Source organism: Emydura macquarii, unplaced genomic scaffold (assembly GCF_026122565.2).
Source record: "Emydura macquarii macquarii isolate MOO-44397 ecotype Brisbane River unplaced genomic scaffold, CSIRO-AGI_Emac_v2 contig_499, whole genome shotgun sequence".
Lineage (NCBI taxonomy): Eukaryota > Metazoa > Chordata > Testudines > Chelidae > Emydura > Emydura macquarii.
This window is the reverse complement of record NW_027130636.1, coordinates 8202514-8694510: the sequence shown is the minus strand read 5'-3', so window position 1 is coordinate 8694510 and position 491997 is coordinate 8202514. Positions and strand designations below refer to the sequence as shown.

The 491997-nt window shown below is 41.8% G+C and overlaps 2 protein-coding genes and 1 long non-coding RNA gene across 10 annotated transcripts; 2 read left to right on the top strand and 1 right to left on the bottom strand.

Moving 5' to 3' along the window:
• Positions 1 to 5559: 5559 nt before the first annotated feature.
• On the top strand, positions 5560 to 15112 carry LOC137146986 (uncharacterized). The gene is made up of 2 exons (XR_010918119.1): positions 5560 to 5928; positions 14851 to 15112. It is a non-coding gene; the product is annotated as an uncharacterized lncRNA (long non-coding RNA).
• Positions 15113 to 123532: 108420 nt separating this feature from the next.
• On the top strand, positions 123533 to 409068 carry GPC1 (glypican 1). Of its 4 annotated transcripts, none has more exons than XM_067538898.1 (9): positions 123533 to 124797; positions 260003 to 260161; positions 357185 to 357576; positions 383590 to 383755; positions 392523 to 392653; positions 402042 to 402161; positions 403508 to 403641; positions 405679 to 405854; positions 408793 to 409068. In XM_067538898.1, exons 1-9 carry the CDS (start codon positions 124641 to 124643, stop codon positions 409008 to 409010), a joined length of 1653 nt encoding a protein of 550 aa, XP_067394999.1. In that variant the 5' UTR covers positions 123533 to 124640; the 3' UTR covers positions 409011 to 409068. The 4 variants fall into 4 exon arrangements, with proteins under 4 accessions (XP_067394999.1, XP_067395002.1, XP_067395001.1 ...); XM_067538901.1 differs by lacking the exon at positions 123533 to 124797 and adding an exon at positions 137958 to 137976; XM_067538900.1 differs by lacking the exon at positions 123533 to 124797 and adding an exon at positions 146620 to 146713.
• ANKMY1 (ankyrin repeat and MYND domain containing 1) lies at positions 392630 to 477250 on the bottom strand. Of its 5 annotated transcripts, none has more exons than XM_067538892.1 (19): positions 476929 to 477250; positions 475343 to 475640; positions 469507 to 469653; positions 465295 to 465761; positions 464066 to 464282; positions 461978 to 462142; positions 460749 to 461125; positions 458950 to 459121; positions 456641 to 456781; positions 449288 to 449440; positions 446695 to 446802; positions 442824 to 442955; positions 441194 to 441307; positions 439663 to 439828; positions 430956 to 431040; positions 420009 to 420163; positions 416158 to 416211; positions 413990 to 414226; positions 392630 to 393725 (listed from the first exon to the last, which is right to left on the bottom strand). In XM_067538892.1, the coding sequence occupies exons 1-18, from the start codon at positions 476949 to 476951 to the stop codon at positions 414021 to 414023; spliced, it is 3180 nt and encodes a 1059-aa protein (XP_067394993.1). In that variant the 5' UTR covers positions 476952 to 477250; the 3' UTR covers positions 392630 to 393725; positions 413990 to 414020. The 5 variants fall into 5 exon arrangements, with proteins under 5 accessions (XP_067394993.1, XP_067394994.1, XP_067394992.1 ...); XM_067538893.1 differs by lacking the exon at positions 392630 to 393725 and adding an exon at positions 396369 to 397128; XM_067538891.1 differs by lacking the exon at positions 392630 to 393725 and having other exon boundaries at positions 412616 to 414226.
• Positions 477251 to 491997: the final 14747 nt, after the last annotated feature.

Genomic DNA, 491997 nt, shown 5'->3' with positions numbered 1-491997 from the left:
TTTGCAAATTGCTGTACTGAAAGTGTCGCCATACTGCAATTGGTGCCAGATATTTAAAGGTACTTGCTAATTTCAATACTGCTAACCATCTGACTCTATGCTCTTCTAGACAGCAACTTCATCTTCCTATTTGCAATATGGCCAACTGCAAGAGATCAAAAATGGGAGTTTTGCTTGAAAAAATGTTTTGGCAACACCCCAAAAATGGATGTTGGTTTTCCAGTGAAAACTCCAAAACTTTTCACTGAAGAATTTAAATGTAAGTGAAAGATTCTGTTTGTCAATTACACAAGGGGGAAAAAATCATGAGTGACACCACAAATCATGAGTTTAAAAACATCAAATCATGGTTTTTTGTCTCTTACCTTTTTAACTTCCTCTACTCCTTTGTGAATGTGTGTGATTATTTCAAGTTCAAAAGTTAACCTTAAGTGCATGCATCTCCCACTAATCCTCTCCTCACCCTCAGGTTAGGAAATGGCTGGCAGTTCTCCACTGCCACCACCTTACTGCCTCCACTGTTCTCCTCTTCCCTGGACCCATAAGCCCCATCTCCCTGACATTCCCCACACAAAAACATGTGGCTTGCTGTCCCAGTGCTCACTCCTGTCCCGAACCTGGCAGCAGCATCTCCCCTCCTCCCCTGGCCTTGCTGCCCACCTGGCATTCTCTCTTTCCCTGGACTTGTGTCCACCACTTACCTGACTCCCCTCCTCTCTGCCTCACTGCAGCCCAGGACTTCTCCTCTGCCCAGATCCCAAGGAGAGGGGAAGCCCTGGGGCTGGGGCTCCAGACTCAGCAGCCACTTTTCCCCAACTCTACTGCCTCCTTTTGCCCAGGGACCCTCTCATTGCTACAGGGCCATACACAAAAAGCAGGGCTCAGTGGCAAGGTAGATCTGTGTTCTTAGCCTCGAACCATTGCCCAGAGCTCTCTGCAGCCCTGAAAAATCACTGGATTGGAGGAACTTCTCACGTCATCACAACAGTTCCTGCTGCTGGCTCCAAAATTCTGAGACTCGTGATCAGTGCAGGTGTTGGCGGTGTTACAATATTGCCTTCCCGTGGTTGCTTGGCACTTTTCCCACCACTACCCCCAGGCTGGGGAGCTGCCATTCTATCCCCTCTATCTCCCACCACATCACTGTCCTCTGCACCACCTTCAGCCTCCCTCCTGCCCCCCAGTTTTCCTGCAGCCCCTAAATCTGCTTCCTGCTCCCCTTCATTTTCCCCAAGTGTGTCTGCTGCTCCTCCTCACAGTCCACATTTCCTACCAAGTTCCTGAGCCATAGAGTGGCAGCCACTTTGTCTGTGGTCATGGCTTCAATCTCCTTGAAAACAATGGGACAGCAGCCAGCTTTATTAAGGACATCGTCACTTCCACATGCAGAAAGACACCATTTCCCCTGTGGTCTATCTTGTTGGCTTTAGCCCCACAGACTGTAAGAGGAGATAGGTGTCCATGTCGAACAAGGGAAAATAAGTGAGTTGGCAGCCTTTCATCATGTTCTCATGCTGCAGGTGGACTGGGCAATATTGTATTTGTTTTGTAAAGCTCAGTGTACATAGGAAAAAATGCCTTTAATTAGTTCATTAGAGCTCAGAATTTCCTCATGTTCTTTCCAGCCTACCTCTACTGTCTACCTGTGGAAAGATAGTATCCACAGCGTGTTTATCAAGGTAAACCAGCCTGCATTGTCCTCTCAGTATCTAAACTACCCCTCTTCTGAGTTGCATGAAGAAAATTTTTGGTTTTCCCTCAGTTCTGAGCAGGCAAAAGGGCCCAGATCAACCCCTGCCATAGAAACAGGGATGCGGCTGGGTCAATGAAGACACAGGCAGATTCCCTCAGACAGGTCTGCCCAAATCTCTTCCTGAGTGGAGAATGCTTGTTTGCCCTTTATGAAATGGGCTGTAGCTCCACCCCCCCCCCATCCCCCACATTCCTCTGTCTGGTTTTCTGTAGGGTTTGGCAGAAGGACAGAGCATGTCACTCCAGCACTCCCACCATTGCCTCCATTTGTGCTGCAGATCCTTGACCCCAAGGACAGGACTTTCACTGGACAAGAGTGAGAAAACGTTGATCTGGAGGAAAAAAATCTGGTCCTGTGCATGTTCCATTTGGGGGAACCCTCTGCAAGCTTCATAGGCCAGATGAGCTGGCCTAAGGGTATGATCCATATCTCTTTGTATCAAGGAAGCAGAACTATAGCAGCTTTGGTGAGCTTTATAATTTGTTTGAATCACCAGTAAAAAATCCTATTTTGGATGCTTGAATAACTGGGTTAGGTAGCTTGAGAATGCTCTGAAGTGACCCAAGAAACTGAAGAAACAGATTTCATTTTGTAAAGTTTTAAAATAAGAATAACCCCTCCATTTTCAGTCTTCCATGGGATTTATTCTCATAATAGCTTGTGACTTTAGTCCCAGACACTTCCTTGGAAATGTGGAGTTTAGAGTCTAACTTGAAGAGCCAAAAGCCAGAATATTTGTTTGGGACTGTCACTCCATTCTTAATTCATCCTATAGTGCCTAGGGTATTGCAAGGGTCTCAGAACAGTCTCAGTTTATATAGTATATCCTCTGCAATCCTTACACACACAGAATGAACTTTGGCAGAGACAGCAACAGTCAAATCAGATCCTGTGTTTTTTGCTGGCAGTGGTTGGTGTATGAAATTTAACCATGATAGATGCTTAATTGAGCTGCTGCGCTACAGTGGTGATTTCAGAGCTGTGTTACAATGCAAGGCTTTGACAGCACAGATAACTAACTTAAACAGCCTTGGAGATACTGACTGAGACTGTACTGCATTTTGGTCCTGGTTTGAGTAGGGGGTTGGACTAGATGACCTCGTGAGGTCCCTTCCAACCCTAATCTTCTATGATTTTGGTTTTGTAAAGCTTCTAACCCTTGTAGTGGCTATTGTCTTCATACTTCCCATGTTGAATGGATTGGTGCAACTGCAGAGTCAATCCCCAAGGGTGGTGATGTCGTCATCTACAGAGTGTTTTATTATTAAATGGAAAATAAGACCCATGTCCCCCCGCCCACCTTCGTTCTCCACGTCTATGCTTTTACTTTCATCTCAAAGCTGTAGTGATCTAGTTTAGTCAGGGTGCCGAATGGGACTGGTATCCATTCCTGGAAGAATGTACACTGGAACCAAGCCACGCTGAGCTATTGATATTAAGTTTATATTGTATCATGTTTTGTCTGGGGGGTTTCATGTTGTTGCTTGAAAAACAAATACTACTGGAGCAGTACCATCTGCAACTCCCGAAAGGCCAACAAACAAAGATGCCAGCTCCTTTCTAAAACCATGCAAGCGAGTGCCAGTCCCACTGGCGCAAACAGAGCCCATGAAGATGGCAAACAAGGTCTTTGATATTTTGTTTTTAAATGTGGGATTTAAAACAGACCTCCTCAGCTGCTCAGAGTATGTGAATTTGGAGGCTGAACATATTTTTGTCCTTGTGCTGCTTCGCAGGTTCCACAAAGACTAGTTGTCGAAGACAACACGCTTTAATGCACAACTAGCCCTCGTTCATCTGTTTTCCAGTGGGCGATTGCAGTAAACTTCCCTTTCTGGCTTAGCTGTATGTAGTAAGAATTGGGATATATTCACATGAATCCTCTGAGTGCTTTTATTGACACGCATAGACCTTGAGCTAAATTATATTTTCCAACACTTCATATAAAGCAACCCTAATCTTTTTTTCAAATTGAAACAACACCAGTTATTTTCCATTCCTTCAAGGGCAAGTCTTCCCTATGCAACTCCCCACCAAGTCTCTCCCTAGCTTAGCACAGGGAGGGAGTTTGTCTCGTAGAGTTGGGAGAGAAGAGGACAGGACCCCCCCCTCACCCTCACTTCCCCAGCCTCTGCAGCTTTAGCAGAGCTACTGCATCCTTAACATGGCACAGCACTATGGCCCTCCTACAAGGGAGGACCTTCTAGGTGAGCCCAAACCAGCCCCACTCCACACTTCCTGCATGCTGGGGTGTAGGGAACCCCAGTGGAGCCTACAGCTGGCCAGGAAACTGTTTTTGTTTTTGTTCCTCCCCCCCCTCGTGAAACTGACAAAAACAGACTCACTTACATTTAAATTCCTCTGTGAAAAGCTTTGATTTTTCGGGGGTTGCCAAAACTACTTTTTTTTTTTCCCCCTCCAATGAAGTTTTTCCATGGAAAAGAAAAAACTAGTTAGACAAAACTCATTTTTCCACCAAAAAAAACCCTTCTGATTTTGAACCACTTTAATGGAGCCCATATATGGAAGCCCCGTACAGATGTACCTGTTTTCCCCCTCTTCCCCCCCTTCCGTATAATCCTTCCCTTTGGTGGATTTACTCTTTAGTACCTCTACACACACACAGAGAGCTATATCAGACGCACCTTATAGCTCTTCACATAAAGAGCTTCCGGTACAATTTAAATAACATGCTACAATGTACATTTGTATATATTCACACACAACTACATACAGTAGTTTAACAATGGTAGCCTTCTAAAGAGCAGCACTTCTTTCCACATATGCTATTCACTGGCAACCACAGAGTATTTGACTGTTTAAAATGTTTTTAAGTGCTGTTAAGATATTTTGCAACTGTTATTTAACAGCCTTTTAAAGAGCAATCCACTCCCCCCCCCCCCCAAGTGCTCTCTTGGCAGGTTCCTGTGGGCATAGGAGATGGTCCTTTAAAAGGCTTATTTAATGATATGATTAAAATTATAGGCAATAAATTTTAAAGGCCTCTGGAATAATAGCTAGGCCCCACTCACTCCTCTCTGCCTATTTTACTGTACATATTTTATTTCACATCTCCTGCTGATTGCAGACTTTATCCTATAGGGTATCTTTTGGGCAAGATGTAAAACCAAGTTGCTGAGTGCTGACTACCAGTAGCAAATAAACTCCAGTGGCATGTTTTGCAAAAGTGTGTGTTAGCCCTGGCACCTGGAACAAATTCCTATAGGGATTGTTATAGTTTCATTGCTAAATTCCCCCTGCAATTTCAGTTAAATAAAGCAGTCTTCACTTTGTCCTACACAGTTGTGAAGAGTTGTCATGTAGTGCTGTGTTTCACCCCAATAACTCATACCCATAGACAGAGAAATATAGACAAGATCTGTACAGGGTGGAGGTACATATGCATGTAGATGAATTAAAGCTTACCTTCACACTGCCCTGATCCTGCTGCAGTTCTGGTAGCAGATAAGCAGAGCTGGCAAATTGCAAAAGATGTTTTTTCTTTTGTGCTGCATGTAGGCCTCCACAGAGGCATCATTTCTAGGAAAATTAGGCTGGGGTAGGTACAGCCCCATTGGCCGTGCAAGAACTAAATTAGGCCAGGTGGGCTCAATCAGCTAATTAGGCTACAAATGGAAGTTTTTGGCTGGAGGCAGCTAATTAGAGAGAGCCTCACCTGTGCAGGCTTTATAGGCCCTGCCTGTTGGCTAGGAGGGCAGCCAGCCAGCCGTCAGTTCCTGGGAAGAGGGTTCTGGAAGCTGAGGGGGAGGGCAGAAAAAAACAAACAAACACCCACCATCCACAAACAAGTTAGAGAGGTAAGAAGCAGTCTGGGGAAGGAGTAGTGAGAGGAAGCACAGAACTGCTGACTGAGGGTCCCTGTTCTGGACAGGAGCCCAGAGAAGAGAGCAGGCCCATGTTCCCCTACCAGCCTGGCTACTGAGGGAGTGGTCTAGACCTGAGGCACTGAATGGGAAGACTGCCAATGGACTGAACCCCAGAAGGGGAATGCTGAGTGACCTAGCCGGAGGGCTAAGTCTTGAAGGAGATGCTGAAGGTCCTGGAATGAGAGGAGCTGCAGACCAAAGTCGGAGTGATGATGTGCAAACCATGGAAGGGGGAGTCTGCTCAAGAGTTAATCCCCAAAGCAACCAGGATGTGGCACCAGACCAGTGGTGAGTGGTGTGCCCCGGGATGGGCTACTGGAAGATTTATTGACTGCCTGCAGTGTTTAAATAGACTTTTGTCTTATCACAGTCATATACAAGCAGGAGGGTGTGCGTGTGAGAGAGGGAGAGCATGTGTGCCTTTATACTAGGGCTCTGGTGTGGGGTTTTGGGAACTTTCTTCCCTGCCCTTCCCCCTATGATTGATAAAATAGTGTCTCCTCACACACTTAAAGCATTTACTAGTCTAGTTTTCTAGTGTTAAGCAGTCTCTCATCCAGTCTATTTCGTGCATGTACTGGTCTAATTTTCTGTCATCAATGCAGCTAAAAACTAACTGGGAGCAGTGTTAGTTGTGAAAGGTGTGGTTCCATCCTTGTGTGTTGGGGGGAGGGAGGGAGAGGATGGGTGTTTAGTTTTGGTTGCTTCTTTAGAACCTTTGCTGTAGTGTCCAACCCAATTACTATATTCCATTTCTGATGTGAATACTCAAGTACAGGAGCTTTAAAAGAAGCACCCAACCTGAATAGAACTAGGGTTGTTTCAATACCCATGGAAAGGGAACCAAAAAAACATGACCACTGCAAATGCATTTTGAAATCAGAGTGAATACCTAGATGTTGTTTTCCAGGATTGATTTAGCCCTAATCCTGAATATATTATCAAATGGCACAGTTATTTTAGCATGCCTAGCATCTAGCAATAGCATGCTAGCTATTGGATTACTTTTTTGACAAGTACTCACATTTGTTCATGTTCAGTTTATGCTGCTACAGATTTAATAAAACACTGGTTCTTTGGCCAGCCCCGTGGTGTAGTGGGAGTGCACTGCACTGCACTGCCAGTGGCTAAAGCCAGGCTCAGTTCCCAGTCATAGTTTTGCTTTTGGATCAGTTATTGTTAAGACTAGATTAGGGTTGAGCCAGAGTGGTGACTCTGACATGGAGCTTGGCAGGTGGGAAGATGAAGAACAGGAAGGTCTGCAGGACTCTAGCTGTGTCCTCACCACGCTGCATTCAGAGTAAAGCTGGTCAGGAAAATTTTTGACAAGTTTTTTTTCATTGGAAAATGCAAATTAATCAAAACTGGAACTTTTCAGGAACCTTCCAGTTTTGACTAAACTTTTGATAGGAAAGGCTTTTCAGGTCCAGGATGAAATTTCTGGTCAAAACTGGTAGAGGACATCCAAGAACCCAGTGGTTAGGGCACTAAGCTAAGATGTGAGAGACTCCGGTTCAAATTTCTGCTCCAATTAATGTTTGAGAAGTGGAACAGCTCTACCAAGAGTGCTTTATGGCAGGGACTGGAACTTGGGGCACTCATCTGTGATGGGGGAGACCTAGCCACCAGCTATTGTTGGATGGGATGCTCTAGTTTTTCACAAAAAACTTTGAAAGGTCTGGTTTCATCTTGATGCAGATCAGACGAAGTTTCAAAATCTTGAAAATGTTCATGGGACAGAATTTCCTACCCAGAGCTCCCCCACCATTGCCCTGTCAGTAGAGCAGCTCCATCAGTGGGAGCGTTGAGTAGACAGGATGCTGGTTTTACCTCTGTGCCATCTATCCCTGCTCAGAGCAGGGACCGACAGTGATACAAATACCCAGTAGGTGGCTGCTGGCAACAGTCAGAGCTCAAAAATATGTGATGTAGACAAGGCCTGTATGGAGCTAAATGACTCATCATCTCACCTTATAGCTCCAGGGCCAAAAACACGCTGCATCCATTACTCCACAGATCAGAACTGATGATGCAGAATCTGCCATCAGTGATTGTATTCTGAATCACAGATACTGCCTTCCTCTGAATTGCTGGCAAGTCCCCCATTCTGCTGACCTGTAACTATAGCTGCTCCATAACCTTTTTTTAAAAGCTTACTGGTATAATTGCCAATTCTGTCCTATATTTTGAGAAATCATTTCACTGTTACTAAAACAGCAATTTGTCCTCATAAAAATTATAAAACCCTGTCACAACATTCATTCGATTAAAGAAGCACTTGTTGAGGCCATGATTCAAGAAGATGTCACTACAAAACACAATGGGGTTCCCAAAGTGGGGGAGGGGGCAATAGATGGCATGCATATCCCTATCTTAGCACCTGACCACCTTGCCACAGAGTACATAAACCGGAAGCTATACTTCTCAATGGTGTTGCAGGCCCTTGTGGATCACAGGGGATGTTTCACCGACAACGTGTGGTAGTCTGGAAAAGTGCATGATACGTGCATCTTTAGGAACTCGGGTCTGTTCAATAAGATGCAGGCAGGCACTTTCTTCCCTGACTAAAAAATAAACATTGGGGATGTGGGATTGCCAATAGTGATTCTGAGGGATCCTACCTACCCCTTGCTCCTTTGGCTAATGAAGCCCTACACCTGGTACCTGGACAGTGAGAAGGAGCGTTTAAATAACAGGTTCAGCAAGTGCAGAATTGTGGTGGGTGTTTAAAAGCCAGATGGAGATGTCTGCTTACTAGGCTTGACATCAGTGAAAAGAACATCCCATCAGTTATATCTGCATGCTGTGTGCTCTGTAATTTGTGTGAAATGAAGGGGGAAAAGATCCCCCAGGGTTGGGCCATGGAGGCTGATAAGCTGGCTGCAAATTTTTGAACAGTCAGAGTTCAGTGCTATGCTCAGAGCCAACTACGGAGCGCTTTGGCTTCAGGAAGCATTGAAAAAACGTTTTTTGCAATGAAGTGCAGTAAAGTATTTCTGTGCTGTGCCTTTATTTCCCATCCCGCACCCTCGCTCCAGTGGCTTCCTCCTTCCCCCTATGAATGAATAAAGACAGATTTTTTTTTTTTAATGCTACAAAGTTTTATTTGTGACCTGTTTTAATGGGTGAAAGCTTAACATTGTAAAGTGTCACTGTGCAAGCAACTGTAGCTGTGTGCAGCTCTTAAAGGAGCTGTCACATCCTGCTTGCCTTCATCAGTGTGGAGTACAGCACATACTGCATCCTGCTCAGCCTCCTCCTAGACCACTTGGGGGTGAGGACTGATAACAAATCGGGAGGCAGTGGAGCATTTTGGAGGGGCTGCAGAGGGAGTCTGTCCTGCTGGACAGCAAGAAAGAGCTCTTCCTGGAGCTCTGCCAGATGCGTATGAGGGATCAGTCCGACATGATGAGGCAACAACTCCTATTGCGTATCATGCTTCTGCGCAAATCTTCTGTCTTCTATGTCTGGTTTTTCAGACAAGGACATCCTCCAGGCTCTGAGCTCTGTCAGCAGCCATGGAGGCGTTCATTAGTTCGCTGAACGTGTCATTCTGCAGGGGGGTTTTTTCTGCTTCCTAATCTGGGAAAGTCTTTCATCTGAAGTTAAGCAAGGGGGTGCCGAAGGCTGAGGTGTCTAATGTAAGACGACAAAGCACAAAGTTGTCATTGTTAGCTGACCCAAAGTAGTAAAGGAAATCTTACAATGTAAAGAGTATTCCCCTTCATGTTCACAAGGCTAAGCCAGACCTGCATTCCATTCTGTACATCTTGGGATGGTGGGACTGGCATTACAGACATGGTAAGCATGTCTTGCATCTGTTAGAGGTTTCATTAGCGCTAAAATCCACAATCTACACTTGAGCAAGGAGAGGGATCACTAGGCTCCCCTGTAATATGCCAAAGACGGGTTTGGGAGGAGGTGGGCAGAACAGATTAGAGGACACTGTGGGTGAATTGTAGCGGCAGAAAACATAGGGCAACCAGTGCCCTGATCCATAATGCCTACTGCAACAGTATTAGGAATAGTCTTGGGGAGGCACCCAGGGACCCTGTCCACGGCAGAGGAATAAAATGGAGGGACTGTATTGGTCGGATACTTTAAACTTGCGCCATTTTCCCTAGGTGACCAAGTGTGATGTCAGTCTCCTGAGGATAAGGCCGGTGGAAAGGGAAGATTTGCTGCTATGCCATGTTCTGCGATGATGCCTGCTCATTTAATAGCAGAGTGGCAGGGAAAAGTATCCTACTGTGGTGGAAGAAATAAGGCTGCCCTCCCCAGAAACTGTCTGCAAAGGTTAACATATTATCTACAAGAAAATTTCCTTGAGATAGCCACAGAGGATTCTCGGAGCATACCTCTAGACATAAATAGTCTTTTCTGGGAGTAACCCTCCACTGAAGTTTGCCAGCACCCAGTAAGACCCTCCCCTCAAAAATACAAACTCCTTTTAAGAACCTGGACTGGGGACACAACAGCAAAAAAAGGATTTGCCACACACATGCTCACCAGATGTACCTTCCCCTGCATCTCAATCAGTCCCACTGTCTTGTGCGTGGCTGGACTGCTCTGGGGTAATGAACAGGTCCTGGCTCTCAGGGAGAATGGATACCCTGCTCTCCTGAACCCTGGTCCTCCTCATTCATCTTGGACTGGGATTCTTCGGAGTATTAATGCTGCGTGGTGGCACAGTGGTGGGGTCACTGCCGAGAATCACATGCAGTTCCTCGTAAAAGTGGCATGTTTTGGGCAAGGAGCCAGAAGGGCTGTTAGCTTTCCTAGTTTTCTGATACACCTGCCTCAGCTTTTTTATCTTAACACTGCACTGCTGCGCATCCCTGTTGTGCCCCTTCTCCAACATGCCGTGAGATATCTTCTTGTATATATCCAAATTTCTTTTGCTGGCTCAGAGCTGAGCCAGAAAAGACTCTTTGCCCCACAGACTGACAAGATCCAAGATCTCTGGTCGACTCTGAGCTGGAGTGTGTTTGGGCCATGTGGCCGCTATGAACAGTTCGGCTACAAAGCTCTCTCCACACTGTCTAACCTAGAAATGGAAATTCAAAATTTCCTGGGGCTTGAGGGGAGGAGCCATTTCCTGTTTACAGGGCCATGTTACAGCAGAGCATGCATGTCTGTTGAGCTGTCACAACGGGGCATTATGGGATATCTCCCAGAGGCAATGGCATTGATTTACGTTGCGCTCTGTCTACACCAGGGGTTCTCAACCGGTGGTACGCGTACCACCAGTGGTACGTGGAAGACGGATCGGTGGTACGCGAGGGAAAAACTGCCACCGATTCCGCCGCCGCTTCCCCCCCGCCGCCGCCGCCGCTAAACCCTGCCGCCACCGCATCCCCCCCCCCCCCGCCGCCGCTAAACCCTGCCGCTGCCGAATCCCCCCCTTGCCGCTGCCAAGAAAGCTCGCCTCCACCAAATCTTCCCCCCCCCCCCCACCGCCGAAAAAGGTCTCTGCCGCCGAATTCAAACCCCCCTGCCGCGAAACCCAGTTACCTCTCTGCTGCCGAAAACTGGGAAACGGCGGCAGGGCTTCGGCGGAGGGCATCGATCCCTCCACGGAACCCCGCCACTTTACCAAGTCCTACTCGGGCCTGGTACAGTCAGGTGAAGCGGCACCTGACCTGAGTGGTACTCTGTATATTTAAAAAAAAAAAAAAAAAAAAAAAAAAAAAAAAGGCTGGTCTACACTGATGTAAATTTGACCCATAGCATTCGAATTCAGTGCTACGTCACTTGCAGAGGTGGTTTTATTATGTCAGCTTTTACTGTGCTTTAAATTGACAGAACTTGCATGCCAGTGGAGACGTATACTTTAGGGGGTTGATGTAAGTAGCATTACGTCGACCTCCATTACCAGCGAAGATCAGGCCTTATTAGTAATTCAGCTACTGCACTTCATTTGACTGCATAGGTGTCATGTGCTGTTAATTATTAGATCATTAACCTTAACAATACCTTCTAAGTATGCAATTCAAGTAGATTACTGCCTGAGCAAAACGTGTTAATGCATTTCTAACCCTAAATGAATACAACTGCACCGCATCGCACTCAGAAATTTAGAAAGGAGGTGTGATATATTGGGAAAAGTGTGAAAGTGAGGGTGTGTGCAAGTGCTTGTTAGTTTTAAAAAGTCCAGTTGTTCCATATACAAGCTTCACTAATTTAATCTTAAATACCTTGAGGGAAACTAATAGAAGCAAATTATCATATGTAACACACACAAGCTTGTGTTCCACAGAGCGGTCTGGATGTACTATAATGTCAAGCTGTGAATGAGAATGTGTTATCACAATGGAAGATAGCATCCTCTAATTAGCAGACACAAATGACATTGTGAGGTGAAATTTCAGTGAGGAAAAAGCTGGACAGATGTACACCTTATTTGTGCGTATCACGCTCTGTGCAACACTTCTTTTAAGAGATGCTGCATCACAGGAGGATATTGTATACAATTAGACACATATTAGCACACAGTTATACTCATTATTTTTGTAGGGATCACGCCAGTTAAACTTGCAAAACTAGCTGTTTGAAATGGCAGAGCGTGGTCCTGTTTTTGTAGTTTAATCTCACAACCCCTGTGTGGCACTGTTATTCAGAGATCTGGGTTTGGCCATCACAGTGATGGTTGAGATAATATATCTATTACCATCCATTAATGCAGATAAGTAAATCTTCCTATGGAATCCATGCTAAAGTGCTTTACGGTATTCTATTTATTTTCCAAAGATCCAAGCCTGACCACTTAGTCTGAAGCTTAATACTGGAAAAAGATTTTTCTTTTGGTTTGGTTCTTACTGGTTGCTGGAGCTCCTTGATATTGGCTAATTGTTTGTCATTCCAGTCCATCGTGGTTTTGCCCAGATCTTCAGCACAGAAAAAGATTTGGCCCTACATCTTTTTAAGAGCCAAATTAGGCTTCATTGGTGAGATCTAGGTTAGAAATACATGTTTTGGTTGGCTTGTTTCTGGGCTCTCTCAAAAAACACCTTGAAACTGTCAAACTACTTCACGTTTACAGCACCTCTTCATCTGATTTATACCTTGATCTCACCTAGACTTGACTATTGGAACACATTAACTGATGTTTTTCCTCACTCTTTAAATCATCTTCAGCATATGTAGAATTCACATAGACAAAATTGTAACATGGTCTAAATGCCTTCATCACATTATACCCAGTCTAGCCAATCTTCCTCTGGCTTCCGGTAGCTATAGGCTGATTTGGCAGTGACATCTATATCTAAGGTTGTTATGCGTAGGACATTGTGCAATGTCATGCTTATTATGTAACTGAACAACTGGTCTCCTACGTCCCTGTACGATCCTTGATTTCAGTTTTGCCTGGACTGTTGGACACCATGCATTTCCACTGCATTATTGATATTGGATTCAGTCCTCCTTTATATGACACAAATTCCATTAACAGAGTCCCTCAAAAATAAAGCACGCTCTTGATGGGGGAGAGGACTGTATAGTATCCATCTAAAAAACTTAGTATTTCATAAAAATTTGAAACAACAAAACACTCTCCCAAGCATGTCATCAGGATCAGCATTATCAATGTCCTAACTATGTATGATAGGTGCACAGAATACATTTAGATTTTGAAATGTTGTTCCCTAACTTTGAGTGGCCACTTGGTAAATATGTCCTAGATGGGAGGATAAAGAATTGTTTCTGGTAAGTAATGTTGCCTGTATTGCCCATGATTGGCACTACAATGCTTCAAAGTATTGATGGCCTTCTTTTCAAATCCTCCTAATCCACATAATCCAGCACAAGAAAAAAATTGGTCTCATAAAAACCATTAGTCACTGTTTAAAAATTCCTTTAGTCTCTTGAAACTGAGGAGCAGGAAATGAAAAATATGGATTCCTCCCTATAAAGTCTGTCAAGTGTTTGCAGTTGTAAAGGATTGCCCATTAAACCCAAGATGTTCAACAGCACCAGTGATTTTTGGTTGCCTCTCTTTTGGGGGCCCAATTTCAGGACACTTGAAAGGGGCCAATTTTTAAGAAAGCACTGAGCACCTGTTCACTGAAAGTCAGGCACTTCTAAGGCACCTCAAGTTGGGCATCAAGAACTAAAGCTGTCAAATCACTTTGAAAATCTTAACCTAATGGGTTCTGTCTAGACTAGAAAAGAATTAGACGTATAGATGGGTAGAAAAATGAAAAGTGTGTTTGAAATAAACTGAAGCAATGCACGGAGGAGATATCTACAGCATGTCCTCTAAAAATATATTGACATATGGTAGGTTAGCTTTTGAATAACTATTTAATGGAGACCTACAAGTCAAAATAGGAAAGAAAGATGGTTGAGTGGTTAAGGATGTGTTCATAATGTATCTATTACCAAGAGAACAGAACTTGAAATGACAAAATAGAAAATATTAACATATTCCAAGCTGGGGCACCCAGCACCTACAAAGAGGACAATACGAATTTGAATCTCCCTAACAGGTTTGAGAAAGAATCACCTGGAAATGTGGGTGTACACAGAGTAAGGTAAAAAGCATTATAGAATGGAAAACCAGGTCTTCTAATAGCTAGCTTTTAAACAGCAAAATAAAACACTCATCATATCTTAAGTGATTATAGCTTGTTCCAAAATAAGAATCTCTGCCAACTATTATTGTTCTCATCCCTCTGCTGCCATGTTCCCTATCTTCTTTTGGCACCACCCATTAGCCACTCCTTCCCACCCATCATAATCTGCACATTCTAGTCCATCGCTGTCGATGATGATGTCTCATCTGCTTTCAGCCCTCTTTCCTTTCTTCCATTGTTGACACTCTCTCCATGCTTCACTCTTCTCCACTCTTGACCTCTCTCCTCCCCCGCTCTTCTCTCCCATTGCGAGGTCTGCCCTGATTCACCCCCGAAGTCCGCTTCCTGTGCTCCTATTCTCAGGCTTCAGAGAGCATCTGGTGAAAATCCCATGACCAGGCTGACTTCCTCCACTACAAATTTGTTCTCTCCTCCTTCAGCTCTGCCATCTTTCTAGCTAAACAACTGTACTTCTCCAATTTAAGTGAATCCCATGTCCTCAATTCCAGCCATCTTTGACCCATTCCTCAAACCCTCCTGCTTCCAGTTCTCTCCTCACAAGATCTCACTATTTTCTTCCAAGAGAAAACGGACCAAATATGACATGGTCTTCCCCCTTCCCTTCATTGTCTTACAGCTCCTTCCTTCACAGTCAGACCCAGAAGTGTCTCATCTTCTTCTCCTTCTAAACACCTCACTTGCTACAATGAGTCCATCTGGCGTCCAGTCTCTACTTCGAGCAGAAGCATCTTGCCCTCAAAGCTGAAAAGAGAGAGAGAGAAGGAAAGAAAACTCTCTCCAGCAGGCAGCTGACCCACGGGGAAATGTCTGTACCTATTGTGGGTGGATCTCTGGTTCCAGGATTGGACTCCTGAGTCCTCCAAGGGCCCTTTTGTAAATCCGTGGTAGAGATCAGCCTCAAAGTGAGGGATTGCTGATGACAACTTGGCTAAAACAGCTCTTAATCTACACCCTCCTCCCCACCTCCTTTCTTGATCACTATGGATGTGACTACGATCTTGTCTGTCACCCAGACTCTCAACCTGGGTGTCATCTTTGACTGGGACATCTTTTTAGGTCCTCCTATCCAGCCTGTGTATAAAACTTACCTGTTCTTTCTGCATCACCTATCATGGCCTATCCCCCCTACCTATCAACTCATTTATTATTTAAATTTTGATTCCTGCCTCCAAATGATCCGTGACGCCAGCGTCCATTGCCCACATGTTTAATTTTTTGGGCACATGCCTTCCTGCTTTCTCCCAGCTGCTCCTTACCCCTGGGGGAAATTCCCCATAAGCATCTGCAAAACTCATTTTTCTCCTTCAGACCCCTCTTTACAACTCTCCTTTGCCACGATGCCTACAACCATCTTGATAACATTTAGGCCATGAATGTTCTGAAGCCACTGTCTGTCATGCTAACCAGTAGTATCCCATTATTTCCTTGTACTACCCCGTCTGTCTGTATCCCTCTGTTGTCTCTTGAAATTATACTTGGATCATAAGTGCTCTAGAGCAGGGACCATCTCTTTGTCCTGTGTTTGTACAGAGCCCAGTGCAATGATGTCCCAGTCCCTGAGTGTGGTTCCCAGCTGCTATAGTAGTACCAAACATACACAACCATTCCACTGAAGCTAGATAGTAAGTGCAGTAGATGTGAAGGCTTGTAAAATCCCCCTACCTAGGATGAATAGTTCCACTGCCACCGCCATAGCTCCCGGGTTGAAGGGTACTACTACCATCAACTTCTCTGGAGTCTAAGCTTTTATCTAACAAGAATTAAGTTTCTAGCCCCCAGCATTGCAAAGAGAATCTTCCAAGCAGCAACCTTGGCCACCAGTGTGCAAGCAATGCTGCTATCTGTCTCTGCCTTCATTCAGTAGCCGAGTGAATGGAGGAATAGTTGCAATAGCTATCTAGGCTGGATTTATCCTAACAAGCACCTGGGCATCAGGTACTCTGGGTTCCTCCTATCCTAGGCCCAACCTCTTCCTTCCTTATGCCACAGCTGGCAAAAGACCTGCTCAGAGCACTTATGTGACCAGCCCTGTCGTCTCTGGCCCAGCTCTAGCAGCTCTGAGGATTAGAGAGGAAACAGCTGATCTCTAGATCCCTGGCCCTCTCTAGGGACATGCCACATAGTTCAGCAGCTCTGATGGTCTCCTCACTAAACAAGAGGCAAGTTAGAGCAGCTGAGGATCTCTGCTGGGTGCTAGCTCAGGAATGGGTTAAGAACACGGACCTGATATCTCCATGATCCTCACTAATGTCGGGGTGGCTCTTCAGATAAAGAACATTGTGAAGGTTGCAGATAGGGGAACGAAGGAGTAATGCAGGACCCTTTGGGCCAAAGCACATAGATTCAGTTTCTAGTTGCTGTGACTAGATCATTCTTATAATGACATAGTATATATGGTTGGAGTGCACTCTGGCACTAGACAGAAAATCTACATGCAAATGTCAGGGACCGGGAAAGTGAAATCAGTGGAAAATAATTCCATAATTAAAGAGTGCAACACCGGTCTTCAATTGTAATTAACTAGCCTGCAGATAAGAAAATGGCTTTCCGCACAAAAGATGCAAGTTATTAAGGGACACATGCATTGCTGTCATTTGTCATTAAAACCACAAAAATTTCTCTGTAGGTGGCATGTGCCTCTTTTCTTTTTCTTCATAGTGAGACTATCAATCACTGCACATTTTTCTACATAGCAGTGTGTCCACCAGTTTCCTGCTGCATTCTGTTTGTTCACAATTATAGGCTGTGCTCAAAGCACCAGACTCTTGTGTACAGTTTTGAACTATTCTGCCCACCAGTAAGAGGCTTATTATAATTTATCACTCTTTTTTTTTTTTTTTTTTTTTTAAATCTAGAGAGTGTGTGTTTGACTTAAGTCATTCGCACCAGAGGGAAATGAAAAGAAATATTAGCTTTGAAATTTTTCTGTACCCTGAGAACCCTCTGAAGAATTGGGCACAATAACAATGAATATACAGTATATTTTATGTTTTCCATCTTACAATCAATGGGTGGGTTTTGTCTTACCCCCTTTGTGTTAAGGCGGGAGCTTGACAAAAGACTCTTTGTAGTGCATAATGTGTGTGGGTGTGTTTGTTGCCTGAGCTCATGTCTATTGTTTGTGCTTAAAGATTTAGTTTGACAAACATCTAATATTTTCTAGATACAACTTGGCCCACTAGGGGCCTTGTTATTGAATTTAGTAGTAATGCAACAAACGACTCTCCAGTCTAAACTGCATCCAGGAGTGAACCTCCCAGTTCAGTTCCACAGACTTGTGTTTAGCAGGGCTTGTACTAGCCCTCTAAAATATAGCCACGTAGACAGTGCTTTGATGCTGTGGGTCAGGAACTCAAGCCCACCCATCATCTCCCAAAGATTCAGAGCCCAAGCTTTAGCCTGAGCTGCAACATCTACACAGCCAGTCTTAGAGCACAGGCATCAGCCCCACTAAGACAAGTCTTTGGACCAGGATTGGAGGCTCGTTTCCAGACACTGTGTAGAGCAATGTCCATTTAGCAGCCACCCATGTCACGCCCTCTGAAGCTCTAACATACAAGCAGCTGCATGTCAGTACACCCTGGATGGTCCTGGGGATTATTCTATTCTATGTGTCTGTTTCAGCACATCTATAGAGCTAAAAAACAAACAACCCCAGCAGTGAGTCAGAGCCTAGGTCAACTGACTTGGCCTAATGCTACGGGGCTAAAGTTAGCAGTGTCGAGGCATGGGCTGGAGCCCAGGTGCCAAGATCCTCCCTCCTAGCTGCATTTTGTAGAGTGGGCTCCATGCTGAGCCTGAACAGCTAGACTGCTATTTTTAGCCCTTCAGCAGGAGCCCCACAAGCCAGAGTCAATTGACCTGGGCTCTGAGGCTAGGTCTACAATGATGGTGGCAAAGTCGCTGCCGTCAGATCGACTTATCTGGATCAACTGAGCAGTCAGCGAAGACCCCCTCAGTCAATCCAGAAAGTCGACATTATTAATCCATCCCCGCAAGTGGCGTAGCGCTGCGTGGACGGGAATGTGGTTCCGATTGGCGCAGTGCAGTGAAGACAGCGTGCAGAAGGGAAGCACAGCAGTCGACAAGAGTTACGCAAAGAACTTGCATAACTCTCGTCGACTGCTGCCGAATCGCAGAGGTAAGTGTAGACCAAGCCTGAGATTTGCTGCTGTGTGGGAGGGTGTGGGGTTTTTTGGTGGTTGCTGTGTAGACATTCCCCTGTCCACCAATCTATAATGAACTAGTAACCTCTTGGCTCTCATGTCTCTGAGAACAATCTTTAAGGTGAGGTAGAAAAAGTTAATTACAGCACTTTTAAAAAGCTACAGTGATACTTACTTGCTTTAAAGTGTCACCCCAGCCAGAGTATCAATGTACCATACCCACAGTGTCCCAGACAACTCTAATGATCAGCACTCCATCGTCCACCCCGTCCCGTCTGGGGTCCTCTGCAGTGTTCCCACTTTTCTGTTCATCACAGGTTTTCAGGCTCCTCCCACAGAGCTCAGAAAACCCCCAGACAAAACAAATCCAACTAAAGCAAGCTGTGCCTGGCTGAGCATGAGCTTCTAGTCCCCTCTAGGTTCTCCCTTGTTCCTGAACCACTGAACCTTCAGCCCTGGGCTACTTCCCTGAAGCCTTACCTCTTTCCCAGGGCACTTTCTCTCCTAGAGTTTCCCATGGTTCCTTTCCTAGAGTGAGAGAACTCAAATAATCTCCCTGCTGGGTCCTTCTGGACCTCTTCCCAGCTCTGTCCAATAATGGCAATTAAGCCACCCAGCCAGGATCACTGGGGGATAATGGCTGTGTCACAGGCAAAGCTGAGCCCGACTCCCCTTAAAGGACTAACCAGCCTGTGACCCCATTCTTAAAAAGCATGCTGCTTGTTCTGTTTGTCTGAGTTCTTTTCAGTGTGGTGTTTCTCATGAACTGTATGAAGGAACCTATTTAGCTTGGAGGGGGGTCCATTACCCTATTAGGTCACCTATAATAACCTTGCTGCTTTGTGATTGGCTATTACTACTGACACAATACTCTGCTCCCTGTTCATTGGGGAAAAATATGGGCAGGGTAAGGAGAATAAAGTAGTCTTTTTACCCAAAAAACACCTACATTTTCCTTCACAATTAACCCAAGCAGATGTGGCAATAGGTACACCTCCTATGGTGCACCTCTAGCCCCAAGGGGCGCTCTCTGTCTCACCTGAGGCAAGGAAGTGCACGGAAGGAAATTAGTCCCACATAAACCAGCAAGGATGTGAAGGAGCTTTTTTCCTTGCAGAAAAGCCTCTGACATTCTGCACCATAGTATTGATCCTTTTATAATGAAATCTAGTTCTTGCAGTGCTTTCACCCATAAACCTCAGACCATTTGGCAAAGGAGGTCAGTATCATTAGCCCCATTTTACAGATAGGGCAGCTGGGGCACAGGGAGGTGAAGTGCCCTGCCCAAGGTCGCTCAGTAATCCCCTGGCAGAGGTGGGACTCGAACCAGGCTCCTAAGTCCCAGTCTAATGCTCTGATTTTTGGGTTCAGTGTTATTCTTTAAGACTTTAAAGGAAGGGGCAGTTCATCTTACATGTGCCTCTTATATGGATTACTATATTGAAACAGCCTGTGGTTTACACACAAACTTCCCTTTACTTTGCATTTCCAAGAATTGAAAGTCAATGATCTGTATCCTCAGGTATTCAGTCTTTGAAACACACCCAGAGCAGTAATAATATTGCCTAATAACAGGCAGTAAAGTATTGAAGTGAAACTGTTGATTCTGTCCAGCATTTTTCCAGTATTGATCTTTCTTTCCTAGGTTTCACAAATGTATTTTGTGCCTCAGTAAGTGTATAACCTAAGCCCGCCTCTACTGCAACAACTATGAGAACTACTCAGCCAAACCAGGGAAGCACGAGTAGTCCCACTGGAGTCAGGTTATACACTTTGGAGCTTCGTGGTATGGCTTTTATTCAGACCGTTTTGGGCTGCAACTGAAAAACTGCACACATAGAACTTTAATTAGGTTCTTGGAACTGGGGCCAAATCACTAGCTCGTGTAAACAGGTGGCATTCCACTGACTTCAGCGGAGCTATTTAGACCAACTCAATAGTCTTAAAGCAATGTGGGGGGTTTCGGTCCATGCATTGTATTATAACCTTTGTAGAAGAGTACAGTTAAAGTTATTTCTGTGTGCTGTCCTGAAGGAGTCAAATATCTCTTGGAGTACAGAATTCAAGGTGACCTTCAACTGGGAGAACTTGAGCTGGTAACATTTTGCATCTTTGCTATAAGACCACCTGAAAAGCTTTTCATTTAAAAAAAAAAAAAAAAGCCTTTGAGTTTATACACTAAAAATTCAATCCTCTTACCCTAGGAGACTGATGCCTGGAAACTAGTGCATGACAACATGATGAGAGTGAAGGATGAGGAAGTGTAATATGGAAGGGATTTTTAATACAGACTATATCAAACTTTTTATGGGCTTTTTTATGGCTATTTTACATAAATGCAGATTAACATTTTGGAGACTGGACATCATCTATGTTAAATGTAGAATTTGGTGAAAATTTAAGGTGGGTACACCAATTCATATCCTCCAAAACATCCAAAAGGTCTTCCAGCAAAACCAAGAAAGACTAGTTTAGATTTGACTTTACAAAGATTAAAAAAAAAGCATCTAAGAAAAATCTTTAGAAAGCAGAAATAAGGAGCTGTAATCCAAACAAAGACCGCACCGTGGTTTTTTCCCACAGTTTTGACACACAGTACTACATGTTTCTTGGTATATAGAACTAGACTGGGAAGGGCAGAGTTGGATTACATGAAGATTTAAGTTCATGTATTTAACACGGCTTGTTCTTTAGACATGATTTCACATATTCCATAATTACCTTTACTGAGGAGTTTAAGAAGGAACACACTAACAGAATGCATAAATGTGATGCATAAATTGATAAAACTATATTAAAAGGGAACATCAGACCAGCTATCATCTCTTCTGTGTTCTTATCCCTGGGTGATTTGGTGCATGCTAGCATTTAATGAAGCATGCTTTTCCTTGAACTAGCCACATGCATTTCACAGCAGGAGATTCCTATGCTGCTATTTTACTTTTTCTAAGAACTGTCATACATTCGAGAGCATGTTATGTATGGAGCAGGTTTTGAGTTGAGATCCAGCACTCTTAAAGGGTACCTGTTATAGTGAGTGTCTTTAACATTCTTAGCCATAGCCTTCTTGCTGTCCAGCCCTTTGCTTTTGCTTTATATGGAGTTTTCCTATTGGAGTTTGGTTTTTTTCTAAATAGCATTTCAACATTCCAGAATACAGGTGTCTGCTTTTTTCCCCCTTGCCTAACTCAGCATATTTTTCCTTTTTTGGATCAGTGTTTAAAGCAATCCTGTCAATTGCTGATTTACTTGGTATTGTACATTTGTGGTAGCTGTGGATGATCAACAAAATTAACCTTTATGGGTTTTTAGGAGTGACTTTGCAGTGTGACTGTCCACTTGTTTTACCAATGCATCCTTATGCACTGTGCGGTGTAGCATGGAAAAGAAACTTTTGAAGTAGCAAAAAATCCAGCAGCAGTAGCACCTATAGCAACATCCTCAAAGTGATTCACAGCATCTGGATTTCATCCCCTCCACTGTGAGACCACCAGATACATGAGAATAAAAAGAGGAAATTGAACAAATGCTAATAGTTTATATTGCTCAGACCTTGCACTCCAAACAGGCTTGAGTCTACTACTCATTTCTTGCTAGACTCCTCAGGACAGGAGTTGGGTTATGGCCAGGCTGTGCTCAATTCTAGGCTCTGAGGACAGTTAAGTCACCTTTATGCCTGGAGGTAAATCTGGAACTGATCCCAACACACTTTACACCAACTGGTAAGCGCTTGTTAGGGCTGTTGCACTAGCCAGGATCACTATAGCACAAGGCACACCTTTCCTGCCTATGATTATACCACCTACATGAAAGAGGCTTGGAGTAGGTGGTGTAGAGTGGTTCCATCAATTTTGTGCCACCTTCCATTTACCCTACAAAAGGGGGGGGATCCCCTGTTGACTATTTAAGTGGCACAAAAACCATGGAGTGGGGTCAAGGGTCTGGCTTACACTTCATGTTTTTAGATACTTTCAGTGTCGCTAGATGCTTCTTTATAGTTTCCCTTCCCAGATGTTTAAATTGTGAAATATAAACTACACTCTCCACCTTTAATATCCGGCAGCCTCCTTAGCTACCATTTAGGACACACATCCTGTCAAACTAAGCACATACAGCTCCCACTAACTTACATTGCAGTTATGGATGCTCAATGACTCTGGGAACCAAGCCCTGACTACATCATTTCATTCCATTCTTTAATATATTAATTTACTTGCCCACACAGCTTTGAGCATGATATTTTTTTCTCTAAATAGGAACCTTTCATCTGTTTCCCTTCTTCCAATTCTAACTCGTTCCATCTTATTTGCTCATTACCAGATCACTATACTCTGCTCTGGAGGATGTGGTTTCACCAAATCCTTGGCATAGAAGGCTCTACTTGTGCTTATATTTGATGGCTTTCTCCCCAACTTTGCTGGGAGGCCATATAGGAAGCAGAGACTTACTATAAATCAGCATATTCAGACTCAAAGGACCTTACTGAAATAATGAATGTTTAACTCAACCAGTCTCATCTCAATGAGCTACATAAGCACCCACATTCACATGGTGAATTACATGTAACTTGAAGTTCCCAGTCCAGTACAGAACCCAGAATCTAAGAACATTGAATTTTATTAGATCCTCTTAATCTTTTCCCTCTGAGATATGAGTTTAGCTTCCTGAATAATAAATAGCAATGTTCCTCCAGGAGGAGCTGCATTTTTGGAATTACACAGGATGTGGATATTTTCAAAATATTGCAAAGTTTTTCTCATTCTGTCCTGCATTCAGAAAGGCTTGTAGAAGACTAACTGATATTTAATAGATTCAAGCAAGATGACTTCCCTTAGACTCTGAAGTTGTTTGCATAACTGAAGTTGAGGCAGAGATCTTTCATTTTGTGCATTAGGACTGGTTACTGCATCTCACAGTTCTTTCTTCAAAAAAAAAAAAAAAATCCTGACAAAGAAATAGATCCTGATGCCCTTGAAGCTAATGACAAAACTTCTAATAACTTAATTAGCAACAGAGGTAGGTTGGCCTTGAACTTACAAAGTCACCAGACAAAGTGCAGCTCATATTTACTCTTCACTTTCCATCCTAAACTGCTGTGAGGTATTTCTGTGTACTGCTAAACACAGGGCTGTGTTTCAATGCTGGATGAAGTGATTCTCAAAATGTAGGACTTCTTAATGGAGGTTTACCTGAGAAACAAATGAGTATAAACTGAGGTGTGGCCACTGCTTGATCCTTGGGCCAGAAACACACTGTATAAATTTGTCTAGTTAGAAGGTAAGCTCTTTGGAGAAAGGGTTGCCACTTACTGTATGTACAGTGCCTCACCCAGTGAGAACCCACAACCGTTGAACTCACAAACACTATGAATGGTTAAGATGTTTGTATATTTCTGTTGCTATCATGAGACTAAACACACAAAAATGAAACACTACCAACACTTCACACGAGAGCCTATCCAGGTTAAGGCTTTACCATATTGAATGGGCTCACTACACTGCCTATTTCATTATAGAACATTTTAATAGAATCTTAACCAATACATTATCTGCGGAATAATCCATTTACAAATAAAGCAATCATTACTTTGGAAGAGCTGTTTCCAATTGTTTACTAACCAGTTTGTCAGTTGTCATCGTAGGGCTGTGAAGATGGAAGTAGTTAACATGAAACAGCTTGGTGCTTTGATGACAGCAAGGCTTAACTTTGAAGTGACTATTTCTGTTATAGGCTGCCATTTCATTAAAGATTTATGAAACTGCAATGTTCCTCTTAATAAAACCCAACTGTAGCTGTTCAGAGAGACTGATGTACAATACTTTGCTTCCTTTATGATGTAATACAGTGGGTGACTGGTAATGTCTTATGAGAGGAAAAGATGAATGATTAAGACAGCAGCTTTGACCTCAATTAGGCCTCTTACAAGGCAGAGTGAACAATGACAATACACAGCTCATGCAAGGGGGCCTGAAGGCAGCATAGCCGCCCAAGGAATGATGCCTCCTGGGCACCGGGTAGAGCACACAGGTGTAACAGGCTAGAGCAGAGCTTTTCCAAGTCTGGCTCTGCTAGCATGTTGGGAGCAATGAGCATGCATCCTGTACTGGAATGTAGTGCCCCAGGGGCTTGCTGATAGCAGCAGCATGAACCAGCTTGTCTGATGGTTTTTTTCCTCTCTGCAATCTAATTATGATCATCCTCTAACTATCTAGCACATCAACACTGGAGAGGCCGAGCTTGGGCCTTTGGGGTGAGAGTTTCAAAAACACTTTGCATTTGCCCAATTCAGCTGTAAAAACTCCCATTGGCTTCAGGGGGCCAGAGTTAGGCCAATGCTGGGAACTTTTGGGAATCCCACACTTTGTCCACAGCTGTAAGTCTTTCCAGTGCTTGCCTATGTTTGTATTGGGGAGTAAAGTCAAGACTATCTAGGGCTGCACAGAGTCAGGATTTGACTATGGTATTTTGATCCATTATCAGATAGCTTGGTCGCCCATTGGTATTCACGGAGAACAAACAAAAGATGAGGATGTGATCTTCATCAACTTGCACTAGCACAAGGATTTTCTACAGCAAGTGCTGCTAAGCCTTTTGATTCAGGGCTCCACCCCATGAGGTCTACATATTCAGTGCAGGGTCTTCTTCCCCTCACCTCCCGCAAACACCATGCAGACTGTGGCGTGGGGGGAGAGGGGAGGGAGTTTTCTATCCCAAAGGGGTGAATAGGTCCCCTCTCCTGCCCTGGGTTGTGTGTTTTGTTTGTGCAGGGGGCCAAAGGGAACAGGGGTTGGCAGCTTCTTGATGATCAGGAGGTGGGAGGAATCTGCCCTGTGACCCAGACTGGCTTGTGTGGAGAATTCCTAATTTCCCCAGCTACTGTGGTGATAACTTAAATCTCTGACACAAAACAGCTCACAGTCCTCACCATGAGCAATAAACATCACACTAGTGTTTCAGCCTGGCCCAGTGCAGTGGAGCTCCTGGGCAAGCCCTTTGGCAGCACGGTGAGAACTGGCTCTTGTGGCAGGGCTGCCATATGTGGATTTTTCCTTTCCGTGCTGACACAATCTCTCAAGAAATCAAGCTGCCACCAGGCATTATCCTATGTCCCAAAACCCATACCGTGCCCTCCCTCCCTCCCCCCATCACAGCCTTGACTTTAATGGGAATTGGGTTGGGCCCTGCCAAAATAATATCACAGATTTTATCTCCTCTGTTAGTGATCACTTTGGCTGAGTCCTACTTGGTGGGTTTTTCTCATGGTGTATACTCAAGAGCTGCACACTGTCTTTATCAATACACCCCTGTCGTTTCAGCCTCTCGGCGGGAAGTTGGGAGCAATTCAGAGAGAGGAAATTTACATTTTCCTCCTTTTTCAGCTTTTGTTTTCTTTTTGAGTCCAACTCTTTTTGGTCTCTTCTGTTTCCGATCTCTCTTTTCTAAGTCTGTTAAACCCCTTTCACTGCTGGTAGCCGGTCACCATACAGTTTCTAAATAACAGCCCATATTGTTCATGAAGCACAAAGTGCTCACGTCAAATCAGCCTCCCTAAAATAGTTCAGTAAATTTAAATATTGCCAATAGAGAGAGAGCCCATGAAATGATCAAATCAGAATTTCATTCATTAGTATGTCATATACCATAGAGTTATTCCAGCCTTCCATATTTATTAACTGTATTTTTGAACCAAGGCTACAATTATATGGAATGATTTTTAAAAATAGATCTGACAAAGCAACAACATACTGCAGCAGTGCATTCTTCAAGAGACCCATGAACTGAATCTCTGGATATAAAAATATAATAAACATGTTAAGCCTTGATCCTGCAAAGCTGTATGTTCTGAACTTTGGTGCTTGACTTCAGTGGCATTACTCAGCGTGCACAGAGTTAAACAGATGCATAAGTATTTGCATGAATGGGGCCTTCGTTGTTTCTAACCTGGGTCCCTCTGAAGTCAATAAGAGCTTTGTCACTGACCTTCAAACAGAGCAGGGTCACACATTATTTTATTCTACTTATCAAAGTGGCAGCACAGCCACAGAGCTGAAAGGAAATGGGAGTAAAAATGAATTGATTAGAACAATAAAACACCAGATGGGTACGTTTAGGCTTTTATGAAGTTTATAGGACCAAATACCAAACAACAAGAAATATTTCCCAGGGCAGAGCACAACAGTTTCATCAGGATCATTTAGGTTATATGGTTTAGTTATGAAAACTCCCTAGAGCAACAGAACAGAAGCCAAGGCAACATCAACAATTGGTTTAATATTATCCGCATATTTTTTCTTAGTCAAAACAGTATGATTTGAAAAACATATTCAGCATTTCTGTAAAAATTTCAGCTATTACAATATATTGTATGCAAAACAGAGGACTTTAGAGACATTGAAAATCATTCTTTCCAAAAATAAACAAGTAAATGAAAATTAGAGTTTAACCTGAAAGTGTTAGCTGCATTTTCTCTTTTGAGCTTTAGGTAAAAACAGCCAGAATTTCAAGTTTCCATTTATTTGCAAATGCTGTATACACAACCTATAAGTATAATTAAACATACAGCAATTAATAATATTGCAATGCTAATCATGTTGGAAATTGTTGGAAAAAGATTCCAAGTGTGGTTCATTACCTTGCACCGATAAGAGACCCACACAGGATTTCAGGCTGGACAGTCTCCAAAAGAGTTTATTCTGCAGAAGGTCAATTCCCAAGCCCACAAGTGGACAGTGGAAAAAGACCCCGAACAAAGGATTACAGACAGTTTTATACCTTATTACTATTTAAACATTCATGACAAGACCATACATATCCCCCTTACAAGGGCACAAACCTATTTTCTCTATAACTATTGGCCTATATTATTATTCATAAGATACTTTTACAGATGTTTTGCAGCTAACTACAACTTATCTATCAAGGTTGCAGAGCTTGCTGAATTCAGCCGAGGCTTATCTCCTTCTGCATTCCTAAGAACTTTCCATGATCTGTGCACAGAGTGAAACGGCCTTGCCTTATAAACAAAGAAGCTGCAAAAATGGAGTAACTATAGTCAAGCAAACAATTATTTTCCTTCAAAAGAAAGAGACTGAAAACTATATGAAGGAAGGATATGAGAAATTAGGCAAAGTGGAGAAATGAAAAGCAAGAAGTACATTAGAGAGTTATACATAAAAGATAAAGGTAAGTTGGAGTGTGGAAATATAAGGTAGCTACCTATAAGCTACCTTTTATAATGTGCTCATCACCGTGGAATTTGGTGGATAAAGAGTAAGGGGACAACTGTGGTAAGCGGTTAGCCAGCAGAGCCTAAAACAAAGAAGATAGGACACAAGAGTCCAATGTAACTGCAAGTGTTGAGAAAAGTTTGAGACCTAGCTGTTCATCCAGCTAGGTTTACCGGGTAGCCTACCGATTTTCGGTACAGGCTGGTCTGAAACATCTTGCAGTGACCAAAAATAAGCAACCACTGAAGGGAAAAATGTGTCCCCTGAAGCGCATGGAGAATGTTAGGATATGTGTTGTATTTATATTTTAGGTATGAGGTATGTGAGAAGTAAAATATGTGGGTGGAAGAGCGATAGGGAGTTTGAAACCTAAGGATTCTGTGGGGACCCATGGGGGTGCTAAGAATCCAGAATGTTTGTTCACAAGTCAGAAGTACGAGGAGGACCAGTGGAAAGCACATGGAGATTGGCTAGCTGTAAGTGGTTTTGTCCAATGTGGCTGAAGTTGTACCAACAGTTCTCTCCAGACTCCAGAGACTGGCCCATCAAGGATGATAAAAGTCCGAGCTATAGAGCACATGGTGGTGAAACCAGATTGGGAGAATATTGAACTTCATGGCTTATGAATAGGGAGCCTGAACTGGGGTATAATAAGACTTTCTGGGGCTTGAAAAGGACAGAGGAAACTTCCAGATGACCAGTACTGGAATTCGCTCATAGGTTTCAATTGTAAATAAATTACAGGTTTATTAATTGAGTCTGGTGTGGAGCTGTGGTTAGTGGTGATTTCTCCTGTCACCTGTGAACACCCTCCATTACCTATCAGGGGATCCCCCTCTGAGAACAGTGTCCTTGTAACAAGAGAGGAGTGCCCAGAGTTAAAAGTTCCAAGTGAGAAGGTGTGACCCGTCCGTGCCTAGGGTAGCCACCTGAAAATGCCAAGGTCAGGGCAGGCTGTAAAAGGAGAGCAGATTCTCCCAGCACTGGTGGGTGACACTAAAGTCAGACTTCCCAACCAGCCACAAACAGTTCTTCTGATTCCCCACACTGGTTATCAAGAAGCCAAAATAAAATATACACAGCCCCCTTTACTGCATTTCAGTCTCCGGCTCCCAATCAGCTACTAGGTCCAGTAAAGAGACCAGTTATTTAAACTCTATGCTCTTTACCCAAAAAAGGTTCCTCCTGACCCCAAAGGGTCAGCCACAGTACCAAATCAATATAAGTTTAGATCTTACCCAAAATACCACGCTGCCAGCCAATCCTTTAGTAAATAAAACAAAAGGTTTATTATACAAAGAAAGAAACAAACCATAAGAGAAATGTTAAAGGATTAAAGCAATCAGATACATTCAAATGATTTGAAAGTCCACATATATCAGGTTTCTAGTAGAATTGTGGTGTTTGCAGGCTTGTATAGTCCCTCTGGTCTACATCCAGTACCTGGATGGTCTCAGTCCTTTATTTCACAGCTTCAGTTCAGTTCAGTTGTAGATGAGTTGATCCAGAGGTAGGTAGGTGCCTGAAGGCTGAAGATGACTAAAGACTGGTGACTGAAGACAAAATGGATGCCAGACAGCAGCCTTTTATGTCCTTTGGTCTGTGCCATACTGCTTGTGAAATTTTACAGGAACCAAAATGGAGTCCAGAGTCACATGAGTAACTCCTAGTGACTCATCAGGTATATCTTTGGGTCCCTTGTACCTGTGAATTTCTTCATGGGTCATTAAGCAGGCTATTGCTGCAGCCATCCTGTCTGGCGAGTTGCCCAGACACAGCACAATTTGGAATACAGATATATCAACCATATCCATAACTTCCATTACAGATAGAACACATGAACATAAACATCATCATCTTTCTTAGCACACTATAGCCTTTCTAACAGTACCTGACATGGCATATCTTGCATTAATTACTATGATTTTGACATGTTGATGTTAAATAATATAATAGATGCCTCTCCCCTCCTCCCCCCCAAATCCAGCCAGCGTGACACTCCCAACGCAAGATTGGTGTAGAAGGGAGTAGTCAGAGCTCCTGAATACACCTCAAAGGCCTCCCTAATCCAGCCAGTGTCACAGAAGGTTGATGGTGGCAGCAGAGGTCTGAGACTGGGTTCACAGAGACCCAGGATCATGATGAAAAGTTGTTGTGTTTCTGAAGGGTAGTGGTGTGAGTGATAAGTTGCTCTTTTGCTATCGCTCTTGGAGCTCTTCATACTTTAAACTCCCCCCTCTGTTTGAGTCTCTCAGGTCTTGCCTCCCACCTCCCTTCTACACCCTGAATAATGTCACCTCGTCAACTCACATGGGTTCAGCCACCAACTCTGTGCTGATGATTCAGAGATGTTTTTCCGTTCATGACCCATCTCTTGAAATTCAATCTTTCATCGCCTTTCTCAGCTTGGATAGCTCATACTCAGTAGCTGTGGCAGCTGCCATCTTAGCCAACCCAACAGATTCATCTGGGGCCATCCAAAGCTAAAAGCATGTATCTCTACAGTTTGACCTAGAGCCGTGGATCAGGCAGAGAGGGGGCACAACACACACTAACCAGAGGGTTACACAAGTTTAACATAGTCTAGAAAACTGAACTTAATTTTTTTCCTGCCAATTCTTCTCAGTTTTCCATTACAGTTGATAGCACCACCTTTCTTCCTGTCTCCCAAGCCTATTAACCTAGGAGTTATTTATTGGATATCTATGGTAAATGTTGCTGAGCAAGGTACAGCTGATACTACAAGTGGGGAAAATAATTGGTATAAATAATATTCAAAGAAAAAAATTAAATGCAATTAAATGTTTGAGTAACTATAAAAAATGTAAAACTTAACTTTAATGTTTTGAGGGGGTTGTTTTTGTGGTTAGCTATAAAAATTAGATCTCTTTCCAACTAGGAGTAATGAGATTTTAAGAGAATGGAGTTTGTAATATCATATCTGTTAATGGAAGATAAAGATCTTTTGTTGAAATCAGTTGCCAAACATGCTGTTGCTGAAAAAGAACTGCAGTAATACCAAGGAGTGTCTTTTGTTGAAGAAAAACTCAATCAGATGTTACATCTTGAAAGGAATGGTACAAGGGCAAAAGTTCACCCTCTTCCCATGTGTAAGATTAAATAGAAGGCAGTTTTGTCTAGTGGGCTAAACAGGCTACTGAGAGAAAGGAAGTCGTGAGTCCCAGCATCAGTTTTGCTACTTCTAGCTGTGCAGTCTTGGAAAGTTCAAGACTGACTTCCCACCTGAATTTTTAGTAGTCACTAATGACAGTGAAATCCTGGCCCCATTAAAGTCAGCTGTGTGTGGTTTTCATTTTTTTTAATGCCATTGACCACAGTGAGGCCAGGATTTCACAGAGTTCAGGAAGTTGCAGCAGATATAGAAGCATCAAGGGATGTGGAGATGAGATGGGATGATACCCCCTCCAACACACATATAGACACACACACCACAATACCTGTTAATGGGTTCAAGGAGCAAAAGAAATTCCAGAGCAGAACCAAAGCTCTGAGCCAGCAGACGCTGTAAGAGAAGGTGCCTTTGGTCACTGATTATGTCATCAGCCTATCTTCGCGGAGAACTTATTCTGGACATTCTCTCTCCCATGTGCCAGCCTCTTCCTCCCTACCCACTGCCTCAGAGTTTCTTTATGTCCATCTCACTCCACCTGTCTTTCAAACTCCTCTCTTTCCTTCCCACTCTATTCTCTCCTCCCCTGTCCTTCTCACCTTCCTGCCTTCATTATCCTCTCCCTTCTTTTACCTTCTCATTTAGCTCATCTTCTCCTAACAAATTTCCTTCCACATTGTTCACAAGGTGCCTCTGTTTTTGGGCACCCAACTTGAAACACCTTAAGGGGCCTGATTTTCAGAAAGGGATAAGCACCCACCCTCCGAATCTCAGACCCCTTCAAGGTATCAAGTTGAGCACCAGAAAAATTGAGGCACTCAAAATCACTAGTCACATCTGAAAAATGTAGGTCTTGGTGCCTCAGTTTCCCCATCTTTAAAACGCTTATGATTAGTGCAATATTTCGTTAATATTTGTAGAGCTTTAAGTGGTAAATATTACTAACATGCGTTTACCTGTCCACAATCTGATAGTTCTCTCCTCAGGCAATGGAATCTTGACTATTTTCTAATATTACTGGCAAAAACATCTCATGTGCTTTAATACTGATGTGAGCTAAAGTAAAAAAGTAACTATTATTGTTATTACTTTAACATTTCCAACCAATGATAATGAAAATGTTAAGCGATTTAGTGATTACATTAGCTGATTAAATTATCCTAGATAAATATTATATGCTAATATAAGATAATTTATTTCATTTTAGTCTCTAAGAACCCTATTCATTCATTGCAATCAGATTTTTTTTAAATTTACCAAGCACTTAGATATAATGTACTTGATAAAATTAGAGTGACATTTTGCTAGCGCTGGAATAAGTTCCCTGTGTGTTTACTAAAGCTGTGTAAAATACTTCTCCACAAATCCATTCAAACTGAGCCTTGAGTGCAATGTTTGAAGCATTCACAAACCCCATCCCATGATCACAGAAATTCAGAAATTAATGCCTGAAGTTGCTTGCACAGATGAAAAGCCAACGGACTGTCCTCCAGTACAGCTAGCAGCACAGCTTCCTTGCACCAGTCAAAATTTCCAAGGATCAACCATAAGGGGGGAAAACGGCAGATGGGAGCATTGGAGAGGGAGAAGTGCCTAGGGAGGGGGAAGGAAAGAGGCCTCCATTGGAGTGGAAGGTATTGGCAGGACCAGTGTGCTAGGGATTCAGAGGATGATCAGAATCTTGGTTGAGCTGCTCTGCTCTTGACTCCAGTATTTCATTGCATTTGTACTGTTTTCTGTCAACACAAAGTTAAAACCAGGCCATGCATCCAACAAAGCATTATATATTCAAGTATTTTATTGAGGTTAACATTTCTTTTAAAAGAAATGAAATGTTGACTGCTGTAACAAGTCACATAAAAATTCTTTCTAATGGTTCAATCCTTTACAAAACTATTATGTCAAAATGCTACAAAATACTATAAACTTTCTAATTACCAGGAAGCCTATATAAATCTTTGTCTGGCTTTTATGTAACCTTTGGACACACAGCCACTGGAAACAGTTTAGAAATGCCAAACAGGGTCCTTTGATTATAATGCAGTTCTGTATTTCTTAGGATTTGTCAAGAGGTGGGCAAAATATTGATGACTAAATTCAAAATTTGAGTGGGAGAGGGGTTTATGTTCTTGACTTCATTGGGAGCTACGGGATCAAACCCAAACTGTGAGCAGAACTAGAGTGACTAAAGTCACAGAAAATACTTGGCACCATTTGAATTTGAAGATCTAGATTGTCTGGGTTGCTCTGCTTTCCAATAATGTCATTAGCATCATATTTATGTTTTGTAGCTGAGCAAATATAGTGTTCTGAATTTTATAGTAAAGCAAAACTCCAACCTCGCTTACTTTTTTTACGGTTCAGTTCAGTAACAAGAATGTCCAAATATACAGACACAGAAAAGTAGTGTTTTTATCACCAGCTAAACTAAGAATATTGAAAACACTAACAAAAATGTTTTCAAAAGATGCTGTAGGTGCTAATGTCCTCAAGTAGTATTTTCTCTATTCTTCACAGAGGAAAAAAAAAAATTTCCTTTCACTGATGCGCTGAGTATCAGCTTAACTGATCCTGGAGAGAATACAGAAAATTCTAGCCTCATATCCATTGTACATCCGTGTGAGTTACAATACATCTCAAAATGTTTGTGGGTTTATCATCTTCATAGGGAAATTATGAAATACCAAAGAACATGGGGGAAAGAGAAGGCAAGATGTACTTAAAGATCTTAATAATGGGGAAGATGACTAGAAAGTAGAGATGGAGATCAAAGCTATTAAATTCAGAAGAATCTAATACAGATATTAGCACTACATAGAATAAACCCAGAAAGACAGCAGTTAAGGCAATAAACTGTTCAGATAGGTCCATGAATGGACAAAGGCAAGAAATGCCAAAAACAGGAGAAGACAAGCAAGATGATAGAAGTTGCCATATCTATTGCTTCAGCCTATAGAGCAGTTATATGAGCAATTTCAAAATCCATATCATTAGTGTAACACGATTGTCTTCACATGGCCACTCATACTTTATCAAACAGTTTATGATCTGTATCGTATGACTGATAGTTGGGATTGGGAGGATAGGACAACATGCTGTATAATTGCTGCCGCAAAATTCATTCTATAATTTTTATACAAGATACTCAGGAGTCATCATCAAGAAAGATCAGAAGGTGATCAGGTTATTCATTACTGATGTGTAGAACAATAGCAAAAATGCTGGGAGAATGCCAAGACTGACTGAACATCATGCAGTTATATCTACTACACCCCTAATACTGAGTACTGAAAAATGTGCAACGCCTTATAATGAAGAGTGTGAAGAACATTCTGCAATCTACTATTCTAAGCACTGAAGTCTGGGGAAATGGGGATTACACATCATATCAAATGGCCATTCCTTAGTCCTAAATAACAATGGCTATAAGCCCAAGTGCATTGTTTATAGCTTAGCATTATACTTATTATTTATTGATGTTTGTTTATAGCACTTCTTGGGAGCATCCAGTTTCTTTACATAAATTACAAACTATATAAACCTACCAATCATTCCATCCCACACCAAAATGAAGTCACTGCTGGAACAGGATACAGCAGTCCTAGTCCTATTGTACAGGTGCCATCAATACTTCACAACAATTTGTAGGGCAGGAAGCAAGGTGGCATACCTTATCCAGTTAAAATATGAGGATTTCAGTAGACAGAATGTATTCACACATTAATCTAACTTTCTGCATCATAACAAATGCACTGAAAATATATTCAGGAATGACACATTCAACCGGTGCCCTTACTGAGCTATTGCATAAAACTAATTTAGGGCTAACCTATTTTTGGTAGGTATTTCAAATTCATCCTTGGTCAGAATAGACAAGTTCCAACTATGTGTAAAGCCAAAGTATATGGGATAGTTTAAAACAGTGAACAGGTCCTTGTTTGCTGCATTATCCTATATACATTTGCATCCATTTGTATGCATTGCTGGTCAACAGCACACAGCTCATATAAAGCCTTCATGTTAATTGTGTTGAGAAGAGTAATGACTAGTGTGATTGGTGGCTTATCCTTCAGCACATTCAGATACCTAAAATCCCTCTCTACCATACTTGCTCTCTCTGCCCTGCTTGTTGGGGTTTATTTAGCCTAATTTAGCTGAGGAAAATAAGAAAAAATATCATATTAAATGCAAACAAGATATACATGTTCTCTGATGGAAAGACTAAAACCTGATCTACGAAAACTAAGATGAAGAGAGTTGGTGATGAGCAGGTAAGCTATATTTTTGCCCTTCCTACTATACAGTAGGAAGCATGCAAAAATAATGAGTCAGACCCAAAAAAATCATGATATTTAAACAATTAATGTTGAGTTCTTTTGATTTGCCTTCCCATTTCTGAGTCACTAGGCTGCAAAGGGGTAACATTTCCCACCTTTTTTTCATTATTGCTAGACCTAGAAACTTATGTATGTTTAATTGAAAGCTGAGATTCTTACAAATCTGAGAGCAGGAGCTTTAAAGAAAAACCCAACTGTTGTGACTCATGATAAAATCATGAGAGTTGGCAACAAACATTTTTAATGACAGTTGTGTGTCTGGTCCCTCAAAAATATATCCCTGTTAAAAACACCACCTCTCACTACACCATTCCAGATAGGGCACTTAAAAATAACGCATTTGTTTGCTGGAAATAGGAAAGGAAAAGACTGTGGACTCAAATTTTCAAACACAGCTGCCTCTATTGCACAAACAAATCCCGTTTTCACATGTAAGTGCAGGATCTTAGATTCTGTTATTCATACTGGTGGGCCCTCCTTCTTATCTCAACGTGCGAGAGTTGAATTCTTAATTTTGGTGACGAATGAATATGGGCTCAAGCACCAAAATTTAGTTTTAGATCTAGCCCTAGATTTTAATACCAAAAAGTTAAGGGATATTTGGACCTGGGTTTAGTGACCTCGCATGTGGTGGTCACTCTTATAATTGGGCCCTTCATGTAAATACCAGTAAATCCCAATTATCCAAATTTAATTTCTCTCCCCAGTGTCCAAAATTAATATGGGGAAGCAAACTCATTTACCCTAAACTCTGATTGGCTAAAGGTTTCAGCTATTTCCCCCTCCTCTCTCCCCTCTCCGAGGAGGAGCATAATTAGAGTTTACCTAGGTTGGGAAGTGCAAGCTGAATTTATAGTGAAGTGACAGGAACTGAAAATGTGCCCTAGACAAATGAGGAAGCATGGATTTTTCAGTCTAAGTGGAATTTATTCCAGACTAAGGAAAACAGCAGATAAAAGATTCCAGATGAAAGAAAGTGAGCACAGAGAGACTCTGTCACTGTGTAACCTACTGCATCTGAACTGAAATGCAAAGTGGCAGCTGCCTCTTAGCAGGCAGGGAGACTTCTACATTTAAAAGATGAAGTATGTAGAAAATGAAATGATGACATCCTTGTGGAAGCTAGTGGGTACAAAGCACCATCCAAAACTGGCTCCCTTAATTAGGTTCTGGCATTTAGGCAGCTATCTTAAGGCACCCAGTTTTGAAAATGTTGGCTTTAGTCTTTTAGCTACAAACTTGCCCTAAACAGGAATTTTTGGATGCTAAATCAACTGCTTAACAGCATTTTCAGGCTAATAGGGGCAATGCTGCCATTGATGTCTATATATTATTTCTTGCCAAAACATGTTAGCAGATGACATTTCTTGAACATTTTTTACTTGTTAAGTACTCAGTGAAAATAGCAATAAAAAACTTAGCTAGATCTGCCTCATGTCCAATATTCCAGGCCATGTCAACCCTGGGGAAATTATCTTCTGGAGATTTAAATGGTCCTCTGGCTTGTGAAAGCTGGACAGAAGATCTCTTAGGCTTAGAAAGTGCTTGACACTTTTTAGAGAGATGCACAACTAGTTGTAACCTTTTCAGAAAAAGAACCCCGGAAGGCTGATTTTAATTCGTGTGCAATTTCTTGCACTAATCTAATTTAAGATGTCAGATGCAATTCTGGACTATTACATTGTGATTTCTCAGTAAAAAGTAACTGTTATTGTTTTCTTTGTAAATTAATATGATGGCTTTAATAAAAGATATCTTTATTAGGCTTTGCTTATCTGAGAGATGATAATTAAATTAAGATCCTCGATGAATAAAGCTATAATGTGTACTCTACATTGCCACTCAGTTTGCAGATAACCCAGCTAGGGTATTACAAGCTTCCTAAAGTAATTCTTTAGAGCCATATTGTGCTAGTGTAACTCCATTAACTTCAGTGGAGTCACTCCAAATTTACAGCATTGTAAATGAGAGCTGAATTGGATCCTTGCTTTTTTTATATGAGCCGCTGCCAAAATATGTACTGTAGAAATATATAGAATATGATTAGCATTTTGTGTAGTAAATAACCTGATACTGTATCAGTTTTGAATCTGGATAATTTACATGTCTTTGGCACATATCATAATACAGTGTGAATAGTATAATATTTACAACATACATGTCTGCTACAGTATTTTCATTAAGAAAGGAGAGGGCCATAGTTTTAGCTAAAGTAGTAACATTGTTTCATTTAATCTATCCACAAATTCACTGATTCCCATGTATTTCAATGAGGGTTAGAAACATATCCATATTCCTCCTGTAAATTTCCCGATTTACTGCTTTCAGATATTGCCTGTCCAACAGCTTAAGGTCCATTAAGATACCTTACTCAATTACATCTTCTCTGTAGAAGTGATGGCACTTGACAGGGTATGGTCCAGCCTTAATGTGGTAAGGGTGTGTGTACCCCTGAAGTTTAACTGTCGTAGCATGAGCTAAAGATGCCAGTCATCTTTCAAAAATTCTACTGAGTTTTAAAAGTCAAGATTCCAGTTTTTCACATCTCTGCTCTGTGGAACAATTTTAAAAAAAGCTCCATGGTATACAATTGCGAGGCCCCAATTTCAATTTTCTATAAGAAAAGTTTAATACTGTTTTCCTGCATAACCCAAGGAGTTTCTTTCAGTAGCAGACTTACATGGAATCCCATGCCTCAGAACCTACAGTCATATATGCAGACCTCCATGCTCACATTGACTAGAGACCAAGCAGATAGTTTTGGGAAGAGATTTTTAAAGCTGCCTAAGGGATTTGGATGCCCAGTTTCCATTCCTTTTGTTGTGAATGGGGCATCTAATCACTTAGGTTTTGAAAATTCCTCTTGCAGAACTAATCCCAACGTCATTTAATGGACTACATTAGACTTCCTGAAGTGTTTATCAATATGTTCACAGGTTTAAATCAGGGGGCTGCCTGCCACTGAGAGGTTTGTGTTTATAGAACTGAAGATCACGAGTTCTATATGCCAAGCTGCATTGTGTATTTGCCTGACAACTGTGAATTGTCTGGGTGTGCTCTGTGTAGCTATGAATCATTACAAAGGCAACTGTGAATTGAAGAGTACACCCTCTATGTGATCCTTCAAGCCAACACTTGGCAAAGATCTGAAATGCCAGAGATCCTTCTCTCATGACTTCAGTATGAGCAGCCTTGTTGGGACCCAAATCCACTACTGAAGTAGAGTCTTAAAACTGGAAACCTGTTATTTAGAACATAAAATTACTGGCTAAACATGAAAACCATCTAGCCCACCATTACAAGTACCTGCTTTTCATATACTTTTCTTAGGATCTATTCCTTGTGCTGCTTGAATGACCATAGTCTTTTCTCTCAACTTTGCTGCCCAATGAGTTAAGGCAATGTGAATTATTCAGCTATGTCTTGCTGTGAATTTTTAATGAAGAACTTCTGTAGCAAAATTTTAAAAATCTGAACGTTACTTTGTCCATCTGCATAGACCTTCCCCAAATCAATCTTTACATGATACATTTTATTAACACAAAGGAAACAGTTACACTAATATCTCATTTTCTTAGATCCTGTATACTTCACAAACATTGGAATCATCCGTGACCAAACATTATAATTATGTCAGATAAGTCTCATAACTGGAAATTGTAGCTCCTTATTACTATGCACGGGGGACTTTTTTTTAAGTAGAAGAAATTCCCTTTGAAGTGCAATAATTTTCTATTCCCCCTCCTCCCCTCCCACGCCCCCAGGATCATATTATTTCCAAAATTAAAGAAAAAGGATGCACAATCTAAGATCACAAACAAAAATACAATTTGCTTTCAAATGCATTAAACACCTTAGATAGGATAACTAGAGGGATTTTGCTTTTACAATTTTCACTACAAACATTCAGTCAGGAGGTAATTAAGACCATGTTTTTAGAGCAAGCCAATGAATATAAATATTTAAAAGATAAAAGGTATGGAAAGTTTTTAAAAATTAATGTTTAATGGCTACATTTTATGAAATGTTTAAAATCATTTATTATTCAACACTACTGGTTAAATTATTTAAAATACAAAAAAATATATGTTGTTTTGTCAGCCCTATAGTACTGTGCTTGAGAGTGTCATACACAAGCCAGTCTCTCTCTCCCTTAAGTCTTTGAATGCAAATTATGTAGCACGTGTATTCAATGGTGGCTATTTATACTAGTATGGAAGTTCTGTTCGGTCAGACAGCTATGCCACTGTCTTGTTGTGCGACTTTGGACAAGTCAGTTAACCTCTCGATACCACAGTATCCCCATGTAAAAAATGGGAGTCATTAATATGTAATCACTTTTTGTAAGGGACTTAGTGCTTTTCATCCATACAGTTTCAATCTGAGCACTAAGAATTATTATTCAGGCCAGTGAAATCCAACTTTTGTAGCACCAATGGCTGTAGTGGCAATTTCGAAGGAGCCCAAGATTTGCACCCAATGTGCTTATAATTGTTCATCAGATTTTTATCAGAGATAAACTCAGATGTTGTCACAATTTCTGCAGGTATACATTGCTTTTACAAGACCATACAAAGACATGGCTTGATTAGAAACATAAGTGCTTCCAAAAAGATTTGCATAAATAGCAACCCTCTTATTAATTCTGGATATCTAACTAAGCAGCAGTTATAGCACTTCAGGATATTTTCTTGATAAAACTCCATTCATTGCAAAATAGAACTTTGTAGAATCATGTAGTAAACCTTAGCTTCTCGGGATTCTGCTCAAAATGGGTCTGCATGAGACAAAATGGGTCATGATTTTCAAAACTGAGAGGCTAAACAGATGTCTATGCCCACATTTTAGGTACCTAAATAAAGTGGCCTGGTTTTCAAAAGTGCTGCGCATCCAAAAGTTTCCACTGCTAAATATCGCTTATTTAAATATCACTTATTTAAGCAACTAAATATGGCATTAGGTCTCCAGTTTAAAAGTCTCTAAACTGTTGATCCCCACTCAAATTTCTAAGATGCAGTTGATCAACATATGAGCTCAAGCGTCATACTCATGTTTCTTGAGCATTTGCTGCCAGATCAGAAAGTGAAAAAGAACACTACTAAAACAGCCTATGGAATAGCTTGCCATTATAAACAAACACCAGGGCTTCCTTCCATTCCCCCATTAGCTGAATACAAAGACTCCCCGACTCATCCACTTAATAGCAGGAAAAAAAGGACATGATTTTCATCTTCTACCTCACTTTCCTGGCAGCTGCAAACAAGTGACTATTCCTCCTTGATGCCATTGATAGTTGCTCCCCCCCTCCCCCCCCCAAGAGTTTCATATTTTAAGCATCTGAAAACAATATTTTTCAGCTTTTCTGCAGAGAGGTTACGAGACTTCAGACTTACAGAAAGTGGTGAGCTTCATAGAGTTACATGCAGAGTTAGCCTCCTTCCATAAGCTTCTCTAACCAGCTCTGTTGAAATTCCTGGATCTGCTCATCCTACCACATACACAGAGGGACCCCTCTGTTCTGCTCTCTCCCAATACTGAGGCTCTACTCTTCCACAGATCTATTCAAGCCTAGGCACACCTTATACACGCAGACCTAAATATTTTTCCATCTCTAACTTTCAGGCAAATTAGTAGGCAGAAACATTATCTGTATGGTTCTGTTAAAATGATCAACAGTTTGTGTAGAACAAGGTCACAGAGTTACAATTGGAATCTCTTTGACCTGTGCTACACAAGTACGGTCATACAAGCTACTGAACTAGTTAGGGTGGCAAAGTCCCCACATGCTTTTAGATAGTTCCTTAAAATTGTTTGCTTTGGGAAAAGCCTTCTGTTGCTAATGAGAAGATACCTTGACCCAGCAAAGCATGTAAGTATGTGCAGCCCTGTTGAAATCCATGGGCTGGACCCAAAGCTCACTGAAGTCAATGAGAGTCTTTAAAGTTATGCACATGCTTAAATGCTTTGCTGGATCAGGGCCGCTCAGAAGATAGATATTGTCTCCAGGGTAGAGATCTAAGGGAGAAGAGGCAAGAGAATGGTAATGACTCGTTGAATCCCACAGTAGAGTGAGTGAAGCAAAGCTGATGTGATTGTAAATATTACCTCACTGCAGTAAGGGCAACTGATCTTCACAGTGAAAGATGATGAAGAATGATGACATTGTGAGGAATGAAAGAGACTTTCTAAGGCAGTACAACCTTCAGACTTCTGTAAACAAAAGCTGACATGTTTGATTCCACCTTCCACCCCCATCCACCCCCACCCCCCAAAAATAGGCAAAGCATTGGGGGTTTTATTATATGAATTACAGCTATGCAGTGGCTAGATACAGTAGATCAATTGCAATGGCTCGCTGAGCGATATATAACATTGAAAATCATTTGCAAACATTTAATTAAATGGAATTTTATGGCTGGACTTAAGCTTTTATTCCAGAAGTTAAATGCCAGTTACCAGCGCATTACGATGCACTGTAACAACTGAATAAATAAATGTATCTATGGGCTTAAACTGTAACTCTTTTACATAGACCGTAATATTGTGCTTAGGCCCTTGGTTTTCAAATACTATTGCAAGAGCTGTCATCTATCAGGTTTTCCCTGTGATGGTCAGGGTTTCAAACACTGTTTTCAATGGCAAATAAGGAGCCATTTACCAGGTTTGCTGAGCAATTGAGGGGGATCAATGTTTCAAAGTTCTTGTTGATAATTCCTGCTCTATTTCCACATTTAATTCTAAAACAAAGAAGATAGTTTCTGGATTCATAGTTCAAGGAGTTCATTTTTAATCTGACACATTTTTTATTGTAACAAAATACATTTGGCTGGCCAAATACATTGTGGAATTCACTGCAGGTCACAAGACAGAACTCAGCAGAACGACACTTTTTGTTTCCTGGTACCATAGAAACATAGGAACCATGGGCTATCTAGTCCTGTATCCTGTCTCTAACAGTGGCCAGAGCCAGATGCTTGAGAGGAAGGTGCACAAAACCTGCCTGGTAGGCAGATGTGGGATAATGTGTCCCCTACTAGGGGAAGATTTGATTTATAATCAGGTGAAGGGAGGAGGTGCACCAAACTCCTGTGCAGAGTGCCCCAAAGATAACATCAAACTGAACTGAGTTCCTAGAAGAACATCATCAAGATTTATGTGGCGAGGAAACTTTGACCTCTGTAACTGCTAAGACCACTGCCTATCATGCTGACCAATATTGTCTCATTGTTTCTTTGTACTCCCCCTATGTCTGTATCCATCTGTTACAGACTCATAGACAGGTAGAGCTGGAAGGGACCTCCAGAGATCATGAAGTCCAGCCCCCTGCACGGAGGCAGAACCAAGGAAACCTAGACCATTCCTACAGATGTTTGTCCAACAAGTTCTTAAAAGGTTGGCTTGGCATGATTTGTTCTGGACAAATCCATGTTGGCTATTATTTATCACTAAGAGATGATGGGCAAAAAATTGCAGCTCAGTTGCAGACAAACGATGGAAAATTGCATAAAAGTAATAATGAACCTTATTATCTGTGGTAGTAAAGTCCATTATTCCTTTTCCATGATTTACCACTGTTGGCCACCCAGGGTTGAGAACGGGGTTTCCATTTTCAAAATTGTGATGGAAGCCTAATATTGCGGAATCCATACTTTCTGCAATATTGCAAGTTAAGTAGAGCCTTACTTATCACCCCATTATCCTTTAGGTGCCTAGATGAACTTGTCCTCCACTTCTTTGGCATGCTGGACAAGTGGAATAGGACCCATTAATGTCTGTATTTTGTTGAATCCTCCTGCTTTGTCCTGTGTTTTCTTTGCATAGTTCGGTTAAAAGTTTGCTGAGACGGTCTTTGAAATAGACATAGGAAATATGCTGAACGAATCAGAAATTCTTCTCTTTGACACAAATGTTCATTCTACTTACAAAGTGATTAACATGCAAATCTCCTCAGTGTTGTTGCTGACTGACTGTTCTTCTGAATCTTGAAATCTTAAATTGTCCAAAACAGGTGAAAGGTGGTAGGAAGGTCATTTTTAACTTCTAAATATGATCTGTAAAATTGATGAAAGAAAGCACACAATGGGACCAGAGTTTGTCTGAGCAAAATAAAACCTTGATTAGAAAAACAAGGAAATGTTTAAGGCTTCTGTTGAAGTTACAAAATTGTTTTGTTATCGTGTTTTTTAAGATGAAAGGGTGTGTGCATATGTGGACCACTGGACATTTGTCATGATTGTCTAGTTTGATGGGACAAGGTTGCCACCTCTATTGGACATTTCCTTTCTGGAGAAAGTGTGGCAGTGAACTGTGAACATGACAAAGAAACTGCAGCAACATCACCACCACCACCACTATTACCACATGCTTAGTGTTCTACTTCCTCACAGTGAGCCTTCTTTTTCCTGATCTTCAAAGATGTTCTGACCAGACAATTTGAGGAGAGGAAAACATGATAGTACTATCTCCCTGGCTGTATCTTGAGTAACTGCTGAGGCATGTCTACAGAACAGTCTTTCTGCTGAGATGAAAATCTGAAATTCTGATCACTTGTGATAACTACAAATTCCAATGCAGGTTTGTAAACTAGTACCCTGGCCATATTCCAACTCACACTGTTCTCACCTAAATTCCTGAAGTTTTATTTGAATGTAGTATTTTTCTATAAATCCTGCCATAAATTGTCATGCAGCATTGCTGTATGTTGTTAAATACCCACTGTGCTTCAGTGTAGAGCTGACTGTGCTTCAGTGATAGACAAAGCAGTGTAATATATAGTTTGACTTTTTTTTAAGAGTCCTTCAGAATAGAAGGAACTGCATACATGCTAGTTATTATGTATGGATACCAGACCTATGTATCTGTCTTAATTTTACCCTGTCACCAGCTCAAGATTTCATGTATTAAAAATTGTGCTCAGGACAAAGAAAATGAACAGCTGCTGATATTAACATTGTGCAGGTTGGACCCCAGGCAGAATTTCTGGTGCTTCTTATCCTGCCTTCATTGCAGTAAGCACAGTAAGGCTATAATTATGGTAATACTTATGTCAGAAAAAGGGCTGTACCTGATGAATTTCTGCCTTCTTTAAACCAGGTCTTGCACTATCAGGCAGACCTAGGGACAGATGAATTCACGGGAGGAAATGTAACCAGATTGCTCTGGATACTTTTCAGAAAGCTGATGGAGTAAGAGAGAGAATGAAGAAGGTGAATAGCTTTAAACAATTCATAATTATTCGTTGGTCTTATTCAAGACTTTGCAAGTGACTATCCAAGGTTAATGGCATTAGCTGACATTATGACGTCAGGGAATGCTCCACAGACTCCTATGAGAACTAAAGAGATGCTAAGTTAAGTGAAATAAATGCTGGTACTAAATAAACCACTGCAGATAGACTGTCGTTCTTTCTTTCTTTCTACTTCTGGGTCTTGATTATCCTGACACATGCAACTCCCACCAGCTTCCGCCAGAGAGAAATGTAAGAGAGACTGATGGGATGGTCAGGCCCATGTATATTTATATAAAATATACTAAATACCATAACTTTGGATTTTTACATGCCACAGTTATTCATATAATTTATGTCATGGCATATCATTTTACTGCTGAGCAATGTAACATGATATACTTTAATGTGATGTGAACTAATACTGTATCTACAAGTACTATCAGTGGTAGAAAGATAAGCTGAAAGAGTGATATGACTGATCCAAAACACACAATGATTTAGTACCAGGGTATCCAATCTGCCTGTGCCTGGAGTTACAAAGAGCCACTGAATTCCTCCATCTGACCCTATCCCTTCACCACCTTTGGATTTCCTGTTAGTACTTGCCATTTACTGCAACTTCCTGTCCCACCACTGCCTGCCTTCTCTCAACCTTTCTTGTGACTGAAGGTTTTTGCTTCATTTCACCAGCCTTTCACAGGGACCAGTCAACAGAATGCCTGGGAAAGTAGCAAGGCCATGGATGAACAGATATCATGATTAAGCGTGTATGCTCAGAGGCTTCTCTCCTGCTGTAGAATTTCCTTCCTTTCTTTTCAAAGGGAAGTTTTACAAAAAATAAGACATTGGCTAATCCTGTCCTGAGGAGTCAGTCCTGCCTCTTCCCAGCCAGGAATTACCCCTCTCTTTTTGTGAATCTCCATCTGGTGGTCTCACCTGCCCACTCTGGGAAGCAACCATAGACAGAGCACATTTAACTTCTTGTGTAGACAGCAGCCAACAGGACAGGACAGAGGTGGGGAGACAGAAGTTTTCTGTATGGCTGGTTGGCCCTTTCCAGTTCTGCTGGAGGAATCAGGGAAGGTCTATATAGGTGGAAGCTCACTAAGGAGCTGAGATGGAGTGTAAGGAAGATGAGTGGAGGGGGTGAGATTGTTTCAAATAGGCAGAGGAGAGAGAGGGGGCACAGAGCTTTTTCAGCTCCTGTTCTGCACGTTTGAACCCCAAAGATAAGTGAAAGTTTACTACTTAGGATTCTAAGAGTTAACCCTAATAATTTTAAATACTCATTTATTTTTAACAGCAGCAAATAGTATCTCTAAAGACTAATTGCCCTCTGTTGCTTTGTGGTCAATGCAATTCATTGCCAGGTACTACTTCCTTATCCCATCTTTCACTCAACCAGCTATCTAGAACCGCATGCATTGCAGATGTGCCATCCCAAAGGACGGAGCACATCATCTTATTCTGGATCAAGCCTGGTAACCAAGCAAGAAGCAAGGTGGTGTGTCCCAAAAATAATCCAATCCAGACCTCCAGAGCTAAGTAATATCAAGGGAATAGGTTTGGGTAGGACTTTTTCTGGGGCTGAAAGAACAATTCTGGCAGCTAAGATATGGTGCGGGACTTGCCATGTTGTGTGGCTTTGGTAGCTTGGTGGGAGTCAAGATGAGAGTGTGGAAAGATTAATATGAGATTTTATTCCTGAAGGTGAGAGAGAGTTTTGGAAACCAAGGTCTTGTCTTGGAAATGTAGCAGGGTTTGGGGTCACCTGTCCTAGAGGGAAAAGAACTTGGCAGCGAGGAGGGGTATATGGCCATGTATATTTATTACTATAGGAGAAGGGGACTTACCAATTCCCCCCATCTAAGATTCCTGACTCCTTTATCCCATTGCCTCTTCTCTTCCAGCCTCTCCATTGCTGTATACAGTGAAAAGATTAGAATAGTAATATCATGCTCCTAGCAGTTTCTTTACTTTAGAAACCTCTGTCCAACATCAGAATTATTCTCGAGAGAGAGAGAGAGTGGAATACCAAGCCATAAGTATGCGTTAGTGCCAGCTAACTTACCCCCAGAGTAATTTCCCCCACTTTGTGGCCAACTCTCTTAGAAAAAGTAATAGAATTCTATAATAGTGACTTGTTTAATTGGTTACAGAGGCCAAAATCAGAAATATAGGACTACAAATAAATGGAAGTAGCTACAGTTCAGGAATTGCCATTCTGGATCAGAACAGTGAGGTGTAGAAACATAACACTGTAAACACAACATGAATTAACACACTTGCTTTTTGGCAATGCCTACATGTCAGGGTTCTACTTTCACCAGGGAGTACGCAACAGCAGAACAAAGAAAGAGTCCCTGCCCCAAAGAACTTGCATTCTAATTTTTTGTCTCAATCTCTGGATCATAATGGTGCCCTTTATGTTTTATAGTTGTTGCTGCTGTTATTTCTGCTTGCACTGTAATCTCTGTGCAGCACGGGTCATCTTTTTGTTCTGTTTGTACAGCCCTTGTCTATGACTGAGACTCCTAGGCACTATGGTAGTACAAATAATTAATAATAATAATAATGAATTCTATAGTGGTGCCTAGAGATCAGATCAGGGATCAAGGCATTATACATAGAGAGTCGAAGACCTTCCCTGCCCATCCTGCAATCTATATAGATAAGACAAACACACAAAAATAGATGGACGAAAAGCAATAACCAAGCAGTAGCTTGCTGATATGGCACAACTTCATTGCACTGGGGAATACCTGTGCTGTAAGTAGTAACATTGACAATAAAACTAAGACCCTTATTGTGCATTAAGCAAATATCTTAGTCTAGTCCATGAAACTTTCCCATCATATAGCTTTTTTCATGTAGAGAACCATTGTGTTGAATCACTAAAGGACTGTCCTGTTTGTTTGTTTGTTTATATCCTAATTTATTGAATGTTTACAAAAATACAACCAGGGAATGCAGGATACTTTTCACTATAATATGTGTGTCTTAGAAAAACATCCGTGATCAGCTTAAAGTAAAGATGGGGAACTCGTTTTCACCAATTTCAAATCCACTCAAATATCATGGGAGGAAAAGTTAAGCTCTTCACATTCTGCTTGAGAGAGAGTGTGAGAGTGGGGAACAGAGAAAAAAAATGACAATGAGAAAATAGTGTGTAAAATAGAGTTTCGGGTTGGGTAACCATTTAAGAGAAATAATTTCTGTGAGATCTTGTTTATTATTTCTGTAGACATTTATTTTTGATTTGAGACTTGTGCAGCTTGAAACTTGTGATACAGTAAGGAAGAATATGGAAAGAATTCATTAAGAGTTGTGTGTATTGAAACTCCTTATTAAGCTGTATATAAAATGATAATGGAAAATAAAAATGAAGACTTCATTTACAGAGCTGGCTCCCACTAATTGCTGTGAACTTTATTACAAAAACAAACAAAAAATACCATACAATTCGCACTGCTGGCATTTTCTGCAGAAGCAGTGTTTGCTGCTGGCTATTAGACTCCAGCTTGGTCATGGGAGAGCACTTTTAAGTGATATTGTTTACTCTGGTGTTAGGAATGCAGCATTGCAAGGGAAGCAGCACAGCAGCATTTAAACTGTAGGGAGGTGTGGAAGTGACTGATGGGTTAAAACTGGCAGAGCTGAAGGACTATAAAGCTGGTCTTCAAGGATAGGAGTTCATTTTAGCATTGGCATTGCCCAGTAGAGCAGCTTGCTCCAGAATTAGGAGCCTATCCCAAAGCTGCTTAGATTTCAGCCAGAAGCCTTCTTGTCCTTAAAGGTGGATTTTCTAAAGGGGTGTTTATTTTACAAGAGTGTTGTTATTGGAATCCTGTAAATAAACTAATTTGTTTTTATGGGACATTAGATTAAAATTCCTTTATTTTGTTATTTAAAATGCAATCTTCTTCTGTTGATTTCTTCACTCTTTCTGGTCATAGCCCATGTTTCCCATGCAACACTTGAAATGTGACACTCTAGAGTTAATAATTTCTCAAACAACCCAATGAGTGTTTGGTATCCTTCTACGGTGTCCCCACTTGGTCCCTGATTCCTCCTCCGACCAGAGTACTAATGTCTGTTAGAACAAAACTGGGCAAAAAGTGCTTGAATGTATTCCAAACGGAACCAGGCACAAAAGTAGTATCTATAGTAGAATATACTTGTGACTCAGTAACCTCTAGTAGCTGTATAGAGAGAGGCATTGTCGTTTCTGAGGCTACTGAAAGAGTGGGCTCAATGACTTCCAGTGCATTCACTAGGCTAAATCTGTGCATTAGCCACTGCCTAGGATAAATGAGGGTCTCCTTCGCTGGAGTCAATGGAGGGAGACAGAGTCCTTGCGTGGACACCTATGCTGTGAAGACAGGCACAGTGAAGCAAACTAGTATTTCTCAAGTTTTAGAATGATGCTTTATGTCTAGTTCTCCTAATATCTAAATGATGTAGGGAGCCTCTTAAATTCTTGACAACTGGTACGCAACTAAGTATCTATCTGACAATGATAACTATAATTTAATTTAAATTATCAGTAAAAAATGTTAGTCTTCAGAAATTATCATGCTGTATGCTTTGATCTGTTAATTGCAATGGCAGCCCCTTAGAAGAAACTACGCAGCAAGTCTGAAATGTGAAGTGATGTCAGATTATTCAAGGTGCAAAACAAATAGAAACTGTATTTATTCCTGAGAAGAACCTTTCAAGTGTATCCAAGAATTCCATAGTTTATGCATCTGTGTCTTTAAGCTACAGCCTCAATTCTCTCTCTTTCTCTCTCCTCCTCCTCCCCCTTTCTTTTTTTGGCTGCAGGGATACATCAGCAATTGTGTATCTGAATTGATCGCTTACCACCAGATTCATCTGCATTTTGGGACATCTTTGATACCTGGGGATCGTCCTTTTCAGCAATGTCTGTGGTAAGGCTCTAATTAAGGGCTACTGTTTTCCCTCATGAAAGATATTTTGTGCCTCTGCTCTGAGACTTACTAATGTAAAGGACTGGGCAAACTGTTCAAAACTTCTGAAAAAGAATACTGCTGACAAGAAGTTTAACTAGCAGTTAGAGAAGATGAACATAATTTGAAATAACTAAACAGGGGTGGGCAAAATACGGCCCATCTAACGTTTCTGTCCGGTCCGCTGGCCCGCCATGCAGGAGCACTACTCTGGGGCATCAGACAGCATTCGGCCGGTCACGCACCCGAACTTCTGGCTTTCAGTCACATGACTGGAAGCAGGAAGTTCAGGAAGTGACCGGCCGAGAATCACTAAGCTGCCCGATGCTCCAATTGCCAAGGTAATGGAGCATCAGGCAGCTTAGTTTCTTGGGCCAGTCACTTCCCAAACTTCCTGCTTCCGGTCACCTGACCAGAAGTGGCCCAGGCCCACAATGACTTACCAGAATTCATGGAGTGGCCCCTTTGCAAAAATTATTGCCCACCCCTGCTCTAGACCAACTAACAGCCTGATCCTGCAAGGTGTTTAGCTTGTTAGTAGTTAGACTCTTAGGCCTTACTTCTCCTAGATTGGTACAGACTTAAGATAGTTAGCAGAACTGCACAATAAATAGGTCCCTCCTCCCCAGATCTGCTTTTGCATATGTCTGCATACACACACATAAGATATGGATATAGAATATACAATGTGTATAACATATGCTTATATTATGTGTCCTATTTACACGGATACTGCTGAATGGGTGAAATCAATATCATTTCAACAGTGTGCTTTACAGGAAAACAAAGCAAATGGAAAATTGCTTCATTATTGTGTCTTCTGGTTGGTTTTGTACCGGACACTTCTCACAATCCATACCATGGAGCTAATGTTGGAATTCTTAAGAAAGGAATAGAGTCCTCGGATGCATTTTGACTCCCTTCATGAGATGAGCTTGCAGTTTTTGTGTTTGAACTGTCTGAACTCCTCAGCACTTGTAGGTACTAGCATAACTGCAGCAATGCAGGCTGCTCGGCTCGACACATCTTTGCCCTGTGGCTTCCACCTTTTTTCAATCCCAAAAGCAGAAACAGAGACTGAGTTTGGAAGAAGAGATAAAGCTGTTGCTTCACCTTTCTCTTTTCTGCCTCCCCCACAATGCTTTTTCCCCTTTCCCCAGCTGTCACCAGGTCAGAGATGCTCTTAATATGCTGGACAGTTTAACGGTGCAGGATAAAGATGGCACTACTGAGTAGGAAGAGTATTAGGCATTAATGAGTCTGCTAAAGCTTTTGTACTAACATTTCTAATATAGCACATTCCAGAAGAGAGTTAAGGGGCATCAGCTGGGGTAGAGATGCTGGGAGTGCCCTTGGCCATACTGTATGTATTCTGTGGCTAATAATTTTAGTCTGCAGTGCTATCAGTCCAGCACCCTTCATGAGCCCTAAGTTCTTTACAGTTTTAAATTGAAATAGTATTACCACAGCTTTGCAGGCTGTGTTCTGCCCTCAGTTACACGCATGCAGCTCTGTTGTCTGATTTGTCTGAACCCTTCACTACAGAACTACTTAGTGGGGCCTTTCAGCTGTAGTGAAGATCTATAAAGTGACCGCTCCCATGAGATTGAACAGAGGATAGAATGAGGGGGAAAGAGTGTAAAACATAAAGCAATAGCTCTTTCTCCCCTTCCTTCAAATACAGGACTGGATTGTTTATATGATAAGGGGATGAGGATATTTCCCCCCTTGTGTGCCTGCAGTGAAGGCTGTCAGAATTGTGCTCCTTGGCTGAAAGATGTGCTGGGATGCTTAGCATCCCTAGTGGTGCTACACATGCCAAAGGACTCATGGTAGGGGAGAAAAATGAGCAGTCTACCTATAGACTCTGTGTATAGAAAGTGTATGGCCATGAGTCTGTTACTACTGTGTCCATTCACCAGGTAGTAGTCAGAGTCCAGCCCTTTTAAGAAAACCTATGCTGTACCTCCAACGAAGAGCGGTAAGAGCCATTCCTCAGGGTGCTATTCCAAGAGTCTCTGGAAGCATTTTGCTTGTTTCTATCCTACACAACTAATATACCTTCTACCACTTCAACTGATCTAGTAGGCTTCCACGTCCTTATCAAAGCTCTCAGTCTCAGTCCACTTAGGCTTCAGTTTGAGGTGTGCCCACAAGTGACTGAGTATAGAATCGACCTGTATGTTCTGACATGTCCAGTGCATAGCAAAAGGCACTTGTAAATCACGGGCTAATTCTGCAGTGGCTATTTTTTCTTGAATTAAAGGAACAAAGTCAAGGACAGTAAACACTAAAGCACAACTGGCTATTTCCTTTATTTTCATAGGTGAAGCATATGTTGTTTACATTACTGCTTGGGTTGCATGTTTTGGCTTTGACTTCTGTATCCAAATCCATCCAGTGTTGCTAGGTATTTGGATAGATTTGGAATATTTTTCTTGACTCACTTTCATAATGTTTGGAATTTAAAAATTGTGATATTTGTGTCTGTCAGTTCCAATAAAGCAAATTTGGCCAGATCCTCAGCTCCATTGTTCCACTGACATCAGTGCACTGATTGGCTTTAGCTAAGGATCTGGTCCAGTATCCCCAAGAACGCAATGGGTAAAGTGTCTGATATTTACTCTCCATCTGTAATTAGCTACCAGATGCTTGGAGAAAATTCAGACACATCCTTTTGTAAATTACCTCAAATTAAAGATCGTTAGTGCTCCTCTAGCCATCTGTATGTGGCCCATGTTGATTTGAATGATGATGATTCAATGAACTCCTTGGTATTGCTCTTTACCAATACAATGCAAAAAATCAATAGTAGTGTCAGAGTCTCCAAACCACTGTGATGAAAATCAGTCAATTTCTAGTAACTTCCCCTCTTGCAAACCTGTGTCACCACATCAGAATACATTTGATCACAGAGACATCAGTCCTTCGAGGCTACCATACCCAATAAAACTCTCACAGATCCTACGTTCTTTCCATTAGCTTGCTTACTAATTATATTGATTGAATCAGTTGTAAGGTACACACTGAAGACATCTAAGCACCACATAGAACATGCAATGCAAACCACTAAAAATTGTAAAACAAAAGCCAGACAGCTCAAATGCAAACCCAATATACTGCATCAAGACAATCTGAGACACAGAAAAACCAATGTAAGGGAAGCCATATTGGTAGTAGAAAGATGGCTTGGGATATTTTAGAAAGTGTTGTTCCAAGAGCCAGCAAATTCAGGCACAAAACATCCTTATCATGCTTTATGGCAACTATGGCTTGAGATTCTTTGATTGTAAAAGTGTTTTCTGATATTTATCAGTGGATCATTAACTTTAACAACATCAGCATGTCAATTGTCAGTAAGATAAAAAAGGCCATTATCCAAAATGAGCACGTTGTACATACAGAAATGGATTCCTGGTGAGTTATTAGCTCTGTACAAGCACAGCCATCAATATAGTGAGGAATTAGGAAGGAATTAATTGCTGTATTACATGTAATGATGAAGAGCTAGAAGCAAACTAAATTAGATGTTTAATCACACATAGAGACCTACAGGTTTGGTTCATAAAAAGAATAATGTACATCAACTTTTATTTTCTATGACTTGTGCCCACCCATTGTGTGAGTGGAACAGGGCAGCTAGATCAATGAAAGGAATACAAACTTATGTCATGCAGTCTGTGTGGGATCCAGGCACTTATCTATGGGATAAGAGAGGGAATCCCTTCTTTGCTATGAGATAAAACACACATTGAATTCCATATGCAGAATGAGTAGATGAAAGGAACTAAAGAGACATAGCAATGGCTATGAAATAGTAGTAGAAAGAATTTGATTACCAATACCGTGCCACATCCACGAGTCCTTTGTTTATCACTTCACATGCAGGTGGTTTCCAGGGAAAGGCAAGCAAAATAGCAGCTGTGCCACTTGAATTTTGGCAATGAAATTCAATGAGAAGTGCAGAAATTAGAGTCCATATGACATATTGTAACCTAGCAATAAATTCTATATATGACATGAGTGCCAATATCTGCCATGCAAGGAGCAATAAAGATGCAAATCACGACAGGGCAAAAGAGACTGGAGGGCTGCTCCCAGTCTCAAAGTACAATGGGAGAAGGTGCCAATGATTTCAATTGGTTATCACATAAAGGAAAGCTGTTTCTAGAGTCTGTGTGTGCTGGGTAGTGTTGTATGAGAAATGAGATCTGGTTGGAAGATGCAGCATGCTGAAATCTCTGTTGAGACTTCAGTAAGTCCAGTAAGAAAGGGGAGCTTGAAACGGCCAGTGACAGGACTATTAAGTTGGTCTGGGAGACTACGGGAGAATGTCAGTTTAGATGTAAAGGAAAAAACTTTGGGACAGGGCTTAAAACAAACTGCCTTTTCTGTGTCTCAGATTCCAGCAGCACTTGCATCTTGTTATCCCAATGGGGTATCCTATTTTAGAAAAAACAACCTTTACTTAAACACCTGCACAGAATCCAAAAAGTATCGTTTCTGACCCCCCAAAATCACCAGACTGGATGGATGTTCTAGTGTAAACTGGGTACGTTGCAGCAACGTAGGAAAGAGCCTCTCCTCCAATAGGTTGGCCTTTGCTATCAAGTGTCTTGCTTTTTAACACTGTTTTTCTAAACATAAAAACTAAGATACAACTAGAGTATTAAAGTAGCTTTCTGTAGCCCTCCTGTTCTCTGAACTGGTTCTGTCTCGAATGTGTCTATGCTGCTAAAGGATTCATTTATTCCTGTCAAATGACTTTCATTACTCTAGTAAAATCCTGCAGTCTAGAAGCTTTTATGAACAGTGTGTTGGGATTCTGAATTGCCTTGCTTTTCCAAGGTTCATTTCTGACCCATAACACGTTTAAGGCAGGTGGGAGGGTTGTCTATCACTTGTGCATGTCTCAGAACAGTGGAATTCAAAAAGCCTGGCAATTCCCATCTGGTGAATCCAATTTCAAGCCCTAGTAAAATGACTGAGAGTTTGGTATGTCAGCCTATGGGGCAGAACAAGCAGCAGGCTGTTGCTACTTTAAACTATACCATCACTCCCAGTAAGAAGGTTGGGGAGTGGCACTCTTCCTACAAGAAATAGAAAGCTGAAGGAACTGGCTGGTTTAGGCAGGTTGAGAGGTGCTATGGTGAGGGGAGGAGAAAGTTGCGGTGGGGGGACATCATGAAAACAAGGAGGAACTGGCTTGTTGGTAGAGTGAAGGCCCCTTCCAAACTCCCTCCCACTCCTCCAGCAGAGGTTGTAGCCTCTGACCCAACGGTCTACTCTTCTCTCCTGTGTGGCCCTTTGGACTGCTACCACCAAGTGCCCCACTCTGTCTCCTGCAAGAGTGGGGACAAATAGCTGTTCTGATAAGTGAGCTTAGAGAAGGGACGGTGAGGCAGTCCCTCCTGGCAGAAAATCCAAGGTCTGCCTTGAGGGGATGTCAGACAGGGAAGCTGGTACAATCTGTGCAGAGGAGCAAAGGGAGGACAATGGCTGTCCAGGCAGCATCACTCTCTGCCAAATTACCCCGTTCCTACCAAGCCTCCTTGTCTGTCATGCGTACACCCACATGCCCAGGTACGCAGCCATCTATTTCACTGTTCTCTAGGTGACTATTCAGCAATTAGCCTGACAAGAGGGCTTACCTGCATTGGCAGGGCAACGAAGCATTCAAGGGTATCGGCCCAAGGTTTGGACCTGGCAGGCTTTGAGGAATTAAGCAGAAAGAAGAGGATGATCCTTTAGAATGGTACAGTGGCACAGACAAGGAAGAGAACACCTGAGGGAGTCAGCAAGGCTTCTGCCCCCCTCCAACAGAAAAGCCACACAGGCTGATATTTTGAGGGAGAGAAACTCCATAAGGAGGTGGTGTGTATCTTGAAAGAGAAGCTACAGAGAATCACTTGCTAGTAGATGCCAGTGAGAGAAGGGACCTGACCTCAGAGAAACCTGAATCAGGAGTGGAGTGGTGGCTTAGGCACCTAGTTATTGGCAAAGGGGATTGTGATCCACCCCCTTCCCAAATAACTTAGAGGTTTAGGCCTCGGGGAAGCCAAATAACATGAAGGATACCACAAGGTTTGACTACAATAAATCATAAACCCATGCCTTAGATTTGCTTATAAAGAACAAACCAAGCCCTGCAAACTCAGTTGCTGCGTTGACAACATGTAGTGGATGAAGGAAATACATTTGATGTACTGTGTCTTGATCTAGTTTCTCATGAAACCTTCCCCACAAAATTAATTTAAAAATTGTCTTGGATCTGAGCAGTGTCTCGGACTGCGAACTGGCAGGAGGAAAGGAAACCAAGGATAATGCTAGATGGCAGCTGGGAGAAGTGTCTACTGGCGATACCACAGGATTTGTACTACTTACACTCTGGTTTAACATTCATTAATGATTTGAAAGAGAAGGTTAGTGAAGCATTAATGTAAACATGATGCCAAACTGGAAGGTATGTGTACACTAATGAGGACAGAAATAATACAAAGGCATCTAAAGATATTCTAAATGAAAGCCAAATGTTACTAAAAGAGGATTCGCTTGGATAAAAACAAATAAATGCACCTGGGAAAAAGACAATTCCAAACATAGATATGTAGTGGAATAGAGAGAACCAGATAGTAGTAATGCTGAGAAACCTGAAGATGAGTAGGCAGCAAATTCTATACGAGCTTCCACTGCAATGAGGCAGATAAAAAGGTCAAGATAATTCTCTATGTAAGCAGAAGCATCATATCAGAGCAAGGAGGTGATAGTCCCTTTCCAGAAGTGAGAATAATTGCTCTAAGCATATTAATATGAGAAAGATTCTGTCAAATTGGACTAATGGCAGGGACCAAAAATGACAATTAGGAGGCTGGAAAGATTTCTTTATGATGGGGGAGGAGGGAAATTAAAATGTAGTGTGGCTAAGCAATGCCACTATCTTCTCGAAAAATGTGAGGACTTCAACCTTCAAGGAGGGAATTAATTTAGTAGGTTGATGCAAGAGAGGTATACTGTGGTGTAAAGGGATGCAATAAAGGCATGATTTCCCTTTACACAGGCTGTATTGACTCTTCCCCAACAAATCATATTTATCTGTGTGTCTGATAATTCAGATGTTCTTTACTATCATTTTCAAACAAATTGCCTGGTACTAGTTAAGCTTACCAGTCTGTAATTGCCAGGATCACCTCTGAAGCCTTTTTAAAAAAAATTGCTGTCACATTAGCTATCTTCCAGTCATCCAGAAGCTGCTTTAAGTGATAACTAACATACCACAGTTAGTATTTCTGCAATTTCATATTTGAGTTCCTGGTCCTGGTAATTTATCACTGTTTAGTTTATCAGTTTGTTCCAAAACCACCTCTGCTGACACCTCAATCTGGGACAGTGCCTCATATTTGTCACCTAAAAACAGTGACCAAACAGTCCCCATAACAGTGAATTATGAACGTTCTTAGTTTCCCAGAAGAAATGGTGGCAGTACTGTTACTTGGGATACCTACCACAAGGCTGGAGAAAACGCTATAAAATATACTGTACAGAACAGTTTAACTAGGTAGATCTTTACCATCTCTGAATTGTATAGAAAAAATTCTTCCCTTATTTAGACCTATGCAATCACACTGAAGTAAATTTGCCCCAATGGATATTAATAAAACGACTTCAGTTTAATATATAAGGCACCTGCTCTAGACATCTCTTCCATCAATTAAAACATACAGTCACATAAAATGAGATCCCACCAACAGTAATATTGCAGTGCATTTTTTTTCCTTTATGGCAACCTCTGTATAGGTGATAATTGAGAAATTCATATCTGACTACTTTGTGTGTGTAAACTTATTACTTTCTCCTTAGCAGTATAATATACATGGTATAACCTCAGTAATCCCACCGCAAACTACCTGCTACCCAAAACAGATTCATATGCTTTTAGAAATGTTGAAAATGTTATTCAAGGCCCTCCATGACATTTAGGTAACCAAGGTTGGATTAAAATGTGTTTTGCCCTCATGTCTCTGAGAGGTAAGTCAGAATTATTATAAGGCTGCTTTGGCTTAATGTTTGCTAGACCCACTAGTGGAGGTAACTGCGTGGATCTGAGATGCACAAATTCAAACGTTATTAACAGTTTTCTGAAAGCAAAAACTAACTTAAGGAATGTACTTAACCAGACAGTGACTTGGAAGAAGCATCTAATTCTCATCATTTTTCTTGCTATCTTTAGTTGACTGGAAAGAAAGAGAAGGGGCAAAATACAAGAACAAAGATAAATGGGAGGTGTGAATATGAGTTGTTGTGTTACAGTGTGTTATTTGATACCACCTTCTGAATGAATGGATCTTTGTTTTGAGGATTCAAACAGCGGATGTTTGGCACTACCTGATATCTACTTTGGCAACGTTTCACTTCCCTCTTCATTTTACATGGCACTGAATCCATGTTTTACATTTCATCAGGGTTCTTTGAGGAATATGGACCTGATCCAAAGCCCATAGGAGGTGATGGAAAGGCTCACATTGATTTCAATGGGCTGTGGATCAGGCCTTTTCACTGAAATAAGACCAATGTCAGGGAGAGAGAGCAAATATTGATGACAGCATTTCTGAAAGGGACAAATGCTAACTACTTGTCAAAGTTAGACAAGTAATGGTGCTTCTAATCTTTATCTTCTTTCAAATTGTAAATAATCATTCTAGCTATAACTGCTGAATTTCTATATTTAGTGTGAAATGTTTCAGAAATGCTGAACTGCTCTATTATCAATTTATGTGATTTTTTTTTAAATATAGAGAGAAATATGGGAGCTATAACTAAAAGTATCCTTACTACTGGATATTATTTGGATACTTTAGCACACAAAGGCACCACATCAGGGATCAGGGCCCTGCTGTGCAGGGCATTGTATATTTATAATGAAGAGATGGTCCCTACAACAAATGTAATTTACAAGATCATTCAGCATTATTATGCTAGTGCCCGCAAAGCATTAGGTGCTGATATGTGGTGGTCCCTATTCAGAAAAACTAAAAATCTAGAAATATCTTCCTATTATCCAAACGAATCCAGGCCAAAGTGTTCTCATTCTTTATGGGCTCCTTTTCTTTTTGGGGGATACTTCAATACACCAAATGCATGGTGGGCCAATTTCTCTGCAGATATAAAGTAGTGCATTGAAACAGGAGCTACATCAGCCAAGAACTTGACCATCATACTTCTAGAGACTTTCCATTCTCCCATTTACAGTATAAAGTACTTGCCACAGTAGCAGCTCTTCCTTGGTGCTTCTTAGTGTGCTTAAGTCCTCCCCAGGCTGCTTTAGTGTGAGTTTTTACTCAAAAGGGGAGAGCTGGAAGCAAATGAGACAGTCACTTGCAGCTTTTCTCTCCTGACCTTGAAAAGTCCTAAAGCTACATTATCCATGAAAAATAACTCTTGCTTAGTGCTGAGCATGTGTATTTCTACACAGACAAATAACAATGTGAGCACATGCCCTGATCATTTATCCTCCTCAGAGGCCCATAAACCATGGGCAAATGTAACAAAAGCAGAAGATTAACCGTGGTCATTTAAAGCTTTACATTTTTCATAATGTTTTCTCTACACTGAGAATTAGTAAATGTCACTAATTGCTCAACGTTCTGTAAGCAATTGGGGAAAGGGGGGCCAATCCTGCCATCACTGAAGTCAGAGGCAAATCTGCCATTAACTTCAGTGGAGGCAGGAGCAGGCTATTTGGAAATGATTCACTAAGGCCAGTTTCTAACAGAACCCATCATTCAGATTAAGGTTGTGGAGACTGCAAAGAAAAACTATACAGTCTGAAAAGACAGTACCAAATAGCCTGTCTGGTGTAGGGGCAGCACTCTCACTAGTCCCAAAGGTAGTTATCCATTCTCCAGGAGAAAAGGAGGAATAAACCTCTGAGCCCCAACGACAGGCACAAGCCAAGAGCTAAATTGAATACATCCTTAGCTGAACAACTAGGCTTAAATAATAATACTGCAGTGTGCCGTTGATCTTTTTTTATATCTCCTCCTTGATCTGTGGCTTACAGCATAAGGTCACTGCTGACATATACCTTGTGTACACAATAATACCACACAGGAAATTGGGCAAAAACCCACAGATCCAGCAGCCTGTCCAGGTGTAGCAAGAATGCACTGAACTACTCTATGAAGTGCTTCAAAAAGCAACCTGCTGTTTTTCCACACGTTGTGTTGTGTTAGGGGGGAAAGAACTACATGAATCTTTTTAGAGTCCTTCACTGATCACATCCAGTTCCCAAGATGAGTTTCTTTATTAAAAAAAAGAAAGTGGTGTATGAAGAAGACCAAAAGTCCAAGGTTACTTTTCCAGTGCCCTCACTCTGAAAACCCATTCTCTTGGACTGGAGTTACATTTAGGTGCTCAGAAAGGCTGCATGATACAATCCCAGACATTCAAAGGACATGTTCGGCAATGAGATTGGCCCAAAAGTCATGACTTTTTTAAAAAGATGAGTGTTTTTTGGTGTCTTTCAATTTTTTTTTTTTTTCACTCCCACGCTTCGTCTGTGTGTGTGAATGCGACAACTAGAAGTGCTAACTTGACAAATCATATAGAGCGTACACTGCAGGTGTTCTCATTAGGCCACCCAACAGAGCTCAAATTCCACAGGTTTGTATGAAATACTGCTTGTTGGTGTGGAGCATCCAGCTTCTCCTCAAACTTCTAATACATTCTGTGTGTGCCCCATCTCATCATTCAGCCCCACATCTGCCCCATTGCCCTCTGCACACCTTTGCTCCTCCTGCAGCTCCGGTTCTTCATCCCTTCTCCCAGACCAGGAAAATAGCTGCAGCGAGGTCCTCTTCTTCCATGTGCCAGGGATGGAGAGAAGAGGGAGAGGAAGACCAGAATGACCCCTGTTTCACCAGAGGAGGCTGTTACAGCCACCTTGAGCTTCTGAACATTTTCTGCTCCCTTTCTTCTGCACTTTCCTCCTGTGAAAATGTTTTTGTCTGCTTCCTCTTCCCTGCTCCTATCTAAAAACCCTTCAAGCTCTGCCTGCTTCCTGCAGCAGCCCTGGTTGGCTGCTGTTCCCCAGGAGGTGAAAAAGGAAGAGAGCCAACCTGTCAGTGGGGCTGGGCCGCAAATACCACAAGGACAGGAGCTTCCCCTGTCACTACCAGATGACATCCAGCAGCGGACAAAATCATATTAGACAAGAGCTAGCAAGGCTATGGATAGAGCACTATTCTGGGAGTCGAGAGAGGATTCTATTCCTGGCTCGGCCACTGACCTGTAGTAAGAACCTGAGCAAATTTCTTCCCCTTTTGGTGTCTCTCTTTCCCATTTTCCCTCTATTTGCAAAATGCCTTAAGCACCCTGGGGTTCCTTTCTCGGCTTTGGCTACCATTCTAAAAATACAGCTGCTCCAAGAACAAGCCAATGGAATCCAGCTGAGGGGAGGGAGAAGGACACCTGTAGCCAATTGCAGATCAAAAACAAAATAGCGGCTTTATCCTTCTGACTTACAGCTCATCAATTAGTGCCAAAAATCTGTATCATGTCAGCATATATGACTGACTCCAGAATGATTTTTAAAAGCATCCAAGATCCATAGAGTAGCTGTTGACATGATATGGATTTTCAGACAGGGTTTACTCTGCAGTTTTCAAGAGAGTATTATGAGCTCCAAATTGACTAGCTTAATAATCATCTTTATCAGCTATCGTAACACATGGGCACAAGCAAGGCTATATTCCTAGTGTGAGATGAAGATTTGAAAGAATAACATAAAAGGGTCATGAAATCCTGTTCTCTAAAGCTGAGGAGAATTAAATTTTATGTACACAGGGCTAAACTGTGGCAATAGATGCCCTTATTCAGGGTTTCCGATCCTCCTGCAGCTCTGCAGGAATTCTTGACCCCCCTTGTAGGATCTCTAGGAGACACTGTGCTTCCCAGAACAACCAGGCACTTGCAGGGAATGCAGCCTCTCTACCGTCCAATGAGGGTGCACAGCATACTCTTCTCCCTAGTGCTTCACTGCTCGCTATGGAGAGGCGGCAGGGCATTTTGTACCTAGACCCTGAGCGTGTGACACTTAGGCAGGACAGATTTGCCACCGTCTGGTTCATAATTCTGTTAGTGAATATCTGAACCATACAGAGGAGTGGGAAATGTTTATTTTTGGCCTTGTCTGCCATATATAATGTGGGGACAAATGGCTATAAAACCTGTAGTACAAATAGGTATAAATGACACATAGGTATACATTTTGGGAATCCGTCATCTGTCACTGATGAGGAAGAGCTGCACTTGTGTGGACATCCACAAGAGGTTGAACATCGTGTCAGTAACATCTTCTGAAGCAAGAGTTTGAGCCCACTTCTACAACAGCAAATACTCAATCTGCATGTCTGGTGTTCCAAAAGAGACACTAAGTGCCAGAGACTGCAACCCTTCATGCTCACCCAACGGCTATAACAAGCAATGCTTGGGTGTGTAAGGATTACTCATGTGAATAAGTCTTTGAAGAATCAGACTCTAAAGTAGGAGCCTGTTTTTTTACTGGTGTACTCGACCTAAAGATAGATAGATAGATATATCATTATTCATTATTATCTATTTTTTTGTTTTTTGGCTTGCTGGCAAATCTACACTTTATTTCATGATAGGACTTTCTGAGAATCAAAGGAAAGTTATTGAGGCAGAGCTCAGCCGGTGTACTTAATCTGTATAAAATTCCTTGATATGAGGTTCAGATAACCGTAAACTTACTTGTGCCTTCCACCACGATATGTTTAGATTTTGAGTATTAAAAACAGTAGTAGTTTCACATAGCTTTCATAGCTTTGATTTTTGAAAATTCTGGTCATTGAAAGTGCCCCCCTGTTCTGTACACGCTCCCTGAGCTCTTGTTGGAGACAAGCTACTGGGCAAAAGGTGGACCATGGTCTGACCCAGTATAGCAGCCTCTGTGTTCTTCAACTTCTGCTTATTTTCCTTGGGTACATTTTTTAAACGTGCCTATGTACCCATTGAAAATTAATAGGATTTATTCCCTTTGGCCTCTTTGGTGCTTTTGAAAATGTTACACTTCTACAATGGCAAAATAATTAATTAAGGTTAGGATTTTCAAAAACACCCCAGGAAGATAGGCGCCTAACTCCCACTGTTTTTCAGTGGGATTGAGGGTGTTTAATGTTTTCGGGGGGATTTTCAGAAGCATGTAATGGAATTAATCTTGACTAATGAGAAATTAACTGAGCAATAAAGTACCAAGTAATGTTCAAACAGATCACATGATCAAATACAATAAGGTTTTACAAAAGTTAGGTCATGCTAAAGCCTGATCTCTTTCTTTGAGATAATAATCAATTTTTTAGAGACAAAGGAAATGCAGTAGATCTAAACTACTTGGATTTCAATAAGAAAGACAAGGTAGATGAAGTAATGTCTTTTATTGGACCAACTTCTCTTGGTGACAGAGAAGTTTTCAAGCCACACAGAGCTCTTCAGGTCTGGGAAAGGTGTCCCAAGTGTCACTGCTAAATGCAAAGTGGAATATATTGTTTAGCATAAGCAGTTAGTGCACGTTCCAAGGGACTGTTCAAGATAGAATGGCCCATTAACAGCTCTGTAGTCATCGGACAAAAAGAGGGGGTTAGTGGGTTACAGATTTTTGTAATAAGCCATAAATCCAGGGTCTTTGTTTGGTCCATGATTTTTAGTGTCTAGTAGAGTTCTGAATTTAAGTTCTCAAGCTCTTCTTTTTGAACATACCATGCAGGTTCCTTTGAGAATGAGGACTGAGTGGTCAGGCATAGAGTGATCGCATTGTAAAAAGTGTTTACCCACAGGTGATAGGGTGTTTTTGTCTTATATTATTTTCTTGTGTGAATTCATTTGAGAGCACAGTGAATGTCTGGTTTCACCCACTTAGTAGTTACTGAGGCATTTGGAGCAATGGGTGAGGTACACCACATGTTATGACAGGCATGTGTGGGACCCATGGATATTGAAAGGTGTGTTGTGGGAAGTGTTGATCATTGTAGCAGTGGAGATATATCTACGGGTTTTGCATCTGTTGTTTTGGCAGGGTCTGGAGCTGCTTTGAGTTGGTGTCCTGGTCTATGGAGAACTTGCTTTGGATGAGCTTGGAGACGTTAGAGGGGTTTGTTTGAAGGCCAGAAGAGGGGGTTCAGGAAAAATTCTTTTAGGATGGGGTCCCCATCGAGTATGGATTGTAGTTATTTGATGATACCCCATATGGGTTTTAGTGTTTCAGAGAGAGTTTAATGGATGGTAGGTGGTGGTTGAAGTTGTGGTCAAAATCTATGAGAGAGCTTAATACTAAGAAATCTGTTATCTACAGCCAGGTAGAAATTTGTTATCCTAATACTGCTCAAGAAATGCTGTCCTGTGCAATTGGATGGGTTCTGTAATGATGTCTTCATGCTGTAACTCTGATATGAAACCAGAGTTAAACATCTGCTTTGTAACAGGATGCATCACATTTATGGATTAGGAATCCCAAAGGATTGGCTCACATTGATTGTCCTTTACCACAATGTCCATTCTAGTCGCAAGCACCCTTCAACTGCAAAGTTCGATTAATAACTACAGGAAAAGTTCAGGTCACAAACTGACATTCCAAACACTAAGGAAAGTTGAACAGTTGAGACTGGATATACAGAGTCCAATTGTACGCATGTGATTTTGTTTCCAGTAGAAAGGTAGCTGTACTGTAGTGTACTATTTGAAATCAGTAGGGGTTTTACTGGCTAAATGGAGAGCAAAATTTGCCCCTGAACATTTATATAAAATCTAGGACATCAAAAATGAGTGAATACTGCATGGAGAGCACCCACAAAAAGAAAATAATGTGATGCCTTAAAAAAAAAAAACTTAATTCCATTTACTAAATCATTTGATATAAACAAATCTGGGTGAAGATGTGTACTGTTTCTTTAAATCTGTAGCAGGAAGTCAGGGTGGATGGGACAGGTTGGGAGGAGTGCTACAATGAAGCAGAGACAGACATAGTAAGTTTAGGAATAATACAATTTTCTTTATTCATTGTTGGGAGGGAAAGAGGGGGGGGAAATGATTGAGTCTTTAGTCCCAAAGTCCTTTGCAGGTTGATGCAACGGAAAGAATACAGGAGGAGCTGCAGGGCTTCCATGCTGAGTGAGCCAGAATGTGGGCATGGTGGGGCAATGGAAGGCAAGAGCTGAAATGAAAGGTGGAGTCCTACCAAATGACCAATAATTCAGCTTCGTGATGCAAATGAATCAACTAGACAAAACCTAGTTGAGGTAAGACTTTGACCAGGTTTTCTGGGATTCTTTACTTCTATCACATGACCATGGCCACAGGTACACCTAGAACAGGAAAGTGAGGCAAGTGTTCTACCTGTCTAAGTAGGATGAGCCAGACCTCTAAAAATTGATTTAGATTTTGTACCTCTAAAATCTGGCTGAGTTTGGATCAAGATCGTTTCAGCCCATTATATATAGATAAATGCTATCTTTGAGACTGGGATGTGGATCCCAAATGGTATCCCAATTCAGAGGCTCTGGAGCTGAGTCTTTTATTTCAGACATATCGCTCCACTCTTAGGTATATGGCTTTAAAAAAGTATCTAGAAGACTTTTATGGGAAAGTACCTGGTGTAATTTTGAAGAATTTTGGGGGTCTTTCTTGCTCTCTGAAGAGGGTTTTTCTTGCATATTGTTACATCTAAAACTAATTAAAAACTCTGAAAATGAATTATTAGATGTATAATTAGGATTAAAAGTTAGTGAGAGTTTTATTAAGTTATTAGTACTGCATTCATAAAACCATGGCCATATTAAAAATTTAGTTTGAGAAAAGCCCAGCTGCAGGAGTTTTTTCATTGAACACTTTGACATTTGAACATTTTGACATTCCGCTATGGACCACAGAAAGTTTGCAAGCTGAAAATTTGGCAAATGATGTGATTTGCTCTAATAGAAGGAAGGAGTGGAGTAGAGCTGCACAAAACCTGGAGGTTTCAGATCACAGAGGTGCCTGCCTGTAAACCTCTTCTTTGGGGCTACTTTGTACCACTCAAAATCTTGCTGTGAGTTCAGCATTCAAGTGAACCCATAAAGTCAAAGCAAAGCTGAGTCAAAACTGCCAAGCATCCAAATCCCATGAGTCCCTCGTCTGGGCTCTGGTTCACCCCAGACTTACCTGAAATTCATCCCATATTCCCTGAAGGACTACGAATCTGAGCCAAGTTTCAGGTTTGTTCTGCAAATCACATCTGTCACAGATCTAAAACACAGTCTGCCGCAAGGGAGAAGGTAGTGATGGTGCTAACCAAATGATTGTGATAATGGGTGTCCTGGCATGTCTTTATGATGCATTCAGTCTTTGATACTTGCTGGTCCAAATTCTGATCTTTGCAGGTGATGGAAGTATCTCCCATTGCTCTGTAACAACTCTGGCCTGACTAGGCAATAGCATTGACAGGGTCTGGAAGGAGCTGTCTTCAGCCCTTCTTAGCTGAAGGGAAGGTCCTCATGATTTGGAGCCTTTGGAGAGGAGGCATGAAAATGGAGCTAAAGATAGGGGACCCCTCAGAGTCCCAATGGGTGCTAAGAGAATCCACCCCAGAAAAATAAACGCTTCCTCACTTTAACGCTGGATAGATTGTGAACTGCATTTCCTGCTCTGCTTTTTCAGCTGATTTCATTAAACTGCCACCTGGCTAGCAATTTAATAGTTAACTACCATAGGTGATCTCTACTTTGGGCTGTTGTTTGCCGTCAGCCAAGCCAATGTCAGCATGTGAGGAGCAAGAGGGGGTTCTGTAGCCCAGGTGCAGAGGAGAACTTGGTAATTACAGTATAACACTCATCACCAGCAGAGAGTTTAAAATAAATATTCATGATTGTCTCCTCAAAAGTGGATCGTGTTAAAACACACAGAGAGACTGTGACCCTTACCCAGTGATCAATCTTTTCCTCTAAAAGGGCGAAGTTAGAAGTAGCTCTGAATGTTTTTCTTACAAGTAAGACACGTGGGCTCAACCTTTTGAAAGTGCACACACCTGACTTGTTCATGCAACTAACCCAGTGCACCTGCACCAATTACCTGTATTACACTGAGGCCCAGTGGGGCGAGGCACATGGTAAGACAGTCCTTGGCCCAAGCAGCATATGATCTAAATAGACAAGGGGACAGTGTTAGTTCCCTTTCTGTTAACTGGGGATTATGTAGCCCAGAGATTACAGGGCTACCACAAGGTCACACAGGAATTCTGTGATAGAACCAGAAATTTAGCCTAGATCACCTGAGTCTCAATAGTATTTTAACCACAAAACCATCTTTTCTCTTTAGTTGAAGCTGCATACATAGATCATGATTTGTGCGCTCACTACAAATTTCAGCTATCTCCAACCTCCCTCCACTCTGCTGTCTTAGCATGTGCACTAGTCAGGGCCACAAGGAGACTTCAAATACGTTCAGACTTTTAAAAAATCATCAGCTTAGATTGCTTTAAACCATTATACCATGACCCAATGAATGGGGATACCCTTCAGATAGGCTCTAATGCCTTGGCTTAGAGAGAGCTGACAAATAATTGCCTTCTCTAACTCCCTCCTCTACACACAGGGAGTTTCCTAATGTCAGAAAGTTAACTTTCAGGGGGCTTTATCCCCTGTCATATGTTTTGTTTAAGAAGTAGCAGGAGACAACAAAATTGGCATGAATCATCTGCGCACGCGCACACATACACACATATATATATCATCATCATCATCAACCTCCATACACACCCTAAATCTTCACATGAAGAGGGAGACACTCCCTCCCTCGGTCTTCCTCATCCTGCACTTCCCATGCTTAAATGGAGATCTTTTGAAGAGGCCTGACTTTCCAAAAAGGAAGTGAACACACCTTCTGAAAACCAGCCCTCTTTAAGGTGTTTCTTGTGGTGGGCATTCAGAAATTGAAGCACCCAAAATCACTAGTCACTTTTGAAAATATAGCTTAATATCTTTTCCTTCTCGATGGACAATTTCCAGCAGCAAGACATGTGTTTATAAAAACAACACAGGATAAAAATCTATGAGGTGGCAACAAATGTTATTCCTTTCTCATGAGGTATGTTTTTGCTAATCTAACGATGCAAACAGGAAGGGTTATTGGCTCATTTTGTGTTCTCTAGGCTTTCCTTCTAAAGTTGGCAACTTAGCTGTCAGTGGAAATAGACAGTAGTTGTCTTGCTGAGTATTTAACTTGCCAGTGGAGATGACTGTAGTTCTTAAACAAAAACATTCCCCACCTTTATCAAGTTTTCAAAATTGCAGAAACCAGATCTACAGCCTGGAAGTCAGGTTACTTCTGCACAACACAGCTTGCAGTTGGCTGAAGTGGAGAGGGAGAAAGCGCCTCAGCTTAAAGGCTCAGAAGAAAATTCAGGGTGTTCAAACACTTTGGGTTTTTTGGTTACCATTTTCATTTACTGCCACCCACTGCATAAAATTCCTTTTCTTGCGCTCAAACCCAAAGGAGGCTGTTATTGCTCAGTACATGCGCATCATAGGAATGGCTTCTCAAGCAATTATATTCCTCTGAAAGTAGATGGATGCTTTCATGGTTTAGTGTTAATTTTCTGCACTGCAAATACTGTTTGCTACCCAAAGTGATAACAGCAGGTAATCAAAAGGGGAGGGGAGGGGAGGTATGTTATTATCCACAGGGTGAGCTAGACTGTGGTTTTAAGTCACTGATTGGACTGAGGCTGGTCAGACACTCTCCAGAGGAAGAATGGTCTTGTGGACAAGACATTAGGCTGATACTTGAGAGAGTGAGGTTCAGTTCCCTGCTCTTCTACAGGCTTCCTGTATGACCTTGACCAAGTTCTTTAATCTTTTTGTACCGTGGTTCCCCCATCTTCTGTTTGGACTGTAGGTTGTATCCCACCCTGCCAGCTTTGGCTATGATGTAATCTCTTCATGGCAGGGACAGTCACTTACCAAGCAAAATGGGGGTCCTGTCCTTGATTTGGGTTTCTACCCACTACTGTAAGATTAGAAATAACTGTGCTGTCCCTAACTGCCAATCTTACATATGGTGGTTATCTACGCACGATTGACACCCAGCCAGCCATTATAGACTTTTTTTATGCTGCATACAAACTCTATTAATTTGAGAGACTACACTTGTGTGATGACCTGAATGAGTAAATGAAAGGTTTAAATGGGTGTAAATAATTCTCTCAAGGGAAACAGCCTGGCTTTAATCGTAGGGAGCACAAGTCTTTACATATGAAAAAAAATTCGTCAGTGGTAGAATCCACACTCAAGAGCCTATGGTGATCTAAATAATTAGTTTGGGGGTTTTTTCCCAGCTCCCTCACTTTTAGCCTGTGTACGAGTGGGGGGAAAAAGTCTATTTTAAATAAAAATATTAATGGCCAAAAATATCATTTGTCTAACTCTTCTTGAATCCCATTTCTAAGTCCTTCAGACCTCACTGAGGTGGCTTTAGCTCATCTTCAGTCATTCTGGCTGTACATCCCTGCTTTCTGAGCCTCCTCTGCAATTTAGGCAATACCACAAAGGAGATATGAAAAGAAAACAGTAGAATGAGGACAGCTCTTTTCTTGTCTCAAAAATGACTTCACATGGGTTTCATTACGATAAAATATCAGGAAAGTAAGGGAGAATGTGGCTCTGTTTCAAAGTTTATTCAAAATACATCATCCATGTCTGCTAAACTACAAGGTGACCACAGCAATATTGATCAATGTTTGATTTGTTTTGCCATCACAGCAGTGTTTTTCATATGCCCCTTAACATAGTTTTCCTCTTAAAAAAAAAAAAAAAAAAAAGTCAGGGTGTAAACTCCAGTCTTGCATTATTAAAATCCTCAACTGCCCCAAGTTCTTTCCATCTGTAATTATTTAAAACATAGAATTAACCAGGGTCTTCCAACAACTTTTACTGAGGCAATCTCTTTTAAGTCACTTATTTCTACCACAATATTTTTTCCCAGTGGAGGAAGAAGGTGGGGCTTCTTAAGAAATGAAGAAGAATTCTGTGCAAAGCTAAAATCTGATCTAGCATTAGCATCTTTATTTTTGGTTTCATCAAAACATTCTGGGTGTGATGTTTACACAGCCACACTCAGACTTCACGCTATTTTGAGACTCACCAGGTTCCTGTGCTAATGTAGCTCTTCTAGATGCATTGGTGTAAAATAAATAAATAACATGGAATACATCTTTCAGGTATATAGAGACTATCTAATGAAATGGAGGAGGTATTGGAGAAACTGCAAGCTATTATGCTGTCTCTGCACCTGCTTAAATAAATGGAGCTGCAGAAGCTCATGGAAGCTGTTAATCTCTTGTTCTGTTTATTCTTTTATCAAAAACTTTCACTGTATATTCACAGGTAATATGTTATATACCAGTGATGCTGACAGTGTTGCACTGTATGTTAAATTATTCTCATATATACAGAGATAGGTACCTTTAAGATACACAGTAGGACTTTATTTAGCATCTGGAAGCAACTCAGATTTAGGGTGCTATGGCTTGGTAGGGGTTTCAATAACATTGTCTGTCAGAAAATATTTATCAGCTGTAAAATAAGCCTGATTCATATATATTCAAAGTTACTGTCTGTGGTGTTAGTTAGGATTTTGTTAATTGGAAATTTTGTATAAAAGGAATTATACTTTGCAATTACATTGTGCCTTTCATCAGGAGATCCCAAAATTGGGGAAATATAATCCCTGTTTTACAGATGGGAAAACTGAGGCTCAGAGGTTTAAGGCTGAATTTGCAAAGGTATTTAGGTACCTATTGGGGATTTACAAATGTGCCTAAATTGATTAGGCACCTAATTCCCATTGGTGTCAATAGATTTAAGAATCTCAGTGCTTATATCACTTTTGAAAATCAGATTTAGAAGCTAAGGCCACTTAAGAGTTGTTTAAAATCCTACCCTGTGTGCCCAGTTACTCAGTGTGATACGGTGAGTCAGTGGCAATCGTGGGAAAGGAATCCAAGGCCCTTGACTCTCAAATACCTATATTGTTCATGAGACCAGGCAGCCTCTAAATTTTATATAGCTAAAATACACACACACACACACACACACACTGTATATAGGGTACAGTAGATAAGATGCAAAACCATGTTAATGCAAGGTTAAGACTGATGCTTTCATTACACCAAAGTTGGAATAATCAAAATTCTGGCGTCCCCACAATCGCCATACCTCTACCATCTGTTTCCTGTTCCCTGACCTCTCCTTAATATTCATTGTACAAGGGCAAAAGTCACATGCACAAGGGGCAAGGTTAAGACCATCGAGGGAACTTGATCCCTGAATTGCTGTTTTTTGCATTAGTCATACCTTAGTCTCCATGTGGTACTAATGTATTTGTTTACATTTCATTCATTTGAATTTTTAATGAAGTTAAGAGAGACAAACTTAAAGCTTTAGGCTAATAAACAGGGCCACATTCACCCCCATGATGCAGGGAGGTGTAAATTGCATCTTTGGGACCAGAGATGCCCACTGCTTTCCAAGGGTATTTACCTGCCATAAGAGGAGCTTTTCTCTCCACTGCCTCCCTTAAGAATTGTGTCAGGTGCAATTTTTAGTTTCTGCTGGAGACTCCAAAATTGCTCAAGTGGGGGAGAGACTGCAACAAGGCATTGCTGAATCATCCCATCCTATGACTGCTTTGGTCACATACCATCACCTGCCAGTGGGCTCAAGTTGGCCCAAGTTACACCAGGTTGATGACTCAGTTCTTCATTTTTGAGGCTCGCAAGAACCTGAGCTTGAGTTAAGTCTCTAGCCATTAGGTTTGTGAAGATAACTTTGAAAACATGAACCAAGTGCAGCTACATCACTTGACTGATGCTCCATATGGGTTCACGTATCTACCTGCACAAAGCAAATTTTACAGTCGGGGCTAACATTTGCAAATGGACTTACACAGATTTACAGGCCCAGTAATGCCTCATGGAAGACCACTGATTTCAAACAGGAGGGTCTTGTGCTCTCTGTTTTATAGATTTGTGTGGATTTCTGCAGTAATGAAGGAACACCTAACCAGAGCACTAGACACTTCTGGCAAGTTAAAAAACCAAAATAATTTGCATCTTACCCCACTGACAGCCAACAGAACTGAACCTTCTATAAACTATTCTGCTTGTGCAGCTGTAGCCCAAATCAAACCCCACAGTCTACACATATGTGCAAAAATCACTGAGTGTGTTTACCCTGTGTTTGAAAGCATCTTGCATGTAATTATAGTTCATATTGTAAATTACTCACTACTCATTTGTAGCACTTCATTTGCTCTTTAACCTTCTTACAATAGCCACAAACAAGTTATGGAAAATAAAAAACTATACTGAGGAGTACTGTTCAATCACATATTTCCACTACAAGCCAACATTTCTAAATGTCCTTGCTATAGGCATTCACGCAGGCCACATGACTGCTGCTGACCCAATTCTCTTTACACGTTCCATAACCATTTCAAGCACATGTAACAATGTCTCCCATGTGTGCACACCATTGGCTGCCAGACATAAACATGAATTGTACATTTACAGTAATATAAAATATTAGTTCTTTCATTTGAACCCTCTCCCCCGTCCCCCAGGAGAATTTTCATGGAAACTTTTTTGATCTTTTCCCATTTTTTCACAAAATATATAAAAATCTTTCCCGTTTCAGCTTTCCCGCTACTTGTACTCCGCTCCCCCCCCCCTTTTTTTTTTCTTTCTCCATTGTGCCACTACAAAAGAAGAAGTATTTAAAAACCCAACATTTTTCAGTTTTGTCAAAATATTTCAGAAACACGTTTCAAAAAATTCTGGCTAGTTTTCAGTTGGTTATTCCTTCTGTGATTTTGCTAGACAGTCTCCTCTCCAGTAATCTACTTTAGACTTTTAAAATGCATCTTCTGTACTCCTGATGTAGACACAATAAAACAAGCCCTAATCTTATCAAAGCTTTTTGTATTTTTAAACAATTAAAATATGAATCTATTCCATACTGATAACCAACTGACTCATTGAGACTATCAACACTCAGATTCTTAAGACCCAAACTCACACACCTCCCAGCTTGTCCCGCCTTCTCCAAGACTGCAGGATAACAGCAGAGCCTTACAGCATGACCTGAACATCCAAAGACTCGTTCAGTCCTCTGCTAGCGTGAATTGCTGTAGCTCTATCAGTTAGTGGAGTTATGTCATTTACACCAGCTGAGGATCTGGCCCCTGGGTTCTGTTGGGCCAACGAAGACACAAATAAGATATTTTGGGGTAATGGAATTGTATGTCTGGGAATGACTCTCTAAATAGCATATTCTTGCTCTGGAGGGAAGTATTTCAGTTTTCTCTTGCAGTGGAAGTGCTTTCACTCATCAAATCATGGCAAACATCTCAGCATCTGGTAGTTTAATAGCAAATAAAACAAAAAGGCTGAAATTGACAGACATCTGGAAGTCTAAAAATAACAACCTTCCAATAGCTGTTTGTTGGTATACAACAAAAGCATTCTGCTTGGTTAACTTGCCCACATGAGCCCCTAGCTTTTATAATCTGCAGTGAATTTTCAGGTCACAACACATGGTTCCACACATCTGGGCTGTCCTACCCATACAGTCCATGTTTATGTGTTCGTTGTAATCAATGACAGATTCAGGGTTGCTTTTGTGTCTCTTGAGCTCAACGGAGAACAATGTTGGTGGGAAGAAAGTGTTACTGCCTCCTTTCTGGTTTTAGAAAAAAAATGGGTGAGCTGGCTGGCTAAAATAAGACCAATCCAAGCCCACTGTCAACAACACATGGAAAAAATTCCCAAGAATCAAATCCAAACAAGCTAGAGTTTACAGCCCACCAGAGAGGTGTGTGTGAGCTAAGAAAAGGCTATTGATAGCCTCAGGCTAAATATGCAGCATTCAGCCTTTTCATAAAGATCTCGTTTCTTCACTGACTCCCCCTCCTCCCCCCCACCCCCCACTCCTGCTTATTCAGTGGCATCTTCTCCATCCAACATCTCTGTGGTCCATCTCTTCTTCTCCTAAGCTGCCCCCCGCCCCTTCTGCCAGTTGTCATGTCTTCCCAAGGGTGTCTCCCATCCCAATACCCCCTCTCTGCTTACCCAATTCCCTGAAGGGAGATGAAGCAGCTTCTATTGCAAAAGGGGACAGATGAGCATGGCAGCTTCCTCCTTTCTCTCCAGTGAAATTGGCAAAGGAGAAGCGATAAACATAGCAGGGGAGCACCGAGAGCTGTAGGCTCCGGTAGCCACAGGGACAGGCTCTACTAGCTGGAGGTAAGAACTGTGAATAAAGTACTTTCCCACCCCTCACCCACACCCCCCAAGTCCTAGCTTTCTAAGACACACCGGAAGATCCAGGACAGATGGCAAAAACTTGGTGTTATCTGGGCCCAATTGGGATCTTTGGCAGCCCAGTCTGTGATCAAATTCAAACCCACACCTCTTATGGTTTAGATCATTTCAGATAAAGGAATTATCCTTCATTCAGGGCCCCAGTGCTGTTGTAAAGTGTCAGTGAAGCTGTAGCAATCTGCTGGTAAATGGCACTCTTCCTGATGTGCAGTGTGCTTTGTGTGCCCACGACAGGAGAGGCCGTAATGCGTGGAAAACATGAACAGAGAGCCATCAGCTTGAGGGGAGAGGCTGCTTCAACAGCTGAGCCTTCAGCTTTGTTAACAATGCCAGTGGCTAGGAATTTGGAGTTTGTCACGGGGATAGAGGGTGAGATGGCCCCGATTCAAACACTTACGAAAAGAGATTACTAGGTGTTTGGCATCTATCTGGGGGATCAAAGATGTTTTCAGGTGTCTTCGAAGCAAAATTAAGGGGCATATTATGGGATGTCAGGAACCTGCCAGGGAAGAAGGTAGAAATTAGAGGCTACCAGCTCCAGAAAAAGTCACAAGAAGTAACGGATAGCCTCAGCAGTTCAGGTTTGCGTTAGCTACCAAACTGTTCAGTGCTTGTTGCAACCAAACTTTTGACCTCTTTGCCATCTGCCCATCAGCACGGCAGACCTCGCTGCTAGCAGCTCCAGGTGCATGCAAAACATTGGTCTCCTCTGACTTCTGCATTTTTCCAGCTAATTTTTCTGAGCAGCCTTTTCCCTGTACATGTTTGATGCCACATGCTGCCAGGTCAAAGTAAGCACGTGGTCTAACTAACGAACCCCTCCTGGAACAATTTTCCACATACTGAATAAGTGGCAACTAAACTGCAGTAGAGAGAATGGTGATAATTTCATTGCCATTTAGACATGGAAGAAACAACTGTGAAGGTCCAATCATGACCCATTTCCACTGTATTAAGCAGTCTATATTACGTTATACTTGAAAGAACTCCCTTAGAGCATTTGGTATTACATTGTACGGGTTTATTTCATGCCTCTGTGGTGTATAAAATAACTCTACAATTAAGGATATATGAAACTTATTACCAGTGTAACTGCCTCCCAGATCTGCAGACTTGGTGAAATATCATAGATAAGTGGTCAAAAAAACTAGTCTAGATCACCAAGCAAGATTTAAATAATCAGTAGTCACACAAGCAAGGATGAAATCATGTCAAAATTATTATTTATGTTACTATAGCACATAGAAGCCCTAGTCATGGGTGAAGAGCCTGTCATGCTAGGTGCTGTACAAACACAAGACAGGGCCAAATTTTCCATTAGAAGGGAATTCAGTTCAAATGTTGGTATTTTGTTGGAGCCCAATAGTAAACCCTACCCTGTGTCTTCCCTTGTGGTTTATTGAAATCAGGTTCTGACTTAGCCTCATCATCATCACCAATGACTCAGCTTTGTTCCCTGTGGTTGTAGTCACAGTCTCAGGATTCTGTGTCCCAAAATCTCTCTCTGAATCTGACCCCTTCAGGAGCTCTGCAGCACTCAAACATTGGAGGCTGTTACTATAAAATCTATAACCCTAATCTATGCTGATAGATTTATACTGTCTGCTGAATGCCTACATCCTCTGCTTAATTACCTTGTAACCCTCCACCAAGAAATGCTGCACATTGTATTACATACCTTCATTTTATTTTAAGGTATTGGTATAATATTAGATTAGGATACCAAGTAAATTAGCATCTGTAGGGCATTCTAATTTACTGTCTGTTCTCACAGACATATTTGTAATGTCTACATTCTAATTTAAAACCTATACAAATATTTTATTTATATACATACATATCATACAGATGTCTATATGTAAATGTGTGTGCCTATAATAAATGTATTGTAAAACTGAAATTAGAACATAGTTCAGATGTTTTCTTGTGTAGTATAGGTAGGGTGTTAAGTAAGGATACAAGAAAAAGAAAGAAATTAAGGTATAAATTAATATATAGTGTGTATATATAGTTTTTTTTCTTTAGATTTAAAAGTACCCTATACAGAGACTTTAGGAGCCTCTAACATGGAAACAAAAATTAAATCAAACCAATACTAAAGAGCCAGAGAGCACAAAAAATTAATCAAAATCTCCCTATGCCTTTAAATTTTATATTTATGTGGATACGCACACATGCTTATCTAAACCTAATAATAAAACTCTAAGTAACAAGATTTAGATGAAACTACCCCATTTTTGTGTCAGCTTTGTTCTGAATGGAGGCACGGGAGAAAAGAATATTTATCTAAATTAATTGAAATCAATATGCTTTTTCCTCTGATAGCCCTAGATGCCTTCAGCCAGCAAACTGACACTTCTTCCAGCAGGAGGGTTGTCACAGAGGGCAAATGGAGGTTGCATCGCTGTCATGCAAAATAACCCCAGCTGACTCATGCTGCCCCTCAGACTGGAAACCTGTCAAGCCATGAAGACCCCTATCCCCTATTAATCATTCATACTGTCCATACTGGGGAGGCAACACAATAAAAATGACCTCAATCTAAAAGATTTAGCAGTTGGAGCCAGACAAATGAAAGTAATAGGACTGAGGGAAGGCCCAGTGCTTTTCTACAAGAACCATGAGCTGAGACGGTCAGAAAATGGACTGTTTCTGCACACACACACACAAAATTAGAAATTATTTTTTTCTTTGCTTTTCTTGAAAACTTTTAAAAAACCGGAACTATTCAAAAGAAATGAAACATTCTGCCTTTCACACCCTGCCCGCCTTTTGCGCCAACAAAATATTTTAACCAGCTCAGATTACGGGCATAGGAATTCAAATATTCCCTTTGCTACATTGGAGGAAAATAAACAATAATTCTGCCTGAAAGATAAACTCTAACCACTCGTTATATTAGCAAACATCAAGTGATAGCAGGCTCCAGTGTTCAAGCAACAATTAGGTTTGTTGTATCCAGTTCTTATTTCATATCAGAGCCACAATCTAGCCATGGGGAAGGAAATTAAGATATGTTCTTAATGACTGGGTAGTGTAACTCTGCATTAAATTAATGGACATATTTGCATATATTCATTTTTACTGTAATTAACAGTGCAACATAACCATAAACAAGTTCGTTTTACATGGGAAAGAACGGAGGTTTTTGTTACGAACTGTCAAAGAAAACATTTCTCAATAATTCTTATTACGTGCAGTTACTGCGTGACTGTTAGAGAACTGAGGGAAATAAACACTTAGCTGAAAACTTCCCAGGAAGAACTGAGAGAGAAGATTGATTCCAATTTAACAAGAGGTGCAAAAAGCAGATAGATAAGGACAAAGACTGTCAGAAGGTAATGAAAGGACAGATGGACAAGAAGATAAAATAGATGTAGTGTATGGATAAAGACCACTTGTATGAAGTAGCCGAGCAGCTTTTAAGTACCAACATAGAAAAGATTTTCTACTAATAATTTTAAACAGAGAGGTGATGAGAGCCAAAATAACTGCAATCTGAAACAGCTCACTAGAGGAAGAAGAGAGAGCATTTTACAAGTATTTTATTCAGTTTAAACTAGAAACAAGAAGTACTGAAATGAAGGGAGCCTCAAATGGAGAATTCAGTTCAGTTTGGACAAGGACCTAAAGTTCAGTTGCTTACTATTCCACCTTCTTGGGTCCACAAAACTGGGCTGGTGACCTCTTGAAACTGGGATTTTTTTGAAGACTTATATTCTGCTTCCAACTGGGCTGCCAATGTCCTGAGACCAGCCTTTCACCAAGTGTCATACTTTGGCACTTCTGCTTCCTGCCCTGATTGGAACCATTAATACAATGGATTAAACTCCTAGACAGTTTTGAAAATTGCAACCTGTATCTTTCGTTGGAAACCATAGGTACCTGAAAGTGCTCTGCATTTGAATTCCTCCCATAAGCACAGCCCATAAGCAGGAGAATTACATTTGCTATGTACACTGAAATGGAAATGGTGGGCTTGATGTCATCCCTCTGTTGGAGCAGAGAGGTGAATTTGCACCCCTCTTGTGCCCAAGTAAGGAATTGTCCTGAGGGGGAGCAGCTGTTCTCCATTAGGGGAGGGCGGTTTTAAGTTCCATCTGGGCGTCCATTAGGCAGAAAATGGTCACTGCCAGTTCCATGAACCACACTAACTGCATCACTAGAGGGCCAGAGTTAAGTTTTTTAGGGCCTGTTGCCTGTCCTGTTCCATACTTCCAAATATTTGAACTTCTGGTATCTTTACACTTAACTCTGCATTTCTTGGATTTCTGATCGTTTCTTTAATGTTCTCTACATTCTGGGAACATTCTTTACTCTTCAGTTACTAATACTTATTTTCAATTTTCCCTCCATTTTAACAATCTGCATGTAAATAACTAGTTGACTGCCAGCATTGTATCTAACATGATGTCCTTCTCCGGAATGATATGGCAAAATGTAAAACAAATACCACACAAATGTTTGCAATACCAGAATCACTGATCAGTTTGCACAGGCCTGAGTTGTTTTTAGATCTAGGAAAATACAGAGCCTCAAAAATGTTTCCACAAATACTCACTTGGATAAAGAATGTTTCAATAAATGGAAGAATATGATATTTAAGGTTAGCTTCTACCCTTAACAGGGTAGCCTTTTTTTTATTTTATTTTCTTGGGCCTTGTCGCTACTAAGACAGCTTAGTAACATCCAGTTTTTCTCTACATTTCAGTCGTTCACCACTTTATCATGTACAGAAGAATACAAAAATATCCAAGAACTACACAATTCTGCTATTCCCAACCGCCTAATTAGAGTTTTATATGAATACTTAAAGTCTTAAGTAGATAATCAATTAATTATGCTTTTAGTTTTGCTGTGTATAGTGTAGCATGAAGCAAAAATACTTTCCCAGAAATTTCACAGACAAAACTAATTTCTACATCTTTGTCCTGACAGAGAGGAAAAATAGATGAGTGGGTCTTCTGGAATGGAATTAGCGATTTACAATGGAAAATGTGATGACAGAGATCTGAATTGTACAGTGGCCCAGCAAAGACTGCCCATGCTATTTGAGTAATGACCCTAGCTACTGGAGGCTGCATTAACAAATATAATTGTATACATAATGGGTCTGAGTCTACAATACTTACTCTGGGCATAAGAGTCCTGTCTGAATGAGGACTGCAGTGTTAGCCCCATTGCGTGTAATGCTTATCTCTAAACTGCAACTACATCAATATATTATCAGTGTATTAATTACAGCTGGCTAAAAAATATGGTCTTGATGCCTCAGTTCCTTTTGTGGTGCACAAAGGCTGTGAACTGGGGATAGATTTGCTCCTTTACAATGGGTGGAAGTCAGTCTCAAACTCCTTGCATACCCACTCCTATAATCTCAAGGAAATGGAGAAATGTAGGTGGATAATAGACATGTCAGGAGCCATGGGCTTAAGTGTGATCCTCAGTATCCTAGTGCAGTGCTTAGCTACATGTTCATGTCTTTGACCTGCTTTTCTGCAACCTCTGATGCAGGTCAGCTTCTCCAATGCACAGGGTCATTACTCTTCACCTTGCACTTATATGCACAACAGTTCATCTCTGCACTACGCAAGATCTAGCAGTTAGTCTCTAGGCCAGATTCCTCCATGGTGAATGATTTCAGTGGTGTTCCACCAGTGATATGTTCTGCCCTGTTTTTGTTGTTGCTCACTTTCGCCAAGGTAGAGCAACTTATGGTCCAACACTTTAAAAGGATGTGTTTTCTCTCTCATTCATTTTCTTTTCCAGGGTTTGGTAAATTTTTAGAAATGTCATTCCACTGTGCTAATGGATACAAATGGTCTTGGCATATTGACATACCCAAAACCTATAATGAGCCATTGGCTCCCATCCTGAAGTCAGTTAACAAGATATACTTCATTCCATTATGTTGTAATGAGAACCAAGACTCCTTCCAGAAGTAACATTCTCATGGTATAGAAGAGTTGCAGGGGACTGTTGTTTTCTTTGTAACTGTCTGCATTGGGATGAGCATCTCTATAATTCATTCCCATCACAAATAACTTAGAGATGGAAGAAACCTATGTGGTTATCTAGTCTGCCTCCTTGGTGGCATTAAACACATGACCATCATTATCCTGCTCTTCTCTTTTTACCTCACACTTATTTACCTTTCCTAGGCAGAATCAAGCCCTTTCATCTATGACATCTGATTTAATTGGTATTATACCAGCTACCTCCCAGGTGGGATATATCAGGACATGTTTGTAACACACTTGTTTTCACTGTGGAAGTTCAAAACTAGACTTTTAGTTTTGCCATTCATATTGTGTCTGTTCTGATTCCCATTGCCTGTGTTATTCATATATGGTGAAACTATTTTACAGTCTAATGCTTATTTGCACCTGTTTCTGCAGTGTAAAAATGTGATCTGGAGCAGAGTGATAAGTAACCATGTGTTTTTAACACAATTGCAATTTTGGACCAAATTTCTTTGATCATTTCCCTTTAAATAGTAAGTAACAAATTATTTACAGTACAATGTGTACATCTGAATGTGACAGAATGAAACTCCCTTCAAAACTTCCCTGTTGGTCATATAGCCAGAGCATAGACAGAGCTGCTTCCAGGACATTTACTATGACTCATATTCATCTTGGTGTAATTCCAATATTATACTTGCAAACATATAAAAAGTTTTTCCTGCATGGGCAGGCATTTTCAAACTATTTTACCTCTTGCCTTTCTTGACTATGCACCTTTACATGCAAAGTTGTCATTATTGGAAATGAACTGTGAGTTTCCTGTTAGCAAAAACTCATGGAGTTTGTCACTTTTTCATCTGCCAGATGCTTTCTGAGTCCATTTAAGTCTCTTAAGGGAACTGACATACCACTCCAGTGATCCAGTATCTTCATTTTCATCTCAGCTGGTTCAGGAGGAGACAACAGAAATTGTAAGACACTACTGAGATGTTCAGATACTCCAGGAGGTGTTCAGATTCTCTGACAGTGGCTACATAGGAACCTGGACAGACAGATCTTAGGTTTCATTGGTGAGATATAGCTCAGAATTTGAAATATGGGGAATGAACTGTGCTAGGGAAATGATTGTGGAACCTTTTTGCATAATCTCAGCTGCGGGAGATTGAAGTACAATAAAAGGAAGATCAATTATGGGACCTAAATAACTGCGATTACTCTAAGAGCACTGGCTGTAGCCACTATTTTTTTTCCCTCTCCCTCCCTCCCTCCCCGTCCGTTCGTCTATCCTAGAGAGGGACAGGAAGCTTTAAAATTAAAATCCAAAATTCAAGTTATTTTACTAATGATGGCACAGTTTGTACCACGCTGGTTATTGGGTCTGTCAGTGTTATCTTTTATTATGAATTCTGTTCAGAGGGCTTATGTCTACCAAAGTCAGAAAGGTTTGTCCCAGGCTTGAGAGGAGTGCATGAGCTGAGCATGTTAATTTTGCTTGTTTTACACATGTAGAACAAAAAGGACTGGACTGGCTAGGTCTTTCTCTACATTACATAAGAGCAAAAAAATTTGCCTAAACAAATTATATCAGCACAATTTTAGGTGTCTGCGTTTTATTGTTACATTTTAATGAAATTTTGCAGGATGTTAGTCTAGTAATCGCTAGCCTCATCTCTCACTTTCTCTTGCTCTCTCTAGGTCTTTATAAGGCAGTATATCACCATGGTATCTAAGTCCTAGATTCTGCAATAAGTTCCATTCGGACAAACCCCAGCAATCATATGGAGTTCCACTGAAATCAGTAATGCATAGAGCTCATGGCAGGATTGGGACCTTAAGGGTGTCACTGACACCAAGAATTTAGCAACATTCAAAGGAGGATTGGGCATTTATAAGACTAGCAATATCCAGAGTTATAAAAGTTAATGATAAATTTTGAAAGGGAAATAAATCTCATGGTAAGGAGCCATATAAGTGCCTCATAGATTACCCCACATCTGTCTGCTGTGGGGTTTCTTGCATTGTCTCCTGAAGCATCTGGTGCAGGCCCCTGTTGGGGGCAGGATATTGAACTAGATGGACTATGGGTCTGATCCAATCTGGCAATTCCTATGTTCTTAATGCTCTGTAGTGTACAGGCAGTAAGATCAGATCTCCATTAAGTACTACGTGTAATGCAAGTTCCTGACTTTGAATGCAACATTAGTTCTTGTTCCTACTCCAGGTTCAATCATGATGTGTTATTACTAAGCACCATCCACCAGTTTTCTTCCATTCTGGCTTTTGCGGGAATTTATAGAGCAAAGAGGTGTGTCTTAGAATGACTGCTCTTTAGGTAAAATAAGACTTTGTGAAATATGGAAATCACATTATTAAAGCTGATAGCATCAGTGGCTGTGAGTAAATCAGACTTCAGTCACCACTGTTCAAACTAACACTAACTTCACTATCTAGCCTTTTAAAGACATGTTAATTAAGTGGTGAATAAGACTAAGCAGCTTACACCTTTGCTTAGCTCTGTCCTCTATTAGTTGCTTCTTTACTAAGTGTACTGGCTATGTGGGACTCTTAATTACTTTCAAACTTCATTTCCTGAAAACATGTGAACAACACATGGATGGCAACTTGAACAAACAAAAGAGACCATTTATTAAGTGTGCCCAGCAAAAAATAAGGGTCTGATCCAGCTCCATTGAGATCAGTCTAAGAATTATCATTGACTGTAATTGGCTGTTGAATCAGGTCTGTAGTGCTGTGTGATGTGACAGATGTTCTTGAAACGGATGAATGAGGACACAGAAATGTACCAGCATGGGGAAAACATGGCTACAGTTTGGTGATGGTGTTTGAGTGTCTATCTTGGCCATGTTTTGGAGAAATGTGTTAGAGGGTAAAGAGAAGGGCTTAATCACATTCAAACAGTGTCAACTTCAGATTTTTTTGATTGACTTATCATGTGTATTTCATGGGAAGTTGCAAGTCACATCTTTGCCCGTGCTTGCTTTTTCCTAAAATAATTTAAGTGATTTTTTTTTTGCCTTACATCCTATACTGAATGCTTATCTTTAACTCAATGGACTTCAAAGACTTGAACCCAGATCACCACCTTCCACAGGAAGACCTGCAGTAGAGGAGGATCAGGAAAAGAAAAACACTGCGGTTTCTGGTGTGCATTTTCCCTGGTATCATCCTCCACCACCTACTGATATGAAATCAAATGATCACCTGTGTTATCAACGACATCCACAAAATTAAAGACATCAGCACTAACTGGCACCCCTTTTCCTAGTCTTGGCAGAAAACACAGGGAGTGAAGGGACATGGAGATGGATCAACTCCATAGAGGTGGCTGCTGAAGTTGAACATTGAGGCAACATTCAAAGAGCAGTATGGGGAAGCATGCACTGCCTCTGGCTGTGTCACCTGTTCTGGTGGACAGAGGATTTCAATCACTCCAGCCCATTCTATTAACCCTAAATTCACTATGGTTAAAAGATATAAATGGTGATTCAGCATTTGATGTGACAGCAATAACCTGGCTTTCTATCATTAGCACTGAACAACTATAGCTTCTTAATTGATTTTAATTGGCATTTAATTAAGAAATATGATTCACCTATAGCCATGTCATATTTTACAGTATTCTCAGGTATACCATCAGTCTTTTCCTCTTTGACATCCTGGTCTCGGCATAGGTAAGACAGAATTGCTCATCTTTCACCCTTTGTCATTTCTGGTCTCACCTATATTGATTGTACGAGGTTCATTTATTACCAGCTCCATGAGCTGTAAAACCCTAAAAGCCATGAGCAGCTTTCTTGGTGAAGCCCCCATTTCCTATCTCAGCTCTTCTGCTGAATTAGATTTGTTTTAGATGCCAAAGCACCACATAGACCATTGCACTGATGTTGCCTGTGTCACTGCTGTTGAAGTTGGGACATAGTCCAAAGGATTCTGGAGTTCATTTAAGTAGGATTGGTTACAAGCAGCTGAATGAAAGATGTATGCAAAGAATGAGAATACCTGTGAACCTATGGATTGAAAGGACAATTAAAGACACCAAAAGAAGTACTTTTTTGTTTCAGCCCTGGAAAGAAAGATTGAAAAGAGGAAGGAAAGGATATTTCACTACCTACATGAATAATGAAAAGAAATCCCCATACTAGCATGATATGAAAGTCTTACTGCATTCAGGGTTTTCAATCATATTGTATTAAACCATGTTAATATTTGGTTTTTCTAGGACAGTCAAAAATCTTTGGTACCTGATGAATTTTTCATTTCCACTAGCGCCAGACAATCGGCCTTAGGCTCCAAGGTCAGTAAATCACTCAGCACTGATGGGATGTTTCTGCCTTTAAGGCAAATGAAACTTTTCCCTCTATGCCTCAAGGGACTGTGTATTGGGCTATATTCATCCTCCACCAATTTCATGGAGTTACACCAAGAATGAATCGGTTCATTGTGTGCATTGCTGCTACAGCTGTGTGAGCCATCAATGTGTCTAATATTAAGCATTATTTCCACTGGAAGGGGAGAGAAGAAATGTGAATAGCATTGTTATGTGTTGAATGCAGTTCTGTAATAAGCTGGCCTGAGGAAGCCTGAAACCTCTCTATGGCTTGCTAGCAGGTAAAAGCACCAAAGCCTGCTGGAGTCAGTGGAAAGATTTAGAACAGGCCCTAGCATTGGTTTAAAAAACAATCTTCATCAAAATGTCCAAATCCATGTTTTATGTAGCTAGCCCTTCTTGCAACCATTGCAAATGTCTTGGTATGGTCAGATTGCATTGTAGGCTGTTTTCAGCACTTAATTGTGGCTTACATTGGAAAGTGTCCAGAGAGGTATTAATTTTCACCCATGCATGAGTAGCCATTGAAATATAACCTGAGTTCATCACTATGTTGCTTTGATGCATAATCAGAATAGCACCTAACCAACTCTCCTTTTAAAAATCCATTCTAGTTTATTTTGTATTACACACATAAGACTTTACTGCCTAACCTGTGGTTTTGCCACAAGCCCTGGGTATGGGACAGATTTCTCAGAGAAATTTGCAAGAGTAAAGTATTGGGGTATCTTATTCTAAGGAAGTGACAATTACTAAACTCTTTTGTTTAAAATGTTTGTAAAGAAGAGAGTCTGAGCTTTTGGTTTCTCACTTGTGTTCAACACAGAAGAGCAACTCCAGGGATTTTTCAGTGACATTCACTCATTTGATTTCATTCTTGTAATATTGCTTTTCTGTGATTCGTCATAGGCTGTAGCTTCAGTAATAATTTTCATTACCACAGTGTATTTAGACTTACAGTACAATATTCCTTTCTTTACTGTGTGTAACTTTTTTATTGCTTGTGTTCTAAAGTTTTGTGTCAAGACTGATGGCTGTTAGTTTCTAAAAGGCAAAAAGACTAGACAGTCTCACTAAATCAACACATTTGTTTGCAAATCAGAAAGAATTTGGTTACTTTAGGAAGCTCTCCTGTTTTCCTTTCTGCTTTACAACCATTCTTCCACTCTGAGCCTTTACTACTCTTCCACTTCTTTCTTTACCATACGTCTCTTTTTCTGCTTCTTCCTCCTCACCCCACCCCCTTTTGCATCTGTTAAAATTATTCTTCACTTTCTACCTTTCCCTTGGCCTCATACATCTCCTTTCTACATTTCTTTCCAAGGTATCTACTGCCCTGAAGACAATCACTTCTGAGAAGATGTACCCCAAAATAAACAAACAAACAAACAAACAAACAAAAGGCTACACTCATTGGCTAATATCTTACTTCTTGAGCAGTCCCATTGATTTCAGTCATTTTCAATATCTGTGGTAGACACCAAATCCTGCCTAAAGATGGATATTTTTTTTTACAGTAGTACTTTACTCCTGGAGTAGCCCATTGCAATCAATAGAATTAGTCTAGGGATAAGGCACTACTCAAAGTGAGTGAAGGTATCAGAATCTGGACTTGTAGCATTTTGTTAAGGGGAATGTACTAAACCCTTCGTAGCGTGTTGGCTGTCTGGCCTTCCACAATAAGGTACCAGACAGTATAATATACTTTTTGTGCCCACCTTTTCTTGACCAAGCTTTTAAAGAGTTAGGATTGTCTGAATGTGTGTTTTATTTGCTATGTTAAGATGTCCATTGGTTTTTATTTACTTTGGGAGGATGATCAATCGTATTATATTGGAACAACGTACCAAGGGCCATGGTGGATTCCCCATCACTGGCAATTTTTAAATAAATGGATGTTTCTACTAAAAGATCTGCTCTACGAATTATTTTGGGAAGATTCTATGGCCTCTATACACAGGAGGTCTGACTAGATGATCACAGTTGTCCCTTCTCATCATGGATTCTACGAATCTATATCTCTGTGAATGTATGCAAAGTCACTCATCATTAGCCTAACCCTGCTCCTGCTAAAGTCAATAGTAAAACTTCCATTGACTTCAGTGTGAGCAGAGGTAGACCAATGCTGAGTGCTTTTAAAAATCCTGCCCTAAGTGTTTAAGAGTTATTCGGATCCTGGCACAGCTGTCTACTGACAGGTTAACGTTCCCCTTTAATCTGGAAATCTTCTACTTTAATAATCACTTTCAATTTCTTTCTCCTCCCATAGAGTTGGTTACTGCTAGTGTCAGAAACCATGGATGGAGAACAAGCATTACATGGGACACATGCTTAATCAGGGGCTCTCAAACTGGGGGTTGTGATCCCTCGGGGTTGCGAGGTTATGATGAGGGAGTCGTGAGCTATCAGCCCCCACGCATGCTGGTAAGGATGGCATGGCATGGAGGAGGGGCTCATCACTTTTGTGGGAGGTCGCCACAGCCTTAAATATTTTCAAATGGGGTCTCAGCAAAAAAAGTTTGAGAACCCCTGTGCTAAATGATCTACCTCTGCAAGCTCTTGGGTACAACTTTTTGTGAAAATACCTTCTTATGTGTAAGTAGCATGGGTGTTAACATTACTGAGGAAATGTCAATGACTCAGACTCGTGTGTGTAAATATAGGTCCTAATCTTCTGCTCCTTGTTCGGGTAAAATACTTGTTAATATCAGTGGATATTTTGCTTGAATAAGGTGTGCAGAATGTTGGCTCTTAAAGCATATGGATTTAGATCATCAGCTGGAGAAAATGGATCCATTGAAATCAATATAGAGACACTAGTTTACACCAGCTGAAGATCTGACCCATACTATTTAGGAATAGAACTTAAGTAGTTTTGTTGTTAAAAGTGCACACCTTATAAATACAATTATATGTGACACCCAGACCAGGAAAGGTGGGAACACTACAAACACAGGAATCTTTAAATTAAAGAGGAATGGATACTTGAAGCACATGGGTGAATCAAATAAAAATGGACTGACTGAATCTGATATTGTGACAAATTTTTAAGGAGCATTGCTCTCCTCACGACCAAAAAGAATCTATGTACTTTACAAACCCAGAGTATGAGAAACATATTGTGTTTTCATGTAATAAAATATACCAGTGCTTTTCTTTGAAAATATCTATTTATAGGCCTTGCCAATGGCAGCCATTCAACCCACTGACTAACTGCAAAATTGCCAATTTTCCCTTTACATTTCTATCAACTGGAGCTTTGGGATTCACAGTTTCCTTTAATTTGTTCTTAATGATAGCAAGCCAAAGTCTCTTGTGTCATTATTTGTAGGTTGCATTGAAGTGCTACAGTCAGTCTCTCTACTGATATAGCTTGTAAACGAGTAAGTTTGATTTTGTACCATGTTGCAGTCAAGATTCTTCATTACAGTGTGTTCAGTCATAGAAATGCTTTAATTCTAGTTGCCCTGAAGCACTGTGAAACTTACTGCTTTTGTTATGACCACTTTCTTTAGGTCTCAGGGCATTAGTCTATTCAGGTTAAGGTTAAAGAAAGGTCAATGTATATTTTTACCAATGGTCACCTATGTGAGATGACAATATGCAGTTCTGTTTATTAAACCCATAGCCATTTCCTTTTGTTTTACTTTTATATTTCACAGACTGGAGTCCAGAGATGTTTTAGACAAACACATTTTGTGCCAGGGGTATTTAAATGAAATGCCATGATGATGGACCTATATGTCGTTTGCACACCATTTCTGGATGGATTAATCCCCTTCAGAGTTATCTGTATATCTGTTTTGAACTAAATTTAGGGCCCGATCTAAAGCCCATTTAGATCAATGGAAAGATTGCAAATGACTTCAGAGGGCTTTGATCAGACTTTTAGTATTCTCATAGGTCAGAAAAACATTGCTACTGAAATGGCATTTTCCGTCATCTATCCAATAGCCCGTGCTGATACCTGTTTCCCATTAGATTGTTTTATTCATGCCAGTTCTAGTGTATTCCAGCAATTTCAACAAACTTGACCACATTTTCTCCAAGAAGTCAGGATACAAAAAATGTAAAAAGATGCATCTAGCAAGCACAATGACATCATTTTCTGAGTCTGAATTTGAGGGGAGGCGCAAATCATGAGATGACTGAGACCTGAGAAACACCATTACTGACCCAATTGAACAGAATAATGAAAGGAAGGTTCATAATGAACAAATTAATATATTATCCTGATAGGAGCTGATGCCTAGCCCTCTTATTGGTCTTATAAATTAAATAAGGATGTAGGACATTCATGTCGAGAATGTAGGCCTGGCAGAACTGGGTGCAACTTGCATTGATTTCAATGGGAGTTGTATCTATTTCTACCGGGACTGATTTAGGTACATAATCATTTTAGTGTGTTGTGCAAGTGTACAGACAATCAGAATAATGGAGGATTGTAAGAGAAATTACAATACAATTATCTGTGAATATCAAGGCTACACAATCTCTCCTGTGCTGAACGCATTACTCTAGAACAACCAGGGAGATATGAAAACTGTAAAGAAAACATATAGCTGCTATTGCAATGACTACTATATTATCCACCTTCAGTTTGTGATAGACATGTTCAAATTACTAGATATTCATAAGACCTGAAAAAGTACCACTCCAGGTTGCCCCCAGTGAACAGATATAATTGTAAGTAAAATCATGAAGGACTCAAGTACTTAGAGAAATTGAATTGATGGCCTGGAAAATAAACTTAGATTAAAGAATCGCTGACTGATGAGCATCCCAGAAGACCAAAAAATGTTCAATGATTCTTTTCCAAATGGATTAAGAAGGCACTGGGAATGGGGCAGATTTGTGTGTGGGGTGGCATTCTTCTGCAATGTAGAGCAGGGATACATAGGACGGCAACAAAAAAACGTAAGCATAAAGGAAAGACTGATTCATGAGGACAAATGATCTATTTTAGAGTTTTATACTCCCACCCATCACCACTGTATCTGAGCCCTTTCTGTGTAACATCAATAACAATAGCAAAATCACAAATTACAGTTAATAGCCTGATTTGACATGCGTAAATTGAGATGCCCTGAAGTGACCTGGTTTTCAGAGGGTGCGTGCTCAGCATTTGAGAATCATGTCCTTTAAGCTGTTATCAACTGGGTACCCAAAATCACACTTTGATTTTGGGTTAATGCACTGCAAGCAAGATTTGCAAATTGGGTGCCTGGATTTGGATACCCAGGGGCCAATCCTGCAAAGACATATTCACACACTTCACTTGAGTTCTGCAGGTTAATCATGAATTATATAAAAATTTGTTTTCATCCATTTTAAATTTGTAGTCAATTATCTTATTTGGATGTCCCCTTTTCTTGTATTTTGAGACAATGAATAAGCAAAGTGGTTTACCGTCTCTGCACCATTCATTACTATATAAACCTCTAAAATACCAGATTAAACTCTACCTAAGATATATAGGCGTGGTTCCCTATATGGTTTCCACTGGTGTAAGATAAATCAAATAGATTAGATAACTAGGGCTGTACATTATATTTTTACTTTTTTCTGTTCATGTTTGTGATGTGGTGTAAAAACCCCACTCTAAGCAATGAGGGGTTAACGAACTACTTTGAGCTCAGCTAGCCCTGTCCCGCCACGCTGGTAGCAAATGCACCCACTGGAGAAGGAGCTAAAAGACAAGACAAGGCAGCTCATTTGGGGGCTGACCTGGGAGGAAAGCAGATCCATTCCAGGGAGATGAGCTGAGGGAAGGCAGAATCTCTCCCAAAACAACTATCCAAGGGAAGGGAGGACCAGCTGCAGAGGCAGCCTGAGAGGAAAGCATTGCCCTGTCCTATGAACTCTGGAGTGGATTGATCCCCTTTATTTTTGTTTGGACTACCCAAGCAGGGGAAAGCCTTGGACTGAGCTGGCCCAGAAGGAGGCAGTTGCCCTCACGCTGCCTTACCCAACCTTGGGACAATTGCAGGGAGGTGATAGGAAGTGGCCCAGAGAGGGCTGCCTTAAGCCTCCTTGGCTATCAGAGCACTGATCGCCTTCAAAGGGCCCTGGGTCAGATCCCAGTGGAGTGGGAGGACCCTACCAACAACCCCCCTGCATACAATCAGTCTAAGCCCTAACCACTAGGCAGTGATCCCCTACTAACCAACCCTGAATGAGGGCCATCACAATGTTATGTACTATGGGCCAGATTCTCAGCTGATGCAAATTAGCATAGCTCCATTTCAGTCAATGGAGCTATGTCAATTTACATTAGCTGAGGATCTGGCCCATATATTTTTCATGAAAGCATTGGTGAACAAAACAGTGTGCAACAATACACATGGAAGAGTTGTTGTGAAGAGGAATGGTTATGTGCGCTAGAATAATTTGAAAAAACAGGTCTATTTTTTGCAGGGGAAAGTGTCCTTTAAAGAAAAATACTCCAAATCAGAACTGAAGTAACTGGAAGCGTCATCAGAGTGACAATAAATGGTAGACTAGAAATTGTATGCATCCATCCTTAAGAAAGCCGTATCTTCTGGCAGCCAACCCTCCCCTCTAAAGAGCACTGAGAGTGTATGCCTGAGAGTAAAAGGAATGAGTTTTGTTAAGTGCATGTGTATACTGAATTGGATGTCGAGTCAACAAATGGGTCTTTTAAAGGGTAACAAGCAAAGGTTATGACTGAGATTTGTTAATACGTGTTAAAAGTTCATATACATTCATGATAAAATAAAGAGTGAATCTTCTCCTATATATATTACTTTCAAAACAAAATCATATCAACTCTGCAATACACAGGACCATACATAAATATTAAAATATACACAAATGTATGAAATAGTATATATTCATGATGTACTACATAACAAAATAAATTAACAGGTCAGAGTTTTGAAACCATATTGACTTACATATTGTACTATATCAATATACACCAGCTTTATTTTTCTCCCCTACATGATGTAAATTTTACAGTCTCACATAACCAAAAGTCCCACAGCAGTGATTTGAGGAAGGCTGTGCATGACCAAACTGCTGCTGTTCTTCCTTCCTTGTCCGGACACGGAGTGGAAATATATCAGAAATGCAGTAAAAAAAGAATGTTTTCAAAGCCCTATTTTTCCTATGCTGGAATGCTGTTGGATTTCTTATGCCTTTTAGTATCTCAGAACAGCATAAGAAGTAATCTACTCAATATCACACAACATCTGCTAAAAGAAGTTATAATAGAGCATTCATTCACTCACCCACTGGTATTTAATACTTGAGATATATAGGATTATGACCCAGATCTTCATCTGTTGTAAATTGGCAAGGCTCCACTGGCATTACAATGATTTACACCTGTTGAGTATCTGGCCCTGTGACTTACATTGATCAACTAGTTACAATCTGAACATTATTTTGAAACATAGATGAAAATTTATATCAGTAGATATCTTCCTTTCCATTTTGTGATGTGCAGAAGATGATTCAGGCTTTTTCCTAAAAGAAGAAAAGTCAGATCAGCATTTTGGGTTTGCAGTTGTTCTGTTGAAAGTAATTGCAGTTTTCATGATAGAATGTTGCATGTAGCAATATAGTACCATATCAAATCTGTATTATAGTCTTATGCCTAGCAATGCTGTAGTGAAGGATCTGCCGGATTTCCATTAAAAAACAACCACCTATTTTCCAGAGTTTATAATGTAGCCTTAAAAGCAAATTATGTATTGAAACTTAGTGTGCAAAAAGAACTGAGCGAGAGACTTTCTTTAGAAGATGTGAAGGATATCAGTATGTAATGGGTTATAAATGTCTCCCCTCAAAATCTGATAATACTGAAGGGAAACTACAAAGAAAGTACTTAAAATCCACTTAACTGATATGCCGAATACCCTCAATAACCAAGCTTAAAGGATCACACAGAAACTAGTAAAAAATATCCTTTTGGGGGGACGGGGAGGGAAAGAGGGGTAATCACAGCTGTAAGATAACCCTGCCATTTCAGGGTTTTTAAAGTTTATTTTATGATGTTTATAATGCCAGACTGCATGGGATGAATATTTCCACCATTTTGCATATATGAATTTTCTTTCTGTGCATCTGTTGTCTGCTAGCTGGTTGTTAGATACCACAGAGGTAGGCACCATCTAGCAGAGACCATCTGATGGCTGGATTCAGCTGATCATACTAACAGCTGATGTGTGAAGGTGACGTAAGTTAGGTCTGGTCTCCCAGGGAGCAATGTATCTAAATCCCATCCTGGAACTGAAGGAGTTCAAGAGCAACGCTGGGCCCAGGTTACCCCACCTGCACAGCAAGCTCCAGCTGGAGGTGAAGGTTACAGGGAGCTAGACAGCTCAGAAGGGGCCTGACATGGCAGAGAGAGAGAGACCTACTCTGCAAGCTCCTGAAGAAGGACGCTGCAGAAGTCTTTTTCCTGGAAAAACGAGCCTGTCTGCTGAGCCCAGGGGGGCTGAAGGTTCAATTATTCTTTTTCTTTTAGTACTTCGAGGCAAACGGTATGACTTGGGTGAGAGAGTGGGTGGTAGGGAAGTAGCCCGAAGAGACAGCCGTTAAGCCACTCCTGGGTGCTGGACATTGGTGCCTTTTACAGGGCCCTGGGCCAGAGCCTGGTGGAGTGGAAAAGCCAGGACCCCTCTCCTGACCCCCCTCATTATGAAGGGCATGACAACCCTCACCTCCAGACTCTTCCCTGGGGAAGGAAGGCAAGGGTAAAGATCTTTAGTGTTCTGCAGCTGGGATTGGACACCCACAGGGGTCCACAGATGGACTGATGGTTCCACCCCAATCGTGAGGGCAGGGGACCCCATATCTTCCTTGGAACTCCGTTACCTGGGGCAAGATAAGAATGATTGGTGACCAGACCAGAGGGTCGAGACAATCCCCACTAAAAGGCAGACCACCACAGGGCGTGACTGTGGCCTGGGAGAAATATTGTAGGCAAGTTTAACAGAGACCTAACTCCCTAACCACTAGGCAATGCCATCAGCAGACACCATTCATCACTAGCAACTTACACCCACTTATGATGTGTAAGTGAGTGGTATATGGGAATTTCATGGATGTAATTTGCACAACAGAAGAAGCTTAAACATTGGCAAATGGAGATGAGTCAAAGCAGTCCGTTGTAACATACACATTGGGAGGAAGCAGCCTGAAGAAGTTGTAGGTTATACCAATTTAAAAATTATAGATAATGATTTTCTAACACAAAAAGATATTGCACCCAACATGAGGCAACTCCATTTTGGACCTCATTATGATGGAGGAAGACTGGACTGAAAGTTGGTAGTTTCCTTAGGGACTAGTGATCATGACCTGATAACATTCAATATGTGTAAACAGGACAGTCACAACCAGTAATATGTATATACTAGGTGCTTCAAAAGGACTAATTTCCCAAAGGTAAAGACAATCTGAGTGAAATTAATTGGAAGGAAAAATGTAGACAGGAAAATGTGAATATAAATTAATTATTATGACCACAAAGCCACAATGTCACAATAAAGAAAGAAGACAACTTTGGGTTAAAGTTCTCTCTGCTTCAATGGGGAAGTGAAGGTAATTAGAAATAATATATCTATAGATTTAGATAAAGCAAATGGAAAAAACGGAAGTAGATAGCAGACAGTCTAAGTCAGAAGTTATAAAGTGTAGAAAATTCATGAGGGAAGCTAAAGATATGAAAGAAAAATCTAAGCTATGCAGAGCTGAGGAGGAAAGTGTATTAGGAACAAAAGAAATCATAACAATCTACTAGATGAACATGGTAAAATTGTTAATGATGCAGAAAAGATAGACATATTCAGTAAATATCTGTTTTATATTTGAAAGAAGCAGGATGATGTATTCATATTGCATCAGGAGGATTAACAACTTTCCAGTTTATTAGTAACCAAGGAGGATGTTAAAAAAAAATCTTCTAGTGATAAACATTTTTAAATCAGCAGATATGGATAACTAGCACCCAAGAGTCCCTAAAAAGCTGCCTGAGGAGATCTGTGCCCCAATTATATTATTTTTTAATAAATCTTGGAATACCAGGAAAAATACAGACTACTGGAAGGCTGCTAACCTTGTGCAACCATTCAGAAAGGGGAAGTGGGATGACTCGATTAATTATAGGCCTGTTAGCCTGACACCAGTCCCATCCCATGCAAAATCATTGAAAAGCTGATACTGGATTCAATTAATAAAGAATTAAAGGGTGGGGATATGATTAATGTCAGTCAGCATAATTTATGGGAAAACAGGTTTGATGCTATTACGAGTTTGGCTGACAAAAGTATTTTGTAGATGTACTGTACATATAGACTTTCATAAGGTCTTAGTACCACACATCATTCCCATTAAAAGAATTAGCACTATACAATATCATGTTAAATGGATTAAGAGCTAGCTGGCAGATCTCAAAATAGTCATCATCGAATATGAGTTTTTCTAGCGGGGTTCTGCTGCTAGGCCTGATAGTATTCAACATTTTCATCAATGATCTGGCAGTATATATGAAATTACTGCTGATAAAATGTGTGGATGTGGATGCTGAGGACAGGGCAGTCATACAGAGTGATCTGGATCACGGCAAGCTTTCATTAAAACAAAAAGTATTTTAATACAGCCAAATATTTTATCTCATACATCTAGGAACAAAGAAAGCAGATCATGCCTACAGAATGGGGGGAAGGCTATATCCTGAAAGCAGTGACTCCTAAAAAAATGTAGGGGTCATAGTGGACAAGCAAGTTAGTCACTACAAGCTCCCAATGTGATGCTGTGGCAAAAAAGGCTAATTTGATCCTTGTATGAACAGGGATGTAGAGTAGAAGAAGAAAGGAGGTGATGTTTGCCTCTGTATATGGCCTTGATGAGCCTAATACTGGAATACTGCATCCAGTTCTGATGTCTACATTTAAAAAGGATGTTGAAAAATGGGAGATGGTGCAGAAAAGAGCCACAAAAATGACAGTCAAACAAGTTATTGGGGTCAATACAGGGGTAACTGGGTGAAAATTAATAGCCTATGAAATACAGGAGGCCAGACTAGATGATCTGATGGTCACTCCTAGTCTTAAAATCTATTAATCTAGATGCCCTCATGATTTAGGATAGTTTAGAATTGCCTCAGAATTTGGGCAGTGTATTTGCATACATAACCCTCATGATGTATAGGTTACATCTTTAACATGTGAACCAAAAGGGACCCTCCTTGTAGCTATGCCAGTGGACGCTATGCTGAGCCTTTCTCAGCCAGAAGGGGCTCTTTGCATATCATAAAGCATCCTCAGTGCACTTCAACTTATCCTCTAGGAATGTCTGACTGTAGTTTAGTTCAAAAATTAAATTTTTCTGCTCATAGCTTCAACTTCAGAACATGAACCAAAAACCAAACTGACTGAGAGCACAGATGGGAAAAAGAGCTGAAAAGGGGCAGCCAGCCTCCAAAAGTCAGCTGAGTGAGATATAGATATAGATATAGAGAGAGAGATTTTTTTTTTTTTACAACACAGTGTACATTTCTCAAATGATGTTGAACTTTTTGTTATTCTGACCTAACCAGCCTGGAAATATGACCTTTCTGTTACCAGCCCTGGTGGTGTTGATGGACATTGCTGTGCAGAGCTAATTACAGCATACCTAGCACTTGGAACCAGCATATACACCATCTGCTTCCTCCTCTGAGCCAGTCAATGGATGCAACTAGACTGAGCATAAGCAATGACTCTGCAGCGGTTGGCGATAACACAATGTGGTGGCTAATTTCTATTAAACCCTTGACAGGTGTGGTCTGAGTTCAGTGGGGCCTCTGTATGGTCACACGAAAACAGCCTCTCATTGTAAATTGCAGGAACAGGGCCCAAATTTGCATGTGTATTTTCAAGGACCAGAAGTGCATTTATCTCCCTATATTTCTAAAATGGTTAACATTATGATAGCTAAAAATGGTAGAAGGATAACAAAGTACAGAGCCTACTGCCCAGAAGACCAGTCAAGTACTCCACTCTCTTTTAGGTGATAATGATTATGGGGTCCATCTTCAGCATGATACCTGCTGTCCATCTGGTCCTAAATTTGATTCCGGCTGTTAATTTTGAGCTTGATGTGTCAATTTCTTTTTCTCTCACTTTTTGAGGAATGTTAGTAATGGTTCAATTTGGTTACACGATTGTAATAATTATGCATGTAAATTAGGCCTGCTTTTTAAAAAAAAAATCAGATCCTTTGTTTTCTTTTCATGTAGGTTTCACTGGGAGAATTAAGAATATTGACAAGAGAAAACAATAGCTGGTTCCAGTTATAAAACTTCCCTCATTAATTCTCTTTATTGGGATGGGGAGGAGAGTGGAGTCTCAAAATACAATAATTGCTTTATGACTCTGAGCACACTGATAATTTTCAGCAGCTATTAATTTAACACTACTTTTTGAGAGGACTCATTAATTATATTGCAGTAACAGCTAAAGATCCAAACTGAGATCAGGGCTCCACTGTAGGAGGCAATGTACAAACACCCATCAAAAGACAGTCCCTGACCCAAAGAACTTACCATCTGAGTGGACAAGATGGACAGAGTGAGGCAGAAGGAAATATTATCCCGATTAAACAGATAGGGAACCAAGAGGTAGAGTTAGAATGGCTTGCCCAAGGTCACATGAGAGTCTGTGGCAGAACCAGGAATTGAAGCCAGAATCTCTGCAATGCCAGTGTCAGAGGGTTAACCACTGTCACAGATCCATTTTCATATCTTTTATATCCTATACATGTGATTTAATTTTATCACAGCTCGAAGTCCCCTAACAATAACAGCAAATGTCTCCATTCAGAGAACATTTTCCTCTGTAAAGTGTAATCAGAGACAACACCCCAATTAACAAACAGTACAAAGGAACTGTTATATGTACTTGTTTAACCAAATTCATTGCTAAACTTTAGCTAGGTGGAATGCTTCTTTCTTATTACTGAGTTGTTAATGGTATTAGATCAGGCTGCCAGCACTTATTTAATCAAAAGCATTCACTTAATTACCATAGTTTTCACAGGGCATATTTCTGGTGCTGTTAAAAACCAACCAAACACCAGAATTGCAAATACCTTCATTTATTCTTAGTGTAAAAGCAATATTCTTTCTGCTTCAGCATCACTAATAAGCCTGTACCCTGTGACAGAAAATCTCAAATATACTAGAAATAAGTTACTGATTTTTTGCCATTTATACCTTGCTATTGTGTTATTGAAAGTACTGCCTAGTACAGAACAGGTAGCAGGTCCCAGCTATGCTTTTGATGAGGTATATAAATGCTGCACCAGCCTGGAAGGGGTTAAGGAGAGCCTCTTTGGTGTGACCTCATGTCTCTGCACCTGGAAAATATGCCAGGAATGGAGGAGGAGTTAAAAGAAGGAAACTCCACTCAGAAAGGGTCAACCCTGGGGAAGGGAATGGGCTGCCAGGCTTCTGCCCTAGCAGAGGAAGGACAAAGATACCTGAGCTAAGAAGGGAAAGAGACTGAGAGTTGTACACCCACTACAGAAAGGATGTGGATAAATTGGAAAGAGCTCAGCGGAGGGCAATGAAAATAAGTAGGGGGCTGAAGCACATGACTTATGAGGAGAGGCTGAGGGAACAGGGCTTGTTTACCCTGCAGAAGAGAAGAGTGAGGGGGGATTTGATAGCAGCCTTCAACTACCTGAAAGGGGGTTTCAGGAAGGATGAAACTAGGCTGTTCTCAATGGTAGTAGATGACAGAACAAGGAGCAATGGTCTCAAGTTACAGGGGGGAGGTCTAGGTTGGATATTAGGAAAAACTTATTCACTAGGAGTGTGGTGAAGCACTGGAATGGGTTACCTAGGGAGGTGGTGGAATCTCCATCCTAAGAGGTTTTTAAGGCCTAGCTTGACAGAGCCCTGGCTGGGATTATTTAGTTGGGGTTGGTCCTGCTTTGAGCAGGGGTTTGGACTAGCTGATCTCCTGAGGTCCCTTCCAACCCTAATCTGCTATGATTCTATGATTGTACTACAGACCCAGCAAAGTCTGGGGCAGACTATGATACTGCCAAGGCCCTCTGAAGTGAGAAAGGCCAATGTTCTCATGGAAGCTGCCTACAGATTTTCTTTCTTTTCCTTTATTTTTTTACTGAACCTCATTTGCTGACTGTGGGCTATGTTTATTTCACCTGGGACCCCAGGAGGGGAAGAAACAGCCAGAAGGGGTCAGCTGGAGAGCTGAGCGCTGGCCCCACTAGACTGACAAATGCCACAGTGCTCGTTGGAGTGTGCCCCTGCTCCCCTTGTAGCTCCTAAAGGGGGTGCTCTGCCAAGGACGACACTTAGTACCCCTGTACAGAGGCCTTTCAATCTCCAGGTCCAGATGCTTTTGGGATGGCACACAGACATGGAGGCAAAATTACCCCTCCATTAATCCAGAATGGCTTAGCAATTGTCATTGTAAAATAGTCACTTAAAAAAATCAATGTCCAAAAGACAAATGTAGCAAAATACCTCCTCTTGATATGATACACTAAGTGAAGGTTAAAACGCACACATTGCTAATGATGGGGATCTGTCGTGGTCAGGTCTAATGCAGCTACAATGGGGAGTAAGTGGGAGTAAACCCTCTGCTACATTAGTGCTTTGCCGTTTGAGGTCCTTGGCTCAGTGGGGGGGAACAGGAGCCTATAGTCCCCCTTCAAGCATATGGCTGGAAGGACAGGCCGGGAGTGGGCCAAAGCTATAACTTCAACCCTAGCACGCAGAGCTGGCTGGGCATGGGGAGACCTGTGGGAGGTGAGGAGCAGTGTGCTGTGCCCTGAAAAAGGCTGTAGCAAAGTACTTTTACCCCCAGGAGCAGAGGGGAGAAATTATGTTTGTCAGAGTTTCCTCCTCAGGCTACTCATAAGGGGCAGCAGAGGAGCTGCCTCACCATCCAGCGGGCTGAGCCTAAAGGCTCCAATCCCACTCAGCAAACACAGTTCCTGGTACACAGTGACAATAGACCTCCCATAGGGTGCTGTGGGTTTTGTTTTTATTTTGGAGGCTTATGTAGTGTTTGCAACAAGTGCAAAGTGGTGGCATTAGTGAGAGAGACAGCTACTTCAGCATGTAATTATATATTTTTAAATATCCAGTACAGACACTGGGGATGGATTTGACGCTGTGGGAAGTGTGCGCTGGTTATGTAGGCAGGGCAAGCTTCCCCATGGCAACTTTACCAAAGCCCCTCAAATTCTGACATGCAATAATACCTTGTTGGAAGAGAATCTGGTACCCAAGTTGCTGTTCATGTCAAACTGTGCAGCAGTGTGAGACCGTCTGTATCTGCACAACTATGAAGGTCAGGGTTGTTCATATTGAATTAGATGCTTCATTATGTTGAACCATGTGGCCCTGTTCCAGCAAAATACTTTAAGCATATGCTTAACTTTAATCACACAAGCAGCCTCACTGAAAACAGCACCTAGCAGGGTCAAGTACAGTGTTCCTAGACAGTATGATACATTTAATGCAACATCAATAAATAAAGCTAGATAGTTTAATGAGCTAATTTAAGACCCTTCTGGATGTTACTACTATGCACTTTTTCTTATTTCATTTATTGTGATATTCATCCCAGCAGAAAGGGCCCACACAATGGTGTATCCATCACTTCAGCCCAATTTAAGTTATCCTGCTTTGACAATTTAAATGGAGCTTGTGTGGTCCCTCTCTATTCGGGTGAATTTTATACCTGGGCCCTGGTCCTACCAACCAATTCACATAGGCAGACTCCTACACCAATATGAAATCCCACTGACTCACATAAGAACCTGATGCAGGACTGGGTATTTATTAAACAAGATATTATAGGGGAAATGTATTAATCTCTCTGTGAAGTAAAGGCATAACAGAAATTCCCTTCCAGTAAAACTGATGATATGGTGGCATCCATATATGGTACAACTTTGATTATCCAAGTGTCATGGGGAATATGGGATAAATTCAGATAGAGGTTTAAAGTGATTGAGGGAATTTCCAGCATGATTTACAGATTTCAGAAACCTGACCCTGTTTCAATCTGGATATTCATTGATGTAAGTGATCACTATGCATAATCCTCCTCTTAAAATAGTGGAAAAAATTGTTTTGGGTTTCTTAATTAGTATTCCACTAATACCAAAGAGCTATACTAAGCTAGGCCAGTGGATATTTCCTTATAACTTTTTAACTGAAAAACATTGGTCTATTTGACTTTGCTCTACTTGGAAGGATCAAAAGATTTTCCTATCACTACTGAGTGCCTAGATGTTGACTTTAGATTTAAATCAAACTTCAAAAATTACCTCTCCCAGATTCATTCCAGCCCCCTTCTCTGACAATTAGACTCGAATTTCCATTTTCATTTGTTTAATAGACAACTAGATTGGCTGTTAACTTTATCTAAAGTGGATGTTAATTAATGCTAAATTATAGTTCTTAAAGAGCTACTTATTGCATCCACTTGAGTACTAACAGTTAACCACCAATCACCTTATTATAAAGAATAAGAAAAGAAATACAGGAAGGTCTAATTTACCATCAGCTGTAAAGTCCTGGCTACTTATTGTAACAGGAAGTTACTGAGTTTTAAAATTTGGGCTGAAATTTTTCAACAGATGTATAATTTAGCTTTTTAAAGAATATTTAGAGTAAAATTACCTCAAATCTTCTGGGGAACTAATTAATATATAATGACACTGTACTTTGAGGCTAGAGTTTAGTGTGAAAAAAGGAAATGTGTTTAGCTCATGATTTCTCTGAAATGAATGTAACACAGAATAAACCTCTCTGAATAGTGCTTGAATTTTGCTGTTCTCTGAAATGTCACCTTTCTGATCAATGTATACAAAATACAGGGCTTGTCTCGGGTGACAGGCAATGAAACCTCATGGTGATTATTGTCTGGATTTCATTAGTGCCTAACGACTCCAACAAAGATCAGGTCCCTATTGTGCTAGATGCTGTACAAATGCATAGTAAGAGGAAAGTTCTTGTCCCTGAAAACTTATAGAATAAGAGCCTGATCGAAAGCATACTGAAGTCAATGGAAAGAGTCCCATTGATTTCCCTGCCCTTTTTTAAAACGAGACTTTAGATTTTAGCTTCAGTATGGTACAGCTTTGTACAGCCATCTAGATTTTATTAATTTAAATCATCCACTTGACTTGTCTTCATACATTTCCCTCACTCCCCTCTCTGGTTTCTGTTTGCTGACAGAAAAATATAGTACCTCCCACTATCCAAACCAAAATGTTGGAAGAAATCTTCCTCTGTCTTTAAGGATTCAACACACAAGAATCTTTAAGAGTAAAATAGCGCAAATAGCCATGCTAATGCAAGAAGTAAAAATAAACCTACTAAATGGTGAATCACCTCAAACCTGATTCAGTTAATATTGGAGTAGACTCTCCCCCTCAAAAAAACCTTAACTGTTCACCACAATACAATCTCGTTGGTGCAATCCCACACAATTGTCCGTCATAGCTAACTTCTGGATACAGCACTTCCACTTCTCCAGGCATAACATGAGCATTTAGGCATAGTTCCTACATATTGTGCCACAGTCAATACTTTTATTAAGCCCCTGGAATATACTTTCTGTGTCATTCTTAAAAATAAATGTAATCCTGGCATTTGTAATGTATGAATTACTATTCATTGATTTTTTTTCCCCAGTAAATATAGTTTCAGTCTTCCATGTAGCTTTTTTCCATGATGTTTGTTTTCACAGGATTTATACAGGATATTATGCTGAGAAAGGGTGGAATGAAGACTGTTATTCAGTTTCCACACAAAACATTTTAAAATATTCTCTATCCTTTTCTTTCTTCTTACATAAGTTACCAGTTTTCATTCTGGCACCAGGGGATGCACAGAGCTCCAAGAGGGATTGATCTCTGTTGAAAATATGGGTGGACTGCTCAGTTAAACAAGTTCAATACATACTGACAATAGCAATTAATATTCACAGTATTTATGCATATTTTGTAAGTCAACTTCCAGCCCACTGCCATTCATTTAAAATCTGTCACCATACTGACGTAATTCGGGCTGAAACACACTAGGCACCACCAAAACCCAATCTCTTCTATATACAGAGGATACAGCACAGATATCTGTTATCTGTAAGACTTTAGAAACTGGGCATTTTGTTCCAGAGGGGTAGCCGTGTTAGTCTGTATACAGCAAAAACAACGAGAGTTCTGTAGCACTTTAAAGACTAACAAATTTAATTTCAGCAGGCATAAGCTTTCGTGAGCTTCAGCTCACTTCCTCAGATGCAGTTGGTAGACCGGGCATTTGTGAACTTGTGCTTTTAAACTTTTAACTATACATTGCTTGTAATGTACCTTTCTGCAGTTCTATCTGCACAGGAAACAAGAGCAAATTACCCCACTGCGTAGGAAAGATAGAAAGTATGGCAAGAGACCACGCTGACTTATCCAGGAGATCTTCAATGATTTGAAACTCAGAAAAGAGTCCTAACAAAGTGGAAACTTGGTCAAATTATGAAGGATAAAAATAAAAAAATAGAGACATGTAGACACAAATTAGAAAGGCCAAGGCACAAAATGAGATTAAACTAGCCAGACACATAAAGACCAACAAGAAAATAATCTACAAATACTTTGGAAGCAAGAGGAAGACCAAGGACAGGGTAGGCCCATTACTCAATGAGAGGGGAAAGACAATAACAGCATATGTGGAACTGGCGGCAATGCCTTTTTTGTTTCAGTTTTCACCAGAAAGGTTAGTAGTGATTGGTCGTCTAACATAGTTAATGACAGTGAAAATGAGGTAGGATCTGAGGCTAAAACAGGGAAAGAACAAGTTAAATATTACTTAGATAACACAAAATTAGATGTCTTCAAGTCCAGAGGGCCTGATGAAATACATCCTAGAACACTCAAGGAGCTGACTCATGAGATAGCTGAGCCATTAGCAATTATCTTTGAAATCTCATGGAAGACAGAAGAGATTCCAGAGGACTGGAAGAGGGCACATATAGAATAAATATAAAAAAAAAGGGGAATAAGGACAACCCAGACAATTACAGTTCAGTTATCTTAACTTCAGTACCTGGAAAGATAATGGAGCAAATAAGCAAGCAATCAGTTTGCAAACACCTAAAAGATAATCAGGTGATAAGTAACAGTCAACATGGATTTGTCAAGAACAAATCATGTCAAACCAACTTGATAGCTTTCTTTGACAGGGTAACAAGCTTTGCGGATGGGGGAAGCAGTAGACGTGGTATATCTTGACTTTAGGAAGGCTTTTGATTCTGTCCCGCATGACCTCCTCATAAATAAACTAGGGAAATACAACCCAGGTGGAGCAACTATAAGGTGGGTGCAAAAGTGGTTGGAAAACCATTCCCAAGAGTAATTACCAGTGGTTCACAGTCAAGCTAGAAGGGCATATCGAGTGGGGTCCTGCAGGGATCTGTCCTGGTTCTGGTTCTGTTCAATATCTTATCGATGATTTAACTAATGGCATAGAGAATACACCTATAAAGTTTGCAGATGATACCAACCTGAGAGAGGTTACAGGTGTTTCAGAGGACAGGATTAAAATTCAACATGATCTGGACAAACTGCGAAATGGTCTGAAGTAAACAGAATGAAATTCAATAAGGACAAATGCAAAGTACTCCACTGAGGAAGGAACAATCAGTTGCACACACATACAAAATGGGAAATGACTGCCTAGGAAGGAGTACTGGGGAAAGGGATCTGGGGGTTATAGTGGATCACAAGCTAAATATAAATCAACAATGTAACACTTGCAAAAAAGCAAATACCATTCTGGGATGTATTAGCAGGAGTGTTGTAAGCAAGACATGAGAGGTCATTCTTCCACTCTATTCTGCACAGATAAGGACTCAACTGAAGTATTGTGTCCTGTTCTGGGTACCACATTTCAGGAAAGATGTGGACAAATTGGAGAAAGTCCAAAAATGTTTAAAGGTCTAGAAAAATGTTTAAAGGTCTAGAAAACATGACCTGTGAGGAAAGATTGAAAAAACTGGGTTTGTTTAGTCTGAAGAAGAGAAGACTGAAGGAGAGCATAATAACAGCTTTCAAGTACATAAAAGGTTGTCACAAAGAGAAGGGTGAAAAATTGTTCTCATTCACTGCTGAGGATAAGACAAGATGCAATGGGTTTAAATTGCAGCAAGGGCAGCTTAAGGTGGACATTAGGAAAAATTCTAATTGTCAGGATAGTTAAACCCTGGAATAAATTACCTAGGGAGATTATGGAATCTCCATCACTGGAGGGTTTTAAGAGCAGGTTAGACAAACACCTGTCAGGAATGGTCTAGATAATACTTAATCCTTCTTTGAGTGTAGGGGACTGGACTAGAAGTCCTCTTGAGGTCCCTTCTTGTCCTGTACTTCTCTGATTCTATTTCTATACCCACATGCGCGCTCACACAGAGATAGGTGTGTCCGTATGTACATAAAACAGTGTTTTGAAAAACACCACACACACCTGCATGTGTTTGTGTAATATGATGTTGTCACATACTATGTCCTGATAGAGCTCCCCCCTGCTGGACACTCACCAGGCTGGTGTTTGGAGTCACCTCCCTGGGCCCCTGTGGGATTTAAGAGTCCCTTGCTCCAAGTAGGCTGCAGCACTCTTTCTTCCTTTGGCATCTCTGGCACATGAGCTCTGTCTGTCACTCCTTCACCAAAATGAGACCACACAGCCCAGCTGCCCAAGGCCTGCAGAACCAGTGCTGACACCCCACCCCCACGCACACACACCTTCAGGTTGCAGCAGACCCTTTCCCAGTGGCTTTGCTCTTCAGGGGCACGTGACAGTGCTAAGCAGAGAGACACGGGCTTTGAAAGGGTTTCTAAACACAGTTACTCAGATCCCAGAAGGAAATAACACCCACACCTATGCATTTCCCTGCTTCTGTTTCCTCACCACTCTAGAGCATTCTTTGGGCTTAGGGCAGAGGCCTCTGGGAGTCCAGGTACCCCCTCCTGCACATTGCTGCTCCTCTCAATCGTGGAGTGTCTTGCTTTCTCTCCCCGCCCCCATCAACTCTCCATCTTGCCCAAAGCTTCCTGTCCATGCTCTGTGAGTTTATATGTCCCATCACCAACACCTGCTGCTGGGGGCTTTCTCCTCTGTTCTGCTGCTGGGGGCTTTCTCCACTTCCATCTCCCTGCAGAGAATATGGAGGAAATAGTTCGCCTAACTTCCACCAACCCACCTGAATAGGCAACCTGTAAAATGTCATGGCTGACCATTGTTGCTGGCCTGGCAGGTATGTGACACCACCCCTTACAGTAAATGGGGGATTCCCTACCCATGGAGGCATTCTATTATACTGCAGTTCCATGACATTAACCAGAATGCATAATTTGCACCCAAATCCCCCAGGCATCATACAGCATATGGTCCATGTATGTATACGTAATTCCTACACCAAAAACTTCCCTCACTGAGAATTTGAGCCCGCTGACTGGCTGCCTGCTCCATTTGCCCACCTCCTGGGATAGAACTACCAATCAGAGTAGCTGTGGACAGCTCTCTCCCCCTCTTCACCTTGCTGAGGGGCCATTCTTGCAAGAGGGAGGTGAGTCCAGCAGCTCCCTGCGGCTTCACTCCTCTCCAGTAAGCAATAGGGACAGCTCCTCTCCTTCTCCTCCTCCCTCTGCAGCACACAGGCTGGGCAGTGTGGGCGGAGGGGGGCAGGCGGTGAGGAATGCCTGCAACTGCTCTCTCTCTCTCTCACACACACACACACCCAGAGGGGATGGGCAGGGTGTCTGTCCTGAGCAGAGCTGGTTAGTCAGGATGATAGTATCAGAAGAGAGAAATAGCTTAGAGGTCTGGACAGTTCCATCAGCTGATCTTGGTGAAACTCAGGTTATTCTGACTAATGGGCGTGACTTAAAATTTCAAGAGGGGTCTAAGACTGGAGGTATGTATGTGACTTTTTTGAGAACTGTGGTTCTTTAACTATAGAAACACAAGGAAATCTGAGGAAACAGGGCAACATTTCCAAGAAGAACATTTTAAAATTTTGCAGAAGACACTTGCCAAATATTTTGTTAAAAATAACATAAAAAGTTCTATTGTCCCAGTTATGGTGCCAAATGTGGATACTAAATTATACGATGAAATTATAGAACAGCAGTGTTTTAGTCCAAATCTCAATGGAGCCTTTGCTCTGCAATCACTACTCACACTTCCATAATATACATCACAACAAAGGAAAACTGAAATACTTGTTTATTCAAACATAGTCTCATAGAACATTAAATGTGAAATGAGATCTCAGGATTAAAACCTGGTCACTGCCACTTGTTCCACTGCCACTTGTCAATTTCATACCATTCATGCATGGTCTCCTGCCTCTCCCTGTCACTTTTACTGTGCTCCTTGTCAATTTCACACCAGGGAGTGGGAGGAAATTGGCAATCAGTACACAGAGATCAGAAATGGAATCAATTGACAAGGAGTGGCAGAAAACTATGAGCGCCATGGAGCTCAAGAACGCTGAAAACCTATAGAGAGGTAAAAACATCAAGAGTGTTGTTAAACTGACACAAAACGCTGAGAGATCAGGAGTGGTACTAAATTATAGTGAGAAGTGAAGAGATCAGGAATAATGTCAAACTACAGTGAGAGATGAGGCAATGGGGCTAAACAGCAGCAAAAGGAGAAAGTAAAAGGAGTTCAGAATTGGGAGAGGCAAAGATGAATGTATTAAAATTGAGAACCAATTAGATTAGAGCTTGTAAATCAGTGACACCAATTCACACTTGAATGTGTGCTGTGTGAAGGTGTGAGGTTTTACAGAATTATTGCTGTAGCCTAGTAATAGTGCTGCTATGCAGAGACATGGGCCAAGATTTTCCAAAGTGATTGTTGGTACCTGTTAAAAGGTACCAACAATCACTAAAAAGTGATAACTAAAACACTAAAAGGGTTGTGATTTTAAGCAAGTGCCTTCTATCTACCTATTCCCAGTTCCATTTCTGAACCTTTGATCAGCTACTGGTATGGAAGCACTCCCAGGGCAAGAGAGGTTTGGTATAATTTAATAGTGATTCCTCTGGTTAATTAATGAGCAGCACCAAAGGGCTCCAAAGAATTCTATCTAGTCCTTGACAATGATGGCTGATACAGGATATTGAGTTCTCTGCTGTGAGAATTTTTCTCCCTATGTACGTACTTGTAGACTGTGACCAAGACATCTCTTAATCTTCTCTTGGATAAACTAAATACATGTAGTGGCTTTATTGTCTGTATGTCAGGCAGATTTTCCAGACCTTGAATCATTCTCATAGCTCTTTTCTGAATCCTTTCTAACTTATCAACATCCTTCTTAAAGATTGAACACTAGAACTGGACATAGTATTCCAGTTAAAGTCTCAGTAATTCAATTCACATATAGGGCAACAGCTATGGTGGCTCCACTAATACATTTTATTGTCAGGGAAAAAGTACCTTTAAGGCTCAATCCTGGAAGATGTTGAGCCCCATCTGAGATGTTCTGAGCACCCAAAAGGTCCATTGACTGTCTCCAATTGGAGTTGAGCGCATTGAGCACTTTGCAGAAGCAGGTGCTTCATACATTAGGAAAGTGAAACAAGCAACATTTTATGTAAACTAGATATCAAGATGTGATCAAGCTGGTTTTAATTCCCTCTCCCATAGGACCCCTCTCAAGAAACTACTCTTCTGCTTAATAAAATCCACATCTTCAAACAAGAGGCAAAAACAGACTATCAATGATCTAGCTTCTGGGCTGAACAAACCGACTTCTTTTGCCTTAGCTACATTAGTAGCATACTAAATCTTAAACAACTTTAATAAATAAGATTTTCTTTCTTGTGCATGTAAAAATATGCAGCATCAGTTTCATGCAGGTAATTGTATTATCTAAAAATATGGGTTATTCTCACATTTTAGAATAGAAATGATAGGATCTTATTACCTAGCTAGAATCACAACTAGAATACAACTACATATAGTACAGCATGTTAATGACTGTTGATGGACTACGCTGCCCACAAAAATAAGCAAGCAAGCATTAAAGTTAAATGCTTAGTTTTATAAAAAATAGTTTACCTCCAGTAGAGTTACAGAACAGTATATTGTCCTGCTCTTGAGCCGCTCACCCACGGGAGTTGTTCCTTTATGTTCAGTTTCATTACTCATGTGAGTAAGAGCTGCAGGATTGGGCCCCAGGCTTGGAACTGTCAACTGGCTGACAAATTTTGAGCATCTAAACAAATGCAATGAAGAAAATCAAAGTGAAGGTTACGTACCTGTAACTGGAGTTCTTCATGGTGGGCTCTGCATATTCTTACTCACAGGATGGGCCAGCTGGATATTGCAGACAGGGTTGAACTCTTATTAACAGTGAATGTAAGACCATCTTATCTTTATGAAAGACTGTAAATAGGGGATCTGTCATTAAAGCCTGTAACTCGCTAACTCTTCTGGCTAAGCTAAAGGTTACAAGAAAAAACATTCTGCGAGTAAGGTGAAACAGTGAACGTTTGACAATGGTTCAAATGGTGGCAACATGAGCTTCAAAAAAATCAGGTTAAAAACTCCAAGTAAGTATGGAGATCTAACAGAAGGATATAAATTAGTTAATCCTTTGAGAAACCTTTTAACCAAATCATGCACAAACTATGATTTACCATTAACCCCCAAGGTAAGGCAGCTATCATAGCTACTTAAACTCTTACAGATGACAACTATAGCCCAAATGATTTAAAAACCAATATATACTACAAAATCTGAAGAACCTGAGCAGTACAGGGAGCCCCATAGTTCTGATTTGCCCACAATAAAAATCTTTTCCTAACTTTAGAGCTCTGGATCCGAGGATTCGGCTCTGAGAATAGAAGCTGTTGCTAAAGGCAAGACCCTTTCTACTGTGCATGACACAGTTTCTGAAGAAGAGGAATCACAGCTGATTAAAACTGAGCAGGAAATGGAGCCTGATTCACAAGGACAAACATCTGATGATAATGTTGGGGTAAACTTGGTTCTGTCTTCTTCAGAGGATGTGGTGGTATTTCAAGATCTGGCTGAGAGAATGGGGAAAACTTTAGGATTGCCTTGAGTTCCAGTAAAAGAAGTCTATATGCAGTCTTTGACAAACTGAGCTCCTCAGCTACAGTGAGAATGATTTGCCAGTGTTGGATGGCAAAGTCAATCTGGTCCACATCATCTTCCCCACAACCCATGTCTAGAAAGCCTAACAAAGTGTATTCGTTCTCTCAGGAAGGTTTTGGAATGTTTCAGATTTACTGAGTCCCAAATTCATTGGTCGTTGTATCATCAGTTCAATGATCAAAGAGTGTGGTGTGCACTCTGAACCTACTGATAAAGAAAGTAAAAGAATAGATGTGCTGGGGAAGAAAATCTTTTCCTCAGCAACCTTTGGAATGAGGATAGCCAATTACCAAGCTGTCATGGCACACTATCATTATCATCTTTGGAATAAGCCAACTTCCTTCATTAACAATCTTTTAGATGACCAGAGGAAGTTGGCTAATGCCATTCTGATGGAGGGCCAAAATGTGGCCAAGCATGAACATAGGACAGCGTTTGATGCCTCAGATACTTCCGCTAGAGCAATAGCTTTGGGCATGTCCCTTTGATGACATTCATGACTGTGATTTTGAGGATGCTTCTGATATGAGAGCAAAATTTGATCTTCCATTTGAGGGTGATGGATTGTTTAAACTCTTCAACTAGAGGTACTGGAGACTTCCTCCTGGAATAGTCTTGTAGTCTTGTGAAATGGCTAGCAGAAGGCCCATAAGGATGTTATCAATGGAACAATTTGTCAGTCTTGCCAGCATTGACATGTCAGATCCAGAGGATCTCTCATAGATTTCCACCACAACTTCAACAACCACCACCCATCCATTAAACTCTCTCTAGAGCACTCCCACACTAGCATCAGCTTCAACAATGGAACTCTACAGTCAACTATATACAAGAAACCCACAGATCACCACATCTACCTTCACAGATCCAATAACCATCCCAAACACACCAAGAAATATGCTATCTACTGCCAGACACTCAAATACCACAGAACATGCTTCGAGGAGAAAGCCCAGGTTATACACTTTATACCGCCTTCTCCAAACCAGGACATTCTACCAGAGAAGTAAATCACATCATGGAATGGGTCACACAAGTACCCCTTCAATACAGAAATAAAACTCCTTCTGATTGCACACCCCTAGATTTCACCTACCACCCCACACGAGAGCCCATACAGGGTATGATCAAACAATTACAACCCATAAATGACGAGGACCCCATCTTGGAAGAAATATTTCCTGAACCCCCTCTCCTGGCCTTCAGACAACCCCCTAGCCTCTCCAAAATCATCATCAGAAGCAAGCTCCTTGCAGACTAGGATACACCAACTCAAAGCAGCACCAGACCCTGCCAGAACAACAGAGGCAAAACCTGTAGATATATTTCCACTGCTATAATGATCAACACCCCCCACAACACACTTTTCAAGATCGATGGGTCCTACACATACCTATCACAACATGTAGTGTACCTCATCAAATGCACTAAATCCTCTAATAACAACTATGTGGGTAAAATAAGACAATCACTACATTCTTGAATGAACTCACACAGAAAAATGATAAAAGACAAAAACACCCTATCACCTGTGTATGAACACTTTCCACAAAGTAATCACTCTATATCTGATCCCTCAGTCCTCATTCTGAAAAGAAATCTGCACAACCCCTTCAAAAGGCAAACCTGGGAGCTTAAATTCATAACTTTGCTAGACACTAAAAATCATGGACTGAATAGAGACACTGGATTTATGGTTTATAACAACAATTTATAATACACTTACCCTCCCCTCCTCCCCCAGCTTTTCTTTTCCATTGCCCCTAAGACCGGAGAGGTGTTAACAGGTCACTTCACTTTGAATGGTCCCTTGAAATATATGTTAACTACTGATGCTAAATTATCTGTTCCATTTTGTATTTAGCTGTGACATTCAGTCCATATCCTAGACCTGAAGAAGAGCTCTTTGTAAGCTTGAAAGCTTTTCTCTCTCACCAACAGAAGTTGGTCCAATAAAAGATATTACCTCACCTGCCTTGTCCCTGTGACATCATGAGCATTTAAGGACTGATTCTGTTTCTCACCCTCAACTTCTTTTGAAGTTAGCAGTATATGAGGCAGCTCACATGGTGCTCATACAATTCTAAAGTCGAGCCTGCAAGTTTGTTGTTGTTTGGTTTTTTTCACACACTGTACAACAATTATTTAAAAGTCTATCCTGGCAAAACCAAAAATCATAATAAGGGCTAAAAGTCTTTATCCCTTAGGAATGCTTTCAAAAGTTACTGGACTGGTGTTACATCAGCAAAGAATTTGGTATGTTAGCTATTGATTGAATGTGAATTTTGTAATATAGGTAGCATGGGAAGGGAACTTCTGAGTAGCTGAAAAGGAAACACTAGGAGACAACTATTTTAGTTTAGACCTGTTCGTAAGACAAATGCATTGTGTCTGGCAATACAAAAGGTGTTATGCCCATGTACCGCATACCATCTTCCTCTCTGGAGCATTAACATTCTTAGAAACTGACCCTTGTGATCTGTGAAAAATGTATTGATCTTAATATTGTTGGCACAGGAAAGCCATTTGTATTGCCCTACCACTGAAAGCCTACGCTAGCAATACTGGCTACAAGTGGAAAATATTTTATTATTTATCATATTTAAACATGTTCTTCTCAGTAGAAGAGCTTCTTTTAATGATGGATTTTGGGTGATGTGAATATAAAATACATCACAACTCCAGTATCTTTTAATTTTATGGATGGCACAGCTTAAATTCAGGAACATCAAATAAAATAACTACTGCTGAGAGTGAATAAAAGTTGGCATTAATTGCAATTAAAATAACCCTATTTTCACCCTAAATATAGGTTTATTTAATTGAACTCTAATGGTAGCTTTGAGACAGTTGCTATATCAAAGGCCAGTGACAGCTTGCTGAGGTTAAAAGAATACAGGCTGTCTCTATCTCTGCTCAGCTCAAGAGGCATCACAGAGCAATAGATAGCTAACTCAACAAAACTTTTTAAAACACTAATAACCAAAACCCTTATGTAGTTTTATTCCTGGGATGTTTGTTTTGTCAAAGTAAAACATGTCTCTGCCTTAATCAAAAAGGGTAATGTAAAAATGTACAGTGCTATGGAGCGACTGTTTTCTCCTTAGCACATGTACCCTCAGTTTGCTGATATCATATGCCTGCACCCCAGCTGGAAACAAAGCCACATATATTGTAGAAAGGACAAGAATGTCAGAGTAAGTCTGCTGTCTCCATGTAGATGGGGTCAGTGCAAGAGATACAGTAAAAGATTCTATACAACATAGGTTCTCAACCTTTGCCATACCAAGACCCACCTCCTATTTAGCAATATGGGAAGGGCAAATGACTGCAACTCCAGGAGGCCTGTTCATAACCTCCAGATTGAGAACCTGTTATACACTTGCGGAAACCCTAGTGCATATATAAATATACAATAGGGGATAATCCTGCACTGGCAGAAGATGGACTAAATGACCAAAGTGAGTCTTTTCTATCTCTAACTGCTGTTCTCTCCATGTCTTGCAAGATGATAACAGCCTCCTGTAGCAGAGGAGCAGACATGTAACTCCAATAGGAGATTTTCCTGTGGTTGTCACAGGTGTAAAGCTTGGAGCATTTCTCAATATTTGCTGCCTTCAATATTCTTCAATGAATCATAGAACCATAGGACTGGAAGGGACCTCGAGAGATCTTCTAGTCCAGTCCCCTGCACTCAAGGCAGGAGGACTAAGTATTATCTAGACCATCTCTGACAGGTGCTGCATTAATTTCCATCTCTTCTGATTTATTTTTTCAGTCTCATGCAATCTAAAACTAAAGCTTTCTGGCTTATCCTCCATGGCAGCTATAGTAGCCCTAGCGCCTTCTTTCTTTTTAATTAATATTTGCAGAATTCTTACCACGTTAAATCCATGCTTTCTGATTTTATGAAACTAAAAGCAGGCAGGCTTAGTTCCCAACCAGTGAAAGCTTTAGAGAGCTACAGCATGCCTAGTAATCTGGTGTTATTTTCTTTTGCTTCTGTGAGGTATCCCCAGGAACTACTATCGAGGCTGACTCAAGCGTGTGGCTGTAGAGGACCTTGAGTAGAGGTGTTAAAAATGAGAAGTGAATCTCAGGGCTTCCCAGAGAGCCTTTGATCTTCTTGTACCAGCCCTGATTATTGTTGTAAACAAACAAAAGCCCCTCCATAGTTAAACCATGGCCATTACAATGCAAAATGAATATTAGACAGGTTAACTAAAAGGGCATTTGTCACAGTGCTCTTCATTGTCATTCAGAAGACCCGAGTTCAGTTCTTCTGGTCAGTCTTCTGCTCCATGGATAGCAGGGTCTGCAGGTGCATTAGGGAGGCAAAGCACTGTGCCCTCAATAGTTAAGAGTCTCTTGCAGGCAGCTAACCCCTCTGGCTGATTAAAGACCATTGCTGACAGGCTGTGAAAGCAGTTGCATTCATGGGGCATGTAAACTGAGGAGGGTAAAGCAGCAAGAAAAATGGATGAATCTCAGAGCTCCGGCAGAGATGTTTAAAGGCAGGGTAGTGATGAGGGAGCTTAAAGTACCCTCCTGACCTTCTTCAGTATCTTGACATTAGACTATTTAATGGGATCATCATAGGTTTATAACATGCAGCGCAAAAGACAGGTTTTTGGAAAGGTTCCCCATAAACAGTATTAACATTTCTCAGTTTCCCTTGTATCCACTGGTGTGAAATGTTTATCGCTACTTCTTGCAGGGCCTGAGTGCCCTTTACTCCCACTGACAACGCTCAGCCCCTCACAGGAGGCACTTGGCACATTTCAGGACAGGCAATAAATGGCTTTGAGGAGCAGTGAGACAGTTGCCTAGCTGTACTGAGCACCTGCAACTCCATTAAAATGGCCAAGGTGCTCGGCATCCCTGGAAATCAGGACACTTCCACTGAGGCACTTAAATGTGCAGATAGGTGCCTATCTGGGGACGCCTAGGTTGGAAAATGTTAGCCCAATTATTTACAGCTAACCTTAAATGGTTTAAGGTGACCAGGTTTATAATGGCATACTCTGTAGAGTGGAGGGATGCCATTCTGCACTTCTTACTCAGGCAAAATTCCCATGCTGGGAGTTCTGCCTCAGAAAAGAGTTTGCAATCAGCCTCTATTGTCCATGACCTGAACAAGGAACTGTTTTTGTCCAGTTTGTCTCTGCATTTGGTCCTCTCTAATTCTCCTTTCCTTGTATAAAAGCAACTGTTAAAAGGATGAAAGTTTAAAAAAAAAAAGACAAAAAAACCCCTGCTATGTCAGTCCATGTGAACAGAATGCATAATGGATGTCAGTAAAATCTATATATTAAGAAACAGAACCCAAGTTCTCATGAGCTACTTTTCACATCCCATGAGGAGCCAACCAAGCATTTATTATGCCACTTCTGGATGAGGAGGAGGAGGACTTTTAGTTCTTTCTCAGATAGATAGTCTTGAACAGTTCATTTCGCAAACCATTAGTAAATGGAGATTTGGGGGAAATTCCATTTTTCCGTTTTAAAAATGAGTTATGGGCTCTGGAGTTCACTAGCTCATTCTTGTTTAAGTGAAACAGACATTTGTGAGATGCACAAAATGAGGGGGGAAATTGCCATAAGCATGTATAAGGAGATTAGTTAGCATGTCATTATAATTTATTAACACTTAAAGGCATTGGTGTTCTTGATATTAATATCTCAGAGGTACATTGTTAGAGCATTGTGCAGTTCTAGCTACAAGACTAGTAAAGCCATTAGGAGTCAAATGTGGCTAAATTCCCTTCTACCTCTTTGAGAATTTAGGAGTGGCCATCTCAATAGAAGTAGTGGGGAATGCTAAATGATGATACTTTCTTTTCTGAGCTAATTCAAGTCATAGTGTAGTTGTTCATTTACGGCTCAACTCAGAAACAAACACATCAGTACCCTCCTACCTCTGCTATATTTACTTTCATGCAGTGTACAGTATATGCATAGGCTTTTGTGAAAATTTCTAAGGCATGGCACAAAAGACACATGGGAATCCTGCTACATTTATAATATCTAGTAATTATCTGGTTCAGATGGCCAGAGATCCAAAGGAGAGGAAACAAGAATCAAGAATAGTAGATAGGTGTGGGTGCTCGTAGATGATTCCCTCCTTCCGCCCCCTATTTTTTTTCTGCTTTACAGACTCTTCGTTTGTGTAATTAACTGGAGTAATCTTTACAAATGGATGGAAACAGAGAAATCACTGAGGGGAAAGGGATGTTTGAAAAGCCCTGCGTTCTAAGAGTCAAAGAAGGCACTTAATGGAATTCTCACAAAAGAAAAAGGAAATACATATGGCTATTATCAGGAAAGTACCATATTGGGTTCTTGATTAAATTGATTAGGTACTTGTGCCATAGGACAGTTTGTTAGGCCCAGATCCTGAAAGGTATTTAGACTCCTAACTTCCATTGATTTCAGTGGAAGTTAGGAGCCTAAATACCTTTCAGAATCTGGACCTTAATCTCCTGCTTTGCAGTTGGAGCAGTAGCCTTCCAGGGAAGTGTGGTCAATGGCTGAGATGCTATCCCTTGGAAGTGGATATGACCCCTGACTCTGGGTCTGTAGTGTTCTGGGAAAAGTAGTTTGGGGATAAGATGGCCACCATGTACACAATGCATCTGTCTTTTTAACTGGTTCCATTGAAGAGTGTGATTTTTAATAAGTGTTTTTGTGTATTCATGTAGGGTCATGAGTTACTTGGTCAGTGGACTCTTTTGAAGTTTATGAGAAAGTTTGACCCTGATAAAACCCAAGAAATATGGAAGTACCAAGCTGGAGATAGACATCTACTACTTTGTTATGAAACTTTACAAGAAGAAGAGAGTCAAGTACATTGTAGGATCAAGTCTTTAACTTTACATCTTTTTATTTTCTTATACTCAGAAGAAATGAAGCTTGAAAATATAATTTCTTCCCTTATCTGTTCCATATTCCTTTGGGAAACCATTTGTATTTTCTATTTCAGTGGAGCTGCAATTAAGGTGTCTGTTTGCCTAATAACTTCAGTTTATATAACACCTTCTTGCACCAAAGCAACTTGGTTTATATATATTGTATCAGCAAATAATATTTGTTAGTTAACTGCTACTGCAGAGAAAACAGAGGCGAGCACAACACATCAGTTCTATGGTGTTTTTTAGGTCCCTCACCATAACAACTATTAAAATCTGTTTTATTTAGAAACTGACGGAAGTTCTTCATCAGATTATAACTATTTTAGATCAAATTAATATTGGCTATAAACTATAGTGGTGCCCTTTTAAAAAATAGGATGCTTTGTGGCTTAGTTGTTATGGAAAGAACTTGATGTCAGAAAATCTAGCTGAGTTAGTCTCAAATAAGAATCCTAAAATCTAATTGGGATGCAAACATCAGCCCATCTAATACTGTAGAAATATATGTATTTTATTATAGGCTATTGTTTTTTTCCTCTCCCTTGTCTCCACCAGAAAAAAAAATCCAGGAGACTGAGAAAGGAATAGAAAGAAGTGAGGATGGAGCAGAACACAACAGCCACAAATAATAAAATATTTCATAATTTAATTTCACACTCACCAGACTGCAGAGGCATTGCAGACTTTGGGAGAATAAGTTAAGAAGTATACTGGTCAAACAATGGCAATATTGGAGTCTAAAGAAGCCTGACAGCTTTCAAGAAATAAATGGAAGATTTCCTCTCCCCTACTTCTATTCAATATAGATTAAAGTGACCTCTGGAGGTAAACTTTACAGAACCCCCTCAATGGATTTTGCAGTGAAGTTTATATTTGTACAGTATGTGAAGGAAGAGTTCAAATTCAATTCCTGGCCATTCAGAAAGTTTCTGGTTTTGTTTTTTATGGCTATTTTATTTTAAAGGTTGTACTTCTTTCATGGTCCCATGATCTCTGAATTCTTTGGCTGACCTGGGACCTTTCAACCTTGCACTACATGTTTCTTTTCTGAATTGGCCAGTGTTGAGACATCACTGGGGGAATATCAGTATTACTATAAAAGACAGCATTCTCTCCAAAAATGTCAGAATGAGTGAGTCACTGCACCTGACTGCTTAGGTTTTGTCAAGAAGCCAGGAAGATTTGAAAGCAAGGATTCAGGTTTTTTTCCCAGCTAACTTCTGTTTAAAGTATTTTTAAAGGACATTTTCCTGGAATCCTCCACAACAGAGGCAATGGAGTTAAATTTTGATTCCATAGCCATAAGAGAGACGCCCTGGCCTTGGGCAAAAATTACAAGCAATGGTACATCAATACTGTGTGCTCAGAAGCATCACTGGAAAATTGAAGACAAAAACTAAAGATGTGCTGGTGAATTCGACCTATTCTTACTCCTGGTTTTCTCTGCTTCTTTTCTTCTGTTCATGCGCTCTGCTCATTAGGAGCTTGGCTAGAAGGGAATCAGATTAAGAGATCTATTTTAATCTCCAGAACATGGGTGTGCGTCATCTTGCATCTTGAAAAATCCAACACTATGGATTGGTCCTTGCAGAAGAAATTTTTCAAAATACACAGCAACACCTGTTAGATTAGGAATGAGATCCTCAGCTGCAGTAAATCAGCATAATTCCACTGTGACACCAGTTTACACCCTTTGGGGATGTGGCCAAGGAATAACACCTTAACATGTTATGTAGCCGTAATGAATTTTCTCTTTCCCTTCATGCAATATATTTGTCTCACAATATGCATAAACTGAAAAATGAAAAACATACTGGACAAATTCCTTTTCCAGATGCAACTCCATTGATTTGAGTGGGATTACACCAGAGATTAATTTTGCCCATTTAAAAAAAAATCTATCATTTAGTAGTTTACACCTTTTATTATTTGCATAGAGAAATCCTGTGTGACAAGTCATTTCCAAAATAAAGGTGTATTCAGAACAAGTTTATATCAGTGGTATTTGAAGCGGTGCTTGAGCAATGTTTGTCATTGCTACACTTGCAGCTAAATTATGTTTGGCCCCAATTTACCTGCCCTTCATGGTGATGCCTGCTATTAGCAACAGATAATATCCTAGTGGAGACAAGACTTGAAAAGTGTGAAAGTCCATCCTAATGCATTGAAGCCCCTTGGAACTTTCATTACATCATAATCAGAGTTTCCTTATAACCAGTTTCCCTACATAAACAGGCTCTGCTGCATGTAACTGGATTGAGAGAGGAAAAAAACACTTGAATAGAACATAAAATAATTGCATTAGATACTTGTGCTATTTTGGCCAGTACTGTTGAATGTAGCATCTGCTGAGGATAAAGCATCAACTCTGCAGTGTTCCAATAGAGACAAGAGATGCATATGTTGAGGCTCTGCAAATTTCCTTATTCATGGCTTTATTTTTTATTGTATTTTATTTATTTATTTTTGTCCAGAAAACCAATGTAGTTCTGTCCTGATCCAAGTTTCAGCCATGTGCTGTGATCCAACCCTTGAGTATGCACTTTCTATCTAGTACTAATAGGAATAGAATACATTTCTTACTAACAGCTTCAGTGTCATTGTCCATGCTAATGCCAGCAGGATAAAGCATGAGATCCAACAGGAGAAGAAATCTCTTTCCAAAATTATTGGTCTCTGGGACATCGTCCTTCTGAATGATAAAAAGTGGGAGTGGTCTGATTACATTTTTGCAGCCACTGAGCAAAATCTTCTGCATGGTAATAGCAGGCTGAAATCAAGCTCCTGTATTCTGTTAACTTCTGTGCTGGTCTGAAGCTATTATCTACCATCAAGTTAAGCATTGCTCTTAAACAGGAACATCACCATTCCTATGTTGTGTCTATATCCTTAGATCACCCTGTTTCGGGGGGATCTTTAGAGAAAGTCATATCCCTAAAGGATTGAAATAAATGTCCTGCAGTGCTCTCAATTAATAGCAGTTTCTTCAATGCATTTTTTTTCTGCCTTCAAAACTTCTTTTTAGTGGGAAATCTGATTCATCTGTAGTAAAAGTATGATAACACAGGAGGGAGTCACTTTACAGTGATGTATTCCTTTCTTAAGTCAATATTGGTAAATTGGGTTGTCCTTTTCCAAGGGTACAATGGGATTACCATTGAATGATGTGATTCAGGATTTTCTACCTGAAATCTTGCATTTTTTCATAGTCTCAGTCTACAGAACACTACCACAGACAAAAGGATTTAAAATTGTATTTAAAGGGAGGTGATCTATTGGAAATAGTAAAATAGCAAGCTGGTTGCAACCTGCTATAGATCCATAGACTTCAAGGCTAAAAGGGACCATCATGATCATCTAGTCTGACTTCCTGCACATTGCAGGCTACAGAATCTCACCCACTCCTATAACAGACCTCTAACCTCTGCCTGAGTTACTGAAGTCCTTAAATAATGACATAAAGACTTCAAGTTACAAAGAATCCACCAATTACATTAGTTTAAACCTGCAAGTGACCTGTGTCCCATGCTGCAGAGAAAGATCAAAACCCCACAGAGTCTCTGCCAATCTGACCCAGGGGAAAATTCCTTCGTGATCCCAAATATAGTCGTAGTTAGATTCTGCGCATGTGGGCAAGACCTACCAGCCAGACATCTGGAAAAGAATTCTCTGTAGTAACTCAGAGCCCTCTCCATCTAGTGTCCCATCACCATCCACTGGAGCTATTTGCTGCTAGCAGTCACAGATCAGCTACATGCCATTGTAGGCAGTCTCATCATACCATCGCCTCCATAAACTTATTAAGCTCAGTCTTGAAGCCAGTTAGGTTTTTTGCCCCACACTGCTCCCCTTGGAAGGCTTTTCCAGAACTTCACTCCTCTGATGGTTAGAAATCTTCGTCTAAATTCAAGGCTAAAGTTGTTGGCCAATTTATATCAATTTGTTCTTGTGCTGACACTGGCACTTAACTTAAATAACTCTTCTGCCTCCCTGATATTTATCCCTCTGATGTATTTATAGAGAGCGATGGTATCTCCTCTCAGCCTTCTTTTGGTTAGGCTAAACAAGCCCAGCTCTTTGAGTCTCCTCTCATAAGATAGATTTTCCATTCATTGGATCATCCTAGTAACCTTTCTCTGCACCTGTTCTAGTTTGAATTCATCTTTCGTAAACATGGGTGACCAGAATTGCACACATATGTACTGCTTTCCTTGCACTCAATATTACATTGTGTATCTTATGTTTTATCCTGCTGGGTTTTCCATCTGTGAGGCCCACTGCCTCCTTTTTTCTTTCCCAGAAGCAAGAATTATTGGTTTTCCTAGACCTGGGGCCAGACTGTGCAACACTGAGGTCGATGATAGCTTTGCGATTGACTTCAACAGGTGCAGGATCCGACCTCTGGGAACAATCCCCAGATCTGCATGTCTTATAGAACAATATCCTTGATTAATAAACATAGACACACACATTCTGGAAAGGCTTAGCACTTCAGATGGACAAATGGCTTCCTTACTTAATCTCCTGAGATCAAGCTGGATTTGTCAGCTGGACATGGATCCTCTGACAATTTAAGGAGACTGTTTGATCTGATCTTCTTCTATCACCAAAATAATCTATCACTATTTCTGTGAATGCTGATAAAACTTTAGGTTGAGTGGAATATCTCATGATTTTTTACGAAGAAAGATCCAGTTAAAAAATAAGGAGCACCAGAGAGCAGGGCGAAATCTAGTAAATCCTGTAGATAACTGAATTAGACCTGATTCAACAAGACACATGTTCAGCTCCTGCTGTGCATAAGTCAGCTTGGAGGGCTTTCATGGTTTAGTATCGAAGTTGGACATGGCCTAGGAGAAGAGAAACAGGAAGAAAAGATACTAAAGGAAGCTCCTGACTTTGACTAAGATTTTAAATCCGAGGTGCCTGACGTTCTATTTTGTATCTTGTTCAGTCATTTACACTAGTGAAAAGTGGGTATAAAACACTAACAAACCAGAGTGTTGGCATTTTACATTCGCTTTATATTGCTGTAAATGGTTACACAAGTGTAGGGCAGCAGTTAATCAGGCTTAACATGGAGCAAGATCATCTGATTCTCTTCTCACATGGAAATTACACTTTTTGGGTCAGATACTTGGCTGCTGTAACTCAGTGTAGCTCCATTTTTGCACCAGCTGAGAATCTGGTCCAGGTAACTCCACTGATGTCTGTGTGGTTGTTCCTGATTTGCATCAGTTGAAGAGAAGAATCAGGCCCAATGTGTCTCAAAGTATATTCCTATGTAAACTTTTGTAAAAATAGATGAAGTTTCCAAACATTTAATGCCAAGGAGCTATAAACCCTTTTCTCTTTTCCTTTTCAACTTTTTTTTTTTTTCATTTTTGTTCTTATTTTGTGCCAGTTGAGTTGACCTTTCTATATCAACCTGCCACTTCTCAATGCCTGAATCTGCTTTTCAGGAGGCAGCACTTTGTCTGTGACTGACAAGTCCATCTGTGCCAGAATGGATTGTCTGTCTCTCTCTTTCCCTATGTTGTTGGTGCTCTCTGTTCTTTTCTCTCTCTATTCTGTCTACTCATCTTATGTTTTACTCTAGTCTTTTTCTTTGCTCTTCTGGTTCTATTTCTCTCCCCCCACCTGCTCTAAATCACTATTTTCCTTAAGTGACTGCAAGTTTCTGGAACCTACAAACGGGGTAACTGCTGTTTTCCTTTTCCACATTACTTCACTAACTCTATCTACTTGTTTAATTCAAAATGTTGAAAGAATCAGTGTTCACAAATTGACTCTGACTCTCAGATAGACACAGGGAAGAAGTTAATTTCCAGTATATTTTGCAAGATACAGTAAAGTACATTTCCATAATGTTTTGAAGATGTGTTTATTTCAAATTGTTTACAATGTGCCTATCCCAAATTCTTGGTGCATCTTCAAATGTTATCCATGAAAACCCATACAATCCCTTATCATTTTTATGTATTTAAATATGTTTTCTCAATGTAGTACATTATGTAAAGTTAGATAGCTCTTGCCTTGAAGATCTTATAATAAAAAGTGCATCTGTCTATTTATATGGCCCTCATCGTTAGTATCTAAACACTTCACTTTATGTATGTGTTAATTAATATATTCTCACAACAGCATGGAAAGATAAGTAAAGTATTATCCCCATTTTATAGATGGGTAACTATATCACAGAGAGTAAGTGATCTGACCAAGGTGACACAGGAAGCCTGTGACAACTGGTAATTAAACCAGTATCTCCTTAGACCAATCTAGTGCTTCAATTACAAGGTAATATGCATTGGGCTTTTGTACTCTGATCTTTTACACAGGAAATAGCAGAGTGAATCGAGAGAGTGCATGTTGCTACAGGTTTTGTTATCTTTGTCTTAGTTGTCCGTAACCGCTAGACCTCTACCTGTTCACAGAGCCAGGATGGGAAACAAAGAATCCCAAAGTCCAAAGTTCCAATCAAAAGTCAAAATTCTCTCCAGCCAATGGCTTTCTGCTTTACTTCTTGCTAGTTACTCCTACAGCTTCATTAGAAGTGGTCTGTGTATTGCAAATCTGAAGATGTTGGGTTCAAAAACCTGCTGATGCAGAAAGTTAGTGTAAGAATGATGGTGTAACTGCTGAAATGATTCTATCCTGTGAAACATATTTAGAAGTAAATGTACATGTGTTTAATGTGTGTTTTACTGCTGCATTTTTAGTGTTTATATTTTGGTTAATGGGACTGGTTCCTTCAGAAACACAGTGTGGCAGACCCTCTGTTTGAGACCATGAGTGAGAGAGTTTCTTATGTTTCCAGAGTTGAAATCCTGCCTGTGTAAAGCCCCAAAAAGGTCAAACAGCAAAGCCTGATTCTCAGAGGTGTAACACACTAACAGCTAAGAGGACTGGGTGCCTCTGGCTACTGCTAATGAGCTATAGTGCCTTTCACCTGAGAGTCACTAATTTATATCTTACTCATCTCAGCAGACATTATAAAGTGGGTCCCTCTAATCAGTGCTTAATTTGTAATGAAAGAGGGCTGGGGCTCAAGCAATTTTTTTTAAACTTTCATAACTGACAGGCAAGCACTGAAGCTATGAACGGCCAAGCTTAGAGGGGCTGGGTCTCAGCCCTGGTGCCCATTAAGCACTGGGGCTACTGGCTGGTGAGCCGTCCCCCAGTATCTGGCTGACAGGTGCATGCTTCAAGGGGCAAAGTGCCCCAACTTAAAGCTGGGGGAAGCAAACAGGGAAGTGGAGACCCTCTACTTGGGCATTCCTGGCCTCCCCCCCTTCTTGCTTAACAAGGGCAGGGTTGTTAGCTCCCAGGCCCTCACTGGGTTTCAAAATATCAGGAGGAGCCAGGTTAATGTCCTCGCACGGTTGAGCCTGGGCTAGCTCCCTCCCGGGAGCCAGCAGGGAGCGCAGGGTGCAGCGTGCATGCCTGGCTTTGCCTCACGTTTTGCGGACTGCTCCTGCCCGTGCAAGGGGCTGGAGGGCACGGAGCGCAGGCTGGGCCGACCCGGCTTTTTGCCGAGGGAGGCCAGGCTGCAGAGGCTGCGCGGCTTCGCCCTGCGCTCGGCATCAGCAGGCGGTTGCTGAACATGGCACGGGCGCAGGCTGCCCTCGCGCTCTGATGACCCGCTGCCTGGCACCAATGAGCAGGTGGTGGTGCGGCAACCCCTGCGTTTAAAGGAGCATCCCCGCAGCGGGGCGGGGGCGGAGCCCGGGGCCAAGGCAAGGCAGGGGGAGGGCCGCTCCCCGCCCTTGATTGGCGCAGGGGCTGCATGATGCCACGTCCGGCGGGGGAAGCCCTGCCTTGCCGAGGAGGACTCGGAGGAGCCTCCCCTGCCCCCGCCCTCTTTGCAGGTGGTGCGCTGCCGCTGCCGGGGACACGCGCGCTCGTCCGCCCTGCGCGCGCGCTGCTGATGCTCCAACCAGCGAACTTTGCACGGCCCGGCTGGGATTGATTCGCACAGCGGCAGCTAGTGTCGTGCCCTCACCTCCCGCCGGCAGCGCCTCGCGGGGATGCGCCCTCTGCGCGGCTAAGCCGAGCCTTTAAAGACCCCTGAGGGATCTGCCTCTCTCCTCCCCCGCCACAGCCCCCGTGCCCGGGAGCGCCTCGGTCCGGAGTGGCGGCGGCAGCAGCAGCCCTGTGAAGTCAGCCCCAGAAGATCCAACCCGCCCCCCCTTCCTCCCACTCTTCTTCCCAGAGCTGTTTGAAGTCACGGGCGCTCTCCGCAGACCTTGCGTCTCCCTGCCTCGGTCCCGTTGATTTTTGCCTGTGGGGTGGGGATTTTTTTAACCCTCCCCCGGCCTTGCCAGCCGATTTCCCCGGCGTGGTGTTGAGGGGGGCTGGCTGGGAGGCAGGGATGCTAGGGGGAAGGTGGGACTGAGCTTCCACCCCCCCCCAGTGCCGTGCGCCGTGTCGGCAGAGAGTCCGCTTTGTAGCGAGGGAGCGTCGGCGGGACCTTGGGCTCGCCCTTTGCGCTGCAGGCTCGCGGGGCTCGGCGGAGAAGGATGCATTTCTTCCCGTGGGGATTTTGGCTGCTGTGGGTCGCGTCCTCCTCGGCTCGGGGCGACAGTGGCAGCAAAGCGAAGAGCTGCGCCGAGGTCCGGCAGTTTTATGCGACCAAAGGATTCAGCCTGACCGGGGTACCCCAGGCGGAGATCTCAGGTGAGCCTCTCCACCCCGGACCCTTCCTCCGGAACGCCAGGCATCGCTCTGCAATGGCTCGCCCGTAGAGGGCAACCTCTGCTAGCAACCCGGCTCCCCAGCCTCCCTGCCCCTTGCACAAAGAGACTCCGCTTTGTCACGGTCGGTGGCTGGCTGGAAGGTGGTACTGAGGCAGGATGGTGCTTTGTGGAGCATGCAAACTGCTGGGCACCAGCTCCTGAAGTATTGGGCAGGCAGTAGGGCAAGTTCAAATTGAAGGCGATCCCCCCTTCTGTACAACACTCCAGGGCGTCTCCATCAGATTTCTAGGAAATGAACCCTCCAATTCAGCAGTGAGCCATCCAAATAATGGTGTGATTTTTCCTCTCTCCTTCACAGTTCCCCAGCGCAATTAAGTTGGTGTTTATTGCACAGGGAAGGTAGTCTGTTCTGGGGTGAGGAGGAGGAAAAAACATTTCTTGTAGGTTTGAGGTTTGGTGGGGGTTTTTTGTTTTGTTTTGTTTTAAGGAAGTGAGTTAAAAGTCAGGGAGTGGTGAAAAGTCAGACCTTAGATTTCTTCAGGAGGAGGACCTCCCCAGATCTGCCATACCTAACCCTTCTTAGCAATTGTGAAGTCTCCTGATATCCAAGGTTTTACTTGATTCTCTGCAGTTCAAATATTTTTAATGTGTTAATTTTAATTCAAAGGCTCTGAGATATCAGATAATCACTGTCTGGTTTTTTCTGTCATTATTGTACAGTTGCAATGATCTAGGGGATTTCGGTCAGAATTCAGGATAGTCAATATCCTATGAGTTTGGTTTCAAAGCTATAAAGTGTCACAAGGTTACAAAAGACAAGAATTGATTTTTTTCTAATCTTTTTTTTTGGATGAAAAACAACCTAAAAAGCATTTGTCAGTTAAAAATTAAAATGCAAGTAAAATGACCTTTCTCAGGTGTTTGAAACACACAAGTAACCCCAGCCAGATACTTCAGAGCTTATTCCTGCTACATATTGTATGTAGAATACAAACTGTTTGTTGCGGGTTTTTTTGGGCAAATACAGAGGAGTTTTCTTTCCTTTTCAGAAAATATCTAAAACATAAATAATATTTAAAAATCTGGTTTAGTTTTTAAAAACCTGGGGGAAAATATCTGCTGAGACTTGCATTTAGTTTGTGTTTTTAAAGCTTTGCCTAAGTTCTGATTCACAAACTTGTGACACATATCCGAGAGCTTTCTTGCTCACTTGTGGGAGCTTCCTAGTTCAGACAAAGCATAAGACATGGATGCACACATGCCAAAGCCAACCTACAGCGACATCTCAGCAAGACTGCAGTTTGTAGTTCATTTCTGAGCTGCAGAATATCTTATGTGTAGTTTTATCATTATTTGACATACACCTGGAGAAGGCTGAACTTTTTGTTTGTACAAATGTGACCTTTTTCTTTATCAAAGGTGGATTTTAAAGTAAAACTAGAGGTTTATGAGAATGAAATAGTGGAGAATTTCAAAACCATTTAAATAGAGGGCTTTTTTTTTTTTTTTTTTTTTTAAAGAAGGGCAATGAATACAGTTAAGCAAAAAGACCTTTTTCACATGATTACAAATTTCTGAAAGGGAGAGTTTAAATACGTCATGCAGCTTATAAAGCCTTCAAGGGAGTAACCATTTTAAGAAATATTGTCATTAGAAAGAATACATGGAAGTGGATGAAACCCTAAATGAAAGGATGGTACTACCGGCATCAGTCAGTGTTGGTCACATTTTACAGTTGTGTGAAATGCATTTCATAAGATATAAATAATTTGTATTCTCAGGTTCACTGTGTATAAAAGTTCTTGTTCCTAGAAATGCTGAGATCGGTAAAGAAATAAGAGGAGACAAATTTCTAGGAACCTAGTTTATTATTTGTAAAGAGTTACCAGCATTCCTGCTTGCAATCTTAAACAACGATGATTGGAATTATAGTGTCAAACTGTTTAACTTTGGCAATATATTATTGTAAACAGTGAAACTGTACAGATAAATATTGTTGTAAAAACTGGTGAAATGCACTGTAAAATGAACAAAGAAAATAGGGAGGAATACAGTCTTCACATGTGAACGTTCTGCTGATAGCACAGAATTGTGTACTTAAAAATACAAAACGAGAAGCGTTGATGTTCATTGGTGGGTGATTGTCATAAGTACTTCAAACTTCTTAGAATTTAGAAACTTTCATCTGTATTCTCTTAATATCAATGTAGCAGAGATAAAACATGAATGTATTTTACTGCAAAAATGCACATGGCAATGTCAATTGAGCACGAGTATATTGTCTATTCTTCTGGTTTGTTGACTATCCTCTGTACAGGATGTACTTATGGTTTAGATTATTTCAGATGAAGGGTCTTTTACATAAATTTATAGTGCAAATACAGACACCTGTGCAAGAAACCATCCATAACAGATAATATCTTGTCTGAAGAGACCACTTCACAGCATCTCCAAAGGTACTGGGTAGAATACAGCTCCACCTTTATTAGCAATCACTTACATTAAGCAACCAAATTTTGCTGTCCCTTTGAGTGGTCACTTAAATACAGTGAAACATGTTTTAGTTCAGCTGGCTGACCAGCAGTACATTACAAGACTTGTTACCCACTGTGATCTGTATGACAGAAATCTGATCAGCTCAATATTCCAGTCACTTCTGTAAATATCTACACAACAAACACTAGGAGCAATATCAGTTTAGTAAAAAATGCTGATTGGGAGTAGTTTATTGTAATAAACAGTCTGGCTCTGCTTTCACTGTAGTCCTTGTGAGAGAGGCTTCCCAATGCCAACCTTGCGGCTTGACAGAAAAAGTGCAAGGATTACCCTAAGGGCCACCAATTCTTCACTCTTTGGAGGAAACTACGCTTTATCCTCTTCCTCCCCAAGAGACTCCTACTGTTTTTCCTCCTTCTATAGTCTTCCTCTTTAGCAACGGAAGAACTTACTTTTTTGCCATCACTCCCAGCCCCATGGCTTTGGCTGCCAAGAGAGCACTGTGGATGGCTGCCTTGCTCCTGGATTGTTGGGACTGGCTCAAGAATTGTTTTGCTCTGATATCATTAAAGGGCCCTATCGTGCACTCTGTGCACCCCCAAACTCCTCTCGACTTCAGAAGAAGTTGAGGGTGCACCAGTCATGCAGGCTGTGACTTACAATGAATTAGCTGCATTTATGTTGGTTTTAGCACATTTATAATACACTTCATGCGTTTAATCTGCTTTTTTTAATGATTTAAAAGGATTATGACTAATATAAAAGATCCTTGGCTCAGTAGAAGGTAGTCCCTGTTTATGAGTGTACAAATCAGGTAGAGAAGCAGCTATACTGTTATGAGCTCAATAACATATACAGATCTGATGAAAGGGAAGAATCCAGACCCTGTGGCTTTCTCATGAAACATCTAGGGCGGGGTTTCTAATTTTACATTAATGTGTGTGCAATGCATTGAACACACAAACATTCTAAATGTCTGGTGCTATTATTAAACAACTTTTAGGAAGAGGGAAGGTGTTAAATAGCATGACTATGAAGTCAATGGCAAAACTCCCACACATTTAAAAAAAAAAAAAAAAAAAAAAAAAAAAAAGTCTACCTCTATCAATAATCTCTGAATCTCAGCCTCACCTCTGAGTCTCATGTAAATATCTGCTTTAGGGAAGATTTCTAAACTAAGGGGAGATGCTCCCTCCGCTTGCACATGTTGCCCTTTGCAACAGTTTACCAGGCCCACATCTACTGACTTGGTAACTGCCTTTGTCCAGCTTTCCTGCCATTTGGAGATTATTTCCAGGGTAGGACTCATTGCTGGAGGATGTATTGTCCTTTTAAACCCCATAAAGACCACAAAACAGTGTGAAATGACTAGGAGGTTAGGAAGGTGTACCACCCTTCTTTCCCCATCACCAGCCCAACTTGGGGTGCTCTGAGTTGAGTTGGTGCCTTTTACACAGATGCTTGAACAGGATTATGTTTTTAAACCTGGCTGCTGTGAGAGACCAATCTGTTGTTTGAATTGATTTACCCCAAGGCATCTCTTCTCAAAACATGCTTCCATCTCATGCCAGATGAGCCAGAGAGTGTATGTGATGGGGGTAGTGTAGCAAGATACAGAATTTATTTTCTGTGCCTTCTGAGCTAGTTTGAGTACCCACTCTTCAAAGCCGTTCCAAAGTATCACTTAACCCTATGCATTGCTGGCTCTTTAGTGTGAATGAGTCAGAACCACTTATTTTCTTCATCGCTCAGATCTTCTAGCCTCCCACAAACTGTTCTTGTGACTACATTATGCTCTTTGTGAGAGAAACATTGTCAAGTGTATGTATGAGAGTCATTGTAGGGATGTTAGCTAAATTAAGAATTGAGCAGTACTGTTCCTTTACTTCTCTGTACAGGACCTAACTTGATGGGGATTTGAAGATGTTATTGTGTTAATAACAAATACTGGATTTTCATTCTTTGAGTTTTTCTAGAGGCTTGCGGTAATAAAGCTACAGGCACAATGACTGGCAAAAGCTACAGCTGTGATATAAAGCAGTGGTTTTCAACCAGAGGTACATGTATCCCTGGGGGTACTCAGAGGTCTTCTGGGGGTACATCAACTCATCTAGATATTTGTCTAGTTTTACAACAGACTACATAAAAAGCACTAGTGAAGACAGTACAACCTATAATTTCATACAATGACTTGTTTATGCTGCTCTATATACTATACACTGAAATGTAAGTACAGTATTTATATTTCAATCTGTTTTATAATTTTATGGTAAAAATGAGAAAGTAAGCAATTTTTCAGTAACTGTGCTGTGACACTTGTATTTTTATGTCTGATTTTGTAAGCAAATAGTTTATAAGTGAAGTGAAACTTGGGGGTACGCAAGACAAATCAGACTCCTGAAGCAGATACAGTAGTATGGAAAGGTTGAGAGCCACTGATACAAGGAATAGAATGTGGGACTTTCTGTTCTCCAAACACAGATCTCTGCCACTTGATATCAAGGTGAATCTTCATTGGCTATCAAGAGTAGTAGCAGGGTTTATGTCATCTTTGTGTTGTAGCTATAGGTGGATGACCATGATCATACATGGTTAGCATTAGTACTGTAACATGCTAGCTAAATTCACTTACCAAAAATCATGTAACTGCTGGTCTTGTTATGAAGAAATTAGAATAGCTGAAAAATTGTCCTGGTCCTGCGTACTTATGTCCAATTTGGTAAGGATCTTGGTATGAATATTGGAGCAGGTTTTGGTTGAATTTGATCTTTTCTATGCCAATGTCGTTTTTAAAAAATTAACATGTCTACATGTTTTCTGCTTGGTGATTATTCTATTATGTTCTCGATACAATATGTGCACACACAATTGTCAAAATCACACTTATGGAGTAAAAGGAGCTCCCTCTGGTGGCTAATTAGACACCTAGTTCCCATAACTTTAAGCAAAGACTGTGCCCTACTGGAGTGAGGCCCCGATTTTGAAAGGTATTTAGGTGTTGCTGTGCTCAGTGTTGCCACACCTAACTGATTTAGGAGCCTAAATCTTATTTTCAAAAGGGTTTTAAGCTCCAAACACCAAGGTCTTCAAAGATATTTAGGCGCCTAACTCCCAATGAAATCAGTGGGCTTTGTGTGTCTAAATTCCTTTACAAAGAGATTGAGGCCTCTGAAGGTATGTCTGTGTAGCAGCTGGGAGGTGTGTACCTAGCTCAGTTAGCTAGCTCCGCGCACACAGCAGTGCAGGTGGCAGAGTGGGCGAGGCACCCACGTCCCCTCCCGCCCAACCCTCTGGGCACATACTGGGTGGCTAGCCTGAGCCACCACCCATGCTGTCATGACCACACTGCTGTTTTTAGGCTCTAGCTCAAGCAGAGATAGCATGAGAATATCTACCTGAGCTGGGAATTACACCTCCCAGAGGCTGTGTAGACATATGTGGAGTCAGTTAGGCGTTGCAGTACTGAACAGAGCAATTGCAAAATACACTTAAATATTAGGCTCGAAGTGCTTGCCTAGTTCATATTGGAAATCTAGAAGGCTGTATATTCAAATGTTCAAGTTTTGGGTTTTTTTTTTTAAAGGATTTGCCTTTCTTTCAGTGTGATATGGATGACTAAGTTCTCACCACATAATTATCATTATCAGCTGCGTCTGACAAAAATATTTCAACAGCTCCTTTTGTTGGAGAAGCAAAACACGGTTAAAGTCTGATTCCCCTCCCCCCCCCCCCCCCCCCCGAAAATTTGCATGCACGTATAGCTTTAATTCCTTTTGTTTGAAATCCATGGACTCTCCTCTTTGTTTCTTTCCCCTCTGATCTTGCCACGTGACTGTTCTGTTCTCTTGGCTTTTACTAGAGAGTCTAATAAAATCAGTGAAATCTCAAGACCTATAAATATGTTTGATCAGAGATGGGCAGTTTTTAGATGATAGAGCTGTTAGCTTTGGCTGGCCTGAAGCAGGTGTTTCTCTATTTTGCCAGTTGCATTCATGGGACCATATATAGACTCAGTCTTGTGGCTGATTTAAATAGTTAGCTGTGATTGTGATTTTTTTTCTTTAAAAAAAATAAGTTGTTGACTTTGCTATGGAAAGACTATATTTTCTTAAATCAAAATAGTAATTATTAAAAATAGAGAGTTTGAAAAATCTGCCTTATTAGAGTATGGGGGCCTAATCTAACTAGCAGTTGCTGCTGGAATCAGTGGATTATTACTTGTATTGTAGAAGCACCTAGGATATCCAGTCACGGACCAGGATCCCATTGTGTACAAACACTGAACAAAAAAATGGCCCCTGCCCAGACTTCCTTAAAGTCTAAGTAGTAGTACTGACCCTGCCACGTGACAGGGTTCTTACGTAATGTGCCTAGGGCCAGGTGATAAAGTGCTGTCTCTTGACAACATTTCTGTGCATTGTTTATTATTGCACTGTCATCTTCCTCAGCATTCTCATAGCTTGCTTCAGAGTTCTCATGTGAGCTTATGAAACTGGGGCGGAATGGCTATCGGGAGTGGGGAGCCACTTTGGATCTAATTGTGTCATTAAACTTGGGAATTTCAAAGGAGCCTGTTTGGTGCCCAAATCCCATTGAAATTCAATGGCATGTGGGTACTGTAGTTCCTTAGGCTGCTTTGAAAACCCAGATTCTATTTGCCATTTTCTAGCCTGGCCTCTATTTTAGATAGCGCTTGTATTGGTAGGCGTTTTTTCTTCTTTCCAATGTAGCTGCTTTAGTGCATTTAGGGTTATAGATCTTGTGCTGAAACATGCAGGTGCGGGTAGAAAAAGCAAATATTCGGCAAGCAAGTAGCATCATTTATTATGTAGGTAGTAAGAGGACATTCTGTCCTGAGGCACATTTAGGCACTGGTAACTACACACACCATGATGATTAAACAGGGCATGGTTTCCTGGGGAAAAGGGTGTGTCTAGCTTACAAAATGGTGTATACATGAATTACACCTGCTCGGAAGAGCAATGGGAGATTATTGCTTGTGCTGGAAACACAGAGCACGTACCTGCCAGTCCATGTGGTGTGCATCTGTTTGCTTGTAACATCTGGGTTTAGCTCTGCTTTTGATTAGATGTGAAATGTCCTCAGTATTTTTTAATCTGTTGCATTACAATACAAGTATACCAAATTGCACAAAATTCACTATTCTTGTGATAGATATGAAATAATTTCTCCCTGGTAAGGTTTTGGTTCTCCTTTGGAAGAACTGAATTCAGAGTTTCTCTGGAATGTTTAATTTCTGTAGTGTGATGCAAATAAAAGTTAAGAGGTGGCTATATGATATAAGTTTTTTTCATCTGCCTCTTAAATTTTGTTCACAGAGTAAATCATTTTAGAAGATTCTATTTTGCATGATAGCCCATAAGAGAAGCAAACAAGGCTATACTGTACATTAGCAAATAAATTTCCAAAGTGCTGGTTAGTGTGATTGTTGTTGAATCTTGGATAAAAATTCACCCTAATCCTATTTTTTTAAATTATTAAATCTCCATAATGTTACTGACACCTTCTGTTCCACCCTGCAGGGGTCCTCCTAAGATGTGCGCACCCCATTTGTTCCTTTGATTAGACTAAAATACTCTGAGCTATAAGTATACCTTTAATCACCAAAACACATCTCTCTTTTTGAACACAGAACCGTATCTTTGTAATCACTTTCTGTGACCCGTGTACTGAAATCCTGGATGAGGGAAGGATGCTGTCCTTAGAGACATCAGACCTATCTGTTCTCTTATAGTGATTATATTCTGGTCTAACTCCATTGCTTTCAGTGGAGTCTCTTGGCTTTACACCAGAGTAATTTAGATCAGAATCATGCCCATCATTTTCAGCCCTTACGAGTCCAATCCTGCAGATGCTTGCTTATTGGGTCTAGTAATGAAAGGGGAAGGATGGCCCAATGGGTTGAGTGCTAACCTGGGGCTTAGGAGAAGCAGGTTCAATTCCCTGCTCCATCACTGATTTCCTTGTGACCAGGGGCAAGTCTGTTGTTATCGGCATCTTTTAAAAATCTGCCCATTTGTGCCTCCATGTACCATCTGTCCTATGAGGATAATAGCACTACCTTTCTCTCACAGATGTTGTGAGGGTAAATACATTGAAAGATTGTGGGGTGCTCAGATACTACTTGAGATCACTCATTGTGGTCAACACTATGTTTGAAAGTTAGTGTTTGCAGGAACAGGGCCTTGTTTACTGTCCTGTTGGGTAGCGACTCTTCTCTGGTAGTTAACTTCCTCTCCCCTCCCCTTCCAAACTCTGATTAAAGGAAAGATTTCCTTTTATTTTTTTCCTTTTAAAATATGAAGTCCAACTCCCTTCTCCCTATCTTTATACACTGGCATCCAGAATCAGAATGTGGTGTGCCCGTGATATGCCTTTAAGTAACATTTGATTCCCAGAGGATCAGATTACTTCCATTGACAGTTTGTTCTGTGAAAAATAATGAAGCTGTAGATTGTAGACACTTAAATTGCTTGTCTGTACACAACAGAACTGCAAGTTGGGTCAGTGACTTCTGCCCAATAATGGGTTTTCATTTTAGTTCCAATTTTGCAGATATAAATTCCTTTTTAAAAAAATTCTGATTTGAATGAGCAGTGTATGCTGTGTGATGGTTGTCCAAAACACACTAGTTCTGTTTTTTAGAAAATACATTAATCACAATTATGTTGACTGTATGGACATTGTAAAGCTAATTTTTTTTTGTTGGTCTTTTCATATACAACACAGTATGAATCAGAAGTATAGCATTACCCTATTGCTATAAACTCCTATACTGGCAGTGTGAACAAATTTTTTTTTAAATTACTATGCAGTTTACTGAAGCACTTTTTTAAAGAAATATTTAGTATGGTTTAAATGAGCAACATGATCTCACTTATGCAACATTCAATACTTTATATGATTAAAATACAGATGCTGTATGACATAGTTTTGATTGGCAAAAAATAGTATTTTATAGAATTGTGAAACTATACTATATAATTTTGTCAAAGTTTCTATTTACACGAGCGTCTTGCTTTCTGACTGAGGTGGGGGAGAGGACAAGGAAGAAACTGAAAAGCTAATACTTTCTTCTTTCAGTCTGTTTCTGGATGGAGGAAAAGTACAATAAAAGAGTGTGTTTGGAAATTAAGCTTAACTGTACAGTTTGTATAAAAACTGAAAGGAATTCATGTATTTTAGTCTCTCTTGAGACTCCTGAGTGTTGACAATATTAAACTGAGGGCAGTTTTTTTTCAACTTGTGCCACTCCAGTAAAGTCTCTGGGGTTGCACTGGCATAACTGGGGCTGAATTTGACCTAGAGAGTTTCATGCAGGCTAGAAAGGATATTAACTATGTCAGCATTTCTCTAGATCCAGCTGTCTCAATAAATGAGTTAAATTACAGAAAGAAGGTCTTGTGGTTGCTTGGATAGATGTGGGAGTAAGGAAATCTGGGTTCTGTTCCCAGCCCTGAGGCCCCAGTTTTCACAGGAATGCATGCAAGTCACTTCATTTATCTCTCTATTACTCAATTTCCCCATTTGTAAATGTTAAATGGGGAAGATATTTCTTAATTACCTCATAGGAAGTGGGATGATTGTTGTGCTTAATTTATTTGATTGTAGAATACTTTGAGATGCCTAGATGGAAGACACTATAGAAGAGCAAAGTGTTGCACTCTTTCAGACATAGCTGCTTGGCTTTACCTAGTTGTATGAGTTTAAAATGGTTATATAACCATTTCCTAATTTACAAAGATCTGTTTGGCTTTGCTGCAGAATTCCAAATAATCCCTGCAAAACTCCCTCTTTTCATTGGTGGGCGGTCTCCTATAAGCTTCCATGTCGTCGGAACAGAGTATCTTTATTCAATTGGATCTCTACAGCCAGATTGTAGCTTTAATACACCTACTGTGAGTTTGAGGGGGGGTTGCACTGTCAGGGGTGGACTTCCCGCCAACACATCCAGAATTTCACTGGGGCTGAGGCTATGCTGGAGTGAGAGCTCTGCCCACTTGTACTGGTTCTGCTCTACTGCTGGCAACCGTAGCGGAGTGTGGGAGTGAGTCTGTGTTTGTTCTTCCATTCACCTTTGGCTAGAGCTGCTACCACCACCAAGAGAGGCCTAGTGAACCAATCTTTGCAAAGGGTAATGCTTGACTTGAAGTCTCATTGAACTTAATATTAGAGTTAAGCACATGCATAAGAATAGGCTGCCATCCTGCAAAGCGAGTATGAGGATGATGGTGTAGTGTAGTCCATGAAGAGAGAGCAAGCGATGGGGAAGGCTCCCTGAATCCTCATCCTGTACCTCTTTGCAGCTGATCTGTACAGGTGCCTATCTGCTCTGTCGTGCAAAACATGTTCCTGGGTTCTCTGGTTCTCTCTCTTTCTACTTTGCATTAAGATTTTTATAGTAGTTGCACCTGGATCTGGGCTCTGGCATGCAAGTTTATTTGATCAGGTACTGGGAATTTTCAGCATTCTTTAATAATAATAATAATAATTAATAATAATTAATAAATCAGTGACCAGATGACTGAGTAAAGGCAGATCAGTTTGTAAATCTTTGCAACACGCTGGCAGCAGTTAAGCACAGAAGGAGTTTGGATGTTGGAAATGTTAACTAAATTAATTAATTTGGGTAGTGTTAATTTGTATTACATGATGCATGACTGTTGCTTGTTAAATATACAAATCCAGGTTGAACACATTGGTTGCCCAGATCAAACAGTAGTAATATTAAGCTACAGAATTTTAGTAGGTGACCTACATGACACCAGGTTTATCAAGTTAGAGGTGGTAATATGGTACTGTAAATTGCTTATTTAAAGTGATTTCCCTGAAAAATATGTGATCCGTTATGGATTATAACGGAAGTGGACTGCCCAAAAAAGCCACTGGGCTATTATGATATATACTGATTTGTACTCTCCAGTGCCTATATAGGCATGCACTTTTCTAAGAGAGCTGGTTATAGAGGTTTTTTAAATAAAGATTATTATACAGTGTGAGTGTTGCTAATGAAGCCCATACTCTACCCTTGATTTTTTTTGTACTAAAGTCCCATTGATATCAATAGCAATTTTGCTCCCAAAATGGATGGAGAATATGGCCGCTTGAAAGGCTTCACGTTTCTATTGTGTAAAATAATCTCAAAACAGCGGGTATGGTTTTTATTGACAATGGGCCACATGCAGTGCATGAGCTATATATAGGCCTGTGATTTTAGCACCATGGCTGGGAAGGGAATTATGTGGTCCAGGTTTTTGTATCGTAGACTCCACAGAGTTTATGATCCCAGAAGAGTTTCAGAATGAGAGAGAGGGATGTGGTCCACATATTTAAGCATTTGCCTTCCTCTTTCTATACACCTTCTGTTGTTGGGATTAATCACACTCATGACAGCTGTACGGGAGTTGATCACCCACCCCTCAGCTGGCTGTTAACACTGCAGCTTTATTGTTCTTTTGTCTGTGTGAAAAGTATTCAAGGCTTGAATTTGATACCTATTGTCTCTTGAGGAAAAAAGTCCTGTAGTAATTAGATCTGCTCTAGGATAAAGGTGAGCAGTTATATGCAAACCAGAACCATGTGGGCAATAGTTTAGAGGACATCTTGGTTTTTCCTCTGTCCATAATTACTGCCCTTTCTGGTCATAGAATCATTTCAAGTCTCAGATGTTTCCATGATGCAAAAATAATTTTGCTATGGAGATCACTGCCCATTGCTGACTCTGCTGGTTTTGCTCCTCTTGGATTTTCCTGGAAAATACAAACCTACAAACAAATGTTTGAAGCATTCTTTTCAGGGTTAATTATAGTAAATTTTTAATTTAAATCTGCCCAGGTGCTAACAAATGTAAATGAACAAAGACTACAATGAGAATTAGCTCTTAATAGAGTGAATGCTTTCAAACTCAGGGCACATTTCAGTATTTTAAACCAAGAAAAAGAAGGAGCTACTGTTTAATGTGCAGTAGTATTTGCTGCAGTATTCTGGGTCAGTTGTCTGGGGGTTTGAGTTGTGTCCTTATAAGTAACACTGCACTCTGTATTGCATTGAAGCAATCTCCTGTCAGCCATAAATTAAATATTTTTCCCTGTTTGTAATACGTTAAATGGCAGCACTTAGGACTGAAATCCCTAAATATATCTGCAATATGACTGGTGTATGTATATCCAGTATTAGTAATACCCTATATTATCATGCCATTACTAGTAGATTTTCATGATATTACAATTAGAGTATTCTCTATCCTTTTGCCAGCAAGAGGAATAGACTTCTGAAATTACCTTGCTCATGTAGTCTGAACGTACAGCACAGTTGGTATTTTTTAGTACTTGGTTTTGTGTGTCATGGCAATAATGGAGTTCATTTAAAAAATCCAGTGATCTTACATATATGATGAGAACCCCAGAAAGCAGCAACAGCAAAAAGTGAGAGAGAGAATCAAGTGCCAGAAACAAAACACTCAACCCTTTGTTCTGTTAACTTGCAGATGATGGTGACTGGTAACATTTCATAAATAGAATGCAGAAACCCTGCAGAAACAAACAAACAAAACCCCACCTTGTTTGTTAGATGAAAGTTAAGATTGAGATATAAGCTGGGACATTGAGAGAACCACATCCTTAATGAAGGTCTTTTGGGAGTTGTAAGAAAGTCCATCCTTTCATTACTATACAGCATTTTTAATTGGCAAAATTTAAAAACCTTTTCTAAGTTTATTTTCTTTTTGTAATGGGTCTGAAATATACACCATGAGAACTTGAGATCAGAGTTCCATTTTCTGCTCTGACACAGACTTCTGATGTGAATTGGGCAAATTGCTTAATTTCTCTGTGCCTTTGTTCCCCATCTGTCAGTGGGGATAATAAAACTTCCTCTGTGTTGTCTATTTATATTACAAGCTCTTTGGTACAGGATCTGTCTCCTTCTGTGTGAAATATATAGAACCTTGCACAGTGGAATCATGATCTCCTTTGGGGCCTCTAGGTCATATTGTCATAAAAAAATAATAAACAATAACATCGCTTTAGGGTCAGATTCTGCCAGCCTTATTTATTATGAGCAGAGTCAATAGGGCTTCTTACTTATGGAAGAGAATTCCAGATTACTCAATCTGAGTAAACTCTCTGACATTTGTTGAACAGATTTATGGGCATGTTGTTGGGCTGTATTGTTTTTGTTTTATCATTACTTATTGATTTCAGATATCCAAACAATTTACTTAGTAAGTGAGAAAAGACTAAATTCTTCTAATGTGTGCTTGTTTGTTTTCCAATAATCTCCAATTCATTACTCTACATTTAATTCAATGGGTGATGAAATCTGGTCATTGTGTGGTGGAAAGGAACTGTGTTAGAGAAAGTAGAAATCATACATTTGGGACAAAATAAAATTGGACTCCATGCATCCCCAGATGAGTCAGGAGCCAAAATTCTAGAGTCCTTGAATAGTTAACTGTAGAATGGAGAGTCAAGTTTAGTCACGAGGAGTGCAGATGTCACCTTTGCAGCTTTGAATGTAGATTAACACTTATTTTAGTTGGTTGCATGCCTGGAGTTGCATTACATTTGTTGCATTATTTTTAGCGAGTTTGGAAGCCACCAAGTATGTAACCTGTTGGTTTTTATCTTGATACAACACATGAAATTCTATTAGACACTAAGTGAATCTTAATTATTACAGACAGCTTTTCAGTATGAAACTATGGTAACATTTAATGTGACAAAATACTTCTTGCAATGAAGTTAAACAGTTTATTCTTCCCATATTAAGCAGAGCCGGGGGATAAATAATTCATTCAGTGGTAGTGGCAGTATGGTTTCTGACTCCATGCTGGTAAAAGCAAATGCCACATTGTAGTAGTAACAAATACTGCATGCTTGTCGTTCTTCTTTTTTAATATTTCCTTTAATTTTTATTTTACTTTTCATTCCAGTCAACCAGATGTAACAGATGTTAGTCATGTTTCTTAATGCATTACTGGACGGTGTTCAGAAACTGTCGTGATATACATGTTATCATAATCTGAAAAGAATAGTATATATACAGATGCCTAGTAGCAATAGTCATTTTGTTTTCAAAGCATTAGTTCCACTCAACCCGGTTGGCCAAGTTACTTGTGGTGCTTTGTAACAAAAATTTAAAATACAGTAATTTTTTTAAGCACTATTTACCAATTAACATAATAAAAACCTCCTCCTTTGACTATAAAACAGAAAATTAGATGGGATCTAACACGAGGGGGAGGGGGGAACAATAAATGTAAGCTCAGTAATGATTATTCTAAAAATTAATATCACCATTCACCCTTTGCTATCTGCTATTGTGTTTATATATGCTGATTCATAGGTGAATGACTGTATATCTACTCTGCAGCTATTTGTGCGTGCACATGCGGAGAATGAGAATAAGAATGATTCCTTGACTTCCCCTTATCATCAATTTTTGCCTGGGTTAAGGCTCTGAAAGCAGACCTTGAGGGTTTGCAAATACACTTGCTGTTGGCAGAAATATAATTTTCCTATCAGTCTATTGATTAGCTTTTTCAGCTAGACTAAAGCAAAGAGAATGGAGACATTTCGATAGAAAAACATACAGCACTGCTTCTGAACTGGCAACATTTCACAGAAAGCTTGGAACTTGTGCATTTGTCAAAGACTTGCATGAAAAGTTTATTATTGGGTTGCTACAATATCCTGCCCAGTCATCAAAGGAAGACAGCTGAAGGCACTCTCAGCATCAAGTTCATGTTATGCTATCCTAGAAACAGCAATGCCAGCACCAGAATGCTAATTTGCTTTAGTGTTTATACTCTAGACCTTCTTTCATTTACTCCCAGGGAGGGATTTTTACTTGTCCCTCATTACCCACACAGCTCCTCTTAGTTCCGTGTTTGTATAAAGAGGAGAATATAATGCTTCCAAATTTGCAAATCATAGTTAAATTTCTGTCAGCTTTGGCAGTTAGAGTTTCTGGTAACTCTCATAGAGACAATCTGGTTTTAATTTAAAACCCTCCCTGAAGAAAGGAAAAGCTGGCAGCTGAGAGATTCAGCAGAGTGTTCTTATGTGATGCTTCTGTCTTTCCTTAATTTCTATTATTTGTGTTAGCATGAGGAAAATCTGTTCATTGAAAAAATACCCCTGAATTGGCCAAGAATGCAGGGATGCAGTTCTGCAGTTACCACATGTACCAGTTCTGCAGTAAATCAGGATTTCTCATTTGATGAACAGTTCTAATTAAGCAAATAAAGACTGCTTACCTTGTGCTTAACACAGTCTCTTTGCTGCTTTTCATCTGATTGAGCGGAGCAGAGGGTAGTGCTCAGATAACTATTTATTCAGCAAGCCAAAGTGCAGGGAGTCTGAGGTTCAGCCTTAAGCCTGCTTGCAACATTGGAGGCGGAGCTGGACCTGTCAGTCACTGACGAGAGCCTGCCTCATGCTCTCTGCCTGCACAGCAGTAGTAAGGTGGGAAACGGGCTTCATGTTGTAGAACTTAGATTTCTCTTTTGTCTTAGATGTCATTCAACTTGACCTGCCTAAAATGAATATATTGGGTCCTTGCTTGGCTCTTCAGGTCTGGTAGTCCTAGAATTTGGCATAGTATTCTTCCCTTGGATTGGAACAAAACTTTCTCCAAAGGTAACTCAGCAGTTAGTCTCCCCTCACAGCCTTAGGGCATGTCTTCACTGGGAGCCATTTAGTACAAGTTACTACACTTGACCCGGCATTGCTTGAATGACAGCAACCACTCACTCAATAGCACTCATGCTTCATGGAGCCATTGGATCAGCAGAATGATTGAGTTAATAGCTGATGAGTTGTGCTAACTGGAGTTGTAGCTGCATGTGCACTGCATTACTAGCTTGGGTATCAGCAGCACTACAGGTTCAGCCCATACCTCCTGACAGGCCAGCTAGCTCGAGTTTAAGGCACAGATATTTCTCAGTGTGGCTGGGATTTGGGTTAGGGGCAACACTTGCGTTACACCTCAGTCTGATGCTGCAGTGAAGACAAACCCTCAAAAGCAAGGGGCCATGGTGGAAAAGTTTCTCTCCTCCTTGGTGGATACCTCTACCTTTTCTGCAGCTGACACCAAGAATCGGAGACGGCAGCCTCTGACAGAAAGGACTGCTTGAGGCCTCTGTCTGCTGGAGTGAGGTGGGCTAAGGAGGAATGGGGAAAGTCAATGTTACACCAGCTCTGAACTGAGTTTCCTGACTTTTGTTAGTTTTGTAACATAATCTTCCAGGACCACTTCTAAGTTGACTGAGGCCTTGTCTACACTACAGAGTTTTGTTGACACAAATTACACTGGCGTACAGCCACCACTGTATTTGAACCACTGTTGCATGTCCTCACTACGCCCCGTGTGTCAGTGGAGAGCATTCATACTACCAGCTCTTGCAGTGACACAGGAAGCAGTGCACTGTGGGTAGCTGTCTGACTGTGCAACTGCACGCAGGGTGCTTTGGAAGAGTTTGCAATGCTTCATAGGGCAGGCACAGCATCACATGAAGGTTTCGGAATCCCATCATTCCATGGGCATCCTACTAGAATGACAGCCGCTTCTGAACTGCCCTGTCAGCCGAACTGCCATTGCTGACCACAAACACAAGAAGCCCACAGAAATGTGAGAGTGGGGGAAGTGTGTGTGTATGTATTGGACAGTGAGTGTGGTCTTTTTAAGTTCAGACAGCAGCCGGAAGCAACCAGTCCTGAGGCAGAAGCTGATGCACATGCAGCTGGTGTCACCCTGTTCCCTCACCCCAGCTCAGCAGAGACCTGTATGCCGGCGGGGGGAATGGGGGCACCCCAACATCAGCTCCCGCCTCCCTCCTTGGCTCTGCACAGCCCATCAGGAGTTTCTTCCTCCTCCTCCAGCGACAACCCTACTGCCTGCATGCCTGCCATAGGAGAGCAGGGTTGATTCCCTCCGAGTTCTCCCACAGCTTTGCCTCCCCACAGACCCAGGAGAATGATCCACCCCCGCCCCTGTAATGCAGACAGCATTGCATTTACTGCTGGGAGCTGGCATGCTCAGCTAGGCAGTAGCTATATGAATTCTCCATGCTGAGCAATTTCATAACTTCATAGGGCTTTGAAAGGGGTGAGTGCCTGCCTGTGTCGCTGGAATGCAGGGCAGTGCAGCAGAGTTCAAAACAGTGAGCAGAGCAGTCAGCGTGGACATTGTGGGATAGCTTCTGGAGCCCAGTTACAGCACACAACACATACACTGACGCTTTGTCACTCTAACATTGCTGCTAAAAGCGCTACGCCTCTCATCGAGATGGTTTTATTTTGTTACCAGAGCAGGAGAGTTTTGTTGGCTTGGGGAGCATAGTAGTGTATACCCCATTGTTTTGTCACCAAAAGCTGACTTTTATCGACAAAACTCTGTAGTGTAGACCAGCCCAGAGAGAGTGTCTGTCATCTGCTTCGCGCACCTGGTAGTTTCTGAATTGCTTCCAGAAGTTTTTTGCACTAGCTGTAGAGGAAGTATGGTGGTAGTTGATGCACAGCTCTCTGGAAAACCTCTAAGGTCCAGAGAGACACCCTCCCTGTATATAGATGACCGGAAACCAAGATACCCTTTTGGATGTAGAAACCAGAGAGGCTGAGGAATTCAACAACCAGAATAGAGTAGTCCTAGATTGGCTTGGTGATGAGTGACTGCTGTGATCGAAATGCTGTATTCCGGCAATACCCTATTAGATCAGACACCTCGATCAGTGGTTTTCAACCTGTGGTCTGCGGATCCCTCCGTGTTCCCAGACTAAGATTTCCAAAGGTGTCTGCACCTCCATTTGAAATTTTTTAGAGGTTTACAAATGCAAAAAGGTTGAAAATCACTGCCCTAGACAGTAGCCTACTTAGCCTATGCCTAAAGTTGTATCAACACCACCTCATTTAATAAAAAAGAGAGGGAATATCTCCTTCATAGCAGCGGAAAAATTGACATAAGATATTTAGAGTTATGAGCTAATGAGTAATATATTCAAATTGAAAGATTTCAGATTCCACCCTACAAAGAGATGAAAAAAGTATATTTTACCTTATTAGATTGTAGTGGTTTCTTCTGAGTGTTCCTGAGTGTGTGGGTGGGAGGAAGATTTGTTTGCTTGGTTTTAAAAAGGTTTTATAATATTTTTATAAGTAAGTTTGTATCTGTTTTCATAGCAAAGTGTAAAATCCTTATGGAAATTACTACTGTACTTTTGTATTATAGCTTCAGTTTTACCCCTCTTACAATTTTTAGTCCACTTTCGGGTGGAGACTTTCTGTGCCTGGAGCAAATTTTGAAGGCTGAGCTCTAAGCCCTGTTTTACAGGAGATGGGGATCTAACGAAAACGCTGACTATCCTGAACTACAGCAGTGCTGCCCAGTCTCAGCTACCATGTGAGTAGCTTGTAGGAATAATTTTGGGCCAACTTCTTGGTCAAAATCTTCTACAGATTTAAAGGGATTGCAGAAGCAGTCCTGTCCAGTCCTCCTCAGCCAGCGTAATAATAGGTGTGATGTGAGGCCCTGAGGATGGCAATTGTAAAATAGCTGAAAAAACAGGGGCAGCTCCAGTGTTCCAAGAGCAGCACAGAAGTATACTGCCCGCTCATCACACACATGCATTCCCGCAGCTTGGGACAGAAGTGTACAGGAAGAAGGAAATTCTAGTCTCATTGCTTCCTGTCCCAATTAGACTTTTTTGCCTTGGAATTTTAAAACCTAACCCTGCTGGGTCATCCCTATTTTTAGATTCACAGTGTCTGACTAAACTAGTTGGGCACATAAAATACTTATACATTTGCATGCCTACATAGAATGTGCAATTACCACGTATACATGTGCAAACAGGTATCAATGTATTCAAATGGCCATAATTATCCACACTGATTTTTGCAGTAATTGCACACCCAACTTAGGTGTGCAAATGTGGCCTCCTTGGTGTAAAAATGTCACTTGTGCTAAATTATATATGATATGTTCTTGTCATTCCCTCCCCTCTCCTCCCCGCCCCCAGCCACTGGGTCATGACTGTGTTTGTTTGGACACCAACATCTTTAAACCCAGTTTTCCTGGAAATACAAGGGGTATGCTTTACCCAGTAAGATGACAGTCCTTTAGATATTAAAGTATGTGCAAAGAATTCGAGCAAGGTGAACAAAAACCACGTTGGAATTCTCTTTGCCATATTCTATGCCGGTCAAATTGTGTTACTGTTCCTCCCAACCAGCAGGCGGCGGCAGATGGCTGGGATGGCCAATAATATATAGGAGATCCCTTATATAAGAGTCTAGCCAACTCTCAGATCTCAGTTGTTTCTCTCTCCAGCAAATGGAGGACCTCTATCCCGCAGCCAGTCCAGAGAGTGAAGCAGGCCAGAGAGGCCTAGGAGCCTAATGGATGCAACTATTCGGCATAAAGTGGTGATGCTCTGAACCACCATACCCATGTTCCCCAGCTGTTTGTCTCCCCATTCTACCCGCTGAGGTGGCTGGAATCCAGGGCTTGCACCTTTTCAAGGAGGGGCTTTTACTACTAGGCCCAAACTTTGTGAATGCTTCAGACTTCAAAGAAGAGGCCATGGTGGATAAAAAGAGATAATTTTAAAAAATTGGATTTTTTTAAATTTAAATAAAAGATAAATTTTAAAATAAACCTATTTAAAATTAAATTTGAATTTGACAATTTACGTTGAGACCTAAATTTACAATAATCTATTAAAAGCATTCAAATTAAATTAAAATATACTGTTAAGCAATACAAGTTTGCTTAAGTTTTAAGAAATATAAACTACTGAACTTGTGGGAGTCTCTGGCTGAGCACCTGTACCTGGAGTTTGCTTAGACAGCTCTTGACAGCAGTTACCTCTTCTGCATATGCAGAGTGAGTATTTTCTTCATTTCAGTTTATTCAACTAGTTCAGTTCAACGACTTGTTAATTTTAAGTTTGGAAACCGATTGGAAGTTGAAAAGCAGGAAACCTTGTTTTCCTCTTCCTAGCTATGAATAAAATCTAAGTATAAGAGATCTACAGGTTCTAAAATCACGAAGGATGTAGTAACTCCAAAAAAGCAGTTCAATTCACTAACTACAGATAAATAGTTTAGATATCAAAATGGATTCATTAAACAATTTAGCTAAACTTTTTTCTTGTCTATCCAGTGTATTTAAGAATTTTATTAATACACAAAAACAGCATTTTAATATTTGTATCTTTATTGAATTTGAATTTCCGTCCAAATAGAGCTTGAGCAACAACTCACAAGTTAAAAATTAATCATCTGGGAAATTAATCATCATCTAGGAAATTAGAAATGCATCATTCACCTTTTTCTAACATTTTAAAAATATAAAAATTAAGATTGAATAAATGTAAACTAAGCTATATAATTGCTTAAGTAATACTAAATCTATACACATTTATTTTCCTTGTTAACAGAAAGAAGCACTAAATGTAGTATAAAGGAAACATTTAGTTGCAAATCAGCGTTTTAATTGTTACAACCAATGAGAATCAACCTTTCTGCAGGAAAATAACTGAAATGCAAACGATTTTAAATCATTGATTTAAATCAAGGTTTCCTGCTTATTGATTTCATTCCCTTTGATTTAAATCAATCCCCCCACAGAAGAAGCTAGCAAAGAATGTCTCTAGATGTGGGGGAATCCCTAGGTGATGTAAAGCCAGTGTAGCTGGCTCTATGCTGTCCCTCCACTTCCCAGGATGCAAGGCGAGGGGGCATTCCCAAGGAAAAGAAAGCAATCTTGGTGTGACACACTGTACCTCAAAATAGCACCCTGTAACTCCCATAGTCATCATTTGTATATGGTTGTGATATTTCTTACAAAGCATGTCATGTAAGGTACCATATGAAGAGTCGTGATCTGATGAAACTCGTCGTTCTGTCAAAATATGTCATTCATCTATGTGAAGTTATGAGCTTTTGCTATATGATGGTTGTTGAAATATATTGTGAGTTTGGGACGCCCACTGCTAGCTCTCCAGTAACGACCCACACCCAAATGGGTGTTAAGCGACCATCACAAGCCATTGACCAGCAGGGGAATTGTAATCAAGACATTGACAGTTCTGTAAGAGACAGTTGTGTAAGCACCACACAAAGGGGTTGCTCAATGCTGTGACTCAGCAAGGCTCACCAGGACATGCTTGGGCTAGTATCTTTCTTGGGACATGAACTGATAGTATAAAATAAGGGGCTGTGGCATCATGACATCCCTTCCCTCCTCCCCCACCTACGCTAAATACAACAAGAATGCTGGGAAGACAAAGACTTTGAACTGAAGACATTGATCCCAGGCTGAAAAGGAAATTCAGCCTATGTATTAAGAACTGTAACCTAACTGCAATATCCAGTGGGGTGAGAAAAGCTGTTTGATTCAAATCTTGCTTAGTCTTAAAGTTTAGGATTTAGACTGATTTTATTTTTACTTCTTAGGTAAATATTTCTGACCTTGTAATTCCTACCACTTATAATCTGTCTTTCTGCAGTTAATAAACTTATTTTAATGTTTTATTTTTACCAGTGAGTTTGTCTAAAGTGCTTGGGGAATCTGCTCAGATTACAAAGACTGGTGCATGTCCACTGTCCTTTGACAAAGCGGCAAACTAATTAATGAGCTTGCATCATTCAAGAGAAGGTTTGGAGCAGTATTTCTGGGGTGCAAGGCTGGGGGGAGGGATTTGCTGCTGTTTCCCTGTGTATGGTTCATGCGTGGCTTAGAGAGCATTCATGCGACTTAGCTGGTGTGTCTCTGTGTTGGTGGCTGAGTAATAACAGCATCTGGAGCAGTTGGCTGTTTGCCACTAGCACAGCATTTTGAGAGAGAGCCCAGGCTGGAGAGGTAAGGGGGCACAGTGATCCCACAGTTCCAGGTTGTACTCCTGTCACACTCAAGTGGTCAGAATGGCTCCCTTAGGGCTGTTGGCAGGCTGGTCTAACTTAGAGCAGCTTCAAAACTTCTTCAAGTTATGTGGGGGGTTGGGATGGCCCATTGGTGGCTGTAGGCTCAGGCAGCCACCCAGCTGCTACCAGGCCACCTGTGTCTGCTCTAGCACTGAGCTCAGCGTGGCTGAACTGGATGACCTGCCTCAGATTGTTTTCTCTCCACCTGGTGGGTTGGGGAAAACTATATCACAAGGGTCTGTGTTGGTCTGGAAAATGGCAAAGAAAGAAAATGATCAGTTAGGATCCCTGCATCCTCCAATGCTTTGTGTGATTTGTTGGACTATAAAGCATGGGTCCCATACTGTGAGGTACTAAGCATTGAACACCATCAGTTCCAGAGGTCCTCAGTGCTTCACAGGGTCAGACACAGAAATGCTGAGTGGTCTGAATATCTCAAGTTCCAAGGAGGAGCAAACTGGGCACTTTGTGGACAGAAGATTGTCCCTAGCACCTGAAATATTCATGCCTCTGCATTTCTCACTAGTTCCTCTACGGCAGTGGTTTTCCAAACTTTTTAGGCTGAGTACCCCTTTCCAAATAATGTAGTCTACCACATACCCCTATCTCAGATCAGGTCATGATATCCCTATGGTTAGATTGCTAAGTCTTGCTAAATAAAGCGTGTTGTCTGCCATTACAGGATTTTTCTCACGTACTCCCTGACAAGAACTCGTGTTCCCCTTGAAAACCACTGCTCTATGGAGATGCATTATTCTTGGCATCAGTAAATGGCTTATCTGTCTTTTAGGGTCAAAGTGCTGTGATGGCAGTTGATGAGGTGTGGGTGAGGAAGGACATTTAAAATAGGAGCTGCATGAAAGAAAACCACTTCAGTTCAGAATATGAATAGACTATGAAGATTCATTGCAGTTATATTGATGAACCAGTCTGAAGTTGATGACTTGAGCATACACAATTGTGTAGAAAGTAAGCATAAGTACTAACAACCCTATAATTGTCCTTTCTTGCTAAAGAAGTCTGTTTGGTGATTGTTTTTTCTCTACCTCTTAACAGATGTGGGCTCTGTTTAAATATTTGCTTTTCAACTAACATTCTTCCTACCTAGTTAATTTGCTTTCAGACATTGTTTATTTTTGTTTTTGTTAGAAGACAATTTGTTTGGGTGCTGTGGAAAAGTCCTACTCTTTTGACAATCTTTTTCATAGACTCTTAAGGGCTTTGTTTTGAAGTTCGCTCAGAAATACGGTATCATTTTTATGGTTTATCCCCTTCTGTTTAAAATCAATTGACAATAGCATGAACCATTAAACACCCATCCGGGCTAACCTTCAGTTTGACAGATCTCCTCTTTATATCCAGGACCATATATATGTGACAGGGCTTTACTTTTAAAAAGGAAGCTAATTGAGAAGGAAAATGATTAGAACTGGTCAGAAAGTTGGCTTGTAAAATCCTCTTGGGGGAAAATGGCAAAATACTGAGAGGCACTGGAGAGCTTAATATACACAGAAACTATCATGAGGATCCTCCTCCCTTCCCTCCCAGATTCCTGGTCTCTCTCTCTCACAATAGTGTGAACATGTGCTAATAGAGCAGATCACTTACTAGTAATTGAACGAGCTGCTTGAATTCCTTCAGTAAGGGTGGGAAGAATGGTCTAGTCTGGATAGGGCATTGGACTGGGACTCAAAAGACCTGTGTTCAATTCCTGGCCAAGGCTTAGACTCCCACTGTGACCTTCCCTACGTCACACCTCTGTGAGGATAAAATCTCCTAATAACTGTGGGATACTCCGATGGTACCGTGAGATACAGATGTACCGTAGATAGGATTAATCTTTCTGAAGGAGTATTTGTCTATGTTATGAAGATAAAAATTACCTAGGCAAGCTCACAGGTACAGATTCTATTCAGTTGCCTATATTCCATGTTTAATCTAAGCCAGAACTTGAGGGGCTGTGTGGAGCATAATAGAGGTATGGTAGTCAATCTGGAAAGATAAAGAGAACTATAGAGTCTCTCTGAGTCCACAAGCCTCCATAAAGAATCAGTTACCTAGGTCCTATTGCTGATTCCAGTCTCTTCTGTACTGTGAAAGTAGTAGCCATACCTTTTTAATTTCTGAAGCTATCTAATTAATAAAAAAGGGGAAGGAAAACCTCTTAGTTCAGGACTGCAGTGCAACAAGTACAACTAGTGCCAATGAAAGGAATTCCGCTATAAAAAATTGCTAGTAGATAGCGTGTGTGTCTATGGGGGATGGGGAGGGACGGTTAATAAATCCTTTGTCTCTTCTCTGGTCAGCTATTACACAACAGAGCAAGTGACTAGCAAGAAACAAAAAGGAAGCCCTTTTGTAATTAGGAGAAATAATAAAATATGTCTTACGTGATTATGTGATTATAGGGTTGTAACAGTTGCAACTGAGTTGGAACCAGATCAATTTTTTGATTTTTTATATATATATATATATAATCATATATCATTTCATGTAATTTTTAAACCTGTGTTGTACAGATAACAAAGTTACCCTTTATTTGTCAGATGTAGTTGATGTGCTCTTAAAGCTTAATTTCTTCAGGAACTTGTCATTATTGGAGGCGCTAACAGAACTGTGACCAGCAGCAGCTGGGCCGAGCATGGCAAGTCTGCAGATTTGACAAGATAGCTGAGCGTCTTTTAACTCTCGAAGTGTCCCAACAGCCAAACTTTCAATAACTGGGGTTTGTAGCTTTATCCTCAGAAGATCTGCCAAGCTGTTCCACTCCTGTTTGTTTGGTCTGATTTAACCACTTTCCTCTGGAAGATATCCTATTCACTCTCCACAGCTGTCTGACAGGCCTTTATGGCCATCTACAGAAGCAAATGTGTTTGTATGCCGTGATGTAAATCTTTGAGTTATCATCAAATCCCACTGGGTCCTTTTTCCTGCCTGGAAAAAAGGCACTTTTAAAAAACATCCACATCACCTGCGAGTCCACATCTTCCACCTTTGACCTGATCTTTTGTGAAGATTTCACCATAGTCCCTCCCTTTATCTCAGTACTTTTGAAAATCTTAGGCCCAGATTTTCAAAAGTGCTTAGTCCTGAGCAGCTCCCATTGGGAAAAGGGTATCTCCCACAATAAAGTGGTTGAATCAAATTGAAAAAGCAAGAGCAACAGAATTTAGTAGATCTGAAAATAAGACCCCTTTAATGAAGGTTTGGATGATGGAACGTGTTTCCCTTTCAACTGTCGTTGACCGCTGTTTGTGAACAATAGGAGCTTGCTGTATTCTGAGCAGTTTTGCAAATCCGGATACTTCATTTAGGTAGCTATATAGGCACTGAACTCTTTGAAGAGCCAGCCACATATTTAGGTGTCTAAGTTGGAACTGTTGGGTGCTGAGCTCTTTTGAATGTCTGGCCCTTAGCCTTTAAAATCTTTGATTATAAAATCATGCCAGATTGGAGAGTGAAAGCTTCCCTACATGTTTTGTTGAGTATCAGGATATTTGGCGTTTGCTACAGCAGAAAGCTTATCAGTAATGCATGAATGAATGCTTTCTACCTTGCCCAACCATTAGTTAACAAAAACAACGAGAGTTCTGTAGTACTTTAAAGACTAACAAATTTAATTTCAGCAGGCATAAGCTTTCATGGGCTTCAGCTCACTTCCTCAGATGCGGTTGGTAGAAATAATACAGCAAATATTGGCAACATATATAGGAGGCAACATATACAGTTAACAGCACCTTTTAAAAGGTATTTCCAAGACACAACCTGATCATAGGTCCTAGCATCTGTTCAACCTTTCTGAGCTGTCTGTCACCACTGTGAACTCTGTTATAGCTTTGTTTACATAAACATCAGCAATGAAAATAGGAGTCTAGACAGATTACAGCCACCTCTTACATGTCCCAAGCTTATTTTATGGAACTTCATGAAGTGAGCCTTTTACTTCCCTATGCAGTTTCACTTTTAGTGGCTTGCTAAGGGGGTATAACATGTTCCCAGTGTGCATTAGTGCCCTGCAAAACATGTCTGACACGTGCTAGGCCAGGGCAATTTGTAAAGGTGCATGGTCCAGGTTGACAGGACTAAAATGGAACTTGCTGCCCATAGTTTGGATTATTGTGCTTCTTTTTTTTAAGTTAATTTAGTGATCGTGAAATGTGCTGGACTGACAGCCCTAAAACCTGAAATCTTCTGTTTAGCCAAAGAATAGGTACAACATGAGCTAGGTGGCAGTAATACCAGCTTCCCCACTAACTGTGACTTTGGTGTGCCATCTTCAGGCATGAGAGGTGGTTCTTTCTCTGTCTGTCTTATATCTTTGACCTTTGCAGAAGCAGCCAGTAACAAAAGCATGTACTGAGGTGGGTGTTTCAGTGATGTGAACACATGTATAATAGCAAATAGGCTGAAGCTATCAACTCTTTTCAGATTGGCCAGCCTAGCAGCTTTCAGAAGATAAGACTTCACGTGAGATTCTCAAAAGCTCAGTGTTGACCTAACTCTGCTTTCATTGAAATTAATAGTAAAACTCCCAGTGACCTCAGTGGGAGCAGCTAGACCAGTGCTGAGTCCTTTTGAAAATCCTGGTCCAACAGGTGACCTAGAGGTAAAGGCTCCCTGTCTGGTTCTGATTACTTGAGTCAACCAGCCTTCCAAATGGGTTGTCTCTTTGAAAAACTATCTGTCCCTGAAAACAAGCCCCGTGACATACAGCCGTTAAAATGGAAATCAGTCTGTTGTGCAACCTATTAATAGCAAATCCAGCCAATTGGTCTTTTCCACTGTTCCAAGTGTGTGTTGGCTGTCAGCATGGGGGCCGGCACAATGTGCATGTGTGTGTCTGCAAACCAAACCAAATCTTGTATGTCTCACCGGGAGTCAGCAGGATTCTTCAGCAGAAGCAATCCTAACAAAATGATACCCTGACTCAGAGGCCACTCTCCCCTTCTGTGTCTTCACAGCCCTGCTTACAGCCCTTCTCCTGGGGACGTAGGGAAAGTAGAAATGGAATTAGCCTCTTGACTACTGGGGCCCAGGTAGTAGCTGTGTCAGTCTAATTTTAAGCCCAGTTTACCAGTTTGGACTGCACTGTGTTAAATGTGGGTCCATGTGGTATTATCAAAACCGAAGAGCTTACTGACTGACTGGGATTTTACATTCAGCATCATTCACACCCCTGGTGCGACAGAATAAACTAAACCACGGCAGCTCACTTTAACCTTTACAACAGACGAAGATAGGCTTTTATGGATTGAAGAAACTTGGTAGGGAGGAAGCAGGACTATTTTTCAAACAAACCTGATTGCATGAGCCTCAGTTCTGGCTCTCTGTCATCAAGGCATCATCAGCAAGGAAGGCCACTCATCTCTGTGTGTTCTGTTTTGTGTTTGTAATGACGGCCCTGTTGAAAATGCATCTTGAGTCCAATAGAAAGATGCTGTGGGCCAGGGGCATGTGTTAAAGGAACAGGGCTGAGAAAGGTGATCTGGGTGCTTTCAGGAATGGAATGGCTGAGGAATGAACCCTTCCACAAATGAACTCTGTGGCTTGTGTACAGCTGTGCATTCTGAACACGTTTCCGCCATCTCATTCATCAGCGACCGAACAAAAAGGCTGTCTCGTTTCAGTACACATCTCCACCATTAAGGCCCTTCATTTGATGAGGCTTATGTGGTCTGCAGTTCTTGGCAATGGCATGACTGTTTCTCTCATAGAAATTACTCAGGCAGCTTCCTTGAGTTATTCATGCTCTAGAGAACTTAGCCAGCATTGCTGGATTCAGCCCCAGTTATTTCCTTGCTGTGCTGAGCTGCGCTGTTCAGCTCACATCTGTAAGTGCTGGCTGTAACTAGGAAAGTATCCTGGAAACTGTGAGATGCTCTACAATCTGGAAAGTGCTCATACATAGCCAAGGATGGACATTGGGGCTGGGAAAAGAGATTAGGATGGAGTATGAGAAACTTCACTAAGCAAGTTGGAGTTTTGCAATGTCATTGGGTCAGTACTTTTTTGCTCTCTATTATTTCTCCAACCCTAACTTTCCGTCTCCTACAGCGTGTTCCTTTTCCCCACAAAACAATGATGACTGATAGCTCTAAAATATCAGTTTTCACTGTGTGGAATGGGGGCCAGGAAGTAGCAATGTAGTTTGCACGTTTCAATTCAATTTACAGTGTCCTTGAATTTCCTCCTTGCTAAAAGGTAAATCTGTCACCGAAAAACACAATGTAACTGTTTCTGAGCAGAAGATCCTGGGAAGTGGCGCAAAAGCAGTACAGTACACCCTTTTTAATGGTGCAAAAGCAGGACAGTTAACCATCACAAAACCTTATTTTGAGCTGTAGAGAATCTATGAACATGGGTTTCAGGGGACCAGATGATGTTTGTTTGCGTTTAAATGGAAAGCTTGAAGTCATTTGTAGCCTACAGGGGAAATAGTAGTCTTTTCAAGGCAACTTTACCGCATGCTGACTAATTGACTTCTTCGCAATTCATGTTTCCTTATTGAGAAAATGGCCTGTCTGATACTGTCATCTTGCCCTGCTGCCTATGATTATGATTTCTTTATTCACTCTTTGCAATTTGAGACTCCAGTTTGTTGGAATTATTACTCTTCTAATGACTTTCATTGCTAATTTATTTTTAAGTGTTCCCTGGACAGCCACAGCTCCAAACACTTGTAGGTGGCTTGGCAGCTTGTCAGGGTTATTCCTGTAGGAGGTTCTTCTTAACTGTACTTGGTTTCATTCCTTTTAAAAACAACCCTGTGTTTTATGCCAACATTATACATTGATGTTTCAGAATTACTTTTCTTTTTTTACTTGTTAATTTCTGTTTGTAGTTCAGAACTGGTGCTTAGAATTAATATGCCAATGCTGTCTAATGGTGATGTTTTCAAAAGCAACTTCAGTGACTTAGGGGCACAAGTTCTATTGAAATTCAAAAGAACATGTGCTCTTAAGTCATGTTGGATGGGACTTTATCGGTTTATCCACTCTTCTAGTGTGCATGCGATGAGTGAGTGTTGTGAATGAAAAGCACTCCTGCATGCTCACTCCTTTGAGTGTCCAAGATGCAGTGGAAGACTGTTGATTTGTGTGTTCCAGAAACTCTCTTACAGTTTCACACAAATCAACAGTCTTCCAGTGCATCTTGGACAATGGTTCTTACATTTGCTCTAATGACAGTAATTCCACCGTCTGTCCCTCCCCAGCCCCCAAAGCTTTCCCTTTCAAAGCCCACCATCATTATTCAAACCCCTCAGATAACACGCTTGGCTTTGAGCTTCCTACACAAGTCCTGGCCTCCTGTCTCCCTGCAGTAATAAAAAGTGGGAAAAGCTTTGCTAGAAAATAAATCCAGAGTCAAACATTTAAGAAATGTGGGTGGTCCAGAGCAAGCACGTGTATCTGCAGACATTTGTTCTGTTTGCAGACTTACTAGGTCCTGCATTGTGTTTTGGCAAAATAGACAGAAGACTGCGTGTTAGAAAACATTCTGCTACTCCCTCCGTTTGAACTTTTATTTCCCACACACTTCCCCACCCTGACAAAGCTGAGGGGGCACTTGCTGGTATTAGGAACAATACTGAAGATGAACTAACTACATCAGATGAAATAGGATCCTGTCTGCCTCTGAATTCAAAACCGAATTAGAAATGAAACTTTGAGATTCTATATTTGGTGAGGTTTTCTTCACTTTTGGTTTCCATCACTGGAACTGGGTGGACCAATATTCAATGGGAAATACTGCTCTTGCAAAAGTATTGGATGCCTCTCGAGAGAGCTTGTCCTTGTGAGATTTCCATCCCAATTTTGCATGCTCATGAAGTCAGGCTCATTTGAATAAACATCCTAGCTTTTGGATGCTCATCCAAATGGAACCTGAACTTCAAACTCGTGTGAAGTTTGCCTATCTGGATCATGGTCCAGGGTTTTGGAATGGAGGATGCAGTTTTGTTCCATTTAATCAATGATTGAGACGTTTGGATTTCAAACTTAATCTTCTCTACCCTCCCAGTGAAACTTTCTGGAGTCATTATATTACAAATTCCTAAAGAGGTTGGCATGTTTTGTAGATAGTAGAGAAGCGGAGTTGGAGAATGCTCTATTTCAACACATGATTGAAGGCAAAGATTGAGTCTGTTTCATCTGTATTCTGTGGAGAGTAATTTGCAATAATAGTTTGAGAGCCACTGCATGGCAGTTGCTCATAATACTTTGTCGTCTTGTTTTCCAGGGGAAGTTGTGTTACAATCTTGTGCCCGTAACTAGAATGTGTTGAGAAGCATGGCAGATCATTGCTTTGTTTTCTTTCTGTTTGAAATGTTGAAAAGGGTCCATACGCGAGCATTGACCACCTGGCAGTTATTTAAAATTACAAAATTAAGTGCAGATTTCAGTCAGCTTCTTGCACCTTCTGCCAAGTAGCAGCTCTAAATACACATACCACCACCCCAACACACGTCAGCCAGTTTTCTTCTGTAAATCTCCTCGGAGGCCAGGTGAAACAAATAGGTCCAGCAGTGTGCCCTGAAAGTCTAACTTCCTAGGAATTCTTTTGAGGAAATCTTTAGCTGATGGTGAAAATTCATGTTATCACTTTGTTTCTGCTTCACTGATATCCATGGGAATTTTGCCACTGACCTCAGTGGGAACAGGGGAAAGGTCTGTGGGGTAGATTGGCAGGTCCCTGTGGGATGAGATTGTTGATGAATCTACATCCTAAAGGAGACATAGCATCTAACCACCTGCTTCATGACTCGCATTACCTATCGCAACGGTTCCCAACCTGGGGTGTGGGACCTCCTTGGGGGGGGCACCAAGATTACAGGAGGTCCATGAGGCTTCAGTAATATTGAGATCTTTTAGCCCACCCCCCTCTCCCCACCTCCCCCCCGAGCTTCGCAGGGCCCGCCTCCATTATCCTCAGTCCAAGAGGGACAGGAAGAGGTGGGGGTATACGGGGCGTGTGGTGGCGGCTGTGCCGGGGAAGGCTTCGCTTCTTACTCAGGTAAGAGTCATTTATTATTATTATTATTTATAAAATTTGGTGGTGGTGTTATCATTATATGTGTGTGTTAAGGATTATGTGTTAATGGCAGGTGAGGGAGCGGGGTGGGGCAGTGGGTGGGGGAACAGGTGTTTTACATAGTGTTAACTAGTGGGGCTTTTACTCAAAAAGCTTGGGAACCCCTCCTGTCAGTATAATTGTGCATGTTCTGAGAGAGGAAATTGTGTTTGTGGTCACTCCCCAAGACTGCTGGAGGAAGGGCCTCACATTTTATTTTATTTTATTTTATTTTATTTATTTATTTATTAGAGCAACTCCACTGATCTCAATGAGACTCTTTAGTTAATTACTGCAGTTGCTCAGCTGTCATGTTAGATACTCAGCAGATTGTGGGTTAGGAATAACTGATACATTCATTAATATGTATCATCCTGTATTTTGCCTGCAGTAGTGTATATCACCAAAGATCTCATAGCTCTTTACATAAAGTAATGGTTCAGCTTTATTATCCCCATTGTACAGGTGGGGCAGCTGAGGCACAGAGATGTTAAGTGATTTGCCCAAGGTCACACAATGAGCACAGTATTTACAATTACATTTCTTGAGTTCCTTGCTGTGGTGCTATTCTTTGCTGTCCCCTTTAACTATGCTTACGCTGTTTCACAACAGCAACTACCACGAAACTGCAATGACAGTAGATGGGAAGAGAGAAGTAATTGGGTCAACTTGACTGATATTTAAATTAGGATATTTCTGCTGAAAGACAGTGGGAAATCTTTATTTTCCTTTCCTTTTTTCCCTCTGTCTCCTGCACCAGTGGCAGATTTAGTTTTGCTTTTAATCTTGCCTTGTTCTGGGGGGGAAGCATAGTTTAAATCCGGCTATGTCACTTTACATCAGGAAGGAGAAGGCTGCTTACTCGGGCTGCAATCAGAGGTGTGGCTGCAGCAAATACAGATGTACCCGAGCTAGTTCTGATCTAGCTAGCTCGAATGACAATACCAGGGTTGTTGTACAAGCCCACCCGGGACCCTGGATAGGGTGACTTGAGAAACTAGCCCATGCAGCCGTAGCTTCACTGTAACCATCATTTAGGCTAGCTCGGGTGTGTCTATACTGGCTGCAATCACGTCTAATTGCAGTGAAGACCTACCTTTTGTCTAGTTCTATTTGAGCTTGATCTGGTGATTCCAAAAGTGCTGACTAGACCCTCTAAGACACGATTTTCCCTGATGGTCCTTGAAGTAAAAGGGCCCAGCAAGATATAAGCTGAGTTATAAAAGACCATAATGTGACTGCTGAATAATTGACATTATACAGTCATGTTACCACTAATTAATCTTAAATGAGCAGCATTCGATATTACGTGAGTTGTAGCATAACATGTGATTTGCAGTAATGCCCAGTACAGGACATAAATAGCTTCAGTGTTTCTACTCTGAGAACAGATTGTGAGTCTGTGACCAGGAGCCTCCCTGGATTAGGAAGAAACTCTAGGTTCTAAGGCTAAGGATGGTGAAGACTGAGCATTTTGTGGCTGTGATGCGTTTTTCACAGTAGTAAAAGATGCCTCCTCAGAAACCAGCAATCCAGCTCTGTATCTTCATCACAACGGGTGTCAGTGGTTTGGGGAAAGTATTGTGGGTTTTATTTGTATTTAAAATGCCATGACCATGGGTCTGGATAAAGAATCACAAGGGCTCTTCAACAACATTTTTATGGTAAGAAAGCCTTTATTCCAAGTAATTTAAAAACCAAGTAAAGTTCACTGATTAGCAGAAGGATTGCTGAAGGTCTCCAGGGTATTAGGATAGTGGAAGGTCACTGTGGGTATGTCTAGAGGGTGATAAAACACCTGTGTCTAGTCCATGTCAGCTGAGTCGGGCTTGTGGGCCTCAGGCTGTGGGGCTATTAGTTTGCACTGTAGACATCTAGGCTTGGCCTGAAAGGAAAAGGGCTGTAGCAGACTCACAAGTGGAACTCTGTTTGCTTTCAGCAGGGTGGAGTTGGGGATTCTGTGACGTGTTTGTGCAGGGGGGCATGGAGCCAGGCTCATGGATGCGAAGGGTGCAGGTTGCAGCTACTGTGTCCCTGGTTGCACAGCTGCAATTACCACAAACCCTGGTGCAGGGTGGGCCCATGTGACAGCCTAAAGGCTGGAATGCCAGCAGCATAGGGCCTGTAGAGGCCTGCCCATGATCTAAGGGTGGGTTCTTTTCCCTAAAAGCCAGCTTAATTCCTCATATAAAGATGGCTTACTCAGGTTTTGGGCAGAGGGAGGTAGTGAAATTCATCCATGATGAAGAGAAACGTAGGAACAATGAAAAAGAAACTATGCACATGCAGTATATGGAAAAAGAGGAGAAGGGAAGAAAGGCCTATATTAGAGGAATGTAATCCTCTTTTCAGTTGGCCTAAAATTGTAAATGAAGAGATAATGTATCAAATAATCCTAGAGCATGAGAGAGGCAGATCAGATACATGACAAACTGGGCGTTTTTGTGGCTAACTTAATGAGATCTTTTCCAATGTAGTCCATTTAATAAAATGTTGTCCCCCTTTTAAAAAAAAAAAAATCTCTTGTCTATTCCAGTAAATACATATCTCTAACATGATGTAAAATGCACAATACATTGGTGAGAAAACAGCTGCTTTGTATGTGTACTTATCACATGGCAATAGTTATAACAAGCACAAGGAGTCGATAGCCATTTTGATAACAAGGAAAGTTCAGAAGCTCTCTTCATGCACACAGTTATGCACATCAGTGGAAATGTGTGTGTGCGCGCGTGTGTGTGTAAAGTTAATCATGTGCATAAGTGCTCATGGATTGATAGGTGTTAAGGCCAAAAGAGACCATGAGAATCCACTTGTCTGACCTCCTACATAGACTAGACTTGGAATTGCAGGATCAGAGCCTAAGTAATCACTTTTCTTGAATTGTAGATGATGCTCGGGAGAGTTGTTAGGTCTCCAGAAATAAATTAAATGTGGCACTCACGGGAAAGATGAGTTTGGAATTATTTGAGTTCTGGTTTTTGTGCCCTCCCATAAACATTATCTAAACTTTGGGCAGTTGAATAAGCTATGTAATACAGAGCATAGATCACATAGGCCATGGATGCATTCAGTTGTTGTGGCAGTTTCCTCTATGTGCTTCCAGGCTAACATCCCTTAGGTGTGAAGAAAATTATTTAGATTAGGGGGTGTGTGCGTGCACTGCCTTGTACCTTGTGCAGTCGTTTACATCTGAATGGAGTGAATGCAAAGCACGTATAAGGCACTGCTATTCTGATTTGATGATGTTTTATGCCCATTATACCTCAGTGTATATGACTGCACAAGATGCAAGCCAGTGGAGACTCCGAGCTCAATGTTGCTTAATTATACAAATGCAACTAGAGAGCACAGTGGAAGAATTGGTGACAAATAAGAATAAAATAATGTATTTGTTGTTACAGATAAATCATATCACCAGGCCTTAGGAGACTTTTTAACATTTGACCTATTAATTTGGGCAGAGTTGTGCAGAGATATAACAGAGGTGGAGAAGTGAGGAATCTGGCCCAGGATATGATTGATTATGGTTTTCAATCTCAGTAAAATCAAATGCATTTGGTAAGGTCTTTAATGGCCAGTCCTGAGATGTGCTGATCACTGATGACTCCCATTGAAGTCCTGTTCATGGAGATGAGCACCGCTCAGGATCAGACCCTTACTAGAAATTACTATACCAATATGCTTTATATTGTGAATGCTGGTTGTGACACATTGGGGACATGGCAGTGTGGCTTATTGGAAAGAGCACTGGATTAGGAATCAGGAGACGTGGGTTCTATTCTCAGGTGAGTCCTTGTGCAGGGCACTTCACCTCTGTGCCAGTTTCCCCTCCCAATGTTTTGTCTACATAGAGTGTAAGCTCTTTGGGCAGAGACTGTCTCTCTTTGAGTTTGTTCAGTATCTAGCACAGTGGATGGGTGGTAGTGGCGGTTTTTGTGCATTGCACCTTTAATAATTTCTGATTATTTTTTAAAGGAATGTTATAACAGATATCTGCTCAATTTAATTATTCTTTGCTGCTGTAGCTTTTAAAGCCATGAATAGGTCTGCAAAATTCACATAACCCAACAGCGGTGGATAGTGATTGTGGGGAACTGAAACTCAGGAATGAGCTCTTTGGGGGAGGGATGATTTTTCAGTTCAGTGTGTGTTTGTACAGCACCTAGCACAATGGGGTCCTAGTCCATAACTGGTGCTCCTAGGCACTGCAGTAATACAAATAATAATAATAATGAACAGTCATATATTTATGTAAGCCCCAGATCCTGAAAAACAGTAAATAGCACAAAAAGCTATCCAGGGGGTTCTCTGCTGGGAAAGGCACTTAGGAAAAATGTTTTGCCCTAGAAGGTTGGTACTTCAGCATGGAGGCTTCGGTAGCTTTTGTGGTGTGTAAGCCCCTTCTCAAAAAAGGGCAGTGAATAGGGAGATGGAGGGTCTGTGGATCCACTATCTCCAATATTGAAGTTCACCATCTGCAGTAATGCTCTACCACCCCTGCACAGACATCCCAAAATCCTGCCTGCCTCATGGAGCAAAACACTGGTTCTGTGGCATCTACCGGACTTCTGCATTCATGGATTGGGCAGAATTTGCCCAGTGTTTTTTAAAATTATGCACAGTTGAGATTTTCCAGAGGCCCTTGTTGTTGTTTCTGATTTTGAATGTGAATGCTTTGTATCAACAGAAGAGAAAAGCTCAATGCACCTATGTTCTAGCAATTGAAGCAAGTTGCCTCACTTCAGACAGGGTGGTGAGTAATATCTCTTATTGGACCAATTTCTGTTGGTGCAAGAGACAAGCTTTTGAGCTTACCGCAGAGATCTTGCTCAGATCTGGGAAAGGTACTCACCGCTAAATACAAGATAGAACAGCTTAAGGTAAGGACTTAACACATGTATGTTGCAAGAGACCATGCAAGATGAAGTGGGCAGTTAACATCTCTGCTTAGGACAAAGAGGGGCTAGGGTTACGGATTGGATGTATGGCTCATTCCAACAGTGTCTTTACTGAGTCCATGATTTGTAGTGTCAAGCAAAATTATGACTTTAAGCTTCTTCAAAGAGACTTTTCAACTTCAGATCACCAGCTATACTGATGACAGATTAATATAAAGTGTGTGTGTGTGTGTGTGTGTGTGTGTGTGTGTGTGTGTGTGTGTGTATATATATATATATATATATATATATATAAGCACATTTAAAGGCAGTTAATATTTTTTTCTTCATTGTATGCTCCTCTGATTGTTCTGTATTGTTTCTGCTTGAGGTAAAATGAAATCTCTCCAGGAAATGGACATCATCTTCTGTGTTTCTATCCTGTAAAATACACCACATTTGTTCCATAAATAACAATTGTCAATGTAGTGATTACCCTTAACATTTCCATTGCCTTTGTAAATAAATAACATTATTGCTGTCTCTTGCAGTTCTCCCAATATTGAGTACAGGGAAACACTTGGTAACAGTATCATCGTTTGAAAGAGGAAAGTAAAATTATATTATTTTAAGAGTAAACACTATAGTAGTTTATTTGTTCCATTTAATTAAACCAGAGTAGATTTAGAACTAATGATGGATGGTTAATAGAATTTCTGCCATTGCAGACATCCTGTGGTTAAAAAATCCTACTTTACATAGATCTGTCCATGCTTTTTCCAGATTTGCATTGCAGGAGGTATTATTACTGTATATAACTTATTTTTACGTGGCGTACTTCATTAGATCATCACAAGATGTTTTGCAGTGAGAATTGCTCATTGATTTCATGATCGATAGTAAAATTAATAGCAAGTAGCAAACCTTAGCTCATTGGGGCTGGGAATATGCTGTACGGTGAAATGTGATAATCTGATATAAGGGGATGTCATTTTGCTTCCTTTGTTTGTTATAAAATTATCTTTTTAGACCAAAAACCTTTGATGGATTCAGGTAATGGATACCTGACCCAGGTCACAGCAGTGAGGAAATGGTACTAAGGAATGGCAATTGTTTCTTTTCATTGCCTGCTGGCTTTAATTTGGGGGCAAATAATTAAGAATATTTACTATGACCACTGACACTATCGTACAGCAAATATGTGTGTTTACTGTTAGCTGGTCCTCTACCACCCCCCCCCCACACACACACCCCCTCCCATCTTTATCCTGAGATGGGCCTGATCGTGATGCAAGGGCGCCGTGATCTGCCAGGGACCAGAGCAGACTCCCATGGGATGGGTGGGTGTCTGATCCCTTTCTGGGGCCTCTAGGCTCTACTGTGCTATACATTTCTGACTTGTATGTTAAAATCTGTTCCTATACAAGTAGAATCAACAAGTTTCAAAGTTTAGCCCTCATGTGCTCAGTACATTCTTGGGGTTATAGGTTGTGCTGAGGAAAAGCTAATGTATGTGATAAACATTTACCTTTCACACACCCATTTTTACATTAAATTGGCTTAGCTCAGTATTTTCTCACTATTTCAGTCCTTTTACAGTTTCCGAGTCAAGAGTCACATTCTGATACCCTGGCTTATAGTGAATAGTAATGTAGGGCCAGATTTTCAAAAGTGTTGAGGCCCCTCAAGATGCAGCTAGTAGGATTGTCAACAATGTCTAAGGCATCTAGATGTTTCTGAAAGTTTCACAAGGTGCTTATCTGCATCCTGAGGTGCCTGATTCCCTTTGAAAGTCTGGCCCTTAGATACCAATCCTGCAAGCACTTCACCTTAAGCATGTGAGGAGTCCCATTGAGTTCGAATGTTGATGAGACAAACACCCACTGAGTGTCTGCTCTGTCAGGGCTTTGCTGAAGCCTGTGGGACTATACTAGAGTAAGGCTGTTGGGGTGTGACCCTGAATGAACTTGCTGCTTGTGAAAGTTGCTGTATTGACAACACTGGAGACTGACATACAGGGCTTGGAGCTGGTATCACATGGGCAATGGCAACAGAAGCTTTCTCTTGCTGACCTGGAGGGACTACTTGGAATAGATGAGAGGGTGAGTGTAACAGCGTGGCTTTTCCCTTAAGGACTAATGGCCTGGGGCCGGCCAACCCTAATTACTCAGGAGGCACATCTGAGCAGGGATCAGCTGATTCCCCTTTAAAGAGCAGCAAGAAGCTGTGGGGAGAAGGATGCTCAAAGGGGGAAACAACCAGAGGAAGCTGTGACAGAGACTTTGGAACAACTGCAGTGAGCAGGTGCTCGTGCAGAAGAGTAGGAGACCCTTGAGCAGAAGGAAGGGTTTGGGCTTGGAAGCCAGAGGGCCAGGGGAAGCAGGTGACACCGGAGTTGGAAAAGACTCCAGCCAGACAAAGCTGAGAGCAGTCCGCCAAGGCAGGGGAGAGCTGTAAAGAGAGTTAAAGGTGGGAGAAGAAAAGGCCCCAGGACTAAGGTATTGTTTTATGTCAGTAAATTAGAATCTGGGTGAAGGGGTATTATTGGAGAGAAAAGCCTGCATGGAGTTGATTTAAGAAGCCTCTGGAAGGCAGAAACAGTGACCTCGGAGAACGAGCGGTGGGCAGGAGGCAGCCACTCGATGAGGGTGAGGTTCATTCTCCTTGGTATTGCAGTTCTTGGCCTTTCCACAGAGTTCACCCAAATGATGCCATCACTCTTTGCACTATCAGCTCATTTAGCCCTAGCGGTAGCAATGAGCCAGTGACCTAAAGATGAATTTCCTTGTCTAGTCAGCCGTGCCGTCCAGTCCTCCTTGTCTCATTTTGAGTATACAGACATCCATCTACATGTCATCCACATCAAAATCTCTAGCTGACTCAGAACAAACTGTTGAGCTCTCTGCAGTTATGCAGTCTGCCAGGTTTCAATCTAACGACTTGAGGGCTTAGGAGGAATATTAAATAGCCCACCCACGCTAGTTTCAATCCTCTCCAGCTTCAGAGGTTGTGCTTAAAAACTTCAGTGCCATTCAGTTCCCTAAATACATCCCATGCTGAGCCACCATATAGGGAATACTGAGGTAAAGTTACCTACTTATCTTAGACATTAACTCTCCAGTTCTGCCGATAACCACTGTATAAAGGAGGGGGGGTGCTTATGTCATCATTTAAAATTGCTAACTAGAACAAACTTGCTTTTCACTTCTAAAACTTGCCTTTGGCACGGAAAATGAGATTGCTAGACATTGGCAGTCAGCACTATTGGTTAGTGTGGGAGTTTATCCCAGCTCCTGGTGGAATGATATGAAGTGATTATATCATTCTTTAAAACTACATGGATCTGTAGCACTTGAAAATTGGGTTGCCTTGTGTGTCTGAATAGGGAGTACCATGGGGATTTTTTTCCATTAGACCACAGCATGCACTGTGTGTAACATTACTTACAGACATTTAAATGCAGGTACAAATTTGGTCTTCTGGCAATGTTTGCTTTTGAAGTCCTGAATTGTTACATCTCTGCCTGCGTCTAGCAATCTAACCGGCTTGCATTGACCTGGCTGAGGAAGATGATCTCTGAGGTGTCTGTCCAGCAGCTCCAGTGGGGGGAGAGGAGAGGAAATATACAAAGGTATCTGTGGTGTTTACCTCAACTCTGACCTCTAGGGATCCCCCATCTCTAAGAAAGAAGCACATTCATTGAGCTACAGATGCACAGCCTCAGCAGGGAGAGTAACCAATTCCAGATTGCCTGGAACTGTGCACTGGACTCATTTTGCTGAGTAGGACAGTGCCGTCAGCAGCTGGCTGGAGACTTGGAGTTAATTTAAGTGAAACTTATGAAGAGGCTTGAATCTTTTCCGTATGGGTGTCAGTCCTTGGAGCCAGCATTAAGGATTGGATATTGGGTTGCATAAATACAATACATAGCTTTATTTTGGGTAAAGTCTTTCATATAAATTGTATTTTTTTGTTTGAATCTCTACAAATAAACAAAACATGCAACTATTGTCCTCTGGGTGCCTATCCCATAAATTAAAATCACCAACTCATAACAGCAGCAGGAAAGAGAAATTAAGAAGAGGTTTAAGCAAGGGATAACAAAGATGTTTTTGAAGGCACTTTGAAAACTGGGGGAGAACTGATACAGAAGACTGATGGGAGTGGAGAGAGATAAGCAGGCTATTCCTGATTGCAGAAGTTGCAGTGGAAAGGCTCTCCCAGGCAAGTGGCAAAAGTACCTGAAGGGACAGAATGGAGGACGGTGCTAGATGAGCTCAAGGAAGAGTGAGCGAACAGAGAACACATTCTGCATTGGCTACACTTGTGAGGCTCCCATTGGAGCCAACGAGAGCCGCATGCATGCTTCCAGAAGCAGTATTTGACCCTCACTTGAGGGGTCTGCTCCTGCGACTTAATGGAAAAATGCAGTGGCAAGGGGCATTACGTTGTCCCAATCTTTACAAGTCTCTTGGACGTCAGTGGGAGTTTTTTGGGTGGATCTAGAGCAGTTATATGGCTTTGAACTTGCATTTGAGACTGTTCACAATGGTAAGTGCCTTTTAAGGATGGCTTTACCTAAAGTAATTAGTCAATATTTGCACAAAGCTTTGATAACATGAATACTAAATAGAAATAGTGTGATCCCGTCACAGTTTGTAACTGCAGTGTCAGGCCAGGTCAGTACTTGGATGAAAAACCTCCCTGAAATGTCTATGGAACAGCTAAGAGCGTGTCTAGAGTCAGAGGTGCAAATGCAATGCCTGTACCTTTACTCTAGCTAGTGCAAATACCAATAGCCAGGAAGCTGGCTGCCCATGTAAATACCCAGGGTCCTGGGTAGGCTTCCATGGCTTCACTGCTCTTGGTAGTCACGCTAGCTAGATTAAAGCTGGCATGGTATGTCTGCGTTCATCGCAGCCACTCCTCCAGCTGATGTGCAGACATACCCGAAGTGACACACCCAGAGGTGGTGTTGATTGTCTTCTGTCCTCATCAATCCTGAATGCTGCACGTAGGGCCCCTATGCTGCTGAAGGTTCTGTCTTCCTGAGGAGTCCTGTGCCCGACACCACAAACGCTTCGGGTCATTAAAGCTTCCATGGCAATGTCCGTAGGAGTCCCGGTGTCCTGTCTCTATCCCGGTTTGAGTGATTACATTTTATGTACCTTAATGCCCTGCAGTTTCAGGTGAATAGAGCGGCCCTTTGCTTCTTATAAACTGTTTCCATGCACTGTTACGCAGTGCCTGCAGTTCATCCCCGAGATACCTGCGCTTCAATGGTGGGTGAAGTAGTCCCTAGATAATGTATATTTAATCTGGTTAAATGCCATCATAGTCTCATTATTTAGAAGACCTGGTAAAAAGCAGCCCCAAGCAGTGCTCCTCTTATATCTGAGGCAAGTTGGAGGTCACAGGTTATGTCTACACAGCATCTGGGAAGTGTAATTCCTAGCTTCGATAAATGTTGATGCATGAGTTCTGCTTCAGCTAGCTGCCTTAAAAATAGCAGTGTGGCTGTGGCAGAATGGGCAGCAGCTTGGGCCAGCTGCCCACATACAAGCACACCCAACTCCCTGGATGTACACTTGTCTGGCTGCCATCCTTGCTACCATGCCACGCTGCTATTCTTAGCAGGCAAGCTTGAGCAGAGCTAGTGTGTGTCTGTCTCCCTACAGTGGACAGCATGCTCCCCGCTGCAGTGTAGACATACTCTTAGTGGAGAACCATCCAGAGGACCCCGTGAGCTTGGCAGAACTTAACATGTTTGAACTGTGGACAGAGGTCGGCTCTGTAGTGTACATGAAATGCTGGAACTGATGGTGGTGTGAAATGAAGGGCTAATTCTTTGGTGACCCTGCGTGTGCTGTCTCTGTGCTGCTCAAGGTACTGAGAGAAAATAACCGTTTGTTTGCAGCAGAAAAGGGAGCACTTGATTTTAGGAATTTTTTTCTCCTGACACTCAGGAGTTCCACTCAACACTGAGGATATGTCTGCACTGCAATTACACAGCCGGGCCAGCTGACTTGGGCTCGTGGGATTTGGGCTAAGGAGCTGATTGATTGTAGCGTAGATGTTCAGGCTCAGGATGCAGCCTGAGCTCTGGGACCCTCCCATCTTACAGCAGTGTGGAGCCCAGGCTCCAAACTGAGTGGTAACGTCTCCACTGCAGTTGAACAGTCCCGTAGCCTGGGCCCCACCAGCCCAAGTCAGCTGGCATGGGCCAGCCATGGGTGTGTAATTGCACTGTAGACATATCCTCAGATGAATGAGAGCTACCAGCAGATAAGAGAGACTGAAGTCCATTCTTTGTCTTCATGTAACTGTTTTCCTTTTGGTTCTTTGTGTTGGATTTAAGACATGTTAGCAAAGTGCAGGCCTGGCAGATTTGAACAGCCTACCTTTCTGCTGTATTTGCTTAGCTGGCCTGGGTTGTGTTCATGCTTTTAGCAGTTGCTGTAAAGCAGTCAAACAAGAAGGCAGTTCTTTAGCACTTTGGCTGAGATCAGGTTTTTGTTTATTTCTCAACTGCGGTTTTCTTCCAAAAATACCGCTGCAGCAAATAAACTTTTGATTTTTAAAATTCTGCTTAGATCCAGGAGGCTTTTTATTTTTAAGGTTGACACTTAAGTGGGAGACAGGAAAAGAATGCACATTAACAGCAAGGAGTGGAGAAGATGGAATTCATTGAACCAGTGACATTTGATGTAACAGCCTTTCTGAACATTGCATTGATTTCCCACTAGCTTCCAAAGCAGAGTGCATTACACATAAGCAGAACTGGAAACAGAGGTTAGTATTACCATAGAGTTGTTCTCTTGTATTATGATTATTTATTTTTAGTAGTACAATAGCTCCTGGAGACCCCAACCAAGACACACACCTCTTTATGCTTGGTGGTATACAAACACGTGAGAGAGTGTCCTGACTCTAAAGAGGAAAGAGAGAGAGACAGTTCCTGCTTTACAATCTAAATAGATAAGGTGGGCAAAGAGTGGAAGGGGAAACGGCAGCACAGAGAAGCAAAGTGACTTGCCCAAGGTCACCCAGCAGGTCAAGTATCACAGCTGGGAATAGCACCAAGATCTTCTGAAGATCACAGAACTGGCTCAGTGATACTAGTTGTGATATTAAATGAGTCACATAAAAACACCCCAGTTTAAATATATTTGATTATTCAGTGATATTATAAGACCTCATCCAAGCTGATACTTTTAAGGGTTTAATGTTTTTAATCTTCCTAAACGTGGTTATAGTGAAAGCTGGAAATTGCATTAGGCATAAAACAGAAATATGGCAGTCTCCTGAATGTGTCCTAATCCCACAGGTTACAGTAAATTTGTGGTAGAAGCAGACGGCAATATCATGGTGTTATGCACGGCTGATCAGCTCTGTCCTTCAAATGCTATTAACTTCAGGCTGCTTAATCTATATTTGTGAACGCTGAACACAAAGTCTTGCTGGCGAAAGGATTAGGAGAGAATTAAGTATTTGTTCCCTAATCCTGAATGTTTATAAATCAGTATTAATTACTATAGAAGGAAGCATTTATAGTTGGGTGCTTTTAAAGGGTTTATATCCCCCTTTTTAAAAAAAACTAATTTGGCAATCCAGCTGGCTAATAAATATAGCTCAGTGCAAAAGAAGAAATGAAAATCTGTTACAGTGCAGCACGTGCATGCAGCTCTTTTACTTAATGGGGACTAATTGCAGTCATTATTGAGTGTTATACATTAAAAACAATGCAGGGGCTAGCCACATCCCACAGAGCTGTTGGTAAATATGCTGCTAAGTAAGCTGCGGAGGCTCCGCTCTGATTTGGGGGCCATTCTGTCTCTTTGTTTCTAGGAGTGAATTTGTCGTATTTTCAATCTGTTCAATGTACTGTATGAGCTTAGCGTATTCAAGGACGTAATTATTTGTCACATAGCAGATGAGATGTAGAGAAGTCCATGGAAGATGAACACCATGGAAATACCGCGGTTTATCATACCAGAGGAGGTGGTGGTAGATCCATTATGCTGTTGTGCAGCAGAGCTAAACAAAGGCAGGATGGGGGGGGGAAAAGGAGAGATGGGTCTTATCCTCTTTATAATCCATTTAAAAAAAAAATCGTAGGACCATTTCCCCAAGTAATCACTGTTTACTTGTTGTTTTTTTGGTTTTTTTTAAACTTTTCCTTCTTGTGCTTTACCAGTGTAGTACAAAGGTGCGTTCTGTTTAGCGCATTCGGGGAGTGACAGACCCTGAGCCAATTTTCTATTCTCACTGCATTAGTACACCTGAAAGAAAAGGTTACTTTGGGCATTTTGGTCCATCACTCTTTGCCCAGTGTATGTGTTGTATCCATCTGATATTCTTTCTTCATCTGTTTTGGATTTAGCAAGAAAAATAAACACTTTTTTCCCCAATTGTTTCTGCATGTAAAGGTCCAGTATTATAGACTGAAACCGGCCACAATTCTTGCCTGGAGAACACAGTAGAGTTCCCTCCATAAACAAGAGTGCCCCAACTTTCGGTCCCAGAGCTCACAAGCCAGCATTGCTGAGAAACAACAGAGGTGAAAAAGGCTGTGGATACATGTGAATCAATGTACCAGGAACACTATTTTTGCTTCTACAATGTCTGCAGTCAGCGCTGTGTCAAGAAGTAGTATTTTCTGTTTACCACATACAGGTGTTTGCATACCCTTTGCCAGGACAAGTAATCAAACACACCCACAGAGAAGGGGGTGGAGGTGGAAGAGAATAGGCAGAAAATCGGTAAACCTTGCTTGTTCTCCATGTTCAGCCACCAGCACAGCCACAACGCAGTTTTGAGCTGGAATGAGTATTCCCGGTATTGGCAAGCTGGATCTTATAACTTGTTGCTTATAATACTTTGGCTAGCTCTCAAACATCAGATTAGTTCCATTACACATACTGAAGGATAATGTATTTTACAGACTTGTATTCATGTCTTGTAAGTGTTTCATACTGGTTGAATAATAGTATCCAATGTGCAGAATGCAAAGATTGAGAAAGTGAGAGGTAAACCTTCAAAGCCTTGATGTAATCCGTTCTTATTTGGTACTCATGTCAAGGTAAGTGCCTTGTGGCCCTAATCATAGACAAGGGCCCACGTGTGTTAGGTGCGGTACAAACATAGGACAAAAAGGCTGTCCCTGTCCCCAAAATCTTATAATCTAAGTAAATCTATCTTTTGAAATATCCAGGGCTATATTCTGCTGTTAGTTACATCAGTATAAATCTAGAGTAACTTCACTCAGTGTAACAGTAGGGGTCGTGGCCATATTCCCACCCTTTCACCTCAGGCAGGGATTGCCAGTCCTGCAAGAGAGCATATGCTGCCCCCACTGAGAGGGTACAGCAGCAGCCCAGTCCCCTGCACACATGGCAACTCTGGGACTTACTAAGCACAGTTCATCCTAGAATGCAGGACTGTCGTTCAGAGCCACAAAAGAGCCTTGTTTTACAGCACAATGTTTGAGTGTCCTGTTGTCTTCCGTCAGTCCATAGCATGTGATTCATTATGCTGTCAGGCTCATTTAAAGCATCTTTTGGATCTACTCTTATTTAACACTCTCAGCTCATTTTTAAACATTCTTTTAAAATATTTTAAAATATTCAGTGAAATATGCATCTGTATCTATACTGAGAGCAAAAGTCAGGGAAAGTGATGGTGTGGGTGTTACAAAGTTAGTTCTGGGGTGGTTTTAACAGCACCATGTTACTCATGAGAGCCACTGGTGAGTTAGAGTTATTTCCATGGCAATAATTCCCCCCCTCCTCGCCCCCCAATACCATCATGTATTTGGTTTTATGCCACGTATACTCAATCTAATAATTTGTCTGAATGTTACCTTTTTAAAATGTCTTCTTCCATTGTCCTTCCCTGCAGTTGAAACAGATTTGTTTGTTTATTATGCAAATAGTAGTAGTAGTATTTGTTGTTTGTCGTATGATAGTGCCAGAAGGCCCTCAGTCAAAGGTCCCATTGCGCTAAGCACTAGGAGGAAAAAGTCCTTGCCCCAGAGAACTTACATTCAAAATAAACAAGGCCGACATATGGGAAGCAGAGGTACAGAAATGATGTGATTCACCCAACGTCACCTGGCAAATCAGGCAGTTGGGAGTTTTGCTTGAGGAAGGCATGCCAATAAGATGTCTAATATTTCCTTGTCAAGCAGTCTCTCCATCTTCCTAATCACTTATTGGTTCTTTCTGAACTCCCTCCAGTATCCTCTTGGTGGTAATGTGCTCTGTAACCTAGTGGTGAGCTCCTCCCAACCATCCCGAGAAGGAAAGGATGGTGCGGTGAAGGTCACTGACCCCTTTCCACTGGTGAATGGTGTCTTCTGTGCAAGGATGGCATTGTCTCCTCCATGCCTGAATCTTAGAGACACGACCTGCCACACTATTGTTACAAATATTTCTTTTCCCTTCCATCCAGTTTCTTCTCTCTGCAGCAAAGTCACAGCCCTGTGTTTGACATCCTTGCCGTATGGCACTGAAGTGATTGTTGCCATGTAAATGTCTTCATTTCAGGACCTAATTGGAGGGAAAGGTGGGCTGAGCGGGGAGGAAAACTCTTGTTTAAAAGAAAATGAACAACAAAAAGAAATAATCTCTGATAATTAGCAAAATGAAGATTGTGAAAGGTGAAGAGTTGATGTGTCCTCCACTAAATTATTCTGCTCTCATACAGTTCTGGGTTGAAGGCCACAGATTATATGAAAATACATTATGCTGAGTATATGACCTAAGGGCTTAATTTTTGAAGCAGAACGGTAAGGGCCCAAATCCTGTTAAATTTTAATGAGATTTAGGATGTAACTCCTTGGGTAGTGCTTTGCAAATATAATACTTATGGGTGGTGGTGGCATATATTCTCTGGGCTAAATCCTGGAACCCAACATGCAGCCTAAGTGGCCAAACAAGGCACAGGGCATCTCTGTGAGGGTCGGGGGTGGCTGTGGTGGAGAGGAATTCCTTGTTCCAAGACACAAAACTGCTGTGCAGTTACTGCTGTTGCTTCAGTGCTGCAGTAGCTTGTATGGCAGATGGGGCCAGTCTGCATGAGCCGATTGGCCGGTGGACCTGAGTATTGTTGATCCACGGTCCTCGCCCATGCTGCTCTCCCTTCTTGCCACTACCTTCTGGGTCAACTCTGCAATATATAGGTGGTATGGAATCCCCAAATCCTGCCTCAGTTTCCACAGCAGAACTGGAGTCCTTGTGGGGGAGGGGAAGACGGTCAGGATTTGGCTCTTTTTTATAACGATTTCAGCTTAGCCAATCAAAAGTTTAGACATCAGTCATCTAAAAACCTACTGGATAAATTATATTTGTTTTTATTTTAATGCTCTTTGAAATAGTCAGCCAATGAGTAGTGTGCCTGGTTTTGTGTTTGTTAAAGGGGACCCATCCAGATTAAAAACATACATTTTGTTAGCTTTTTGCCTTTCTTTGAGTCAGGTTGCGAACGATGTGTCTGGGTCAGTTTCACTCTCTGGCTTGCATAAACTGAGCTTGAGTGCAGAATGTAGCATAAGATCAATAGGACCCAGGGTGAAAACACTTCTATTCCATAGTAAGCTTTGCACAAGTGCCTAATATTTTGGGAAATGTTGATATGCTTTACAGTCTCACTTTAAAACTTTATTTTAAAGGCCCAATATGTATTAATTCGTTTGGCATGTATTGCAGTAATATTAATCCTGATTAACATAACTGGTATTAATGCAGATGCCATAAGTACTTATAGAGGCTTTCAACTGTAATTTAGCATCAATTAACTAGACTGTTATTTTAAAATGTTTTTAATTTTAATACATTAAATTTCCCAATGTCCTCAGACAGTTACTGTAGCTGCTCTTAGCTTCTGTTGCCACTACCTTCATTTTTCCTGTCTTTCCCGCTCTCCTTTGTTATCTCTATTTTGATGGCACAATGAAACACTTCAAAAGTGACTAACAGAAATTAGCCTAATGGTAGGTGCTACTACTTGAATGATGCGAAAGGCATCATCCTAGAAAACAAGTGGTTTTCTGCCACCGGCCTTATTCTGTTCCAGAGAAAAAGGATAATCTTGAGGTTAAGGCTCTGGACTGTGACTCAGGAGATCTAGGACCAAATCCTGGCTTCATCACAGACCTCCTCTGTGACTTTGGGCAAATCACTTCATTTATCTGTGCCTCCTTTTCTAAAATGGGAATGATGATGATTATTCCTTTCTGCCATGCTCCCTCCCTTGTCTAGTGGCTCTTGGCTGGTCTGTAGAGGAGAGTGGGCAGAACACATGCCAAAGGGGGAGGAAGGACCTGCAGTTACCTACATTAGCAGTTGGCTCCATTTGCACAAGACTCAAAGTATTTCTGAAGGAGTCAGGTACATGAGCTGAAGCTGTCCCGGCAGCTCCTATTCATTGAGCATATTTCAGTTCACTCATAAGGTGTTAAGATAAATAAAATAGCCATTTGTTGAAATGGCTCATAAGTATTTCTTTAACCTCTTCCTCCAGTCCTCGGCTTCCCCCTTCCCCTGAGGACAAATATATTTACCTGCTGCCTACTTGACATGCATTTCGGGGCTGAAAAGACTCCCAGTGGAAAGACTCCCAGTGACCTCAATGAGCTCTAATAAAGGGACCATTCTCTCTTGCTTCATCTATGAGGTATATTTCTCCCTGCCAGGAGATAGTGACAGCATTTGGAGCTTTGAGCTATGTCATTCTACCTGCATTGACCTACCTTCCCCAGATACTGTTCCAGTTATTGCCTCTCTTACTGTTTCTGATATGCTGTATTGCCTACCTTTTAAGCAGCATTATAGGATTTGTCAGAATTTCTTAGGGCAGTTTGCATTTCCTAAAGTCAAAAGGTTTGGGGTTTCTTGCTTCACTGTTCTTCTTCATAAATACTTTAGATCCAGATGATGTTGGAATTGCCCAGTCCTAGAGCCTTCCTAACTTCAACCCAATTCATTATGATGGATCTAGCATTTGGACTATATTGGACTCTGTTTATATGGGCTGCACAACAAAGTGCAAAGGAATCTTATGGTTCCTCTGAGGTGGTGTCCCTTTGGTTTGTTTTGCATAGATATCCCAGTCCATATCTGAGTAATTAAGCCCTCAAGAAAATGCTCCAGTTTTTCTATACAGACATCTCTTCAGCTTTTGTCCAAGCTACCTGTACGGCATTAGCCAAAATAATTGTATTTCTGCAGACCCAATACCATGGCTTGCCAGTACTGCCACTTCTCCTCTGGGATCCCTGATACAATAAATCCTCAGTCTCACCAGGCTGATGTCATAACTCCTGAAGATTTCGCTAAGGTGAGAACACAGTAGATAGCTTCAGTCTCTTGCCTTTACAGAAAGTATGTCAAAGTTTCAGTGTTAGGGGCTTTTTCCTTTTTAGTCTCAATACTGAAGGGTTTAATTTAGCTTTCTGATACCATGACAAACAGATTTTATTTTTCTTGAGCAATTGGTCTCAGAATTCTCCTCTCAATCATCTAACTTAACCAGCAACTATATTTTGGCTGCTTTTTATTCAGTCCTTTTGAACCATCCTTCTCTGCAGTACACTTCTTGCGGATGGCCACCTGTCTGTGCCAAAACATCAAGTAGCATCATGGTTCACCTTTTCTAAAGATGGGGGGAGGGGAAGAATATTAAAACATGTTAACAGGCTAATGTGACCTGGCAAAAGCCAGGTGCTTCCATGCTATAGCTACTACTTCAGCCTTAACTCACTCCGTTCTGGTTGGGGTTTGTAGGTGTGTGTCAGCAGCGCATTTTGTCAGATACTGCGGGCCAAATGCTGCTTTGGCTTACTTACACAAGAAGCTCCACTGAAGTTCATGGAGATTACTAGCATAATGTGCCTCTGTAGGTACTGCAGTACCTAATGCATTATTATGGTGAATTAAGGGACAGACTGGGATTTCTTGTCTTTATTGCTTTAAGCCAGAACTTTAACCTTACAGTACAGTTGATATTTTAGTGTGACTTTTTCAAATATGTATGCATCTTAGGTTTTTTCTTTGACTCTATTATATACTAGAATCCTCCATGGAGATGGTCTAGGGTCTGTTCTGTCCTATTTAGGTTTTTATATTGCCCCTGCTACTGTAGTATCAGAATAGCTTTGAACGATGCGCTAAGCAATATGTCTACTATATCTCTTGTATGATTCCTTCTTCTGTCCTTGAAGTGGGGAATTGGTGGTGGTGGGGATTGTTTTGTTTGTTAATAATTTGCTTCTTATTTAATGAACTGCAGACTTGATGTGATGGTAATCAAGCCGTTAAAGTTTGACCAGTGACCTACCAGTTTCAGTAATACCAGTCTTTTCTCTAGATATTAAATGTTAGCATGTTCAGGGCCTGATGAGGGGTGCTGAGTCTCCTAACTTTCATTTATTTCAGGAACATGCTGTGAGTGCTGAGCATTTCTCCAATTCAAGCCCTAACAGTATATTGACCCACACCGGTCATTTGCTGAGATGCTTGCATTATTTGATATTCATCATGTGCAAAACTGCATTGTATTGTGAAGACCTGTTGCTGCAGTCCAGTGGGACAAAATAGTCTGTGAATTCTCCTCTTTGAAAGACTTGTTGGGGTGTCTGTTCTATTAACCAAACTTAATGGAATCATGCTTATTGGCATCTTGCAAATAGCACTGGAGCACAGGCCTCAGTTGTGTGTTGAAACCATTATGGAAAGCAGATATCTTATGGGCTTATCCACATCTCACAGTCAACTTGTCTGCCCGTGCTGTCTTATTTATGACACAATATACCAGCTTTCAGAGTTCCATTGTAAAAAATGATTATTTTATTTCTGTTTAAAAGCTCATCCCAAACCCAGCAGACAGTTTTCCCTCAGCCTTCTCTAATGAAAATTGAAGTGATTAAAAGGGCATTTTAATTGCCTACAGTAACGTGGTGGATGGAAGCCAAAAAAAACCAATATCTCCATGACAAAATTTGCCTCTTAATCCATATTCCATAGGAAGATTGTAGTACAGTAGCTCATGGGTCTTAATTATGTTTCAGTATCAGACATGCTGATAAACACACACACACACATACGGGTCCTCAGCTGGCGTGTATCAGCATAGCCATCTTATTTTCAATGGCGCCACACTGACTTCAGCCACCTGAGAATCTGGCCCACAAATGTGTAAATTGGCCTTTTTTCCCCCCTTAAATATAGTATTGAGGAGGGGCAGACCCTAGATGTTTGGGCTGCTAGTAGTCCATGGTTATTTTTATATGAATTGGAACAAAATAGTGAAATATTCCCATCACTACCACTTAAAAAGTCCAGGACTGACCCTTTGTCTCTTTCCCATGAAATACACACCTCATTACCAGCCAGCCTGCTTCTTGACCTCTGGCCACTTTGTTTTTTGTTGTTTAATAATTATATTGCCATATTGCCCAGATGCTACAAGGAAAGTCACATCCTCATTATCTCCTAGCAGATAAGAGATGATTTCTGTCCCACGGAACCTACACTCAAAGACCTTCCATTGGGAGTATTCACATGCATAAAGTTAAGCAAGTTTGTAAATATTTACAGGACTTGAGCCTCAGAAGACAAGTGACATAACTTTTTTATAATCAAAAAGTATTTGCTTGTACAAATACATGCATTGGCGCTTTATTGTTTATTAGATACGTGCCAACTACCCCCATCTGCCCTTTAACGCAGCCATCATGAGTTGGCTGGTTTCTGGTAGGGATATCAGCAGAAATGGATGTGAAGGAGGCGAGGGCAGATGCGGTACAGATCAGTTCTGGGACAGCATTTCATGTGTAAGGAGTGCTGTGTAAGAAAGTTCAGACACATTTATGTGAGAAGCTGGCAGATGGGCGGACAAGGCTGACCTCATCGGCAGAGCAGAGAAGGAAGGCAATGTGAGAAGAAACAAGAACAGATGAGTAAGGAAGGATAGCGTTGTGAAAAGCCTTGAAGATGAGGACTAGGAACTTGAACTTGATGCAGTGAGATGAGGGGGAGCTTATTTTTTTTTTTAATATCTTATTTATAATGGAAAGTCACAAGCATTTTATCTGGCCTGTGTAGCTGTGTAAAAAAATTGCAGTTTTTCTCTAGAGGCAGCTTTGTTCCAATGTGAGTTCACTGCTTACTCAAGAAGAACCCCAAGAGCAGTCGATAATGCTCTGAATTTAAATCCATTGCAGTGGATTTCCTATTTGTAACGAAGAGGATGGGGTCAGAATGTGAAGGTTTTGAACAAAATAGCTTGATAGAAACAATTGCATATTGTGCTCTTTCACAAAAGAAAGATCTAGGTTTACTTTGAAATACAGTATTTTTTGGGGTGCTGATTGGATTTCTGTATGTCTGGGTATGTATCTGACCCACATTGTCGTATCTGAGTGTCTCACAGCCTCCTCTATATTTATCTTCCCAACACCCTGTGAGGTACAGCAATGCTGTTATCCCTACTTTACAGATGGGGAACTCAAGCATAGAGAGACTAATTTGGGGGAGATTTTTCAAAGGCATAAATGGCTGTTTAGTGACAAACTCCTCTGGACTTCCCAGGGGAGTTAGGTGCCAAACTGGCATTTGTGCCGTTGAAAATCTTCCTTTGGGTGACTTGCCTGAGGTCCTGCAGGAAGTCTGCGGCTGAGTGGGAAATTGAATTCACATTCCCCGAATCCAAGGTCAGTTCCTTTAAATACTTGAATCCTGATTGTTTGATGACCATCACAGGAAAAAGAAGAAAATTATGCATTTCATGTATATGAGCAGGCTTCATCTCCCCCATCACTCCCTCTCTTTTTAGAATAATAGGAATGAATGTGGAAATTTCCCATTAGTTCATTGATTCTAGGCTGTCTGCCCTGATGCAGGATTGTTTGCTATGGTATGTTCTGGAATGGCTTGGTGAAAGGAAGACCGTTGATATTTTATGGCATGAGAGGCCACAGAAATGTCAGCCGTTGACCGTTGCTCTTGACTTCTATAGTGGCAAAGAGCCATGTGTCCATATCATGACTGATTCCAAAATGACCTTGTCAAATTGGAGAATTGGTCTGAATTCAACAAGATGAAATTCAGTAAAGACAAGCACAAACTACTATGCTTAGGAAGGAGAAATCAAATGCACAACTACAACATGGGGAATAACTGGCTAGGTGGTAGGACTGCTGAGAAGGATCTGGGAGTTATAGAGGATCACAAATTGAATGAGTTGACAATGTGATGCAGTTGCAAAAAAGGCTAATATTCTAGGGTGTGTTAACCGGAGTGTTGTACATAAGACACAGAAGAGTAATTATCTTGCACTGCTTGGCATTGGTTAGCCTTGGGTGTTTTCAACCTTTTTTAGAAACTGTACCCCTATGGTCTCAATGTTCACCTGAAGTACCCCTTCATGGTTTTTACTCTACCTTGTTGCCTGATTTCTGGGTATTTAGTCATTTGAATGGGGTTATAGGCTTGCCAGTTGATCTGATCAGAAGATAATGTAGTTCTGATCCCGGAATCAGGCTCCAGAAGAGTCCTATAGGGACACCTGGGGTGCACGACAAGAATGCTCACACTGGTAGCCAAATTTGTATAATTGTATACACACTTTATACTGTTCTTCATCCTTATATTTAATTTTGTATATGGTTAAACTACCTTCAGTTATTAAATTACCACATTTGGCTTTGTTTTCGGGTTCCATAAGGTACTCCATGTTTGCCTTTTGTTACTTAAACTCAGTTCAGCAGTGTATAAAATTAATCGATGATTCCGAAGGGTCCTATTCATCGGTTATACAATTGATGTTTTGGTGCCTTGTATGTTAACAGCATTACTTGATCGCCAAACTTTTAAGTATTTTGGGGGGGTTTTGTTGAAGTTTGTGGAAGATTTGCCTTTTGTTTGGATTTTGTTTGGATTTTTTTTTTTTTATGTTAACAGCTACCTGCATGGACCTGATTTAAATGGTGCTGCACATTTTGCAGATATGTATTTATTTTTATTTTCTTTAGTTGAGTGCCACTGGTGTGCCAGATTAAATGTTTTGGTAATTGCATATTTTGGCCTGTTATTACCTTAAAGGGTGTTTTATTAGTAGATGCAGTAGGTGTCGCCCTCAGTGCCATTAGAATTAAAGGCTTGAAGGTGTCCCAGTTATGCCCATTGGCATCAACTAGTTTATTTAACATTTATTTTTATAGTTTGATTGGTTTGTTCCACCATCCTAGATGTCTGGGGTATATATGCGGATGTGTAGTCTTTGGGGGACTTTTGTTAATTTAAGGCTGTTCTTAAAGAACTGTCCAGTAAAGTCTGATTTCTGATTTGATATTACCTTTGCCGGGATTCCCCCGTCAAGAGAAGACTTGTTTTACCAGGACCCTGGCTGTGGCTTTTGCATTATTGGCTTTTAAAGAAAATGCCTCTACCCACTTTGAAAAAGGATTGACAACCACTAACAGATATTGGTTGCCTCTCTGGGTCCTTGACAGAGGATCTGTGAAGTCAATCTGCAAAGCTATTCATGGACCTTTACATACCTGAAATTTTAATGGTATATTTTTTTTTGGATGGAGTATGATTGGCTTGAGCACGTCAAACAGTTGTTAACAGTATTGTTGCACATTAATTTTTAGAAGCGGCCACCATTCCACGGATGTAAGACATTGGACAGTTTTGTTCATTCTCTGATGTTTTTTGTTGGAGTGTTATGAACCACATACATCATTTTTCTCCATAAGTGCATTGGAACTACCCACACAGGGAAAGGACCTGCTGTATACATTATAACTTTGTTCACTACCTGCAAATACTGTTTGTAATTTTTCTATAATGGATTTGTGAGTAACCACCTTTTTTTCTGGTTTGTTTTGGAAAGCTTTTGGGTTACTTTTACTATGTTTTTATTTGATTTTTGCATATTTTTAAGTTAGGTATGTTAGTTTTTACTTGTGGCAATTGGGCACACTGGATCAGAGATAAAACTGGGATACTTTTGGTCATCTTTACTTTAGGATTTTCCTAATTGGGCTCCTTTTTAGGCCAATTTGTCAGCCTTTCCATTTTTTAGCATAGGGTTTTAATTTACAATGGGCCTTTATTTTTTTTTTACTTTAATTGGCTTTTTTGCACTAGTGAGTTTTGCGGCTACCCATTGGATATACTTTAACAGTGGTGCATACTTAATAGGTGACCCGTTTGAAGATGTGAACCTATTAGTTTTTTAACATGGTAGAAACTCTGTAAGAGAATTACATACCCATGCTGAGTTTGAAAACAGACAGATGTTTTGATTTGCAGTGGTGATGGAGAACTGCACGCAGTACTCCAATATACAAGCTACTGCTGCTAATTTAGCATATTGGGCCGAATGTGAGGTACATGAATATGCTTTCTTCCAGGTTTTCCTTTTTCTTTTGGTGGAACCGCATAGATTTTTAACCCAGTATAAGGTTTTCCTTCATGATAGTAACTTGAGCCATCTACAAAGAAATGGTATCCCTTGAAGGAACCTGCTTCCTCTATTTAGGGTAGGAAAAGCTTTTTTGCCTTCCCCCTTTGATTCAGTTGAGCAGTATTTGGATACATAGGTGGTTCCCCTTTGTACAGTAGGGCAGCTGATAACAGAGATGTTGTTCTAACAAGTTTTACTGCAATATCTTTTTCTATAAACAGCAATGTCCAGTGAGCTAAGTGAGCATTTGAGACTTGTCCATTCTTTATCCTGTTGGACAACAAAAATTGAAGGGGTGTGTGCAATGAGTGTAATATGATGGGGCTGAGGCCAATTAGAAAAGAAAAATGTTGAATGACCCAGCTAGTGGCCAACAAGTACTTCTAAAAATTGTCATATTTAAAGTTAATTAGTGATATTAAACATGAGGCATAAGCAACGGGTTGGATTTTTTCATGCCTCTCTTGTGAAGCCACAGCTGCTAACGCATTAACACTCACCACTACCTCCAGATGATAGGGTATCTTTGTATTTCGTGTGATCAACACAGGAGCTTTGACAGTGGACTGTTTTAACTGGGATACTGCTTCCATATGTTGTTCAGTCCATTCCCATTGAACATTTTTTTTAACAATTGGTACAAAGGACCTGCAATGGAAGCAAAATAGGGAATGAAGATTTTGTGGTATCCCATTAAACCCAGAAGGGATTTTAAAGCTGTTACGTCCTGAGGTAAGGGCAACTTTTGTATTTCATTTACTTTTTGTTGTGCTGGAGTTTGACCCCATTTTGTTAAAGTGAGACCTAAGAAAGAGACACGAGTAGTTATTAACTATGCCTTGGCAGGATTACATTTTAAACCTGCTTCCTTTAGAGTTTGAAGGAGCTTGTCAATCCTTTTCAGGTGCTCCTTAGTACGAGTTGCTAAACAAAGATTATTTAGGTACTGGAACAAAACAGTTGGTTTTGGAAATTGACAGTACCCGCCTCATCTGCGCATGAAACAATGCCAGGGAATTTTTGTATTCCTGGGGTAAACAATTCCAGGTATATTGGACCCCCTGGAAACTAAACACAAATTAGTACTGGGAAATGTGGGCTAATGGTAACGTCCAAAAACTCTTGCTGATAGTGAGGGCAGTAAACCATGCTGCTTTTGGATTAAAGGACTTGAGAATATCTGGCATCTTGGCCACTGTAGAGCACAAGTTGGTATTACTTGATTAAGATGTCTGTAATTAACCAGGAATCATCTGGTTCCCTAACAGACCAGATAAGGGAATTGGCAGTGGATGTATATTTACGTAGTACTCCCTGTTATTTCAGCAGGAGGTGGTGATCTGGATTTCTGTGAGTGTGATTGATTCTGGGCCGTATCTGAAAAGAAAGGAACACGATCCTGGGGACCCGCACAAGGTTCGAACATATAACCCTGTTGAGGGGCATGCCCACTCAAAGATCCAGGATTATTACCTGGGTTAGAATTATTTTGCCAACGTTGCTTTTTAGGGAATTTAGAAATGCCTCGGTATAATCCTTGAGGTGATGTTCTTAAAGGTTTCTTAATTCTTATGGTGGGATTAGTTTGTGGCTCCTGAAGTGTTGCAACAGGGGCCCCACACCAACCTAAGTTAAGGCTTTCTGGGAATGCACCTTAGCCAATAAGGCCAATGCATTCTTTAAGGAAGTGTTATCATTAACATGCATATTAACCATTTTTTGCAAATGGAGAAGAGAATTATTGATTAACAAACTAACATATTGTGTCCCTTCTGTGGGGTTTTTTTTATATGACTGTGCCAAGCTGCACTTAACCACAGATGAAATTGATGTGGAGACTTATTAAATTTCTGCTTTAAATTTGACAGGATAACCACTTCAGCTTGCCCTGGGTGCTGATTTTGTTTTAATAGAGCTACTGTTTTTTTAAAATATTTTTTTTTTTTTTACCCATCCTATATTTAGGGGGTAAAGTACTTTATAACGCTTGATTTACTGTGAGCTGTAGGATTTTAATCCATTCTTTCACTGGTAAGCCAAACACTTTTGCCATTTTTTTTGTACACGTTGTGCATGTACTGCAACAGAAGAATTTTCCATCATTTTTACTTGCTTAGCCACCAAATCAAGGGTTTTAATATTTTTAACTACTGCCACGGAATAATTTGAATTTGATTTTTGGGGTTTGGCTTTTTAAATTAGGAGAAGGGGTTCTTTTTTATTGATATTTTTTTCATTAAAACTATTAAAACTTTTTTAGCACAATTTTAGGTTTGGACGGTTAGGGTAGTTTTTTATAAAACTTTTACGTTTTCGCTTAAGGCTTCCCCACACTGGTTCAGGACATTTTCTAGTTCCTGAAGAGGTGTAGTTGGGTGCTCTACACGTATACTGACTGATAGCAGCATATACCAAGGGGGTGAACTCAGTCCACAAAATTTAAGGGATTTAGGTAGTGCTTGTAATGATTGTTTAAATGACACCAAGTGACCACTTGAAGGGGCTAGATCTTTTGAGCTATATTGGTGTCAATGTAACATTTGGTGGGGGCACAGGATAGTATCCCTGGGCTGTTGTATTAGTCCCTGTTATAATCTAGAGATTACTATGTCACAGGAACTAGCTACTTGTGTCACTTGTGAAACTGTATTTTTTTAATTCCTGCATAATCACAGACTTTAAAGGCACTCCCTTTTTTTAACGAGGGCAAATGCTAACAGAAACGATTTTTTTTTTTGCTTCATTTGTTTTATTTTGTACATTACCAGTTACCTTCTTTAAGATGATGTTTGACTCCTCCTCCTGCTGTGCCACTTTAGGACTTCCCTTTTTTGCTGGCAGACTGCTCACAACTGCTTTACCGCTAACTTTTTCTTTTGGCTTTTTTTGCGACTCCTGAGACTTAACCTTTGACTTTGCTTTTAAAGGTACCATGTTAGACTGAATTAACTGTTTTGCTTTTAGTAATTGGTCCTGCAAGTTGGTTTACCTCCATTGGTTCTACCATACCAATGGGGATAGGAATTGATGCTCCATTGTTCTTTAGCTTGTTCCCTCTTTTTCTCACAATTTGCGTTACCGTTTGCACCTTTTTGCTTGCTTTTTTTTTTTTTAAAGGAGCTCGCAGCCGAAGTCTTTGCAGCTCTGTTATACTCCAGCGATGCTGTTCACTGACTTATCTTTTTTTTTTTTTTTTTTTTTTTAAACACCTCACAAAGACTTTTTAACTTACTGATTTGATTTAACAACAGACCATGCTTTGATTTATAGCCATTTAGTAGACCTTCCAATGTACTGATTTGGTTCAACAACCGACCACGCTGATTTATAGTCATTCGGTGATTTTTACGCTGGTGCTGCCCATTTCTGCCAGCAATGAATTTTTTTAGTTTGCTTCCTGCACCAGATACCGACTTTGCTTTAACTTTTTTTTAACTCCTGGTTTATTTGTTTTTTTAACAATGACTAATCAGTTCTCTGAAACTTTACTTAGCCGATTTGTTAGCTTCCAGTTAGTTTTTTCTTTTTCCTTTAAAGATTGCTGGGCTTTTTCAAGAAACATTTTTTTATTTAATTTTTGCCCAAGTCCATTACAAGCTATCGTCAAACATTTTACAGCAATTCCTTTTACCTCTTAAGCCTTTTTGTTTTGTTTTGTTTTACCTTCTGATTAAAAACCTGACTCACAAAACCCCATGGATTACTATGTTCAGAGATAATTTTACTGTTTTTAGTTGTTCTAAGTCTTCTTCGTGTTTTTAATGTATTTTTGGCAAAGTTTTCCAAACCGTACTGTGGGCAACGCCCACACACTCTACTGCTTTTGCTTTACTTATCTTTACCCTAAATAAGCTTACTTAAAATTTAAAATAAAGAACTTAAACTTTAAACATAAACTTTAAAACTTATACATAAACCTTAAACTTTATAATACTCTGTTGGCTAACCTAATTTTTAACACTATAGTAATAACCTCTATATTTTAAACTTTAATATTTTTAACTAAATCTGAAGGCGTTCCTTCGATAACAAAAGAAGAAATAGCAAGAGTTCTGTGGCACCTTAAAAACTAACAAATTTAAATGAGCTTTCGTGGGCAGAAACCCACTTCGTCCTCCTAAATCTAAACTTGAATGTTTTACCCCCAAATTATTAGGGTACACTTATTCTATAGGCTGGCAGGTTCGTGCGTATTAATGACATAGCCATATCCGTTCCAGATGGTTCGCTTATCTCACCTTTGTTATATCTGGCCCTTTTGTGGGTTTTGTGGTGTATCTGTAAAGTTTACTCTGGGCATAACCTGAGACAGCCCCCCCTGTTTTAATGCCTTCTGACTTCTCTAGGGTAAAGGTTACAACCATATATGTCTTATCCTTTAACTCATCATTACTTATCTGGGCCAAAGGTTCCAAACATATGTATGCTAACTGCTTTAGCTTTCATACCAGGATGTGGCCTGGAAGGTACCTTGCATTACAGCTATAATACTTTAATATGAATCTATGACTCTATTGTAATAAAACAACAATACTTAAATCTGTAAGGAAAGGTATATGTATGCAAGCAAGCAGGCTAGTCCTATAGGCTACAACCTGATGTTACCACGGTTGCAATAAAAGGTATAATGGCTGAAAATTAGCACATTTTCTTCATGTATTTAACACATAATTTACAGCACAACAGAACTGACACTATTACGTTAGGACAGAATTCCAAACAGTGGTTCTTAAAGCTCTTAATTACAACTTTGGATGCACATATATTCTGCACTGTGTTGGCTGGTTTCACAGTCCCTGATTAGTACTAATCTTGGACTACTCAATCTTACTTTAGGGAATGAAGTCCAAGAGTAGAGCTAATCAGGGCCTGTGAAACAAGCTGTATATGTTTATCACGTTACTTTGTCCATCTAAATTAGGAGTGCTTTTTAACAACATCAGAAACATTAACCATTAAATCTGATGTAATTTTCTATATTTAGTTAAAACTTACCATTTCAATGGGACACCTGAGCCTGGTGGATCTTGCATAGCTCGTCAATCCTTGGTACGATGTCAGAAAGACAAACTCTCATCTCATCCTTCACCTCCAGTTTTGCTCTGTGCTTTGTTTTAATTGCAGCAAGGCAGAAAATCCAGACTCGCATAGATATGTGGTTGCAAACAGTAGTAGAACTTTCATTGCTTTCCAAGTAAGCTCTGGGTGTTCAGTTGAGAGATCCAACCAAAACTTTGAGATGTTTCATCCACAACTTGGATGCTTCTGACACAAAAAATGGTCATTGCTAAGTTCAGTTAGTTTGTCGTCTTCCTTACATTTAGACTGTGCAACATTTCCTTATTGGTAGCGTTTGAAAATGGTTCTCTAAAAACCGACAGAAATTGGATCAAACAGTCTTCCATTTCACTGACGTACAAATCGAACTGAACAACAAGCCCTGTTGGATGGCTGTAGATTGTCTCAGAAATGTTCACTGCTTCAGATTCTCCATCATTGAAGTCAGTTAGGCAGGTGAACAGTGTTGTTATTCCCATTCTCACTGGTTCATTCCAGTGTTCTGCTTTTGCTGTAAATCCTTTGATTTTTATCACTGAGATCTAGTATGTTTGTCTCCGGTCCCTGCATGCTTGTGTTAAGCCTGTTTAGTTCATCAAATTACATCCGCCAGGTGCACAAGTTGTACGTTCCATCTGGGATTCTTGAAATCAACCAAATAACTCAATTTTTATTGGACCAGAATTCTTATCTCAGCACATAAGTCAAACACTCTTCGCAACACACATCCATGGGAAAGCCAGCGAACTTCAAAATGAAGAAGGCCTCGTTAGTTTGCACCTATTTCATCGCACAGAGCAGTAAAAATGCAGGAGTTCAGAGATCTGGCCTTGGTGAAATTCACAATTTTTACAGCAGAAAGTAAAATGTCATTTAAGTCTGGGCTCAGTTCTTTTGATGCCTGTGCTTCTCTGTGTAAAATACAATGAATCGAAACAGTGTTCGGTGCTACCTGCTTTATTCTCGCTATCAAATTACTCTTAGCCCTTGCCCTCTCTGGACAAATAGCGATACAGCTATCCCACAAAAGGCCTTTTATGGTTATGTACTGGTTAAGTATTTCAAAAATATCTGCTCCTGTTGTTCGTTTTGGCGGTGTAAGACAACAACAAAAATCTTCAACCAACTTCTTTTCCCAAATGTAGCGAATAAATACTAACAACTGAGCTTGATTCCCCACGTCTGTGGATTCATCAACCTGGAGTGCATATGCAGAAACTGTTTTCAATCTCTCTATTACCTGCATCTCTGTCAAGTGCCACTTCAAAAATTCGTCTAGAAACAGTGTTATCTGAAAGTGGTATCTTTTGGACTTGACTGGCTTACTTGATGCCAAACATTACTTTACAGATGTCCACTGCAGTAGGGATAATCCAAGATTCACCGATTGTATGTGCTTTCTTGCATTTGGTAATCCGATATTGGCGATATCAGATACAAGGCCTTCAGAGCACTCTCACTAACTGTTGTATCATGTTCAAAGCTAGGTGCTACACTTTCAGAAAGATCTGGACAAACTGGAGAGAGACCAGAAGAGAGCAACAAAAATGACAAAAGGTTGAAAACACCTGACCTGTGAGGAAAGGATGGTAATCAATTGTTCTCTGTGTCCACTGCAAATAAGACAAGAAATAATGGGCTTAATCTGTAAGGGGAATATAGGTGATGTATTAGGAAGAAACTTTTTAACTATAAAGGTAGCTAAGCTCTGGAATAGGCTTCTAAGGGAGTCTGTGGAATCCCCATCATTGGAGGTTTTTAAGAACAGGTTGGACAGACACCTTTCAGGGATGATCTAGGTTTACTCCGTCCTGCCTCAGTGCAGGGGCTTAGACTTGATGACCTCTCAGGGTTCCTTCCAGCCTTACAGTTCTATGATTTCTGTTATTTCTATATTTCATATAAACCCAGGCTCGCCTAACTCCTTCAGACCTGTTAGTGAGTGTGACATCCACACAAGATACTATAGTGGAAATTCCAGCAGAAATAATAGGTCATAATGAGTTTAGAGATGCACAGAGCTTAGCAGTTTCAGCATCTAGAATGATGATTAGGGACCACTTCACAAATTCCTCATTCAGCCAAAACACCCTTTGTCTTCAGTGGGAATTGTGCCTAAGTCAAGAATTCCAGTTCAGACCTTAATTTTGCTATGGAAAGGAACTGATCCTGCAAACACTCAATGGGCCTGATTCCCTTGCGTGACACTCCAGTTTTATGCTGGTGATTTCACTGGTGCAGAATTGGAGTAAAGTAGTGGTAAATTAGGTCCACGCTGTAAAATTCCCATCAATTTCAGTGGGACTTTTGTGAATTGACAGTTTATAAGGCTGGTCCCAAGAATATTAGAAAACCTGCATGATGTGAGAGAGGAAAAGTATTACATAACTAATGTTTTTATACAGTCTCATCTGTGTGTAAAAAGGCTATTTTAATGTTTCTTTTGCTGCTCAGTAACTTATTTTTTAAAAGTACAGCAAAATAAGGCTAAGCATTTGTACATTGCAGATATATCCCTGTATAGTGTCATCATCTCTGTCCAGTAAACACTAGATATAAAAAGATTTTTGCACATGGAAGCCTTGGAGGGAACAGACAGTGATGCTCAGACTGAGGCTTGAAGGCCGCAAGTGGCTCTTTAATGTGTCTCCTGCAGCTCTTTGCAGGACATGAAATTTAAAACACCGTGTGATTTTAATTATTAACAAATCAGGATGCTTTTTCTATGTTGTTAACCAATTATAGTTGATAAAATAACAATAGTCAGTCATTTTGCTGTGAGAATAAAATATATATAAATATTGTAAATGAAAGAATGAATTCACACTACTGTGGCTCTTTTTGCTAATGTTGGTCGCTAATTTGGCTCTTGAACCACTGAGGTCTAAGTGTCACTGGATGCAAGCTTTGCTTTGCTCTCAGTGTGAATGTCTTAATTGTGCACGTCTGGGTTCCCAACCAGATGTTGAATTTGATAATCCTAATTCTCTTGTGCCTGATTCTGGGACTAGAACCCTGTTTGTTTAGTAATTAATTGGAAATCAGTAATAATCAGTAACCACTAAAGAATCGGACAACACTGTCAACACAGAGCTTGTTGCACCATCAGGAGCTAAGGCGATATTGGTATCTTTGCATTTTCATAGCTGAATGTGGAAAAATAACTTCCTTTCTTTTCTTCATCTCAGCAGACTTGCTTGCAATTGGCACAGACATCCGTTCTTCTGCGTGAAAAATCCTGCCGTTAACATAATGATGACGTTTCTAAAATGAATTTATACAGTATCTAAATTACATACACCCAAGATTCTGCACAGCAAACAGTGGAATAACTAAAATTTTAAAGTGAGAAAAAAGAATACCCCCTAACAAGAGTGGAACAATAAATTAATATAAAACCTTCAACAGCAATTGATCAGCATTGAAACAGATCTCCACTATCTGCATAACAACCAATATATTAGGTTTCTCTGTCTCATCTCTTTTTTTTACACTCAATTACAGCACCTCTGAAATAAATACTTTGGTCAAAACTGGTAGGCGGTTATCCTCTCTTTAGCTGAAGAATTCCTCAGTTTCTGAAAAACATTTGGCAGAGAATGTGCAGTGTACAGATGGCTGAATCCACCATCCTATCCGTTCACGGATATAAAAGTTAAGCTGGGGGTAGGGAGGAAGAACTAGAAGCAGCCAATACTATGGTTTAGGAGGCTGGGTAGGTGTGTGTGGGGAGGAGAGAGAGGGAGGCATTATTAAGACCAAAAATGTTTCACATAAGACACTGGAAGGTTGTGAAATGGTAACAGCTGCTGGACACTAGCAACCTGGTCTGTTTGCAGACCAGACACCTAGAGGGGACAGGCTCCCTAGCTCATTAACTTATCCTCTGAGCTATCCCTTTACCCTTTTAAAAACAAGAGACCAGATCCTCAACTGGTGTCAATTGGTGTATCGCACTGGTGCCCAGAGAGTTGTAATGGAAACATTTGACTAGCACATTTTAAACTGATCATAAATGAGGCCTAAAATTGTGCTGTAAAGATTTGCTCAAAGGGGCCAAAATAGGATCCTGCAGACCTGACCTACTTTTCTATCATTCATAAATGACCGGCCATACCCTGCAACTGGAATACTGCATAGTCACTATTATTATGATTATGAATTGTAGATATGGTTGTTTGTGCTGATTTGCCTTACTGGCTCTCTGTGCCCTGCAAGACAAGCTATTCTACTGTCAATTTACCTCACAGACAGAGTGAAGATGAAAAATCTAAAAGCTAAGCTTTTAAGCAGTGCTCACTTCCGGTTTGTTCATTATGTGCCAAGTTTGATCTGCAACCCTTGATGCTTCTATCTCAAGTTCTATTTCATAGTGTGGGTTTTGTTATACAGAGTTTTTTGGTTTTGGTTTTTTTTTTTTTTTGGTGGGGTGGGCAGAGAGAAAAGGGATTTTGTGCTGCTTTGCTGAATCCATGAATGCAAACCAGTGAAATTAATCATTTCTGTAGCTCACTGCTCACAGTGTTCTGGGGTACTTAATAAAAGCTGAACTGTAAAAGCCTCTTGATTTGTTCTCTCTCATACAAAACTCTGAAGTTTGGTTCTTCACTTTAAAAGAGCTGACTGATGTTCCGTTAGTTCTGTTATGACTTACAAATGTCTGACTGTTTTTATGGGTGCTGAATTATAGATGGATGCACATTATAAGCGAGGAAGAAATGTCCAAGAATTTTGCTATGGAATTGCTGTTGGGTTCAAAAAAAAAAAAAAAAGAACGGGAAACTCTCCAGCACCGAGCTTGTTCAAGTAGCAAAGGTTAAGCTTGCCGCAAAGAGTTCTTCCTGAATGGTCTACTCATCCCGGGACTTTGATATACAAATCTGATTCTTACGGTTTTCAGAGCAGCCATGTTGTACTTTTAGAAAGAAATTTTCAGCTGTCTGGACTGTAAAGGAAAAACCATTTAAAAAAAACAAAAACAAATAAACAAAAAAATTGTGCCTGCATCTACTTTTATTCCATGAGCAAATTATGCCTCAGCTAGGAAAGTCATGTGACAGCCTGGCTGAAAATCAGTGTCATAATTTAGTTTGTTAGAAATTTAAATTACTGCCACAAGTGATGTGATGGAAACAGTTTATTTATACAAATGATAGAGAAAAGTAAAAGGGGATGAAAACGCTTTTGTTGTTAAGAAGTGATATTGTAGAGGAAAAAGTCCTCTCATGAACAGGGGCTTATTCTAGGCTTTTTTCCTACAAGGATGGTTAAAACCGTTTTCAGGTCTTTATCAGGAAACTTTGATGTTTGAAGAAACAGACACAGATTCACATAACATGATGAAGTACCTGTGTGACCATTGTGAGTATTACCATGATTTAAAGAAAGTAACCTATTTCTTACCTGTTTCACATAATAGGTGAGATACAAATTGAATTCCAAGGTGGAGAAACAGCCTAAATGTCCAAAGCCACTTCTACTAATGTTAGTCTGAGATTAATGAATGGCTTTCACTCCAGGGTGGTTCTTATTTCTCTGTACTTGAAAGTCTTTGCTACAGTAACTTCAGACAATAATTAGATTGACTGGAAAACTGAATTATCTGCAAAGAGTTACGCAGATCATGAATGAAGTACATGAACTTTTTGTTCATCTCAGTCATGTGTCACCTTCAACAAACAGCAAAATAATTTCAACATTTAATAAAATAAAAGGAGATGTCTGAAGTTGTTGTATATAGACCCAGTGATATTAATTATTCTGTCCAGAGAGAATCATAGCTACTTTTGGCCAATAAGTTTGCTGGGAACATTCTGACTTGTTACTTTTTATTGTTGTCTTGATCCATCTTGACTTAAAGTGCTGCGCATCACATCAATACTACAAAGCTGATTAACACAGGTTAACTTTTCTATGAGATCTGACGAATAAGGGCAGAAATTTTATAAGAGCAGAATGAAATGTGAAGTTTATAAATGTAACCGGCTTGCATTTTTGAATTACAAGGGAATTAATTTCCCTCTTAAAAGGAGAAATCATCTCACTGCTGACTTTGTGTCTTGTGATAAAAGGTATAAGGTGATTAAAAAGAAAATTCTAAGCATGTTTTGTTGAATTTCACATTTTGTGGCCTAATCCTATATTCTCAAGGTCTCTTTCTCCAAAAGAAGCTTTACCTTGCGGGGATCTACCTTTTTGTTTAAGCCCATAGGAGTTGGTAGCATCCTTATGGTGGTCTGAAAACTTCAAATGCATTGGTAGTAGACATGTTTGTTGGGATATCTGAAGACAGCCGTCTGTGAAAGTGTGCTTTACTGGCTTTTTCTCTTGAGACCCACCTACTGTCATCTTAGATTTAGAGGAGCCACCCTTACAAGAAACCTTTTGAAGAGTTTCTATTGCCTGTTCAAATAGGGTGCCTGCAGGAGAAGGTATTAACTTGATAGGATGTGACTGCTAACCCAGGGGCTACCGACTATGTCGTTGTGATTGTTTGGTGAGGGTGGAGTGCACAAGCAAAACTTTTTAAAACTTTGCCTTTGAGCTCAGTTCTTTCTATCTGCTGCCAGCCCTTAAATGTAATTAGTGTGAGCTAGCCCTAAGGGCCAGGGGTTGCCCAGATTTTTCCCAACTGAAGGCAGCACTGGCAGAATGCCGTAAGCCTCAGGCCTATGGCTAATTTACATAGAACAGAGGCAGACTGCAGCATCCTGATCTTCATCACAAAAGTGCAAGCTAGTTTCTCTGATCATGATGGAGTGTTGGATGCTGGAAACAGTAGTTGTCATGAATTTCTGAATTAAAGGGTGGTCATGGGCTGCTTTGTAGCAGCCTGTAGGTATTGGTTATCTCTGTCCCACAGAGAAAGGAATAAGAAGTGGAGTGCAGTATCAATGTATAGTTTAGGGAGCATCACAGTAGAGCCCTGCATGGGACTATTTTTTAAATCCCACTCCGACCTCGCAATTCCCGCTCCCACATTTTCTTGCATTTTTATCCCATCCCCACCTGCAAAAACCTTAGATCCTGCAAATCCCGCAAGAGAGATGGATTTCCCCATGCTAGTTAACCCAGGGGTTTTTTTTAAATATATTCCATATATAAATGGAATTCAGACACGGTTTTTACCACTAAAAGAATAAAACACATCTTGCTTAAACCATGTAAAATAAATACTTTAACTCCTGTTATAACAGCTATCAAATCTTTCTATCCCTCACTTAAATTTAAGTATTAAAACCTTTATTTATTTTTTAAAGGGATTTAGTGTTTTCCCGCAAATTACTGCTGTCTGTTTTTATTTGCCCTCCCAATCCCACCCGCAACAAAGTACATGTTACCCACTCCCGCTATTATGGCAGCAGGTCCTGCGGGATCCCAGTCCCGCTACAGGGCTCTACGCCACGGCCCACTGCTTGGCAAAGCCTCCCTGTGGAGCACAATTATGAATGGTGCCATGCAGTCGTGGCCTCCCTTGTACAGAAAGAGAATAGGAAATGCTAGTACTACAAGTTCAAGTATCAAATGTCGCCATGAGTTCACGTTACTATTTTAACATAGCATGTTGAACGATTATTGAAAAGTAATTGGAAATACAGGGAATAACGGGGGAAAGCTATTTAGACACTGGCACTTGGTCTTTTTAATACATGATTTCCCTCAAGGAGCCATCAATTTGTTTCCAGAATGCCTCTGATGGGGATCTGCCTCAGTAACCTTGGCTGGCACATCATTTATACACATTTATTAATCTCCAGTCAGAGAGCTTCCTAACCTTACTTTCAGCATGAGATTAGAGGCTTTGTTTTTGGTTTTAACTGATTATTTTTATCTTTTATTTACCTTGATTCCTGACTCAGAAAATAGCAACTCTTCACCTAGCTGCTTTCTGCCTTTTTTGATCTTTGGTGAGTTTTTTTTTCTCCTTTCCTTTCCAGTGCCAGAGGATAATCAGGATAGTGTAGGATTATATTCTTCCCTGTCTAGTTCTAACAAAGAAGAGTAAGAGAACAGCTTGCTTTCTGCTATTTAAAGTTCTTAACCGATTTGTCCCTGTTTTCATGGCAGAGCTTTCCCTTTCGGCTGTTGCGTGGGCTGGTGACAATATTAACAACTAAACCAATCACTTCGAGATGCACTGACATTTCATACAACATTTAAGGGCTAAATTCTGGCTCTTCTTGCCAGCAGTGTGCTAGTGAAGAAGGGAGTGGAGTTGGAGCCATTCTTGAGCCGGGTGCCTGGGGGCAGCACACTCAGCTATGCCCCATATAATTGCTTTTAAAAAAGTGGTGGTGTTCCCTCCACAGAACCCACTTCCATATGCCAGTAGACACCCAAGAATTGCAAAGACCTGTGCCTTTGAACTTACCACTAGTAGCAATCCCAGAATCATGGCACAGCCCCGCAGCCTACTACTTAACGGAGTGCTACATCTGATTTATGACTGGCACCTGCACTTGTGCACTGGAGATAAAATCCTGCCTGCACTGTCTACTTTCTTTGATGTACATGGGCAAGGGATGCTAGAATTTGTGTTGAAGGAGGGAACCACGGGTTAATCTCTCTCCAAGGGTGGATCTCGGTATTTTTTGAAAGAAAAGAGAGACTTTGACTTGTGAAGAGTGTGAACGTGGTTGTGAAGGTGAAGTTAGTTTGAAAGTGACAGATGTCACTTAACACTTATATTGCAATAGCACAAAAACCATTGCTGGATATGGCCTGTAAGAATGTTAATGGAACAGTGTGGGCTGTAACTATGTGCTGTAGAAAGTATTTATGTAACATGCCCATAAAATTTCTCCAGAATTTGGTCCTCTGCCCTTATTTGCACACCTGGCATGTTACATGAAGGAATTATTTAAAACAAAATATAAAATCTGAAAATCAAACTACATTGGAATGATACTTTGTCTTTATCAGTCTTTTTAGCTGGAACTGTGGCGAAAGGCCGGGATCCCAGAGAGTCAGAATTTTCCATAACTAACATTGTATCTCTCTACCAGCTCCTAAAAAGAAATGGATTGAAGTTAAAAATACCCCGACATATAGACCATGACGTTTCTTGTTAAAGGGAAGTACAGATTTTCTTCTTATCCTCAGTAGGTTTTCTTTTAAGTTTCGTTGTGGGAGAAAATGAACTGATATGACAGCAGTATTCCCCTTTATTTGAGAAGTCGGTGTTAGGAAATGTGCACTGGTTGCACTAAGTAAATATTAAATAGTTCTAGTTTAAACTGGTGCAAACACCTAAGATAGACACATTTAAACTGGTTTAACCCTTGCTTAAAGCTATTTCACATGTATCAGCAGACTACTGAATTAAGATAAAGCAATTTAAGCAAGAGTTAATCCAGCATAAACTTGTGTGCATAGGTGTTTGCACTGGTTTAAACTTGATTAGTTTAGTTAATGTAGTTTGGCATTTCTACTGTGGACTAGGCTTCACGTGTTACTCTAGTTGAGATTGTTCCATTGAGTTTCCCCTTCTGTTGAGGAAAGCGTGCGAGAGAAACAACAGTGCGAGTTTGGGATCCATTTCATATTTCCCTTCAGAATGTTGTTTGCACAACTGTGTGCCAGGAAAATTCCATTTTCATTTGGACTGTGAGCTGCTCTGTGTAATCCCTATATTTGCATTTTGTAATATTGTACTAAATAAAAATGGAAACAAAATCCTAAGGACAAATGTCTCTGCTCAATGCCTTCCTCAGCACTGGATTCAGTTCTGAATCCACAGTTAACTGTGTTGTGTGTTCATATCCAAAGGGGGCTGAAAATGAGAAAACCAAACCCAATGGCATTTAGAGCCCTGAAGAAAAAATTTGACCCTAATGAGTCTGTTCAGAACTGCAGGGGGTTTTTGTGTAAAGGTCACTCAGAAGCAGGTAGTGTGCAGAAGGTCTCCAAACACAGTGGGTTCTGTTGCATAGCATGTGTGTGCATGTGGAATGACTGCACTCTGGACCACACACCCCCAATTGATAGTGTGCACCAACTTCAGAGAGGCCACCCTTGAGAATAGGGCCAGGGGTGGGTCAAACGAAGGACTGGGATGTGGCCAGTCGTTTTGTGATTAGAGATCCCGTGGTCACAAATCACCATGCATGTGGTGAGCAGTGCTGGTCTTGCATACTTTTAAAGGAAGTTCAAGTATTTCCTGGATGGGCATCAGTTTCCTCAGATTCTGTGCTTGCCCTCCCACATAAAACCTCCCCCTCTCTCACCGCTTCCCACATTTGTCTGGTTTAAAAAAAAAAGATTAATTTTATTGCCAATGATCCCTACCTCAGTGCTTCGCTTGCCATGGCCTCCAGCCGTGAACAAGAAGTGCCACCACCGTTTCTGCTTCCCTAGGATTGGGTCAGGTGGTAAAGTTCTGCTCCAGTGAGGCAGGACAACATAAGTAAAGTAAAACATTTTTTAAAATCCAGTAAGCGTGACCGAGTGGACTGGTTATGTGTGAGGAGGACAAAGCAATACGGCAGCTCCCAGAAAGGAGGAAGTACAAAGCTCCCTTTTAGCTAGTCTCTAATCATAGTCCTTAAAGTTCACTGTCATTTATTATGCACTGTGTTTTGCAGCATGTGAATGAGATGCTGATGTTGTATCGCATGCTTGTCTGAGTCCTTTTTTTAACGGTCAGTCTTCACCTGCTTCCATGCTGTTCCTGGGCTTGGTTATTCTTTTCTGGAAGATTATTTCAAGTCAGATCACACAGTCCTGTCTCATTTCCTTCTGATGTACCTGAATAAATCTCTTCCCGAGCATGATGTTTAATGGCGGCACCCAGCTCACTCATCACCTCTGCCTGACTAGCCCTGTAATCATGTGGGACAGTGGATCTCCAGCAAATATCAGTTGATGTTTGCTTCCTATGCTCCCTGTGCATGTATAGAAAGAGTAATCTTTTGAAATGTAATGTCCCTGACCTTCCTCTTAAATTTCATGTTCCATTTCCTCCCAGAGTGCCCTCCTCCCAAATCTCCTAATTGTTTTGTTTATAGAGTATTTTCTAAAGATGTGTAAGTACAACAGGATTTTAACAGGTCTTTGTACATTTTGGGCCAGATCTTTGGGCATGGCTGATCTACACAAAGCACAGGCTGTGTGTGTGTGTGTGTGTGTGTGTGTGTGTGTGTGTGTGTGTGTGTGTGTGTGTAAATACATGTATGTCTCTCTAGATATACATAAACATTCCAAAATAAAACTCTTCACTGCACACATTTTTCCCTCCTGGGGAGGAGATGAGAGAACAAACACATGACAGATGTTGGTCACGTTGTTTAATGCACTATTGGAAAGTGCTCAGATATTTTGGTTGTGATTGCAGTGTAAGAACCTACATAAAATAGAATATACTTATTAAATAATGTTCACAGGGTGTACCTATCTGTACAAGTCATCAATAAATATGCAGTCAATATGTCCCAAGTATGCTGATTCTAGAGAGGAGAAATAATTGAATTCATATATATATAGGGAATGTCTACTTAGGGCAATTTGATATGGGTTAGAGCTTTTCTGAGGCAGGTTGCTGGTTCAAAACTTGCTCTTAACAGCAGTGGTTGAAAGTCGTTGCCCTGTTCAGCTGTTTGTGTGAAATGAATTGGAGGGTTTAGGTTAGCTCCTAATGGAGAGGTATAAAACACCAGCAAAAATTCCACCACAACAGACACTCATTGAGACTTTTCATGATTGCCTTTGAAGAATGATCATGGAGTGAGTGAACATGGAGACTTCATACCACCAGTGGTGTTGGAACATATTTTGCAGTGGGGGTGCTGAAAGCCATTGAACAAAACTGTAAACGCTGTATATGAGGGAAACCACTTCCAGTTTCAGCGCCCCTGCATACCATCATAGATTTTACAGATTGAAAAGACTTATTTAAGCTCCTTAGACCATATTCAGTCTGGAGCAGGTTTCTACCATGAGGTGTCCTTTTTTTAGTGCTTTGTCCAGTTCAGTTTTAAATGACTTGGCTGATACCAATTCTCTTGGGATGCCATTACACTGTCTAATAACAGATCTCAACATTATGCTATTCTTGATGTTGAACCTAAATTTTCCATTGCTTATTTTTCACCATATTACTCCTAGTTTTACCTCCATGGAATTGCTGTTATCCGTCGTGAACTATTCTCGCCCATCTTGTTGGCCAATGTAGCAAATGCTGTAGCAACAACAGTGTCGTCCACTTGCCTTTTATCACTTGATATTACAACACCATGATTGTCTGTGATACAGAGTTAGATCCCTAAGAAGAGGCTCTTCCCTATCAAGTTCTGGCTACAGGTGACTTCACTATCCATTAATATGGCTCCAGTTCAAATTTAAAAAGCCATGACTAACATTTCAAGTCACACTTTTTTTCAAAAATCCTTTTTCTGTTTCTAATATCAGTAATTTCTCTGTGATTTTTCATACCAGAGCCCTTGCCAGGCTGCCCAGTAAACTGACTCAAGTTCTCAGTGTTAGATCCTTTCTACAGACTATCCTATGGTGAGGGAGACCATGGTGGTGTATTCTCCCTTTGTCTGACATTAATGGCTGTGCAGCAATCTTGTGAATGTCCGTTCATTGCAACAGAGAGCCTGCTGAAGCTAAATGTATTTAATCAGTCTCTTGGTGAGGAGTACTCCACAGTTACATATGTTGCATATTGACTTTCTCCTATTGAAAAGATTTTCAGTTGCTGTACTTAGCTTAGTTTTTACATCTTGTGCAATTGTCCTCTTGTTCCTAACAGGCATATCCCAAATGTGCATAAAGTTCATAAAGTCACTGGGCTGGAGAGCACATTCAGTCACTAGGACCCAATTCCTGCAAGCCCTCCATGTGCTGAACTCTCACTGAAGTCAATGGACATTATCTATGCTCAGGACTTTCAGGGTTGAACCAATGTTTAGTGTATTGGCACTAAATTCATAACATATGCATTATATATTGTGTGGATCATAAGCCTTTCTAAAGAGAGAGAGAACTGGGCACGCCCAACCCAATTTTTATTTAATCCCCAGGTTAGTGAAACTGGGTCTAATGAAGCTCAGAAATCAAAGTGAGCAATTTTCCCCAAATGAATTTTTTGACAAGTCTTGGAACACACACAGTTTAATTTCAAGCCATAACAGGAACTCTAATTGATCATTTGTAAAGTGCTTGAAGATTAAAAATTACCCAATATTACGCTTAAGACTGGGACTTGACTGTGTTCTGATTATCAGTTAAAGATTGCTTTTTGATATCAGTGAAGAGATGTAATGAACTGGGAAATAAAAAGGATAGGGACTTCTAGTGTTCTGTGGTCTTCTTCAGAAAGGATTTTGACAGGACACCTTGATACTTTGGAAGTCTCAGGACATAGCCAAAAATCTTTGAAGTCAGGATTCCATAAAAACAGATTTTCATTTTGATAAGAATTTTGCTTATAAAATCAGATACAGACTTTGGGTAACACTGAGATTTGGATATTTGGTATTCAGAAAAATCTGGATTTACCTGTACATGCAATAGTCTGTCTCTGTGTTGTGGACTCCCACTATGATGAGTGTCTCTCTCAAACACACACATCTTTGCATTGAGATAATAGCAGAGAGATATGGGCCACATTCTGCTTTGTTACCCTTGTGCAACCCCACCACAGTCAATGTTGGGGGGAAGACCAAAGCAGCAGAGATCCCTGAAGTCTGTGGCTTAACTTGGAAGTGGCTGAAGGCAAATTATGTCCTGGGATTATTTATATTCCGTATGTGCACTTGGTATGGAAAAAGAGGGAGCACAGTTTTCTGTCTTAAAGAGAGAGATCCTCAGCTGGAGCAGAGCAGACCTCCGTGTAGTTGGGGATGAGAAGGACGCAAAAGGTGGTAGACTGTCCTCAGCACAAGCGAGACGTGCCTTGGGCACTTCTAATTTGTGCTGGCTTATACTGGCCCTCTAGAACCATTACGGTAACAATGGTCACCAAAGCACATCAGATTCCAACCCTGACCATTCTCGCCCCTAGAGCATTTAGGTTTGTTTTACGTTCCTTTTGCACCACTCCTAATTGTGGGCAGTATCTCGCCCAAAATTTTTGTTTGCTTATGTCAGTTGGGAAGGAGGCAAACAGAAAGTAAAATGGTAAAAGTAACTTTTCTTCCTATTTGAGCTCAGCATGTATTCCCCTGAATATTGGAGACACACACACACACACACACACGGAAAAGAAAACAGAATATAGCTCCATGTCTACACTAGAAACATACATTCAGGACATTTCTATTCTGGCAAAAGCCCTAGTATAGCAGAATTGATTTTGTTTTGGGGGAACTAGTATAAGATATAATGGCAAACGCGTTCTTTTGCTGGTATAAGCTGCCTTACTAGGAAGGTTTGCCTGGCAAACCTTCTCTAACGTAGTCTAGGCCTGAGTCGCTGGAAATCTGATCTTTCAGTCACACACACATTCATTGGGAGTTTTGGGGCTGTGAGAAATGCAGGATTGTGACCTGTGTGTGCGCGTGTACAGAGGTGGACAAAGTATATGCTGACCTTTCACGCTTATTACTAAACATAACCTCTGGCATTTTATAGTGAGTCATATTTTTTTCTCCAGGCATGTTTAAGAATGGGATTCAGCTTCTCTGAAATCCTAAAGTGCCTATGGGCTGTTATGTATACGAAGAGCAATATGCAGTGCTTTTCCCTTTTGGCTGTTCTGGATGCTCCAGCATGAGTTTAGAAGCTGTGAAATTGTCTGGCTGTGCTGCAGTGTTTTTGTCAGTTCCCTACAAACTGGAAGGGGGAAAAAAAACCTGCAAGAAAGAACATAGTTGGCATTGTATTTTTTGTTTGCTATGCTTAATGTCAGAGTCCACAGCTTTGTCATGTAAGACTTTTTAATGTAAGCAGTACCTGCTATAGAAATAAGTCTATCCTTAAAAAATATAAAGCTGCAGTCTTCTGTTTTCTGATCAAGGAATTCACTTGATTTGTTATGTCTCCTAATTTACATTTTTGTTTCCTATCAGCAAAACAAAATATATGCTTTTCTGGGAAAAATTGCATCTTTACGTTAGTAGTTACATTTATTTACGTATTGAGACTGCTATACTGCTCCCCTGTCCTTCTCACCAGTTGTATAGATCAGTGGTTCCCAACCTTTTCTCTGCCGTGGCACACCTTGATACCTTTAATTGTTTTGAGACACACCACCATATAGTCGCCAAATGAACTCATGAATATTCATGAGCCAATCCAGAACTCTTCAAGTAGTTTTCTCAAATAATTCCATGGCAACCTGCTCAGGCCTGACGGCACCCCAGTGTGCCGTGGCACACTGGTTGGGAAAACCTGGTCTAGAGCTAGGGACAGGCAGCTGAAGTGACTGAAGATGAAGAGAGAGGTGGACTCTCAGGATGTAGACTATAAAGGATTTTTGGGTCAATAGCAATGTCTTGAATTGCTCCAGGAAACCATGGGAAGCCAATGAGGTCTAAGAAACCTCTATATGGGTCTAGTTACTTACCTACCTCATAAGTAGGTGGGCAGCTGCCTTCTGCCATAGCTGAAGTTGGAGTGATCTCCAGTATAGCATTGGAGTTGACAAAGGTATGGATGACTATTATAAGTTTTGAGAGAAATGGCTGCAACCTCTTATCCAGGTACAGATTGAAAAAAGGTCCTGTGGTCATGGCTGCTGTCTGGATATTCAGAGACTTTTGAGTGTCCAAGCTAGGTCCTGTAAATTAAAAAAAACAAACAAACAACAAAAGAACTTCAATCAAAGGGGCAAGGATAGTTTCTGCTGTTTCCTCTGTATGCTTCCTCTAGCCAGCCACTTTCACTTCTGTTTTACAGCTATACTGAGCTGTAGAAAGCCAACTCTGTGAGCTTCAGCCAGTTAGCTCTCTCCAAGTGCTGATTTCAGAGAGATCCTCGGGAAAATCTAGCAACCACACTGACTTAGATAGATAAATAAAGATGTAGCTGTTGCATATTGTTTATTGTGGATCCACTTTGCACAAGTGTAAACTACTACACCAAGAGCAAGGCCATGGAGAATCAAGCTTTTTTTGTCCATTGCAATAGAGAGTTAAAAAAAATTGACATTCAAAATTTTGACATTTGGGTGGGAAATCAGTACAAATGTTGATTAAACTCTTCCTCTTTCCCCTTTTTTGGACAAACCATAGAAATGGTAAAAATTTTACATTATTTTCTTTTAAAAGTGGGGAAAAGATTTTGGGGTGGGGGGGGAATTGCAGACTATTTTCACTATTTTTTTTTAACAGCTCCAATTATTAGCAAGACCAGTACAGTGCGTGGGCCTTAGTCTGCTCTCACATACACCACTGTAAATCAGAGCTAATTCTTTTCGAGGTGACTGAAGTTACAAAAAAATGTAAAGTCTAGTTTAAATGAGTGGAGAATAATGCTGTTTGTACCAAACCCACAGCCAGAGTGAAGGAATTTACGGCCTCCAGATACTTCCACAGTTCCTTTGCCACAACTTTCTTGAGAATTCCATCCCCAAACACAAGGTGTGAGAGTTGGTGATAGTTAGTGAGATGGTTGGCCTGAGAAGATGGCTTCTGGAGTATAAGCCTGCCACTTTTTTGAGATGCTGATGTGTGCTTCCCTCTAAGTAAGGAACACAAGATTTTACCTACCAAGATCAACACTGGGCTTGAGGCTGCCCAAAATGTAAATAGAGAGAAGGCATTGTATCATCTCCTCCTCCAGATGTAGATTAATAATTTATATTCTGGTAATATCTAGAGTCCTTAACCAAGATCAGCGCACCATTGTGCTAATATTCATTCAAAAACCACAGTTAGATACTGTCCCTGCTCTGATAGACAAGATAGACCAAGGGTGTGAAGGGAAAGAGACTTGAAGAGATGCTCAGGGTCACACAAATCCCTGATTAAGATGGGAATAAAACCTAGGTCTCCTGAGTCCCCAGAGCCCTAGTCTCTAGATTACATGGCCAAATAGATCTACTACCATAGAGGCTTCCAGTCCGCCGTGGATGCCAGTGAATCTCAACTGTGGCGTTCTCTAACTAGCCACAGGACAAGTATGGGAATGACAGTGGAAATGCAAGGTTCCCTGTGTTGTTGCAACAATATACCTTGCTCCCTGGAGAACTACAACTCGGATACCTGCTCTTTTCACAAACAGCCTTCAGAAAGTAATTACCAACTGAACCAGAGCCAAAAAAGAGTGATGCAGAGATTAAATGTTTCATATCTCTTTACCATTCATCTAAGCCAGCTGTTCGCCCAGAGAGGTCTGCACCTCTCTGCTTGTATATAGTAGCCCTATTACTGTTATTAAGGACCTTAAGGATTTCAGGAGCTGTCCATGTTATGAAGGGAAGGGAGAATAAACTGTTCCTTACTTCAGAATTTGAAAACGTATAAAATGAACACATTACTAAACACACTTTAAAAAAACCCCACTCCTTGATTCTGTATCAAGTTTCAGTTCTAGACAGATTGTAACAGATATGGGTCTATAATGCAAAATCAACACGCTTCCCTCTAGTGGACTAGTATTACTAGTAAAGATATTTCACAACACATAAGATATTACAAAGCTACTTGTTTTTTCATCCTTTTTTTTAAATTAAAATTGATTTACAGGGCCTGATCTCGCTTCCTGTGACTTCAGAGAAATTTTGCTCTTGACATCAAGGGGAAGAGGATCTGACCCATAATTTGAAGGAGAGGGCAAAAAAAAAAGGGGGGGGAGGTAAGTGGGGTGTGTTTATTTCTGAAAGAGAGAATGTATAGTGGAAGGTCAGAAGGCAATTTCTTTTGCCTCTCCATGGGAATTAAGATTGGCTGCAGATCAGCAAGCAGACTCCCAGAAATACCATTTAAATAAAGAATTTGGTTGTCAGCCAGGAAAAGGCACTTGAATTTTGGCACTGGTGTTTCATATTAAACACTGACAGGCAGCATACAGTAGTCATTACAATGACAGTAGGAAGCTAATCAATGTGCTAGGTGGGGAGGTTTAAAGGGAGGATTAGAAGGAGACTGTGTTTTCCTTGCAGCCTTCCACGGTGGAATATAAACATTGGTTTCTTTTGTAAAACACTGTCTTGGGGATTCTAATTCTCAGAACCAACAAAATGGATTTGCGGTGCTTCTGCATGCAGTTATTGGCAATTGTTTAATTCAGCTCTTGAAAATTAGCTTTTGTTGTGGAACCAGACTCAGTATAGCTGTGCAGTTTGTCTCCTGTAATTGATCAGAAGAGCTGCTAAATAATTTATAGTCAAATTATTATTCTAGGTTAAATTTTCCAACCATGAATTTCATTTAGTTTCCCAATCCTCTCAGAACCTATCCTTTCCTCCATGTTCCCCTGGCTAGATGGTTGGGAATCATTGCTTAGTTACCAACTGGCCAAAGAGGGTATTTAAGTTGATGATTGATATGCATTTTATTTCAGCAGCTTCCGTTTTCTGATATGTCCTGCTATTTATTCTAAGGACAGGATGACCCCGAGTGACTACCAATGATGGAAATGTCAAAGATTGTTGTGGATATGCAGAGATAATTGCTTGTTGGAATTTTAACATAGTAGGAAGCATCACTTCTGATGGTAATCTCCTTTATGGGAGAGAAGACTTGATTTCTTTTTTATTTAATTACGGTTTTCTTCCATACAGGAAACTTTTTTAGTAAGTTTCATCCTTTTACAATTATTTTTTCTATTTAGTTTTTTATAAGGTTGACACTGAAATTTGTGTCCATATCCATATTTTGATTGCTCAGTTTTACAGCTTGCACACATTGGCTTGTTGTTATAGGGTTCACAGGATGTTTGAGGAGTTGTTGTCATAGCAAGTTGTGTTTTTATTATTAAGGGGGAATCCCCTCCTGCAAGTGTTTACTTTCAGGAAAAAGCATATAAATAAATATTAGGCTTTTAAAAATAGCTTTCAGATAAAACAAATGAGGTAAAATTCTAGGCATTTCCAACCTTGATAATATGCTTTAGGGAAATAATTATCCTCGGATCATATTTCCACTGTTGCATGACTTGCGGTATCTGGTGTTTTTCTTAAATCTTGGACTCTTGGAATCATGTTATTACATAATAATACCTATCTCTTATATAGCATTTTTCATCCATAAATCTCAAAGCTTTTTCAACTCCTGGATTTCGGTATTCATTTAAAAAGAAAAAAAAAGTTTTCAGCCTTTATGACTGTTGAGAAAAGCTAGAAAATATGAACCTTAATAGTCCAAACAAAAGAAGAAAAAAACCCAGCATTTATTATTTAATTTATGTGATTTTTAAACTAATCTCCTGATATCTTGGGGGCCTGACTCCTGATTTTTGAACACTTGGGGTTGTGTTTCTTTCTTTGGTAGGGGAGAAAAAGAATCTCAAAAATAGCTTTCTTCACTGCCCCAAATAGATCCTATCAGTAAAGTAAAAGGCATCACGCTAGCATGGAGTGTGTAAATTGTCTAGGGTCCAAGCCCAAAGACAATTGATGTAAATGGAAATTTGTCCTAAGCAGGAACTTCAAGACTGGGCCCCTGATGGGGATTTTGAGTACAGCACTGTCAGTTTTTGTTGACTTGTTTCTGCGACTCTCCTTCACACAGAATAACTCAGGCTCTAAAATGTGATGTTTCTTAGGCACGAGAGTCTCAGCTCTGCTCTCTAGACATAGATGAGGTTAGGTCTCTCCTCTTCCTTTTTTCAAAAGGAAGTATTTTATTTGTTTCCCCTTGGTTGAGATGCTCTGTAATTAATTCTAATAGATGGGGACAGCCCTGCCTTTCACTGTAGATTGGCCAACACTGAAAGGAAAAAAAAAAACCTATAAGCACTATAATTCTTAAGTTGTCAGAAGCTGCTGTAAAAGTGATCCTATTAAATACCCTGCTGGTAAAAATAGGTAATGAACTTACCCTATTGTACACAATGGCTATTGAACTTGAACAGGTGATATCATGCTTTGGGTATCTCTCAAGGGAGCATTGTACATAAAGGGAAAAACCTTTGAATCTGTCTGACACATCCTCCCTCTTCTGTTTTTACCCCATGTTTTGTTCCTTGCATGGGGTTTCCACCATCTTATGGGAAGCTGATGTTCGCAGTGTTATTTTCTTCATCACTTGCTTGTCTGTCATGAATCACTGGAAGCTGAACTGCCATGGTCATAAGCATTTTGGTGTTGTCCTTCCTCCATCAAGATAACCATCTCATATTCAACCTGGGAATGATTCCTGAATGACTCACCTAGATCCGCAATTCAGTGTCAGACAAGCAGACATTTCTCTCCTTCTCCCCATTTGAATTGATATGACCTGACCAGCAGTTGTAGAGCACTGAACTTCTTGCTCCTGTTATGGAGGTCACTGATTTATAGCCTCTTGCTTTAGGCTTGCCAGCTACCTAGCTATATAGAAGGGGAATTTGCCGCTGCGGGCTGAGCTAGCTGTGGGAATGACTGAATAGAATCTCTGGTTCACTTTGTTTTCAGTGGCTTCCTCATCATCTCTGTTACTGTTGTCATGATCCTCACCCCTATTATCTTTTTTCCATATTCAACTCCAGCGTAGGGGTTGAGGGCATTTCAACATTTGGGCCACTTTTCTGTGTGCTAAGTGAGGCTAATTCATTTTGCACTTCAGTCTTTCTCAAGTGCTCACTGGTGGATGGGAAGGTTAAGTTGCATTACAAAGGATTGATTTTTTTCTCATGCTTGCCTTAGAGGCATTCTATCATGTGGCTGAGTATTCTTATGCACACCTCTCCAAGCGAGCACGCCATAATCAAGCACTCACTTGAATGTCAGCAGTGCCTTCCTTCAAAGGGCCTGCGTTTCAAAGATGCCCTTCATTTAATTCCAGTTGTCTGCTTAATTAGACAGTTGAGAGTCCTGTTAATTGATTGATTGAACAATTAAAACAGCTCCAGCTTCTCTTCTGACTCAGACGCATTCGGCAGCTAAACCCTGTGTCTGCCCCTTTGGGAATTTGATCTGCAGAGTTAGTTGTTACCTGTGCCTGTTTTTGGTCTGTAGCATCAGAAACCCACAACACAAGCACATATGAGAGTATTTAGAGATACTTCTAATTAACGTGCTGCGCTTCTGATGCAGTCAGAAGTACAGTTACACAAAGGGATAATAGGGCCAGAGGATGAAAAAAATAGAAGCTACATAGAACCAAACCTTCTTCCCCCACCGCCCCCCCTCATCCCCACCCCCAACTTTACAATTTTTCACCTTTACAAGATGTTTTATAATTACACTGGGGCTGTGGGGAGCTATTATGCAATGAACACAAATTATCTTTAATCAAAAAAGTTTAGGCAATTGGTGGATTAAGTTTGTTTCCGGTTATCCAGGACCATCAGTATAGCCACTGGTTATGTGCAAGTTTAATAATAATCCTTTTGATGTAATAGCTAGAATTCCTAGGGGTAAACTAATAACACAGGCAATTTCGAGGCACTAACTGATAAAGAGATGGCATTAAGTAGAAGATCTCATTGAGAGTATACGTGTATTGTGTATCAAGTATGAACCATTTGGGGTCAGATTCTGGCTGTGCCTCTGTGTTGGGAGTGAGGGGGGGGAAGATGTGTCCAAAGAGCTCCCCACCTCTTGTGTACATGGATGGGGAGTAGCCAGAATCCTGATTCTTGCCCATCCTAAGTGCAGGGTACAGCAATGTAGTGAAAGCATAGTCACAAAATATGGGCATGGATGATCAGGATGGCATGTAGCCAAAAATAAATCTAGATACCATGGTGGTGGGCACTACAGAAGAACCTAGATTAAAATTAGGTTTAAATAGAAAGGCTGCTCCGAAGCAAACTCCTCACAGCACCCGGAAGCGTTCCTTCCTTCCCCGCACACCTATGCCTTTAAAAACACAGCACAGCCCTTTGTTGGAAAATAAATCTATTTGGACGGCTTGCTGTATTTTCTGGAGACGGTAGTGTCCTCCTCCCAAATTTTGAGGATCCTCTCCAGTCTTTTGTCCCAGGCTGTAGCCACAAAGACCCTATCTGAGGTAGATTGAACCGAACTCAATCAGTGTCACGTTGTGACTGGCTGGATAGGTTGCCTGTTGAGCGGTTGTTTTCCCTGCAGAAATGTGCTCCCCGCTTTTAGTGACCAGGAAGAGAAAAGCCAGGTTGTTGTTTAGTGTGGCAGACCTGGGTTTGATATAGTCCCTGTAGAAGACTGAATTTTATTTCAGCACTAAACCATAATTTCAGGTACCTAAGGCATATTTTATATTGAGAGCAAAAGAGGTGGCACTGCCTTGATGTGGTATGTCCAGTTATTCCTTACTATGATTGTGTGTTGGCTCAGTGTTTGTTTGCAAAATGGACTCCCAAGAAACTAAGCTGTGTGAGGTGGAAGCAGCACATCAAAACATGGGTCTGCCTTTTTTACTGCTAAGAGAACTCCCCGGAACTCATTTCTTTCCTCTGAAGAGCAAGCAAAGGAAGCTGAGCACCTATTGCAGAGCTGAGCAAAAAAACAGGTAGCATTTTGGAGCCAATAGGCCTTCTGTTCACATGCAAAACTACAGGATGGCTTTGCATTGGCCCCATCTCTCATGTGAGCTGGAAGCCTGAAAATGTGAGGCCTAGATCCCATCACAATATTTGAGGGAGAGGAGACCCTCAGCAATGAGGAAGGGAAAGGAAGTTATTCTCCACTACAGGCCAGCGTTCCACAGCCTTGGAGGGGGAGGGGAGTGTAGAAGGTGGGGGACATGATTCAGTCCCACCCACCTCAGCCTCTCAGCTGAGGAGGATGTGTCTAGGAGCTTTGAGGGCAGCCTAGAAATGTTACTTAATCCTGGCCCAGTTAGCCCATTTCTTGCTCACAAGATAATTGAACACGCTATCACTCCTTCCCAAGATGTTTTCTTATAGAAGACAAAAGCAGCACAGCTTTTTGCTAGAAAGAATTTAATAAAAAAATGAGAAGAGACATTTGCTGGAAAAAATATGCTGGGACAAGTTGTAGGCGGTTTGTTCTTCCATGTACATGTACTTAAGAGTTTTATGTAAGGAACTAACAAGCATTGGCAAGAGCAAAGGTTTGCCCGGTACTGATGGGGAGGATGGGTGGGTTTTCCCCTCATTATTTATGTATCTTTAAGTGTAAGTGTTTTTCATTGGAGGATTGTTTGCAAAGGTTTCCATGAGGACTAGTTTCTGCTGCACTTTGTCCCCTTTTCCTTCAGCTCCCCAGGGCTTATTTGGCTCAGTTCCCTAGATGTCTTTCCGTGTCTGACAGCAGTGTTATACTAAGTGAACTATTTGTTCTTTTTCCAGCAGTGAAAACACAGTCAACTGCTGTTTGTGTCTGCTGCGTTTATCTCAGTCTTTCCAGAGACATGCTGTGCTCCCCCCTGCTACAAGACATGCCCCAGGAAGCTGTTGTGTTTGGTGGAGAAACTGCTGGTGTTTGTGAGCTTGGGTAGGGGCCTTTAGCGAGTTAGAGAGACAGCTTAAGTCAGCTTACATCCAGTGGCTTCAGGAGCTGGCCTAGAATTTTTAATTTCCTTTTTTTATACTGCCTCAGCATTAACAGTCATTTGAACAACCCCCTGCTTTTGCCTGGGTTTTTTGGTTTTTGCACACTACTCCACAGTAATAAACTTCATGACGTTTATTAAACACACACACAAGATTTTAAAGAAGACAACAAAGTTAGGTAAAACACTTAATAATTTTACAAGTAAGTCTTAATTATAGTACATTTCCTTGTTCCAGCTCTTGCAGTTCATCTAGCTTCTATATGTTAAAACCCCTTGAAAGTCTCTCAAGTCACCTGTTTTTCCTAGTTGAAAGACTGAGTCAACTTTAGATGACAGATCACCCGTTGTGATGCTATGGGCTGATCCTGGGTGTCCTTAACACCAAACAAGACCATCACACAGAGAAGATTTAATTGAAAAGAACAGCAGAAGATAAGAAAATGCAGCTTTTCTCTCTGGTTTCTTATTCAGTTGCTAGGAGCTCACAGGCACAGAATACTTTGCATGACTCAGTCAGTCATTCCTGGAGCCCCGCTTTTGAAAGCATTTATATAGATTGCTTTGATTTTTCTTTCAGCAGTTTGTAGGAAGCAAAACTTTTGCTGCAGATCGTGCTACTCCAGCATTGTTTTCAGCTTGCCAGGTTGGTCATAGCTCAGCTTGTATTTGTCTTGGTTGGCTAAGCTAGCCTCTTAAGAAAAGGCAAAGAGAGATAGCAAAAAGGCAGGAGGAATAAGATGGGGTAGAAATTGACACATAAATAAGGGAAGTAGGGACTTAAGGTCATGTCTCAGGAATTTCTCAAGAATAGAACTGGTTAAAATTTTGAAAAATTTCAATGATGTTTTTCATTGAAATTTTAGATTTTGACTTTAAAAAAGGAATGTGTGTTTTGATGACAATTACATCCAGTTTTCTTTCTGACCAGCTTTATTCAAAACACAGTGACGTTTGGTTTCCTCTCTTTGGTGCAGTCAGAATATCTTCCAGGATCGACAGCATGGTGGTAAATCTTGGCATATGGTGGCATCATGGTGAACATGATGGTGATGCTGATGTCGATAGGATGGTAATTCTGTCCCTGACAAGTTATCACCTAAAAGGATGGAGATTGTCCTGTTGTTAAAGATGTCTAATCAGAACACGTTTCTGATAGTCCAGGTGCTAGCCTAAGAAATTCTGGTCTGTTGCTAGAGGGCCTTTTTTATCTTATTGGAAGCCCAAACAATTCCTCTGGACTGGGATTTTGGAGAGCGCTCAGTGGTGGCCTAACTGTTCACTTTGACTTCAATTGGAATAGAACTTAGGCAAACACTTGGGTGGCTTTTGAAAATCCCATTCGAGCTCAGCTCACACCATTGCTTTTGCTTTGAGCTGTACTGGCTTTCAGCAATGTTTTACATAATGAATTTTTCACCACAGATTTTCAAAAATAGGATGGTCATGGGGTCACCTCATGGCGTGACCTCGCTGAGTTTTATAGAAGTCAAATTAATATTCAGTTCAGGATGGACCACCTGGGCCTTACACTACACAAAGTAAAACAATCTTTTGCTGATTCAAATAAAAAGATGCTGTCAGAGGTAGGCCCCCAACTAGGCCAGGCTTCTTGGGTTAAGATGGGGGAAGATCCTTCCTTTCCTGTCCGAGCATCACCCAGAACTGGACACTGGAGGAAGCAGCTAGCCCCTTTTATCATACCTGCTGGACCCTGATTGGCCTCTGCCTACTCCCAGTCCTTCTAGCTGCTGGAGGACTGATACTCATTGATTCCACCTGCAGCTTGCTAGGTGGCCTTTCTAGGCAGCTCCTGAAGGACTACATTTGGTGGCCTTTTTACTCAGAAGGTTATTTTCATCAGGTGAGGTGTGTCGCAGGGCCTCCAGCAGGTAGCAAACATTCAGGACACCCTGTCAGAAGGAGCCTAAAGTTAGACTCTTAGATCCAAATGTAGGCACCTGCCTGATTTTTAAAAGTACTGAGCACCCATCAGTTCCCTTAGACCTTAAATATGCATTGAAGAACTTAACTTTAGCCTTCTGTGTTTGAAAATCTTGAACTTTGTAAAATAAACTATCTTTCTTTAAAGGAGCTCTAGAGAACTGCATTTGAGAAATTAACAGCATAAATATAATTTGCTTATATGCAAACTTTAAACTTATAGTAGTATGGTACAATATACTCATCTCAAGACATGGCCTTCCAAAAGATGTTGAGATGACAATAGACATTTTCATCTTTGCCTAGTGGCCCTAGACCCTTTCTTATTAGGTCTACCCTCACTGGAAAAATCCAATTAAAATGTGTTCAGAAAAGATGAATAGGGATGAGGGTCTGATTCACAGTATTCATGTAAATCATCTTATGGGTCTAAAATTAGTTCAGATGTTTGTTGCATGAATGATTGCAGGCCTTGTGGAAATTATGCTAGAGCTAGCTATAACTGGATAAAAGTTCTCATGACAGGAAGTCAGTAGTAGATTTTATTTTGTAGATGGCACATTTCATACTAAATGTACATCAGATAGTTTTACAGAGTAATGAGTTAAACACTGATAAGCAAGCATCACATAGCTTAATGGACTGATGTGTGGGTAGATTTACCAGCTGCAATTCCTAGAACAGTTATCAGATCTGTAATAGCTCTCATGCAGGCTTGAGTATTATAACTTGTTTTCCTCTAGGGAGGGAGTATTGGTCTGAGCACCATGGTTATCCCCTGTCACAGTATCTTTATTGCCGATAGGGAGAGACCTCACAGAGGGATGCAATGTCAGTTTAAGCACGTGTAACTGTGCTACTTCCTGTAGGAAGCCCAAGTTGTGATGTGGTGTGAACCTGAACTCACAGCTTTCTTGTTTAGAAGTGAGAGTGCTGTTAACCAAAGGAGTGCTACATTGTCTGTTCCATAAGAAAAGAGAAATGTGATTGTCTTATATTTTACTGGTAATAGCGGCGTCTGAGACAGCTTTGGGAGAGAGTTTTACTTATTTGGGTTTATAAACAGTACTAATCAATAATCCCCTTGGCTCATGTACAAAAATTAGAAACAATAGTTACACAACAATTGTAACTGGCTCAATCCCAGAAAAGATCTATTTCCCCCAAACATCTGCTCCAAACCCCCATCCAGACACTGAATGCAAAGTCTGGAAAAATCAGGCAGACCTGGCAGTGCGAACTGATGGAAGTTAGCTGCAGGCTAAAGGAGAAGTTAGCTCCAGAGTTGGTGAGTACCTTCTTACTTAAGTCAGGGTGGGTTGTTTGCTGAAGCATCTCATCTCCTGAAGAATCAAATGGAAAGAGTTTATCTCTAAGGTAGACACATACAGTAAAATCTCAGAGTTTCGAACACCCATAGTTACGAACTGACCGGTCAACCACACACCTCATTTCAAACTGGAAGTACACAATCAGGCAGCAGCAGCACCTGCGCGCACACACATACACACAAAGCAAATACCGTACAGTACTGAATAAAGGGAAAGTTTAAAAAAAAGATTTGAGGTAAGGAAGCTGTTTCTGTGCTTGTTTCATTTAAATTAAGATGGTTAAAAGCAGAATTTTTCTTCTGCCTAGTTAAGTTTCAAAGCTTATTAGGTCAATGTTCCATTGTAAACTTTTGAAAGAAGAACCATAACGTTTTGTTCAGAGTTACAAACATTTCAGAGTTAGGAACAACCTCCATTCCCAAGGTGTTTGTAACTCTGAAGTTCTACTGTACTTGCACAAAAAAAACTACGTAGTTAATTTCCATGTGTGTAGTTCAGGAAGTTTGTAAACAAAGAAACACCAAACCCCAACCAACTAAAGCCAAAGGATCTAATTCTGGTGTCAAGTTGACTTCAATGGAGATACTTTGAATTTGAAGTTTTATAACTAAGATCAGAATCTGGCTCAGTGGGTCAGCTGCATTGACTCCCTTGAATTTTTGTTCAGCCTTGTACCTTCTCTTTGAGTGATATGTAGGGCTGTATTCTGGAGTTGCAGCTCCATAGCTAAGGCTGAATTGAGTTCTAAAACATGGATTCAATGTCTTTGGTATGTATGAAGAATAGAGTGTATGCTTCTCAAAATTTCAGTACTTTAAGGTACTGAATTAATTTTCTGAGAATTCATAAGTAAATCTGTTAATTGATTTGGCTTAAAATGAATGTAAAATGTATACACATACATAAACAGTTCAGAAATAGTTGTACCACCTAACCACTTGCTTTTAGAGAATGGGTGTTCCTTTCTATATTTAAATTTTCTAGCTTCCTTCTTTTTTTACACCCAACTTTTAGATTCTATACAGACTTGAGTCTGGCAAACAGGTTAAGAGTGTTCCTTTACCCACCTTTCAGCTTTTAATTGTAGTCCATGCGCTCATATTCATAAAAGAACAAGTTACATAAGTAGTTTCACTAGTATTAACCCAAGGCTACTAACTGCAGAAAATCCAGTAGTGCAGAGCTGCTCTTTGGGTCCTGAAGTTGTGTGTAATTGTAGGAGAGAGAATTCAGTTCACAGTGTTCTCTTTATGATATGAATGAGAGAATTTTCTTCATTTTATCCACCATAAAAGCACAACTCTAAATGAGATATCAAACTGTTTAATACAATGGACATTTCCTCTTGTCTCTAATAACACTCTCTTTATGGTTTATTGGTGTCAAGCAGAGTTTATTTTATTAGAGAGGAATAAACATAGCTGGGCAACCTATTTGTCAATCTAATAAAGGACAGAAATAGTTAAAAAATAAAGCTAACTGATCAAATAAAACAGAATATCTCATCACCTGTTCTGAGATAACCGTAGCCAGGCATCACTGATTTGGAGGCAGGAATAGATTATATAGTTCCATAACAGTCCTTAGTCTGGCAAAAGGAATGCACACCTGTAACCGATGCTAATACAATGTGACCTTTTGTCACCCTCCGGTGGGTAGACCATTTATGGACATTCCTAAGGATGAATTCCCATTCTGTAGCACAGGCTGTGGAGATCTGGAGGTCTCAGATTCTGTCCATGCAAATGACACATCCAATGGCATTGTTACACACTCCTCCTCTGAGGGTGTATGGTTAGGTGCTAGACCAGACGTCACAAGGGGTTTTTCGTGCAGCCATGACCGCCTCCTGGGTGGTGATGGGGGGGGGGGGAGCATCGGCCCCTCCCTCCCTGTTGCTCCTGGATGTGTGCCCTGCACTGCCGCTGGAGATAGGTGGGGCACAGCGCTGCAGGAGCAAGGGTGAGTTCTCGACCCACCTGGTGGGGGTGTTGGGTGGCAGCTCCAGCAGTGGGACTTCTGAAGCCTGGCCATGGAGAGCCAGGCTCCGTCCACGCGTGCTGAACCCCGTCTCTGGCCGCAGGTTGGCAGGTGCTGAACCCCTGGCTGCAGCCATGCAGCCCTGGCCTCCAGCTTCAGGGCTTCAGCCTTCAGCCCCTGGTTCCTGCCGCGCAGTGGCGAGCACCGGCTCCAGCTCTGGCAAGTGCCGGCTCCAGGCACCGACTCCAAGCCCCAGCCACACAGCAGTAGGCTCTGACTGCAGGGCTTGGGACGCCAACCCCTGACTCCAGCCACGCGGCGCTGACCCCCAGCTCTTGTCCCGGGTTCCAGATGCTGACCCCGGCCCTGGCCACGTAGCAGCGAGCGCTGACCTCCAGCCATGTGGCCCCAGCCTCTGGCACCCAGCTCTGGGCTCTGACCACACGGCAGCGGGCACTGGCCCTTGGTGCAAACCCACAGCTCCGGCCTCATGGCAGCAGGCTTTGACCTCCGGCTTCAGCCACACAGTTCCTGCCCCTGGCTTTGGGCTCTGGCCATGAGCACTGACCCCCAGCCTTGGCTGCCAGCAGCGGGCGCCAAGCCCTGGCTCCAGCCGCATGGTAGCGGGGCTCGTCATCGCCCCTGGACCCCATTGCCTCCCTGGCCCCGCATCTATCCCCCCATTGCCCTGGGCCCCTGCTGCCTCGCCTGCCCCCGCATCCAGGTCTTAATGGGTCCTTGGGCTTGCTGAGAAAAGTGATATTAACAGACATGCAAGTATCCCTTTTCACAGCAGACTTACTAGCTGGCTGGAGGATGTGAAAAGGGATAAGTTCATGTTTGTTAATATCACTTTCCACATGATACTTAATACCTATCTGCAAGGCTGGGAAAAGTGATAAGTGATGCTTGTATGTTTGTTAATGTCACTTATCACTTTTCCCAGGCTTGTAGGTAGCTACTAAGTATCATGTGGAAAGTGATATTAAGAAGCCTACAAATATCACTTTTCACAGCATTATTTTTATTATTGAGTCTGCAGGGAGGAAAAACCCTACATAAATAAATGGATTGTATATGTGCGTATTTATTTCTTTTTCCTAAAGTTAATTAAGTATTTTAGGAAAAAGTGCCCATGCGACCACCAGCAAGAGTTGGTGGTTGCACTCTGAGGTCACCCAAAAATTTGTTGTGAGAACTCCTGTGCTAGACCCATGCTTGTGTCGGTGGCAATACCAGTCCTATTCTTCCTAGGCATGTCTGTCACACTCACCCCCATGATATCTGATGCTGTGCTTTTCCCTCAGAGGGTTACTTTAATATCTTGTGGTGTTCTCCTCTGTCCCTAGTCCAGCCATAATTAACATTGGACCTGCTCCTATTTGAAGCCAATTACAGAACTCCTATTGGCTTCAATAGGAGCCAGATTCTGTCCGTTAATTCTGCTACCAAAAATAACTAAACCAGTGGGGTAAGTACATTAAATCAAGTATTTTCCCCCCTACTTTGTCTGACTCTATCAGGTTTAGAAGCTATATCCGAATCAGCTGTAACAGAGGAAAATGCATTTTCAAGATTAAAGGGGTAGAAGAGAAAAATAAACACAATTCTTATCATTCTTTCCCTAGTCCTAGTGCATCCTAGGGGAAAGCAATTAGCGTGTGACATCTCCTCTAATTGAATCAGCACACGGTGCCTCTTGCACTTTTCTATACAAAAGTGCATTTCTTGCAGTTATTGGTCTGACTTTCCTCTTGCTAAACAGATTTTTGAGGTGGGAAGGAATCTGAATTGTTGCATAGAGTCTGTAAGGCCCTCATCTACTTTAGCAATCATCTACTTTAGTGATCAGTAAAATAATTTCCCATAAAAGCCTCCAGTTTTAAGCTAGAAGAAACTAATTTCATTTTCTGCCTCCAGGCTGAATTATCATTGGTGTGTCTGCGGTTCTCCACAAGCGTGGATGAGATTGTTTTATCTGGAACATGATGAGGACAGGTGGCATCAGCAGCTGCAAGTTCTCATTGCCTTTGCAATAGTTTAGTCGATTTATAGCCCTTTCAAAGAAGGTGACATGGGACAGCAGCTTCCAGTGTTGTTTTGTATTGTGCTTGTTATTTATTTATTGATTTATTCTATTTCAGGATGGCAAACTTTTGGACTAGAGCAAGGGCATGCAGGGTTTGTATTTGCTGCCTGAATGTAGTTATGCTGTGGCTTCAGAAATATCCCTGTTCACTCCTATTTCCAGACTTGCCACTTTGATCCAAAGACAGCAAACGGGCTTGAACATGTCTGCTAGTTCAGGATATCAAAAGTGCCATGCATTAGGTGTAATTTGCTAGTTTGACATACTTTTCTTTTTTGTCACGTGGTCCCAAGTTAGTGGTGATTGATTTCCAAGAGTTGTACAAATCTCTAATTTCTTGGGTGGTTGCAACATTTGCCTTTCTGCCAAACAATGTGCCTGGGGTGGCTAAATGTCTCAGCATGATACACTTCATGTTGCTTTACTTCTTAATTGAACAATTTAATTAAGATATAAATTCCACTGTTTATTCATAATGGCAAGTGCTCCTTGTCAGATGAGCTTTCCAACAGTTAGGATTAGCAAAATGTGGCGCAAGTTTTCCTTTAACAGCAGGCAAATGAAACGTGGTAGACTCTAGTTTGAAAAGTTTGGTCACTAAATTATTTTCCTTTGGTTCATTAATTCTGCTGACTGGATACTGAGAAGCGCTATAACTCATGCTCTGTGGAATATTGTTTAATTTTGCACTTATGGCCACAGAGCAGTACAATAAGTAACTTTCACTTCCCAGTTTACATGTACAGTTTACATGTGGAGTAATGAGCTGTTGAAAATATGTTTGGTGAAAATGTATACATAACAGGTTCTCTGTGAAGAAAACCCTCTAGCCTATCTGTGTTGTTAGGGCTGTAAGAAACTTAAACAAGATTTCAAATCTATGTTTGACTTTTAATTTGCCTCAGCAAGGCTGAGCTAAATTAGCATTGTGCATCTAAACAGAGATTTTGATTTCCAGACAGTTTCTATCTGAGCTGCGATGGTTCTGTCCAATTCTGCAAACCCTGTTGTAGAAATGAAAGATTTCTTTACAGTCAGCGAAACAACCTGTTTGCCATGTAAATGTTAATGACGTGTTTTCCCACTTTATAGGCTTTTCTTTGCCAGTATTAGATCTGATACCTCATTCCAGTGTTGTACTCTCTCAGCATATGAACTAGGATTTAAAACACAGTTTAACTTTTTCAAATGATTGTGGGTTCAGAGATGACTGCTGCTTTATGGCATGATACAGGCACAGAACGTTGCGCTGCCAGTTTAGTACTACTAGAAAGTTTATGATACGAGTTTCCTGTGGTAACATAATTGTTTAGGAGGAAAATAATGTTGTGGATCCTGATAGCTTAGAACAGGAAAATTGGCTTTATTGTGCATCACTTGCATGACTGGCCTTAGACCTTCAGGTGTCCCTATATAACATGGGTTTTATTATGTCTGTGAACAATTAGAGAGGAACTTGTTGTAGTGATACTACATATTATCATTTGTTATGCCCAGTAGCTGACACATTCCAGAGGGTCTGGAGTGATCACAGTCTGTGCAGTGTGAACTGCATTAGGATGAATAATATAATTATTAATTTAATATAGGATACAATTCCCTTATTCCATGCACAAAACTAGTATTAACACAGTTGAATATGGCTCAAACTGTCTTCCCTAGCTACACAGATCCTAAAGTTAGCAGGGGAGGAGTTCTCCCATCTGGACTTCCTATGGAATAGAAGAGTGAGGCTTTCCCTGCAGATCTCCTAAAGTGCCTGGGACAAGGCGTTCCAGAGTGTCTAGCCAAATAGTTTCAGGTTATGCAGTCTGCATGCCTCTTGCCAGGTTTTTGCAAGTCAGCAGAGCTCTGAAGGATGGAGAGTGAAACTTCTGTGATTCCCCACCCCCCGCCCACATCTTCTTTTTTCTTACAAGAACAAGAAAAAAATGTTTAATTATCAGTGCTTTTCAATCTTTTTTCATTTACAGACCCCTAAAAAATTCCAAATGAAGGTGGAAATTCAAACTGTAATCTGTGGACCCTTATCATAGAAATTTTAGACTGAAAACTGACTGAACAGAATTCAACTATCAATGTTGCACATGCTTGACATGGCATTTGATGCAGCATGAGAAAGGGTGCAACATTGTGGGCTTCTATGATAACGACAGCACTTCTGGGTTTTGACCTGTACTTGGGGATAGTCACATACTTGTGATTGATCAGAAAAACAAATGCTTTCTCTAGAAACGGAAACTTTATTTTCATAGTTACCTTTTGTGGCTCCCTTAGACATAGTAGCCTGTGGACCCCCAGGAGTCTGCAGATCACAGGTTGAAAACCACTGCATTATAGTATTTAAGTAGTAGCTTGTGATCATAATGCATAAACTAACCTAAAAAAATCTACTACAATGATACAGCTTCCAACCATAGCTTTGTTGTGGCCACATATCCCTTTCTCCATTCCTTGTTTCTAATCTCTTATTTCTCTCTTCTATTCCTCTCTTCCTTTTCTCCTCTGGCTTGTCTGTCCTCTCATTTTGGGTTTGATCCAGAGCTCTCCAAAGTCCATGGAAAGACTTTCATTAACTTGAGTGGTTTTGCACCAGGCCTTGGATGTCTTAATATAAACCCCATGGCTTGGATTTTCGAAGCTGAGTGAGGTGTTTGGACTTCCAGTTCTCATTTGAAAAAAAGGGGCCCTGAAAATGGCATCATGGAATTCCATATTTACAGCTGCTCCATTGGTTCTAGATCAAAAACAATTAAAAAAGAGTAATCTTTCACAGTGTGGGTTGTAAAATGTGGGCTGTACAGTGCATCATCAGACCTCAGAAGATATTAAACAAATTTTGGCACTAAAATCCACTCGTTTATTATATGAAGCTAATTTACATGTTTTCTGACCAAGGAAGAGGAAATCCCTACTGGAACCTAAATTCGCTCTTGTGTATGTCTTGTGTATTAAACTGTAACGTTGTCCTGAAGAGTTCTGTATTGCTTCAACTTATTTAACCCACAGTCCTCATGGTTTGTCTTTACTTTGTATATAAACATAATGGGATATGAAAGTATTTTTTTAAAATTATATGGCAAAGATTAGCAGGAGGCCTTATAACTGACCTGTCCAACAAAGCTCCTTTGAACAGCACAAGCAGTGAACACTCAAGGGCTATAAACTTTTATCTGATTACTGGAATTTAGTTAGTCAACGGTGTTAGTTTATATTCAGAGGTGAGCTCTTCAGAGGTGACTGTTAAAGAAGAATAAAATCATTTTCTAGGACCTATTTTTAGCTTTCTTCTGATGTATGAAGCAGGCCCAGGCTTTAGGGATTTTGTATTAAAGTTTTTTTTATCCTCCTTATTTTTTCCTTCCAAGTATCAGAAATATTGAGGCTTATCTTATGCTTTCATCAAACGCAAGTTATTGGGTTCAATTCAGGAGTTACTGGGTAAAGTGTTCTGGCCTGTGATATACAGGAGGTTAGACTAGTGTTCCCTTCTGGCCTTATAATCTGAGTCCTTTTCTTTCATCATTGATTGAGAAATATGTGTTGGGAGCTTTCTCAGACTTAAAGTGGCAAGTTGCTTAAACCACAACAGAGTTTTCTCCCAAGTGTGTTAGTTAGGAGTTAACAAAAACAAAACGGAAAGTTTTAAAGCATGTAAATAAAAATAACGTCTTCTTCCAATTAATTGGGTTTCACTTTCTTGGTGTCTGTGATGCCTTGTTCTTACCAGTTCTCAGGTTATCCATAGAGATATCTAGGCTAGATAAGACCTAAATTTTTAATATAAAACAAACAAAATCCCCAAGGAGAATTCTACTTACTCCACCTTCTCTTATTTTTAAACAGATCTTCTTTGAACATCATTTTAAAAACAGTGAGCACAAGTCCATTATTTTCACTTTGTGGGTCACCTTTTTAGGTTTTTCCTTGAAATTGCATTGTGGAAATTCTTAGCTGTTAAAACGATGACTTTTGAAGCACCATTTTTTGATGAGAGAAGGCCAGATAAGCCAGCACTGTTTCTCCAGTAGGATAGTACTAGACCGCTTTAGAGACCTAAATCCAGCAGAAGACTTAGGAACCTTCATTGGAGGATTCTTATTAGAAGTAAACATCCCCAAACTGCCAGACACCTGTCAGTATCTTTCATTTATTGCACTGACCTGTTCTGTCATTTAACACTGCAGACGAGTCTATGTTAACATGACAGCAGGATTCTGATGTGAACCTAGGAGGTCAGGAAACCATTCTGTGGTGCTGCACTTGTCTGTTTCACAACATGTTCACAGTGTGTTGCCTGAAGTCCCCCACTCTTTGGAGAGCTCTGCAGTATAACAGCATGTTACTTGTCCAGAAGGAATTGGACGTGAGTTGTGGTGGAGCACCCTAAGTTGTTGCATCTGGTTTACATTGTGTTCTGTGGAGTTTTCTAAGCACCGAAGGAAGAGTTAAAAGGTTGGTGGACTTAAAGAGGGAGCTTCCCCAGCATAGAGCGTGGGTTCAGAAAAAAGTAATTTGGCACTTGTCCTTTCCCTGAGAAATTCCATCACCCTACACTGTTTTATCATAGCATCAAAATATGAGTTTAAAAAAATCCCCTTGTTTTTTAAAATGCCTACTGTTCTGGTGTACCCACTTGTGTAAACTCACAGAAAACTGTGTGGGGTTCTGACCAAAGGAATCCTGGGTCTAATTCGCTGTCCTGAGGCTTGAATTTTATCTCTTTCTTTAACCTTTTGGTAAGGCTGTCTTTGGTGCTTGTTAAACAGCCTATCTGAGAAACTGGACACCTTCCTAAGAGGGCTAATAATGGAATGTTGTTAGACACCCTTCCTCCTCTGAGGCAGTGGTTTAAATGTGACCCCAGTTTGGAATGAGCTGTTGTTCTCAATCCACTTCCTAGTGGACAGGTGTACACAATCTGGAAGTCACAGTCACAAGTGGTTTGTTGGTCTCCTTGTTGGAGAGCTCAAAGAGGCCACGGACTTGAGGGCCTAATCCAAAGGCCATTCAAGTCAATGGAAAGACTCCCATTGGCTTTGGATCAGGCACAGTTGGGCATGGAGACTGACTCACCTTCCCACAATTAGCAGGAGCCGCTTAGGCTCAGGGTTTGTATCACACTGATTGGGCAGCCAGCAACATGGTGAAGAGCTGCTCTTGCTCTGTGAGTAAGTAGAGAGCTCTGGTTTATGATGCTGGCAACCTGACACCTTTTACAAGCACTAAAGTTGATTTAAAAGTTTAAAAAGAAATTGAATTTTTGAGCTAATTTTTGGGAATGTTCACATATATATTCATGACTGTGCATGTGCAGATTATAGCTCTGGGAGGGGGCCTAAATGCAGAACAGTGGCAACATAAAAAGCAAAACAGTTGAGTTCATTTAAACCCAATAGGATTTTAAAAAATCATTCTGAAATCTGACGTGAGATTGCTGCACAAAGCAGTTGGTTTATAAAACAGCTTAGCCACACACCTCAAAAAAACTGATAGCTTTCGATGGAAGGAAGAACATCAGCCTTGATTACAATAGTGCTCACACACCCGTATAACAAGGACTGATCAGATATTCTCCCTCATCCCTGAGCTAAGACAGTTGGGCCCCTTGTGGCTCAACCAGATTTCCCTGCTTTCCTTCTATGGTTCTTTCTGGCACATTATAAAGCCTAGTCCGCTGTGTTTAGCTCTCTAGCTGGGGAAGGAAACGTAATTCTCTGTTCTTATTCCAAGATTATTTTACTGTAAACTGAAAGGATAGTTTGGAACATAAGCCAAGTTCTCCACTGATGTAAATTAGCACAACTCCATTGAGTCAGCCAATTTATACCAATGGAGAATTTGGCCTAAATATTCTCAGGATAGGTTGCTCTTGGACTTCCCTTGATTCTGAAAGGGCATGGCTGGTATTTTCATTTTGATCAAAAAAAAGATCTCAAAGAAAAATGTTGTTTTATACCAGCTGATAAAAACGTTGGCTGCTGTCCAAGAGCTGGGTAAAGTTGGAACCTGCTGGTGGTTCAATCTGGTGAGATTTTTCTGTGCAGGGACAGGTTGCTGGTGCTTGCATCTGGTTTGATGTGTTTGCAATAACAAATGCCTTGTCACATAAAGTACAGAGGCTTTAGTATGGCCTGTTGCAGTTGCTGTGGAGGTCTTCCCTTTCCCCTTTGTGATAATCGCCCCACACACGAACAAGATGGGCTCAGAAACGAAAGGCCTGTTCAATCTGTGATTTTAAACCCTTTGCAGATGTAAGATCTGTTTCTGTTTTGGAATGTTTTGTTGAAGATTTCACTTTAAATACTAGCTGCATTAACTTGAAGTCTCCAGCAACGCCCTGATGAGAGAAGGCATGGATTTTTTTCACGCAGCTTTTGGATATTTGGAAGGGAGAGGGTAATGCTGTGCAATTGTTTGATGTGCTGATCAAAAGATAAACTAGAATCATATTAAACCTCCAGGGTTTGTACAACCTGCTTATGTTTTATGCAAACTCTCCCAAACTAAAGGAAATAAAACGTTACTTTTTACGGCAGATGGAGTGCAAACAGTGAACAATGTGTTGGTTTTTTATTAGACTGTTTAGGAGGTTGCTTTATAGTTTCTCCTTACCTGATCTACAAAATGTATTGCCATCCGTAATCTGGAGATTGTTCTTGCTATTATCTATTATCCTGCTTTGATTTGCAGACCTAGGGTCAGATCCTCAGTTGATTTTATACTAACATAATGCCAGAGCTATGCTTATTTACACCAGCTGCAGATCTGTTCCTTTATACTTCTAACAGTGAACATCCCACTGTGTTTCTATGTGATGTGATACAGGGCTTAGAAATGTGGTCCACCCCTTCATAACACTGCTCCCTGATATAAAGTTCAGAAATACGTCGAAGTCTATTGTAAGCTTCCCTTCTCTCTCTCCAGAAATAGAGCTGCTCAAGATTATTAAACCATGATGTATTTATTCAGTGTAACATTTGGCTTTCAGTAAGGTTTCTTCTAATTTAAAAGGCAGGTTTCAAGAGGAGTGAGACAACCAGTTGGCTTAGGTCTCTCACACAATATGCTCATTCTAGATCAGAAATCCTGGCTCTTCTTGCTTCCCATTCCTTAGTCCTAACCATCAGACTGCACAGCTTCCAGGTCAGGTTTGATTGTGAGTTGTTGTATTAGTCTGAGACCTCACTGATGGTTTATGTAGCCACATGGAGAGTGTTGCAGAAGAGAGTGGGGAAATTCTCCAACTAAAGGCAAAAGGTGACTGAGTGGGAGCGGGCTTGCATATTGTTTTCATTTGTGGAGAAGTCAAGAAGCATGTTTTGTTTTTGTCAAAAGGAGGCGGGGGAATTTTTTAAAAAGTTTGATCAGGTGCTTTCTCAGATACATCACCTGTGTGTCCTGGTTTTCCTGGGGCTGTCCCAAATTTCCAACACAATGACCTAGGAGAATGGTGAGCAGTCTTGAAATGATGACTCTTCAAGTGGTTGGATTAAGAGTCAGCTCTTTAAAACTCAACTGGGATACTACTTTTACTGAAAGCTGATGCCTAACAAAATATTTTCTGTACCTCTCTGGCCACTGAAAACCAAACCCATCAATTTATGTTGGGGTTTAACCTGCTCCTTATGTCTAACATTCTTCTAGTTACTGACACCTATAGGGAAGAACACAAGTCAAGTACAACACCATGCCCCAGTTCTGGATCAGAAAAGAATAACGAGTGATTGCACTGATCTCAACAGTGATAATATCTAGGAAGCGAGTAGAGGAAATGAGCTAATTTCAGATGCAAAGAGCCTGCAATCCTTTCTCTGAAATATATTGATTTAGATATTTATATTGCTACCCTGTTGCCAAGCACTTGGACATTTCATGTTTATAAAACCAACTGTTTTAAAATACCGCAGTAGCAACTTTTCCGCTTCAAGGACCGCAGTAAAACTCAATCCCATTCTGTGGCTTGGAGGGGTGCTCCTCAAAATAAGTCTCTATGCCAATTCAGTCCCAGCTGTGTCTGCTGAAACTTTCGAAAAGGGTACTATTGTGGACCTGCTTCTGCAGCTCTCACATGTGTGGTTCCCCTTGAAGTTTACAGGAGTTTTCTGTATTAGGAGCCTGCCGGATCAGGTCTGTGGCTGAAGAAACCTGTTCATTTACAGCGGGTATTGGACGAACAATGAACTACACGTGAGGTGTGAAATAACGATGATTATTGTCCTAGGCCAGCTTCAAATCGATGATCTGAATGTGAAAGTCTCAATGTCCCATTACCAATCCCACAATCTGTCCACTCCCCCATGCATCTTGTTTTTGCAGCAGAAAAGGTTGCTTCAGTGGTCGGACTTTGGCATCGTCTGCTGTCTGGTTACATCTTGTTTGTTTGTTCTTGAGTTAAGAGTTTGGCTCAGGAATTGGAACACATAAATACTCCAGCTTGTACCATGTGAGCCAGGCAGAACTTACAAAGACCGTTTTTGTCTCAAAAGTTGGACTTTTAGAGTTGCTTTTCTTTTCATGTTGCCAAATTGTGGGAATCAGTGTTTTCCTTGGACAATGGACAATGTCAGTTGCTCACTGCTTTCAAATTTCATTCTTTATCTTATCATAAAGTGCTTCAAGCTGGTTTTATGAATTTGGCTATTGCACTAAATACTGTGATCATTTTCCTTGTTATGCGGTATTTCTCACCTCTTGTCCTTTGGTACTAGGCTACTGGAATACTAGAAACACTGCTGATAGGTTGAATCTGCAGCATGGCAGAGAATTATTATGTGGGGTAGGTTTCTTAGAACTTTTCCCCATTTATGCTCCCTTTTGTTGCACCCATGTATTTAAAGTGATGCCACCGAACATGCTTAGAATTACATAATAGCATTCTGTTTACCCCATATAGTCATAATGCAAATAGGTAAACACATGGTAGACTTGTTCTGCCAAGGGAGAGCTGCTGCTCTGATCTGATATTTTGGATGAAGCAGAACAATTCACTCACGGTAAATGTGGTATGGGTGGTAGGTCCATTATGGATTTAATGAGCATGTAAGGCTAAAAACCAAATAGAATTTGGCTTTTAATACAATACAGTGCAATTCTGGACACAAAAGGGTAAGTCTCATCCCTGGTGTAACTCCATCATCTCTTCTGGAGTTGAACCAAAAAAAATGAATTTGGCCCATGATTCAGTAGGGTACTGAAAAAGAAAACATTTTCCTTGTTGTTGAATGGGCTGGAGCTCAACTTGCTGCAATGGAAATTCTCTCCCCAACCCCAGCATCAGAGTTTGACAAAATATATTTAAAATTAAAAAACATACATGAATGAAAAATGTTGAGAGATGCAGGGGATTGGGACCACTGAAGACTCCCTGCCAGCTTTAAACTGTTCTTTATCTTTTCAAAAGCAATCACCGTATGGAAAGTGATCATACGGAAATGCTGACATGGACAGAACCTTCTTCTGTCACAGAATTCCTGTGTAAAGATAGGCTATGAGATTCTTAAGCAGAGTACGCTACATTTTCTAGTCATACTGAGGATCCTTTTTGCTGCTCTGGTGTGAGTCATACAGAGGAACTAGAGCGGAACTTTGTGGTTCAATGCTGCGCTGGGACGCGAGATCTAGATTCAGTTCCATGCTTTGCTGCAGACTTCTGTGACCTTGAGCGAGTCACTCAGTATCTTAGCACCTCATCTGCCAAATGGGAATAACAAAACCTCCTTTCTCCCACCTTTTTCCTGTCTTTTCTATTAGGCAGTAAACTCTTCAGGGAAGGGACTGGCTCTTACCATAATTAATAAATAAAGACTATGTATTTGTACAGCGCTTAGTGCAGTGGGAGTCTAGTCTAGGGTAGGGCCTCTGGGCACAACTGGAATATAAATAATGATAAGAAAACCAGTGAATTTTCCCACTGCCTCTCTTCCTTCCTTTCCAAGACCCCTTCTGTTCTAGCCCTGCAAGATTCAGGTAATGGAACAAGTATCTTTCCCTGACAGGCTCCCACCAGTCAGCTGAACGCCGCCACCTTCTTCCATATCTGATATGGTTGCAAGCTCACCTTATTGCATGGTCTCCCTTGCTAAAGGCATGAAGAAACTTTGCTTGGGACTAGCCCTTGATTTGCTGTTAAGAGCTGTGCACGCTGTGATGTGTTTTGTTTTTAAATTTTTTTCCCCTTTAGTGTTGTTTAGCTGGATTACAGCAGGAAGTGAGTCCTAGCATTTAGCAATTTAATTCTAGCAACCAGTTCCTCAGATGGGATAAATCAGTGTAAATCCTTTGATGCCATCTACTGACACCAGCTGAAGATCTAGCCTATCATCTATATCACTGTGATTAAGGCCTAGATTTAAACCCCAAATTGAAAACTTGTAAAATACTGTGTTTACTTGGAAAACGACCTCTCTCGGGTTCCTTAAAATCTACCTATTCCCTAGAACAAAGGTGACAATGAAATAAAAAAAGTTAAATATGGTTGGGCTAGACTCCGATAGCAAACCAAAAGATTCTGAGTGTGCTGCAGATCCCAGATACACACATCAATCATGTCCACAAGGTCAACCTGCTCATTCTCCAGAAGAGGCAGATTGTTGAAGTGTATAAGAATCATGGTTTTGTATATTTCGGTAATCTGTCAGATCACAAAAATGAAGCAGACAGACATAGAGGACAGGAAAGGCATGATGTAAACCAGGGCTTGAAAGTCTACTTGTCAGTGATGAATAAAAAGAAGGCCAGTTAGGGCGGAGGGGAGAATCAGTGCCATCAACAGAAGCTGAGTTTTTTGGGGAAAAGTATTTTTAGCCCTAGTAGATGTTACACCAGCTGAGTATCTGGCTCTGCGTTTTTAACTGGAACATACAAAGAAAAGAGTGCTTGTTTGGGAATCAAAGGTAGTTAGAAGATTTATGCATGTTGCAAGTGTCTTAAGGTGCTTAAGACCTGGAGGATGGAAGGTACCATAAGCATATTGTCACTCTTGTCATTTTCCAACAGAAAAAGTGGTAGGGTTTGATTTAGGTCAGTCAAAGTTTTCCAACTATACAAATTCATAATCCTTTTTTCAAATGTTGTTTTTCCAAACAGACAAGCATGAGTAATTCAGTGGTTTTTGATGAAGTATTTAGTGGTTGGGTACTTGCATACTATGTAGCTTCTGAGAATAGAGGTAGTTATCTCTCAGCCTTTTTAAAAAAAAAAAAAATACAAAAGTAAATTCAGATGGGAAGCATAAGTACTAAGATGTTAGTAGCTGATGATGTTTTGGAATATTGTTGGCTGTGTTAAAAGAAGAATAATAAATTAACAATGAAAAACAGTATAACAAGCATTCACCACAAAATGTTTAGTATCCCAAGATTGTAGTATGTTGTCTAGTTTTCAGCTGAGTTGCCATGATTGTGAGTTGTCATCTTCTTATCGAATGTGGAGCTTGCCAACCCAATTTGTGACAGATCGCTATCAAACCTGGTAAAAGGGCCATCATCAGTGATATGACATAGTCTGTCTGTCTGTCTGTCTTTGGACACAGCCACATGTGGGATTTGTTAATTGGTCCCAGGTGTGAAGGTCGGCTGCACATTGACACTGGCCTCTTTGAAATCACTTCAGAAGGGCCCATGAGTGGTGTGGCAAATCAAAGCTGGATACATGGATGCTTGGGTCAGTTATAAAAGACTGGTTTCTGATGTCAGCTGCAGACCATTCTTCACACTACAGAGAAGTTGCAGAGAAATGTGGGCAGGGCAAGTGGGCCCACAATTGGTGTTTCAGTGACTCAGGGATGGTCAAAGAGTTCGTTGTGTTGTGATAGGCTTGGATTTGCCCTGATCGTCTCAACCATTCTGTCTGTAGCACCCTCACGACAGATGTGTGGAGAAGTGATGTTGTTTAACACCGGGAGCCACAGTACTGGTGTGGATCGAAGCATTCAAGTTCTGTTGCACGTAGTTGAGTGCACTTGTGTGTCAACCAACTTGACATGAGATGAATTGAGCCAGACTGGAGCACAGGATTCTGCTGCAGAGTAACAGAGGGCTGTACTGGGTGATCGGAGAGTTTGAGCATTTGCTGCCGATTAAATGCTGGCCAATTTGCTTAAAAATTTTTACATGTCCTCACCATACCCACAGTTTTCTCAGGTGGCTAAGATGTGAGAGAGATCTGTTTGGGTTTACTCTGAGGTAGACTGGGTGGGATTTGTGTTTCAAGTGATGTCCACTGAGAAAGATATTCAGTTCTTGATCTGCTTTGGCCTTGTAAGGACGGAACACAATTGAAACTCTTTGGCAAACTTGGTTGTAAATGCCACCAACTACAGTATTCGGCCATCTTAATCAAGCCAGCATTTAGGGCGTCTTCAAGTTCTGGAAATGACCATCCAAGACCAAGTGACTTGGATACCTAAGTAAATGTAATCTGTGTACATGAATTTACGGGACTGAGTGAGTGTAAGGTGGTTTGTGTGCAGATTGAAAAGCACTGGTGCCAGCACAGAGCCTGGGGGCAAACTGCTGGTTTGTCTCTTCCACTTGGTGACTCTGTCTACCACGTGCACTCGAAAACATCTGCAGTGGCGGAGAAGGTCAACGACATTGACAGTTTGAGTGCTGGGAGTGCTCTTGACAATTTGAGTAAAAGTCCCATGTTCCAGACTCTGTCGTATGCTGTTGTCAGATCCAGAAATACGGCTCCCATCTTGACATTTTTCTGAAAACTGTTTTCAATTAATGTTATCAAAACTAGCAGTTGATCACAGATGCTGTGACGTCTTCAAAAGCCTATTTGCTCAATGTTCCGTCTCGACTCCACTTCTGGGGAGATGCGTGAAGAATGAGATGCTCCGTCACCTGGAATGGCACAGTCGCGAGATATCAGTCAATAGCTTGCAATATTATGTGTGTCTTTCTCCAGTTTCAGTAGAGCAATGACTTTTGACATTCACTGTGTCTTTGGAAGTTGCTCTTTGTTAACCACTCATGTGAAGAACTGTGCCAGCCACTGGTGAGCACAGTCTCATCGTTCTTCAGAAATTCTGTTGGGATATGTAAAGCAGTGGGATGTGTGTGTCATGTAACTATTTAACTTTGACGCATTTAACCTTTCTGAGAAGTCCAGCCTGTGCTATCAGATTGCCTTCGTGTCCCTATGTCTTCTGTGTCATTGGCTCATGACTCTGTTTGACAAGGATTCTCTCTTTGGGAAACTCAGATGAGTAATGCTATCTCACTCAGTCACAAAAGTCACTTAGTGAAGACGGGTTGGGGCCGTGTGTGAGTGAAAGTAGGCCATTCAATAACTACTTAACGTATTTTAGGCTTGATAGAAAACTCCATGTATTGTAAAGCAATAATTTTAACCCAAAATGGTTAATAAATTGCACTTCAGTGAAAATGTCAAGCTTTTGATGTACAGATCTATTCTGAAAAAAAGACTGTGTAAAAATAGAACTTTCTTATTCAGATGCATCCTTGGTGTATTTGGAGTCGGATCTGCTGGCCTTAGGTCCAATAATAGTTTATCTTGGTGGTTACACCAGTTAGCTAGGGTCAACACACTTATGGGAGATTGAGTTGGTTTCTTTTCCCTCTCCTATATCCTCAAATGGATCGTTTACCAACCTCCAGTCAATTACACCTGTCCGCATTGAAGATTAGAGACAGTGGTGTAACAGAGCTGAATTTGGCCTGCAGAATCTTTATTACAAAATGATGTGTGAGAATAAACAATCCAACTTGAGTCTCTAAACCCAGGCTGAGCTTTGCAAGGCTGCATGGAAGGGAAAGAAGTGCCTGATTTTGTGCAATTTACACCTATGTAAATTGGGAATAACTCCACTAAAAGCAATGGATTTATTGTGGTGTAAAAACTGGAGTTAGGGAGGAGAATTGGGCTCAACACCTAGTTAGTTATAAACTGAACACATTTGAGGCAGGAATCATAGCGACACAATAAACATGGGACTCCACAAAGCAATTTTTACAGTATCACTTTCCTAGATAAAACAGGTGATGAAAAAGGTGACCACGAGATGTATTCAGTAAGGTGAATTCCATTTTTAAAAACCTTGGAAATCAGAGACAGCAAATGACAGCTCTAGGAATTCCATGGGAATGCTGCTACTTGAATTCTTGAGATGAAACATGAAGACTCCATGGCATGCCTTTTTATCTGGCTGTGTACTCTGCGGTTACACTGGTGATGGTAAGAAAGGAAGATGAAAGGAGGTCAGATGAAGGGTGGTTAAAAGAAGGAGATCAAGTGTTCGTGAACTTTTTTTTGTCATTGCAATGGAATAAAATGGTATTTTTAAAGGTTCCTGCTATGTATGAGCAGGTACTCCTAGGCGTCATTGCACATGATGTTAGCCTGGCAGTGCGCTTCTATCTGTGGAGCATTCAGTCCTTTGAATGGCTGAGTGAAAAGCAGTGACGTACCATGGCTCTCCAGTTTCTGGGGGCCAAGCCTCCATTTGTGCCTCCCACCTTACCCCTCTCCCCCCCCACACACAGGACAGGAGGGATCCCGGTGCCACCACCACCCCCGCTGCCCCAGGGAGAGGGGGTCTGTACCTGCAGGGGGGCTGTGAGGCCGGGGAGGGGCACAAATGCAGGCTTGGCTCTGCTGCACCCCCTCCTCCCGCACACTTACAGGATGCGCGGTGCCCACCTCTCCCACTCCAGCCCTGCAACCCGGTGCCAGCTCGGATGAGGGCGGCCTCACCCTCTGGCCTGGGGCGGGGACGCCAGGCTGGCCCTTCACAACATGCAGGGGGTGGGGAGGTGCTGGAGGGGCCAGCGCCCCTCCTCCCCTGCATGTCATGAAGGGCCAGTCCGGTGCCTCCCCCCCTGCAGGCTGGCACCTGGGGGCCTAGTCCCCCCCCCGCTTCCCCTCAGTACGCCGCTGGAGTAGAGGGCTAGATCTTCTGTTGTTGTAAATCAGTGTGTCTCCATTGACAACAGTGGAGCTTTACTCCAATGAAAGTTTGACCCTGAAGTCTTTTCAGATGCCTTTTTCTGTAGCTTGGGGTAGTAAAATCTACAAAAGTATCAGAGCACCTGTTAGGATTCAGACACTATCTGCATTGATAGTAGTAAATTGTCTCTTTAATACAAGGATTCAGACACTATCTGCATTGATAGTAGTAAATTGTCTCTTTAATACAAGCCTAAAAAAGGGACTCCTAAGGTGTATGTCTACACTGACGATGGCAAAGTCACCGCCATCAGATCTACCTTTCTGGATCGATTGAGTGGTCAGCGAAGTCCCACTCAATCGATCCAGAAGTCAACGCAGTAAGATCACCCCCTCAAGTGGCGCAGTGCAATGAAGACACCGTGCAGAAGGGAAGCACAGCAGTCGACGGGAGTTACAAAAGCTACTCTGCATAGCTTGCATGACTCCCGTCGACTGCTGCCGAATCACTGGGTAAGTGTAGACCAGGCCTAAGGCTTTTCAGACATCTGCTGCAGGGATATCATGCACAAGTCAGCATCTCCCCTGCATATACTTTTTTTCCTGCAGCCATTCTTACAGATAAGCCTAAATAGTGAAAAGCAAACTACTCATTCCATTTCCTATCAAATGTTATCCTGAACGATAGTCATTTTGGAATCCAACTTGATGAGTTTTATTGGCTGGTTGCTGCTGCTGCTATGCAATATCTGAACAACACAACTCTGTACTCAGAAAACAGTGCTATCCTTATAGTATAGGGGTACCGTAGGGACTGCTTAACCCCACAGAAAATTATATATAGGAGCTGCTGAGGTGTGTGTATATATATATAATATATACAGCTCATGCACTACCAACTAATTATCTTAACAATGTGCTTATAATATTTCTTTTAGTTAGTTGCTCTCAGTGCACAAACAATGCGTATTAAAACATTAACCAATCACATACTCCATAGCCAGCCTAATCAGACTTCAGATCTCCCCCACTCCAGCCATTCACACTCAACTCAACCCCTCCAAATAAGCCTGGGGAAACATATAGGTCTTGAGCATATTCTGCACATTAGCAAATCCAGGCCCAAAGAAGAAGGGTAGCAAATTCCACAGTCCAAGGACCTTTCCCCGAAAATGTACTGTCCCCACCTCAATCCTGTGTAAACAGGACAGGGACTGTAGCACAAGCATCCCAACAAATCTCAGCTGTCATGTATCATGTGGTGAAAGACATGGTCTCTAAGATGAGAGATTCCCAAACCATTTAGGGCTTTGTACATCCTAAGGAGTACATTGAATTGCACCTGGAGATGAAGTGGAAGCCAATGCAGATTACATAGCACATCATTCAGTAAATGGGAGTTAAACTTTGCACCATATGAAGTTTCCAATTGTTCTCTCAGTGGTATCCCTGTTACAGAGCAAAGGTCTGTGTATTGTAGTATGAACTTGCAAAGTGATTTCTCCAGATGTACTATAGTGTGAACAAAACTGACAGTGTTGGCTGCTATATTCCATTTGCTCTTGTGCACTGCATGGAACTAAAAGTTACTTGCAATTATTCAGACGCTTCAATGATTACCTTAGTTGGACCAGACTACTTTCCACCCTCCTCTCCTCTCTCCCATTCACACATCAGTGATAGCATGGCAGACAAAGACAAACTGTCAGCCACTAGTTGTCAGGATGAGATCAAATGCAGCATTGTTTTTGGAACATGGCCCTGATTACTCAACCATCTCCCACACTGTATCAGCAGAGGAGCAGATAACAGGATAGCGGGATGCACTGCGGAGACCTGGCAGTTGTTTGAAGAAAGTTTAAAGCATTATCTAAATGCCACTGAAGGTTTCAATGACCGTGGTGGGCAAAATAGAGATGGGAAAAGATAGCTCTTTCAGCTGGGTAGTTTTCAGTATTGGTGGGTGATGTTTCCCTTTGATCCTGCAGTTTGCTGTGCTGCATATTCCTTATACAAGAGCAAATTTAGCTGTTCAGCTCAGCACAAATAATGTGAGTCAGTCACAGCTGCATTACTGACAAACCTACAAATGCTCCTTAGAACACCTGGTGTTTTCAGAGAGACTTTACATTGTGGTTTTTCTGTCATCTTGGAGCAATATCTGCTGTTCTAGATCAGTACAGAAAATGTTGCCTGTATTCACACTAAGCGGTGTGTCATGCCTGCCAGAGACTGAATGTACGTAGACAATTACTGAAGGTTCTACCTTCTTTGTAAATCCACTATGTTGGGGGCCTTAGAATTTTGCAAGATAACCTTGTTTTTTGGGATAGTGATTTGAGCATGTTTAAGTCCCATCTACACAAAAAGAAGCCATGTTTTATCCATGCTGGAGGACTGCCATGTTGTAACCACACTTCTCAACTGGAGTACTGTGTCCAGTTCTGGGCACCACGCTTTGGGAAAGATATGGACAAATTAGAGAAAGTCCAGAGGAGAACAAAAAAAATGAGTAAAAGGTCTAGAAAACATGACCTACAAGGAAAGACTGAGAATAATGGGTTTGTTGACTCTGGAGAAGAGAAGACTGAGGATGGACGTGAGAAGTCCTCAAGTATGTTAAAGGTTGTTATAAAGGGAAGGGTGATAAATTGTTCTCCTTCACTACTGAGGACAGGACAGGAACTAATGGTCTTAAATTGCAGCAAGGGAGATTTAAGTTAGACATTAGGAAAAGCTTCCCAACTGTAAGAGTAGTTAAGCACTGGAACAAATTACCTAAGGAGATTGTGGAACCTCCATCACTGGAAGTTTTTAAGAACAGGTTAGACAAACACGTGTCAGGGATGGTGTAAATAATATGCAGTCCTGCCTCAGTGCAAGGAACTGGACTAGATGATCCAGTGAGGTCCCTTCCAGTCCTACATTTCTATGGTTCTTTGATTCTCAATATGCTCTGTTTTACAGAGTAGACAGGATAGTCTTATCTTTTCTCCTTTGCCCAATATCTTGACTGTAGCTGGTGTGCGTGTGTGTAACTTACACACCACTTCTGGGATTCCATGTTGTTCAAAGGCAACAGCTGAACTGGGGAGCCAAACAGAAGTCTTGCCCTGACCAAACCAGTAGGTACTGTGCTAATTTTTTCTCCGCTGAAAGTGGCTATTGTAATTCATAGCAAAAAGCTGTTATTACTGCTCAGGGTGCCAGAAGCAGAAGTGTCAAATATTGGAAATGGCAGTTGTTTTTTTCTTTAGAGGGTTTATTTTCCAGTGACCACCTTCCTTCCTTTATATCTCGTCTTGTGCCTCCTTTCCCCAAACTCCCACTAGCAAGTCCCTAAGTTTGGCATCTTACTCTTGCTGGGTGGGAGAGAAAATCATTCACCCAGGGCCTCTCCGACAGCTTTCTATCAGAGATATTTTACTGAGTCTAGCCCCCTTTGACCTGCTGAAGATCTAACGTGTCCTTAACATGGCAGCTGGTTAGTACTAGTTGGATAAATCTGAGTTATTTAGGACCCTAACCTCAGAGATCACAATACTGTTGCACAGCTTTGCTACATCAAGATGCCAGCAGCTTCCATGGAAAAATTTAAACATAAATACAATGAGTAGCTAATTTAGAACAGTGTCAAAAATGACAATAGAAAGACCTTGCTACCTCTGCTTAAACCCAATATCCCTCTTCCTCTCCCCCTCGAAAAAAGCCAAGAGTTTCAAAAGTGACTAGTTATTTTAGCTGCCTTAATTTTGTGTGCTCAATCTGATATAACGTAAGAAGTCTGATTTTTTTCCAAGGTGGGTGCTCAGCACTTTCTGAAAATCAAACCCCTTCAAAGTGTCTGAAGATGGGTACCCAAAATCCCAAGTCACTCTGGAAAACCTTGAGTTAGACGTGCCTTGTGATACATCTGGAAGGTGAAGAGGGTAGACCTGTGTTGAACAAAGGGGACAAGTGAATCCTGCAGCAAAGGGCCTTCCATTAAGAAGTACCTGCTCTGACCCCCAGTTGTACATGTTTAGGAACTATAGGCTCAAACATTTCAGCTGATCTCAGCTGATGAGTTATTGAACAGGGGGATTGTTTCTGCTGTTCCCAGAATTGAAATGGTAAAAGCCTTCATAGATTCAAACCAACACTTTGAACATCATTTACTTTTCCCTTGATCAATCATTTTCACTTTAGGAATGTGTGTCTCCCTTCTTGCACATCCACACAGGTCTGGATGCCCTCTGGTTATGAGTGTGTGAGTGTAGTACACTGGTCAGTGCCATAGCCCTGCATTCAAATCCCTTCTCAGCCAACAGTGGGGATTGAACTAGGAACCTGCAGGACCAAAAGTCTGAGTCGCTAGACCTTGAGCTAAAAAGCCACCTTCTGTGGCTAGAGGCTGCAACAGATGTGCATTATTTGTGAATCCGACAGAAAGGAGGATGTGTAACATGCTGACCAGTGGGTGACATAACCACAGGACCCTGTTCAATTGAGTGGCAAGTAGGATCTTGGTGAAAGATGAACCAAAAGAAAAATCACGGGCAGGCCATTGGGAAAGATGGAAACTACAAGTGTTTGTAAACTCAAATGCCTCTCAGAGAGAGCCTTTAATTTCTACAGGTAGGGTAAAGAAAAAACATAGGCCAGCCTAGCTGACAGTGTCCATTGAACATGTAGCAAATGAGTAGTGATTGAAAGCAGGAATGACAGACAGTCCAGAATTGTGCTCACTAGGTTTGAATAGAGCTGTTAAGCGACATCTGAAGGGCTGCAGCAAGGGTGATTAAAAAAGATGCTATCTACAAATCCCAGCAGGCTACAAAATGTGTATTTTCAATGGCTACATCCTGAAACAATTACGTCCTAGAGTGCAGTCAAGTTGTTCCTTATCTTTCCAGTGGCATACGTGCAAGACTTTTTTAAAAATTTTTTAACAAGGTTTATAATATCTAATACTTTCGAGGAATGAAGTAGTTATGCTCATGTGTGTTGTAGTTGAGCTCAAAATAAACATAGCAGGTGTTACTAAATTGCTTAGGTTTATAATTAATACTCTTGTTCCTTGGGGAAGCTGTATTTTTATTCTGATTGCAAAAAGACTCTGTTTTTCTTGGGCTGCAATACACACCAGGTGCATGGTGGTCATACTGCTTGCTCTTTAGGGTTTTCTCTAGATTCACTCTCTCTGTTTAATGAGATTCTGGCATGAGGCATAGAAGTTATTGGGCTCATTTCTGCTAGATTCTTGGGTAATTTGCCTAGGAGAAAAAAAAATAGAATGAATTGGTGTGTGTGTGTGTGTGTGTGTGTGTGTGTGTGTGTGTGTGTGTGTGTGTGTGTGTGTGTGTGTGTGTGTGTGTGTGTGTGTGTGTGTGTGTGTGTGTGTGTGTGTGAGGGCAATGTTGGAGGAGAGTGCCCAGTTCTTTGAGATATTTCAAGATGGGTTGGTGTGTTCTCCTTTTTTTTTTTTTTTTTTTTTTTTTAAATCTGCATCCAGACACACAAACATTCCTTTGGTTTGATTAAAAGCCACCCACACCATCGAAGCTACCCAGCCCCTGCAAAATCCATGTATGGTTTATTTAACTAGAGAGGAGGATGGCCCAGTGGTTAGGGTTCCAGCCTGGAACTTCAGAATCCCAGCTTCAATTGCCTGTGCCACCACAGACTTCCTGTGTGACTTTGGGCAAGTCTCTCTGGGTATGTTTACAGTGCCATAAAACACCTGTGGCTGGCCCGTGTCAGCTGACGGACTTGCAGAGCTTGGGCTATAGGGTTATAAAATTGCAGTGTAGACATTCAAGCTCAAATTGGAGCCTGGACTCTGGGACCCTCCCCCCCTCATGGGGCCCCAGAGCCCAGGCTCCCGTCTGAGCCTGAACATCTACACGGGCATTTTATAGCCTTGCAGCCCAAGCCCTGGGAGCCCAAGTTAGCTGACACGGATCAGCGGCAAGTGTTCTGTTGCAGAGTGGACATACTCTTTCTGTCTTCAGGCTGGTCTACACGTAAAATGTTGAAAAATTGACACCCCGAGTGCCGTAGTTAAACCTCCACTGACCTAATCATCTCTGAGTAGTGGATTAACTACACTGATGGAAAAACCCTTCCGTTGTTGTAGAAAGCATCTGCACTATGAAACTACAGCGCCACAGCTGTGCTGCCTGCGGTATAGCGATAGCCTATTGCCATGTCTACACTACCACTTATGTAAGCAGAACATGTCATTCAGGGGTGAGAAAAAACTGCTTCCTAATCACCCTCAGTTTCACCATCAAAAGTGGTAGTGTGCACAGTGCTAGGTCAGTGGCAATGCTTCTCCCACGGAGGTAGCTACCACCACTCATTGGGGGTGATTAAATTATGTCAACAGGAGAGCTCTCTCCCGTCAGCATAGAGCTGCTACATGAGAGATCTTACAGTGGCGTGGCTGCATCGGTACAGCTGCATCGCTGCAAGGTCTCTGATGTAGACATAACCTTAATTCCTATCTACAAAATGGGGATAATAGAACTTCCTTATTTCACGGACGTTGTGAAGAAAAACACCTTGATTGTGGGATGCTCAGAGACTACAATAATGGAGCCCATATAACCACCAGAGAGAGATTCTGGTTTTCCCCCTCTGTGTAAAGCCACCAGCAGATGAAATAAGACCAAAATCTTTTTCTGTCTCTGAAGTACTGATAACAGGGTCGAAGGAGTGCAGCTAAGTTACTGAATCCCCAAAGAAGAAAATAACAAGCCAAATGGGATTTTATGGTTGCTATAATATCCACTCTTTTTTTGATCTCTCTCTTCTGTTCAGCATGCAGACTTTTGGCCAGGCCACTCTGCTAAATGTTCCTTGGAGATACTGCAAACCTCCTTATAAAAATAAACAATACAGAAATGCACATACCATGCTGTATCTAGAGGAACACAACTCATTACAGCAAAACTGATTTGTTTTATTCCCACCTAGTGGGCAAGCTACTTCAGCTGTAACGTTCAGGTAATAAAAGTTGCTACCACACTCTTGTCAAACTGCCACTGCTAATTTATGAGGCAGAAAGAAAAGGCGTGGATGATGTAGTAAAGATGTCAAGAGAGCTTGAACAGAATGATGTCCTGGAAAGAAATGTGAGGGAAAGAGAGACTTTGCAGGGATAGAAAAAGTTAAATCCTTGCTAGAGAGTTCTTGGTTGCTATAAACCAGGTGTTCTTGACCTGGAGCTCAGGAACAGGTGTCAGGGGATTAATTCATACTTGATAAAGCTGGAAGGGATCACTGTAGTCATTTGGTTTGACCTCCTGCATAACATAATTCATAGAATTCCCCTGAATTAATTCCGGATTGAAGTAGAGCTTGTCTTTTATGCTGTATTATTGCAACTGCCCTGCCCTTTCCATACTGCTAAGTGGGAAGGGAATCCTGGTTAGATGGGAGGGGGATGGAAAAGATTGAAACGACTCCTGTAAACAACCTCTAGCATTCAACATTAGTAAACATGCTGGTCATCTGGCTACTTATCATGAACACTATTATTTCCACGAGTCTTAATAAATACGCACATGGATTTGTAAATTTTTTCCTTCTGCTCTTTGTTTTTCTCACTTAGTGTTTCATTTTCATGTAATCATTTTAGCATTAAAAGCACTGCAGTTCCCAGCCTACAGTATTGCATTTTACACATCGGTACCTGAAACTGCCCTAAGGATCTGCTTTACTTGCAGGCTTTTTTTAGATACTTATTCCTTTTTGTTTTAAATGCCATCACCGTCTCTTTGCATCAGCACTCTTACTGAAACTATTGAATGATAATACAAGCAACAGCACTTAGCACTGATGTAATAAAATCTACTTTTTAGTCCAAAAAAAAAAAACTGGTTTGAGGGATCAGTGAAAAGAAATAGCATGGAAAGCCCAGGGCAAAGATTCTGAGTCCCACAAAAGGATTTTGAAAAGTAAGGGCGGAACCAAACCTGGGCTCAGTGGTGCGTCAGAGATGTAGTGAACAATGTCCTACCCATTTAAAGTCTTTGACTTATTTCTTTTTTGAATGTTGTGCTCTGTTTGCTTCCTGTCTCAACCATAATTGCCAAATCAATGTTTTTTTGAATGTTCTGTATATCAATTCTTGTCTGCTGTAAAAGTCAGATTAGTATGTGTGTGGTACAGAGTATTTTCCACAGTCAACTTATAAATATATAATAACTCTTCAAAAGATACTGGATCTGTTGGAGTTGGGAAAACGGTAACATAAAATACATAAGGGAAGGGAATAATAATTTTCCAGAAGTATAGTACTCTTGCAAAAGTATAGTACCTCTGCTCCTGCTGCATTGTAGGCTAACCGTCCTCTTGTAACCTCTCTGGATATATGCTGGCAGTGAATGCTGAATTTACTGGGGATTAAAGGAAATAAATCATATGAACAAGGATACAGATTGAAAATGGTCCATATGATGGAACAGAAAGGACTTGAGACCATTTTCTGTTCAGAAACTACTTTTTTATTATTCTATTGTCAGGCTAATTCTTGGCAGCTTTCAATTTATTAGTTCTTTTGGGAACCACAAGCTAAAGTTTTCTCTTGAGTTTAGATGAATCATTATAGCACTATACTTGCTATTGTGTTGGATACTGAAAATGAGATCAGCTTTCAGGTAGAAGGCCAGAGCTTTTAACAAGCAAAGAGTATACAAGTGAGACACCGTCATGATTTAAAAAGGAAGCTGATCTCTGTTAACTTTCGCAGTTATCATGGGTCCTGTTAATAAAAATCTGTTATGCCCAGCTTGCCTGACTTTGGTAAAGTAGAACTATTCTAACCATTGATTTCAATACAACTTGCTGTATAATATTTGTGGTAAAATAATTAGCTCTTTCTTCCCTCTTCAGAAAAGGTTGAAGATGGTCTGAAAGCCTTTCCTAATTTGGCTAAAGAGCTGTTAAATGTGTAGCCAGATCACAAAGTAGTTGAAAACCCCAGGAGTCAAATCCTGCTCCCTTTTCGTTTTGCCATTGATTTCAGTGGATCAGGTTCAGGCCTGAGGTGAACAACAACATGAAGTTAAAGCAAATGCTTCAGATCGTGTTGAAAAGGAGCAGGATTTTGAAAGGCATCTCCTCTGTGAGGAGATCTTGATATACTCCCATTTGCTCCCCTTGTCAGATGCCTCTTCAGGAGTCAGTAATTCAGGGTCTCTATCTGCTTAAGACAACCACTGATTAAAGTACAGTTTTTGTTATTTGTGCACTCTAATAAATATCTTATCAAGACAGATGTAAAACTCCTTAAGGAGCGAAAAAATGATTTGTCCGGTAGAAGCTAATACTGAAGATGAAAACAGTAAAGTTTCATCACCTTCGGTTACAGTAAACAAGGGTGGCTGAAATGCATTGTGAAGGGAAGTTGTTAATGGTTTGCTGGGAAACCAGAGATGCTGAGTTTACTGATGCTGCTAAGATTTCCCCTGCTACCTGTATACTGCTTCCTTGTTCGCAGCTGCTGAAGGAAGCAATGAGAAAGAGCCAAATGAAAGAGAAACATGCAAGAGAAGAAAGCGCTGGGAAGTGTACAGATGTGAATAGATGGGTTCAAGTGAAAATAAGGAGACGATGTGAAGAGAAAAGGATGAGAAAATTGTCAAGCTATCAGTATAGCACAAAAAACTTACTTCTGTATAGTAATGCAATATGGTTTGCAGTGGGATAAGCCTTATATAAGGACATGTAGCATTTGTAGGTTATAGAATATCAGTCACACAGCATCTGTAGATGTAATAGGACTGAGATTTTTTTTAAAAAGGTATAAAGGCCAAGTTTCATTAACACTGACTGAAACATAGCCTGGGGAATTGATTGTTTCATTAGAGAAGGAATTCATTGGCCATAGGCCAAAGAGAAGAAGCTGATCTTGAGACAAGAGCTGAAGAAACCTGGGAAGCCAGTCATGTGCAGAAAAGGAGGTATTCCACATAATGAGAGATGCATCCATGTCCCCGGCGCGCCTCCCCCACCCCCCCCCCCCCCCCCCCCAATGCACTCTGAACAGACAGTGAGAGGAATATTACGAATTCTGGCAGGAATTATTCTCAGAAGGGAGAAACGTTGTGTGTGAAATAAACCATTCAAAACTTTGGATGGAATTTGAAGTGGACCAATATGAACCTTATTTGTGGTGAAATAAATAAAACTCATGCTTGTAGCTTTAGCTGGCATAAAGGGTGGTAATACAGTCAGAGGTGCAGTGCTTGCCGCATTCCTTTTTCCCTTGAAGGTTGCATGCATCTAGTGCTGGTAAAATGTGGCAGATTGACAGCCCTAGTAACTGGAGTGTGTCCTTATCCACAGAAGAGGTGTGTGAGCCACAGGCTGTGATCTCAGTGTGCTGTGATATACCCCCAAACAAGTACTGGCAATCTCATACCAGAAATCAGAGAAGGGGAAAGTCCTCTCAGGTCATCTAGTTTCTCTACCTGCAAATGCAGGATTGTTCCTTGTGGTACATTTTATAGCTTTTTGTCCTGCCTGGTTTTAAAACTCCCAAGTGGCAGGGCCAGTTCTCATGAGACCACCACCTGGATTTTTCAGACCAAGTCTATTGAGGCTCATTAGTGACTCGTATTACAGCTGTGTGTGCAAGTGGTCTGGAGAACAGGGAGAGATGAAGTGAGGGAGGGAATACCATGGAGAATCTTCAAGTCTGTAATGTCCTTTTGTTGTAACTCATAAAACAAGAGAACTGTTTGTGGTTACTTTGATAGAAGCCCTGAGGAACAACTTCTTTCCAACTTGCTAGAAAACTGTCCCCAACCTTCAACAGTCTGTCCAAATTGTTAAGGTAAGGACTGTGTAGTTAGCAGGACTGGGAATAAACAATCTGTGTGCTGGATTCACTACTCTGCTAAGACTAAGAAGAAAAATTTGCCCTGGGATTCTGAAACAGAAAACCAGAGGAGCTTTCAGTGGATGTGGGTCATGTATTTACTGTCCTACATGATTTCAATGAAGAACACATCCACTCATAAGCAAGGTTTTTAATTTCTTGGTGAGCAGTACTTTTTGATTTTGCCCCTTAACGTGGAACTGGGAGAATTCAGGAGACTTCGCTTTTGAATCCTTGCTCTCTATGCTGACATTCAAGCCTCTGCTTGTGTTTTGTATCAGCAGCCCAGCCATAGAGGCACAACAACTGGGGGGAAAGAAAAAAAGCAATCCAAGGAGGAGTCATTGCTGAAAAACATTTTTTTATGATTATTGTCATTAAAATACTGCAACTGCAAATCAGCCTAGAACTGCATCTTTATCACATATTAAAATCTAATGAAACAAGTAATGGCAATCCTTTTTAATACCAACCATTAGATTCGTGCCAGTTGAGTTCAGCTACAAAGGCATGGAACTAGTGCATTGAATCTTTAACATGATAGATGGTAGGCTGCATTTATCTGAGTATTTCCTGCAGTTTATAACTGAAATAATGTTGATTGTAGACGGTGATCCAGGTGTTTTTTGCACCTCGAAGCAGGAAGTTATGGTGCTTAGTCCCTAGCTTGGGACTTGAAAGGGAAGGCCAGTAGATACAGACTAGAAAGAAAAGCTTGGTAACCGCATATATCCCAGTCTAGAGGGAGAATCACTCCTCCATTGCAAAAATGGCCTGCTAATTCAGATCAGTGGAACTCACATGGGACCTGCAAATGCTCATCACCTCTGAATATCTGGCCACTTTTATTTAGATACCTAGATTTAGGCATCTGACTTAAGTGTCACCAACCTGATACATGAAACTCCATGGACTTTTTCCTATGGGAAGAGCATGTTATGTGTGCTATAACATAGGGATGTGTAAAGCAGTATTAAACAAATGGTATTCTTTACTAGCTAGCCCATGAAACCTCCTTAAGAGCCTGTCTAGGCTATTGTGTTGTAATGTTTTTCAGCCTTATAGTCATAGTTGTTATAGGCTACAGAATACTGAATGCTTACTTTAGAAAAAGAAAAGGGAAAATATAAACAATGCAGCTATTTAAAGGAAGTCTTCTGTGCTATTAATATTTAAACTGCAACTTCTCTGCAACACTCATGCAAGAAAGGCCTAATGGCCAAAATGTCAGGAATGCATCTTTGTAAAGTAATACGTTCCTGAGATTGTTGAGCCAGCTTTATGTATTTAGGTATGAACTCAATGAATTCTAGGTTCTCAATCATAAGCATACTTTAGAGAGACGAATACAGCACCCTTTTAATGTTACTCTTGGAACGTATTTCCTTACCTTCTAATATTTGGCTGCAAAAGCAGATTCAGGTGGTGTTGTCTGTAGGAAGTCTCCAAGTTCTTTGACTGCAAAATAAAACTGTTTGCTAGAGTTCACTCCTTTATAGTGAAGAAATTCACTTCATCTCTATTTTCTAAAAATGGATATTTAGGGTTAATTGTTCTTCCCGTAGTGTCCCTATGGGTGCTCCGCTTCCGGTGCGTATGCACACCACATTCCTTCAATCAGAGATTTCCATTAGCCATGTCCATTTGGCCCGCGCAGGTGCTTCTGATATCTGTGTCCCTCACACAAAGGCTATATCGGGCTGTGGGTGAACTGCCCTCAGTTCCTTCTCAGCCGCTTGGCCTGAGATGGAGCTTAGCATGTCTGCTGTGAGCGTGCCTCAGCTGCTTGCTCACTTTTGCCTAGCTTGGGTTACTTTAGTTTTTAGTTAGTTAGTTACTGGTTATGTGGAGTAGTGTTTGTTATTTCCTCCCAGGAGGTCTGCGCTGAGAGGGGCATGCCCAGTTTGCAGGGTTTTAAATGCTGCCTCACGTGTCAAGAGGCCATCCCACTCAGTAACGGACACTATAAGTGTGTTCACTGCCTGGAGAAGTTGCATGTCCCACAGATTAGCTCTCAAATCCAGGGCATGGAAGAACCTGGAAATCGAGCTGCAACTCTTTAATGGTAGAGTGCTCCCTTCTCACCGGTTTGGAACCAGGTCAGGAGAAACCCCATGCACACCAGTCTCCAGGGGTTTCTAGCGCCCCTTCGATCTCAGCGCAACACTCCCCCAGAAAGGGGAAAGCCTCAGAGACTTTCTCTAAAGGTCCCAAGAAGTACAATAACTCCCCTCTTAAGGAATCCACCTCAAAAAGACCTCTTTCTCCAAACAGGTCAACAACCTCAGAAACTTTGACCTCAAGGCTCAGTATTGCGGAGTGAAAAGCTCCTCCAGTACTGGCAGGGTGAGAAAATCCTATAGCTCTTCTTAGGCATGGGAAGGGGGTTATGTCCCACAGTACTGGTCTTCTGTGTTTGCTCTGGCCGTCTCTGCTAGGCCTTCTTAGAACCATGCTTGCTCTATCGGGCTCTTTGGCACTATGTATGACTAAGCCTCCATCTATGTCAGCACCTACTGTGAAGCACTCAAAACCCTCAGTACTGTCCTGCAGGGGCAAGCATACTGTGCCATTGATACCGCAAGATCAAGTATCTGAAGGACTTATTGGTGACAGCTGAGCCAGAGTCTCCATTGCTTACAAGTACTGAGCGGTACTGAGAACCACTCACTCTCTGGACCCTTATACATCTGGATGTATTATTGCTTGTTACAGTGCAGCCACCATTGCACCCTGTGCTGGCAGATGTCAGCTCATTCTATGAGGCTACAATCTACACCTTTGGCTTTACTTAAACATGTCCCAGTATCTGAGATCTGTGGAGTCACTACATGGTCCTTGGTACATATCTTCTCTAGGCTTTATGCCTTAGTCAATGCCTCTAGATTTGATGCAGCAGTTGGCAATGCAGTTCTTTTCTCAGTTCTGGATTCAATTCTGAATATCCCTCCACCTTATGGGGATACTGCTCAGGAGTCACCCACAGGAACAGCACTCGAAAAAGAAACACAGGTTACTCACCCTGTGCAGTAACTGTAGTTCTTTGAGATGTGTGTCCTGAGGAGTGCCCCACTACTTGCCCTCCCTCCCCCTCCGCTTTGGGGTTTCTTTCTGAGACTCAGTGGTGAAGAAGAAGCTGAGGGCAGGTTGCCTCAGTGTGGGCACAAGGATGTCAGCAGCACATGCCTGGGCTGAATGAAAACTGGTGATAAAAACTTCTGATCAATGGTGTGTGGGGCACACGTGCCCCTAAAGTGGAGTACCCATAGGGAAACACATCTTGAACTACAGCTACCGCACACAGTGAGTAACTTTTTTGTTTGCACAAATGTAGGAGTACAGACACAGCAGTGTGTGTGCCTCAATAAGCCCATTCAAGATCAAGAACATTACAAGGGGCAGTTGAAATACCGTGGTGTTCCAAAATGGTTTATTAGTATTTCCTCTTTGGACTGTCCCATGACAAATGCAAGCTAACCTTTACAGCAATACCATCTTGGTCAGCTCTCAAAAGCTAAGCAGCATCAAGTTTGGTTAGTACTTGAATGGGAAACCTCCAGGATGCTGCAAGATGTTAGCAAAGAACCAGTGGTCTGAGAACATAGTGCTGTTGTAGGCATTGTCTATTGCAAGCTATGGTGATGGATGAATTAAAAATACCTAGGTAAACAGGTCTTTAAAGAAAACAAACCAACAAGAATCCCTCCACATTGACATCCAGACCATTCATGGTCATTAAAATTCCATGGTACCTTTTGTAAATTTTTTAACCCCAGAGTTTTAGCCATTTTCCAACCTGGGGGCTACATTTTACCTATCTAAAATTAATTCCTGCAGTAATTTCATGTGGAAAAGTTTGTTTTTCCTTTGCTTGCTTTCCCTACCACTGATGGGCTGTGCTGTTGATGTGGATTGGCAGCTGTGCTCCAACCCAGAGGCTACTGCACTTGAATGTTGAGTGGTCTCTGTACACAGCAGGTAAAATTCTCTCATTCACATCAAGGGAAGCAGAGTCTCTAAGATGCCTTGGGACTAGAATGTGTTGGAAAATGGGAAATGTTTTTATGCAAACATATTTTCATTTTTGTTGATATTTTGAAGAAAATTGTGAGCAACTCTGCAAGATAAAAGGTGCTGTGTAAAGTCCTTCCCTGCTTCTTCCACCTCCACTCCCCCACTTTGTCCTCTTCAGGCTCTCTGTGCTGAAGTGCTGTGTACTCATACGGAGCAGTAGCCTATAGCAAGTGGGGTGGGTGGGAGGGGAGTCTAAATCCCCACCCCCCTAAGTTGTCTCCCCTCAGAATCCTTGCAAAATTTTGGTTCAGAGAATGGGAAATTAAAAGCAAGCAGCAACAGCTCCATCCCAAGAAACATAATAGCACCTTTGGCACCAAAGGCAAGGGCAGTACTGGTCTCTTAATTCATGCATACAAGTTAACACCATATACAGCAATATATATATTTATGAACATGCATGAGGGAGTTGAGTTATGGCTGGGGTGGGAACCATAACTGAATTTTCTGAATTTCCTGCGCTGAAAACTTCAGCTGCATTGACGTGTTTTGACTCCGTTGACTACACATATGCGTGCACAACAAACTGAACACTAAAAAGGCACCCAGAAGTGGTTTCTGTTTCTTTTTGCTCCTTTACAGCTTCAGAAAAAGGGCAAAACATTTTTTAAACAGTTTAAAAAGCAACATAGAATCAGTCCTGAACTGAAACTTCATTTGCCAAGTGGCATCCCAGACTAATTCTTTACAGCTGAGCTGTCAACCCCCCTGAAAATATGGGTTTCCAGAGGAAACACTGACTAACTATAACTGTAGTCATGAATGGAGACACTATAATTATGCCTTACATGATTTACCAAGACCTGATTTTTAAAATAGCTTGTGAGCATTTGCTGTTTGATGGTTTTGGGAGCAGTTTTTGTATGTGGTCTACTCCCTTTTGTTCATACTTGGTTGGCACATATTTTTCAATAAACGTTTTTCTGAAGGGTACTGAGTAGACAACTGTGATTAACTATTAAATGATTGGGTGAGCTGTTTGTCAAAGTTATAAATAGGATACCACACAAACCCAGCCCTAATCTTCCTAAATGGCAGATACTGGCAACATTTCTTCGTCATATGTTGATGATGCTGAGGGAAGAACTACTACATCCTTTTTATATTTTAAAATTCAGCACGTTTTCATTAAGTATTCAAACAGCCGTTGCTTAAAATAAGTTTCCTTAGTAAGATTTTTATTCTTGAAGTTTAAATGCGTCAGCTCAAATGCAGACCTGGCACAAGGCAATGGAGTTGCACTCACCACTCTCTAAAGCCGGTCCTTTATATTTTTGAGTGGTGGTGACAGTTTTAAAGACAAGTCATCTATCCACAGAACTTCTGCAGCATGGCTAGATCCCCCATTCTGCTGTCAGCATGCCTCAGCATGCACTGACATGAACCAAAGAGTGGATAAATTGTGAAATCCATTGACTCCTTTACTTCATTTAACCATTTGCCATAAATAGATAGTTCTATGTTCTGCAGGGATGTATAATTCAAACGAGCAGTGACATGTTTAAAAAAAAAACCAAAAAAGCAACTGGTGACAAAGATTTCATCTGTGTTCCTTTACACCATTGTTCATCTGAACATGCAGAAATGTAAAGTGGATACCAGCAGCCTTCCACCAGAAATCTGCCTGAAAAGGCTACAGTGCACTAGCAATGGATTAATCCCCAAAGGTCCAAGGTTGGTTTTGATAATCATTCAAGTGTTGAGATACTTATTCCAAATCTTAGGCCAACTAGGTGAATTTTGGATGGCAAATCTTGGAAGTTCACTCTTTTACAAGATTTCTGGCACTTCCTTCTTCCATTTGGGATGGAAATAAATGTAAGAACAGCCTCTCACAGCTTTTTAGCACTTCCACTTCTGGTCAAAACAGGGAAGGGCAAATGTGCATGAAACAAAAATAAGGGAAAATTGGACGTTTATATGGATAATAAAAACATCCAGAGTTCCAAAGGTGAAAAAAGCACCAACCAACCAATCCACACACAACCCCCAAGAGTTTTGGAAGGGATATAAATGCTCCTGCTTCAGGGCATAAACCAACATCTAACTTTATGGAGTCCTTCAATCTTAAAACACTTCTGTAGGAATCTCAGTGTTTTGTTAATCTTCAGTTTACTATGGTGTTTCTGCACAGGAATAGGCATCCATTAGGCAGCAAACTGCCAATGCAGGAGATGGAGAACCTGGTGTAGTAATAATTAACACCATAACTTCAAATAACTGGAATGCTCAGCATTAATCTAAGAAGAAATGGAGAAAGATCCTGCTTAATGAATCGCTTTCTTTCTTGCATAAGGATGTTACATACTTAATGAAGACCAGCACATATGTAATTGAATTTAATAATTTATTTGTATTGTCCAGAAGACTTTGATTTTCATGTGATAGGAGAGGGATCAGTTTATAGTTTGCTGTAATCTAGTTTAAGATCTAGCTGTGGATAAAAGTCACTTTGTTTAAAAAGACTGCAAGCTAAAACACCAGGTGAAAGGCTGCTATGCTCAGGACAACTCTGAAAGTGGTCAGTAACAGTGGATTATGGTACAAAGCATCTATGTTTCCTCAGAAGTCTTAGGTAAACAGACAAGAAATTCTTGCTTTGTCTCACATGCTGAAGGGACCGCCTGCCTTGTTCGGAGAAGTCAGCAGAGAGCTGCATAATAAAAAACCACCGGTGTGTGTCTTCTGTAATCCAACACACACAATGATTTGAAAGTGTTCTAGTTTGAATTGGATTTTTTTTCTAAGGGTGGTTTACTCTTAGAGTGTTAATTAAAGACCATATCCTTGATGGGCCCCATCATAAGGCCTAACATAATGAATCCCCCACCACGGAGCAAGTTAATCAGGAACCGAATCAGTGCGGTGGAGGGAGAGTCTAGGGCGCAATGTTGCTTGGTGCGCAGGAGTAACTGGGTCAGTTCTGCTAGATTTAGGGCTTTCCTTGCCAGCGGGACACGTGGAATTGGTGCTTAAATCATTCTTTCATCCCAGTCTTAGACCCCTGGAAAATATATTTACTGTAAATCATAAAGCATCTCCTACCTTATCCAAAAGCACAGGCTTCAAACAACTCAGTAGGGCCTATTTTGTCCTCAGATGTATGCATGGAACACCCATTCAGATCAGTGGTGTGGTAACACCTGTGTAACTAAGTTCAGAATTGGGGTCTACATAGAGAAATAAGTCTGGGTGTCATTGCTAGAGTCTGGAAAAGTTTATGAATAAAGAGGTTAACATTAGGCAGGCAAACTAGTTTAACACAGGTTGTTTCAGCAGAAGTCAAGAATGTTGTCAATGTGTGTCATTGTCTGCAATCTGTTCCTGTAGGGGATTTGCCGTTGAAATGTACACACACAATCTTAGACATTGCAAGAGAATCATCTCACTTGAAGCCTCTCTCTTATCCACTCTGTATTCTTCCAGGGCATGGTGGTGCCTTTACCCTTGTCTTTGCTAATTAACTTTTTCTTTGTCATGTTAACATTCCCTATAAATGCCTCCCTCCTCAGGCACTTGGGTGAAGCAACTGAGTACCACACTTCCAGTGCATCTGAGTATTGCTGGACTGACAGCCCCTGGAGATTGAAGTCCTCAGATGAATCACAGAACAAGCAGAGAACAGACAGCGAAAGTTTCCAAACATTGCCCCACCGGTTTGCAGCAGTCCAGACCCCTGACCTGAATGGGCCACATCTGTGGCTGGCAGGGTAGTTCAGATGCCTTTATATCCATTAAAGGTTTTCTGTGCTAATGGGGCCAATTACAGTTTTAAACGCCACCCCCTCCTCCCCACCACACACAATGTATTCATTATGTCAAGTTTTCACTATAAGGCAGTTATGAGGTGGTGCTAACGTGACATAGCTCTGACACTGATGTATCCAGATTAGGTTGTCTTATTTGGCCAACAGACCTCTTATTTTCTGTAGGAGGAGTAAGAAGATTGGATGTGGTAAGAAGAAGTGTTACGGATTATCTATAACACCTCTTGGTTGTAAGCAGGTGTGTGTTTCTGTCTGAAGTATCTTGCTATTGCATATGCTTATAGTGTATATTATTTAGTGATTAAACGTAGTTCAGACTTCATTGATTTAACTTTTTTTAGCATTGATATTAAAAGGCACAAAGCACACTGCTTGTTTTCTTTATCTGAAATGAGAACCTGAGCTGATTGCAGATAGTGCTGGCTCTTTCAATAGCCACCAGATGGTAAGGAGAAGAAACGCTGCTGATGTGGGACAGATTCAGGCCAGCAGTGTACAGTTGGAAAAGACCTGTATTCTCGTTATCAGTCCACTGAGACATTCAGTCACTCCCCACCAGGAACCACAGAAATTGCATTTAATTTTCAATAGAATACCAATGTAGAGTCAAATCCTGCTCACCATGCTCACACCAGCAGCACCATTGAAGTCTATGGGGCTGTTTTCATGGGTGAGGAGGGCAAGATTGGCCTATGCTCTTTCCAAAGGTTCTCAGCCAGTTAACACCAGCAGTGCAATGTGAGGGGTTTAGATTGAGAAGAGAATACCCAGTATCTGCTGTTCTGTTGTGGGTAGTGAGTTTGACAGAGGTATGGATACTGTGTAGAATGAATCCCACCTTATTAAAAATTACTCTTTGCTACGCAGTGATACAAATGCCAGCATTCTTCCACTATTTCCTGCACAGGATCGTATCCCTATACCAAGATGAATGTCAGCCTCAAAAATAATTAGAGAGAAGCTTGAGCCACAAAGTTTGGATCTGGCCCCAGGTCTGAACTTTTCCAAAGGGATGCGCAAGTGAACTGCCCCTCAGTTCCTTCTCAGCCACCTCAGTCTGAGCCAAAACTTTCACATGTCCACCTTGAGCCTGCCTCAGCTTTTCAGTTTTTCTCTTGTTGTTAGGATTATGTAGTTGTTAGTACAGCTATAGTTAATTTGTTAGATAAGTAGCGAGAGGGTTTTTCTTTTTCTCCTGTCTCTTTCCTCCAGGAGACTTGTTTTCCTGGCAGGGCATGTCTGGCTAGCCAGGCTTCAAACATTGCCTCTCCTGCCGAGAGACTATATCTGTGAACTATGGACACTTTAAGTGTGTCCATTTCCTGGGGCAGTCCCACGTCTTCCAGAAGGACAACTTTTGCCTGGCCCTCAAATCCAGGGCAGAGAAAAACAGGGAGATTAAACTCAGGTTGTTAATGGTGGAACATAGGCACTCAGGTCTGACGCTGTTGAGCTCAGCTCAGCCGTCGGTACCTATGCGCTTGGCACTGAACAAGTAACTGCGCCAGACATCATCAGCGTATATTTTGGTATCTCTACTGTCAATGGTATCGTCAGCTTCGGTGATCATGTCCTCAGCTACCACATCGGTTCCTGTCCTGTACTCGGCACCACGAGAATTTAGATATACAAAGGACCTCTCGAAAATGGATGGACTCCAAGTCCCTGTTCCTCATTGATACTAAGTGTCTTTGGGGTATCAAGACCCCAATCTCCAGGCCACCATCTTCTGGTACCACAGGACTCTCCACCGTTTTCTGCAGGTGCTTCTCCATTGGACGAAATGGAGGAAGAGGAAGGAAACTTCCAGTCAATCTCCTCTAGTTCTGTTGAGAGTTTTCCGACATATCTTTTCAGGAATATATTCTCTGACTGTCACAAGGAAGATCATGCTCATTATCAAGGATGGTGGAATCAACCCTGCATGCCACTTCTATATGCCCCCCAATATCCATACTGGGAACCCTGGGCAGCCCATTGACAATCATTTGCCAGATCACCAGTATGTTCTCATAAGGAAGCTGGAGTTGTATAGCTCTCTCCTCCCCAACCAGCCTGCCACCCCACCCACAAGAGGAGATGTTTGAGGAGCAGGAAGCTAGGACAGATAAGGAGGCCACCCCCAAAACACCTCTTTCATTCACATCTCGAGATGAGCAGTTATGCCTCTGCTGCCATCCACAGCCTGATTTTTGGCAATTTCAAGATCTCACATGGGGGTAGCTGACGCTCTTCAAATTCTGCACAAAGAAGCCAGGAACTCACAGCACAAACTGTTGGATAGCTTGCCATCACCCCTAAGCTCTGGGCTTTTGGCTCCCATAATTCAGTGAATCTGTGTAGAGTCGCCAGAATCCTAAGACACGCAGGGAGGCCCGCATACCTCAGGACAGCTTCACTGATGGCCTTGCTTCCCGCCTCCCTCCATAGCTGTGTATTAACAGCTATACAGAGGTTCCTGTTTCTTGTGGCATTAACTCATGATCACACGTCCTATCAGATAGCCACAGAGCCTGCAGCAGGGCAGGCCACAGATTGATCTGGCTCCCAGCTGCATCCCACCACCCCTGCCTCGCAATCCATAGATAGCCTCTTGGAGTCCAGAAGCCAGAGGAATTGTGAATCCAAAGTGGCATACCCCACCCTGTATCTCTGAATTGGTGCTCACCTTCCATGGTGCGCCACTTTATGCTTCTGAGCTGGCAGTTCCCCTTCCATGATCCTCTACTACCTGTCCCTCAGAGCTAGCGCTCCCCCTTCCATGCCTTCCTCCTGTTAACTTCTGAGGACAGAAGAGAGAATGTAGCCCAAAGTATTTTGGCAGAACATTAAAGAACTGCTGTGGAAATTATGTGCAAGCACTTTAGTGACTCCACTGTCATGAAATGTAAACCTAAAACCAATAAACCAGCATTTTGCAATATAAGCAATCAGCACAGAGTTGGATGACCTTGTATTTAGCCTTTTAGGATAACAAAGTAACTGGTTTTGACAGACAAACCTTTAAAGGGCAGGAACAAGACTTACCCTGGTTTACTAATACCCTGATTTCCTATACAAATAGCTTTCTTTTATACTCTGATTTAGCAAGCAGCATTATTAGGCCACGTTTGACACCAGTGACATTGGGCAGGTCATTTAACCTATCCATGCCTGACCGTAACATGGGTATAATGACCATTCGCTACCTTACATGGGGAATGGTGATGATCACTGGGAACTTTGTCAGTGTGTGCCGAGTGGCTGCTGCTGCTGGCAGGGTCAGCCAGCACTCTGCCTCCATACCTGTGTGCCTTGGAAACCTACTGCTTTTCTGTGGAATAGCTGTCGAGGGGCAGGGTTCACCTGTAGAGCACATGAGGGCATTCTCCCCTCAGCTGCCCCAGACCCCAGGGAAAGCTGGAGGGGATAAGGAATAGCTGGGGTTGGGGAGCACTCTCCCTCAGAGACTGGCGATTGGGGGAAGGACAGGGGTGCACCCATCCCTGCAGTCAAATGGGAACCAGACCCAAGACCATACACATGTACACACACACTGGGTGGGGAGGTGGAGGCCGGGAGCACAGGCTACTCCTGCTGCTCCTACCAGCAGCCTCCATATGCATGCCTTGATTTCTGAGATAGCAGCAGTGGGAGCTGCTGCCATCGTACTACTACCCTAAGAATAGACGTGAGCTAGCTGACCCCCGTGCAAAGTGCTTTGAGATCCTCAGGTGAAAGGCCCTGCTGAATATAAGTGCAAGAGTAAAAGTCATAAGTTGCAGCTCCCTCCCTACATCAGAGAATTTTCTTTGGTGGTGGTATCGCTTTCAGGTGAAAGGGCTCTGAAATGCTCCTCCGACACAGGACGTGGGATTTTCTTCTGTTCTCCTGCTTCTTTGCAAGATGTTCAGAACTTTTCTGTTGCTCTCCTGCCTTGCTTTTCACCTGCAACAATTAATTTGACTTGCAAAAGCAGCAGCATGAGCCTGTGCTGACTGCATCTTTCTCCCATCAGTGTATGCATCTGACTTCATTAACATTAATTGGAATTAGGCATGCAGAAACAGACATATACCAGGGGACGTAAGTGGGATCACTTTGGAATTCCTTGGCAGTTTGGATCAAACAATTCACTAGCTGATTCTGACCCATGGGCTGAACTTCTGATGCCCTTACATTATTTTACAGCTACAGTTAGAAAACTAACTGAAGGAGTGATGCATTTGGGATTTCTCTTAATTAGAGCAATCCTGAAAATTAGAGAGACCAGCCAAATTTTTAATTGACTCAGAGCTGCAGGTGCGCAGGCTGTAGATGTCTGATTGGACACCCAAACTCTGATGCAGGCAGTTAGTGGCCACTTTTTTGGAAATTTTGGCCTAGAAGAATAAAATGAGTTTGGAAGAGGATTGGAGAGCATTTAGACGTACTGTTTCAAATAGTAGGGGAAGAATTACAACTGATTTGTCACAACCAGAAATAAATGAACCTCTTGGTGAAATAATTTTGGAATCATTTGCATTTATATACTAAAATGCATTCCATCCAAATAATTCAACCTCTTTACAAACAATTAAATCTCACAACTCCTTTGTGAGATAGGGAAAAAGTAATATTTGCACTGTACAAACAGTGCTAGTCAGTATTTTCATTAATGACTTGGATAATGGAGTGGAGAGTCTGCTTATAAAATTTGCATTTGACCCCAAGCTGACAGGAGGAGTGGGATTGCAAACACTTGGGAGGATAGAATTCAAATTCAATACCATCTTGACATATTGGAGAACTGGTCTGAAATCAACAAGATGAAATTCAATAAAGACAAGTGCGAATACTACACATAGGAAGGAAAAATCAAATGTACAATTACAACATGGGGAAAACTGGCTAGGTGGTAATACTGCTGAAAAGGATCTGGGGGATCACAAAAAAAAAAGTTGGGGGGCGGGGCTGATATCAGTCTTCAAATATGTTAAGGGCTGTTATAAAGAGGTTGGTGATCAATTGATCTCCTTACCCATTGAAGATACGACAAGAAATAATGGACTTAATTTGCAGCAAAAGAAATTTAGGTTAGTTATTAGGGAAAGATTTCTAATTATACGAATAGTTAAGTACTGGAATAGGTTTCCAAGGGAAGTTGTTGAATCCCTGTCACTAGAGGTTTTTAAGAACAGGTTGGACCAACACTTGTCAGGGATGGTCTAGGTTTACTTGGTACTACCTTGGCATGGGGGGGCTGAAATAGATGACTACTCAAGGTCCCTTCCCAGCCTTACATTTCTATGATTCTATGAAATGGGTGAACTGAGGCCCAGAGAATTAAAGGAGGTGGCCAAGGTCAGCACTTTAAAATATCCTAATGAATTTGATTGCCAGGTTATCTGCAATCCCAGCTAACTGAGAGGATATTTGAAGGCCAATTTAAGACTATATCCTGCTGATTGGCAAGGCTGTATGATGTTTCCTTGTCACCAGTTTCCTGCCCATTCCTTTCCACTCTAGGCTAGTGAATCACAGACAAGAGGTGTGTGTTTGATTCTGTACTAATACATCCTCCATCCTACCTCCCTTTCTGAGAAACTGAGAAGTCCATGGGTTGCGGTCTGCATTAACTTTACACACCGTGCAGCATCTTGAAGCCAGTGTGTATGTTAGCCCTTTGGTTTTTCCAAGGCTCCACTGGCATAAGAAGAACGAGAATCTGAAAGTTCTTCAGGAAATCTGTTTCCTGTAGGACAGCGTATTATGCTACCAATTGAGCTATTGGGCAAACTGATTTTTTTTTCTTTTTAAGTAGAGAATGTATTTTTGAATGTATATCTTCTCTTTATTAAAAGCATGGGAGTGAATTTTGACTACTTAAGGAAGCGAGAAGTTAATATCAATGGGCTGAGCCAAGCACAGCATGGGCAGACTTCCCCACACAGCTCTGCCAAGGCAGCTCAGTCCTGACTCAGCATCATCTCTGCCCTACATCACTGAACGATTTGCACAAAGAAGAACTAGGAAGACATGGCCAGACTCGTGATCTTAGGTAATATTGGGATCCAAGCCTCCAAAATGGAAAAGATAGTTCTCTTAGAACCTGATCCAAAGGTTATTGGAGTCATTGGGAGTCTTTCCACTGACTTCAATGGGGTTTGGGTTAGGCCCTAAATTAGCTGTTAAATTTGCTTCTGTAATGCTGTGCTTCCCCTCTAGAAAGCTTTCTTTTGGAAGGTAGATGTTACTGTGGTGTTAAACAGAAAGGTAGTGATGTGCATCCTCTTTATACTAAGGGAAGCTTTTTTACAAAGAGCTGTATTGGGAAGAAGCACTGTATCTCACTCCTTATAAGATTTCTATACCTGGCTGTTCACTGTAGATATTTGCAGACGATCTCTTGCCAAACGCATAGAGAGATATTTATAATGCAACTTCTGCAAAGAAGAAATAACATCATAAAGGCACATTAGCAAACGAATGCATGCTGAAATAAATGGAAAGCAAAAATATAATGTGTAGCACACCTATTTTGAGGCCGTAAACAAATGGTGAATACTGCAAGTATGGGTCAGATTAAAAACCAAAACACAGCTTTTTCATGGGGCTTTAAAACTCTTTCTCTATTTTGTGCAATGCATTTGAATTGTGAAGAGGAATGCTGGAAACTTTACTCTCCTACTGAGATCAAATACTATGGTGTTGAGTGCCATAGAAAAGCCCTTAAATAACTAAAATAAATATTAAAAAAAAACCAAAAAACTGAATCTGCTTTGGGTTAAAGTGCTTTAAATAGATTTTTAGATTAAAACCACAAAGGTTGTGGAAAAATAAGCAATTTTAGCTTTGAGGTTTTTCTCTGCCTGTCTTTCTGTGTCTGTCTGTCTCTTATTCCTTTTCTCTGAAAAGTGTTGGCTGGAGGCTGTTTGATGCTCTGTTAACACAGAAAGGTGTTGGAATGATGCCATTTACTCAGATGTGCCCCATGCTTTTGACAGGGATGGGAGCATGGAGATTTTTGTCTGTTCATGTCATGTTTAAATTAGCGAGCCTCAAACTTTTGCTGCTCCTCATTGTGTGTAATGGAACTTTGACACTGTGCTGGGTTCTGTCTCCCAGTGGTGCTTTCTCCCCAAGGGGTGATGCTGTTCTCCTCTGGACTGGAAAGCCTCGAGTTTTCTTCCTTTCTTTTGTCTCTAAAATCCATTGCGAGGGAACCTGCATGACCTGCAGCTTTGATGAATGTGCAGTTGTCTCCTCAGTGGAGCCATGCAATGTGCTTGTCATGGTTTCCAGCTTGGCCGTCCTGTGCCTGAAAGGGGACTGTTCTTTTGTACCCATTTCACATCCTGAAGCCTTTTGTTACATTGGAGAGAAGGGGTTACAGATAGATGCCAGACCAGGCCATAGGTTATTGCGTGCAGTGGCGCGGAGACAGTTCCCCAGGCTTTCGCATCGCTTTTCACTCTCACCACTTCATTATGGTTTACCAGCAGAAGTTTTAAAGGGTCCCTAATGATGCTTCATCTGACCCTACAAACACGTAAGCTTGTGAATAACTTTGCACACAGGAGGAACGGGGCTACTTGTGTCAAGTTAATCACATTCTTAAGTGTGTAGGATCGAGCCTTTCTTTTAAAGCAAAACTAAGATTATCTCAAAAACTCCAGGCTGAGCATTGGTAAAGGCAGCCTTTTGAATTAGTTTGTTTGGAGACCTTTCAATGAAGTTTGACAAAGCAAGGCCTCATCTCAAACTGACTACGAGTGAAGGCGAAGTGGAAAGGCCGTAATGCAGTGTTTAATGGATGTGTACTCCAGTAGCACAAGTGTAAATAAAACCAAATCCCTTGTTGCAAGCCTTGCGAGACAGAGGACTGTGTGCCAGTAACTGAAAAATCTGGGCAGGAAACAAGTTTTTAATTTTCCATGACAGGAAACAAGGCTTTGTCTTGGTGAGAAACTCTAGCTCTTTCCTGCATGCAAGCCAGGCAGTAATCTTTACACTGGCTTTTTCATACAAATATAGTTTTATAAGGATGAGGGTGTGGGGAATGGATTGTAAGAGGCTAGTTAATGAGAGAGAAAACTGGGGCGAGAAGTGCTTTAGACAAGAAAGACAGGTTAAAATTTATGGGGCAGGGGCGTCATGTTACATAAGCCTGGTCTACACTGCCCGCAGATTTCGGCGGGAGTCGGCGGGAGATCCGCAAGCTACGTACAGTAACTTGCATATCTCTCGTTGACTTCCTAATGTCTATTTACCGCAGCATCTCCACTGCACTTTGCCGATGGGAAATGCCCTCCCGTCAACACAGTGCTACACTACTTGCCAGGGTGGATTTACGGAGTCAACTTCTGGGTTCAATTAAGTGAGTCTTCACTGCCGCTCAGTCAAACCTGCAAAATCTATCCTGCACTACCGGCGGTGATGCCAGCAGTGTAGACATAGCCTGAGTGTTTGTGTGTGGTTCTTCTGAAATCGGCTGTTTTCTGCTCCTACTCATTTGCCTACCAGGGCCAATGGATTTCTGTTGTGCCTTTTTACTTGGGGGAAAGGCAGAGAAGAGGACCCCTTGTAGTCGGGAGGCCTTGTGGGAAATGTTGTTGCCTTCCCTAAGATGGGAAGGGGAGAGAAAGTGGAGGCCAAGGGCTGAAATTCAGGCCCTCAGGTTTTATTTAATCTAGTTTTACCTAGTCTTACGCAACACAGTGATGCAAAAACAGAGGGGAAGGACCTCAGAAAGAACCAGGACTCAAGATAACTGCAGTCACACTCCAGGCAACATGGTGTGGCTGCAGGTTAGAGGCAGAGGTTCAGATAGAACCTCACTGGAGTTGTCCTGGTCCTGCCGAACCTAATATAAAAAACCCCCATTGATTCCAGTTACATGGGTTCAGGCCCTGAATTTGCTGTGCGAGTGTGCACCGTGTCATCTGTCTTCTAAGGGCAAAATCCCCCCACCCATCCCCACTTCGCAAAGATGGCAGCAGAGCCAGTGTGTGTAGCGGGATACATGACCCTATGTGGCTTTACGCCAAGAAATATTGGGTGACAGCTATCAAAAAACAGGCATGAGCAAAAATATTTTCTATTGTGTCACAAATTAACATGGTGCTTAACAGGGTAAGACAATATTCTCTGCCCTGAAGAAGTTATAGCCTCTAGGCTTTATACATGAGGAGCTTCCACTGATTTTAATTGGACATTCCCTAATTGGAGGGCTTGCAGATCAGGCTCTATCGTAGACCAGAAAAACACAAGACAAGACATGGTTTTAAGTATGTTCCAGCTTAGCTACAACGCTATGGCAGCAATCCTATAAAATTGCCAGCGAAATCGTTGGCAGTCACAATCTAATTAAGTTAAACACGTTGACTTCAATGTACTTGGATTACCTCAGTGCATTGTTAGAACAAGTTTTGGGTTTTTGGGTTTTTTTTTAAATAAATGTCTGATTACATTCAAATGCACTCTGGTCAGGAACAGGGGAAAATCCAGGGAGTGTTTGCAGGTGGATGGCTCTTTATCTGACAAGAATCCTTAGAGTTTGAGGTTTTGGGCAGAGTTTGAATAGAATGCAATTCTATTCTCTTCCCCTCCTCCCCCTCCCCCCCCAGTTATGAGTGAGAGAATTCCTATTCAAACACAGAGCATCTGCAATAGCAAAATGGACCTAATTCTGACTAAATAGGTTGGACCTAATTCTGCCCTCAGTTACATAACTAAGTGAGGGTAAGCCATCTTGGATGAGATCTATTTTTAAGACCTTCTTTCAACTATGTTTTTCCTCACTTTAGGAGAACATCTGAGAATCTGCCCACAGGGCTACACCTGCTGCACCAGCGAGATGGAGGAGAACTTCGCAAAAACAAGTCAAAGTGAATTTGAGGACATGATGACAGAAGCCAGCCGCTCTGCACAGGTGACCCTAACATCTCAGTACAAAAGCTTTGATGGTAAGTAAAGAACATACAGCTTTACCCCAATTTTGGATCTAGTTGCTCTTTAACTGCTTGACTCAGGATTTTTTGCCGTCTGGCTCTAACTGTTTGTATTGTGTTCTGTGGCTCTTTTGGTACCATGGCTTTCAATACGAATTCTAAGCACATGTTGCATTTTCACTAGAGCATTACTTAGAAAATTCTGTTTAATTAAGTACCTTTCAGGAGTCTTACATCCATGTGTGCCTAAAACCTATATACTAGGCACAGAAGTGGCTTTCACAGACAACCATGACAACATTGAGCATTACCATAGCAGCATAACATCTGAAGTAGTTACAAGAAGCTTGGCAATATTCCTTGAGCTGTAGGTGAAAAGCATGATCCTGGGGAAGACTCTGATGTCTGTAGTTATTTTTCATTTAGGAAACTAGGTTAGAAAGTGTCATTTGCTTCAGATACTCATGGCAAACTGGCAGAAATTTAATGCAGCAATCACCCTTACAATGAGGGTTGTGGAGAAGCATGGTGTCAGGGATACAGCATTGCTTTCAAAACACTAAGCAAAGAATATGGTTGGCTGACTTAGTCCTGTTGTTACCAGTGGAATCTGTTTTGCAATGCAAGCTGTGAGCTTTGAGGTCTTAAGGCCAGTGGAAATAAGTGGTTTATTGGCAAAATAGAGCTGACCTGTGATTCTAGAACCATATCTATTATCAGCAATGCCTACTTTGAAAAAGACCAGGCATTTAGAATCACAGTCCTCTTACCTTTATCAACGATTGTCATATGGAGCTATAGTTAAAAGAGCAGTGTGTGTGGTGTAATACTGGAGAGGAGGGTAAAATTGGAGATTTCAACAACAACGCAGACCTACAGAAATAGGCCTGACCTTCAGAATCAGATAGCCAAGATTAAGGTCTTTTTCATTGAATAGGAAGAAAACAAGGCAATGCATCTCTGCACGGTGCATTGCAGCGGTAGAGTTGAAGTTGACTATAGCAAAGGTTTTCCTTTAAAAGCTTGGAATTAATTTTTAATTTTACCCTAATTAAAGATTAAGGCCAAGATTTTCCAAAGTGGCTAGTGATTTTGGCTGCCAGTTTGACCCTGCAAAAAGGCCTGATTTTTCAGAAAGTGTGGGAGCATACTTGCTGCGCTCTGAAAATCAACTCTGGTTCCTGTGCTTGAGTTGGGCACCCAGATATTGTAACATTCAGTAACACTTTTGAAAATCATATCCCATAAACCTGCTGTTGACTGAACTCAGTGCCACATCCTAGAGGTAACTGAGAGTAGAATCTGGCTCAAAATATTGAGGATTACACTAGCAAACAGAGATTGCCCAGTAGGCAAATACTTTAATAAATCGAATTTTGTTTAGTTGTTAGATAAAGAAAAAGAATGGCTTTTAAAAAACATTCCTGATTGGAGCCACCCAGATGTTCTTTATGATTGAGAAAAATATTCCTTTTATCTCTCCAAGACATACGTCTAACGTTTTTCTTGGGCCCGAAGCAGTAACTGTGTTAAAAAAAACAAAGTATTACTTTATCAAACCAGAATGTACAAATCATTGCTCTTTTGTGGCAGGCATAACCTCAGTTGAGCCCTCAGGCCCAGGAAGATGTTTCCTGTTCCCATTACATCTTTTTTAGTTTGCTTAACTACTGCTGCAATCAATATCAAGCTTAAGATTTATGCAGGACGTGTGATGCAAAAGAGTATTTATCATTTCGGGTTTGAATTTCAAGCACTAATTTGCTTATGAGCAAAGTTTTGCTTTACAATTCCACTGTAAATTTCAGATGAAAGGAACCCACACTAAAGGGGGGTGAGGGAGTTAGACCAGTTGCAGAATGATGATGTTGAAACATGCTTCCTCAACCACTGGGCTTGCAGGTGGGTTTACAGTTGACACAAAGTCTTGCACACAAAAAGTGATGTTATTAAACAGCCTCAAATAAAGGAGTTTCTCTAGCTTCACACTGGAAGTCTATACTCCTTCCAGTGGTGGACATGGGTATAATGGTACTGGCTGGTTTGTTAGATCTACAGTATCAGCAGATTCCAGTACCATGAATTACTAGGGTTTGATGAATTACCTGTTAAGCAGTGAAAAGTCCCTTCATTGGCTTTGTCCCTTCTTTCTGGAGAAATCCCAAAATATGGTAATAAGTACTTGCTCCCCCTCCCTTAGGCCACTCATGTATGGAGTTCTGCAAGATTTTCCGCTTTCCATTCCTCTTGTTTGATGTGTGTTTGGCCTGCAGGGAAGAGGGGTTGCTGTGTTCTGGCTTGTAGGGTTATTGGTATGTGGATAACCCTCAGCTCCTTTTTGTTACAGGAGGGAAGTATTCAAAGGAATGGGACAGAGTAGTGAGTGTGATTTCCATTGGACGGGGGTGTACAACCTTTGGCCATATTATTTACAGCCTGGCAGTCACATTACTTATGGATTCTCTGGTGGCAGGGATGGCATGTTGAGCTTCTGTCCTGGATGCTACCACTTTCCCTTGCATTTGCAGATTGCTCCACAGTAAATTATGCCTTTGCAATCTTAGTGCTGATCACTGCAATAGCCTCTACTTGTCAAGTACCCAGAAACTTCATCTAGAAAATGCCCACTTTTTCAGTACTGTCTTCTACACTGGTGTTCCATGTGCTGCTTTGAGAGCAGTTCAACCTGTTGGTTTTGATCTGTAAAACCCCACATGGTCTTACAACCTGCTATCTGAGAAATCACCTCTGTCCAGTTGCAGCAATTACAATCCATTGTACTGCTTTCACTGTCTGCTCCTGGGGCAAACTCTCCATGGCCAATGACAGAGAATTCTCTGTCTAGCACAAAGTATTTATGGGGCAGCAGTCAACATAGTATCTAGACATGAAATTCAGATTTTGAAAAACAGAACTATGGAAGTGATTTGATCGTCCTTCACACATTATTTATTATTCTAGATTCCCAGGGCAGTTTAACTTGATATGGCATGGAGCCATGGGCTTTCCAGATGTATAGTGCCTACTCAGGATGTGTTTATAAGGAACTCTAGTTACAGCTCAGTTAGCTTTTTCTTGTGGCTCATTTACTTGCAAGTCCTGCACTGTTTGTATACTTCAGATTGTTGGAAGAGAAATTTGAATAACAAAAATACTAGTAGTACTGGGAGTCTGGGAGAGACCTGCAGATGATAGTCCTGGGGAGAGTTTGTGGACTTTGTTTTTAAAATAGACATTTTTCTCAGTTAAAAAGGACCAATTTTAATCTGAGGTTTGCCCTGCTTTACAACTGATGTACTCTGAAGGGGGTGTAAAATATTGTTACCTACTTTAAAAAAAATCCTCCCTGTGGATAAAAAACTGCAACAATTGCATGCTAGTCCCTCTGCTGGTTGGAAAGCAGTAGTTCGCAAACAAACACTTGCTCCTTGCGTCATACCAACAGTGGTCAAATCTATTCCTAAGAGCCTCTTTGGCAAAATTCACTGTTCTTTGTTGTTCCTCCGTCACAACTGTGTGCCTATGTGCACACACAGAGTATATTTTTAAGAGTTTGAGAAATCTCCAGATTTTCAGGGTTTCAGATAAAACTTTTTAAAGTTATTTTTTAAATCAGTTATTGAGTTAAGCCAGTGCCTGGTAAATTTCTGATCCCCATGAAGAAGGCAAATGAAAAGATCTGATAGCATTATATGCTATATTGGTGGTTACATCTTATCTAGACTACATCTCATCTCATTTAAACTTCCCATTTTTTTAATATAACTGATGCGAGCTACTGCAGTTTTGTAGCTGCCTGTAGCATAGCAGCTCCACCCCTTCGTCGAAGAAGCGGTGTCCCTGGGACTCGCACGGCATATAATTATGTTCTAAACACTGCTGGCATAGATGTGTAAAAACAATGAATAAGAAGAGCAAGTGTCAATAGGAAGTGACAGCAAGGGGCTGCAAAAAAAAAGGAACAAAGATGTTTTTATGGTATTAATCAAAGCTTAATTGTTAAAACCCTAATCTATCTCCCTCTCCTCCCCCCTTTTTAAATCACTTTTAAATAAGAGTGAAATATTGTGCTAGTCTTTTCTTTTTGAACACTTCAGTGCCTTTAGCAGCACTGTGGCTGTTGACCTTTAGCTGTGAGCCAGGAAATCTGTCTTTTTATAATTATGTAGAATTTTTAAGGGAATATCAAAAAGTGAAATTGACAATCTCCATTTCCTACCACATTGCACAGTGTACAAAAATATATTTGTAACTGACCTAAATTCCAGTGTTTCTAAGATGCATCAATCAATTTATTTAAAATAAAATTTTGTATTTTAGGAGGTTACCTACTGGAATATTTTGAGTCATCTACAAGATTGCATAACTTCAAATATTATTAGCTGGAGACCAAGTATGTTAAGATACAAGGCAATGTACATAATTAAGAACATGGGTTTGGGGTTATTTTTAGACAATTACATATTTCTTTTAAAATGAATCATTCTTTTAAATTATAAGAGTGTGGGAAGTGTTGGAAGTTGTCATGAAACAAAGATTAATCTTTTAGGGGATTTATAAAGTACTGTGTTTTCTGCTCTTTTATCTTATTTTAAGCTCAACCAAACATTTCTTTATAAAAAGAAATTCACTTATTTTAGGACACAGTACATAGGATTCCCAACTGAAATATACCTCTCCTACAAGGATGGAGTTAGAAGAGTGGTTTAAAGACTGTAAATACATATTAAAAGTATATATACATTTAAGTGAATTTTATCAAATTAACTTCTTGATTTGCTGGAAAAAGTTCTGCTTGTGTGAGTATCTAGTGTAACAAAACAGGTGTATTAGAGGGTCTCTCCTGCCTATTTATTTTCCCCCTAAAATTTGGGGTCGAAATCCAGTCTAGGATCTGAATTTTGCAAACACTTCTATCTTTATAACCGGCTGAACCAAAATCCCAGATCTAAACACCAGTTAAGTTAGAGGTGTTTGAATTTTGTGGCTTGAGCCCATCTTTAAATATAGGATTCATAGACACAAAAAGCTTCATTGCAAAACGGTCAGAATTGGTACACATGGAACATATGCTTTGTATGGGACTACACCTTGAATTCCTGTGTTCATTTGAAGACTGCAGCTGATGGTTGGTAGGCAGTTTCTCTCTTTGAGCACGACACCAGTGTTCTGGAATCTGCACTGGCAGCCTGTTGGTCCACAGGTGGACTTCAGTCTGTTGCTTTTGACCTATAAATCCCTAACTGGGCAGGGACTCCTCTGCTTGATATCTCCACATTTCATGTTGCTGCAATTGAGATCACTGGGAGCTCCTGAGCTTGACCCTGGAGCTATAAGAGAAAGGACTATGCTTGATTCTGGAACTTGCTTCCCCATTGGTCTAAACCATCCTGAGTTGCTGAACTTCAGGACATGCTGTGGAAGCCATTTATTTGATAGGGCTCTGGGGATGGATTCTTGGGTGGTTGTACTGCTGTGTACTGTTTTTGACTCAACACTTCATTATTGTTAGGACATGCAGAGTTTGGGGCATAGACATTTTTTCTATATGTATTAATGGAATTAATAAATATATTTTAAAAACTTTGCCCCAATCAGTGAAATATCTTAAGATTCCTAGAATTGGCGGAGATGACAGAATTACACCACCAGTGAAACCTTGAGATGAGTGAAAAGTTTTGCAATGTCTGTGAAAAGTCTTTGATATTTTTTTTTGCCTGTAAGATGGAAAAAAACAAAGCCTTCATGAGCAGGAAAAAAACCTGAGAGCTAACAGATATGCTAAATGTGCTTTTAACTTTCACACTGAATTGTTGTAACAGTTAACTATAGTGTGTTTTGGTAAATGCTCACCCACTTAAAAAAACCATGGATCAAATTCTGCCATCAGTTACACTTCGAAAAATTTCATCCTGCTCTATCAAAACTCTTTTTCATCAAAAAATGTAGGTTCAGGTCAACTGAAACATATTGTGAATTTGTATAGATTTTGGCAAATTGTCTCACTTTGAATAAAAAATCAGAGTTTCATTGTGATATTTTTAATGAAACATTTTTATTTTTTGATTCAAAACAACTTTTCCTTTTGAAACTACCTTTAATTTTACTTTCTTAAATCAAAAAGGGAAAGTTAAACACTGAAACAAAGTGATTTACTTTTTGATTCAATAACATTTTTTTGGGTGGGGGAAAATGTTTTTGGGTGTGATAGACAGAGAGCCAAATTCTGCCTTCAGTCACCTAAGCAACTTCAATACTGCTGAGGGCAGGATTTGGCTCACTGCATGAGTATGCTTTTGGAAGGAGGCATCAAAAGCAATTCCCTGGATTTATCATGATTTCTTACGCTGAGGCAGCTTGTGCAAAACAGCTTTGAATCCAACAAGAAAAGGGAACTGTCCCGAACAGTGACAAAACTAGGGCATATGGAAAAAGACACAACAAGACGCACAACAAAAGACCCTCTCTCTTTATTCCTTTTAGTAGCAAGGCGAAAAGAGCTCATCAGTGGTTTCGCTGTTTGTTTCAGAAAAACAACTACCTTAAGAAAACACAAACAATTGGGAATGATTTATGATAGTCCTTGTGCTGCTGCTTTCTGCAGGAATCGAGCGCAGTAAAAAGGATTTGTTTCATGTACAGTATTGAGCATCTCACGCAGTATATATGGTTTTAGTGGAATGGGGTGTGGTGCCTATCAAAAATGCATTCCAGAACTTGGGGAGATTACTCCTGACAGGTAGCTGCCTCAGGGAAGTGAATGCTTATATTCACCTATAACAGTTTTAGCACCTGGATTTTTCTTTCTCCTTACGGCCTATTCACTTCACATTAAAGCATTGTACACTGCAGGGTATGTTTTAGCATGCATGTAGCAGCTTACTTTAAAGAAGGACATGAGCACAATATTCTTTCCTATTTAAAAAAAAAAAAAAAAAAATGGGGGAGAGGCGGGGAATGGCAGCTGGATGAGAAAGCATACTGCTTTTGGATGCCTTGCACAGGGAATAATAGACCCCACAGAGAAGGTATTATGAGCTGCTTGTTCATGCTTATGGTACATAGATTTATGTAGGAAAGGTAAAGCATACGTCTCAGTTGTGCACATGCAATAAAACAACAGATGTTAGCATATTCTGTCACCCAAAAAGCCCACCCTCTCTCTCCTAAGTGCTCAAACAGTGAAATGCACATCTGTTTTGGGACATGAAAGAAAGCACCTGCTTCTCTGAGATATTGGATGGCACAGAATTATTTCCCAAGAAGTTAGTGGTGTCCTGAAAGTCATTTTAGAAGACTGTGTTGGTGGGTTTTATTTTTAATGTTCAGGGACTAATGCGTGAGTCTTTCAGAAAACCTCCAATTTCATAGAATATACAGTCAATCAGCCTTGCTTTTATTATAAATGCTGGATATTGCCATCAGTGATTGAAGAACCATTGAGCTGAGTGCAGTTGTTTTCAGATGGTCGAACTGAGGTCAAAACAATGACATGAGATATGAATAGCTGAAATTTTTCTGCGCGGTTTTTCAGAGGCGCTTGTTACATCAACCAATGTACACTCAACCATATTCCAATTAAAGTTAACTAATTTTCAAATTGAACAGTTCCCATCCTTCAGCCACCTTATTCACTATTTTTCTCAGAAATGTGAAATAGAATGTCTTCCCCCAGCTCTGTTGCAATGATATTTATACTGTACATAATCCTGTGCACCTACAACTCAGTCCTTCTCCTGATTCATCCTGATGTTTCTAATCAGCTGAAGATCTAATTTAGCTGGGTTCATGGTTCCAAAAACGGGGCATGCGAAGGGATGTGCCATCTTGGTTCCTGGCACAAATAGTAAACGTGAAACTATGATACCAGAAAATATGGCAAGTTAGCAGGTTATATTTGATTTTTGGGTCTTTCTCAGTGTATTTTCTCTCATTCAGGGTGATATAGGTTCTTTGTTCTGTCCACGAAAATCATGCTTATTTACAAGCAGTTGTTTTTATATTATTGTTTTATAGAAGCATGTAGATGCCCGGACCAAGTTCAGGGCTCCATTGTACACACAGATCCTGAGACTCAATTGCTGGTTTGCGGCACTCACACTCTAAGGGTGTGTCTACACAGCAAAGAAAAACCCACAGCTGGCCCATGCCACCTGACTCGCACTGCAGAGCTGGTTCGTTTCTCTCTAGACTTCTGTGCTCGGGCTGGAGCCCAGGTTCTAGGACCCTGTAGGGCAGGAGGGTCCCAGGGCTCCAGCCTGAGTCTAGAAATCTACACGGCAGTGAAACAGCTCCCCCGCCTGAGCCCCACGAACCCGAGTAGGCTGGCATGGGCCAGCCGCAGGTTTTTCTTTGCTGTGTAGGCATACCTTAAAATTAAATGGACAAGCCAGACTAGGGACAGAAAGGGAAACAGAAGTGAAGTGACTTATTTGAGGTCACACAACAAGGTAGTGACGAAGTGGGGAACAGAACCTAGGTCTCCTGACTGCCAGTTTGGTGTTCTCTACCACACCCCTTTATTTTTTCAGACCTTGCAATGATCCTGCTTTTGCGAGGTGTGGCCCTTTAAGAGTGAAGAATATATAATATCATCCCATTCCTTACTGGCTTTACGAATTCTTACTTTTGTATAACAGAGAGGAAGAGAGAGTCCCTGTCTAAGATGGAGAAATATGCCATTTGGCTGTGGTACTAGAGCCTTTTGCCTAAGGCCTTCCAAACAGGAGAACTGATGAATTCCACAAACCTGTTATACAAACTGAAGGAAGAATAAAACAGAGACTTTCCTTCCAAGAGGTAGCTGTGGTCATGTATTGTGGCCAGATTTTCTGGCACGCAGAGCAGCACAAACCCCAGCAAAGCCAATGGGAGCTGCAAGTGCTCTGCCGTTTGAGGATCATGCTAACGGTTGAAATGTCTGCACCAGGAGTAAGGTAATGGTTTGTCAGTAGGCCGAAGTTATGTGAAGGACTTCTTGCCTTTATGTTCCCCACAGTTGATTACAGATGCTTTGCTTCTCTCCTCCTCCTCCTACTTCTCATTGCATGTTTTCCACATTAGACTAATGTGGCTTTTTGGCTTTTAAAAGCACATTTCATGCAGTATATTCTGTCCTGAGCCTTTCTGGGAACTGGATTGCTGCTGTCCTGGGCTATTTGAGGGTCTCATTTTGGTTCTGTTCCTTGTATTTGCTGAAAATGACCCATTACAGTAACAAACTCGGTTTTTCTGACAGCTCATGACTATTTGAAAAAGTGATCACTAGTAGAATGTCTTTGGTAACACTCTAGATTAGCCAAGACAGCACTGGTACAAATGTTTGTTCCACTGAATGGAGAATAGAGAATAGAACTGCCATTTGAGATCTGATTCAACAAGACATTTAAGCATGTGCTTCTGATTAAGCCTGTGCTTACATGCTTTGCTGAAATGGAGCCATAGAAAGGATATGCAAAAATATTTTGGGAGTATCTAAGAAATAAAATATGACTCAGTATTCAGCACAAGGGACTGCTAGTTGAGCTACATGAGCTTTATTTCAGAGGCTACAAACCTTACAAGTCAGAAGTCTTTACTGCTGTGTAATTTACTGGTGGGCTTCATGCTCTACTCTTAGAGGAAAGAGGGCTCTGTATTGCTCAACAGTGACCTTGCTGATTAATAAAAAGTAGCAAGAGTATCAGTACAAGTGTCACTAGGGTGACCAGTTAGCAAGTGTGAAAAAGCGGGATGGGGTTGGGGGGTAATAGGCACCTATATAAGACAAAGCCCCAAATATTCAGACTGTCCCTATAAAATCGGGACATCTGGTCACCCTAAATATCACCCAGACCTTGACCCAAAGGATGGTGCCTTTGTAGTGCAGATAGATAGGAGCTCTTATAAGGATATGGAAGATCCCACTGTTAAGTAGGGGAAAGAAGTAAGGATCTCTTATTTCACCTCTGAAACTACTTTACTGGTTTTTTGAAGCTTTAGTTTAATGTGTATTGATTTGTATTTGCTGTAACCACTTTTCCAAACCTAATGTATACATATTCTCCTGCTGCTTAAAACAATAGTAGACAAAATCTCCTTCAGTGGCTCAATGTGTGATTTCTGCTAAAGGACAATCTGAAAGGAATTTGGACAAAACAGAAAAAATGATCATATAGCAAGCTGTGAAAATTGTTTACGTGTTGGTATTTTGGCTAAGAATTAAGGCTGTGATGTTTTGAGGTGCCCAGGTTGCATTGAAATTCGTCAGGGTTGGGCACCTAACTTCTTTAGACTCAATTGAAGATCACAACCAAAAATAGTGCGTCTGATTTTAGGGGTCTGGTAGGAGAATGAACCCTTTTGTTTAGTTTTGGAAGAGTATGAAAATCCAAGGATATGAGATAGGGTGACCAGATAGCAAGCGTGAAAAATCGGGATGGGGGTTGGGGATTATAGATGCCTATAATTAAAAAAAAAAAAAAAAAAAAAAAGCACCGACTATAGGGACTGTCCCTATAAAATGGGGGCCTCTGGTCACCCTAATATATGATTAATTAAAATGTGGTCTGGAGCTCTTTTAAAACATAAGTGAAGATCTACCATTTTAAGGAGAACCCTGAAACAATAAGGAAACCATTTCATTGTGATTATTTTGGAACTTTAACCTTTTGTTTAGGTTTCCATTAGTGTCTTGCAAGTAATGCATTACTAAACAACTCAGTAATGTCCATTTCTACTCAGCTGTATTCCAGTGTACCAGTAATATGGAGGGGGGAAAAAAAAAAAAAAAGCAAGACAGCTGCAAACCAGAGGTTATGCCACCCATTAATCAAGGTGCTGGGAAATAATGTTTGGTGTACTGTAACATTAATAGTGGGTGTGGGTTCAACTTTTAAAATGCTGGAGATAATTGAGTTGTTTCTGACAACAGCCCCCCCAACGGTGTAGTGATTCACTTTTAAAATGTAAAGCCCTGTTTTAATGCAACTAAAAATGAATAAATTGGCTTTTGAGGAGAAATGAATTGCCTATAAACTCATTGTGCTGCTGCATATACTAAACTTGTCACAGAGGACATGACCAGAATTTACTCCCATTGGAAAAGCACCAATGCTTTCTTCAGCTACTCCAGATCCATCCATCCATACCCGTCTCAGGTTCCCTGACTCACCCCTCATCCCATCACTCAGCAATTTAGTAAGGAGATTGACATGTTAGTCATCTTCTCTAATGTACCTTCCAGACTATGCTCAAGTTCACTTGCTTGGAAAGTTCCCAAGAAACAGTGAGGAGGAGGGAGTTGCCCCTAGTGTAGTAATACTCCAATCACTAAATTCTTTTTCCTCTGGTATTTGTGGGGTGACTATAGTGGGACAGATCATTTCACCAAGATGGAGAAAGACATGGTTCTTGTCCCAACAAGCTCACTGTTTAAAATCATCTGGTGACAGTACCATTCAAAAGCACATGTTGAATTAATAAGCTTTAAATAGGGTTCTGTTTGACATTAATTATATGCACAATGCCTGGTGTGACAGCATTGAAAGGATGACGTTAGCTGTGTAGAAGGATTTGAATGAAGAGAGGGAGGTGACAGAGGGAGAAGCAGAGAGATGCAAGGGTAAAGGGCAGAACAGAAGGTGTGAGGTAGGAATGGGAGGAGCTTACAAATGGGGCATTCAGAATTATTTTTATAACACTTCCCCACCACCCTGAATCCTAATTCCCTGATCGGGAAACATTTCCTGACAGCTCAGATCAGGAGGAATTTGCTCTAAGAAGTCCAATGGTGACTAAAACAAAAAATGTTCTGTGCTAATCGTGATAGTTTTGCCTTAATGATAGGTGGCGAATCCAGCAACCTGAGTTGTTGATTCTGAGTCATAGAAAGAAAATTTTAATGAAAAAGAAATCAACACACACACACGCTCACTGTCCCAGACAGTGGTACTCAGTTTATAGACAGATGTTTATAGACAGAAATTGCCTGCTGCGTGTTCAGCTTGCGACATTTCATGACAGAAGATGGCCATCCAGTTTGATTAGGTTCATCCACACACTGTAAATTGAGGCATTGTCTCCACCTTTACTCACAGAAGCTAGATTTCCAGCTAACTCATGATTCATGGTCAGTAACATTCATCAGCTAGCAACACCCAAAATTTGGACCAGGGCCAGGAAGTTGATTTTACTGGCTGGAGGATATTTTTCCTCCCTTTCGTTGAATGGAGGCCCCAGAGTTGGTCATGCTCCCAAATGAAAGCTACAGGAATTGTTAACACCAGACTTATTTTTATCCTGTCTCAAGAAGATCATGGCTCTTTTAAAATCTGAAATTAATTCACTAACATTTATTGTTGTTTGAAAGATATTGAAAGATATTTTTTGTTTTGTTTTTCTGGGGAGCTGTCCTTTTTTACTTCCCTTTAAGCACCTCTTAATTGGCTGGAGAGAATACTGTCAGGCACTATTAAGCTTTTATTCCCATTTCCCACCCAGGTATGAGTCTTTGAAGCTAATTCTGAGAGGCCTTAGGCCTGGTCTTCCAACTGGGATCTTCCACATGATAATGCTGAACATTACCCTCAGGTCACAGGACCAGCTCCAAGGGTTTATTTTTCTTTAAACAATAAATATTAGCACATACAAAAAACTACATCAAAAGAACCTTGTTTGCAAAGTCAAGTACTCAAAAGTTGGAAATGCCAGAATTTAGGTTACCTGAGCAACTTTAATTTGGCCTCCTTATGCATATAATACAGTCTTTATTTACATGGTCACAGACTGTTTTTTCCAGAGGACCCCTATAACTTTAATTGAGGCATTTCCTAACTTTTGATTGCTGGACTTTGCAACGTTAATAATGGGCTTTTAATATATATTTTTTGTGTGTGATTTCCTAGGATTTCATAAAAACAAATGGAAAAAATGACATTCTGTTATGTGGCATCATATTGACAGCCACATGGTTAATCACCAGGGGTGAAGTCTTTAAATATACTGCGCAGACCTCTGCTACTTGAGCTAACAGAGTAACTGATAGCAATAGGTTATTATCTGTGTGGACCAGCATTAAAAGGAGATGAAAGACAAGTTGCCAGTGTATATCACAGATATCGGCTGTCAGCAGAGGAGTGGTGAGACTCCAGAATCTTGGGTTCCATTCCAGGCTATAGAGGGAAGTGTGCTGTAGTGGTCACAGACTCTTCTGCCCATTTTCCCCAAAGCTTGATCTCTTCTGCCCCCATCCCTTCCAATCTGCCCCATCCTGTCTCTGCCTCATCCTGTTCCCATTCTCCTTGCCTACTAAGGGTTAGTCTCCATTCCTCAGGCTTCTCATCCCAGTCTCTGTCTAGCCAGTCCCTAGTTTTCCTTGAACCCCACAGCTCCTCATTGGATCTGTCTTCCCCCCCACCCCCACTATTCTCCCACTCCACTGGTTCCCTGTCCCAGTCTTCTTGTCCAGCTAATTCCAGTATCCCCATCACTTCTCAGACCCTCATCTGATCAATGTTTCCCTTCCCCCTCTCACCTGGCTCCAAGTCTCCCCCACCTCCCTGGCTCCCAGTCCTAACCTCAATCTCCTTGCCCAACCAATCCCATTTTCCAGTCCTCCCATTGTGGCTCCCAGTCCCGTCCTGCTAGTCCCAGTTTTCAGTCCTAGTCCCCTTGTCCAGCCAATCCCAGGCTCCCTCCCACATCTCTGTTAGTTTCTCTCTTCCCACCTTCTCTTCCCACTCACCCCTGCAGTCCCCGTCTCACCAGATTCCTTGTCCCAATCTACTCCTTTCCCATCTCCTGGTCCGGCTCTTGTCCACTCTGCATTCAAGTCAAGCAAGTTCCTCTTCCATGCTGCCTGGGCACCAATGCAAGGGTCACTGAAGTATGTTTACACTGCAATGTAAGCTGATGGTTAGTAGAACTTGAGTTAGCAGATCCTGGGCTTGTTGTCAGAGGGTTTGAGTGTCTACACTCGGTTGTAACCCCAGGTTAGGAATTTTTGAATACTGGGCTTCAATCTGAGGCTCCAGCATCTACACTGCATTATGCAGGCCCAAATCCAGCCACCGACATCCCAGACTTTCTAGCACCCTCCCAAAATGCCTTAGTTCATGGTGCTGTGTGGGAAAACCTGACTTCTCCACCAAACTTGACCATCCAGAGGAAAAAAAAATTTGGCCTGTGAGATTGTGAGATATTTTTGGCAGACGCCCAGAGCACAAGTCCAGTGGGGTTGTATCTACTCTGCAAAGCAATAGGACTTGAGCTCTGGGTCCCTGCTTGAGCAAGCTAGGACCCTCCACCCACCTGGGGCTCTCAGTCCAAGCCCAGAGTTTGCATAATTTGTGTGTAGACAGAAAGGGAATTAGACTTCAGCCCAAGTAAGAATCCTGGTCTTACACTGCAGTGTAGACATATCTTCAGAGCACAGGAGAGAGAGGCTCCTTGCTCTCAGTTCTGGTGTCCAACCCCAGCCAGCAGTCAGGAGCTGCAGTTACAGAGAAAGTCCACCTTTGCCCCTGTAATCCTGTGGGGCAACGCACGCTCGGTTGTTTTGCAGAGATGGTGCATGCACCATCTGGTCAGCATTAGGAGCTGTGAGAGTTTTGAGCATGGACAGTGAAGATGGAATCTGCAAAGGTTTTATCTGTTAAACTCTAGCAAGTCTCTGCTGAGCATGTGCAGACTGAAATTTTTCAATGGTTTATAATTTGGCCAAATTTGTGCAGATTTTCAGAGGAACAGCAAAAGCCACACGCCCGCTCTTCTGCCAAATTTCAGGTCCCTGCTCCAAAATATTGGGGCTATAGAGCTTTTTAAAGAAAAGGTCACCAGAATTTTTTAATATTGCAAAATGTAATTTTCTCTAGTATTGTTCTCAGAAGCAGCTGAACTGTTTTGACGGACACTTTAAAAGAAATTCACCATGAAGCAGACACCCAGCATGGAAAATTTCAGCCCAAATGATTAAAGTTTGACAAAGTTAAAAACAACTGAAAAAATATTTTATAATGGGAAGTGGCGGGCAATCTCACTACTAGGTGGTGCTGCCAGCCCTGCCCATAATAGAATTACTGCAGCAGAATGCTCATTTAGCTCTCTGGTTTATTAATCAGTAACCTGCATCAAGCTCCACTGGTTAGATGAAACTTTTAAAGACTTTGAAGTTCACTCTATTGTGTAATGAACTTTTTTGCTGTCTAGAGGTGGGAAAATGACACAGACTATAAATGTTATGGGGCAGAAATCATCTTTTTATGTGCTTATCTACACATGAAAATTTAATCCCGAATGAGGTGTGTGACTGTAAAGTGGATTAACTATTCTTGATTAACTTCCAAACTGGATTAAGATCATTCAGAATATTTCTGAATAACTCCATGTGTGGATGCTGTTATTCCAGAATAAGAATAGCCAGAATAACTCCCCATGTAGATAAGACCTATTATGTATTTGTTCAGTGTCCTAGCAAAATGTAGCTACGATTGATAGATGTTATAATAATAGTAATGATAAAACATACATTGGCCAAAGATATACTTTTGTTTCGTGTTTTTTTTTTGGTTTCAATCAATACAAAATTTTGTCTGCAGTTTGGTCTAAATCAATCCAATCAACAAACAATTCACTTTTCCTATAATTCCTCCTCAAATTTGATAGGCATTTGTTCTCCACAGAAAGGCATAATTACCTTTATGTATTCTAAAAATTAATACACAGATAGTTTTCAATTGATTATCGGAGGTCGTATGTAGGCTGGCTGTTTCATTACTGAGAGTTTAAGTGAGCTATAAATAGGTTTTATATCCTTTTACAAGTTCAGAATGCCATGAAATATAATTAAAAGATTCTGGGCAGTGGAACCATAGGAACAACCAGGAAATAAATGTTTTACCTTTCTTACCCTTGGTCACCAGTGAGCAATTGCGCTGTACTTTTTATGCCTACATTACTTACTGTTTTGGCTTTAATACAAGAAAAAAATGCTGACTGAAAACACTGAATGAGCATTCATCTTTCAGAATTCTGTTGCTCTTTCATCTTGAATTATTTAAGTAGTTTTCTTTAGAAGTTGCAGTGGAAAATACAAAGGTTTAAGAACCCAGCAATTACCTTTAATTATGTGGGACAGCTTAGTTATGAACAAGAAGGCTAAACTTGGACTGCATTTATTTCCCTTTTGTTTCTAAAAACAAAAAATGGTAATCACAGAAGTGCATATAGCTGAAATGCAGTTTGTCTGAAGCAGTTCCGTTTTATTCTAGCCAAAGACGGCCCATGTAAAGTATAAAGAGTGCAGTGACATGAGAAGTGAGCAGTCATTCTTTAAGTAATATTGTTCTTAGTGTCTGTCAGACCCTGGATTAACATTTATAGACTTTTTATAAAATTAGGCTAAATTCTGACTTTGGTTTCATTGGTGTAAGTGAGATAGAGCTTGGCCAATTATTTTTCATGTTTGCACATAATAATAAAGCTATGACACACTGTGTAGTTTGCAGAAAATGAGAGACATTGCATCAGACTATAAAATTGCAGCTCCCAGGACTTAAGAAAATAAAACAAATCCATGTCTCTCATGTAAAACAGAGGAAAGAAGCTAGTGATCAACTGAGTTAAAGCAAAGGAGTGTACAGAGATCAAAGCTCCGTTGTTTGAGTTGGTAGTTAGTTCTAAACCCCATTGTTGACTTCTAAAACTAAATTTTATAGGGCTTCCAGGTCTGCATGCCTTACACTCACATGTTACATCTGTTAAAGATCTGCATTTGTTGGCCGTTTTCTGTAGCCATTTTGACTATTAATCTGACAGTTCATCTAACCAAACCCAGGATTTGGTATGATCAGTGCCATTTGATCAATGATGTTGACAGGAGCTCCTAAAAAGGCTGAACCGGTAGGTACGATAGGAGTCAAACAGTTAGACTGGAAGAATATGAAGCCAATAACACATGGAAGTCCAATAAATGCATGGCCTTCTGTAATTCCAAAGGGGAAAAGAAAAATCCAAGCAAGCATTTATCATTGAAATACTTTTAGATGAACATAATGACGTCTAACTAGCATTACCTCAAGAGTATAAATGACTGTAGAACAGAATACTAATCATTTTTAGAACCCATCTCAGAGCGTGAATGACATTAGAGAGTACTGTTGTAACAGAGAAGTGGAAGACACCGCTACAGTATGCCAGAAGCTAATAATGTGGGTCAACTTTTATAAAACAACTGAATCTTTGTAAGACTGTTAATATGGCCAGCTCCCCCAATGACAGTTGTACTGATAACCAGTTCTCTCTACTTCAGGTTGCAAGATGACCATATGCAACTGTCTGGAAGCAATTTACTCCCGTGTTCAGTATTGCATAGCTGGCCAGTGAAGTGTAAGGAATAGGCTATTGCTGGAGAGACAGTGAGAGAGTACTGAAGCAGATTGATCGAGTCTGATCCCACGTAGCAACTCCTATATGTATCACCTTACTGCCCTTACTTGTAAACAGAGAGCTATGTCCCTCATTTTGATTGTCCTTTTTATATAGCATAAAATATTCATTTTGTTTACTTAAATATGAAAGTTTATTGGTAAGGGCCTGATCCAAAAGTGGAAGAATTCCCAGTGACTTCAATGGCTATTGTATTGGGCCCTAAATGAATAGCTGAAAAACAGCTTTGATTTATTTCTTCTGGTTTGTGAAGCAGTGGATTTTAATTCTCTATCCATCCTGCCCATCGCAGCAGAAATTTATACCCGCATGCGGGCAACTAGTTTACAGTTCCGAAGGAAACTCAGTGAAAGATGACTATCCTTTGTACTCAGAGATCAGTTAACTCCAACAAATATATGTATAATCACCCCACTGACACTCCACCCCTCACACACACAGGTTGATTCAGGCTCTTCAGGAACGTACAGGTAAATACACACAAGGAACTGGCAGACAGCAAACACAAAGAAACTGCCTGATCAGCAGTGGTAGTGTGAGGACATCTCTGGAATAGATTGGGATTTGTAGTCAGAGACGGGTGGAAGAATCCTTGTGAACAGGAATAGCACATTTAAAGGAATAATGAATGGCAGCAACATGTCAGTGGGCAGTTTTTCTCTTTAAGAAGGGTATGATGATTAATTTTCCTTAAAAGGACTAAAAAGATTGGAATCTGTGCTGTCATAAAAATTGCAGGCCTTCTGTTGTGCAATGTATTTTGAAAGGACAGCCGTTGGAGATAACGGCCGCTATCTGTGCAAGCCACGAACTGCTATGTGGATAAAATGTTTTCCTACCAGACTAGAGCGATGGGCCACAGTATGTTGATTGAGCACTTTCATCATTGTAATTGGACTGTTTGATATTTCCTGTGCTGTACACCAAAAGCTTCCCAAACAACCCGTGAATCCTGTAGCTACCAGCAGCAAATTTATACCCATTCAAATCCAGCCAATAAATTTCCTTTCTTAGAGCCAAATCAACAACATCCATCTTATTCGTTATCTGTACTCTTAGCCGCTCTGCATGTTAACATCAAGTATTCATGGAGTTAACATAGAATTAGGATATTTCATAGCAAGGTTCACCTGGAAATAGCCCACAGTCTTTCCATGCTGCCAGAGATTCAGAATGAACCGAAATAACTCGGCTTCTTAGAAACTGGTGGTGGTTTTTCTTCTGACAAGAGAAATGCATTCTGCCAAACCTAAATTAAGGTAACTCTAATATTACAGATTGATGGATACAGACAGTTCAGACAATGTAGTGGTAGCTCATCCAATTCTTGTTAGCAATGAATTATTCTGTAACAGTCTATCAAATTAATGAAACTAATATCCAAGGAACAACTTGTAATTGCTTATTTACAGATATGAATGAATTAATATATGCAAATTGAGTACACCATGCTTTGTGTGACTAATGTAGTGAACCTACTAGCATGTTTAGTCTATCGTAGACACAATCAACATTTTTCTCCTCTGTTGTAAGCAAAAGAAATCTGTAAAGAAAATTCTTTTCATCGGAGGAGTTCCTGGGCTTGATTTTCCCTCTCAGCACAGTCACAAAATTATGACTGCCACGTGTATGAACCTAGTACAGATTCACTGGTTTTAGACTTCTAAGAGTACAGAAGTAATACAGAAGTCCATGGAACCAGTATCCAAGGAATCATTATATATAGACATGTTTAGTTTTCCTTCAGAATCCTGCGATAGTGTTGTGCTTTTTCTTTCCAAAATGCTGCACAAAACACTGCTGGCAGAGGACTTCTAACAAAGAGCCTGTTAGTTAGGGTACTCACCCAGGATGCTGAGATGGGTTCAAATCCCCCCTCTGCTGGCTCTGGAGCAAGGACTTGAATCCACATCTTCTACTTCCCATATAAGTGCTCTAGCCACTAGGGCTATGAGGTAGTCTGAGGTGGCTGTCTCCTGTTGAAGCTGTTCCACTTTGTATAAAATACTTAAATATTCATTGCACCAGAGACATAGAGGTTGATTCTATAGCCCAGTTGTTAGGGCACTCACCAGGAAATGGAAAACCTGGGTTCAAGTTCCTATTCCATATCAGGCAGAGGAGGAATTTGAACCTGGGTCTCTGACATTTTGGCTGAGTGATCTAACCATTGGGCTATGGTTATAAGAGGATGGACTAATATCACCACTGTAGTTTTTCATGGGAAAAGGCTGACCTGGCTTAGCCACCTAGCTCTAGGGGAGGGTTCACAGCTATGAATCCTGAATGGAGGCAGGCATCTTTGTTATAAATACAGGCATTGCAAAGCTGAGCCTAATTGAGCCCTTACAAGATTAGGGTTGGAAGGAACCTCAGGAGCTCATCTAGTTCAATCCCCTGCTCAAAGCAGGAGCAACCCCAACTAAATCATCTCAGCCAGGGGTTTGTCAAGCTGCACCTTAAAAACCTCTACAGATGGAGATTCCACCACCTCCCTGGGTACCTCTAAGGATGGAGATTCCACCACCTCCCTAGGTGGTGGAATCTCTAGCCCTTAGTCTCTTTGTGTCTCAGTTCTAATAGTACTTCCCTACCGCCCAGGGGTTTTGTGAGGATAAATGCATTGAAGATTGGGAGGTGCACTCATGGGGGCTGTATCCGTACCTTAGGTAGATAGTCTTTTTTTGTGGGGGAAGGGGACAGGATGGATGAATGGTAAAATTACAAGGTTTTAAAAATAGAGACTGTTCATCTTTTTTTAATAAAAGAGGCATTGACTCATATGCAGCAACAAATGGATATAATGCAATTTTGTGCACATGTGCGTCTTCCTCCTCTCTTTTGCATTTGTCCCGATTCCCACTCAATTCCAAGGTAAAGCTGGTGGCTATTTTTTTCATATAACCCAAAACAACCAGACAGCAGATGCAATACATGTACATAAAACTATCCAATGAGAGACAGAGGAGCTGAGGTGCATTATCGTATCTCTGGTGACTAACTTCCAAAGTTAGAGAGCCATATTTTTAATAAATGATCACTTTTCACAGCCACTTACTTGCTGCACTTTCCTATCGCTGTCCTTGTGACTAGACTAGAACCTTACTGAGACACATTTGTTCCTCTCCTAATTTCAGAGCAGGATAATAGAAGTAATGTGCTTAGGCCTACCAGTGTTCTACACTTTGCGTTTCCACTGAAGTCAATGGGAGTGTCGAGTGAGGCTTGGGAACAGAAACTGAGACAGGGCAATGGTTACAGTTAAGACATTTCAAGATGTGAAATACAAGTAACAATCTGAAGTGTATCTGTAAATGCTAAAAGAAAACTGTAAATCTATAGGAAACAAAGTATTTTGTACCCTTCATCTTTTTATTGATAGTAGATATTTTGGGTAGGAAGACTGCAAACATATGTACTAGAAAGAAAACTTACGTATTGAGCTTTTTCAGACAACAGCACCTCGTAGTGCTGTTTAGATATATTATTGTGAATTGTTTTCATACATAGGAAACAAACTCAGAATAACAGTAAAATGAAGAAGAGCAAGAATTTCGCATTAATTCTGGAACACAGAGCTCAGGGTATTTTAATTGTTTGTTTTTTTTCAGATTTTATATTCATTTTCAGGTAGCCCAAAGTACATACAAATTATATGTAAAGACTTGTCAAGCATCTTCTCCACTAGTTGTATAGACATTCTTATTTTTTATAGCAAAAACAACGAAAGTCCTGTAGCACCTTAAAGACTAACAAATTTCTGCAGGCATAAGCTTCTGTGGGCTGCAACCCACTTCATCAGATTCATGAAGTGGAAATCTCAGATAGGAGGTATATATATACATCCCAGGGTAAGAAACAACAATGGGAGGGCAAGTGCTAACAAAGTCAATTCAGTTAGAGTAGATGAGGCCTATTCACAACCGTTGATTAGGAGGTGAGAATGTATGAACAGTGACAATTACTTCTTGTAATGAGATAACCATTCCAAGTCCCTATTCAGACCCAGTTTGATTGTGTCAAGTTTGCGTATGAGTTCCAGCTCTGCAGTTTCTTGCTGAAGTCTGTTTTTGAAGTTGTTTTGTAGATGTATGGCAATTTTCAAGTCAGCTACAGAGTGTCCTGAGAGATTGAAGTGCTCTCCGACTGGTTTATGGATGTTATTAATTTTTATGTCTGATTTGTGTCCATTTATTCTTTTGCGTAGTGACAGTCCAGTTTGGCCAATATACATGGCAGAAGGGCATTGCTGGCACATGATGGCATATATTATATTAGTAGACATGCAGGTGAATGAGCTCCTGATGGTGTGGCTGATGTGGTTAGGACCTTTGACGGTGTCACTAGAGTTAATGTGCGGGCAGAGTTGGCAATGGGGTTTGTTGCAGGGATAGGTTCCTAGGTTAGTGTTCTTGTTGTATGGTGTACGGTTGCTGGTGAGTATTTGCTTCAGGTTGGGGGGCTGTCTGTAAGCAAGTATAGGCCTGCCTCCCACGGCTTGAGCGAGTGAGGGATCATCATCTAGGATAGGTTGTAGATCCTTAATGATGTGTTGGAGAGATTTTAGCTGGGGGCTTTAGGTGATGGCCAGTGGTGTTCTGTTGTTGTCTTTGTTGGGTCTGTCCTGTAGTAGATGATTTCTGGGTACCCATCTGGCTCTGTCAATTTGTTTCTTCACCTCCCCACATGGGTATTGTAGTTTTAAGAATGTTTTATGGAGATCCTGTAGGTGTTGGTCTCTGTCTGAGGGATCGGAGCAAATCCGGTTGTGTCTTAGGGCTTGGCTGTAGACAATGGATCATGTAATGTGTCCAGGGTGGAAGCTGGAGGTATGAAGGTATGTATTGCGGTCAGTTGGTTTTCGGTATAGGGTGGTATTAATGTGACCTTCCTTTATTTGTATTGTAGTGTCCAGGAAGTGGATTTCTTGTGTGGACTGGTCCAGGCTGAGATTGATGGTGGGGTGGAAATTATTGAAATCCCAGTGGAATTCTTCGAGGAACTCTTTCCTGTGGATCCACATGATGAAAATGTCATCAATGTAGCGTAGATAAAGGAGAGGTGCTTGGGGACGAGTTTCGAGGAAGTGTTGTTCGAGGTCAGCCATAAAAATGTTGGCATACTGTGGGGCCATGTGGGTGCCCATAGCTGTGCCACTGACTTGAAGGTATAGATTGTCTCCAAATCTGAAGTAGTTGTGGGTCAGGACAAAGTCACAAAGTTCAGCTACCAGGTGTGACATATCATCATCAGGGAAAATGTTCCAGATGGCTTGTTGTAATCCATCTTTGTGTGGAATGTTGGTGTAGAGAGCTTCTACATTCATAGTGGCTATGATAGTATTTTCTGGGATATCACTGATGGATTGTAGTTTTCTCAGGAAGTCAGTGGTATCACAAAGATAGATAGGAGTGCTGCTGGCATAGGGCCTGAGGAGAGAGTCCACATAGTCTGACAGTCCTGCTGTGAGAGTGCCAATGCCTGAGATGATGGGGTGTCCAGGATTCCCAGGTTTGTGGATCTTGGGTGGCAGATAGAATAACCCTGGTCGGGTTCTATTTTTTATAGCTGCAGAAATCAAGCCTCAGTGAATGTGTCAAAAGTAGTCCTTGAAATATTCCCTCTTCCAGCCCTGAAAGTAATTTAACATTTTGCAGTTGCTAAACCCACAACTCACAAATATTTTGTCATTAAAATTAGATATATTTTTATTTTTCCTAATGCTGTTTCCATCCTGTCACATTGACTACACTGAATTATAATTCTCCCACTGCTGTTTGAATTGAACAGGGAGGAAAGGCTAGACTGTCAGTGGTTCTGAAAGATGATAAAATGCTTTTAGTTGCTGTGTACCAGAAGTGTACTTTTGCCATATATTGGAAAGCTAGCAGTTGTTAACAATACTGCTTTTGCCATTCATTAGAGGTGATATATCCTGTTTTCCTTGCTCTTGCAAATAGTCTCTTGAAGCCAACTGCGATTACAGTACAACCTCAGTGTTCTGAACGGAATTGGAATTCCAAATGGGAATGCAGGTTGTTCATAGCTCTGAAATGCTTGTAACTCTGACCAAAATGTCATGGTTGTTCTTTCAGAACTTTACAACTGAACATTGACTTAATACAGCTTTGAAAATTTATTATGCTGAAGAAAAGTGCTGCTTTCCCTTTATTTTTTTAGTGGTTTACGTTTAACACAGTGCTGCTCTGTATTCGGGTTTTTTTATCTGTGCTGCTGCTGATTGCATACTTCGGTCCCAAATGAGGTGTCTGATTGACTGGTCAGTTCGTAACTCTGGTGCTCATAACTCTGAGGTTCTACTGTGCTTATGTATTTAAGGCAAACGATGTCTTTACAGGTGCACACTGATTGCTCAGTGGTCCTAGATGCCATGAAGTAACTACAGCACTAGAGTTCCTATCAAATTAGTAGTTTATTACTGGATTAATTTTATTGTATTCTCATTTATTTTTCATATATTATGGAAGAGGCACCATTTAGTTTACACTTAGCATAAATAACGAGTGCTAATATGAGCTGAAATTTTTTTAAAACTGCTGAAAAATTGCCAGAATATTATCTGGCATAATAAAATGTGAAATAGTCTGGTTCATTTGGGGAGGTGAAGACATAGGACTTAAGTCAAAGTGAGACCAGGTTTTACACAAGTGCAATTCTATTGACTTCAGTGGGAGTTAGACCTACACACACTTGTTGGCATACCTGTGTCAGTCAGGGATGCGAAGAAGCGTGATCTCTGACTCCATGTAGTTGTGCCCGCAGAAGCCCCTAATGCAGACAAAGCTGTGCTTTTTTACCAGTTTAGCTTGTGGGGGCAGTTTTGCTATATCAGTCCAAAGCATTTCTAGTGCAAACATGATCTTATTCTCCATTTACACATCATAGTCAGGACCAGGGCATCAGAGCAGCCTACCCCAGAGCAGTAAGTTTGGCAGCTCAATATGGTAGTACATTTCCCAATACCCATATGCTCCTTTGTTAGTTTTAACTGCAAAAGAAACCATTTTGATGGAAGGGAACTGTATTTGCATTTCAGATGGGACCTTTATCCCCCCTCTTTCACTCAACACAAGAAATAAGGTAAGGCCATCTAGGAAAGATTAGGTCTCTTAGGCAAGATAGCTTGCTTCCCATCTTCAAAAAGGGATAGTGACAGCTGAGCTTCTTGAATGCACAATAACCTTGTGGTACAGCTGGCATCATTTGGATTTTTAGGAGTACGCACAACTTTTCATCACAGCCTGCACTAAGTGATCGTGGCCAGAAACACATGACTAGATGACATTAGAGCTGTTTTGCCTGTAAGATGACAAAGTGCCACTGTTCACAATCTCAGCAGTTGAGAGATTGTAAATTACTAGTGCAGCCAGGCAGTGTTCTTGCAAACTTATTTTCCTGATGTATGAGCAGCCTTTAGGTTTGTCGTGAGGATACCTACAACATAAAAATACATCAGGCATTACCAAGAGTTTTTCTGATCTCTCTGCACCAAACCACTTTGTTCTGAAACGGATCAGGTTTTACTCCTAAATCCTTTATTTCCCCACATGCTTATTTTTTACTGTTCTTCACCTTACTTTGCTGTATTGACTGTAACGGATACTTCTGACCTACATACTCTCATATATACTTAGATCCTCATTAGTTGTGACGAATGTTGTGACACTGTTGTATGGAAGATGCTATAACAAATAAATAGCATTACATTCTAATATGTTGGCATGCAGATGGCAGTAAGGGATCTCTCTGTAGTCTGGACTATAATCTTCTGGTCCTGACTAGGGTGTACATCAGAGGGGAAGGATTAAAGAGCCCTGCAGTGACCATCTCAACGTATATTATGCATACAGAAACTTTTCTGGATCAGCTAAAGAAGCAGTGTTATCTGATATTAAGGGCAGGTTTAGGGGAGCTAAACAAGATTTATGGGAACAACCTGTACCCTGAAAGGACAACACACATCCACATATTTTGGGCTTTCACTGGCAGGAGGCCTGGCTCTCCTAATGTGCTTTCCCTGGGGGCAAAACAGTTAGTTTATCTTACAGGTCTAATGGCAGCAACATATGTTGCAAGTTTAATGTTTGAAAATCTCTGCCTTTGCTGGAATCCTTTGAAATGTAAATATAAAGAATTCCATTTCCAGGCCCACTAACCCTTGGCTAAGTAACAATCACATTAACTCTTTGGAAGATGTTTTAAATGAACAGAAATAGGTTTCTTACTTACCAAACATTTTTCAAAATGTGCCATGGACATTATGTATGTTCACTCTCTTTCATATGCATTGAGGCAAAGTAATCTGACAAAATAAACATGGTACTAGGCCTGGAGTGCCAGGCACAATGGTCAAGGAGAGCTCATTAACTTTAGTTTATCTATAGCATGAGCATCTGTAGAAATTAGCAATCTACAGTAAACTTCTGTTCAGAAATCTTTCAAGGCCTGTTTCTCTGTCTCAGTATAAAGGTGCCTTAAAATGGAAGTAAATTATAGATACAACCATTTTAAGGATCCTTTGCACTGCCAAATAATGTGAATGGGAACCAGGCATCAAAGTATCAAAGAAAAAAAATCTAATTGGTTGGGTGGTGTAGCTGCTTTTTTCATGCCTTGTAAGAATTTTTTCTCATTATAGTAAGTGATGGCATTTGGTTTTGCTAAGTAACTATCACTTATCTTTACTTAACACTTCTAAATTTTCAATAAGCGTCCATTTGTATCATCTTCGGTTTGCTTCAAAAGGCTTTTTGGGTTCTTTTATTGCTGTAGCACCTATTTATATTTAAACATGTTTTATCAATAGCTTCATTTAGACATAAGTTCCCATGGGCTCCCATTCAGTGCAGCATTCCTAATCAAGGGAGCACTTAAGCATGTGCTTAAATGTTTTCCTGAATCAGGGCCAAATACTGATTGTTGCTTCATAGACACCATTTACCATATTATATTCCCCCATGTTAAAAATGAATAAGTTGCTGTCCTTAAAGTGTTAGCTTTCAGTCAGTCTCTGAAAAGCTTCCAGAAAGCCCTATTAAATTGACCCAAACATTTTAAAACACTACCTAAATAGGATCAAGGATCTTGAAATCAATATTTGTCATAAGGTTTATATTATTGCGTATCATACACATGCCTGTCTGTCTTTCACATAGAATTTGATAATCTCTAATAAACGCTGGGGGGTGCCTAGTTATGGTTTGACTTAATATGGTCTAAAAATGGCTACCATGTAAAGGAAATGTAGAATTGGAATGATGGATCTTTTATACCTCATTCGAAGGATGAGCTAACAAATGCAATGTATTTGTACTGCTCTAAAATACAGATGTTAATTTGTTGTGAAGAGAGGAATTAAAAAATACAGCTCTGTTTTCTGAAGAACAGTATATCGATAATGGGAACCATGTGTTAGGTTATACTGCTGGGAGTGGGGGAGAAAGAAATGGAAGTTGATATTGTTAATTCTACATCAGGAGATAAAGAATTATACATTGCTTGCAGTGTTATTGTAGCCATGTTGGTTCCAGAATAAGAGAGAAAGAAGGCAGGTGAGGTAATATCTTTTATTGGACCAACTTCAATTAGTGGAAGAGACCAGCTTTCAAGCTACACAGAGCTCTTCTTCAGGTCTGGAAAAGGTAGCCAGGGGAGAGAAGGGAGCAAAAAATACCCAAGTAAGTAAATGCATGGGAGGGCAAATATGAGCTATAAGGACAAAGGATGAGGATGTGAGAAGAGGCATGGGAACAGGAGAGAAGTGGAGGGTAAAAAGAAGACTAAAATAACCCTCTGGCTTTCTCCTGGCCCTCAAATGTTCCTACTACGTGTTCTTGCTCTTTCCTTCAACCTGGGAGCAGTCTGGAACATATTTGCTGAAATGCAGTTTGAATCCCTCTTAGTACCGAGCATTGCGTCAGTGCAGAGTGCCCCTCCAGCACCAGATCTTCAATGGCACCAATCTTCTGCTTCACCGTCAGTGAAAAAGCAGAGGAAAGTGCTCAGAGAGGTGTTGCTCCCCTGCACTCAAGAAGATTAAGGAAGCGGGGTCGAGTACAGGACCATCACACCAACAGGCTGAGCAAACTCTGCAGGAGCAGAGATCACCACCTAGAGCCCTAAATCCTCCGAGGGAGCCTCCTCCAACTCCGGGGAGTGGAAGAGGCCCTCGGCAGATGGTGGTGCCATCAACACTGGAGGCATTTCAAGTGGCAAGGGACTTAATGGCACCGCCTTTACCTCCGACCCCTATGCCCAGAATGGGGCAGGAGAAAGGAAAAGCACTGGCATTGAAAGGGAAGCCCCCAATGGGACCCCCTCGGTGGCTGCACAGCTCTCCCAATCCCTGGCATGCCTCCTCATGAGCCAGGTCACCGAGAAGACGGTCTCCTTCATCCAGGCCCGATCTCCATGCGTGCGCTCCCCATCACCAGACAGATTGACGGAGAGGGATTGCTGTCAACGGGGGCATTCAGCGGCATCGACTCAACACCGATCTTGATCGCAGGCATCCAGGACCCTAGACCTGGCTGGGCGGCACCAATCTTGATCGAGGTCCAACAGACGACTGCCCTCAGGGAGTCAGCACTGGTCATTTTCCCCAGCACCACCGAGTTCACCCATGCATTCATGGCACAAAATCTGGTCGCCAGCATCTGGACGCTCCCCCAGGGATGATTGGCGTCGTCATTGATCTTCGGCACCGAGGCACTTGCCTGCAGTGTAGTGTCTTCCCACTCTTCCTCCCACTGAAGGGCTTCCCCAGCTCAGCACCGGTCTGGGGAATGTTATCACTGGTTGCCGGTATCTCACTCCCCATCACTGAGGCAGTGGTCTTCGGAGCAACAGAGGTCTCAGGAGGGTAAAGTGTCAGCACCTCAGCCTAGCCAGCCCCATCGACCTTTGGGTCAGGACCAGGGCCCCTGTCTGGCTGTTCCAGGATGGCCTCAGGGACAGTGTCCAACTCATTGGCCCTTTTGGAATCCCTGGGGGTTCCCTGTGGTCACAGGGCCGTATTCCCTCCGATCTTTGAGGAAATAATCTGCAGCCCTGGCATCCCCAGCCGGGAGTCACAGCTCAATCTCCGAAGCAAAGTCGGACCTGCTAGATGGAACATACTGTGGTTCCCCAGCAGCTGGGAGATATGCCACCACCCCCTGCGTTGGGTCAGTCGTCTTCCTCCTCTCCAGATGAGGCGGTCGGATGACTTCCATGCCCATCAGGAGCTCCTCAAGAGGATCACCTCAAATTTGGGACTAGAAGTGGAAGAACTCCAAGAAACATCAGATAACCTCTTTGATGTGCTGGCAGCTGCAATGTCGGTCCAGGTTGTTCTCCCAGTCCACAAAGGGGTTCTCAAGGTGGTTAAATCCTAGTGGCAGACACCATCCTCCTTGCCACCAACCTCTAAAAGGGTGGAAAAAGAAGTACTGCATCCCCGCTAAGGGTTTCAGACGCTTCAGACTTGGGGTGGGGGTGCGCAAATCAGCTCAGGCCACAGCACCCAAGGGACCTGGTCAAGGGAGGATCAGGGGCTGCACGTAAATATCAGGGAGTACAGGGCGATCTGATCTGCTTAGCATTTGGAGTTTTCCTCCCCTTCCTGAGAGGCAAGGTGGTTCAGGTCCTGACAGACAATACCGTCACAATGTATTATATCAACAGACAGGGCGGGACCCGCTCCCCGGACCTGTGTCAGGAGGTGCTGAGTCTGTGGAACCTAGTAATAGGGCACGACATTCACCTGGTGGCTTCACACCTCCCTTGTATCAAGAACTCCACAGCGGATCAGCTCAGCAGGATCTTCTTACCTTGCCACGAGTGGTCTCTCCATCCATCGGTTGCCAACATGATTTTCTGGAGGTGGGGGTTTCCCCAAGTGGATCTCTTCTCTTCCAAGGTCAACAAGAAGTGCAGTCAGTTCTGCTCCTTTCGCGGGCTCAGTGAGGGGGCGCTGTCAGACATGTTCCTACTTTTGTGGTTGGGGAGGCTTCTGTATGCCTTCCTTCCCATTCCATTGATTCACAGGGTCAAGAGACAAGACGAATGTCATTCTTATAGCACCTGCGAGGCCCAGGCAGCACTAGTACATGATGCTACTGGAACTGTCCCCCTCTGGAGATGCTGCATTGGCACAACCTGCTTTCCCAGGACCGGGGGTGTCTTCTGCACCCGGACCTGGAGTCCCTGCACGTGATGGCGTGGAGGCTGAGTGGCTGAGCCTGGAGGAACGGGCTTGCTCGTCTCACGTGCAGGCTATCCTAATGGGTAGCAGGAAACCTTCCACAAGGGCATCATAGTTAGCCAAGTGAAAAGATTCACGTGCTGGGCCACAGCCCAGGCAGTCACGACCCACCAGGCATCAATTCAGACAGTGTTGGACTACCTGCTGCACCTTAAACTTCAGGGCCTGGCCTCGTTGGAGGTGCATCTAGCTGCCATTTCAGCCTTCCATCCTCTGATTCAAGGGAGGTTGGTCTTCTCTCGTGCCAATCCGATTAGGTTCCTGAAGGGTATAGAGAGACTTTGCCCCCAGGTTAGGGACCTGTTACCCCTCTGGGACCTAAACTTGGGCCTCTCCAGGCTCACAGGGGCACCATTCGAGCCTTTGGCTACCTGCCTCCTTTTGCTGCTGGCATAGCCTCCTTTTGCTGTTGCCATCACCTCGGCTAAAGGGTTTCTGAGATTAGGGCACTTACCTCAGAGTAACCCTACATGTTTTTAATAAGGACAGAGTCCAACTGAGGCCCCACCCAGCCTTTCTGCCCAAAGTGGTGTCACAATTCCATGTCAATCAGGACATCTTGCCGGTGTTCTTCCCGAAGCTACATGCCTCAGAGGAAGAACGGAGATGGCACACGCTGGACATGTGCAGAGGCCTTGCTTTTTACATTGAGAGATGAAACTATTCCATAAGTCCACGCAGCTGATGGTGGCGGTGGCCAACAGGATGAAGGGCTTACCTGCCTTTTCGCAGCGGATCTCCTCTTGGATGACCTCCTTCATTAGGTTCTGCTCCAGCAGGCGAAGGTTCCCTTTCCGGAAAGTGTCACAGCTCACTCAACTAGAGCGAGGCCTCTTCTGCGATGTTTCTGGCGCAAGAGCCTATTCAGGACATATGCAAAGCTGCTACATGGTCGTCAGTGCACACCTTTACATTCCACTACGCCATTGTTCAGCTTCAGCAGGGCAGTGGTGCAGTCAGCTTATCTGTGAACTCTGAACCTGCCTCCAAGGTACTGCTCGTGAGTCACCGACAATGGAATCGACATGAGCAAGCACTGGAAGAAGAAAAGATGGTTGCTCACCTTGTAACTGTTGTTCTTTGAGATGTGTTGCTCACGTCCATTCCATGACCTGCCTCCCCACCGTCCCTGCTGTCGGAGTTGACGGCAAGAATGAACTGAGGGGGTGTTGGGCCGGCAGCGTCTTATATACCACAGCATGTGTGCAGGACTCCAGGGGGCACCAAGGCCGGCCCTACGGATACTGCTAAGGGGGAAAAAATTCCGGTAACCATGCATGGGGGCGCGCATGCACCTACAATGGAATGGACATGAGCTGCACATCTCGAAGAACAACAGTTACAAGGTAAGTAACCATCTTTTGATGACACTCCTTGAAACCATATCCAAAAGGCAAAGTCACCCAACCAATCCTCTGTAACCTTGCCATTGGTGCAAGCAGGATCACTGCACTGCGGGCTGATGCTCTGACCTTGAAAGAAGATTTTTAGAAATGGCTTGTTTTCAGACAAAATGTTATTAATTGCCCTAAGTAGAGCTGAACAAAGTAGTTGCTGTGGCCTCATTGGTATGTTTCTGGAAACCATTAGTTGCTTCTTTTGACCTGCCTTTTGGTTTTCCAAATTTGTGCTACATATGGATACCAGCTCTTTGATTTGGGAACTCGTGCCACCTCTGTGTGGAACAGTTTTTCCTAGGCTTTGTTCAAGCTTGGAGAACGTTCTGTTTTTCATCTCTTTACTCAAGACACCATGCCACAACACTGTCCTGCCTATGGCCATGGCACTCTTTGGAGCCTTCAAAGCTGCTACTTTATCCTCTGTGTGACATTGTCCACTTGGGTCCCATAGGTTCTTGGGTCCCATAGGTTCTTGGGTCCCATAGGTCTCAGGGATAAGCCATTTTCTCCTTTGACCTTTTCTCACATGTCTGACCAACAGATCATTTTGATAGCCTGCAGATCTTCCATATCTGAAGAGACTTAAGATTTTGAGGAAAAAGGACTTTATTTAAACATCAGCTTGGACTTCCCTCTGTGAGTACACATGTGCACGTGCGTGCATTTTAAGTTTCTCATCAGTGATAGGTAATTTTTTCAGCACTTTGTAATCTTGTTCCTGTGGATCACTTTCTTCCCTGGCATCCTGCTGTACTTTAATGCCTTAAAATTATATGAAAATTTTCATTCCCAATTTGCGTCTCAGATTTTTATAGCTGCAAAATCACCCTAGCCTTGATGGAGCTGCTACAATGGTGTTATAGTTATTCATCAAAGGGCATATGGACAGTGACTGACCATAGAGTTACTAAGATGCTGTATATCTTTTCCAGTAAATTAGCATTGCAATGGCAGTGTGCCAACAAGCATGAGGTACACAAGAAGAGCTTGCATTCCGTAAAGTTCCTATAAGGTTTGTAAGATGTTCCGTAGTCTTGAACCGAAAAATGCTGTTCCTGCTCGTTGAATTCCTCAAAGACTTTATAGAAAATAATTCCTCAAAGACAAAGAAGCCTATCAAAGAAAAGGTTAAGGGGTGACTTGATCATAGTTAAGTAGCTATATGAGGAAAGAAATCTTATAATAGAGGGCTCTTCAATGCAGCAAAATTCAGTGACTAGAAGTTGAAGCTAGACAAAGTCGGACTTAGATATAAGGTACAGTTTTTTAATAGCGAGGGTAATTAGCCACTGGAACAATTTACCCAGGGTTGTAATAGATTCTTCACCTCTGGAGATTTTTTTAATCAAGATTGGATATTTTTCTAAAACATATGCTCTAGTTCAAATACAGCTATAGGATTTGAAGCAGGAATTAATTCATGAAATTAATTAATTTGAGTGTTATGCAGGAAGTCAGACTAGATCATCACAACGGTCTATTTTGGCTTTAAAAATCTCTTAATATCTGAATATGAATTCCAGATACATTCAGAATATATGAATAACAAAGATGTCAAGACTTGTCATTCTAAAGGAGAATTTAGCCAGTTACTTGAACTAAACATTCAGTAGCTAGCTGTTTTTCAGACGCTGGCTTTTTGTTGCAATGTGTCAAGACATAGATGTAATTCTTGTTGTGTCCTGGTGTGCTTGAAAGCTGTCTGTGTATTGATTCTCTTTTATATCTTCTACCTGGTTTAAGGATCCTTTCATTTCATAGGTGTTCTACTAGAGCACTCTTGCAGTTGGCATAGTCTCTTGGTGAGCATGCCTACTTTGAAAGCTTTTCATTCACGATTATCTTTCACACCTCATTGCCAAAAAAAATCTAAGAAGCAAGCTGCAGCGTGAAAAGTTTGCTCACTCAGCCGTAAGTACTCCTACTCTGTTTAAAACTAAACTCCATGGACTAGACAGTCTTTACTTGGCAATAACTAATATTGGTGATTTGTAACATTCATGTGTCTAAACCATCAGAAGCTTAACTGCTTTGATCAGGAAATGAACATTTTGTTTGTCCATCTATTCTTTTCAAAATCCTATGATGTAACATGCATTCCACTTCCTTGTCTAATTTTGTCTCTCAGAACTGTGACTTGGATGGATGGGTTAATTACTGTGATTCAAGCTTCACTTTAATTTTTCAGTCCTGTGTTAGGTATTTTACCATTCTGTCTGAAGAATATTGCTTGTTATCGTGGCTTGTCAGACTAGCCTATTGGACTCAGTTTAAATCTGCGTATTCTCAGATGTCACAGCCAGGTAGACTGGCTAGTCCCGCAATACTGTGAGAATTTCTACTTGATACAATGGTGTGCTGGGGAGAACTGTCAAAATATTTCAACAAATAGTCAAGTTAATGTGTTTTAAACTCTTATTTCTAGAGGTGGGAGGAAAATGGATTTTATTCCATGGAAAACGTCAGTGAAAAGGAACAAAATTAGTTTTTGCTGAAATTTGCAATAGAAAGGTTTGAATTTTTGGTAAAAAATCGAAAACTGAAATTTTTGGGCCAAAAACGGAAATGTTTAAATTTGGAAAGAATGCTGTGGTGCTGAATGAGAGCTGTAGTTCAGGTGCCTCATGATCCTATTTTCCTCTATAGAGTGGACTCTCTGGTCAAGCTACATCTCCCATGATGCATCATAGTCTTCGCTCATAGTGACAGGAGGCAGTTATCTCATAAGGAGTCCCTGGCCTTGATGCATTATAGGAGATATAGTCCAGCTGGGAAACGTGGCCCATAGAGAAGAATGGGGACATAAGAGAACGGAACGACAACTCTCATGAAGAATTGTAGGAGAATATCCAAATTGAAGTATTTCAGTTTTTGGTCATTTGGCTTGGTCAAAAAAAAAATTGAAGTTTTCTGTGGAAAGCAGACACTTTTTGAGAAAAATTTTATTCAGTCAAAAATCCAATTTTCTGTCCCAAAAAATTGGTTTCAATGGAAAACTTTCAACCAGCCCTACTTAGTTCAACACCTTTTAAAATGTTTAGTAATTCATTCTATTTATTTTAGGAGAGGGTTATGGAAATGTTAACCTAATCCATCCAGAAGAAATTTCAGAATGCCCAAGAGATGTCCTTAAAAGCTGTATTTACTTGTGTTCTGTTAGTTAGTTAGAAAATAAATAACTCTCCTTCATTGTAATAAATGAACCTTAGCTATGGGAATAATTTAGATTATGACTATGTACTAGAGTGGAGAATCAAGATAAAATCATTATGAAATAGATATTGTAAACAAGAGCCAGTAACTCTTCATAAGTGCATTATTGGATGTTTCCCATGTTCTCACAGAAAAAAAGAGAAATCTTATTAAATTCCTTTTGAAAACTAAAAGTTTAAATTGCTTTGAGTTTCACTAATAAATTCAGGAGGTCTGTGTTAGTTTGACTTGATATAAATCTGGTTTATGAGTTCAGACAGCTGAGCCTACAATTCCCTAGAGAACTTTTCAGTGAATGTTAGAAATATGTTGATTATATTTTTCTGCGATTGGCTCTGAAAATCAATAAAAAATTAATCAGTTCACGTATATTCCTTCCCATTGCCCACCCATATTCTGATATATTAGAGGGGATTATAGGCCTTAAATTTGTTCTGTTTCTAACATAAACATTTACATATACCTTTAATTAACCATGTATTATACATTTGAAGGTGCGTAAATTTGGGGTATACAGTCAGTGGCAGTTCTCATGCTATGATCCATGGACCACAGTTAATCTGCAGAAATTAGCTGGTCATATGGTGCCAGTTCCCCTCTTCCTTTCCAGCTGTTAAACTGCAGCAAACATACATAGATACTTTCCTAATATTACATTTTTCATACTACATAGTTGTGACTGGGTGGATGGGAACTGTCTATGCGGAAATGAGGAGTCTCTTGTTACACGTTCTCTATAGCATTGGTCCATGCCATGAAAAGATTTGAGAACCCGTGCTATGGACTGATAGGTGTCCTTTTTTTATAGAACGAATTATGCTTTTTGGTCATCAGTATTAATAATAATAATAATTAATAATAAATTTAGATCAAGGTTTTGCTTTGAGGGTGGGGGAGAGGCATTTGAACTGTTACTTTACTATACCTGAGTGTGCTTTATTGCTGAGATGCTGCAATTCAAAACAGTGGAAGCTGTGTCCACTATACCAGCACTCTAGAGCATTGACCCATCAAAGTGCTGTATATTTGGACATGATAAAAGCCATAAAAGGTCTGGTGAGTTTTCACGTGTTTGATTTAGATAAGTCCTGTTTGTTTTCAGTGCCTGAAAGGGTTTTCTTCCCAACCGTGTAATACAGTTAAATTATTTTCTCCATTTGGTCCTGACTCAACAGGAAGAATTTCTTGGTTAACTTTTAATCCTCACCCAGCAAAACTCACTGCTTTGTATCAGTACAGGAATCTTAATGTAATGTTCTAAATCCTGTTGGGTGGATGGTGCCACACCTTGTGTTTTGTAAAATCAAACAGCTTCATATTTGCCAAAGATGCATTCTCCAAACATCTGCACTGTGAATTTAGATTTTAAATAACATGGCATTGTTTTTGTTTTGGGTTCATTTAGTGTTTGAAGGGAGGGGCTTGGGAATAGATCTGCCAAAATCATAGAATTGTAGGACTGGACAGGACCTCGATAGGTCACCTAGTCCAGACCCCTGCATTTATGGCAGGACTAAGTGTTATCTTGACCATCCCTGACAGGTGTTTGTCTAAGCTGCTTTTGAAAATCACCAATGATGGAAATTCCACAACTTCTGTAGACAATTTATTCCAATGCTTAACTATTCTGACAGTTAGGAAGTTTTTCCTAATGTCTAAGCTAAACAGCCCTTGCTGCAATTTAAAGCAGTTGCTTCTTGTCTAGGAGACTAATTTTTCTCCCTCCTCCTTGTAACAATCTGTGTAGCAACCTTAAAATATACCAATAAAAACAGCTTTACTAGGAAGAAGGAATATTGGAACTGTAAATGTTATTTTTCAAGGTCATCCTAATACAGTATGATGATTTAAAAAAATATTTAGACATAACCCCTTGCCTGTTGCTATTCTGCTCTCATCATAACTTTATATTGATTGTCCTCTGCAAAGATTTTTAATAGTGATAATATACATTTATTTTATGAATAGAAGCGAATTAAGAACAAATGTGGTGGCTGTGCTACGGGAGGTTATTTATCACCAATTATGTATCCTTCATCAATGACTTACAATATATATTCAGTTATAAACCAGCTCCCATACAATCCCTTCCCATCATCATAAATAAATGGAATGACTTGCATATAAGGCAACTCAACCCAATTAAGAGCCCTTCCTCTCCAGGCCTCCTTGGATCACTTAGCAGAGAAGGCGAGCTGCTGTCCATCAAAGAGCCCATTCCATGGTTGGGATAGAAAGCGGAGCTGGCAGGGAAATCCATCTCTTTGGGAGAGAGAGAAGCTACAGATCTGAAAATAGCCTTTTCCCAAACTTACATAAACTGACCTTCTAAAAGCACCCTAGAGACTTTGGTAGAAATGTTTCAGCGTATGCACTAGTATATATGGTATGATATTTATTAGAGCTAGGTGAATACAATAAATAGATTTCTGTTAGTATTCATTCAGATTTAAAAATTAATTTAGTTTAGTCCTGTTCACACCTTTTCTGTGTTTCCTTTGCACAGAGATTTAAAAAATTGTTTTATTTGCAAAAAGACTTGTGGAAAATTAATTTTAAGCTTGCAGACTTGAGTAGTCACATTGGCGGTACATTTTTCTTTTTGTGCAAGGGAACACTGGTTAATAAAACGGGAACAAAGTTCCCCAAACCAGAGCCCTGACACAGTGGCAACTAAGACAAGCTAGACAGGAACTTGACCACACCCTTTGCAGCTAGGACCACACATGCTGTTATTTTGTGCCAGTGTGGTGGTGACAGGAAAATTACAGTCACGTAAATGCAATGCAATGTTTTATATGGGATGGGACACAGCTTAAAAGCAGGATTCCAAAGTCCTCTTGCAACCAAGACCACTTGCATATAAACTATTACCTCCTGTAAATATGATACAAAAAAGAAAAAGAAATGTTAAGTCTACACACAAACAATAAATCTTACAAGAAGCCTAATTTTTCTAGGAATAATGCCTCAGTCAAGGTCTCTGGTACAGAAAGGAAAAAAGTTTTTAAACCTCTATAGTTTCCTAATGCTACTTATCTGTTACCTCTTTCTGAATGATTAAATGCCTCAGTGTCTTCTTCATGCTCTCTCATCCACTCAGGGAACAGGAGCGACACCATGTGACTTGGGTAACCAGTCACAGTGCTAACCAGTGCTGCTCGGAATTTCAAATGTCAGGTATCAGACACTTCTTGCAAACTGATTGGAATAAATTGATAAATTAAAAAAAAAAAAAAAAAAGTGGCCAAAAAAACATTGGGTAAATTCAAAGAATAAATTCAAAGAAATGACCATCTTTGAACACAGAGAGGCTAAACTTGTTGAGCAAGTAATTCTGTGGATTATTTTCTCATTTCTAATATTTATAGATCTGTTCCATAATAAGTATCTTAAATTATTGGTCTGAGTAAGATTTTGCAACCAAATAATAGGCAATATTATTTAATTGTTCCAATTGCTTCTGTTCTTTGAAAGTTTCCCTTTAAGTAGCTGATTCCTTTTGCTACAAGCTTTTGTATATATCCTGAGTTGTAAAAGGTATTACTATTTGCTATTCAGGAAATGTGTTAACTAAACTGTGATCTAGGATTTCCCCATCATGACCGAGAAAGATCATCATCTCTTTTGCTCCAAACAATATGGGCAAGTCCAGCAGCTGACAAGAACTGGCTTACAAAATGGATTCTTCAGGATTTCCCGCCACAGCTGTATTAACAAGAAATTCAGTTCCGGTTGAGCAACACTGTTTTGTTTTTCAGGGATAAAATATAGCCATCCGTGCAGTAAGAGTGATATCATATTATCCAATGAAATCCCTTAGCAACTGATTCAATATTTACAGAAAAAAAGCCTGTATGATGGAACTGCAGACTGTCACTGGCAACTCTAGCTCTCTTACTTCATACCGCATATTTGACTATGGCCTTGTTTTGCAACTGGGTTGCTGTAAAGATTATCACTTGTGATAAGTCAGTTCTGCTTGTAAATGACAAACTTATTTGCTCCTTTTTCTTCTTTTTTTAAACATTTTGAGCACTGGAAGCTCGTTTGGCAAGCAACATGCATTTCTAGCATCTGAAAAGATCCAGAGCTCACATTTCTAAAGACACAGAGTGAGCAAGGCTGTTTCCTAGGGGGTACTGTACCTTCAGAGGCTCTAGTCTGAGAGAATGTTCTACCATTAACATTTCCCTTATAAAAGAAATACTGTTCTATACCTGTAACCCATAATAATGCAACGGTAGTGTTTTAGAGCCATTGCAATAGTATATTTTTAAATGGGGATTAAACCTTCTTAATGTTTATTCCTCATGGCTTTCTGAAAAATAATGCACACATTTTGTCTATGCACCTCAGGCATAGTGTTTAATATAGTGTGTAATGCTAAGGGGCTGATTCTGCAAAGAACTTTATGCTCTCTGCTATCATTGACTTGAATTGGTAGTTGAGGGTGCTTAGCATGCTCATAACGTTGGGCATGCAGCTCAGAGGGTATATTGGCATATGATAACATTATGCATATGCTAATGACCATGTTTGTATTAGCATATGCTAAGGACCATGCTTACATGCCTTTTAGATACCATGTATAAAAAAGCCAGACAGCGCAGTCTACTCACTCTAGGAAACTGGTACCTGGAGGGAGGAGTGGACCTACAGAGGAGATCTCTCCACAGGAACCCAGAATTCAGTGGTAGGGGCACAGATCTCTGCCTTCCCCAGTTTCCCCCTTAAGAGAGAGAAGCAAGTGTTTGGGAATCTCACAGTTTCTGTGCTTCCTCCCTCCGGGAAACATGCGGTCTCCTGTGCAGCATGCCTAGGAATTGCCTATGCATGTGGAGCTGACTGGCAGGTTGACTCCTGTGGCGTTTGTGATGGTTCATCCTATGGCCATGTGACCTTGACTACCGCAGTCAGGGCATTCCTCTGCCGAATCTCTCTCTCCAAGTCCAGGTTTTTCCTAGTCACTAGAAGGAATGGATCCTGTGTCTGTCCAGCCTGTGCCTTTTAGAGCCGCTGCTCCTCTGACATTTAGGAATAGTAGCCGATGCCTGGTCTGTTAATCTTGCCCTCAGGGTAAAGGCATGTCCTCTCCCTTGTCTGCTTTATTCAACTCCAGCATTTCACTGAACAGAGATTCAGTATTTCTGCCCTCCTGATTCTCTGGCTTTCTCCTCCCTGTCCCTGATTCTTTTGTCCTAACCTCTGTGGAGCCGTTCTGTGCTTTAATATTTTAGTAATATTTACTTTTTTTTAATTTAGTTTCCCTGATTTTTCTTTTTTCTTAAAAAGAAAAGCTGTTTGGCTTGCAGAGCTCAAAAGATGTCCATGTTTTAGCAGTAAGCGTAAAACCGAAGTTGGTTGTCTTGTTTTGTTTCGTTTTGTTTTTTAACAGCACAGTCCTGTGTAGGTTAAGACTTTGCAAAGGCAAGATTGCAGTCCTGCATAGCATAGGGCTCTGGGCCCATTTGACTTTTGGCTTTAAGGCTTTCTTCACTCATCTGTCCTTAAAAGAGGTCTCCTTCAAATGTGTGCAAGGATTGAATAGAATCATTATTTGCTTTTGGAGGAAAATGCCAACTCAAAATGTTAATATCTTAAAAAATCCTGAACTTCACAGTGGGCTTGTTTTACTTTTATGTGTCCTGGAGGACTCTCAAACAAGCAAGTCTGAAATGGCTGGGCTAGGTCTCCAGCCGGTAAAAGTCATCATAGCTCCGTTGATGTCAACGGAGCTATACTGATTGATGCCAGCTGAGGATCTGGCCCCCTAGCTAGCTTTCAGTTATACACTTGCAATCTGCTTCAAGCATACGAGGAAAGTGTATACCTTTTATGCTCATTCAACAGAATACCAGCTTTGTAGAAACAAAGGTGGTCAGTTGATGGACCAAAAACAAAGCACAGCAACAGGGAGTCAGGCTGATCAACGCCAGAGAGTACTCACAGGCATAGGCCAAACAAAGTATCATATGCAACATACTCAGTGAAAAGCTCAGCTTTCCCCTGCTGCTGCTTTTTTTTGGTGAGGACAGAGGGTGTCTTCTGTGTGAACTTGTATGTCTACACAACAACTATACACTCGCGGCTGGCCCGTGCCAGCTGACTCAGGCGTGGGGCTCGGGGCTGTTTCATGGTTGTGTAGACTTCCGGACTCAGGCTGGAGCCTGAGTTCTAGGATCCTGCAGGAGGGGAAGGATCCCAAAGCTCCCGCTGCCTAGCACAGCCAGGGCAGTCTGAGCCCAAAACTGCCTGCCTCTCCTACTGGCAGAGATGGCTGCTGCTTTGCTTGAGAGGGAAGTTTCAATAATGTACATGAAGCTGAGCAGAGGCGGGACGTGTATTTTTAAGGGTAAAAACATCCACATCCATAAAATAACAGTTTACAAGAGTTTGCATTACACTTTGGTAATAGTTATTCCCCTGGAAGAAGATTTATATTGCAAAGGTGACATTTCCATCACAGAATGGGAAAGTTGGAATGATTACTACAGTAAACTGAGTATAATCATCAGACTAGGTTTTCCAGCCACCCTGCTCCCTTTTGAAGTCTGCACCTGTGAGTTGAGATTACCTCTGGACCATACCGACACCCCTGCAGCTGGTCTGTGAGGCATGAACCCATGATTTTGCCATGCAAGAAGACAATCTATTTAAAAACAAAATTAGTTGAGGGTGGGAGGCCATGATTTGTTGGGAAGTTGGCGGTTTAGCACTGGTCTGAACAAATTGCACCTGAAGCCTTGTAAAATGGAGTGTCGCTTTTAAGAATGGGAATCTGCTGCACTGATCCACCTAACTGGATAACATCTATTGATAAAAGGCTGAGGGTGTTTATAGACAGTTCCAGCTAGAAGAACTCTTCTTTACAGAGCGTGCAACTAAAATTAAAATTCAATTAAAGTAGTACAAGTCAACAGTTAGAATTTTATCTGGGCCACTGTAACTTACTCTAGCTGCACACGTTGTTTGCTGTGGTTGCTGGGATGTTAGTTAGGTCTGGTGCTTTGGAGCCCCTCGTTGGAATGTGCATGGTACAGGTGTGTTTATATAGGTTGGGACATGAGTGGCTGCTCTCCATGAACTCTTTCTCCAAAAGGACTATTCTGTTAAATTGAGAACTGCAGAAGGGCACACAGAATTGGGCTGGATTGTTATGCTTCCTTACTTTGATGTTTTCATTCTTCTGACTGGGGCAGTGGCCCAAGAGTCCCACTGGTAGACTTGTCACAGGTGAGACTGGGTAGGGAGGAGCATGGGGGTTGTTTTTTTTGTAAAGAACTAACACTTTTTGCTTAGAACCAAGATATCTTCTCCAAAATAGCATGTATGGTTCAGTGAAATGGCTCACTGTCTTTAAAGCAGAGGAAAATGGTGCTTTCTAAAACAGATTTGGTCTTGCCAACCCTGTGGTTTGAGAAATGGTTATTTCATTAACTGACTGTTAACTTCCAGTATGGAGGTTCCTTTTTATTATTATTACTACTATTATTATTATTACATGGAAAACTGCTGCAGTCTGTTGCTTTAGGTGACACCATGTCAATATGTCTTGCTTATGGTATAGCTCAGGCAAACTGAGTTTAAGTATATATCCCTGGGCTGTGAGCCAGCAATAGTTAGAGCATGTCTTGCTACATTCCCTTGGGCCATAATGGCAGTTGTAAAAGCAGCTGCCCTCCCATCCTCCAGATCACAGGAAAGCAAATGGGTGGCCTGAGGAAACCCAGCTCCAGTAAGAATGCTACATGCTAATGTTCTTGGAGTTTCTTTAGATCGTGATCCAATCACAGCAGGGCCCTGTGGCTTCCGCCACACACAGTCAGTATGTATATTTCAAATACAAAATGAGAAGGAAACAGCTTGTAGAAGAGGGGATAAATAAATAAATTCATCAAAGTGGATGGAAAGTTATTTTCATGGAGGCGAGAGGTTAGAATTCGGTGGATTTTTTTAATCCCTCTCCCCCAAAGTGCTGTTTGTTGTCAGTTTATTCTCAGGAGGTAGGAGGGGCAAACATGCCTGACTTATTCTTTGGAAGGAGATTTGAATAATTAAATTAGTACTTAGTGGGACCTTAAAGGATTGTGTCTGGTAACTCTCTAATGGAAGAATGTTCTTGTTTGAAGGTTTTTACTTTTGCCACACATCAGTACTTTATACTTACGCTCATGACTCCAGCTGCTTCTCAAAATGGGTGACTAAGCGCTGCAATGAACTCTGTGTGGAACCGTAGGAAGAATATGAATAATTATGCAGGAGCAATCACAAATGCACCTTTGACAGCTCTCACGAGAAGCCTGGATTCTCCATGCTGCCAAGGGCCCTCACCTCCAGATGTTGTCAGGGAGAGTTTAGGTGCTGAGTAACTGGCAGGACCAGACCCTATAAGGGGTGATTGGATAATGTATAACCAATAGATAAGTATCTGCCCTTCAAAACTGAGGTAACAAAAACTATCCAGGTGTGCTCAGCAAAATCCGCCAACTCCAAATCAAATTAGTAGTTTTGTATCTTGCTTCATCCTGAACAAATTTACTGTATGTGTATGTATATATATTGCTGGCTTGGGCAATTTATTCTGTATTCCCACCACTCTAAGTAAAGAAATTTTATAGAAATTTCTTAGACATTCCTTCTTGTTTCCAGCCCACTATTTCTACTTGTTTCATTGCTGTCCCATATAAACAACTACCTTGTTTCAACATGGTTATGTCACTTTGGGATCTTATCTACCTAGTTTCCTTTTCTTCGTTTTAAAGCAAATAGTGGTGACATGGTGGTGACTCAGTAATATGCAGATAGTACCAGGTGAGTCTGTAGTGCGGATTTGCAAGTTGTCCATATATATCTCAACCAACTTGATCATTATAGATGTTGTGTATGGCAAATAGTAATTAAGGTAACACACAGCTTTCCTTTTAACATCCTCTTGTCACATGCTTCTGAAGCTTTTTGAAGAGTTCTAATTTCTCAGAGGTCAATTACATTTTAACCCAGGGTTCTCTTTTTTCATGAGCAAAATTGATTTAGCGATTTTAGAGTTCTTAAAGTGTGAAGAATATACTTTTCCTACAATTTTATTAATATATAATTTACCCTATGTAATTCCGAATACCTGGATTTTCAGTGTTTCATATCTCCCTTTAAAGCCACTGGGAACATGGCCAGTCTGGCCTTGCTTGGGGAGTTTCATAGAACAGGTACAGCTCAAAATTCTGCCTCTGCAGCTCTGAATCTCTAGGATGGCTTTATTAAAATCCAAATCACAAATATAAGAGATGAGGGCAAGATGCAGCTTGCACTGGTCAGATTCATGTTAACAATGGACAGCCTTAGAAACAGATAACTTTTGCACCTTACCCTGAGCAACAGAGCTACTGCAGTGGGATTGCATGGATGTTGCTGAGGAAAGGATCTGGCCAATATAAAGACACAGTTTTACAACCTTCCTCTTTCAAGTAATCCTTACTCATGCATGACATCTCATTACAATCAGTGGGATTCAGGGTTGCTTGTGTCAGGATATATTAGGAGATCAGGCCTTTAATTACTAACGCACACACTGGCTTTGTGAATGTGATGCTTTTTCTTTGATTACACTTCATTTGCTTGTCTCTTTCCCTAGTATCATTTTCCACTTGATTTTACTCCATGTAAAATACTCTACATCCTGTCAAATTTTGCCTTTCCAGACATCTAGCTATTTCCCAATTTGGCTTATTCCTAAACCAAACAAGAGTGTGATTTCTGCTTTTCAAATTCTCCCCTATCTTTGTGTCTTCAGTTATATCCCCTGTTTAATTAACTATTCATTGTCTGGTCTTGTCCCCTTTGTCAGTGGTTACAGACATATTAAACATACTTAAAATCCATGCAATATTGTAAGAGTTTCCTTTGCTCTCTTTTGGGTCAAGTGAATTTCATCTAGCTGTTCGTTATGACGAAAAATTCTTTTCAGGACATCTTGAGTCTTCAGGCGTCCATTATTTGAATGAGTAAAATATCCTGAATATAAAATCCATGTTGGCATAAGGGATAAAGGGCCAGATCTTCATCTGATGTAAAACGGCATCACTCGATTGAATTTAATATCAAGCTATACCAATTTACAACAGTGAGGATCCAGCTTAAAGAATGTAATTTTACAGACTTACACAGATATAGTGTGTGTACGTAGATACTGGCACAGATGGTGCGAGAAACTCAGAATTTCCTTTTACTAAAGGCACTTGATGAACAGGACAGCTTTTCTCAGCCTGTCTGGTAATATTTATGCATTCTGCATATGTGAGATGTTCCAAACTTTCATCTCCAAAGTAGCAGGAACAGAATGAGTGGTGGTGTTAGCCAAAGAAAATTAAAGTAAATCCCCAAAGAAATGATTTATAAAATGTAAATCACTTACAATAATGAATTTAATCCTGTCGAACAAGTTCTTCATTACAATAATTTAAAATTCATCTGTTGATTTTTATAGCATACCACAAACACCGCCTCAGCATTTTTATAATGCATCTATTCTCAGAGGATTATAATGTTAAGAAATGTATGGACCGAATGAGTCTCTTGTTTACTGAATAGTACCTTCTTTTACATGCAAGGCTAAACTGCAGTTCATTACATTCCATTTAAATTGTTAAATAGCAATAGTGTGTGTGTGTGTGTGTGTGTGTGTGTGTGTGTGTGTGTGTGTGTGTGTGTGTGTGTGTAACTGAACCAATTCTGCAAACCGAGATTCTGCACAACTTTTCTCTTGTTTTCACTTGTAATTAAAGATTGTACAATTTAAAATGGAATAATCCAGTGCTCCGAGCATAGTCATTTTCTTCCAGCAATTTTGAGCAACTGTTTTGGTGTGTGCGCGCACATGCGTGCATGGTTGATGACTAAGCAATTATAACACTAAAGCTGGGAGCCATAATTAGATGGTGGATGTGGATTTTGCAGACTTGGCTGTGATGTGTTAATCCCTTTCTTGGTACAGAAGAATGTTTACTTTCTTCTGTACTAGTATTTAACTTTGATGATGTGTGTAGTAACATCTGCTAGTGACCACAGACCGTGCTATAATTCTCACACATCAGCTGCAGCTAGACTTCATTGAAACTTTATTGGAAACTCTGGTCTGTTCAAAACTGTGCCCATAATTGTGGCAGTGCTCTAGTTCAAATCAGTTGTCTTCTGTCCTTGAACCCCTGTCTGTAAAAAGGTAACACATTTAAATCCCAAATGAGTTCTTTCTCTTTCTCTCTCTCTCTCTTAATATTTTGGTACTACAGTACTTAGTCACTGTTAGGAGTGTTTGTTTAATTACCTAACTTGTTTGAACGCAATTTATAAGGTCCAGCAGATGCATTACAAGATTGTCACTAGGAATAGGCAAACTGGTTTGAATAAAATAAGAACCCATTCAAATTGAACTGAACTGAACTGAACTCAACTTTGAGAATTAAAACGTAGTGTCCCCTCCTGCCTTCATATGGAAGTAGAAGTACAAAAATACCACAAAGAAACTGTCTTCTCAGTTTGTTTAGCCAGAACCAAAGAAATCTGGGTAAATTTTGATAAATGAATAACAAGCAACCAAAATTTTGGATGCTTCTGTGAAACCAACCCTCTAAATAGAAACAGGCTGGAGCCAAGAAGATTATATTTGGATCTCAGCTTCCCCACAGTATGAGTGTGTCTGGAACCTGGGGTTTTGGTTCAAGTCTACTCTACTTCTGAGGTTTGTCCACCACCACCAATTTGAATCATCAGTTTTGTTAGTTTGTGCACTATTTTTTTAAACTTGAATTTTCACTTTAGTAGTTCCCACCCTAAGTATTATATCTTGTTGAATGAATTTTCCCTTTCTTTGTATTATTTTCAGTGGATATTTGCATTGTTGTAATAAAGACAGTATTAAAAACTCACAATCTAATATCTTTTTACTTTTCTTTCCCTTGTTTTTCAGTATTTTTCCATTTGTTGAACTGTAAAATGGTGGGATTTAATGTTAATGATTTTAATGCATTTTAAATTGGTTTTATGATGACTTACAGCATCCTGAGTACATGGGGACTGACCCAAAGCCTACTGAAGTCAATGGAAAGACTCCCATTAATATCAGTGAGCTTTAAATTAGGCCCTAATTACTGTTACTGAATATTCTCTACTTGTCTAGAGAAAAACGTTTAAGTGGTTGATCGCAATTTCGTTTTCTCAGCACATTATCCTTTTTCTCAGTCATGTCTTTTTCTTTGACCTGTATAGAGAATCTTTGTCCACTAGTACTTTTGTACTGCTATATTACACTGTAAGTATTGCAAATATGCCTTAAACATATTCAATAGATTCGAGAAGCTCATCAGCTTTTAACTTTAGTTCTGACTCGGTTCAATTCTTAGTTTAGGTAGAACATTTTTCTTTAGAACTTTACTCTGAACAGCAATTTCTCAGCAAAAACAGGAACCTCATGAGTGTGAGCATTGTGCTGGGGAAGCAAACCTATTCCAGTATTTATTTAAGTGGGTTGTGCCATAAAAATAGGATTTATTTTTCTAAGTTGAAATATAGAAAATTTATTCTTCTTAACAGAGTGATTTCTGTAGCAAGTTGTCATTCAAGTGGTTTCCACTATGGCACCACTTGAGTTTAATTATGAAAAATGTTCTGAACATTTGAGAATGGAAAATGTAGGTTCAAATGTGAGTTCAAATCTCAGAGCATTACAAAAAAAGGGGAAGGGAGTTTATGTTGACATGGGAACACTAGTATGAACAGAAGTATTTCTAAAGTTACATAATCTTTCTATTCATCTGTTACATTTCCCAGAAGTCCTTTTTAAATTTTTCAGTATAATTAATTTTCTCAAGTAGGTAAAATAGTTTGCGGGCGGGGAAGATTGGTGTTTAAACTGAATTAATCTGGGTTTAAAGTATGTAAAAAGTAAGTGGTTTAATGAAAACAGGAATGGTGTGTTCTTCTGTATTTCAGATCTTAGTGATTTTTGGGTTAGACTGGTGGATGGTGTTCATCTGGCAAGGGAACAAATTCCCAATTTCCTACTGACAGAAGAAAAAATAATGAATATTGCTCTAGGCATCATGCAGCCACACATTACTTCTTAAGAAACATGTTTTTGTAGTCTGAATTCTGTCATCCTTTTTTTTTTTTTTAGGATCTTGTAGGGTGGGACGGACTGATATTGTTTAAGTTTTCCAGTGTCTTGGCAGATTTAAAGTTAGCCTATTGTGTTTTATTTATTTGTCTGGAATCTGCTGCTTAGCTGTGTCTTTTGACTCATCCGCTTTAAGGGAATTTGGTAAATCCACCCCAACAGGTGTTGAACTTTAATACTAGACAGGAGCACAATAGGAGACTTCTAGTCTCCACTTTGTCATCTCAGCAGTCTTCTGTACCAGGTATCACTTGATATTGCAGCGTGGGCTGAAGGATCGTCCTGTGATTACAATAAAGTTTTTAAATGATTCTGCTACATGTAATATACACATACAACAGCCCCAAACTAGAACCCTGGAACATCATCACACCCCTAAGTCTTTATGGATCCTCACCTCTTCAGATCTACCTGTATCCATTTATATAATCTTTGTAGCAGGGTATATAAAAAAAATAAATACACACATATAACATTACTTGGAAGTTGTTCTTAAGATCAGAACAGAATTTTATGTGTGTGCATATGTGATGAGAGATTTATAATCGCTCATCAGCATTAGTTTTACTTTGGTGCTATTGAAATGGACCATTGACTTAAATCAGGCCAATACAGAGCACTTTCAAAAATTCCACCCACGTAATATAAATATACTCTCTGTGTATACCATATGTATAGATACATATCGCATACAACAGCACATATATTTAAAACTTTATTGTAATCTCAAAATGACCTTTCAGGGAATGTGTAATATGTATGTGTATAATTATAGGTAGAGCAACACTGCAGTTATAATTGCACAAGGGTTTCTCTTCTGAGGAGTTTTTTTCAGTTGCTTATAACATTTGCCAGTCATTTGCCATTCTGGCTGAAATTTGGCATGTTTGTTCTCAGTACAAGAGTGAATGTTTCTGAAAAGTTTGACCCAAAATGTTCTAGCTGTTTTCAAAAATGGAGGGAATGGGGAGCGGAGAGAAATACTTTTCCAGTTCTAGAAGAAGCTTGTCTTTCTATGAATGTATGTGGTGGTGTATCTGCTTTCATATGATGGGTGTTAAGATTCAGCCCTGAGAAAGCATTCAATAGAGATTTGGCAACTGCTTTCCTTTTGATGAAGACCATCAATAGTAATATCCTAGTAAGAGGAGGCAAATCCTTTCTGATTTCTAAACTGTCTGCCAGTTGCACTGTATCAGTAAGGTATTAGTTTAGATATCTGAACCAGTGTTGTGTGTGAAAATTGTACCTGTTAAGGTTTAATAAAGGTACTTTTAAAAAGTAGGATAAAGTAATTAAGACTTTCCAATGCATTTGTCCAACACTTTAAAACTTATTCTGCTCTGAATTTACATGTCCCTTAAAAGTAGTGTGCATAGGTAACTAATGAAATTTTTATTTTGCTGTTTTGAATAGAGTACCAATTACTAACAAAGCATCCTCTAGATTTGTCCAATTCTCTATTCAAAAGGAAGAGAAAAGGAGGTTCTGATTTTCATTTGATAGATTCTGAAAAGTGATGTCACTTCATTTTAGGTCTGCTACACTGCATATTAGAGTTTTGAATTGGCTAAAATTCTCCAACCATCAACTGCTGGACTCATAAAGGTTTTGTTTAGAAGTGCATAATTCCCACTAAATATAATCTGAAAAATCACTGGTTGACAAAACCCATGCAATAATAAAACACCTGCCCTTTGAGGAGTTCAAAGCACTTTATGAACATTAATAAATTAATCCTTCCAACACCCCTTTAAAGATGGGGAAATTGAGGCACAGATAGCTTAAGAAACTTGCATCTGTTCACACTTGTAGATTGTGGCAGAGCTGGGAATAGAGTTAAATCAGTTAAAACCAAAGTAATCTACATGATGCTGTACCTGGCCCTTTAAGGTAAGGTGGAGAGAGAAACATTAGCTTCCCTGCTTGCCAGTTAATAAATTGGCATTGAGGACACAGTCACCTCAAAGAAAACCACATGGTCTGCAAGAGCTAGGATGGCAGTGAAGTCAGCAGCTGCAAATAAGAAAAGAGTGACAAAGTTTAGGAAGGTTTAAAAAAAACAAAAAGCCCAGATTGAAAATGTTGGCAGATTTGGCAGAAAGGGGACATTCATACGTGTGTGCGCATGGATGTGCCTTCTGCAGCAGAGCATCGTGAGTACTTTACTCATTTTTCCAGAGTGGAATGGGTTTGTCTTTCACACTACAACTAGCCTGTTAATAGTATATAATAAAAACTGCAGCATTAGTTTTACTTTGGTGTCAGAGGGATTACTTTTAGTCAGAGGGATTTAGTTTTGTTTGCGAATCTGTTACTTCTCATGGCTGAATCTCTGCTAATCAAACAGCAGTTTGGGTTGGTTACAGTTGAAAGTCGGCTTTCTGTGCACAAGTGTTCTGTCTGATGCCCAGAGACCACTTGAAATTTCTGATTTGTGTGGCTGCCTCCCCCAAAACGTCACTGCTGGCTATGGTGGGTCTGAAAAGCATAGGCTTGCTTCTTTGGTGTCTCTGCTCCAGAAAAGTTTGAAAAACCCCAGTTTTCAGTCGGGACAGGGAGCATTGCATCAGCTAGAAAGCATGTGGCGTCCAAACCTCCCACACAAATCAGCTGACTTAACCATGGCTATGTATCTGATTGCACGTAGATTATAGAGCTGTCATCAGTTTTGGCAGGCTGTGTGCATTATGAATTCTTCTGTATTGACCATGGGCCCTTTTGCTCTTAGAGCTCCTACAGGCTGGAGCATTGTTCTGGAGAGGCAAGGAAGCATTCAGACAGGGTGGAGAAACTCATTTCTGCCCTTCCTCGATGCCATTTGCCATATAACTGGGGAATGTATGTGAAAACTCAACAAGAATTGTGCCAGGGAAAATAAATAAATTATATTCATACACAGTGGAGCAGGAGAGTGATTGTGTACTCTGCTGCTCAGGGAACTTCCCAATGTAACAGGATTAAAAGAAGTGCCTCATTGTTATTACTTTATTGCAGTAGCATCCAGAGGTCCCTACCCCAGTGTGTTAGGACTATACAAACATCTAACTGAGACAGACTCTGCCCCAACAAGCTCATAGTCTAAGTTAAGAGATGAAGGCGAGTACACCAAACACATGTGAGCGGAGGGAACGCAAGATTCATAGATTCCAAGGCCAGAAAAGGACCATTGTGATCATCTAGATAATAGTGAACTATGTTCTAGGCAGTGGTCACTGCACACCAGTTGCCTAACTGTTGTTGATTTTTGTTGTCATCATGGCAGAGATAAGTTGTGAAGAGGGATTTGAAGGAGGACAATGTGGTGACCATGTGGATGTTTACAGGGAGCTCCTCCCATATTTAAGAAGTGGCATGGGAGAAAATGTGGAGGAGCTTGTTGAAGAGTCTGATTGCACATGTACTAAAACAGGTATTTCTCAGAATACAAGTTTAAGATTCTGAGCTTTGACTCTGCTCTTGATGTCTGAAAGCAATAGCGGGCAAGAATGAAGAAAATATTTTCACAGGGAGCAAGTACCATGTACTAAAGGGCTCTAATCTAGCAAAGCAAGGCGTAACAAGAATAAATGGCTAGAAGCCCAGACAAATTCAAATTAAAAATAAACTACAAATTTTTAATGAGAGGTGGGTAGCTGCTTGTTCAAAGTGCCATGGAAAGTGGTGGATTCTTCATCTCTTAATGTCTTCAAATCAACACTAATGCTTTCTGGAAGATTTGCTTTTGCCAAACACAAGTTTACTGGCCTCAATACAGGGGCAACTTGGTGAAATGTAATGGCCTGTGGTATACAGGAGGTCAGACTAGAAGATTAATGGTCCCTCTGGCCTTAAACCCTATGAATCAATGGAAGAGTTGCAGTAATGGCTGTATGGCCTTTTCACTGTACCAGGATGCTTTTTTTTTTTTTTTTTTTTTTTTTGGGGGGGGGGGGGCATACACCTAACCACATGGTAGACTACAGGGGGCACAAGCACACACAATTTGAGGAACCTGTGCTCTATGAAGCACAGTCTATAATATAATGAGCGTGAAAGACTTTGTCAGGACTGGGGACAATAAGGGCTGCTTTGTGCATAATGCTATGAATAGATCCTACCTCTTCTGTTGATTTTAATCAAGGCATGATCTAACCATTGCTTTATGCAAGAAGTAGACCTTACTTTCTCTTACTTTATCATTCCCTGGGATTGGAAATGCCCTGAATGAGCTCATTATCACTGTTGATGATAAAATGCAGGTGTATGGCAGTGTTTTATTGGGGAGGGGAGGAGTGTTATAGTTACAGTTGCATATGGTCTGTACAGGATATTTCTAGAGAATTAATAACTTGTTTCAATCAGATGATTGTTTGAGTTATTTCTCAGGCTTCCCTCTGCTCCCGATTGATTTTTAAATAGCTCCTTTCATAATCAGGTATCCCACCGTTCTTTCCAAAGTATTTAGACCAGTGCTGGTGATACAATAAAGTGTGATAGCTATTATGTGCTGAGCTCATGCATAGCTTTGGACAGTAAAACCTATTTTATTGATAGGATGGAGAGAGAAGATGTAGGCTGGGATGCCAAAGATGTCTCCTATTCTTTGACGCACATATATAGACTATAATATAGACTATAAGGTCAGAAGGGACCATTATGATCATCTAGTCTGACTTCCTGCACAACGCAGGCCACAGAATTTCACGCACCCACTCCTGTAATAGACCCCTACCTAACACTGAGTTACTGAAATCCTCAAATAATGATTTAAAGACTTCAAGGTACAGAGACGCTACCAGCAAGTAACCGGTGCCCCATGCTACAGAGGAAGGCGAAAAACTCCCAGGGCCTATGCCAGTCTGCCCTAGGGGAAAATTCCTGCCTGACCCCAAACATGGTGATCAGTTAAACCCTGAGCATGACTCACCAGCCAGACATCAAAGAAAGAATTCTCTGTAGTAATACAGAACCCACGGTATCTAACATCCATTCACAGGCTAGTGGACATATTTACCACTAGTAATCTAAGATCAGTCAATGGCCGTATTAGGCTGTCCCATTATACCATCCCTTCCATAAACTTATCAAGCTCAGTCTTGAAGCCAGCTAGGTTTCTTGCCCCCACCGCTCCCCTTGGAATGCAGTTCCACAACTTCACTCCTCTGATGGTTAGAAACCTTCATCTAATTTCAAGTCTAAACTTCCTGATGGCCAGTTTATATCCATTTGTTCATGTGTCCACATCGGTGCTGAATTAAAATAACTCCTCTCCCTCCTTGGTATTTATCCCTCTGATGTATTTATAGGGAGCAATCATATCTCCCCTCAGCTTTCTTTTGGTTAGGCTTAACAAGCCAAACTCTTTGAGTCTCCTCTCATAAGTCAGGTTTTCGTGACATAGGTTCTTTAACTTCTACCAGGTCACCGACTAGAGAATGGAAGAAGGGAACTTTGGTTTAACATCTGATAGCATTGGTCAGAGCCATCTTTGGGGCATAGTGCTGGGATCATTTACTCTTGAACTGTAGTTCTATTATCCCCAACAATACTGATTGAGTAATTTAACTGAAACTTTGGGGGTTTTAAAGGTAAGTGAACTGACTAAGCTAGCCTCTCTGTGCCCTTGTCCAGCAAGGGATGTGATTGTTATATAGGCAGCACACTTGGTTCCTACAGGCCTTGGGGGTCTCTCAAATCATTCAGAAATAGCTCTGTATAGTTAAATTTTCTATAGTGCTCATCACAATAACATCTAAGTTTCCCAAATAAGTTAGATCTTTATGGTAAGAGTCCCAGTTGACTCATGGAGTCTTCTGCTCTTCTCCTTCCCTTGGTTTTAGGAAGTTCTGCTTCGAGTATAAGTAATTTAAAAAAAAATCATTCTGATTATGGTAGGAAAATGATCTCAGGGCTTGTCTGCCTGAGCATGTACCAGCAGGGGTGTAAATTCTGATGGTACCAGTGTGTCATGCACTAAATGTCTGTGTTGACCCTGTTGGCAGGTATTGAAGGTTCTCTCATGCGTGTTCATGTAGTGCTCTTTGAAATTAGATGAACAGACACTGAGATTTTCACAATGATGAAAAATGGAGCACAGGGAGGAAGAGAGACATCTTAGATCGGGGTTCTCAAACTTTTTTTGCTGGGACCCCCTTTGAAATTTCAGGCTGGGACGACCTCCCCCCCCAACACAAGTGATGACCCCTCCCGCCCCATGCTATACCATCCTTACCGGCATGCACAGGGGCTGACACCTCGTGACCTCCTCCCCCCCCATAAAAACCTCTTGACCCCCTGAGGGGTCACGACCCCCAGTTTGAGAACCCCTGTCTTAGATGGAAAGGGAAATCAGTGTCTTGGCTAATTTCTGAAACATTTCTCCTTTCTGGCTATCAGTCAGCCTTGCTTCGCATTTTGCAGCCTTGCAGTTTGAGTCAGCTTTTCTTCATCCAGGTTATCCTCTGGAAGGCATTGCAGCATTCTTGTGATGGCATTGATTTCATTAGTGGAAAATGAAATATGTAGCTGGCCGTCTGTATTGTTGGCAGGAGAGCCCGCAGTGTCTTGTCACCTCCTCAAGTGGTGTCCTGTAGGTATGGAAGAGAAGGGACAGGATAGCTCTCTATGGGACTCCGCAGGTGAGGGCTTTTGAGGAAAAGGAGCAGTTGCTCATCGCTCTTTGATTTTGTTGGAGAAGTATGACTGAAACCACTGTAAACCTGTGCAGTCGTCTTTAGCTGTGCCAGGCAAGTTCCTTAGCAACACTTTGAGATCAACTCTTGAACCTTGCAGAGAGGTGGAGTAGTATAAACACTGAGAAGTGGCCTCTCTCAATTGCTATAAGGTCATTTTAGTGCTTCTAGGGTAGCCTCCTTGCTGTGCCCCAACCTGAAGCCTCACTGCAAAGTATACAGGATGTTGGCTGATGTTACATGCTGCCAGTGCTTGGCTATCATCTCTTTCACAACCCTTTTTGTCTCGGAAGAGAAGGCTGGACCTGAAGCAGTAGATGAAAGGGTGTTTTAACATTCTGAATTGAATCAGCCAGACCATTCCATTTTTCAGTGAGGCTGGCATGTTCACATGTGTGAAAGAGGAGCCAATAATTTCCATTATTAGCAGTTGCCCACTTGTTCCTCACTGGTTTTTAGCTGCCAGAAAATGTGCAATCCATTCACAGGTTGTGATGCAGGTATTTCTCGGGGCTTCTTGTATGTAATGAGACCAGACTCCAGTTTTACTTCTCAGTGAGTGATACTCAGGTTTGGCTGGACTTTTTTGCTGAATAGAAAGAGAGTAATTCACAGTGGTCAATGCTTGGGTTTGAGGGCTGGATTATGGCCAAATTGGGTAGCTGATTCACTGTACAGAAGAGTTCAGGAAAGACGGATATAAAGGCAAAGGTTGTGAAGTAGCATTGTACATCAATGATGAGGTAGACTGTAAAGAAATTAGAAGTGATGGAATTGATAAGACAGAGTCTGTTTAGGTAAAAATCACATTGGGGAAGAAAACTACTAGAGTTTCCCCTGGGATACACTGGATGTGCAGACCACCGGGATCTGATTTGGACATGGACAGAGACCTCTTTAAGGCTTTTAATGAAGTAAATACTACTGGGAACTATGTGATTATGGGAGACTTTAACTTCTCAGATATAGACTGGAGGACAAGTGCTAGTAGTAATAATAGGGCCCAGATTTTCCTGGATGTGAAAGCTGACAGGTTCCTTCACCAAATAGTTACTGAACCAACAAGAGGGGATGCCATTTTCGATATGTTGTTGGTGAGTAGTGAGGACCTTATAGAAGAATTGGTTGTAGGAGACAACCTTGGTTCAAGCAACCACGAGCTAATTCAGTTCAAACTAAATGGAAGGATAAACAAAAATAAATCTGTGACTAGGGTCTTTGACTTCAAAAGGGCTAACTTAAAAAATTAAGGAAATTGTATGCGCCGAGAGGTGTGGCCTCCTTTGGAGATTGATGGGTGAAGGAGGGCCAAACCCCTTCGGGGGGAGGGCGAAACCCTACCTGACCAGAAGCTGAGGGCAGGACAGGAAGTATAAAGGGCAGGCCTTCCAGGTCAGTGAGAGAAAGGCGGCCGAGGGAAAAGGATGTTTTTCCCTTGGTGCTGGGGCCTGCGCCTGTGCCTGGACCTGACCGTTATACTAAGGAGAGCCTGCCAGAGCTGCCAACTGGCTGGGGCCCTGAAGACTTTCCGGACCTGCCAGAGCTACCTGAGCCCTGCGAGCCAGAGGAGAGCCCTGGGTCTTGTGACCTGGAGGAGCTGCTTGAGCTGCCAACCCCTACGAACCTGAGGAGATACCTAGCCCTTGCGACCTGGAGGAACTGTCCTCCATGGACGGCTCCGAGAAGCTCCCACACCTGCCGCTGATCAACGAGGCTGAAGGGTTCTGGAACTTCCCTCTGGCAGAGTACCCCGAGGAAACTGAGGGTGACTCGGGGGTTAAGATACTCTAGGGGAAGGGGGTAAAGAAAGGGCCCAGGGAAGCCAGACATATGTCTGGCTGTGTTGTGACCGATAACCGAGTCAGCACATTTCGGCTGGAGCCCCACTTCACTGCCAGGGCCCTGGGCTAGGACAGTGGAGTCGGGTGGGCTGGCGTCCCCCTCTCCCCTTCCTACCCTGACTTTGGGGCGATAACCGCACCAAGTGCCAGAGACTGTTTCCTTTTGCCTGCCCCGCTCTGCCTAAGGGCCGGGCTTTGAACTGTTTGCTCACCCTACTGAGGGCTAGAGACTGTTCCCTTTTGTCTACTCCACCCTGCCTGAGGGCTAGGGCCCAAAGTCTCCTATCCTGCCTGCCCAGCCCTGACAGTGGGTTCAGGCCCCAACCTACTGGATCACCCCAGTTGGTGGGGCTGCAGAGACCCAGAACCACCAACTTCCCTCTTTTGCTAGAACTCCACACGGCACAGGTGCCAGGAAGTGTGGCATCCCTCGGAGATTGATGGTGAGGGAGGGCCACCAAGCCCCACCACCCACAGCAGCGGAAGTTTACACAAATTAGTTGGAGAAGTAGACTGGACTGAAGAACTCATGGATCTAAAGGTGGAGGAGACTTGGAATTACTTCAAGTCAAAGTTGCAAGAACTATCAGAAGCCTGCATACCAAGGAAGGGGGAAATTCATAGGCAAGAGATGTAGAATCTAGTAAAAGGTTCTATAGCCATATAAATAGGAAGAAAACAAAGAAAGAAGTGGGACCACTGAGCACTGAGGATGGGGTAGATGTTAAGGATAATCCAGGCATGACTGAATATCTAAACAAATACTTTGCCTCTGTTTTTAATGAGGCTAATGATGAGCTTAGGGGATAGTGGTAGGATGGCTAATGGGAATGATGATATGGAGGTAGAAATTACAACAACCGAGGTAGAAGCCAAATTCAAACAGTTTAATGGGACTAAATCGGGATGAGGGAGGGCAGACAATCTCCATCCAAGAATATTAAAGGAACTAGCACATGAAGTTGCTAGCCCATTAGCAAGGATTTCTAATGAATCTGTAAACTCAGACTGTACCATATGACTTGAGAATTGCTAATATTTTTTTCCCTTTCTTAAAAATAGGAACTAAGTGATCCAGGTAACTACAGGCCTGTTAGTTTGACCTCTAGTATGCAAGGTCTTGAAAAATTTTTGAAAGAGAAAGTAGTTAAGGACTTCAAGGTTAATGATAATTGAGATAAAATACAACATGGCTTTACAAAAGGTAGATCATGCCAGACCAACCTGATTTCCTTTTTAGAGAAGATAACATTTTTTAAACAAAGGGAATGCAGTGGATCTAATTTACATAGATTTCAGTAAGGCATTTGATACGGTTCCACATGGGGAATTATTAGTTAAATTGGAAGAGATGTGGATTAATATGAAAATTGGAAGGTGGATAAGGATAAAGGGGAGACTACAATGGGTCATACTGAAAGGTGAATGGTCAGGCTGGAGGGAGGTTACTAGTGGAGTTCCTCAGGGATCGGTCTTGGGACCAATCTTATTTAACCTTTTTATTACTGACCTTGGCACAAAAAGTGGGAATGTGTTAATAAAGTTTGCAGATAACACAAAGTTGGGAGGTATTGCCAAAACAGCGAAGGATCGGGATGATCTTGTAAACTGGAATAATAGAAATAAGATGAAATTTAATAGTGAAAAGTGCAAGGTCATGCATTTAGGAACTAATAAGATGTTTTGCTATAAGCTAGGAACGCATCAGTTGGAAGTGACAGAGTAGGAGAAGGACCTGGGCGTATTGGTTGATCACAGGATGACGATGAGTCACCAACGTGCTGTGGGCATGAAAAAAGCTAATGCGGTCCTTTGATGCATCAGACGAGGTATTTTCAGTAGAGATAGGGAGGTGTTAGTACCATTAAACAAGGTGCTGCTGAGACCTCATCTGTAATACTGTGTGCAGTTCTGGTCCCCCATATTTAAGAATGATGAATTCAAACTGGAACTGGCACAGAGAAGGGCTACTCGGATGATCTGTGGAATGGAAAACCTGCCTTATGAGAGGAGACTCAAAGAGCTTGGCTTGTTTTGCCTAACCAAAAGAGGGTTGAGGGGCAATATGATTGCTCTCTATAAATACATCAGAGGGATAAATACCAAGGAGGGAGAGGAATTATTTAAGTTCAGCACCAATGTGGACACAAGAACTAATGGATATACACTGGCCATCAGGAAGTTTAGACTTGAAATTAGATGAAGGTTTCTAACCATCAGAGGAGTGAAGTTCTGGAATAGCCTTCCAAGGAGAGCAGAGGGGGCAAAAAATCTAGCTGGCTTCAAAACTGAACTTGATAAACTTATGGAGGGCATGGTATGATGGGACAGCCTAGTTTGGCAATTGACTGATCTTTGATTTCTGGTGGTAGATGTGCCAGGGGCCTGTGATGGGACGTTTGATGGGGTGGGTTCTGAGTTATTACAGAGAATCCTTTCTTGGGTGTCTGGCTGGTGAGTCTTGCCCACATGCTCAGGGTTTAACTGATCGCCATATTTGGGGTTGGGAAGGAATTTTCCCCCAGGGCAGATTGGCAAAGGCTCTGGGAGGTTTTCGCCTTCCTCTGTAGAGTGGGGCATGGCTCATTTGCTGGAGGATTTGCTGTACCTTAAAGTCTTTAAACCATGATTTGAGGACTTTAATAACTCAGTCATAGGTTAGAGGTGTATTATAGGAGTGGGTGGGTGAGGTTCTGTGGCCTGCGTTGTGCAGGAGGTCAGACTAAATGATCATATTGGTCCCTTCTGACCTTACAGTCTATGAATCTATGCCTTGATTTTATGGTTGTGATGGCAGGGGATGGGGGGGACTTCTCTGACCAGGTGTGAATTACTAGACTTGCAAAGCAATCCCTTTTATTCTCCCTTCCTGGAATGATGGTTGTTATGTGAGTCTTTGAAGATGATGGCATATAAAGTACAGAGGAAAAGGACATCCTTAGGGTTGGTTTATTTTGGTGGAAAAGGGAACAGATCAGCATCCTGTTAACTCATCCAGTCAGGGCCCTGAAGATTCAGAAAATAGTAAATTTTCTGTTTTCCTGGAAGCAAACTAAACTATACTGGCTCAATTTCACATCATTGCCACTCACGACATTTTCAGTCGACTCACTGGACAGATGCTACTTGCTGGTTTCTGGCATCATATACCATGAACCTTTGTATTTATTTGCATTTAATAATTAGAAATTGTCTCTAGCTATTAATGATGAAAGCTGTGAGGTGGCAGTAAAGTTACCACCATGATTTCCCATACCCATTTAAAAGTTATTTAAACTTGCCCATTTAAAAGTAGGTGCTCAGGTGCAGATCTCATTTCATGGGATTTCCCATGCCCATTTAAAAGTAGGCCCTCAGGTGCAGAATTATATATCTATGGGGGGGGAGGGGTGTGTGTGTGTGTGTGTGTTCTGTTTTTAGCAAGACCTCAAACTGTTCAGACAAAGCTTTTTGCTCAGAGGTAGAGTAGATTGCTTGATAAGGATGGAGATGGTATATACAATCTCTAACTTGTTCACACTGTTCAGACTTCAAGTCTCCAGCTTGTTTCATCGGGGTTAAGTTACTTGAAATGTTCTCATCTTGCCTACAGAGTTCCCCTAGGGCAAGTGATACTTCACAGTATGTGGGAATTAATGTGATCTGTCTTTATATGATGTTTTGTTAGTTCCATTGTTTGTATGCATTGGCTTGCCTAGGAAACCATAATAATCTTGTTAAAATAAAGATTTAATTTCTCTGCAGTGTTGGGGCTAGTTCAAAAAGCCAGACTCATATTCACTGGTTGTCACAGTTGGAAAACATTAATTCTGAAATGCTTACTTTATTGTGAGTGGGCTGGTGCCAGTGCCTTGTAGACATTCTGTTGGGGTTTGATAGCCTGCTATAGCTGAGAGCAGCCTTGACAGTTGCAGACAATGAGCACCAGGAGGGACCAGCTGTATTGGGCAGCTGTGGCTGGTATGCAAGCGCTGACGGCTGCGATACGAACAGATGGAAAGAGTCTTGAAGAGCTCTCCTGTAGTATCTTTCTTGCAGGACTGATACAGTAGTTTGTAGGAGGACAGTTACCAAGGAAATAGGGCCAGCTGCAGCGATCCAATTGATAGCTGTCTGTCATAGCCTCTTCTACTCCCCAAAGAACAGCGTAGGTTGCATTTCTCTACATTCTCTGGATTATGGCCAGTGGCCAACCTGTTTGATGTTCTACCCTGTAATGCAATACATAGCTACCATTTTTAAAGTCTGTTCTTCTTCATGTTTGCACAACTGCACAAAGTGTTACACATTTCAGTAGAATATGGAAGTAACCTCGCCCTCTCTATTATTTTACTTCCCATTGACATCTGCTTTGCAATAAGCAATTTGCTTCAGCCTGTGTTTTCTTCCCCACAAGACTAGCCCCAGCAGCTGTTTTAAATGTGGTCAGATTTGTCATGCATCACTCCCAGTTGCTTAGGATGCCAAACCATTATAAATGTCTGTTAATCTTGCCATGGTCACATCTTTGAATTTCCTGCTGCATTAGGTCACCTGCACATATGTAGCTGAGAAATAAAGAAGTACAAGCACTGATCCCTGCTGAGACACAGAACCTCCTTCAAATGATTGTCTTTTAGTCTCCTCTCCAATTGGTAATTGGCACTTTAAAGAACAGACTTTCATTTGGAAGTCACAGGGCTGGTGATTATAATAAAACCTGTCAACAATTTAAAGGGAATTGACTACATTTGACCAAGATCAAAACTGCAACAGATTAAACTCTGATAATTTAATCTACCAAATTACCCATTTCTAAAAAGATTGGCTCATTGCTGCAAATCAAGGGCCAGATGCTGCTACGCTTGTTTCCTCTTTAAACCCTTTTGAAATCAAGGAGACTTCTCATTGAGTAAAGTTCTGTCTGAGATATGTAAGAGCAGCCAGTTGAGCCTACGTGAGAAAGTAAGGTACCTGTAAAACTCTGTCTACTTTAGATTAGAATGTATTTCCTTTTTCCAATAGGCTAGCTCGATGCAGAGTGTGATGGTTCTGAATTGTTTCTTATATAGAGAGAGAGAAAATAAGTGGATACAATAAAATCAGCTATCCATCTCAACCAAGCAATTATGGTTGGCCAATTTCTTGTTTTAGTTTATATTTCCTCTCTCATTTTAGTAACAGTTTCGGGGCTGGATTGTAACCTCACATTCAATCTACTGTAAATAGGCAGTGCTACCGCAGGAGAAGGAATCAAATTGATTCTGAGAGTCATACACTGGTTCCAGCTTCCTTCTTACTCCAGGGGAAAAGTAAGATGCACCAGCCCTTTTTTCTGAAGGAAATTAATTCCCCCTCTGAACCAGGCCTGGTGCTCAGACAATGAGGGAGCCACCTGCACACATTGGACAATAACAGCCCATTGGCGGCTGCTCTTTTCCTATGCAGGCTCCATTGATACAGGTAGCCCACGAAGGCTACCACGAAGTGCAAACCTTTGTACTCCCCTGCTTGGATGTGCAGGAAGTCTCATTGTTGAGTTCTAAGGCTCTGATGAATCAATGGAAAGACTTGATTGATTGATTGATTTCAGAGAGATTAGGATCAGGTTTTAAGTCCATTTGCAGCGGATGAGGTAAGGTATTAAAATACACACAGCTGCATGGAAAACATGCCATACTTATGAGGAAATTTATTATTTTTTTTCACACTATAAGTAGGGGATGGGAGTTGGATCTAGTCCTTGTTCCTCACTCTCGTCACTTCAGCTTAGTTCCTTCTGAGATGGACCTCTTTCCCCCTTTCTCTCCCTCTTCTTCCATTTCACTTACTTCCTTTCTTTCAAGGGCCCCATCTCTCTTCCTCTGTCTGTTCATTTAGCTAATGTTCTTCTAACCCGCTCCTCAAACAAACAAACAAAATCAGATAAAAAATAAATCATGGAACTAACACAATGCTTGGAAACCATCATCCTGTTCCCTCTGCTTGTGTTTTCTATCCCTCGCGCCATACCCTTTGACTGTCTTACGTGCTTAGATTGCACACTGCTCAGGGCAATGTCAGTCTCTTACACTGAGTGTGTACAAGGCCTAGCGCAATGGGGTTGCAATCTCTGTTGAGGCCTGTTGGTGCTGCAACAAAATAATAAAAATTTTGTGGGGTTTGGAGTGTGCATGACCATCTCTGTTACGGTGTGGCCCAATCCGTGGAAAAGGTTTGAGAATCCTTGATCTATTGAACAATATGGATGGCAGAGTGGTAATTCCAATTGAGTATGGCAGCAGTTCTCCAGTACAATAAGAACTGGACACACCTTTGGAGTCCTGGCTACTGAGCACATGAAGACCAGATGTACTGTGGAGAAAAGCATGGTCAGAATCCATTGGAAAAAGGGTAATCTGACCAGCCACTTGAGTAGCGGCAACTGCATTTCACCACCACACCCTCCCAGAAGAAGGAAGATTTGTTCCAAGAAATACCTATACATAGATTCCTTAAAGGGGAAGGGAATAGTTGAACTCGTATTTGACCTGGGTATTGCTCATACTGGGGGTTATTTGAAAGTTGTCTGTTGTGGGGTTTTGTTTTTAAGTGGCAGTGTGTTTTCATGTAGATGAAATAATATAAAATCAGCCCCCTCATGTTCTGCGTCTTTCAGTGTATTTTCTGTATTTGCTTGGCCCAAATTAATCCCGCATGTTTCTGAGCCAAGAGAGACAATTGAGCTCCACCAGAAGTCAACATCAGATTTGGTACATTTTTTCCCTCTAGCAATAAAAACATATTTGAGACCAGGAGAAAAGGCCCCTATGGGGAAAATTTCATCATTCCTCTGGGAGGGAGACTTGGAAGAATTTCAAATCTTGGGGCAAGGAGCCTGCAAGAAACAATGAGATTACACATCTCCCACTGTTGGTGTGATCACTGCCCATTATACTGAAAGCTGTGATTGAAATACTTTCCCTTCTTCTGGGGAAGGTTCCTTACTGTGCCTTGGTTCCCAAAGAGAATATTGGGGAGGAGGTATGCTTATTTCAATGGTAATTTGATCCCCCCACTCCCTTCTGTTTCTCATAATCCAGTCAGGCCTTTCCCAAAGCTTGCAACATATGAGACACTCAAGCAGTGAATGATCTTCAGAATAGACACTTTTGTTATTTTAATACCAAGGAAATGTGATGATGACTTGACATTGTAGTTGTCTCATTGGAACTTTTTCGATGCTGAGGAACGGTCCTTATCACGCTGACTGTTTTGGGGGAGGAGATTTTTTTTGCATCTGATTAAGCTAAAGTTGGGAACTTTTGCCTCCATGGATGTGTTACAAGAAGAAGAAAAAAGAAGTATGTGACACCCTTTTGTGCAGTGATATTTCAACAAGGGGACTTCTTCACTTCTAACCTACACATTGGCCCTGTCCCCAATAATGGGTCATGCATACATATATTTCAAGAGGATAACAAGCCCCTGCAAAATTATAAGAATCTGTGGCATTTAGCTCTAGTTGTCTTTTGTTCCTTTCACCCAAAAAACTTCTGGTTAAAAGAGGGCAGAACTGCAGAAGGTGTATTTCATACAGAGAAATTAGTCTACTTTCTCCTTTGTGGAAAAACGATCACTTAAGAAGTGAGCGCCCCCTTTCTTCTTCCTGGCCCAATTTAGGAAAGCATCCCTGTTCTCAATAGAGCCCACCATTAGCTACCCATTCTGCTATAGGATAAGTAACAGTAGAGTGACAGAAGGAGTTCTTATATTTGATCAAGTTGCCAGTGGTAGCAGCAGGCATTGTGCTTTTTTAAAATAACTAGTTCATGGACCCTTAGAATCTGATGGCTTGCCCATCCACAAACACACACAAAAATAACAGTCCCATGGAATTTTGGGAACACAGTAGGAGACAAAATTTTACAAAACAATAGATCACATTGAAAGAATGTGTTGAAAGGGTTTTACCATATGAAAAACAAATAATTAAGCTGAATGGATGATCAGCTCTGAAATTCCACTGGCCTGTAGCTACATGTCAATCCAGTTATGATGAAATGTAAACCATTTGGGGTTCAAAAGCTAGAGAATAATGAAAACATCTGTGTACAGACACATCATCAGCCCCTTCAGTGTTCAGTTTTCCTTACCTTGAGAATGATAAATAAAGCAAGGTTGAAAATACCAAATAGATTTAATATTCACACTAATATCATTCATTTATACAACTAAGCATGTTACAGTCTCTATGTAAGGATTCATTTTACTCAGCACTGAAGGGCAGCCACCTCTGGGGTAGAGTACAGCAGCTGTTTGACTGCATCCATCACTAAGTTTGTACTAGGAAATAAAGGGAAAATATCACAATCAGCTGAAAATTGCAGAGGCAATATGTGTAGACAGCAATTAAGTTACTCCAGTTAGACTGCCATGGGTTTCGGTCTGCCTTTCCATAGTATAAAAATAATTATAACTATTAATTATTATAGTATATGAACATTGCTGTAATACATCAGATACATATTAGACATAAAATTATAGATTAAGCAGGAGGGAAATTGAAAAAAAGTAGGAAGAAATTCTTTTAAACTGCTGATCCTACATTTGTAAGAGAAACTTCCACAAGGGTATTCTGGGAGATTTTATTTTCCTTTGCCAAAGCAGCAAATACCCTGGAGTCACTATGGAGGGAGTTCTTCTCTTTCTTGCTTTGCTGCTGAAAAGCCTTTTCCCATGTGGCCCATATTTGACAGAACAAATGGTCACTTTAAAATAGCACTTTTATCAGTGTTTACTTTTGGACATGGTGCGTGCAGAGTACAGCCAGGCAGTCAGAGGGCTTCTGTGCACACACACTGCCCTGCTACCCAGGGCAGCCAGAGGAAGGAGGCTGGAAGCACACAACTGCTGTTCTGGGTGTGATCACACCATAGGAGTGGCAGCTCCTATGTTTTTATTCCCCTCATAATGCTAGACTGTCCAGACAAAGGCACAAATCAATTCTCTTTTCTGTTAGCAAAGTACACAGTGGAGTTTAGAGAAGTGGGAGGAGTAATAGTTAATACCTAGCTCTTTATACAGCACTTTCCATCAGTAAATCTCAAGGCTTTACAAAGGAGGGCAGTATCGTTATCCCAATTATTCAGATAGGGAAACTGAGGCACAGGTCAGGGAAGTGATTTGCTCAAGGTCACCCAGCCAGGCCAGTGGTAGAGCAAAGAATAGAACCCAGGTCTTGGTCCTGAGTTGCAGTCCAGCCCTCCGATCCATGGCTCTGTGACTAGCATCTTGTTGCCCTGCAAGAGATATGTGTTTGATTTATAATCTTGCCCCCAGAGCAGCAGAAGCTCAGAGATCTTTGGTGGCAGCACCTTCCAGGAGGGAGAACTCTGCCCCAGTCCCTGTGACATTCCTGGTTACCCTGGGCATCTGATGTAGTGTTCAGCCAGTCCATAATCAGCATCTTTGAAATGGTGCTTGCTAGCTCAGACTTGACACCTTGTGGCGTGACCTTTTTATACCTCACTGCTTCGTTGCCCAGTGGTGGTGCTGGTTGTATTTTTAACCTATGTGGACCAAAAGAAGAAAACATTCCCACAACAGAGGGTCAGACTGATGTAGGCAGCCCTGTGCTGCCCTCCTATACAGACCCTGTGTTGGGTTGTGGCTGGAGTAGATAGGATACAGGAAGGGGAGTGACCTGGGTGTTCTGTTTCTGGCTTTTCTTGGCTGTGCTGCAGCCCCTAGGCAGCCATGCAAGGATGCTGGCAGCAGGGCAGAGCAATTTAAGCCACTTGCTATTATTTTAAAATCATTGACTTAAAACTTTGAGACTTTGCAAAAGTTACCTGAAAAACAGTGTTGTTGCAATTTTACATTCACAATTTTAATTAAATTATAAACTCTGTTTTATGTTTGTTTTTTGATGCCACTACTGATAGGATCTTTTATTTGAATTTTTAAAAAATACTAGAGACAGAAAAAATATTGCAAATTAATTCCCTGGTCTGTAAAACTTTAAACAGATCATAGAACAGGGGTGTCAAACATGCGGTCCGCATCCGGCCCGTGAACCTTTTTGATCCGGCCCGCGTCCGGCCAGTTTTTTTGAGACGTGCTGCCGCCCAAAGTGAGGGCATTGGCACTTAGAGATTTCTCTGCCTACGGCATTGCCAGTTTAAGAGTCCGTGAAATGTCTTAAAGCGTCGATGCCAGACGCAGAGAAATGCCTAAAAGCAGCAAAGCACTCAGTCCGGCAACACGGTCCCCCGCGAAATCCCGCCACCGAAAAGGACTGATGCTGCACCGCCGAAAAGGGGAAGATGGCCCAAATTTTTCGGCAGAGGGTATTGCATGGCCCCTGTGAAGTGCAGCTTATGAGAATTTGGCCCATCACCATCAGCGAGTTTGACACCTCTGTCATAGAATCATAGAAGATTAGGGTTGAAAGGGACCTCCTGAGGTCATCTAATCCAACCCCCTGCTCAAAGCAGGACAAACCTCAACTAAGCCATGATCCCAGCCAGGGCTTTGAGAAGCCATAACTTAAAAACTTCTAAGGATGGAGATTCCACCACCTCCTTGGTAACCCTTTCCAGTGCTTCACCACCCTCTAGGTGAAAAAGTTTTTCCTAATATCCAACCTCACTTCCCCGCCCCCAATGCAACTTGAGACCATTGCTTCTTGTTCTGTCATCTGCCACCATTGAGAACAGCCTAGCTCCATCCTCCCTGGAACCCCCTTTCAGGTAGTTAAAGGCTGCTATCAAATCCCCCCTCATTCTTCTCTTTTGCAGACTAAACAAGCCTAGTTCCCTCAGCCTCTCCTCATAAGTCATGTGCTCCAGCCCCCTAATCATTTTTATTGCCCTCCACTGGACTCTTTCCAATTTGTGCACATCCTTCCTGTAGTGGGGGGCCCAAAACAGGACACAGTTCTCCAAATGTGGCCTCACCAGTGCCGAATAGAGGGGAATAATCACTTCCCTCGATCTGCTAGGGCAGTGCTCCTCCTAATGCAGCCCAACATGCTGTTAGCCTTCTTGGCAATAAGGGCACACTGTTGACTCATATCCAGCTTCTTGTTCACTATAACCCCCAGATGCCTAATTTTACTCCCAGGAATAGTCCCAGTGATTTCATTGGCATCACCACTGCGCTCAAAGTTCAGCATGTGCATAATTGTTTGCAGCTAAAATTGTATTTTAACTAAGAACTTTTGTTTTCATGGCGTAAAATGTCACTTTAAAGCAAAATTGCCTGTGTTGACAATAAAAAGTTATTTAGACTTTACATTAATACATGTACATCAATATATTAGACAAGTTATTGTACATTTTTTAATACACTCAGACCTAAAGTTAGATGGCTGTAACCATAGCGACACACCTACACGTGGGAATTTCAAAAACCCGAAAATGACATAAGTATACAAGTCCCTGTGACTCCAGACAGCAGCCATTAAGAGAGGAGTATAGCTTGGTTGGAGCATTCCAGTTTACGTGACTTGTGGAAGTTCAGTAGACAAGAAGGTGCTGTTGGTTGCAAATACCGCTCTGGTTATTTGAATATCAGTTTTGTGCTTTAGTTTACATTATTCTCACAGTAAGGCTGTCGGTGAGGCCCTGGACTAGTCCATTTCAGCATAAATTAACATTTTAAGTGTGAAACTTCGTAGTAGAAAAAACTGTATGTCAAATATAAAATTCAACTAACAATTAGGAAACGAATTAGATAAACAAATACAAAACATTGACTCTAGCAATTTAAGACTATAAAATGGGAAGTAAAGAACCAGCAAATTTTTTGGATTTAATTTTTAAAAATCAATTTATTTATTGATGTGAAATCATTATTTTTATCCACGCTGGCTGTAAGCTAAAGAGGACTTGTGCTGGCCTCTTGAGCCATCTGGAATGAGGACAGCACGAAGGAGGCATAAAGCAACATTGGAACCCCTTCTCCCTGGGTTCTGTCTGCTTGTTGTGCCTCCTAAGAGGTGGAGGGTGGGGCCACACAGTTTAGAAGCATGCCTGAGGCCATAAATCCCACGTGGAGGAATCTGCAGGTTCAAACTGAGTTCCTCCCCATCCTGTCTTTCTCTGCGGAAAGAAATATATAATGATTACAAGGGGCTGTATTTCAAAAGTTCATTCCATCTTGAAAGATTCAAATGCCTTGAGTGATATTCTCCTTGCCTAAAATGGATGAATACTGCTGAAGCCAGTATTCTAAAAATTGAATGAACATTAAGTGAAATCTCTGTAGTCCTTGAGATGCCAACGTGAGTACTGCAGGATTTAGCACTTCGGTTGTGCTTCTCTACTAGCCTACTGTTGATTTCTAGCAGCTAATAACTTAGCAAAAGAAAACCCCATAAAAACACAAACGCTTACTTCACAGGACATAGTTGTTTGTTGGTTTTTACATCAGTAGCTTTCTAGCTATAAATAAAAAAGCATGATGAAGTCATCAGAGAATTCAGCATTGGAGTGCTTTGATAGAACAGTCTGTTTCATATCAAAAGACAATGGAAACTCTAAAGGTGGATTGGACTAAAATGAAGAAGCCAATATATCTGGGACCTTAGGCTTGCCACCTTTTCCAAAGACCAAAACTGGACATATTTCTCAATTAGCCTTGGTCAAACACCCATACTACCAGATCTTGGTACAAATCTGTAATATCATTATACTGTACATAGCAGTGGGGGGACTTGAGAGCGATGTGGGGCAGGGACACATGGGAGCCACCGGGTCTCCACCACCATGGGCTCTTAGCACCCGCTGTGCCAAGGCAGTTGTGGTGTCACCTTGGGAAGCAGGCCTTCTGGCCTGAGGTCAGAGGGCCTCCAATAACTGCTAGTGATGCTGGTGGAAGAAACACAAAGAGAAAGAAACAAAGCAAAATAGGGGGGGAAGAAATCAATACCTGCAATAACACAGCTCACTCTCCAGCTGCTTTGAAACCTTTGTTTTCTGCAGCGAACAAAAAATAATTCCCTAATTAACCTGCCCTCTACATGCTAGATAGTCATGTAATTTTCTGTAAGTAAATGTAATATTAACCCCTTACAAAAAGGATCCTTTGCATTGGTATAGAACATTTCCTCAGTACATCTGTAAGCACTTCAAAAAGTACCATTATCCTTATTTGACAGATGAGGAAATTGAGGCACAGGAAGGTTGAGTGACTTGCTAAAGGTCCAAGAGGTTTGGCAGAACCAGGCATTGAACCCAGCTCACTTGTCTCCTAGTCAAGCATTCATTCCACTGGCCTATACTACTGTAGTTTTTCCAGGCTTCTAGTCGCTGGAATGAGGTTTATGGAAGTATATGTTGAAAAGCAGTTCCATCTGTCTTTTCCCACCCTTTGCTCTCCCTTCTGTTCGCTCCCTCCTGCAATGTACCCTCGAAACACATGCACACATATGTAGAGTGATTAAGTGTAAACCTAGTCAAGATAATCCATGTTTCAAAAAAATAAAAGGACAGCTGTGTGAAAAAAATACAGAGCAGAGTGTATTTTTAGGGATAGCACCCCAGGATAAAACTGTACATTGTTGTATTGGAGCGTATGGTCCTTTGCATGATTATTGCTGAAACGTAGGTCAAAGTGTACCCTATTTTGACCTGATATGAAACGAGATATTAGGCACTGAACTGTTTAAATTATTTGTTCTGAATGTAACCTTTCTTTTTTTTCTGTTGGCAAATCATTCCCAAACTGCTCACAGTTTCTACAAATGAATTCTCTATTCATTCTTATTCCCTGAATAGTTTGGACCATTTTCAGCTTACGTATGATTTAATAACCCTGGCTGTGCAGATATCTGATCCTGGGCACAAAGGCGGAAAGCAGCAGGAGAGGACATGAAGCCAGATTCTGGCCCTCGTGTCAGCTTCTTGTATCACTCCAACAGTGCAGAGCAACTAGGAAGCAGGTTAACCATTTACCAAGAGATTCTCTTGGCATAAACTCCCTGGGTGGTGTAGGACTAGTGCAGCAGAGGGGGCATGCCAGGGCACTCCTGCTCTCCAGTTATCCCTTGCTGCCAGAATGGCTCATCCAGCAACAGCACCTGAAAACGGGGCATGCACGCTTCTGATGAAGTGCAGGATCTTCACCAGCACGACTGAGGCTGCCTTGCCCACCACTTGCTGGCTGCGCAGTGCCACACACCTCTGTGAGCCTCACAAGCTGCCTGCCTGGCCCCAGAGGCGACAGCAGCTGCTGCATTGCCTCCTTCCTTCAAAAAAACCAGACACCAGTCACCAGGTCTTGTGAAATGGCACCTGACAGGGCCATGTTAATGCAGGGGCTTTAGGGGCTGCAGCCCAGGACCTCGGGATAAGGAGGGTCCTGCAAAAATAAATCATTGCCCCTTCCCTCCCCCGCCCCTCTTCCTCATGATGTGGGCCTAGTGCCCTGGCCAGGAGCTGCTCCTGGCCCCAAGCAGCGCCACATGGCAGCCACTCCCCCTCCCAGCCCTGCCCCTTCCCCCCGCCCCTCTCCCATGTGATGTGAGCCCAGCGTGAGTGTGAGTGCCGCTTAAAACCATCTCGTGTGCCCTGTTCTACATATTTTAGGACTGAAATGTAACTACATAACGGCTTTATGTTAATTAAAAGGCAAGTTTAGTATAGCGTTAATAACCTCAATGCCATAAATGTGATCATTTTGTTTTAAATTAGGAAAAAGATTTGAATACAGGGGCCCCACAAAATCTAATAGCCCTGGGCCCACAGGAGTGTTAATCTGGCCCTGGCACCTGGACACACAAGCCGAAGCTTGGACTGCCTGGGTGAAACCGGACGGTGGCAACCTTACCTACGGAATTATTTTACTCACTTTTCTGCTCAGAAATCTAGTTCTGTCCAATTTTCCTGATACTTATGCCATTTCCAGCTTGTTGAAACAAATCCTTTCAGAATTGCTTCTGCTTCCAGTGGGACAGCCCCACGCTGAAACCCTAAAATGTATTTTTACAGTAACAGCAATTAATGTCTCGTTTTGTTTATAGAACAGGTCTCCAGCATTGTTGTTACCCCTACATTATGGATGATTGATCTTTTACGTAGTGGGAAGTTATTGGATTATCAAATATTAAATCCTCTGGGGAGAATGGGACCTGTGATTTCCTTAAACACTCTGACTCAAGAGTTCTAATCCATGTTCTTCGTTCCCATAGGCCCTCTAGACAATTTATCAATCTATGTGGCTGATTGGAAGGAGTGAGTTGCAGCTGGTAGTGATTTATCATTCTGGCTACGGTTGCATGAGAAGATTTTGTCATAGTATTTTATTCCCTTGTGGTTAGTGGATTGTAAACTTTGTGGGGCAAGGCCTGCAGCTTCACCTGGCACGATGGGACCCTGAGCCTGATTGGAGCCTTTGGTTGCTACACAGCACAAATAATAACACTCGTGGCAAGTCAACGAGCATATTCCATTTTTCCCAGCCTCCTGTCTATAGAAGGACAATGGTAGCAGACTGTAGGGTTTCATGGTTCAAGGCTGGCAATTTCTGAATCAAACAGAAAATTCATGCATTTTATAAGACCTATGAAGTGAAACAACCTGTTGATTTGTGCATTCTTACTAGCATAATAAATACAGGATGATGGTGTATGCAGTAATGAGTGGTTACTTAAAGGCCTCTAAACCACTAAAGAAAGTTCACATGTTGAAATTAAATGTGAAAATGTGTAGTAGATCTAAATACTAGTTTAGGAACAGGATATGATTCTAAAGCGGGAGAAATCCAACATATTCAGTTGGCTCTCGTTCTAATAAGGATTTTATTTTTAACTTTATGATTATGGATTTTTATGGTATCACATCACCATAAAGGGCTTTTCTTCACAGCAAGAACAGAACAGAGGAAGTCCAAGTATATTAAGTCCAATATGCTTCACGGAGGCAGCAAACATGTTCTCAGACACTGAAAAAGTTCAAATATAAACTAAGTGTGCTCTCCAGGGGGAGGGTCTGAGAATACAGTAGCTTTATTATATTTGAGAAGACAGCTGGTTACAGAACAAAGTCTGTATAATTATTCCCAAAGTCTACCACCACACAGATATTTTAGAAACCCATTCAAAATCCACGTCGTACATGCAGACACAGAAAAATAATCATCTAAGTAACATATTTATTGTTTTAAATACCCCTGTCTTGATACATTTAGTTCTGGACAGAAAAAGCCCCTCAAACTAATCCTTAACATCTAATAATTTAAAATGGCTTTAATCATTCAAAGTAAAAATCCCAAGAGATGGCAGAAAAGAAATTCACCTTCAAACTCATCTAGCTCAGACAGCTAGATCTGTCCAGATTACGCACCAAATCCCTGTCCCCCCTCAGCCATTCCATGCTCACCCTGATGGCACAGGCAGAGGAGCAAGGAGTATCCAGCATTTCAATTCAGAGCGGTGCATACAGCTTATTATAAACTTACAACAAAGGGAGCGTGTCCATGCTGGCACTTGGATTCAAACACTCTCTGGATTACCTGCTAATGGCCTTCTGCTAATGAAAAGCAAACAGGTCTGCCTATAGTTCCAGAGGGGTAGCCCTGTTAGTCTGTATACAGCAAAAACAACAAGAGATCTGTGGTACTTTAAAGACTAACAAATTTAATATTTGCAGACATAAGCTTTCGAGAGACTTCAGCTCTCTTCTTCAGATGCAGTAATACAAAAAATAGGTAACACAGAGGCATCTTATAGATATCCAGGTGCATTGAGAACAATGGGGGAGGTGGAGTCCGGTACTTAAGACCTAATGACGACCATTGAGTAGGAGGTGAGAATGGGTGAGCAAAGTAATTTACCTTTGGTAGCGAGATAGTCACTCTAAGTCTCTGTTTAAACCCAGTTTGAATGTGTCAAGTTTGCAGATCATTTCTAACTCAGCAGTTTCTCTTTGAAGTCTGTTTTTGGAGTTTTTTTGGAGAAGTACAGCCCTATCATCTCAGGCATTGGCACTCTCACTACAGGTCTATCTGGCTATATGGACTCTCTCCTCAGGCCCTATGCCACCAGCACTCCTAGCTATCTTCGTGATACCACTGACTTCCTAAGAAAACTACAATCCATCAGTGATCTCCCAGAAAATACCATCCTAGCCACTATGGATGTAGAAGCTCTCTACACTAACATTCCACATAAAGATGGACTTCAAGCCATCAAAAACACTCTCCCAGATGATCATATGTCACACCTCACAGTTGAACTTTGTGACTTTGTCCTGACCCACAACTACTTCAGATTTGGAACCAATCTATACCTCCAAGTCAGTGGCACAGCTATGGGCACCCGCATGGCCCCACAGTATGCCAACATTTTTATGGCTGACCTCGAACAACGCTTCCTCAAAACTCATCCCCTAACACCTCTTCTTTACCTGCGCTACATTGATGACATTTTCATCATCTGGACCCACAGGAAAGAGTCCCTCGAAGATTTCCACCGGGATTTTAATAATTTCCATCCCACTATCAACCTCAGCCTGGACCAATCCACACAAGAAATCCACTTCCTGGATACTACAATAAAAATAAAGGATGGGCACATTAATACCACCCTATACCAAAAACCAACTGACCGCAATGCATATCTTCATGTCTCCAACTTCCACCCTGGACACATTACATGATCCATTGCCTACAGCCAAGCCTTAAGATACAACCGGATTTGCTCTGATCCTTTAGACAGAGACAAACACCTACAGGATCTCTGTGAAACATTCCTAAAACTACAATACCCACCTGGAGAAGTAAACAAACAAATTGACAGAGCCAGATGGGTACCCAGAATTCACCTACTACTACAGGACAGACCCAACAAAGAAAACAACAGAACCCCACTGGTCACCACCTACAGTCCCCAGCTAAAATCTCTCCAGCACATCATTAAAGATCTACAACCTATCCTAGCAGATGATCCGTCTCTCGCTCAGGCAGTGGGTGGCAGACCCATCCTGGCTTACAGACAGCCCCCCAACCTGAAGCAAATACTCACCAGCAACCATACATCCTACAAAAATCATAACCAGGAACCTATCCCTGCAACAAACCCTGTTGTCAGCTCTGCCCACACATCGTCTCTAATGACATCATCACTGGTCCTAACCACATCAATCACACCATAAGGGGCTCATTCACCTGCATATCCACTAATGTTATATATGCCATCATGTGCCAGCAATGCCCCTCTGCCATGTACATTGGCCAAACTGGACTATCACTATGCACAAGGATAAATGGACACAAATCAGACATAAAAAATAACAACATCCATAAACCAGTGGGAGAACACTTTAATTCCCCAGGGCATTCTGTCTCTGACCTGAAAGTTGCTGTACTTCTCCAAAAAAACCTCCAAAAACAGACTTCAAAGAGAAACTGCTGAGTTAGAAATGATCTGCAAACTTGACACATTCAAACTGGGTTTAAACAGAGACTTGGAGTGACTATCTCACTACCGAAGGTAAATTACTTTGCTCACCCATTCTCACCTCCTACTCAATGGTCGTCATTAGGTCTTAAGTACCGGACTCCACCTCCCCCATTGTTCTCAATGCACCTGGATATCTATAAGATGCCTCTGTGTTACCTATTTTTTGTATTACTGCATCTGAAGAAGAGAGCTGAAGTCTCTCGAAAGCTTATGTCTGCAAATATTAAATTTGTTAGTCTTTAAAGAGCCACAGATCTCTTGTTGTTTTAGGTCTGCCTATAATAGACATACTTTAGTAACATGCCTCTAAATGGTGACCATGAGTGAACTCTCTGAAACAGCATATTCAAAGAGGATTAGAAATATAGTACTTATTTTACAAAGCAAAGGAATAGAAATGCTGTGAATTAAATAGAAAACTCATTAATAATAATTAACTAAAAGCATTAGGTAATGAGCAGAAAGTTGTTACAAAAATAAGAGACTAAAGATTCAATAACATCTATAGCCTCTTCTCTCAGGGATCTCTTCTAGACCTCTGTTTCTCTAGAGGCCAGTGTATCTGCATGCAGAGAAATGGAAAACAAACATGGCTTTCTCTATTTAAACCCTAAACCACTCCATGTGTCCCCCCTCCCTCTTTGAAGCATCAACCAAGTTAGGTGACATTTGTCAGACTTCCTTTAATAGTCTAATTTTAAATGACCTGATTATGGGATCCACCTCATTGGGGCTGGAATATTAATGATAGTTCTCTCTCAGCCACTTGAGTTGAAGTGGCTTCCTGTGAAGTTTGTTGAGGTATCTAATGCTGGGTCAGTGTAAGCTTAACCATTTCTTCCTGGATCCAAATGTAGGTGTTTAAACTCACAAAAAATTCAAAAAATAAATATAGGTTTATTTTTTAATCATGGACAAATTATTCCTTTTAACAACATTATTCACCATCTCGCTTCAGGCAGCCCCTAAAGATACTGCGTTTACCTTCACATTCATCATGAATGAGTTTGGAATGGTACCTGCCTTAGCATTCTATCCTAGATGGGTCTTACTGCTTCTTGGACTGTCTGACAGATTGTGACTCATCCTATTGTCTTGGACAGTCATGTCCTTTCTATCAATATGTCATCAACATTTTTATGTAAATATTTTCATTAAGTGTAAAAGAAAACAATGCATTTTGATGGGCAGGACTGAAAGCTGTCATTTGTTTTTCACATACTGTTGCCTCTTCAAGTCTAAAAATTTTACTTACCGTTTTATTTTCTCCCCCTCCCATCTCTTTATTGTGTGTCAGTCTGTCCTCGCCAGTAATGTTCTACTTTTCTTTGAGAGACTTCTTAGATACACTGAAAACTGCCTGTGAATGGAACAAGAGTTCAAGGAAATGTCTTACCAGTGAGTTTCAGAGGCTATTGGAATGAATTGAAGTACTGTAAAGGTTTTGACGATCTTCTCCCATTTCGCCAACACCGAAGAGAAACAGTACAATGTTAATGAAGTTCTGCAACCTGTGCTGAACTGCTGCTTGACTAGCTTCTCTGCCAGTTGAATTGTATCACTGTACAAAGCCCTTTTAAAATTCCCTCATTAGGGTCTGGGCTGGTAAGAACAATGCAGAGAGGCTCAGATTGAATGGGCCAGTAATTGGAGCAGAAAAAAGATTGCAGACTGCGTCTATTTTCTTTCTTACATACATATAAACAACATATAATCAGGTACGGTAGGCAGGTACTAGGAGTTAGATATAGTATGAAAAATAAATCAAATGGGAGACTTCCAAACAATATGATAGTCCAACTTTCTCTGACAGTTTAACTCATGTCAGTGTAGACTATGCCACAGATATGAGACTTAGGGATTGTCTAAATGGGAAAGTTATACTGGTGTACGTTAAGGTATGATTTGAAGTGCTATAGTTGTATTTGTAATACTCCCCAGAGGATACTTATTCCGGTACATGAGTGCCTTTTTTCAGTTTAGTTTACATAGTTTGGGAAAAGGGTTTATACTAAACTGAATAAGAGTGGCTATTTTCAGGAATAAAAGTGTTCAGATGGGGATTTATATTGGTTTAAGTATACCAGTACTGGCATAACAGGTAAAAACTTCCTCATCTGAACAAGCCCTCAAAATCTGGCAACAAAGTACAGCCAAGCAATTAGGCTACATAGGAAGAAACTGAACTTTATCTGTTGCAGCTGTTGCAATAAAAAGAGTTTGAGCTACGTGATGATCCTATTTAGACTAAACAGTGTCATTCTAATCTGGATGTAATATTGTTCAGGTTGATCCTCCAGTCCCAGGAATATAACGTTATAGAAGGAGATTCTATGCTCAAATTCACTTGTGTAAATTTTCCCATCCCCATTTTTCCAGTCTATCATCTTCCCACTGATGATTGACACTGTCCAACCATTGTCAGACGCTTGCAGCCAGACTTTCTTTTTATGCATAAGGGAAGGTGCATATTTTCCCATGTTGTTTAACAACACCCATGTTAACAATGGAAATCTTGCTTTTCGCTCCCAGTTTGGATAGTGTCTCTGTGTGAGGAGGAGGGTTGCGTAGGGCTTTTTCTGGCTCTCCTCACCTCTCCTTTTTCATCATTCCACCTTAGATATCTATCTTAAAATGGTTAGCTCATTTAGTTGACATCATCCTCAAAGAATTCTGTATGGAGAGGAATACTTTTGTCAGGAATAAACCGACGAGTTTTCAAAGAGGGAGTTTATAGAGACTTCACTCCTAAAAAGACAGATCTTTTGTCCCATTGTAGAAGTGGCTGTATTTCATTAATATTCCCTTAGATATTTCTTATATTAGAGAACACATAATGGTGTGCTGTACATGTTTTATTGGCATCGGCTTGGGATGACCTCGGTACTCAAGTGGGAAGCCACAAATGAATTATGGAGGTCATCCCAAAAGTGTCAAAAACCTATTCATATCACATGTAGTCCTTTAGGCTATGTATGCCACACATTTTACAGAAAAACTATTTTGGATGTGATTTAGAAAGGTTTTTAGGTGCATATTGAGGCTATTTCTTTTATCCCTCTGTCTGTAAACCTTAATTGTCATAGGCCAGATTTTCAAAGGTCTCAGCACCAAGGAGCTCCCCTTGCTCTCAGCATAGCAGCTGAATGCTTTGCACTTTGGAAAAAATCTGTCTACATGAGACTAAGTGTGCAGGTATTTGAAAGGGAAAGAAGGTTGCTTCTGTGAATCCCATGGTTCTACAAGTTGACACATCAACATGCGCCACGCTGATGATAATGATGTCTAATACAGTAAGGATGGGGGGTTTAAAAGCATCAAGCATTGACATCAGTGAGAGCAGTTAGCCAAATGTTGATAACTCATGAAACTCCCACCCTATCCCATGTGAGAGTGAGTGTGTATACAGTAGCCAAAGATGAGAGATTAGTTCAGATCTCTCTTAGTCTTGGAAGTCTGGGTGTTCGTTGTAATAGCCTTCTTTTATCTATGGTCTTTCAGGTAGGATGCCTATTGCTCTTTTTTTGCTGTCCTTTTTCATTGGCAAACTTGTGCCAGCAGTCTCTTGTGCAATGTAAGCCACAGCACCCACACCCATTTGTGTGGTAGAAGGCTGCATTTTATAAAATTTCGAACACAGCCTGACTCTACAGCATAATGGAGAGAGTTGACAGTGGTCCACATGTGATGAAATCGCACTATCAGTCATTTAAATGGACCTGAGATGCTTTAATTACTTAATAAAATGTAACCAGTTTTTTTTTTAAATCACCTTGAACATAGATTCCATTAAAACTAAACATGCAGGAAAGTTGCTATTTAAATTGTTCTTTAATTGAATTTACTGCAGGAAAAAGTAATGGGATTCATACATTGTAGACAGCTGCATATGATGTAAACAGTTGTAAAAGAATGTTTAAATTAAGCACATTCTTAAAGTGACCTACCCTCCTAGGTTATGCAGCAGGTGAGGGTAGAGTGGGGAATAGAACTCCAGTCACATGACTCCCAACCCACTGCCACCACATAGAAGCCATTTGCAGAATTCAGAGCTGAGTCTGGACTTTGCACTCCCTCAAAGTCTGGTGTTCAGGGGGAAAAAAGACCTGCAGTAGTGAGTCTCAGAGCCCGGTCAACTGACTTGGGCTCAAAGGGCTCTCACACTCCTGGGCTAGATGATCCTGCTTGAACTGGAGCCTGCGCTCTGAAACCTGTGATGGTGGAGAGTCTCAGAACCTGGGCTGTGCAGCCCAAACAGGAATGTCTACACTGCTGTTTTTAATCCCATGGTGCAAACCCCATGAGCCCAAGTCAGTTAACCCAAGCTCTGAGACTCGCTGATGTGGGTATGTTTTTGCAGTGTGGATATACCCAGAGTCTCTTTAAATTGCATAAAGAATCCAAACCCTGGCTTATCCAGATAACAGAAATTGGTGTGGAATTCACATCACTTAACTACAAACATTTTTCAGGAACACACTAAACCTTTTGTTTAATCATCTTATAGCCTCCAAGTTAAAAGTCTACTTGAGATGAACATGAGAGCTAAACAGGCTTTTAGCCTGAACCCAAGTGCAGCATCCTGAGGGCATTAAAAGCAAATGTTTGTGTACTGGCAAATTAAAGCCCCAGCACTGGTTAAAAACAGAATGCATCTCCCCCAATAGGACAAAATAACAATCTAATTCCAACAGGGATTTCAGCTACCATAATACCTCCTGATCATACCAACTACAGCCTTGTTGAGTTTGTACAGCTAAGTGCATTTATTTATCCACTTGGCTAAGAAAACATACCATGTAACCTAAGCTGATAGGAGGCTGCATGCACAAAATCAGAACTTGTTAGACTCATCAGGTTCACTGGAGTGGTGTACTTGGGGGGAAAATATCCGTCTTACCAAAAAGTAAAGAAAAAATAAGAGTTGTAAGGCTTTGAGTTTTAAAAAGTGTCAGTTCCTCTCTTCAGTAAAACTTCAGCCTGAGCCGCACCGGCAGCAGAAATCTCAGCTCAGGAAGAAGGAAAGTGCCAGTTCTAGCATCGTAGGGCAGCCATTTGTTTTTATTTATTTTAAATTAAATTAAGAACAAAACATATGTATTTTTCCTATTTTGGTTTAAAAAAAGCATAATTACAGTCTGAAAGGTGTTAAAATCCCTGTTATTCAGCTAATATTTTGTTCCACAGACATTTGTGATCTCCATTTTGAAAGCACAACAAGAGACTGTGGAGTCTGCAGATGTTTGGTGTCACCAGCATGTCCTACCTGTAGACCTGAGTTTCCCTGTGCATCCACATATTTCACAACCTTTACACATCCCATTATTTCTGACTAGCATAAATTATGTACATTATGTACATAAATTTATGTACATAAAAAAGGGGATGGGGGAGGAAAGAAGATTTCTAGCTTCATATTTGCATCTCACCTAACCTCTTCCTTATTTCCTTTAAAATGTAATCTTCCTCCAGGTAAGGCAATGTTGGGTATTAAAATTCTGTAAAGAGATGGAGGTGGTGGAAAATAAGGCTATACCACCATGCAAGGCAACCAACACAGAGGAAAGCCTATTTGGTTTTGGGTGGAGAGAGTTTGAATAGAGAGTTCAGTACAGATTTGCAATGCCAAGCAACCATTGAAAGATGGCTCAGTGTGTGATTCCAAAAATGCCACCACTGAATGCTGGACAAGTTGCTTTAAACTTTGCTTATTCTATGAATCTCAGTGAAATGTAATAATCCAGCCAACTTTAAAGAAAACCAGTTCAGTGTTGTAAAATTATATTTACTACTTAGATGGCCATGAGTTGAGGTGACCCAAGGTCTGGAGTCATTTTAGCTTTGAATCAATCTTTTTTAAAAAAAAAAAAAAAAAAAAAAGCTTTCAATCTTACGATCAATTTAAAGCTTAGAAGACTGAACCATCATATACTTGGGAGTATTTAACTATAAGGCCCAAGATTTTCAGATATGGATGCCTGAAGTTAAGCTTCTAAATCTATATTTAAGCACTTGTCCAAAGTTTCAAAAGTTAGTGGGAGCTGGTGGGTTCTGAGCAGTTTTGAAAATCAGGCCACACACATCTACAGTGCAAAAAATGAAACTAAAACCCCGATGCGCAACAGCAAGTCCCAGAACCCTGATCAATTGATTTGGTCTCATGGGGCTTGCACTATGGGGGTAAACATAGCAGTATAGCTGCTCCTGTTTGGGCTGGATGGAGCCTAGGATCTGAAACCAGGCAAACAGGGAGGGTCTCAGAACCTGGGCTACAGCCTGAGCATGAAAGTCTGTGCTGCTATTTTTAGCCTGGTACCGCAAACCCTAAGAGCCTGAGTTAGTTTATTAACTCATTATTAATAACTGGTTATTAAACTGGTTGACCTGGTCTCTGAGACTTGCAGCCGCCAGGTGTCTCTAGGGAGAGCTTTTTTGGCAGTGTAGGTGTATGCTTATTTAGGTGCCTAAAACTGGACAAGAGGCTAACTTTAGGGCATGTGTTGTTTTTTTTTAAATCTTGTCTGAAAATGTTAGGTTCTAGGGCTGGAAGAAGGTTAAGAAGAGCTCTTGTTCTGACCGAACCAGAATAGATGTCCTCAAATGGGAGGGAAATTAGAACATTGTGTTAGGGTTCTAAATTTCCATGTGACAGGTACAGCAATATCAATGCCTGACATTTTTTGGAAAATTTCAGCCAAAACAGTTCAGCTGTTCAGAGAACAAAGCTAGGCAAATATACATCCTTTAGCCCATATTTAAAAAAATATTGTGGTTACTTTTTCTTAAACAAACTCTAGTGCCCCCATGCTTTCGAAAAGGGGCTAGTAACAGTAACTGCATTGTGGTAGTTTTATCTATTAATGAATACCTTAATTTCATAAGAGAGGATTTCACAGACAGCTAGTTTTTCCAAGAAGACAAGTCGAATGCTTTTTTGTTAGCAGGGGAGGAAGGGAAGCTACAGATAAAATTGTTTATGGATTTAACTGAGCAATTATGGAAATAACATAATAAGGAGAATCTTGCCTGTACTGAAACGTTATTCCAACAGTTGGTGAATTCTGTCCTCCTAATTCCCAGGAGAGAGCTGCTGGGTGACTTAGATATTCTTGTAGCAAAAATGTAGTGACAAGCATAGTTTTAACACAGCAATAAATAGTTTGTCCTACGGCACCTTGAGCAGAGGGCAATACTAACTAAAAAATTAAAAATCAGAAATAATTTCTGAGATAGTAATTTAGGATGGATTCTACAGATTTATTAAACATGAATGAAGTCTATTGATCTGAGGGTTTCAAAATTTGTTTGAGTGCAAAAGTTCCTCTTTGAAAGGGACACATGTCAAGGATGAATAGGTAAAGGGTTTTCTTGTCTTTGCTCTTTTTTTTTTTTTTTTTTTTGCACAGCGTCCCTGTAAATCTGAACAGCAAAAGGCAAAGTGAAGAGCTCTGGGTTTAATGGTGATTCCTATGATCAAAGAAATTCCTTTAACGTGCACTAGTTTGAGTTTGGAAATGGAAGCTAGGAGGTGTAATCTAAGAGGTTGTTATAAACACAGAATAGTTTTATTTTAATTTAATTTAGATCTTTTGCAGTTGGGGGGAGGGGAAAGAGATCTGGAGGAAACATTTCTCCAGCATGTTGGTTTTTAGAAATGGCAGCTGTCTGAAGCTGCTGAATGACTTGGAATGTTAGAATAAGTCTGAGTGAGATTGATTAGCGGGCAAGAAATGTGGTCAGAAGAATGTGCTAAACTGTACAGACATCTGATAAGTGGATCAGTTGCCTCTGCAATTTATAACACCCCTCTCCAATTTGTCATATGGATATCAGCGCCACAAACACAGTAGTTGTCTGTTCATATATACTTACGAAAGTTACCTTGACTATGTCCTTTCAATATATAATCATGTGAGCATGTTTTGGATATAACTTATTGTTTATTTCAGCAGTAGAAAACAGCCACTTTTATTTCTGAGTTAAAAAAAAAAAAAACTCTTAAAGGTGTAAATACAAACAGTGCATTTATGTGGCGGTGTACATCATGGAGAAAATTGCCAGCAATTCACATGCTCTTGAGCTTGTTTTGCAGTTAGAGAAATGTGGCTCTTTAGATCTTGTAGAATAAGTCTGTTAAGGAAGAGGCAGTATTGACAATTAATTCTTGTTCCTGTCAGCACTAGCTGTTATGCCAGTTGACTTGCCTTTGTATACAGGTTTGCTTAGACAACAAGCACGGTGTCCTCAACTAATGTTGCTGCTTCATGGCTCTCCCAGCAGATTTTCTGCACAGAGCACCGGGACAGGAAGCATGCAGCAGCATTTGTGAATGAGTTCAGTTTAAGACTCTCTCTTCACTCCTTGCCTTGTGCTTGTAAAGTACCTTATATCAGGAGTTATTTCATACTGTGATACCCTTCCAAGAAGTTCCTATTAGGGCAATACTTTATGGTACCCCAGTCTCGACAGACCTGTAGTTGTAGTAGAAACATACTTAAAAGAAGACCAGATTAAAAAAATACCAAACACCTATGAAGCACAAGGGGAAATGAAGACGAGATTTTAAAAAGATTCAAGTCTTTATTACAGCTACTAGTTGTTTATTGTGCCATGAATACAAAGGGTGCTTTACATAGGCGTGCATAGGGGGTGTGCCGGATGTGCCCAGATACACCCTAATGCAGGGGTTTTAAACATACATACCTTTTGTATCCATCCCGTGAACCTTTTTGGATGTGGCCGCCGAAAGAGCGGAGGGTGCGCGATTTCTCGGCGGATGGCAAGACGCAGTGAGCTGCCGCCGAAAAAGAAGGAGCTGCGAGATTTTGTGGTGGATGGGAACACACCGCGATCTGCCACCGAAATACCGTTCCTCGCGACATTTCTCGGTGGAGACTGGGACGCAGCAAGAATTCCACCAGCGGGTAATTCAAATGTGGAGTTTGACACCCCTGATAAAGATCATGAAAATGCCCTGGGTGCACACCCTAATGAAATGTGCTGCGCACGCCTATGGTGCTTTACAAAATGGTCTGAGTCCCTGCCCCAAAGAACTTACAATCTAAGGTATGGATCTGTACAGGCAGATCCTTATTTTTCATTGACTTCAGCAAGGCTCTGCCCGGGCACTGGGATCTGCTTGTAGGATTGTGGTTGCTGGTGGGAATATTCAATGTACCTGGAAGGTTACAAAAGCATTTGTTGCTGGCTTTAACATACCAGTTTATAGGCCTCTTTAGTAAGTTGGTTTTGTGAGAGGCCCTAAAGGAGAGTGGGATTGAGATGTGATGAGTGGGACCAAGGAAAGAGCCCAGATGTGGGGGAGCAGGTACAGCTTTGAACATTCCTAGACCTGTGTGTGTGCTTGCAGTTGTCCAAAGGTTGCCATTTTGCACCTGTAAAGCCCAATTACAAACACACACCTCTGCATGCCCTGATACAATTGCATGCATGAATATTTAGACTTCCACGTACTGGTGCATGCATGGGTGCTTGCAGTTCCACACACATTTAGTGTAGATGAGTCTTTGGGAAATTTACTCCTACAGCACCATCTTTATAATGCTTTATTCCTAATGGTAGTGTTATAACAGGGTAGGCGTCCCTGAAAGGAAATAAAAGGTTTAAACAGTAGAGAAGCTACCCATGCAAATGGTTTAGATGTCAGCTGTATTAAGTTTAATGGTATTTTATATACACGGGTCTCTGCTAGGATGATATACAGCTAGTCATCTAGTAGAGTCAGGAATCACTTTCAGAACAGGTGCTTGCATTTTTTTGCCACTTGATCTTAAACACAACTTGCTATTTCCTGTCAGTAAGAAGGTGTACTGCTTGAAAGGGGTGTTCTAGCGCACTGTAAGGTGGGCAGACTCCTGAGCAGGATCTGGAGCATAGACAGTGACCTTAGGTACCCTTGGACCATGCTACCTATTAGAAACTCTTTGCCTTCAAGAAACTCTTGTCTTTGCAGAGTTACTCGAATAAATAGAATTCAGAGAAGTCTTTTAAAAAAATTGCATTTTCTTTTTCAAAGTGAATGGAGCATGTGTGGGATTGACAGCTGTGGAGACTAATATCATCTGACCATACACTAAACCACATTTTAGAGTGAGCCCCTCTACGGGCTGAGAGAGTTGTTCCATGTCCATGCTCATTGAATCCAGACTTTGTACCTGCCGGGTTCATTGCATTCTCCCTGTGCCCACAGTAACGCTGCAGCACTGTTTGGGGAGGAGGAGTCTCATGTGCCTTATTCTTCCTTCCCAAGATCAGAGTCAGTTGCTTTCTTGGAGGTGCTCTCCAGCCAGGAATGTCTTCCACCTCCCCAGTACGCTCTCCCAGATCCATTTGTATGTGTCTTCAATAAAAACAAATTGTGTTGGCAAATTGAAGAGACAGAGGAACAAAAAAAAAAGTGCAATAATTGTGCCTACCTGGATACTATAGGAAGTATTGCTAGATGAGCATAAAGCTTTGCTACAAAGTATCAAAATTTTACATAGAGCTTTGCAGAAAGAAGGCCTTTCTCTTTGAAAGTCTGTAGTTGTGTCTGTCTCTAAGCCCATTGGATAAGAGTCACATGTTCCACAAAATATCTCGATCCAGAGCAGCTACCCCCTTTTAATGGAAGCAAATTTCTTTGTCTTCTCTAAAGGGCCAACATTTCAAAACAAAAATCGTAGGTTACATGTGTAACCCTTCTGCCAGGCAAAGCCAGCAGCAGCGAAGGGCCGGATTCTATATCTACAGGTCCCTGTCAATGATACAACACCAAATCAGCTCAAGCTCCCACCCAGTCACCTGGGAAATCACATGCTATTCTCTGGGTGCTCCCAAAAGGCAATACTTCCCCTCTTGCAAGCACAGAATTTGAGTGTAGAAAGTAAAACTTTTAATAACAGGAAGGAAGTAACACAGCACAGGTTTTGGAACCAGTGCAAACAGAATTCATGAACTCAATGAGCCGAACCTACCTCAGGGGACGGGGGCAACCTTCACCTCTCCCTTCTTGCTTTTCCTTGTACTGACCATCGTAGTCACAGCGTCCATCTCTCAGTTGGGGGGCTCAGCCAGTCTCCTTCTGCATGCTACTGCTGGACATGGGTTTAGCCAGGCCCTTGACACTGCTGGCTCCCGCTGTCTGTAGGTGCCGCTGCCTGCAGACACCGACCGCTCCTGATTCCCGCTGCTGATTGTCATGAAGGTTTCCTATTTCCTCTAGTGATTTCAGCTCTTAGTGAATTTCAGCTTTCAGCTGGGGAAAACCTTCTGCTGACACAGGAGCAATGTCCCTGCTTTTAGCAGAACAAAAGACTCCAAAAGGAATCATTAAGTCTACGTTTTAATAGTGAGAGGAAATAGTTAATCCATGCCTGTAGGTAGCCCTTTGCCAGGGCTAGGGCATTCTCAACAGGAGATTTCTCACCCCCTCCCTGCTGTCCTTACAATGCTGAAACATCCGTCCGCCACCCTTATTGGGCTCTGTTTAGATGAGAGTGAATTTTTCATCAGAACTGACGAAATGCAGATCTGATGCCATTTGTACATACAATCCAAGGACAACATTTCATTACCCCTGCAGTTAACACAAAAGTGACTTGTAACACGATACCAGACACATGGACCATTTCCCATTATGCTCAGCACCTAGTGTGCTTATGCAATTTGCTGAGTACTTAATTGTACTCATGCAAATACAAAGCCCATGCAAATAACGTGCTCCACCTCCTTTCAGCTGCTGAGCAGGGAGAGTGCCACTCAGACCTTGCTTACACAAGTTGCATCACCATCCAAAACCAGTTTTAGCTAATTCCTGGCCAGGGGCCTGGCCCAGGCACCCATGCTCCAGAGGGAAAGTTACCGTATTTCCCCATGTATAAGATGCTCCCATGTATAAGACGCACCTTAATTTTGGGGCCCAAAATTTGAAAATAAATGTATTACGGTACATCACCGGTAAGTACCACTGTATAAGACGCACCCAGTTTTTAGACCCCAAATTTTTCGAAAAAAGGTGCATCTTATACATGGGGAAATACGGTATCTGAGTCTTTGCAGGAGCTCACCCAGCAAGCGCAGCTGTCCGTCCCATGTCACTGGTGAAAGAACGTATGCCTCCCCCATTCATCATCCTTCAGGGTTCTCTACAGCAGCAGTGTTATGATTCACTACTTTCCAGCCCAAATTCAACAGGTCTGGGTATTAGGTCACATCCTCTTTAACTATCTGCCTTCACTATTACACACACAGTACCCGCTTATCAATGCCTCATGCCAATTTCAAGCCTTTTGTAAGCAGATTTTGCAGTAGTCCCAGTTGATAAACAGAAAATGTGGATATTGCTCACCATTAACTGTAAAGCAGCTCTTTCAACAGAAATCTAAATTATAGCAAATATATTTTCAGAGCATTTTAGCTGATAGCTTCATAAATTGCATCCATACTGCTAGAACCTGGGTCTATGGGGAGTGTGGGTCACTGACACCCCTGCATCACTGCCAGAGGCTTAGGGAGAGCTTGGCAGGAAGTACCACCCAGCAGAACTTGAGTGGTGACCCCCTTACAGCCCCCTGACTGGCTGATAACAAGTACTTAAACCAGGGCACCATTCACCTAATGTATAGTCTGGAATATATCACTTCTATTACATTTAGATCAACTCTTCCACATGGGCACAGTTGGCACTTAAATTAATAGAGTAATAATAATGGTATAAATAAAATAACACACACACTAAAGTGAATTCAACAGATTTGAATAGGCGTTTGGTTTAGAATTTAACAAATTTAAATCTTTTACTGAACTATTTTTCTAATATTTCTTTGGCTGCAGGGATAGCATTAAAAACCAGCTAGGGAAGCACATCAGACAAGAAGGTGTTTGGGTGTAAAACAGCATGTTAAATGGAAACTCAGCACTAGAAGACAGTACACCTATTCCAGGTCCCTCCATTTGCACTGACACATCTAGCTTTGGAAGGAAGTTCTGAAAATTGGAATAAAAACCCACCACACTATTTCTTCTAACATTGTGCAGGACACCACACCAACAATTTATTTTTGTTCCTCTCATTCATAGAGCAATATCCTTGAAACATGACAGCAGCATTAATGGCAAGAGTATTTCACTCACCCTCTCTGCCTTTGTAGGAGACAAATTCAGGGGTAGAAAATCTTCTTGGCTCTATGCCCATATGAATTTCACCACAAATGCATGTATTTCATCAGACCTGAGAAATTGTGTTACAGAATTTGATACTTTTTTTGATTTATGTACCTGGTTCCTCTCACCGACCAGACTGGCAGGATTATATCTGCAGTTTGAGGAACCATAGACAATTAGGCCAATTTGCCATGCAGACTCGCTGGCTGGGCTGATAGTTTTCACGCTGCTGATTCACAGTTTCCCTTGCTCCTTCTTTACTCCAGATTTATTTTGTAGCCTAACACAAGGTTCAGGCAAATCTGAATGCCATCCAGTTAAATTTCCTCCAAATAAATTGCTTCCCCTGAAATTCCTTTAATTCCCACCTGCATACAGAAGGTGAATCAGTGACTGAGGGCCACATTTTTAAAGTTATTTAGTTGCCTAAAGAGGCAGATAGGTGCCTACTGGGGTTTTCAAAAGTACCTGAACTCAGTGGGAGTTGGGCGTCTAGACACTTCTGAAAATCTCACAAGGCATCTATTTACATCTTTAAGTGCCTAATATATATCTTTAATCTGACCCAGAGTCCACACTGCAAGCCAGGGTGCCATAAACTAAAGTAATCTTTAGGAAGATAAGTCCCCTCTGTCTCCTTAAAACTATTCATTATCCTATTAGTGGCCTCCTGTGTGGAACTGTGAGACTACTACTTTCTCCTAGCTAGTTCCCCCGCTCCTCAAAACTGCTCTTTTGTCTTATTTGTTTGCACCTGTTAGATCACAGCCTCCTTATTGAGCTGTTAATAATTTGTGTATCTCAGCTTTAAAATAATTTTCTCAATTTTTCATATTTTGCTGGTTTATTTTTAAATGATATATATGCTTTAAAGTAAGCCAGACCCTCTTTCTGCCCAGACAAGAGCCATTTAGGTTTTTCTCCCCACCTTATTAATTGCAGTAAAACCAGTGTAATCCCAATGTAGAATTATCAGATGGCATCAAAAAGACAGAAGACAGTACTTAGCACGGGGGAGGGTTTAAAACACAGCCTTTGCAGAGAGAAACCTCCAGTCACTGCCTCACTGTTCACAGCTTCCTAATTTGATCTCAGATTTGTGAAAATGTGAACGCTGTGAAAATATGAACTGTGAACATTGGGAAGTTGTGAGATGGCAAAACAGGTAGGGATTTGCAATCTTGTTCAAATGCAAGGTTACAGATTGTGGTTAAAAGATTAATCCTGTAGAAATAGCTTTTCCTGTCATTCTGACAGCAGGAGTAGCTGTGGTGGCACTAGTAAAGGTTGCATAGTGGTTTCCAATGTACCATCCTATTTTTCTTTTGTTCATCATTTTAAAAACTATGATGTTTATATTTCAGACAGTTTTCCAGACTCAGCATCTGTCTAAAGAGTAAATTTCATATGAGCAAAAATCGTGGTGGTGTTGTGGAGCATGGGAATGGTGGGGCAGGGTGCCCACTTCCATTTTTGGTTTCTTCTATTTAACAGTTTTACAGAGAGAGTTTGGAAGGTGAATTTGGGGACACAGATAACACTGGTGGAGGAGCACAGTGCCAGAGGACATTGGATTTCATTTGTCTGAATTATTAGCCTTAGAAAATTCCCTACAACTGAGCTTGTGTGAGTTATTTTGTTGCTAAGCTCGTATATCTCAGGATTGAGGAAGGATGCGCCCATAGAGAAAACTTTGGTAAATGTACAACAGCTAAATCAAGGCCTTCAACATGTGAATTGAAGGAGGACACCTTGGATAATTTAGCTATGTAGTGAAATCTCTGAGAGGTGCAAGGGTTGAGCCTGAGGGTTTTGTAATGTGATTGAGGCAGGGTTTCTGCATACTTGGTGAGGAGCCTGAGCCTCATTCTTTGCAGACCTCCTAAGACCAGAAGGGGAAAAGGAGGTATGCAAGAGAGAATCCCACTCAGATTTGCCTTGTGAGTAAAGTACATTCCCCAATTGTAGAACTCTTATAGTTCGCAGAAGAGGAGCTTTCTTGAATACCTCTTGAGTTGTGCAGAACGGTGTCTTACTAATGGAGACCTTCGTAGTGGTGCCAGCTCTTGCGATTTCATCATGAATCTTGTGACACTCGGTGTATTTTCTTAAGGTCCCAAGTTCTGGAGTCATCCGAGACTGAGAATCTCAATTTTCTTTTTTTATTTTATTTTTTTTAAACTTAGTGTCTAGCCCTCTTGCTTGTGGAGAATAGCTTGAAAATGCAAACCCTAAAGGCTCAGGAATCAGAAGGGAAATCTAAAGAACTCAAAATGCATTATCATTTGAAAATCTCATGATTTTCAAGGCAATTTTCTGGATATTTTTGACTCATGATCTTGAATGCTTGAAGTTGGCAATGCTATTTGCCAGAGGAAATCAACCTGCAGCACACTTTGTGAGCTTTTTGGCTGGGGAAGGAGTTGGTTTTAATTATCTTATTTCCCATCTTTTGCCATTTTTACCAGTGGGTCAGATAGGTCTGAACCTTTTGTGTGCGATGATTTCAGTGAGCTTTGTTTCTTTTTAAAAAGCAGTAGTATAAATTAGTGTCTCTATCAGAAATTAGCAAGGATCAGTGTCTCTTGGGCCTGATTCAGTAAGATGGTTAAACATATTAAAGGCATAGGGACTATGCGCATGCTTAATGCCTTGCTGAATCAGGACCCTAGTTACTAGTATGGGAGAGGGCTATTCTAATGAGAAGATGTAATGTTAGTCTGATAATATCAGTGTTACCTCTATGAGCAATGCACAGTATATACTGGATGATTCAGGAGGCCTGAGCTGATCAGACTGAGCTGATTAATACAAGCTGCTGCACCATCTCGCCTGACAAATCTGAGTTCTGAGTGTCTAACACACACTGCAAAATGGACATTTAAATTCTGTGCCAGATTGACTATTTGTCAGCTGCACATTTAGACCTAATTACTAATTAATTTTTCCCTAGCTAATGTAGATATTTTTTCTCAGTGTGTGAAATCTAGAAGAACTTAAAGCTACTGCAAATCAGCTTACTGAAATTTGAGTTCTCTCACCTGAGTGAGAAGTAATAGTTCATCAACTCTTAATTAGGTTGGACTTTTTCAGGAGCAGTTTCCAGTTTTTTGACAGCAAGATATACATCTTGTTTCTCTTGTAGCGAATAGAAAAAGCAGCCTTCTCTTGAACTGACAAATCGGTCTGCATTTGTTGTTTTTCTCATGGTGATAAATGGCAAGTTGCCATTTAATACCGGGATCACTTAACAACTTGTGCAGCAAACATCAGTTGTCTCAAAAAGAACACTGATTACAAAAGAAAGAGAGCTTGAATGCAATCTAATTAAATTGTAAATGGATACTTGAAATTTTACATTAAAAATACTTTATGCTTACAGAGCATGTTTTAGATTCCAGTGGTTTTACAAGCATCAATTAAACTCCACACCCTCTCTGTTGGTGAAATGTAACTATCAGCCCATCCATTTTACAGATAGCAAAATTAAGGGAACACAAAAATTACATAAGTTGCCCAAGGCCACACTGAATTAGTTGTAAAACCAACAACAGAGACCATAACACCTTACTCTCAGTAATAAGCTTTAGCCACTAGACCATACTCCCTCCCGAAGGCCTCTTCTACACTGGAGAATTTTTTGCATGCTAAATAACATCAGTTTTTCCTACCATACTGAGCCTCTATGCAAACATTTGTTACAAACATTGTCAAGGTGTGCTTTAGACCATTTATTAGATTTGCTGCAAGCAACTCTAAATAATGACTGACTTCTTCACTTGGGCTACTGTAGATGAGAAGTCCTGGCAGACAAGCTCCCATGTTATAAACAGTCCTGTTAGCAGTGTCCCACAGTGCACAAGTCATTGGGTGAAATCTCCCAGAAACCATTGCACATAGCTGTTATGCCAGGGCATCTTTGATAGGTGACTGGGGGCAATGCGCTTTACTGCTGTGCGTAGACATAGCAGTGTGGATAAACGGAAGTGAAGTGGAATCACTAGTATGGAAGCTCTGAAACATGCCCATTATTCACAGGCCAATGCTAACATTTTAATTGTACACACTGGAACGGTTCAGAGTGGACGAGGCCTTTCAGTGAAATGAAAATCTTAATACCTGCATTAACAGCCTTCAGGTCACATGCAGGATGCAGAAACAGTGATAATGTTATGACAATGGTGATAAAATCCTCATTTGCTACCATTTAATTATTAAAGGAGAAAAATACAGAATAAACAGCTTCCAGAGAATCACCAGGACTGAGACGACACACCTAGGCCTGTCCAGCATTTGCCTGACCTCAGGAATGATGGCTTCTCTCCATAGACCTCTCTTTTGCCATAAGAGCAAACAAAGGAGAAGTTAAGATCTTTCAGAGGGAGCATGCCACAAGGATAAGGAAGTAGCTGGATTGCTATTCATCTTGATAAGCAATTCAAGGTGAGTGTATTTGATAAACTGTGTGTTAGGACAACTGGTGCTTTAGGCACTTCCACTACTCATTAAAATGAGATCTTCAGCTAAGCACTTGCTAATGGGATCAGCATCTGATTTTTCTCCATGTCAAGGACCTTCTGTTACAAGGCACTTTTATAGATGGCTTGGGTGTCTGCAAGGACTCTTTGGCAGCATGTCGGCTGCACACATGTGTTGATAGAATATCTTTCAAGAAAGGAATAGATTTTAATCTGGTGAGATGAACAAGGGTATAAAATTAATAATTAAAACAATTTTTTTTTTAATTTTCAAATATTTAATGATGATAATGGCCTGGGGGTCTTTTGCCTTCCTCTGCAAAGGCATGGGTCACGGGGCAGGACTAAACTAGTGTAAATGGTGGATTCTCTGTAACTTGTCTTTATATCAAAATTTGAAGATTTCAGTAACTCAGCCAGAGGTTAGGGGCTTATTACAGGAGCAGGTGGGTGAGGTTCTGAGGCCTGCATTGTGCAGAGGTCAGACTAGATATTCATGATGGTCCCTTCTGACCTTAAAGTCTATGAGTCTTATAGTATCCAGATAAATGTGGATCATATAAAACTAGGCTGGAAATTTTTAGTAGTGACCACTGATTTGGAAATGATTCTGTTTTGGGTGCCCATCTTGAGACATTAAGGCTTTGTGCTGAGTACCCACAGCTCCAGTTTAAGTCAATGGGAGCAGCAGATGCTTAGTGCCTCTACTTGGTGGCCCCAGATACAGAGTCACTTACACTCAGTAGCCAGGTTTGAAAAATGTGGCCGCTAATAAATATTTGAACATAACTGATAGCCTTTGCTGAGGCCAGGCCAAACTTAGAGTGGCCAGATAGCTTAATTCCCTGGGAATGTCCCAATTTTGCATGAGTGTCACAGGCAATTATATTGAAATTGTGTTACTTTCCAGTTTCAGTATAGCTGGCTGGCTGGCTAGCAACTGGCCCCATCGTGATCCCCAGACCCATCTGTGTCTGATCTTAGTCTTGGCACTGCACTGCCTCATTCAATTGTTGTAGGAGGAGCCCGCGGCACTCCACAGTCCCTAGCCGTCTGGGTTTTGGAGCTCTGCAAATTCCACTGTATGCTACATCATGGATTTCAGTGGGCAAACCGGTATGCGGCACAGCTACAGCTGAGCTCCAAGGTTATTTTTAAAGAGGAAAAGGAGCACCAGGATTCAAAGTGAGAGCAAGATGGAGACTGCACCAAGACAGCCCAGGGGAGCACTTGGTGGGCAAAGGAAGGAATTAAGGCCATAAGCAGCTGATCCTCATCACAAGCAGTCTCATCTCAAATTTACAGCTGCCCTCCCACGCTACTCCCTAAATGACCAGAGAGACCTCCTCTCCAGAGGCTGAAGTCTTTCTGCACCAACCACCCAGGGCAATATTTTTTTTAAAAGTAAAATATTTAAAACATCTGCCCTCCCTCTCTAGGATTTAAATATCTCGAGTGCTGCTAGACAGAGATGTCTAGTGGACAGAGCACAAGATTTTAACCCAGAAATACCTGAGTTTTGATCCTAGCTGTGCCACTCACTTCCTATGTGATCTTGAGCAAGTCACATAGGACATGCCTCACTCATCTGCCTCACTTTCCCTATCTGTAACATGGGTGTGTTGATACTTATTTCCTTACCTCACAGGGGTGAAGATGCTAAATTCATAAGAGTTTGTAATGTTCTCGGATACTATGGTGATGACAGTGATCGAGTGTGATAATACCTCCCTCAGAGAGCACCAGCTTGTATTAGTGCATGCCTTACCACTCTTATTTCTTCACCTTCTTGAGCATAATTTCACTGTCTCTCCCATCAGATGCACAGGGGAGATTTAGGCAGAATAGAAGTAGCAGTTGGTAGCAGAATCAGGATCAGAACTTGGTACTTCGTGGGCCCCAGTCTTGTTCTTTGTTCACTAGACATGCTGCCTCTCAAAACTCTGTTATTTAAACTCTGGGAAGGAAGCTCAGGTATTTTAAAAAAACATTCTTCCTGATTACATATAGCAGAGCTGTCATCTTCCTGCCTGTTATCTCCACACACTCTCCTGTGTCCTGTATTTTTTTCACAGGTAGTTATTTCTAGCCTGTGCTAAGGTGCCCATTAGTCAACTACACTTGGAGGCCTAATTACCAATGCCCCTGAGTTCTCTGGACTTTGCAATATTTCTTCCTGTCACAGCTACTGCACACAGAACACTAATGAATACCAGATGACCAGTGATCTCTGTGTGTGTTCGTTCCACCAGAGGGTTGGATTACTTTGTAATCTACAGTTCTACAGTTGTAGTCCCTCCTTATATATGACTTGTGCCACATATATACTCAATTTACACATTCTTTATAGAGAGAAATCTCTGACTGCAGTTCTCTGTCACCTATCCACCCCCACAGGTCACAGAACACAAGAAACTCATCAAGCTATGTGACCTGAAGCACAGCTGGGACACTTGTTAGGCAGTAGAAACAGAAAACAAGCAGAGGAAGGATAGATAGGAAACCAGCCTAAATCACACAGGTATCATGGGTTTACCAAAGAAAAACTTTCCATTAAAGCCACTTGGAGAGGATCACCAAGCCATTACGTCTTGGGTTTGTGAGGGGAGAAGTGGAGATATAACCAGCTGGTTAAGGTAAAGTACCATCATGAACAAGTGCACTCTGTGACAAGTAAGGGTTGAGTCCCATTCAGTCACATTGGCACACATCACCATGCCATGTGACTTGAACATGCTACATTGTACTGTGACCTTGTTAGATCTCCCAAGATAAGCAGTGTCCAGCCTGGTCAGTAGCTGGATGGAATGGGAAACTTCTAAGCAGAAAACAAAGTGGTGTTGACAATTCTGGAGGTGGCAATCTTCCCTCTCATGACCACTCAATCACTGCTGCGGCGTGGTGCTAGGAGAAGGTGGTTGGTGGTGGAGGTTCAATCTTTTGAATGAAATGCAAAATTGAAGTCTGGAGACTCTTTAAGTGACTGATGATCCCATCTCACCTGGAAATGACAAGGGTGCTAGCTCTGGTGCCCCACTCAGATTCTCAAAGGAGTAATTGCAGTACACTCTCTTCACCTACATTTTCCCGTTGCCTGAACTGGATATAGTCTTCATTTTCTGGAGTGTCCTCATGACATTTAATGGCTGCCCTAAATGGTAGGGTACAGCTGGAAGGGACCTCGAAAGGTCATCTGATCCATTCTCCTGCGCTGAGACACGACCAAGTAAACCTAGACCATCCCTAACAGGTGTTTGTCTAACCTGTTCTTAAAAACCTCCAGTTATGGGGATTTCACAATCTCCCTTGGAAGTCTATTCTAGATCTTATAGTTAGAAAGCTTTTCCTAATATAATTAATGTCAATAATTTGTTAAAAGAAAACTTTTAGTTCTTTCAATCTTTAACACTGTATTAATTTTTTCCCTCAATGGATTAAAAAATTCCTGAAATTGATGGTGGCTGAAATCTATTACCAAATCTTCCTAGAGTCATGTGTTTATAGAATGTCCTACTTCCAGTTTTGCCTATTTGCCTGACAATTGTGTGGCTGTCTAGTATAGCTAACTTCACTTAAATGTACAGCCCTGCTTTCTGTGCATTAATGAAAAAAATATCATTTTTTTTAAGTCTTCTGGAAATGAGTGAGAGTTTATGCAGTAGGTATGGATACGATTTTGTCACGGTAAAATTAGGCAAAATTAATGGTAGAGCCGTAGTAAAAATGTACAAAATCAGGATATGGTCAAGGCAGGGCTGAAGCCAGAGCCCCACCACATGGGGACATCTATTAAAGTCATGAAATCCATGATGTCTATGACCAAATCATATCCTTAGCAACAGTTTACTTTTTGAGGCTCAAATGCTGATGGCTTTACTCACTTGGATGGTCAACATTAAAGTTATTGCTCATGTGAGCGCATGCTTAAATGCTTTGCTAATAAGGAGTGGATTACTCATGTGCTTAAAGTTAAGTCCTTGTTTAAGTACTTTGCTGTTTGGGGCCTTAATGTTTAGTATCCTACAAATTCTTTAAAAGAAAATACTATCTCAGCTTTAACTGCAGAAGCACTATGGCAGTACAATTTGAAAGAAATATAAAATTAGCTGTCATTTGTTACTAATGAGATCAGGGATAATACGGTAGTATAATTTCTGCTTTGCAGCCTTTATTGAATACAAATGTTTTATACTGTATCAACCACTTGTCTTGAATCTCTCAAACTATAGGCAAGCATTCAGGTTTCAAGAATTGTTTGGACAATTTTGTGTGTGCACGTGTGTGAGTTAATTCTGGTGCATTCTCTGAAACAGGATTGTTAACTTGTGCATATGAGTTCTTGTCATGCAATGACAGCATCGAAGAGGAGCTCTTAGCATCTTCCATCCTGGCAGCCCTTTGTCAGACTGATTTAAACAGCAATTTACGTACATTACCCAGAGCAATTAAACAGACAGAAATAGGATTACTGAAATTTCGATTTGCTATAACCATTCATTGCTGCTGTAGGACTTCTTTGTATGATTATGGGCACTTCAATGTGTATCCCACTGGTCATTAACTTCTGCCCTGGCTGGATTGATTGGGTTCTTGGCCGTGCACTAACCATGGAGAAATGTGACTCTGAAAGCCTAGTATGAGAACACTGCACGCGGCCCAGCAGATTTTAGGGACATACAACTGGAGGAGGAGCTTGCCCTTGATGTTTTTTCTAGATGTTGATGGAGGGGAGGAGCAAGGTGGTGGCAGACCACTCTTATGTGCCAGTTGTGGCGCATACCTTCCTCTGTCCTTTTAGCAACAGATCAAGACCTAAAATGGTGGGTGGGAGAGGAGATCAATCAGAAGATAAGTGGAAAGGCTGTCCTTGGATCCTCTTTCTCAGCCTACTGGGTGGTGCTACCAAGTAGGTGTCTTTAGATTGGCCTAGTAGAGATTTCTAGTTCTTCAGCTGATCGGTCACCGTCCCTTTTTCCTCTTTTTGCAGGTTATTTCCAGGATTTATTGAACAAGTCAGAGAAGGCCCTCTATGACACTTTTCCTAGCTTGTATGGAGAGCTGTACAGTCAGAACATCAAGCTCTTCAAGGACTTGTACAGCGAGCTACGACGCTATTACCGGGGCTCCAACATCAACCTGGAAGAGGCCCTCAATGAGTTCTGGACACGCCTGCTGGAGCGCCTGTTCAAGCTGATGAATCCCCAGTACCACATCACTGACGAGTACCTGGACTGCATGGTGAAACACGCTGAGCAGCACAAACCCTTTGGAGAAGTTCCAAGGGACCTGAAGCTGAAGGCAACTAGAGCCTTCATCGCAGTGCGCTCCTATGTACAGGGGCTTAGCGTGGGCAATGACGTTATCAAAAAAGTGTCTCAGGTAGGTCATGAGACAAATCTCCTCTGTATCCACCCTGACATCCTTCCCCCACCTAAAATTTCCAGGACCCTATTTACTACTAATTAGCACTGGGTTGTTATGCTGTTTTTTTTAAACCTTCATCATTAGGCAGGCAGGATTGTTGATAATGAACATCTTTCACTTATATAAACAATTGTCTGAGGGTCATCTGCCAAATAGCAAACTGGGGCTGTTATAAACACTGACAGAGTAGGAGAATGGAGGTGCAACTCACCACAAATCAAACTTTACATCAGTTTAACCTATGTGGCATGATGCCCGGGAAACGTTAGTCATCCAGACTGTATAGTTGTTTGGTTGCTTGTGTATATTCCCAGTGCTTTCCTGGCAAGGATATCGCCATGCCTTTAAATCACATCATGTTATTTTCCTCCTTGATGGTGATATGATGTGAGGCATGGGAAACTGACTTGCAAAGAACATGCTGTGGGAATGCGTGCAAGAGATGCATTTCAGTGGTGGATGATTCTTATGTCTGTTTATATATTTATATATAAACAGTATATATTTATACAGCATGTGTACAGAGAGGCTGAGTTTGTAAAGTGCATTGGGATCTTTGGGGATGAAAGGTGCTCTATACATTTAAAGTAATGCTATTGATATGATGGTTTTGTATGATAAAATCATACGCATCCTCTGGTACAAGAGGAACCTTTCAGAGCAGGAGGGAGGCTATCATATTCATACAAAGTATTCGAGCTTTTTACAGAAGTCATGAGATGTAGTTGTTCCATGGTCTACCGATGAAAACTGGAAAATCCATTTTATAAAATTACTTGCATACTTCATGTGGAGATAGCAATTGGCAGGGATAAGGATCAGGGTGTGACTAAACTAAAAATGTAAAAATTGAAATACCAATTAATTTCCTGGAAAGAAAATGCTAGGTAGAGGACAGCATTATTTGATATGACGAGTCCAGACTTAGATCTCAGAGAGACACATTAATGTGCTAACAGTGACAAACGCTTTCATTTATCAATGAAGTACTATAAAACTCTTCAGCTACACAAAAGCCTTTGTACATCTTATTAACATCACACTCTCATGGCACTTACAACAGATAAAAGAAGAAAATGGTATATGTTAATAGAGAGCAAAGTAAAATACTTTTTCATAAATCCTTTGAATTGCTGAGAGTTTCAGCTCTGTGCACCTGAATCTAACATTAGTCCTGGTTAGATGGGTCTGAGGGAATAAGGTGAGTGGCTGACAAGTTTTCTCTTTCCTTTTCCTTGTCCCTAGAGTTTCCCTTTTCTCTTTTCCTTGCATAGACGCAGTCGTAGCTGCTCATAAATTGATTCATTTTCAGCACCAGTGGTTTTTTAAATGGAATATCATTTTGTGTTATAGTGATATATTTTGGTTTTTACCCACTTTCATATGTACAGTGTGGATTTTAAAGTCTTAGTGTTTAATTCTACTGCAATGCTTCTGAGTTTTCTTAATAATTTCAGCAGCACTTTTTCAAACAAGGTACAGATAAACTGTGTGGAAAATGACCCTCTTGATGGGACAAATCTGATCAGCTGATAAAAACATGAACTTATGGAGAAGGTACTTCCTCTTCCTTCTCTCTCCATTCCTTCTCCAGATCTAAATGCCTTCTGCTTGGATGACTTGTCCTTCAAAACAAAACTCATCGAACCCACTCATTTTTTTTTAAAGATGATGATGATTGATGATTTTATAAACAGCATCCATATGAAACTTATAAAACTGGCCTGGTTTGCTGAATAGATCAAAAACCTCAGCAAAATCACCCCCAGTGTTCAGTTTGTAATTAAATCCGCAAATAGGCAGGTTTCACCTGTTTTTTCCAGAATTTTCTTCATAGTTCTAGTAGAACCACTGAATGGAACAGGTAGTGTGGAGACTAAACTGCTGAGGAGTAAATTTTACTTCACAAATGTCTTGGTAATTAGCAGTCATGTAGAGAACATAGGGCCTGTTCCACCACTGCCTTTCACCTTGCATGGACATTTACACCTGTGTTCAGTCGATATAAAATGCAACCGCTCAGATTTTAGTAGCGTTTTGCACTCTCTTGCACAGGAGTAAATGACTGCATAAGGGATAATGTATTTGAGAATCTGGTCCATAAAACTGTACACAATCATCAATACTTTTTATCAGAGCATAGATGTGATTTTTTTTTAATGACTTGCTGATAGGGTGCAAGTTTAACCTGAAAATTACTTGATTCTTTCAATTTATTCCCAAGGTGATCTGTTGGATTCCCCCATTAACCAAAAGGAAAGAGGCTTTTAGAGTACCCCCTTAATTCTGAACAAGTTCTTCAACCATTTGATATGACAAATGTTTTATGTTGCTTTGTTTTTAATATGTTGTAGGAAGGAGGGTTGTGGAGGTGGTGGTGATGATGAAAACCTTCTTTCAGCCAGGAACTTTCTTTAAAAATAACTTTTGAGCTGAAATTTCATGCTCAGACCAGTTATGGATGTTTTGCTCAGAAAGTCTAAAGAAAACCCACTGAACCGGTTTGAGTTAGACAAGTATAAAATAATATTGTTTGTACTTTTAAGAAATTGTTTTGATTTTTTTTTTTTACACTCGAACAACAAAAGTTGCTGATTTCTGTTAAACTAAAGCCATCATGTGGCTAGCCCTCACTGAATCATCGTTGTTTAAGTTTGAAAAATAATTGTTAATAAGCAGTGACATTGTAAGTGACCATAAGTATGTTCTAAGTGTGCACAGTGCTTAGTTTTCCTCCATAAGGTGCACATCTAATTAGGTGAACAATAACCACCCAGTGAATAGTAATACTGGAAGGTTTATTTGTATGTATTCTTGGAGCTAGCCGTCTCTCTGACCTTGCAAGCTGCTGCACACGATTGAATATGGCCCCACCTGAAAACTCATTGCAGGATTTAGCTCTGAGATCCTGACCTCTCAGTGACTTTCTTGGTTTTGACCTGTTTTGTCTGTGCTTGCAGTACAAACAAGTGCATATCACCTTTGTGTTCTTCATCCTCATTACAGCTGTTACAAGGCCTTCCCTTAAAATGCAATGCAGACAATGCTGGGGAAAGGATAGTGCTTTACAGACCCAACTCTCTGAGGAGGGGAGAGAGAGTCTGTCTCTGACTCCACGACAGGCAGGATTCTGTGATTTCTAATGACTGCTGCCTCCCGACTTTGCCAAAGTTGCATTTCTTCCCTTGCCACCAGCTGCCAGACCTCATATCATCCCCATACTTCAGCCAGTTCCTGTGCCATTTGTATCCCAGCAGGCACTGTTTGCACCCACTCTAGCTGTGATTGAAAGGTACATGGACAGGTTCTGATGGGATGCAAGTGGAATAGAAGCTGCCAGCTTGGAGTAGGAACTGCATATACCAGAGCGAGTAGACTGTCAGAAATTGGCATAACCATTATTTCTCCTCACACTCACTGTAAATCACCCTTGGTTTGAAGGAATAGTCACCCCGACAAACTGTGAACCAGAGCAATGGGATATGAAGCTTTTCCATTCCTTGGTTATTGGTATAAGCATGACTGCACCTTGATAGTGATAGAAATTTATCATCTGTTCAGCAGCTTCTGCGAAATGATTTTGGAGGTCCCAGTCCATTGGCTAGTAGACCGGGGGGTGCATGTAACATGCACAGCCGATACGCTTGTCAGCAATGTCCACAGATAGACAAAGGACTGATCAGAAGTGAAGACTCTGTGTCAGAGCGAGGGCAGCTTTATATCTGGCCTGGGGATAGAGAACTGGGTTCTGTGTGACGCTCAGTCAAGCACGCTTCCCAAGCATTTCCTTATTTATGGTAAAATGGAGCTTGTACAATATGGGAGAGGTCCCACTTACCCCTGTTAAGACATTACAAATATCTGAAAGCTTGGATGGTAGGTGTGCATTGCAGCAGCCTCTCTGTCGATGAATGTACAGTATTTACTTCTGTTTCAGCTCTTAGCACAAACCTAAGTGTCCATTTAAGTTATAAACTCCATGTGCAAGCCTCCTCCATTGTTTCATTGTCCATTTGAAATAGTAGGTACAGTAATCATTGATAAATAATCCTTCCTGGGGAAGGATGCTCTTGATGCATTCTTTTCATTGCATGCCAGTGCAAAGAGGAGGAATATCTCACTTCTATCTAAGATTCTTTTCTTTCATTATGGGGTTGGCAGCTGCCCCAAAATAGCATTTGCTGGGACACAAAGAGTGCTTCATTTGAACAGGTGAAAGTCTTGTGTTTGGAAGACTTAGGGAGAGGCTGCCAGTTGCTGCTCAGAGGCTCAACACTTGTTCCTAGTGCTTGCCATTCCTGGACTGATGATGTGGGGCTGAGGGGAAATGAATTAAAAACAAACCACAATATGGAAAAATAATGTTGATAATGTGGGGGAAAGGAAGCAAAATTAGGAAGTTAGATTTAAACAAGTAAAATATAAACAGCCGTATGAAAAAGTGTAGAAACTAACAGCAGGGAGATACAGTGCAAGGAAACAGAATATTCCATTGGGGAGTGATGTTTATTATTTGTATTATCATAGTGACTAAGAACTTCAGTCAAAGATCAAGGGCCATTGAGCTAGGTGCTGTACAGACAGGTAACAGAGAAGACCGGTTTTCCCTCAGAGAGCTCACAGTCGGTGTTGGACAGGGTGCAGCTTGCCTGGGGATGAACCAGGATAGGTGAATAGTGTGCGGTGTCCAAAGAGGAATTTGTGAAGGATTTTCTCACACTGCCAGAGTGAACAACAAAAATAGTCTTTCTTTTTCCCAGCTCCCCATTGGCCTTCTCCCCAGAATTCCGAGTTTCCCTGTAGAGACAGGAAAGTCAGCCTTGCCTCAATAGTTTGAATGTTGCCTGTAACCATAAAAGTTACCAGTGAAGGTGATTCCTTCATTGAGCATAGGGTGGCATTGTTGCTCTCATATTATAACATCTAAGAGAGGTCAAAATTTCATTTCCTTACACTGTCTGTTCTCCCATCATGGTTTAGGATTCTTGATAACCTCACTTTTGAGCCAGGTAGAAATACCATCATTTCTTGTTTGTATTGAGGTAGCAACTAGGGACCAGGGCGCTATTGTGCTAGGTGCTGTATGAAAGTCTCTCTCTAGCTCCATCTTTCTCTCTATAACCAGCAACATACACCTGGTTTGAACATTGTGGCATAGCTCTGAGGCAAATTTCTCTCACAGTGCAGTTCTTCTGTTTTCTATTGCCTCACGGTAAAGCCACCCTTGTATTATTTGTATCTGTTATTACATTGCTGTGAAATGTTTGAGAAATAAACCCAAGCAGCCAGCTTGCAGCTTCAAACCAGAGTTCTTGTGTACCTTCTCCCAATGTGTCATCTGCTTCAAATGAGCCAGCCGTTTCCTGAATTTGTGCTGGCAAAACCAAATGTGCAGGCGGGCTGGCTGGCTGACCAGACTGCTGTGCAGCTGCTTGGTGCTTTAAATAACTTATTTCTAGCAGCTCCTGTAGCCACACAGGCACATGTGTGATTAGGTTCTAAATTAGCTGTTACCACTCAGGAAAGAGACCTTGGAGTCACCGTGGATAGTTCGTTAAAGACTTCAGCTCAATTTACAGCTGAAGTCAAAAAGACTTAATGGTATGTTAAGAACTATTGGGAAAGAGAGAGAAAATAAGACAGAAAATATCATAATGCCACTATATAAATCTATGGTATGCCCACACCTTGAATACTCTGTCCAGTTCTGGTCGCCCCATCTCAAAAAAATCTTAAAAGGAACTGGGAAAGATTCAGAGAAGGGCAACAAAGATGATCACAGTTACGGAACAGCTTCCATACAAGGAGAAACTAAAAGGGTTAGGGCAGTTCAGCTTAAAAAAGAGACAGGGACATGGAGGGACATGATAGAGGTTTATAAAATCATGAATGGTGTGGAAAAAGTGAAGAGAGAAGTGTTTATTTATCCTTTCCTACAGTACAGAAACCAGGGATCACCCAATGAAATCAATAGGTAGCAGGTTTAATACAAACAAAAGGAAGTATTTTTATACACAATGCACAATTAACCTGTGGAACTCCTTGCTAGAGGATGTTGTGATGGTAAAAGTATAACTGGGTTTAAAAAAGAACTAGCTAAGTTCATGAAGGATAGGTGCATCAATGGCTAACATGCTCAGGGCAACCCTAAACCTCTGCTTGCCAGAAACTGGAAGGGGAAGTCAGGAGTGGATCGCTCCATCTGCCCTGTTCTGTAGCTCCCCTGAAGATCTGATACTGGCCACTATCAGAGACTGGCTGCTCGGCCAGGTGGACCATTGATCTGACCAGTATAGTTGTTTTTATGAGTGTAAAACATGAGCACAGGCTACCCTGCTGTTCTGTCCCAGGGCTGCCTATTACATAAAGCCTCCAGCAGTTTTAGAGCCCATTTGTAATCTCTCCCATCAAAAAGTCCTGACTCCCCTCTTTAAAAGCAGGTGTTTCACTTTCTAGAACAACTGAGGTGAAATTTCCCACAAACATTCAGCAAGGTACAGTATCTATAGAACATGGCAGCAAGTGACGTTTCAGTTCTCTGTGGCCACTATTGCAGATCCCAGCACATAAAGCCCAGGCTGTCCTGTTGTATTTATCTGTTGGTATTTAAAGGCAGGGCTTGAATGGTTTGGCTGTACTGGGGGATGATTAGCCCTTAAGGATCGGATACACCTCCATGGCATCACTTCCATTCCAGGCCCTTGCAGATGGCCCTATGAGGTCTGCGCTCCTCAGATAACAGGCAAAGGATGGTGGTGAGAGATACAAGCGCTTCATCTCTTGTCAGTAGCAGGAAAACTGCAAAAGTTAATGCCAAGTTTTATTATTTCATATTTCACGGGTCCTCCTTGTGCTATGGAAACTCCCTATCTTGTGGGTGTTTGGCAAAGCTAAACTGGCTGCATTGCAAAGTGATGACACGTCTGCCCCGCAGAAGAGCTAGAAGGGTTAATCCTTGGAGAGTGGATGATGATAGCAGGCGAACCGTGTCAGGGAAGGTGCTGGCTGCTTTATCCCCATGCTCTAGAAAAGAGCTGCAGGATGCTGGTGGTTCTTTGCCAGTCATTTCCCAATACTCTTGATGTTCTCTTGCCAGACATATGCCAGGAATTAGCTCTGCTATAAGGTTTGTATTTGTTTTCACCATTTTTTTCCATCTTTTTTTTAACGTCTCTTTTTTCACATATATTGATTTAGATTGTGAACACCTAAGGACAAAAACCTGCCAGTTTTTTAAAAGGCAAAATACCATACACGCCAGTGGCATTCTATAAATAATCCGAATATTGTAGATAAACATGAATGGATGTCTCATATCTTCGCCTCATGGTAGAAAATCAATGACTCTCTTTTTCAGAAGATCTGAGATTCTACCGGCTTGAGTTAACTGCACCAGAGTCATAGAAAATAATAGAGAAATGCAAATGTCACATGGTTAAGTGGTTTTGATTATCTGCTCCTTTTGTAGGAAGAGGTGGAATCAACATAGCTCTACTCTTAAATATGGAAAGGTGGAGGAAGTTGATTGGCTGAAGTGACGGGGAGATGGAGCCAGTGGAAAGTTGGTTCAAACTGAAACTCATTAAGGGCCTTTTCAAAATGTTGATTGTGGGTAACTGAACCTGTGATTCATTCAGCTCTATTTTAATGGCATTTTAAATAAAACCCAGTTGTTTTGTTGTATTGAACAGCACAGTGACTGTTCCGTGTTCTTCTCCAAGCCAACATGAGTTTTCATGCTATAGTGTGTTTACACCCAATAATAATTCTCACTTTTTAACTTTAACCTGTTGGCTCTGTGATTTTTTTTTTAAAGTTCTTCTGCAAGGAACAAGTTTGAGCGCAGTAGACACCGAAGTCCTTTCTTTTTCCACAAAACATGTATTGCCTGGGCAGCAGTAATGCAAGTTTTCTACGCTGCTGATGAAACTCAACATTACGATTACCTGAAATATTGCTGAGATTCTCTGCTTAGTTTCTGATCTTTGAAAGATATTTTGAAAACATGGTTCATGTCTTTTCAGTCTTTTGAATAATGCGCTTGATAATGCTTACAGCTCACTCACGGTGTTCTCATGGGCTCATTACAACATGTTTGTGTGAAGAAGATGCAAAATGATGACTCAGATGATTACACAGAGCAGCAGGCTTTAGAAGCATTCTATTTCTGTGAGCTTGGCAGCTGTTTCTTCTAGAATTTTAATCTGAAAGGGTGGGAACGTTTTGGCTTATTTAATAGATACCAAGATGCTAATTACTGAAGGGAAAGACTGGCATAGACTTGTACAAAGCAATGGCTGACAGTGTGCCTTCCAGATCTGGCCACTGATTCATCTTGTGAGCTTGGATGTGTCACATTATGGCCTCATTTTCAAAGGCGGAGAATACCTGCTATTTCCACTCATTTTAATGGGAGATTGGGTGCTCGTTATCTTTGTGCAGAGATATGTAGCCTGGCTTTTAGTTTCCCCGTTTGCAAGATGTGGATAATGGTACATAGCCCCTTTTGTAAAGTGCTTTGAGATCCTTGCATGAAGAGTTCTAGGTAAATACCAAGTGGTGTTACAACAACGAAGCTGTCACAGCTGTCATTGCCATGCTTCGGTACCTCCAAACATGGAATTGGTCACCTCCCTGGTAGAAGAATGAACATGTGTCTACTCTCCCCAAGTTTAAGGTAGCAGGGTGTCGAGAAAATGGGAGATGCTTTCTAACTTTTAACAAAGTCCCCAGTCCACCCATTCGTTTCCCCAGGTACTCAGCGGGTTTCCCCACAGCAGGCATGTGAGGAAATTGTTCTCTTACTTGGCCTGATTTTGCTGTTGCTGTTTCTGTCCCTGACAACCTTGTTCTAACGGTACAAGTTCATATGCCTGGATTGTGAATAATCAGAGTGGGTCTATCTGAACCCCAGCCTGTGTTCTTCACCGTTTCCTGACTCATCCAACCAGGCTCATTCATTGAAAAGCTTGCCTCCTTTCTCTGAAACGTTGCCCCTGTATATGTTTTCCACAACTCAAAATCCCCCTAATTCCTTAATGCTGTGTCTCCATTTGTACCCACTGCCTTATGAGTGCATAGAACTAAGTAGGGTGGACACAGTGCTAGTAAGAGGTGCTATGTATTGCACAGTTGTGCCTTTCTCCTTGTATACAGTAGCCAAGTGACCTTTGCATTGGTGCACCTTGGTGTCTCCTATTCTCTGACTGTGGCACTGTGACGTCCTTCCCCCCCCCCCCCCCCCCGCAAACTGGACTGGTGTGTAGCTGTGTTACCTGAATTCCTCACTCCTGGGCCCTGACTCACCCCGCTTTTCTGTGTGAACCACCCACTCCTGGGTCAGCCATGCCCAGTCTCCTGCGTCCCTGACCTAGTGAAGGAGCACTTCTAGCCAACCACTCATGGGATAGACACCTACCAAACACCCCCAGTCCCAGATGCAACCCCAGGAACTGCTGTCTTGCAGGGTTCAGTACTGTACACTGCACCCCAAAAGCTCATTTACATTTGTCTGTCAATTTATCAAAGAAATTGATATGCACCAGCTCTGTCACTCTAAGTGAGGTCTCTGCACACATTCAATCCACATGCATTGTTTTAGATAAAACAATCAAATAAATGTATTGACTACAACAAGATTTTAAGTGATTCTAAATCAGATTAATATAAATCAAGGGATTAATAATAAGTCAAGGAGTTGGTCACAATTAACTAAAAGATAACTCGCATCCTAACTAAGATTAATATTTCAGTAGATTCGCAGTCTGTGAAGATAGCTTACCCACAGCTGATTGCGATGCCTCTTGCAACCAGGCCCCCCCTCCCTGTGGGTACTTGCCAGTCCTTGATGTCACTTGGGAGAGAGATTCCAGGGGAGAGCCCTGAGACAAAGACGCCTCAGCTTTTAACAAGTTTCCGCAACACCCCCTGGGGTCAGAGGATCGGCCCTGTCTGACAATGAGCCAAAGTGCTCACAGGTGCTTAGGCCAGTCCATTGTTCCTGTGTGCATGCCTCTGCTGGGCATGGAAACACAGCTTTGTGTTTGTCTGCATCTATTCAAACCATGTGAGACACACATTTGGGGATCTGACATAGCACAGTTTCATATCTGTACATATGTATGACGTTGCAGGTAACATGCGACCATAACAATAATGTTCAGTATGCTATGAGCACTCCAAAAACATCTTACATGACATATTTTGCATTAGACAATACACAGTTACTCTATAAGGGTGAACATGAATCACAAATCACACTATAAGGGTGACATGGTGTACAGCGTGTCACAGGCACACAATAGTTTAGTCTCCTGAGGCCTGTAATGCTTTGGTCTAATTCTGGTTGTTGGCTTGGTGTGAAGATAGTGTTTAGTCTGAGTGTCTGTATGTCACAGACCACTAGATGATATGGTGGTCCTTTATGGCCTTAAATGCTATGACTTTGCCATGTCCCCTTTCCCAGAGGGGATGAAAAAGTGTGTTACTTTAAAGTAGAGGGTTTTCAGTAGAAGGGCTGCTGATGTTCAGGCACCATCCCTTTATTTGAAGTTGTCCACCTTCTAGTGATTTTTTAAAAAAAAATCTGTTTAAAAATTGTACTGCACAGGAGTCAATCTTATGTTCCACTGCAGAGTCTTCTAGGTACAGATACTAATAATAGCCTTCTCTATCCCTCTCTAAAATATGATCACACTAGTAATCTAGGATATAAGCGTACACGTGATCTAGAAAGCGTGCCTCAAAGCTCCCGATCTTCCAAAGCAAGGCTTTGTTTTCAATTCCAGGCATTAGTCCAGCTGTTGCTGATCTAGGCTGTGCTGGTGCTGGTCTGGGCTGAATTGGCTTTTCAGAGGCAGGTAGTCCTTGCTTGAAGGGAAGAAGAGGAGGAAAAGAAAATTCAACTCATATGAGACTGTTAGTAAAGAATATTGTTATTTACATTTGCTACATTTATAGATATTTTATATTCACACCACCTTTACAGAGAAAAGGAGAGCAGAAAAATTAGTTGTCATAGGGGGTGGGGTGTTCACACCACCCTCGTGGAGATAAGGGAGCAGAACAGTTAGTTATGGATGTCTTTATGTGCGCATGTACGCACCTCAGATCGGGGTTGCTCCTCTGAGGACAATACTGGCAAAGCAACCTGAGAGCTTTAGGTATCTGGCATCCGCACAATGAGACTAGTCTTGCTGCAGGGATGTGATAAAGCTTTTAGAATGCTAGGGATGGTGCTGTTCAGTGAAAGTCTCTCCCTTCTGACTATTTTTCCTCTTCCCTTGGGAAGGGGCAGACCCTGACGAAAGAGAGAGAGAGACTCCAGGTATGCCATACAGAACATTCTTACTTCTCTTTCTTTTTTAGAGGAGGAGCACCATTTAGAGAGGTAGCTATCACTATCAGGACTGTGCCTCTAAAGATACAGGGCAATCCCAGAAAGGGAGGAAATTCACGGAAAATCTCTGTGCTCCTGCTAACGGCTGATTTTAGGATTCTGAGGGACCTTAGTGAGAGAGAGACAGTCACTTGAACCTTTTTTTTTTTTAAATCTTTTCTTCTCCACCCCTCCCCTCTTTTCTCCCCAGATCCCCAGAGGACTAGGCAGAGATAGGAGAGTGAAACAGTCACATGTTGACTTGTGGTTCTCTCTCTCGTGTGGGTGTCCCTCAAGAATCAAGTTCCTATCCTCAGTCACAGGTTTCATGGGATGTTAAAAGCTCTGCCTCTGCTCCACCTGTTTCTCCCCCACTGTGGGCCTGATCCTGCTCCCTTTGAAGTCAGTGGGAAAACTGAAGGGTAGGTCAAAGGGAGAAGGCTTGAGCCCTCACTGTGAAGAGACTGCTTTCCTCTGCCTCAGGGACCGGACGTGAAGCCAGATAGAAAATGCAGCCCATGCTTCTGCTTAAGGTGGTAGAGCAGTGCTGTCCTGGCCCCACCTGTGTTACTGGTGCTTTACGTCCTCGCTCTGAGGATGAGACATGCTATAGAGCAAGACTTTAGCTGCTGTCAATCATGTAGCTCCACCGGTGTTGTGACATAGTGTATAGCATGGAAACTGTGGGTCATAGATACAGTGAAGTGAGGGAAGGCTGGAGGAAGTCAGGGGTCCATTATAAATAGCAAAATAAGGAACTTTTAATGTCAGAGCCCATGAAAAGTACATTTTAGGTTAACATACAGAGTGCCTGTGAGAGCAGCTGTATGAAATGCTAAAGAGCAAGAAGGTGTCTGCCTGTGGAGGGGTGCTCTGCACCAGTTAAGGATCTGGCCACATATCAGTATCTCCGCCTACACATGCCGTCAGCCCAACGAACTGTCCTCACAAGAGGCCACTCTGGAGGTCTGATGATATCCTGTATATTTATCAGCTGGCCTCATTATCCATCCAAAAATCTATCCCATCTATCCATCCATATTTCTAAGGCATCCGGCCACCTCAGTGTCCAGGTGCTGGCATCTGTCTCATAACAATATGATAAATGTGTTGGGGGATGGGAGGGAAGAAGAGGAAAAATACCTGAGAGGTTTGTGCTTATTTTACTGCTCTTAATGCCTTTAAAATGTATGTAAAAGCCACTGAAGCCCGAGGAGCCTCAGCCCACAACAGCGGAGTGGCAGATTGTCATTTTCCTTTTAAGCCAGACTTCAAAGGGAAAAGGGGTTATTTTTTCTATTTGGAATCAGCATTTCAGAAGGGAACATTTGCAACTCAAGGTCCTAAGGCCAATGGGCCTGATCCTTCTCCTGGTGAAGTCGATGAGAGTTTTGCCATTGACTTCAACAGGAGCAGATCTGGGCCCATTATTTGTAACTGGCAATGGTGAGAGTGTAATCTGACTGACACCTGCTAGCTGCAGGCTGACCATGTCCATCTCTGACTGCTACCAGCCTGGTGGTGACGCGGTGATAGCAGGTGACGCAGACGTGACGGAGGGCTATAGTCAATGTTAGAAACTGATTTCAATGCCCATTGCTTTCTGAAAATTCATCTTTTCCCATGCTTGGGCTCTGCCAAAAAGAGTGAAAAGTATGAGCAATGATCCGATTGCCATCAAAGTAGTTGTTTTTTTGGTTTTTACCTGTGGAGATTCCGTAACACCTTCTCACGTAGCTACAGGGTTGTTGGCAGTTTCTAGTGTCAGGAGTTTAGGACTGCTTTTTTTAAAAATTATTTTTCCTGTTCTATGGCTCAGAAGGATGTTCTATGGCTCAGAAGGATGTTCTACGGCTCAGAAGGATGTTGATATTTGGAACCCTAACTTGGCTCTCTAGCATTTCCGATCTCCTTCACAGCAAACAATTGTTTTTTGTAAGAGATTCTGTAAGTCTGACTTTTCTTTTGAAGTTTCCTTTGTTTCCGTGAGCTCAGATTCCATGTGCTGCTAATTGCTGCTCTGTACTGGAAACGCTTGTATCTAAAGCTGGCCGCGTCCCCAAAAAACACTCTCCTTTTTATTCTAGGGCCTGATCCTGTGTCGATGATGTCAAATGGGATTTTTGCCATTGACATCAGTGGGAACAAGGTGGCTGTCTAGTAAAGAGACAAATTTTTGTAGGGGCCCACTTTAATGTGGAGGACCAATGTCATCTCTTGTTAAAGAGCTTTCAAGGTCCCTTCAGTCTTCTGCTACCATTTCAGAGGGGCAAAATAGCTCCCGGTGCTCTACTGCTGCCCTGACCCCTGCGGCTTGGAAAAGGTCGGAGCACGTGTCTTTTTTTCCTGACTTCTCCCTGGCCCCTGTTTGGAGGAGGAAAATAGTTTGCTTTGTGCAGTGTTTGGTGTAGTTTTCAATTATTCCAACTGAAGCTGCCTCCTGTCTCTCTCTGTCCCTCAGGTTTGCACCAGGTTCTGGCCCTGTGGTCTTGTTTTTAAATGGCAGCTGGTTGACTTTGTTCGTGGGTTTGGAATGTTCCAGCAAAACTTGGGTACGTGGCTTAGTGGAAAGAGAGGAAGTTGTGAGGTGATCATGAACGCTACATTTAAAGCAATGCATAGAATCAGAGGCTTAATCTGTTATCAGTATGTGAGTGTACCATGAGGAGACTTAGAGCTAGTGGAATCCCAGGGACCCTCTCCACTAGATCACCTACTTGACGGTGTCCCTTTAATTGATTACGTCTCTCAGTCTACAGATAGTTTCTGTACAATGCTCGTCATTTAAAGATTTAGAACTGCACCACAGCATACAAACAAATGAAATAACAAGGAACACTTTTTGTCAGAGTTCTTCCAAACTGATTCCTTTCTAAATTGCATGAGTCTTAAAAGAAAATTGGATGTGCACCCCCGCCCCTATGAGAGTTGTTAAAAAAAATCATTAATTTTGCAATAATTGACTTAGACACTGCTCAGGAGGGGAGGGAAATGAGATAAACAAATGCCACTTTGAATGCAGAGAATTATGATATGTTCTCAGTTTTCTGTCGTATTCTCTCAATGTGCATATCTCCTCCACAAGACAAGGGATCTGCTGTCTGCTTTGCAAATGCTAGTGATAAACAGTGAGACCGGGAGTCTCAGTGCAGTAGTTGCTTAGTGTGGTTGTACCATGAGCATTGCAAAACTTTGAATTCTATTTCCATACTAGATATGATAGATAGATTTCTAAAAGATTGTTGTTCTGGCAAGGAGCTTGCTGTGGAAGAGCCAGGCGGTTTTATCAACAAAAAATGGACTGAACTCAGAAAGGGAAATAGCCACAGAGGAGCACAGAGTTCATTTCTTGCTATAAACCACAATTGCAGGATAATACCTGATGAACGCCTTCTTAAAATGTCAGTGCTTATGGTGTAACAATGCATTTCTCAAGGGGAGTTTCAGTTCCATTGCATTAGCTCATTGCCACTGAAATCAAATGCTGTATACCCAACTGGAAGGTTGTTTTAATTAAAATGACACACCACACAATGCTATTTTGTGTACTAAGCATTTTTGCCATTTTTAGCCTGAGTTTGTACATAAGGGTGGGGGGGAACTCCTACTGATGTCAATAGCAAAACTTCCATTGACATAATCAAAGTGGGAACAGGATCCGGCATGTGGTTTTTACTTAATAGTAATTAAAATAATTGTTTTAAATTGTTCTTAGCTGTGTTTTCTACGTTTATTTCTGCATCTGATAAATGACTGAACTGTGCATTGATTCCAAGTTAAAATCTGCATTTTTTGATAAATGTTTTTACTGCTGATTTTGATTTGACTGGGATAGGTTCAGATTCTTGGGGGATAAGTTACACAACCTATTGTGAATCTATTGTTGACATCTTGGCATCGTTTCTAGGTCATAGTACTAAGAAAAGACTCCAGTTGACACCAGTGGGGAAGGAGACCCATGAAGGGAGGGAAACTAAAGGCCGTTGAGGTAATTCACAGGTCTGGAAATTATATCTGTGTTGAATGATCTCTAACAGAAGATCTGCCCCTAAACTATACTATGTACAAGTAGGTCTTGAAAGAGAAATTCCCAGAGCTCAATCCTGCTCAGACTGAAGTCAGTGGCAAGACTCTCATAGACTTCAGTGGGATCAGGATGTGGCGTGAACAGATGATAACGCGAGGAGAGCACAGCCAGGTGACAACAAGAATATTTTGGCATTAATTTGTGAGGGGAGGAATATAAATTATAAATAAGTCATTATTTTACATTTGGATTGGTCTTGTCTTTATATAAATTGTTTATTTATTCCATACCAATCTGTTTCTATCTCTGTGTCTAGATATAGCTGTATATTTAGGGATTGTCCATCATTAAAACTTAAACAATTTGAATCGCCTCCCCAGTATGACCCCTAGAAAGAGCCCCTTTTGCTTCTCCTCAATTAAAATGCAAAGACAAATATCAAATGTCTGCCAGCAGCACGTTACTCCACACCTGCTTTCCGAGAACATGTAAGAACATATTTTAATGAGAGAGGTGTCAGAACACAAATTCTTACCCCTTCAGCAACTCCTGCCTCTAATCCAGTGGGAGGGGTGAGGAGAGAGAATGCAAGGGTGCGATGAGGAAGAAATGTTAGAGATCTTTGTTTGCATAAAAGCCACGTTGTTTCTTTTGACCGAGTTGTCGACTGATATTAGAAAAGACTTCAGAATCCTGATGACTTATTCTCTCATGAAGTGATTCTAATGAAATTCTCATTGTAATAAAAATGGATTTGACAGGTGTGCAGCCAGGTATTTCAACAGCCTGTACTTTAGCACAGGCTGGGACAGATTAAGAGTGCTCAGATAAATCAATAATTGTCATGTACTGTCTTCATGCAGTGCTAGATTATTTAAAGATCAACAAATGATGGTTTATTTATTCTTCAGCTGTTTGCATGCTTCTGATTTTGGACCACCTGTGATTAATAGCTGCCATTGGTTATTGATAGTTATTACAAATCTTTTAGTTGGAAACCTGGTGTTTTTCATCATTTTAATTGGCACCAGACATTTGATTGGTCAGTTCTTGAATTGGAAGTTAGGTGTAATTTTTATATGCTTTTTAGTGCCGAGGGGTGAGAACAAGGATATTGGAGACTACTTGGTTTGGGATCTTTCATGTTGCCTGTATGAATAAAATAACTTTTTTCCGGAAGGGAAACTAATGACATTAGAACAGAGACATTTTTTAAAAACTGATCATCATGGAAATTCACATGCAGGCTTTTCCTTAGTATATCAAGACCTACAAGTACTGTACATTTTTTGTATTTTATTTGAAAGAGTGAGTAAGTAAATGAGTGTGGGGGAGAGAGAGAGAGTGTGTGAATGAATGTGTGTGTGAGAGAGTTATCAGATTGACAGCCTGAAGTCCTTGATTGACATAATAGGCATAGCCTAAGCATCTTCAGAATAAGCTTCTTTATGCAATTCCACCCACATGCCTAAACCCTGACCTGAAAGAAACTATCCTTAGGGGGTGAGTTGGGTTCAGTCACCAACTCCGTTTAGTCTTTGGTGTCTCTGCTGAGACACTGACGTGTGCTAATTAGTGCTAATTGTAGTAGCTTCTGTGATGTATTGGTTATCCACTTGGAACTGGACTGAGAATATCAATCCATTTCAGCTCGGGAAATAAGCAGTCATCGGATCAATCAGAACTGACTGGGGCTGAGTCTGAACCAGCAACTTAGTGATGGAAGGTCCTATAGGCCTGATTCAAAGTTCACTGAAGTGAGTGAGAGTCTTTTCTTTGACTCTAATGGGTTTTGTATCATACCCCCGCCACCCCATTCCTAGGAGCACTAGGAATACTGCCAAGTTCTGCAGAATTTTTCTTTTTATTCTGTTAGACAGTCATGGGGAAATAATTGATATTTTTTTTAAAGCAAGTTTACTTTTTTAAAAAATAAAATGCAAACACTAATTGTTACTCAAATCAGATTTTTTAAACTGACTTTTTACTAATACACAGACTTGATCACACCATTCATCCTCAAGATCTTCCTCCTAAAATCATCCTCCAGATTATCCCATTCTCCTTCCCCTGGAGATACTCCAGTGCAGGACATGACTACTTTTCAGATCTCTCTGATTCCTAGCTTTCTTTTGCAGCTCTCAGCCTGTCTGTTCCTATGCTCTGTTTTATTCTCAGTATAATATCGATTCTCTTTGGCCTGGAAACAGTGTCGTCCTGTGACATTTTTAGTAAGCATGCAACAACTTTTAGTGAACAATAAGGGGTTCCAGTGTGAACAACATGCGTCACTAAAACAGCCCTTTCACAGATCTGAGCTTTGGGGGTGTATGGGACAGTTTTCTCCATCACTTGCGTAACATTAGCGCCTCGTTTTGAATATTTGGCTTCTGGACCTGATTCTGCCATCCCTTTGTTCAAGGGGCCTAGTCATGTGAGTACGTACTAACCAGTGTTTGCCAGGGTTGCAGAAGTGTACCTGTAATGCTGTCCATTCCCTTTTTGCTTCCTAGGGAGATTTTTTTTCATGAGGTTGGCGGGGACGGGTTACTACAGAAGAAAAAAGTCCCAGTACATTATCAATACACTAGCTATACAGGCACAAAGCTGCAAGCATGGGGAAAAGGCAGACAGCCCAAACAATTAGTGCTGCCAACTCTTAACTTCACTATATCGAAGAAAGGAAGGGAGAGATTCTCATAGCCACCGTTTTTTGGTACACTATGATGAAAGAACAGGTTCAGGACTATTTAGTAAGGCTGGACATGCACAAGTCCATGGGGCCGGATGCAATGCATCCGAGGGTGCTAAAGGAGTTGGCTGATGTGATTGCAGAGCCATTGGCCACTATCTTTGAAAACTTGCGGTGATTGGGGGAGGTCCCAGACAATTGGAAAAAGGCAAATATAGTGCCCATCTTCAAAAAACGAAAGGAGGAGGATCCGGGGAACTACAGACTAGTCAGTCTCACCTCAGTCCCCAGAAAAATCATGGAGCAGGTCCTCAAGCAATCTATTTTGAGGCACTTGGAAGAGAGGAAGGTGATCAAGAACAGTCAGCATGGATTCACCAAGGGCAAGTCATGTCTGACCAACCTGATGGGATGGCTAGCTCTGTGGATGTGGGGAAAGCGGTGGACGTGATATACCTTGATTTTAGCAAAACTTTTGATACAGTCTCCTACAGTATTCTTATCAGCAAGTTAAAGAAGTATGGGTGGGATGAATGGACTATAAAATGGATAGAAAGCTGGCTAGATCATCGGGCTCAATGGATAGTGATCAATGGCTCAATATCTAGTTGGCAGCCAGTAACAAGAAGAGAACCTCAGAGGTCGGTGCTGGGACTGATTTTGTTCAACATCTTCATTAATGATCTGAAGGATGGGGTAGATTGCACCCTCAGCAAGTTTGCAGATGACACTAGGCTGGGGGGAGTGGTAGATACCCTGGAAGTAGGGATAGGATACAGAGTGACCTAGACAAATTAGAGGATTGGGCCAAAAAAAAATTGATGAGGTTCAACAAGGACAAATACAGAGTCCTGCACTTAGGACGGAAGAATCCCATGCACAGCTACAGAGTGGGGACCGATGAGCTAGGCAGCAGTTCTGCAGAAAAGGACCTGGGAGTTACAGTGGACAAGAAGCTGGATGAAAGTCAGCTGTGTGCCCTGGTTGCCAAGAAGGCTAATAGCATATTGAGCTGCATTAGTAGGAGCATCACCAGCAGATCGAGGGAAGTGATTATTTCCCTCTATTCAGCATTGGTGAGGCCGCATTTGGAGTATTGTGTCCAGTTTTGGGCCCCCCACTACAAAAAGGATGTGGACAAGTTGGAGAGAGTCTAGTGGAGGGCAACAAAAATGATTAGGGGGCTGGAGCACAAGACTTATGAGGAGAGGCTGAAGGAACTAGGCTTGTTTAGTCTGCAGAAGAGAAGAGTGAGGGGGGATTTGATAGTGGCCTTCAACTACCTGAAAGGGAGTTCCAGGGCGGATGGAGCTAGGGTGTTCTCAGTGGTGGCAGATGACAGAACAAGGAGCAATGGTCTCAAGTTGCATTGGGGGCAAGGAAGTGAGGTTGGATATTAGGAAAAACTTTTTCACCCAGAGGGTAGTGAAGCACTGGAATGGGTTACCTAGGGATGTGGTGGAATCTCCATCCTTAGAGGTTTTAAAAGTGCAGCTTGACAAAGCCCTGGCTGGGATGATTTAGTTGGGGTTGGTCTTGCTTTGAGGAGTGGGTTGAATTAGATGACCTCCTGAGGTCCCTTCCAAATCTTATCTTCTATGATTCTATGATATGCTCTCAAAATATAGTCTACAAAGATTAGTTAATTTCTGATTAAATGTCTCCAAGCTATTTCTGAGATTTGTTTCAAAGCTAGACATCTCAGCTCCATTAAGAAGTGCTGTGTGCAGGAAAAGAGTCTCTGTGTATTTCATATTTTAAAAAGAGAAAGATGCTACCATGGCTCAATTTCGAAATGTTATCTGCAGTTAGGATGCTCTCTGGAAGGAAGCAATCCATCCCCCTTTATTTCTTGGGTAGCATCTCCTTTGGCAATGGATAAAGTATTGAGACATTTGGACAAGTGATCTAAGTGAATGCTTTAGGATTAGATCTGTGGAGAATGTTTACATCAAACCCTCCTGAACTTTGACTTCAAGGTGCATCGTACCAGCAAATCTCTGTCCAAATTCTCAAAAATTGTGTGGGATTTGTTTGCATTAGCTGGACCCTGTGAGCTTCAGCCAGCCCTAACCCTACCCACTCTCATTTCAAAACCCTTTTTGATTCAACAAAATGACCTGCAAGGGTTAGTGTGCATCTAAAGTCTGTTAGCTAAACTGGAAGAGCTTAGTTCCTAACACCTTTTAAAGTGAACCCTTCAGGCTTCATCCAGCCCCCGAATGGATTCTACATTTTAGCTTAGTCAGTTCTAGTCATGTTAGATGGCAGCAACTGCAGACTGAGGAACCTCTATCTTAGAGCTCAAGAGCCCGGTTCTCCTCTCACACAGATGTACAGCGGGATGAACTCTATGGAGGTGTTAAAGGACTAACATGGGTATAAGTGAGAGTAGGTTTGAGCGCTATCAAGGCAAAGTCCATGTGGAAAACACTCCTGTAATCTCACCCTCCTAGTCTTGGGAAGATCTCCAGCCACTGAGCAGCACTGCTGCCCATTTTAGACACATCTGCTCATTCTGCCTGCAAAATTGGAATATCGCACTCATTAACAAGTGGAATAATTAGCAGGATAAAGGGGTACAGGAACCTGGAATCCTCTACCACTAGAGACTACTACTACTAATCCTTGCTGCACAGAGATAAAGTTGAACACTTAAAATCAGACAGATTTAAGGGAGAGATCATTTTAAAATCAACAGTTGGTGCATGAACAAATCACCTACTGTGTATCCAGCAGGGACAGGCACGGAGGAAAGGGATAACATAGGAAGGCTTGGAAGGATTCAGTTTTTATTGGTAAATGTCAGTAAACACCAATGTCACCATAGAGTCACAAACCGACAAAAAATATTTTCATGGATAAGAATTGAAATTTACAGATAGGCAATGTAAGAAAAATGCTGCTTGAGAACTTTTGTTGGATTTGCTGATTTTTACTTTGTATATTTTGACATGTGATGTTGACAATTTGTGTTTTAATAATTATAAAGCTTTAACTTTTTGAATCTCAATGCCTAAGATCATTAAATAATTGTCTGACCTCCCATAATTTTCCACAACAGTGAAAATGTAAATCTAGAAAAATTGGGGAAAAAATTGCTTAAAAATATACACTGATATTGTCTATAGAAATTATTTTTAAAAATCAAATTCTGCCCCGCCTAAACATAGGGCAGATAAATGCAGAAGGGTTCTCAAAGAAGGGTTTACATGCATGGATGCTGCACTGTACTGTGCTATGCACACTGCCTCGAAGCTGCCTCGTACAATGTGGCATTAAAGTGTCCCTCTGGTGGAAAAAGTCACTTTGTAAGAATGACAAATTGGCCATGCACAAATATTCTCTGTCTGACATCCAAGTCATGTTTGCTCAGTTATGCGGTAAAGGCATAATTTTTCCCTACTCTCAGGAGCTTAGCTCGAAACTCCAGGCAGTGTTCTTTGTGCCTAGTACATTCTTTGAAATGGCCATCCAAAGGCAGATGTTAACAATAAACAAGCACTTCCTTTTTTAGGATGCTTCTGCATCATGAGTGACAGTCTGGCTAGCCAAGGGGCTGAAAGCTATGACCCTCTGACAGCTGTTGAGTGGCCTATAGGAAGCCAGTTGCATAGGTGCCAACATCACAGAAAACCACAACAGTTGCCCATCATGCCAGCGAGGACATGGAGTGACTGGCATGGAGTATTAACTACCTCTCACACACACATGGTTTCATCAAGTCTGTGTAGAGGAAGAGCATCCTGGAGATCTCGGAACTTGCACAATGCACAATCGCTGCCCCTGCTGGGGCTGTCCTGGGGATAAGGGAGTTTCCACTGGCTTCATGAGTGTTAAATTCACTTTGGAAAGAAATATACCCTTAAGTCAGCAAGCGAAGTCATCAGAGAGACAAGGTGGGTGAGGAGGTAATTTCTTTTGCTGTACAACTTCCATTAGTGAAAGGGATGAGCCTCCCAGCTCCACAGAGCACTTGCAGGTCTGGAAAAAATAGTCAGCAAAATTCTCCCGAGTATTTTTTGTGCGCATTCATGAGCACGCAAGGTGAATTCTTACACTGGATTTTCACAGTGCACCTCTGGTTCATGAAGACTTATTAGAAAGAAATAATAGCACTCCCTTCCAGACTGAATTTCCAGTGTTTCCAGTTAAATAGTCTGGTTCTGGCTGGTGTTAGCCTACTTGTATCATGCATTTATATTTCATCTACTCTTAACTGTTGGCCCCTCATTCAGTGCATTTTATTCGAGCCCTGTGATTTAAAAGAAAATCTTACATTTTAAATAATATTTTCATCGTACCTTATTGTCGGAGGTGACTGAAGTGGTGGATGGAGTTTTAGTTTGTTTCTCAAACTGCTGAATTGTGTTGCTTGTCTGCTACTTCAGCAGGGCCAAAGCTCCATCTGCTGGTTTGAAGGCAAGGTTACACTTTTTAACCCAATTTAATCCCAGGCATTAAACATGCATTCCGTGCCTTGTAGAAGGGATCTGGAGAATCAGCGCACTAATTTTACCCCATTGCTTCTGTTTGTGTGTTTGCACAGGTAACAAAAGAAGCATCTTTTTCAAAAGAGAGGGCAAAGCCTTTAAACTGTTACATTTTTCTTTAAGGTTGAGATCTTAGTATTTCTGTGGCAGGTTGGCATGTACTTTATCTGGTGGAGGTAAAGCATTAGGGCCCAGGTACTTGGGTACCTAAAGCCCAGATTTAGGCACCACTGCAATCCGCAAAACCCCCATCCAGCAGGTTCCACATTTTTGCTGTAAAAAGTCCCCAAAGCACCTACTTTTCTGTCTCTGGGCACGCGCACTGCTGCCTCAGGCAGGCACCCGGACCCCTATCCCCCACCTAAACCCCAGTGTGAGCCTGAGACCAGGAGAAAGCAGGCACTGCCTTGCCTGTGTCGCCCGCAGGGCCTGGTCTGATAGGCATGCTCAGACCACACCTAACTGCACAAAACCATGGGGGAGGGAGGAGAAAGGAAGCCCCCCTTATCGTCATCAGCCCAGTTCTTAGGGGACTCACCCAGGAGGTAGGAGAACCCACTTCAGTTCCCCGCTGATGAGGAGAAGGGATTTGAACTGGGCTTCCCCTACCTCTTCAGTGAGTGCCCTAACCACCGAGCTGTGGGGTGTTCTGATGTTGGCTCTTTCCCTCCTGTTGAAGCTAGTCTACGTGGTATAATTAAATATCCATTAGGCCAGCGAGAGTGAGAATCATGCTGCAGTCGCTAGGCAGAGCAGGGAACTGAACCTGCCTCTGGGGTGAGATCCCTAACCACGGGGCCAAAGGTTATAAGGGAGGCTAGGCTACCTCCTCCCTCCAGTGCCTTGTGTGGCTTTAGGTGTGTGCTGCTGCTGTTTTTGCATGAACTAGTTTAGGCCTCTGACTCTAGATGTGGGTTCCTAGCTGTGGATCCCAAGCGAGATAGGTGCCTCCCTCCAGCCCTGCCTAGAAAGCTGGCTTTTGTGGGTCCCATTCTTAGGCACCTGTCTGTCCCCAGGCATTGTATAGGGAGCCAAAGGGCCTTACCAGGGTTTGTGGATTCTAATGGAGCTACGCCTAAAAAGGGATAAAAATCCACAGCTGGCCTGGACCAGCTGACTTGGGTTTACGAGGCTCAGGCTCCATGGCAGAAAAATCACTGTGTAGAAATTCGGGCTCAAGTTGGAGCCTGACCTCAGGAGTCCTGCTAGGGTGTAGCGGGTCTTTTATCCGTCTTTACGTATACCCGAAGTGACTAGGCACCTAAAAGTTAATTGTGATGACTAAGTCCTTAGTGGATCTGGGCTCAGGTCTTTCTTTGTATATTTGTTGTGCACAGAGAGAGAATTTTTCTACTTTATCCTATCAGCTTTCTGTGAGGTTTAGAAACTTCATTTTATAGAAACCAAAGAAATTGAAACCTTCTGTTCCTGACTTTTAAGATGGAAAGCAGCCCTGGCAGTCTGTACGGTATCTTAACCTCAGGGAAACTTCTCATCCGGTCATTTAATTCATTCCTGAAAAATAAAAACCCAAGCAGAGCTGGAGATATCCTTCTCAAGGCACACTAAAAATAAAGGGCTACAAAGAAGAGCGTTTAAGGAAGATAAACCTTAGGGATTTTATTTCTTGACCTCTAACAGTGGACTCAGCATGCTCCCACTCTTCTAAAGCTGCCTCGGTACTGATTATTCTTGGACTTCAGCAAGCTAAAAAGGACATTGTTCAAGATATTTTTCATAATATATGGGAGAAAAAAATCTTACTGTTGAAACTGAATCTTGCAACTTGGATATCTTTCCATACAGAGTATTTCCCCTGTCTTATCACACTTACACACTAGTTTGTTATTGCATAATTTTTCATGAGTGCTAACTACTGGCTTTTTATATATATATATATGAAGAAAAAGGAACATTAGGCCATTTTTTTAAAATCACCTATAAAGACGAACAAGGACATTGCAAATTGATATGATAGTTAATATTCTGGACTGGCCAGTTTTGTCAGTGTCCCTTTAACATTTGAGCTCATCGCTGCAGCACAGCAGTGCAGGGGATTATTCAGGGAGCTCTATGGAACATCTTGATCTGGTTCTGCACCAAACTATTGGACAGTTTCCCTTCCTCTAATGCTGATCCTCCTCCCGTCTGGATGCTGTTTAGTCATCCAGTCCAGAAATGGTTTATCCCAGAGACTCACAAAAATATGTTGAAGTGCAATTTCTTTAAACCTTTGGAGTAGCCTAAATTGCAGGTATTTTCAAAATTGTGCAGGCTCCCCCTTTGGATCACCCTTGCGAGCTCTTCACCCCACCTTCCTTTTCTGTGACATCAACAGAATACCTGTCATGTTCAGGCTTCCCTATTGGATCAGCCTTGCACAAGAGGCAGTATTCGGTTCAGGAGCAAACTATAAGTGCAGTCACTACAAATCCATGGGAGGACATATACGGCTAGCCACATCTGCCCGATGGTTAAAACAAAACACTTACCTAACAAAAGGACATGCTGATGCTTATAAAAGACTCTTCAATGTGCAGGAGTTACCCTGTGACAGTGTCACAGATTTACAGTTAGCAGTCATGACACAGGGGCAGTGAAAACAGAGAGAAGCTGGTTAATAAAACTGGCCATCACTGGTTGTGAGCTAAGCCAACCAAAAGAGGCCAGAGAAAGTTTGTGCCCACCCTGCAGGTACTCGAGGAATGAACAGGAATGTAATATCGCTGCAAAAGTGCTGTAACATTGAACATTTATTTTACTGTCAATTTTTCTAAAAAAGTCATAATACAATGGTCATAATTTGATTATTTAATATGCTTTATGGTATATTTTTGTATTCCATCCCTTTAGCTAATATTTTCATTTCTATTTAGTTTGCTTCTTTCGCTACTCTGGTTTTATCATCATCTGTGTCTGCATTATGGAAGTGCCTAGAAGCCAAAGTCAAGATTAGGGCCAAATTGTGCTAGGAATGGCACAAATATACAGTGGGTACGTTTGTGCTGTAATCATAGGGTGTGATTCAGATATACACAGTGAGGGACAGTCCCTGCCCGGAAGAGCTTACAGTCTAAATAGACAAGACAGATGAAGGGTGGGAGGGGAAACAGAGGTACTGAGCAACAAAGTGACTTGCCCAAGGAGACGCAACAGGTTAGTGGCACAACCCGAAACAGAATCCTGGCTCACAGTCCCGAGTCCTGTCCACTGGATCACAAAACATTCTACATCGTTTAGCTACATGGGGGATAAATTTGGCCCATTGTAATTTAATCTCTCTGACTAGGGCTTTCAAATAATCACTGTATATTTTCCTGCTTAATGAGAGTCTTTCACTTGTTTCCATACTTACTTATTGCCCTTCCACCTCTTTTAGGTGTCTCTGAGCCAGGAGTGCACTCGTGCCATCATGAAGTTGGTGTACTGTCCATATTGCCGGGGCATGTCTAGTGTGAAGCCGTGCAACAACTACTGCCACAACGTCATGAAGGGCTGCCTGGCCAATCAAGCAGACCTGGACACGGAATGGAGGAACCTGATTGGTAAGACCACCTAGTTATGTGCCAGTAAAACTGCAGAGCTTATGACCTGTTCCCCCTCACAGAGACTGAATATGAGCTTTGGGGAAGGAGAGATCAGGATTGGAGAATGAACAAAGTGCCATTAGAACAGTCATAAAGGAATATACCCACTTACACTAAAATTCCTCTGCGTGGGAGCTGGATTATAAAAGAACTTGGAAGACATTTTACTGTGTTTGAATAATGGGCTCAGTCAGATCATTACAGAAAATGTGCTACACTGTCTAACAAGACCCTTGATTCTGTCGCTTTAGCCTTCCTCTTCTGCACTGGGCTGGCAGGGACCCTTGCCAGTGGCATACGGAGGGTCTCCAGCATCCAGGGGCCAAGCCTACATTTGCACCTCCCCCGCCTCACACACCCTACCCTCACGTAGGGCAGGAGGGGTCTTGGCGCCACCCCCCAGCTGCCCCAGGGAGGGGGTGGTCTGTACCTGTGAGGGGGGCATGAGCTGCTGGGGGTGCAAATGTAGGCTTGGCTCTGCCGCCCCCCAGTCCCCACACTTACCTGGCGCCCACCTCTCCCACTGCAGCCCAGCGCCTCAGAGCCTCCTGCCCCCCCCACCCCCACCTGTTGCAAAGGGCCAGAACGGCGCACCCCACACTTATCCGCCACTCCAGCCTCGCAGCCCAGTGCTGGCTCGGATGGGGTGCTTGGTCGGTTCTTCATGACGGGCAGAGGGCGCTGGAGGCTGAGGGGTGGTTGCTTCTGCTTCTGCGCCCCCCCCATGCATCATGAAGGGCCTACCTCCCTTCCCCCCCCCCCCCGCCACAGGCCAAGGGGTGAGGCTGCCCCATGTGCGCCGGCACTGAGCTGTGGGGCTGGAGCAGCGGGTAAGTGTGCTCTATGTCAGCCCTTCATGATGGATGGGGGGCGCAGGAAGCTCTGCACCCCTCAGAGCCTCCTGTGCTCCCTGTGCATCATGAAGGGCTGGCCCGGCACCCCCACCACAGGCAGGCGCCTGGGGGCCTGGCTCCCCAGTCCTCCCTCTCAGCACACCACTGACCCTTGCCTACACTTTTTCCAATTAAACAAATTAAAACAATTCAATTAATTCTTATGCCCTTCCCACCTCTTGAGACGAGATTCTAGAACCCTTATTCTGGCTGAGTGGTACTGTCCTCCATGAGTAGCAAGGGTAAACTAACTGAAGATGGAAAGCACTTCTAGATCCTCCAGTGGAAGATGCTGTAGAAATGAAAAATCATAACATTGTTTCCATGGGCTTAGGGAAAAGAAGTCAGAATTGAGGACTTTTAACTCTGACAATGCTCCTTCAAAACTGAAAGGAGCGGGGGTGGAGTTTGGGGGAATAAGACTTGTATATAAATGAAAATAAAGCTAATTTGCTTTATATTTAAACACAGATGCAATGGGGGAAGGGCAAGTTCAGGAGCCAAGCAAAAAATCAACCCTAGGAGAAGACTAGAATGAAATCAATTAGGGAGCGTAGCCTGAGCATTTATTACACTGATAGGATTACATATTGGGGTGCAACATGCACTTGTCACAGATAACAGGTTCTTTTCCTAGGCAGCTACATAAAGTTAATTGACAAGATGGAATTTGGGGACACGCACACAGAAACTTTATTTAATACAGACACCTATCATTGAAATCATAGGAAAGGCTCAATATACATAAATATATTACTTAGATAAGTGCAGTTCAGTGGTGTACTGTATTGTTTATACTTACAATTTTGCATTGCGCATATTTACAACTTATGGAGACCACTGGAAACAAAGGCAGAAGGGACAGTAACTGTACCCATCAGAAGAGAGGTTCTGATTCCATTTATACCATCTCGAGGACCTGATGAACCCAAAGAAATGGGAACTGGGTGTAGTATTTTATACCCTTCCTTATGGTGGTAATACAGATTTATACCATATTTGATCCTTTCTCCTGATTATAATAAGGTCAGTAGCAGCCCCTGTCCACATGTGACCTGTAGGGTGTCCTGTCCATAAACATGAAGCATTAATATTCATGGATTATATCACTTATTTCTTAATAATTCCTGTATATAAATGTGGTCTCACTGCTTAATATAGGTAAAGCCCTGCAAAACTCCCTTCTCGTGGAATCCTGTGGTATACTGTCTTCTTTCTGGTTACTCATTTGTGTCTCAGAAAGAAAGAGCAAAATATCTGAGCTGGAGTTATTTCCTTAGGCCTACACTATTCAGCTAAATCCTGGCCTTTAGTGGAAGTACTCCTGCAGGGCCTCATGCTCATACAACAGGCTTGTAATCATAGCAAGCCTAATAACTCAGTTATTTGTGCTGCTTCTTGCTGTTATGGCTTTCATAACTTGCATTAAACATGTTTAGCAAAGGAATTATATGGTACCCAGAACTATAAACCCTTCAAGATCAGGTCAGGGGTCAGCAGTCAACCGGAAGGTGTTGCACCTTTCACTTTGTGGAGGTGGCAAACCTGGTTGCAATGAAGGGTATTGTATGTCTATTTATGGGTATGGTTCACAGATTTTAAGGCCATTATGATCATCTAGACCAGTGTTTCCCAACTGGTGCGCCACAGCACACTGGGGTGCCGTCAGGCCTGAGCAGGTTGCCATGGAATTTTTTGAAAAACTACTTGAAGAGTTCTGGATTGGCTCATCAGTATTTATGAGTTCATGTGGAGACTATATGGTGGTGTGCCTCAAATAATTAAAGGCATCAAGATGTACCATGGCAGAGAAAAGTTTGGGAACCACTGATCTAGACTGACCTCCTGCATAAAGCAGGCTAAAGACACCCCCCCACCCCCACCCACACCCACACACACACACACACACACACACACACAGCCGTGATTCCTGCCTCTGGCCTGTAACTGCTGGTTGAGCTATAACATCTCTTCTGAAAAGCTAGCCAATGTACATAATTAAGTTGGATTTTCAGAAAGCCTGTAATAAAAAGCTACCGCTTTAAATGTGAACGACAAGGATTCAGGGAAGGGCCAGAGCTTGGGGGGTAACAGAATCTGTGTATTGCTTGCAACGGGAAATAATGGAGCTCTGTGGGAAGTCAGAGGACCCCTTCTGTTCCTAATTGACCTTCACAAATAGGCCCAAGGACAGCATCTGCAGATAAACTCGCTGATTACATGTAAGTGGGGCTGAGTAGTGAATGAGCACTGTGCAAGCAGCACATATCTCAAGGAGATTTTATTGTCAGCGTAACTGGTTTACCACTAGGGAAATGAAATGTAATGGTGATAAATATCAGGTAATAGGCAATGTGACCATAATAATGAACACTCACAAACTGGGATTCAGGCTTTTGTTTTTTTCTTACCAGACCATTAGCTAAAAATAATTTTTAAAAATATACATTTTCATTTATTTCAAAGATGTTTTAGTTGTGCTACCTGCCAGTTTTAATGCGCCAGTACAGCTATAAATTGAATGATCTTGTGTCCTTGGTTGGGTCACCTCCACCATGGATTACTGCACTGCACTCGTGGGGTGTAACTACACCGGAAAGCCAGTCACAAACATCTCCTTGTTCAGAACGCCGCAGGCTGCTTAACTAATGATGATCCTTGCAGGACAGGCGTTGGGCCTGTGCTCTGTAGTCAGGGCTGGCTGCCAGGTTATTTGGGGAAGAAGGATCCAATCCAAGGTTTTGTTTTCAACTTATAAGCCTTACCTGGTTTGCCCTCTCCTTATGTGGCCCCAGGGTAACTGAACACTGCTGAAGCACTCAAACTAGAAGCCATTTAGTTTAAAATGGAAGGAGCTGGCAGCAGGGCCAAAGAGGTCATAGGCTCAGAAGTCATTTCTCTAGAGCCCTAATTTGGTACTTCCTGGGCATAGGGGCTTTTTACGTAGGGGCTTTTGAAAAAATGGCCGTGTGTGTGTCCAGCCATACATCTCCTCTTCCTCTCAGGACACTGTCTCCTAGGGAAAATAATTTGCCGCATAATTCTGCTTCTCTGAAGGGCAAGATTTGCACTCCTGGGCCTCGTGGTTCCAGCACATCATGTTGAAAACCCTGAGCACACAAGAATTTGTAATCTGCTGAGGTACTCATAGGCCAGCCCAAGGGTCAAAAATCAACCTAATGCAGCAACCTTCAGAGGCCCCTGACTTTTCCAGCCAGTACCTTTCAATAGCAGGGAGTGAGAGCTCTCCTAACTTCTAAGAACACAGAGAGGATGAATTTAAAAATCCCTTTCTTTTTCTTCAACGACAAACCGTAGGGCCAATCCTTCCAGAGAAGGGCGAGGCAATTGGTATCGGTGGCCTGACAGAGCCACCAGAGGTCACTCAATGCAGGAAATCCCCATGGAGAACAGAGGTGCATCTGTGCCAGAGCCCACTGCATGGTCTGCCAGAGCCTCCAGAGTCACCTGCTCTGACCCTTTCCTTGGAGAGAAATCTAGAAAGGGAGAACTTGGTTCCCTTGGTCAGAACAAAGCAGCATCTTTCCAAGTATGGTTCAATGACTCCATCTCCTATTACATGTTCACAGACAGAGGCTTGTGATGGTTTGAGGGCTGAGGATGTCTTGTGACTTGTCTGAGCTCAAACACATGAGCCAGTGGTTCAGGTAAGGATTAGGGACATCCTTTCCCCAGTCGTTTAGTCTTGCCACTAGATCACACTGCCTTCCTTGTGTGGTTCTGACTAAGCTACTTTATGCAGTCTAACCAGGACAGCTGAGTCATCATAAATCTTCTCTCCTTCCTAATTCCACAGTAATAATAATGCTCAACGCCATCAAGCTGTGACAATTTACTACCTTCCAGATGCAGTGAACTAGCCAAAACCATTGTCAGGTTTCCCTTTTGGTGAGGATAGAGCTAAAACACTTGTGATGCTTCCACGTAAATCATCCATGCCATGTGAGTGTTCCTGAATTCCTGGTATTATTAACTAGAGACTAATGTCTCTGTGTCAGCTGGTCAAGGGCTCCTGGCAGTTTAATGCTTATACAAACAAATTACACTCACCACTACCAGCTCTGGTTTTGGTCCCCCAAGGTCAGCATGAAAACCCTGGGAGATATCATGAGACTTTAAGAAGCTGTAAGAGCCTTATTTAATGGCCTTTGATCATGTGACTTGAACTTTATCTCCTTTGTCCAGGTTTACCTCTCCTCTTGGGAGTATAATGACACTAAAAGAAATGTGTTTAAAATAGCATGATGAGTCTTGCCAAAATCCACAGGAGACTGGCAGTTGAGGATTAAATCCTGTGCTTCATTCAACCTGCCATGCTCGGGCATGGCAGCTCTACTTGTGACTGACTGCTGCCCTCTGTCTGGGTCTCTCTGTATGTAGGGGAGCCTCCTATCTGCTATGGCCCTGGTACTGCAGTGACCTCTGTGCAGCATTCCATTGTCCCCCATAGACGGAGGGAGCCATCCACATGCAACTCATTGCTGGATTGGGACCTGTCTGCGCTAGCAGATTTAGAACAAAATAAGGCAAGTTAGGGGAGGAAGAGTATCATGGTAGCCCATCACTTACAGCACGAGTTCATTTAACTGGATTTTCCACTCATCCTTCCACTCACAGAACTGTTTCTCTTGTCTGACTCTCCAGTGGCTGTCTTGTTCTTACCATTCAGCTGTCTTTCTACTCAGTATTATTGTCTGTTGTTGTTAAAACACCAACTCTGTGTCTCTTCCTTGTTTCAGTGGGATGCTCCAAAGTGAAAGTTGAATCAATGCTTACATGAACCTGGGCTCGTTACATATGATGCATCATCCAGCTTTTATCCTTTATTAGTTTATGCTAATTAGCTTTCATTTCTAATGACCCAAATGGCAGGTTACCCCAGTTAATTGGAGGTGAATCCAATGAGAATGGTTAGTGTGAGTCTGGAGTGGGGGAAGAGAAGTTAGCATCCGCTCCATGGGTTTAAACCTGGAGTTTGGGCATTGGCCTGTCTGACAAGAACAAGCTAATTGTTACCTGTCATTGCTCTCCATCTCGCTCCAGCAGAATGACTGGCCACCATTCCTGAAAGGTCAGTGTGCAAGTCTAATTGCTTGATTAAATGGCATTTCTGTGCTTTTTGCACTTGTTCCAGGTTCTTCTTGCCCAAGAGACACTGTTTTTGACAGTAGCTGACCATTAGGAGTAAATCAGATCGGTATTCAAATTATACTTGCACGCTGTAATGTTAAAGATCATAATTCAAACAAGTCACATAGCAAGAATGTTAAACAAAGGGTGGAAATTTGCTGCCCTTCTGTAGCCTTCACTCTTACGCCATTATTTGTAGTTGAAGGTGAGTTTGTAATGATAAGCTGTAGCAACTGTGTTATATGGGCAGATTAGGGCAGGTCAAATTAAGGAAGATGTTTTACAGTGAGTGATGGATTGAATTTTATCAATAACTTTGGGGATTTCCTTTCATTTATCAATATGAGTCCCCAGGATTAATGCATCCACAAGCTAAAATTGTTCAGAAAAGTTATCTTGAAAAATGTGTTACTACTCCTAAACACTAGCAGGAGGTAAACTGCAGATTCTTGGTACTGCAGCAGGGACAGGGTATTCAGAAAATACAAAAAAGCAATTACACCATTGTGTGACATGTTTGACTTTCTAAATCGAAGCAGCGATTGACTTCTACTATAGAAAAAAATTTAATGGCAAAACTATGGTAATTTTTTTTTCAGTTCTTAAGTTTAAAAAACAGCAAAACTATGGTAATTTCTAACAATTTCACTATGAAACATCTGACATACAGAATGCAGGAGGGTGCAGAATGAATAATGCTGGCAATACATACTCATGCTGAGTAAGCGTTTGTACAACCGCACCATCTGTGAGCAGTGTAGTACCAAGCTGATGGGTGGAGTAGAAGACCTAGAATAGAAGTTGCTCAGTCCCATTGAAGTGAATGGTAGCTTTCTTGGACCTCAGGATTTGACCCTCTATTAGGAAGAAAAAAACAGCTTTGAGCAGACATCATTTTTCTGTATGGGAGATGGCAGGGATTCCAAGCATTTTGTTATTACCATCCATTTCCCGCCACAATCTGATTTTATGCAGGTCAGTGGTCTAGTTAATATGTTAAATAAAAGTACATTGAAATCACTACAGGGGCCAATGCCTCATAGATGGTTAGAAGATTTTTATGTCAAACCATGTGGTTAAAAATAAAAGCAATGCTGATACACATTATTGTTCAGTCTGTTTGTATTATGATGGTCTCACTGCACAGGATTCATTAGAAATCTCAAGACTCTTCAGTTACACCACCATCTCTTCCTGCGCACTGGATGTGTAATATTGTGTGGGACTCAGTGTTGCTGTCATCCCATTTATTGTTTTGGAGCACTCAACAGAGGAAATAGCAAAGAGTGGAAGGATTGCAGTTCTAGATTTCGATGCAGTGGTAGAACTGACAGTGCAGAGGGCTTTCTCTGGAAAGCAGTGCCTATAGTAAACAGGGCTGACCATGCAGTGGTGGAATAAGGGAGATTGTGCATGGCTCATACGTAGCTATGCTTATTGGAAGCCATGCAGTGCTGGTAGTCCACACACACTTATGCCCACCCGCTATACTTCACTCACAAATCTATAAAATGAAATAAACATAAAGAGGCCAATACAGTGTTCACAGAGCAGGGACTGCATTTCCAGGAAGCTGAATAGCATCTCTTAATAAAGACAAAAAAATCAAGAGGCGATTTCACACTGCAATTCTCAAAACATAAATCTGAACTTGATGGCAGTTTTCAGTAGTTATGAACCTGCAGGTGGTTGTGTACAAATAGTTCCATTTTTAACCAGTTTCTTTAACCTCTAAGGTCTTGGTTGTTTCCAGTCTCCCTGGACATTCAGAATATCAGTCTGTGTGCACACTGTTCTTTTGGTCTCCACAACCATGTGTGTATATAAAATGTCTTCCTGCATTACCTTGTGTTGTCAGCAAAACCCAGGAGACATGAATCCAGTAAGTAGCTTCTAGAACATGAATGAATGCTGCTGTGATCAACTGTCATTTCAACTCCTGAGCTTGTGAGGTGCTGAAATCAATAGCAACTGAGAGCACAGAGGACTTTTCACCCCCCATCACCCATCTCTCCTCCCCTCTTACCAGTTTAGTTGCATGTGTTCTGCTCCATTGCTTCAAATATGTGGTAGACATTTTCCCTGCTGGTCATGCTTTATCTTGCCTGAGCGCTCACATCCAAAATGGTGCTTGTGAAATATTTACTGGTAGCAAGTTTTTTTTCTCTGTCCTGGGCATAGGAGCCACACACACGCCCATAAAACCTTTCTGTGGGCTCTTTGTGTAAACACTACCGTCTCCAAAGTTCCACTCATTGTAGCACTTGGTTGAAAGTTGAATGCAAGCCGGTAAGGGGAGTTAGATCAAGATCCTTGCTTTGTATTTCTGCAGATTCCTCTGTACAATGCCCAGTGCTCTCTGGTCATTGTGTAAGGTAGTGGCAATCTGCAAAGAGATGCTGAAATAGCTATTTTTTCCCTGTGGTGTTCATCTGGCACTAGGGGTGCCTTGATTGATGCATTTGGGTATCAGTTTTGAATGCTGCCAAACATAGAGAATGAAACTACTGAAAATGTACAACAATACATGTACCTAGAAGATGTTATTCAACAATTTAATCTAGTGAGAGGCAAATGTTTGATTCCTCCCAATATAAATATATGTGCATTTTATGTTGCATTATAATTTGATTTGTATAGTATATACTTAGAAGGTGTCTCCATCACTCTTACTTTACTAGATTCTATGCTGTTGGTGGCTGACCGGTTTGATGGACCATCCAATGTAGACACTGTAATTGGTACCATTCACACAAGGATTGCTGAAGCCATTTCTAACATGCAAGAAAACAGAGACTCTATCACAACCAAGGTAAGGAACTAATAGCTGTGCCTAAAGTTGATATTAAATTAGTTGAGAATTCTCTGGCTACGGCCTTGTGCATTTTCTACCAATACCATTTAACTGCCTTAACATAGAGATTAAATACAAGCTTCTTTTAATTACAAGAAACTATTCATCCCATGCAAGTGAACCTTCTCAAATGTTTCCAATTCAGACTCTTCCCCATCTCCACCTCCAGCCAACCAATTTGATACGTATGGACAAAATACAGTGTGGTGTTGAATTCTGAATGACTCTGGAAAGCACGGTGACATTGCATTATGCTGCCTCAACCACCATATCCATGGGGGCTTTAGTATTCTCACTGAGCTGAGCTATGTACAGCAAGTTTGTGGGGTGGCTTACACTCAACCCAGGAGACAACCAGTCTCGACAGCCACAGGGAACATTAAGAAATGGAAACATTTGGCTTACCAGGTTGTAGTTCTGGGGTAGGGTTGTTATGTGCAGTCATCCTGTGAAGCAGGTTTTGCTGGTTCTGTGTGTCTCACAAGAGCCATATTTCCAAGTGCTGTTTTATTGATCTCCACGTTCAGAAAATTTAACCCACTAATTACAAGCACATGCTGTAGATACAGGTGTAAGAAGTCTTGGCAAAGTGAACAACCCCCCTCTCCGATTTCCTGCTTTTCACACAAACATACCACCAAGCGTTCCAACCTGCCATTGTTATTCAGGATGAAGATTGCCCTGTGGAAAGTGTCTGTATTATATGGGAAAGTAGAATATCATCTAAACAACAAGGTGCACTGATGAGCCCTGGTTGTAACTTTCATTGAGGGGTGGATACTCTGTTCCACTCAGTATTTGATTGGAGCAGCAAAGTGCATTTGACAAGCTTTCTGAACTGGATCTTGTAATAAAGTGCACTTGACTGTATTTGCGTGTGGAGCCAAGTAGCAGAGGTTGGGAGCTGACAAATCGCTGAGACGATGAGTTTGACAAACAGGGAAGGATCAAGGATAGAGCCAGGGAAGTGAGGTTTAAGAGCCGCACCGCTTCCCGTTCCACTTCAGTCTGCAAGCACCATTGGAAATCACTGAAAAAAATCAGATCACATCTGGTTCATTTCTACACATGGCATTTCCCTAAAGTGATTACTTGTGAAACATCAGCCAAGGCTCTTGAGCCAGTGCCAGTTAAGATGCCTTTGAACTATCAGCAGTTGATCATCCGTATCAAAGGCTTTATTTAAATCTTTGAAAGTAAGCAGCAGATATATTTATTTTCTTACCCAGGGAAAGAAGAAAATATACAGCAGATATGTCCATGGGCTATCTGTTTTTCCAGGCAAAGGGTAGAAATTTACATACCATGCAGTCATAGATGGGCCATTATATTTCTCTGGTGTAAAGAGTTCTGTGGTGCCCAGCTAGTCCCAAATAACTTTGGTTTGGACATGAACAACGGCTGTTAAAATAGTGCAGAGCTAAAACTGAGCAGTCCTCAGCACTAGCCCCGATGATATCGATGGGAAATTTAACCAATGGGAGTAGAGTTACGCCAGCACTGAGTGCTTTCAAAAATCACAACCTCAGGGGCACAGTACCTCATTCATGAGAAGAGGCAGAGGTGGCCTTTGGACTCAGTAAAGCCTGCAACCATGGTTCGGTCTGATTTGGGGGACCGAAAAATGTAAAAGCCACTCTTGCTTCCATTTAAAATATTTTAGCACTTCTCCTTGAAGATGGGAACTGGTCAGTAGGAGTTTGGATGAAGGGACTTTAAAGTCTCTCACGTGGAAGTGGGTCAGTCAATTTTGGAGTGTCTCCCAAACAGTGATCTTACTGATGCTCCCCAGCCATCAGGCTGGGTCTGTGCACAGTGGGGCAATCTTGGTGGCCAGCAGTTGGTTACAGTTGTGATAGCGGTGTGGCAAATAATTTTTTCACAGGCCATAACCACTGGTTACCGGAGAGGGAGGAGATGCACCTAACTACCACTTTCGGTATGAGGGTAAATCCCTCATGCATTGGTGGTGGGAAAAGAGACCATTTGATATCTGGTCCACAGAGCAAGACGGAGGATATTATCAACTTCAAGTTGTTTGTTTCAGTACCTTAGATTGGGGGGGGGGGCCGCTCATTCTCCCCTAATGTTATGTGATCCAGACAGGCCGGAAATAAAACGACTCACAGAATAAACAACACAGCACACAGTGAAATCCCACGGCATCATGACTTCCAAATGCCAGCCTAGTGTGCCACCAGGAGAAATCAGTATTGCTGGCCTAACCAGAAAAGAGTGCGTGTTGCCGATCACTACAGAATCTCCCGGAACTGACATCTGACTCATCTTTTTGTTGTTTCACTACAGTTTTAAGTCATTGTCTTTTATCAATATTCATCTTTTGAAACAAAACCAAGCAACACCACAACCAATACCAGTCCTCCCCACCTTCCTTCCCCGCTGCCTTCAGAGAAACTTTTTGGCTAGGTATTGATCTGTGTCCTATCTGATCCTCACTCATACAAAGTTTTAGACCAGACTCATCTTTACAGGAAGCATGTGCATAAAATAGTCTCCTCCCCATCATAGCAATTGGTCTGAATTTTCTTGCCAGTTACAACCCTTCATCCTTTGCCTGCAAAGCTTTGCACAGCTGTACCTCGGAGCAGAATTTGACACCTTAGTTGCATGTATCAAAGCATGCTGGAGAGAATTCATGCTGGCATCGTTTCTCTGATGTTGTTGCTCAACAACCCACCGAGGCTGATGTTAACAGCAGAATAATTTGTGTTCCTGAACCCCAGCTGCCTTTCCCATGACTCTGAAGTGCAGTAACTAACAGATTCTGATATAAAATGAATCTGAAGCTGGCTGGCAAATAGATAAGTCAGTGATAGACCAAGTAGAGAGGGGGATAAAAATACCAGTGCAGCACAAAACACAATACCAATATAGCACAGAAATAGAATAATCAATTATAATAAGGAAAATAATAGAGGAATGAATGGGACTATAACTGCCATGAAGTGTTTTTCATTATTCTATGTTTTTATATCCCTGAAAGAATTGTTTCATAGTAACCACAGTAATTAGGACTATAAACACTAAACTACAGCAGTGAAACTGGATTAGTTTTATTTCTATAAAACAAAATTTAAAATACTTTATGTACAATTTGTAAAGATCTTGCACCAGAGGAAGTAGACAGATGAAATATTTGGATTGCCACCGACTTGCCATTACACTGCATGGTTCAATGCTGGTGTTCTACCTGCACCTAAAAGGACAATATATCTAGAAAAGAAAGGTTCTAGATTAAGGATAGGCGGAGTGAATGCTTCCCAGGAATGCTAATGGGACACACTGTCTCTCCTTTCTAGGTCATTTGGTAAAATCAGGTCTTAGCAGAGAGTTCACAGAATCATAGATATGTAGGGCTGAATGGGATGGGACCACAGGAGGCAAAGTCTAGCCCCCCTCGTGCTGAGGCAAAATCGAGTACACCTAACCCATCCCTGATAGATGTTTGTCCAGTCTGTTCTTAAAAACCTCCAAGGATGGGGATTCCACAACCTCCCTTGGAAACCTATTCCACAGTTTAACTACACCTATAGTAAGAAAGCTTCTCCTAATATCTAACCCAAATGTCCTTGCTGTAGTTTAAGCTCATTACAAGTTGTCAGCACACAAAGGGAAATGAGATGGCAATGCTTGCGAACATTGGCATGCTTGATCTCTCTGCCAGTGGTGTACTGCGAGGAGGGAGGGTGCCAGCCGAACCCTCGGAGGAGGAGTCACCCTACACTGTCACAGGCGGCCAGGCACTGCTGGGCTTTAACATCCCCGGCGGCCACGCCAACCCCAGCTCAGGCCTGCCAGCAGCCAAGGGCTCCCACAGCGGGGGGAGCGGGAAACAGGCCTGCAAGACCCCCCCCCCCCCCCCAAGGGGTGCTGCCGCCGACTGGGGGGAGGTGCAAATGTAAGTACTGGCCCTTGGGCGCTGGAGACCCATGGTACACCACTGCTCTCTGCATTAAGGAATTGTGTGCTAGTGTTCTATTGTTTTAGGATCTGTTGATAGCTTCTGCCTGCAAATTCAAACTTGGGTTAAGTAGGCAACTAGCATGAGTTTAAAGACATCCAAAGAGCAAGTGCCCTATTCTGAAAATGTCCATGTTTCTTGAACCAAAATTACAAGAAGCACCCTCCCACACAAGCCTTCTGTCAAAAAACATGTACATTCTTCTATTAAGTTCAGCCATCTTTTATCAATTTACAGATTTTCAGGTCCAATTTAAGGCACATGGTTCCTCAATGTCTAGACATTTTCTCTGTTGGTCTGAATGAGCCTCAATTTGCTGACCTTCCAGACACACTACAGAAGCCATTGATTTGACTGGGTGTTTGACGAACGTTGAGGGTGTGCTTCCGGGAAGGATTGGTAGGGGAGAGGCTTTTCTGTTCTCCAAACATTTCATCTGTAACTTTGAGGACTGAGGGAGGAGAAAATAGCTTAGCTTCATCATTGGAACCTAATTTAAATAAAAACAGAAAGACTTTTCCCCCTGTAAAATCTTGAAAGTGGAACTAAATTAATTTTGGCTACCACAGAGCCCATTTGTATTGATTTATTTATTTGGTTGGCTTTATTAATAATCAAAAATATTCATACAAAAAACTCTGAGCATCCTTTTAGAAACTAGACATGGCATAACAATGAGATCCAGCTAGTAGCATTAAATAATGATACACAAGTAAATGAACTCAGCCAGCCAATGACACTAAATAACCTAAACAGAGGCAGTGGCTTACCTCAGATAGTCCAGAGAAACATATAACAATAATATATGTTATTTCCAAACAGTCATTCCAATTTTTCATTGCTTACCTGACATGAACCTTTTGGAAGCTTGCCCATCATTAATAAACACGAATGATCAGGTCATTCCTACCAAACCACTTTTCTAAACCCTTACAAAGGAAGATGTGAGAAAGGCACAGTGGCTTTCAGCCAGGTCACTTCTGGACTGTGTGTTTGCTCATAGCTGACTCTAAGGAGACTGTTACTGTACGGTAGTGGGAATCATGAGGTGGGAAAAGTGGATATTGGTGCTTACAGAAAGCAAGTGCTGCATCCTGATGAAGCAGAAGCAGAAAGGAATGAAAACACCAAAAGTGGCAGTTTTCCTGTTTCAAAGATGGGAACGCAGAGAGGCACCAGGCTGTCAATCTAATAGAGCTGTAAAGGTTTCTTCTGACCCTGGTTCAATGGAAAATATACTTAATGCTTAGTAGCATTCATCATCAATGGCTTTGTCAACACTGACTAATTCATCCTCACAACATGCCTGTGAGTCAAGTAATAAAGTATTATTACTCCAATTTTACAGATGGGGAAACTGAGGCAGAGAGAGTAAATAAGGGGCCCTTGGCTGCAGTGGAAGTCAGTGGCAAAGCTGAGAGTAGAATTTATGAGATTCTGTTTTAAGGTTCTGGCTTAAAGATGCTCTCCTTACATTCTAGAAGGAACATTTCTAGTATATCAGTACTGTTATTGTAAAAATGGCTGGATCTTATAAGCTTTCCTAATCCATTGACAACATGGACTGTTCAGGTAATAATGCAGACACAGCTAATCAGAGCTCCTATCCTCTGGGTGAAGGAAACTGATCAGATGTTTAGAGACATCATTTTCTTGCTTTCAGCCTGGTGAGTCTTGTTTTTCTTATTACGCTGCACTCACTGGTATTATTCTTCCTCATAGTGCAAATAACTTTGGGCTGGGCCTTTTTTACGGCCTTATGATATTTTTAGGATAGTTTTCTTTTTATACTTCAAGATACTGAGCTTTTTTGTTTGCAGTACATTCTCACCCAGAGTGCATGATATACCGCCCTCTGTCTGCTCAAATCCGTCCTTAAAACTCACTTTTTATGCAAAAAAATCACCAGTTTACTGCTTCATAAAGGATCTGGTCCAAAGAAGACAATTGAAGTTGTTGGAAAGAACCCAGTTCTAATATCTTAAAGCCTATCTGCTATCTAAGACAGAACGCTCCTCGGGCCCCTCTAGTGCATGGTGTGCCTGATTTTCATCACCTCTCAGTCTGGATTGCAGGTGCCTTGGTTTAGGGTTCATGGCTTCTTTTGCATCTTGTAGAGCACAGAGCAGGCACTGCTTAATCAATATTAGCTGTAAGTAGTCAGCAGTGCCTCAGTTATTCTGCATAAGTACTTACTGGCAAATAAAGAGGCATGGGAGTTTGGATAAAGTAAGGACCAAACCTGGACCCCTAGGGAGCGTAGAATGACTTGGGTAAATGTTCTACATCAATAGCCGAGGCTGGAAACCAGACTAGCACAGGAAGGCTGTTCTTTCATGAAGTATTTCTTACTTGGGCTGACCTGGAAGCCATAGTCTGACACTGGAAATTTCACAGGTTCATAGAGTTTAAAGCCTGAAAGGACCACCAGATGATCCCCTACTCTGACCTCCTGGAAATTCCACCCACTTTCCCGTTTTGAGCCCAGTGACTTGTGTTGGACTGAAGCTTCTTCCAAAAAGGCAGCCAGTCTGGATCTGAAGCCATCAGGAGATGGAGACTCCACCACTTCCCTCGGGAGTACATTCCAAGGTTTAATCCCTTTCACTGTTGGAAATGTGTGCCTCATATCTAATTCAAATTTGTCTGGCTTTAACATCCAGCCATAAGTACATCTTCTGCCTTCCTCCACTAGGTTAAAGAGCCCTTTAGTGCCTGGTATTTGCTTCCCGTGAAGGTATTTATACACTGTCATCAAATCACCTCTTGAGCTTTTTTTTGATTAGCTAAACAGATTGAGCTCTTTAAGGCTCCCATTGTAAAGCATTTCCTTCAGCCCTGAAATAATTTTTGTGGCTTTTTCTGTACCCTTTCCAATTTTTTCTATAGCCTCTTTAAAATGCAAATAGAGATCCACAGTTAGTCTCAACAGTGCCATAATCACTTCCCTGCTGCTGATCACAAGTGTTTGTACAGCCAGCGTTAGCCTTTTTGGCCAAAGCATTGCACTGGGAGCTCATGTTCAGTTGTTTGATCCACTATGACGCCTAGATCAGTCTCAGAATCACGGCTTTCCAGAATTCTGTAGGTAGGTAGGGCCTGTATTCTTGGTTCTTTGCAGCATGCCCTTGCATTTGGCTGTATTAAAATGCATTTTGTTTGAATGGCCTCAGCTTTCCAAGGGACCCAGGTCACTCTGAATGACTGCCCTATTCTCAACATTATTTACCACTCAAACAACCTTTGTGTCATCTGCAAATTTTATCAGCAACGATTTGATATTTACTTCCAGATCATAGATAAAAGCTTGAACAGTGTCAAGGTGAGAACCAATCCCTGTTGAACCCCACTAGAAACACCCCCCATTTGATAAATGTTAATTCCCCATTGACAATTACTTTTTGAGAACTGTTCAATTAGCCAGTTTCTAATCCATTTACTGTGTGCTTTAGTGATAAGGTTAAGATTCTGGCACAGGTATTTTTACTAAAACAATAAACAAAGAAGTATTGCGGGCAATAAACAAAAATTCATGTAAGCCCGCAACTTGTCATTGACTTTTACTAAAAATACCATGGAGAAGAGTGGAAAACAAAGCTCCTGGGGCTTGTAGTTGCTCCAGTCCCGCTGCTACTGCTCCCGCGCCTTCAGGGCTGGCTGCCGGTCAGCTGTTGTGCGGCCCCAGGTCTGGCCACTGGGCCAGCCATGCCCCAGAAGAAGTCATAGAGGTCCTGGAAAGTCATGGAATCTGTGACCTCCATGACAGAATTATTTATTGACATTACATAGTGTGAATTTTTCAGGCTGAATGTTGTACAGTATTAAGTCAAACACTTTACAAAAATCTATTAATCTAAACAAGAAATGAAATCAGGTTTTTTGATGACCTACTTTCCTTAAAAAAGCATGCTGGCAGGCATTCATTTTATTCCTATCCTTGAAATCGTTATTGATTGAATCCTGTAATTAGGTTTTCCATCATTTTACCTGGGGTTGGTGTCAGGTGAACCACTCTATAAGTACCCGGATTATCTTGCTTTCCCTTTGTGAATATTGGCATAATATTAGTACTCTTCCAGTATTCTGGAATTTCCCCAAGATTTATTAAAAAAATTAACATCAGTGGGCCAAACGTCTCCTCAGCCAATTCTTGGGCCTAAGTTATTCAAACCTGTTGATTTAAAAAATGTACTTCTAGTAGATGCTATTTAACATCTTCCTTAATTACTAATGGACTTGGAAGTGCTTAAGCAGCTCATGATTCTTTCCAAACACAGAACTAAATATTCATTGAACACTTCTGCCCTCAGAAGTGGAGCTAATCTAGTTGGATCTGCAGGTCAGGTGCATTTGGGACAGAAATTTCAGCCCCAGGGATTATATTATTCCGGTCAGTTTTTGGATGCATTTAAAACTAAACAATAAATGGCCCTGAAATATAATCTGATACTCTGGGAAAAGTAGTTGAGATTGCTTTACTTAATCACCAGCTTGTAAAAACACACAGCTGTCTTTTATCCTATATGTAATATGCTATTTAGACCAGTTTATTGCTTCATAAACCATAGCAGAGAATAAACCATTAATTCACTGGTGTCAGTGAGAACAAACGTGAATTGTTAGTTATTTTAATATTAATGTTGGACTGTAAATCTTCAACAGCTTCAAAGGTCAATAGTAAAAAGTGCACTCCATAGACTAGCTGCAGGAGAGAGCTAGGCCCTAGCACAACAAGGCTCTTCCTCAGCAGGAGAGATAATCAGTCAGCTGCTATGCAGCTCTTGGCAGAGTCCAATAAGATGCATTAGAAACAAGTGTCTTAAAATTGCTCTTGTGTAATTATGAACAGAAAGTAAATATTCCTCCTTCTCTTCACACATGAAGCTTTCACATCCAATTTGTAACGGTCTTTGCAGACTATGATTCTACCAGCATGAACCACCAGGTGAATTCGCAATGATTTCTGTTAATGTATTAAAATACGTTGATTGGCGGTATTGGCCTAATGAGATGACCACATAGCTGCTCTTTACACTTGTGGCTTGTATGGACAGAACACTGGGATGGTTTTATTGTAGGGAAAGGGGGAGGGTGCCTGGCTTTTTCTTTAAGACCTGATGAGTTTTTAGAATCACGGAATGGGAAGTGCAAAATTGCTAGAGGTATTTTTCTTTTTTTTAACATAAACAGTGGTGACAGGGCCAAAGACTAGGTCATAATATAAAAGATCAGGTGAGTGGGAGTAAATGGGGAATTAATACAGAATTATTTAACAGGAAAAGTAATACATACAACACTAGTTAATGAGGAAAGCTAATGAACCACAATATAAAGGAATTTTTGGTTTGGTTTGGATTTTTTCAGGTTTTCCAAGGTTGTGGAAATCCCAAAATAAGCACAAAAGCATCCAGTGGAGAGGATAAGAAAAAAAGGGGTAAAGCTGTCACGGATGATAAATCCTCCGGGTTTGGTGTGGAGAAGCTAGTAAGTGTCTCTCTGAATTTTCGGGACATATTTATAAAACATTTCCCCCTTGGAATATTGTATGCTCTCTGTTCTTGTCATGTGTCGAGATCATCACTGACCCAACAGCAGGACGTCACTGAAACCTGCGCTCACCAGCCCCATTTGGGACTGGTGGTGTGTTCTGTATAACACAAGCTCAGAGCAAGCCCTCAGCTGCACTCTAGTCTTTGGTGGCTTCCCAATAAACACTCAAACATGCCTGGTAAGTAGAAAAAGTTACGGCAGTCACTCTGAAGACTCAACTAAGACAGGATTCTTGCTGCTGCTTTCAGCTCCCTAGCCCCAGACTGGTGGAACTTCCCAAGCATGGCAAGAGGTTTGGTCCTAAGAGCATTGGTAGCAGAGCAACGCACAAGGCAGCCCGTCCTTTCCTCCAGCATGGGCAGGTGTGCATCATCACTGCCCTGAGTTGTTTCTCTCTCTGAAGGTCTAGTCCTTGGTCTCCCAGACCTGGTCTTGCTCTGCCATTGGTGTTCTGGGGCATCATCTCCGGATGGTGATGTTGGAGAACCTGTCACATTGTCTCCCTGCAGCCTTGTTGTGCTATGGTCCTCATCTTTTACTGGACACTTCTGATTCTCAGACAATATGATCATCCTGTTTCCTCTCTCAGAGGCTGATCCAACTCTTTGTTCCTCAGCGGCTTCTGGCTCAGCTTTTCAGCACTAGATTACAGCACCTGCTCCTTAGCAGCTCCCTGGATCACTCCCAGGCTCAGCGCGTGCCAGCATTGCAGCCCCCTTGCTAGGCTGCTTTCCCTGGCTCTAGTCTGCCCTCTGCCCTACAGGATCTGCTTCTCCTGCCCCGGCCCACCTGGGTCTGTCTCCGGCGCCCATCAGAGCCTGTTACCTGGCCTGCCCACTGCAGCCTGCTGCCTACGTTCTCTCACCATCTCCTTGGGGCTTTTTTCCAGGATCACACAACACCCTCTATTGCCTAGAGAATGGTTTGTGGCCTCGTGGAGCTAGTCTCTTCCCCCGTGGTTATTTTAGTGGGTGGGGTTAGGGAAGTAGCTAGGAAGGAGGCAGCAGATCATTGTCATACCTAGTTTTAATAATAATTGTGTTATAAAACAGATGGACACAGCAGAACAGTCCTTGGTATGTCTATGTTGGCCCCAGTTTGCCAGCTCCTTGGGCTGAGGGTTATTATTTAAGGTAAAGTAATGCTCTTTTCCTGTACATGAAAAAACAACAGTGATCTGTATCATAAAATAAATGAGCTAAAATAGTCTAGCTGGACTACCCAGCCTCTGGGGTTTAATAGATGTTTTCTGAGGCCCAGATTCTCCCTCCATCTTACAGGTTTCGGATGCCAAAGGGAAGCTGAGAGATATCAGGGATTACTGGGTTGCCCTTCCAAGCACACTTTGCAATGAGAAAATAATATCTGGCTTCACGACCGAGGACAAGTGCTGGAACGGAATGACCAAGGGGAGGTAAGGATGGGGTGTAGAGAAGAGAAGCAAAAAATCTCCATGCTAGAACTCACAGCTGCTACCAGAGAGAGAGGATAACGTTAGATGCAGAGATAAAATCATTTCTTCCACATCCCTGCTCCAGGAAACTTCATAGCCTGTGAATATAAACGCCATTACAGCAGGTGTCTGACTAAAATATGGTTTCCCCTCCAGGACAGCTCTCCCAGTTGCTTCAACCCTTCTCCTGTGTTCTCTACCCACCAGTTGTTGCTAAGGCCACGGTAACTTCCCTGTCCCCAGCAGGGGGCAGTGTGAGGATCAGGATCCAGGGAGGGCTCCACCCCCTGAGTCGCTGCACACCATACGTAAGGACAGATCCCAGTTCTGAGCACCACCAGGGCTAGTCACAGCTTGTTCAGGTGGCTGCAGCCAGACTGGCACACCCCTTGTGGGCCTCTCAATCTCAGCCCTAGAATTAGCCCTACTGTCCGCTCCCATCAGTTTAAATGGCTGAGCCCCAGCCTCTCAGGAACAAATAAAAAGCCTAACCCTTGCCCGGGGGCAATTTCTGATGAATGGGTGCCTTGAGTTTAAATTTATCTCCCTGCATTTTAGACTTTTTACATCGAAGCAGGTTTGCCACAATATTACACCAGGGAATCTTTGCATACTTTCAAAAGGCATTAAATGCCATTAGTAGAATGGACAGATTCACTTTGGAAGAAATCCAGAGGCGCTGCTGGAAATTACAGACATTTACCTAGGGTTACGCACTGTTCCCTCTTAGACTTCACTCACTGAAAATTCTGCAGCCATAGAAATATTTGGTGCACAGGGTTTACATTTAAAAGGTTGTTTTGTGGCCAGATCCTCAGCTGTTGTAAAGCATCATAGCTCTGTTACCTTCTCTAGAGCTATCTTGATCTAGGACAGCTGAGAATCTGGGCCTTTGTTTTTAAAATGTTTTCAAGCATCGCCTGAAATGCCAAAGTTCCTCAACAGATTTTTTTAAATGCTTGATTGACAGTGACATTGAGCAGTGAGAACTGCAGTTTTAATCACTAGTTAACCAGCTCCCTGTTGACTGGGTGTAAGGGTTTCCCAGCTGCCTTGTGTCAACCTTATCAGGTGGTGAACCTGGTAGTTCTATTGCTGTCAAGCACTGGAGCATTTGCTGGGACTCGTGGCAGTGTCCTAATCTTCCACATGGTGATGACCCTTTCTTGTGTAATGAGCTGGATGTCACACTGGCTACCCCACAAGCACCATCATTGGACCAGAGCCTTAGCCTCGCACATAGTTGACCCAACACTGGGGTGATGGGACATCCTACCCTTCATAAGCTGAAACACTCCACAGCAGCTACCCTAGCATTAGATAGAGACCCAGAGGGACAGATGTTGTGCAATGTCGCTGGTTGGGTTGTCAGCAGCAGGGGACAGAATCTGGAACCTCTGGAACTAACAGCATGAGTCATTACTGCCTCAACTGAAACACCCAAGTCTGCCGCAGTGTTTCACCAGCATCGATCGCTCAGATCTCCCTGACACAGTTTAGGAAGGCATCAAGCCGGTCCCTGGTATCAAAAAGGTTGGTAAACACTGTAGTTAGTGCCCAGCCAGTAGCAATATGCAGTCCAACCACTAGAGGGAGGCAGAGGCACAGGAAGCTGTCGGTTGCACGTACAGTTGCAAAGCCACTGGCCTCATCCCTAGCCATTCCTGCTCCCTAGGCCTTCCCATCCATGGACCCGCTGCAGAACTGCCCCCAGTGCCCTGTGTGGGGGCCACTGAATCCAGCCGTCTTCTGTTGTCAAAGTATTGGGAGCTGAGATGGCACCTTACACTCATGCAGGAGTATGAGCAGGAAGACAAACTAACCTAACTAATCATGAGGCTGCGATTGGAACACTAGTAAATACAAGAGTGATACTACCAAGCTGCAGAGCTCTTCCTCTCAGATGGTAGATTATCCGTTGTAATGGCATCTGTAATACCGAAAAGAGAATTTACTGTTTGGGGAAAGCAAAATAAACAGATTTGATTTCCTGTGTAGGTATCTACCAGAGGTGATGGGAGATGGTCTGGCCAATCAGATTAACAATCCAGAGGTAGAGGTGGACATCACCAAGCCAGATATGACCATTCGTCAGCAAATCATGCAGCTGAAGATCATGACAAACCGACTGCGCAATGCTTACAATGGGAACGATGTGGACTTCCAGGATGCTAGTGAGTTGATCAGAAATCCCAAATAATGGGAAAGGGATGAGGACAGACCGTGAATGCCACGTGATTGCTAAATGACAGCTGGAAAAATGCTGGTAATCCCAGCGCATGATGAAATGAGAGATGACTAAATGCCCCCATGAATCCTGCAGTGGTATTTTTATTTAGATTACACCAAAAATGAGTTAACGTTTTCCAAACACTAAGGAGGATGCAGTCCCTGCCCTAAAGTGAGCACAGAGCCTGAAGCTGCTGACCCCTGTTATGAAACAAAACTGAGTGTGGGTTTGCATCTGGCCTGTGATACTCCCACATCCAAAAGGTCATTAGATAAGAGACTGAGGGAAGTGCATTGCAGACAGCACTGTACGGACGCAGGGTAACACAGCCACCATTTGTGTTGTGCCCCCCACATGCCACCTGAGAAAAGAACCTGTTCCATATTGAAAGTGACATTGACCACAACACAGGATGTTACCCACCTCAAGAACGACCATGTGATCTTTAGCTGTCCCCTGAACAGCTGCTAGAGAATGGGAAAAGCTTTGATTTCACACCTCAGCTAATGAGCATCACCTCCCTCGCTTACAGTCATGAATGGTCAGCGTTAGGCACAGCATTCCCTTCATGACTGTAGAACCTGCACCCTTTCTGATCTTATGTGCACCAAAGATGTAGAAGTAAATGTAAGATCAGACTATGCAGGAAATGTTGCATGTGCTTCCGTTTAGTACTGGAGAGGCAAAACAAAATGGGCTATTGCTATGATAAGGCACGATCTACTGGCAGCTAGGCCTGAGAGTGGCTGAAATGGTTTCAACTTCCCATGGCCATAGTTGATCTCCAGGTTCGTGTAACCCTTGACTCGCCTGTGAGGAATTTTTCACAATATATGCTTGGAATTTAGAACTCCCCTGCTCCCCAAATTGCAGCAGAATCAGAATATTTCTGGACATTTTTTAAATAAAGAAATCAAAGGACATTGTAGTAAGGCGCTTGCAGCTGCCAGGAAAATTAGCTGTAAGTGTGGATGAAAACCCCACATAGCATCATTACACTCTAACCCATCCTGACCAGGCTGTTCATGTGGGTAAGATAAAAATCCTCCTGAGAGAAACAGTGTTTTGCAGTCTGTCGTCTTCTGCTTCAGTGTAGAAAACCCTTCAGTGTTTTAAGTGACAAAGAAAGAGGAAAGTGTGATAAAGCTTTAGAGACCAATACAGAGCAGAGTAGAAGAGTGTCTCACTTACTAAAGTCTGTGGTTCGTTTTAGATTTGCCATCAAAATAATTCTACAGAAAGTATAAAAGTCTCAAGAGAAAATCTGCACTTTTAGTGTTTTCTTATTTCTGACTATGAAGAGCTCTTGCTAAATAAATAAATACATTACTAATGTTGAGCGAGTAAAGCAGAAACAAAGAGAAGATATCTTTTGTGTTTCATGTAAACATCCATGCAGATCTGTGCTTTGCTTTCCTTCCATTCTTTTAAATAACTCTATTCAATTATAGTAGCCTACTTAGAACACTTATGTGATCAAAAAAAGCTATCACAAACCAGGTCCTGCATTTCAAAACCTTAAGCAAATTGACAAAACAAGAATGATTAAAGGTCTAGAAAATATGACCTATGAAGGAAGATTGAAAAAACTGGGTTTGTTCTGTCTGGAGAAGAAAACTGTTATCGTTTCCCCCCTCAAGTACAAAAAAGGTTGTTAGAAGAAGGAGAGAGAAATTGTTCTCCTTAAGCTCTGAGGATAAAACAAGAAGCAATGGGCTTAAATCGCAGCAAAGGCGGTTTAGGTTGGACTTTAGAACAAACTTACTGTCAGGGTAGTTAAACACTGAAATAAATTGCCTAGGGAGGTTGTGGAATCGCCCTCATTGGAGATTTAAGAGCAGGTTAGACAAACACCTGTCAGGGATGATCTAAATAATGCTTGGTCCTGCCTAAGTGCAGAGCATGGGACTAGATGACCTCACGAGCTCCCTTCCAGTCCTACAATTCTTTTTATACTGCACTGATAGCTGCTGCACAGCTGTGTACAGTGTTTCCACAGGGCCAAATGCTGCCCTGGCAGAAACCGCTTGCAACTCTGTTGAGGACAAACATGCTTGACTGAAAGCTAATCTTGCAATTGTTACCCATCTTTGTCGTCCACAGGGTAGACCAGTGGTTCCCAACCTTTTTGGCTCGACAGCCTCAAATATCATTTTTAGAACCCTGAAGGGCCACCAGTCCATCAACTCATAAAAAATGTATTGATGTCCACACCATTAAGGACTACAAATTACTACATATTTAAAGGAAACATTTTGATGCTATTGTGCTCATTATTACATTCACTATTTTACACCTACAAATTACTCACAGTATGTCACACACTCACAAAGCACTAGGGTAGATGAGTCACTGTCGCTAAACACAGAAGCATCTGGCCTGGCTACTAAGTCACAGTGGGTGACCTATTAAGTGAAGGCCAAACTGGAAGGCACTGATTTTTAGAGTCCTGCCCTCCTCAAGCATGGTAGGTCCTGGCTGCTCCCCCAGCAGCCCTATCAGCACCTGGCTGCTACAGCAATAGGCCATTTAAGCATCAGTGTGAGACCAAGTAGAGGATGGGCTACTCTGCTCTAGAGCCTTTACCATCACATATTTGACTAATTCACAGATAAAAGAGCCAACTAACTACATGACTATAAAGGCCTGTGAACAGTCCACACCATCCCACGTTCATTCAAATACATCCCGTGAATGAATACTATACTTATATTCCAGACCAGATATACATGAGCTAGAAGGAGAAACCAGTTGTTGTATTCATGCACTACATCCTGTCTCCAAACTTCTGGTCTGGCTGAGTCAGTAAGCAGCTGTGGTGTCCTATACAGAGCACTAAGTACAACTTATCAGTCTCACCCTGCGTTTCTCTCTCTGTGCAGGTGATGACATCAGTGGCTCTGGGAGTGGTGATGGCTGCCCTGATGACGTCTGCGGCAAAAGACTTTCCAAGAACCCCAGCACCAGGCAGCCAGAAATACATGCTATTCCTAACCAGTCTGGACGTGGCGTAAATGGGGCCAGCAGCACATTTTTGCCTTCCTCCTTCCTAATCTTCCTTTCTATGGCTGTTATTGCAACGCAGTACTTATGGCGGTAACTTACTTGCACAGCCATGAAAGAGACTGTGGCTGAGGTCTTAACTTTGCCCCCCCCCCTCCCCCCCCCCCAAAAAAAAAAAAAAGACAAAAAAAAAAAAGGACACTATTTAATTAATCTTGGCAAAAAAGAGGGAGAAAAAAGGTCTCAGTTGTTTGTGATATCTGGCAGTGCTAGAGATGTTTCATCCTTATTTGGTCTTTTTTGAATGCTGGACCCTTCTTTCCGTACCTCATTTTTTATTTTATTATTTTGCCACAACGAGGCTCTTTGGGGCCTCAGATAAGCCTTTGCAGTTGGGGGGAGGGATGGGGAAATGATCTTCAGAGGGTCACCATTTGATTGACTGCAGTGGAATATGCAGCTTACCTAATATTGTTATACAGCTGTAGCCAAGAATGCCACTTACCACATTAACATCTAAAGCAGTACAACTTTTAAAATTAGGACTGACAACAGCAGCACTCTGTGTTATGATCAGGAGCTATTTCATGGTTTTCGACTGTATTTCTTAAGCAGGCAGAGAGATGATCCTTCACGCATTTTCTTTGATGTAGGTGTTTCACCTAATTCCTTATCTCTATCCAAGCATTTGCAACCAGAATGCAGAAGTCCTTTCACTTACAAGTACACAAGTAGTATGGTTTACTAAAATTAGCAATTGGTGGCAATTAACAATCCTCCTACTTTAAAGTGAATGGGAGTGAGTTTTAGATATTTGAAAAGCCACTTACGTTAGCTATTAATGATGATCTAATCAATAACTGCAATACAGTATAATATGCAACACTGAGATGAAAATATGCATGGTGAGATTTGTCATTTGAAAATTTATTTCCAACAGTAGCTGAAGCTCTTTGTTAGTGACAAAGACAACAGTAACCTTCTACCAAAGGGATAATTGCAAATTGCTATTTTGTGAAGTCTCACATATTAATACACATAGCGTTATGAGGCCTAGAGTAACTAAGTTACAGTATTGGGAGTCAGTGGGTTATTACTTATTTCCCTCGGCAGTTTGTTTACCCAGGAAAATGACTCAGATGTATGGGTTTTTTTTAAGAGAATGCCTGCTTCTCCCCACTCCACCTCCAAACCCTCCCCACTCCAACTTCACCACTGCATTGACTAAAGTGTCTGATCTACAGCCATGGATCATCCAGAATTAAAACCCAAGGTGCTTCTAGACCTTCTAGTCCTATGCTCTAAGTACTGGATGCACAGCCTCCTAATTTTAGCCAGTAATTTTTCATAACTTGTTACATGAGTGCCAGGAGTGGATTCAACTAAAGGCTTTGTTTTTGTCAACCAACAATATATATAACTATACGCACATACATATCTGTTAGGGGCGTCTGTGCTTATAGAGCTGTGCGCTTTGGGCCCCTAGCTGGGCTGTCTGATTCACAGGTACAGTAACCATCATTTAGAAAAGTATCTTTAGCAAATTTATCTAGAGTAACAATACAGTCCTATTGTTTTTGGCAACAGGGAACCCTGAGTTTGGGCTCTGCTGCTGTTAATTTTTTGTCTGTTGTTGTGATTTTTATTTTTGTGGAGAAAGTGTATCTTATGTTTAAGAAGTTATAGGCTTATCAAACTTTTCAACACTTCTGTGTCTTTCATTAAGGGGGAAATGCATTTTGGTGCATTACAAAAGATATGGAAAAAGCAGAATCTGATTTGTGCTGTCACTGTTTATGGAATGTGCAATTTAAGGTAAGAGCGTAGGATCAGAGAGTTAGGAGTGTTCCAAGATGTTGCAAGAAAGCAAGTGTAGTGAAGTCATCATTCCCCTTGTTGAGTTAAAATTCCATTGGGCAATGACCCGTTTCTTAACCCAGCCACTTAGTGGGGGCTGACACTTACAGCACTGTATCAAAACTTAGACAGTGTTTGGGCCAGTTATGAGAGTGTCATTGTCCCACATTACACCTGCTTCTGCAGACAATTTTAGATAATTTTGAAGTTATATTCCTGATTCCAGTAGTTCTTAAAGCTAAACTTGATCTAGCGGCTTACACTGCCTTTAAATAAACTGGCTCTGGATGTGAATTAAAGAAAGGTGATGCTACTGGGCCTATCATAATTGAGTGGTTTCATGCATCTTTGCTAGTAGAACCACGGCCCATGACATATTGCTCTGATTGATCTAGTGCAATGATTTTTAGCCCATTTTGCCATTACACTTACAAATAAGCCTTCTACTATGTAACGCCTAACCCCATTTCTGAGGGAGAATGGAAAACATTACATGTGAAAAGGGCATTAGAGAGAGTAGATTTTTTTAAATGATAAAGAAATTTGAGTACCAGTTTTATAAATATTTAGTTGTCTATTGGTGTACACAGTGAAAGAAAAAAAAATCTCTTTAGCATACACTGTTCAGTGTAGTGAAAATCTGCTGTTAGCCTGCTTGAGAACTGATGCACCATTCATGGTCCTCAGGGACTCTCTTGTTATGTGCTATATCCCAAATCAAAGGCGTATGACTCACTTTGGATTTGCTGCTTTGGAAGGAGAAAGGGAAAAAGGACCATTCACTTCTACATTAGCAAGATGGTAATTCTCGGTGTTTTGATAAGGAAAAAACATAGGGATTGTTCATTTTCTATCTGCATTATTAAACACCCACATCTCTGCAAAGTGGAGAACTAGAAAAATGGTGTAGTGGATTTACAGTCATCTGTTTTTAAACTTGCTCTTTTGTGCCATAATTTGTGTTTTAATTGAGGGTGGGATTATTAAAGGCTTTGAGAGCACAGATATTTATCACTTACAAATGACAAACAACCTATTGTTTTCTGGTGGGCTTGGTAGGGGATAAGGTAAAACAAATATCTGAAGTACACCTTTGCTTTAAAAAATGCATTTCTATCTGCAAGGATTAAGATTTATTTCACTTATTGGCATAGCTGGCCAGTTATATATTTTTTCTGTTACCAAGATATTTGTAACAATCTTGCACTGTTTATCTAAAGTTGAAATATGTTCTTTGAATCCTTGTATAAATAAAAAAGCTGGAGACTTAAATCTATATTTGTCCCACTGTTACACATCACTAATTTATTTCTTCTGTTTTATTTTTAAATGTGAATAGCCTGGAATCAGTCCTTGGTTTACCCATTAACAACAGTGATGAGCTTCCCACATGCTCAGAAATGTCTAATGTAGAACAGGCACCTCTAACTATGGGAGATGCATAAAAATAAGATGAAATTGATATTTAAAAAAGTTAACATACTAAAGATTGTTAGTGTGTGACAGAGAGAGACTGGGGAAGGGATGATGGAGAGAAGTCTTAAATACAAAGATTAGATTTACAGCTAAATATTTGTAAACGTAAAGCACAGTATTAATTATTTACTCCTGCACGCAAGATATTGCTTCTGAAAAGTTAACTAAAAGCAAAAGAGAATTCTGATCCCAGCAGAGAGCCTTTCTGAATGAAACCCTTCGAAAGAAATGATATTGCAATAAGTTTGTTTTTCTATATACCCAATTTCATGACTAGCGGTCGTTGAGCTTGGTAAAGATACCACACACTTCTGGTAGTTAGATACTGTCAGTAGGAGTGCACATGACTGGAGGTAAATGGCACCTAAAGAATTTTAAGCTCCTCTCTGATTTTTTTTTTTTTTTTTTAAAAAAACCAATTAAATTAATCAATATCGTCTCTCTCTCTAAAGCTTACCAGTTTACTTAGTAAATACCAAAATCTCTCAGTTATGGGAGTTTAGATTCTAATCTATAGCGGCTATCTATATTCTATAAAACTGATACATACGGAGGTCTGGGTACTCTACAAGGAACAGTATTTATACACAATTCAATTTAGTCATCTCAAAAATACATCTCCTGTAAATCTTCTCTGTATTACTTTATTATTTAAAATAACTGCCAGTAGCAAAAAAAAAGGAAAAAACATTTTCTGTATCCAGTTTTGTAACTTTTATGAACACACCCCACATTTGCAAATAAGCTATTGATAGGCCAAAACACTGGGAAACTAAGATTCTCAACTTAAATACAATCCAAGGGTCAGCTTCTGTGCTCAGTTACATCCAGGCATCCCTAAGTAAGTCACATGGGTGTGAGGCTATATATTCTGATCTTTTTGTGTGCTGGCCAAAACTTTGGGAGTCTACAGACAGGCATATAAACAAACTGGCCCTACTTTTCAGAGATGCTGAGGATCCAATACAAGTTGTCGGTACTCCTAAACCAGAAAACTGCCTCCTTTTCTCTATTATGAAAGTGGTGACCTCTGCCTCCCATACAAATGAATATCACCTAATCCTGCTCCCATTCATGTCAATAGCACAACTCCTATTGACTTGAATAGGAGTAGGATTGGGCTCTAAAGTTTTCACCACCCCAATCCTAATCCAATGAGGTGTTGCACATCTTCAACTGCCAATAAAAAAGTTGATCCTGCAATCAGTGGCACTGAGGGAGGCAAGCGCATGCCAGAAAAAACAGTGTTCTCCTTGCTAAACATGTGATCTATTTGTTGGGGAGGAGGAGATGTTTGACTCCTTCAATTCTTTTAATTAAAAACAAAATTTTACATGCTTTTGGAGAATAATTCATTTTCAGAAGGTTTGGTCAGTTGATTAACTAAATCAGTGTAACAGCCCAGTTGCCCAGCACCCATAACAGCGTAATTGTGGAAATTAAAGCTAGAGAAAAATGAAATTGTCATAGAGTTGAGAAAGAGACAATAAAGTCAAATTGCAGATACTATTGCAGTGACATGCATAGCTTTTACAAAGGCCTCCCCTGAACAGTAGGCATTTTTATCATCCAGCTCACTATTTACGTCTAACTGATCAGTATCTTAAATAAAAATGGAGACGGCCTCTAGAAAATTACTATGGATGTTTCAGTTCTCACCACAGTCATATCATTAGTATCCTATTGCTTCTTGTTTGATATAGCACTTATTAGATAAAGGCAAGTGATGCCAGGTCAACTTACTCAATACGCTCATTTTTTTCCTGTCATAGGATTAATTGTAACTGTAATTCCCAGTGTAAGGAAGATTTGGCCGTAAGTCATCAGCCGCTGCACGTGCACTGCCTTGACTTGGCTTTTTGTCATCTTTCCTGAAGGCCTCTCTTCTGCCTCTTCCATCTCTTTCCATGCTTCCCTTTCTGCCAAGAGGACTCTGCCTACCTCTTGAAATGCTTGACTTAGTCTTAAATTGACGCTTCCCTGTAAAAATAAAAAACAGATTTGCCTCTGAAGGAACACTGATTTCCTTGGAACAGTAAACTGTACACAATTGCAAGACTTCAAAATGACTGAACCTTTAAACAGTTTAAAAAGCAAGCTGGAAGCAGTGTAGCTCTGCTGCATGACCAAAGCTACCTACCTGCGGGCCTTTAAAATGATAATGTATGGCACTGACATTTTTTTCCCTTCGGTTACTACTTCTACGAGTCTCTTAATAAATAATTGCAGCACATCAACCACTGATGAGATTCCTTAGTTTAGGCTACTATTTCGCTTTAATTTAGAAGCTGCCTTTCGCTAGCACCCACTCAATCATAACCACATTTTTTTTCATGCCAGCCAAATCAAGACAAATACACTTGACACTGACAATACACTTGAGCACTTGACAATGAACCAGGAAGGAGGCTGCTAATTAAAAAAGAGAAAGTCAGTTGACATAAAAGTTACCAGACATGATCATCAATGATGGCAGAACCATTTGTAGAGGGAAAGCTTGCCTTGCTCTCGGGGTTGCTTTAACTCTGAACTCTTCACACTTGTGCTATTTAAAAAAAACAAAACCTGACACTGGGCCTGGCATACGGCCACCATGACATCACCCTCACCAAACTAAAATACACTACTTCAAGTGAGGAGATAGGGTGAGACCACTAGGCTATCAGCCTAGAAGTGGCAGAAATAAGAAACTCAAGACAAATGATAAGCAGTAAGAAGCTTGAATAGCAGGAGCATCACCTAAAAAAGCTTCCACCTCAGCCCACTTATCTAAAGCAAAGCATTAAGTTTTCTCTTTGTGACACCTGAAGCAGGCACAGCGACAGTATCCAAGCACCTGGGCTGGCTTTAATAGATAAGGCATTCAAAAAAATCTGTGATTTGAACCAGCCATGTACAGCAAATCTTGTTGTTGCATTCTCCTAAGTTATTGGCTAAGTAAGTCTGTGAATATCACAGAGGGGGAAATCCACTTCCTCCTGGCTTACTCTCTCATTAGGATTGGCCATGTGCAAAAGCGAGAGCCAAACAACAAAGACACGCTAGCACATAAAAATGGGCTGACAGGGAAACATGACCACTAGCGCTTCCTGTGAGTTTCGAAAGGTTCTGCCCCTATGGTTGTATATAGCTACATGATAGGCCACCCAGATGCGACTGCTGTCAGACTCATTCCCTTTCATACAGAAGTGCCAAGAGATTGTATTCTGAGCAGTTAAATTACTCTTTAGAGCAGGGTATTACTGTGTTTCTTCTGACGGTTTCCATTTTAAGTAATCAGTGTATCTAGATACAAATTTCTCTAGTAGACCAGACTTTGTTACAAAGATTTTCTTACTACAAATGATTAAGAAATGGCCAAGCTGAAATTATGAATGGAAGTCTTTGGAATTTTCAGTCTGGCTCATCGCTCTGCCATAAAACGTGAAAGAGATTTGGTCCAGTATCATTCCAATACATAAGGGGCATCAGGGAGAGCGGTGGTTTATTGTTCAGTGCTGCAGAGAAGAACAAGCTGGGCCCTGCTGAGATGGACCTGACATTACATATGTCTTGGAATTAAATCGTTTTTTAACTTTCTTGTCTTTAAAAGCAGCTATAGAAACTCTTGCCTCACTGCAGCAATTTCTTGACCATAATTCTCCATGAGCTACAACCATTTACAGTTCTGAGCTAATGGCTATTCTAGGGGCTTTAAAAAGTCTGTATCAGCCAGTGCCTTAATTATTGCTTCTATAAAATGACACCCTAATGAATGCCTGCAAATTTCACACTTTTGAATCAGTCTAAATGCCAATGTGTGAGTCTAGCACCACTGGGCTAGCAACTGGAGAGGAGCTAAAAGGACCGAAAAGTGCATGCAACATTTTTTTTTAAACAGAAAAAGATGTTACTAGTCAAAACTGACTTACCATCAACCTTAGACTGTAAGTTGGCTTGAGCAGAGTCCACTAATGGTGAATCACCTTCAGCAGCAATAAAACAAGGTGCAAAGATATTTCAGAATAGTCACTTGTGAGATTATATTGTGACTGCTTAGAGGGACCAACCACCTCTACTGAACTCTAAGCAGTTTTAAAAAGTTGCTACCAGGCATAAATACCAATACAATTTATTTCATGAACTTTTGCACACAAAGAAATCACTACATTACATTTCCCAATATGAATATACATTTGCATTTGTACAATAATTTCTATATACAAAACATAATACAGATTTTCAAATACAAAAGTTGTAAACACACAAAAAAGCACATGGCTTTAAAAAAGAAATCCTTGGCAAAAGGGAGCATGCCAACTTTTCAGTAATCTATTGCTGAGCAGTGGTTGGCAGTGTCCGGTCTTTCTACTCTATTCACTGAAATAAAAAACAGCCATCACACGAGAGTTCTTTGGGGAGGAAGTAAGGATTACATCTGATGGTGCTTCCAGTGTTCTCCTCGTCACGTTGTGGGAACATCAGAGCTAAGGAGTTCTTTAACCATCCTTGCAGGCTCCAGTGTCTCAACTGTATTGATCTATAGCATGCAGTTCCTGTTTCATACTCAACTAACTAGGATTTTTACACTCCAGGCTAGTGAACACTTCCTCCATCAACAGGAATGCCATCATGGGCACGTGCAATGACTTCATATCACAGCATGTTAGGAGATCATAACTCCACGCCAGGTCCATACAGCTCCTTCAAAAACAATTCAACAGTTCCTCCTGGTTGGCTCTGCTCATGAATCTGGTTATGGGGCTGTTCATCTACAGGTCATCATTTCAAATGTAGCCAAGTTAGGCATGACTCAAAAAAAACACTCCCATCAACAGATGGTTGTTGGCCTGTGTGAAATGTTTGTAGTCTCAGTCCAGCCCCTACTGAACAAGGCATCACTTCACAAACCATGGCCACATCTTGCACAAATTGGAACCATTAATGACAGTCTCCCAGTAGCGATCAAAAATTGAATGGTCTCAGAGATGAACATGCTTTCACAGCAACTATCCATACAGTACCACTCTTGCTGACGGGCTGAATGTAGTCTCCTTTAGCATTTTTCATGACAGAATAAAACCATTAACAAGAAATATCTACAATAGCCAGTTGTATGGTCTGCCTAGGCTCAGAAATACATTAAAAAAGCAGCTGCCAAAGGCTAGCTTCTCAACATGCAGCCTACATGTGCCATTCCAAAGGTCTGGCACTACTAGACTTTGTCAAAGATAGTGCTCCAAAAATGTGCACAGTCCTCAGGCTGCATAAACTACATACAGTAGATTGTGTTGGTAGCAACTGCTTTCTTAGTCCTCTGCTTTTTCCAAAGAGCGTGTATTACTCTTGTTCTGCCTTTGAAGGCTGTCATGGTATCAGTCCACCATTTTGCCTTCACAATCTGATGGCTACTCCTGTATGTCTAATGGTATCAGCTATAAGAATTATTTATCAATGTAGTGATTCACCACTGGAATCTTATTAATAACATTGGCCTTTGCTAAGCACCAAGTTTTTCATCACCTTTAATTAGACATTTTTTCTTCAACTTCCCATTTGTGTTTCAGCATTTTGTTTGGTCAACTGCCAAGTCTCTAAATGGGCCTGGCTATTCTGAGACAATGAGGTGGGTCATAGCAGCAGTCACAAGACTCTCTCACCAACGGGAGCTTTTCCCTTATAACAACTGAGCAAGTGAAGATTTGCGGAGTATTACAGTGCGTCTGCTGCACTCAATCTTGATTTCTCCTAACCCAAGCTTCAAATGGTGGTTTCAAATTGAGAAGCAGCAGTTCCTAAAAGTAGGACATTCTAGGATTTGTAGAAATGGTTTGGGATGGACGATGCCAGAATTTCTTAGCGTTTGAAGGAGTCTGATTTAGGAGCATCACTAACAGGCCAGTTAGAATGTAGGGTTCAGATGTAGTAGTTTCTTGACTCACAGAAAAGCTTGGACTAAAGTCTCATCAGCCTGAAAGTTTTAACAGAAGTCTTAGATTTTGGTACTTATAAAGTAGCATTTCCATGTTTTCCCAGCAGAAATCCTCCAAAACAACTCCATGTACTGGAGCCAACCTAATGGTAACTTCACCACTGATTGCTGCCTGGATATGACTGAAACACATCGCAGCTGTGTTTTCAGCACTTCACTTTCTGATCATGCTGCTGTCATATTTCTGAAGAAGTTGCTGCATGAGGTTGAGTATGGCATTTTCGGTGTTGCTTTTTCATCTTTAATGTTAAAGATGGGAAGGAAAAAGTTCATTTGCATTAAGTGGTCACTACTACTGACACAGGAGAGGTTGCCCCATCTAAGCAGAAGTCCTTGCTATTGTCCTGATTTATCTCCTGTGGTCAACATGCAACAGTAGGTTGTTAGCATGATGGAGGAGCCAATAAATTGGCTATATTCTAGCAAGGTGAGCATCACCCTGTTTGGCCAAGAACTTAGTTTTCTTGTAGTCAAGATCTTACTGGGATATTTAATATCTTTTTGTTTAATGTGTTGTATTGATTTTTCAACTAGCACCTACCACATTATTTGGCAGTTTTCATTGCCATCTGGTGGCTTGGGATGTGCACTACAGCTAGTGTTCTTTCCAGTAGTTCCCCGTCTTCTCCCATATGAACTGAAGAAGTAGCAGTAATAATATAGCATTTTATATGTTTCTATAGGGCCTTTACACTTCCAGGGTTTCTAAAGCATCTACAAACACATGTACGTTATATATATAGCACAGGCACATACAGACAAGCATAAACACCAAAAGAAATGCAGCTGCTCTTTGTAGAATGAAATACAGAAACTGTTTAACAGCTCGCAGCAATGTTACAACAGCTTAAGATAGGATATGAAGAACACCAACATATCCTGTTGAAATAGCAGGGGGATTTACTGCAAGTAAACAAAATTTACTAATCCAAATTGCACTCTGGCTAGATACCAGTGTTAAACCTCTCTTGTGAAAAATCCAATGGATCTTTTACAAACTACAAGTGATGAGTTTGCATCTTTTCCATTTCGTTAGTCTCTGACAGCACAGACCTGGCATTTTCCCAAGGCACGGGTTTAATACAGATCCAGAGGGAAGAATCGGGTACTGAGTAGCCACTAAACTGTAGTTCAGTCATAGAATGGCAGCACTATTTTATTTACATGTGCCTCCATATTCGAGAGCTTTCTCATTCACTCAGATATGTGAGCATCCGACCTGGTGACAGCAAGTCTGCTTTTCTGTATTGCTCCATCATGCAGGTCTTCTGCAGAGGTGTAGAACATTTTTCTTGTATCAGCCTATCTAGTTTTTATACTTATTATACAAACACTGCAGATTACAAGGGCTGAAGTGAGAGGCATGGTATTTGTGAGTCACCGGACCAAGAAGAGGATTTCACAGTCTTTTCAGTTTTAAATATATAAAGGTCAGCAAAAGGTTACTTCTGTGCTGAAAGGCCCACAGTCTAGTTTATTGGGCGCCAGAGGCACAGAAATCTGAATTTTTATTTAACCAAGAGTCTCCTAGGTTAAAATCAATGATAATGTCACTGTGGCAAGCTTCTTACATCTAATAGTTTTAGTAAGCATATGCCCACTCAAGGTCAATTGATATATTAACTTTAAACCTGTTGCTATGAATTTGATCTTGTCTTAGTGAATATCTAACATACATTTACTTTGCCATAACTTAAATGCAAGCCATACACTTAAGCAGCATATTTCAACATACATGTCCCACATGCCTTGCTTCCCTGCGCACTATGGGGTATCATTAGTCAAACCTACCTGTAGCTCCAACACACTCACGTCTGTGACGCTCATTCCAGGCTTTTACTTTACAAGACTTACTGCAAGTGAAGATCTCGTAACAGCGAGTGCAAAGAGTGAGTCGAACCCCTACAGCTCGCCCACACTGGTAGCAGTATTTAAAAAAGGGCTTTCTGGAACAGAAATAGTATGAGAAGGGACATCAGGAGAGTTTATATTTGTTATTTTGTTTTTCATGTCTTTGACAACATTTACATTTAACACAACAAAGGAAATCAAAATTCCTCACAATACAGGAGTAAAAATCTCCAATGCCCTCATTCAGCAGCGTAACCAGGAAGAGCGAGGCACCGGGGGCCGATCACGGTGCTTATGTTACTACCTGGGGGGATAAATGAACACAAGCAGCAGTGCTAATCCTAGCAAAGTGAAGGGTCCCAAAAGGCAACAGGCCCAAAGCCTGCCCCATACCAAGGCCCCCTCGTTTGCCAATTCATTGTGCACACCAGCCAGCTCCTTGAACTGGCTCACTCTCCAGTGCTAAACGTATGAGAGAGTCTCTATGCAAGATTAAATCTAGCAGCAGGTCACAAATACAGTAGTCAGATTTGGAAAAGGTTTGCAAAAACCTTGTTAATACTGAGGAACACAATACAACCACTGCTGGAGCACAGTGTTTGCAACACTGCAACGCTTCATCAGTTTAGCTTCCATTTTGGCTCCCATTTTCCATCCTTTATGTTTCTGTGGTTCAGAGGGGATTCATAGTTCCCAGCTCTCACATGGGCGCGAACTAATTCTTCCCATTCTCTTCTAACAAACATAGTTTCATTTCCCGAGACGTGTGGAGGATTATCTCGATTGTTAACACTGCTGGGTCTAGCACTTTCTGCAACCATTTGGTAACAACATCCAAAGTCAGAACTATCAGGTAAGGGAAACTTTGAACCTTTATTGACCACAGGCTTGGATTATAATTATTTATATAACTAATGTGTTCAGTGACCCTAAAATAAAAGTATTAACAATTGTAAATGCTGGTAGATTTATATTTATAAATTCCTAAACTATGTCCATTTCCTTCTCATCTGACTTTAGGGACTACAATTCCTAAATAAGTGTGCAAATAACCTAATTAGCCACATAAATTATATACCTAACTAATAAGAAAATCTAGCCCTGTATCTTCAGTTCAGTTGTCTGTATCTGCAATTCCTAGCTCCCTTCCAGCAGAGTCAAGATGTAGGGAAGCTGTAAAGGGGAGATACCAACCGTACCTACAGATTGGAGTGCAGAATCCCCTCCAGGAAGCACTCCATGATCTACAAGGTTGTTGAGGCCTTGTCCCCCTCCCACTAACCCAGTGCATCCTCAAACCTCCTTTTTGGACAACCTGTTTAGAAAACTGATTTTCAAGTCATGGAGTTTTCTACCCTATTTGTGCAGTGTTTCTGATGCACAAGGAAATCACCTGGCCTCTAGTTATTGAAGTAAATCACAGATGTAGAATGTAAATTTAACAGTGTCATGGATTACACTGCTTTAAAAATAAAAGAGAGATAATACTGGAATTAAAACATCATGTAAAGATGGAAATATGGTGCTTGCCTTCAATACAAAAAATTGAAAGGGTCGATGATTAAAGGGGTTTATATTTTTAATTTATGCTTTTTCTAAAACAGGCCTCATTAGAGTCCCATAGCTTGTTTTATCTCAGAGAAGATAACTGACAATCTGATTGCAGCCCTCTCTCACAGAGAGAGAGAGAACAGGTAGTATTTATTTCCTGGTTCTATTGGAATGACCTTATAAAGTGTGTGCTGTTCTCAGGAGAGATGTGCATTCTGACAACCGCATGACAAGTGATAAAATGGTCTTTCAATGAGTCACAAACAGAATCAAGCGTGTGAGGAGCTCTATCTTGGCCGACACTCAGGGGGGGACTGAACCGGCACTTCCGTAGCTAAAAGCACAAGTCTCTACAGTGTGAAATAAAGAATCAGGCTCTGTAAGTGGGCTCCATAGCAGACTTGCAGCATGTGTTGATCGAGCTCAGTAGGGGTGGGTGACACACAATCACTAGTGGTTTACACACGTACATCAACTGAGATTGGGGGCTAAGCCACCGCACTCTTTTGCATACAGAGAAACAACCAATAGATTGCAAGCCATCCTTTGGCTGAAATATGTTTGCATAACAAAGCTGTAAAAGGAAAAACAGGGTTACTTACCAGTAACTGTTGTTCTTCGAGATGTGTTGCTCATATCCATTCCATTTAGGTGAGTGCGCGCCCCGTGCACGAGCCTGCGGAAAACTTTTCTGCCCTAGCAACCCAGCGGTCGGTCTCGGCGCCCCCTGGAGTGGCGCGCGTATAGCGCGGTATATAGGACGCCACCGACCGCGCGGGTCCCCAGTCCCTTCTTTCTGCCGACTCCGACAGCGGGGACGGAGGGTGGGTTTGGAATGGATATGAGCAACACATCTCGAAGAACAACAGTTACTGGTAAGCAACCCTGTTTTCTCCCTTCGAGAGTTGCTCATATGCATTCCATTTAGGTGATTACATAGCCATACCTTTGGCGGCGGGAAGGAGTCAGTGGCGTGAAGCCCTTCTCAGCACGGCTCTGCCAACTGCTGCATCCTCTCTTGCTTGTTGCACGATGGCATAATGAGATGTGAAGGTATGGACCGATGACCAGGTTGCAGCTCTGCAGATATCCTGTAGGGGCACTCGTTCCAGGAAAGCCGCCGAGGTGGCTTGGGCCCTGGTAGAGTGCGCTGTAATCGGTCCCGGGAGTGGTACCTTCGCCATCTCGTAATAGGTGCGGATGCAGGTGGTGATCCAGGAGGAGATGCACTGGGTGGAGACAGGTGAGCCTTTCATGCGGTCCGCCACTGCGACGAAGAGCTGCGTGGACTTCCGGAACGGCTTAGTCCGGTCTATATAGAAGGCTAAGGCTCGCCTGACATCCAGTGAGTGCCATCTCCGCTCCTCCTCCGATCCGTGTGGTTTGGGAAAGAACACGGGGAGGAAAATATCCTGATTATAATGAAACTGGGACACCACCTTAGGGAGGAAGGCCGGGTGGGGTCTCAGTCGCACTTTATCTTTGAAAAATACTGTGTAAGGAGGGTCTGAGGTTAGGGCTCTTAGCTCGGAGACCCTCCTAGCCGATGTAATGGCTACGAGGAAGGCTACCTTCCATGATAGGACTAGAAGAGGGCATGTAGCCATAGGCTCAAAGGGGGGACCTGTGAGGATAGTGAGAACTAGGTTTAAGTCCCAGAGAGGCAGGGGATCACGAACTTGTGGGAAAAGCCTCTCTATTCCCTTGAGAAACCTGATGGACATCGGGTGGGAGAATATAGACCTCCCCTCCACTGGGCAATGGAAGGCCGAGATGGCCGCCAGATGCACTCTTAAGGAGGCCAGGGCAAGGCCCTGCATCTTCAGATGGAGGAGGTAGTCTAATATAGCCTGGATAGTTGAGTCCAGAGGCAAAATACCACGTGACTGTGCCCAGTAAGTGAAGCGTTTCCACTTTGCCCGATAAACCACTGGGTGGAAGGTTTCTTGCTCCCCAGCAGGACGCTTTGGACTTGTGCGGAACAAGCCCTCTCTCCTTCTGTCAACCATGGAGCCTCCATGCCGTCAGGTGGAGGGAGTCCAAGTCTGGGTGGAGCAGGCGACCCTGTTCCTGGGAGAGGAGATCGTATCGTCTCGGGAGCAGGATCGGTGCGGCGATGGAAAGGTCGAGCAGCATACTGTACCAGTGCTGTCTCGGCCATGCCGGTGCGATCAGGATGATGTCCGCTCTGTCCCTCTTGACTTTCAAGAGTACCCTGGGGAGCAGTGGGGTCGGTGGAAAAGCATAGAGAAGTGGCCCCGACCAGTCTATCAGGAACGCGTCCGAAATTGAGTTCTGTTCTCGCCCTCGCAGGGAGCAGAATAGTGGGCATTTCGCGTTCTGTCGCGTGGCAAAGAGGTCCAGATGGGGAACTCCCCACTTGCGGAAGAGAAACGCTGTAATCTCCCCAGGAAGTGACCATTCGTGGCGGGGAAAAAACGACTTGCTGAGGCGGTCTGCCTCGTCGTTCCTCACCCCTGGTAGGTGAGATGCCACCAAGTGGAAGTCGTTTCTCACCGCAAGGTCCCATAGTTGTAGCGCCTCGCGACACAGGTTCGAGGAACGCGCCCCGCCTTGTCTGTTGATGTAAAACATCGTGGCGGTGTTGTCCGTAAGGACTTGTATCACCCGCCCCCTGAGAAAGCGGAGAAAAACCTTGCAAGCGAGAAGGACTGCTCGGAGTTCCCGAATGTTTATATGGAGCAGTCTGTCTTGCATTGACCACTGACCTTGAGTACTCAGGCTGTGGGTAATGTGAGCCCCCCACCCGATATCGGAGGCATCTGTGATCAATGTTACAGAGGGGATCAGGTCCGAGAATGGGACTCCTTCCATTACTTGTCTCTGGTCTGTCCACCAGTTCAGTGACGTTAGGACCTGGGGTGGGACGGTGACTACCCTGCCCAGAGAGTGTCTGGCTGGGGCATATACTGATGCTAACCAGCCCTGCAGAGGCCTGAGTCTGAGGCGAGCCAGTCTGACCACGTATGTGCATGCCGCCATGTGCCCCAACAGCTGCAGGCAGCGCCTGGCTGTTGTTGTAGGAAATGTCTGTAACTCGAGTATGATGGCAGTCATGGCTTGGAAGCGAGCTAGTGGAAGGAAGGCCCTGGCCTGTACTGCGTCTAGAGTGGCCCCAATAAATTCTATGCGCTGTACTGGGGTCAGCGTGGATTTCTGCTCGTTTATGAGCAGCCCCAGTCTGTTGCATGTTGCGCACGTTAGGGCTAAACTGTTTGTGACATGGAGTCTGGATCTTCCCCGAAGTAACCAATCGTCCAGATAGGGGAAGATCTGGACCCCTTTGCGCCTCAGGTAGGCCGCCACCACCGCTATACACTTGGTGAAGACCCTGGGCGCTGAAGAAAGGCCAAAGGGGAGGGCTGTAAACTGGTAGTGGCCACCAGCTACCATAAACCGTAGGAAACGTCTGTGGCCAGGGAGGATAGACACGTGGAAATATGCGTCTTTCAAGTCGAGAGCGGCATACCAATCTCCAGGATCTAATGTGGGAATGATGGAGGCGAGGGAGACCATGTGGAACTTGAGCCGCCTGATGAACCTGTTGAGGCGGCGGAGGTCCAGAATGGGCCGGAGGCCCCCTTTGCCTTGGGAATAAGGAAATACCGGGAATAAAACCCCCTGCCCCTTTCCATAGGTGGGACTTCCTCTACTGCCCCTAGGCGGAGCAGGGAGCGGACCTCCTGAAGGAGGAGTTGCTCGTGAGAGGGGTCCCTGAAGAGGGACGGGGTAGGGGGAGAGTCCGGTGGGAAGGCCGAGAGCTGTAAGGCGTAACCCCTCCGCACCACACTTAACACCCAGCGGTCCGAGGTTATGCCTCGCCACTCTCGGAGGAAGGGGCGAAGTCTGTCTTTGAAGGGTAGGGTGAGATCCTGGTCGACCCTTGGGGTCGTTAGAATGGCAGAGGTGCCGCTCCCGAGCGTCCCATCAAAAAGGGCGCTTGCCATTCTTGCGCGGCCCGGATTGGGAGCTCTTGGCCGGCCCGGGGCGATTCCGGCGGCTGTTCTGCCGGAAACGGTCCCCGGTTCGTCGAGGCTGGGTCTGGCGGGGGGGCAGCCTAGGAGCGGGCTGTTGTTGTTGCTGCCTCTGGGGCTGCTGTCTGCCCTGGCGCCTCGTCGTCTGCGGCATGTAAAGCCCTAAGGATCGCAGGGTGGCACGAGAGTCTTTTAGGGCGTGCAGTTTGTCATCTGTTTTGGCGGAGAACAGGCCTGTGCCCTCAAAGGGCAGATCTTGAATGGCCTGTTGCACCTCGGTGGAGAGTCCAGATGACTGTAACCAAGACGACCGGCGCATAACGATGCCGGACGCCATGGCCCTACCCGCCGCGTCTGTCGCATCACTAGCGGACTGGATTGTAGCGCCCCCTACCGTTGACCCTTCCTGGAGGACGGTGGTGAAGTCCTGCGCTAGATCTGGGGGAAGGGCCGACGTAAATCTCTGGAGAGAAGCCCAGAGATTCAAATTATAGCGCCCCAAAAGTGCTTGGTGGTTCGCTATACGGAGCTGAAGGGCCGCGGTAGAGTACACCTTCCTCCCAAAAAGATCTAATTTCTTATAGTCTTTATTTTTGGGAGTACTAGCCTGGGCACCTTGGCGCTCCCTCTGATTAACAGCGTCCACCACTAAGGTGCCCGGGGCTGGGTGGTTGTAGAGGTACTCAAACCCCTGCTGCGGTACGTAGTACTTTCGCTCCGCGGTCTTAGAGGTTGGAGCTACCAAAGCAGGGGTCTCCCATATGGGCTTGACCAGTCTGAGTACCCGGTCGTGCACTGGGAGTGCCACCCTAGAGGGCCCCGCCGAGGCTGGGAGACCAAATATAGGGTCCTCCTCCTCCGAGAGCTCCCTGAGGTCTATTTTGAGGTTCTCCGCCAGACGCTTAAGGAGCTCTTGGTGTGCCTTGAAATCAGGCAAAGGAGTCCTCCGATCCCTAGATGTTGTATCAGGGGGAGAGGAGGAGGAAGACTGCAACAATGGGCCTGTAGAGGGCCCTTCCAGAGGATCAGACTCGTAGTCCGACGAATGATCCCCTTCTTGGGGCGGCTCCTCCTGCTGTGCCCCCTGTGATGGGGGGGCGGTTGAGGTTTGGAGGAGGAGGGGAGTGACCCTGTGCCCTGAATTGTCTGAGGCGGCCAGGGACCCCAATAAGGCCACTGCCAGGGGCCTTGCCCCCACGCCGGTACCGGTCCCGGTGCCGGGTAGGCCGGCCCAGATGGATGAGCCGGACTCGGAGATCTCCGGCTCCTCTTGTAGTGCCCTTTAACAGGAGAAGGGCTGTGGGATGCCGGAGAGCGGTGACGACGCTTGGATCGCCGGGGAGACGAGCTGGACGAGGAGGAGTACCTCCGCGACTTATGATGGCGCTTGGCGTGAACCCTAGGGCTCCTGGAGCGCCGATTCCCCGTGGGCGGGTGCGGCACCGTAGAGATGTGCGGTGCCGAGGCATCCGGTACCGAGGCTCGTTTGGGAGTACGGGAGCGAGATGTAGATCGCTCCCGGTGCCGATGGCTATGCGTCGGGCTGCGGGAGCGGGCCCGCGCAGCTTGATGGTACCGGCTTTCTCTCGGTACCGAGCTCCCCGAACGCCTTTGTCTCGACGCCGGACACCGCGGTGGAGAGGGAGCTGGCGACCTCGATCGAGTCCGGTGCCGTGTAGTGTCTTTCGGTACCGGGGATCGAGAGGTGCGGTGAGGGCGAGATATATGCCCTGAAGCTTTCGGGTGTACCGGGCTGGGAGAGCGCCGGTACCGCTGTTGAGCCCTCGGTGCCTTTGTGGGAGCGTCCGGGAATGGGCTCGGAGTCCGGGTGCGCGAGCGAGCCCGGCGTGATGGAGTGTCCCGTTGCCTCTCCGTACGCGATGCCGGGGATCGAGACCGGTGCCGTGGTGAGGGCGCCGGGATCCGCACCGGACTGCGTTCCGCTGATCGGGAACCATCTGTAGCCTGTCTCGGCACCGTAGCCGGTGAGCGGTGCCGAGAGCCCGAAGACGAACGGGAGCGGTGCCGTGGCTCCGACGTCCGGGTCTTTCCCCGCCGTGCTGAGCGGCGCCGGGGCTCCGAAGGTCTCAGATCGGACGCGGAGCTTGCCCGGGAACCTCCAGAACAGCTGCGGTGCCGTTCTCTGGAGGAGCTCGACGACTCGCGGTCGGAGCTGGGGGGGGAGGATGTTGCTCTCCCTCTCCCCGACCGTCTGGGGGGAGACACCGAGTCCTGTCTCGACCTCCCACCGGGGTAGCCCAGCGCGGGCTTACCCCGAGACGCTATCCCCGATGCCCTCGGCCGAGGGGGGGATGGAGGCGTAGGCAGGGCCATGAGGGCTCGTGCCGCTGTGAACGCCTCCGGCGTCGACGGCCCTTGTAGAGGCGCTCCCCCACCCCTCGGGGTCGGGGGAGGCTCTCTACGAGGAGATGCCGGTGCCGGGACAGATTCAACGGCACGTGGCTGGGGCATCTCCTGTATCACTCCCTGCTGTACCGGTCGCAGGGAGGAGTCCATAGGTGCAGCCGCTGGCCGTTTCTTTTCTTCGGTACCGGTTTAGACGGTACCAATGGTGTTGTCGGTACCGGTGGTGCGCTCCGGATCGACGAGACGCTCGGTGCCGTGGGTGATCTGGACGGCTCGGAGTCGGGACGAAGTGCCGTCTCCATCAAGATCGCCCGGAGGCGAGCGTCTCTGTCCTTTTGGGTCCGCGGCTTGAAAGCCTTACATATGCGGCACTTGTCCTTGCGGTGTTGTTCTCCGAGGCACCGAAGACAGCGGTCATGGGGGTCGCTGACGGAGAACACCTTACCGCAAGCCGCACAAGGTTTAAACCCGGTGGAGCCAGGCATGGCTCCTAAGGGAGCCCCTTAGGGGCTAACTATATACACTATACTACTCTAACTATTCACACTATAAAACAATAAAAAAACTTATATACACGAGTAAAATAGGTTGCTACTTGCTAAAGAGGCAAGGGGCAGACGTTCCACTGACCGTCACTGGCGGAAAGAAGGAACTGGGGACCCGCGCGGTCGGTGGCGTCCTATATACCGCGCTATACGCGCGCCACTCCAGGGGGCGCCGAGACCGACCGCTGGGTTGCTAGGGCAGAAAAGTTTTCCGCAGGCTCGTGCACGGGGCGCGCACTCACCTAAATGGAATGCATATGAGCAACTCTCGAAGAGAGAATCAGCCTGTTTATGGATAATTCACTGCATATATTATCTATCTACTAACAATTCATGCAGCTTTAATTATAAACAGCAGCAAATATGGGATCACTGAAAATAAGTAAGGAAAAGTTACTTACCGGGAACTACGGTTCTTCCAGAGCATGTGGCCTTCGCAGAGTCACCATTTCCAATATGACCCCAATGCCACATGAGCTTGAGAACTTTCTAGAGAACCAGTGATCACTGGGACTGCACCCTCTCATGGCACCACACATTCAGAGCCAAGACTAGAACCCCTCAGGATATGGCTTCATTGCAGTTATCCAGACATGAGTTACTCTTCTAATAACTTCTTAGTGCCTCACTGGCACTAAGATATTTGGGGGCACTTCCCATGGTTCTTTATGCTTCACTGAGCTATGAAGTCCCAGAGAATTGTGGGAGAATTAGTCTGTCCTTTCTGCGCACACAGGGAGAATTGTGGAAGAGTGGGGGACCAGTGGCACTCAAATGGCACTAGCCTGCATCGCCACTAAAGAGTGGCTATGTTAGCTGCTAATCAGTTATGCTAATGCAAACCTCAGCCTATACACCCTGATGGGCCACGCAGCCAACCAGCGTTACAAACACCATCACACTCAAGTTATGGTTTGTGTGTGGATGGGACTTGAGTTAGAGGCAATACTCAGGTTATAACTCAGTGAAGACAAGCTCTCAGTTCCTTTCACTAGCCCCTCCTCTCCCCCCTGAGTCGCTAAGAGAACAAAATTCCGAGTAAGGCCACTTCTACACTAGAGAGAGTGCCACGGTACCGATGCAGCTGTGTCACTGTAAGATCTTTCATGTAGCCAGTCTATGCCAGTGGGAGACAGCTATCCCATCAACATAATTAAACCACCCCCAATGAGCGGTAGTAGCTATGTCAGAGGGAGAAGCTTATGTCGGTGTAACTTACGTAGCTCAGGGGGGTGTTCTGTCACACCCCTGCACGACATAAATTGCACCGACATAAGTGGCAGTGTAGACATAGCCTAAGAGAGGATTAGTGGGTGAAAACTGTGAATACACTGAGGCAATACAGTTACTAGTGAGTGCTGCTCCTTTTTTCCTTGTGGCGGCCTTTGAACATTCTCACTCGAGGGAGTTTCACTTGCAAGTCAAAGAGTGGAGGGAAGGCTGCATCCCATAAATGGAACAGTGCAGTGGTCACCACAAAAGAAAGAACGAGGACTTTTTTCAACTGCTAGTCCTACAAACGTAGCTTGAATCTGAAAGTCGAGCTGTGTTCTTTTTGTCTTGTGCATGGTCACCAGTACTAAAAGTTTGGCAACTGGAATTTTGATAATGGGCGAGGCAGAGTAAAAGCAAGAGTGAAATTTTTGCCGAAACTGATGAAGAGCCCAAAAAAAACTATAGATACCACAAAGAGCCACATTTACCTTACCCTCCACCGAAAATTCAGGCTGATCCCTCAATTTTGGGGCCAAAGTGAAATTGACAAGCTGCCCCTGAAATTGAGGATCAGATTTCGGGGGAGAGTAAGAGAGGAGGGGAAAAGTGAAATTGACAAGCTGCCGCAGAAATTGACGGATCAGCTTGATTGGCCACCCCTGCAGTAGTTAATTACCTTCACTATTAAAAATGAAGCTTATTTCTAGTCTGAATTTGTCTGGCTTCAACATCACCAAGGTACTAAGGCTATGCCCTGTTCAAAATACATGGAAAAGAAATTTTATGGTTATTCCAACTTATATATATACTTATATGGATACGGGGAGCTCTTTGTTTACCATTTACTGACACGGAGTTTACAAGGTCTGCACTCTGAAGTCTATCATGTGCATTTGTAAGCTCTCTTAGGCCAGCTGGTATGAAGCATCTTAAAGCTCATGGGTACATCCAGTCAGGATGAGAACCCTGACCTTTATGCAGAGACAGACATGGTGCTTGTGAAGGGACTTGGGATGGGGGAAGGATTGATACCATCAGAGCCGGCGGAGAAGACAATTCTAGCTGTTGAAAAGTGGACATATTGATGAAGTGAGGGGAAAGTCTGAGAGGCCAGAGAAGGGCGGGTGCTGACAGTGGTCTAGGTGAGGCAGAGCTATGAAATCATATTTTTGGCTAAGAATTATAAGTGTTTGTGTGCAGCATCTTTATCGTACCTCACTTCCTCCCCTTCTAGCATTACTGTAGCATGCTTGTCCACACGTTTCCTTCTAGCTGAGGGAGCACGAGGACTTGCATCCACTGTACCAACATACAAAAGAGAAAATTAGACCACACACTGTTAGAGTCTGTGAATAAGCATGCTGTTCACTAGGTCCACTTCCATTAAAACTGCATGAGCCCTCCGGTGTGGTTATGTGACAACTGTACCCATTTATCAACGTCTTATTCCTGGCCCACTGATTATTATAGATCCCAGAACAGTTTCTTCCTGAAATGGAAGTTACAGAAAACACTGTATTGTACAATTATAAAATATCCTAAGTAATGTTCAGTGTCCTGCTCCATATTTTGGATATCCTTCATTGTGGGTCTGTAAAACATCTTAAAGACTAGTGTCACCTGCTGGGATTCAGTGGGATGAGAACTATGAATGCTTGTGATGCTGACAGGCTGATATTGCTGATTTTCACTGACCCCTAGAAACAAGAGAGGGGCTTGTTTCAGATTTTCAAATTAAAATATTTTGAGATAAGAACTTCAAAGGTTGGCAATATATTCCCAATCTACACATGGGGAAACCAAGGTACAGAGAAGTTAAGAGATTTTTAAAGCCAGAAGGGACCATTATGATTATTTAGTCTGAACTCCTGCATAACACAAGCCATAGAAAAGATGGTTACTTGCCTTGTAACTGTTGTTCTTCAAGATGTGTTGCTCATGTCCATTCCATTCTAGGTGTGTGCGCGCCTCCGTGCAGAGTTACTGGGATTTTTTTCCCTTAGCAGTACCCGTAGGGCTGGCTCTGTCACCCTCTGGAGCCCCGCGCACGTCATGGTATACAGGCATCACTGGCCCTATGCCCCCTCAGTTCCTTCTTGCCATCAACTCCAAGAGAGGGGACAGGAGCAGGTAATGGAATGGACAGGAGCAACACATCTCAAAGAACAACAGTTACATGGTAAGTAACTGTCTTTTCTTCTTCCAGTGCTTGCTCATGTCGATTCCATTCTAGGTAACTCATAAGCAGTACCTTGGAGGCGGGTCCAGAGCTCACATATGAGCTGTTCGCAGCACCACTCTGCCGAAGCTGGTGTCATCCCATGCCTGTTGAACGATGGCTTAGTGGGACGTAAAGATGTGCACCGATGACAAAATGGCAGCCCTACAGATGTCCTGCACAGGTACCTGAGCCAGAAAGGCCACCAAGGAAGCTTGCGCTCTGGTGAAATGGGCTGTGACGATCCCTGGCAGAGGCACATTCGCCTGCTCGTAACAAAACTTGATGCAGGAAGTTATCCAAGAGGAAATTTGCTGGGAGGAGACAGGTAAGCCTTTCATCCTATCCGCCACCGCAACAAAAAGTTGCGTGGCCTTTCGGAACAATTTAGTCCATTCGACATAGAATGCTAAGGCATGCCTAACATCAAGCGTGTGCCACCTCCGTTCCTCTTCTGAGCCATGTGTTTGGGACAGAACACTGGAAGAAATAAAATAAATCCTGGTTGTTATGAAACTGAGACACTACCTTGGGTAAGAAAGCAGGATGAGGCCACAACTGGACCTGGTCCTTATAGAAGATCATGTACGGTGGCCCTGAGATAAGTACCCTAATCTCAGATACCCTTCTTGCTGAGGTAATCGCTAATAAGAAGGACACCTTCCAGGAGAGCAACAACAATGGACAGGGAGCCAAAGGCTCGAAGGGAGGCGCTGTGAGCCTGGACAGAACTAGGTTCAGATCCCAGGGGGGGGTAACAGGTCTCAAACTTGAGGGCAGAGCCTCTCTACCCCTTTCAGGACCCTAACCATCAGAGTGGGGAAAACACTGATTTCCCTTGTATTGGAGGGTGAAATGCGGAGATGGCCACCAGGTGAACCTTAAATGAAGCAATAGCTAGGCCTTCAAGCTTAAGGTGCAGCAAGTAATCTAGAATAGCCTGAATCGATGACTGTTCAGGTGGAATTCCTTGGGACGCTGCCCAGCAGGTGAACCTTCTCCACTTGGCAAGGTATGAAACCCTAGTGAAAAGTTTTCTGCTGCCCATCAGGATCTGCTGAACCCGTGATGAACATGCCTGTTCTTCAGGGTTCAGCCATGCAGTCTCCACGCCATCAGGTGCAGAGACTCCAGATCCGGGTGGAGGAGCTGACCCCAGTCCTCGGAAGGGAGATCGTGCCAATAGGGCAATTCTAGCGGGGAGTGGGAAGTGACTAACAGTTCCAGCAGCATGCTGAACCAATGCTGGCAGGGCCACACCGGTGCAATCAGGATAATATCTATCCTCCCTCTTGATCATCAACATGACTGTGTATTAATGGTATGGGTGGGAATGCGTACATCAGAACTCCTGTCCGCTGGAGGAGAAAGGTGTCAAACAGTAATCCCATATCAAGCCCGCGAATCGAGCAGAACTGGTGACACTTCATGTTCAGCTTGGAAACAAGAAGGTCCACTTGGGAAGAACCCCACCTCTGGAAGATCATATGGGCTGCCCTCGGGTGGAGCAACCACTCATGTCGGGGTAAAAAGGACCAGCTGAGGTGGTCCGCTGTGTCGTTCTTGATGCCCAGGAGATGGGAGGCTATGAGGAGAACACTGCAAGGTTCTAGAGACACACTGCCTCCTGGCATAGAGCCGGTGGAGCAAGCCCCCTCCACCCCCGCCTATTGATATAGTACATTGCGGCAGTATTGTCCATCAGAACCCCTGTACTATCTTGCCTGAGATGAAGGGAAGGAACACCCCGTAAGCCAGGCATATCGCCCTGAGCTCCCTTACATTTATGTGCATCTTCCACTCTTCCTGAGACCAAATCCCCTGAGTGTTGTTTGGAGCTAATATGGGCCCCCTTACCCCAAGTCTGACACATCTGACACCAGAGTGATTGAGGAGGCTAGCTCCTCAAACAGCATAATCTGCATTACTGAACGGGGGGTCTTGCCACCAGCCCAGTGAGGACAGGATGAGGGCAGGAACCGCGACCACTCAGTCCAGGGAGTGTCTGTTTGGGGCATGTGTCGAAGCCAGACATGTCTGGAACAGCTTGAGCCCTCAGGGTGCAAACTTCACCATGCATGTGCAAGCTGTCATATGGCCCAGCAGCTGCTGACAAGTCCTGGCTGTTGTGAGGGGACACGTGTGAAAGCGTGCAATGAGGCTGGACATGGCTTTGAAACGAGGCTGAGGTAGGAAAGCCCTGGCCTGAGTGGAGTCGAGAACTGCTCCAATAAACTATGTACCGGTATAATGTTGACTTTTGTTCGTTCATTAATAGGCCCAGACAGTGGCAGTTGACGCATACAAGATCTAGGCTGCTCTGGACCAGAGACTGGGACCTGCCCGTGATCAGATAGTTGTCCACGTATTTGTAGATCTGCATGCCCTGGAACCTTAGGTGTGCAGCCACCACGGTCAGGCACTTTGTAAACACCCTCGGGGCAGAAAAGAGGCCAAAGGGTAAAGTCGTAAACTGGCAGTGGGAATGAGCCATCATGAAGCAGAGAAAACGCCTGTGACCAGGGAAGTTTGTGATGTTGAAGTACGTGTCCTTTAGGTAAAGGGTACCAGTCTCCTGGATCCAAGGAAGGGATGATGAAGGCTAGGGAGACCATGTGGAACTTCAGGCTCTTGAGGTATTTGTTGAGACAACGCAGGTGTAGAATGGGCCTGAGACTCCTCCTCACCTTGGGGATGATGAAGTACCAGGAGTAAAAACCTTTCCCCTTCATGTCTGGTGCAACTTCCTCAATAGTCCCCTGTCTGAGAAGACTCCCCACCTCTTGCATGAGAAGGTGCTCATGAGAGTGGTCCCTGAAGAGGGACGGGGAGGGAGGGTTGTGAGGAGGGGGGGAAGAAAACCATAGGACATATCCTGCTGAAATGATGCCAAGGAACCAACGGTCCAACGTTATTCTGGCCCATTCTGATAGGAAGGGGGCGAGGTGGTTGAGGAATGGACGGGAGGGAGGATCCCGCTCCAAGGACTGGAGCGCCGTCCTCAGGTGTACCTTCAAAAGGATTGGTGCTGACTGTTCAAGTGCCTGGCAGGCATCGGTTGGGTAGCTGAAGCAGAAGCCACAGTCGATCGGTGTCTCCTAAAATTTCTATCTTTGTCCTTTCTTCTAGAGGGGCCAAAGTGTGGGGTCTTGTACCTAAGCTGCTGCTGCTGCTAGTGACAGAACTGCCGCCTCAAGACTTGAGGTGTCTAAAGGCCCAAGGAGTGCAGCATGGCCCTCCAGTCCTTCAGACCATGGAGCTTAGCATCAGGCTGGTCCGAAAACAGAGCGTTCCCATCAAAGGGGAGGTCCTGTATGGACTGTTGTACCTCTTGGGACAGACCGGAGGACTGCAGCCATGAGCACCGGCCTATGCAGATAGCAGAGGCCATGGATCGCCCCGCCGAATCTGCCGCATCCAAGGCTGCTTATAGAGCTGTTCTGGCCACCGTTCTACCTTCCTCTAGGATGGTGGGGAAGTCAGGTGCCTGCTCTTGGGGCAGGGTCTCCCCGAAGCACTTGAGGAGTCCCAAAGGTTGTAATTGTACCTGCCCAGCAACACTTGTTGGTTTGCAATACAAAATTGCAGACTTGCTGTTGAATAAACTTCTCTCCCAAATAAGTCCAATTTCTTATTGTCCTTATTTTTGGGAGTCGATCTAGGCTGACCTTGCCTGTCTCGCTCATTGGTGGCCGCCACTACTAGAGAACCCGGGGTTGGGTGTGTGAACGAGTACTCGAAGCCCTTGGCGAGAAAGAAGTATTTTTTCCCTGCTCTTTTTGAAATTGGTGGCAAGGACGATGGTGTCTACCACAGGGCTTTAACCACCTTAAGCATCTCTTCGTATACAAGCAGGGCGACCCAGGCTGGCGCCAGAGCTGCCAGCACATTGAAGAGGTTGTCCGAGATCTCCTTGAGCTCCTCCACCTCCAAGCCTAAATTCGAGGCCACCCTCTTAAGAAGCTATTGATAGGCCTGAAAATCATCCAGCGGGACAGATGGCCCTGTCATCACTGCTTTGTCTGGGGATGAGGAAGACGATTGCGTTGGCACGGGAGGTGGCAGCATCTCTTCCTGTTGCACAGGGGCTGATGCAGATGTCCCTTCTTGGGGGTCAGAATTCTCCTCCAACACCGAACCATGAGCCCGCCGGCATGGATTGCCTGCCAGAGAACCTATAGAAGTATGGTCCTGGGGCCACCGGAAACCCTCAGGGGCTCCAATATGGACAATGTGCTGGCCACTGGTCCTGAGGCCAACCAGGAGCTGAACCACTGCAATTTGAGACCATTCCTCCTTGTTCTGTCATCTACTACCATTGAGAACAGACAAGCTCCATCCTCCCTGGAACCCCCTTTCAGGTAGTTAAAGGCTGCTATCAAATCCCCCCTCATTCTTCTCTTTTGCAGACTAAACAAGCCTAGTTCCCTCAGCCTCTCCTTATAAGTCTTGTGCTCCAGCCCCCAATCATTTTTGTTGCCCTCCGCTGGACTCTCTCCAATTTGTCCATATCCTTTTTGTAGCGGGAGGCCCAAAACTGGACACAATACTGCAAATGTGGCCTCACCAATGCCGAATAGAGGGGAATAATCATTTCCCTCGATTTGCTGGTAATGCTCCTATTAATGTAGCCCAACATCCTATTAGCCTTCTTGGCAACCAGGGCACATTCCTGACTCTCATCCAGCTTCTTATCCACTATAACCCCCACAGGTCCTTTTCTGCAGAACTGCTGCCTAGCTCGTCGGTTCCCAGTATGTAGCTGTGCATGGGATTCTTCTGTCTTAAGTGGAGGACTCTGCACTTGTTCTTGCTGAATCTCATCAGATTTCTTTTGGCCCAATCCTCCAATTTGTCTAGGTCATTCTGTATCCTATCCCTACCTTCCAGGGTATCTATCACTCCCACTAGCTGAGTGTCATCTGCAAACTTGCTGAGGGTGCAATCTACCCCATCCTCCAGATCATTAATGAAGATGTTGAACAAAACCGGCCCCAGGCCCGACCCCTGGCGCGCTCCGCTTGTTACCGGCTGCCAGCTAGACATGGAGGCATTGGTCACTAACCCGTTGAGTCCAACGATATAGCCAGCTCTCTATCCATTTTATAGTCTATTCATCCAACCTATACTACTTTAACTTGCTGATAAGAATACTCTGGGAGACTGTATCAAAAGCTTTCCTAAAGTCAAGGTATATCACATCCACTGCTTTCCCCACATCCACAGAGCTAGTCATCTCTTCATAGAAGGTAATCAGGTGTGGTCAGGCATGACTTGCCCTTGGTGAATCCATGTTGACTATTTCTGATCATCTTCCTCTCTTCCAAATGCCTTAAAATGGATTCCTTGAGGGCCTGCTCCATAATTTTTCCAGGGATTGAGGTGAGGCTGACTGGTCTGTAATTCCCTGGACCCTCTTTCTTCCTTTTCTTGAAGATGGGCACTATATTTGTCTTTTTCCAATCATCAGGGACCTCCCCCAATTGCCACGAGCTTTCAGAGATAATAGCCAATGGCTCTGAAATCACATCAGCCAACTCCCCCAGCACCCTTGGATGCATTGCATCTGGCCCCATGGACTTGTGTATGTTCCATCTTTCTAAATAGTCCTGAACCTGTTCCTTCAGCACTGAGGGATGTTCACCTCCTCCCCATTCTGTGATGCCCAGTGCAGTAGTCTGGGAGCTGACCTTGTGTGAAGACAGAGGCAAAAAAGGCATTGAGTACCTCAGCTTTCTCCACATGCTCTGTCACTAGGTTGCCTACCCCATTCTGTAAGGGGCCCGCACTTTCCCTAATCTTCCACTTGTTGGTAACATACCCGTAGGAACTCTTCTTGTTCCCTTTCACGTCCCTTGCTAGCTGCAACTCCAATTGCGCTTTGACCTTCCTGATTTCATTCCTGCATGTTTGAGCAGTCTTTTTATAATCCTCCCTAGTCATCTGACCAAGCTTCCACTTCTTGTAAGCTTCTTTTTTGTGTTTAAGTTCACCAAATACTTCTTTGTTAAGCCAAGCTGTGCACCTACCATATTTGCTATTCTTACTGCACATCGGGATGGTTTGTTCCTGCACCCTCAGTAAGGTTTCTTTAAAATATAGCCAGCTCTCTTGGATTCCTTTCCCCCTCTGTTAGCCTCCCGGGGATTCTGTCCATCAGCTCCCTGAGGGAGTCAAAGTCTGCTTTTCTGAAGTCCATGGTTCGTATCCTGCTGTTCTCCTTTCTTCCTTTTGTCAGGATCCTGAACTCGACCATCTCATGGTCACTGCTGCCTAGGCTGCCACCCACTTCTACTTCTACTTGAATGTCACTGATCATTCCTAGGTGAAAACTCCAGCACCTGTGACCGGGTTCTGTGCTGCGCAGGTACGGGCAAACTCCTTGGTGCCAGGAATTAGGATCAGTGCCAACTCCCAGCCGGCAAATGTCTGCGAGACGTGGAGCAGGATCGGTGCCATCCCTCTGAACGTGAAACCCTCGGTCCTGGGATCAGTACCATGGTGACATCAGAGACCGTTTCTGATGATGACACTGGATCCCTACGGATCGTCCCAGAGACGAGGACCGGGAATGCACCCTCGGGGACCTATGCCGTGATGAGCACTGTTTCTCCTGTCTCTTCCTTGATGGAGAAGAGGAGGACTGGTGCTGCAGTGGAACTGGTGCCGGCGGGGCACTCTGCACCAACATGGTGCTCAGCACCGAGGTGGAGCGGGATGGCTCTGTGGCTCGTCTCAGCGCTGCCTCCATTAGTAAGGCCTTCAGGCAGATTTCTCTCTCCTTCCAAGTCCTTAGCCTGAATGCCTTACAAATTTTACCCTTGTTCTTCTTATGTGATTCCCCCAGACACTTTAAACAACCGTCGTGGGGGTCACTAAATGGGAAGGGTTTGCTGCAGGAGATGCAGGGCTTGAAACCCAGAGACCAGGGCATGCACTGTTCCCAGGCAAAGGTCCCTAAGGGGACTAAAACTTAACTACTAACTATTTACAGTACTTAACTAATAATAACAATGCTAAAACTAACTAATGACTACTTAAGGAAAACAACTGAAGCACTTGTGGTAGCAAACACTACCATTCCAGCAACTGTCAGAGGCAGAAAGAAGGAACTGAGGGGGCGTAGGGCCCGTGGCACCTGATATACTGCAACATGTGCGCGGGGCTCCAGGGGGTGCCAGAGCTGGTCCTATGGATACTGCTAAGGAAAAAAAATTCCAGTAACTGTGCACGGAGGTGTGCACACACACCTAGAACAGAATCAACATGAGCAAGCACTCGAAGAAGCATTTCAGGTTATGTGAATTGCAGAAGGTAACAATCCCACACTAAAATTCACTTATCAAATTTTAGGTATTTGCTAGAGGCATGATTATATTTGTGCTTGAAACATAGGTATCAGGGTGAGATGTAGGTTCTATGCCTGGCACTGCCACAGATTGGAGCAGTACCTTGAGCAAATCACTTAACCCCAGTGTACTTAGGTGTGTCCCTAACTATAAAAAGAGAATAGCACCTACTTACTCTAGAAGGGCAATTGGATTTCATAAAGCACCAGGATCCCTATATGAAAGGCATTATAGACGAACACATTCATCATTAGAGGGCTATAGTCTAATCCATAGCATGGAAACCCACAAATGTAAATCCCCATATACCATTATCCAACATTTACACAGACTGGAGGCTTAGCCTGAGCTCACATTTCCTGGATTTTCGAAGTTCTTCTCTTTCCCATTCTCCTTCTTTCAAGACAACACACTCACGAAGCCGGTCACTAATGTATTCAAGCAGCTCCCTACGCGCATTGAAAATCTCCCGTTCCGGTGGCAATAATGCATGGTATGGAGTATGTGCTATCTTCTTATCCTGCAACACCCAATGAGTTAATACACAATTAGATGCAGAGAACAGAAATCTAACATGGCAAATATGTGCTTCCATATCATTTGTAGCAGGAAGTAAACCCTAACCAGATGAAGGGGTGCCCAACATGGACATAATAATGTACAGTACTGTGTCAACTCTGCTCAATACTAACCGTTTCAACACCATCCCCTTACCTCTCAGAACACCTGCCATTGTTATACAGCACAGTGGACCAAAACTGGAACGTACCATTTTTTTTTAAAGTCACATTTAATAGCTTGACCAATTTTATTAGCAGCTATTCTTCTGATTGACCAGGACTCTCTCAGAGGAAGGGTAAGCAGCAGAACCAGATCAGTGCTTTGAGGTGGTACAGAGAATCCTCTGTCTCAGGTGCCTGGCTGCTGTGTCTTCCACCAGATTTGGGGTCAGGAAGCAATTTTCCCTGGGTCTGGTTTTTTGTTTTTTTTTTGCCTTCCTCTGCAGCATGGGGTGTGGATTGTGTACTAAGATCATGCAGACATGTTTCACCTAAATAATTTGCTGCCATTACAGGGGCATTTGGTGGCACCTCAGTCTGTCCTGATGACTAAAAAGCTTTAGTTTAACTGAAGTCATTGGGCTCAACAGAGGTGAAATTTAATGCTCTGAGATATGCGAGAAGTCAGGCTAGATCATCTAATAGTCCCTTCCAGCCTTAAACTCTATGAAACTCTGATGATCCCCAGCCAGAATAGTTTCTAAAGAGAAATTGTCTCAAAGATTTCCAGGAAGCATCAGCAGCTCTTAAAGCAAATAAGCCCAAAGAAAGCAGAATTTCTGAATCTGGCAAATAATTAGTCACACTTTATGATAAGGTTCTTTTCATAAAGGGTTAATAAATTATTAATATATGTTTAATGATTAATCCATTGTTCTAGCTTCTTGTAAAGTTCAACAGTCAATAAGTTGCCTACAGTCATAGTTTATAACCATCTATAACACCTTCTACTGATATGCTTCTCATCATTGATAATATATACTTCTCATGTCTGTAACATGCATACATCTATCAATCATTTATTAACTCTTTATATAAGATTCCATTTATAAGTGGTTTATAAAGTGTGACCAAATTATTTCCCTCCTGCATCAGAACTATTAGGGCTTTTAGACCTCGGTCACCCTTATGTAGGTGAAAGTTTAGTGGAGAATCGAATGAGTCCCAAGACAAGTGAACAAAAGAGAGTCTGCTGGTGCTTTTAGCATCTATCCCTGCCAAAGTGACAGGTGCAGAATTAGAAAATCTGGTTGCTTGTGTTTGTGAATCTGAAGGACATGATCAATATTAACATTCATTTTAAGTTCAAGTAGTTGAAGAGATACCTGAAAATATTTATAATATGCATAGTCTACTACAGTTCCCACTGCAGTTCTCCTCCCTTGGCTGAGAGTAATTGGCATCAACATATCTGCACCAGCCTCAATTAGTTTATCAATCTGGAGAAAGAAAAACAAAATGCAGAACAAAACTGAAAAACATTATAAATGGAAGGACAGTCAACCATATTGTGATCTCCTGTTATAATTAAACTGAAAGGACTGGTCACCGGCTCCTGGTCTCTACTTGTGCACAGACAACTTGGTAAGAATACAACTTAGTTTGTGCTTTCCTCAGATAAACACCTGTGTGTGCAGGTGAAACACTCTAATGATGAGTTTTCACATGTCCAGGTGGATTTTGCATGTGAAAAATTCCAGCACCCATGCAGGCAATTCTTACACTTCCAAAGGAATCATGGCCCTGATTTTCAATCTGACCCAATCACCAATTCTGTTCAGGTACCTATGGGAACTCTTTTTCATTCTGTTTATTGGTAATTTTGAAGGTTACAATATGTTATTTCAGGTAGAACAACCCACAATAAAATATATACATTTCCAGACACGCTGATCAGGGCTACACCAAGACTATGGTTTGCATTAGTTTCGTATGAAATTCAAGGGAATCAAAGAAGCCCGCAGTTCATCTGCTCCTGCATTTTTATTGCCCACCAGAAGTCAATCCTGCTTGTGATACGATGACTGGCTGCCGTAAAAATTATTAGGATATCAAACAATTGTGATTGCTAGAGAGACGGACAGCAAAAAGATGGAATTCCTGCTAGAGAAGAAGGAATAAGAAACACAGTGAATGATATACAAGTAGAATTCTGTGTAGTTGCAGATTTGTGTAGAGTTTCAGAAGTGTCAAATGTGGGTGAGTCACTTCCCAAGTTCTTGTTTTATTTGGTTAGCTTCCCCTTGTTTTCCCCCTCCACCTAAGGAAGCACAAAAAGCAATCACCATCAAAGGACAAAACTAACCTCTTTCCCTTGTCTACATCAGAAATTTGTTCCAAGCAGTGATTTGCACCACTTGAATTTACCTCTGCTTGAAACTGGAGTAAGCTCAATGGATGCAGATTGCAGCTGCCCTTCCTAACTCTGGGTCTGCACTGGTGCAGCTATGCTGTTGTCTAGAATTGAGGAAAATCCCCAAGATAAAGTCTAACATTCTCATGGGCCTTGTCCACACTGGGAAAATGCACCACGTTAACTAACATGATTTTAGTGACAGTGTTAAACACAATTTTCACCTTGGCGTGACTAGGATAGCTGCATTTAAAAAAATGGAAGTTACTTGCGGTGAATGCTGAATGTGGGAGGGGACTCTAAGGTTAACCACAATCACCTACCATATTTCAAATATGACTTGTCTCTGTCTACAGTAGGCAAGTACATCATCCTAATTAAAACGTGTTTTCCAGCATAGTTCATTTTCTCAGCACAGACTCAGATAGAGAAACAAAAGGAGCTGACAGAGAACACAGCTGAATCACTGAGTTACCAAGAAAAAAACTGCACCACTGAAGGTTACCAGGAGAGACAACTGAACCACAAAAAAGAACCAGAATTCAAACACACCTGCTGAAAAAGTTAATTGGAAAACAAAAGTTAAAAACATGTTTTCTTACCAGTGAAATCCTGTTTGCGATGGCCCTCTTCTGTTCATACGTAGTGTTGACAGCAGCACAAAGGGCACTACCTAAGCCTTTGCTTAATTGAAGATTGGGGTCAGCTCCATATGCTAAGAGCTCCGTCACTGCCTGCCAACAGGCATAGGTAAAGATGAGAAATGAATGAATGAATGTCTTCTTCGACAGTTTTGCAGCAGGACTGTGAGATCCAAAATGCGCAACTACAGCTGTAACCGTACTTTACAGTGTTTAAAATCATACTCCTGGAATGCATGCAAATATTTTACAGTAACTTCAAGGCATAAAGTAATAACATCTAAATATATTGGTTCGTGAGAATAATTCGTGCACTTGCTTTGTATTGCATTTCAGCATGATAAAAATCATAGATCCATATTGAAGAGCAATGTTAAAAAAAGGCACCTGCTGTTATGCTTTTCTAAAATACAAAGCCTGTGCACTACCATAAAAATAGGAAACTGTACAGGCTGTATATCTGTGGCTTATCAGGCCATTACTGCACCAGAAATTATAACCTGATAGGTTTCTAAAACTCCATGACTTAGACTTCAGGTGTTTCAAACATGAGACTGAATTCTGTTATTTTAACCCCAACGGCAGCCGTTATTAGCCCAGAACAGAGTTTTTTCTACGCCAAAAGACTCTAACCACCCCTTCTATTCAACTGTATCAATTGGCCTAGCAGTTGTATTGCATGGACTAGAAGTTGTATTGCATGGACTGGAAGTCTTCTAGTCTACTAGTCGTATTGCAGTTAAATTTGTTACTCTATAATTCCCTAGATCACCTAATTTCCTTTTATTTAAAGACGGGAATTAGGATAGATAAATAAATAATAATAAATAAATGGTTCCTTGTGTCCACAAGGAGCTTCACCAAAGTCAATGGGGCTCCTGCAATCAAAGGAATCTGCTCACACAAAGCCAACTGCAGGACTGAGGCCTAGATTAGTTCTTTTTTAATCTTCTGGGATCTCAACTGTTCTCCTTGGGTCCTCAAAAACCCTACAGCTCCCTCAAAAGTCAGTGTTTCCAATACTACTTCTACCTGTTACTTTACCACTCTCATTAGGTCCTGCTTATTTGAATAGATAACCTTAACTTGATATTCTCTGGCTTCTTGCTTCTGAAATCAATCATGTTTCTTTTCCTTTGTTTGTAAGCTATAATTACATTTACAGCTGGGCAAACGATTTTTAATTAATTCTTTTTTCACCAAAAATGGCCCCAAAGCTATTAGTCAAATTCCAAATTCAACAAATAGTTTCAGATGGAAAAATCTTTCTTTGAAAGACCCAAGACATTCTGTTTCAACCATTTAAAAACATTTAATTTTGACTTTTTGATTCAAAACATGGCACTTGGATGTCTAATTTGGCTAATTTTTTTTTAAAAAAGTCACACAAAAAGGGGTACCACACAACCAAAATAGATTAATCAAAAATTAAAACAAAAATTCATTTTCAGTTGTTTGAAACACTCTTTTCGGTTCAGTTCAGCCCCCAACCTGAGAAATCCATTATCCATTCTGCTCTAATTACATTAAGTACCCCATTATTCCTAGTGTGCCTAAATCAAAGTTACCTACTGAGTCTACCAGTCTGATTCTCTACACACTTTCCCTCTCTGAGAATTTAGCTACACTGCACAAAGTAGTACTGCATTTGGATTTACATTTACTAGGCTAAGAAGTAATGAAAAATATTGCCCACATGCAATGTGGGTGAGTTAACACTGCTATTCTTAATGTATTTAGTATTATAGATTGTGCACAATGCTTTACAACCAGGTAATGTACCAAAGGTCTTGAGTCCACTTCCAAGAGCTATGTAGGTCATTACATGAACCTTACCACCACAACAACACAGCTAACAAGCTATCAACAAGTGGATTCAGTACAATATTAGCCAAGATTATAATTACAGTACAAACAAATATCATACAGACAGAGAGGGGGGTGTGACCATTGTACTTGGAAATAGCTAAAGCAGTGGTTCCCAACCTTTTTGGCTTGAGTGCCACAGATATCATTTTACAACCCTGAAGAGCCACCAGTCTCCACCAGCAGGGCCTGGCCTCCCACTTCCCTTCCCCCCCACCCCCATTGCAGCCAGACAGAAGGAGTTCTGCAAGGAGGCTGCCTCCTCACTGCTCTCCCGTGTCCCTGGCTGCAGCAGGGAAACCACATGTGTCCTGTAGCCCCATGGGCTCCACCTGGGTCCCTAAGCAATGACTCCCTTCTGCAGCCAGGGGTACGGAAGATCAGTGCTCCCCTCCCTCTGGCTCCAGCACGGACCCCAGTACCTAGGGACCTAGGCGGAGCACTTTCCCATGCTCCCTGCTACAGCCAGGGGGATGGGAGTGCTGGTCTCCCATCCCCTTGGCTGCAGCAGAGTCTGCACCAGTCTTCTAGCCCTGCAGCAATGCACTCCGCCTGGGTCCTTAGGCAGCAGCTCCCTTCTGCAGCCAGCGGGAGGGGAGAGGCAGGCCTCTCTGAAAGCCCCCGTGGGCCACTTTTAGCCCCCAGGCCACAGGCTGAGAACCACTGAGCTAAAGGATGCTAACCAAATCAAATACTTACTTTTCATTAACTTTCTTAGCATTTCTTTGTGCATTTAATTAAAAAAAGTCAACTCAAGTAAAGCCAAGCAATCTTCTTCAGATGAGCATTTCTTACATGGTGCTTCAGGACCAGCTTTAGCCCCTTTTATACTAAGAAAATCGGTAGATCTCTTTAATACAGTAAAACCTAAATTCATTCCTTTCGCAAAGTTATTCAAAACTTTATATTAAAATCTAAAATCCTTCCCCTTTTCATTTACTGGCCATTGCAACTAACAGTTTATTTTATTAACAGAGAAAATAAGGCAAAAAGACTGCATCAGTGTACACCTCCAGGAGCAACTATGGGATTTTTTAAGTTTTGCCCTATTACCTTTATTAAATGCAAAATTAATACATGTACACTTCAACAACAGCAGATTTTAGTAGCACTAGTGTGGTACTCACAAAACCACATTCAGACCTCCAGTGAGTCAGCTAGACTGCATTTTGGAGGCACACAGTCCCACAGCATGGGCAATTATAATTCTAACTCTTCCAGGTTCAATCACACATTAATGGGAGAAGATGAGGAAGTGAGAGATCCAGGTCAAGAGGCATACTCTATACAGTGGCTGAAATGTTCTCTCTTAAGCAGTTCTTAAAAGTGCTTATTTCCAAAGCTATTAATGACCAGATAGTGCATCTATATGGAAATTTTATAAAGGATATGCTCAGTACAGCATTTTCAAATGTTAGTAGTTTTGATCATTTCAAACCAAACTATTTTAAATAGGAACTGCATTATTGGATCACGCCAGTGAGCCATCTATTCCACTGTCAAGTCTCTGATAGTGGCCAGCATTAGATGCGTCAGAAGGTACAAGTAGTAACTTGGTGGACAGTTAGAGAATAACGTGTTTGTAGAGAAAGATTCTTCCTAACCCCATCAGTTAGTGCTTGACTCAGACCCAGAAGCATGATGGTTTATGTTCTTTGTAACATTTTCAGGGTATCCCATAGTGTAACTGGATGTTCTCATGATCCATATAGATGGATTTTCATTTTTCAATCCTGCTAAGCTCATAGCCACCAATCCATAAAGAGAAATCCCCAATTAATATAGGGGGAAATTCAGGTTATGTCCATAGGTTTGGAAAAAAAAGTAAACTTAGATACTTTCACTGGAAATAAACATGGGTCACTCCAACACATAAGCCGTCTGGGCTCCTGTCGGGGAAGAAACTAAACTAAGAAAAACTAAATTAACTAGTTTATAAAGAAAGAAGGAATTAGATGATGCTCACCAAGTCATTCCCACTGGCAATTGCCAGGGAAAGTGGTGAATGGCCACTCCACAAGGTATTAGGATTTGCCTTATGAGTTAAGAGAAGATGGACAATCTCTCTTACATGCTGGATAGGGAAAAAAAGATAGAATTAGATCATGAAAAAGAAAGTCAACACATTAAGTTTATGAAAAACAACAGCATTAAACACTTGCTATGAACACATACAAGTACTACATAGAAAAAATAGTTCCAGAGGGGTAGCCGTGTTAGTCTGTATACAGCAAAAACAACGAGAGTTCTGTGGCACTTTTAAGACTAACAAATTTAATATTTGCAGGCATAAGCTTTCGAGAGACTTCAGCTCTCTTCTTCAGATTCAGTAATACAGAAAATAAGTAACACAGAGACATCTCATAGATATCTCATTCTCAGAAAAACATGAATCATTTTGGCTCAAATAATCCACAAAAGAGTTCAGCCTGAGGCAGACACTCAGCATAGAAAATTTCAGCATAAATAGTTAAAGTATGGCAAAGTTATGAGCATCTGAAGACAGGGTTTTATAAAGGGAAACGCTGAGCAACCTTAGTAATAGGCAGTGCTACCAGCCCCGCCTGCAAAAGACACACACACACCAGCCTCCAATGTCAATCAAATTTTCCAGAATAGTTCCCCATGTAGTCAAGAATTTATAATCTATACCTAGGAGTTTTAGACTAAGATATAAATCCTTGAATGCTGGAGTTCACAGTGTAAATCCAAAAGAGAGCTCTATAATCGAGGTTAGTTATACAAGTATGGTAACTTTTAAATACTCAATAGTTTCAAAACAATTTTAGAAAAATATAGACTGAAATTCCTGGAAACTAAGACCTACAGTAATCATATATTCTTAATTATGTATGATTTTGAGAAAGGATTGAAAAATAAGATTAGCTTATTGACTTTTTATTTGTTTGTAAAAGCAACCATAAAAACCTGCGATGTAAGAAATGTATGTTAGCAAAGCAATCAACTCCTGAAAGCATACGATGTATTGAGCATAACACATCCTAGGATAGTAAATGGGACTTTTTCACATTTGCTAAATTGCACATGGCCAGTCATCAAATGTAATTAAGAAAAAGATAATCCACTGCTGAATTAGAAACCTTTACACGGTTTCTGTTTAGAGTCACTTTAAGGTAAGGCGTTAAAAAGAGGTCAAAAATGAAAGAATGAGGCTGCATGAAAGAATCCCAGTATGTAGAACCAGAAGATCAAAGCAGCAGGATAGAATAACAGAGGAAGAAAACAAGACAATGTAAGTGACAATGTATAATGGATATCAATTAGTGATGGCATGACTTCTGGGGAAGGAAGAGTTGAGGGAGGTTTTAATTAAAAACTCGTTTACTTGCTCTGACAACTTTAGTGCTAGACAAATCAAAAAAACAAACCAAGCTGTTTAAAAGACCATGAGTCAATCTACCAGGCTAAACACTGCCATTTATTCAGGTCACACCTACAATCATCTCACACAAAACAAGTATTAAAATAATGTCTCTGCCTCAAAGTGTTCACAATGCAGAATTTAGCCATGACAGGAGGGAGGAAGAGAACAGTCAAAGAGGGAGTAGTTTGGGAAGGGCAGTTCTGTAAACAATAGGGTGCAGTAGCTCAGTTAGAGCATGCACATGGTATAATAGAGGGTTTTCAACATACTCATTTAGTTCATTCCTTGCTGGGCTTTTCCTAAAGGGGATTTTGTTAAGAGGGAAAGAGGTAAGAGTGGTGCCTTGAAAGACTGACAAAACTCCACATGCCTGTCTTCTTGAAAGAGTCAGCAAGATTTAGGGAGAGAAGGAGAGGGCAGGCTTAAGGAAAGAGTCTAACAAAGGTGACCCAAAGGCATCTGCATCATTGAGAGATCCAGCCAAGGCAGATTAGATTTAATTTACTCATCTAACTTGGAAATGTTTTAAAATTAGGACTTGAATTAGGTCAATTCTTTGATTAAGAGAAAGAGACTCCCTGTTCTGCTCACTCTCTACCCACGCATGACCTCCCCTAAGTGAATCCTAGAAGAGCGCCTTAAGTATGGCAAAAACAATCCAGTGTGAAGAACAGCATTTTGGACCTCAGCCTACAGCACTTGTGTGCCACTGAAGCCACCAGCAGTTATATGCACATAGGTCTTGTCTACAAAGGGGATCTGTCCTAGTTGTTCCAGCGCAAACCCCTTACGTAAATATACACAGCTAACAAGTCTCGGTTTCCACCAGAGCAGCTTACCTTTACTTCCAACCAGGATAAGCTGCACCAGTGCGACCGGTAGCTGTGCCTGTCTATACGTGGCAGTCGCTCCAGAGCCGCTACACTGGTGGCTGGCCACCAATTTCTAAAATCCCCTGAGCAGCCAGGGTCACATAGACTAAAGGATCAGACCTTTCCCATAAAGGAGATGAAAGTTTTATTCCTTCTAGAGTGGACAAATGAAATCAGATCCTACAGACGATTCCCCAGCAGGGTAAGATATGACATTTGAGGATCGCGAGTTATGTGTATTCTACAGAAGCAAAACTACAACCTATTGGACGGCCATTCCTACAGCTCCATTGTACTCCTACCTTGTGGTTATCCTCTCTCTCGCAGGCAATATGCAAAGGAGTCCTACCACCTTCCTCTGGGACAGCACCAGAAGATGAGTAGTATTCGCTAGGAGGTCCAGTTTCATTATTAAGTTTCATGGCAGTAATAACTGGTGATTCGATAGGCTCACTCTGTATGTAAAGATGTGAGAAGAAATAGATACACACACTTTCAGTATTGTTTGGAAATAAGTGAATAGAAAATACATCTGTTCAGGATTTGCTCTTTACACCACAGCACACACATCCCCCACCCTTCCCATTTCCTTCTTTGGATTCAGGCTCCATCTACTGGACAGCTGCAGCACTGCATCCTGAAAAACATTAACAAATACTATAGGCCTTAGCATTAGGATACCTTTAGTTTTAACATCTACAAACACTGATACACAGGAAGGGGCTTCCCAGCCCAGTGAATGTATATCATTTTGAGAAATAAAAGTTATATGATAGGAAACTACTTTTCTCTCTCCTATTACTGGGCATCTATTGATCTGGACGTTACTAGCAAATAAGCAGTAAACTGGAAGAGAAGAATCAAAACTTTCTAGGAGAAATGAAAGTTTACCTTATTGATTCATTTTTTATTTTATTGCATAGTTTAAATCAAGGGGAGCTGAAAGTACCAAATGAGGAGAGAAAATGAGTCTTGTACTGCTTTCTGAAATTGCTTATCAAGTGACTTCATTGCAAATCTCCTTGTGCAAAGCTCTGACTCTCACTCCAAGACACCTACAGTATGAACTTTGATGCCTCCAGTAAGGGTCTTATTTGGATGTTTTCCAGGATTGATATGTGTTTGATTAGATCCATTAGGAGGCAGAGTAGTGCTGCAGGCCTTCAGACATTTTTAAGATTCCAGGGATTAGGTTCTCCACACTTTGGTCCATTTCATATCCAGATTACGAGGCTGTTTTTCTAATATTTGCGTTTCGGGGGAAGCTAAAGAGAGAGAAATAGTTTGGTTTAAGTGGAGCTCTGTGGTTTATTGTTGGATTTTTTTGTTTTTGTTTTGTTTTCTTGGCTATGTACAAAGTCAAGACCTATCTTAGGAACCGTCTTTTTAAAGGAAGAATTCAAGATAGGATTCTTTAAACTGCCACAGCTTCCAGTTCACTCTCCTAACTGATGCAATTGCTAAAGCAGAAGGAGACAAACAAATATGGTAAGACCTTCTCTAGAGAATCAGAAAGGAGACTCCCAGAGCCTGCAGTACCAAGCTTGAAGTGCCACAGTTCTACTGCAAGTTTCTCTCGTGCAATAGCTATGAAGAAACAGGAGATGTGAGGAGAAAGTGGACACAAGAAATTTTATGTTAATAACCCTGAGAGGATTGAACCTTTAGGTAACTCAGACTTAATCCCTTAAGAAGGCCACCCACCAGAAATTGATGGTCTCTGGCAGACATTTGGAGCACAGCTCAGACGAGATCCATATGCTGTGAATAAATTGCCCCCAGTGCTTTTGTACACACTGCTTATGAAAGTTTGAGATTTTAATAGAAGGTTAACTGGTTTCTGACAGTATCCATGTTGCTGGAGACTTAGACTCTAAGGTTCCAGGCTACAAAACCAATCTGTGAAGTTCAGGGTGACTAATGGGACAGAATCCAGTTACAGCAAAGGGTTGGAAAAACTGAATACTTCCAAGGTTTGTAGACAATCATCACTACGAGCCAAAGGAACTGCAATCTGAGGCCAATATACTGTGTTTAGAACTACAAATGTTCTGTCTAGTCTTATTTCCCTCAAACCACTGTGGCAATTAGCAGAGATGAGAAAGCCTTACATGAGTACATCTGTTCACAGGTAGAAGTATTTTCTGTGCTCATGGATCATAGAATCATAGAATCATAGAATATTAGAGTTGGAAGGGACCTCAGGAGGTCATCTAGTCCAACCCCCTGCTCAAAGCAGGACTAACCTCTGCTATATCATCCCAACCAGGGCTTTGTCAAGCCGCAGCTTAAAAACCTCTAAGGATGGAGATTCCACCACCTCCCTAGCTAACCCATTCCACTGCTTCACCACCCTCCTAGTAAAAAACTTTTTCCTAATGTCCAACCTAGACCTCCCTCCCTGCAACTTGAGACCATTGCTCCTTGTTCTGTCATCTGCCACCACCGAGAACAGCCTAGCCCCATCCTCCCTAGAACCCCCTTTCAGGTAGTTAAAGGCCGCTATCAAATCCCCCCTCACTCTTCTCTTTTGCAGACTAAACAAGCCCAGTTCCCTCAGCCTCTCCTCATAAGTCCTGTGCTCCAGCCCCCTAATCATTTTTGTTGCCCTCCGCTGGACTCTCTCCAACTTGTCCACATCCTTTTTGTATTGGGGGGCCCAAAACTGGACACAATATTCTAAATGCGGCCTCACCAATGCCGAATAGAGGGGAATAATCACTTCCCGTGACCTGCTAGCAATGCCCCTCCTAATGCAGCCCAATATGCCATTGGCCTTCTTGACAACCAGGGCACACTGCTGACTCATATCCAGCTTTTTATCCACTGTTACCCCCAGGTCCTTTTCTGCAGAGCTGCTGCCCAGCTCGTCGGTCCCCAGTCTATAGCTGTGCATGGGATTCTTTCTTCCTAAGTGGAGGACTCTGCACTTTTCTTTGTTGAACCTCATTAGATTTCTTTTGGCCCAATCCTCCAGTTTGTTTAGGTCACTCTGTATCCTATCCCTACCTTGCAGGGTATCTACCACTCCCCCCAGCTTAGTGTCGTCCGCAAACTTGCTGAGGGTGCAATCTACCCCATCCTCCAGATCATTAATAAAGATGTTGAACAAAACCGGCCCCAGGACCGACCCCTGGGGAACTCCGCTTGTGACCGGTTGCCAGCTAGACATGGAGCCATTGATCACTACTCGTTGAGCCCTATGCTCTAGCCAGTTCACTATCCATTTTATAGTCCATTCATCCAACCCATACTTCTTTAACTTGCTGATAAGAATACTGTGAGAAACCGTATCAAAAGCTTTGCTAAAGTCAAGGTATATCACATCCACCGCCTTCCCCACATCCACAGAGCCAGTCACCTCATCATAGAAAGCAATCAGGTTGGTCAGGCATGACTTTCCCTTGGTGAATCCGTGTTGACTGTTCCTGATCACCTTCCTCTCTTCCAAGTGCCTTAAAATGGATTCCTTAAGGACCTGCTCCATGATCTTTCCAGGGATTGAGGTGAGGCTGACCGGTCTGTAGTTCCCCGGATCCTCTTTCCTCCCTTTTTTGAAGATGGGCACTATATTTGCTTTTTTCCAGTCCTCAGGGACCTCCCCCTGTTGCCACGAGCTTTCAAAGATAATAGCCAATGGCTCTGAAATCACCTCAGCCAACTCCCTCAGCACCCTCGGGTGCATTGCATCCGGCCCCATGGACTTGTGAATGTCCAATCCTTCTAAATAGCCTTGAACCTGTTCCTTCAGCACTGCGGGATGTTTGCCTCCTTCCCATTCTGTGCCACCCAGTACAGCAGTCTGGGAGCTGATCTTGTCTGTGAAGACAGAGGTAAAAAAGGCATTGAGTACCTCAGCCTTCTCCACATCCTCCGTCACTAGGTCGCCTCCCTCTTTCTTTAAGGGGCCTACACTTTCCCGAATCTTCCTCTTGTTGGCAACATGCCTGTAGAAACCCTTTTTGTTCCCCTTCACGTCCCTTGCTAGCTGCAACTCCAATTGCGCTTTGGCCTTCCTCATTTCATTCCTGCACGTTCGAGCAGTGTTTATATAATCCTCCCTAGTCATCTGACCAAGCTTCCACTTCTTGTAAGCTTCTTTTTTGCGTTTAAGTTCGCCAAAGACTTCTTTGTTAAGCCAAGCTGGACGCCTACCATATTTGCTATTCTTTCTGCACATCGGGATGGTTTGCTCTTGTGCCCTCAATAAGGTCTCCTTAAAATACAGCCAGCTCTCTTGGGTTCCTTTCCCCCTCATATTAGCCTCCCAGGGAATCCTGCCCATCAGTTCCCTGAGGGAATCAAAGTCCGCTTTTCTGAAGTCCATGGTCCGTATCCTGCTGTTCCCCTTTCTTCCTTTCATCAGGATCCTGAACTCGACCATCTCATGGTCACTGCTGCCTAGGTTGCCACCCACTTCTACTTCCCCTACCAAATCTTCCCTGTTTGTGAGCAGCAGGTCAAGAGAAGCACGGCCCCTAGTTGGTTGCTCCAGCACTTGCACCAGGAAATTGTCAGCGACACTCTCCAAAAACTTCCTGGATTGTTTGTGCTCTGCTGTATTGCTCTTCCAGCAGATGTCAGGGTGATTGAAGTCTCCCATGAGAATCAGGCCCTGTGAACTGGAAACTTTCCCCAGTTGAGTAAAGAAAGCCTCATCTACCTCATCCTCCTGGTCTGGTGGTCTGTAACAGACACCCACCACGACAGCACGCTTATTGTTCTTGCTTCTAAGCTTAACCCAGAGACACTCAACTGACTTATCTCCAGTTTCATACTGGAGCTCAGAGCAGTCATAGTGCTCTCTTACATACAGTGCAACTCCTCCCCCTTTCGCCCCTGCCTGTCCTTCCTGAACAGTTTATACCCATCCATGACAGCGCTCCAATCGTGAGAGTTATTCCACCAAGTCATGGATGTCATTGACAAGAATAAAATCATGGTACCCTCCTGCTTTTAAATTGCAAAAAAGTCTAGATGTGTGTTAACTGAGCCATATGCCCCTGCCCTATGTGTTCATTGCATAGACAGGCCATGCTTCTCCAGGAATGAAAAGATTCTGGTGGCCTTGTAGTTCACAGCTATGCTCTATGTTCCTGTTTGCCAGTGTGCATATACCACCAATGTCCATTTGACCTCTCCAAGTGGAATATGAAGATGCTGCTAGGAAATGTTTGACATAGGACTTCCATGACAATGCCATCAGCTTTGGAGGCACTGTTAGACCTCGGTTATCATTCTCTGGTCAGGAAGAATGGATGAGTTTAGGGGTGCTTCACTGTTCACTGGGTTTGCATGTGATCATTGCTACTGTGAGAAAATACTGCAGACATTTGGAGGCAACCAGTTGAGCAGACGGATTAAATCTGTAATTTTGGAAGTGAGAATAATGGGAGTGTTGCCAGTTGAGGTATCTTAAAAAAATAAGCTCTGAGATGAATAAACCCAAAGATGATACAAGGCAGTTTTTGTATTTTTGGTTAATTAAGAATCAGGTTAGCATAGATTACTGGACTATGTAGAAAGTAGTTTCCTTTAAGTAAGGCCTTGTCTCTCATCAACATAGTTACCGCCACTCATTGAGCTGGTTTTATTATGTCAATGGGAGAGCTCTCTTCCATCAGCATAATGCGGCTACACGAGCGCTTATGCTGGCAAAACTTATGTTGCTTAGGGATGTGTTTTTTCACACCCCACAGTGACAAAAGTTTTGCTGACATAAGTGCTAATGTAGACAAGGTCTAAGTTGTCAGCAGCAAGTCATCCAGGTAGCATTGGTGTAAAATGCACTCTTTCTTCATCTGGGCTATGAAGATTGTATCATCTTGGATAATATTATAGGACAATATTCCAAATTACAGCGATATGAGTGGACAACTGCTTCCTCTGAACTGGACCGGAAGATGGTGGTGACCACATTTGCTGGGGAAAGGTAAGATTCTTGAGATCTACAAAGAACAGTAAGGAATGCTTTCTTTTCCAAAACTCCATTCCATTGCAGATACAGACTGAAGAAGGATAGAATCTGCCCGTCTTCTAGAGACTGCCAACAACCCAAGAAGACATATTGATCAGGTTCCAGAGGTGGCACAGGGGTTATGGCTCCTGTCATTCAAGGAATTTATTTCTTTATTTTTACTACAACTTCAGCAGCTGAGAGGATAGAAGGAAAAGAAGCAAATTCTCTAAGATGCTCCTTTTTGTCGTATAGTTAGAATGCTCCTGTCTAAGACGGATTGTCCCAGAGGAGAAAAAAAAATGTTCAGGTTTCTCCTTACGCTTAAAGATTCCTAAACCACTGTGTTGATCTCAGCCTGCAGAGTTGAAAAAATATTTCCCAACTCCAAAAAAACAAAATGGCCAAACTGACCAATAGCCCTGGCAAGCTAGTGGTATGAACTCTCAGGCCAGGATCTATATTGCTCAGTGGAGAGGTATGGCAGGCCTATGAAGGTGGCAGGGGAAATCTGGTCACTGCAAAGCACACAAAGAGCTAACAGAGGGGAGAATTCAGGTTTTGCAGCTCCCAGCTATTGGATGATCTACTGACACACACAGGCCGGCAGTATGGATAGGCCACTCTTCTGCATTGCTGTGAGAAGCCAGTAGAAGGTGTGAAAGAATGGCAGGTTAGGGTAGGCTGCACTGACACACAAACATGGTGACAGTTTATCCACTGACACAAACAGCTGGCAGTATGAGTGAGTTCACTTGCTGCATTGCTGGGGAAAGCCAAAGCAAGGTGTGCTGAAATAGCGGTCTGGGCGAGGCCACTGGAACACAAATTTTGAAGTAGCCAGAGGGAATGGAGACTTAGCACATTAAAGGAATGTCGATGGAATCCCAAGTACTGGAACTTCAATTTATTTTAAGTTGTCAATAATTTGAGAAGAAAGAAAGAAAGAAACCCCCCCCACATACACTAAAGCACTCTGCTGCGGACAGCTGTATGTCTCAGGCCTTGTTTGCACTAGAAAAGCTTTGTCAGTCAACCTTCCTAGTGACTGTGCAGCTCATACCAGCAAAAGAGTGCTTCTGCTGGCACCGCTTATATTCATTCCCTGAATGAAATAAGCTAAACCATCAAAACCTATTTTGCCAGTATAAACACATCCACACTAGGGCTTCCGCCAGTATAAAAATGTTGATAAAAGACGAAAATCACACTCATAACCAACACGGCTAAGATCTGGCCTAACGCTGCTCTGGATGCAGAGTCACAGTGCTGCTGGGGTCCCACAAAAAGAGTCTGTATTCAAGAGGAAGGAAGAAATGGTTAAGCTGCCTGCATGGTAGTGGATTAAGCAGATCCAGCCCACAAAGTTGTTTGTTTCTGAGAAACAGTGATTATATGCTCAATACTGCAGCTGTGCTTCACCTACATCATTTAGCTGTATGTAGCAGACTTCTAGCCTGTGCCTAACATGCATCAGGATTCTGCAAAAGTGTCTGGTACCTCAAAGCATAAGTAAGTGTTGTTGTAACCCCGTGTGTGTCAGTGATATGCCATGTTTTTTCAGAGGAAGTGCAATTCTTTCAACAGTGCACAGAGGTTCCACTTTAAATCCAACCGGCAGGTGGCCAATTCCCTGCTCAGATCTCCCACAGCCCACACCTAAGTTGCTGGAAGAGGACAGAGTAATGATGCAGCATACCCAGTCTGGTACATATAGATCATCTTCGTCTCCTGCCCTTGCATCGGGATCTGTAGCTGAATGAAGGAGTAATTCCGTTATCTTGACCCCTTCTTCACAAGGGATGGCTACTGCAATGTGAAGAGGCGTTAAACCTCCCAGCTGAAAAACAAAGGTGGCATTAAGACACTTTTGCCTATCATGAGTAACTTCTAAAAACTAAGGTACTGGATATTTTTCCAATATAGACCCTCAAACCCATCTATGTTAATCTAGAAATAGGGTTAAAAGATTGTGTTTATGTTCAGTTTTAATGCAGCTTCACCCCAAACCCACCGGGATCACAAACATTCCTGGCATGACAGATGGTTGCACAAGCACTGCCCAGCCCAAACAGCATATGGTACAGCATTAACATCACTCTTACATCACTCATTTGCACCTATATAAGGTGCAAAAGGGAAGAGGGCCTATTTCTGGCCCCCGACTCCTGAGCTAGCTAGCGCACACGGATATTTCACATGCATTGCCTGGTGAAAGATGGGTTGGAAGTCTGCAACTGGACTTCCAGGAAGCAATGGAGAAAGCCAGGAGAGCCTTCAGGCCCTCTGTCTGACACCCTGTGAGTAAACCTTATAGCACAATCAGACAAGAGAGGCATGGCTGCTGAATCCTGAGATAGTCTGCTGGGCTGCTGCTTCTCCAAACCTGCAGGTGCAAAAGGGATGGAGGGAAGACGACTTTCACTGGTGCCAGGTCAGAAAGGTAACCAAAGCCGTCAGCAGGAGCTACAGAGACATCAAATAAGTCAGGCTTCGAAACTGGAAGTAGTGATACTGACCTCCTATATGAAGTGCTTTGAAACCTACCGATGAAAAGTACCGACAGCAAAAGCACTAGGAAGTAAAACAGGATAGTCTATAGTGAAGTTTGAGGTGAGATAAAATGAGATGATGATGTCCAGGTACAGCCCGGCAAGCTAAAAAGCCAGGGGAACTCCTTCAACAACTACAGACAGGAAGCAATAGGAAGATGAAATAGAAAGGGATGGGATGGAGTGGGAATTTTTCATATGTTGGGTGAATAGTGTGTGTGCCTCTGTTTCCCCAATGTGCTGCATGGTTAACTAGGTGGGGGGGAAAGATTGCTTACTTTTTTCGGAGACCCAAAGATCCAGGTGCAACTGACACCTAGCTGTCTGGGCCCAGACAGTTGCCTGGCAATTTGGTACCTAGCTAACTAACAACTAACAGCCATGGTGGCCCACTCTCTGCAGGAAGCCAGCCAGCTAAGACCAGCTGGAGAACAAAGGCTTGAGGAGGAAGCCAGGTGACTATGTTTGCCCAGGAACAAGAACAAAGGACGCAGGAGGGGCCGTTGGGGGTTGTTAGGTGTGGGCTGCTGGAAGCAGGACTCTCTCTTCTGGACTGGGGAAAAAAGGGGTCTCTGGGTTCAGGACTGACCCAGACAGACTATGCTGTAATCCTCTGTGTTGAGGACGTTCTATGCTGTGTTCCAGACATCTAATAAATCCTTCTGTTTTTACAATGCTGTCAGAGAGTCACTCCAGAGTCAGGAAGTTGGGGATGCACTGCTCCCTTTGGGTCTGCACGTCTTCCCAGGTGTCCAATCCAGATGGACTCCCTGAGAAGAGCTCACAGAGTGAAAAAAAGGGGTGGCTGAAGGCTCACAGGTTTGGTCCCAAGAGGCAGTGAAGCCAAAGGTCTTACCCCTGTGTGAGAATGCAACCCTAAGGGGGTCCTCCCAGGAACTGTTTTAGAGATGTTAAAGAGCACCAGACCTTTGGATCTGTGACAAGAAGACAGCTACATTCCAGTGAAGAGGCTAACATAATCTGTCTTCTGCTGAAACAGTTGGTGTATAATTTTGAGCCCGGGGAGTGATCACCAGGGTCACATGCAGGCATGCTGACCAAGTGCCGAGATCTAGCATAACTGTATTTTTAGAGAACAGAGTACGAATGCATGGCATGCTGACCACTCGATAATCATTTCCCAAGTAAAGAGAAATTCTCAAACTAAAATTAGAATAAATAACGGAAAATAAAGTTGACTTTTGAAATACTCTCAGCTTTAGTACCATGGGTAAACATAGAGCTTAGTCCTTCTTTAAGGTGAGGACTTTTTTTAAAAAGCTAAATGATTTTTAATAGAACAGTTTCTCTAAATTACTCCTTTGGAATCGCAAAGCTGAATCAGACAGTCAGAGTGTCATTAGAATTCCTATACGTTACACAGGCACATTGAAGTTGTAATACTGATCACTCTAGAATATTACATTTGTTGTTATTAGTCATTATTAGCCATTACCTTCAATGGAAGTCGTATGTCAGTCCTTGCTCCTGCTGCTAATAATAGTTTCACTGCTCCTACATCTGCAGCTTTAACAGCAAAGAATAGGATAGGCAGAGGGATCCGGCAAACGTTGGGGTCGGCACCTCTGCGGAGAAGCAGTTGGACCGTGGTCCATCTTGTTCGGTGTCTAAAGTCAATATGGTAAATAGCAGAATAAGCTGTCAATAAATTGTAAAAAAAAATAAACAAACAAAACCCACTAAGGGACATATTTCTAAACACTGGGTCTTCAGGGGATTCCCAGGGCATGTCTCCACTGCAATTAAAAAGCCGCCGCTGGCCTGTGCCAGGTGACTCAGGCTAAGGGGCTGTTTAATGGCGCTATAGACGTTCAGGGTTGGGCTGGTGCCTGGCCTGTAGGACCCTGCGAGGTATGTCTGCAAACTGGTACTTGGGCCCAGGGAGAAAATATCTGCTGCACTGTTCCTACTGAGAGCGCAGTGTGCACCACACAGAAAAGCAATGCCATAGAGAGGGAGTGGTGAGGTCATGCTCCATCTTATACCACTCCTTTCAGCACCGTGGAATCCCAAGCAGGGACCAGACCCATGTTCAGGAGAGCCCAAAGATTACAAAGGTAGAAAATCCCAGGATGGGAGTGGATAAGTGAGGTGGGTGAAGGGAAGGTCACTTGCATCATCTGCAACTTGCTCATGTGAGCCATAATCCGGCCCATACATGTTAGTCTTGCAGCTCCTTAGGGGAATGTCTCCCACACATCAGGTCCCAACACTCCAGAGGGTGGTGGGAAGGTTCTAGATGGGTTGCAGGCCTGGTGCAGAAGGGAGGCTCTGGGATGGGTGAATGGGGAGGGTCTGAAAAGCAAGCCCAGCTCACACTCACCCCACAGTGGCAGCTCCTGTCCCGCAGGGCTGGGCCCAGCTCCTCGTTCTGGGTGTTGTGACCTGGCACCCAGAGACACAGAGCCACTCATTCAAATTTGGCCTGGCCACCCCTCAACCCACCACGACAGAGGGGCAGCTGGGCCAAATAGGGGGTGCTGCAATCCCAGCCCCTTGCTCTCGAACCAAGTGCCTCCCTTTGCATGGGGCCAGGACATGGGTTGCAGAGCCAGGGAGAGACGGATGGTGAAGGTGGTCAGTGCCCTCTCAGCAGGGCAAAGAGAAAATGCAGGGGAGGAGAATGTTGCTGACCTGTGATTTGGGGGCTGCCCCCATGAATCTGGGCCCTTCGCATGTACCCAGTTTGTCTCTGTGTTAATCTGGCCCTGACAACATATCCTGATTTTTTTTTTAAATTGCGTGCCGGGCTGTGACAGCAACATTCAATATAGCACAGACTAGTTGTGCATAATACAGAAATGTTTTTATGAAGTTAATGTAAAATTACTATCGTTGTTGCACAGTACATCATTTAAAAATAGTTCCTTTACACACACACACACACACACACACACACACACACACACACACACACACACACACACACACACACACACACACACACACACACACACACACACACACAGAGTATATATGTAATGGTGAGTCACAAAAAAAGGACCACATGGTGGTCACCTTAGTAAAAAGTTTGGGCACCACTGCTTTAGGGAGAAAGATTCAGGCTTCTTCCGGTCAGGCATGCCCCGTTGATCTATCCCAAGAAAACAGAGTTGTTCTTCCCCACAAACATGTAAAACTACATTTGTTACTTTCTCTATGCAATAGGGCTCAGTGGAGTTTGTCTAACCTTTACAGAACACAGAGCATGTGGTTTTTCTTAGTAGCACTTACTCAGATATTGATAATGCCATTTTTCTCATGGTGCCTTCAGCCTCACTCTGTCTATTGACACAGGAGTAGGAGGATGATTTCAGCAAACATTGGCTGAAGACCTCCGCACTCTGCTGCAAAGCTTCTAGAGAAACCTTAATTCCATAGTTGAAAACACTGCGGTTTGACTCAAAGTTGGTTTCAGTACTACAGCCAGTCTTCTTTTCTAAACTTGCATGGTCCGTTTCGTCAAATGCATTTCTATCATCAGACAAAGTCTCTGCCTTTTCCCCGGACATAGGAGGTACCACAGCCAACTGACAAACAGTGCCCGTTAAGAATTTCTGCTTTGCTGGTGCCAATGGAAGTGGTATAGATCCATCTTCTGACTGCTTATCCTTATTTTAAAAGTTTTTGAAAAATTAAAATTACAAAAATGAAGAAAATATGGAAAATCCTTCCTTCAACAAAGAGAATCATCATATCAACATCAATCCAGCCTCCATTATTAGTAAAACCCTCTTAGAGCTTTAAAATCTCTACTGATACTCCCTCACTTTATGAAAACTCTGAAACAGAAGGGGACAATCCTTGATTTTCAATTTGCACATTAGTACACAAACGAACGAAGGCCTGAACCTAACACTATAGCTAGAATATGAAAGAGTTACATTGAAGTTTTCAGAGTTTGTGTTGAGTTCTGAGGGAAGGAAAGAGTAGTTTACAATTTTACCTTCTCTCTTTCTTGCAGCAGCCAAAAGACTTTTGAAGCTGAATGGGAGTCAGGTGCTTAATCTGCCTGGGCACTTTTGTACATTATTATTATTTATATTACCATAGCACCTAGAAATCTCACTCATGGGCCAGGAACCCCTTTTGCTAGGTGCTGTACAAAGCCCAGAATAAGACTGTCCCTGCACCAATGACCTTACAATCTAAGTTCCATTAGGCACCTATTTATCTGTATCTTAGAGCATCTACATACCTTGGAAAATCTGGCCCAAAGTCTCGGGTACTAATGTGATACATTACCTGACTGCAGAGTAGCCCTGTTACCATATTGGAGCCTGATCATGTGCAGTGGGAGCTATCACTGGAAATCAAGGGCACTCAGAAACTTGCAGGGTCAAGAGAGGTAAACAAGTATGACTTTTTCCTACCACTGGAGGAATTTTAAAAAGTAGACTTATGGCTCATTTGAGGAGTCAGTAAATTCTGATTTCAAAGTTATAGATTAATAATATACTGACCTCATCTTTTTTGAAGTTCCTCTCAGCAATATTAGCCTTAAATGATTCTACTGGGTAATAAAGAATAATGCACATGGATAGAGCTGATAACCCTTCGTCACTGCATTTATTCACATCAGCTCCATTATCAAGAAGAAGATTAATGATGTCATCATGGTAATTCACCTGCAGAGTGAAAACGTTTGGATTACTGTTTTACGTGAGTATGTGTGTTGTGTATATACAATTTTAGTTTTCCATGTGGGATTAACTGAAACCATAATTGGGTTTAAAGTTTAAAAAAAAAAAAAAAGAAAAGAAAAGAAACAAGACACTTGCTTAAGGTAGACTCAAAGCACTATTACTGATTTAAATTGTTTTGCAATTTCACTTTCTCTTCTTTTTATGATAGGACTGAATTTGGCCCATAAATGAACAGTGATTTCAAAATGTCTCTATGGGTTTAATCTATGTTTTATAGATAATGAGGAAAGCTGGCAGAACCAACTTTTCAAGAAAGGAAGACCTATTTCAGGTGCACCCAATGTAAGGCAGGTGTATAATTGCATTTCTTCTGGAGTATGGCTTTTAAAGGCACAAACAATTAATTAGATGTTGGGTAAGTCATGCAGTCACTAACACAGCAGCATCATCTAGAGATGTCAAGTACATCCATCTGTCATCAAGGTGATAGAGGGCAGTCCATAAAATGTAAGTAAAACTGCTCCTTATCTCAATGTATACTGTTGTAACAAAGAAGGATCTTTCGGTTCATACGGTTGTTCTGAGGGGCACATGAGAGCTGATCCAGAGAAACTAGGGGATGCAGATCTGAGTGGTCTATCTGACAAGAAATGCACCATCGATCCAAAATATACTCCTGCACCGCCTTTTGCCACTGGTCCTTAGAAACTTTGTGTCTGATGTACTGTCTGTAATGGCACTGAAGTCAATGGAGTTTCACCCACTTAACATCAACGACTAAATCTGACCTCACAAACTGAAATAGATATTATTGGGTAGGCATTTCAACTTTTCTTACATTAGTGAGCTCACTACTTGAAAAACACAGTTCATTTAAATAACATATTTGTCATGCTGACTTTAAAAGGCCTAATATTTTCAGAGAAGACTTAGCAGTTGTAAAGAATACTATAATGGAACTCAGGAATCAAATACAACTACACGCTTTATTAATACAATATTTAGGCAGTGAGGATTTCAAAAGCAAAACTGTCAGGAAATTCAAAGTTATTGTTACCAAAGCAACTGTAACTCTGCCACATTGCACTCACTGTCAAGGGCAATTGCTTATACGTATTAGGTTACATTCTGTCCTCAATTTTGACTTTCTGTGTCACACTGGAAAAGCCACTTAACCCTTGTGCCTTCAATCCCCTACTCCCAAAATCTACTGTACGGTCACAGGACTGCCAGGGAGGAAGGGGGCATAATGTCTACAAAGTGATTAAAGCTCATGGGATGAGGGGCCTGTAGAAAAAGAGAAAAACTGTAATGTTCTAAATTAATAAGAAATTAATTTTCTTGTTCTGGGGACTTCAAAACAATTAATTTGATTTTTGCTAGTGATTGGTTTCTAAATAGATGTAAGATACCCAGAAGGCTAGGCTGGGCACTGATAAATATTTAAATAAGAAGCCAAATTCTTCCCACAGATAAATTAAAGTCATGCATACACCGTAACTTCTAGCCACAACCAGACTGTAACCAAAAAACCAAACACAACCAGATTCCTTCTGGGTTTGAATTCAGCTTGGAACAAGAAAGGGGGAAAAAAAAAGCAGAGGGCAGTTTCAGATCTAGGGATTTAAATCCAGCCCACTGCAACACCCAAATTGGAAGGATTTAGAATTTTAGGCTTGGAGTTGTCTTTAATAATTACAGATTTTGCAGATTTCTTATTTAGCATGTTGCTCAGCATGTGGTCTTTCCTTAAAGATGCTTGTTATTGAGCCTCACACATTTACTGCATAACAGAGAGAGACAGATGCAGTAGCAACAAAAAAATGGAGTCCAGTCTCCTACACTAATCATTTTCTCTTCACACGTTTGGTCATTCACAACAAAGAGCCACATTTGGGGTCTTACAGCAGCAGCAGCAAGTGCAGTGTATCCATGTGTGTCAGCTACATCTGGGTGAGCTAAATTGTCCCTCAGAATCTCATAAATTCTATTGAAGTCTCCTATTGCCGCCTTCTGAATCAGCTGCTCCGAAGCAAGTTCTTTGGGGCCCTTGGTTCCAAAGGTATCTCGACTTCCATTCAGAATGACATTGATATCCCAACTGATCTCTGCTTGACAATGCCTAGAGTAGAGGAAAGAGAAAAACATTAAACAGCTGGAGTGTCCACATTTAACTTAAACAGCTATGGAGCAGATACCAGTTATACCATAGAGCTTTAAAAAAAAAAAACAACCCACTGATAATACAGATCATTGCCAGGTAATATGGGAAAAGAGGGATGGCAACCACTTTTAAAAACTATTTCAGACTGTTCAATTTTGTTCCCGTCATGTACGGTGCTTAAGGGAGTTAAAACGGTCCAAGGGCTGTGGTATGGAGGACCCTAATCACATTTAGGGAAGGGCTTAAAAACATCCAGCCTCAAGAATCTGGATGTTTGCAAGTGAAAATGAAATACCAAGCTCTCCAAGACTGAAAAAGGCCACATGGTCTGCTTAGAAGGTTAAAGAAAGCATACAAGGCACTCATCTGCATCATGGATTACTTTACCAAACTGTGCTGCCTCAGTTGAGGCTGCAAAATGTGCACATGCCCGCCCTGCTTCTGCAAACATACCTATGCATACAAAGAGAGCATTTTCTTGTGTATGGGTGTATTGCATACCCTGAATACATTGAAGTACCTGTCTGCATATATAACTAATGCCAGCTGTGTGTGCTCTAACAGCTGAAGACACTTGGGAGCATGTTTTTGCATGATCTAGTGGATAGGGCTCTGTCACTTTGCCGTACAATCCATAGCAGAATGGAGTCCCCAGTCAAGGCTGGGACTTGTAGGCATTCTATAATGCAAATTAGTAATGGTTTTGAAGGCACCTGAGTTGATGGTATATTTCAAGTAAAGAGGTTTCCTTTAGGTTAAAGAAGTGGAAGAGGAACGTTCTGTGTTCCACAAAACCTCATTTGTAGTTTGTCAGATGAATTTCTAAACTTGCCCATCGACAGTATACATTTCTCTGTGAAGCATGACTTCGGTACCACAACTTCTGCTAAAGATGATCTTTGCTATTGTTTAAAAAGAAAATCCCATATATCCCAACAGACCCAAATCACACACAAAAATCAATAGCTACCTGTATTTATAGATGTGCTTCTGCATTCTAACCATTAAAGGGGTTATGTTTTTAATAGGCCATGGTTCTTCATCACGCAACTGTTTGTTGTTCTGAAAATATTGGGAATCAAACTCGTTACGGAAGGTGCGAGTCAGAGGAAGGTGATCCGAGTCAGTTGAGTAGATGTACATTTTTTCAGGCAATGTGTAACTGTCATCTAAAAGGAGAAGTTTGTAGTTGTAGAAAAATGGGTCCTGTTCCTCACTGAGATCCCAAAATGGAATTTCCTCATCAGAAAGATACTCTCTCTGGGAATCAGTCTCAAAATAGCTGTAGTGTTCTGGGTAATCCGAGAGAGAAAAATGTCCAGGTATTTCAGTACACAGTTTAATTATATGATTCCTGAGCCACAAACCAACATCTTGACAACCATCTGGGTAGCTCTCAACTCCTGGTCCAAACCGCTCATCGGTCTTGTATAGTCCCTTAGGAAAGCAATAGGTTTACTAGTATTAGAGAAGACACATAGGTCATACACACTACACAACTCTCAGCCTGGTTTCCATTTAAAAGTGCAAATTTCCTTGGTCTGACCTTACTGTTCATGTCAATTGCCTATTTGCATTTAGAACAATCTAAGCACCTGACAAATGGCTCAACTATTCCGTATTCACTTTGATTGGTCGCACTGGACCTGCACTAATGGCATGCATGAAACCCCCCGGCTGAATTAAGGTAGGATGGGTAGCAGCGCAGACTTTTCGCATAAGGGCTGGAACTAGGGGTGCTGAGTGTGCTGCCACACCCTCTGGCTTGACGTATTTCCATTCTACACAGTTGAGGTTTACAGTGCAGTTCCATGGCTCCCAGAACCCCCACTATACAAATGTGTTCCTGCACCCCTGACTTTTCTGCCTAATTTTAACTATTTTTAGATGCAACTTTCTATTAGTCTTAAAGCCTGTTTGTTAAAATTATTTATTTTATTCTGTGACCTTTCCCTCTTTCTTTGGATTTGAATATGCCAACCTGCCATCTCCTCTAGTAGTGACTCTCAAACTTTGCTGTAACAGGACACCCATCCTATTAACACACATCCCCAGCCCTCCAACACAGACACACACACATACATACACACACACACACACACACTCAAAATATGGGAAGAGTAGAGCAGGTCATAACCCTGACCTCTGTTTAAAATCCCCATTTGAGAACGCCTAACCTACCATGTTTTATTTGCCACTGGGGCACTTGCTTTAATACAACTGTAATTAACTTCAGGATACTTGAAGCCTTATAATTGTAATGTTGTATGTATATACTTTTAAACAACATGAAATTAAGTGTCCCAGTTACAAATAAAACACTACAGAAAATAAATCTAACAGCATGGATTTTTATATGATTTAAAAAATAAGCTTATTTAAGTGTCAAAGAATGCATCGAAGTGCCAGGAACATCTTACAAAATTACCAATCCAGTTAAATTTCTCTTTAAGATCTCAGAATGTAACACTTTGCAGTTTAAGTGGATGATTTATAACCTGTAGTTTACCCAAACCCACAAGTACCAAAAATTATGCAAATTCGGTCAATATTTTATACTTCAGTTAATCCACTCTTCTCTAACTCCAACCCAACTCAAAGTAAACAAAGAAATTATCTTGTTCTACTAAAAAAATTTAAGTCAAAGCAAATAGGAGGAATTACTAATATTTATATTGTAATTAGGATCAGGGCCTTATTGCACTTTATAGACACATTTTGAAAGACAGCTTATGACCTGAAAAGTTACAAGTTAAGAAAAGTGACAAACTCTTGGAAAACAAGATTTCTAATTCTAATGGCAATACTGACAGAACCTTAAAATGATACAAAAGTGCAATGGCACCATGTAAGAGTTTTAAAGTGCTGTCTGTCTCTGTTTTTGTTTCAAGCACGTTTTGCAATTTCAAACTGGATGCTCTTTATAGCTAATATGTCCTTTGTGGCATCAACTAGCTAATTAGACTCCTTGTCTCACAAGCAGTGTTACAATTTCAGACTTACACATTAGAGACTGGCAACAAAAGGGTTTCCAAATATCAACTGTTTTTCTCTGTGCAGATGACATTGTCTCTTTCTGCTATTTCACTAAACAAAGACTTTACACACAAAAGTCCAAGGGGCTGAAAAAAGTATCTTAACTCACCACCAGAGATTAATACATATTGTATTTTCTACAGGTTTATTTGATCACCACTCTTAGAGCAGTGATGAAATTATGGGAGTCACATATCCATGAATAACATCTTGTTCAAGCCACCTGGATTTTCTTTCAGCCAATCAAATTTGATAAATATTTCTAGCTAATTTTTAAAAAATACAAAGCAAATAATCCTAGAAGCTCTTTCATAGAATTTAAAACTATCACTGGAAGTACTGAAAAGGTATAGATTTATATGTTTCTTGTTTCCGATTGGCTGCATTAGCCCATGGGAGACAGGACCCATTACACTATAGCTGCCATCTTTGAAATGAAGCTTTTAATGGAGCTGGTTGAATAGTGTTAAAACAGTTTTGCTATAAATTCATACGTACAGAACAGGGACCAGATCCTCATCTGGTGTAAATAAGAATAGCTTCACTGAAGGCAATGGAGCTACAGGTTTTGATTAGGACCATTCAGACTCTTTTACTCACTGTTCAAGAATATTCATACAGCTCAAGGTTTGTTTTATAAGCATTTGCAGAAAGTTAATTTCAGCCGTTTGTACCTTTGTTTAATCAAGAAACCAAGTTTGTTTCATGAGTAAGTGAAATTAGTTTGCAAAGGAAAAAAGTTAATGAAGGTTAGGTCATTCAGAAATACCATCTGGCCTGCCACAATGCTCAGATATCAAGCCCCTCTCTACACACTACTTGCCAAGAGCAATTTGAACAGTTGTTAGCTCAAATGCATTCATAAAAAAGTATTCACTTTTGAATTAAACAAATTTGTACAAATTAGTCAGTTTGTGGGCAATTTGAACAGAGGCGACCAGATCATTATTTGCCACCACCTTTAATAGAGTCAATCAGGCTTGAAAAATTTCAGTCATTTCGTATCCTGATTACTGACTGCACCCTTGCTCCCCTCAAGTCTATTCAGAACATGGTTGTTAAAGTCATCTTCCTAGCTCATCACCCTGACCGGATCAACCCCTTTCTGAGTCCCTCCACTAGCCCCCCCTTCACCTCTACATCATCACTTCTTACACCAGATACTCAGTTGATATGAAATGAGCATAGCTTCATTAACTTCAGTGGAACTACTCTGATTTACAACAATCTGGGATCTAGCCCCTTACCATTATCCTTTGTTTTGTGTGTGCACACTGTTGCCTCTCTTCTTTCCTTCCTTCTCACTGCATCACCTTCCTTCCTTTTCTCCTTTCTTCCTTACACTGGGTTCAGTCCTCTGCCCCTGTATGTCTGTTTTGTGTCATCTTCCCCAATCCTCCCTGAAATATTTCTCTACTCTTTAAACACATCCTCTCAATCACTCGTTAGCCACATTTCCTCCTCCTGTCCCCCACCAGCTTCTGGCTTCCCACTCCCAACCATGCAGACAGCAGTGGCAGCCTGGCCCTCTACTCCCCAGCTCTCCTTCAGAGTCTGAAAAAGAGAACAGCAAAACCTATGCTCCTCTCCTCCTGCTCCCTCCACCCTCAACACAAAAATAAAAACAATGCAGGCACTTCCCTCCCTTTCATTTCTCTCCTTCTCACTTTCTCCCCACTCCTGAAAAACAGAACTAGTGATGTCAGGCCTTTGCTGTCTCGTCACTTCCTTCTTAAAGGAGCGTAACACCTGGGCCACTCTGCTCCCAGGCTTATCACTACCTTCAAAGGAAAGAACCTGCAGTTCCAGTTGTCCTGTTCCCTGCCCATGGACAGCCACACTCCAAAGTGATCTTTGCCTCAGGCACATGGTTTTTGCAGCCCTGCCTGCCATCTTTGGTCACTTTTATACAAGGCATGAGTTCAAACAACTGCTTTAAAAGCTTAAAGCTTCGGTTTTCTTTCCTAGTTGGTATTTTATTACTAGAGTTCAAATTTTAGCCACTAATGATCTGTACCAGCTTCAGAAACACATTCCAGCCTTCACACCCTTGCTTCATGATAAAGCCATAGAGCCCAACATGGCAACACAAACTCACATTCTGTTAGTATCAATCATTAGAACACATTCAGTTTCATCCTATTACCTGATAGTTTCTGCCATCCTTGAATTCCATGGTCCCATATCCTTCTTTATGGCTAAGATAAAATGATCCGATAAATTTGGAATGGTCAGGCCAGAAGTAAGTCCCTTTGCCATGGCGATGGTCCTTGTAAAACTGCCCCACATACCTCTGTAACACCCCCAAAAAAAGAGAAAAGTGATACAGCTGAGGGAAGAGAAATAAGTGGCTTGTCATTGTTCCTCACTATAATGGAGCAATACTAGTGAAAACACCCATACAATACCATGGTGTGTCTGTCTCTCTCACACATCACAGTCTCTTCTCCAGACTAAACAAACCCAATTTTTTCAATTTCTTCTTGTAGGTCATGTTTTCTAGACTTTTCATTATTTTTATTGCTCTCCTCCAGACTTTCTCCTGCTGAACGAATCACAGGGCAACATTCAACGATTGTCACAGATGAAACTAAGTCCGAAGGCAGCAGAGAGTACTGGAACAGCCAATAGGAAGCACAGATAAAGCTCCATAATCAAAAACTAAACCTTTTAGGCCTGCAGAACTAATTCCACAATGTATAGAGAGAGGTAGGGTCCAGGCACAAATTTGCTTTTGACAGTAGCATCTACAGGAAAAGGAGAAATGAGAAGCAGATTGGGGGGGTGGGAGGGGCTTGAATTCCCTATGTTGGAGATAGTGAAAGGGAATTGGTTGTGCTGCGGTGGTTAGTCATACAGAAGGCATTTATTTGATTGTACAGAGAAAGGAACAGTGAAAAAAAGATAGTTGAGATAAAGGCTAGGGATGTTCCTGAAATACAGCCTAAGGAGCAATAAAGAAACCAATGTGAAAATCAGTGCTAACCCTGGTGTGCAATTCTAAGCCAATCAGGAGGTGAGAGCTAGCTCAAGGACCCAAAAGGGGAGCAGAGCATGGAAGTATCCGTGGCAAAGCTCAAAGTGAAATACCCCAGCAGACAGAAAGTGAACAGCCCAGGGGAAAATGAGCATCTAAGACTGACAAAACTGAGTGACCCAGTGAAGCACAAGAAATAGCCAAGAGCAAGCAGGCAAAGAGCAGCACAGGGAGTGTGCCAACAGCAGAGAGTGAGAAGAGCACTGAATGGCCAGAGGGAACGGCATCTCTGCAGACAGCTTTCACAGAGGGGGCTTGGAAGGCTAGGGTCACTTAGAGAGAACATGTCAGAGAACAATTATATCTCTCGTTTCATTCTTTACTTTACTTTTTTCCAGAGTGTTATAGATAGGTCAATGTTCCCAAATTCATCCCTTTAAAAAGGGCCCAAGCCCTTTGGGAAGGCATCACTTCATGGCCAGTGGAAAGCAAAATGCATGGCAGCAATCAAGACTTGGGTGGAGGTCTCACATTATACAGCACTTTTGCTGCTTGCTTGGCAGAAAGAGGAGAGATGGTATTGAACTGTTCTATTACATTTATTCTATTCTATTACATATATTACATTTCCTTCCTTACAGGAACATATTGTCATTGCAATTTTCATAGACCAATGTCTCAAAAGAAAAGAAATTTACCTTCCTGTGGTGCTTCGGAAGACCACACAGATGGTATAGAAAGATACCAAAGCATTTTAGTCACTTGTCACTGGCCACAGCCCAGGAGTAAAGTGTCATCAAGCTAAGAGTTTTACTTTAAGTCAGATACTGCAAGACCTGAAAACACTCATTTATCAAATATTCCTATCTCACAATTTCTAATTTAGAAAGACGAGGTGGATGAGGTACAGTAACATCTTTTATTGGCTCAACTTCTGTTAATGAGAGAGAAAAGTTTTCAAGTTTACACAGAGCTCTCCATCAGGTCTAGGGATTTCTAACAGTTTCTAAGTTAGTTCTCCTCAGACAGGCAACCGTACATGAGAAATTTCTCAAAAAATCTTTTTTCACATCTGATTTAACAGGGTCAAAGTCCATCTTATAAGGAATAGCAAGTTATGGCTAACTGCACAGAAACTCCAACAGCTCCATGATAAAGTTCAATATATTCACAGAAAAAAGGAAAGCAAAATGTTAATTTTCATGTTTTCACAGGGTATGAACACACCACCTAATATCAGGCAGATAGACATGTCCTCCACTAGGCTACATCCATGAAAAATTACAGTGATTAAATTAGCAACAGAACAGCTCACCTGATCAATGAGTGCAACAGAAACATACTGAGAATTACTAAAATTAATAAAAATTGAGCATAAGAGATAATGTTCAAATAAGGAAAGTTCCTCACTCCAATTCAGGATCTACATGCTTGCAAAATTTCATTAAAATTAGACTTATTACTGTATATTCGTTTTACTTCAATCAAAAGTGGTGGTTCTGCAAGTTGTTCAGCATGTCTCTGGATTAGAACTAAATTTTTCTTTTTTTGCTAAATGATTAAATGTAATTACACATCAAGAATGTAGTGATTATTGGACAAAGGGAAGAGATATAAACAATACTCTCTTGATTAGAGTCAAAGTCACTAGTTTTTAAATAGCCCATAAGCTACACCAATCCTTAGCTGGCATCCATGGAAATTTTAGGTATTATTGTCAGGAAAAATATATTGAAAATTAGAATAAAAAAAATAAAGCAAATACAGGTTACAGCATTCAGGCTATTCCCTAGTTCACAGCAAGACCTACATGCTTCTATGTATTACCTGATTTATGGGACAGACTGTCCCTTGCAGGATTTTCTATGAGGCTTCCTCTTACAGGGAAATGGCAAAGTCTTTTAACCATGCAGGCTGTGGAGGCACATGGAGAAAGGACTACCTTTAGATCTACCGACCCAGGACAAATCTACCTGGATGGCTCCTCCACCCACTCCCTTTCCATCCACCAGCTCACTGGGCCCTCCATTCTGCTACCAGCTGCAGGGACCTCTCCCATGTCTCAACCTTTAGTAACATTAGGTTCTTAGTAAATAGTCTCATTATTATTTTATAGCACTTAACATTTGTCCAGGTGTTCAAACTGTAAAGTCACTTGTCACAACATCCCCATGAAGTAAGCAAGTGTTACACTCATTTTTAAAGCATCAACAGACATCTTTTGATTCATTTTCACACTACTCACTTGCTTCACAAGAATGCTACTATGCCTATTTACAGGCAGTGAAACCAACTCTGAGACAAGCAACCTGATTCCAGAAAATTACCAGCAAAGCCGTTGGAACCTTGCATGAGTGTGCAAGGAACATAGGATAGGGACCTAACTGACATGCTCAGAACCACACAGCAAGTCAGTGTCACAACCAAGATTAGGACACAGGAGTTTCTAGTTCCCAGTTTCAGCCAACTAAAAAATACTGCTTTATAATAGCGGTAATGACCATGCCCCCAATCCTAGATCAGGGCCCCATTGTGCTAGCTGCTATACAAGCACACAACAACAAAAATGGTTCTTATTTTCCATCGCAATTCATAGTGCAAGTATCTGAGGGTAGTCAATATTGTTTCACAAATTCAGCAGGTACCACTAAGTGAACTTGGCATCTTCCCACCACAACACAATTATCTTCTACTATAATAACTCTATAGATACACAGAGACTGAAGCCATGCTAAGCCTTAGAAGTAACAGAACAAATTGAATTATCTGCAACCTTGAATCCTGTTTCATTTTGACTTTGATTATATTATTAACCAGCAGGTAGAGACACAGAACCACTGTAAGTAGTAGTAAATACTCATGTGAGGTTGAGAGCACTCTTGACTGTTACAATACCTCAGCAATGAAAATATAGATATGAGAGTAAGGCACCTGTTTCACCTCTTCCTGCTTATTAAAAAAGAAAAGCTGGATCTATCTATCTAGTTTGTGTAAGCAACAGCTAGCAGAAAGATGCAAATGTAAGAAAACATTTGTATTTATGGCTGGTTTCCTTATACTTCCTCATTAGATGGGTTTGCAAAAGTAGAATCTCTATTATATTACTACTGTATAATAGAGGGGTAAATTTGTGGTTATATGTGACTAATCCATTGCACAGTAAATATTTTGAAAGTCGAGTTCACAGTGTCAGACCAAATATAAAATGCCAGTGTCAGTGAGAGAAGGATTTAGTCAGTGTGGTATCCGTCCATAGCAGACATGAATTTGAGCAAACTTCCCAAAGGATAGAAGTATTAACTTTTAAGAGCATAGTTCTCCAGCGAAAAATAACATATGGGATGATCTTAATCCTATTTAGAGTAATCAGACTGGTATATCAAAAAGGCACTGCTCAACACAACATCCTATATTAAATTCAAGACAAAGAAGTAAATGTTGGATTTTTAGAAAGCACTGTAAAAGGAAAATACAGCAGGGCAACTACAGGAAAAGCCCAAAGTGAAAAGGACAGTGCATGAAAGTCAAGGCCTAAAAGGTAAAACGGTGGGATGATCCAACTGTTAGAGCTCAGAGGAGGAACTATCATAGTGAAATCTTGATTTCTGACTAAAATGACTAATACTGCACAGAAATAAGATAATATTTGAATAAATGCCATTAATGGTAGCCTACAAGTAGCACACCCTAGTGGACCAAGAACAGGAGTAGGGTCTAAAAACGCCCATAGACTAATCCCAGCTGGGCCACCTACACTGTGGCCTTGATTACATCACATCCTCTCTGCTTCAGTTACCCCAGCTGTAAAATTGCGCTAATAACCCTCCTGTGAGGAGGCTGTGTGTTGTGAGGATTCCTTACTTAAAATGCTTAAAGCATTTTATAGATATATGGTTAGCTGTGCCCTTAAAGTCTAATGTCTACTATTCTGTACCTACATTTTGTGTCAATACAACAGGAAAATGTGAAATTAACCATTTGCATTTTTTTTATTATTATTTTACATAGAAAAGCAGATTAGCTATTTAAATGGCCAAGATAAGAAAGACAGAGTGAGAATTAATTTGCTTGGCTTCAAAATTCAGATATAAAGAAAATAAGAAAGATCTACACACAAAAAATAAACAGGTCATTTGCATAACATGTAAACATCTCCAGCAATCTAATGTTAAAACATTAAGGATATTTCCCCCTATCAACAGAAATATGATTTATAGTTTTGAATGCATGTATGAGACAAGGTAAACATTAAAACTTTCACTAATCAGTATCCTGTTACACTAGTGATGTTTATAAAATATATTTTAGTGCCATTTTCACACATTATTTAGTTTGGGGTAGGAGAGCTATACTGTGATCTTAAAGTGAAAACACAGCCAGAAATTCAGATGCCATAACACATGAGAATTCAACTTCTGCCCATTTTCTCACACGTTCTTACCTGAAAGCGTCAGGTAATGACTAGTGGCCCAATTTACATTGGCATTAACTAAACGATGCCTGAATGTTAGATTGTAAACTAATTTCCATCCTGCCTTAAAACTGAATTAATGTTTAAATCTTAAAAGTTCTTCATCCAATATTTTAAAACTACAAGCACTAATGCAAATGCAAACTAGTTCACAATTTCTGATATTTGGATTCCACGCAGTTAATGTTTCGTTCTGTAACTATTTGGCCACATAGTGGTTGCCAATAGGAGATACAGACATCCCTATTTTATGTTTATAACTTTAACAGAACTCCCAGTTTAAGCATGAGGAGCAGTGCTAGCTGAACTTTCAGCATACTATGTTGTGCGCCATAAATGCAGCACCGTAAAAGGCCAAAATAATCCATCCTATTTGGCAGGCAGAGAATGATTTGTTTATTACACTTTTGTATATGGATCTGAAAAGTGAGAAACCTACCAATGCTTCTTCCTTGACATTGTTATGTACAAATCAAATCTGCCATCAGTTAGATATGCACCTAATTAAATTTTAAATAGGCTAAACCAGTTTACCTCACCACTGATCCATGAGAATTCTCCATTACCAAGCTTCAGATCAAACCCAAATTCTCCTTTGTAACTGGAACCATCTGGCCATTTCTGTATGCCACTTGTAAGTATGATCCTATTACTGTTCAGGTCATCTTCAGTCAATTTCACTAACTGTTCACCATCTTCTTCAGTTTCAGATTCTTCCTCTTCTTCGAAGAGATTGGAATCTTGTTTAACATCATCTTCTGTTTCTTCTTCTCTGATCAGGCTAGAATCCTGTTCATAGTCACCTTCTGTATCTTCTTTGATCAGCCTGAAACTACACACAAAAGGGACACAAAATTCAAATCAGAGTCCCAGGCTAATACTATATGAAGCTATTTTGCTTCACACAGAATTAAAAAAAATCTAACTCCAATATAACTATTCAAAGCACTATCTGTGTTTACTGCACAACACCTAATATTGATGGTGTATAAAAATCAAGGCATACACTGAGGGGAAAGAGAAAGCTGAGGAAAAATATCATTCCAGAAGTCCAGGCTAAATAGGCTGCACCACTATAATGAGCCATTTTATAGACCAAGAGGAATAGGTCTCCTTATTAACATAAATGAGTTAATTAAACATAGGAGAGATATATGAGAATGATGACAGAGGGGGAATACTCTGGGTAACTATTCCAACTGTAGTACCAAAGTGAAGGCAACACAAAGCTCCAAGGTATATACACGTCTCACAAACGTCACTGCAGCTGGTGCAGCGTGGCCCCCCATCCCAAACACATGCAATCAAACATGCTTCTAAGAATATAGCAAACGCGCAGATTCCTTTCACCATGCACCCTTAGAACACATTCATCATTAACACTTGCCACCAGCACATCAGAATCCTATGTGCATACTCTCTCCCAACACACACACACAAACTCTCAGGCACATACTGACATACCCAACACCTTCACATGTGCAATCCCACTTTCACATTACATCCCAAGGTACACTTCCCACATGCACACATACATATCCCTGCACACACATGCACTTCACACACCCCATGCATGGAGTATGACACATGCATGCACACATACACTCCATGCTACTGCACCCACATGCTCTCTGCCACATACTTGTGATCATATAAACACCCCAATCCATGCATATACACGTACATCACACATCCCACACAGGTACACACACACACCTGGAATTCATGCACACACATGCATTTCCATGTGTGTGTATATGCTCCTCCAAGCCCATGCACAAACATGTGCTCCCACACATTCCAAAATCCTGCAAACATGTTCTCTGCCACCTGCGTGTGTACAAACACCCCAAACACTGCATACACCCGTCACGTGCCTTGCACATGTACACATGCATTTTGAACCTCTTGCACACATGCACACTCCCACGTGCGCGCGCACACACACTCCAAGTCCCTGTGCATACACAAGTACTCCACACGTCCCACACACATACACGCACGTATGCTCCCAAACGCGACCCCCCACACACACACAATCTGCCCTTCGCCCAAACTGCAGGAAGGCGAGGACCCCCCCGGGCACGGGACACAGGAAACCGAGCGCCACCGACACCCACCCGGCAGCGGCAGGCGGCTCCATCGGCCGGTCCCCCGCAACGCACTACCGCAGAGAGCAGTCCCGATCCCAGGCCCAGGCCCGGCCAGCGCCGCAGGCCCTACCACTGCTGGGGCGGGGGTCGCGCTAGGGAGGGGAGCAGCGGCGAGTCTCGCCTTAGCCCCAGCGCGGAGGGGGGCATCGAATCGGTCCCTCCTCCCCGCCGGCTCCAGCACAGGGTCCAACCCTCCCCTCCGCGAGCCCGGCCGCATTGGCTGTGCCAGCAGAGAGCAGAGTCCAGGAGGTTGCCATGGAGACCCGAGGGGGCGTGTGACAATGGCCCCGCCCCCGCTCGCTATTGGCCCCCTCTCTCTGTGGGGCGGGAGCAAGACGCGCCCCCACCCCACCCACTGCTGCTGCCCCGCCCCAGGGCCTGGGAGGAGACTGGCTTCCTTCCCTCCCTTGAGTCCCCTCCCGGGCCCTGCCCCTGCCCCTGCCCCTGCCCCTCTCCATTCTATCCCTCGCTTCTCCCGCCCTTCCAGTCCCGTCCCAGAGCCCTGTCCCTTCTCCTGCCCCCCCAGGTGCCCTCTCCCCTCACCATGCCCTCTTGCCCTGCGTGGGTTGGCCGACCCCTCCTGCTGCGCCACCCTAGTGCGCTGGCTCCTGTTAGTTCCTGTCACTGGCTGGGGCTCATTTCGCAAGGCGCTGCCCTACAGCTTCGGTGGCCTGGTACAGCCCCATTCCCTCAGTTGGCACTCTACAAACCTACAGTGGACACCACTGCTGTAACAGACCTGGGTGACACACCAGGCACCCAACCCTCTGGAGCAGTTTATGTTTACATGGAGACTGTAAACTCTGGGGCCCCACCCTTGTCCTTGCACAGCACCATTCAAATTTATGGGTGTCCCTAAACACTCGATAAATTGCTCTGTTCTGTTAATTCCTCTGAAGCATCTGGCACTGGCCATGGTTGGAAGACAGGATACTGGGCTAAATGGACCACTGGTCTGACCTCATATAGCCAGCCTTACATTCTTAGGGCACCACACAAATGTTTCATGCCTTACCTCCAGCAGAGTGAATGGTGCTTAGTGACACCCACTCAATCTGAGGCAAACATGGCCAAAGGTGAGGGAGGAAGTTCATTGGTAAACACGGCTCGAAATTACATTCCCCAGCCAAGGGAACATGTTCCTTTCATCCCTCCTCAACAGTTGCACTTCCCTTGTGATCATAGACAACTTCAGCTTCCCCCTCCCCAAATTAGAGATAGCATTAATAAAGGAAACACTGAATTTGGAACAAGTTAATTTATCGCACTTAATAAGGTAGACAAATTTGTTATGGCACAAAACTATTCATTGAAGCAATATTCAACAGCTATTGTTTTATTATTTTTAACTTTACCTCCCCCATAAAAAAGGGTTTCTGCGCCCCTGCTTATTCCCAACATGCCTCTCATTCTGCCTTATCAATGCCATCTGCAGAACACTGGGTGCTCTCTTTTTAAGTCCTGCTCCCCCATTCAGCTTCCTGAGTTCTCAGAAACCAGGAAACCACTCACCCCATCCTCCGCCTTCTGGGAGGGTATTAAGGGGCATTCCAGAAATGGCCATTGCTTCTCCAGCCCAAGAGCTGGGGGCAGAGGACATGAAAAAAATGGAAAGTGTAACACCACCTCCTTTCCATAACAAAGGGCAGGAAGAGAGAGAAAACTTGTATCTCTTGCTGCTTTAATCTCTCTGTTGAATTCACGGACAACAGGGCTGCCTTATAGATTCTCTTGCAACTGCACTGTAGAAGGTAAAGCCTCAAATTCTTAGGTTGCTAGGAAACCATACATAATTCCTTACTTGGGTAAGAAGAAGTCATAGTTTCTCAGCATGCATGTGTTTATCCTTATTGTGTTGTCATTATTAAGTTAACCTGGTGGGTTTTTAAAAAAAAACAACAACTCAGCATTCGATTTTAAACTAGTAATAAATTAACTCACTAATTAACGTAGGGTTAAATCCTGCTTAATTTACATGAGTACTGCTGCTGAAGGTGGGGAGATTGCTCAAAAGAGTAAGGCAAGTCTTACTTGTAGACAAAAGCCTGTGGGAGGAAAATATTTTTTTTTAAAAGCAGGAGTGTAACGAGGGAGCTAGTTCAAGTTTAAGAACTGCTCTAGATTGGTGAACTGCTTTTGAAAGAGTACCTGAGTTTGTAACACTATACATTAATTATCACTTTTTTATTCTTTATAAAAGTTTACAATCCCAAAATGAATCTTGGACATTCCACTTGCAATTAATTTGTAAATGCTATTATCTCTGGAGTCATAAAGATGACCATGGATATCCGTAATAGTGAGTCTCTGAGGAAGAGAGAAGGGCGAACCTGTAAAAATCTAAAACCAGTAGAGCTAGCATTAAATATCAAGGTGAGACTTGATAGATTTACCATATAAGATGCAGTTTCAATGTAAATCAGTAACTACCGTATTCAAAAATCAAGATGTTTTTATTACTGAGTAAAACCATTACTTCAATGCTGTAAGAAGACAGTGAAAGTTTTCCACTGAAAAGTTATTACATGCGTTGTGAAACACATCCATTAGTCCAAAATTCTGGAATTTAACAGCCATACTGGGAACAACCATACTGGGTCAGGTCCATCTAGCCCAGTATCTTGTCTTTTGACAGTGGCCAATGCCAGGTGCTTCAGAGGGAATAAATAAATCAGGTATTCATCCAGTGATCCATCCCATCGGCCATTACCAGCCTCTGGCAAACAGCAATTCCTGCCTATCCTGGCTAATAGCCATTGATGGACCTATCCTCCATGAACTTCTCTAGTTCTTTTTTGAACCCCATTCTAGTCTTGGCCTTCACAACATCCTCTGGCAAGGAGTTCCACTGGTTGACTGTGCATTGTGTGAAGAAATACTTCCTTTTGTTTGTTTTAAACCTGCTGCCTATTTATTTCATTTGGTGACCCTTAGTTTTTGTGTTATGAGAAGGAGTAAATAACACTTCCTTATTTACTTTCACCACACCAGTCATGATTTTATAGACCTCTATGATATTCCCTCTTAATCATCTCTTTTCTAAAATGAAAAGTCCCGGTCTTATTAATCTCTCCTCATATGGAAGCTTTTCCATGCTCCTTATCATTTTATTTGCCCTTTTCTGTACATTTTCCAGTTCCAATATATCTTTTTTGAGATGGAGCGACCAGATCTTCATGTAGTATTCAAAATGTGGGCATACCATGGATTTATAAGGAGGCAATACAATATTTTCTCTCTTATTATCTATCCGTTTCCTAATGATTCCCAATATTCTGTTAGCTTTTTTGACTACCACTGCACACTGAGTGGATGTTTTCAGAGAACTATCCACAATAATTCCAAGATGTCTTTCTTGAATGGTAACCGCTAATTTACACCCCATAATGTTATATGTATAGTTGGGATTATTTTTTACAATGTTCATTACTTTGCATTCGTCAACGCTGAATTTCATCTGCCATTTTGTTGCCCAGTCACCCAGTTTTGTGTGATCTTTTTGTAACTCTTCTCAGTCTGTTTTGGACTTAACTAACTTGAGTAGTTTTGTATCATCTACAAATTTTGCTACCTCACTGTTTACCCCTTTTTCTACATCATTTGTGGATATGTTGAACAGTACTGGTCCCAGTACAGACCCCTGGTGGACATCACTATTTACCTCTCTCCATTCTGAAAACTGACCATTTATTCCTACTCTTTCATTCCTATCATTTAACCAGTTACTTATTCAGGAGAGGACCTACCCTTCTAACCCATAGCTGCTTACTTTGCTTAACAGCCTTTCATGTGGGATCTTGTTAAAGGCTTTCTGAAAGTGCACGTACACAATACCAACTGGATCACCTTTGTCCACGTTTGTTGACTCCTTTAAATAAATTCTAGTAAGTTAGTGAGGCATGAATTCCCTTTATAAAAGCCACCTTGACTCTTCCCCAACACATCATGGTCATTTATGTGTCTGACAATTCTGTTCTCTACTGTAGTTTCAACCAATTTGCCTGGTACTGAAGTTAGGCTTACTGGCCTGTAATTGCCAGGATTACCTCTGCAGCCTTTTCAATAATCAATGGCACATTAGCTATCCTCCAGTCACCTGGTACAGAGACTGAGTTAAGTGATAGGTTACATACCACAATTAAAAAAACCGAGAGTCCTTAACCTAACAAAAGGTTAGTCTTTAAGGTGCTACAGAACTCTCCTTGTTTTTGCTGTATACAGACTAACACGGCTACCCCTCTGGAACATACCACAATTAGTAGTTCTGCAATTTCCTATCACACATCCATTTACTTAAAACAAGCTGTATGTTTGTCATGACATCCATAGTGCTCTTACTTACATTTGTAGAGAGGTGGTTTAAGTGACTTGCCCAGCATCACACAGGAATTCTGTGGCTGAGGCAGGGTTAGAATCCAATTCTCCAGAGCAGCATTCAACTACTTTAACCATGAGGCCCTCCTTCCTCTTCCTGCAGTCCCCTGCCTCACTCACTACTTTTGCAACAAATGAGGCAGGTGTCTTCCACACAACAGTCTCCTTCATTACGCAATCCTGATTCATCCTCAGAGCAAGCCAATCCTGTGCAGTGAATGATGCAGGGGTCCTATGGAAAAATAGAATGCAGTTATGTAATTAAAGTCTGTATCATAATGCATACACACAAGGAGGCTGAATTCAGGTTGTACAGGCAATTTTAATACTACTGTATCATTTCCTCAGTTCTGGGTGCTTCACTCGGCAACCTTAATAATGTTCCTTTAGCTTTTGTGTGTGTAATTTCTAAGTATTTAAAAAAAGCAAACTGAAAAACAAATTCCATCATATGGCATCATATTGACACCCACATGGATCATCAGCATTGTTGGAACATTTAGATCCACTAAACATGGTTAAAACTTATATTTCACAAGCCTTATTCTTACAAATGTCTGAACAGTTTTGACTGGAGCTTTCCCAAAGAAATTGGGAGGCAGACACCTAGCATGTAGAATTTCAGCCCAAATCGTTAAAGCTTGGCAAAGTTATAAGCAACTGAAAGAAGGATCTTATAATGGGAATTGTCAGGCAACCTTAATAATAGGTGGCATTGTTAGCAGGAAAGAGGGGTAAACACTGAAACCCACCCACCAGCAGATACAAGAGGTAGTGTTTAAGGATTCCCCACCATATCTATCTTCGGTCCCTGTAATTAGTGGATAAATCAGGAAACTATGTAAAGTAAACCAAAACAAATGTATTGTAAGATAAATGAACAATAATAGGGGTCACTCGGAGGGGTTATAATACAGCGGAGGGATACTCCAGGTTCTCCCCAAAACTCAATATACCCAGGCCAAGTCCAGATTCCTGCTTCTCCCTTCCACAGGGTGTTGGCTTTGACCTTCTGGAATGAAGAGATGTCCTTGGCTTCTAGGTTCCGGCGCTGGAACAGGAATGTCCTTCTTGAAGGTAAGTAGTTGCATCAGCGTCAGCCCTCAGTCTCGTACCAGGATCCTTCTGTCTTCTTCTGGGTCGTTGTCGCGATCTGCACTGCCACTTGAATGGACAGTGTGCATGTGTGTACGTCTGTCTCTGGGATGGACAGCCCCGAGCGTCTGTCTTGCTTTCATTTATACCCTACTGGTGCTGGGCAGATTACAGTTGTTCCCTCTCTCTGTCTTTCCCACCCTCTACTGGAAAAGGCGGGAAAGCCCATAAAGAAGGCTTCCCAAAATGGAGTCTTCACTGTCTTTTTTAACAAACCAAGATGGCAATGGGCCTGTATTCCTAACTTTAAACCACACTGAGGGGATACAACAATTGACAATATACCCAACAGCACTACCAGCCCCGCCTTTAGTATTTAATGATCTTCATTTTGTAAATAATGCCCACGTATTAAGGTGATTGGTGCTCTAAAACTAAGTCAGTGCAGTGTGTATTGTTAATAAACTGCTTTGGGAGAAGTGAAGTGTGCCATATATTATGGATTCTAATAGGCAGAGATATTGGTTTAAAAAAAAAAAGAAGAAAGAATTAATATATTACAGGTTAAGAGCACCAAAAAGAGTTCCTATATCTTTAAATGTATGAGTTGACCAACAGAAGCCTTTACCCATATGAAATGAACGATTATTTGCAGAGGTAATATGTGGAATCCCTTAATCTCTCTGAACATAAGCGCTTTCCTGTCTAAAGCTCCAGAAATAGGAAGAAGACTAAAACAATTCTCTCTTTCATATATGTCCAAATATTCCCTTCATTCTTGAGTGACACTCCCCACCACTCACTGATGCAACACTGGCAGGGTCCCAATGGAGCTTCTACCAGCCATCCCACAGCTCAAAGCAGAGTCAAGTGGTGTCATTTTGAGGAAGGGGGAAATGAGATTTTAAAAAATTGTTGGTCTTTTTCTGGGTCATAGTTTTTGAACAATTAGGGTACACTTGGCTAGTATTTTCAAGCTTTTCTCAACAACCATGAAAGATAGAAACTTACTTTTCTATTTACACATGTGCTGAAATTCTCACCTAATCACATGCCTCCATGAACTGGGGCATTAAGAAAAATGTCAAATATAATGAGAGTTGGCCACACTGCCAAAAATTAACATGAGCCTGTTATTATCGGTCATCCCTGATGTTTGTTTTCGTTATTAGGGCTAGGGAATTAGGATGATGAATGCTTTCTTATTTTATAAAAATACTTTAGAAACAATAGATGGCTTCCAGTGTGAATACTGGTTTGAATTCACTCTTGAAGCTCCTCTGCTATTCAACTACTCTCACTTCACTCTCTTTTTGAATCAGCAGAGCCACCTTAAGCAAATTACAATCTTTTTGGAACATGGAAATTGTTGGATTGGGTTCACTTACTCTGCAGATCCAGGAGAGGACCTTTCCTCTTATACCATGACTGCTTACTTTGCTTAAGAGTCTTTGGTGAGGGACCTTGTCAAAGGCTTTCTGAAAATCTAAGTACATTACAAGATAGGGGATAGAAACAAAACTACCCAATGTTTGCAAGAACAAATCCTAACAATAAAAGCAACTTGTAAAACATTCACAAGCATCAGAAGTTTTATTTAAAGTAGTGGTACTGATATTTAGTTGGCTGAGACTCAGAAAAGAATAAAGAAATCAAATCAGCAGTAAAACAGAACCTTGCTAAAATACAGCAGTTGATGGAGCCCAGATCAAAAAAAAAACAAAAAAAAAAAAACGTTTTCACCTGTCAAAATGTATTTAGAGCTGAAATATGAAAATAGAATTGCAGTTTAGAAATGTGAGCTGCTTAATTTAGGGGACATCCTATAAAAAATTAAACGCTATTTTGATGGCCGAGCTTCTGACAAAGAATATGAAGTGGGAAATCAGGTACTTGTGCAGTACGTCTGGGATAAACAGCCCTTTCCAAAAACCAGCTGGGGGGATCCCTAATATACAATGGACAATGTTAGTCCATCAATATACCTGTTTTGGGTATAGAATGAAAAAGGCCTGGTGAACTGATGGGTGCATGCTATGCAGCTGAAACCATGCAGAGCAAAGGACAGACGTGAATCTACTGATGTAAAAAAAGAGAGAGAATATTTGTTTTCAGTTTCAGGGGCTGATCACCATGGGAGGCATAATATGCACTGCATTGGGGTCCACGGAATTCAGGATACAGCAGAGGAACAAGACAGTTTTAGTGCACAAGGGGAGACTGCCACCCTGCCAGGTAATCATGTAGGAAAGCCTACAGTATTCTGGTACAGACTGGACCACAGCTAAGGTGGAGGATCCTGTAGTACAAGCACCTCTCAGGAGCAGGGACTTGGACTGGGGGACCTAGACAGTGAGGCATGTTTAAATGGGATGGCAATGGCTAACCTAACCATTTATAGTGTGCAGCTAACACATGCAGGAAATGGTACAGTTACTTTAGCAGATCATTGAACCACTGCCCACGAGTCCATCTACCATGCCAGGAAAACAACTGAGACTTTGACCTTCTCTCTAAGGCTATGTTTACACTGGCGGCGGCAAATTCGCTGCCGCCAGATCGATCTTTCATGATCGACTGAGCGGTCAGTGAGACCCGCTCAATCGATGAGGGAGTCAACTGAATAAGCCCACCCCTTCAACTAGCGTAGCACTGAGCCAACGGGAACGCTGTTCCCATCGGCTCAGCACAATGTGAACAGCGCACAGAAGCAGTTGACAGGAGTTACGCAAACTACTCTGTGTGATTTGCATAACTCCTGTCGACTGCTGCCGAATTTCCGAGTAAGTGTGAACAAGCCCTGAATGTGATTAGGGACTGTCAGAGTACCACTACCACTCCTGAACATATGGGAGTAACAATGCCTCCCACTCTGGAATTGAAGCAAGATGGTGAACCATACCCAGAAACAGAAGCAGGACCTGACAATGGACTAGTGATAAATCGTGAACATCAGATTATGTGTAACAATGTACAATACCAATTGATACCTATAGTATTGAATTTAAGCATTTCACATTACCACTGCAGTTCTTCCATGCAACATGTTATGCGCATCTATATGCAAATCATAGCAAAAGCGGTGCAAAATTTCAGACGGTCAATGGATAGGGTGGAATTGGAGGAAATTTGGTGGCCTGAGAAGGGAAAGAGTTAGGGAAAGAGAGAGAAGCGATATAGGAACAGTATTAGGAGTTGGGGCATTGGCAACTTCAGCATGGAATCATATGGATATCACAGTATTGTAGGAAGAAAATAAGAAAATTAGAGTTCAATTACAAAACCTGTCAACAAAGTCAAACAAACAACAGAATGAAGATATAGGGGAGGATTTAAAGGATGTTCAGGATGCTACCATAACAGGACAGCTGGTTAGGGCAGTGGAAGCAGCAATCAATGAAATGGGAAAAGTCATCAACCATCCTAATGCATCAAATAACAGCTTCCTACTACAAGAGCTATAAGCAGGACTAAAGGAAATTCAGGTGGGGAAGTGCCTAGTTTCATAACAAATAAGATGCTAGAACAATGGACAAAAATAAAAGGAGTAGATGTTGAGATGTATGTAAAATATACACACACAAATATACATTTGTTAGTATTATATGATTCAAATGCATTTTGGTCTTTCAATATTCAGCACTGAGAATGGGATAGGTATATATTGGTGGAGGGATAGAGATTGGCTAGTTATATACAAGTGCTATTTCACACTACCTTGCTTGCTTTGAAGAGTGTTTAAGAGACCCTGAGGTGTAAATTCCTCTTTTGCTTTGATAAAGTCAGCAGGGTTTCTGTGCACACCTTGACCCATTTGTCTCCTTCTTACAAACAAGATGCTTTTGGACAATAACATTTGATTATTTATCTCTGTGTATTTGAATTCACTCCATGTATTGTTGAAACAAATTGCTCCAGTTTAGTTTTGTTATAGGTATAAACATAATTTATTAAAGCTCCAGTCCTTCACTTGGATCTGCAAATGTTGACACTTCTTTGTGCCCACACACAGCTCCAATGCTTTTACTGGGGCTCTGCCAGGATTTAAATTTCTGCTTGAGAAATCTGATTGCAAGACTGAAACCTAAAGTATTATTCAAAGCTATGGTAATACCAATGATGGAGAACAGAGAGAAAAGGAAGCTTAAGAACATGGAAATTTTCATACTGCATCAGATCATAGTTGGTTAGTCCAATATCCTTTTTCTGATAGTGGACAAAACCAATTGCTTCAGAGAACGTAAGAGTGGCCATATTGGTCAGACCAGTGGTCCATTTATCACAGTATCCTGTCTTCCAACCATGGCTGGTGCCAGATGCTTCGGAAGGAATGAACAGAACAGGGCAATTTATTGAGTCATCTGTCCCGTCGTCCAGTCCCAGCTTCTGGCAGTCAAAGCTTTAGGGTCACCCAGAGCATGGGGTTGCATCCCTGACCATCTTGGCTAATAGCCATTGATGAGCCTTTCCTACATTAATTTATCTAAAGCATATGAACCTCACAGTACAGAGATGTGGGATAATCTGCCCTCCACACGCTCTTCAGTAGCTAAAGAGTGGCTTAAACCATGAAGCATGAAGTTTAACACCCCTTCCAAAACTTGTTACATGTCATGATAACTCTGGGCTTCCCTGGCATCCATTATAAGCATCCATCCCTTTATATGGATAAGAAGAATACCCAGAGTTAGCATAGTTAACAATTTTGGGAGGGATACTAGCTTGTACACTAAAAGTCATACTTTTAATTTTACATCACAATCAAATTAAGGTACCAAGTTCTGTAAGGAGCGAAAGCATATTGAGACCTCACAGAAGCCTGCTGTGGATTTTAAGAGTCTGTTCCGATAACATTTAACAGCATAAGCAGAACTGTGTACATGCAAGCAATTGCAGAATAATTGAGTTTAGTGTTGTGCATGCGTAAGAAACTGCAAAGTAATAATGTTTGTAAGAACAAAAAAAATGATAAGGAAACTAAAAAGCTAGAACAGACTGGTTTGAACCAACACAAAACCTGTACTGACGAGGGAGGAGAGTTAACATGGAAACGAGAGACTAGTACATATATATAAAAAAAAAGATAAAGCTTATTTATAAAAGTTTGTGTAACAAAGGGAAGTTGAAGCTGTATTTCCCAGTGCTGGCAGCAACTGTGAAGAGATCATCCTGATGAGCTTCCCACTTCTGAATAACTAAATAATCACTACCCAGAGTGTTTTGCCTTAATAAATATTTGTTAGACTCATCTGCTGAGTAAGTGAACCTCAATCCAACAATTTCCCTGTTCCAAAAAGATTGTAATTTACTCAAGGTGGCTCTGCTGATTTAAAAAAAAAGTGAAGTGAGAGCAGTATTTGAACAGCAGCAGAGCTTAAAGAGTGAATTCAAACCAGTATTCATACTGGAAACCATCCGTTGTTCCTAAAATACTTTTATAAAATAAGAGAGCATTCCTCATCCTAGTCCCCTAACCCTAATAACTAAAAGAAAAATCAGGGATGACCACATGCACAGAGTCAAAATAAGCAGGCTCTAATAACAGGCTCATGTTAATTTTTGGCAGTGTGCCCAACTCTCATTATATTTGACATTTTTCTTAATGCCCCAGTTCATAGAGGCATGTGATTAGGTGAGAATTTCAGCACGTGTAAATAGAAAAGTAAGTTTCTATCTTTCATGGTTGTTGAGAAAAGCTTGAAAATACTAGCCAAGTGTACCCTAATTGTTCAAAAACTATGACCCAAAAAAAGACTGACAATTTTTTAAAATTTAATTTCCCCCTTCCTCAAAATGACACCACTTGACTCTGCTTTGAGCTTGGGGATGGCTGGTAGCAGCTCCATTGAGACCCTGCCAGTGTTGCATCAGTGAGTGGTAAGGGCTGTCACTCAAGAATGAAGGGAATATTTGGATATATATGAAAGAAATAATCGTTTTAGTCTTCTTCCTATTTCTGGAGCTTTAGACAGGAAAGTGCTTATGTTCAGAGAGATTAAAAAATTCCACATATTACCTCTGCAAATAATCATTCACTTCATACGGATAAAGGCTTCTGTTGGTCAACTCATACATTTAAATATATAGAAACTCTGTGATGCTCTTACCTTGTAATATATTAATCTTTTCTTTTAACCAATATCTCTGCCTATCAGATTCCATAATATATGGCGCATTTCACTCCTCCCAAAGCAGTTTATTAACAATACAACCTGCATTGGCTTAGTGTTAGAGCACCAATCACCTTAATATGTGAGCATTATTTACAAAAAGTTAAAAATTGTAAAATAGTATAGGTGGGGCTAGTAGTGCCACCTATTATTGAGGTTGCCCGACAATTCCCATTATAAGATCCTGCTTTCAGTTGCTTATAACTTTGCCAAGCTTTAACCATTTGGGCTGAAATTCTACATGCCAGGTGTCTGCCTCCCAATTTCTTTGGGAAAGCTCCAGTCAAAATAGTTCAGACATTTCCAAGAATGAGGCTTGTGAAATATAAGTTTTAACCATGTGTAGTAGATCTAAATGTTTGAACAAGGCTGATGACTTATGTGGGTATCAATATGATGCCATATGATGGAATTGTTTTTCAGTTTGCTTTTTTTAAATACTTAGGAAATTACACATACAAAAGCTAAAGGAACATTATTAAGGTTGCAGAGTGAAGCATCCAGAAATGAAAAAATGATACAGTAGTATTAAAATTGCCTGTACAACCTGAATTCAGCCTCCTTGTGTGTATGCATTATGATACAGACTTTAATTACATGACTGCATTCTATTTTTTCCATAGGACCCCTGCGTCATTCACTGCACAGGATTGGCTTGCTCTGAGGATGACACCTGCCTCATTTGTTGCAGAAGTAGTGAATGAGGCAGGGACTGCAGGAAGAGGAAGGAGGGCCTCATGGTTAAAGTAGTTGAATGCTGCTCTGGAGAATTGGATTCTATCCCTACCTCAGTCACAGAATTCCTGTGTGATGCTGGGCAAGTCACTTAAACCACCTCTCTACAAATGTAAGTAAGAGCACTATGGGTGTCATGAAAAACAGATAGCTCGTTTTAAGTAAATGGATGTCTGATAGGAAAATCCAGAACTACTAACTGTGGTATGTAACCTATCACCTTACTCAGCCTCTATACCAGATGACTGGAGGATAGCTAATGTGCCACTGATTATTAAAATGGCTCCAGAGGCGATCCTGGCAATTACAGGCCAGTAAGCCTAACTTCAGTACCAGGCAAATTGGTTGAAACTACAGTAGAGAACAGAATTATTCGACACATAGATGAATATGATGTGTTGGGGAAGATTCAAGGTGTTTTTTGTAAAGGGAAATCATGCCTCACCAACCTACTAGAAGTTCTTTGAGGGAGTCAACAAACTTGAGGACAAGGGAGATTCAGTAGATATAGTGTACTTGCACTTTCAGAAAGCCTTTATCAAGGTTCCACACTAAAGACTTTTAAGCAAAGTAAGCAGCCATGGGATAAGAGGGAAGATCTTCTCCTGGATTAGTAACAGGTTAAAAGATAGGAAACAAAGGGTAGGAATAAATGCTCAGTTTTCACAGTGAACAGAGGTAAATAGTAGGGTTCCACAAGGATCTGTACTGGGACCAGTGTTAATCTACATATTCATTAATGATCTGGAAAAGGGGTGAGCAATGAGGTGGCAAAATTTGTAGATAATACAAAATTACTCAAGATAGTTAAGTCCAGAGCTGATTGTGAAGAGTTATAAAGGTATCTCACAAAACTGGGTGACTGGGCAACAAAATGGCAGATGAAACTCAGTGTTGATAAGTCAATGTAACGCACATTGGGAAATGTAATCCCAACTATACCTACAAAATGATGGGGTCTAAATTACCTGATACCACTCAAGAAAGAGATCTCGGAGTCACTGTGGCTAGTTCCCTGAAAACATCTACTTAATGTGCAGTGGCACTCAAAAAAGCTAACAGAACATTAGGGACCACTAGGAAAGGGATAGATAGAAAGACAGAAAACATCATTATGCCATGATATAAATCCATGGTATGACCACACTTTGAATACTGCATACAGTTCTGGTTTTCCCAACTCAAAAATGATATATCAGAATTGGAAAAGGTACTGACAAGGGCAACAAAAATGATTAGGGGTATGGAACAGCTTTCCTATGAGGAGACATTAAAATGACTTGAACTGTTCATCTTGGAGAAGAGATGACTAAGGTGGGATGTACTGGAAGTCTATAAAATGATGAATAGTGTGGAAAAAGTGAATAGGGAAATGTTATTTACCTCTTCACACAACACAAGAACCTAGGGATCATGCAGTGTTACTAATAAGTAGCAGGTTTAAAACAAATGTAAGGAAGTACTTTTTCATAGAATGCACAGCCAACCTGTGGAACTCATTGCTAGGAAATGTTGTGAAGGCCAAAAGTATAACTAGGTTTAAAAAAGCATTAGATAAGTTCATGGAGGATGGGTCCATCAATGGCTATTAACCAAGATGGTCAGGGATACATCCCCATGCTCTGGGTGTCCCTAAGCTTCTGACTGCCAGAAGCTGGGACTGGATAACAGGGGATGGATCACTCGATAATTGCCCCATTCTGTTCATTCCTTCTGAAGTATCTGGCACTGGCCATGAGAAACAAGGTTCCAGACATATAACACCTATATGCTGCACAGGACCACTACTAAGCATGGTTCGGAAGCAGACAGCACAAAGCAACATGAACTAAAGATGATGCTGATCAACACAAGATCTGCCACTAACAAACAATAAACAATCCATGACCTCATTAGTGACAAAGCACCAAATATAAGCTACATCACTGAGACCTGACTGGATGACATCATGAGCCCTGTGCTAGACCACTTTGTGGTCCCAGGAAACACAGACAATCACAGACCCAGACAGGACAAGGCAAGTGACACTGCATTCATCTTCTCTGCAAACATCGAATCCAAAAGAGTTGCCTAGATAAGACAAATTTATATGAATTAATTCACATGCCAATAAAAACCAGGACCAAAACTAACAGATTTTATGGTTGTTTGCAGACTATGACAGACTAAAGGATTCACATAGGAGTTCACTGATGGTGTCAGAGATGGTGGTGAAATACTTCAGACTTGTCATCTTGGGAGATTAACACACATCCTTAGAACTCCTTCCTTATTTCAGTCTTCTAAATCACTATCCTCTCCACATTGGAGTTCTTCTTTAAGAACCATTTCTTTATCAATGCCCATAAAAGTGAATTAACAAGCTAAAATTACTTACCTTTTGATGATGTTGCTATGAAGATCTGATCTCATAGGACTCTCATTGTTGGGTCTCAACATTCCAACCTGAGGCAGGCCAGAACTTCCAAAACTCTAGCTCTTTCCATACGCATACAGTTAGAATATTCCAACTCTGCAGTGTGAGGAGTAGTAGCAGCCCATAGTACCCTTAACCTCAGTTCCTTTTTTAAGTGAAAGGTTGAAGTATTAGCAAATGCTAATAAGGCTGTGAAAATGGTATAAGCCACACACATTCTTTGGTTGGCCAAGTGAATGCTCCACT

Bases quoted from the DNA above. Each gene is read 5' to 3' on its own strand.
- GPC1 (XM_067538898.1), top strand. From the start codon at position 124,641: ATGCATTTCTTCCCGTGGGGATTTTGGCTGCTGTGGGTCGCGTCCTCC. The intron at 260,162-357,184 runs GTAAGTAAAGAA...CTCTTTTTGCAG, and splicing joins TCAGTACAAAAGCTTTGATG to GTTATTTCCAGGATTTATTG. The intron at 403,642-405,678 runs GTAAGGATGGGG...TTTCCTGTGTAG, and splicing joins AACGGAATGACCAAGGGGAG to GTATCTACCAGAGGTGATGG.
- ANKMY1 (XM_067538892.1), bottom strand. From the start codon at position 476,951: ATGGAGCCGCCTGCCGCTGCCGG. The intron at 442,956-446,694 runs GTGAGCATCATC...GCCTGTTGGCAG, and splicing joins TTGCCAGTGGGAATGACTTG to GCAGTGACGGAGCTCTTAGC. The intron at 420,164-430,955 runs GTACGATAAAGA...TTTCTGTTCCAG, and splicing joins CTAGAAGGGGAGGAAGTGAG to AAAGCCCTTTTTTAAATACT.